Source organism: Pezoporus wallicus, unplaced genomic scaffold (genome assembly GCF_028554395.1).
Source record: "Pezoporus wallicus isolate ANWC-B61680 ecotype Strahan unplaced genomic scaffold, APGP_CSIRO_Pwel_v1 contig_3817, whole genome shotgun sequence".
Lineage (NCBI taxonomy): Eukaryota > Metazoa > Chordata > Aves > Psittaciformes > Psittacidae > Pezoporus > Pezoporus wallicus.
In genome coordinates, this window is record NW_026635157.1 from 6,431,749 (window position 1) to 7,008,464 (window position 576,716).

Consider the following 576,716-nt stretch of genomic DNA (forward strand, 5'->3'; position numbering starts at 1 on the left):
TCGGGCCGACTGCGTGCCCAGGACTCCCGCCTCAGTTACCGGGTTACTCCCTCGGCGGCCGAGGTCCCTGCGGCAGCGGTCACTGCGCGCAGCCACAGCCGAGCCAGTGAGACACAGGCGCAGCCGCTGCGCCGGGGACAGCCGAGTGCCTGCGCCCCAACCCGGCCCCCGAAGGGAGCTCAACACGGTCCCAGGCTGAAGATGAGCGAGGCGGAGCAGCGCTACTACTGCGACCTCTTCTCCTACTGCGACACCGAGAGCACCAAGAAGGTGGCGTCCAACGGGCGCGTCCTGGAGCTCTTCCGCGCCGCGCAGCTGCCCAACGACGTGGTCATGCAGGTAAACCTTGCGGGCTCCCTGCGGGGGCGGTGGGCCCGGGCACCGCCCCGCCGGTACTGCCCCAGGGCAGGCAGACCCGGCCGGGGATGCCTTCGCTCTACTCTGCCGCGCCCGGCTCGGCCCTTCGGCAGGGCGGGGGTCGTCCCGCCGGCGGTGGCTGGCCGGGGGAGTCGGGAGCTATTGTCCGGCGCAAGAGCCGGGCACCTGAGCCCGTGCGGCGGGGGAAGGCTGAGCTTCGTCGGCCGAGAGGAAAGGGCGGCGGGTGTAGCGGGTCGCTGCGCCGAGCACGCTTGTAGCAGCCCCCGGTTATGGGCTTGTGGGGCCTCCGGGTACAGGGCTAGGAAGGGGCTGTTGGTCATCGTTGCTGGCCAAGTCCAGCAACTGGTAGGAAAGTGTCTTGTTTGTTTCGTGTCAGCAGAGGCTATCCGAAGCATGAGAACTCAAAAGCATTTTGGGGATGCGGGGGAGATTCATTCCTCAGTCTGCTGATGAAGAGCAACAGCACAGAAGGAAATCTGGGTTTGTATTGTCGGCTGCCACTGACGCTGATCCGCTTGATCTAAGCCATGCAGTCTTTTGGACATCAGTTCTCGGCAGATATTACCTTACCTTTAGTCATCAAAACATTTCTAACAATGAAAAATGCAGTGTTAAGAGTGACACGGGCCCGTGCTTGCAATATATATATGCACAGTTTCAGCATTTACTTCGTTGGCTGGGTTACGTCTAAAAGTTGTAGCAGTATTGCAGAGCTGCTGACATAGAAGAGGGAAAATCTGCTCTAATGTGACTTGTCTAATTATTTGGGGAAAGTATTCCAAATGAAATCTTCTTATGAACAGCTATTTGTAATAAATTCCTGCTTCTCTAGTTCTCTCTGGCCTTGTTCAGTTCTTCAAAGTTTATGTCGTGTTCTGAGCTGCTCTGGGTAAAACTGTATATAAGAAGCCATGCTGCCTTTTATGTAGTTTCATCCTCAGCCTAGTGAGATAAGCAGCACTTTTAGCAAAGCATTAAAGTCACTATAGCCAGAAGTGCCGTACAAAAATTTTGGCATTCTGAAGTTTAGTTCCAGGAGAATACTTACGCTTACCTGTAGCGTGGTTTGGTCTCCTAAGAGTAAGTTAGTTATTTAAAATGAGTTTAAGATGCAAAAAAGTGGAAGAGGGCTGAATAAGAAGTGCTTCTTCTTAACTGGTAAAACTAGTAATATCTTATTTGATGACTTGCTAGACTGGACTTAATGGTAAGAGTGTCTGCATACTCAGTATGATGAGTGAGATTTCTCAAGGGCCACCCACTGCTTCTTTTTGTGTGTAGCCAACCAGTTTCAGAAAAATCATCCCAGGAAAGTGAATGCCTACATGTTTGTTGTACTTAAAATCTATTTTCCATAGAACTTGTCCAGATCACTGTAGAGATAAAGTAGCATAGTGCTAGAGAGTTTGTTATATATGCACAGATGTAGTGTAAGAATTTCAAAAGAGTTGGAAGTACTTGGAATTTTGAATACAAGTGGCCATAGATTATATCCTTATCTGTTGCAGATGAGGTTAGATATTTTATTGTGAAGTAGATCACATCTGAAGAAAAGAAACTACTCGGGCATCATTCCATGGGTTCCAAATAAATTAACTTGAGAAGCAGACCTGGTTTATCACTGTAGTGATCTCAGGCAAAACCTTGAGTTAAAATGGCAAACAAGATATTAGATTGCCTGAGGAATGAGACTGTAAGTAACACAAAGAAAGTCAAAATGCCCGTAGGAGCTTGACCCATTACAAATATCATGTGTGGTTGCTGTTGGTCACCTGTAAGTACCCTGTCCTTGTGAGGGAGAGAATTTAGTTGTCTGTTTTTTATGTTCTCCTCGAATTGTGGCTGTTTATCAGGTTAATGCAGGCATGAATGTAATGGAAGGGGGTTCTTTGAAGGGAAGTTGCATTTGATGATGCTTTGGAAGTTGTGACTATAACTAAAACCTCAAGATGATGTGGGTTAAGAAATAAGGAAATCCTGTGAAGGACATGGAATTTTCTTTTGACCATGTGCTGCTGTGTTCTTCCCTGTTCATTTGAAGCACCTGATGCTTGTGTGGAAAGGAACTTGATTCAGTTACCCAATTCTTGTATAATCATGGAATGCAAGTGTAGTAGCAGTCACGTGAATGCTAAGTACCTTTGTAAGTGTGCAAAACATAGCACAAAATCACTGCTCTTCAAACTCACGGGGGCCAAGTGTTCCTGAGGAATTCTCAAAGCTTTTCCTCTTCAGTAGTACAGGCCTGTAGATACCTTTAGATAATTCAGAGCTGATTCTGTTGGAAATGAAAATCGGTGACATTTGCATTTTTAGACCCATAACCTGTTCTGCTTGCAAATGTGTTGTTTGAAGGCTGGATAGATGTACAACCTTTCCTGCAAATAGTTCTGTTTATGTGAGATCTGTCTTGCAGCACGAAAAGTTAATACATGCATCTAATCATTGTTAATCATTCTCATTTCTGCCTCTAAGGGACAATGCCAGCTGCCTGTTAAATGGGAATAAATGGACATATGGAAGACTGAAACAGATATGGTTGCTGTATCCAAATCACATGCTCACAAAGCAGCAAAACCCTGGAAAAGAAAAGCTCTATGTCCACTTAGTACACATCTACAAAAGGACAGCCTTACTACCAAACAAAAATACCACACCAAAGGTCTTACAGCCTTAACTGCACATGTGAAAACACCAGCCTTTATTAACCCATATTTCTGCCTTTTTGTGAGCATCATGGAAATTAGCATCAAGGTAGAAGATTTGCATAAAACAGTGAATAGAAATACCTGTGTTGGGATAACAAGTCCAGCTACTTCACAACAGTTACACGAGTCTTTAAATTGCTCTCAGGGTGTGGTTTCACATTGCAGCTAAACCAATATAATTGTGAGTTGCCACTGAAACAGGAGGTTCAGTCTGCCCTCATCCATGTGCTCCTGCTGCCGCTTCTCTTTGTGAAGAATCCAGTGCCTGTCCAATGCTGTTGTACGCTGGCATCAGGGGCTGTGCAGGAAGAAAATTAATCACAGTTTTTTGTTGATTTAACTCTGTATCAGCTAACACGGGGGTTGAATGAATGTCAGTGCTGGCACTTTTTCTAGAGCAATTGGGCATTTCAGTTGTGATCTAGCATGGGTTTCATGGTAGCTTAAACCGGTAGAAGCTGGAGCTGGTTGGTGCTGGCACTGGCATTTATTTGAACAGACAGTGAGCTGTTACAGGAAGCTTGTTCAGCCGAGAGTTAGGTTTTGTCAAGTTATTTTTCACTTGACTCAGCTGCCTGAGCTTGTGGCTCAGTTGCATGTGCATTAGTGTTTGTCTTAACAAGTAGTATGACACAACACAAGTGATGCTGAGGAGCTGCCATCCACCCTGTATATGTATTTCAGAAGCTTTCCTTTGATAAAATTCTGGCCTGGTTAGCTGCAATTTGTTAGGTGTATTCCAAGAGTGTATCTTCTAGGTTAGCTTCATACAAAAGAAATCTAGTTGCCTGTTCTGGAGTGGCTGCACAGTATGAACCAGACCAGTGAGAGTGATCAGGAAATGGGCTTCATAAGCACATTCCACATCTGACCTAAAACCCTAATGTAGCTATGCTGTTGAAGTCAGTTCTTGGTACCTCTTTACTGGTGGTGAAGTTGTTTGAAAAGCAACTGTTTTGTCAGCCAAAAAAAATGAATTGTAACATTCATTACTTGTCTGTGGGATTAATGTAATAGCTGTCCCATTTGTTCAATTTGTAGGATTATTTCTTGGGTGATTTAATCACAGAATATTTTATGAACTTACACTCTTTGGTTGTGAATCATACAAACTTCAAGAAGTAATCAGTTGTGCATATGATACTCATCTGAAGTTTAGTCAAGGCATCTTGCTTTAAAATGCAACATTATTATAAAACAACAAATACAAGAATATTTGCTTGTACTCTCTCTAGAACAAATGAAATGTCATTTTCAGTTTTGGCCTTGTGCAACAGTGTTACCTGACTTCTAATTTAGTGTTAGAAAGTCTTTGAAATGACAGATTAATTGGGTGATTATGCCCAGTTTCATCAATTACAGTAAAGCGTATTTTTGGCTCGTTAGCCAGTCTCAAGCTTTTTTTTTTTTTTTAATTTTGCCCCCTCCCCTTCCTTTTTCTTTTCCTCCATTTCTAAGGAGTCTTTACAGACAGATTATTTTTGATTGCTTTGTGTCATTGTTGGAAAAAAATGGTCTCTGGTTGTCTGCCTCAGTTCTGTCCGAGTTTGCTGTCTTCACATCAAAAGTTGTAAGAAAGTGCATGCCTGTGATACAGCTGCTTCATTGTGAAGTCCAGACTCTTGGTGTAGCACCTCACTTATTAGCTGCAGTTTCTGCACTGTGCAGGAAAACAGCTAAGGTGCAAGCATGTGCTGCCTTCTGTTGTTCTTGAGGTGATAGCTTTTGGTAAACAAATGGAACAGACTTGGAGCGGTAGTTTCCTCAGGTGCCAGAGTTTGTCTGCTGGCATGTGGTGCAATTGTAATTGGAAGTATAATCCATAGCCAGAACATGGCAAAACAAAATTCAGGGTGCTTGATTTAAACTGCTGGCCTCTTTGTGGAAGAATGGGTGCCAAGAGAAAGGGATCTAGGAAAACAAAGTTGTTCACAAAGATTTTATTGTTGCAGTTAGTGTTTCGGTGAATTTTCCTACACAAAGACTACCTGTTTGTCAAATCAGTTGAGTTTACTAAATGCCAACTGCAAATGGAAGCTGAGCCAGGGCATATGCAGGATTACCTGTGTGGTGGAGACATGCAGAAAACTCAGTCTGGTTGTCTGGTTCTTGTTCATTTGCTGAATTTATTATCTTTTCAGAACTCGTGAGATAAGAAGTTAGAATCCTTATAGGAGGCCTTTGCCTTCCTTTCAGTGATTTGGAGTATATTTAAAAATACATGGCATTTTCAGATTATTAAAAAAAAAAAAAAAAAAGGTCTGCAGCGTAAAAAGGCTTTTCTCTTGTAATACTGACCTTTACCTAATCTGCAAACAAGCCCAAATCTTAAATCACTTTATTGAATGGAGCCCATATATTTGGGGTTGGTATTTTTTATTTTAAAATTTACAGCTTTTGTACATGACTTTTCAAAATAAAATTAGTTTAGACTTCTGAGGCAATACTCACCACAGGTCATTGTTACGGCATTCTTGCAGTGTAGAAATATGTAACTACCCATAAAGTCTGGAGCTTTTTATGATTGTAATATTATGTAATTTATATACATTTTTTATATAAGTAAAGCATGTTTATACACACATTATGCTGTATCTAAGATCTTGTTTAGGAAGTGAAGGGTTGTTAAAAAGCTGTTGTAAATGCAAACAGTGTCTGGGTCCGCAATTAAGAATATCCAATTTGTGAAGTATGTCTTTTTTTCCCTTCAGATGTTACTGTAATAGAGTATTTTCCTTTCCTCTCAGTTGAGCAGTAAGTTAGTTTTATTTCTCTGTAATGATAAGATCTATAAGTAGTCTACTTTCTGCTAGTGCCAGAAATGGCTTTTGGTCTGCTTTGTATACTTATACAATTGTACTTTTGAGTTTTCTGGTGAAAAAGTTTAGTTTAATGGTGTTACCTTCACAGAGACTATAGTGGGCTGCAGATTGTTTGGTCTTTGCAGTTAATTAGTTTGAGTAGCCTCATATCTCAGCAGTATTTAGTTAGAGAACAATCACTGTTGTTGAAATGAAAGGGAAAAGTTAATGGCAAAACTTTAGGTCTGTAAATTAAGTCTGTTAGACTTACATTTGTTTTCACCTGATTTCTGGTTTTGAGCTTTTGAAATTGACTGGCATTCATTGTGTATAGTCACTTATATAGTAAATAATTCCTTTATAATTCCCTATGCTGCCACAGCACTTAGCTAATTTCAGGTATTACAGCTCAGCTTTGTTTGAAAACAGTTTCTTTTTTTTTCCTTTTTAAGTGTGCCTTCAGATGACAGCAGGAATGATTAATATCCGTTCTGACATGACTGGATAGAATTCTAATACCTTTTCAGAAATATCAGGGCCTTTGGCAAATACAGCTTAGAATCAAGTTAGCTGTACAAAATTATGAGTTGCAAACTTGATCTTTTTTTCTTTTTTCCTGTGAAGATGATTCTGTTGTATTAGAAGTTTTGAGCGCTTTACCCACTGCCTGTGAAAAATCGCGAACGTGCTTTCATCTTAGTCTTATCTTCAGTAAATATTATGGCAGATGCTGTAATATTGTAGGACTTTCCTAGCAATCTCTATTACTTTTCAGTTATAGTTGCTTTCAAAATATTTCTTACAGACAAGTTTCACACCTGTTAGGTCATAAATATTTGCTGTTTAGATTAGTCCTGCTTGTAGAATTCTTAGACTTAAAATTGGAGTTCTGCTCTTTGCTTAAATGAATTTGGAGGCAGAAGCAAGTGTGAGAGCAGTATTATGTCTATCAGATTTTTCTTGCTGGTGCTCGAGCAATGATTAGTGTAAGAATATATTTCCCTTTTTTTATTTTCCTTTATTATTTCTTTAGATAATAAGATCTTTAGAACATTAAGTCAGCAATGTAATTCTTTATAAACTAATGTGCTGAGTTGCTGATCATGTTTATGACTGGCTTTTTTTTCCAGCCGTTGTTGGTGTCTAAAGAGGTAAATTATCTCCTGCACTTGTTATACAAAACCCTCCACGTTGTAACTTAGGCATGCCTGTCTAGGATGTATAGGAACTGTGTTTTACTAGGTTAAAGGACTTAGGAAAGATGACAGTCTGACCTGAAATTCTGGAGTGGTTGACTTCTGGCATCTAAAATGCTCCTGAAGTATGGTAACAGAACAATGAGTAGACTCGGTTTCAAATTCATCTTCAGTGGGTGACTAGGGCCGAGCTATGTAACATGAAGCATTAAGTGCCAACTTACTCCTGCTTCAGACTATTAGTTGTTAATTTTGTCAAGATGTTCTTACTGCAATAGTGTGTACAACTTGGTTTGTTGATTTTGGTTTTTGTTTTTTTTTTTTTCTGAATTAGAATGTCTTAAATTGTTTAAGACCAAGTGTTAGCAGCTCTATACTGAGTCTCAAATGTACCTCTGTAAGCAAGCGTTTCTTAGAACTTTAACTGACCTTTGTTTAAACTTTGATAGACACTTGTTAAGAATTGTAGGCCTTACTGGGAGGAGAGCAGTGCAAAGCTAAGTAACTAATTAACACTGGTCACATGGATACTCAGAGGAAAACAGATTGAGATGGGAAAGTAGCATCAAGTGATGGGCACAGTTGCTTCAGGTAAGCTTGTATGGAAGTGCTCAGGAATAACAAGACCAGATCTGAGCAGTCCTATTTAGCTAAGCTACAGCACATTCACTAATTCTGGGATCAGATAATGCTTTAATCTTCATATTACATTAGCAAAGAGAAGCATGTGTTCATTTCTTACATTTGTTCTGGCATATTGATGAGAGGTCATGTGTGTAGAAAATATCAAGAAAAGTAAGAAAATAATTATTAGCAAGGAATATCAACTACTGGAATGCTTTGGGTATAAGGATGTCTCAAAGGAATCAAAATGTCTATATGAATGCTGTTCCCTTCAGCATTTAGCGCTTAAGTAGGAATTTTGCAGGAAAAATATTCAACCTAATGCTGCATGGCAAGAGCTTTGACAATTAGAACGTCCATGTGACCTCCCTTGTACTATTTGTTATTGGAGTAATGATTTGAAATACTAAATATATTATTGCTGCAAAATATCCCTCCAATGCCTGCTGCAGCTAGATGCTTTCTTGGTGCTTACATAGATACTTTGGCTGCTACTGTTTGGTTTTTTTGTTTGTTTGTTTCCAGGAAGATACAATGACTTGAGTGTTACAGAATCACTCTGGAGTCTCAAATTGTCACAGACTAGCTCAGGCATTCTTGCTGAAGTGTGTTTCTTCATCTCCTATTCCTTGAACTATTCATGACACCACCATGAAAAAAGACACCTTCGTTTTGAGGGCAGTTCTTAGCAACCTGATATGTGACTATGTCATTTGTTAGGGGGGCTTCTTTGCATAAGGTAAAGAAATCAGTTGGAGTTGTAAGTGCTCTTGATGTGACATTCTGTTCAGTTACCTCATTTCTGCCTTTTCTGCCCCTCCTAAATGCAAAGAACACAACTTTCTTGAGGCTGCAGTCTTGTAAGAAGTTTGGAGTCAAATGAACAAACTTAATACCAGCCACATGTTCCCATGTGCCCTCTAGCTCCTGAGGTTGGTTGTACGGTAGACAGATTCAGCTTAATAATCACAATAACTTTTTGCTGGCTTACTGAGTTGAAGAATCATACTGTCTGATCAGATAGATGAGCAACAGTTAGTGCTTTAGGAATTGAGGAACTGGGAAACTGAGAGCAGAGGAGGAAGTAGCTGTTTAGGTTAAGCAGTAATGTAAAATTGCATAGGAAGAGGAGACAGGTATGTGGAATATCTCCTTTTTTAAAAAAAGAACCTTTCTTTATGCATCAGGAATTAGAAATCATTCTTCTAAGTCCCCAGGCTGTCTTTTGCTGCTTCAGGGTTTTTTAATTCGTTCTTCTTGCTGCTTTATTACCATTACTGCTTGTAAGGTACCTTTCTCATGAGCAGATACTCTGCTGGAAGAACAGCAGTAGAGAGAATCTTAATGCAAGCAAAGAATGACTCTGTCTTGAGGTCTTCCAGCTATGACTTTTTATTTGGGAGGATAGTAGTTGTTTCCTAGGTGAATGTTCATCTGGCTGCCTGTTTTTTCCTTCATTGGTGCTATTGAACATGTAAAAAAGGAATATGCTTCTTTATTCTGTCCTCTTTTTGAGGTTATTTGGCAATAATTTGTTTATGAATTATAGTCAAGTAGAATGGCCTGTGGCTTTAGATCTTTGGAGAAATATCCCCTCTAAATCAGTATCTTAGACTTTTTTGTAGTTGCATGTAGTGTGCATCTACATCATCTTGATTGATGGTGGTTCCCATGTACTACCAAATCAAGAAGGGAACCACTGACCTCAGAGAGCTGTGTTGCTCTGCATAAGAGGCTCTACAGGTAAGATGCATGTGTGTGGGCTGTGACAGCTTTTGCAGGAGCTGTTATCAAGACCATAGACTTTGATTGCAAATGGAAAGATCAAAGCTGCTGTATTAGGAAGTGTGTGTTAAGTGAGGCTAATCTACCATGAACGTATATGCTACCAGGAAAAACAGGAGATGCTGTAGACCACTTTGGGAATGTGTTGATGTCAGAAATTAGCTAAAATACAGCTGGTTCAAAAAGTACTACTGCAGATGAAATTTCAGTGTGGTTGAGTGTTTTTTGGTGGTGGTGGTTTTGTGTGGAGGTAGGTTTTTTTGTTTTTTTTTTTTTTGTAATTTTTTTTTTGTGTGTGTGTGTGTGGCATTCAACATTCATTTGTTAAGATATGTATTTTTCATGTGCATGTGTTGTAAACCAGAGTTTTAAGTTTTCAGTGCTTTTTGCTGCTTTATTAACAAAGTGAAAACATGACTTTAGATCTGACAACCCTTACTCGGGGAGTGAACACTCTTGTAAAACCGAGCCCAAAGTACAGAGGCAGAGTAATTTCTATGAGGCTTAAATATTGGGTCATTTTTTTAACAGCTAATTCTTTATTTCTGATGTGATTAATTCTGAAATTTCGTTTGATTGAAACACATGTGTGCTTGAACCTGAAATGACCTGTGGAATGGGAAACTTTAGTTCTGGGTACCTATAAGAGAGAATTAGTTGTCAGAGCTGATAGGTAGCTTTTTCCTTCTGTTGGTATTTCAGTAGTCTGCTTCCACTGTGGATATGTGTGGTGTGAAAATCAAGGGCGGAAAAGTATTAGGAGAGGCTCAGACAGTAGGGGACTCTAAATAGTTTGTTGCCAGAGAGCGTGTGTCATCTTGGAAGTCCTCCAATACTACTGGGTTTATTTCTTTAAAGGCTTGTGTTCTGAAGCCAGGTTTATGGCATTGACCGAGATCCATCTTCATGGATCTGTCAGTAAAACTTGAAAGGAAGACCTTACTATTTGTTGCGTACTATTGGTTATGCAACAAAGTGCAGCAGTGTCCAAATATAACCTGTGCCTGGGAATTCTTAGTGTCAATTAATTAACTGTATTTACTACTATGCTTCTGAAGTACTTAATAAGATAAATGTATGCATTATAGGTAATGTTACACTTGCAGTTCAGCACATGAACATTCTCTACTTCACACTTAGTGCATTAAATATAGCAGTTCTTGATATCCTCCATAAATAGATTTTGCAAATGATCTTCAGATGGGGTAAGACTGTTTAAATGTTTGTCATATGCTGCTGTTAGTGCTGAAAAATAGAATTCAGAGCAATATTCAGGCTGTTTCTTTTAGTGGCATTTTTTGTCCTGTCTCCAATTTTTTTTCTTTGTGTGCAACATGTTTCTGGAGCCATGTGGAGAACTGGGTCAGAGACTTGACTTGGTTAAAAATAACTCATCAAAAGAAAGATCTTTGTCAGTTCTCTGTCTTGTTCCTGCTATGGAGTGCTGTCAACAACTGTTGCATCTGAGGAGCTACCTGTCAGGTGAGGATTTCCTGAAGAAAACTGAAAACATCTTGAATAACTAATAAGTGTCGCTTTGATCTGTTGATGGTAGGTGAGAGATTGTAGTTGGAAAACTATGTCAGGCCGTGTGGTCTCCAACTAGTGCGACAGACTGAGATAAAAGAGTGACGAGAACTGACCTATTGAACAGCGGTTTCAGAGTAGCAAGATTAGAAGGTAACATTGTGAGGAAGGAAATGTATTCAACCCGTAGAAAAGCACAGAGGAGCTTTTTGTAGGTCTTCAACATGTAGTAATGGTCAGGGATTTTTTTTCTGCTACAGTAGCAGTGATTGGGAAGTATTTTTTTCAAATTCCCTTATATACCCCCAGATTACATTAAACCATACAGACATGGTTAATTTGTGTTTTGTCTCAGCTGGGTGGGTTACATGACTTCAGGAGAGCTCCTTTATTGGAGAGCATATTCTAGTACCCACTTTGAGATTGTGTTCTAATAAGCTCGATTTGGAAAATATCCTGTCATATCTCTTTAATGCTTAAGTTTGCGAAGAGCTTTGGAATACTCATCAATGAATTGCTGCATATGGGATGCAGAATAATGTTGTTGGCATGATAGTGTGTTTAGGTTTAAACTGTGAATCAAAATCAATTTGTAATCGGCTACAATTTTATTAAATAACCTAAAACTGAATGCAGCTGGTTATTTTAAGTTTTTTAGCTTTTTTTTTATCTGAAGTAAAACATTACCTTTTTCGATGCATTTCTTGGTTTTCATTAGGTTGTTGTCAGTATGCACAATAAAACTCGAAAATCATGTACTGAGTACTAAAGCAAAAGTATGCTCATGGTCTGGTTTAACTTCAGTTTGTGTCAAGTACTGTAAAAGTGATGTGAAAACTTGTTTTGCACCTCTGGTGCATGGTTTATTTTTTTTATTATATTTTTATCTTTACCAGGTAGGTAGTGTGCATGTTGGTTTATTTATTGTTTTACCATTTAAGTCATCCCTGTTTAAATACTGTTGTACTTTTGCATGAATAATATTTGCAGATAATGGACTTGATTTGCCTTGTGGAAAAACCTGGGGCAGGGGGACTGTGATGTTCTGGAACACTCTCCCAGAGAGGTTTTCTCAGTTCTGGAAAGGGCATTTTGCAACACTTGATAGAGATGTGATTTGTTCCACTTCAGCAGGAATTTTTAAGGGTTCTCAAGTCTAAGTTTTTTTGGTTCATAGACTTTTCCAAGTTCAAGGACCTCTTATTTGAAACCTGTAAGAGTTCTAAAGGGCATGTGCTTGAAATGGTGCCTGTCATCAACATACTGCTTCCTGTGCATGTCTGATCTGTGCCAACTCCTGGTATTGGTGGTGATGCTGTTACATCTTTGCAGTATGATGACTGCAATTTCATAATTTACTGCACTGAGGTTTGTTTAGTTTGTGTTTTGGAGTGGGTTTTTTGAGAGGGGAGTTGAATGGGAGGGGTTATTGGGTTTTGTTTGTTTGGGGTTTTTTTATCAACAGCTTCTAGCAATTCTGGAGCTTCACAGAATTGTTGGCCTTAGTCCAGTTAATTGCAGTAGTGTGTTATCAGGATCCTTATATCTAAGGAGATGAAAACAGTTATGGAGCACTTTGTTTGGAAGGTAGCTCTGCATTGCTTGAAGAGTTTAAGGAAATTCCTTATGCTCTCTCTTCCTAAGGAGATGAAAGCCCTAAACAGAAATCTTAGTGAAGCAATCCCTTGACTTTTTTTTTATCTCTTCTCCCCTCCCCCATCAGTATAGCTGACTACCTGTTGAATGTTTAAATCCTCCTTCAAGGAGATTATAGGTAGATACTAGTTTGAGTATGCTCAAGCATGCTGTCAGTCAGCAGGGGAGTCTCCACAAGCTGTTTGCATTTAATAATTTTGCTCAGCCTTCACTCATGTTCCTGATTGGGTTATATTCTGTGTTGGAAATAGAGGACTCCTTTAGCTGTCTGTGGGTGGATCTTACAGCTACTTGTTCAGTAGCAGAAGGACATTATTTTTTGTTGGTTAGTGGGCTTTTTTTGTATTCTTAGCTTTTTTTCTTTTCTTGATACTTACATCTGGTGTATTTTCTACATTTACATCTACTAAGTTTGAATCCATGCTTGTCTTTCCTTTCTAATGCTTACCTGCCATGCTAGCTTAATTATTGATTCAGTTTTTAACTGAAGTTTCTGTCAATCTGGCAATACTGACTAGCTCAAAAAGACATAATTTCTAGTCTAGCACTGGCTTTGAAATTACCCAAAGCTATTACTGCCTAATGGTTCTGTAGATCACTGCTTGCTTTCGTAAGAAACTTTCCCAGAATCTGACCAGTTATTCATCTGTCAGTGCTAGGTTGCTGGATCCACAGGCTTTTTCTGTGTTGGGTGTAGAAAAGTATGTGGACATTCATTAATCTTCCAGGATACAGTGCTTTAAAAAATGAATTGTTCTTCCTGTTGCACCGGTTTACATTGCTAGGTGTCTCTTGGATCTTCACTGCTTTAGTTCTGTAAGTTATTTAAACTTAGCATTATTATTTTTGGCATTAGGAAGGGTACAGGCAGTTTATTTTAGATGTTGATGCCTCAAAGTTTTTGACTGTTTGAATTGTCACCTGTCAATTTACACTGTCACTCCTTACTTCGTGGCACTTTTTGTAGTCCAACCAACCTGTTGAAACTAGCATATTCAACTATACTGAATTATTTTCTTTTAGTTAATGAACATTAGAAAATGCTCTGTTATCCCCTGCCTTCTGTCCAGATACCATGCTACAGAAATACTGTAATTGGAAAATACAAATAAGACAGGTGCTGTAGGACACTGTGGGAAGTATAATGCACACATAGCCAAATGATTTAGCTCAACTAGCTTCTGTCCTGCAGGATTCAAGCTCCATGTAGCCCTAGACTGTCTGATCCTCTTGGGATTTCTGTGGGACTAAGTGTTTGTCAACTTCTCACACCTTCCTATGATAGCTTATACAACAGTTTGTGTTCATGAGGTCCTAGAGTCCTGGTACATGGTATGGAAACATGCAAGCAGCTTTTTGTTGAGCCATATCTAGCTCAGCTATAGTTAATAAACCCATCTGTTTGATTGTATGGAGTTACTGAAGCCTATTTCCTGTTTCAGCAGTGCTGAAGCATACAGATGTAACTTCTCGTGGATCATGTGGTTCAGTTGCTGCTACATGAACATGTAGTTGGCTTTTTCAGTTGGAACATGTCTGCAAGCAGGGCTCTTCTGCTCTTCAGAACTGTTTCCTTTGAAAGCTGGGAAGTCTTTCAGGACAGCTTTCTCTAAACCCAGTAACAGTACATCCCAGTAGTTAGGAAAATAAGCAGATGTATCAAGAGACCAGGTTTGTCAAAGAGGGACCTTACGACCGAGCTCTGGTGGGAAGGGTAGGGAGAGAAATTAGTGTCCATGAACATATTCTCAGTGCCCTCTCTGCATTGATCTTCACAGACGGGTCTCATGGGCCTTTGTGCCTGGAGATGGGTTGAAGGAGGAAAGAAATGAGTAGTACTACAAGAAAATTATGGATCTCTTGAGGAATATCAAGTTCGTGGGATTAGATGGGATGTTTCTGAGGGCAGAGAGAGATAGCTAGTGTCATTGCAAACCAGCTTTCTCTTTGAATAGTTGTGGAGATCAGGGGTGGACCTCAGTGACTGGAGAAAGACATGCTGCAGCTGTCTTCCAGAAGGGCAGGAACTTGATCTGGGAAACTACAGGCTGGTCAGCTGCACTTTGGTCCCTGGCAAATTGTGGAACAAGTGCTTGGAAGACATTTCTAGTCATATAACAGGCAAAACAGTAATAAGGGTAAGCAGGCATGGATTTACCGAGGGTACTTGTCAAACATTGTCTGGTGTGCTGGAAAGAGTTGAACTATGGTTGAGGAGAGAAAAGCAGTGATGTCTTCCTTGACTTCAACAACCCTTTCACCATGATTGTCCAAGAGCATCCTTGTGTCCCATTTGGAAGATACAGTCTAAATCAGACTGCTGGATAGGTAAAAAGACAATCATTTCACTTGGAGAGTCTGATGTAGGATGTGTTGTGCTTAATATCTTATTGGTGATCTGGCACATAGAAGGATGCATGCTCAGCAAGTTTGCAGGTCTATAGTATGGAGGGATGTGCAGGCAGTATGTTAGAATACACAGCTGCTCTCTGCATGGACGAGAGTTTTTCACAACTCGCAATAGAAGACTGAACCACCTTTCCATTATCTAGAACACTGGGGAAGAAAAGAGGAATAATACACCACTGCTTCTTTGTTGTATTTCTTAAATGAAACAGTCTGTAGCATTGTTTGGAGAACCTGAAGTTCTGCTTTCTCCTCCAGTGCTTAATTCCATGCATGTATACATGGATACTTCTTTCTGTTTTTATGAATTCTTTATTGGTTTGTTTTATAAGTTTGAAGTTGAGCTATACCAAGCCTACATCAGAAATGGCTAGAAGGTATCATTCACAATTGTCTGACTTTTTAACTTGTTATAAATTCTAGCCTCATTATTGAAATATTTGGGAGAAATTTGGAGGCAGACCGTTTCTCTGACTTGGTCACCAACACACTCTTCAGTTTTGTCTGAGAGTTATTTAGAAGTCTTCATTTTGTGTTTTTCAATCGAATCTGACAATATAATACTAAAAATGTTGTGCTGTTCCTTTGTTGTTGCAGTTGCTAAGGCAATGTAGCTGCTATTGCCTAGCTAATTACTAGCTAACTAGCTAATAGAGACAGGGGATGTTGGTTTTGTGTTCTTGGTGATTTGGGGTTCTTGTTGCCTGGGTGATTTGTTTGTGTTGTTTGGGTTTTATTTTTAAGGAACATGACTCCAGTTATTCTCTTTCTGTCTCTCACATCAACTCTGCAAAACATCTAAAGCCCAGGTGAAAAAAAAGTTTTAGCCTTGGTACTTCTGGTTGTGAGGAATTGCATACTCTGACTCATGTCACATATTTAAAGATTGCATGTGAAGTTGTTACTGAAAGATTAGGAAGCTGGTTTTATAACATTTAATGCAGGGGATGCTGGTATATGAAATAACCTCTGTAGAGCACTTTGTGTTTTAAGTTTCTTTATACAAGTATCTGTGTTTTATTTCAGATCATGGAGCAGTGTGGTGCAACAAGACTTGGCTATTTTGGAAGAAGTCAATTTTACATTGCTTTGAAACTTGTTGCTGTGGCCCAGTCTGGTCTCCCTCTAAGAGTGGAAAGCTTAAATACAGGTAAATCACAGGACTGAGGGGAAATGTAGTTGCTGAGCAGCATTATTACACTTGGCTCTATACTTCTTGTAGAGTGACTTTGTAAATTAGTGGGGTATATCTTTTTATACACATTTCTGACTTAAAAAGATACTGTGGAGAGACTATGAGGGAGTGTATTCTTACTGTGCAAAAAATGATGTGAAATACCTTACTCTTACTCAGTAAAAGTATTGCTCATTATGGGGTAAGTGAGCAGCTACTACTGACCATTATGTAGATACAAGTTCATTCTGTAGATTACTAATGTGAGAACTTGTGTGCTGCTGAATAAAGTACTAATGGGACTAATGTGAATTGCAAGGAAAAGAATGATGTAGCATTTGCAGGCTTTTGTAGTTGCTAAGCTTATGAAGCCTTGATTGCAACAAATGAAAGGTCATTTTTCTGAAGTCATATTCCTCCACTCTTGGCTTGACAGTTTTCTCCTTTCTTAGCACAGATATGAAGACTGGTGGCTTAAGGTTTTTTTTGTTTTTTTTCTATTGAAAAACCTTATCAGTAAGAGATCTTTGAAGTCTGTTATCAGCCAAAACACCTGTTATCCTGCTTTTCAAAGGTCAGCTGTGGTTGGGTTAATGAAATAGGAACAGGAGAAAGGCTTTAGGAAGATGGTTCAGAACAGCAGAAAGAGCTTTGATATGAGGCTCTACTGTAGCCTTCAGAGTGACATAAACAGATCCATGTCAGTACTGCTCTGTAAGATGAAAAGAGACTTGGGAAGATGAAGTACTGAGTTTTAAGCCTCTGTAGCTTTTTGCAGCATAGTACACGACTCAGAGCTGAAAAATATCTTAAGAGCACAGCTTTGCATTGAGGTGACTTCCCTTGTAGATTTTATGTCTGTAGAAAACATGTTATGATAGAATTGATATATGGTAGTAATTAAAAGAAAGCTTAGGAGTTTTTTGTTTAAAGCATCTAAATTAAACAGTAGTTAAGGATTGTTAAAAGCAATCCAGTAGGGCTGAAGTATTTGACAAAACTATAAAAAACCGAAGAGAATAATCATGTATACTTTTACAGTTATGTTTATTTGAGGTTTTTACAAACAGTATGTGCTGCTTTTGTGAGTGTTTTTTTTTATTTTTTTTGAGAAGTGCATGGCTTCGGTCAATGTTTTGCTAGTATTCAAGTTCCTTTCTGTTCATAACCCACCCTGTGTTTATGAACCTTTTTTCTGATGAGTGCTTCATCATTTTTCAGCAAGTTGTAGCAGAATGCCCTCGAATCAGAAAGTTGGAAAGGGTCCTTCAACTCTTAATATCTGATAGAATTGGGACTTTATATAGCAAGTGTGGGATTTCTCGTCAAATGCCCATTGGAGAAGTCAAAGACTAAAATCTGTGTATGTAGCTTTTCTCAGATTTTTTTGTACAGTTTATTTTAATGCAAGATACCTTAACTGGAAGGAGCTTTTGTATTTACAAAAAAAAAAAAAATCAGAAGAAACTTGAAGGAAGGAATTAATTCTAAACTATAAAATATGTTGCTGTAAAATTAGCAGCCATTGGAACTTTTATGATTTAATATGTTTTCTTGATTCATAATAATACTAGAAATAGTTGTAATGGTTTCTGGACTTCTAGGAATAATTTTCTGTAACTGGTTCCAAACCTACTAAATACATAAAGTACAGTTGTCAGAACATTTATTTTTGCCCTGTTTTTAGGTTTGGTTGTCTGTTGCCTTGGTTGCAATGGTTCCAGTCCTGTCTATGAAGTTCCGGCTTCTAGGATGATTCACGTGTTGTGGCAGCTACTATATAGCTAAAATAGAGCAGCCTGAAGAGTTGTAAAATGATTCTGATCTTGTGTTAACTTCCTTTGAAAACCAGCTCAGCAGGCTGGCCAGCTGGATTCTACCCGCAGTCCATCTCCACAAAGTCTGGAAGAGGAACTGTTAGATCCATACCAAGCTAAATCGTACATTCCTTCTTTTTTCAAAGTAAACCAGTTACAATTAGTTAAAGCTTGTATTTTGGGACATCTACTTTTTAACTCTGCATTCTATGCATGTTTTATTCCATGATTTGTTTTTTACTGTTGTTCCCTCTGTCATCTATTTTCTCTGCCCTTCTCTTCTTTCTCTTGCTCTTTGGTTCACCATGTGTCTCTTCAGTAGACAGGAATGTGAGTTGCTGAGTGCAGACTGCAGTCAAATTTTGAGTACTAAGTCCATCCAACACAAGTGTCATCCAGTTGATTCTTGGTTAACTAAGTACTTTTTTGATTACTCAGATGTGCAGTGTAGTAGAAATACTAGTTTAATTATTCTGCTACAAGCCTCTAAATCTGTTGTTCCTTTGCTGTCCCAGAAAATTTTCCTTCTGGGAAGTTGAGAAATTAATGTCTATTTTCTAAGTATGGAGTGCCGTTTTTGGTGGAGAAAATTAAAAAGGATGTGAGCATAAAAAGTACAGAGAACTTCTTAATTTATTCAGTATCAATATTCTGTTCATAACAGTATCAATCATTCTGTTGCATTTATAATTGAGGGATTTCTGAATGTTAATAGGTGTTGTGGTGTTGAAATGAGGTTTTTCTGCTGTATGGGGAAAAGACAGTAGAGGTAAAAATAGCAAATTTCAATCGGTGATGTAGAAACTTAGTACAGCAAGACAAACCTATCTAGTTTTGTCCTTGTCTTGTTTTTAAAGAAGACTGTAAAGTAATTTGTGTTCCTTCTGAGCCTTCTGTAGTATTTTGTGAATTGGTGCTAGATAACTTACGCCAAAGCCTTGTGTTAGAACAACTGGTTGCATAGATTTGCATGGAATTGCATAGATTGCCAGTTGGGTGTTCTAGTGTTATGATTTATCCCCTGGTTTGTGAGCATACAAATTTTCACTTTTGTATGCAATGAATTTTTCACTGTTTGGCTGTAGTTCACTCTAGCTAAGCGAGTAACTTCCCTAGTGTAACAGGGGGTACAATACTGATGTGAAAATTGGCATCTAGGAATGAGGAAGGCATCGGGAATTGCTTTAAGAGTGTTTCCACATGATGGATAGCCACAAACGTAGTAAAGAGGCTGTGTTGCTTGCTCCTTCCCCGTTTATCATGTTGAGTTGTGCTTAGTGACAGAGGCTTAAATGAAGAATTTATGCTCTTACTGGAGCGTTGTTCTTTAATGCTGCATACATAAAGATGTTTATGGGTACATAGTTGTTGAATGCTATGAATTCAAATTACACTCTTCAAATACAAATCGGTTTAATGTTTAATTTTGGTGTAATAAACTGGATGCAATTTCATCTCAAATCTGAATAGAGTTGGTATTTTTTGACTTGACTCATTTTGAATACCAGAACTAATTGATGTAAGCAGTCAGCAGGAGAAATAAAACTTGAGCCATGCTTGTAAATTTGTTTTGTGTTGGAAAAATAATTTCCAAGTAAGCTGTGCAGCAAATTTACAATTTATTTCTTATTCATGGTGGACCAGTAAGAAAATTGTGACTGGGATTCATAGAAATCATAGGAATCTTACAGTGAAAAATTAAAGACTTATATAGACTCATTTTTATATCAGGCTACTCTGAACCATGGTACATAAAGCTAAGGACCTCCTAATATTTTTTAGAAAATTTGCTTTATAGGTGTTTCTGACAAAGTATCCCAGTAAAAAAACTAATTTAGCTTCTATTGTAGAAAGATGTACACTGATATGTTTAAGCAACACAGAGCAAACTTGCAGTGTTTGCGGTATCTGTTGTGAGTATAAACCTGGCATCAGATCACTGCAAGATGTTGAATATACTGTCGTCTTTTAGCATTTGTTTTGCTGTATGAAGACTCTCTAATTTTATATATGTGCTAGAAATGGTAGATAAATCTTGAAAATAACACTTCAATAATTAAATGTTGGCAAAACTAAGAAAAAATGAGCTAAATGCAAATTATTTGATTACTACTGCATTTAATGCAGAGTTGTATTGCTACACTTACAGAACTATGTGAAGTCCTCTGTATACCAAACACCAGAACTTGAGTAACAGAATCATGGAACATTACGCAGAAAGAATATTTGTTTTTTCCCAGCTGGCAGATGTTGGCACAGGTATAGCAGCAGTTTCAGTGTTTTAATTAATCGAGGCATGTATGAAATTTTAACTACAAAACAGAACTGCATTTTTATTTTCAAGCATCATACTTCTGCATAGTAAATGGCCTGCTCTGTTTTGTTGTTTTTTTTTTTTTAACAGTAAAGGACCTCCCTCTTCCCAGATTTGTTATGACAAAGAATGAACAAGAATCAAGGCATGCAGCCTTGTATCCTTCAGATGCTGATAACTCAGCTTCATATTCAGGTGTGATTCCTCCTCCACCTGGCAGGATACAAGTCAAAAAAGGCTCTGTGAGCCATGATGCAATTCAGCAACGTACATCAACTGATCAACAGGTAAGTTAACTTAAACGATTAAACAGGACTCGTAATCACTACTTCGCTGCATAGGTGTAAATTTGGTAGGGCTTCTAAGCTTTATTGCTTTCGAAGTAGTTTCTTACATCATACTGATATATATTACATGTGAAGACCACATGCTTCTGAAATACTTCCATGTAGGAGACTTTTTTTTTTCTGAAATCTTATAATCTACGATTAAAGTACTGGTGGTAATGGACAGAATTGAGACAGAAAAGAAAAATAATATCTAAGATATAGCAAATATCAAATTGTAATCATTAAGATATCGATTTCTTGTTTATTAGATCACATTGGCTTCCTGGTGATTGGAACAGCAGTACTGAATGCCTTTGAAGACTGGTTTCCTAGTCCTTCAACATGCTGTCTAAGATATAGCAAATATCAAATTGTGTTCATTAAAATACTGATGTCTTGTTTATTAGATCACATTGGCTTCCTGGTGATTAGAACAGCAGTACTGAATGCCTTTGAAGACTGGTTTTCTAGTCCTTCAACATGCTCCAGTACTTTTAAATCTGAAATACTTTAGAGATTTTTTTTTTTAAAAACTCAGTTACTTTTCTCTGCTGTACGTTTTGTTGTTCAGCTATTTAACCATTAAGTAGAAATAATGAGAATCAGAAATAACAGACAAGTTTTCACATAGCTTTATACTGTGCTCTAGTGATGAGAAAACTGATTTCCTTTTGCTCGCTGGTTTTTTATTCTTCAGCTGAGTAAATGAAAACTGAAGGCTTATAGCTCTGTGCCTCCTCATAATTCCTTGGGGTTTATAGTCTTTACACTCTCTCTATGGGTAAATCTTTTCTTACTGTCTTTTCTACAAGCTAGAATACTGAATACAAATACTAAATACTGCTTAGTATATGTGTCTGTGTGTGTAACTGAATGACTTTTCTTCCCCATGGTATACTGTCTTTTGAGCTTATTTTATAAAGAATTGAGAAACTTGCAAGCATACCTTAATCTCTCTGGGACTCAAGGAATAGCTCATAGATGTTTATTAATCTCTCTGAGAATAGCCCAACACTGATCCAATATAAAGAAAAAGCAAATTAGCAGAGGCAATCCATGATTAGTGTTTGACTGATACTTCCTTTCTCAGAAACTGGAGATGGGGACTATAACAAAAGGAGGGCTGGCAGTATTTCTGAAAATAGCTTGTCATCTGATTTTGGGTAGGTGTGTTTGAGGGACCTCCCAAGTGCTTCAGGAAGAATCAACAAGTGCAGATCTTCTTGATCTGTTGATGGAGTTTTACTGTGGTCGAAATGGTGTTTTGTATGCTTCCCTCATGGTGCTGAGTTTGTTTAGTGAACAGCTACAATTTGATACAGGAATCTGTATCAAATCGGTGTAACTTTAAAGTAAAAAAAAAACCAAAAAAAAAAACAAACACCTATGGTGTTTGAGTTCTTCAGTTTCTGGATAAAGAAGACACATATTCACAAAGATACATAAGCATCCAAATTTCATTTCTTCATCTTGTCTGACAGAAGCGGCGTGGTGTCTCTTTCACACACGTCTCTATAAGATCATCAGAAAAAAAATACTCTGTAAGTTCTTCGAGATATCTGGCCCAGAAAACAGACTTGGAGCAAACATAATGGACAACACAGCATTGGGTCCGGCAGTTTTAAGTTATATTCATGGTCTAGAACATCAGGGACATATTGTCTGATTTTGCGCCCTATTGTAAGCTTCATTTTCTGTGGCTGATTCTCTATTTCTAATCGTATAATGAATCCATCCAGTCTAATATGTATAGATTTGGACACTGTGTTACAAACAAGCTGAGAAGGGGACTGAATCCAGGTTTCTTGCTTAACCACATAAATACCACTAATTGGGTTATTTTCCAAAAGGTGGATACAGCTTTTATACATGTGTTTGTATAAATTGCTGATCCAGTTGTCTTTACCTACAGATATCACTGAAATTTATAAAATCTAGGAAGAAGTTAAGACAGTGAATTCTCATTATATGCCACCTCTCTCAATGATGAGGATGAGCAGAGCCAAAGACTAAGAAGTAAATTACTGCATGTCATTTTCCTAGGGATGACTGTTCAGAAAGAACAGGAGTTTAAGTGTAAAAATTAAGCTTGGATATGTCAAGTAGCCTGTTAGATATTCCATTAGTGAATTTCTTTGGTTTTGCTTTTGCTTTTCGTAAACTGTTTACTGGCTTGATGATATTTCTGGCACTTCAGAATATATTGATTTCATAAAATACTCTGGCTGAAATATTGTTTGTATGAAATCATAAGATATCTCAATCTTTGTCTTTAAAAACTGCTTTCATTCATATGCAACTTTTGTATTAGTGAGATGTCATGCATATGTTAGTATCTTATAATTTATGTAAAAGAATTGTGCTTAGAGTATTGTCTACTGAAATATCCTAGCTAATACTGTTTCTTCATCAATGCGTTATTTTGTCAGCTCCTCTCAATGAGCTTCACTTGGAGGCAGTTTGTTGGTAAATGTCAATCAGGTTGTGTTTCCAAAGAGTAGCTAGCTATAAATGAGGTCATCTTTAAAAGTAAGCATGGGCTAAGTTCCTTTTTCTGTCTCTGTCCATTTCTGTGGAGGCATTTTTAGTTCATAATGGCTATGTACTACGTAAATACAGCACTGTCCAGAAGTTTGTCTTTTTTATATTGTTAGTGTTAATAGAAGATGACTGAAGTCATGCCCAGGTGTCGTGGAAGCTGCAGAACTGATTCTAGGAGTCAAGCCAAATAATGAAAGATGCCTTCACTTAGCAGGTGACACGGTGACCACGTGTCCCAGTGAGATAAAACGCTGGGAGAAGATCCATTTTTTTAAATTTTTTTTTTCTTTTTCCCTACTGACATAATTTCTTTCTCCCAAATAATAGAGGCTAAGTAGATTTGAACACTTTTGCTGACTATGTGACATGTTGGCATAGGTATATTAACCATAGTGTATATAAATACTTCTATACTTTGATAGTAGCAGCTATGCTAACTTAGGCCAGTCTTAAGAATCTAGATTCTGTTGAGTTCTTGTGCTTTTTAGGAAGAAATCCTTTAGTAGAATTAGGAGCTGTTATTGTAGATGGAATCTTTTTTGGGTTTTGGTGTTTTTTTTTTTGGTGGTGTTTTTATTCTGTTTGTTTTGGGTGTTTTTTGAAGGCATAAGACAAATGTATCTAAAACAGTTTCTTAGCAGAAGCAGCAATATTGGGATTTGAAGGTATTTTCTGTTTTACATGATACTTTCAAAAGCAATAAACAGTCTCAATGTCTGTCTGTTAGATACTGCCTTTGGATGTTTTTTGTTTTGTTGTTAGAGTGAAAAGGCAAATACTTTTTCCAGTGTCTTTGAGTGTGATCTAGGTGTTGATTAGGTACTGCTTTAGGATACTTACTGGCTTACCTCCATTTTCTGGGAAAAGTGGACAGCTAGTTTCAATAGATGTTGAGGCTGTAACAGCTGAAAAATGTGTATCTGGCAGATAGTTGTAGGCTGAACTGTGCTACATCCAGGTGAACATAAAAGGTAAATCTGAAGGTGTTCATCTACCTATGTGTGCATTAACACTTAATAGTGGCACTCTGTATTAATTTATTGCTGTATTGGTGCAGCCTTAGGAGGGGACATTTCAAATTTGGCACCTGTAGCAGTCAAAATTTGACCATTTCAGCTTTTTTAATTCTGTGAATTGTGTGACTTTAAGGTTTTGCCAGTAGTCCATTTTTGTTCAGTTCTGTTTTGCAGATTGAACAGGTAATTCTAGGCAAAAGATACCTGGCATTAAATAAATTGTTTAGGACCACAGAACTGGAAAAGACCTCTTGTTTTATTGAGTCTAACCCTCTATTATCATGATAAATTGTATTAGATAATGAGTTTTTAAAAAATCAGGGGTTTGTCTTGAAATCACAACCTTTTATCCACACTGGCTATGTTGGGGAGAAGTGTTGCAGAGCATTAGTAGGAATGTGGTGGGAATTCTCACTTAACTTTACTCAGACAAGGTAAAACCTATTCTTTTAACAACTCTGTACTTAGTATTTGCTGCAGAGCACCACTAGTATTTAGTAGAAAGCCATTGTATTACCCCTTAGCTTTGTTTTGCTTGATTAAATCTAGCACCTCAGTTTTGTTTCATAAAGTAGTTACCAGTAATCCCTATAAATACTTCTGTGCCTTTGATCCAATTTGAATTTGTTCTTACTGAAAATATTTTACTGGATTTGTATTTATTGTTACAAATGAGATGTTGTCATGGTTTAAACCCAGTCAGACAGCTCGTTCACTCACTCCCCCCCCCCCACTTTCTTTCCCTCCCACTGCTCCCAGAGGGACAGAGAGGAGAATCAATGCAACTCACAGGGGTTGAGATAAGAACAGTTTAGTAACTAAGGCATAACACAAATCACTACTGCTACCACCAATGATAATAAAGTAAATAACAAGGGAAGAGAATACAACACCTCACCACCAGCCAACCGATAACTCACCCCCCCAGCCTGACCAAGCACTGACCAATACCTCCTCCTGCAGTCCCCCAGCCCTTCCGGGTAACTCTCAGTTACATCCTGGGCATGATGTGCTGTGGTATGGAATACCTCTTTGGCTAGCTTGGGTCAGGTGTCCTGTCTCTGCTTCCTCCTGGCTTCCTCTCCTCCCTGGCAGAGCATGAGGCTCACAAAGTCCTTGGCCAAACCAAAACATCATTGTTATCAGCTCTGTTCCCAAGCTGAAAGTCAAAACACAGCACTGCACCAGCTACCAAGAAGGAGAAAAATGACTGCTACTGCTGAACCCAGGGCAGATGTCACCAGTATTAGTACTCTACAAAATAGTATTTCTGTACTTCTGCTTGACATCTTACCTCATATACTTTAGCAGCAGTGAGTAAAGCAAATCTGCCATATATGATATAGTGGCTTGATAGTTGACCTATGCATCCAGTCTTCTATTTTCAGCTGTTTGAGTCTTATTACGCAGTCTGGTACTAATTTCAACTATGCAAGAAACTGTATTTTATATTTTAAACTCTGTAGTTAACTATTACCTATGTCCTGAAAGGAGCCCATCCATTTGCCTCCTTACAGTTGTCAAAATTCATCAGCATGCTATTTAGTGTGCATAATCAGTTACCTAAAGTACCAAATTAGGTCATTCCCCAAACCAGTTATTCAGCAGCATTATTAGAAATTTCCTTTCAGACCCATAGTTCCCATTCTCTTACAATTCTACTTCCCTCCTTCTGTAGCCAGTTCTTTTGCATCTTAGGTTCTTGTATTAATCTCCACATCATTGAAATTATCTTCTATGGCACCTCACTGAAGTATGCTGAGGTAGAGGTTAAATGTAGTGCAGATACTTTGTCTAGAAAAATCACAAAAATAGTATCAGCAAATTTAAGTAAAATTTCCCATTCTGTGATTGATCCCTTTTCCATTTGTTGCTGGTTTTAATTACTATTTTCTTCCAAACCTAGTCTAAAACCTTCAAACTGTTGAAGTCAGACTGAGAAGTTTGTAATTGCACCCCTCCCTAAAAATGCACCCTTCTCTAAAAATGTGTAGTGCTGCATGTGGAGAAGTTCACATCGAACCTTGGACTATTTTGTTCTTCAGTGTGAATGCTAGTTGATTGCAAAAACATGGGTTCTGCAATGCAGTTACCAGCTCCAGCATAATGCTTCTTCATGATGGATCTGTTCCCTGACTCTTATGCAGGCTGTGTGGTATCAGGACCTGGATCACCACATCATTAGAGCTACCCTTCGGATACCATGTCTGGCTACATTGTCTCTGGAATTCTCCTTAGGAGGCTTTCTTCTGGCCTGAGGTGTGAGATCCAGGAAAAGGTTTATAATCTCATTTCACTCATGTATGCTTGCAATGCCCTTTTGAGGTTGAGATCCCTCCAGAGTTGCTTTAGCACAGTATTTTGTTGCCTTACACCAGTTTGTTTGACTTACCTTCACTAAGGTGATACTTTTAAAGCCATGTATTATGTAACCTTTTTAATTAAAAGCTATTTTTTTAACTGCTTGTCAGTCCAAAAAGTCCAACTTCCAAGTCCTTCATAGTGTCTTGGTTTGGTAATTCCAGTTTGACAAAACCCATGCTTTTTTACAACTTTTTTAAACCATGATTTTTCAAAAATTAAGATGGATTACTTAATTTTTGCGTGTTAGTTGCAACCTTTTTTTTCTGAGTTATTGAGAAGAATGTTCTCAGTTTGATTTAACATGAAAATGTTAAGTACTTATTAACTATTTACATCAACATGCTTTTGTTTAGATCTGCTTTCAAGAACAATTTAAAGAGGAGGAATGAATGTCTTAAAATAGTAAAAACCAGAATATTGGCAATTGCTGTGAATTCTATTGAGGTTGGTTTGGAGAAAAAAAACAGCTAGTGTTTCAAATTTTAAGTGCTAAAACACTTTATCAAAATAAGATTTTAATAAAGGCTGATCTAATTAATTATGCATCAACTGCAGTATGCAGATGGTGAGTAAAATTGTCAAAGTTCCCAAAGGGATTAGGTAACTTCTGTTAAAATTGGTGAAATTCAAAGTCATTGCGTTATCAGTAACACAAATTAGGCAAACTGTAGTAGTTCTTACATGTTAAGATTTTGGAGAGCAGTTAAGTTAGATTCTGAGCCTAATACTCTCAGAAAAATCTGATCCTGGATATTTCAGGCTGTCATGATTAGTTTCTTTTATTAATAGATTGGACAGATGAAACTGAACAACCCTACTTCCTCAGCTGCAGCATGTGCTCTCAAAGCACTCAGTTCATGACTGTGTGTTGCAGCTGAACAGGAGTGGTTCTAATGAACATACTGCCTCTGTTTACTGAAGTGTGAAGCTGAGTGGAAAATTGAAGTGGAAACTTTGTACAACAAACCATGTTTTCTAGTATATGAAAATGACAGCTTCTTACCCCTGCAAAGGCAGATGCTTAGTTGATCACCTATGGACAAGGGGTAAATGACCCTGTGTGTAATTGCAGTCTCAATAAATCTTTACTCATTGTGTTTTACCATGACTGCTTTTGAGTGAGAGTTAATGTTTCTACAGTCCTGCCTCCTCCCCAGTCTTTTCAGTTTTCATAGGCATATATTTGGGGGGGTATATATAAATACATATAGACATACTTAAAAAAAAAAAGAAAACAAAACAAAAATTAAGCTCTCTTTAGCTTCCAGTAAGCTAAATCAGTGAATGCCGTGAGTGGTTTGTAGGAGTGACCAGGATTGTGCAACGAAAAGACAGTGCCACAGTAATGCCATCTAAATTTGGTTTAAATTTTTTCATGACTGTGGGGTGTCAGTGGTGGTAAAGGTGAAGATGTGGTTTGGCCCTCTCCCAGAAGCTTTTTTGATGTCAAAGTTGGTGGTATGCTTTTGCTGTATAGTGGAGTCTAAGCTGAAGCTCCAAATCAATTGTGGGAAATCTGTAAAGGTTTAGGATTCTGATAGAATGTTGACTGGAACAATGAAAACAAAGTTAATTATTTATTATGCCTGTACTTCTCATGATCTGATTATCATTATTGTATGCTTTACAGAATCACATGCATGACATGTAAATATATATAAGAATTCAAGTTGAAGATCATACAGTTTCTTCCTATTTCTTCCTATGCCTTAAGTATAAGGCCAAATACTAGGTGGAGGTTTACTAATAGATGCAGTTGTCAGCTTCATTAGGGCAGGGCTGCTTCATCAGGACTATGTGTCAAGAGTTTTAATGTTCACATTACTAGAAGTAGCGAGTGGTTTCCTTTAGATAGACTATTGTTTGTTTATCTGCCTCAGGTGTTCTTCTATGTCTTTCTGGACCATCTGACTTACCAGAGTAAGTGTACTGGAGTAAATGGATAGTGTCAGTGACCGAGTATAGCTTTCCCTAGGTTTACTCACAATATTTTGTCTAAAAATTCAAACATCTTTCAAATCTTGTTTGATAAAAATGGTTTGTATAAAAGCCAGTGGAAGAGGAAGCTTGTAATTGATTTCAGTGATGCATCATCAAGTTCTTCTAGCACCTGTTGTACTGTGCTAGATGGAGTAATAATCCAACCTCGGTTTTAGCTGCCAGCCTGAAAGTGACACTTTGAACACCCTGACTCCTTCCCTTCCTGCCCCCATGTACCTGTAATGGCAACAATGTACTGACATCTACCATAAGTGTCTTACCGAGTAAGATTCTAAGAGGAAGAGTCTTCAGGCAAGTTTCAGAAAGGCATGTAGCTGCAACAAAAATGTCTTGAACTGGTGAGGTACTGTGAAAAAACAGTGACTTTGGGCATTCAATTGGTCCCTAAATTAACAATTGAAGTGAGTTAGTACTGCACACAGCTGCTTTGTAATACTCTTTGCCAATACATATGGGCATCATTTAAGTGCTTTGAATGGAAAGTTCAAAATCCTGTGGCCTAGGTACTTATTTAAGGAAATATGACTCAATGATCAGAACTTTCAAAAAACACCTGTTGCCAAATCAACCAAGAAACACAAAAATCAGAGGGGATTAAAGGTTTAAGTTTACATCAAAATGTTAGGAAGTAACCACTTATCATGGCCTTAAACTTTTTTTTATTAGGATGTGTGTAGTTTTAGTATGTACCTTGCTTGGAGAAAAGCTTGTTTAGGACACTTTCTCATTGTCTTTTAGACTTTTGCCAATGTAATATTGATTGAAAAGCAAAATGGCCTTTGAATATTCAGCAGAGAAAACCAGTTCAGTTTTGGTAATCATGTGGAAGCCTTCGCTCAGTCTGGCTATTACTGCTTGATCATATGTTAACAGTTGTTAACATAGGCTACCTTTTTTTTTTTTTTTGTCTGCTGCTGAAACAGATGTTGAGATTTTTAGCTTTGTTTTTACTTTTCAGGAAACTAGGAATTCATGTTTTGCTTTTTTTCTTGTACTTTTTTCCACTAATACGGTTAAATTCAGATTAGGAGATCTGGCAAGACAGCAATTTCAAAACATCTAGATACAGGGAGTAAATGACTTTCTACTATTTAAATATTTTACTTTGTGAAACAGAGATTTTTTTCCTTTGTATTTTATTTGAAATGGAATAATCTGATAACCTGAATGTCTCATGAGAACTGATTCCACATAGAAATTGCATGTGTAATTCTTTTCCTGCCTCTTCAGGGAGAATCTAGTACAATATGGGATTAAATTGAAACTTGAGCCTTAACACCAGGGCAAAGTTACCTTGTAATTTGTACAGCAGAGAAGTATATCCTAGATATACTTTGAAAAGTATATCATTCTTTAACAAAAAGAGTGATATACTTTTCAAAAGGCATCATTCTTTGAAAAAATTACATCTGTGTTTTTGCATATTAAAAAAACGTGGCCTGTCTAGTGATTTTATTTTTTTTTCCTGCCAATGTTTAATTCTGGTTCATTTTTTTTAAATGAAAGTAACTGATTGTGAATCATTTGATAATAATTAGGTATGATAGTAAGTTGTACAGTGACTTAGAGTAACTCTTTTGAGACCTGGTTTCAAATGTAACTTTTATCTCAAGTGAAAGGGAGCCTTATAACCTAGTTTGCTTTGTAGCTAAGTAATTTAACTCAGCATTGCTGTTGTCTTAAGGATGCCAAGTTGAAAATATATTATGTATTTTTAAAAATATATTAGATGATGTTGTTTGAAGTGGACATGTGCAGTCATACTGTACCTGACTTCTCCTTTTTGCTTATTTTAATAAGTACTAAAATTTACACTTTCTAAAATGAGGCTTTAACTGAAATAAAGGTTTTAGATAGAAATGTATTTAGTTGTTTAGTAAAAACTGAAAAGGTTCCTTTGTTTTATTAGGAGTCCACATCTCCAGTTGTTTCACCACAGCAATCCCCACCAACCTCTCCACATACATGGAGGAAGCACAACCGCCATCCCAGCGGAGGGAATAATGAACGACCTCTTGCTGGACCTGGGCCTTTTTGGGCTCCATTTAGTGAAGCACAACCAGGTATAAATGTCTTATGTTATACTTCAGCTGTAACCCAAAGTCAAATATGTATTGAAAAAATACATTAAATGAGTTTAGAGCAGTTAATCTTTGTATTTTCCAATCCTGGAAAGTTTCTTGCAGATTCAAATGTTCACATTGACAGCAACACTGTGGAATCTGAGCTTGTGTATATGGTGGATCCATTTCTTAGTGTGGTATGGGAAATGCTTGAATTTGGAAGTGGAGGAAGAGAGTATGAAAGCTTCCCAGTGGAAAGTTTTCCAATAGAGACCTTATATCTTAGTGAGATTGTGCAGGAACTGTCAGTACAGCTGAAAACATGGGAAGCTCAAGGGAAAGCAGCAGATAATTCATTGTTTGTTTGGATTAATGTTTCTGGTAAATTAGATGAATTGTCAGAACAACTAATTCTTTTAACTTTTTTTGCTTTCTTTAAAGTTTATGTAAACATAAGTTACTGTATCTCCTGTCTGTCAAAGTAGAACCACTTATTTCAGTAAAACTTTTCATCCTTTGGTGTTCTTCATTTAACATGGAAGACTCTCCCTATTATATTGCTGTGCTCAGATTTAAAAAGCTTTCCCCCCTTAATATCTCATATTTCAATAAGTTCTATTGTGTTTTCTAGTATCTGATAGAATATTAATAAATTTAGCAGAGCATTTCTAATTCGTGTGCTGTCTTTGATACTGCTGAATAATATGATGCACTTTATAGGCTGTAGTTTCAGATTAAACTGTGGTTGATTGGTTTATTTCAGTTACGATATTTCAAAGTTGGGCTGTTACCTTTCACTTTATTCTGTAGTCATTCTTTAGTTATAAGCATCTATGGAGGACCAGGGATTCTGTTCTTAGAGTCAGTTGGATAAGGAAATAAAACACTATTTTAGAAGTGGGTGGTATGCAGAGATTTTTGTCAGTGCCCCAGATGTTGTTTGCTAGTAAGTACCAGTCAATTTAGACAAAAACAATTAGTCACTTCTAAAGGTTCAGTACAGGCACTGTGATTTTTTTGTCAGTTTCTTGACTTTTCTTGCACAGTTTAGTTGATTTACTTTTCTTGTAAGCTGAAATACAAGTTTGTCTGGTAGCTGATTTCCACTTGTGAAGCTTTTCTAACTTCCGAAGTCAAGGACTCCAGGAAAGTATGCAAACTATTCCTACTGTTGAAGAGTTCAATATAGTACTCTTAAAAATAAAGTTGTAATGCCGTGTTTGTCAGTGGTTTCCCTGTGATGTCTAATGGATAAATTTTTCAGTAGCAGTCTGAAAACATTTCTGAACTAGCTCAATATTCTCTAATTTAATATTCCATGCTGAAACACATCCATAGTGTGTTTAAAGCAATTTGGAGATACTGTCTGTTCTGCCAATGTGAAAGATAGAATGGATTTTCATACATTAATTGCACAAAAAATTGTCATCTTGATTCTTTCGCACTGCAGAGGATTAATTATTCCTTTGAATTTCAGTTTGTGTAGATAGTTTGTCATTCTTTTTCCCTCTCTTGAGCCTACTTTTTAAGGACAGTATTTTGTAGAAAAATATCTGACATTCAGGTAGAACCAGATAGACTGTTGGTTAGTTTTCTTAAAATCAGCACTGCAAGCTCATCTTGATTCCAGTGCGAGATGTTCTTGAAAAATTGGATAATTTGCAAGTACATGATTTTATTTCAGTAGGATTTTAAGGCAGGACTGTGCCATTTCACTTGTGATCCAAGAAAAATAAGAACCCAGGTCTCAGCTTTTATATCGTGTTATGTGAAAACATTGTTTGAGGGTATTGGGGTTATCAACTGAAAGCATGGAACCTCAAGTGTGAAAATGTTTGATGGGTCTAATAATGAGTAGCATGTTGCCTTAAACCAGAAAGATAAATTTAAAAACTTTTAGGGGGAAGATCTTGTTTAAATGGGAAGATTCTGACTTAGCCGTAGTAAAGACACTCCACTGCATCATCATACTCCCATCATGAACAAGATTAAATAGTGCTTTCTGTATCAAATTGAGCTGTAATTATTAAATAATGGCCTAATTGTTGTTTTTAAAAATCTTGCATCTGAAGTCTTAAGCATAACTTACAGCTGTAGCCCTCAGTTGCTTGGGGAAGAAAACTCTGTTCTTATTTCAACAGAGCAAAAGAATTTGGATTTCACAAATTTTTTTGACACTGTTGTGCAGTATTCAGTTAGGATAGTGTTAGTGATGCTTCATAAGTAGATGTCCCAGTTCTGGCTTGCATCTCTGGTCTGGATCAGTCTTCAGAGAAAAACACCATGGATGACTGAACCTCTTGTGGGAAACAACTGCGTATGAGATGAGAGCCTCCTGTTCCTATAGTTACAAGAGAGGAAAAATACACTTCATACTTTTACCTTTCCAGCTCATTTTGCAGTCCAGCTTCAGCTGCTAGAAGGATGCTGATGGTGACAAATTTGAGAGAATGAACCCCTTCCCTGCTTCAAATGATAGTTGAATAGCATGTGTGAATAGGGACTATAAGATATTTTTTATTACCTTGTGGACTGTTTGTACTGGAAGCAGAGCAGAACGTTTATGTTGGTAGTACCCAAATAATGGTTAAAACTAGTAAAAAAATCTGATGTCTTCTCTCCATTCAAAGTGCTGTTAATGGTGTTCTTACTGATGAAAATGCATGGAGAGTGTTGACGGTTGTTTCTTCATTGGGTTACAAATCATAAAATAAGAATACAGAGATTGTTCCAGGTCTTCTCTGAAACCCGGTATTATTCCACCTTCCCCAGTCTGGTTTTGTAGTTTGTGAAGAAAATGAGGTTTTGAGCAGGAGAGAAAGGAAACAGTTCTTGTAATACTTGTATTTTGAAGGTATGACAGTTTGGTGCTACTGCATTTGTTACTGTCAAAGTACCACTTTGGAAGACGTGCTGTGCTAAGTGGGATACAAATTGAACTGTTCTAAGACAAGTTGCTGGGGGAAGTAAAGATCTATAAGGTCAGTGAGAATAATGTCTGTGTCTGAGGGACAGAGAAGGGGAGAGCCATTGTATTAAAAGTAAAATTTGTGTGGCATGTCTGTAGGAGAGATGGAAAGGATGTGTTTGAATCTTACTGTGTGTTAGTTCTATGCAGAAAGAGACCAGGCAGAGACTGAGCTTTTCTGCATGCTTCTTTCTAGTGCTTTAGAGTTGGGTGAGCTACTGAACCTTGAGGTAAAAAGCATTGTCAAACTCATTGCCTTTATTCTTGGCAATTTTGGATAAAGTCACTGGAAGCTTCAGGCCACATCAAGAACTTGCAGAAGTGGAAGATGAATTTGAGAACAAACAGAATATTTAATAGTGGCTAGTAAAGCTCATTAAAAATCAACCAACCAAACAACACACCAAAACCCCATGCTTTATTAATCTTACATTTTTATGAAATTCAGAAATAGTGTAACCTCTCAATTTTGTACATTTTACTTACCTCCTCCTTCAAAAAGTGGTTCTCCCCCTGGAAATCTCAATTTTTACTTTCCGTAATGCAAGATAAATGTGTTATGCACAATTATGGCTATTGTGTGTAGAAGAGCAAAGATAAACCAGTACTAAGCATTTCTCACATTACTCTCTTGTTACTCTTTCCTAGGAAAAAGGTCATTTATGGAATGAAGGGGTAATTGCATACTGCGATATCATACTGATATTAAATAACAATTTTGGATGCTAACCATGTTACTGTCCCTTTAGATGTTAACCCTCAGTGTGCTTCACTGATTTCCTTCACTCTGGTTACTGCAGATTGTGTACTACTAGTGTACAACCTGAAATTGTTGATATTCATCAGTTTCATAAATAGATTATCTCTATCTAGATGGAAATTTCATAGCAATATGCTTTGTCAGTATCTTGACAATAAATTCTTCATATTTATTGCTTCAATTTAGATTGTAGTAGCAGTATTAAAATTGCCATTTTCATATTTCTTGTTTGTGGCTTGTGTGGAGGGCTTAAAGAAACTCACAGCAAGTTGCCTGCCTTTTAAAGGGAAATCTGCTTCTATGTATGAGGCAGAAATTCTTATCAAAGTATGACTTTATTTAGCAAATACCTAGAGAAAGCATTTAATTGTACGAAAAGGGTAAAGTGATCAGTTGCACAACTGCTGTTTAGGTTTAAGGAATTCAGCATTTCTTTTAAGAGTCATGGAGTAGAATGGTGTCCTGGGATTCTTCTAGACTTGTTCTAGATGGTTAGTTTTCCCTCTGATCCAAGTTTCTTACATTTTTAATTTGCAACTGCAAGTTAAGAGAATTCTGAGAGGTTTCTACGTAGAGCAGTGGGTGGCCAAATCTTTCTGTAGTTACTTCATGGTTATTTTAATATTAAGACATTGAACATAGGCAGTATTTCAGAAGTAGATTGTAACAAGGCGCTGGGTGAATCTCAGTTATTGTGTTCCAGATAGTTAATGCAGAGCAGATGTCAGCACTCTCTGTGGATGCCCTTTATTATTCTTGGCCTGTTTTCAAGCAACTGAGTTAAGTTAGTCTAGAAATCATTTAGGAAAAAAAGTTGCATGCTAGTATCTTGTGCCACTTTTAAATAGATCTTTGTCCATACAAGTGTTGCTCACATTTCAACTAAATGAAAATGTTTAGTATTAACTCATTCAAAACCTATTAAGTGGGTAAAAATCCATTTACATTTTACGCATGGTGCTATAAGGTTATTCCTCACTTACGTCTTTTTAGTGAAGATTCAAGCTGACAATGTAAAAATCTACAGGAGGTGAACCTTGTTTTGTTGGTGCAATTTGCATTTCATTTCTTTCATGATTCTACAAGTGTATATTTCCCTGACAGGAGCTTGTGTTTCAGGATTTTTTTTTTGTTTTGTTTTTGTTTTTGTGTTTTGTTTTTTTTGTTTGTTTTTATTTGATTTTTTTTTTTGACTGCTTTCCGTATCCATAATTCTTACTCAGTTTTCAAGATTGTCTTTTGAAAAAGAAATGTTTCTTCTACTTTCAGGCTCATCTACTTCTAGTGATCCCATATGGTCTGGCCATTCACCACCACCCCATCAAGAAAACTGGGTCAGTTTTGCAGATACCCCACCAACCAGTGCTCTTTTAGCCATGCATCCTGCTTCTGTCCAGGTGTGACACTTTATTGGTATTTGATTTGCTTCATTCAGATTGATGTTACAATTTATTTTTTCTTTTTTTTTTAAATAATCTTCATTGCAGATGTTTACTGTGTATCTGTGCTGTAGTCTGTTCAGTGCTGTTTACCCAACAGATACTCATTGAGTTGACTTAATTTGGAATGGTTAACTTAAAGCCCATTAAAAAGCCATCAGCAATTACAACTTTAAAACATTTGTGTTTAGCTTTTTTGCGTATGTGCCATACTTTTTTTTTTTCCTGCTCTCATACCTGCAGTCATTCCTGTTCATATGTATCAGTGTGCAAAATACCCTGTCATTATTCTGTAGACACAATCTGTGGATGGTTTCCTGCAGTTTTTAAACTACCATGAGATTTAACTATGCTTTATTTTTTGAAGGCAAGAAGTTGAGAATTCATAGAAGCATTTTAGGTAGATAATACTGAGGAAAAATATTTCATTTCAGGACCAGACAACAGTACGAACTGTAGCATCAGCTACAACAACAAATGAAATTCGTAGGCAATCAAGTAGTTATGATGACCCCTGGAAAATAACTGATGAACAAAGGCAGTATTATGTTAATCAGTTTAAAACCATTCAACCTGATCTAAATGGATTTATACCAGGTAAGTTACTCTTTAAAAAATATAATTGTGGGTGCAGCAGTTCTGTTACAAAGACTTTGTTGTGTCCTTAGGTTTGCATACCATTTTGAACAAAGTTCTTCATTTTACTTGTAATATTCTAGTGAACTCCAGTGTAATTCAGGAAGGGACTTGAAACTAATTTTTTTCCTTCATTTAACCTTAGTAATTAGTGCCATTTTTCCAAAACCTTTGCTAAATAGCTCATCTCCTTTACCATAACTCTTACTCTTCTAATGATTTAACTTGCTTTAAATATTGAAAGTGGTTGTTGTAATTTTTCAGGGTCTGCAGCTAAAGAATTTTTCACTAAGTCAAAACTACCTATTCTTGAACTTTCTCATATTTGGTAAGTGTGATGTGTCTTTATTCAGGATAATTTAGAAAGATGGCATCTGTCTGGCAGTCATTTAATAATCTACTTACTAGAAGATGTTAAGTGGAATTTCATTAGTCATACTTTGAGTATATACTATGGTATGTTCAGTCCTATTCACGTTTATGCCACCATTACTTTAATGGGCTTTAAAAGGTCTAGGCTGGCATTATTTACAAAGCATTTTGAGCTTTTGAAGAAATTTGACACGCTCAATTTGAGCGTTTTATTGCTAAAAATACATTTTAAGTAATTCCTTACCTATATTTATTTATTCAAGTCTAAGTTTAAATGAAATGTGCAGATGCAAATATTTTTAAATGCATTTAGTAGGCCTTGATGACAAATTTAGCTTTGACTTGGTGCAAAGCTTATATTTTGCTGTATTCTGTAATTTGTACTGCATTACTGCATGCTATCATTAAATGGCTTACCTTGACAGATTTCATCTTTGTGTGTACTTATTTGTAATTCAGCTGTTTTCCCATTTAAAATAAACATCGCCTCAGCATTTTTGCCAAAAATGAGGGCAATAATATTATGTAGTACTGTCTTTAATGAGTTAAAAACCTGGAGAGATAAAAGCGGGTTTAAATTATCTTTAAGCCCTAAGAAATATTATTAATGAAAACTCATCTTTGAAGAGTAGAGCATGTAGCACTAATATGAAGTATTTAATAGGGTAAAATGAACTATAAACTGCATTCTTTGATCTTCCACATAGCAGAACAGAAGTACGTAATTTGAAATAACATAACCTTAAGAAATTTTATTATACTAAGGTTTTTCTTTTTAGGGAACTGTCAGATTTTGATAAAGACGGTGCACTGACATTGGACGAGTTCTGTGCTGCGTTTCATCTGGTAGTTGCTAGGAAGAATGGTTATGATTTGCCACAAAAGTTACCTGAAAGTTTAATGCCCAAACTGATTGATTTGGAAGACTCAACAGGTAAGACATGCATCAAGTGATGGGATAGTTGTTACAGTATATCAGCAGATACTTATAGATTTGTCTGAACATAATCCATTAGTCAGTATGAAATAAAGCAATGTGCAATTTTTAGAAATCTTAATTAGTGCTCACAGCTAATCTAAGCACGTACATATTTCTGTACAGGGAGGTGTTATTTAGGAACAGTACACATTGACTATCACATTTGGAAATACTGCCTGTGGCCTTTAAAGGCTAAGGAAAACAAAACTGTCACAGTATCGATTTTTATCACTATATTCCAAATTCCCAATCCAGCTCTACTTCAGATTTGATTTCCAATGAATATATTTTCTGTTCCCTCTTATTTCTGAAAATAAGTGCTACCAGGTTCAATGCTAGAGATAGTCTGTAGTTTAAAAGTACAGAATCTTCTGTATATAAAATATACAGTAATTTCTTTTTTTTTTTTAAATTCTGTTCCCGACTTGACAGCTGGATTTATCCTCCGTTGCTTTGGCACCTGGTCTTTCTGTGCATAGTCCTTTATCTTTGAATGCTTCCAGATAAACCATTGAATGTATGAGTTTGCTTGTGCCAGAAACTCTCCTGTAACTGAAAAGCAAACTACTGTTCCATGTAAAAGTAGTGTTTAAAAACAGGTGTTACATATATAATGTTTTTATATATATACATGCACATATATGTGTGTGTATGTATATATATTTATAAAGGAAGATGGCCACAAACATCCTGTTTGAAACACCACCTTTACATGGAATGGTGTATTTATATAGATTTTAAAACAGACAAAGGAAACAGAGTATTTTATGCCTTAGATTACTTTTTATCAAGCAGTCTTGGCTTGGGAAGTCAGGTTATACTATAGGTGCACAGGTGCTACAGTTTCCTAGAATTTTGTCTTTTTAGTAAATACTTCAAAGGGGGTCTCTTCAGTACTGTGTTTGTATGTCAGAGACCTTCATCTGACAATTACTGATGAGTTCTTAAACTAGGTACTGTAGCTCTTACTACCTTTGCTTTAATAATTAAACCATTTTTTGTGGGAGTAGCTTTGTGGTTTCTCAAAGAATCTTGGTAACAGCAACAAGTGAACTGTTTTCAGGATGAGTAAACGTCTTGCTATGACAAGTACATGAGAAATAACTACAGTTAATTGGGTGAATAACTAGCAAGTGTCTAAAACTACTCATCTGTCTATTTCTGTATTTAAGGTGATTGCCAAGCAAAAGCCTTTATAGGAAATGGAGTAATGTTTATTTGTATAAACCACTGGGGTTGTTTTTTAAAAAACAACAAAAAAACAAACCACCCAACAACTGTTGTTGTACATTATCTGTACCCCATACTCTACTGCCTTTACTTGTAGCAGATTTACAAAGCTTTTGTCATTTAACTGAAGTTGCCTGGAAACTTTATAAATTGGACACTAACCCAGAAAGTGTTATATATGTGTTTATTGTTTTTGTATTGCAGGCAATGTGGTTAATATAAAACTTTGATATATTACCATGAGGTACAAATCGGTCTTTCTCCCTCCGGTATTAAATGAAAGTTACCTTATTCTAGTGAATGTTAAAAAGTTACAAGAATGTGTAAGCTCTGTTTAAAAGGAAACGTTCTGATTTCTATTTGAATCTGCTGTTACAGCTACAAGGAAAACTAACAGTTCTTGCGAACTTGTTGAATTTTATCTAACTAGATTTTTTTTTAAATATGGGCCGCCAGTGTTGGACATAGCTTTTCTAGCATCTAACATGATTCATCACCAGAACTTGTATATTGAATAGAAAACTTTAGAAATGATTATTGATGTGGCTGCAGTTTTACTTGTAGGTACAACAGTCAAAATCTCCTGAATACATTTACTATTTTATTCTAAATTAAAAATTACTCATAAGTGTATGTGCATACTGATGCACATGTTAAATTGCAATAGTTCAACTTAAAAATCAGCCTTGAAAGATCAACCAGTTAAACTTCTGTAACCTTTTCTTTTTAGTTCTCATAAGAAGTGTTTTTCAGTTAAGCTTGCTTCCAACAGCCTTCTCAGAACTGTAAAGTGTGACACTGGTGTGTCTTTTTGTGTGGACTTCTTTCATGGGATAACAATTTCTCAACATTATTAATGATCTTCTACTGACTAAAGTATCAGTGTGAGTAACATGATTTCAAACTGCTCAAGAAGGTGAATTACTTGATGTCTTTTTAAGCCAATGTGCAAGATGGTAAATTTTATTTCAGAAGTGTTAACAATACCATATTAATTCTCTCCTTTTGTTAGAAACTTTCACCTTGATATTCCATATTTCTGCTTGGTGCTTGAAACTTGCCATCTGTTTCCATTTTGCCTATTGAACTAGTGGCCAGCAGAAAGAAGAGTAGCAAAGGGCTCCCTACCCCCTATGTCTCTGTTCAAACAGAGGAAGGGAAGAATGTTCCTGGTCTACTCTGGTAGCCTCTCCCTCAACAGCCCCTGTGAATCTATTATGTGACCAGCTGCAGGTGTTCCAAACCTGTTACTGTATGGTCTTGTCTTGCATCTGGCGTCATGGCCAGGGATACATATTTCTCTCACATGACGTAGACCTAATGTATAATAAAGCATTTATATTGGTAATTTTTCTGGTATAGCACTATGCCTCTAAAGAATTATAATAGGAAAAAAGTTAAATGAGGTTCTATATCTTTCTGCTGACTAGAGAGAGAAATGAGGTGTTTAAATCCTTAGAATAATGTGGTAATTCTACAAGACATTTGAATGGGCTTACTATTTTGAATTGTATCGTATACTTCAAAATTATTTCTATTGCAGCTGCTCCACTTAAGATTTGACATTATGCTGTGGTATGCTCTTCAGAGTGAGGGAGATCTGTCTGTGTAAGAACAGCCAGAGCTTCACTGAATGAAAATGGGAGCGTGAAGTCAGGCAGTTTTATAAATACTTCTCTGAGTGCTTATGTATTTATTTTATTAATTGATGGCTTAGTACATTTTGTATACCATGACCAGCATGTCATCTTGACTGCTTGAAAACATGGTTGTGTCTGTAAATATCATCTTGATGTAGCCTGGTTTGTGTTTTTATTGCCAGATGCTTTTTGCCTGAGGCAGGTGTTAGGTGCAGTTTCTGTCTGGAATAATTTGTGAAGCCAAGTACAGTAGTACTTGATGCTAGGTGCTGGGTACAATTTAGGGAATACTGTATCTCAGCCTGTTGTCTGGCTATTTACAGGAAGCTTAAAGACCTGCAAAATTTTGAGTTACTGTTTTCTCTGTGCCTTTCTTGATGTCAGCAGCACTCAGTCTCCCCTGGCCTCAAGATGGGACAATTAATTTCTTTCTGGATTTCAGTGTTTTGTCTGTTCTTTTTAGGCTATGCCTCTTGGTGTCCCAGTAACACTTTGCAGACTATAAATAATGAGCTGTTAGTTTTGATGGGTGCAGTTGTCACCATTGACAATTAAAGTGTTTCCAGTTCAATTTGATGTTGGATTAATTACAAGTTTCTTCTGAATGGAAGACAGCAGACAGAATATTGAGCTGTCACAGCAGAAGAGCACACTTCAGAGTTCAGCTCTTCAAGAGCATAAACCCAATCCTTTTTATAATTTTTAATCAGTTTTTGGTACCATGTATCACACATTCTTGTGGCAGTCATCTTCAATCTCACATCTATCAAGCAGTTCTTCTAAATGATAATTTAATTAAGCCATCTCTCCTCTTGTGCAGTATTTTCTCTTGTTCAGATCTTTAATTCTTTGGACTACAAACATCTTGTTAATATGTCTAGCTACTTATCAATCCTTTTTTCAATTGTTTCTGTTGTTACATTATACACTTGTAATCTGAACTTCAGGATTTTGAGGCTTTCAGTGTGTTGCTTTAGCTTGGATAGTGGTATCTAGCAAAATTGAAGAGTCTGTAAATAGGATTTTACTGTGTTAGGCAGAATGTCTAAGCTGCTGTTCAGATTTACTTTACCCAATTCTCTTTACAGTTTGAACAGAATAAAAATAATTGTTCGGTATCATGAAAATTTGTACAACTCTGAAGGAGTGTTTCTGCAAGGAACTGTACTTGCTGAAAGCTCAGAGAAAACTGAAATAACAGCAACAATGTGCAGTTGCAGTATGACAGCTGCTGCACTTGTTCAGTTTGCAAAATATAGGGAATGGAAATGTTACTGTTTTAGTAAGGAAGCTTAAAAACTTAGAATATTCTTTATCAATAACCTGTGAATATGGTTTTCTTCATCTCTTCTCATATTTCTGGTCAGTATTTGCATTGATATACTGGTTTTTGCTTTAACCTTTCATATAGGGAAGTGTTTTATTCTGTAAGATAAACTCAGTGCTGGATTTGATGCGGTAAACATTAGTGTAAAATTTCTCAATGTAAGAATGAATTACATTTATTTCAGTATGTAAGGAACATCTAAAAATGCTATTTAAAAGTCAAAGTACAGGGAGATAGTATGGTACAGAGTAATCTTCAAAGTCCAGTTTTCAGAAAGGTCCTCAAAATAAGAGTAGCACCAGATAAATAGAATGCTTTACTTGAATGAGTGTATTTTGTCTGGTGCTAAGTATTTACTTGGAAAAGATGAAACCAAAGGGTACTTTGCACTTTCCATGAGATGTGAGCAGCTTTTTTGAGAATAAACTGAATGCAGTTCATGATTTTGGTTTATAATGATTCCTCTCATTTCAGAAGTTGGGGAACAGACAGGTGAGGTAGGTTACTCCAGCTCTCCAGCAGAAGCACCTCCAAGCAAGTCTCCATCAATGCCATCGCTAAACCAGACCTGGCCAGAACTGAATCAGAGCAGTGAGGTTAGCGCTTTTATTTAAGAGTTATTTAATTGCTAGTCAGTAACTAATTGTGTATGCATATGTAATTCATCATAAGTAGATTTCTGATCACAGATTGTGAAAAAGCAGGACAAATAGACACAGGAAGGTTCTAAATCTGTTAAATTGTAAAAAAGTTAATGTTTTCCTTCTAATTTTTCTGTCTCATTGTGAGATGAGCTACTGTTTAAAATGCTGTCATTAATAGTAATTAAGCTTTATGTCAGTGACAGAATGAACTCATAGCACTTACTGGATAGGTTGAATTCATTCCCAGTTTTTTTATTTAAGGTGAGTTTGGGGTTGGTTTTTTTTGTTACCTTTGAAGGACTTTTATAGTCAACATTTGTGAAATGTCAAAATAAATTTCTGTTGGAACTGAACATTAAGACTTTCTGCAGATGGTTTTACCCTGAAATACAAGTTACCTCACGAGTAATGTAGATAAGTCATAGTTCTGGGTTTGTGTCAGAAGCAAAGAGTCAAAGTTGAATCTGTCAGCTAAATTTATTTAAATATTAAATTTATGCTGTTATATACTGCTGCTTTATCATCATTTACCATACGTATTTGCTATATAAGCAGTCTTATATACTAAAGCTCTATTTTGTCAGAATTTGAAACTGAAGTTACCAAACAGGATTTTTTGTTTTGTGGTTTCTCCTTTTCCCCCGTCCCACTGCAAAATGTCCATTGTTAAAGCCTGTAAGGAACTAATTCCTAGAGTCAGTCGTGTTGCTCTGGTTTACATTTTTGCCTTTGACTTAGAATAAACCAGTGTTTTGCTCCAAGAGCTACTTCAGAGACTCAAATGAGTTCCTTACTGTAGCCATGCTAAAAAGGTGGTGTAGGCTTACAGGGAATAGGGGGAAACTGGTGAAATTGTGTTTTGAAAACTGTCAAGAAGAGTCTAAAGCTAACATCTGAGATAGTTCTATCAGTAGCTGAGTATTATCCTTCCCTGTTCCTCGTATTGAAAAAGCTTTTTGTGGTTTTCCTCTCCAGTCTTCAAGTGAATGGAAGATTGATAGCCAAAGTTTTAGATGAATCAAAGGACAGGCAATGTGAAACAGAAAATAAGCAAATTTTTAGGATTAAAGTTAAGAGCAAAGGAAATTTTCTTCTCAGGAGGAAGGTCTTTGTAAAGTCTGCTGTTCCTCTTAAGGGTATATGCTGGCCTCACTGTGATATTCTTGCCAAATAAAAAATGTAGAAAATTATTTAGTGGTTCTTAGTTGTTCTGTTTGACAGAATGACTCTTAGACTGCCTGTAGGATAAGCTTTAGGAGGGAGGTGAACAGATACTCGGTTGTTGCTAAAAAGCTGTAAATGTATGCAACTGTATTAAAATTTGCATTGATACGCTCCATCATGTTTGCAATGAAGATATAATAAACTAATAATTTGGTAATCTGCCTTGTAATTGAAAAGTTGTCCAGTGCAACTCAAAGCAATTGAGTAGGGTAATTCCACTAATGGAACAAATTTAATGACAATTCTGTCAGCCACAGTCATGCCTTACGAAACTGACTTTGTCCATTCAGATAGATAATGTGGTATTTTCTTTATGAAAATCTACTAAAACTTTAAGAGGCTTGGAAAAGTTCTCATACTAAATATTACCAGATACTAACTATACTAAAATAAGACTTGAACACTTACTAAATGTTAAGAGTTTTTTGTTCTAACACAAAGGAATTTCTGATTTTCCAGCTATATTGCTGTGCATGCTTCTTGCTCCTCTGTATTTTCTTTTAAGCATGACTCAGGTCAAAGTCCGTGAGGTTTTAATGCCAGGAAAGAATTCCTAGTATTACTGCAGGCACCAGTCTAATTGTTTCCTCTTTGAACCTCTTATAACTGTCATCAACAAATTGCTTGAAAAAGCCGTGCGTCTTTGGATCCATCTGCCTTTTCAGGCAGTTTCATCTCCATTGGTTTCAAAACTGTTGGTTACTTTGTGCTTTCTAGCTCATACTTCATTTTTAGATTCTAGTTGCCAGGCTCAGTTACTGTAAGATTATAAGTATGGACCAAGGCAATCTCAAACTCAGAATAAAAAGCATTATGAAAATCCACCTAGCTCTGGATACTACATGCTTCACATTCTTGCCTCTTCATTCATCACTTCTTCCTCACTTCAGGCATCTTTTCCGTTCAGTCTCAAGGCTGAGGAATAAATTCTGGGAGCTTTTAAAAAAAAAAAAATCCAAAAAAAAAACCAACCAAAAAACCCCCAACAAAACAAACATCCTACTGAATTTTTGTTGGAAACAGTCTAGTGTCATATGGTCATACTAGCTTTGACGCAGATACGGAGATTTGCATTTGAGTTCTCACCCTTTACACCTTGTTTCAACTGTCTTAATGTTCTTTTAGTAATGGTTCAGGTTACTGTGAGTTTTAGTTTCTAGTAATTAACCTTTTGAAAGTACTTTTGAAACATTGTTTGCAAGTCTAGAAGACAAGTATTTTAGTTCAGCTAGTAGGAATTTAAACATAGCAAATCAGTTGTATTGTCAATGCTGTTAAACCTTGCATAGAGTTTGAGATGAAGTCTAGTAGATTCTTAATATATGTAGCTTCCTGTTAACCAGGGAATTAGCAGTAACTAGCTTCTGGTAGTATTTCAGGATGGAGCACAATAGAATATTCCCCAAAGCAGTCAGGAGGTGTTGGTGTTCATTTGTCTATGCCCACCTAGGGAGCCTGAGAACAAGTAATAAATATACCTGCAGTTTCGCTTCAGAGGAGTAGAATAAGAGGTAAATTCAGCATCCATCTCTAAGACATATTTTATTGTTGATCTTAATTATGACATAGATGGTGTATGCCTTTATGGAAGTTTTGAAAAATCAAGAAACAATATTTCTGTAGTGGTCTTGTTGCCAGTCTTACCACTAACTTTGAAGCCAGTGGCCAAATTAAGTTTCAAAGGGTAGTACTAAGATAAATACTAATACTAATTTCATAAAAATTAGCAGCTGTTTAAATGCAAGAGAAAAGTCAGTGGAAATGCTGGCACAACCTTGCAGTTAAGTTTCTGACTTATAAAAACCTCTTGAATGAGCCAGTTTTTACTAGCTCCAAACTACTTGCAATGCTGCCTTTTCATGAAGGGGTGGAGCAACACAGAGATAAACTGTTCAATACAGGTAGCATGACAGAGCAGTTAGGAAGAAAACCTTACATCCTTGCTAAAAAGGTTTCATTAGATTCTGTCTGTGAAGGGGCTATTTTTGTGGGTTAAAACAAATAAAATAAAAACTCCGTTCCAAAAAAAAAAAAAACCAACAAAAAAAAAAACAACCAAAAAAAAAAAAAATTCCACCAACCTGAGAAAAAAGCCATCCCCCAAAAATATGTGAACAGTATCCCATAATCTTTGCCTTAATTTAAAGTTTAAAATGAGGACATAAAGCTCTATCTCTACAAGGAGCGACATCACACATGAAAGCACTTACGCATTCTGAATTTAATTTCAGCTGATTAAAAGCAGTTACTTAGGAACTTCTATAAAGAGTTATTTCTGAAATAAATGGTTTAGACTAGTTTCACATGCAGGCTATTCACTGAATATATTTCAGTGTAGAGGAGCACATGAGATAAGATTGACTAACACCATATAGTTTGTCCTGTATCTCCTGGAATCATTTACATTGATTTGCCTACAAAGATGAGACAAAAATATTGGTTTGTTCTCACAACTATATTGACATAATTTTTTTGTCAAATTTTCTGAGCATTGAAAGTTTTGAATTTTTAATTTTTGTTGTAGCGTTTGAGACTTGGTTAATATTTACCAATACATTACAAGTTTAGCATTCCTATTGTGATTTGTAATATGGTTTCTGGATCACAGACTAATTTTATATACTTTGGTACTTTGTTGATCCAGTTGTGGCTGTAGCTTGACAAGCATGTGGACTCTTGACAGCCATGTATTGGTACAGCATGCCTATAACTTACAGAATTGTTCAGAGATTGACTTACTTGCCTTTAGCAATCAGTAGTGTATTTGAGTTTAATTCTTTGCCTTGTCAGTGATTTAGACTTGTAAAAATGCTCTTTTAAAGCATAGAGTCACTTCTGAGGGGTTGCACTGGCAAGCTGAACTGGTGTAGTTGGAGTACTCTGCTCGATGTTTATTCATCTAGGATTTTGTACAAAAATCAGCATTCAGAAAATACGTTGGAAACTTGGCAGTTACAAAGCTGAAGAACCTTTTTGTGTGTTTTATAATTACAAATACACAGCATGTGTCACTGATTTTTATCTTTACAGTGTTTGAATGGCTTAACGATATTTTTTTCTTGTATGATTTTCATTGGCAAACATGAACTTTGAAGGTACTTCTGTTGACTCTGCACCTGTACCTTCATTGTGAAATGAGAATGTAAAGATAAATATTGACAGGTAACAAACTTGGTCACACAACAAGCTCAGACTGAAATAGAAATACTTAATGTGTATTGTTGTGCTTTCCAAGTCAAGTACTGCCCAGTGCAAATATAGTACTTTCCAGTGCAACCTCTGAACTACTGTGCTAGATCTCCTCAGTGATCTTTTACTCCCATCTTTCTCATCATGCTGACTTCTCTCCTCTGTCTGTTCAGCAGTGGGAGACATTTAGCGAACGCTCTTCAAGCTCACAAACTCTGACCCAATTTGATTCTAACATTGCACCAGCTGATCCTGTAAGTCAATCACTTAGCTTGCTTGTTTGAAATTAATTTTATTAACACTGAATTTCCATTCATTGTGTTTAGCTGTTATGCATGATACCATGAACTGCTTTTTGGGGAATGGTGGCAGGCTTCTTCAGATTTTTACTCATTTTAGAAACACAAACTTTCTGATACTGCTCATGTTCAATACCAGAGTGCAAAGAATGCTTTTCCCTTGATTTTGAGGTAATAAAACACTGCTATCAAAACCTGTATTATACAAAGTGTTTAAATGTGTAATGTTTTTTTTTTTCATATTTATAAGTCAACTCAAGGGCCACTCCCAGTGATAAACCAGTCCTGTTTTAGTTTTTGTCTTAAGTGTTGTTTTGGTCTTTCAAGTTGCAGAGCTTGATTTGTACACAATTTTAGGAGTTGACAATGCCAATTCACTGAAAAACTACTGGGCTTTAATCAGTGTGGAATTTCATATTCCTGTGTTTTTGCCAAGTTAATTTCAATAATAAGGCTGTTAGTATTTTTTCAGCTAAACTTCTGCTGTTCTAGTGCTTTATTCAGTGAGGAGTGCTCTGAAGAATTACGTAGTTAAATAGCTTGTGAAGTTTGGGAGCCAGAAATTCACTATGGCATTTCCAGTTCTGCTGGTTTTTAAACTTCACAGCATGTGACATTGTAGTGCTTCTGAGATACATTAAAATTACTTCAGTATTTAGCTGCTGCTTTCATCCTGCTTTTCTTACAGGTTTAATTACCACTGTTAGTATCCATTTTAATTTAATTACGGTGTTGGTGTCCATTTGATTCTGTAACAAAATTGTAGGTGTATTTAATATGTATTTAACTACTTTTAGTATTAAAAACATCACTTCTGAAAAGATATAATATGTAAATATACATATATTTTTAGGTACATCAGTACTCCAGTCTCGGAGCTAACCTTGATATTCATGTGGAAATAGTATTTCTAGATGCTGGAAAGTATAAATCAAACTGTGCTGTTACCTATGCTCAGAATTGCCCTTAGTTAACATTCAAAACATATGAAATTATCATACTTGAAGTGAAAAACAGCCCTTTTCCATCTGAGAGACTTTTTTTGTTTGTTTGTTTAAATGTGCTATTTTTATGCTTTAATGAAGTAAACATGATGAAAATCAATTTATAGTTGTTTCTTACTATGTGTAATTGCATTGCTCAACAGTAAAGAGCTATCACTGTCTTGTTTCCACAATAAGATAGTAGTTTATTTTACACATAATTAGTAAATGACAGAAATCTGACGTTTGATTTTTTTTTCCCCATACGTTAATAGTCTAAAAGGTAGAAAATGATGATATATGGGAAATTCATTTATGTGTATATGCCTGTATGCATGCCTGTCTAAATAGGAATTCAATAGAAATACAGAAAATATACTGGGAGATTACCCTTTTGAGTTACTTTCTTACAGTGTTTGTAGTTGAGAAAAAAATTAGAGTTGTGAGCATCTTTAAAGCTTACTAAGGTAATGGACTGTGGGAATAGACACTTCAGAGTCTTTTCATATGAAAATAAGAACAAATGGCACCAAATTCTCAGTAGCAGTTTGCGGACTTCTGAATATTGTGGGCTCAACTGAGATGCTTAGGACTGATTTATTGAACAGCTCCAGCCTTCCCAAAGGAGAGAATAGGCTTTTTCAAGCAGTTAGTAATAACTAACTGAAGAGTATATTTATAGACCAGTTCTTCTGTCTTTTTGTTGGAAAAGCAACTGCTTTGGAGGTAAAAGATAAGTGAGAAGATTAAAACAGTACATTCATCTCCCAATATGGGAACATAATTTGCTTACTGTTAAGTGAAAGTTGGTAACATGATGTTCTGTGTAAAATTTGATTAATGATCTGAATTAATACATTATATAACAATCCATTTCACCATGAGACATGATTTTTATAGTAGCTGAAGTAGGTACAACAAGAGTGATTTTTGTGTAGTAATCCCATTACAGGGGGGGGGAAAAAACAACAACAATATATTCCTAGAAGCCAGATACAAGAAGAGTGTTTGAGCTGTGACTAGGAAGTGGTCTTAAAAGTTCTTACTTGCAGCAAGAATAGTGTAAGTCAGATTAAACAGTTTTAGAAAATATTAATGTAAATGTATTAAGCATGGTGGAATCTATCAACTTGGGTAGTCAGAACAGATTAAATTTGTGTAGTTCTGAAAGTTCTTGTCATTTGTAGGGACAGGATATAATCTAGGATTTTTTTGTGTGCTGTCACTGTACCACCCATTCATATATTCTGAATATACATGACAGCCTCACACCACTATGTCCATATTTTTAGGTTAACTTGAGAGCAAACATAAAAGTTCTAAGTGTTTTTTTAAGCTATCTACTTACCTACTCAGTCTCCAAACCAATCGAAAAGGGCTGTCTGTAAAGCACATTAAAATGGAGTTGATTATCTGAACTACAAAGAAAATGCCTCAGTCTAAGGTCAATGCCTATCTAGACCATAGAGGAATATTCCATAGAGTTTATTATCCTCAAGTTTAGAAGACTCTATTTTAAAGACTCCTAAACCAATTTGTCTTAAACTACTACAGATTACCTATTTTATAGAGAATTACTCATACAATTTAAAGAGGCCGTAACTTCCTGAGGCAACATAAATAAACCTCAGTGGTGGGATTCTGAAATAGTAAGATTTTGTTGGGTAGTTTTGGGATTTGGTTTTTTGTTTGTGGTGGGTTTTGGGGTTGGTTTTTGTTGTTGTTGTTGTTGTTTGGTTTGGTTTTGGTTGTTTTTTTTTTGTTGTTGTTGTTGTTTGTTTATTTACTTGGTTGTTTTTTTTTCCTTTTTTAATTGGTTGGTTTTTTTGAAGGTTCACTTCTGGTGTGCCAAAAGTTGTGGAAAGCTGGTAGATCTCAGCTGTTGTCCTAGTTACAACTTGATTATGTATAGAAACATTTCTAGTGCCCTTTTAAAGTAGTATGCTAGGTTACACCTTACACATCACTTTAGTATCCTAGCTTACGCCTTAAAAATCATTAGAGAAACTTTAGCTGATAGAGCTTTGGTTTTGTGGGTATATTCCAAGTCCCTGGAGCTTGCATAAAAAATCAAATTTATGAAATTTTGTTTAGAGATGACATTTTGCATGGTGTCAGACACTCTTAATAGAACTGTTTAAAAATAGGTTAACATCACTTAACTCTGATTTCCTTTGCAGGACACTGCAATTGTGCACCCAGTTCCTATAAGAATGACTCCAAGCAAAATCCACATGCAGGAAATGGAGCTTAAAAGAACTGGAAGCGGTAATGCGTTTTCTCTTGCTAATGAGAAAGTATTTGTACAATTACAGTTGGCTTTGCTTCCTCAAACATGCTTTTTTCGTCTCCGTGGATGAATATATCTGGAGTTATAACCAGGATAATTAGTGAGATTTTCTGAGTTAAGGATTGGAGTACTGTTCAGATAAGTTTTGAATTGGCCATTTGCAGCAGTAAAAATTCCACCATCTACAAGAGATCACTGCTTGAAGTAGTTTCAGGAGCATGATGGTATAGATTGGATATGGGCCTCTGGGGGGATGTCTAGGTTTCTTGCTTTCTGAAGGAGACTGTGAAGAGTGAGGACATAGCTTTCATTGATAAAGCTTGTTCTGCTGTGATCAGAAACACTTGAGTTTCTTGTTTTGAAACCTGACAGCATCTGGGAGGATTGGCAAGCCTTTTGTTTTTGGAGTTTTTTGTTGGTTTGGGTTGGTTGTTTTTGGGTTGTTCATTTGGGGTTTTTTTGTCCACGTTGGTGTTTGATTTTTTGGGGTTTTGTTTTTTTTTTGTTTGGTTTGTTTTGGGTCTTTTTTAATAATAATAAACAAGGAGGTTTGATATTTGGAGGAACAGTAGAGTCTTAATTTGTAGGTGTGTGCCATGCCAGTGTTTCCTAAGGTCAGGTAACCCATGCAGACTATGAGAATAAATAACATGTTTCTTTCAGAATATCCCTAGCCTTGTAAATGGGTAAAGATTCCAAACCATTGACACTACAGAAATAGAAATTTCTATAGAAATAGAAATAACACTATTACAATGTAAAACACTCAGTTTTAGTCTTGTGTGCAGCACTTTAGATAAGGGTAGAAAACTAATATAAGGCCTTGGCTTCAGAAGTAAAGGCTAGTTTGAATACATTAATTTATTTAGATTTATTTTTCAATCTAGATCATGCTAACCCTACTAGCCCACTACTTGTGAAACCACCTGATCTCCCAGAAGAAAACAAAATGAGTTCATCTGTAAAATTTACACCTGGAAATACAGTTAGTAAGTATCACAATATATTTTCTGATCTAATTTTTTATATTATACAGAGTGTAGGTCTGATATATTCCTCTGTGAATGAAAACTTACTAGATGGCAGAAGCTCTAAAGTGAGATAAACTTATCCAAAGAACAGAGACAAATTATATAAGTAGTAATTAAGGAAGTTCTAGATGTCACTGGAGATGTTTTCCTGCCATGCGCAGAAAAAAGTATTTTCAGCTCTTTTCCATCTTCCTATTTGCTCTTTTAATCTTAGGATGAGAAACTGAAATGTATGGAAAGTGGAATTGATTAAGTGTTTGAATCTACCTCAGAACTGTGTATTTTCTGAAGGGTGAAAACCTGTTCACCACAGTTTTCAGGCAATTTACATCTAGTTTAGCTACTAAGAAAATGCTAATAGACTTCTAGATTTCTTTTTTAGGTACAGCTTTTCAACTGTTTATTTGCTTCTAATAGCATTTTTGATTTTTCAGTAACTCCTATGTCCAGAACTTTACAATCTTTTGATCAGTCCACTTGTCTGATATTGAGAGAGGTTCCAGATTATATGTAGCCTAAATGAGTCTTTGGGATCTGTTTCTGAGACTTGTGTTCTTTAAACTAGGAACTTCAGTAAAAATAAGATTTGAAGAGCCCATTACTTTGAGTCCTTTGCATTATTAAGACAGTAGTATTTTGGTTGGTTTGTAATACCGAAGTAATTTACAAAGTGCCAGGTAAGAATGTGTCTTACTAAACAGGAAAGTCATCTCTGCAGGATTCTCATCTCTGGGTCTTGGCTGGTGTGTCTTAACACTTTTGAAAACTTTAGTGTCCTATGAGGTTAAAATAATCTTTTGAGGCTGGGTAATTGAGAAAAATCTTGATGTTCTTGATTAGAATTTTCTTCTTCACTGATAACTAATCAGGTAAGTCTCATTGCTCTGGTGATTTTCCACCCTGAACTGTGCTTTACAGGGTGCTCTGGAATTATCCCTTGTGGTAACTTATTCTCAGATCCATTTTTCTGTCTATATTCATTCCATACAAATGTTGTGACTTTTGTTGAGATTCCTCATTTGTAGGGTAAAAACCTCATGCTTTGCATAGCTTTTAAGGGTAAGGGTTCCTTAAGGTGTTAAGGAAACTGTATGTGGTGCTGTAATAGCATCTTTCATTTATAAAGGTTGCCTTAACCAGAAGCTTTTTGAAAAGATTTAGTCCAAAACAGAGCTGAGTACCAGCCTTGAAGGTACAGAAGTTGCATTAGTAGTAAAGCTGCTGAGTTCGTCTCTATTCTGTACGTACATTTTCCTTTTTCTGACTTCTCAGGTTGGTGACAGTCCTTCAGCACTTATAAAATCAAGCATGTCCTACTTCTTGCTTTTTATTTTTACTTGGATGTCTCTTACTCTTGTTGGCTAGATTGTCAAACTGATAGAACGTCAAATGTTTAAAAAATCAGTGCTTATGAAACTTACATTTTGTGTTTTAATTACAACATTGCTGTCTTCGTTTATTCTTCAGTACATCCCAGTAGTAACCAAGAACTCAGAAGTATTGGGGGGAGTTGGTTTGTATTGAATCCTTCAATTATTCAGATTCTAGGATTTTGAACCCTGCCCAAATGATGCCTTTCAGGGAAAAAAATATATAAACCTTTTTTAAAAATAGAAATTGCATATTTGAAGTTATCTGTTACCTGTATCTGTTAGAGTATACTAATGATGCATAACAAATATGAAACTTTTTACTTTTCTCTTACCAGCAGATGGTTATAGCAGTTCAGACTCGTATACTTCAGATCCAGAGCAAATTGGAAGCACTGTAACGCGGCAACGGTCAGTAGAGTAGCAACTGAAAAAAATAAATAAAGCTGGTTAAAGAAGCCTGTTCTGAGCTTCTGTTGTTTGACAACAAGCTTGTAAAATGAGGGCTGAATAGATTCTTAACTTTAACACTCAGGAATCGGGAGGCAGTCTGTTTTCTAATGCATTAATAATGTGTGCTCTTCCTGTTCATCTGTAAAGTAACAGTTAAAAAAAGTGTTAAAAAAAGTCTAAAAAGCTATTTGGGAATGACCAATCAAATGAAACTCCACATTCAGTCAAAAATCTTGGAAAGACTCTCCCTAAATACAAGGGAATATAAGCACAGGAGATCATGATGTTACTTGAAACCAATTTTTTGTATTTTTAAAATCATATGAGGCATTAATGGAGAAGGACCTTGTGACTTTGCAGCATACAAGAATAATAAAACAAATAAGAAATATCACAGCAGTAACTGAATCTCTTTTAATAATGGACTTTTATTAAATGAAGGGCAGTCACAGGCCCAAGGTAAACTAAGGGATTGGAGGAAGCTATGTAAGCTCATAACCAAAACTGCATCATTTGACAGAAGAGAATGTGCTGTACTAGCTGGTGCTAATTGTTCCCACTAATCTGCCTGAATAGGATTAAAACCAGCTATGCCATTAACCGTCTTACAGTCAGTTTCAAAGGTAAGATTCCAAACAAAAATAATTAGGGAGACTTCAATAGCAGAGAAAGATTTGCAGTTGCCTGTCAGTACAGCAGCTTAAAAACTTCTTTCCTCCATTATAATTAATGGCAGATTTGATTCTGTCCTGCTTCTGTGTATGTTTTTGCACTACCAACATGTTGGTTTCAACATGTTCTTTTCATCTCTGATTTTTGTGTTAGGTTCTCTTGCTGAACTTGTGTAGATGAGTGGAGCTTTATGATGAGTTGCTGCTTAATGGCACAAGCAGCTTCTGTCCAGATCAGGCAGTTCTGGCAGTGTCCTCCCAGGAAATTTTTCTCCCACTTCATCTTTTACTTCCTACCACTGATATCTCATCAACCGATTGCAGCTTTATCTATAGAGATTACATTGTCCTTAACCCTACCATTAGTCCAGAGTACTTTTTTGAATTTTCAGAAACAAAAAACTGACAAGACTATGTCAGATTAATAATACTTCAGGAGTGCCCTTAAACCACTTTCTCCCTCCTTTAATCCTACTTGCGCTTTACTAGACTAGGTAGATGGATGACCCTAGGACTCAGTGTAATTAGATTTTCATTTAGTCAGCTGGATATATATGCATTTCATCAGTCTTATATGTAGAAGAATTGTCCGTGAGAGTATATTAAGACAGTAAATTTTTCTGCTGTGGTAACTCACATTTCTCTCTGGACATATACATTCAGGAATTTCAAGTTCTGTGTGGAACTTGGGTACCTCTTACCCTTCCTAGTTTTGTTTTATGGTAGTTTCAGAAGAACATTGCAGAAGTCAGTTGTAGAAAAGAACTTATCAGTTATTTATGAGTAGTTGTATTCCTGTCAGTGATTCAATAAATCTGTCTTGCTCATGTTTGAGTAGTTAGGAAGCTTCTGCAAGCTGTTTTTAAATGGAAGGTGTATACAGTAGATCCCACGCAAAGGACTTGGGCACTATTTCACCCTTCTATCCTTTTTTGTGTGTGTGCTCGATGAACTTACAACAGGTATCCACTAGATGGTGATCCGACCTAGGAAACGAGTAGCAATGCTGCTACCTGGTATGTAGATTTGGAAAATTTCAGGCAGAGAATTAAATAGCTATTTGAGATAGTCAGCTCAATATACATTGAGGCAGGTCCAACAGAAACTTCATCTTCTTCAGTGACATTAAACTTAACCTGTTTAAAATCTAATCAGGATGTTGAGTACATCTTCCATACTTTGCAAAATACAGTGACTACCATCTGGATGCAATTACCATATTTAGGATTCTGTGTTCCTGAGCTATTATTGTTTAGGGTGTGTGTCAAGCTATTGATTTTCCAGAGATAAGTTACTTGTGATAATATAAGAATAATTAGGATAACAGACTTAAGAAAATGGAAATACAAAAACAATTGTGAAATCAAAGGATGTCAGAAGTTTAAAACTGATTTTGTAATCTGCAAAAATCAATGGCAATAAGGCTCTTTTCCATTTGTCAAACTTCTATTTTTTAATTGTATACTTTGAAAAGCTCTTGAATTTTAGTTCTGTTGTAGCTGCCTAAATTCACTACAGAAACTTTTGTTTTGCAGATCACATTCAGGAACATCTCCAGATAACACTGCACCACCACCACCCCCTCCAAGGCCTCATCCTTCTCATTCTCGATCATCATCTTTAGATATGAACAGATCCTTTTCAGTTACCCCAGGTAGATACACCCTCTTCCTCTTGTATGTTATGTTATTTTTCAGCATATATATTCCTGAAGCATACTCCTTTTTTTTTTCTCTGAAAAAAAGATTGTGTCTTCTGAATGAAAAAGCTGAAAATCTTGTTACTCTTTCTGTTTGTATAAAAATGTGTGGCCCACTTTGCTTAAACAGATAATTTATAAGTAAATTCTAAATGCTGGCATTGTAGTCCTTTGGGTGAACGTGGGGAGCAAAATCAGGCAGTAACATTTTGGTGGTACACCTACGTGCAATGAGTTGCATCTGCCAGAATATTCTCAAGTGAAGATATTTTTGTATCAAATGTATTAGAGAGGGGTATTAAGTATTTTGCCTCAGAGGAAATTATTAATCTTTACTTCTGATTCTGCTTAAGGTTTTTTATTGTACTTCTGACTTGTCAGTACTTTTAAATCCAGGATCAGAGTATGAGAAAATGTTAAGGTGGTGTATAACGAGGGTAAAGCAGAAAAAGAAAGGACTAAGATCAGCAAAGTATGACCGTTTCTGTACTTTGAGGTGGAACAAAGGACAAGATCCATGTTCTGGTTCCTTGTTTTGTCTGTTGCAAATTTGAAAGGAGATGCCATTACAGTTATGGTAAATGTGACAGGTTAATATGTAGGCAAAATGCAGAATTTCTTCTGTTGACAAGTCAAAAAAATTAGATAGCACTGTAGCATGAAGAGTAAAATCTTGGCCAAATGTGATGCCTCTTTTACAGGACAGCAACAGGCTGGAGTTGTTGCCTATCCCCCTGCAGTGCCTCCAAGACCACAGCCTTCACAGGTGATGATGTCACTTTTGAAAAAAATCATACTCTTAGTGCATCATTTCTATCTAACTCTGAATTTTAACTTATCTCTAACATGAGTAGCATTGCTTGGTATTTTTGAAACCACCAATTTGTGAATGATGGCAAAACCTAGACTAGCCAAATGTTAGCCTCTCCTGAATAAAGAACTGCTTCTGGTAGAACCATGGAAAGGGATTAAATTAGAGAGTGAAAAGGAATGAGTTGCTCTGGAGCTCTGAGTTGTAGGAAAGAAAGTCACACTTTCACATTTCTTTACCTGTCCATGTTTAGCTAGCAGGTGCTAACACAGACTGAGAGCAGTCTTTAAAGTTGCAAAGTAAGTGTTTGTCTTCTGTGGGTCTGGCATAGGGTATAGTTTATTCATAATATGACTGCTCCCTAAAGGAAATATCCCACTTCTTCCTTTGTCAGAGACTTGGTAATCTTTGCAGTCCTGGTTGGTTCAGTTGCAACTGGAGTTGGTTCAGTTGGCTGATTTGGTAGAAGACAAATCTTGCATAAGTTTGGGTTTGGTGTGGTTTTGGTTTTTTTTTTCCTTTGTCTCAACCAGCTGAATCCTTCAACTGCTCTGCAGATCTGACATTGGACAGATAAAATTGTTTTTCAGTTGCTTTGCAGCAGCAGCTACTTCCTAGAATCTGAGTTACCATCAACTGAAGTCAGTCAATGGGCTTCGCTTCCTTTTCTCTTAAAGTTTTCCCTATTTTTATAAACACAGAGTGGTCTCTCTGTGTCTTGGATGAGATGTGCTTTGTCCTACTGACAATGTCACTAAATACTTTTGTCTTTTTGTTGCAGGGTGCAGGTCCTCATGTGCATCGCCCAGTGGAGGCTGAAGGCCTAATAGCTCATACCAGTACCTCACCTCAACAAATACCAGAACAGCCAAATTTTGCAGACTTCAGCCAGTTTGAGGCATTTGCTGTTTCAGGTGCAAAGAAAGAGGAAGATGGTGAAATTGAAACACACTCAGAAGTCTTGCAGGTGAGCAGAAGTGAAGATCTTGTCAATTGCTTAACACCACCAGCAATTACGAGAATTTCTTAAAACCTACTTCTGCTGTTTGAACTCAGTAGTTTAGTGTTTTTAATGGTGTCCCAACCTATTGCCAGAAAGCAATTATGTTACACATTGCTACATTTATTTAGTAATTGCCAAATACCTAGACATAAGTTTTTTCTTTCAGTTCTTACTTGTAATTCAAGAGATTTTGTAGTTATTAGCATATATGTGCACAAACATCATTGTATTGGTGCATTTAAGATTTTGCAGAGGCAAAACTTTTCGTCTGTTCATTCTTGTCAGCCTTTCAAATGACTTCTAAGTCATAAACTAGTCTGTCTTAATAAATGAGATGACAGTCAGATATCATTAACTTCTGCTACAATTCCATTAATTTGTTTTTGTTCAATGCCTTTGGAGAGACAGCTAGCATCCTTCTATAGTAGATCATCAGAGATGTTTACAAAACCTTGTTTCCTACTACAGACACAGGACTTAAAAGTTTGGAAGCCTTGGGGTTATTCCTATTAATGTCATAATAGCATACTACTATTACACAAGTTACTTCGTATTTTCCTGTCATAATTTGTAGCCTTCACCCAGATTGTAAATTCTCTGGTGCAGTTTGGCATCCTCAGTTGCAAAAGTACCTGTGGTGCTTTAAAGTTCTCCCAACTATCAGCAGCATGGTTTTGCTTCCCTTAATCGGGAAGGTCAACGATGTAGAACTGTTTGAGGGCTCTCCATGTACCTCATTGCAAAATCAGCTGCATTAGCTTAAGCTGCCACTGAAAACTGCTGAAGTTAAGCTTGCTAATTGTTTTGCACTGGGGTGGACAGGGAACAGTGGCATTGTGCTCCACTGGAGGGATTAACCTTTGTCGGAAGAGATGGATAATGGTGGTAATGTAGTAGCAGAAACAGCTGTAGCATTTTATCATCAGGCCACAGCCTCTTTTGTTCTCTACAGTGCCTCATAACATTGGGGTTTTGACTTTATTTAGAGTAAAATGCTTGAGAGCAGAGTACTTTCAAATAACCTTTGTGTCTCTTTTTCATGACGATTTTATATTCTGTATTGAATCTTCTGTATCAAAAGACAGGTCTGACATTTTACTTGTGCCTGTTCTGTAAGCTGCTTCCAGGCCAAACCAGTGTTTGTGACCAAGATAGTTCTAGATGGTTTGACTCTAAAGCATGTATTGTTGTTGTATTCCAGCTTGTCCTTCTAAAGAAGACTTGAATTTTAGGTGTTAACTATATTCATGTATCAGAACACAGCATACTGACTGTTGCTGAATGAAATATTTGTTGAGAAGTAGTTTTCTAAATATAGTGTATATCCCCCTAGGTTGAAAAGCCCTCTGATTCTGCAAGTTCTCTTAGAGGTGCCAAAGCAGATGGAAGAGTTGAAGACAAAGCACCTGCTAATGTCCCCACTAGTGCGGTACGCAAAGTACACTTGGAAGGAGAGCGTAGTTGTCAGATGCATATGAAATTATGTCTGTTTTGATTTGTGACAGCAACTCTGTATGCTTCCACTCGAGCCCAGTTTTCTTAGATCCAGTGTGTGCTTGAAACAGGCGTGTGTGTGATGAATTTTTGCATCAGATGTTCATGATTACCTTTATTCTTGAGATAGCAGAAAATGAAGATCTTAAGTGTTCAAATTTTTGAAACAGCAAAACTTGTAGTGCAGAAATTGGTTAACAGAAGCTTTTTTTTGTTTGTTTTGTTTTGTTTTTTGTGTTACCTAATTACTGGGGGGAAGGTCTGTTCTGAGATGGTGTGTATTTACAATTGACTGCTTGCACAGTTTTTTCAGACCATATGAGAATGCAGCTAGATGCCCATCAGAGAATATCAGATGGGTTGTAAATTCAGTTAGCTCAGTAACTGGTTTTAAAAATACATAATGTAAACAAGCTACCAGGTTATAATCCAAGTCTAGTGCAGCTTGTGAGAATTAATAGGCTGTGATTTTTCTCTCTAGGGTAAAGGCACTACCCCACTTGCTCCACCACCAAAGCCTATTCGCAGAAGATTAAAATCAGAGGATGAGCTAAGACCTGAAGCTGAGGAACATACACAGAAAACAGGTGTCATAGCTGCTGTTCTTGCTTCACAGCCATCTATTCCTAGGTAACCCAAGAAGTGTATAAATACATCTGTTACTGGAAACTTTACATTAAAACAGCATACACACTTTCTGTTCCAGGAGCTGCAAACAACTTCAGTGTGTTTGAGTTAGATTATTTACCAGTTTAAAAGTTTTTGGCTTTTAAACAAGATCATCCCAAAGCCTCTATTACTGGGAGACTTTTTAGTGGTCTTGAATTTTGGAGTGTCAACTTTTTAAACTTCTGCAAGTATGTTGGAAATAAGTGGCGGAAGTATTAAGATGTAGTGTTGAATTTCAAATAATGGCTACTATGAACAGTCCAAAATGTGCAGTCTTTGTGTCCTACCTTGAAAGTGGGACTGTTGTGTTAGTCACTTTGAGGTAAATGAATGTTGTACAGTGTGTTGTGGCTTTGGAAAATGAATTATGATAAGTTTTTTTAAATCTGCTGCTTGTTCTTTCATTGAAACTAAATATGTGTGGTTTCCATGCAGATAAACAATCAAGCCAAGCAGAAAAAGGAAAATAACAGTGTAACAAATTAAAAAAAAAAAAAAATAGGAGTTTGCTCATTTAAAAAGGAGGTTATGATAAATTAGATGTTCAACTAAGCTATGAAATTACTTATTACAATGCTTCTATATATTCTCAGATCAGTGGGGAAAGACAAGAAGGCAATTCAGGCATCAATCAGACGTAACAAGGAAACCAACACTGTTTTGGCCAGATTGAATAGTGAACTACAGCAGCAACTAAAGGTAATTCCATAATCTTTGTCTCTTTAAGAGAAGAGCCTGAGAAGGCAAGATGTTAGTGATACATAATAATGGACATTTCTGCAAGTCAATGATATACATAGTAGAGGATATCACTATAGAATATTTAGATGATTTTGTAGATCATGGAATATACCTGTAAAATTACAAAGGATGCTTTTGCTACTACAAAACACATTTTTCAATGTCCTGATTTGCCTTCAGCTACACTAAAAATAAAAAAGCAGAAATGTTAACTTAGTATTAATAATTCAAGGTAGCTGTCGTGGTCATCAGATACTCTAAAAGCGGTATTGAGAAGAGCAGCTTTCCTTCCTTTGCTTCTGAAGGAAAAGCAAACCTTAAGTCTTGGTTACTTTTAAACAAATACAATTATCTGAAATACAAAACTTGCAGCTTAATAACAACAGTCATCTGTTTATCTAGGTCAGCTATTATAATTTAGGATTTATCTGTAGGCACCATTTTAACATCTTTCTCTTGCTATCCTAAGATATCCAGTATTAGTTATGAAATCAGTTAAAAACCTTAAATGTAAACATGAATAAATGTGATACTGCCTAGTCTGAAAGATAAGCCATTTTAAAAATTATCCAGCCTGAATTTAACTTATTGCTTTTTATGAGAGACAAAGTATGTAAAATATACACAGGAGGAAAAATTGGGGGGAAATGGCAAGTTTCCAGTCCTTTAACTGAGATAAGGGCTTGCCCCTTAATATTTTAAACTTTATTTGAAAATGCTATACTTGGTTTTGCAGCTGGTTACAACTTTGTGGGTTTGGGTTGTTTGAAAGAAATGAAAGAATACTAAATGGCTTCTCCTTTTGAACAAAGTATACACTTTCACTTATGAGTAAGTACCAGCTAGCCAATCTTCTATTCAGATTATGGGAAGAGTTCTTCACATTTTAGAAAATGTTAGTTCTCAGAAGTGAAGCTAATGTTTACCAGTTTTGTTTGTATGAGGAAGTTTTTGAATGTTCATTCACTGCGGACAGTCAGTAGAAAATCTTTCTTTTGTAGGATGTTCTTGAAGAGAGAATCTCCCTGGAAGTCCAACTGGAACAACTTCGACCTTTCTCTCACCTCTAAGCCTACTGCCGTTAACTGTGAATTTACTAATTTTGAAAGGGGTATTGGTTTCAAAGCCTATTTAAAGATCCATGCATCTAGCTCAGTGCACTCTATTCTACATTAAATGTTGTGGTTCTCTTTTGCCAATTTGTCCACTTTTGTATTTAAGTACTTTAATTTCAGTACAGAGAGAAAAAAAAAACTTTTTTCCTTGAATGTGACACTGCCTCTCACATCATTTTCTGTGGGTATCCGTGGTCTCTGTTGGGCTTGAGTTTGCAAAGTTTGTCGCCAAAATTTCCAACTGGAATTTTTTAGTGGTTTCTTTTTTCCTGTTGAAACATCTTTGCAGAAGAGGATTGCTAACCAATTGACTTTAAACTTTAAGCACATAATGTCTTCTTTCACTATGGCATTGATCTTATTGTGCTGGAAAAGAGAGAAACTGTCATTGACCGATGTTACTTCTCAAGCTGCCTTTCACAATTGGAAAGTTGTTCACAATTCTAGAAAGCCTGCCTCTTTGCAATAAACCAGCTTTTTCAGGTTGAGAGGGTTATTGCAGGCTGTTTGCCACATCATCTGGATTTTATTTTGTTTTGTTGCATACACTATAAAGTATGTAACCACAGATTGCCAGGTGTTCATGTTTTATCCATTCATGATCCTGACTCAGCCGCATGCATATGAAGATTTATGGTACAATTGGTAATCTGTCAAACAGACCTTTTTCAGCCCTCCCTTTTGTGAAAAGAGTTGGGTGTAAATCCCCAACATATTAATTACACATTACCTAAGCACCACCTGTAATTGCATGTTTCACACATTACCTTTTAATAACAGATCACATCCACCAGTCTTCACTATAACAAATTGTACTGTCAAGTAACGTGTCAATACCTCTATGAACTTCTAATTCCCAGCAAAAAATAAAACAGAAAATGAACAGTTTGCTTCTTAGGAATTCTGGGGTACCTTCTGTCATCTTGTTTCCAGGCCTTATTTCTCTGGCATATAGACAGGCTTCACTATTAACAGTTCCCTGAGTGTATCCTGCTATTCAGGTTGATGTACTGTATTAGGATTTGTTGTATATTGTACGATACACACCTTTTGATCTCATATGTAAATTTGCATTAATTGCTGACTAACAGCAGATATTCTATTTAATGGCTTCTTCTGGCTGTGGGATCATAGATGTTTAACTGCATGGATGTATCTCTGCAGAATCAGAACTAGCAATTGTGTGATTTTTACACCAATAAAACAGCACAATATTTTAATTCTGTTGATTCATCTTTATCTGGGAATTGAAACTCATTCAAATAGGGGGGAGGGGTTTATTGCTGGTCTAAAGGTAATTTTTTGTAGTTTTGTGGCCTGTACAAGAAACAGTTGATCCATAATCCCTTGATTATTTTCTTCCCTCATTTTTTAGCTGTTGATAGAAATGATTGAGTTCTCTTGGTAATCTGTGGCTATATTCCTTTTGTATCCTCTTATGAGCAAATTTAATGCGGTTGTTACTTCTAAAAACTAAATGCCACCATTGACTTGGGTCAAAGTAATGTGTAGTTCTTTAGTTTTCATTTCTGTTTTCATATCCTTGAGCATACCTTTGAAAATTCAAGCAAAATTATCTCCTGTTAGCAGTCCTTATCCTCACTTTCTCACTTCTGTGTTTAAGTGAAATTTTCTTAACATCTGCTTCCCTTCCAAAAAGATAGCTCAAGTTAGATTTTTCTGCTGGATATGCTGTTTGTTACAGTGAAAAAGAAGTATGTGTCTTTATTGTTAGAATTTACTGACTGAATAATTATGCTTACTTTTATTGCTATAACTATTCCGACATTTTTTTCAAATGTTATGTACATTTTGCAGACAGCTTATGTATATAGTCCAAAGCAAGATTCCCTGGAATGAGAGAAACAGATGCCAAAGCTGCATGAAAGATGGTACTTTCTTTTTGCGTGTAAGGGGATTAAGAAATGATAGCTAAATATGCGTAAAGGTTGCATATAAATTACATTCCAACTATGTAGATAATCTGCAAAGCTTTGACTTAGAAAATATATATGTATATATACATATATATATTAAAAAAAACACCAAAACCTACAGAAAGCAAAAAAAAACCAAATGAAAAAAACCCAAACCACAAAAAAAGACACAAAACTGAAAAACCTTGAAGTTGATGGACTAATGATTTGTATTAAACTGCCAAGTAGCAAGAACAGTGTTTAAAAAAAGTGGGAAAGTGTGGGTCACTTAATGAAGTTGGACTGATTTCCAACCAACTGTATCTTGTCCATAGTTTGAAGTCAAAAATACATTTTTTAAAATAGTACTATTTTCATATTAATACTTAAGTATTAAGCCTATAACAGCAGGATTCTTAAATCAGAACTTCACATTTTAAACTTAAATGTAAAAAGCCTTTTACATTCAAATGTGACATGTACATACAAATTTCTGTAACATTCTGCTTTCTCGTAGAATAACACGAATATTTTTTGTATCTTGCCAGCAAGTCTGTTAAGAATTTTGTGGATTACTTTTAATGCATCATTCAGTACATTTTTAACCAGTTTTTCGTGATCAGAAGAGCTTCTAACTGAAAAGCTGTGTCTTAAGAACATCACTGCCAACGATGTTCAGAAGTTACCTCACTTAGTAATGTAACCAAACTTTAATCCCTTATAAAATAATTTTCCTATCGTCTGTGTTTGATCTTGATCCAGCTACTTAATGCATTCTTTTTTAATGAACTTAGATTGTAAGCTCTTTGGAGCAAGGAGTTACATACCATACCAGGGATGTGCTGTCTACATTGCAATTATAAATGTAGACTACTAAATAGTATGGACTGTGATTAATGTACATAGCCAGGAAGGATGGATGGATGGATGGACAGCAACATGAATTTCTGAAACACCTGAAAGATGTTTTTCTTTGGACTCTGTGATGGGAAGAGTGTTTTCTCTTTGATTTGTGTTTCCTTTGTTTCTCCTACTAATGTGCCTCTTTCTTCATTCTACCTGGTTTGGAGTTGCTTTCTTCTCCATTTGTTGCCTGTCTTTGGACAGCAGAGCAGATTTCCAAAACGCAAAGGTAAAAAGCTGAAAAGCTAATTTTTTGAGCAGTATTTCAAGCCTGCCCAATGTAAACTAGCGTTTTCAGGGTTTTTTTTGCATTTCACATGCCCCTCATTTTACTTGCAATTGTACAGTACATGAACAAGAGGATCTCTTATTACTGGAAATGTCTTATGTGGGATAAACAAAGTTGAGGTTATAAAAACTTAAAACTAAGGAAAATAAATTTGCAGGATTGTTTCTTGTGTGAGATGTCTCTGTCCCTTATGGATGGGCTGTGCTTTGTTTCTGCTCTGCATTTAGGGCAAAAGTGAGTTAACTCTCAAGGCTTCAGCTGTGCATGGAGTTTGTCTCTAAATACAACTGTACAGATGACCTAATCTGAATCACTTTTTCCTAAAAGGAAAAAAAAACAGACCAAAAAAAAAACCCACTGTTTCCTGACTCATTCTAGCCTTAGTTGCTAGTAGAATGTATTTTCATGGAATGGTGACATGTTACAACAAAAACATCTTTCTCCCAAGTGAGTAATAACAATGCAATTCTTACACAAGTTACTTTTCAGTCTTGCACAGAGTATTTCAAACATATTTGCATGCTTAAGTTGCTTAAATAAAGCAGTTCATGTGCAGTTGAGCATTTATACTCCCCAGAGTTCCATTTTCTGGACAACTTAATTTCATAAGCAAAATTCTAGCCTGTTTTGCCATGCACATTGCTGTACTAGTCATTTATAATACAGCTCTCTAGAATAAAGCACATGATAACTAAGGACTTGGTTCTCTAATAGCAAAAAAAACCCACCTATTTTAAATGTTGTGTTCTCTTAATAGTCTTTGAAAACAACCATTGTTGGCTGTATAGAAACAATGTTATAAATGCCTGTATATACTAATAACCAAATGAGATTATACAGCCTAGTCCTGATAAACAGTACTTATCAAAGTACAGTTTTATTTTTACTTCCCCCCACAGGAGTCTGAATTAATTGCTTTTCAAAAATCAATTCTGTGTATGGGGGGAGGGTTTAGTACCGTGTAATTCCCTTTCAGTTTGTTGTTTGTTTTTGTTTTGTTTGTTTGGGGTTTTTAATTGACAAAATAGGTTTTAGAGGTGCAACTCCTGGTTTAAAGCCAGATTGTACACTAAGTGTACCTGGTTGTACATGTTACTGTATTCCAAAATGATTTTTACGGTACTTTTTTCCAGCTTACTGATACATAGGTATTCAGTGTCTTGCATTTAAGTTATTGTCAGAAACAGCCCTTGTTTCATTATAATACTTGGATTCAGAATTGTAACACTACAAAGTGCTAAATTTGCGATCTCACAGCTTAAGACAGTGCTATCTGTCACATGTTGACTGCATATACTGTAGCGTAGAAAGCTAGGTAAATTTTCCTCCATTTCTGTTAGAGTATGTTCTTGTCACTTCCATTCTTACAGACATGAGGAATGCATCTAATCTGGAAGGAGTTGAAATTCCTCTGTCATTTTGGCTGGTCTTGATTATGAGCAATCTAAGAAATGAACGTCAGAAATAATGAAAGCAATTTTAAACTGATGTTCAATGGTATATTGATGGAAAAAAAAAAATCTAGTAGTATTGCTGTTGAACCTTACATGTTTGTTTCCCTGCCTCCTGCTTATAGGATACATCCTGCTCTACAACACATGTAAACTCTTGGGTATACCCCATAATAGCATGAATGGTGGCTTTTACTTTCTGTTCTCTAACTTCAGAGGTCCAACTGTATTTCTCTCTTTGGCTCAAATACGATTGCATTTAAACTGACAGAAGTCCATGGAGTGGAACAGGTTAACTTTGAATCAGTTCACTTGTGAATCAGTGTGTTCTGCAAGGAGCCTGTTGTCTTTAGTATCCATCCAAAAGGCAAATAAGGCAGACTAGTATTTGAAAGAACAGCTGCCTATTGAGAGAGGAGGCAATGTCCCCCTGACATTCAGCTGGGGGAGTAGGGTGTGGAATAAGCATTACAACAGTTGCCGTGAACTGAGAACACTTGTCTGTGTGAACACTTGTTAAGGGCTTCTGAGGGTCTAGCACATATGATTGGCTGTGTCAGACTTGGCAAAGAGGTACTTCAGCAATATGTGATTTCTCATCAGAAGTCAAAGGAATTGCTTTGGGAACACCTGCAGTGTCTTAGGAGTGTGTTTCATTCAACTGCATTGGAATTCAGCACACTGTACAAAGTGCTGTTATGCCTTATTTTGCAGGTCTTCTTTAACACATACAAAGCTTGAGTTCAGTTGTAGTATGAAAATACGGTATGTATTTCAAGAAAAATATTATGGAGGGAATTTATAGGAAGTTGTAATTCAGTGTATTCTATCAGAAAACGCAGATGTGATGTGCCTCCAACTTTTTCTGTTAGGTATCCCTGCCTTTGGAAGTAGAGTGCTGCGATTTACAACAATCCCTTCTAGAGCTTCAATCCCATTGTCTTTCACTGCTGTCATGGAGGAGCTGAGTCACCTACTTTCTGATCAGAAGGAACCGAGAGGTCATAGAAGAATAGTAAGTCCTTTAGCTGTAGAAGGGTACTTAAAAGTACCTGCCTGCACTTTGGAGATAAAGGAGTTGAAGCAAGAAGATTCCTGTGGAAAAGCAGTATTAATTCAAATGCCATTTTATCAAAATTGAGAGGCTGGTCATTCTGATGGATTTTATGGTTTCTCCCAAATTCTTTCCACAGGTGGCCTCACTAACCAAGAAAAACACTAAGACTGGTAATATTTTAAACTTCACGGGACAAAAATTTCAAATGTTGTTTTGTGACTGCTTTTTTATCCTTTCTTCCGAGAGCCTTTTCAATGGAATCCTTTGACACTTTAAAGCTTCCTTTTTTGTAAATAGCTGTGAATGTACAATAGAAGGAAGACACTTTTTCCACCTGTGGAAAAAAAAAACCTATGTATTGGTTTAAGTGGGGTTGCATTTCAACTGTCAAAACTCAAGACTGTCCTGATGTGAATTAATACAAACTGAGAACTGCCAAAAATTGAACTGAAAATAGATGATATTGATCATTCTCAAGCTACAGTTTTGGGTTTAAAATTTTGATCAAGATGGCGATATGATGTATTATTTGATTTTCATGGCCTCACACTTTAAAACCAACGGTAAGGATAAGGTTAAAATGGCTTGAGAATAAAAAAAAAACTTTTTTTAATTGTAAAACAGAAGGGCGATGGCCTTATAATTTAAGCTGTTCTGCAGTTACTCATATACAGTTATCCATTTAATGCAAAGGTCCTGGGAAGCTCTTGTGTTCTTTGCTAAGTAAATACAGGGCAACCTGTCAAATCAACAACTTAAACTTGAGTTTAAAACTGTATCAGCAGCCCTGGCCATCAGTAAAACCTTATTAAAACATTTTTAGATTTTGTTCTAGGATAGAGCAGAAGTTGTACTGAAAATGTGGCGTCAGTGGTGTTGAAAGGAAGCTGTATTTTCAGTTTTCCTGCACGGAGCAGGGACCTTTCACTCTGAGACTGAACTCCTGGTGCTGTTAACTTAGTAGTGTTATATTTCCGTAGTGTTAGGGGCTAAGAGCTCAAGTGCAGTACCCCACCTCAAGCTTCACTTCATTATGATGATGGTTTAAACAACAAAATGATTTCCCCCTTCCCCCCCCCCCCCCCGCTCTGTACACCTATAGATGCTTTTTCCTTTGTCCAGAGGATAAGAACAGAGCATTATTTGTTGTTAAAAGTACACAGACCAAAATTATGTATTCCTTGAGGCATTCAGCTCTGAATACTGCTTACAAATTCCAATATAAAAATGGTCTCTAGACGCCTGTGTAGCAAAAAGCAGCACTTGCTACAGAAATACTGGCATGTGCATTTCTATATTTTCCTGGTTGTTTTCATCTCCTAGCATTTATATAGTAAGTTGTAGCTTAAAAATGTATGGAATATTTTCACCGCTTCCAGGCTGTACCTCATGATTTACACATTATTACCCTGTGGTTAGTCCTGTGATTCAGAGGCACCTTATTATGTGATACGTTTAAGAATTAAATAGAAACCGTTTTGCTTTTGAGTAAGAAATACATTGTTTGCATTAGGCTTTTAAAATTGTTCATTGGTCTAGGTACTGTAGTTTGTGTCAGCTTTTTTGACTGGCAGAAGTCTTAAATGGGTGTTACAATGATTCTGGCTATAATGATTCTGGTAAAAGCTTTTCAAGCAAGTATTAAGGATGCAGTCAAACTCTACTGCAGTAACAGACTCCTGAGAAAATGCTTCTGAAGGCTTTGCATCCCCAACCTATGGCATTCAACCGTAGGTGTCTGAATTCATCCTACAGGACAGACTGTGAGAAGCAAATTTGGCTCATGTAACTTCATGCCCTCTTCTCTTACAAGAGTCCAAGGCCATCTGTGCGTGTGGCACTGCTCCCATCTGAGCTGTGTCTTTCTGACAGAGGTGTGTGCGTTATTTAAGAATGTACAGTGAGCCATGAAACATTGATTTGACATAAAACAGACACTGAAGCTGCACCCAAGGAACTGACAGGTAGGTGGGTTAACCAGCTCTAGCCTCTGGGTGCATGTTACACTGACAGGAGAGCAGAATACCTGAAGGCATGGACCGTCACACGCCACACAGTGATAATGTCTGAGGTCTGTATATATAACTGTGTAGTGGTGGAAAAAACAAATACTAATTGGTTTTCTTTATTATCCAACAATAAGGTGAATGCTTTATCCACAGATGAGTCAGCATGATGCTTGGTTGGATTAATCATGCAGTCTTTATCCCAGTACTGTACATAGGTAGTGACTCCTACGTGGTGTTTATGTTGAGTTCACAAACCTGAGCTGTGCTCATCCACTTCATCTGTTTGCATGTATTCAGAGTGGTTGATGAGGTTTTAATAACTTACAGGTTCCTAGTCAAAACTGAAAGGAAATCAGGTAAGTTGTAAGAAAGAGCTAAGCTAATGACACTGTTCTTTTCAATAAAGGGTCCCTGTTAACAGACTCTTTATTTTGGGACTTTGAAAATAGTAAAAAATGGACAGTGCAACATCTGTTTTATAAACTTTGGTTTGGGTCAAAATTCAAATTCAAGCTAAAAATTATCAAAACTAAACTGACTCTAAAGAGAGACAACTAGCATTATAGGGATCTGCACTTATTCCAGACTCAGACCTGCTTATAGCAATCATAAAGTACACTGTTATTACAAGAAATTAGTATTTGTTGAATTAAAAGTGGTTGACCTTCATTCCTTAGTAAGTGTTATGTAAAATGTCACTGTTTGTCAGAACCTAGCTGGGAAGGATCATTAGGAGAAGTATTAATTTAAAACTGATTTTCTTTGCTGAAGGTCATAAACTGCAGCTTTCATTTTTATTGTTCTTTGGAATCCAGACATCATGCACTTAGTCTGAGAACCAGACAATCAATCAAAGGCTATGCCTGGAAGTATGCCATTCACTGGGAGCAGACACGTCTTTTTGAATGTTTGACCATGTTGGTAGTTCTAAAGGGAAAAATCCCCATTTGTTTGCATAGGAATTCAGGCTCAGTTGTACTCTTGGCCTTTTGTACACAGAAATGGTGAGAACGGACAGTTAAGAATCCTTTGCGCTTTTCTTGTCTCCCAGCTTGGCAGCATAAGCTCTGGTGCTTCTCTGACTGGAGGGTTGATCTTTACATTTGATCAGTCTTTTATAGACTGACCTTCTGACCGGAAAAAAAAAGACTAAGCAACAGCAGGCAGTCTCTGCAAGTAGCTTCTGTGTTCAGCAGCTACTTATCACAAGACACATGGCTAATATGGGTTCTGGTCTAGGGAGAAGAGGAGGAATGGCTTGGTATCAGTGCCAGGGAAAGTCACGTAACTAAAGGTGTAAATATACGTAGTACAACAAGGTTGGTTGTTAGTGTGAGAACAGATACTGAATTAACTAAGCTATTGTTTCCTCCAGGCACTAAGAAATACTGTTTTACTTGCACCAGTTTTGGCTGACCAAGTTCAATTAACCCCTCACCTAAAGTCTGTTCCGTCTGTTCCAACCTAAGGCTCTTGCTCCGTGTCATTCATGACCTCCCATCAGCAGGCAGGCCCTCAGCCATGTCTGGGAAAGCAGGGACTTGGCATACATGTCATGTTCCCACTATCAAATGCTTTATGCTAGTTGGTGCTTTGGGCAATCAACTGCGGATTTGATGTGTACTCATTCATATTCTAGCTGTTTCTTACAGTAAGTGAAGAGGGCTGTGATGAAGCCCATGTCTTGTGATGACGACAGCAAGATGCACAAGCATAGCTCACTGACAGTGAATTTAATTACTTGTAATTAAAAAGGAATGAATTTCCACTATTGCTGGCTAAAACATGTTCTGTGTTAGTAATCCCAAACAGTCTCTGAACTCAGCATTTGCATATGGACAGAAACAGTTCCTGTATGTGACCTATGACATGAAGTGCTGGATTTGATTGCATGAGGAGTGATGAAATGTGAGTACATTTGTAAAGAACATGCAGTAAGCCCTGCCTGGTGGCTGAATTTGATACACATCCTCTGTGCTCAGAGGCCCTGTGATAGATGAGCTCCTTTCTAGAAACAAACTCTCCTCCAGCACCCGTGACACCTGCAATAGCTGTAGTGGTCAAGAAAGCGAATACTTGAGGAAATGATCCACTTAAAAACAGGACATCTGATTTCTTATCATAAACTTGAGACTTCATGTGGAAAAAGCATTCCCATGTCTGCTCCTGTCCTAGGGCATGTGTTGGGTTTTACTGCCTTTTATGGGAAGTGTGTCATCCCCTTCATTTTTTGTGGGAAAGGCTAGAGCAGAACTGCAGAAATCATAAACCTGTGTTTGAAGAAGTATCAATTTTCTGTCTGCTTTGGGGAGGAGAGCGAGGTTGCATTTTTCTGTAGTGAACAGAACCAAAATTAAAAATACAATGTTTCAAGAGTTGAAGCAGATGAAAAATGCAAAGCATCATAAGCTGATGCTTCAAAATCCATGTATATACTGTGTTAAAGGTGAAGCACCTGGAACCACAACATAACCCTGACAAACTGGGATCAGTAGGGATACAGAATAGGCATTAAGAAAATATGAAGAATGTGATGGAGTTGTGAAGTCTCAATATGTTGCAGATTATTTATAAGGCTCTAACTAAAGTCTAGCAAATACTTTCTATTGATGTAATTCTGACTGAACTAAATTTACAGGTCATGATCCAAATTTAACCAGGCTACTTTTTAACCCACACTCTCATGCTTTTGCTCGTTGTGCCTTTGTGTTAACAGCTGTAGAACTCAACCTACCAAAAACTAACAGTAGGCAGCAGGTCTTCATACAGAATAAGTCTGGAACCAAAGGCATAGTTTAATGTACCAGGATACAAATGTTGAATCTAAAACCTGCTTGATTTTACCCTACTACAGGATTTTTTTTCTTTGTGAACACAATGAAAATACCAATACCAGGCTGCTTATAAGACAGGCGTGACTACAAAATTGCTTATACTGGATTTATTTACTGTTTACCCAATTTTGGAATTTTACAATCCTTCCTCAAGCTAGCACAGATGCTAGTTGTAATCTAGTGACATTCAATAATTATTCACAGTAATGGAAAATAAACTCTGCAACCATTAAGACCATAAAAGAACTCAGACTTTCTTAACACAGCCAAACAAATAGCAGCTTCTCTAAATGAAACATTGTCTATTTAAAATGTATTACTTAACAATAAATAAATCTGTGCCATCACTGATCAACAGAACACTAGTGTGCAGACTGTCTACATACTGATCAGACAGGCAACAGCATTGTTACCTTGATAAAAAAAATGGGGAGATGGTAATGAACTTATATACATATATCACTTTCAACCATATGAACAACACTGAGCAGAAAAAATGTACTTCCACATTTGCCCAGTTTTTCTATTAAATAAAGCAATAATAAAAAGCATAGTATTGCAATCATCTGTTTAAAACTCTGGATACTGAGTACTGGCATAATGCAGTGCTCAAAGAGGAATGTGCAAAAAGAAACACCTGGATTTGCACTTTGATTCTTCAGTGTGTAAAATTAAAACCAAGCACATACAAACCCACAACTGTTCCAGATTCCACTGTCAGGGAGGGGGGAAAACCCAACAAAAGAAAAGCATCTGACAAAGCTGTTTTTTCAGCCTGTGGCACCATTTGGAATATCTTGAGCATCTGCTAAATGTAGTTTTTGGCTGAATCAGCCATTAAGGAATAAAAAATTCATATATAGATAAGGTATAAACAAGATAGCAATGTTACACAAAACTCTGCTCACTCCTGTGACAGGTATGCGTCAGTCCAATAACTTCAGTTCCTTTGTGTCCTATGCTAGTTAGCAGCCACCATATTAATCTTTCTCAGTGAGATGTAAGCATTACATACCTCCAGAATTAGTTGGCAGATCAAGGGGGATGGCAGATTATTTTTATCACTATTACGTGATATTACTTGTGTTCTTTATAAGTCCTAGCCTTAAACAGCTTTCCACAGAGAATGTATATACCAGAGCCGTATCTTCAGTCCCACCTTCCTCAATGCATATGAAGTATGTAAGCCATCAGAAATAAGTAGACCACAGTATAAACTGAATGCAACACGCCTCAGCTCTGTTCTTATCAAAAAGATAGTGTAAAAGACAAGCTAAGGACATTCAGCTTCATCTTCTTCTGGGTGGGCTTATCCAATTACCAAAGCTCTGCTGAAGTATTTGACTCAACCATAGTCTGACCCTAGAAATAATTAATTAGGTCAGTACACAATGCACAGTAAAATCAGTGATAAATAGCTACACATACTTCTACAAAAAAATAAAAAGCAATAGGACTCGGGATGCTTCTGTGTACTATAGGGGGAAGATTGCTGTGTATGTTCGTTCCAGGATATCTCAGCTAGACACATATAGAAAGATTGTGCTTCTGACAGACTCTGCCACTATCAATGCATTGTCTGAAGTGGTACACACTAGCTAAGTAAATTACCATATGAAAAAACAGCCTGTAATTAAAAGTGTTAAGATCCAGCTATTTATGCAGAATCACCTAAAATCCATGAGGTATTACAGTACCATCTTAAAGGATGTTATTGAGTGTTTTGCTTCCTGATAAAGACACTATTTACTGAGGAAATACACTGTAATTCAGTTATAGTACACAGTAATTATAATGCAAAATAGACATCTAAGGAAAGGATACATAGATGAATTCAGTTCTTCTAGCTGCAATATAAATATAGAAATTATCAGTAACGGCATTTCAGTTAGTCAAATAAATGCTGATATGGTGAAATAATTACATTAAACCAATGAAGAAAATCACTAGTAGTTTGGGCTAAAATGTGTAATTTTATTACTAAAAGCAATGCAAACCTGCACTGAATGCTAAGTCCCAAATTAGGTTTCAATCTGCTGATCTCAGGAAACTTAAAGAAATTTAAACACAGAAAGGAGAAACTTAAAGTGTAGAATTTTTGCTATGTGTGGTCTTCCACACATTATTTTATATATATTCTATATATAGTTTTTATTTATAAATATATATATTTTATATATTTTATAAATATACACTTTATATATATATAAAATTATAATTAGGAGGCTGGGCCACAGGGAAAACAGTTGTAGTTCCCAGATACATGGGCTGCCTCTAAACATGCCTGCAACCTCAGACAATTTACAGCTAGACTGCTCCACTCACTCAAATAAGCAGCAGCCTATAAAAACAGAACAGGGTACCATGTTTCCTCAAAACTAAGATGAGGGCAAGACTTACATCTTGGCTCATTACAGATCTATAACCTCCTCAGCTGTACATCACTGCCCACCCAATAGTGTTGTCTCCCTGAGCTGAGTGCTGTGGGCAAAGTTCCATGCTTTCTGCCTGCCCAGTACTTACATCTGACAGCAGCCTATCCAGGTTGGAGTCACTGGCTAGTTTTCTTTTATCTTCAGGGAGTTCTTCCAGCTCCCCATAGAGCTCCAGGTTGAGGCGAGCAAGTTTCTCCTGCATACTCCGCACATGCTCCATCTGCTCTATGGAACATTCATTTCCTAAAAGGATGAGCAATAGCTTTTGATAAAGAAACCCAAGAGAGAATGAAGGTGCAAAAGTGTGGCTTCTTACATCACAGAAGAGGAATTTAACATCAAATTTACAAGTTAATTTGCTTTCTCAGTGATTTCTCCCCATTTCACTGCTGAAGTTTGTCATCTGTCTGGTTTTGAGATAACTACTGAATGTACTAACTGGGTTTTAAAAAATGTGGGTTTTCTCTACTTCTGAATTTCTGTCCAAATTAGGAAGGCCCTGGATTTTAACTTTGAATATAATCACAATAAATGTCCCTTCTAATTTTGCTTAATCTTGGGGTTTGTTCCTTGTCATTGATGCCTTATATAACTCTTCTGAGGTGCTCTTGTAAAAATCACTGTGGAACTAACATGACATGCCAACCTAACACTAAACTTGCAAAAGCACATACGCATCTTTCTACTTAGTAGAGAGAAAAGAAGGAGACAGAAGAGCATCATGGTTTTTCTGAACCCTCCATCAACTGTGAAGTAGTAAGAAGCTAAGTCAGAAGAGCAAGCTGGGTAAAATGCAACTTGCACTGGATTCCATAAAAGTTGTTACCAATAGTGTAAAGCGTTAATATGTTATGTAAGTGTTATCAGGTGCTAAATACAGTTACTTTTTATTATTCTTACACTTTCAAAAATAAATGGTTTTAAACTTGCTATCTTAAATCCATAAGCCAAGGTATTGCCTTTGGAAAGCCATCCTGGAAGGAACAATGAAATGGCATTTGAATAATCTCACACCAAAGACAACCCTACAATAGGACTATAACTCAAAAATGCAGTAAGATCTATTAATTATAGAATCATAGAATCACAGAACTGTTTGGGTTGGAAAGGACCTTAAGATCATCTAGTTCCAACCCCCCCATGCCATTGGCAGGAACACCTCCCACCAGACCATGTAACCCAAGGCTCTGTCCAACCTGAACAAGGATGGGGCATTTAGCACTTCTCTGGGCAACCTGTTCCAGTGCCTCACCAACCTCACAGTAAAGAACTTCTTCCTTGTATCTTATAATATATCCTTATGTCTTCCTTATATCTTATACCTGAACTTCCCCTGTTTCAGTTTACACCCATTATCCCTTGTCCTATTGCTACAGTCCCTGATGAAGAATCCCTCCCCAGCACCCTTGTAGGCCCCCTTCAGATACTAGAAGGCTGTTAAAATTCATTTCATATGGTGGAGTCCACTATGTTAAAGTGGCAGCCTGTCTGTACAGTAGCACACTTGCTTGCAAATGTTACCATCATATAGGTATAAAAACATACAAACATTGCACACAGACAGCTCAGACACTTACCAAATGCTTGAAGTTTGCCAGAGTGGAAATCATTCAGGAGACTCAGAAGTCCCCTTTCCATTTCCTGGACATCAGATACATCTGTGAGAAAAGAATGCTGGATTGGTGCTGCCTGTGCCCCTTTTGCTTCGCCTCCCGGAGGTTTGGCTTTCTCTTTTATTACTCTGGAAAAATATAAACAAGCCAAAAAGATTACTTCCTGCTTTCACTTTCCCTGAGAATCTGAATGCAAGATAAGTGTACATCTGGGTTTTGATAATGAAATGGAAAATAAGTACTACATGTTTCAATTACTCCATTTAAATTAAAAATACAGATCACCTGTTTGCCTGAAGACTAAAGAACAACATTGCTATCTTGACAGTTTGGTACTGCAGAATGAAAAATTCCAACAACCTGCTTTCTTACTAATACATAGTGTGAAACATCAGTGGAGAACATGTATGTTATGGCCACCTTAATACGGTAAAGAGGACCAGTAGCGACACATGGTGCATGGGGTATTATCTATGTAAAAATCAACCCAAAAAAGGCATCTGCAAACTCTCTTCAAGTCAGAGGGAAAAAACCCTCAGCAAGCATATGCCCCTGTTCTCACAAGCACCTATAGACTGCACCCAGCATGGAAAACAACTTGCTATAATCTATACCAGAAGGTGACCTCGTCTCCAGATAAATTTTCCTAGTTCCCATCCATATTAACATGTAATTGATATGGAAGCTAAACACAGAGTTACAGCTGGACAGACAGATATATGGCATCCTAACCTAATACAATTCAGGTAAGGGGTTGTTTTCACCCCTGATTTGCCCATCCATGCATGCAAGCAGCCTTTCTCATATGGGCATGGCTGCTTCTGCAGCCTTACAGTAAGTCTTTTCAGAACTGGACTCGGTGAGAAATTTTGAGACTAAAAGTTAAAATTTAGAATACTATGGGATATTAAATAAAATCCCAGACTTAATAAAGAAGCTTTATTTAATTAGTGAAGACACTAGGGTTTACAGCATACTAAGCCCCACCCTTCCCTTGAACTCTTCCAAGCTCTGCAAGTCATAAATTCTTTCCTATGGGAAGTAATAATTCTTTTTCCAGCCTAACAGTTTCTGTGATCTATAAAAATCATATAGACTTTGTAGTCTATATGCTGGAACAACTAACGGTCCAACAATTATCGTACCTGGTTCAGCTCAGAGCAATGTGTCTCAATTTAGGTTTAACTTTGGCTATTTCTACTTCAATTTCGGACATCAAGTAAGATTTGTATGCCAAAAGTTCCAACCCCCCTGCCATCGGCAGGATCACTTCACACTAAATCATCTAACCCAAGGCTTCATCCAGCCTGGCCTTGAACACCACCAGGGACGGAGCATTCACAACTTACTTGGGCAACCCATTCCATTGCCTCACCACCCTAACAGGAAAGAATTTCCTCCTTATATCCAATCTAAACTTCCCCTGCTTAAGTTTTAACCCGTTACCCCTTGTCCTACCACTACAGTCTCTAATGAAGAGTCCGACCCCAGCCATCCAGCCAGTTCTTTATCCACCGAGTGGTCCACCTATCAAATTGATGTCTCTCCAATTCAGAGACAAGGATGTCGTGTGGGACAGTGTCGAACACTTTGCAGAAGTCCAGGTAGATGACATCAACTGCTCTACCCCTGTCCATCAGTTCTATTAAAGTCTTGCAGATCAGGTGAAAACTAATTAAATACTCCCACTCTGCTGTCATAACAGCAGTTCATCTTCACCTTGTTCTGTCCATTCCTGCTTGGAAAGTTCAAGGAATTGTCTGTACTAGCACAGCTTGGTAAACTTGACTTAATAATTGGGCAGAATTTCCCTTCCCAAAACTTAAAGTGAAAAGGACCTTTTCTTCTCTAGCCAGTATTGTGGACTGCACAAAATTACTTTCTAGTACATTCTATAATAGCATTGAGACTTAACTGTACAGTCAGCTGCAGTAACCACCAATTTAAAGCACAATAAGTTTTCCCTGAAAAACAGCAGACTTTACATTGCAGAAATTCATTCATCAGGCCAATATCAGATCCTTCACATAGACTATCTGTACTCATGATGATAGTGCAATATTTAATCTTCAGCTAATAGAGGACAGTAAACTCAGCTGCCTCTCTCTAGCAAACATTTCACTTTAAAATTCCTCTTCACTCGTTTATCTATTATCTGCCATGGACAAGAAGTGTGTTTTCTAACATTAAGGAAAATCAACATTCTCAAACTCAAGCACAAACTATTCCAAGAAGGTTCTTTTTTAAGAACTGAAAGTCTCTCTCTGCACACAAGTGTGGCCTGGGAACTACTGCTGCCCCTGCTGATAGGTCCCCAAGCAAACAAACACCAGGAAACTCCACTTCTAGCACATCCTGTTCAATTCACATCCTTCATTTCCTGCCCTACTCATCAGTCCCACCCTTGCAGTCATGTGGTATTTGTTCTTCACAGCTGCACATATGGAGCTCTGCCATCTCCCACACAATGCCCACATTTGCCATATTTGATCATCCAGCTCTTGTCTTTCACCAGTCCCATCAGGCCATCATCTCTTCAGTTAAACTGCATCAGTATGAGTCTGCAGCACTGTGTAATAAAAGCTTACAAGAGGAGTGTTGAGCACCTTCCTTTTCTGTAAAATAACCATTCTGTTGCATTAAACACAAATTGCTTTGCTCAAAAAGACAGGTCATCAAAGAGTTTCACAAGTCTGAAGCTTACCCTTTACATTCTGCCCCAGCCAGACTAAACACCCTTTCATCTGTCTGAATAGGGACAGGTTTCTGGCTTCCAACTTCCACTGAGCTTGCAAGATGCTCCCAAGCTTACCGTTTTAACTTTGTTTTTTGTACCGCCGGCTGTGGTGCAGGATTTGAAAAGGCTGTGCTTTTACTGACCGGCACTGAGTTTTTCTTGGAGTTTGCAACCTGAGGAGGGTGACTGGTAGATGATTTGGGGCTCCTCCTCTTGATCTTCCTTTCTTCCATTGTTTCCAGTTTACTGCATCTAAACTAATCTCTTGTCCTTCAAACGGAAAGGAAAAAAAAAAAGGAAACATCAATTAAAACTGGCACTTACAATAAAAGCAAGGGAAAAAACAGGTCACAGCGCATGGCAATACAGCTTTAGAGTTTCTTCAAAGATGAGCAGTCACTCATGTATTTAAACAAGAGAAACCAGTTTTCAGAAGCTGCCCAGGCCTGCCTGATTTGCAAAACAGGCAAGAATTCAAATCGTTACACTACCTTCAGCCGACAGGTACCTCAAAAAGATCTCAAGCTTTCCATCCCATGGATTACTGCTAGAAAGCACCGTGACTAGTCAAGTCCACGATAGCCAACACGGGAAACGACGGTGGCATGAGGATGCTGTGATTCACCTCACCAACCAACCTCCGCTAAAGGGAGAGCCAACAGCTTTCTCACCACTCAGCTGGTGCCCGGTTACCGCTGCTATTACTCACGCATGTGGGCGGGACAGGTACTGCCCGGTAACACACGCGCTATCATACCTGCCATTATGGGTTCTAACTCATGATCTCCCCACCTGGGGACGCGCCTCCTCCGAGATCCCCCACTGCAGGAGGCGACAGCGGGTGCCGTGAAGGGGGCACGGCGCTGTACATCACACCAAGGGCGGCCCGCCGCCTGTGGCGCAGGCAGCCCTCAGTGCTCACCGCCATTTTCCGGGCACGGAGGGTCGGGACGCCACCGGTCACCCCAACGCCCCGGGATTTACAACCACCGCCCCCCGCCACACGTTAAACGTCTACGGCCACAGCCGGCTCCCAGATGGACAGCTATCTTTGACTGCGGGCCCCATCCCTTCGTGCTGCTATGGAGCTTTCCAGTGTGCACACGCGTGTCCGGCTGGTGGCGGAGGCGTCGCTGGCCGTGCTGGAAATGCTGGTGAAACAACGAATTCCATAGCTCTAAAACGCGAGAAACGGGGGGAGAGCAGAAAGGGGCTGTCGCAGCCTCGGCAGTAGCGTCTTCCATGCTCCTTGGGACTTTCGGAGATCTGTGTTTGTCGCCTACAGAGATAGAGTAGCTCGAGCGTGAATGGTTTTGTAGGTTCGAAGCTTTAGGGGCGTGCTATCATCAGTGGCGAGTCCTGTGCCCCAGAGGGCAGCACCGCTTCGGGCTCCGGAGCTCTTTCAGCCTCGGCCGTTCTTAGCCTTCCTCTCCCCGGCTGTTAGCTCCCTTCAGCAGTAGCAGGGGTAGGTAACAGTGTGATAGACACGGACGACCTGCTTTTCTCTCATACAGCTTCACCACCGCAACAAATGTTCCGGGGGAGGAGAGTAGGGTACTGAACCAAGTTAAGATGCAGGTGACCCTGCTGCCGTGTTCGGCTTGATGCAGCATTCAGTCTCTTCCCAACCTTGATTCCAGCCCTGAGCAGTTGTCTTGTAGGAACGTAATTTTGAAGGCAGGTGATACTGGCAAGGCATGTCTACCTAGCCTTAGTAATTAATACCAAGTCTGTTTCCCAATGCTGTCGCTGTTGTGGGGGAACTCTATTGCATTTGTGGTCATTGCTTATCTCATCAGTGCTCCCTGGCTTTGTGGGCTGGAATGCTTGGCACATCTTTCCCAGCTGCAGCTGGTATTTCATGGTGGTTTTTTATCCAATGTGGCAGTAGTTTGTTGCCTAGTGAGATGAACTTGTGAGTTCTCTCTGCGATTTGTCAACTGGAATATCTTCTACTTGCAACGCGACCTTGGTTTTTACCTGAGAAACATGTTTGTTCATGTGTGTTTTCTAACATAAACTGTAAGACATTACTTACCAGCTATGAAAGGTGGTGTAATCCTCATCAACCAGAATGAAAACATCAGCCAGAAGCTTTTGCTGGTGTTTGCAAGGGTATGTCTCTATAAAAAGCTATGGCATAGCTTAGCAGATATGCAGCTAGGATGCACTCGTACCTCTGTCTAGACCTTATACAATACCAAAAACTGATTCCCTACTTGTACCCTGATCCTGAACCTCCTTACGGATCTTGAATTAGACCCAAGGGGCTATTAGATGTTACAGTGCTCCATCAAGACTTACGTGGGACACTGCACCTGTGAGACTCATTGGTCATTCTGAGTCCAGAAAGTGGTGCTGTTGAAGAGAGATTGTTTGCAATGTCTCTCAGGTGAAAAAACTAGGACTAAATGTCCACTGAAGGTAACTCTGCACAGAAAAGTTATTCCTTGCAGCAGGACACAGCTTGGGTCTGATACATTATGAACAGTTCTGTGCTGGATCAGTTCTGATACATTATGAACAGTTCTGTTGCAAGGGATCCATACTGGTGATACAGTGACAGTTCACTTGTAGCAATAGACAGTCTATGGGTGTTTACCTGTGGGCTACAAGTCTCAAAAAAAAAAAAAAAAAAAAAAAAAAAAGGGCCTGGGTGAGAAGAAAGAAAACTCTATAACATTGGAGACAGATCAAACAAGAAGGGGGTGGTACAAGACTGAAGGGGCAGACAGGGAAGCAGGAATAGTTTTTTATCATCTTTTTGATTCCTTAATAGAAAAAGTGTGGTATCTAGTTTGGCACGCTAGCAAAAACCACACAGGCTGTAAGCCAGTTACAAATTCTCAGACATAGGGCTGCCCAAGTAGAATCATTCACACACATACATATGTGTGTATATGTATTCGGGTGGCTACAAAAACTGGAAAAAAAAGCAAGATTTATGGACAGATTTTTGTAGCTGTGTGGGAGATCTGCATGAGGTAATGACTGTTTCTGCAGGGTAACTCTGGAAATGTTTGTGTTCATTCAGCTATTTTCTCACATGCTTTATAAGCAGGTAAGTGTACCCACCTTGCAGTTTGTAGATAGTGGTGTGGTTTTGAATTCCCTTGAACACACCACAAAGACGAGCAATCCATTTTAGCACACAGGTAATGTTTTGCTCCAAGTGCATTTCTTATCACTGCATACTACATGACATTAGAATTATTATTAAAATATCTCTGTTACTTCTCCATCTGATTTAGCAGAGCCTACAAGGGCAGGCAACTGGGAAAGCATCAGATTTTATTGTATGTCTTCATAATGAAAGTAATTTTATAGTGAATAATTAATTTCTTATATAAGATAACAGTAAGTTAAGAGCAAAGAATCAAAGGTACCATGGTCTTGATGTGATACTGCAAATCCTATTGCAGATAACACTGTTGTCTAGAATCAAATAAAGATATCATAAATTCATCAGGAAAAAAAAAATCTGTTTTGGATTATCTCCATTTACCTGAGCTCTTGCATAATTTTGTATTGTGGTAATGATCCGCAGTTCAGAAAATGCTGTTTTCTTCCTTAATAAGGCTTTTTTTTCTGACACCATCAAGTGTTACAGTGGCAGCGTTTGTACATACTTGTTGACTGAAGTGCTCTAAGGGTAACAGTTTTAATAGTAACAATGTTATTGTTAAAGAAGCAAATTAAAAAGTCAATTGAATCTGATTTTATTTACATGTACATCTCCTAACAAACTAGAGGCCCAGCTTTGAAGATGCTTTGAAGAAGAACTTCAAAGAAGTTATTCTGCATTTTGTATTGAGATATGCATGCAAATAAAATCAGATTCTTCTTTCTGAACACCCTATTCAGTTAACATGAGATGGCAAGTTGGTTGTAATGGCTTCCAAGACAGTGATGAAAGCACCTTGTTCTTTAGCATCTATAATTAATCTCAGATGTATTTCACAGATTGGCACCCTGTACTCATGGAAGCATGACATTACAGCATCACATTCCAAAAAAGAATCATAAAATGGTTTGGGTTGGAAGGGACCTTAAACAGCATCTAGTTCCAACCCTCCTGCTGTGGGTAGCGACGCCTTCTTCTAGACCAGGTTGCTCAAAGCCCCATCCAACCTGGCCTTGAACACTTCCAGAGACAGAGCATCTACAGCTTCTCTGGGCAACTTGTTTCAGTGTCTCACCCCCTCACATTAAAGAATTTCTTCCTAATGTCCAATCCAAATTTACCCTCTTTCAGTTTAAAACCATCTCCCCTTGTCTTATCACAGCATGCCCTGGTAAAAAGTCCCTCTCCAGATTTCTTGTAGGTCCCATTTAGGTATGTGAATTTAGGAATGCTGCTGTGAGGTCTCCCCAGAGCTTTCTCTTCTCTAGGCTGAGCAAGCCCATCTCTCAGCTCTCTTCATAGCAGAGGTGTTCCAGCCCTCTGATCATTTTTATAGCCCTCTGCTGGACTCGATCCAACAGGTCCATGTTCCTCTTGTGTTGGGGGCCCCAGCGCTGAACACAGTACTTCAAGTGGGGTCTCACAGGAGCAGAGTAGAAAAGGAGAATCACTTTCCTCAGCCTGGTGGTCACACTCCTTTTGATGTGGCCCAGCATACAATTGGCTCTCTGGGCTGCAGGTGCACACTGCAAAGTTGTGTTGAACTTCTCATCAAGAGCATTGAAGAGCATAGTCTGGGACATACCCGCGCAGATGAAATGAAGCAATTGTTTGTGGTATACAACTAGCAGCATAACAACGTATGTGTGTATCAGCCAGTTAAATGTGCAGAACAATACAGCAAAGTTGAAATCATATATAAAGAAAATTAACACTGGATTAGTATGGATGTAGAACTGTGTGGATTAGGCACATCTGATTCTGCTTTACAGAATAATGACAGATACGCTCTCAGGAAATGTCACTGAAAACATGTCGACATGTATACTTGCATTTTATCTCTGTACATACACGCACTATGATTTGGCTAAGTGAAGGAGAATATATAAATATTTAGACTTCTATATTATCACTAACCAGTTTCCACATTTCTAACATGAATAGTCCATTGAAGTCAATACTATTACATATGAGAGCAAGTAGTTTAAAACCTCTGCCAGTATTATGTGTGTATCCAGTGTCACCTTGCTGAAAAAAAAAAAAAAAATCAGTTCTTGGTTAGCTACCAAAGCATTAAATGTGTGACCTGCTTAGAAACTAAACAAATCTTCTGCCAGAATGTGGATGCTGAATAAGCCATCTCCTTGCATCAGCAGTATGGTGATTTAGTCACCCACAGTGTGGAAGAGAGGATTAAGGAGGGGGAACAGAGGGGACTTGCTGCATCAGTTGGGAAGCAGACTCTTCTCGCTTAGCATGTCAACATGCCTCTGAAGTAGGATGGCTGCTCAAAGCTAGTCCTAGTGAGGAAGTTCTTCCTTAAACAGTTTCTAGTTATATAAAAACATGCTAATATTCTGTATGTGTTCAATAGATATAGAAGCTATTTTACAGTTACGCTTGCCTTCCTGTAAATATATAAATATTTTAAAACCAGTCTTAAGGTAGCAACTGAAATAACATACTTGCTGAGCTGTTTCAATAGTTTGGTGAAGTGCCTACAAAAATTGGTTTATTTTCTTTGCCAGTGTTTACACTTAATGCCAGTGGAAGAAACTACTATTCACATTCTCTCTACGAAAAACCACTGAAGAGTATTGCTAGCACCAAGCAACCCAGGCCTGCCAGGGAAGGTCCAGTAAATAAAGTTCAACTTTTCAAAGCAATTTCAGCCTCACTTCTTCTAGCGTACACAAACATGGGCTTGAGGACGCAATCTCCTGCACAGTCTTCTGATCTTCAGTCATGGCAAAGAACCACAATGGCACAAAATAGGAAGCACATAAAGGCAATTCCTACCACAAAGATCATACAACAGGTGGATATGATAAAAAAGAGGAAAAAAACAAAAAAGCAAACAACTCGACATCCAGGATCTACGTGTTCAACTATGGTTTAAGCACAGCAGCAACTTAATTTTTGTCAAAGGTTCTGCTGGCATCATGAGCAAGGATGAATTTGTAGCTTACAGGAAAGAATTTGTAGGTGAATTCTGTTGATTAATCTTTTGGCTTAAAGGAAAACCAGGCAAACTTACTTAGAATTTTCTTCTTCAGACACAAAGCATCAAACTAACTTGAATATGCTTGTTTCTTTCTTTTTTCTTTTTTTTTTTTTTAAAGGCAAAATCCATATGCAAAATCATAACTCATGGGCCTCATTTGGAAACTTCAAGACAATCCAGCAATTTTTCTAAATGACAAGATTTGTGAGGATCATGCCTGCAAAGGTCTGCAAAGGCAAGCAAGTGGACTTCCTTTATTGACTGTCTGAAGAGCATGAAATATAGCTCTCATAGTTACAGCTATAGAAATAAAGTTATGTTTCAGAAATATATAAATGTATAGTTATATTCTAGAAATATAACTCAGATTTTTATCTTAGTATTGAAATAGGACTGAGTTATTTGAAGTCTACAGTTTTTCTGGTCAGATTCATAGTCGGTCTTGAGTCACATCTTCATGTTTCTTGGGAAATTTAGTTCCCTTCCCCCTCTGATTCTAATTTTTCCAGGATAGAAGATATATTGCTGAGAAGTTCCACTGACTACGTGTCTGTTCTCCCAGACAGACACTGGAAAGCATGTTTGCTATTTCAGACTCTGCTTTGTTAGACATATACAAATGCAGAACTAAAAGCAAACAAAAATCCATTCCCTAAAGAGAATAAATGTACATAGAAATATTTATACAGAAAGCTGTTTCTAAGCAATGCATATGGTAAATGGTATAATAGAGTTTTCTGTTTAATATGATTTTACTCTAGTAACTCTAATTAACAAAGGAAAAGTTAAATATTTGAAGCATTTTCCTTTGGAAGTGCTGAAAAGAAATAGCAATGAGAGGTCTCAGGTCCAAGCAGGACACCTGTGGCTGCAGGTTCTATATTCCTGTAGAATAAAGAGTGCCTGTGTATCAAAATATTTAAGGCTTGAATACATGACAGAATCCAGTGGGGAATCAGTAGCACTGTTTCACTGAAGACAACTCTATGTAGCCTAATAGTTAATGATGGCACAGTACAATAGATATTAGTGAGAAGGGTTCTATTTTAAGGTTTTCTTAAATTGATCTTCATAGAATAACGGGTTTAAATAAGGCATCCGTAACAAAGTATATTTAAAAAAACAGCTACAGGGAAAAGCATGATAAAAAGATACAGACTTCAGTGAAACATAGCTGACTATATGCACCTATAGGTTTTGGTTGTGAATCACAGTAAATCTCAGTATGCTAGAGATTGGAAGGGACCTCAAAAGATCATCTAGTCCAGTCCCCCTGCCGGAGCAGGAACACCTAGATAATGTTACACAGGAATGTGTCCAGGCGGGTTTTGAATGTCTCCAGGGAAGGAGACTCCACAACCTCCCTGGGCAGCCTGTTCCAGTGTGCTGTCACCCTCACTGAGAAGAAGTTTCTTCTCAAGTTTAAGTGGAACCTCTTGTGTTCCAGTTTGTACCCATTACCCCTTGTCCTATCATTGTTTGCCACTGAGTAGAGCCTGGCTCCATCCTCGTGACACTCCCCCTTTATATATTTATAGACACTTATAAGGTCACCCCTCAGTCTCCTCTTCTCCAAACTATAGAGACCCAGCTTCCTCAGTCTTTCCTCATAAGGGAGATGCTCCACTCCCTTAATCATCTTCGTTGCCCTGCGCTGGACTCTCTCCAGCAGCTCCCTGTCCTTGAACTGAGGGGCCCAGAACTGGACACAATATTCCAGATGCAGTCTCACCAGGGCAGAGTAGAGGGGAAGGAGGACCTCTCTCGACCTACTAACCACCCCCTTCTAATACACCCCAGGATGCCATTGGCCTTCTTGGCCACAAGGGCACAGTGTTGGCTCATGGTCATCCTGTCGTCCACTAGGACCCCCAGGTCCCTCTCCCCTACACTGCTCTCTAACAGGTCGTTCCCCAACCTGTACTGGAACCTGGGGTTGTTCCTGCCCAGGTGCAGGACTCTACACTTTCCCTTGTTATATTTCATCAAGTTATTCCCTGCCCAACTCTCCAGCCTGTCCAGGTCTCACTGGATGGCAGCACAGCCTTCTGGCGTGTCAGCCACTCCTCCCAGCTTAGTGTCATCAGCAAACTTGCTGACAGTACACTCGATTCCCTCATCTAAATCATTGATGAATATATTAAATAATACTGGTCCCAGTACTGACCCTTGAGGCACTCCACTAGTTACAGGCCTCCAACTAGACTCCACCCCATAGACTACAACTCTCTGGCTTCTCTCCTTCAGCCAGTTCACAGTCCACCTCACTACCTGATCATCCAGACCACACTTCCTCAATTTAGCTGTGAGGATGCTGTGGGAGACTGTGTCAAATGCTTTGCTGAAGTCAAGGTAGACCACATCCACTGCTCTGCCATCATCCATCCACCATGTTATTTCCTCATAAAAGGCTAAGAGGTTGGTCAAACATGATTTCCCGTTGGTGAAGCCATGTTGACTGCCCCTCATAACCCTCTTATCCTTGATATGCCTTAAGATGGCACCAAGGATAAGGTGTTCCATCACTTTCCCAGGGATGGAGGTGAGGCTGACCGGTCTATAGTTACCTGGGTCCTCCTTCTTGCCCTTTTTGAAGACTGGAGTGACATTTGCTTTCCTCCAGTCCTCAGGCACCTCTCCCGTTTCCCAAGACTTGGTAAAGATGATGGAGAGTGGTCTAGCAATGACTTCCGCCAGTTCCCTCAGCACCCGCGGGTGCATCCCATCTGGACCCATGGATTTATGGATGTCCAGATTGCTCAACTGGTCTCTAACGCATTCCTCATCGACTAAGGCAAACCGCTCCCTTGACCTGACTTCATCTAAGGTCTCAGGGGTACAGGGCTCTTCAGGACTGCCTGCAGCAGAGTACACAGAGACAAAGAAGGCATTCAGTAACTCTGCCATCTCTGTATCTTCTGTCACCAGGGCACCCATCCTGTTCATCAGTGGGCCTACATTGCCTCTGGTGTTAGTTTTATCTGCCATGTATTTGAAAAAGCTCTTTTTGCTGTCCTTGACCCTTCTCGCCAGGTTTAATTCTAAGGAGGCCTTAGTCATCCTAGCTGCCTTCCTACATCCTCTAGCAGCAGCCTTATATTCCTCCCAAGTGGCCAGCCCCTCCTTCCATGACCTGTAAACTCTCCTCTTCCACTTGATGTATTAGTATTGAAAACTTCAGTTGCAACTGTCATGAAATACAACACACAGAAAAAATCAACACATTAAAGAACCAAAGTGGAATCACTGTGAGACTGGTTTTTGGGTTTGGTTGGGTTTTTATTGCGTATGTACAGTCAGGGATTAAATTTGTAAACTTTTGGAAAGATACCATAAGGGAGACTCCTGGAATGGGGCTCAAATATAGTTAGTATTTTCTTTTTTAATTTTAAAATTCTGGAGACCAGTAACGAGTGGTGTCCCTCGGGAATCAGTGTTGGGACCAGTCTTTTTCAACATCTTTGTCAGTGACATGGACAGTGGGATTGAATGCACCCTCAGCAAGTTTGCCAATGACACCAAGCTGTGTGGTTCAGTTGATAGGCTGGAGGGAAGGAATGCCATCCAGAGGGACCTCAACACGCTTGTGAGGTGGGCTGATGCCAACCTCATGAAGTTTAACCATGACAAGTGCAAGGTCCTACACCTGGGTCGGAGCAATCCCAGGCACAGCTACAGGTTGGGCAGAGAAGAGATTCAGAGCAGCCCTGCAGAGAAGGACTTGGGGGTCTTGGTCGATGAGAAAATGAACACGAGCCGGCAGTGTGCACTTGCAGACCAGAAAGCCAACCGTATCCTGGGCTGCATCAAAAGGAGCGTGACCAGCAGGTCAAAGGAGGTGATCCTGCCCCTCTACTCTGCTCTCGTGAGACCTCACTTGGAGTATTGTGTGCCGTTCTGGTGTCCTCAACATAAAAAGGACATGGAGCTGTTGGAACAAGTCCACAGGAGGGCCACAAGGATGATCAGGAGACTGGAGCACCTCCTGTATGAAGACAGGCTGAGGAAGTTGGGGCTGTTCAGCCTGGAGAGGAGAAGGCTGCTGGGGAGGGTCTCTTCATTAGGGATTGTAGTGATAGGACAAGGGGTAATGGGTTAAAACTTAAGCAGGGGAAGTTTAGATTGGATATAAGGAGGAAATTCCTGTGAGGGTGGTGAGGCACTGGAATGGGTTGCCCAGGGAAGCTGTGAATGCTCCATCCCTGTCAGTCTTCAAGGCCGGGCTGGACAGAGCCTTGGGTGAGATGGTTTAATGTGAGGTGTCCCTACCCATGGCAGGGGAGTTGGAACTTGGTGATCTTAAAGTCCTTTCCAACCCTAACTATTCTATGATTCTATAAGGAGGCTATTCCTGAAATAGGAAATAGCCTGAAATTCTTTACACTTTCTTTCACCCTACTTTTAAGAAGCAGTAAACAGAACTTTTTTAGCTATATCTCACTATATTTAAAAGTTGATTCCTATGCTATTAAGTAAAGTGTTTATACATTTTCTTGAACTAGCTAAAAAACTATTTTGCTAGAAATGCTTAAAACTCGGCATGTTCATAGTCCTCTAAGGGACATGTGCTCTGCCAAGTCTGAAAACACTTGGAACAGAAAGGTCTGAGTAAATCTTGCATATTGTGCTACATTTTTTTTTTACTGATTTATGAACAAGAGGCTGATGCTTAGTTTGCACAGTTTGTCTGATCTATGCAGTGAAATAAACACAGCTGCATTTCTTACAGTGATTGCACAATCACATATTTGGTACCCAGAAACCTTTGGGAATATTGAGAGAAGTATGTGCTAAAAATCCTAATTTTCTTTACTTTCTCTAATATCACGTTCAATTTATTTTAAGTTTAATATAAGGTTTTGTTTGTATAAGTAGACATTGTAATAGTAACATTTCTGCAACACCAGTAATTCAGATCATTTATACTGTTTGTAAAGCAGTGGTACTGACACCACATAGGTTGTAAAAATCCGCACGTGCAAGCAATCACAGATATTGCTTTGAGTTTCCCAATTTGGAGGCATATAGATCCTCAACTATTATTCCATGTAGTGTAGACTTTACTACTCAGTGTAATTTCTAGATAGCCATAAAATAGTTTTCCCCTTATTGTCAGACTTCCAAATTATTATTTGGGAATTTGAAAATATTTTATTAGACTTTAATTGCTAGTAATTATTAGCAATATGCCAGTGTCTGAGACTGACTGGGTATATAAACCGAAACACTGAGCTTTGCAGCATGACATTATGCAGAGGAACATAAATGTGGCAGCCAGAGACTTTTTATGATCTACCACAGTGATATAGTCTTCCCAAATTAATGTATTTTAAAATCAGTTTAAAACCAAAATAATTTTTTTCTGGCTCCCTGTAAATACCCAAAGCATGGATAGTATAATAAATACATTTAGGAAATCTTTTATTTATTTTTTTTTTTCAAGCTGAAAGTTTCAAGTAGTATCCAAACAAAATCTCTAAAAAAATTGTTCAGGTGAGTTTAGACAGTGGTGGAGTCTGTTGCAGATTGCTGCGCGCAGTTCCACTATAATTTCACCAGCAACTGGTTCTGTTCATGGTGGAGGTCAGAGTGACAAACCATGCCCCCTTGCAAGGGAGAGAATGGCAGAAATTGTGTTGGTGCATAGATGGTTTATCACATCCTATGTTTTTCTGGTGACCAAAGGCCGTATTTTATTTACCTGCTGTATCAAAATGTATCAAAATTCATCACTGGTGTACTCCAGTATCCATCTGTGGTCATCCACTGAAAAAAAACTAGGGTGGCATATTTTTAGAAACTATTACATATAATTTAAACAAATACTTCACTATAGATGCAGTGACTGGTGCTGGAAAGCTAATACCTAAGGAGAAGCTGCGTTCTGTTTTAGTGACCAGCACAGCCTGCACACTCAGGAAGCAATTTTAAGAGGCTCCTGTCTGTTGGATATGTTGTTTGCCCTGAGTCCTGAGGCATTCATTTGAGAAGATAATCAGCCTTGTTAAAAGAATACAATTTCAAGTCTTGTTTGGCTGAATTGTTTTTCAAACTGCTTTACGTTTTTTTTTGTGATGATATTTAGCTAATGAATCAAAATGTAAACAGTGTAATTACTTCAAAGGAGGCCACATATAATACAATTAGAGAAGACATAAATGTGGTCAGTGTCTTAGATAAATAAAAATCTCATATGGAATTTACAAAAGCTTTCAACACAAACTGTTCTCATTACAGCTAGGGACAGCATTTATGAAATCCCCATATGTTGAGTCTGATTTTTAGCTGATAATTCCTCCAGCCTTTGTTTTTCCAGCTGAATGTTTTCTTTCAAAAATAATGACACCCACATTCCTGTCCTACAATTCCTTGCTGTATACAAACATGTAGCTGTGGAACTGAGTAATAAGGAATAATTTATACATTACTTATGTTAAATTTATATTAAATATAAGGAAGAAATTTTTCATAAGTGTGGTGAAGCTCTGGAACAGGTTGCCCAGAGTTGTGGAAGCCCCACCCCTGCAAGTGTTCAAGGCCAGGCTGGGTGGCGCTTGAAGTGACCTGATTTAGTGAAAGATGTCCCAGCCCACAGCAGGGGCATTGGAACTAGGTGGTCTTCCAAGGTCTCTTATGGCCCAAACCATTCTGTGATTCTGTGCTTCCATGATATTTAGATGGCCAAAGTCCTTGTAAAGTAGAAACATAAACACTTTATCAGTTAGAATAAGAATATATCAGAAGTTTTTTCTGCCACAGAGAAAGTGGAAGCGAGGAATGTACTTTGTTAAAAGACACAGAAATGTTCCAACCAAATGAAGAAAACTAGAATGGCATCTCAAACTCCAAGACTAGTATTATTGATCCATTGAGATAATTTCTCAGCAACTTGGGTTCTATATGGGGAGATGCATCTTGGGATTATTGCCATTTTCCAAGAATTGGAGTCCTAAAAGTGAGTTGTCTCTCAGTTCCACACTGACACAGTGGCAGTCTTCTCTTCACACTGTAGTCCATTGAACACAGCAACTAAAAAGCCTCTGATGATCACTTTGAGCTCTGAGTGGGCTGTAATGTTATAGTCATGCTTTACTAGGCTCTATGATCTCTCACATGTGTTTCTGTTCACAGCCTAAATTTTGCCTCACGGTTCTGCTCCCCTGAGAATGATCCAACATACTGCTGTGTCTTGAAGTGCAGAAAGTACATTTTCTGGTAATTTCTTCACACCACGTCAGCCGCCTCATTTTATACAGAAGAGCTGCAGTAGTTCTACACTGAGGACTTCAGATGCTTGCAGGGCAAGCTACAGCCCATGCATCTGTCAGCAGGAATGGAAGGAAGGAAGCAGGGGTAGAAAAGCTCCTCTTTTAGAGGCAAAAGCTGTTACGCCTGGTTGTTGTGTTGTTGAATCATATCCTTAGGCCATCACAGCTACCACTTCCTCCAGGGGGTCATTCCTACTGCAGTTAGCTTTGATTGTTTCAATGCACCATTGCTAGCTTGGCTTTTATCCACAGACAACTGTGTAAAGGTAGAAAAATGAGAAAGGGTTTGAGAGACTTTAAGCTGGCAGAATGTAGTGTGCTGACTCTTGCATTTCTGTAGATACACAGCTCTGTAGTCTTCAGAGCTCAGGGAGCAGCTAGCAGAAGCACAAACCAGACAGACTCAAGCAGTAAGTTTTAGTTTAATGTTAGGATAAGAAAAGAGAGCAGGGACAGAAAAATCACTGGGACTGGTGCAACAAACCACTAGCCTTTAAGACAGCGCTCAAGAAAATACCAAATTCGTCCACTAGGAAAAGTGTGGATACATCTGCTAAGCACTTTGAATATCAGGGATTAAGGTGTTGGAGTTAGTTACACTGCTGCCTTTGTTTAATGGTAAAGATAACACGGTGAAGAAAATCATCAAAAAAAAAAAAAAGTGCAGAACTAAACAGCCAGGGGAGCTCAGTTCCAGGCTTCAAGCATGTGCATGACCCAGGGATAAGCCAGGCAAGCAGACTGGGGCTGACAGGAGTTTGCAACAATGAATGTCCAGGGAAACAGGACTTTGTAAAGCAACCTGTGTCAAAGGAATGCCTGTCATCATCAGAGAAGTTCTGCTATTAGGTTTAAAAGAATATCCACAAGATTCCATTTCTGGACAAGGAAGGAGTCTTTCGGGCCATACTGCATACTAATTCCAGCACACACACACACAAAAAACCACTTCCTGGCACTGGTAAACTGGAAGAAAAGTGATGTTTAGGAAGTTCTGCTGCATCATCAGGCAAAGGTGATCATGAGGCTAACATACCAGTGTGTACATTTAAAGGAACCCAGCAAAACAGCTACCACTTTTTTTCTGTAGTAATTAATTTGATCATTTGGTAGCACTTATATAAAGCACAAAAAGTAAGCAGTCATGAGGGACACACCACAAAAGAAATTGGCAAAATTCTGGTACCATTTAATCTTGTCAGGAGTTAGATCTACTCCTATTTTCTGCCTATCTTACGCAGGTTTCTTTGAAAAAGGTTTTCTATTGAAGACAGAAATGAAAAGTACAATGATTAGAAGAGCCCAATGGTCCAACAAGACTGGGAACATCCACATACTTCTGGTTAACCAGGAAATTACTCTTTCCTTTCTTTTATTCAATGTCAGAAAACAACCTTCTTTTGCATAATTGCCTCTATTTTAAGCTTACACCAAACTTCTGCAGCTCAACATTGACCTTGCTTTCTAAATTACAAACCAGAGCCCATTAGCGCTGCTCTGGGAGCAATAAAGAAATGCCCTCCTTTATCCCTCCAAGCTGTAGTGGTGTCTATTTCTGTTTTGAAACTTGATTGGGTTTTCCTAGCCTACACAAGCATAGAGCTTGGATCTGTGGGCTAAGCTACAATGGGTGAGCCTGGTGATATCAGCTGACCACATCTAAACTCCCCTCTTGGCACGTACTGACAATTTCAGGAAGAGTTGTTTGATGTTTCATGGTTGGTCACATGGCTTTTGTACTGCTGCTCACCATTTGCTTTCAGAACCCAAACAGATGGCAGAAGCAAGCTGAGGGAAGAACAGCATTCATTCCGCAATAGGTGATGAGTAAGTCCCACAAGATTTGTCTTCTATTTCTTGAAATAGAACATGAAACTTATTAGGTCCTTAATTTGGTAATTTAACTTGAGGCTTTAAATGCTGAAGGAAGAAAGCTGCCATTCAGATGTGATGAATTTTCCAGTGAACTTTGAACTTTCGTTAAAAATGAAATTAATATTAACTTGAAATATTCAGTGAAATTTCTACTGTCCCTTTGCCTGCCTTCCTCCTCTGCATTTTGTTTTCCTAGGCTCTGTTCCTCCTCTCAGAGGATCTCCCACTCCTGGCTGTGGGTATTTGCAGGTGTGCGACCCAGAACTCTGGGTCACTATTCTGCCAGACTTAGCTGCAGGAGTGAAAGTGACTGCTGCCCACCAAACTCACAGACCTCCTTCTCCAGCAGATGCAGCTAAAGCAGACCCTTGCTCCTACCACTGCTATAGCACAATTGCCGCAGACTGAACTGACATGAATGTGCAGGGCCCTGAGCTGCAGGAGTGGCTCACCAAGGGCAATGGGGAGAAGCTCTGGGGCAGCCACCACTGCTGCTCTGTCAGGCACTGTCCCTAGCCCCAGTGCGCCCCTGGGCCTGTGGGCTGGAGCATCCTTGCAGTGCTGACAGGAAAGGAAACATTTTCCAGCCTTAACCGCTTGAAGTGGACAATATGCACAGGTACTGGAGGGGGACAGGGTGCCCCTTTGAAAGTCAGTATTTCCACTGAACTTAGAATTTTTAAACGCTTCCTTTCCAGTATGATGAATACTTTAAATCTTTAACCATATAAGTATTTAAGCTCTGTTTCCCTTCTCATGTCTCTTCCTTTTGCACAGAAGAAACAATCTCTGAGACTGTCCTTTACTGGTTTCAGTTAACTGATGTTCACATTTTGATCACTCAATATCTAAATTTTTTTCACATTTGTTTTCCTTCTGGGTATTCCATGTAGTAACAGCCCATCCCAGAAATACAGGCCCAAGTAAAAGAAATATTGTTCTGCAATAAACATACAGACTTTGAATGTTTCAAGAATGTCAGTGCATTTAAAATTCAGATTTACTTCTTAACTTGGTTTAAATTGGTTATGAGACAATATTTGCACCAGAAATGTTCAAGCTGTCACAGTAATTAATTTCCAGTTTGCAAACACAGGAACCAGTGAAATAGGTAAAGTAGGCTTCACTGGCAGTAGAACTCCACTCACTCACAGTAGCTGAGGCTCTTTGCTATGCTTAGGTGTTACCTAAAGTTTTGATTTCTCATTATTATTCTCCCTGTCCTCAAACCTGGTTTAAATCCTTTTCCCTGCTTACAGATAGGACCATGCAAAAATAATTGCAATACCAGGGTTTGATGTGAATTTTCAGAAAGACTGTTAGATCGGTAATTGTTTCTTTTTAAAACTGCCTATCACTAAAATTCAGAGTAAAAATCTGTAGTTTCCAGTCAAACAAACATGCTCATGGTCTTATACCTGCCTCAGCAGATAACTTGCTGTGGATTCTTTTCAGCTGACACCTGAATGAGTTATTTGCTTGTGCTCTTCCTACTGTGTTTTATATTTAAGTCCACTTCATACTTGGTTTCTGCATCACACTTCTACAGCTTAAACAAAACATACAAAGGTATGCTCCTCTCAATTCAAACATGTCGGTGAGCAGCCCAGAGCTTTTATCAAAAAACTATCCCAAACACATCTAAGAAGTAATGAAGACATTATGTTCCAAAATAAAACCAGAAGAATTCACTATAAGAGAATGACTGCTTTCCATCCTCTGTTAATCAATCCTGACAGCTTCCCTGTTGAAAGACTATTGCTTAGGATTCTTTCTGTGCTTAAATGCCGTTTAGCCTGTTTGCACCCTGTTCTTCTCATCAGGTTCTACAAATACTGCACATATGCACTCGGTGGTACTGTCTGTAACAGAAAATCAGTGGGAGCATTCCAAGTTGCAAAGTTATCCACTGGTAACCTGGTTTGGACTGAGGTCTGAAGAAAGGCAGTTTTGTTCTTTTTTTTTTTTTTTAACTATATTGCATTGCTGGTTCCTTTTCTTACGCCCCAAGGAAAACCTGAAGATGAAAGATTAATGTAGGAGAAGAATTAGTCACTTGCAATTTTTGCATATAAGTATCACCCCTAAATGTGTTTCTTGTAGATCCTAACTCTTGTGTATGCCAGTGAGTCCTTGGTTTGTATTCCACTGTGTGCAGCCTCACTCCCAGACTCCTCTATGCACCAAGGAGTTTCTGGAACACTACTGGTGGAATAGATTTCTTCAGGTATCCCTTAAGCAACCAAGGGTAAAACTACATATGAGAATCACTACAATATTTTGTTATAAATTATGTGTCCCCAGGATGCTAATGAAAGGACACAGTGGGTCTGTCCCTAGATCCTTCCTTCCCCAGCTGATTCTCTTTCCTTCATCACCGAGATTCATCAGCTGCAGCAAGCTACAGGGCAGGAGGGGACTACACAGACACTTTTCCCCAAGGTCCTTTTCCACAAGAAGAGAGGGATTGTGTTCCACTCTTTATCATAGAGCAGGAGCTGTAGCCAGCAGGGCATTGTCCAATTAAAATTAAAGAGCAGCTGCTGACAGTTGCTAGTGGACTAAATTGGTTCTGTGGGGAATAGGTCATTAGAGCAGTCGTCCCGATGAAGAGCTGGCGGTGTCTCGTAGGGGGCTTCTACGGTTTAAACTTGCCTTTGGCCCATACTAGAACTACGCGCTGGGTTAACGCTTGGTGCTGCGACGCTCGATGTCATGCTGCCTGGTTCAGACTTTGCTTTTTCCACCTTAGCGTCGACCTTACTAAAAATTAACCACGAACAACAGCTGGAGCTCCGCTCACACAGCCACCCCTGTTTCCCAGGCGGGCTGCTCTTCCTCCACTGCCTTGAGCAGCACCTCTGGCCAGACCTGCGGCACAGGCGGGGAGGGGGCTGAAGCTTGGGCCGGGGGGGGGGCAACGACGACCTGTGCAGTCTCTTGCTCGGCTTCTCTCTCCGGCCAGGGGGAGGCAGCGGGGCCGGAGGGGGCTGGTGTCCGCCGACGGGCGGCAGGGTCGGCAGGGTGAGGCTCTGGCAGAGGCTCCAGTTCGGGGAGCCACAGGTAGGCGGCGGCCTCTTTTCCCAGGTTCGCGGAGGTTTTTTTTCTCTTCCTCCCTCTCTCCTCCTCAGTTCTCGCTTTCCGGGTTGGGAGTTTGGTGCTCTCAGAAAAGTGCCTGCAACGGTGAGGGGTTCCCCAGGTGGGGCTGCTCTGGGCTTCTCGCTACTTTCTCCTCCCTCTCTCTCTGGCTGGCTTTCCTCCTTTGTGGCCGCATACAGGGCGCTTCAGCCCCCCTTCCCACGCTTCCTCCCGCTCAGTCTCCACTTCGGGGAGAGAAACACGGACTCTTTCCTGTCTCCCGGCCGCAGGGCAGCGCCGCTTTCCCCGCGCCCGCCGAGCGGCCCCGCTCCGCTCCCTCCCTCTCCTCCCGCCTCTCGGGGCCGCTCCCGCCCCCGGGGCCGCTCCCGCACATGGGCGCCGAGCGGGGCTCCGCCGAGGCGGCGGCGGCAGCAGCGGCGGTTCTTGCCCAGCCCCGGAGCGCGTAGCCCGGCCGCCCTCCCGCCCCGATTCATTTGTTGTTGTTCTCCCTCCCTCTTTCTTTTCTCTGCTCTCTCTGAACTTTTGTCACCGCGGCCGCTGCGCGGATGAAGACTTTTCGCGGCGGGGACGCCTAGCTTCTCCCCCCTCCCCGCCGTGCCCTACGCTGCCCGCCTTCCCCCGCCGCGATGCCGTTCCCTCTGCGGACCCTGGAGCCGCTGAAGCTGTGCAGGTTGGAGGAGGCCGGCGGGGATGGCGCGGAGCGGGGCGGCCCGGCGCCGGGGGACCCCGCTGGGGCGGCGGAGGGTGGCGCCGGGCGCCGCCGGGGCGCGGTGCCGCTCTTCGGGGCGCTGGAGCAGGTCAGCTCGTACGCGCTGGTGTCGCTGCTCATGCAGCTCTCCGACCTCTCCCGCTGCGCCGGCGACATCTTCGGCGGGATCCTCAGCGAGGCGGACTCCCTCTGCCACCGCAACGCCCGGCTCCAGCGTCGCCTCGGCGCACTGGAGGCGCTCCTTGCACGCCTCGACCACCGCAAAGTCAAGATCCGTGAGTGAGACCCTTCCCCTTCACCGGGCCGGGTGGCGGGGGGTTCGGCCGGCGTGTGTGCTCGGCGGGCTTTGCGTTATTCATTTATTTATCTTTTTAAGAAAGACAAAAAAGAGGGAAACTTAAGCATCCTCCTTTCGCCCGTTCCTTGTTCAGGTGGTGGTGCCTGGCCCCGCCGAGGCTCCTCCCGAGTCCCCGCCGGCTGCGGCGCGACCTATCCCCCTCTCAGTGACCCCGGCCCCGGGCTTCTTCCCGGCGGCTCCGGCGCTGGCTGTCCCCCGGGCGGGGAGGTACCAGCGTGCGGGGCCGGTGGTGCGGGTGTTTTCCCGATGCCTCTCTCTAGCAGAGCGCTAATCCACGGCGGGGAGGGTGTCTGCGGCGGGGGCAGCCGGCGGTCGGTAGTGCCGGCGCGGGGAGGCTTTAGCCGGGAGATAGCGCGGGGATCCCGAGGCAGGGCTGGGTGGGTTTGTTTGTATGTTTATGCCGGGTTTGCGCTAGACTTCGGCTCAGCTGCGCTTCTGACAGGTCAGCCCACATGCCTGATTAGTTCTTGTATGTGCATGGGAAAACCTCAGTAAATAGAAACCTGGAGGTACTTTGCAGCTAGTTTTATATGTGTGGGCTCCCCCGAACTCCTCCTGTTCGGTGTGCAGAACTGATCTCAAGTTTATATTTTCAACTTCATGCGGAGCACAAGCAGCCAGATACAGATTCAGTTTAGGACTCCTAAGTAGTGGCAGTATGGGGTAATGCTTGTTCAGCTTCTTTCTGAGCCTGTAAAGTGGCCCTCAGAAGCGACTAACTGTACATCTATATAGAGTTATAGGAAGTTTTTTTTCTGAGGTTGGTTCAGCTTTGGAGAAAGGATCCTGTAGAAATGTGCTTCATGGAGTTTCATTACTGCGTGTCCTAGCTCTCTGCAGACCAAGTGAAAGAAGGCTTGCGACATCAGCTTAGCTGTCTCAATGTGCTGGAAACATTCAGGCATCCAAAGAACTATGTTGCAACTTCTGGGACAGCTGTGTAAGGTATAAGCTGATTTTAAATAGGATTGCTGCTCGGAAACCACCAGTAGTGTTCTGTAGTTCATTGCAGAACTATTCCTCATGGAATACTTAAGTGTGTGATTCCTCCAAAAGGGAAAGCCTTCATCACCCTTACCCATGGGCGATTTCTGTACTTTGTAAGCATTAGGCTAAAGTTTTGAGATAACCAGTTTGTAACTGCTTGATAAACTTAAGGAGCTTTTCTTCCTCACCAAGACAGGTTTATCCTCTTCTGCCAATATAGTTGTGGTAGTTTGGCATGGCATGATGCAGTCAGACTTGAAGTGAGAATGTTTTATCACTGAGGATACCGCAGTATGGTGCTGTATTACATTGATGCCCTGATAGAAAGCAGTCTTTATCTCTGTTTTAAACAGGGAGCTAATTGCTACTGTACGCTGATGCAATACATCTAGAGGGAAGAGTAAAATAAGGCTAGTGCTGCACTGTGCAAACCATGAAATTTTACATGTGTCAGACAGTTACTGTATTTGCTCTTGGTCATCGTTTTGCACAAGTTAAATATTTGCTACTTTTTTAATCACAGCTCAGTTCTTTGAGCTAAGCCTCTTATTGCTTTTAATTTGCTGATCTTTGCTCTTGTCATTTCAATTCCCAAAACTGGACGCTGCTCTTACGTTTGGCCTTCTCCATTTGGTTTTAAATTCTTTGGTAAGTGGCATCTCTGCTGTCAAGTTTAATTTTGCTACTTACCAGCTGCATCGCTGCTGCTAATAGTTACTTTCTAAAGATCTTATGTATTAAAGTCAAGGGAAATTAATGATTTTTTTAAAATATTTCTTTAATTGTATGAAATACATCTTTTTTTTTAAAGGAAGAGTTCTTTATTTGCGTATGGGTTGCAAGGAATTGGGAATTGACGTGTAAGCTAAGCATGTTGATGTGAAGTTACGCATAAAGAGATGTCAGTTCTTTCTTATATGCTTTCTGGATATTGTAATCTGGCCAAGAAGGTCAGGTGGGATGATCAGTTGTAGTTAGCATCATGAACGTCTCTCTAATGTAAGCCTCTCTATAATGTAAGCTGTCAAGGCTCATCTGCAAGTTTAACCCTGTTCCTGGCATTAAAGGAAAATATCTGCAAAACAAAGAGAATGGTTTAATAATGCTGGCTTTGTCTGGGGACAGTGACAAGGGGGATTTTTCCTTCCCATTTTCGAAGATACTGAAGCTTCATGGAGAAAGCTCTTTGCTGTTACGGGACTATAAGAACATCAAGGATTGTAAGCAAATTTAGTTGCTTTCCCATTTACTAGATTCTTATTGGTCATAAACCTTTTCTTGTGGGGAAAATATTGGAAGGTACTGTATCACTGGGGTAACATGATGTTGTATCAGATGACATAAGTATTTTGCTCTGGCTTTCAGGATGAGGGGATAGCACAGTGTACACCTGCTTTTCAAATCACGGGTAATTTCTACTTGAATAAATGGCTTTTGTTCTCTTTGTGAGGCCCAGACAATAATCTCTTCTTGGAACTGGAGGTCCCAGGATGACGTTTGTGATCCCAGCATGAGCTTATATGGGAAGGACCAGAAGAGGACTAGTGAACTTCAGATCTGGGTTACAAAAAAATTCTTGGAAAGTAGCTGCAGAATGGCATCCAGTATAAGCTATGCTACATATGTCCCTGGTGTTTGGGAAAATACAAACTTTGAAATTGTGAGGGGTTTTTATTTGTGTACTATCATCATTCTGTTGCAAAGTAATGTTTCCACATAGTATCCTTCAGATAACAGGGGTCCGTTAGTGTTTGTTCCTTGCTGAGCAGGGGTAGGGGTGTGAGGGAGGGAAAGCAGGCAGAACAAAGCTCTTTGTCTTCAGTTAGTCATTCTTCACAGTCATGGACTATGCTTGCTTGTCTGGCTGTATGCTCTATCCTTGTGTGTGTGTAGGATCCATATGCTCCCAGATACACATATTGGGTTATTCATAGGTGAATGTGTCTTGACTGATCTCTGCTGTTTCTCTTGTGTTATATCCTCTTTGGTATCCTGCAGCAAATGCATTAGTCCGAGTACATCCATTTGTTGCACATTTGAAAGAACTTTCTGATGTAGCAAACTGGTTAATGATGTGCTGCGTTGCACTAGGTGCTATGTCTTTGAAACCCATACTAGGGGAAACTTCCTCATCTCTGAAGACTGGCTGGACTTCTGCCATGCCCTTCGACTAGGAGGCCTGCTTTTCAAGGGTCTTGTATTAGTGTGCTACATGCACCTCGTGAAGTTTAATTTCATGTCAGCTTCAGGATATTGAAGGTAGCTCTCAGCCCTGTGATCTTAGCAACAGTTGGTTTTTTGAAGGCTCGGTGCTGATGTTGAGGTTCACTGAAATGGTTCGGCACTCTCTGGTTTGGTTTGGCTGTCTTAAACTTTCCATTTAGGGTGGTGGCGAAGTTTCTCTTATGTCCTTTCTCTTACGTCCCCCAAATGAGAAACTTGTACCTGACTCTATTTCAATACAAGGGTATTTTTAAGGCCATTTAGTAAAACGCTTTCCCAACATGTATTTGGGCTTTGCATGACAAGCAGGGTGTTGTGCCATAAGAAGAGACATGAAAATATGATGAGACACGTTCCTGTGGGGTCGGTGACTGGTTTACAACTCATGGTGGAGGGAGGCACTAATGGCTCATGGCGGTTTATAATATTCAAGTGTAGCTCATAGTACTTGTGACCTTAGTTTAACTGCACTAGCCGTGTCTAGAGAATTAATGAGTTCAGTGCTTTTATTTAAACAGTCTTTCATCAGGTTTTCATTAAGCTTATGTGCATTTCTGTTTTGTGTGGTGTTTTGTTATATGTTTCCAGCATCCAGCTGCTGTAATATGTTTTACACCATGGAACTTGCCTAACAGCTTTTCATCTTGCACCTTCTAGCAGTGTGCATCTGTATCTGTGATCTAGCATTAGGTGATGTAGTTTTCATCACTTTCAGCCCTCTAACGTCAGGGTGAGTGAGGACAAGTGCAGCTTTGAAGTGATCACAGCTCATCAAAAGGCATATATGGTGGCAGCAAAGAAATGTTGCGTGAATTACAAGGCCAGCTCTTGGGAAGCACTGTGAGGTTTTAAACAGTCATTGTTTTCAATAGCGCATGAAGAAGGACATTTTTTCTATTAATGTCTTCTCCCATCTGCAGATTCTTATGCAAAATGTAATATTGCTGTTCTTCCCTGTGGATCCTGGTGGTTTGTCAGACTAGAAGCCTGTCCCTTCTTTTTCTAGGCTATTTATTTTTAGTCCTTCTGAAGAGATGTTTGGAGAGAAATGCTGGGAGGTTAACCTAATGACAACTTATGGTTCAGTTTCTCCAGTAGTAGGATGGGGTTTGGCCAGTTGTACCTCCTATCCTAACAAGAAGAAACTGATTCTGTGGGAGAGAGGAAATGCTACCTCCTAATTAGCGTTGTTGTTGTTGTTTAAAATCCTTCGGTGTTTGGTTTTAAAGGCACAGCATAATCATTTGATGTCCATGCAGAACATATATACATATGCATGTATTCCCCTCCCCCCCCCAAGTTTAAGTACATTAATGCAAGAGAGCTGGGGGATGGGAAGTATGGCTTTCTATTTGTCTGCATGATGGAAGGACAATCCAGTTTACACTTCATCTCCTGCTATTTTGTTTAGTAAGTGTTTTCCACTCTTTGTGTGCAAGGCAGTACTGGAGCACATTTCCTGCTTCAGCCGAACAGGAAGCTTTATTCAGCTTATTCCTAGGGAAACCCCTCCTCCATCCCTGGCCACCAAAAATGAGCATTTTACAAGACAGTATCAGCAGTAGGCAGGAGATGAATGGGTTGGCTGACTTGCTGGGCTTTCAGTAGCTTCTGGTGTAAGGATAGAGTGTACAATATATTTGTCATCTTGTAATAACAAGAAGAAACCTTCCTTAGAAAAAAGTTTAGGCAAAAAAAAGGCCCAAAACCCAAACAAAACACACAGCCCCCAACAGAAAGAAAACAAACCCTCAAAAACCCCCAAAACACACCACAACCAAAAACCCCAAACCAACCACCAAAACCGTGGTGTGCTGTTGAGGAAGCTTTGGTGAGAAAGGACTGACTTTTAGGTGAACAATTCTGTTCTAGCCCTATTTGGGAGCTATAATTTAGCTATGATATCCTGCAGATGCTTGAGGTGGCTGTGTGCTATGATACTTCTCTCTGTTGCTGTGTGTTGTGAAGATTCAGCAGCAAAGTTCAAACCCTGTTAAACAGTTCATTGCCAAGTTCCCCTTGGATTAAAAGAAGAAGAAATTTTCTCTGTTACCCTGTTGTAGTTACTCAGGTTGCCATTCAGAAGCGATATAACTCTTGTTTTATTTAGCTGGTGCAAGACTAATTATCTGTGGGGATTCAACCTGGTCCAAAGGAGATTTCATTTGAAATAAGCAGGAAGAAAGTCCGAGTTAGGAAAAGATTTCCCATGGGGACGGTGGGCCAAGTCGCTGTCCCGCTGCGTGGCAGAGCTCCAGCTGAATTCAGTGTGGTGAGGGTTTAGCTTGCCGTTTTGAAAACAGTTGACACTCTTTGGCTGAAATGTAGGGCTGCTTTGTACGTTTCTCAGAACCCATTATATACCACCTATGAACGTTTGTTTCTATAGATCTTATGACTGGCTTGATCCTTGAGGAGAAGGGTGTTTAGGAGAGGTAGTTAATGAATTAAGCTTGCTTGTATTTAGTTGTTTTTAATTAGGATCTATTTTGAAGGTTCCTAGATATTTTTGGGTACAGTGTCCAAAAGGAAGAGAAACTTCTGAGGTATTGGCACAGTCTCAGTTTGGCTGTGTGCAAGCTAGTAATCTTGGTCTTGTGGGCTTTTCTCCTAAGCTGCTAATCTGAAGCTCCTGTAGAAGAGGCATTTTTTGGGTGAACCTATTCACAAACATAAAACAACACAGTGGAAAGCCACTGAAATGCCTCAAAACCTCTGTACTGGAATTTAAACAAGCCTCTCATCAGTGGAGAGTCAGATGAGGCTTTTCAGGGGGATGGGGAGCAGATCATCCCAGACATCTTAGTGATTCCTGCACCTTCTGCTTTTAGTGCTGGCTGCCATCAGCCACACGATAATGTTGCTGAGGCCAGATTCACTGCGGTCATTTCTGATCTTTTTCTGTATTTCTGGGTGAAGGAGAGGCAATTCTCCTTTCCTCGTCTTTCTTCCCCCCACCTCCTGCACGTCCAAATAAATGATACCATAAATGAGGGGATGTGCTTTGGTTCCTGTTAGCAGGAGCATTAGTGTAGCACAAACAGAAAGGGAGATTGAGAAATAGAAGGAATTCAAAAATGCACATCGAAGACTTGGCAATTATGCAAAGTGCCAGTTTCTTTTGTAGTCATAAACTAGCTATCAGCAGGAAAGATCAAAGCTGTCCACCCTAACAGTTAACAAGATCAATTAAGCATGGTAATTAAATGTTGTTCTCAGCTGTAGGTTGGACAGGAAACCAGCTGGTTGGATGGCAGTCTCCAGAGAGCCTGGATGACATGCCACTTGAGACTAGGAAAAATACCTTTCTGCCTGTGGGTGAAGCACAGATTAATGTGGGTGGACTTTGCAAGTTGTTTGTATTTATATCATACTGTGTTTTAGTTGGGCAGGGCTGCTTCTGGCTTCGGGCTGTCATGGGTTTTTACTTTGTCATTTGTGAATTATGGCGTGTTAAGTCAGGTTGTTTTTATTTATTTATTTATTGGCCTCTTGTCCTTTAATCAGCATTGTGCATATGAGATTTTGTTGCTCTTTGAGAACTATGAGTCGTTAGAATATGAATGTTTAAGGTCCTCCTGAATGTGGCTGGACTTTAACGTCACTGTGCAGTGTGGAGGCAGGGCAGTTACACCTGCAAAGAGAGACAGTGCCGAGTAATTGCTTTGCCATGGCTCTGCTTGGCAATTTCCCTGTTGGAGCCACTGGTCTGCACACTCTTTAGGTTAAGGCCTGATTGTTACTATTTTTTTTTCTCCCTTCCTCCTCTCTTGCCTCTTCTCTTCCTCCTTTTCTTCAGAAGTTCAGGCTCCCCACCCTAGGTGTACTCTGAGCTGTCTCTCCATGTCCAGTCCAGCCTCCTCTGAGGTGTGACAGTTTCAGTGCCTGCACCTCGCCAGCTGTGTTCTGCCTGATAAAACTGATCTTGGGCATCTCCCCTTCCTCAAATGCAACACCCTCTGCATGCCTGGTAGTTGGTAGGATTTTGGAGAAAGGAGGTGTGAGGCGAATGGGAGGAAGAGAAAAGAAAGGGTGAAATTTGATGGAGCTTCTGGCTTTCTCATGACACTCCCCTTCTCATGGCACCCCCCTTCTCACTCCTCCATGTCAGCGTTAGCCCCAGTGTAAGGCCTTCCTGGCTGGGGTTGTAGGACAGTGGATAACCCCTAGTAATCCTGTCCAAGTATGTCCCTTTGTTCATTTTTAATGCTTCCCTTCCAAACACAGAGATGTCTACTGCTCTGCTTTCAGAGTATAAATTGAGAGTAAAACTATTTACACCATTACAGTAGTGGAAGCAAGAGTATCTAGTTATTACTTGACAAAAAAACCCAAACAAAAACAACAAACTCAAAGATACTCACTTCAGTGTATATTTGTGTCTGAGTTCTTACAACTTTTGAACTGAAAGGACACCTTAATGTTTCAGTAGGTTGTATATCCCTAATCTACACGTGAGCAAGCAGCTCTGTTTTAATCTGAACTTTAACATCTTGACAATCAGTAGATCTGTTAAGTTAGTTGATTGGATATTCCTTTAACTGGAATCAGGCTGTAGTCTAAGCAAATTTTGATGAAGATCATATTTTTTATTTTTAATTAAGCTGCTGTGTTTCAGAGATTAGGACTATACCAGACGTCTCCTGAAACAAATTGCAAAATTGATGCTATTTGAAGAGTTAGACCACTTAATTTTTCTATTAGCAATACATACTGATGTAAATCATAGTGGAAAAACGATAGAGATTTCAAGTGTATTGCTCTGGGTGACAGTGGCGGTTCTTTATTTTATTATTTTATTTTCCTGGCGGTATGTCCAAGTGGAATGCATGTCCTTGCTGCTCCCAGTTTTTTTCCTTTTTAGTGTCAAAATGCTGCCTAAGGAACAGCCTTCATCAGCTTTTAAGCGGTGGGATAAATATTGCTGCTCACTTGCTTACATATATTCTTTTGTGTTTGGTTGTTATTTGGGTCAGCTTTCTCAACAGCTTGGGTTTGAGTAAGAAAGCAAGCTCAGTCTTTCTCTTGGCAAACAGACATCTGTCTTCTGTTTTCTACTGTGGAGAGTTTTGGCTTTTGGCAACAGATGGAGTTTGCTTATGGGAGGCTCAGCAGGACCTAAGAGGAGTGCTTTGTGGGTTATCTCGACTGGCACCTTTTGTTCCTGTCGTATGGGAGGAAGGAGGTCCCAAGTGAGTGGTGTTGGCTTTCCCTTCCTATTCAATATCTAGTTGACGATGAGTAACCGAATATGTTTGAGTGGCTTGAAAAACCAAGTCATGTTGGCAAATGTGGTATCTCTGACTGTTAAAAAGAAAAACTCAAAATGTTGTTAGCCACATTGTTCTTAGAAGTGCTTAAAACATTCTGAATTAGAGAAAAGAAGCCAGCTACCAGGAAATGGGAACAAGCTCTTACAAAACCTATCTAAACCATTCCCTTTTTTGTTAGCTCTGGTCCTTGATTTCAAGCAAAACTTGACTGATTACACAGCAAGGTTCTCCTCTCCCTCCCCCTCCTTTCTGGACATGAAGCAAATAAAATCCTTTTTTCTCAAATTTTGAATGTTTTTTTCCTCCCTCCAACATATACACTACACACCAGAAGGCCAGGAATCCCAAGATTTCTGGAAGTAATCACTCTTAAGATTGAGATATATGCTAATGTGTTTATGAGCAATAATGCAATGAAGTATATGTTTATAGTCTCCTTTATACTATTCTGATTTGGAGTGTTGCAAAGATGGAGGCCCTGTTTTGTGAGCTTGAATGCTTAGAATATGAGAAAGAACTTGGCAAGTTTGGTTTATGTGCGTTACGAGGGAGAAAGAATGAAAATACCGTCATGTTTGTAATATGCCTCAGTGTGTTTAGATGCAGTTTTCTAGAACTTGTTCATTAAACCATTTTCTTGCTCTATTAAAATTAAGGTAGATAGTTACTTTGTGGCTCCTCCTGCTAATTTTTTTCGTTTAATAGCATGTGTATGCAATAGAGTATCAGGAGTGTTGTAAGATAGCAGCATACTTATCACCAAAAGTCAGTTTGCATGGCTGAATGGGTGCTGTAGGGAACGGGTAGGGTAGGAAATAGAAGGGTGACAATGGGGGAAGATACCATTTGTGTTCAGGAGCTTGATGGAAGGCAAGATACAGGAAGCTGGAATAACAGCTGATCTCCCCGGAGCCAACACCCTTCCCCGTATCTCTGGCTGCTACCCTTGCAGTGGGGAGCATGTGCCATCCTGTTGGGCAGGCTGGGACGGCTGGAGCCCCATGGGGAGCAGTCCTGCAGGGAATGGGGCCCTGACCCTCTTAGGCTGCAGCTGGGCTCAGCCCCAGTTGTGCAACATGTGCCAAAGTGTCTGCCTCTGCACTTGCTGAAATCCCGGGTAACATTGTGTAGGGTTCACCTTGTCCTGGAGAGGCAAAGCATGATCTTAACAAGGGTGATTTAAATGTAAACAGATTATTGCATCTGATTTTGAAATTATAGTTGCAGTTGTAATTATGTAATAATTATAAAATGTATGGAATTGTAATCTGTAATCATGATCTTTACCTTCAGGAAAGGCAGGGAGGCTGGAGAAAGGGAGTGAGTGTGAGCCAGTTCTCTTTGCCCTGCCTGGTCTTGGTGGCTGGTGGTAGGATGGGGCTGCCCTTCAGTGAGAAGTCATGGAGAGGAGGGAGGCTGTGCATGCTTATCCTGAAGGAAGGTGAAACTGCAGTCTTGGCCTACGTGCAATTGCAAATTTCCTTAAAACATTAGAAAGCACTTAGCACAGCCACAGTACCGATTTAACTGTGAGCATAAGGCTTTTTTGCCTGAGAGAGTCTAGTCTTAACACATACAAGTCAAGCTAGAAGATGGCAATTTAGTTAAGTGTAGTTTGAAAAGGTCTGTTTTGAAGAACCCAAAGTTTCACAATAGTTATGGGCCTTCTTGAGGTCTGCAAGAAGAACAGGTAATTAGAAATCCATGGAGTGTTTGCCTGGGGCGAAGAATACCACAAAAGCATAGAGCTCTTGGTACTTTTTAGATTGTCATGTTACAAGAGCCTCTGTTTGCTCTGTATCTGCTACAGAGACATTGTGTCTACTTGATGGTAATGAAGACCAAAACCATCTGCACTCTTTATTATCTTGCCTGCTCCCACTCGTTGCTGAGCTTGGCTTGAATTCTGTAATTTGTGATGTCCCCTCTGAAGAGTGTGGTATGTAGCCTGGGAGGGAGTGCTCTGCAAGGCGTGTTGTTTTGACCCTGTTGCTCTAACAGAGCCTGTTTTCCTCTCCCACCCCTTTTCCCAACACACAAAATACAGTAGCTTTTTCCTTATGAGCCATTTTGTTCTGTTAATAACCCTGCTGACAAATTGTGAAACTTGCTGCAGTCTGGAAATAGCTACAGCTTGTAAATGGTAGGATGAAGAGTAGGTAATTTAGCGTTGTATATAGAGGTAACGTGCTGCAGGTTAGCACATTAAATATTTAAATGATTTAAATGCATTGTGTAGCGCAATTGGTAGAAAAGTGAATTAGGTAATGACAGACAAAAGCCTGTCTTCATTTGAGCTCCTGTCAGCTTGGCATGTTTGTGCTTCATTGGCTTTATCACTGGTTATGTCTATGCACATATGGTATTTCTAAGCTATTTTATAAGCCACTAATAACTTAGATTATTATTAGTGGCTTATACAGATAAAATATGAATAAACTTAATCCTGAAGACAAATGAAGGTGTGGGTAAATTTCTAGTATAAGTTTGAGCTTACCAGGGAGAACCCCAGAATATCTCAGCATTTCAGAGAAATAACAAATTGGAAAAATCACTGCCTGACAAAAGTTGAATAGCAGCCTTTGGTATGAACTCTGTAGGAAAACACTGAAGTGACCATAGTCTTTCTCATCACTCAGCCTGAAAGCCCTGTCTGATCTCTGAACACTAGAGCACAGTCTCCACTTGCAGGGTGTTGTAAAAGGTGCTTGAACTGTGTGCTGTTTACCGCAGTACCTTTTCTTATTTCTTCACACACACGCACATGCACCCCCTTGGTGGCTGTTGTTGAAGCTGTGACTGCATGAGTTGGAATGGAATGAAAATTTTCAAGGAACAGTTCTCAGCACTGCTTGAGCAGTCACCAGAGATGACGCTTTGGAACTGAAAAGCTAAAAGTTCTTTGTGGTCATTTAAATCACAGAATCCCAGGTGTGGGATAGCACCTCTGGAGATCACAGAACAGTTTGTGTTGGAAGGGACCTATAAAAGTAATTTAGTTCACTAGACAAGGTTGCTCAAAGCCCTGTCCAGCCTGATCTTGAACACTTTCAGGGATGGCACATCCATCACCTCTCTGGGCAACCTGTGCCAGGGTTTCACCACCCTCACTGTGAAAAATGTCTTCCTTATATGTAGTCTAAATCTACTCTCTTTTAGTTTAAAACCATTACCCTTGTCCTGTCTTATCAGAGCAACAGGCCCTGATAAGAAGTTTGTCCCCACCTTTCTTATAAGAACCATTGAAGTATTGAAAGGCTGCTATAAGCAGCCAAGACGGGCAACCTAATTGAGAGAACTGGGGTACTCTGTGGCCGTAGGTAAATGTCTTAGCACATTTATCTGAAAAAGAATGGTTAAGGGAGGGTGTTAGTTAAGTAACAAAATTACCTAGTTAACAAGCAGCCAAAAATAACATTTTTAAAGATTATAGTTAAAAAAAAATAAAAATTTAAATTTAAAATTTAAAAATTACGTAATCAAAATTATATAATTATTGACTGGAGGACTTAGTACCTCTGCAGTGCTTCCTTGGAAGAGCTTTAATACTCTCCATGAAATACCTGCTGCTTCTCCTGAAAGTCAGGGTAGTAAACCTGATCTCAGATGGCAACCACCTCCAGTGGTGATAGTGGAAACTGTTTCCAGTGTCTCACCTTACAGATACGGTCGACAGTGTCCCTTAGAGAGTGAAAAGCGCTTGGTGTTCACAGGAGGAGTCCTGAACAACCGTGCTGCATGCTTAAGAATTTCAGCAGCGGCTTCTTTTTGAAACCCTGACAAAGATTCCTGGCTGGGTTTTTGGAAGCTGCCTAGGATTTAGGTTACATTAATACAATGCTGCCCCCCCCCCCCCCCCCCCCCTTTTTTTTTTTGTGCTTGCTGATGGGAGCTTTATAAAGGAGCTGGAAAAGATACCGTGTAGTTCTGTTCCTCATCTTGCTTGAGGCAAGCGAGTGCACGCCAATGAGAATTATAAGAAACACTTTTTTTCATCATCCACAGCAGTAGCCGATCAAATAAAGTAGTTCTTGGTGTCCTGAGTTGCTGCTAATTAAACACATTTCCTATCCTTCCCCTAAGTAAGCACTGCTTTAGGCTAACTTAATTGCCAGGACTTGGTATGTGTGATGGTGCTTTAAAAGAAACTTGTAATTTAAAGGCCAAATAAAAGCTATTGGAGAGAAATAACTTCTTTTGTTTTTGTTAGACTGCAGGATTATCTGGTATTTTACATAACCTATTACACACATGGACAGCAAACTATTATTATACATGCATTTTTTTTCCAGTGAAAGTTCATAAACTCTTGTTAAAATGTCCAAATTCACATGGAGGAAGCCAAAATGGCATTTGATAAAGCTATGTTTGAAGCTCTTGGCAGGACATTTCCCATACGAAAGATGTTATGCGTAAGGTCTTGGAAGAAAGTTTAAAGAAGTTTTGAGATGACATTCTAAAGACTACCAGATTATCCTAAAATGAAGACATTTAAATACTAGATCACAGTTTTGTGTCAGAGTTCTCTTGTCTTACACCAGCATTGTACTGTACATGTAAATTGATTATTGTTTGTTTTTTGTTACGGCACCTCTGGGAAATATCCACTGGATAAGCTGTAATCTCAGGTATTTGGCACCTCTGTGCTTGCAGCTGTGGAACTTCGCAAAAATGGGGCTCACTGAAAAGTCTGGCCTTAACTATTTGAGCATAATGAGTGATTATTTTTTCTTTTCCCCTATTGTGTTTCTAAGGAGCATAGTTACAGCCTGTGGAATACATCCTGTTTTCTCTGCTGCAATGAAACCCTTGCTTTTCATTTGGAATACCTACTATTTTCCTTCTTTGTTAAGGCTGCCCACATCTGACCTAGGACTTTGTAACGCCAAAGGCTAAGAGATGTGTTCTTTTGTTTTTGTAACAGAGAGGAAAAGGTTGTTCTTTTTTAAACCAGTTGTTTTCCCTGGGGTGTTTTCAATCAAACTGTGTGTGTCAAAAAAAACCAGGCCCCAAACTAACACCCCCTCTCCCTCCCCCCCCCCCCCAAAAAAAAATGAACGAAACCAACCAAAGCAACCAGTCAACCAACAAAAAACAACTAAACAACAAAAAAGCCCCACCAGGTGAAAACAACTGATTGACTTTGCCCAGTCTGTAAGAGAATCAAAGTAGTAAAGGCATTGTGTCCTAGATGCATATGTTCTGATTTTGTTTTTCTAATCTGTATCATTAGTAGTGTAGACTAAGAACCGCATCCACAGTCATTTTTAAGTGGATTATTTACCTTGATACACATTTTTATATAAGTAGATTGTGTAGCAAAAATTTCTTTTTCGCTATTCCTTGCTTGTGTGTAAGGTCAAAAACACACGGAGGGGTGCAAGTCTGGGTTAATTTAGGATTTGCATTTTCCAACATCAGTTTTGACGTTGAGTTGCTAAGTATGAACTTGGAACAAAAGAGCTTTATAGGAGTGGTTAGTGGATGGGTTGTAATATTGAAGTTTCCCTCCCCCATGCTCACATCCTCAGAGCTCAGTCTATCCTTAGACCAAAGTGCTGTCTTTGTAGGGAGGAGCCTGCTTGCTTCAGGAGTTAAAAATGCTGAGGTTGGCACTTTGGGAGTATGTTTACAATAGTGAAGATGTAGGAGAGAAAGAAAAAGTGAAAAGTGTGTAGGAAAGTTTTGGGATTCTTCTATTTTATCTATTTTACCTATTTCTTAGGAAATGCTATTATATTCCTTTGTGACATTATATCATTATAACATTTAATATTATATCCCTCTGTAAACAGCTTGCTTCTGTGTTTGAGGTACTTTTTTTTTTTAACAATTTATTTTTTTTGCAAAAAAAAAATAAAATCTTCTGAACCCTATTCCCCTCCGGCTTTTTCCTGCATTTATTTCAGTAGCTCTGGCTGTCACGGGTTTGTGTTCTGGAAAAACTACTGAGATTACCCCTCATTGTTTTTCACTGGAATGCCTTAAAAATAGACAGGGGGTTGTTCTGGGAGGAGAGGAAATTGCCCGCAGTGGAAGTAGCAGCCTGAACAGTGGTGGTATATCCAAGAGTGCTCTGGAAGCTGGCTTTGGCAATAATGAAATTTGAAAACAGAGATCCTCCTAATTAAGGCTTGCCCTTTTGTTTTTAATCAGGCTTTATTAATACTCAGTAGTGAGTAGGATGTAAGAGCAGGACCTCTGTAAAACATTATTGGGGCAAGCTGTGCCATGTGGGCACTGTGGCTCCCCATGGGGAGCTGTGGGTGAAATCCCCTGAGTAGTACTGATGCTTAGAGTGCTGATGGTTGTCAGCACCACCATAAGACTTCTAATGATGACCAGCACCCTTGTACTGTAAGCTTGCAAGATCTCCTCTAGTATCATAGTTGGTGATCTTCCTCTGCAAGTCTTGAGAGACAGACCTTGGTTTTGGAAACTGGAAATACCCTATTTATGGATGCAGAAGAATGGACTAATGCACAGAGAACTGAGAAGCCTCTGTATGAAAATACCATAACCAACATAAAAAAGTAGATCAGAAATCCTTAAATGGAAGAGCAACATCCCATCTTTAAAGGCTGATGTTTCAAAGTGAACCACAGGATAGATGTGGCCATTGTGATGTGGCCATAGCTATGGCTAGAAGACATTCTCACTTACAGACATCAAAAGAGCTTTGAGGGTGATAGAATTCCCATTTTACAGCCAAATAGAGAAAATTCAAAATGGTCAAGTGGCATGTCCAAGTAAGCTAGTATCAGAGTCTGCACGTCAATCCTGGTGAAGTAAGATGTCCCAATGGATTAAGCTGCTCTCCAGTTTGTAGGCTGCATAAGCTTGATCTGTCTAGAACTGGCTTGCCTTCTGAACTTCACTTTGATCAGTTTGGCTTTGATGAATAGGGCATCAGTGGCAAAACCTACCCACCAGATCTGAGGAGGAAGGGCGTAGGAGTGCCTGGTATTTTGCAGACTTGGGCTGATTTGTGATGATTAAGATGACTTTAATGATAAAGGAAAATAATTACATTATAACCTGTAACATTCTATAGATGTTTAAATTCAAAGCACTGTGGTTTTTTTTCCCCAAGATTGTATGACATTACTATTTTTATTACTATAAGATTTCATTTTGTTACAATACGAAATTCACTACAGAAGTACCTTCTCTAATGATCAATATCGGAACGGTCCAAAGGTGTCTTGGTTTTCCTGCTCAGCTTTGTGCGAGGCCAGAGGTGTTCCCTGCAACACCGTGTTTCATTCCTGCTCTTTCAAACCCATTTTGTACTGGCTGCCTTCTCTCTGGTCTGCTGTTTAACGCCTGGGATGAAATCTTTCCTTCTGCTTCAACAATCCTGAAAAGCCTTCTTCAAAAACCCTCACTATGGTTAATTCTAACAACCCCTTGCAAACAAATCGAAGAATGGTTTTACCGCTTAGATTGGTAAAGGATGATAACGTACATACACATACTGAAATCACTTCATGAAGTATGCCTGAGGAAAGGGTCAAATGCTTTTTGACTTCGGTTCAGTAAATTTCAGAGATGATGTATGTGTATGTGATATCCCCAGTGATTAATTGCTCTCAAATATTTATCCCAGCTGAGTTATGTAATATGAATCTCTGAAGGATTCTCAATAAAAAGTTTATGAATGGTAGATGTAAACATCTGCAGTGGCTTTTGAAATCTTAGATGTGAAAAGTGCTAATGGGAAAAATGCCTTACATAGCTCCCAAGGTAAAGATGGGATCTAGAATTTTTAAGGCCTTGTGTTTAACTCCCACTGACTTAAAATTTTGAGGCTTTGCTATAAATTGTTCCGTATGCTTCTGGCAGAACAAAAGTTGAGTGTATTCAAAGAAATTACATTGAGGCGGGGAAGTGAAAAGTACAAAGTGGAAAGGTATGTACCTAATTCCAACTGCTGCATGCGAAAAACTGCTATAATACGCTGGAGATTCTATGATAGGGTGCTATTTCTGAGTACCTCAAAAAGGATATTTTTTTTGGCAGCAGGATGAGTAACGGTTTTCCTCGGTTACATGGAGTCCTAAATTTTTCAGAGTGCTTTTGCTGGCAACCTAGAAATTGGGAATGAACCAATGCTGAGATGAGCGTGTAGAAGTTTTTGGTATGTATATATAAAACTAAATTTCAAGGTTCACAGTACTGGTGCTAATACATGAGGATCACAAAGTTAATGGTTTTCTATGGGTTTGGTTGAAAATGGAGTTGAGGCAGTTAGAGGAATGGAGGAGGGGGGTGCTCCTCTTGTGCTGGAGTGCTGAGATCAGCATTCACTTGGGTGCCCTGGCCTGCTGCATCTAGGGGATGGGTACAATGAACAATTCCTCTGCTTAGGTGTAAAGGAAATGTAGTAAAACATTTGTTGTGGTGAAGGAAAGCATACCTGAAGACATGAAAGTGTGAGATCTCCAATCCAGATAGGCAGACAGCCTGTGCTTATCTTGTCTGCATTGCTTACAATCACTACTAGCTAAAACCATGATGAAGCTGCTGACACACTTGCGTTTCTCCAGATGATGGGCACAACCATGCTTATGTTCCCTTGTGCTGGGCTTTGTCTGCCACTCATCGATCAACTTCTTGAATGGTATCATGCCAACTGTGTTTTCGGTCCCGTTTACATGGCAGTGGTGGCTTACAGGTCCTAACTGCCTGCGCCCAGCTGCAGCAGGGGAAGCTTAGCACATGCAGGCTGTGTTGGTGGCAGCTCCATGCGAGCTCACGGCAGCCTCCTTTGCTCTGTCTTCCCACAAGAAATGTCAGTTCAGAGAGACTCATCCAGTACCTTACTTGTGGGACCATTCCTGCTTTGGTTACAGGCTCTTTTCTTCTGGGATGCTGGGACGATCTTGGCAGGGGTACAAATAAAAATGAAATCAGACTGAACTTGTTTCTGCACAGCTGACTAATGTGGCAGCTATTAGGCACAGCTGATAGATCTGCTGTTACTGTTTTCCTTAGAAGGCTGTAGCACAGACCTTGGGATACTGTAGGTGCTTGAATAATTACTAAAAATAAAGAGAATTCTTGGTAGTGTAAGAATGTGTGTTTTGTGTTGGTTTATTTTAAGGACCCTCACATCTGCAGTAGATTGTGCAAGGCAGTTCTGCCTTTCTTTTGTAGGGGAAGATGGATCTTTTGAAGTGCTTTAGCTGTTGACCAGTAGCTTCTTGCTGTAGTGTGTTACTTGGTCCATATCAGAAACTAATAATTAGATATGCATGAGATTACTAAGAAGTGAGGAGGAAAATGTACCATCGTTGGAGTGATGAGTAGTAGTGGTTTTATGAGCCTCGAGCTCTAAGTCAGGACATTAAAATAGATTTGGATTTCAGGGAAGCAAATGTTATATAGAACTGGAGTTTATAAAGCTCTGTAAATCACGTGTGGGTTTTTTTTTATGCTGATGAGAGACATTAGTCCACACTTGCATTCAGTTAGATATTGAGGTTACACTCTTCTGTCTTGGTGTGCACATACCAAAAACCCCTAAGAAGAAGTGACCCAAAGGAAGCACTCCTGTGACTCCATGGGAGGATAGGCAAAATCACTGGCCGGCAGAGAGGTGGCACAGGACAGTGTGAGCCATCTTGCAGCTGCTGATGGGCAAATGAAGGGAATGATTTGAGCAATTGTGGCCAAATGCTGCCACTGGGGCTTGTACCAGTCAACAGCAGTTAGAGCACTCAAGGAAAAAACTCCATCAAATGGGAGCCTGCTCTGGTATTTTGTTGGCCAGGCCTCGACAGCTTTATGACCACTGAGTGCTGGCAGTACCTCTCTCCACCTCTTCAGCACCAGTGACAACATCTTGAAAAACTATCCAGTTCCAAAATAAGGTGCACATGCAGAGTTGCTGAGAATTAATGCAAAGTGTGACATGAAAACAGGTTTAGTTATTTTGATGTAAGTTGGTGTGTAGTTCAACTCATTCCAAAGGATATAATATATACTGAAGTATTTAAATCTAAGGCTTCATGTTTTCTTTAATAAATGGTTTTGAGTAAAGAGTTCTGAACTGTTAACTCTGTAGTTAACTCAGTTAATGGTATGAGTTTGTTTTCATGTTTTTTGTTCAACTTATGGGTTGATAGCCCACTGCTTGGAGGGTGGGGTGGGGAAGTTCCTGTCCATTTATAAATGCATTAATCTAAAACAGATTTTTTTCTTTTTTTTTTAAACTAAATACCATTAGGTGATCATTTTTTGTCTTAAGAGCAGATTTCTAGTAGTGATGTTTTTAATTTTTGGGTTTTTGTTTTTTTTTTTTTAATAAAATGCTCTCATCACAATCTTTAACACAAAGCATGCTGTGCTTTCTCCCAACCCCCGCCTCCCCCCAAAGGAAAATATTGTAAAAGATTATTTTTAGCTCAGAAGTAATTCAGAAATTACAGGTTGGGTTTTATTAACCTCCTTCCAAGCCTACTGCTACCTATAAGCATATGTGACCTGACAGGGAGTCATTCACATTATTGCCAGCTGAAATATATTCTGGGTAGTAAATTCCCTAAAGTAATGCTTTCTTATTTGTGAAACAGTGAATGTCTCAGCATCATGTGTTTATTACAACAGTGGTATTTTCAACTGTAACAGTGTTACTGTAACATACATGCATGGATCAACTCTCTTAATTTGTAATCTTCTTGAGGCATGTTGTCTTATTCTAGCAATAATTAAGGTTCAGCTGAATAAATATGAAGACTAACTAAGCTTGTCCTTACTTTATGTATTGTTTGCTTGTTTTTATGGTTGCATCTTACGTTTTTTGACAATCAAACCCTGAAGCAGAAATGGCAAACAAGCCCCAATTGGCATATTTCTATGGTTAGCTAAGCAACAATGAAAACAGTGACAGCTATCGAGCAGTGGGAGTAGCAACTAAACTGGGTTAGAGGTATTTGAAGCCATATATTGTGTTCATTCATATGTGGCTGTTCATCCAAATTCGGCATATAGTTCCATTTATTTGTTTGTGCTGTAGGAAATAAATTACATTTTGAAGTTCAGCAGAACTTCGGGAGTTATTTACTCTAAAGCTTTATTTACAATAGAAGAAGTACAAGTTTTTCTGAACAAGCTGTAATGAATCTGTATTATATGTATGTCACTGGCCAATATCAGATGTTTAATTCTGACTTCTTTTTTTTTCATCAGTTTTAGTAAGTGTAGTGAATATTCTTAAGTTTTTGGTGAAGTTAGCATTGTAAGTATTTGCAGTTCTTAAATCCTGGAGGTGACCTATAAAACCTGAGTGGTCTGGGTTTGTTTTCTCTTGACACCTCCAAGTCTAGCTCAGTATTTACTGCTTTGTGCCATTTTACAGTAGGGAACAGGGGTGGAATCTGGCTTGCTCATCCCCTTCCCTCAGTTATGGGATGAGGAGTGTACAGCTCATGTGGCTGTAACTAGAAACAACTGCTGAACTTTCATCTGTTAATTACCCATTCACTGAGGACTGCACTGCTGTAGCATCTGTTAGTCATTGTATCTTGTTTAAAAAGCAGCCAGTAGGAAAAACGTAGGAGGGAGAAAAACAGTGAGGTATCAGTTTAGAGCACAGAATTGATAACAAATGTTCTATTTCTGGTTTCTTTGCTGCCATGGAAGCCTTCTACCTTCACACAAATAAGTGCCTTTCATCACCTGTTAAATGAAGTCTGTGCCTGCTGCATGCAGGTGCTTTGATTATTTTTAGTTTATGCATGTATCAGTGGAAGGCTTTGAAAATGCTTGGGTTTGCTGTTTCTTTCCTCTGCCTGTTATGTCCTATTTCTTTGTTGTTTTTTACCCAGCCATGGTTGTTTTTCAAGCCTTTCTCCAGATGAGTTTTCATGTCACTTTCTAAAGCGCAGCAGCAAAGGGAGCCCAGAGAGGATTCACTGATGCAGGAGTTGGAGCCTGCATTGCAAGGCTGTGGGAGGTAGCACCAACTGCTCTCAGACACAAGCTTGAGAGTTGTCACACCTGTGACAGCAGCATCTCTTGAGCTGCCTCCAGGGATCTAACAGACCCATACAGGGAGTTGGGATTTTTAGGACAGTAGCAAAGAGAATTTGTGCAGTGGTTGTGAGAGGGTTTTGTATTTTAACTCTTATTGTTTTGTCCTGAAATATTAATGGTATGGTTCCTACTTGTTCCCAAACAGAATGTTTTACACCCTAATTTATGAACACGTTTTCCCTGTCTGATCTGATATGATAGAGCCATGTACAGTGTGTGTGCCTAGCTGTTGGAATGGTGCTCTTTATAAAACTACAGTGCACTTCAGTTTATGCTGATTTTGCTTCAGACTGGTTTCTGTGTCTTTTCAGTAACTTTTATCTATTGGACTATCTATGCTATGTCCTGGCATAACCTGTCCAGCCATACCTAATACACCAGAAGAGCTTGGTGTGGTGTGTGTGAGGAACCACTGAAATGTTCCAGACATCTTTCAGATGTGTTTTGACCCCAAGGAGAAGGCAGAAGAATGTGAATACCCACTTTGATGGTGGCAGCAAGCTGGTGGGTGGGCTCAGTCCACCACTCTGGGTGACACCTCCCTCATCTGTGTAACTGCAGGTTGCTGCCACCCGTTGTCCTCTCCTCTTGCTGTTGCTCCAGTCACTGAGCTGGTGTGAAATAGCACTTTCTTATCCCTCCTGCTGAATGTCACGGGACCAGAAAGGAAGAAATTGGGAAAGCAGCCTCCTAGGCTTTGTAGCCTGGGAGTTAGGGTATTTGTCTGGCTTGGATTAATGTGGGTTTTGGTCTGCATTCTAGGATTTTTTTTTTGCTTTAGTCCAGTGACATTTTTCATGTAATAATAATAATGCAACTATTGTTAATATTGTGTATCCACTTCTAGGTTCTCTAGTCCATGTCATTTATAGATCTAATTCCTTTACCTAGATAGCCAAGTATTTTTGGCATGTCAAAATAGAAAACTTTCCTTTTTGTATTTCTCTACAGTATACCCCTGTATGTTCTTGCCATCTCTTGCCTTTGTCTGTAGGGACTGGAATTTTCCCTTAGCTGAAATTCCTGTTTCTCTCACACACCTTGAGCGTTCATTAGTTTCCCTTATTGAAATTGGTGCCAGACCTGTGTTGCTTGATCTACTGCTGTAATTAAATGCAAATTAAACCAGTTTTGCTCAATGCTAGTCTGCATCACAGCTCACTAATTAAAAATGCCTAATGTCTTGAAAAACCTGAGTCACTGAACTTCTCAGCCTGGTACCACAGTCTCTGACTTACTTTGCAGTGGCAGAAAGCAGCTTGTTTGGAGTTCAGAGCACAGCAGATGCCTCTCAGATATTAAAAGGTAGAAGGCAGGATATTACCCCTTTCTGTTTGCAGTTGCTTTAATAGGAATTGAAAGTTTTCTGAGATGGTTATTCTCAACCTATGGATTGTGCTAATGTCCAAACAGGCAGGTCTGAGCTTGTAATTCTTCCTTTTTGTTCTGTTCTGCTTTAGTGAAAACTAAGGGCTTTTAGGCTGCCCCGTAATCCCACTTGCCCAGGACCTGTAGTGGGAGAACTGCTGCTAGCCCTGCCTGGCTCTTCCTACATTCATTGGTGTCTCATCTCCTTCTCCTTTAGGATCAAGTTTCCTCTTCCTGCTTGTTTATTTCCTCCTTGCACATCTCAACTCTGTTTTCATTTGTTCTGTACATTTGCTTATAGTATTGGTGCTTCCCCAAAAGCTCTCCTGTTCATGACATGTTTAGGCTTATAATGAGCATGCACCATAACATCAGCTTCCTTCTGTTCAAGGTGCACATGGGGCCAGATTGTGAAATTCTCGTTGGTGTGGGGAGATTGTTGTTGCTCAGCACACTTTCTTTTTACTGTGTTTGTAAGCATATATATGGTTTAGCTCGGAACACTGCCTATGATAACTAGTATACATGCTGTTACGAGTAGGTGTGTTGGTGGGTAACTGTTTACTGCCCAGTGTACAATTATTGCTTAATTGCTTTTCATTAGAGTTGGGTTTTTTTTAAAAAGGTGGTTCCGCCTCTATGCATGTGTTCATTTTTCAGGCTAGTCTTAAACAGCTCGTGAAACTGTCTTTAAGATTGTGAAGCTGATGCCATTCCATGGGCTGTATCTGGGATGGTTTGGGCTTGATCACTTTTTGGAGCTTTGTCTCCCCACAAGTCCACCTTTCTCAAAATCAGCCCCAAACCACAATCCAAACACTACATGAAGTTTTTACTTTGTTTACAGTGTCACTAATAGAAAACTGTTTGTCCAACAGAAATGTTTCAAATTAATGGAGGTTCTTTTCCTTGTCGGTAACACTTGGTCATTCCTAACATTTATCCTGAGCGCTGAGATTATTGTTTCTCAGCAGTGTAGTCTGAGTCAGGATTTCTTGGGTTTTAGCATGGCATGCACTTCCTTTTTGGCACCAGCTTCATCAAAGGACAGTAAATCTTGCATCTATTAAGCAAATGTGAATTTACTGTGCCTATCCAGTCTGTAATTATAGTCACAATTATAGTGAGAGAACTGATCAGTTATTGCCTCCACAAAAGCTGAGGTGATGGACTAGCTAGCATTATAGCAGTTTTGACCATTAGTGATCTGTATTGGATGTGAACCATACTTACGTGTTGGTCAGGTTGCTCATGCCCCTTGGCTTTCGTGAAACGGATTTGTTGGTTACCTGTGAGCACTATGATAGAAGGAAGGCTGTTAGAGGTTTCACAGTGATAGTAATGTTTTGTCTTTCAATGTGTAAGTACTTGTGTATGCAAGCGCAGAACCAAAAAATACGAAGAGCTCTGGTTTTGGGACTCAGGCTTTTTTTTAATCTTGCCTTCTGTCATTGACACTTTTAGACCTCTCGGTAACTTTTTTTTTTAATGCAACAGAACTAAAAGCAATGGGCATTTTGTAAGCAGCACAGAAGCATACTGTTGAAGTCTCTTTTAAGCATGCATATAGCATATACAGCTTTGTCCAGTTTGCTAACGACTGGAGTAGACTCAAGGCTTGGACTCTGAATTCCAGCTCTACCATTAATCGCCCACAAAAACAGGGATAAACTCTTGCTGTGTCCCTAGATTTACTCGAAGGTCTAATTTAAGTGAGCTAATAGGAAGCATTGAACAATCCAGTGAAGAGCACAATTCTTCAGTTCTTCCTGTTGAAATCAAGGCCTCTCTCTAGTTCCTGTTTTAGTCTTGTTACCATTAATAATCCCTCCTAAGATGGTGCTGTGACTCACATTACTGTGCTCTAGCTCAAGATAAAGAGGAGGAGGTTGGTGCGTCCTCCACCATGGCAGTTTCCTGCCCTGCACTTCCCTTTGCCTGCCTGCGAGGAAGAGTTAAATCGTGGCAAGCAGGGTGGTGGAGAAGGACAGGGCCAATCCTTTTAATTGAGGGTGCTGAATTCAGCTGAACTTGGGGCTTCAGCTGCTTCTCTTTCTGCTGCAACATGCCCCCACATCAGAGTTTTAAGTATGGAACTGAGGAAGAAATAGTAAAGCAGAAGCCCACATCTTCATAAGTGCTTGTAGGCAGCACTTCCCTGTGACCTTAAGCTGTGCAGGCAGGGAGTCTTGGAAGGGGTGTGGGCAGAGGGGTCTGATGGAGCAGCGGGAAGTCTAAAGGAAAGGAGATGTTGAGTGGCAAGAAGAGACAGTGGTCGGTGCAGGAGAGGCCAGGCCAGCATGGAAGGTTACTAGAGGGAGATAGAAGGGATCAGATTAAGTAGCAGGAGTGAGAGAAGGAGGAGGAGAGTATTCTTGTTTGTTTGTTTTTAAACAAACAAGTGGGAAATCTGTTACCAGATGGCCTTTGCTGAGGGAGACAAACTGAAGCTTGGAGCCTGGTTAAGACTGCGTCAGCTACTGTGCTTGTAAGCATGGGAACCTAGTGCCTGTGTTCCCCTGTACAAAACCTGATACTTTGAGAGAATACTGCTGAGATTTCTGGTTTAAGCTTGGAATGTGCAATTTTAGGAAAAGCAAGTGTTCTGCTGTATGTATGTGTCTCCTGCTACCAGAGGTTTTCTCTGCTGCCCTCTTAGTTCCTTGTCATGCCTGAGGTTGGATAAGATCTTGCAGAAGACAGTAAAACCAAAGGGTAAACCAGTCATGGTTGCTTCCTGACCCTTCTGAAGGACTGTTTAATTGCCAAGGATTGAAATACAACTATGATTGTTGTAGCATGTGCAACCGTGTGTATTGCCTTTTCCCAGTAATGGTTGCTGTATGTTTTGAGAGGAATAGCCATGTTGTTAGTTTTTTTCCCTAGACTTACAGATTCATACCAAAATACAGGTTCAAGATCTTCCACAAAGTAATTAATGTGATTAGGGGAATTAAAAAACGGACCATCCCTGCTCCCTCCAGTACAGTTTCTGTGGAAATATGATCTAGCTTGTCTTTGCGTAAGGGTGTTTTCTTCACTTCCAGCTGTTATATGAAATAAACTAACTCCATAAAATCATAATAGGTGATCTCAAGGGAGGTCAAATATAGAAATTATACTTAACTGTATAACATGAGTCCGCTTAAAAGCTAACAGGAATAGATCTCAGCCACAAATAATACAGTTCTTCAGGAGTAATAATACACTATATTCTGGGTTTCTTTTATGTTCTTCCCTGTGTACAGTCCCTAGTAGTTTGGTTTTGGGCATCAATCTTTTAGCTCCAAATAAAGCATGTTTCGAGGAGAACAGTGGTTTTTACCACGAGATTTCGTCAGGGCAAGCTTAAAAGAACAGAAGGATTCCTCTCCTCTCAGGTCAAAAGCTCTGATTGGGCAAAACTCATTTGAGATCAGTTCTCAAGAAAATCCCAGAAGAGTCAGTTTTTATTTCTGGAATTCAGTTTCATTAACTACAGTTGATGAAAACTTCCAGTAAAAAAGCTAGTTACTGGATATTTTTGCAATCACTGGACTAATATCAGATGTAATAAAAAAAATACAGCAAACTCATGGGTAAAGATCTAACAATTAGAATCGGGTACTGTCATAATGTCTTCAGGTATCTCAAGTATGCAGTCTCAAGTGAACAGCGTTTGTATGTGACTGCTGGGCATGCCTGACTGCAGTGTTTTTAAGGGCAGAAGATTTTGGTTTAGATAAGGTAGAAAGTGAATGGCTGAGGAAAACACAGAATCAAGTGCCGTAAGTCCTGGTTTCGTATTTTATGTGTAGGTCTACTGGCTTTCTACTATGGATCTGTAGTCTTGATGTCTATTGTGAAAAGGAGCTTTTGCATAATGAATGATTCCTTTTGAAATGGACTTTAAATACTTCTGGAGGGAGCTGTACTCTCCCTCGGGGGATGGACTTGTAAAGAATTATAAGCACCAGTTGAAGAGCTACAGAATATCTGGTTTCAGAGTCTTTCCTCCTATACAGAAAATAAGGTTTCTGTATAGTAACTGTGTAAGCAGAGTGGTGAAGGGGATCTGTTGTGTCTACAGTGGTGAGGCAGGTTGAAAGCTGAGAAGCTGTTGTGTGACAGCGAGGGCTTCCCTGGTTACTGTCAAGTTGTCCATATTTATTTCCTTATCTTACTTTCTGCTTGCAGTCTGACAGTCACAAATTCTGGTAATCCACAGTGGAGGAATTTGACTGCCAAGGAACTGGGTTTTGTGCACTGTGGGATTTGAAGCCTGTGTGTGACATTGCGTTTAACAAGAATTTGCTTGTTGAAAATGTGCTTGTGTGCTCATTCTATTGGGAATAGAAAGTGAACTTGCAGCTCTGCCGGGGAGGGGAGAAGGAGGGAGAGGCAGAAGTCCAGAAAATGGTAAGTTCTTGCCTGAATGTAAATGCTGTTTTCTGCTGTGAACTTTTGTACCTGCAGCACTCTTGGATTCATCTTTACCAGTTGGAGCAGTCGGCTGTTGGTCAAGAAGTGTGTTCATGGGAGCCAGGAAGAGATTTCTGGGGGAAAAGCTACAGAAGCAAGGGAAACAAATGCACATTAGAAATAGATTAGCATCTTAAAACTTAGTAAATCGAAAACAATCACAGGATAACTTTAGCTACATAAAGCCTTCTGGAGATGAGCTAGGATTTTTCACAAACTGGAATGAACTCATCCCTTCTTAAACTGGTGCTTAGGGTGAGACCAGAGCTAAACCAGGAGATTAAAAACAAGAGTTCATATCCTTACTGCAAATCAGGTAATAACTGGCACTTCCCATGCTTGGTGAGAAACGGGTACAAGAGCAGTGTTGAGAAGACCCCAGAACAAATCAAGCATGTACGAGACCAAAAATGAGCAAAATAATCTCGAATTTAGTATTGTGGCAGTAAGAAGCATGGGCGTGGCATGTGAAATACTTGGGCTTTTTTTCTTTTTGTAAGTTCAACTGAAGCCTTAATTTGTGGTAAGATGGTTTTTGAAATGCTGACATTATCAAGAGTCGGCACTACAAGCCAGTCACATGTATGATGTGGATTGGAAAATGTTGAGCAAAGTGGACAATAACTGTATTATTTTTTTTTAAAGTGTCTAAATTTGTCCCCTTAGTGAAATTCTGTATCTCTTTCAATTGGCATTTTGGGTTTACCGACTGAAAATCTCTGTGGCGTGACTGGTTACGAATGTTTTCATGCAAGCACATTAGCTTTTAAGTTGGTACATAAGCTGCTATTTTTTAAAGAAAGTGAATAAGTTTGTAAAATAGGGTGCTGGAAACAAAAAAAGTCTTTTTTTCATACAGACAGATCTGATTCATCAGAGAGCATCAAGATAATTGTCACGATTTTCATTTTAAAAGGAAACCAAGAAATCTTGGCACAAGTGTAAAACTTTCTGTTGCTGTACTGGCCAGTTGCCTGGAGCTAAATATTTGCCTCATGAATTTTCCTTTCCCTATCAGGAACAGGAAGCAATGTTACAAATGAAATGCATTAAGGTTTGTAAGTGATGCCTGTTATTCAAGAAAGGAAAGATGCTGTACATGTTACGTGATTATTAATGAGATAAAATGATTTTTAATCTGGCCGAAATTTGGATGGTCACTTATTCTTTGTGATTGAATTTTTCCTAATGTGGAGATTTGTATTTACTTGTCTGCAGGCCTCCATCTAGATAATTAAAACATGTATTAGAGTCACGTTTAGTTATGTGATTTGAAACACCATTAAGAAGCCTGGATACATTTCCATTTTGCTCTATTTTTCTCTTCATTTTTCTTTTAATAAGCTTAGGCATTAGCAAATTGGGCTCTTGCTGTTGCTTTTCAGCCTTCAGTGCTTCATGTGCTTCTTGTAACTCTTCATCTCCCCTTTTATCCCTGTCCCTGGAGGGGCACAGGACAGGATGGCCGGCAGCAAGCAGCTGCGTCTTCTCTCCTGCGTCTTCTCTCCTGCGTCTTCTCTCCTGCGTCTTCTCTCCTGCGTCTTCTCTCCTGCGTCTTCTCTCCTGCGTCTTCTCTCCTGCGTCTTCTCTCCTGCGTCTTCTCTCCTGCGTCTACTCTCCTGCGTCTTCTCTCCTGCGTCTTCTCTCCTGCGTCTTCTCTCCTGCGTCTTCTCTCCTGCGTCTTCTCTCCTGCGTCTTCTCTCCTGCGTCTTCTCTCCTGCGTCTTCTCTCCTGCGTCTTCTCTCCTGCGTCTTCTCTCCTGCGTCTTCTCTCCTCTTCTCCCAGTGGTTGCTGTCTGTGAGCGGCTGTTACCTGGTATAAAAGGAGAGAGAAACCAATCCTGTTGAGAGACCAGAAAAACACAGAGGCTGTAGAAATATGGAAAAGGCATTTTAAGATTTTGTTCCTTTCAGGGGCTTCTGTAAACACTCCTTCCTGCTGGTTGGGAAGGCCGGTGTACCCACTGGCATCTGGGGCAGTGTACCACAGGCAGTCTTGGGTCCACAGTATGTTATGTTGAACACAATAAACATGACAAGTGTCTCACCTTTTCCTGCTGCTTGGGATGAGTTAGAGGATGAGCAATTGATTCCTGCCTGTCTCTTAGTCATAAGGGATTTCAGAGCCACCACTCTACATGCATGAAGTTGATAATATGGTGAATGGCTCTCTAAAGCTTCATGGGTTTTCTCCAACTTAATAAAGGTGGTAATGCTAACTTTGATTGTCACTGACACTGACGAAGGGCTTTTTGTTTTAATTATGTATCCTACAAAATTACTCCACATGTGGAAGGCATTAGTGATATTTCACAATGATAAGCTATTCAACTCGTGTCTTTGTTTAATCTGCAAGGGCCTTGCTTTTTGCTTTCATTTTCTGCTTTGTAAGAAACAATTGCCGTGCTTATGGTACTAAAAGATAAAATTTAATGGTGAAATAAATTAGTTAAGACACAAAGCTTTAATTTTTATGCTACTTTCTGAATCTGTGTTTCTGCAGTCAGGTTGGATTTTCCCCAGTCTTTTTTCAGGAATTTCATGTTGGGTGATGTTTAATCATTTTCTTTTCATTACATAATGTAAAGTAAGTTTTCTGATCTCCAGTACAGACTTCCATATTTTATTTGAATTGCAAGTAATTCTTAAAAGTTTTCCTTTCACTTTGCCTATTTTATGCAGCCAGGAAAGGGTTTCTTTTTTAGCTAAGTGTACCTGGCATTTAACCGTTCAATGTGTGTATCATTTCTACATATTTACAGTTCTTGAGTTAAGCTAGTCTGAATGAGAGTTGGGCACACAATGGAGTTTTTCCTTCTATTCTGGAAAAGCTTTGCATGGTAAGTAGCAGTGCAGTTAAATGAAGTATTCTTACTTCCTAATGAAATCTGCTCTCTTAGGACTCTTGAGGAATTGTGGGAGGGCACTGCGGTAGTAGTGTTTTGTCTGTCTGTGCATTATCATATGCACTTGTAGGAATCAGCCAGAAGAGTTTTAGAAGGCCACTGTACTGTGTTCTGTGCTTACATTTTTGAACTGTGCAGCCTTCTGAGAATCTTAGGCAGTAACAAAACCTGCACCTGAGAAAGGACCTATCTGTTGGCTTTGCAACCTATTGACTTCACTGGCCAGGAGTTTGTTTTCATAAAATGTATTTGAGATATATGCTTCCAGCTCCTGATTAATATCAGAAACAATTTATTGTGTTGAGGGTTTTCTTTTGAACCTCTCTTTTTGTATTGCATAACAGTCAGAGTATAAAATATTTTGATGCTCAACTACTGTGTTTATATGTTCAAAATAATATATGTGTATGGAGTCACCGGCTGGCATAAATTTTTAGAGTGCAAGAACTGCCCTTCATTTAGATGACTTGTAAAAAACAGTACTGAGAGAGAAATTAGAACCAAACTTATACAGCTCAACTTCCTAAATACTTGTGTCCATTGCAAGAACTTGCATGACCTGAATTAAAGGCTTCAAATGAGGAGCTAGAGAAGAGGAGGAAGAGAAGGTAATGTCTTTAGGCAAGAGAAAGATGAGTAAGTAAAACACTCAAAGAAAGATCAGGAAGTTTGGGGCTCAGCCTGGACGAAGCTCAAGATGTGTGGCACTGGGATTGTGCCCTGTGTGATGGTGTTTTTGAGCAGCGAGCAAAAGAAGCGTCTCCTTTTTAATCCCACATGCACACAGGGACACTCTGGGTTGCTATGAAGACTTTCAAGCTCTCATTGCAAATCCTCTCCAGCTACAGCAAATTATCACACACAGAGATTTTGTCTGGCTGTTCTAATGCAAATGGACAACATTGATTCTTCTGTCACAGGAAAAGTGATATTGAGCAAGCCATCTGCACTGGTGTTTTGCCTGCTACAAATGCTGGGAATATAACTTTAATTCCATTAAGCTTGTATTTATAGTTGATTTAAAACTGTTTTTATTTGTGCCTTTTAAACTGTGAAAACTTTGACTCCTATTTGTTTCTAAAGTTATACACTAATTGAGGACCTGATGTAATTTGTTTTGGAGGCCGGGTTCTTTTATATCTGATAAATGCGACTAAGTTAATGATTCCTAACAAGTCGCCAGAATTATTGTTTGCAAGTTGTTTTAACTTGTAACAATCCCTTGGCAAACCAATGGAATGGCCTGTTGTGATTTGCAGCAGTGTGTGTCACAGAATGCGCTTACTAGTGCTTTCCACCCACTATTCAGCTTGCTTGTTTGCTGTTTTAAAAAGTGTTTTCATTCTCGAACTGCATCCAAACTATTCAGCTGGAGCAGCCCATTTGCTGGTGCTCCGAGATACTTCGTTTTGTCTCAGCTGGCACCTGATGATGGATGCAGAATATTCTGAACCGAATGGTAAATATGAGTCTTCTACTTATGTCACTGGTTTTAGATATATTGATTTTATTTAGGTCTAGGACATGTTTTATGACTGTGATTGAATGTGGACGAGGTCACGGTACTATCTGGGTCTTTGAATATCAGCAGAAAACCCCATGGATGCAAATGAGTAGAAAACAGACAAACCATGCAGAAAAAAAAATCCTATTTGAAGAACATTGCTGTCATCAAAGGAAGATTTTTGTCTTCTGTTATTTCTGAAATCATTAAAATCCTACATATGTATGTAGGATCATAACAATATTTGGTAGTGAATAAATGTCTTCTATGAAATGTGACTTTACAGGCTCGTCAAATCTAAGTAGCAAGAACTGGGAATGAACTATCCAGAAAAAGGTGTTTGGAATGTCTGTTTTGGTGAAAGAGGAGAAAAATGTAGAAAAGACTGAAACTATGGGTGCACATTGAGCTAATTTTTGGGAGATGATTACATAAAAATCTACAGATGCAGGTGAAATGGGTATAAAATAGTCCATCACTGCATCTTGTATTCTTTACACTTTTAATTTATTAAAAGTTTTTCTGCTCAGTGTCATGTCAAATACTGAAAACTGGGATGGGTGAGAGTGCTCCAAAGAAACCTTTCTGACGTGTTTCTAGAATTCTTGTTTATATTTTAGGAATTAATACAATTATCAGGGCACAATTCTGCAAATATATACAATTAATCTTTTCTTGCACCACCTAAAGGGACCTGCTCACATGGTCAATCAAATGTGTAAGCCTTTTGCAGGATTAAATCTGAAATGGTGTAAAAAAATAAGATCTCCAAAATATTTTTTGGCTTTTAAAGTCTTTTTTAAGACGTGTGTGTAGCTGGTGTTTTATCTCAGGTGTCTCTGCATAATTTCTACAGTGGAAAACCTCTACTTGTTGGTTTCTTTTTGTTTTTCCCTCTCTTGCGTTCTCTCTATTTTTACTTTTTTATCTCAAAAAACCAGAAGATGCTTTTTCAAAATTAAAAATCTAGAGGCACCGCAGTGATGTCATACTTAAAAAGGACAGTTTTTTCATTTTGAAGTTGGAGAGCTTTAGTTCCTCTTCCGACCATGCAAGTGTTTATACTTTTCTTTTTAAAGGAAATTAATTTTGAATGGTCTCTGATGAGTGGCTTGGCTCTGCTTCACTGTCATGTCGATTTTCATACGGCGCTCTTCAAAATAAAATATCAGGAAGGCAGACACAGTAATGGGGGAGAACCAGCAGCCCTAGGTGTTTCTTGCCACCTTAACGTGGGGAAAGCCATGGAGGTGGGAGCAGGAACTGGGGAGCTGTGTCCTGAGCTGGGTGTCCTAGGCAGGGAGAGAGGTAGCGGTCTGAGCAGCATGGAGAGGGATAGCTGGAGAGGGTGCAATAAGACTATGGTGTCTTTTTCTTCCAGATCAGGGAAACGAAACATCTGATGTGTAACACTGCATAGTGGGCTAGAACAAGGAATGTGGCTGGGAGAAAAGGTGCAAAATACCAGAGAAATGACTGGCCGAGGGGAAACTGAGGTATTAAGGCTTCAGATGCACCCAGCAACTGCATCTGAACCCTGCTGGCTGCAGGGTGCTGTTTGCTGGTGGCTGGGTCTGCAGGCTGTATTGGGTCTGCAGGCTGTATCGGGTCTGCAGGCTGTATCAGCTCTGCACCCCAGCAGTCCTGGGCTGCTGAAAATAAAGAATTGGGATGGTCTGGTGGTGCTCAGCTGGGGTGTTCTGTGTCAGCTGAGTCATTGCTGACTGAGGCAGGACACAGCAGCAGCAGCACCTGACCTTTACATTGTTTCACCCTTGTAGTGAGGTGTGTGGGGCTTCCCTACAGTGTGGCCCTAATCCAGGTTATTCCCTATCAATGCCAGAATCTCCATTTGCAGGACTGAGATGTGTTACTGCTGCACTTCAGCATGCATTGTTTTCATTCACTTAACTTAAAATACATGAATGCCAGGTATACCGAAGTGTTCTGTAAAATGGCTAGAGATGTAAATGATTGGAAGGGAAAGCAGAAATAAAACCATTTCCACAGCACATTTAATTTTCTGTTTGATTACCTGTGGAAAATGTAATTGAGTTAAAAAAGGGAGTTTATTCATGACTGCAGTCAGTAGCTCTAATTTTATTCTCCTACAACTCTCAGGTGAATTTTAAACTTGTTTAAAAGGAGGTAAAGTTGGGCTGCCTCTTTGTCACAACGAAACAAGCAATACTGCATTGTGTTTCCCTACCCCTCCTAGGGAATGGCAAACGGGAGGGGTATTCAGGGAAGGTGACAGTTTGCAGTTATTTCCCTCCAGTTTCTGTTCCTCAACCCTTACCCACTGCTGAGTGGCCAGCAGCCTTGCTCTGCTGCGCAGGTCTGCCACGGCAGTATGCTGCTTAAATCAGTCACTTTTTGCCAGTTTTTCTCCCCTTAGGTTTTATAAAAACTGGTATTTTACTATCATCTAGTAAAGAATCTTATGTGCTATATCTCATCTTGTACATTTGCTTAAGTTGTTTTATTTCATGGTCAGGTTTTTAATCTTGTTGGAATAAATGGTGCTTTGGAAAACCACAGTGAAGAAGTTTAGTCTGAGGGAAGGCTTAAATCTAAAGTTGCTTTCATTTATATTCATTATATATTATGTAAAATCCACACTGGTTTTCTTTGCCATATTTTAAGTAATAGGCATTGCCATGGTTGCAATGTAGTGTCTAATGTTGATGAGGTGAAGAGCAGGATTGCAGTTCTTGATGCTCCGGAAGCTGCTGTGGTCCTGGGTGATGCGTGGTAGGTTTCAGCTCTGGCACAGGCCCTGCACTGGGGTTGCTTGAAGATGCACTTGGGCATGAGTAGCATTCACTGGGGTGGGGACATACCTGCAGGCTTAGCACCTAGGAGACAACCAGCACAAGAATGAAAATTTACTCTTAATTTTCACATTGGTCCTCCACCAAATTATTCTATTTTTTCCCTGACAAACTGACTGTACCTGCTTTTTAGCTGCAGAAGTTTGTCAGCCTGGCACTTTGATCCTGAACTTGGAAATTAAAGTGTGATGCTGGTCATTCCATTTGCTGAAGCTTGCCGTAGCTGCTCAAGGGGAATCGGATGGCCTGCTAATAACTCTGCTGTGTCAGTGCTGGCTTCATCACGACACCAGAAACCTCTTTTGTTCACTGCTAGTTTATAAAGCCTTGCCTGATTGTTTTTAAATTGGCGTTACCCACTGGGAGAAGTTCTAGGTGGCTGTTATTTTTGGAAGAGCATTAATGCACAAATGTGCCTGTACTTACTGAGTGTAGGCTTAAGGCAAGTCTAAAAATTTGTGAGGGAGAGAACACCACTATTTGATGTTAGTAGATTTTGAGAGTAAGCATTTTTATTTATTTATTTTTTTTAACTGAATACCAGAAATGTGTATATTGTCCAGATATTTTGTATAATATTTCCAGATAATTTGTACAAATTCCCAGGCAATAGTTGATGGCAGAACTGAAGGCACTGAAAAACTGAATATAGAGATGCTGCTCGTATGGTTGTAGAGCTCAAGTAAACTGCAGTCAACTTGTTTATGTATTTGTGTATAGACCTACTTAACTTAAATAGTTAATAGTCTTATAATTGGAATAAAATAATACAGATTTTTTTTATGTAGAATCTGAGTTCTTTTTCCATTTTTTTCCCCTTGCCTCCAAAAAGGAAAGCATCATCAAGCTAATGTAGAAAGTTATACAAACAGTGGGAGTTTTAATAAATTCTGTTTTTTCCATCTATTTGTGTTTGGGATAGGACAAACTAGAGCTGAAATTGAAGATTTTTCTGACTGTTTCAGGTCCTGCAAATTTGCCTATGGGTAATTCGGAAGCAGTGTCCCTTGAGGGCCTCATGCCTTCTGTGTGCCATACAGAAATACCCCTGACACTTTTTATGACTTAGTGGAACAGCCTTGCTTACCTGTTGGCCAAAACGAATGAAGTTCTGGTTTTGGTTGACTGGAAAATTACTTGTGCTGCTTCATTTCTTCAAAATGATTTAAAAACTTGTTGGAGGCCCAAATGAAATTGCCTTTTTCTTTCTTTTTATTTAGACCTAGATCTCTTCAAGTGTAAATTGTTTGGAACCAAAAGTTATTGCAGTTTGATGCTTCTGGTAGCACATGAAATCTTTGATCTCAGTTGTATTCCAAACATCATTCATCTTTCCAGGTCATCACTGTGGCTAGCATAAATTTACAGACTTTTCAGAGCCTTACAGGAGAGACATAAGTGAAAACTTTTAAAAGCAGGTATAAAGCTTGGGTTTTAACCAAATTTAACAGTTGACATAAGTAGCTTAATGGGTTTTCCTCCCTCCCCAGAAGTGAGGAAAGAAGCTTATATGTAATAACTGGTGCAACCACATACACCTTTTGCTGTATTGTAGTGTAGTAACATATGGACAGTGGCATCATCTATACCTTTTGTAGTGCCATATAGATGTAGCTGATGGTACTTTGATAAAAATCAACTAAAAATTATAATTTTTAGTTGACTTACAGCTTATTTTTCAATAATCTTATGCTGTGGAATGAAAAAGTAGGGTTTGAAAGAAACTGTTGTTTTCCTTCTGCTACTCAATACCAAAAAACATCAGTTCTGGTCTTTTTTTGTAAAGGCTATACAGTAAGACTTTAGGGTTTTAATGAGGAAAGCAACACAGTGTTTCCTCACCCACTGTGTTACTTTAAATTTTGTGGAACTCAGAAGTCTCTCTGGCATCCATTGTGTTGGTGTGTGCACTCTTGATTCTGTTACTCTTGCAGTGTCACCATTTTGCAGACTCTTGATCTTCCAGGCTAGACAGGATCAGCATTCTTAATACAAAAATTCAGACGTTCTTGCAGATCAAAACGGAACAAAAGTAGTCAAGTTTCTCCAGAGCTATTAACCCGGCGCCTTCTCATGAATGCTAATTAATTTACTCCAAACTACCAAAGACACTTCAGTTGCAGTGATTTTCTTTGAAATGTGAAATATTGCAGTATCCACAAAATTTCAGGATTGCGTGTGTATATATGTATACATATATATAAAGTACCTCCAATAATGCCCGAGGATTAAGTTTTGGGAGCTTTATTGTAAGATTTGCCTTTTGTAGAGTTGATATTAGCCAAATAGAAAATATATGTTCAAAATAGGCTGTTCAGGAGCTTGCATGGGGTCATAAGGTTAGAAGGTGAAGCATAAAGAGTAATGAAATAAGATATTTTATTAAATAAGGTGTATTAAAGATACTTAATGAGTTATATTTGCTGGAATGTTTTTTCTGATATGTCACCGTATGAAGCTAAGCATGCTAATATGTTGCCAGTATTTTCTTTTCCACTGTCTCCAACTAAATTTAAGCCCAGCTCCACCATGATTTTCTTTTCCAACCAATCCTCTTTACTCCTGGTCTGTGAGAGTATAATTTGAAAAACGCACCTATCCCCCCAGCAAGAACCAACAAGGTCTGACTTGTTTTACTAGGTTAGCTCTTCAACCAAAATAAAATGCTCCCAAATTAGAGCTAGGCTTGGGTTGATGAAAACAATATATTGAAGACTGAGAGCTTGCTGGTATTCACATTTCCCATTTCAAGCTTAGTATTTGTCAGGTATGTCATCATCTGTCTTGCCATCCTTTGTCAAACTAAGTGCCATTGGAATCAGTGCAGGTTTGGCATAAGTCATGACAACAAATCTTGATTATAAGTAACAATGTAGGAAAATTGTGATGATGCTTTTGGTAAATGCTGGGTTTTGGTGTGGCGTTGAAATTGTGGTAGAAGTTCTGAAAGACCACGATTGAGATGGACATCCTTTCGTGCTTGTAGTCTATACAAAGAGGTTGGCTTTGGGAGAACACTGAAGTTGCTTTGGGGGTAACCAATATTTTGGGTGTTGGTTTTGGCTATAAAGTTATCTTTATAACTGGCTGTTACATTTTATTGTAATGTTCACAATTCTTGTCTAATCAGATGTTTCCTTTTTATTTCTTCTACTCTTGGGTAAATTTCACTGTGTGGTTAAAGCTGAAGTCAAGCATAAATGGTAATTCATAATATTGAATGTTACACAAACAGATATGGAATAGAGCAGATTCAGTGAGTGCTACTGAATTAAAAGCAATTTTAGCAGAAGGTGTAGTGTTGAAAGCGGAGCAACAAGGTTTTTGCTGTAACAGAATACCCTTTTAAATTTAAAATTGAAATTTTATTAGGTTGCTCTTCAGGTCTAAAGGTGGTCCTTTAGTTAGAGCCTTTCTTACGCTGAGTTGTGGCATATAGTAACAAGGAGCAGCTGGCCTCAGCCTGTGCTGTGCCAGCCTGGTTTGGTGACTGTTCCTTCACAGCTCAGTCTTGGGTCTGTTGGAGCTATTTCCTAGTGTTGTTGCCTGGCTCTTGTGATGGGAAATGATAGGGAAGTTGAAAAGAGTGTTTCAAGGAAAGGCTACACCTGGCAAGCTCTTCTACTTGCTCATATGCAGAACTCTAGGTATTTTAACTGGGCGTATACCAAGGTAAACACACTCTGGTTTCTGGGAGGAAATCTGCGTTTGTTTCCAAGCTGCTTCATGTGCAAATTGGGCACCTTTGCCTTGGGACAGGGTGTGTGGGTAGAGATAGGAGCAACTTTACTTGTCTTTTACTAACTGCTACAAATCTGTCAGAAACTTGATGTGAGTTTTGGTGTCTGAGGAACGAACTACCACAGAGTTTAAGGAGTTCCTGCCTTGAGCCCTCTGCTGCAGGTTAGTGCCCTGGCAGCAAGATTTTCTGAAGCTTATCTATCAAGTGCTTTATCATGAAGCTTCTTTAAAAAAATTTACTCTCAATCTACTTTGAGGTTTCGGTATAATAGAGATGTAAATAAGGGAGAATGTTTTCATGCTCCTTTTACAAATTCAGAAATAGTTCACTTCTGCATAACCTGCTCCAATTTTTACACAAATTCGTCTTAACCACAATTTATTGCACTAAACTCAAGGCAGTAAAAATTCAAACCAGATATCATTGTGACTCTTGGAAATTTGCCCTCTCCAGCAGGTATCTGACTTCCTTAAAAGCATTAAATCTGTCCATAGTTCCTGTTTTTCTATTTTGCAATTAACATGTGCCTACACTTTCACATTTTTGACTGCTTTAATACATCGTGCAGGTGCTTGATTTATAGATGAATGTTTAAGATGGCTTTGGTAATATTAGAGAGTTGAGTGTTTAAAAAGAGTGAGCTTTGGCTGGATAGCCATGTGTTTTCTGATTCTTTGTCTTCTATGCTTTTGTCTTATGTTCCCTTTTGTTGGGGCTGTTTCTGTGCAGCCCCTGCTGTTGAGCTGGCAGGCCAGGGCAGAGGGTAGCAGCTAGCCATAACTGCTTGCAAAGCAGTGCTCATCCCACCATTGCTCTTCATCAGAAAGCAGTAGGCATGTCAGTCTTTCCAAATATTTGCTATTACCCTGTTCTTCCAATCTTTGCTGCCTTCTCCTGATGTCAGGTAGTTTGGCCCACGCTGTCCGTATTCTGTATTAACATTACCTGTCAGTGGAGTTATTGCTTCATTGCTGTTGTCCTTGGCAGTTCTGATGTTAAGTCATTAATGTCTTCCCCTGGCTTGCTTGCTTGTTTTATTTTTCTTTCATGTCATACAGCATGCATGAGCATTTGCTGAGTGATATATGCAGAATTATTCATCATTTTAATATATAAAGGTTTAATAAGTACCAGAGTCTAATGAGTAAGGACAACTCTATTGAGTTGTTTAAGCCACAATATTTTATTTATATTTTGTAACTCAAAATAAACTGTACAGATCCGTAGGCTTCACTCCAATTGAACAGGCTCATAATAGTATTGTGAAGCTCCATGCATTCTGTTCTCTATTTCCATTCCTTCTGTCCATCAACCCCACCATTTGTTTGTTATCCCCATTTATTTTATTACCTGTTAAGGCTGTAAATGACTTACAGAAAACATTTTATAGCGTGTGTTTGTACAGCTCAGGTTGGAGCCTCTTACTGTAGGCAGTGGGAGTTTTCCATGGGTGTGACACAGGCATAAGACAGCAGTTCTGGCACCAGCATTAAAGTAAAGAGGTGGGGCCAAATTTAGGATGAGCATAAGCTCCAAATTATGATCTGGAGTCAAAATTGAGGTAGCCTGATTTTCTGTTCTGCACAAGTCCCTTCATTTCATGCTAAGCTCTTACAGAGCAAAGTCTCCAAGAACACTTGGTGAGACCTGCACAGCTTAATGGATTTTTATTCAGTAATCTCTGCACCATGTGTCTGAGCTGATCATCTCTCTTAGAAATATGTTTAATAAAAGATAAAAGTATTTTTAATCTTAAAAGTGAAATATACTGAAAATGTATTTCAAAGTCTGTTCCCCTTCCCTAAGAGTTTGCCCTCTGCAACATACATGAGAAATAAAAATTGTAATTCTTTTCAGGAAAGAATAAATAACCTCAAAATACTTGAAGTTGAGTAATATTTTGTTCTAGTAAGCCTGGGTTCCCTGACGTTATTTGTGTAATCCTGTCTATGGAAATGTCAAGTTTGCCATTAATTTGCAGTATTTCAGTATATAGCCCCAGAAGGACTTACAGAGGCCACATACTCAGCAAATGAAGCCCAAACACTAGCAGCTCTGAAGCTGGAAATAGGGGCTATATTGATATGTATCTGTCATACAACTTTTGATCAAGCCTATGAAGTTTGCATCCTCACAACAGGGGATTTTCTAATCGATTTACCAAATAGGCAGAGCTGCCAGTAAGCATGGCATGGTGTCAGTCTATGATGTCTTTCTAAGCAGCAGGCAAAAAAACCAGCTCACTCTTCTATTCCTTTTGTTTTCCACCCACTACAGTCAGTTTTATTAGCTTGTACGTCAAATGTATCCTTGCGCAGAAGCACAGCAACTGTACCCATCATGCTCTGAGCAGGTTTCATGAGCAACATCATATTCTTGAAGCACCTGTGGTGTATTTGTGTGTGGTGGGATGCCAGGGAGCCAGAGCTTCTCCTGCTGTTGGCAGAGCTGAAGGAAATGCAGTATTAGAAGCGTAATCATCTTGGTTTGGGGCTTTTGATGAAATACTGAGATGAGAAGAAAATAGCTGTTAAATGGAAATAAATGTAAACCCCAGGAAGGTAGCTGGGAGAGTTGATAAAATATGCTTTATGCAAGTTCGACTACTTGCACCAGTTTTCACGTAAGTAAACATCATTAGGGTGTGCTTTCAAATATTGATTATTTTTTTTTATTTGCATACCCTGGTATAGTGCTAGGAGTTGCCTTTGAGAGATCCAGGGCTAAGGATCAAGCCTTGCAACTTAACTTTTAAGTGAGGTGAAAGCTTTTACGCGTTAGGACTAGGACACTTCTTAGAGTTGCTGTTTGGTTAAATTTTAAGGTGCGGATATACTAATTTCCCTAATTTCTAATTTATAAAGATAAAGTAAATATGGATTAGGAAGGTGCACAGGTGCATCTGGGAATTGTACCTTTTGTTCCTCTGCTAATAAAAGGTATTAAATTACCTTTCATTGTTTAAGTAATCGTGAGGTTTGCTGGGGTGGGGGCACAAAGCAAGCCCAGCTGCCAATTTCAGGCTGGTTTTCAGAGCACATGAGTTTTATATATGGTTACTTTATTCTCCAAAATCTCTTTTTGCAAGAATTACTCAAACCAAGGATTTGCAACTTCTCTCTGCTGAATTGTCGCACATGTGATATTTACTGTTCATGAGGCTCCTTTTACATTCCGCACAAGCCTGCCAGGCTTTCTTCCTTCTCTTTCAAAGCAAGAGTTCACATCTGAATGGTTTCTCACTCTAGTGGTGGAAAAGGTCTGTTTGAGTGTACTGTAAGAATGCTGCCGAAGGCTTAAACCCCAAGGGAACAGGAATCAAGCATCTGAAAAGTTGGAAGGGTCTTCTAATAAAAGCGATTAGTGATGTTTTTTTTTCTTCAGCCATGAACGGTGTTTGCCTTACAAATGAGAATTCAGTCTCTGAAATCTATGATTACTGAAACAGTTGTGAATGCATGAATGAAACAAAATGTAGAGGTGGCAGAAGTAGTGCAAATGAATGAGAACTTTCAAAAAGTTCTAGTAAACTGGGTTTAGGGTATTTGATACAGAATAAAACAAACGGTCATTTACCTGCACTCAGAACCCTGCTTATAACACAAGTGTTTTAACAGCTGCGGTTTTTTCCTTTAATTCAAAGCTTTGTTTGAATATAGGTATTACATGCACTAGAACATCAGAGCATTGGCTAAGGCAAGTGAAGCTTTTCTGTGTGCGCTTTCTTTTACATGGCTGCTCACGTGCAGGTGACAGGCCTTGGACGGGTGCCTCTCTTGGGATGCAATGTCATGATTTGTCCTTTCGTGACCTAAAATTGGGATTGTAGCCTGGGTGTGTCAGCCAGTTCCTTCAGCAGGTAGCTGGTGTCCTGTGCTCTGTAGGGGACTCTTTTCTGCAGTCTAGTGGCAGCAGATGTCAGTGACAGGGAGTCAGCATCTTCAGAACATGGTGTTACTTATTTATCCCTCAAAAATAGCTTGTTGGATACATGATACAGTACTGCATGAGATGCAGCTTTGTCTCCAAAAAGGCTTATGTGGATAGGTTTTACTTGCTCATTTATAAATTCCTCTGAGCCTAGATAAATCTGTCTGTGGCAGGGAAAACTGGCTTAAACTGTATTTTTACAAGATGAATTCATATCCCATGTTTCCATCCTGCACACCCCTCTCAGTTGTTCCAGCACAGCCGCACAGCTCTCCTGTGACTCACAGCTGGGACTGGGTCTGACTTAAAAATGCAAGGAGGGGGGGCAGAACCCAACGTGTTTTGTGGTTTTTGTTTTGCTCAGTGAAGCCCCAGATCCGGTTCTCAGTGTGGCTGTGTAAACAGGCATGCTGGCATTGCTGTAGAGCAGGCAGCAGCATTCCAAACAGGCACTACTGTGGGAGGCTCTGGTAGATGAAGTCATGTCATGGTCTTACAGGGCTCCTGTGCACGGGTCAGCCCATCCTCCTGTCACTGGTAGTCTTTTCTTCTGCTTCATTCAGACTTCTTCCCTTTTCTTGAGGTATGAAATAGCCTTTGATTCATTTTTAAGCTTTGGGAAAATTAACACATTCAAATATGGATGGATTTATGCAGGCAGTCTCTCCAGTTAATGCTGTTGGCACTGTCAGTTCCTTTTGAAGCACCGTCTTTGAGATGTTTACCTGCTTACTATGTATGTTCCTTTTTTCTTCACAAGGGAAGCAGAGCTACTACTTGAAGAGCTCATCTGACATCACTGATCAAAAATAAGCATTTTTCTACTTTGTTGCAACATCTACCATTTACCCCCCATTTCCCTTCCCTCCAAATTAGTCTTTGAGATTTCCAGTGCAGTAGCTGACCAAAATACTTGCATTAAAATACTTGGGAAAAAGCCTCCGTCCTCCGTCTTCTTGACTTCCATTTTTCCGTGGGCTGATTATATCAGTCTGTTCTTTATCTCTGTTCGCTGCTGGGGTAGGTTGCAGATACATCTCTAATGTGAGAAGGTGACAGGAGCTGCCACAGTTATTGCTGCGTTTTGAATATGTTGTAGTCTGGTATTTTCCTGCTGCTAGAGCCCTTTGAAGAGCCTGAGAACCAGTTGTGTGTGCTTTTTGAAGTCCTTCCTCCTGAGCGAGGCAGGAATCCCAGCTGGCTGTCCCTACTGATGCAGGAGCCCTGAGAGCTTTTCCTTAGGACTGTGTCCTGAAAAATGGATGTCGTGACATAATGACTGCCCTGTTTTGTTTATCGTTTTCTTTCATTCCTTCTGCTCCTTCCAGCTCACTGAGGAGCAGCACACCAATCCATACTTGAAATGTAGAGATACCTGCAGCATTGCTAGGATTGGCATGCAAAAGAAACGGCAGGTATCTGTGTGTGTTGGGGTGGCCTTAGTTGTAAGAACTGGTGATCATGTGATTCTTACTGTATTCTGGTTTTGATGCTTGGAACTGCTAAATTGTATAAAGTTATACATAGTAATTTGAATGAAGTGAGATAAAATCAAAAGGAAAGGAAATGACCCAGGGGCCTTTAGCATGCCTTTATTATTGCAACCAAAATACATGTAGAAATTACAAAGATCAACCTGAGTCTGCTTTTACACCTGAATAATACAGTTTCAAAGGGTAGGAATTAGTTTGACTTCTTGGTTAACAGAAGAAAGAGAGGAGAGGTGGAAAAATGCCTGATTCACCAGTTACTACATATCCAAAGCTGTCTTGTCATGTTAGGCTTCAGCTCATTTTGTATATGCATGATTACAATTTCCCCTTTGCTTAATGCATGAACAAAACACCATTTCAGGAGAACTGGCAAACAGGATGGGGAGCACACTGTGTGCGGGGTATCCCTCTAAACTTTTGCTGTGGCTGATGCCTGCACCAGCGCATCCTCCTCCTCCTGGCTGTTGTAGCCAGGCGGTAGGCTGTGGGGCAAGCTTCAGCACGGGAGGACCACACATGTGCATGGCCAGCTGGGTACATGGAGCTGCAAAGCTAAAGCTTTGATGACATGGCTTTAAAAGCATTTCAGAAGCAAGTATGGTTTTGTGATAGATCAAATGGGTATCAGTTGATTTGAACTTTTGACCAGAGAGCTGTAAGCTGTCAATTTTCAGTGGAGGTATGTGCCATGATCTACCCTTCACTCCATCCCTTCCTCTGCCATTATTTTTTTTCTTGTTTTTTTGTTGGGTTGTTTTGGTTTTTTTTTTTTCAGAAACACAGGTATTTGACCCCCCTGGATATTTTCAGACTGTGCTAGTGCTGCAATACATCAGGAACACAACTGCTGTGGATATTCTCTTTATCCAGGCCATTGTTCAACTGTAGCAACTAATTATACATAGCTTGTTATGAACACAACACAGACTTTCCCCTATAAATCGCCAGCCCTGAACTGCAATTGAGTTCAAGTCCATGACTGAGCATGCACAGTTTAAGGTCTGGCTTTGTCTGATGGGCATCAGAGACACTGAATGTAGACTACCCAGGTGCCTAACCCTTGTACCGGTGTAACTGAGATCATATTAATGGTGCTTACATTAGCTCTCTGCTGAATGGAGTCTGCCTGCCACAAAGCAGGGTGATGTTGGCAGCAGGGCTCTGCCTGGATCCCATCCTTCCAGTTGGAGGGGAAAGCATTCCTAGCAAGGAGGAGCCTGGTTTGAAAGCAGAGTGAGAGAAGTCATGTGTGCAGAGCTGATGGGAGCTTGGGTGGTTGTAATTCAGGTGGAAGTGGAGGGAAATGAAAGGAGGAATGTAAATGGTGTGTGAAATGTGAGTATGCTGGCTCAATCATAGTATTACAAATCCAAATATAAATATTTAAAATCTCTTATTTAACGTCATTGTGTAACCAAATCCATGTGCAGTCAGAACATGAATGTAACTTCATATAAATAAAGAACACAAAATTTAGAAAGCAATCCACATTTAGTCAGTTTGGCAGTTTCCCCATGATGTGTCACTGTTCCAATCCCTGCATTACTAGTCACACTGCTTTTCAGTGTTCTCTCCATAGGACGGTTCTGTAACATTCAGTGATCCCAGCCATGACACCCTATAAGAGAGGGACCTTACAGCCACCTAGTTGTCTGGCCTGAGCAGGGACTATGACCAGGAGTACCCTATAGGCAACGCAGAGTGCAGTTTGAATAGTAGAGCAGGGCGCCCTACTCAAAAACAAGAGATAGCTCTTGGAGTGAAATTGCTATCTATCTAGGCTGATACTCCTGGCATTGAATATTAAGTGTTTTGAAAGAGAGTTATCAGTTGGATGGGTATGTTTTGTGTGTGTCGTAATATGCCAAACAGATAAGCAGACCTGATTTACTGCTTGATGTTTGGCTCATGGTGGGAGGTGGAGCTTGAAAACAACAGCTATTTAGTCCTGAGTTTCTTCTCCAGTTACTTCTCCTTTATTGCCTTTCTGCATTTTATTACAGCTGCAAAAGTGTATGTTCCTCTAACAGAAGCCAGTGACCTATATATAACTCAATTCCCCACGCAATTACCTGTACAATAAAAACAAATGATTCAGAAACTGTTTATCAAAGCTGTAAATAAACATCAAAATTAAAGATCTGTTGAAGGTGATCATTTTCCATGAGGAGATCTTATGGCCTTGTTCACACACGGAAGTTGAGAAGTTCTCAGGTCCTGCTTCTGGCACTGCTGGTGACTGCCATGGTGTTGAGTAAGTTGCATCACTTCTACCCTGGCTTCCGTGTTAAATAGTTTCCTCTATTAACTGGCTGAATAGTTTGTTTCCTCTAGAGTACTTCATCAGGAAGCTGCCAAACCTGACATACACTGGAGCCCGTCTTATTCTTTGACTAGTCTCATTGAAGTTAGTGGGTGTGCTTGTTAGGCTGTAATTACGCTTTGTTATGAGTAAGCAGCATCAGGCTATAAACCTAATATCCTTCTCAGATGAGTGCTGTTTTAAATAATAAGTAACCGTCTGCTTTGTCTATCCAGTCTAGTTTAAGTCCAGTAAGCTTTCAAAATGAAACACTATATTATATGGCTCTAATAATTCCCTGAAAATGGCAGCTACTTCATATTGCGTTTAGATTTGCCTTTGCCTTATACTTGATGAAAATACATGTGCATCTTGCATTGATGTTTCCTTTACTTACTAATAAACACTTTTTAATTCAGTTTTCTTATTCAAATATCCTTCTTTTGCAAATTAGCTCTTCATGTTTGCTCCAGTACTTATTCCCATCTTGCATATTACTGTTGCTTCCAAAGCAATTATTGCTTACATTCTGTGCTGTATTTGCTGTACAAGCATTTTCATATGTGATACAAAATAAATACAGCTATACCTCCTTAGGAAATCCTGTTTTGTTTCTTCATAGAATCACAGAATGGTTTGGGTTGGAAGGAACCTTAAAGACCATCTAGTTCCAGCTCCCTGCCATGGGCAGCAACACCTTCCACTAGACCAGGTTGCGTGAAGCCCCATCCAGCAGCCTTGAACACTTCCAGGGATGGGGTGTCCACATCTTCTTCAGTTTTGTCTTCCTTTTGCTTCCAGTGTTTTATCTATGAAAGTAGCTGTGTTTGAATACCCTTTGCTAGCCTTGTGCCTTTTCCTAGTACTAGGAAAAACATGGCAGGGTTAGGAGCTGGGTGATGGCCATCAGTAAGGGTCAGGAGTGGATGGACTCCCAGAGAACATGATCCTCTTTGTAGAAATGCAGTCAGAATTATTTTAAATGAGAAAGTCACTTACAGAAATTCTGGTTGTCAAAATACGTCCCTCAAGCTGTCTGTGCTGTGTAGAACTGTGGCAGCATGCTGGGAGAGCATGTGTGAAGCTGCCTATTTTGCCAAAAAGTTGTATGTTTACAGTGGATTCAAATGTGCTGGCTGTCCTTCCCTTGACACCTCATGTTCCCTCACCTGCCATGTCCTTTACTCCCTTGGCTGTGTGGCCTTGCACCACGGGTTGGTTGGTTGGTGCCATGAGCTGTGCAGCTGCTGTGATCTGGTTCTGGGAGCTGAGCTGGTGTGGAGAAAGAAAAAAAGGCAAAGAAGCAGGCTTTCTTCATCAGTGTCAGATCCTTGCTGGGTATGACTCGTGGGGAAGGGGAGGGGAAGGATGAAGTGGTGAGGAATGGAAATTGTTCAAGCCAATGTATGGCTCTCGCTTTGAGCCTTAACATGGTGGTCTGAGAGTACATCAGCTGATGACGATTGACTTGCTGCTGGCTTTGACGTTTCTGTGCATAGCTTGAGATCCTTCCGCTGTTTGTGGACAGTTTTAACTAAGTGAATATGATAAATTTATTCTGGATAAATTTAAACGATGGAGCTGGGACTGCTCAGGACAATGGGAGGTCGGTTACCAGCTCTCTGCTAACAGGTTGTAATTTTCGAGGAGAACATAACGCAGAAACCCCATCTTTTTCTGTGCGTGTTCCCTGAGGAGCCACCGTGCTATCCCCTCCTGGGATGAGCTCTTCCTGGTCCAGGTGGATTTCTGTAGGGATGCAAATGGGAAGAAGTGTGTGAGGGCAGGTCTCAGTGCAGTGGTTTCCAAGAAGGGGGGAAATAAAGCATGTGGACAGTGGCAGCTTCCCCTGTGGCATTTGGGCTGCACTTGTGAATTGAATCCATTGCTCTTCTCCCATGTGCTGGAGGAGCTTTGCATCATGCCTCAGGAGGCACCGTGAGAAGGGAAGGACCAGTGGATTTTGGGTGGATTTTGACTTTCCTCTCAAGCCTTTTCTGAACAGAACAAGAGGAAAAAACCTCCCCCAGAGTGTTTTTTATTTTTTTCATAAAAGGTGTAAAAGCAGCCGCAGAGCCTTTAGTGTTATGCAAATAATTTAGAGAACACCTTAAACACAGAATTTAGTTGTTTGAAGGTTAGTTTTCATTGAAGTTTTGTTTGTGCCTCTAAAGTTTCCAGGTGCTCACATATTTGCTTCACAAAAAAACTTTTTTTCTTTTAGCTACACTAAATACCAAAGATTTGAAAAGAATTCTTAGGTGAAAGAGCCCCCCTTCTCATCTTTGAAGACTCGTCAGTGAGGGTTTCTGTTTTTTGGGGAGTCTCATCCTCTTAGAATAAATATTGCATTTTCAGAGCACTTTTCATTGCTGAGAATTTCACTTGTTGGGATTAGGTATTATAACACTGTCACCTACCCTGCAGAGTTGCTCCTGCTTGGCTGCACAGCAGAGAAAAAAGAGAAATTACTGCGGCTTGCAGAGATGCTTTCCCGTAATTACTATTCTTCATTGAGGAGTGTCCTGGGTTCAGCAGTAGCAGTCATTTTTCTCCTTCTTGGTAGCTGGTGCAGTGCTGTCCACCTTAGTGCTGACCACTGGAAAGCATGTGTTTGCCAAGTGTCCATTCCGGGAGATCTAGGACGAGAATTGGTCCATAATCAAGTATAAGCAGAATTTCTAATGCATCTAATCCGGGTGTAAGTTTTATCAATTTGTTTCTGGTTTTCGCTCTTTCAAGTCTTCGTGCTTTGTGAAGTGAGGGAGGAAAGGATTGAAGGTTCTTTTTATTAGGTTAAGTAAAAATAGGACATCAGTGCATGTACGGTCTACTTTTGGGGCAATCAGTATGACACCCACTAGATGGCCTTGATTATGCAGTTAAAGGAACAGAAGCACTCTGGTTTTTATTTTCCACAATTTAAGCACAGTAAAATGCTGTCAAATAAGGTCTATCAGGATCCTGTAAGTTTGATGAGGCCCTTTTCTTGTGTTTTTCCTCCCTGCTAAGCTGCTCGGTATTCCAGCGTCCTCCAAAGTTTCACATGCTGTGAAGTAATGAAGCAGAACATTGAATCTTTTTTAAGTCCTAAGACTGTCGGCAATCTCCTGAGCATTTCACAGTGCTGTTGTCAGTGAAGAATGCCTGTGTGTATTCTCTACATTGTAATTCCAGACTGTGAAATTAGATCTGCTACCAGTTTCTTTTTCTTTTTTTCTCTTCCTCCATTCTTTTTCATATCAAATATAATAAGTACTTTAATCACCCTATCTGTTTCTAGGTATATAAAATAAGGGATTACCACTCTCTCTTTTTTTCTTTCTGTAGTAAATCTTAATAGTACAATTTAAATAGAATGAATGGTTGTGTGAAGAATTACAGCTTTTTTTTTCACCTTTATTTTTACATTTGGGCTCCTTTTGAATATTTACCAATGTCAGTCCTATACATCCCTATTTATATTTTAAAAATCTGATGTAATAGCATATGGCCTTTTTGTGATGAATGTTGGACTTAATGAGTGCTTTCAAAACATTGCCTTGCTAAACATAGATAATTTTGTATTAATTTCAGGTCTCAGGAGCACAGTCTGTCAATCACAAATATTAACTCTCAAATCTTTTTCTTTTTTCCCATCAGTTTAAACAAGTCAGTAAACTTTTGTTTCACAGCTGAAGACACAGCTATAAAAAGACGGATGCTTACCTGGCACATCATGGAGTAATTGAAACTGGTTAGTGCCTGAGATTTAGAAGGGGTCTGGGAAAACATGGAAAGACACAAATGAGACTGAATTTGATTAGTTTGAATCAAGGGATCCAGTGGTGCATGTGGCTTAAAGAGCTGAAATTGTCTGTTCTGTGTTCACCAGCATGGTGAAGTCCTTACAGGGGTATGGGAAGCCCCTGTGCTATGAATGATGGAGAAGATTCCGGTTCTGTTATGGGAAGTTGAGCTACTTGGAGTTGTTCACCCAAGGAAGCAGCAGGTAATGCTTGTTGTAAGCATAGTTTGAGTTAGCATATCTGTCATGAGTTTATCTGGGGAGAGAGTTAGAAAATGGAAGGGGTAAGGCAAATACCTATGGTGTGTAGTGCTGAAGAAGGAAGATCACCTATGGGCAGCTTTGGGATTCCCATTTGCTAGAGTTGAAATGGAGAAGAGGCTAAGGTGCCAACTTCTGTTTCCCGGCACAGGTGTGAGTAGGGCTATTTCTGGATGCAGTCATTTGTTGAGGAAATAACTAATTTTGTTTCTCTGTAAATTAGATTTCATGTTTGAAAATAACATGGGCATATGTCTAGTCCCTGTTTATTGCAGGTAGGTTTAAATAGGGGATTATATTTTTGGCATTTAGCTGACCAAACAGAAGAAAGAGCATGCTTTCATGCTTGTAAAAGAACAAGTTGTTCTTGCCATTGAGAATAATCTAGCTTTTTCATCTGAAAATGAAGCTACTTAAAAAAAATTGTCAAAGCATACACAATACACAAGGTCTGCTGCTAAGTATTCTTTGCTTTAAATGAACATATTTATTCACTGTTTTATCTTCAGTAAAAATGTATGGATTATAATGTGATGAAGTTGTGAGGGACATGGATGTAATAAATCCTGGAAGCTTAGGTGAGACTATGGAAAACTTAAATTTCCTTACGCTATTGAGCTCACAGGGCCTGCAGACGATGACTGGCAAAGAACAGTAACTGTTTTTTCTGTAATGCTGATTTGCAAAAATATTTTCATATCTTTTAAAATAATAATGAAAAGCTTTGAGTATTCACAGATACCCTTGGTTAAGAGCAATCTAAGCTTCTGTAATACTTGTAGTCTTCTGTGATCCTGTTCTGTGATTGTGGGTAGGATAGAAGCAGCATTTGTTGAAGTTCTGTGCTTTGCCTCACCATGGCCTCGCATGTTTTTAGTGAAAAGTGTGAACACTTGAAATGTTGGAATTTCTTTTAAGCAGCAGCGCTCTGGGATTTTGTTTCCATTCTCTTTAATCTGGGTGAATCTGTCTAAACAGCTATGCTGACATGGCAGTCATCATACAAATGTTTACACTGTGCTGCAGAATAGACGAAAGCTCATGGAAAAAAAATATGTTGAGATTTGACACACGGGTGTGAGTGGTTTCAGGATGCTGTTGCATCCCTTGTTTCCTGGAGTCTTCTGATATAACAGTCGTGGCATTTTTCTCCCCTGTGAAACTTATTGCTATTAGCTATGCTCTTTTGGCTTCCAGAGACATTTAATGAAGCCTCCTCTTTAATATCCCATGAGAGATATAGCAAGATCAGAGTGGAGCAGAGCTGCCTGTTTATCACTTTCCTAGCAGGGAAAGTCACAGATGCCATGCTGACTTCTCCCTTGCTGCCTGGTGTGGCTCGCATCGGTGATTTGCCTGTGACCTTTCCTGTGAAAGCTGCTGTACATGTGTTTGTTAGTGTAGTTCTTGCTCACCCTTAATAAAGGTAGGTTCTTTGATGCTGTTGGCATGATTCTGTACTTGAGGGCCCTCAGCTGCACTGATCTGGTCATAGTTAAAGCATAACAAGTTCCTGCTTGTTTGCTTACTTGCTGCCCAAAAGACTTCGTGAAAACTTGTGTTTTTTGTGTTAGGCGTATCTCATACTCGGGATATAACTTTTGTTTCATAATGGAGCAGGGCAGTGTGGTGGAATACATCATGATCTTTGATGTCAAATCATGACAGATTTGTTTCAGTGTGGAACATTATGTAGAGAAACACTCGTAATTCAAAAAAAGAAACAGGTCAGCCAGGTGCAAGAAACTGTGTCTGCTGTGCTTTATAATCTAAACAGTTGCATGTTAAGAACTTGATCTAAAGATTTGAAAAGTTTCCCTTCCTCTATTTTGAGGTATTTCATCATTTTTTTCCCAGTGAAAACAGCAATAAACTTGATCAGATGAATCTTCCAAATCTGTTTACATTACCATTTTAATTGGAAAATGAATGAAAAGCTGTTTTAACCAGGGGCAAGAGAAGATATGAAAGAAGCAAGAATCCTCAGAGGGACTCCATCCCTTACTGGAGTGTCCTTTGATATGCCTTTTAGCAACACATTTAAGTTATTCATATAAAAAAAATCTAATGATAACCATTCAGTGCTTCTTCAGTGATGTTCTTCTGAAAAACAAGAACTTCTGAAAACCTGGTAGGTTTTGAGACCAGATTTTGACTGTTTTAAATGAAAAGTTGCTGTTAGATGTAGTCTTGTAGCTAATAATGAGAACTCAGGAGCGCCTTCCAGTGATCACAACTGCTTTATAAACAGTCTAGTCTTGCTTCTGTTAAAATTAATGAGAGTTTTGCTACAGTCTTTAGTGCAAGGCTATGTCTCTTTAATTATTTGAGCTTCACTGAAGTTTTGTAGTAATTGCAAGGTTATAGCACAGGAGCAGAGTCAGAAAAACAGACATGAAATCCTGGCCCCATGGAAATTAGCTGACTTCTATTGTGGGTTTCCTCACGGAGCTTTTTAATAACCTACTCAACCAAGATAACTGCTGTTCTGTAGTTTTTCTCTGTTTGTAAAGTGGAGGAAATGATACCATAAATCACAAGGTGGTCATGGGGCTTCGTGTATTAATAATCTCTAATGGAGTGTTAGATTGTTTTGGTTGAAGCATGCTGTGGATATGTATATAGGTTATTGAGTCTCTTGTAAATAATAGAGTTGTCTCTTCCCTATTCATTAATTCACTAGTGGAAACATAGCAGAGAGAAATCTCCTTTACTAGGAGAAGGCATATTTAAGCAGGTACCAATTAATTCTCCTAAGGCACCTGTAGCTGGATGGCTGTTTCAGACAAGGGCGTTTCCTCCTTGATGATCCTGATGGTGGTTTTCTTTGTATTTTTTTCCGCCTACTACAGGAAATTAAAGAATCATGGCCCTGCTTTCATAGTGAGTGCACACAGTGCATGCTGTGTTCCTTTGTAGTAAATACCACGCCGTCACAAGGTAACGATGAGAGGTTATGCTGGCTGTGTTGCATTGCATCTCTCCTGTCAGAGATGAACAAAGATGCGGCAGGCTTGGTGGTGGATATCCCACCAGTGATGTGCTGCTCTGAGGTGGGTGTATAACCTGCCTCTTGCTCAGTGCCTGGCTCAGGACCTCCTCTGAGCTTAAAGAGCAGTCATGCGAGTTTGAGTGATCCTTCAGAAGCTTCAGTCAGGGCTTCCCTCAACCTGTGGTCAGACGCCATCCTCCCATGTCTCACCACAGCCATTCTCTGTGGCTTTGAAGAGGGAAGGTTGAAGGAAGTCCTGATTGATTTTGCTGTACAGGTCTGGAAATTAGTATGCAAGTCATGAGACACACAGGAATCATCAGCCAGCCCTTTTATCTCTTTGACGACTTTCTGTGGCAGCATTATGGAGCAGTGCTGTGGTGAGGCCTGTATATTCTGCAATCCTGAAAGACACAAGAAGGGTTTTCAGTATCTGTTTAATTAGCTTTAATGTACAGTCAATAAGCAAAGGCAAAACCAAATTAGAAATACAGGTGTTGCAAAGATTTGTGGCAATGCTGAGTTATATCTGGAAGACTAGAAATTACTGCAAAGTGATTACTTAACATAGGCTGTAGGGTGGCAGCAGCCTAAGAAAACCTATCTGTGAATGGAATGGTGTCTTCTCCACTGCTGCAGTCCCACCTTCCCCTCTCTGCTCAACCATTTTAGTAAGCAGACAGAAACAAAACCCATGGGATAACAGAAAAACAAGATTATTTTCTGTTGGGTAAGTGGCTCAGGAGCAGAGGCCTGGGATGCTGGCAGACAGCCATTAGATGGGCTTCAGTTGCATGAAATTGGGGCCCCAGGGCTTCCCTCTGCTTTGTTTCACAGCTCTTAACTAGCCAGTCTTTGCTGTGACTGGAGTGGGGCTGGGGAAGGGGTTAAGTGCCAGCACAGCTCCTGGGAATGCAGTGGCTAGACCTATGCCTCAGCAATGGTGTCTACCTGCTCTTGAGCTGGTCAGTCTTCCTCTGCTCTTGAAAGACTTGGCTGGAAAGCAAAGAAAATTTGGGGCATGATTTAAGCAAAATCTTGGTATCAGTGCCTGTTGCTGTGCCCTCCTTGCACTGGCACGTGTGTGTGTGATTGCATGGGGAAGCAGATAGAGTGAAAAGCCAACTGTATGTTGGGCCACATCAAAAGGAATGTGACCAGCAGGTTGAGGGAGGTGATTCTCCCACTCTGCTCCGCTCTTACAAGGCCCCACCTGCAGTACCACGTTCAGCTCTTTGGCCCCCAATACCAGAGGGATGTGGACCTGCTTGAGCAAGTTCAGAGGAGGGCCATGAAGACGATCAGAGGGCTGGAGCACCTCTGCTATGGAGACAGGCTGAGAGAGTTGGGATTGTTCAGCCTGGAGAACAGAAGACTCAGGGGCCACCTTAGAGCAGCTTCCAGTGCCTAAATGGGACCTACAAGAAATCTGGAGAGGGACTTTTTGCAAAGGCATGTAGGGATAGGACAAGGGGAAGTGGCTTTAAACTGGAAGAGTTTAGATTAGACATTAGGAAGAAATTCTTTATTATGAGGGTGGTGAGATGCTGGCACACGTTGCCCAGAGAAGCTGTGGCTGCCCCATCCCTGGCTGTGTTCAAGGCCAGGTTGGATGGGGCTTTGAGCAACCTGGTCTAGTGGAAGGTGTCCCTGTCTTTGAGGTGCCTTCCAACCCAAACCAGTCTGTGATTCTATGATTTTTTCAGCTGAATCAGTTCCTTGGGCCTGTTTGCTGCTGAGGCAGCACCAATCCCTGTCTGTCACAGTGCAGGGCAGTACCTGTCCAGCAGTCCTGGGCAGGAGTGGCTGTGGGTGGTGGCTGCTGAAGGGTGCTGCCACCAGACTTTGTATTGGTGCTTAAATACAGTTCGTGCTGCTCTAATGCTTAGTTTAATTTGGTTTGGCTTCTCTAGAGAAAGTCATTTGTTATGAAAACTTAAATGTAATAACATTGCTTGTCTAATTCCTCCCTTATTAACCATATGATGTGCTGTAGGGAACTGGAAGGTTCCATTTTTCCCCCAAGAATGTTGGATTTCAGTAACCCATGAGGCTGTGTTAGAGCTGCGTCTCTATTCCAGTAAGCCTGCATTGAAGCATCTGTTGAAGTTGTAGAGGAATGTTCATTTCCAGTTAAATTTTTACATTTGTGTTTTAATAGGAGTACTTAAATATTTCAAAGTACTTTGAACAGATCTTTTTGGAATACAGCTTTATTATTTTGTTAAAGCTCAGTGCCACTGTGTCTCACAAAATGTAAGTTGCTTGAGGAAGGTGACCATCTCCCTTGGATTTTTTTTAAGCAAATGCATTCATTTAGTTGTAGATCAGTGGTAGGTTTATTTTTTTTAATACATGTATGAAGCTGAAGAGACGGAAGAAATAAATATGTAGATTTGCCCCAGTGTTCAAAAGCTTACTACAAATGAATTTACTGATGCCTTAGACATTGGTAATTGAAATGCCCTCCCCTTACGAACATATTTGTTACCTGTTCACTTTGGCATACATGGGCCAAATTAGCATTCAGTGGTAACTACATTAGTTAGAAAAACTGGACAATATTGTTCTTAATGTTTCCCCTTATCATTATGGGAAATACATGATCTTATTTGCAGTAGTGGTTGGCTACCCATGTATGTAGTAATTATAATTGTTACAAAGAAGTAAAACAAACACATCTTTTCTGATGCTACATGAATTCCATTGGGATCGGTAACGATTGCAATGAACATGCATTTTTGAGGAAGATTAAGTAAACAAATAAAAAGATAAAAGGTTGGTTGGCAGGCTGACAACTTGCTAGAATTTCTGCTGACTTCTCCGAGTTTCCACTGTGATCTCCTTCCTTTGAAAACAGGATGAACGAGTTCAAAATTATCTGCCTGTGCTGTCTAAATTGGCTGCTTTTTACTGTCACAGTAAATGAATTTTGATTTAAGAGATGCTTTGAGCAAAGGTGGTGACAGATTTATGCTCTGCAAAGCTTTACCTGGTGACCTGAGTCTCTAGGCTTGGAATTTTTCTATATTTAGAAAGGAATAATTAATATAGCAGGAGCAAATGAGTTTTTTTATTACAACTGCGTAGCATTTATGATTATGCAGATAAAGGCTGCACTTTGGTTTATGGATGAAAGCTTTACACTTTTTTTCTTCTTTTTTTTTTTGTGTGTGTATGAAAGTCAGGTCAGAGTCCAAGTGCACAGATTCTAACCTAAGTATGTATCCTTTTGATTTCATAATATGTTTTAAATCAAGTGTAAATAACAACAGAGAATGCTGCTGAGTAAACTTAGCTCAGTGAATGCTTGGGAGAACCGTTTTAACAACATGCATAGTAAGCCAAGGCAAAGACTCTCAACTCCTTGCATTTTAAGCAATACTAGTGAAGTGAACCTTTACGTGGAAGTCTTTAAAATTAAGATTTACAATACAGTCAAATCAGAATCAGTGTTCTCACACTTGTGGACTCCTTATAGAGGAGACTCATCAATTGAAGTATATGTAATAAGATTCTTAGAATGTTTTATGTATGCCAGAGGCAGCATATCTTTTTGTTAGCTGCTTTGTATGTAGGACTTTACCTACTGGGTAGATTTAAATAGTGTGCAGTATATAAAAGGAATAAAAAATATATTTGTATAAATAAATATAAGCAGATATCTGATGGGAGTTACTTCCTGCAAAGAAAAGATGATGACTGAATACACTCTGTTCTTCCACACTGTGGTTTTTTTTTCTTCTTTCCATGTGTTAATGTATGCTTTACAGAACAGCAAAAAGCCTTTAATAATTTGAACTATAAATTGCTTTCATATTAAAGTAGATTAAAGAATTTATTATCATTTATAAGAATGGTGAGCTGCCCATAATATTTTCTTTCTTAGTGCCGGTTAAAACAGTTTCATTTATATTAGCCAAAATGTGAAATTGTAAGTTCTTTATCTGTTGCTAGTAGCTCCTATACTTGATGGTTTGGTTTGGAGTAAGCATGAAGTTTGAGCTTTAATTTAGGATGTTGAAATATTTTTCCACTCAGTTTTTTAGCAAGGAGATTTTTCAGGTACTTGATTGTGGATTTTATCTGGCTTAGGTCACCTTTCTGCAAAAGCTGTTTTAAAGCAGGAAATTACTACACTTGGGAATCTGAAAAATTTGTATTCCTTTCACAAACAGTACAATGCTTGTGAAAGATTTGATGAATGTATGGGTCAACATGGTGCAGGCATGGGTAAAGAGGATGTTTTATCGCTGTGCAGTTTGTTCAGATACCATATGCATTTGCTACCTTGGTAATACCCATATCAGAGAAGGTAAGGGTGAGAAGAGATGACACAGATGGAAAGAAAGCAAGGCAGCTGCAATGACTCTGGCAGGGAACATGGCTTTCCCTGTGCTGCCCAGTTCTCTGCTCTGGCTGGAGGGGTGGCCAGGTTGGCCATCACGCAGGGAGGTTGGTCACTGCAGTACTAGGAGAGGCACTTGCTCCTCAGGTGAGTCTGTAAGCAGATTCCATGTTTCTTCTACAGCCTGTTCAGGTTTAAAAACCCTGGAATTCCTCAAGCCCATTGTTCAGTATGAGGACAGACTGGTTTTACATGCAGTGTGTAGGGCCAATAGTGCACAGTCCAATAGTTACAAGAAAGTGTTGGTATGCATTAAAAAAACCCCATACATATGACTGAGTTTATATTAATGCTTTTATGTGAAAAGTTGTTTTAGGAAAAGAGTTCATATTGCATCAAATCCAGGTTTAAATAATGAAGTCCAAGATTCTCCAGTTACTGATGAGTTTCGTACATGGTGCTATTGTAATTTTTGGAAGAGAAGCAGGAGTGACTTCATTCGAATCCAGGGATATGGCTTTTTTCCACCATCTCCTAGAACTGCTCCAAGAAGAACACATGTACTCTGTATCCCTCCACAAAACTACTACCGAGTGTCCATATTTACAAAGCCCATATTGAAATGTGCTAGTCATTCTCAAATAATTAAAAATGAATTACGAAGAAAATGGGCAGCCAGTCAGGTTGACAGTTTCTAGGAATATTCTAAGCCTTAGTACCAGAAATCTGTTGATTATATTTGTGTAAACTTCCCTCAAAAGGGAAGAAATAAGCAGTGCAGTGCTGTGTTAGCGTAGCCATTCTTTCTAGTGCTTTGGCAGTTTGCAACAGAACAATTCCCTGGTGACTCCCCCTGTAGAAATGTGTTGATATTGTGACTGATCACCCCTGAGAGAAATAATGGGTGAAGGGGATTGGTGATGGGAGGATGAAGGAAAGGGTGGGAGGATGGAGGGGGTTGCTAGTTTCATGAAATCACCAGCAGGTGGTAAAATGGAGACTTGTTTGGGGTAATTTTCAAACCACCAGTGAGGAGGTTGGCACAAACGAAGCTTCTGAGCAATGGGAGGTCAAAGCATGAAGGTGATGGGTGCAGTGCAGTTGGCCAGGAAAAGTGATGATCTGTATGGCCACAGGTATTTTTTCTCAAGCACACAGTTCCCTTTTTTGCCACATCAAGTGGGCTTGGGCACCTAAACGTCGGAGACAGTAGCTGTCTGAGCACTCCAGCTTTGGTTGCTACAGCTCTCTGTTGGAGAGCAGATTTTACCTCCACAGGAAACTTGGTTTCAGCATCCTGTTCCTATGTGCAGACTCGCATGCTTTTGCTGGAGGCCGGCTGTGTTCAGGGAGCAGACTACTGCACTGATGTCATGAGAGTGAAGCTGACAAAATCTGTATCACTTGAGGTTCATTTATAGGCAAGGGCTTGTCCGCACTGAGTCAGGTAAAGGAAACCATCCAGTATCTTCCTTACCCCATGACAGGGAGCATTTGGGCCATGGAGCATTTTCCCCAAATGATGGCGAAGAAACGTTGGGCTGTTTCTCAGAGGCAGAGGTAGGGCCAAACTGCTGAGAATACAGAAAATGGAATATAATAAAAACCAGACTGAAATGACATCATTCTTTTCTGTTTCACAAGCATGCACTGCATGTGTGGACAGTGCACAGATGTTTTGCTTTGATAACTTGCTGTGTAGGTTTATGGCCTTGGAATGTTGGTAATTAGAGAGGTTGGTTTTATTTTTGACTGTGTGAAATTCTGGGGAAGCATGTATCAAACTTTAACTTACATCTCTGCAATATTCAGGGTGTTCTAGTCATAATAATTCACTAGTTTAAGTACTTAGCATTCTAAGTATTTTTTATTACTTTTCCTCCTCCTTTTTTAATCACTAATTATCTTCCATGATGAAGATCTTTGTTGATGTTTTCCTTTTTTTTCTTCTTTAAGTGCAATATGTAAGGAAGTGTTTTGATCCCATCCTCTTGCTAGAAAGTCTGAGCAGTAAACTTTGAACACATCATGTTTTTTGCCGTCAGGATTTCCTGCCAACAGTGTCTGATACCACAAAGAAATAAAAAAAGGTGAAATCTCTGGAGAGCTTTTGTAATGGTTTGTGTTAGTTTACTGTTGTATTCCAGACCAGACTCTATTGTGTCTAAGAACAGGACTGAATATGCTGGTTGCTAGAGAACAGCTTTGCTAGGTGAACATAACACATTCCATAGGTTTCTCCCTTTTATGGTCTTGGCTACAAATAGTTTTTTACCTTCAGTATGGTTTAGCAAATGTAGTCTGCTTTTAAAGAGACATTCAACATACGGGTGTCTGCTTTAACAAAGGGCCAACAAGCCATAGATCAGATAAAAAAATAATTTTTCACTCTGACTATATAATCCTACTAAATGGAGTTTATTTTTCCTTGTACGTCTTTTGTTTGCCAAAGTTCCTGTTCTTTAATATTATCCCCAAGTTTCCAAAGAACTTCCCAATCAAATCATCAAGACCCTATTTTGGCATTTGTGTTGATGGAGGCAGAAATGCTATAAATCAAGTAGAAGAGGGAATTAAGCAGTAATATAAAGGTAGTGGAGAATGGTAGCTGTAGCAGACTGCTTCAGCTATGGACCAACTCCTTTACAGTAGTGCATAGCTTGTGTTTCTTTACACAAGATTTGTGTTTTAGAGCAGTGTAAGAGATCAATAAAATGGGATAAAAATTTCATTTTATTATCATATGAATATGGCTGTGCTGAGTTCTCAAAAAAAATAAAATAAAATAAACCAACCCCAAACCCACAAAACAAACCCAAACCCAAAACTACAACCAACCCAAACCAGCAGCAACACAAAAAAACCCAAACCAAAATCAACCGATGTTTCAATGCCCCATACTTGTAAAACCTTTGAAGACAAAGAAGCTTTAGGTTAAAGGCCTTTTGTGGGCGAGGAAAATACGTCCCTCTTCCATCCTGAAATTGTGGCATCTCTCCTGTGGGCAGAGGGTCATCTTTGTCCTTGTGGTGGAAACATCAGCTCTTGTTTTGCCCAGTATCTTTTCTTTCAAATCCCTGTTAGTAAGTTCATGTGTTGTCCAGCACTCCAGTCATTGTCTTCTTTTGTGTGGCAGAAGCATGTGACATTTGTTGTAAATGTTTCAGACTATTATTTAGTTCTAATTCTAAAACATTGTATGAGTCCAAGGTGTTAAGGTTCATTTTGAGTAACTGACTCTTCTGCATTGCATATCTCTTGCCAGCTGTCTGTTCATTTCATCATAAAACCAGAAAAAGCAATCTGGGTTGACCACTCTTGTTTTAGAAAGTATTTTCAACATACTCCAGTGTATCTAGTCAGTCATTAATGCTTTTTCTTTCTCACCCTCTTTAATATATTGGCTTAGTTTTCTCTAAGAAAGGAAGAAAGGACAAAAGGACAAAATGTCAGTCTGTATTGGCAGTGATATAGGTCACTTGGCTAAATCAGGCATATTTCATCTTTAGGTATGAAGTGTAAAATGTTGATTTGGCCCTTTCTTGCTTTTTCTGAGAACAAAAGCAGCCTTTTTGGAAGCTGATCTGCAACCTGGAAGTAAACTGTCTCCTAGAGGAAAACAAGGAAACATAAACCAGAAATTTTTCAATGGGTACTTGTTTAATCTTTCACACCAAGCAGTATGAAAATTGGTTAGCTCATGTATTGGTGAACTAGCTTCAAAAGGTGGCAGTGATTGAATTTTTGGGGTTTTTTTTTTTTTTTTTTTTGTTTTTTTTTTTCCTAAATTTATTACTGATGCCAGAAGAACAAAACAGGAGAGGAAGAAAATAGATGAAGTATAAATCTTGTGACAGTAGTTGATAACTGGGTGGAGGCATTCATGGGGAGCTGCGTTCTTGCCTTTACACACACCCAGCTTCGGGTGATTGAGAAAGAGACTTCTTTTAGATGGAGCTGGTGAAGAAAGGGAAGGAGGTGGACATACTAGTGGTGATCACATTCTGGTCATCTCAACTGTTGCTTACTTTGTGCTTAAAAAGGCCCTGTGAAGTTATCCCTTTTAAGAATGGGAGCTTTTAAAGATGAAGTGGGGGTTTGGTATTTTCTCTGTGTTGTTTTGAAAAAGTTTGATTAAAATCTGAGTGTAATCATCAATGATGAGAGCTGTTAAGTATCAAGATCAGATTTCCAGTAAACTCTTTGACTAAAAAAAGCATTGTTGGACAAGAATTTTAAGTTTCTTTAATTAGCTTTTGAGTGAATAATTTTAGTCACTTATGCTTATGTTTGGCTGTGAGTTTTCTGGGAGAAGAGACTGTGTTAGTGGTTCATACTTGCTAAAGTCTTTACCATATAGAAAGCTATTTTACTTATTTTCACACAGGTGCTGCTTCAGTTCTTGCTTCTCTTCTAACACTAGGGATCTTGTAGTGTTTTTGTTAGCATGCTTGTCCTAGCTACTTAGTGGTGAGCAATTACTTAGTAAACTGCTTTCACTACTAAGGGTGTGCACTCAATTATTCAATAATGAAAGCCTGTATTTTTCTTGCTTCCACCCTGATGAGGCATTAGCTTGACAGAAGTGGCATTAAAACTATTGAATGCAAGCATTCAGCACCCTCCCCAGGAAAGCATCCCTTATCTTGCTTTGACTGCATTCCTGCAGTGTAACTGCTTCCATTACAGAGAATTTGGCTGCGATCTTCCCACCTGTAGAAGTGTGTTTAACCAAAGCACTCAGGATCTTGAGCTTACCCCCCAAAAGTAATGAAATATGAAAACAAAAAGGATTATTTGTAATAGCTATTTTATGGTGTTTGGGCTGTGTGAATTTCCCCCATCCCTCAAATTAAGTTTAGAAATGTTCTCTTTTCTTTGAAGATAAAAGACGAGACTCTCGCACAAATAAGTGACTCCCAAGAACAGGGATGTGGGAAGTAGCAGTACAAATATGATTCACCCTGAATTTTGCAGAAATTGGCAGCACTGTGAAAGTCAATGTATGCATGGTGTTTCCCCCCCACATCCCGTATGCAGAGCAGCAGTGTGGTTGCTCTGTGCTACCTTGCCTTCCTTGGCTCAGTTTCCCACTTGCACTATCCTGGGAAGCTGCACATGGAGAGGGAATGATACCAGAGAAAGTGTTTGATGAGGTTAAAGATACTTTCTCATGTGTCTTTGTGTGGCTCTGACTAACAGTGTCCATCACTATAGAAAAAAGCAGTCATTATGGAGAGTTTGTGGGATGAGAAGGAAAGGTACGAAGGAGGCCAGTCTTCCCACAAGGAGATGCAGACCCAGTTTTACAGGCAGAACCTGTAGGACAACTGCAGATGAACCTCTGCTGAAGACATGCAAAGGCAGCAGCACCCCCGAGCTTAAAACTAGCTGGTGGGGCCAAAAGGATGAGTGTCTGTCCAGCAGACCTGCTGCTGAAGACTAGGACGGCATTTCAGGTTGCATCTTGAACTGGTATTCCAGGAAGGGGGGTGTGTGTGTGTGTTGCATGTTTTGGCTGGGGAGTGAGATTGTGTCACCTCAGCTACAAGACAGTGACATCTCCTTTCCATCAGGGCTGAAGGGCCAGCAATGCCTGTCCTACCCTCCACTCACATGAATGACTTCTTTGTGTCTAATCCGTGCTTGCCGCTCTAGCACAGAAATGCATTTTCTGCCCTTTGTTGTAGTGGCTTTCTGCAGTAAGACCCTAAGTGAAGGTTTCCACTAAAAATATGATTAAAAAGCAGTGTTGAAAGCCAAGCAACAGGCATCAACTTTGCCAAGGGGGCCTAGAGTTAAAAATTTGTAAAGGAAATCAGGTTTGCTGGAATTAAGTTGAAAATACGCTTCTACTTAATTTCAGCAGGCTGCCCTAACTCTGATGTCTGTAGTTGGCTGACAATGCAGAAATAACCTATGAACTAAAAGAAGAGTTTACTTCGGAAGACAGCTCTTACATTATTTACCTTGGCTTCATCCTCTCCTGAACTGGGGAGAACATAACAGTATTTCCCTCTCTTGATCCCTGTCTTGGCTGGTTGCTGAGGTGCTTTTGGATATAATGAAACCTTCTTAGCAGAGGAGAGAACTTCCAGCATAGCAAAACTGATTGCCAAACCTAAAAATAAAAAAAGAGTGTGCATCACCTTCCTGTGATCTTGGATACCACACTCCTTCTGTGTTGTGGCAATGACTTTTCCACACATTTTCGTGAAGTGTTTTGAATCTTTTTTGGTGACATAATTCACATCAATGTTCTAAGCGCTCTCTTTGCCCAACCCTGATCTCAACCCACTATGGAGTTTCTTTAGTAGTTTTTCCTTTGTTGAAGACTACCAAAGACTTGAGGCATCAAGTGACAATAAAGCACTACTTGAAAAAAAAAAACAACAAAACCCCAAAACAAAAAAAACAAAACACCTCTGACCTCTGCAAACAGATTTTTCTCCAAAGAAGAGTTCTGTTTGAAACTGAAAAGCAAATCTTCTTGTTTTGTTTTTAAGGTAAATGGTGAACAGGGATCCAGGAATGCACTCTGCTGTGGCCTTCTTATTAATACCCTGAACTGTGCAAAGAGAAACAAACTTGAGAGTTTGTAAAAGCCCCTGGACAGATGTAGCCCTGGGGGCATGACTGATTAACCTGACACACTTTGCTCCTGAAGGAGTTCCCATTCTTTCAGTGCTCATGTTCACTTGTCTCCTTCAGCCTGCTGTCCCTTTGGCTGTGCTGACACAGCTGTTTTGGGCCCACAAATAGGCCCACTGCAGTGATTTAGATTAAATCTTGGCATTCCATCCCTGTCAGTGTTCAAGGTCGGGTTGGATGGGGCTTTCAGCAGCCTGGTCTAGTGGAAAGTGTTCCTACCCATAGCAGGGGATCAGAACTAGATGATCTTTAAGGTCCCTTCCAACTCAAACCATTCTGTAATTTCTGAATGTGGTTGCAGTGATTCCCAGGCAGTCCCTGAAGCAGCTGTGCTTGCACAGCAACAAGAATGCAGAGGACAGGGAAAGATGGGAACTTTATTTTCTGGCTTTACTTGATAGCAAAAGAAAAGTGCTTTGTAATGACCCCACCTGAGGGTAGACCCCATTGGCTACCTGGAAGGGTGGGCTGCATGCACTCTTCTGGGGGCTCTCCTAAGTTTTTCTTCTGAGATACTCTCAGTGACCCCTACAGCAGGCCAGAACGTGAGGGCCATAAAGGAGCTGCTTTGTCTGTTGGTTTAGGTTTCTTGCAAGTGTCTAAAAAGTGGCACTTTTTTCCTCTTTTTTTTTTTTTTTTTTGAGAAACCATGCAGGATACTAACTCAACAGCTAAACTGTGCCATTTAAGATGGCCCATTCACTGCTGAAGGATACTTGCAGGTACCATATATTTTGGCCAAGACGTGATTTCTCCCCCCACCCCAAGTGTTCTTTAGAACTGTCAGTCTGTTGCCTTTTGCTGGCCCTAAACTAAACAGAGTAACTCAGGATCCTGTAACCAGAGCAGCCCTTCATAAGTGAAGGTCAGTTGGGTGCAGTGCTGTAACAACAGCCTGTAGACACAGCCTTAAACCAAGGCATCTTTTGTTAAGCAGAGGAATATCAACTGCACTAAGAGTTCCTGAAAGTGGGTGGTTTCTGCCGCCAAGCTCAGTAACGCTTTGTCATAATGAAAAAACAATACTGTCTGCAAGTGAAGATTGAAAGCGTCTCCTCACATCTGTTTTTCTAAGCTTGGGAAAAGGTGCCATTGGATGAGAGGAGCAAATCCTGCTGTGGCCATGCTCATACTTGAAGGAAAAGCTTTAAATGCCAACAAATGCCAAGGCGTCTTTCATGAAGTTAGTTTTAATTTATTTTTAGACTTGATTAATAGTTACTGCAATATTTGCCTTGCACATTTTTTAATGGAATGCTTTAAAAAACTCGTTTAATATGTGATCCCTTCTGTGTAATTGTGCTCTCATACAATGTCTTTGGTGAGAATGAACTAGCAGAGTTTTACCCAGAATTGTTTGGAAGACACCAGTGTGGAAAGCAGAGATGAGTCACTTGCCTTGGAGCAAAAAGAGCTAGCGATTAACCACAGAGCATGGCATTATCTCTATGCCAAATCTGGCTGAGAAAACCAGCATGTTTTGCACTCTGCTATTTCAGGAAAAAAAGTAATACAGAGAAGTGTTGGCTGTTTAAGCAATGTTGATAATCTTGGCAATTTGAGGAGTTTTAGAAATGTTAGCATGGGAGGCATGTGAATCAAAAGAAGGTAGTAGTTCCCATCTAGAAACCATTGTTATTTTTATTTGATGAATAAATACATATGAAATATTCTCGTCAGCGGACTCGTCCAGGTGAATAAACCTGGTTGCATAACAGAATGTGGTATGTGATAGAGCACATGGGTAGATACGGAGTATTTCTGCATAAATGTGTTTTCTGTGTAATCCCATGTGTCCATATTTGTATTTCTTTAGGAATCTTTATATAGCATAAGCTTCTACTGCTGACGGTTTACCAGATGCCTGTAAATAGGGAATATTTATTGCAAGTGAAATAATAAATCTCTCTTACTTCTCAATGTCCTTTGGTTTCCATTTGCATTTAGTGCAGTAAGGTTCATGTTGATGAAGGTGGCTTGACTTTACAGGCTGAACTAGGTGAAAAGCACAGCGACTAAATCTTCGTTTTGATTTCCTCACAATAAAAATCTTTTAAACCATATGTTGAGTATTTTCTTTTGGGGATGTGTTTTATTTAAATTAGTTTGACGTTTCCTTTTACATCTAATGGCCTTTACTTTTGCTTACACAGAGAATACAGTAAGAAAGGGGTTAGCTTCCATTTTTGGGTCCTACTTTTCCTCAGCCCTCACCTCCTGAAAGATGTAAACATGTATTGCTATTGTGGGGCACTGTCCTGGCACCTAGGCCTGTTCATGTAGAGGTCTTCTGCTGTTCCACTTCTTCCTACATTGTGTGCAAGCTCAGTTATCGAGCTTGAGCCATGTTCCTTGTTTCTACCAAGAAGAAGGTGAAAGACCTCATGAAATACTGGACGTGGCACGTGGGCTGCCAGTTGTGCCAATTGCTTTACTTCATTTAGTAAAAGGAAAAAAAGGTACGGGAGCAGTATTTTGGCATTGCCCATAGGAGAAGTCATGCTGACAGAAGTGTTCGGGAGTTAATGATGCATCAGGATTGATACTCAGTTTCCAAACATCTGAAGAGGACGGCTTTGAAGAACTTGCATGATGAAGAGCTTAGAGTTGCTTTCCGGCTAGTAGATTGTCTCATGGGCAGGAAAAAGCCCTAGGTGAAAACTAAGCCTGTAATTTAGTTCACTGGTTTAGTGAAATGTCAGGGTGACTTCATTTAAAAATTACTATCAAGGTGTGAATCTTCTTTGCCTTGATGAAACCAACTGAAATAGTGATTGGTGGTTGGCAATGGCTGTGCGAAGTCTTAAGTCTGATTTCTAAAATCTTTCCTCCTTGGAAGAAGTTGATTTGGGGTGTTAATATTGTGGGAGACATCCACTGGGCTCTCAGCAGATTAGTATCTGATGAACAAACATTTTTTACACCTGTAATTTCAATAGTATGTAATTTCTCTTTCACTTTCTACCCCTCCCGCCCTGCATTTCACTAAGTAAGTGGGTATGTCAGAAGATGAGCTTTCTTTAGATATGTAAACAAGAAGCTGTGGTACAAATTACAGAAGATTGCAAAGCCTTGATTTGGTTTTCTCTGTGCTGTGAGCAAAGAGACACGATTTTAGAATTGACACTCTCAGTTTTTTAACTGTGACTAAACAGCTGTCTGTTGAGGCTGATTATTTCATATGATTGAGAGGCAGCACCAGATTATTCCTGTTGCTGGCATAAATGTCCTTATTTATCCTGTCTTCTACTGAGGATAATCTGGGCTTTCATTTTCCTTCCTGTCCTCACCTTGTTTTGTCAGCCAATTAATAGGAACCCCTCCTGTGTGTCATATGTTTTATACAGGGTTTGTTGGGTGAGCCATAGGCTCTACGAGAATGACACTGTGTATTATACTTTTGTATTCTTGGGTCTTTTTCCACCTAGAAACTGCTACTGGTAGGGGAAAATGTTTAAATGTTTCAGGGTTGCAAAACCAAAGAAAGTATCAGGGTCGATTTCAGGCCTGTATATGGCAGAAGGGGAACTTGCAGGAGGGGGGAAATCTTTCTTGCTGGTCACAGTTGGTGCTTCTGCTGAGCTACGTGGATGTGTACATAGGGAGCGAGCACATGCGCAGGCACTCCATACAGAGAGAGCACATACATGTACATAGGCCATATGTTCATTATATTAGAAGTTTTGTTTTCTCTTACATTTTTTAATCAAGCTTTTAGCTGGGATATTTTAATTGGGATTAAATATAACTATGTAGGACAGTAACTAAGACACAAACTGTTCTTGCTCACTCTCTGTGTGTCAGCAACATTCCTTGTGTGCTCATCCTCCACCTAGAAATGAGTTTGTTTTAAACTAGAGCCTGTTGTGAGGAAGAGAGGAGATTGCAGCATTCCTCCAGGCGTGGCAGGGCTGGGTTTCATTTGCAAATTTTGTTCAGAGTTGCAACACACTTCTCTGTACTTACTGTGTGTACGCAGGCATGCAAACTTACAGATGAGCTGAAAAACCATGACAGTGATCCTGTACCTGTGCACGCACATGCAAAAGTGAGCCTTCTGTCTGTCTTCTGAAGTTCAATGTTCATGCATAGTTTACAGAAACAGCACGTTCTTGGCTCTTTTCCGAGAAGAAACGTATGTACAGCATCAGTGAAGTTAAATAATTTTGCTGTTTTGGCTGCGAAGTAACATTGAAATATGTTTTAGTGATACAGGATTCGAGACAAAAAGATTGTGCAAATGAATCATATCTATAGTAAGAAACAGTTTCTTCTACGTTTCTTCTTTTAATGCGTTCTGTGTGTCAGTGAGACCTGGTTATAACACATGTGTGAACTACGTTTTCAGTATTGGAATTAGGACTATCCAAGTTTCTCACTGAGTTCTAATGTTCCTTTTAAGCATTTGATTATTGCAAACACCTAGTAAGATTTATTAAGTTGCATAGTTTGTAAGTCAAACAGTATGTAAATACAAACAGGAAAAAAACCAAAATAAATACCTTTTGCATTCATGGGCCTAGTAAATAAGATGAAGAATGAGATTTCTGAGTTTACTGATGATGATTCTTTGCTACTTCTTTAGCCACTCTCTCCTTTCTTGCTCTGTGGTTCTGCTATCTACAAAAACATTCAGATTAGAGCGTTAATTAGTTTATGTTAACCAGCAGAGGGCTACCACCTCAAAGCAAACAGCCAGCCATCCCCTCTACAGTTTCACTGGTATCCTCTCTGAATCAGAGAAGTGGGAAACAGGCGTTTATTTGGTTGTCTGGGGTACTTTCCTGCTGGCAGAATGGTCCTCAATTCGTGTTAATGTTTTTTATACAGTTTGGTTTTAACTGGCTTACAGTTGTTTTTAGTACAGCTGCCAGCATTTCCACAGGAAACTTAGATTATCTAGTAGAAGTTTCTTGTGTTTCACCAAAATCTGGTATTTCTAATGTTAACTGGTGTGTTGCAAAGTTTCACATGCATATTCAGGCATTAAAACTGATTTGAGTTCATTCTTAGTATGAACATAACATATGCTGAGTAAAGAAGTAAAAGAGAGTAAACTGATCTTACAGTTTAGGTGAAAGCAATGCAAGTTGCATTTATTAAGTCACAATTTCTTTAAACCCATGTGTTCATTGCAGAGTGTTCAAGAGCAGGCAGGAATATATGTGAAGTAGAACAGAGCTTTTTCTCTTCTCCTAGGAGGTAGGAGCTGCCTGCTGAGATAAAGGGGGTGGTTTGATTCAGAACATCCTCAGCTGGAGTTTGGAGTGGTGGGTGCCTGGTGAAGTGCAGAATGGTGCAGTGCAGGGGTGAGGAGGCACTGAGTGTTGGATGACTGCTCGAGCTTCTCTCCCAGACCCTGTGACTTCTCATGTTGATCAGAACTGTTATTGATAACTTTTGGAGATTTGATGAACAGATGAGTGCCTAGGGGGAAAAAACCATAATCTTTAGATTTCAGAAAACTTATTCCTGCCTCAAAAATTCAATACTTGGATAGTTAATTTTCACAGACCATCACCACTAGGGATGGTTGGCTAACAGTTGTGAGCGGAATACTTCCCTGGCCAAACTTCAGCTTTGGAGGGGAGGTGACCCTGTGGTTAAGAGATTTTATAAAGGATTTTGCTATGAAAGCAGAGCCCCACAACTCGGGAGAACCCATGTAGGAATTGAGGCAGTGGCTACGGTTAGTGAGAGCTTTAGCAGAGCTGTCTTAATTAGTGAGCTGTCATGCCCGAATCATAAAACACTAAAATTGTTAATTATATTTTGAGCAGAGATAATAACAGCTTTCTATAAGCAAATTGCTAAAAGCCAAATCACGAGTGTGTGTGTCACCATAACTGTGTCGCTAATGGCATCTCACTATCCCCAGCATCCCTCGGCTAGTTGGAGTGGACTTCACAGCGGGGTGGCTGGATCCCTGCCTGCACTTCCTGCTCACACACCACCCTGGAAATACTGCCCGCCCTGACGCAGTGAATCCTTCCAGAGTACAGAAGTTGAAGGGGGGGAAGCTGGTGGCAGGTGCATCATGCAGACTGGTCCAAAACCTGTTTTATTCTCTGTGGTTGTTGCAGTCTGATTTGTGTTTTTTTTTTTTGCTTTCCTTTCCCCACGGACCTAATCAAATTTGAAATGTGGATGGGATGCTTGAAGCAGCCCTACAGTGCAGAACTATCTTCTCTTTCAGGTGATCATTAGTAGCATGGTATATTTTTAAGTTGGGGAAAAAACCCAAAAGGATAAAATGGGTAACAAAAGAGAAAGGAGATTTTAATTTGTAATTAGGACATTCAGAGGTGCTGTAGTGGTTGTGATAGAAGCAATTAATAGGCATGTTTTTGTGTGAGGCAGGGCCTACTTAAGTAGGCTGCGAGGCCAGTAGCCAGGAGACCTACTTTCTTTTCTTGGCTTTGTTGCTTATCCTTTCTGTGATCTTGGGCAAGAGTCTTTATTTTTTTTCCTTTTCCTTCTTAACTCCCCCCCCCCCCCCCCCCCCCCCCCTTTCAGGTCCATTCACATTGGAAGTAAGTTTCTTGCTATGTGCTCTGCACAAGAAAGGACAGAATCTTAACTGGAAGATTGAGGCCCTGTTGTAATACCGACAGCTCTCTGTGGCTGCTTTGTTGGAAATAATCCTTCAGGAATGTGTGTTACTTTGCGGGTTTGCTATGTGAGCATCTTACAGGATACCTGTATAAGAACAGGCACACTGTAGAGAGCTCTGGTGGAGGTCAGATTCACAAGGCTTCTACATCTACCGCCGTTCCCATATATCTCTGCTTGGAGATGATGAGTGGCACCAGGGAGGTGATCATATGTAGCAGATCTGGTGGTGCTGGGGCAGTTTTGGAGGTGGAGGCTCTCTTAGGGCCAACAGGAGCACCCCATGCCCTTTGCTGCCTGCAGCAAGAGCTGCATAGCAAAGGGTTGAGTCTGCAGGCAAGGTGTTTTCAATGGGCTTTGGACAGTGCTTAATCCAAATGGCTTTATGACTAGCTGGTGATGAGCTGTTACCACCTGAAGGAAAACACCCAGGAAGTCCAAGAGAGGTGTCCTCTCTGCTGCTGGAGCAGTGGCTGTAAATCACCCTTGTTACTGTCTGCTTGAGTCATCAGAAATGGTAGACTAGGAAATGTAGGAATTAAATTAACAGGTGAATTGTGCCAAAAACCACAGCCCAAACAAAATCAGAGAACTTCTGAGGGGTTTTGAGGTTGGGTGGTTGGTTTTTTTTTTGCCTTTCCGTAGCATTGTTTTTTTACACTGAACCGAAACGTTTTCCATGCAATAATTTTTTTGTTTGTTGGCCTTAGGGGAACGCAGTAGCTTTGAGCCATAAACGTGTGTTTTCTTAACAACTTTCAGAGAGAATTCTTTGATGATCAGGTTGTGATAGATGGCAGAAATCCTGATGGCATTTGAGGCTGTGCATATTTGCTTTTGTTCACCTCTAAGAAATAAAGAAAAGGGAAAGAGGAGGAAGCAATTTAGCTTCCTACTTCAAACCCTGAATTACTTCTGTGATTCCTTCATGGTTTTTTACTAAGATGGGCTTGTATTAAGTGAACAAAAAACAATGCCTTAATCTTTACATGCGTAGCCTGGAAAATGTAAAGGCTGCTTACTTGTATGATGACTTCATAAGGGAGAAAGCAGTCAGGTTGGAAAACTAGCTAAGCTCATTAGAAGGTACCTGGTTTCTCTTAAATGGCTTTGTAGAGTATTTTACAAAATTAATCCTCTAAAGTGTGTCAGTTGCTAAAATTTCCAAATCCTTGGCCTTGTGTTTGGCTACTGATTAAAGCATGGATTAAGCTGCAATTCCGTTGATGTTAATGCCTAAATATGTGGTGGTTTTCAGACGGTAATCACTATTTTTTCTTGATCTTGGGAAATTTACTTTTGATCCACATGGGCAACAATGTATAAAGATATTAAGCTTCTTGCCACCTACAAATAAAAAGCGTTCTGTGGTAATGGATCTTTTTCTGCAATGAAATATCATAATGCCAAACTCTGAGCAAAGCATTGCATCACTTTGTATTTACAGTAACAGTGGAAATGTTATGGGCAATCACCCACAGCAGTATTTTTGCCCTTGCATCACCAAGGTGTGACTCAGCACCATGATATAAAGGCAGAGCTCCAGACAGGTCAGGAAAATTCCTAAAATCAAACTGCTGCCAAGACTGGGCAGGTCTCTGGGATTTACCCTGGTATTTTGGGTTAACCTGAAAGGGTTTCCTTCTTGTTGGTTTCCCTAATCTTCTAAGTAGTACAGCGGAACAGAGATGACTCTGATTCTACAGTTCCTAGCAGGGTTTTTATACATCTGGCTCTGTATAATTTAGCCGGTACAGCTGTGGTAGTTTACAGTTCTGTGTACTTTGCAGTACTGGCAATTCCAAATGTTTGCTCTTTCTCAAAAGAAACAAGTTGACTTAAAACATGGTCTTTGATTCTTTGATTTTCACATTATATCCTGGCTATTCGAACATGGACTGCCCCAAAATGGATATTCTAGTGTTGGGTGTCTAGGGGTATGTCACCCCACATTCTCCAAATCTTCTTCTGAGCAAAAGGCCTAAAGAATAAAAACAAAACACCCCCCCCAAAAAAAACCACACCCAAGTCTCTTGTCTCATCAAGGGTGAGGAGTGGTGTCTTTTTAAGACAAAACCCCTCCATAATAGAAAGACCCGGTGACACAGACAGAAGAGCAAATGTTAGCAGTGCCTGCTCCCATTGGGCACTCCTTCCCAACCCTACTACACCACCACTGACTTTGGGAAATTGTGTATGTACATACACATTACCTCGCTGGGCAAGCTCAATTTAAATGCAGCCTATTAAATTATTTACAGAAGACAGTTGGCCAGCCCATTGTGCTGTGTTAGTAGGAGCCAAAGGTCACTTTAGTTGCCTGGTTGATTCATAGGGTAATCTGATACAGTACTTAGCTTTTTGCCTCCCAGTCAGTGGGTTAAACCTTATCCTCTTATTATGAGTCAGAGAACCATAAGTTTCAGAAAAAGCTGGAGCCTTTGTTTTTAATGGTTTTGAAGTGGCTGTGCAGCAGAATCCAAAGGGCTGCGAGAGCATCTGCCAGGGGGCTGGGGCGTGTTCTGCAGTAGTGTAAGCCTGACTGACATCTTAGGAGCTGGAACCCTGTACCCTTGTTTCCTTAAGCTGCTTGTCCTTTTCCTAACATCATCTGCAGCTATGAGGATGTTAAGGCATTTATGCTTATCTTTCAGATATGTGGCACTTTTTGTTTTGGTGGTTTTGTTTTAGATTGTTCTTATGTTTTTTCCTGGGGTCCTCACTATCAGTATCTCCTTTTGGATTCACTGAGCTGATTTTATTCGATATCTCATATGTTCACATCTATTTTTCTTCTGCAAGATACAAGCCTGTGTGCTTTTTGTCAGCTCTTATCTTGGTAACAGATCCCATCAAAAACCACGGGTATTGGGATACCTTGGTATCGCCAACTTCTGTCTGCTTTAAAACGGTGCATTTACCTCACCCACTTTCAGGTTTACTCCCTCCAGGAAGCAGCATTGATGTCAGCGTGCAGGGCAAGTGGTTGGCATTGCAGCAGCTTTCAGTAGACCCTAACTTTATAATGCTTTTTCCAGTAGCTAGCCTAAAGAGAAGGTGGCAGAACACAGCATAGCTGGGAGTTGAAACCTGGTTTGTGAGCTGCAGCCACATCAGTGGCTGTGTGGTTACTAGAAATGCCTGCTCACTTGCAGATTTTGTTTGTGCCTGTGCACAAATGTCTCTTTAAATAAACCACAGGTTACAGGAGCACTGATGTTTTCAGCACGCTGCTCAGGACACCCCAGAGTTTTGTTGTTCCTCTCTCCAAGTCCGCAGAGGTACACAAGTGCTTCTCTATTTTTGCATTCAGCGAGCAGAAGTTTGTGCTGCCACCGAGCAGGCTGAGGAAAGGAGGAGTTTTGCTTCTGTGGTCGTGCTCTTAGGAGAGCGAGCCTATCGTATTTCACTCTAATCCTAAGCGATAGCCACGCAGTCTGTTTTATTGTTAGGAGAGCCTTCCTGGAGCTCCTTCACCCAGCTTTTCTCACTAAGGAAGAGCAGGGCAGCCAGAACAAGGAGGCAGAAGTGTGGCCAGTCCATTGTCCCTCCTGAGCTGTGCCATGCCGTGATGTGATCTCTGCCTCTTCTTCTGTCCCTGTGGGGTGTTTTTGGTGAGCCAGAAGAGAGGACTGAAATGCATGCATGCACCTGGGGAGCGATGCCAGGGTGAAGAGTGGAGCTACAGTTTTTGCTGTTGAGTGGAGAATGGGGAAAACACGTGCCTTAGTGCTATATTCTTCTCAGCCGTTACATGCTTCTCTGAGCTGCTGCTGCAAGGTGCCACTTTCTGCTGCTTTTCTGCCCTTTGTTTTCTTTGGCAGCTCCCTAAGTGCTGTATCAAAACAGCTTCAGGGGAGCTGTGCTGGCACGGTGACCTACCTCCACACTGTTGCTGGTTTAAATGCAGCGAGAAGAAACCTGGACGGAAATTGGATTGAAATTGTTTAGCCTCCCACGAAAACCACTGAGAAGGGGGACAGGAACGATTTCAGAAAGGTCTGTTTGGAACTGAGGCCAGTAGCTGGCTTGAAAGAAAATGAAAAAGGAGTGTGTTTCAAGACCTTTCAAACTCAAACAAAACCCAAGCTCCCTCTCGCGTGCTGTAAGCTGGATAAATTTCTCCTCCTTGTCAAGGCAGACAAAGAGATTGTTTCGCAGTGATGGTGAACTCTCCTCCATGTGCGTGCAGCAGGTAGACGAGGATGATGAGAACTGGATCTACAGGAGCCAGCAGAGAAAAGGTGACTCTTTAGCTTTCTCTTTAACCCTTGCAATAGCTGCTGCTGTGTCAGCCTCTGGTCCGTGCTGTTGTCCAGCTGCTCAGGTCCCACTGGGAGCTGGGAGCCGCAGGTGGGGTAGGAGGAGGAGGGCAGCACAAAAAGCCCAGCAGCAAGCACTGCCTTGCCAAGTTTTTCTCAGGTTAAAATTGCGACAGCTTATAGTAATCAACAGGAAAACCTTTAATTTCCCATCTGGGCAGCAGAAAGGTACCGTGTGGTGCGTTGGTAAGTTCTGTTTATGCTTCTTGTAGCCGATAGTTGTTGATGGCAGATCCTCTGGGCAGGTGCTGCAGGAATCTCTCCTCATTATGTGGTACCAAAAGCCATTTAAGACTTCACTTGTAACAGCCTAGGTGGCTTTTTGGATGACTGCCTTGTGGTCCTACTGGAAAACGTTAAGTGTGCTTAGGTTTATGAGGGCAGATTGAGAAGAGGTCCCAGATCGAAAATAAAAGAGAGGATAGTATGGTGATGGGAATTGCTCCACAGAGAGAAGGGAGGTCTAGGATGCATGATAGGTAGCTCTGAATGAACCCTTGCAATACTGAAATCTGCAGTGTGTTTTATACAGGACTTTAAAAAAGTAGCTTTCTTTGTGCATGTTCATTATTTTGAATGGAGTTTGTCAGGTATTTATTCAAGCATACCTCATATTTACCATAAATCAAAATAAATCTCAGAAGTTTGCTCCTCCAAAATGGTGAGCTAGTGTTAGCAGTGTATTTACTGGCTGGCAGGCAGTGGCATATGTGTGTGTGGTTAAAAATACTTTTTGAAGTGATTTGGTTGTAATTTCTCCAGTGCTGCCAGAGCAGTAGTTTGTTAATGGAAAGTGTAAGGTTGACTCAGTTCTGTTGTAAGGTCACTCCAGTAAGAGCGGGCAGGTTCTCCAAGGGCATTTGAACTTCAGAGGTTTTTATTTCTTTTCGTTTGTGGGAGCAGTTAACAGCTGTCTGACCAGAATTTCAGTTCCAAGTCAGGATGAATTGTGGCTTTAGTAAATGGTTTGGATGCAGGAACACTAACACAGGATGTATACCCTTGTGTTTTGCTCCCAGCATGCTAGAAGACTATTTTAATCTGTGCTTTGAAGATTTATTTTTAACCCCTTTTGCTCCTGAAAAACTTCCAAAGAGGGAGTTTGTATTTGCACTCAGTAGCTAATATTTAGTTCTGATTGTTGGCATGTTGATACTGTTCAGCAATGTCAGATATGCTTCTTATGCCTCTGGGATCTTACCTGTTGTGGAGCAGAACCACTGTACTCCTGCTGGTACAGCAGGTACTCCTGCTACTGGTCACTATGTAACTTACATAAAGTTTCTCATGCTGCTTTCCTTAGCCTGCGCTCACACCACAAGGCAGAGACGGGAAAGGAAGCTTTACTGAAGGATTAAAGGTGTATTAGTTTTTCTGACTGATTTACATAAAAAGCCCATTGTACAAACTGGAGGGGGAGGCCAGAATTCTTCCCATAATGAGGCAGCAAGCTTATGATAGCTTCCCTGCCTGCCTATAGTGGAGATGATTGTATGTTATTTTTTGAAGGAAGGTGGAATGAGGGATATATTCTTAAGGCTTATTTCCACTTTGCGGGGCCCAATTTGCCTCAACTTATAAAATCTGGCTGGATCATAAATCTAACTGTGCAGTTCTGTCTGACTGGAATCATCTGCCTGGAGGGAGCTGACAAACTGGTGGGGGATGCCAGGGCTGAAGAGAGTTTAGGTTATACACTCCAGCAGGAGAAACTTGTCATGGCTGCAAGTGTTTCACCCAGGACTGTGAGTCAGGCTTGCACAGTGTTGGAACAGTTCGAATATTGGTACCTGGCTGAGATGTAATTTTGGTTCGTGTTCAAAGGCAAAGTATATGTGATAAATGAATACTTGTGTTCTTGAATTAGCTTGCTCCACTGGACTGTTGCGTTGCTGCTTGCCAGCCTTTGTAAGACTGAGGGCTCAAAACAGCATTGTACTTGGGGCTCGAATTAACCACATCACTTAGAATTTATGCAGACTAGAAAGAATTGAGGTGCACAGCAGGCTGGAAAGATGGCTAGTTTTACATAAAACCCAGAGTGTTTAAGTTAGCTGAAAAGCAATCAAAATTTCATCTGTCAGAATAATTTTGCCTTCAGTTCCTCCTCAGGTGAATCAGTAAAAAGAGAAGCCTGACAAATCACAGCCTCTCCTCCTACCTTTTTCTTTGCCTAAGTGTACATGTAAAGGAGGAGCATTAACAGAGCTGGAAATGAAGGAATTGTTGTTCTTTCAGCCCTGTTTCTCTTCCTGTCTTTTTAGACCTCTCATTCTCTTGCCGCTTCATTGCTCTTTCCCGCTCATACTGCATTCCCACGGGGCTGCTAGGTGACAGGCACAAGGCAGCATGTGTTGCGTGGTATTTCACCAGCAAAGCGGCTAATCTGCATTGGCTGCAAACGGGAACTTGCAAACAGTGGTGAGCAGCGAGATTGGATTTGTCAGTTTAAAATGAGCAAGAAAAACAAGACATAAATGATAACTATGAACCTGGGACACACCCCAATGTCCTGCGCAGCTGAGCTCTGTGTGGAAGTCAACTTGGAGGCTCCTGCTTTGCTCTGTTTTTAAAAGTTATATAGTATTAAAGATCATTTTGGAACTGGTGGCACCAAGTAGTCTTCACATCTGATAAAGCAGTTACTAAAAGAGATGTTAAAAGTTGATAGTAAAATAAAGTTTTCTTGTTTAAAGCATTTCTTGCTCAGCCCTCTTCCCTCCTGGTCAGCTAAAGAACCTTTGAAATGAGAGCACACTGTAACTCTCTTGTTTCTCTTCTTCAATCTGAATTTTTAGTTCAGGTTTCTTACTTTGTAGGGTAGGAAGTGTTTTCAGACTGAAGCTCAGAGTGTTTTTCTCCTTTAAAACCACATTAGAACTGTTGTTTTCTTTTAAAAACACAAATAACTGACAAATAGATTTCTTCGAAACTAACATGAAGGTGAGTTTATGGTACAGATCTCACCATATTTACTTCGACTTTGCAGAAGAGGACATTAATCACATTTCAGCATCAGAACATCTTCCTGAGTTGTGCTGATTTGTTTGGTTAGTTGGTTTTGCTTTGTTTATTTTTTTCTTCCTTTCTTCCTTCCTATTGGTTTGAGGTTTGGAAGAGGAAAGCTTGTGACAGCAGCTCTGAGCAGTGCTGCCTTCACGGCTGGGCTTGCTGATCTCCTCACTGTGCTGGCAGGGATGCAGAGAAAGGGAATATGTTTCTCTGGAGCAGTGACCTTATTTCTCCTGTTACTTCCTTCCAGCAGTGATCTTCTGCTCAGGTGTTGAGGAACGACAATTAGCAGTCATGCCTGGCAGCATGTGCAATGCATCCAAAGAACCTGTCACCCAGTGGGGAGGTTTCCCCCTCGCCCTCCCAGCTCCTGTCCCTATTTATTGCTTGGAGTTTTTACTCACTATGTCCATTTAACTTGGTCACTTTCCAACCTTTCTGCATCACAAGAAAGTCAAAAGCCATGGCTGCTTTTTACCGCAGGCTGTACTACCTGGGAAACTTATTCAGAGTCATTAGTCAGAGAAACCTAATTTCTCAGAAAACTGCGGTCTTTTAAAGACTAATCAAACATGGTTCAAAAGGTGGCAGCCACTGGCTTTCTGCTGTCTGCTGGCCAAGTCTCAGTCCTTAATATAAAAGCATGGGGAATTCCCATTTTTTCCTTTCAAAAACAGTCTAAATGTGAAACTTTCTTTTAATGCTAAAAATCCTTTAAATTCCTGAGTAGCTACTGTGGGTTCGGCTTTTTGTGTCCTTGTGGCATGTCGGATGGAGCTGATCCTGATGTTCTGATGACAGCTCTTACCAAAGCTATCAGTTGACTTTCTAACTACCCACTGCATGTCACAATCTGAGAACATCAGGCTTACCAAAGGGTTAAATTTCCATGAGCTGAGCAATTAATTTTTTCTGTCACAGTAGCAATATTGCACTGCCTCACTATGTCAGTAAAAATTACGTTCTTCAGCTATGCTTATACTACCTGTGGTCAGTTTAAATATATATAGCATAAATTTTATACTGTTGGATGAGTTTCCCTTCACATTCCAGAGGCAGAGTCGGGAATCAAGAACTTCTGTTTTTGCAATACCAAGGAGTTTGTGTTTTCAGTGCTTCCTGTAGAAACTCAAGGTAGGGATTTTAGACTCTAACATTGTCTGATGTTAGCAGCTCAGCCTTTTTTTTTTGAAGTCCAAATGAATTTTTAAGTTGGGTGTGTTTTAAGTCATGAACACAGTTCATGAGGAGGTTTCAGGGACAAAGCAGCAATCACATTTTTTCTTTAATAATGAGATTTAAGAGTGCCAAGAACTAGGAAATCCCCATAAGCAAGACTGCTAATCCAGACGTGCTGTTTCTATTCTAATGTAAAAATATTTTTTTCTGCATAAGATCTTGTGGCCAAGGGGGGAAAAGTCATGGCAGTTACTACATAGATAAGGACCTGTAAACCCAAAGGGAGCTGTTAACATTTGTAGAAGCAGTAATATGTGATGGATTGTAGTGTTGGGGCATGTGTTTTTGTGAAAAGGATTCTTGAAGCTTTGGGCAAGTCCATAAATAATCATTTATGGAAACCTCAAAAAGTGTTTGCATAAGAGACTGGAATAACTCCAAAAGAAATACTACATGTTTTACGTACTTTTCTGTGGAAGGCTTATCTTTTTTTTTTTTTTTTTTCAAGAAAGGAATTAATGTTTTATAGGCAGGGAATTTTGTATATGTAAGGAAACATATACAAATCTAAATATTTAAGTGGAAAAATAATGACAGATTTGATACAAGAAAGAAAATTAGCCTTTATCATACCTTATCCTTTTATGGGTTCTGTGTGCAAAGATAAAACTGGGTATAGTTCCACGCATTTGTAACAATTTGCCTATATGGTCAAGTTTGCATCTTAGTATTTGTGGTTGAAACCATTGGAGGTCGTGCTTTTATGGAAGCAGTCCTCAGCTGGGAGCAGGGGTGCTACTTAAATTACTGAGCCATGTACTATCTATCTTAGCACGTTTGTATCATGGTGCAGCAAAGAGTTCTGTAAAACTATCATGATATACAGTGGCAATCCAAACTTTTCATGCTGGTAAAACAGTTGGAGACAGTCGAAAGTCCTGCATTTAAATACAACTTGAAGTAACAACTTTTATATGTTTGTACATCAACGGAAATGTAATCAAAACTGACTTCTTTCCCATGACTTGTGGTAAATATTGCCATAGAGGGGAAACTGAAAGTGGGTTTGCTACAAAACTTTGTAAGTTACAGAAACAAATTAAGTTTAAGTAAGAAATGTTGATATGTATCACAGAATCATTTGTTCAAAAGCACATCTCTGCTTTTGCTTTATCAAAAAAACATGGATCCAGCCATCATTGCTATTTATTCAAGAAAATCCTTGCCAAATTTCAATTCTTTGCTATTTCTATGGTACAAATAACTTTTATATTAAAAAAGAAAAAATAAAGTTTGTTTTTTTTTTTATCTGATCAAAACTTTCCAAACATTTGCTGCAGTTCCTCCCTCTTCACTGACTACCAGGGAGTCCATTTGCCTCCAGGAAGCAGTGGCTGGAGGTCCACGCTCTGTACTAAAGGACCTTTCCAAGTAGGCTGTGGCTGGTTTCAATGTTTATATGCTGTCTACTCCAACAGCCGTAACCTCATACTCATGTAAGTCTAATGTTGAAGGGTCTTAATCTTCCAGGGGATTGTGAAATATTTCTTGTTACAATGAAGAAGCTGATGGGAAGAACACGTTTGTATGGTATTACATTAAGGAACCAACATGTTAGAGCTGCTTTCTCAGAAGTTTGATTTTGTTAGGTGAAGGGGAAGTTAACCACAAGGTGTTTGAGAACCATGAAGCTCCTTGGGTTGCTGCTCCCAGGGCAGATGCTGGTTCCTTCTGGGCAGCTCTGTGCTGCTGTGAAGGGAGACCCTGCCTGATTTTATCTTCTGTGGCGCACCTTGCAGAGTACACTTGCAGAGTAGCTCCAGGAAGAGTTTTCTTGGCTGGTCACAGTAGAAGACCATAGTCTTGGGAAATGCAAACAAATTGAGTAGCACCTGAATTAACTGTAGCACTGAATTCCAGTGTTTCAAAGATGTTGCAAACCAATGTCTTCCTTTACTGGATGTTTGGATTAGCCCTGTAGCTAGAGCAGTGCTCTTCACAGAATAGCCTGTTCTTGCTGCTACTTTGCAGTGATGGAGAAAAATACTATGGGTACTATGATTTTCCTTCTGAGAATGTATTATTTTGACCTTTATGAATGGTTTCAAGTTGTATCTTGTGATGTACACACTTCTATATACTCCTATATACTTTACATACTCTTCCTTGTTCCTAGGATATTTCTCGTTCCCTCTTAAATCCAGCTAATCCTTATGCTGAAAACTTGGGGAAATGTTTCTCACGCAGTAGAGGGTCAAAACTGAGTCTCCTGACTGGATGTTTTCCAGTGAGACATTGTATGCACAGTTAGAGCTGAAACAGCGTGCTGTATGTGCTTTCCTACACACTGCTCATCAAGTAAGAGAATACATGAAAATTTCTGTTTCCATGCAGTTGTTATGCAACTGTTTCATGAATTGTCCCTAAAACTGAGGGGGCCTTTGTCTCCAGCATGGGCATAGCTCACCATTCTGGCAGGACATTGCAAATACTACAGCTACTTGTTTTTCTCCAATCTCCATTACAAATGAAAAGAAAGTGAAGTTAAAGGTTAAGAATGTGGTTTTATGACTAAAGTTAATGAATTTTGCAAGAGTGTATTTAGCTTCTGTTACAATATTTGGAACAATTAAAAAGGGTGGATTTGACAGTTTGTAATTTAAACTGTGAAATACATTTTCTTTTTGTCTTTTAGCTGCAGAATCTCAATAAAAATAAAGAAATTGAACTCTAGCTTTTCCATCCACCTGTGGCTTTTTTGCAGATGCTTACCTCTTAATTCACCTGCTAGCCGTTCTTGCCCACTTGCAGACAGAAACCCCTTTGTTATATTTGTCTTTTCTTCCTGGGGAATTGAAATGTAAATGTCTATAACCTTGTGTGTAGCTTGCTGTTCCAAAGCCTGAGCTGAAGTAGTCTGTTAAGATATAAGGCTTGAGCGCTCATGGTATCTACTCAACGTCTGTTTTCAGTATCTGAGCTTGTATGTTGGACACATAAGAGTATGGCATATTTTTCATCCTGAGGAAAGGTAATTAATATGTACACCCTTTGCTCCTTCTAGAGCTTCCCTTACATATGGCATGGCAGCTTCTGCTAGGCACTGCATCTCCCTGAAGCAGATGGATTCTCTGGACATTGAGTCTTGATGAACTTGCAGTGTACCAATGACAGTTATGAGCTGTGAATTAAATGCATTGCAACTGGTGTATGGCTTGCCCATTCACTCAAAACAAGATGATGTGAGAAGTGCGTAGAAAGCTTTCAGCAGAGTTGTTCAGAAGCTGTCAAATCAAACACCGAAGCAGAGGGATTGGGAGGGCTGAATTATTACTTGAGAGTAGCTCATGGAGGTGTTGAACATAAGTTATTCCTGTTTGCGGTTAACACAGGTCCATAATAGTGCATGCACATTTGCGTGCAGGTATATTGGAAGGGAGGAGGGAGGCAGACATGACCCCTCTTCCCACTTCTTACATGGACTGTGGGCCATGTCCTTTAACTGCGGTACAAGAAACCATGCTTGCCAGTTGGCAGGTCAGGGTTGATAGGAGTGGCTGCTGGATGGAGGCATGGCTTGGCCTCCTTGCTGCTTTGGCCAGGAACAGCACCTGCCCACTGAGCACCATGTGCCTAGGTGCAGCATGTTCCTGTCAGCTGGGTCCCATCAGATCCGCTCCCTTCGCCTGCTGCCTCTGTTTCCTACTGCTTGTTTGCATGTGTGAATTTTCTTCCGTGCGGCTTTATTTCATTTTGCACATGCAGGTGCTCCCGCAGTTGCTCCCTAATGCAGCAGGGACGCTCACAGATTATGTATTTGGCTTAACTCTGAATCACACTCTTGTAGGCACCTAACTAGTGACTTTAATAAAGACGTACCTGTGGAAAAAACACGTTGTTAATTTTGATTCTGTCATTTAGTGCCTGAAATAGGTATAGAAACTAATGAATAGTGGAGGCTGTTGCCTTACAGAAACTGAAGTTTGTTTGTACTTGCTTGTAATTTCCATGGAGTCCTTTGTATCTGGTTTTTTTTCCTGGTAGTCAAGACTGCTGAAATACTGGTGAGTAAGGGTGAGTGATTACAGTATACCATACACTTACACAGAAACTTTCATCCAGGAATTATTAACTCTATTTTATTAACCTTGACTAAAGCACATAATGCCAGATATGATAAATATGGCATTTTTGTTTCAGAATGAAAATGAGGTCATTTCGACATGTAGTGGCAGGATCAGGGATGAAATTGTATGTTTGACTTGTAGCCAACTTGATCTGCTTTTGCAAAGGGAAAAGACCCCCTGTGCTCAGCAGCACAACTCCTTCCACTGATGATGGAGCTGGACCAACGCTGAGAGGGTGGCTGTGACTGTGATTCAGCTGGGACTTCAGGAAAGACAGATAACCTCTTAAATTAATCAGTCAAATGAAAAATAACTGATTTTATTCTCTCTGCTCTGCGCTGACACTTCACACACAGGTGCAGGAGCCTCAGTGAAGAAGCAGTTGAGTTTCTGCCATCATCCCAGGGATGATGGCAGAAAACGTCTAAAGGCTGGCTCAGATTTGTAGAAAGGAAAGAGGTAGAACAGGTGGGGATGCAGGAATGTTTCCCTTTGCAACACACAAGCGAAGCTGTAATAACCTACAAACCTGCTCTGCCACCATGCTCTGCGCAGTTACTGATGAGAGAGCTGGCTGTTTGCTACCCAAGGACAGCGAATGCCCAAGTGCCAATTCTTGTAATTTGTTTTCAAGGACTTGGGTGTATTTTGGCCTGTTGCTTCAAACCAGAAGAGAATTACTTAAAGTACTGCTGGTTTTAGCTCAAAATTTCAGTGAACTGTTTCTGGTCTGTTAGTTAAGCATTTTGATGATGTGAATGAAGATGGATCCCCAGCTGGTACTGATGGTGTGCCTGCATGGTGGTTGTATTCCTTAGGGCAAAAGAGAAACTGATTTTTTTTGCTTGCTCCTTTGTGTTTGGTCGATGTTTCAGCCTTGGGGAGCTTTTCAGTAAAAGATCACTGCTCTGTATTTGGTGACAATGTACCGTAATTGTGCACGTTTCAGGAAGCAACCTGTTCTGTTCTCCTCCACCTTGTAGGACAGTGTGTAACAGTACAGTTGTCTCTGGATGCCAGGATGATAATGGGTGATTTTGATATTCTCAATCGGCCAAAGGTGGCCTTGGAGCTTTCCTCAGTGGCTTGTTGTGACAGGGCTAGTGAAATACTGATGGCATCAGTCTGAAGGAGCAAGCCATATCAACCTGTGGTATACCTGCTCATTCTGGAGTAATGCACAGGTGACTGGGCAAAGGAAATTGCCCCAAGGGCCTTTTTTTGTGTTGTTTAAACAGTAAACATTATCACTACAGCCCAGTTGCATCCATTAATCAAAGGTAATTTGGCACACAACCCTTGCAAAACTATGGATTCTTAATTTATGAGCAGGTCTTATAGCAGCAGGTTGAAATGACTGAATTGCCTGTTGTTTTCCGAGGCTTCTTCAGAATTTCTCCTCTAGCCTCTCTTTAAATTTAGGATTGTCAGTCACTGTTTTGGAATAATTAGTTTTCTCCTTGTCATCTGATAAGCTTCTGTACACTTTGGTCCTCACCACACAACCAGGAATGACCTCTTTGTTCGACTTCTGCAGCAAAGAAATTCCTTAATGAATTTGGATAGATTGGTTACAGATTCCTTTCTTGACCTACAGCAGCTCTTAAAAAGATTTTGCCCTTTCTGCACCCTTTGTCTGAAGAGTAAGGCAAACAAAAGATAAGGCAAACTAATTCATGACTTCATTGTATTTGTTTTCTTCCTCACTTAAGGCAGAAGATAGTTCATTCCTAAACCCCATTTATTTTATTAGTTTTAATGCCGAGCACTTTGCACCTGCAGACCTTGCTGGGTTTATTACAGAAGAAGTTTGTGTTTGCAGTAATCAGAAACCATTCCACAAATGCTGTGTCTATTATCTAATTTAAAACTCTTCCTGTATACCTATAGCTAGGGTAGGAACAGAAATAAAGTCGTTTCATTGAAAATCTCCTTTTGGTGAAAAAGGACATACACACATGTAACAGATTTTACTTTAGCTCCTGAATTTATATGTGACTAACGTGGAACTATGTCCCCCCTTCAAGTAAGAGGTCAGTGTTTTAGGTTTAATCTCTAGGAAAACAATTTCAAATGGTTTCAAAGATTATATTGGAAGAAGGCTGTTTTAGAAATAAATTTCAGTCATAGGCTAGAGCTCTTTTTCAAATGTGGATTCTGTTTTGAAGGACATACTTCCAGCCTGATTGTTTGAGTAAGTTACTTGTTCTATTCATCCCTGTTGCTTAAAAGTGCTTAAAATTGTTATTTCATCTATATTTCAATATGTAAAAAATTCTGTTTCTTGTGCCAGTCTTGAAACGTATGACAAGGCCCTAAAGCTGCGAATCTGGGGATGTGTGACCAGATCTATACTAGTTGTTTCACTGGTAATTTCACTTGTTTCACAAGTTTCCTGCCTGCATTACTATTAGCAGGACAGGACACATCTCCTGCTATGGTGAGTATTTATCCATTTGAGTTAAAGCATGGGGTTATTCTAATTATTGACAGTGGATTCTGTTTTGAAGGACATACTTCCAGCCTGATCATTTCAGTAAGTTACTTGTTTCATTATGTTTGCTGTGACTTTCCCTAAGTGAATTTCATCTTCTATAACAGTTTTTAAAATACTTCTTTCCTTCCTCACTGTATGAGGAAACTCCACCCTAATCAGTCCTCAACTGGAATGGGTAATATAATGCACACTATCAACTGTAAGAGATAATAGCAAAATATTTTCTTTCACTTTGGAGTTACAAGAATATTTGGTTTTACTTATGACAATAATGGTTAATATCTTTTCAGCTAGTGCCTGGTTTCCGAGTCAGTGCTGCTGCTTTAAAGATACACTGAGGCTAACCTGTGACCTCTCTTTATCTCTCCCCCTCTTATCACCAGTTGGGACCACAGGGCCTGTTGGCCTTTTGGTCTGGCTTTCCTTAGTGCTTGAGCAGACTGCAGACCAGTGTTGGGTTGTGACAACCTTCACGTTGAAAATCTTACTTCTCCTCCAGCTGGTTTCTTTGGATAGTTTTTCAGGGTGGGTTGTTAGATTTTTCTTTTGTTTGTGTGTTTTATGCACAGTTTGAAAGGGAAATGTGTCAGAATGATTCAGGCTTTGGAAAATAAAATCTCTTTCAATAGTTGGCACCCATCCAGGGTGTCAGAAACATACATCTCCACAGATCTCTTTGGTTCTAAAAGGAAAAAGGATTTAATCAGACATCCCAACAGCCCTGCTAGCTAGCAGTCAGACTGGGATGCGCCTTGCTGTGCAGCAAGACAGAAACAGCCTAAACCCTCATTGTTTTTCTGTGATTTGGGCAGGTCTGAGTTGCATTTTCTTCCACTCATTTCAATGGTACAATCTTTAGTATCAAAAAAAGGGCTGGAAGTATACACATATTTTTCCTAAATTTATTTCCCTCCATCCTGCTGCACTTTCAAGTTAGGGCAGTTAAGGGAAAATGGAAATAGTGATGTTATGTTTTCAACAAGGGGAAAATGACACTGGCTTATTTCTTCTAGTTGTTCTTAGAGAGCTGATATTTCACTGGCTTGGCAGTGTAAGATAGAGAATGAAAGACATGGTTTGGTGTGTTAAAATTCCTGACTTCATGTGGTTAAAACATTTCTATTCAGAAGACCATGACCAGTCCTCATTAAACATGGATGTGCATGCACAATTCTCCATGTAATTGTCTCCTCTGTGCAGCCACTATACTGAGCAATTGCTGAGTAGAAGCACTGTCCCTGTGAGAGGTGGTGGTGGCAGTTGACATTATCTCCTCATGGGGTAGATGTGCTTGGTTATGTTCACGCTTGTAGCTGTCTCTTCGTATGTGGCTTGACAGGTAATGCTATATACAGTCAGTATATATTTTAATTTGACTGTTGGAAGATATTTACATGTTATTTCCATAGCATTCACCTTGTACAATGGATAAATCTGGTTCCCTGGTGTCACAGACGGCAAAATGAGATGTAGGGAGTCAGTGAACTAGTTCCCTGATGGGACTCAAAGTTAGGACCAAGTGTGATGTCCTTCAGGTGTTCAGGTGTCACAGATTCCAGAGGTGGGCCTGTCTCCTGTCTCGGGTTGAGTAATTCTGCACTTTTCCCAAATAAGTGATGTTTTTTCTTTTTTTTTCTTTTCTTTTCTCTTTTCTTTTCTTTTCTTTTCTTTTCTTTTCTTTTCTTTTCTTTTCTTTTCTTTTCTTTTCTTTTCTTTTCTTTTCTTTTCTTTTCTTTTCTTTTCTTTTTTTCTTTTTTTTCCTTTCCTTTCCTTTCCTTTCCTTTCCTTTCCTTTTTTTTTTTTTTTTTTTGTTTTAAGCACTCCCTCTTCCCCAGTGGGCATCAGGAATGTGGGGATTCTATTCAGGCTTCTTTTTTTTCCTCCCAGTGAGGCTGGGAGGAGCTGGTGAACAGGACTGAGGGTATCCCCTAAGGGAAGGGATCCTGGTCCAAACCCTTACAAAGGGGTATGTGCCACCAGTGTTATGGCCCCGAGCAATTTCTGACTTCAGCATTTTAATAAGCACAGTGCATTCAGGCTGTGTCTGGTTTCTCAGGCAGTATTACTGTTCTTCCTCCTTGTTTCATTGACAGTTTTTCCCACTGCCTGTGTTCAGAACTGGATGCTGGGTTTGTATCTTTTTTGTATTTTTCTACTTGGGTCTGCGATTCCTCCGGAGCCTGTTGTGTGGTTTCTCAGTCCCCAGTGGCATGCTCACAGCTGCTCTCAGTCCCCAGCGATTATCACTAATATGGTGCTTACTTCCCCTTCCCGGTAATTAATGAGTAGATTTAACAAGATTGGACCTTAAAGTCCCTCTGGTATCCAAGTAACCTTCCTCCAGCTACAATATGATTTTTATTTGTTTTGCCTCCATGAAGTGTTTATTCCTGGAGCCCTCTGAAGAGTTAGGGTAGGAAATAGTGTCTGCATGCCTGGAACACCAGAAAATGGAATTAAGGGGAAAAAGCCCTTTTGCTTCTCAGAGCACAAGGAAATTACATTAGTCTGTACCTTTTCTAGCAGGGTTTAAAAAAGAAAAGGCAGGCTGAGCTGTATAAACGCCATTTCTGGATTTTGAGCTACTCCACTGTAACATCTCCACTTCTTTTTTTGCCAGTGCAGCCTGTCCTTAGCCCTCTCTAAAATGAAGTCACTTTTCTTACATGATGACAGATCTTTGAAGTGTGATACTTTAAGATCTAAGCACCATTACTGGTACTCCACATCTCATTAGTGTTGCTTTATCTGGGGTCTAAACTGCCCTTTTCAAGGTGACTGGAACAGGCTTTTTTCTGGAGCTCCACCCAAAGATAACATGTGTTTGCATTTCTTTCTTTTCATTGGGCTTTATATGGAGGGGTTTAGAACTCAAACATTTGGAGATGGTCGCACTTGTCGGTTGTTTGGCGAGGTCGATTACCTTCCTCCTGGTTCTTGTATTTCTTTGCTCTACAAGGCCAGGCCCTACAAAAGTTAGTCAACACAACAAAGCTGCATTTAGCCCCAGATATCATTAGGGCTGGTGGCAGCTCTTTGTGACCCTTATAAAATGAAATGCTTACAAAGTTGTGTGTTTCTATTCCTGAAGGTCTCCTCCACAGAAACAGAATGTATGCAAGAAATCTTTTTAGCCGCATCACCTCTGGTGTTGAGCTGGGGAAGCAGTCTTAAGGTGCACAGAAAGGAATATACAGTACTCAAATAACGAGCATTTTCTCTAGCTCTGCTGTTCAGATACACTTGCAAGATTTCCGTTTATTAAGCTTATGTTATAGAATCATAGACTCACACAATGATTTGAGTTGAAGGGGACCTTAAAGATTACCTAGTTCCAACCCCCCTGCCATTGCCATGCATGTTGGATGAAATAGAAAACTGCACAAGCAGAGCCCTTTCCAAGACCAGGCATAGATTCCAGAACAAACAAACAAAAACCACCAAGAACAGAGTGATTCACAGAATCGTAGGATGGTTTGGTTTAGAAGGGAACTTAAAAGACCACCTAGTTCTAACCCCCCTGCCATGGGCAGCGACACCTTCCAGGACTTGTGCAAAGCCCCATCCAACCTGGCCTTGAACACTGCCAGGGATGGGGCAGCCACAGCTTCTCTGGGCAACCTGTGCCAGTGTCTCAACACCCTCCTAGTGAAGAACTTCTTCCAATTATCTAATATTAGTAATGAACAGTCCTGTGGGATTACGGTTTCTCTCATGCCCATAAACTGAATGCACAGCGGTGAGAAATGCTGACGAGCTACAACAATTGCCTTCAGGCCTGCTGGGTCGGAAGGACTGTGCCCGGCAAGCAGCGTGTCGCTGCGGGGTGAGCGGGGGGGCAGGTCTCAGCGCTGAGGCGGAGGCCCCCGCGGATTGGGCGGCGGCGGGGGTCCTGAGGGCCGGGGCCCCTCTTCGCCGCCTGCCCTCAGCCGCGGGATGGGGTGGGACGTGCCGTGCTGGAGAGCAGCTGGGCCGGGCACTGCGGGGTGCCGCGCCCGGGAGGCACGGACCGGCTCGACCCGGTACTGCTCCGCCTCACCTCGCCTCGAGCCGGGACTGGACAGGACGGAGAGGAGGCAGGATGTTCTGCCTGAAAGGTGAGGGTGCCGCCGTTTCCAGCTGGACCCCCGAGTCCGGTGGAGGACGGGTTTTAGGAGTGAAATGTAATCCTTAAAATGAAGTGTTCTCAAGTGCGTTGGTGAGGGAGCGCCTGAATTTGCTGTTCCTTTTGTTCCGGCGGCGCGGGTCCTGTGGGAGGACGCGGGGCAGGTGGCGTGCCCAGCCCTGGCCGGGGCTGCCCGTGCAGGGGAACTGCTGTAGTGGCCCGGTGTGGGAGCATATCTGCTGGTGGTACCAGGCCTTTATGTACCTTGGTTCGGTTTTGCCCGAACCCCGCATGGGTGAAATGTGTGGGGCGCCCCCAGAAATAGCAGAGAATCAGTCATGACTCTGGTGTTGCAGGTGCTTAATATAAACTCCTGTGGCTCAGCCAGGCTATGCTGACTCTCGTTTAGATGTGCAGATTTCACTTCCTAAGAGCATGGTTCTGAAGCTAAAAGGCTAGGAAAAGCTTACTGGTTTTCTTTAATGTCCATATTTCTGGTTTTATTAGAAATCGATATTACTGCTGCTCTTCTGACTGAAGTACAGTTGTTGAAAGATGACATTGGAGAGCTGTAAGAAACTTTCCCTGGGAAAGAGCAGCAATCAAGTTAAATACTTGAGCACTTATCAAGGCTTGCGCAGAATATTTTTCTTTTCTAAGTTGATTCAAAACATTGACTGCTTTCATTTTACTAGTGACTCCTATTTGTGCAGGATCCCCACTAAGGACCTTGATACAGTTGCCAACCGTAAATTAAAAAGGACATAAAAAGAAGTTCCTTTTCTGTCAATTTCGGAGTAGCAAACCAGTGTTTCTAGAGAAAATCTTAATGGATCATATGACACAATTTGCTATGCAGTGGTTTAACTTAAATTGTTCCAATATACAAAGTCAACAAAAACCCACGATGTTTAAATTTTTTAACTGCACAAGAGGTTTTCAATTCATGACAATTCAACAGGTCACTGGAATTTAGAAGCAGTGAAATCTTTGTTAAAGCATTAAATTAAAGATGCAGGACAGAAGTAGTTTAAATGAAGAGTATAATAGATGAAATTGTGTTATAAGAGCTAAAAGGTTTTCAGGTGAGTTGGATAGCTAAGAAGACAAGGCTTCTGTAACCTACATCACCTGGCTGAAAACCAGGGGGTAAAGTTTTTGGAGATTGTCACATGTGCAGCAAGTTTGTTTGTACAGAAGCAAAGAATTTTTGACTTGCATAACAATGGAATTATATTTTTTTGTTTGTTTTTTATCTTGACCATATGGGGAAAAGTATTTTCAAAAGTTTCAGGTTTTATTTCTGAATAAGAAAAGTTGCTAGTTACAAGATCTAAAAAGCAGTACTGGGTAGTTTTGCTGTATAGCAGTGTAATTTGTTGCGTGTTAACTTTTTCCTGTTCGCATGCACTTACATCTGTTTTCTCCAAGTCACTGTGCTTCACACTGTTTCATAGAATCATAGAATAATTAGGGTTGGAAAGGACCTTAAGATCATCTAGTTCCAACCCCCCTGCCGTGGGCAGGGACACCTTACGCTAAATCATATCACCCAAGGCCTCATCCAACCTGGTCTTGAACACTGCCAGGGATGGAGCATTCACAACTTCCCTGGGCAACCCATTCCAGTGCCTCACCACCCTCACAGGAAAGAATTTCCTCCTTATATCCAATCTAAACTTCCCCTGTTTTAAGTTTTAACCCGTTACTCCTTGTCCTATCACTGCAGTCCCTAATGAAGAGTCCCTCCCCAGCATCCCTATAGGCCCCCTTCAGATACTGGAAGGCGGTCTCCACGCAGCCTTCTCTTCTCCAGGCTGAACAGCCCCAACTTCCTCAGCCTGTCTTCATATGGGAGGTGCTCCAGTCCCCTGATCATCTTGTGGCCCTCCTCTGGACTTGTTCCAACAGTTCCATGTCCTTTTTATGTTGAGGACACCAGAACTGCACACAATACTCCAGGTGAGGTCTCACAAGAGCAGAGTAGAGGGGCAGGATCACCTCCTTCGACCTGCTGGTCATGCTCCTTTTGATGCAGCCCAGGATACAGTTGGCTTTCTGGTCTGCAAGTGCACACTCAAGCTGGCTCATGTTCATTTTCTCATCAACCAACACCCCCAAGTCTTTCTCCTCAGGGCTGCTCTGAATCTCTTCTCTGCTCAACCTGTAGCTGTGCCTGTGATTGCTCTGACCCAGGTGTAGGACCTTGCACTTGTCATGGTTAAATTTCATGAAGTTGGCATCAGCCCACCTCACAGGCATGTCAAGGTCCCTCTGGATGGCATTCCTTCCCTCTAGCATATCAACTGAACCACACAGCTTGGTGTCATTGGCAAACTTGCTGAGGGCGCACTCAATCCCACTGTCTGTGTCAGCAACGAAGATGTTAAACAAGACCGGTCCCAACACTGATCCCTGAGGGACACCACTCGTTACTGGTCTCCAGCTGGACACTGAGCCATTGACCATGACTCTGTGTGCAGCCATCCAGCCAGTTCTTTATGCACCGAGTGGTCCATCCATCAAATTGATGTCTCTCCAATTTAGAGACAAGGATGTCGTGTGGGACAGTGTTGAACGCTTTACACAAGTCCAGCTGGATGACATAAACTGCTGTACCCCTGTCCATCAGTTCTATAGCCCCATCATAGAAGGCCACCAAATTGGTCAGGCAGGATTTCTCCTTAGTGAAGCCATGCTGGCTGTCACCAAGCACCTTGTTGATTTTCATGTGCCTTAGCATGCCATCCAGGAGAAGTTTGTAGTAGACTTCTGCCTACCGTAACAAGACACAGTCACTGTGTATTACATTATTATGCACTGAAAATCATGATTCTGAAATACTCAGCTGGGGCGTTATTGATAATCTTAACACATGAAGGAGCGAAGTTGTTACATACCAGTCCTTACACTGACTTGATGGTAGTGTGTGTAGGGAGGAGGGTCTGTTTTTGAAACAGCAGGGCTTGTCAGAGTCTGGTATGTTTGGGCTCTTAGGGCTCAAGGAGAAGTGATGTAGTTATTTAGGTGCTGCCCTGGCTACCACCTCACACAGTGTTTTCTCATTCTGATCCAGCAGACAGTCTTGATCAGATGAATAAGACCCAGGTTTGCTTAGGGTGTATTTGTTGAATGTGGATGTGCTGGGTGTGCATGGGCTTGGTGATGAAACCCCTGCTCTGGAACTCGGTCTCCAGGAGCTCTAGGGGCCTACTGCCTCTAATTTTTGCCTTTTTTTTTCTTTTTCTTTCTTTTTTTTTTTTTTCAGATTCCTGTTTCTGTTTGCTTTATGATAGTCCATACTATCAGCACAGAGCCTCTTGGTGCTGTGCCTTTCCCAGCTGCCCTTTAAGGCACTTGGGGAAAAGAGGTGGCAGGAGCGGGGCACCTCAGCTCCTGCATGGTGGGCGACCCATTGTCGTCTCCTTGCAGGCTGATCCAAGCTGTCCAGTGCTGGGGTGCTTGGTGGCCCTCACGACCCTTGATGCGATCCCCACCGAGTGAAACAAGAGTTGTATTGCTGTTTGATCGAAATTGGGCATCTGCAGCAGAGGCAATGCTGCATGCTTGATGCTGTGTGCTTGTTATTGATCTTTTTGGACTAAAGAGGTATAAATGGAAGACTAAAATAAATTTTCATATAAAACAGTTAATTGCTAGAAAGGTCATGAGCCAGTTCATTGGCATGTCCTGAGCTCATGTTTCTGTAATATTTGCCTAGAGTTTCTCTTTCCTTTATAGCTTTTGTAGAAGGAGAACAGTGAGAAGAAATGCTGTAAAGCAAGCATGTGCGCTTTCTGCTTGCCTGCACTTGGGAAGTATTTTCCATCCTTGCTTGTCTTACAGCTGTGGATTTGTGAGGGAAGTCTTTTATACTAATAATAGCAAGAAGTTATGATAGAAGCTATCCATGAAAAATCCCAGGCATGTGCTGCTTGCTCCCTGGAGAAGGGTTCCATGCTAGAAATGCAGGGTTTTTTTTATTTATTTTTTGTAAAAGATCACAGGGCTGCTCACCAGTTGTCTCATGTGTTCTGTGCATGTAAGGACATTCCTTGGATTCCTTTCTTGGAAATGTTCTCATAAAATACCCAGTGTTTGAAATCAGAAACAGATTGATGTCTCTAAAACAAATGCATTTTCCAAGTTGAACTGGGCAAGCAAAAATTTGTTTAAGTTGCTTTCTTCTTTTTTTCTTTCTCTCTGTTTAAAGTTTTTTTTGTGTATGTGTGTTAACAGCAGTCCAAAATGAGGGAGGGGAGATGTAGTAATCTAAATGAAAGTATCTGCCAAAGTGAAGATTCCTGGCAAAATTTAGTGAGTTTAGTTTAAACCTAAGATTGATCATGTGGCATTTGTTCCTCTGGCTTCATTTCAGTATTTTTCTTTCTGAGTTGTGTGTAATCGCAATGGGCATTGTGAGTCAGACCCATTCTTTTGTAATTGTTTTTTTGTATCATATGCATTATTTTAATAGATGGGAGTGAGGACATTTCTCATCTGTATTAATTCAAAATAGAATCATAGAGTAGAATCATAGAACCCTAGTACAGTTTGGGTTGGAAGGTCTAGTTCAGCCCCCCTGCAATGAGCATGGACATCTTCAACTAGGTCAGGTTGCCCAGAACCATATCCAGCCTGGCCTTGAATGTCTCCAAGGACCGCGCATCTCCCACCTCCCTGGGCAACCTGTGCCAATGTTTTGTTACTCTCATTCTTCCTCACATCCAGCTGAAATCTCCCCTCTTTTAGTTTAAGACCATTACACCATATCCTGTCACAACAGGCCCTGCTAAAAAGTCTCTCCCCATCTTTCTTACAGGCCCATTTTAAGAACTGAAAGGCTGCAGTAAGGTTTCTCTGGAGTCTTGTCTTTTCCAGGCTGGACAACCCCAACTCTCAGACTTTCCTCATAGAATAGGTGCTCCAGCCCTCTGATTTGTGGCCCTCCTCTGGATCCTCTCTAACAGGTCCATAAAAGCAGTTTGAACAAATGCAGAATTAGTACAAACAAATGATAAGTATTAAGTGTATGACTTTGAGTTAAAAAATCCACTGAGAGAAAAGCTCTGCTATGTTTCTTAATTTCTCCTGTATCTCATAGAATTACTCTTTCTGCTGTGCTGTTTCATTGGGGGGGGGGTTGCCACTGTTTTTCCTATCCCCACTCAAGTGAATGGCTGCTTGTTCATCTTGGATGCAGCTGGGGTCTGCTGCTCCCTCTCTATCTGCCGAATGAAGGTGCTCAGTTACACCTGTGTGAATTCCTGGTAGACCAGGAGAGCCAGAGAGCTCTGTCAAGCAGGGTGCATTCACATACTCTTGAAAAAAAAACTCAATCCAGTTTCTACTTAATTACTAAAGAGATTTTAGTGTTTAAGACTGCTTAAAGTTTGTTTAGAGGAGGCAGCATACATAAAAGCAAAGTGAATTTCCAAAGCCAGCAGGGTGCCTAGGTGGCTGAGCTGTGGCTATGCCTGCACTGCCTACCCCACATGTGTCCTGGCTCTGTTTGCAGCAGAGGGGCCAAATGGAAACCTCAGATAGTACTTCTGCCATGCTGGAGGGGAGAGTGGCGTACCCCAGCTCTTGTTTTTTTTTTTATTCAGGTTGCCCGTAAATACATTTGTTCACCACGTTGTGTAAGCATGTGTGTAAGCACTCCTTGAGGCTGTTTGGATACCACCAAATGGCACAGGCACAGAACCTGCAGAATGAATGCCTATTGTTTGCTGTGGTTTTATTTTGCTTTTTTTTTGGTCATAGAAGAGGGTGTGGGTGCCTGTTTTTTCCATTAAATTTTTAAGAAGGCCAATGGCAGTGGGTGAAACAGGGTGAGCATAGTCAGGCATTAGATAAAAATCTGTTCCAGCAGGTATGCCAGCCTTTCCCAGGGCACATGGGGCTTTTACCCTTAAGTGGTATGGTGACAAGGCAAGTTATATAGATTCAGCCATGAACTCAGTATTAAAACTCTTCTTCAGTAAATCTTTAGCTGAAGAGCAGAAATGTGAAGGTCAGGATAGGCTTCTGCATGTGCCTAGCTTTCAGTACTTGAATTCAGCTTATGCTTTTCAAACACACAGCAGTATAAATACACACAGACAAAAATACTTGATGCTTGTAGTCCCATTAGTTTACTCTGGTGATGTTCAGTCTTTAAGACTATGAAAATTGACTTGTCTACTGTCACAACTATATAATTAATAACACAGCTTTTCCTTAGACACTATTTTTACTTTCACATGAACATTTAGGGCAAACTCTGCCTTCTGCTCCACATCTAGTTCTTTACTGCAGGCTGCAACAGGAGCCATTTGCACAATTTACACAGCACTGCAATCCGGAAGAGGACCTGCTGCTTAAATGAATCTTAGGTAGAAAGATCATCTGCTGTTTTCCTTGACCTGCTAATGTTTGCTTTTAAACAATATCTGTTAACCCCTCCATCATCTGTAGGGCTGTGAGTACAGTGCAGATGGTCAAAGCAGTACTCAAGGGCAGTGAATTTCTGCCAAATCGCAGCAAGAAGCCAACACTTAATTTTAAACAGTAAAAGTGTGCAGGCTAGACAGTATTAAAACAGATATAAAAAGTATCATGCACAGCTGATTGGATTCATAAGCATTGAAAGAATTTAATGTTGGAGTGATCTTTAAGCCAGCATGCACATACTCGGAACCTATAAATACCTTCATACATTTTTCAGTGGTTTAAGTACAGTAATGATTTCACATTGTTTAAGTACTGCATTACCAGATTGTATCGTCTATGCTTGTCACTCTCATACGTTGGCTTTGTTTTTCCCGCGTAACAGCATTTGCGCAGAAGGCTGCTGTTGCTTCTGGGGAAATGCCATAAACCTTTGTCAAATGGGAGGCCACTTTCTTGTGAAAGCACACTGCCTGGTATTCAGAGATGGAAATTTTATTAATTCTTTTATTCAGAGTCCTGTCACAGCTGTGAACTTGCCTGTGGTTAATGGCTGGCAAAACAGTCTATAATTACCGCAGGCATCTTTTTTAATACTATCCCAGTGTTGTCTGACTTCCAGTCCTCTAGAGCATCCCACGTTTTCTAGCTATATTTAAAAAAAATTCAGAAAATGTTTTTGGTATTTGAAGCTCTTCTGTAACTTATCTGGGCTTTCAGGCTTTAAAATATTTTAAACTTAATTGCTGGTCTTATGCAGAGCGATTACAAAGTGTGGCTTATTTAGTCTAGATGGTAGCATGGGAGGTAAATACCACAAGGAGAGAGGAAACCTATAGAGGTCCAAGGAGAGTATTGGCACAAGATGAATGGTTATGGGCATGTCCTGAATTAACTGAAGTCAGACATGAAAAGGTCCCAGACCGTCTGAGGAGGGAAGTTGTGGAACAGACTTCCAAACAGGATAATGTGGACAAAGAAGTGTTTTTAAGATGGTTCTTGATAAGTTTGGGGACAGTTTAAGTGAGAATTTTTGGAGCTGGTAAGGGAAGTTTGTGACAGAGGGACACTGGGCTACGTGGAGGCTTGGGGACAGGATTGCATTTATACTGTGCATATGTTGTAGTCACCGCATGTTTAAGTGCTTCTGTTGGTCCTCGAGTGAAGACCAGGAAGAATTACCCTTTAAATACGTAATTTTAGCTTCTGAAGTTTCTCTTCATTCTGTTCTGCTTCACCGGATGGAGGCTGGCCACAGGGAGAGGCAGGACTAGGAGCCAAGTGTGCTGTGTGTCCTTGCAGCGTCCAGCTGGCTTGCAGGTGTACCCTGCTCACCCCATCCTTCCCTTTAGACTGAGCAACAGGTACTACTGAGGTGGGAGTCTCTCCAGAAGCTCAGAGTGGTTGGGATTGCTGGGCTTTTCCTGTCCTCTTCTAGTGCTGCTCTCTCCTTACAAGTTTTATCTGTCAGCTTTCCTGCTGTCACAGGGGCTGCAGACCTTGCTGACACCCTTCAAATTGATCTTGCTCTTTTCCTGTGATGCGCTTTAGTTGCACACGTAGTGAGATGCTGTTGTGTATATGTCAGCTGCTTGCTATAAGGTCTTTGGCCAGTGAATCCTTCTAATCCAGAGACCTGTTGGAAATTTTCTCTTTGCAGCACAGCATCCTGGCCCTTTTTCATTGCTGATTTTAAATCCATCCATTTTAATTTAAGCCCATCAATAGCTGCTGAAACAAAGACAAACCAAGAATTTTAGCTATAATCTATAGGGATGTGGCAAGGACTAATATTTCTGGTGCTGAAGCAAAGGCATCTTCAGCAATGGCAGATTCAGCTTTTAAGGAGGGGAATGTGCTTTCTGTCTGTACCTCAGTCGTAAAGTCTTAGATTATTTTTTATTTCCCCCCCTCCCCCTTCATAATTAAGATCCTTTTGTGGTTTTTCCTCTTTTCATGATTATGATCAACCAGTTGGACGCTCTTGCCTGAAGGCTTAATTTGCAGGGAGGTTTGTGTTAAATAGGAGGAAAGCTTTCCACCATCTGAATGCACAAATGCACCCTTCTTTAGTCGGTCAGGTTTACTTTTTGTTGTCCCAGTTTCATACCTCAGATGAGTCCAAGATTACATTGAGGTTTTCGTAGTTGCTGGCAACCAGGAGCCATCATTTGTGCAGCACCCTGTGGATAGATGCCCTTCCCCATGCAAACCATGCCAGAAAATCACAGATGGTGGGAACACTGAGTCCTCCTTGAGGAATAAGGATGCAAGGTTTGGTGTTAAACTTCCTTCCTTACAGGCAGTGTTGGACTAAAGTGGGTGTCAAATTAGAAGAAGGAATATGTGTTAGTATCTTAATTAGAATTAAAGAAATAAAACACATTCTTTCTCCTGCCTGTTATATAGCTATGTTTTTGAGAAATTTATGATGAGTAAAGTCATTTTTATTCACCTTTTTGGAAATGTGAACTAAAAAGGGTAAATGGAAGCCATCAAGTTGTCTCTGTTTCTTTGTTACCTTCTGAAGGTTTCAGAAGAACATTTTCCCCTGACATGGAGTACTCAGCTCTCTTCTCTTCTGAAGCTGTGGCAAGACTTGAGATGGGAACACCCCTCCTTGGTAGGAGTGAGGCCAAGAATGTATTTAAGAATAGAAAAAATGAAAAGCTATTTTTCCTGCCTAATGGCTAATTGGCAGGCAATTCTTGATTCTTTTCAAAGCCTTATTTTTCATTGTGTCCATATGTATCGATATGAATCAGTGCATGCTCTGGAGCAGCATGCCTAACAAGGGCAGTGCCCCTGCCTAGGAGCTGTTGCAGAGGACTGCTGTGGTGAGATGTCCCACCCTGTTGGATCAAACAGTTTGTACTTCCACCCTGATGATCTTTCAAGGGTTTCTCATCTTGTTCACCTGTGCAGCAGTTGCTCGGATTACTTTCTAAAGGATCATTTTCAAATCACTTAAAAATGATTTTACTTTTCTGCTACAGTTTTCATGTCTGTTCTTGAATTGTCATCCTGATTTGTGTGGCTTTACTGGTATTTTTCTTTAAAAAAGCGTAGTGCAGAATACACATAGAGGCTGAGTGACTCTTTTTAAGAACAAAAGTTTGTAATGATCTGTTCAGGTTCAAATTTATCTTGATCCGGTAGCCTGAGAAGGATGTAATTTGTCAAAATACAGAATTTCAGAATAAGTAATTCTGAAATTAACAGAAGCATGGATTTGAAGAATTACATAAATTTTCCATGTCCTGGTTTATGACTTTAATATGAGCCTTATTATAACCAAGGCATTTTGCATTGCTCAGTCAGGGTAGTTGCAGAGGAGATCCTTTTCTAGCACCATGTCAGTGTGTAAGGAGGATAATCATAAAGGACATTTGTTTTCAAGAGTAGTGCTTGAAAATTCAGGATAAATGTTATTTTTTTAATTCTAATGAGCAGACTGAAAATGAAACCCAGAGATAACTGGATCTATACGTGTGCTTACTGTGACACATACAGATGTCTGCTCTTTCCAGTTGACTTTGTGAAGCTCATTTGACGTATATTTTTTACAGAGCAGTAATTACAGGTACCAAGAAGGAAGAGTGGGAAAATCAGATACCGTAAGGACATTTGACTTCAGTAACTTCATATTCTGCATGAAAAAGCAGTCCAGAAAGTTTGTTGTTAAAGATACAAAAAGGACAAGTCAATATAAATTTTCTGTTAAAATCGAGACTATATAATTGATATTAAAAAGTTTGCACATCATATAGATACATTATTGATCAAGGAGTCAAGAAGAACATTCTTCCTAGGGTGTAAATTTGTTGTGGATTGATGTGTTACTACAAAGTGGGTCTGCATTTTTGTCATTACTCTTTTTAATGGAATTTGGTGAATTCGTCTGCTGTGATCTCTCAATCCAAGTTTACTCTTTAAAAAGCCTTTATGTGACCTGTTGGAAAGTAGGTGGCTGTATTTAGCTGTAATTCCTAAGAAGCTAGTGCTAACTAGCTTATCTTGGATAAATACAATTTTCAAGTAAATGTGACACTTCAGATTACAAATTTTGAACCATTCCAGGTTAATGTAATGATTTTGTTATAAAGTATTGCTTTAGTTCTTTTAACGTAGTTCTCTTTGCTGAGGTATAGCCTTTCCTTAGGCTGCTGACAAAAGTGTGTGACAAAGTTCCTTTTTCATTGCTTGTGCATTTAAAAATAATAAAACTACCTTATTGTAATCACACAACAATGATTAAGAGAAGCTGTGTCTACACCAAGAAGTAGCATGACAGGGAGGAGACAGGATCTGTCGTGTGTGGTTCTTGCGCCTGCGGTGCAAAACAGTGGCATGGATGTGGAGGTGGCCAGGGTCATGCCAAAAGGAGCGCCCCAGAGCTGAATTAATGTGTGGCTGAAATTTGTGCTGATATGCAGGAAGACCCTTTCAGGCTGCAAAGTGAAAAATATGACCATTGAATTTCTTGGTTTTGTGACAATAGCTTTGGTATTCTTCTCTTTCATTGACTTTTAATGTTGTTTTAATATTGTTGCATTATATTGTCATATATTTTTATCTAATGTATTAAGTGCTGCTCTGTGGTCTGAAAAAGAGTAAACAAATGCATGCCTCTGCCCTGACTGATGCTCTTCAATGTTGAATGTTGTGGTTACAGAGTGGAAAGTCTTGGCCTTGTGGGGGCGGGTATTACCTTGTGGTTTCTGTCTAAAATGGGTGAGCACAGATAAGGTCATCTTTTGATCTGTCGAGACTTTTTTACTATTCAGTGAAGCAGCACTCTGTTAGTAAAACTGAGTTTCACTTTTTTCTGCCATAGAATCAAAGACTCCTTCAGGTTGGAAAAGACCTTTAAGATCATAAAGGCCAGCCGTTAACCCAGCACTGCCAATTCCACCACTAAATCCTGTCCCTAAGCACCACATTTACACATCTTTTAAATACCTCCAGGGATGGTGACTCAGCCACTTCTCTGGAAAGCCCGTTCCAGTGCTTGACAACCCTTTCAGTAAAGAAATTTTTCCTAATATCCAATCTAAACCTCCCCAGTGCAACTTGAGGCAATTTTCTCTTGTCCTATTGTTTGTTACTTGGGAAAAGACATCAACACCCACCTCCCTCCATCCTCCTTCCAGGTAGCTGCAGAGAGCAGTAAGGTCTCCCTTCAGACTCCTTTTCTCTAGACTAAACACCACCTCATCACACTTATGAGCTTCTCCTCATCACGCTTGTATTCCAGAGCTTTCACCAGCTTTGTTGCCCTTCTCTGGACCTGCTCCAGCAATTTAGTATCTCTCTTGTAGTGAGAGGCCCCGAACTGAGCACAGTATTTGAGATGCAGCCTCTGCAGTGCCCAGTACAGGGGAATGATCACTTCCCTAGTCCTGCTGGCCATGCTATTGCTGATACAGGCCAGGATGCTGTTGGCCTTCTTGGCCACTTGATCACAAGCTGGCTCTTATTCAAGCTTCATCATTCAGCACCCCCAGGTCCTTTTCCACTGAGCAGCTTTCCAGCCTGTGGCATTGCAGTAGGTTGTTGTGGCCCAAGTGCAGGACCCGTCACTTTGCCTTGTTGAACCTCATACAGTTGGCATCAGCCCATGGATCCAGTCTGTTCAGATCCCTCAGTAGAGCCTTCCTACTCTAAAGCAGGTCAACATTTTAGAAGTATCCACTAAAAATAATGAACACTCTTGATACAGATTTGAATTCTTTTAATCGTTTTTGTCAATTTAATCTTGAAGGAGCTCCTTGCCCTCCATTCTACACTTGGCTGAAGCAGGCCTTCCTGAGAATGTGTGTGTCCAGGGGGTGGCACTGGTTTTGACAGCAGTAACGGTGTCCATGAACAGAAGGCAGCCTCAGCAAAGCATCTTCTCCAGAGGGCGGAGGGCTAGGGTGCTGTAGCCTTCTGACTGAAGGCTCCTTTTTATGGTGGCTTTTGTGAGGTGGTGTAAGTTGCTTTCGTTTTTGCATTGAAAAATATCTCTGCGTGTGGACTTTTCCAATGAGTTGTGTGGGTAGCAGGGAGGTCGCTACTGCTCTGTGTATAGGAAGGGTGCTTCCCTCTTGGGGCTTTTAAATCCATTAAAGGAATTGTGAGAGAAAATAAGAGCGGAGAGATGACTTCTTTCTCTTCCTGTTACCATGGTAATGAGTTTAATGAGCAGACCTGAACTGGGTAATCCTACCCAATTCTGTCTGAATTGCTATTTAATGAGTTACAAAATAAGCTGGTAGTGATGTGACTCTCTTGTTCACAGAGTGGGTGGGTGTACCAGTGTTAGCACTGCCATCCACTGCAGCTCCAGAATGGAAGCTGCCTTCTCCCCTGGCTGTTGACAGCACCGTCTTTTGCTCCATGTTTTCAGAAGATCAACAGATACGTGGGACCTAACCTGTGGAGTAGAGCAGCAAGAATAGCTTCTGTTCAATCACAAGCAGTAATATCTAATTGTTTCCCTCTTACTAATGGCTCTGTCTTATGTCCCAAATGTGCATTACCCCTTCCTAAAGGTGGTATAGTTCAAAGAATGAACCAACCAGAATACTTTATCTTTTGTATGCCAAGAGAGCTAAAACAGAAAAGCATAGAAAGGCTTTTCTGAGCTACCTGCAGCTTGTACAGCTGGCTTTATTTGCTTTCTTCGTTTAAATATTGCAAAGCAGTGATCAAGAATTAATATCAAACATATGACATTGCTTGTTGCTCTTAAGAAAGCTTTCTAATTGAAAGTAAAGAAGAATAATTGGAACACAAAAGTCTATTTTTAAGTGCCCAGAGACTGCCAATAAGGTAATGCAAAGTGTGCTTTTCTCTTCTAGTGTCTTACATATGTGCTGTGTATTAAAATGCTTATTGGATTAAAAGTAGTTACAGAGGGCTATTAGGTAACAGAAAAGGAAGAATTAAATTAAGATATAAAAGAGAGGGTAATGTGAGTGCATTCAGAATTAATGTGGCGGGGAGATAACAGGGAAGCTGTTCCAGGTAGTAAGAAAAGACTCTGCCCCACTGTCTGCACGAGGGATTTGTCTATGAAGAGACAAAAAAATGCTGTTGTTGGAAAGATACCATAAATACCAAAAATCTGCATGGTTTTAATGGGAAGAGTGTTAATTCTGAGCTTACACTGAGTATGAAATCAGAGGAGCTGTTTTACTAGTAGGGCTAACTAACTAGTAGTAACTAACCTAACTGTAATTACTGGAGAGTGCAGAAAGCAAGAAACTTATGTCAGGACTGTTTGTAAAGACTTTGTTTTTGCTTTCCACCAACCCACTGATTCCTTACTATCCTTTTAGTTTATTTTAAATTTTGTTGTTGTTGTTTCCTGTTGTGTTTTATGGATGCCTGCTGTATCGGAATAGTTTGCAGGTTCAATGTCCCTTGCATAGAGAGGGCTGAGGTTTGCTTAAGTGTGATGCTTTGAAACTATGACTGCGTGTTTCAGTACCAGGAATTATATTAGCCAAATGCCCCAGCATTCAGAGGTTTGCATACAATTTCTTAGGCATGCAATTGACAGCGACACTTGCTGTAACTTTTCACAAAGCATATGAGATTGGTACTATTGCTTTTAGCTATTAGGCCAGTCAAGTTCTTTAAGCCTCAGATGCCTTATTACTTATGTCCTTTAAAAAAAAAAACAACACTTTAAAGCTTGATAGATTCTATGTGATCACAAGCATATGATAAAAATACATCCATAAAAGTAGTAGAGGATAGAGCTAATGCTGTAGAATGTGAAAGTGGACATACGGAGAGAGCTTTTTGGAGCATCATGAAGCTTTGTGTGCATCCTGGCAGGGGTGCCTCCCACTCCCCTGCCCTGGGTCCCTTTCATCTCCCCTGCACCCTGATGTCTGTTGGTATTGTATGAGCTTGTCAAATGTTGGGCTTGCTTTGAACACCATAAAGCTGATACCTCCTGCTTGCTTCCTGTTTGAGAGATTCATATTCAGTTAAGAAATGAATAACAATACCTTCAGGTTTGTTCTCCCCTCCTCCCTCCCGCTGCCCCCTTCATTTTGAAATCCTTTAGCTTTTGTCTGTTGTATGTGTGTTTAAGAAACATGAGTTGAGACTTCAGAAGCTCTAAATTAATGCACAGGAAAGAGAAAAGGTACATCCACAGGCCAGGAGAATAGGACATCCTGTGTCTGATCTGTCGTTGCCAGCTCCTAGGGACACTGGGGTGCTCTGCCATGCTGGGTATGTCCTCATTCTTGCTGTGTCGCAAGTTGTCCATCTGTAAAGGGAGGGTACTTTCTCTCCAAGTCTGTTATTTTAAGGCTTGGTTAATGTTACATGGCTCCAACAAAAAAAAAAATTGTTTATATATATTTTTTCATGGTTTTTTTTTTTTATTTATTTTATTTTTTTACGTACAGCTTAAAACCTCCTGATAGCCAGCCAAAACCCTCAGAATACATCAGACCATCACTGCTAAAAATAGGATAGCTGTCTAATTAGGGCAAAGTTTATCCCCATGGATTTCTACAAGCTGTCTTTAATTTCCAATGTGGTTGTTGGGCTTGCATCAGAAATTACTTAATTTGATGGTTTTGTTGTGTATGGCATTCATAAATATTCCTTTATTTCACTACATTGTGGATATTACAGTTTTTCTTCTATCCAGAAGATCTTTAAATTGTACTGATACAGTTTCTTATGTAGCATATTCATAAGGATTCCCTTAATACCAGAGTAGGAATGACATGATGATACTTTGTGATTCCAACTCCTCTGAGTTCCCATTAGGTATATTCTGTATGGTTTTTAAACTCCTACATGTAATATGTCATCAGTATCATTGCTATTCTCAGAGCTTGGGAGGATATATGCTTGTCTATTAAAAGCTCTAATATTTTCTTTGGGATTTTTCTGTTTGTTGTTTTGGGTATTTTTAAGTTTTCTTTCTTGTAATCCCTGTGTTAGTGACAGGTTTTGGAGTCTGTCAAGCTCTTAACAATCTTTTTTCTTTAGACCAAATGTTGTTTCCAATTTAATGTAATCAGTTTTCTCCCTAATTATTCAGGCTCTCCCTAATAGAGCCTGGCTGTAAAGAGTTGGTTTAGCAAAGATGAAATATGCTGATAAAGATGAATATGCATGTTTAACAGTCTGCTCAGAACACGCATACTTGCATTACTAATAGTTCCATTTTGAAAAGGTGTGAAAAAGAATAATAAGGCAATAAAATGTTATTTTGGGGAAATCTTTATATAAGTGATAGCCCAAGGCTGAGAAAAATGAATAGCCTCACTTTCGTGTATTGAAAAAATAAAATGGTGCTATAGCTGCAGTAGAGTAAGTGAAGTTGAATCAGAAGTTCTGTGGCAAAATTTTGGGTGAGATTTTAATTCTGCCCAACTTAGAGAATTGCTCCAAATAGACATGGTATAAAATAATAGTTTCTTTTAATAGCGTATCTGGGGGAAGACTAGAAGAGGGAGAGGCAATGTACACAATGTCTTTCTCACATGAGATGGTACATCCTTGTCCTAACTCTTTATGGTTTTGCGTTTGCTAATAATTGAAACTATAACCATCACCAAATCTTACATCATTTACATTACCAAGGTCTTCCAGGCTTCAGGGAAAACCAGATTTATTCTTCAAGTAGAAGATTAATTTATGGGGACATTAATGCCTACCATATGGTAAATATACTTGTTCAACTGGATTTCAGCCTTGATCCCATTATTGTGCATCAGCCTTACTTCGTGAGCATGCATTGGAAACATGGCTAATTGAGTATGTCTGTGGTCTAGAAGAAGTGCATGGTAAATGTCATGGGGACTCCAAGCCAATACAGCATCCTGTGTTGTTTTGTTGAGTGTTGGGGAACATCTGAGTCTGCTGAACATTGAATTTTGTCTGTGTCCTGTCTTCTTGCTCCTCTGTTTGCACTGTATGTTACCTATTAATATTAGTTTAATGTGTAGATCTGCGCTTAATTTTTATGTCAAGAAACATGCTTGCATTGAGATACAGACTACTCAAACATCAGCTGCTATCCTTTTGAAATCTGATAACATGATTTTGAGTTATTGAAATAAAAAGCATAATAGAAATCCAGCTGTATTCTTGTATAATAAAATATACCCTTCCTGTCTGCAGGAGAAATAAATACAAGCCCCAGTGCACTCTTTTATCAATAGCTTGTTGATGCTCTGAAGTTTTATGCATCACATCTGTAAGAGTTGACTTCCTGAGACCTTGATAATCACAGTAAGTCAAAAGGGTGAGACAGCAGGCGCAGTGGCTAGACAAATGGGTTAAGGAGATGCTGTCCCATATCCCACTAGGGAGGCATTAATGGAGTCTCCTTATGAACTGGTTCACTGACTGCACTTCCAGAGCTTCATCCCACCCAGGAGGACTGTCTAGACATTCATTTATTCTGGCCGACGCAAGTATGTCAGCATAGTTGATGAGTGAGTTGAACTCAGCTAGTGTTAATCACAGTTTGTCTTTCTCAGAGCCTGATGAGTAAATGTACTTGGGTTTGTAAATCTGTATTTGCTTCAAGTGCTTGGTTGCCAATGTTCAGTTTATGCTGGTGAGTTTCTGTTGTATGTACAGATGAGCCAGTGGTGCTGACAGCTATCACCCATGCTGTTGGCATATTTTTCCCATTCCATCCATAGTTTTGCAGATACTTGAAATTGTTGTAAAAAATAAACAAACTGCAGGCAGGGCTTGTTTCATCCCTATTTATTAAACTTACCTGACATGTCATTCTAAGACCTGTTTTCATCTATTTGCAAGTTTGCTGAGATTTGACCATGTGAGGTGTGTATAGAACACTGTAGAGTGAAAATCACTGCTCAGGTTGCTGTGCAAAGTAACGGGCTGTTAAACAACAGAACTCCAAATACCAAACAATCCAGTTTCTTGCTAACTTTCTGCACTTGCCAGCACTGTTGAGTCAGTGTTGCAGACAGTTTATGCTGGGCGGTGCTCTGTGTTTTGTGTCTTTGAATGCTGATGCCACCCTGGTGCAGTGCCTGCAGGCAGCTGGTGTGTACTCCCTCTTCCCTGACTGCGGTTGCCAATGCAGACAGCAGCAGTGCCAAGACAGCAAGAGATGCATGTGTGTGTGTCAGTGAGAAAGAGGAGATGTGTGTCTGATCTGATGTTTTGTTGTTGTTAAACAGTGGTTTTTTTTCTGTCCAAAAGTTTATTGTAGATATAAACTAAACAGCAGATAAAGCCTTTTCTAAAATGGATAAATACTTGACACTGAATAGAGCAGCCAGTTTGATGAATAGTATGACCTGCAACCAAAGCATTTGTAAAGAAGAGTTAAGGAAGCAGAGTAAGAATTGGCCTTTGTTGTACTTTCCTTAGGGTTTCAATATCTTCCCATTTTTAAACGCAAATATTATTCCATGTGATATTTTGGACAATATAAATTAAAAGGCAAACTTCAAAGTTGCTGAAGACACCAGTTTATGCAGGGTGCGTGTCTCTTTATGTGCTGTTTCTTGCTGTCCCAATCTGACGGTGCTGTTGCAGCCAATTCAAAAGCCCAGGAATGGCAGGCTTCCTGGATCCCAGCAAAAAAAAACAGTACAGGGGATGAGAGATTAGGGTTGACGTGGTTACCAGCATGGAACCTTGCTTAGTAGTGCAGTATTTGGGACAGGTGCCATGGACTAATGGCTTGCGGATGAGGCTGAAGAACTGAGAATACCTCAACTCTAATCCTGGCTTTTGCACTCTGTGGGCAGGTTACTAAATCCCTTTGAGACTATGTCTTCATCTTTAAATAGGAATAACAGCTACTCTAGAGGCATTGTGAGGATTTATATATTTATGCAGTACTGACTGCATGTGCTTTGTAATCAGCATAAATTCAGTTGTCTAACCTGGAGATACCTTCTTTTGGTATGATTCTGACTTTGAAAGGTAGTTTCCTTCCTAATATCCAAGTACTGAAATCACAACACCTTGCTCTTACTTTTTTGTTTGTTTGTTTTTTTTTTCCTCTTAGTCTGCATGTTTTTCCTGCTTTTGCATTCTGGAAGGTGGTAAATGTTCTTGTTCTTGGCAGATTCCTGCCAAGTTACAGTTCTCTGGCTGTCATGTCACAGCGATTACTGTAAGTTAGCTTTAAATAAGCTCCTTGGATATGGCCATCTGTGTATGGCCACAGTACCTGTTGTTCAGAGGGTGGTGAATAATCAGGGATAAGGCTTAAGAGAAGCAGCAGACTGGAGTGGAAGCAGGAAGAGAGAAGCCTGAAAGCTGTGGCAGGTGACTGGGTTTCCCAGCTCGCAGCCTGTATTTTCCTACTTGGGGCTGGGAGCTGGGGGCTGGTGTTAGGGCAGGGGCAGAGCATCCAGCAGCTGGAGTGAACTGCTTAACCAGATGGTTGATTTTTGTTTTCCTTCTTCCTTAAAGGGCTGACAGAATATTATTTAAACAGTTCCCTGCATAACTGAATAGCTTAGTTTGCCTAAGTGCAGAGGAGGAGAAAATCTTTTCCTTTGAAGCTTTTGAATGTGTCTGTTCAAGGGTTATGAGCAGGCCACTCCCTTCTGCTCCAAACTAGCCACTGGGGACAGCAGGGACATCTTTGAGAGGAGCATCTCACAATGATTGCCTATGTACATTGCCTGCCCGCAGACCCAATGGTCGGGTGCCTCGGCAGGAGCAAGTGGCAGCCCAGCTGCAATGATGATGATGAGGAACTTATCCCGCTGTATTCCAGCAAAATGGGAAACACTCACACCAAGCTTCCTGGGCGCCTCAAGAGAAAGTTACTGAGCAAAGATGACAACTGCTTCTGGCCAAGTAAGAAAATCAGTTCTTTTTCGTTAGTTGTTTTGGTCATTTAGCATTGTGTTGTTATTGAGGAAATAAGTAAGTAAAGCAGACTTATAAACAAGGAATATTCTCCTATTTCTCTTACTCTTTTGGAGGATGAAGGCATTGGGAACAATATTCTTATGAAGAGAATGTATTTTCACCTCAGGAGAGTGTACGTAAATACTGTGTCCAGTGGGGCTGCTAAGTTGACACAGGATGACACTGTCTTTGTGCACGTGATACATCTATGTTTGAGAGGTCTTGAGCACTCTCAGTTCAATAATGCTTCTTTTCAGCAAAAATTGTTTTAGACAAGTGGAGTTGTTGATGTGGCACTCTAATTGAAAGCCATAGAAACAATCAGTGGATGAAAAGGCCAGGAAATATAAGAAAAAGGTCTAACAGACTCAAAGATGCTTAATGCAGTTGCTGAGTACTTTTTAAATCTGCTTTTGAATAACCTTAGGTCTAAGGTTATTTTCCCTCTGAACATGAGAAGAAAGAATTTCTGAATTGTGATGACTGTCCTTTTCTTTAAATCTGTATAGTTTCAAGTTTCACTGGCAAATACAGATGGGAAATAGGGAGAGAATAGGACAGACAATGGTAATGTTCAGCTTTTTTGTGTTTTTAGCCTTATTGCTTCCCTTCCCTTTTTTTTTTTTTTCTGACCGCCTAGGCAAAGGCACCCAGCTGTTCGTAATGGTTGCTCAGGAAAAGTGTATTATTTAAGGGTGATGGGGAGAAATTTCTTAAGACAAAGATTTCTTAGGTTTCTTTTCAAAAGATTTCTTTTGCTTTTCCTGCAAAAGCCAGCTGTCTGGCTATCTTGCACCATGTCTTAATAGTAATAGTAATAATAATAATAAAGAATATATTTGCAACCGTATTGATTTTTTTTTTTCCCTTGTTAGTATCACACTGATCATCTGACAATGACCAGTTATTACCAGCAATTGAAAAATCACCACCTAGCCACATGATGCTAACACTCATTAGTGAAGCCACCTGTACTTCTGTTTTCTGCATTACAGTATTCTCCATCTAGGGCTAACCAAGTTCTGGTTTACGTCCCCTCCTGTAGGAAGAGTGTTATTTCCCACATGGGTGTTTCAGGCCTTTTTCAAGAAAAAGCAATTTCTTAAAATGCAGGGAAAACAAAATCCATCTCATCTGGCTGAAATTTAGAGCACAGGGTCAATTCTGGCTCATTCAGAGCAGAAAGTGAAAATGCTTCCTTTATGCAAAATGATAGAATCTCTGTGCTGTAGGACCTGAACAAACTCTAAAGAGGCTAGGTGCTAGGGAGTAGCTCCAGGGGTGCTCTTGGGGAGAAGGACATGGCCCCTCTGGCCATCCGGGGGGGGTGTGTGTGTGGGGGTGTGCGTATTTTGTATCTCTTGCTGAGTGACAGCTTAGTTAGTTCTTATGAAGTCGTGACATCGACCTTCAGAGCTGGTTCTTGTAGTGCCCTAGGTGCTGTTGCTCTGCCAGTAGAGCTCAGGGCATTGGAAGCAGGTTCTCCAGAGTGTGGAAACGGGATTGAGGAGCATAGGTAGGGCGCTCAGAAATCCCTGCTCCCTCCCTGCAGCCAGCCTCCTTTTTCTCTTTGTGCTGAATGCAAGGAAAGGTGTCCTCCCCTCCTTTCTAAAATGCACTTCAGTTGAAATTATAAAACTTGTCAGAAGTTGAATAGGGATGGAGGGATTGGGAGCAGAACAGTACTTTAAAGATTTACGTTACTACCGTATTAGAACATATGCTGATGATCCTAAGGCTTCTTTGCATTTAAAAAGTTTAGAAACTGAAACACATGGATATTTTGTTGGTAATTTTTGTATTTAAATACCTGACTCTCTTCAAGACACTGTCCAGTGTCTTCTTGGGTGAGAACTTAATGACCTCTCAACTAAAATGATGTAAATAGGTGTGCAAAGAAGACCCTGGGAAACAGCCTTTCTGAATGGTGTGATGTAGACTATACACGCAGTGGGAATGTCTGCTCTCGTTGTCTAGGTGCATTCATTTTTTGTTGTTGCTGCAGCATATTCTTAATGAAGTGAGAAGAATTCTGTGTAATTCTATTTAATATTTTAAAAATTATGTGCATATTTGTAATTGTCTTGATTTACAATATGCCACTTCTACAGGCAATCGAATTGTTAGCTTTTTGTGCAGTTTCTGGTCCTTAACAGTAAACTCTTACTTCTTGCAGACCAATTTTATTGTTGACTAAGTTTATGGTGAGTTTCATGCATTGAATTTCTTTTTGAATTACAGATCATTGAAGTTTCGATATTTAATGTTGGATCCTTGAAACGGTGAATGGCAAATGTCGTTAACGTGCTTCCTGCCCCGAGTTTTCCCAGGCGGACTGCTTGTGCTTGCTTCAGTGGTGGCGTCCCACTGTTGTACATGCATGTACATGTGGGACACCAGCTCTGCCCTGCTGGCTCCCCTTCCTTTATATCATTCCCAGCATGTAGAAACAAAAGAATGGCAGGACAGGTACTGTTTCTTTTTGAGATAGGGTGGCTGTGTTGCTTTTAAACTCTGTTAATGTTTATTTTAAGGAACAAAGGTGTTTAAGAGTGGAAGTGCTTTCTGGGACCAGGTCAAGTGATAACTGTGGAGCACAGCAGGGGATTATTGGCTGAGCTTTATCTCTGTTGATAAAGGCCTCCCTCTGGGGTCCTTATCGAGCGTCATGAGAACTGTGCTTGGAGAGGTTTCACAGTGCTGAGGTACTCCATAGAAAATGCCCCCAAGTAGTGTTAGGGTTGTTTGAAAACATAATACAGTCAAATTATTGAACTTCCTCATGGGTTGGGGGAGCATCTTGATGGTCTGCAGCAGTAGTTCCTGGTGCCCCTGCTCATCCTACATCATCTCTGCTGCAAAATACTCAATTGTGAAAATATCTGTGGTGTGAGGTAGCAGCTGTGAGGATCAAGTGACCATGTTAGGGTTTGGGGTTTTTCAGGCTGCAGCAATTGTTCTGATAAAACTGTTAAATTAGTGATACTGTGGAGGTTCTGCATTACCAGCTAAGCCTTGTTTCAGCATCCATGATGCTGTTTCTCTGCCGTTCTTTGCTGCCAGATTGACTGTAAGTAGACAACACAGGACTGAAGTTAGGTGGAGTGCAGCAGTGAATCCTTTAACAGCCTGCCTGACTGCCAGAGAAACGGTGTTACAGTGGTGGAGGGACTATCACCACCATGTGTTCATTCATGATTTCAGACAAATTCCAGTGGTGTTGAGTGCTCAGTACTTGGTTTTCCTGCAGCAAAGTTAAGCTGAGATCTTCCACTGACCAGGTTTGGCAGAAATGTGAAGGGTTTGGTTTGGTTTAAATGCCTCTTGTATTGGAATCTAAGGTTGTTGGCATGACTGGTTGGTTGGCATGTTGGTTGATGCCATGGGAGGCTGTCACCTCCTGGTCAGAGCATCGCCTGCCTCTTGTGGTTCCCAGTGACGCTTCTTATTTTATGAAATTCATGAAGTTTGAATTTGTGGTAAGCTGTTGCTACCCTGGGTAAACTGTGGCATCTGCTGATTTTTTGTGACAATAAGGTTTTGGTAAGGATTTTGGAGGTTTTTGGTTTCTTCTGTAGGCACGGGAGCGAGCCAATGGCAATATCAGATTACTTCTAATGTTTGTTAAACAGTAGCTTCAGGTAGTGGGATTTTTTTTTCTCAGTGTTTTGTTGCGTGCTAGCTCATGAGAGAATGCTGTCTTCTTTTTCATTCATTGCTCTTTTTAAGGACAACAGCTCTGTCTTATCTGTGGAGACATTTCTGCATGATATGTGTTTTGTGAAAAACAATATTTGAAAGAATAACAATTAAATCTATTTATAAATGAATAGTATGTTTTGAACCAAGTTGGGTATTTTATTGTTCATTATTTGCTGTGATTTTTTTTCACATTTCTCTTCCTATGGTGATGTGATTTCAGTTTCCCAGTTAAAGGATATTATGTTTTTTAAAAAAAAAAAAAGCAAGAATCATTGCAACTTGGGGGGATTCATCTTTTGCCTTGTCATTCACCAGTGCAAAACAAAGACTGAATTGCTTTCCATCTCTGCAGATACCAGGCCGTGCAGAGCACTGAGCCAGCCTTTGTGGCCTTTTGTGACCTAAGTGACAGAAGCATTCAGTCTGTGGTGGTGAATGGCTGGGATGGCTACTTACATAGAGCATCATGCAAGTGACTGACCATCCTCATTCCCAGCTTTATCTGCTGCATCCCACTCTTACCACAACAGATGACATATTGAATTGCATCAGATAAAGCGGGGAACTGGTTTGTTTTGAAAAGTAACTTGAATACAAGGTTTACTGCATGTCTGGGGGAAAAAAAAAGAAAAAGGATCTTTTTTTTTTCCCCCTTTTCTCTTGGTTTTCTTCACAAAGGCTTGTCTGATGGCTGAGTTTTCTTGGAATTTTTGTTAATTGGTCAAAGCAAGCCACCAAAATGCTGCAAAGCAGGGAAACTTGTCTATTTCTACAAAATTATTTCAGGTCCTGGATAAATAGAAACTCTTCTGGTATGCATTTCTGTATGAATCTTGCATTTTGGCTCATTTTGCTGCATGTTCCCCATGTGTGCCATCGAGAACAAGCCTCTCTGCCAGTATGTTTCTAGCCAAGCTATGGAGGTCCAGCTCTTGATCTCCTCTGCAGTTGCCAGACGGCTTTTAATCCCTTTTGAGAGTCAGATGTGAGAGTGTTGTGGGTGAAGGGAGGGATGAAGAATTTGGGATATGCTGGATAAAAAGAGGTTAAAGCTGGGGTGTTGTAAAACTCTTAATAAGTGAATTGTTAACACATGAAGTATGAAGGCCTTACTGTGTTGCCTGGCCAAAAGACAACGCTTTGCTAGCCTGGCTGCCCACTAGTGCGTGTGAACTTGTGCTCACCATTACAAGGAGGTGCTGGTGGTGGGTGTTTCACACCTTCTTCCCTGTGTGAGCAGATGAGAAGCTGTGTGTGGCACTCAGGACCACAAGGGAGGTTTTGGAACAGAGCTCATTAACGTCATTGCAGTGCATCTGGAGGAGTCTGAAAAAATTGAGAGTCGAGAGGTATGTTTTGTGTTTTCAGCAGTTGGAGCAGAGAACGGCTGCTGTAATTAAAGAGGTGGAGCAATGTAAGTGCAAATCCACATGCAAAACGGGTGAGATTGGAAAGCCTGCAGTTGAAGCTGGTGGTTAATGTTAGACTGACTAGGCTCTTAAGTGCTTAATTTGATTGAAAATCCTGGGGTTTATGGATGGTAGGTACAGTATGTTTGCAGTTCTTACTGGGAGTTGCTTTATCTAGTGCAGTGAAGTCAAGAAATGGTTTTGAGTGCTCTAAGAAGATCAGATTAAAGCTGAAATGCAGTGAGGAGAATGTGAAACTCCACAGAAAAGGCACAGACATTTTAAGGGATGCCTCTGTCAGCCTGGCTAATGGAGTCTCACTCGTAATCAGAAACAGATTGCGGCAGCATTATCAAAATCTATTTTACTATTCCATGTTTCTTACTGTGTCCCACCCTCCCCCAGGCCAACACTTTGAGATGAAGTGATAAAAGGTAACCAGGTTTTATAGCTACAGTGCATTTTCTTGTGCTGGAAGAGTAGAGAAGCAAATTGTGTGGTTAACAAGGCAGATATTCACATCATCCCTTCTGGAGCCCATTTTCTAGGACTCTGCAAATAGGTGACTTCCACCCATCTCCTGAATCAGGCTGTGTGCCTGTGCATGCTTGGTTATGGTAGTAGAGGGTTTCTGTGGCATTTGGCACGTTTGCAGAGCTCCGCAGCAGAAATCCTCCTGGTGAGTTGCCTTTCCTTGTTAACTGCTACTAAATGTGAAAGTCTTCAAAGGCTTCCTTGCCACTCCCTTATTTTTCCTGTGCCGACTGCTCCCTCCACAGTGTCCTTTCCCATGTTTTTTTCTCACACTATTGGGTAGTCAGAAACTTCATTAGTGACCCTTTGGAAAGGTGTAACAGGTTGCCTTGCCAGTACTTTGATTATCCAGGTACCATGTTTGATGCTTCATGTGAGTGCTGACCAAATCTGAATGTAGGTATCCTGCAGGGCCGCTCTTGCAGAGCCCATGGTGGTAATGCAATGATTAAAACAGTATATTGCCATTTACATGGCTGGTACACTGACCTCTATGTTTTGCTCAGAGGGAGCTGTATGGGCTGTGTAGCGTACCACCAGTGAAGGACAGTTGGAAAAGGACATACAGCCTCCACAGGGGACATGGGCTTCTGCTGGGGGACCCTGCACAGGCAAAGGGGTCTGGCTTCTGGATGGCAGCTCCTCTGGTGAGACCTGAGGGGACCAGGCTGGCAGAGCATCATTGTCATCTGTCCCAGCGCCTCTTCCCGCTGCGGGATCTGGGCTGAGTAAGTTTTCTGGTGCTTGAAGCTTGTGCCGTGGTCTCTGCCGCACTGCTGTGCCAAGGTGTGGGGTTTTTGCTCCTGTTCTCAGCTCTCAAAGAGCCCACAGCTGTACCTGATACTGCTTTTCCTCCTTGTGGCTCCTGCATAGGCCAAAATAATAACTTTTAAAGGAAATGGTATTAAGAATTCTGGTAGATGACAACAAATTTTTAGTCCTTAGTTGTGTTCCTGCCCTAATACAATGACAAATCATTGAAAAATACGTGCGCTACTTGATCCTTAAGATATTCAAGCCTCTGCTTCTACACAGCAACAAATCAACTCTGCTTTTGTCCCATATCCAGAGCCACTTGCTTCATACTCTATGGGCTGTGATACTGTAAGTAAAAATGCACTCGTTCTCTGAAATACATCCCTTCTCAACTCTCAGCTGGCTTGAGCAAATTGCCTTGGAGGTAAAGCAAACTTGCTGGCATTGCAGCTGGCAGCATGTAAGTCTGGTTTATTGATACCTTGTAGTGTTAATAAAAAAAAAATGTTTAAAATAATCCCAAATGCCAATAGCCTTAGTGACATTTAAGCATGAGTGATGCTGTCATTTCATCCACAAACAAAAGCAGTACATCTTAATTTGTCTAATTATGCTCTAACATGCAGACCAGCTGCTGCTGTGAACAAAAGCAGTTGATCGCACCATTTTATTAATTGCATATTAATTGCCACATTCATGTTAACCATATGGGGGAGAGTGGAGTGGAGTGAAGGCTACTTAGTAGTGGAAAAGAGGAAATGAACTGGCAGCATGGTAACTTCAGAGGACAAATCTCAGAATGATAGGGTGCCTGGAACTTGACGATGACATCCCATTTGGAAGAAATCTGTATTTTTCTTTACTGAAGCTGAATAAATTATTGCACTTAAAAGTGAGAGGGATTTGAGTAGAAATGATTGTGCCTTGCATGGTGACAGCGTATTTGTGAAAGTACTGCTGTGCATGTTGGTGCTGAATTTGGTAATCTGCAGGAGGCAGCCTTGCTGGCATGTGGCTGTCTGCCTTTGTCTGCCTGCTGTGCGGATGGATGCGCCCGCACTGCCTGGAATCGGTTTTCACGGAAGCAAGGCTGCAAGAGCCAAAAGGAGTACAACACTTTCTGATTTTTAGACCTCACACCATTTTGCTGCAAGTATGTAGTCTTCTTAGATAACAGTGGTAAGTCTTGAGCAGAACCAGGCTTCTTAGAGTGAAAAAGAAACCCCTCAACACAGGTGGGTTAGCTGGTGTAAAATACTTACAGCAAAAAACAAACAAGTAGTGGACCAACAGCTGCATGTATCTGACATCAGATTACCTTGTAGGATGTTGAATGATGCTCTTCCTGAAAGGAAGACTTAAAAAAGCTACCTTCAGCTTCTTTTCTGTTTGTGTTTTTTGTGCTGTGTGAAGGCAGCAGCCACTCTCGGCAGATTTGTGGCCATTCTTTCAGGCGGCAGGCTGGGAGTACCCTGGGAGTACACATACAGTGACTTCTCTCCTGTCACCCCAGACTGACATTATCACGGTCTGCAGAGCAGCTCCTTTGGTGGGGCTGAGAGGTGGCTGTCTCCTGCCTTCAGGCACCCACAGCAGGGACAAATAGTACGATATGTGCAAAGGAAGCCTACTAAAACAAGACAGAAGAACCACCCGAGGTCCACCCTGAGTTTATTTGCTCTCTCCTCCCCTTCATACCTCTTTAGGAAGGTGAGCAAAGCCCCATGCTGGAATTTTTGAGCCAGTGAAGGGGTAGCAGGTTTGGTAGGAGGAAGACCCAAGCACAGCTCATTGCTTTCTTAGAAATTAATGCCAGACCAAATAGACTATGTCCAGTTATGTGAAAGGACACAGGACTGGACCTGGAATATGCAGTGATATAGAGAACTCAGTCTTGGTTGATTAAATCTGCCTGCTTGGGTTTTCTAAAGTGAGAATTTCAACATTAAAGGCTTAGTCCCACCTCACTGCCAACAGATGGCATTTTGCTTGCATTTCCTAAACATCTCTGAGAAGCTGGGATTGGGAGAGATTGGTTATTAAAAAAAAAGGGGGGGGGTGGGGAACGGGACACAGCCTTTGTTTTAATTAACACATTGTTCCAAAAACCACTCCCTAGAAACATTTTACAAACAATATTGGAAAGCACAAAAGGAGACACAAGGACTGCATTAATAAATAATCAGTAAGTAGATTGGATCTCATCTATTCTAAGGATATGTGCTGCAAGACAAACAATAATTCTTATGCCTAAGCAGAAATTGGGGCAGAGGGGTTGTTTTCTTGGGGTTTCTTAATCAGAAAAATGTTTTAAGTGGCTCATCACAATTATATCTCAACTGGTTCTGTAATACACTGCAGTGGGATCTGGATTATAGGGATGATGCATGATTGGAAAGACACAGCTTGAATTTCAGATTGCAGGCGATGCCTGTCATTACAGTAGTTACAGAAACAGCTCCTGACTTGTGAACTGACCAGTTTTGACTTGGAGTCTTTGGAAGAGAATAAATGCGAAACTATGATGCCACATCTCCAGTCACAGCAGAAGGGTACTTAACCAGCCTCCCCATGTCTTCTGCATACAGGCAGGCAGGCTACAGCCTGACTATTACTAATTTAAAGACCGAATTCCCCAAAGCACTGCTTGTGGCTGTTAGGCTGCAGCTCCTTTCATTTGGAAACTAGTTTTCAAAGTGCTGGCGTTTGTCTACGTTTGGGCTTGTCCTATCAGCTGAGCATGAACTGGTGGCATTGGAGATGAGGCTTCTGGAAAAGAGAGAAAATCCTGTAAATATTGTGGTTGAAAGGCAAATTACCTGACTGTGATGCCTTTTCTGTGGGAGTGCTCAGCTACTCGCCCTGTGAGGGGTCGGTGACCACGTACTGCTCATCCTGAAGATCTCGTATCCCGTCCATCAGATTAAAGCCACGTTAAGTATGGCACGACTTTTCCTCCTCTGGTTCAGTGCTGTCATTTTTTTGTCTACTGTCCTTTGGATGCTTTGACAAGGAGTTTAAGAACAGTAAAGTTTTACATACAAGAGCTTTGGAGTACATTTGTCATTGTCCGAAAGCATCGACAAAGGTTTATAAACCCATTTGTCTGCAGTTTCAGGATCTGTTCCAGGGAGGACTAATTAAACTTGAAGCTGGCAGCATCTCGAAAGAGGTTTGGCACCTGTCCTGACTGAATGATCCCTCATGGTTGTCCTCAGCATCAATTTTTAATCAGCCTGGCCTTCCTGTTTGTCAGATGTTTGCCACAAACACGATGGCATGGCTAGACCAGTAACAGTGGGCTGCTGTTTGGTGGGTGTGAGCAGGGCCACAAGCAGATGGTGGTAGCAGTGTTAGGCTAATTAATAGCATCAGAAGAAAAGACACTCTTTTATGTCCAGTAGCTGAAGGTGAGCATGAGTTTTTTCTTGTCCGTGATGCTTACCTTGGCCTATTAGGACAATGAGGAGCAGGATGCTAGTTGACATAAAAGAAGTGTTTTCAAAGCCTGTATGAACACAGTGTTTTAATTTCTTCGTTCCTGGAGCATGGTGTATGCTCTGTACAGAATATTAGATGTTGTGAGATGTGACAAATGCTTTTAATGACTGTAGTTTCAAATATATTCTTCAAAGCAGCCATGGTTTAAAAAAAGGTGTAAATTTTTTTGTGTGCATCATGAAACTCACCATGTTAATGTTGATCACATGGCAGTGTCCGAGTTCCAAATGTCCAAGGCCAGCCAAAGACATTCTCTGTAGATGCTGTGGTACAGATGTTGGTTCAGTTGTTTTCTTATGAGCTTAAAACAGGTTGCTGAATCCTGCAGCAACATAAATATTAGATGACGGTTACATGGATTTGATGACTTCCTTTAGTTTGGAGAATACTGTTTTTCAGGGCAGATTGTGCCATTTTTTAATTGGAACATTCCTAGGTTTTCAGATTCTGTAAAAGTCTTAGGGCTTTAGAAACAAAACCAAATGTCACAACTGCTGAAATCTGCCTATTATTTGTGAACCTTCATTTTTATTTACCGTTTTACTGTTGTGCAGATAACATTTTCAGGTGAAGTTCTTGAAAGTTTCTAACTAAGAAACAAAGCTGCTTTTTCAGGTTGCTGTGTAAGACTGTGATTTTGGCATGAGCAATTATAAAATCATATGAAGGCTGGTATTTTACAAGGAGCTTATGTATTTTTCATTAATAAATTGCAAAGTTGTTAGGAAACTAGAGGATCTGCTGGTCTCATTTTAAGAGAGAGTGTCTGCAAGCTTAAATGCAGCTCACCCTGAATATACTGATTCAGCAGAAAGAAGAAAAAACTTCTAACTCCCTATACCAGGATAATCCATATATAAATAGAAGTATTTTAGAGCAGTATTTAAAAGAGCAATGTTGGGTAGGGAGATGGAGATAGGCTACAAAAATTCTTTCGGTGACCTTTAAATAACTGAAATGAGTGGGAAGCATGGCCCCTTCAGGACATCTGTGAGGAGAATGCAGAATGAGATTAGCTGAAGATATCTGTTGGATATTGGTGTGGATCCACAAGTGCACAGCTGCCAAAGATGGAATTACAGGCTGAAGAGGGAGACAGTTTGGAACAGAAGTTCAGAAATGGCATTTCTGCAGTGTGTTTTTGTTGGTTTCACTCTGAGTCCTACAGAAATCGATGAGAAGACTTATGTCTGCCTGGTGTTTTTTTCCATTGCTAATTCAGAAGAGAAACATCTCTGTGGTGCATTATTAGGGCAAATAAGGGTCAGGATTTTATAGACTAACTTACCGCAGCCATTTTTGTTCGGTTCTTCAAGATAAGCAGTGGTATAGGAGCATTCATGTGGATTTGGAATTCAAAGTGGGAATATTTCCTGGTGGCATTTTAAAAGGCTCTTCCTGGGGACAGAGAAAAGTACTCTTCTGGGAGCTGACGTTGCCTTAGCTGAGGTTCAGAAATGGCCAAAGAAAAAGGTATTGTGCCCTGAAATTTAAGACAAAACCACGAAACAAAATTGCGTATTCACGAAGTATTTTCAGTTATCCTGCCTGCAGTTACAGTGTGTGGGGAGATGCTCTAACCAAAAGAAACTGCTGCATTGTCTGCCGGCAGCCCTGCCCAACTGCTCCCTTTTCTCTCTGCTGATGTGTTTGAATGATAGCGGATCCAGTGGAAAGATGTTTTGAATTGTCAAAGGAATGAATTAGCTTTATTGTGCTGTGACCTAAATAGGATCATCAGATCAATCAGTCTGCTGCTTTTCTGTCCTCTCTGGCTTAGGTTGTGCTGCTTTTCTTTCTCATCTTCCTCCCTCTTCCCCCTTCCCCACCAGGCAGCCCCTTCCCAGAGCCTGCAGCCATAATCCTTTATGAGTGTGAATAAAGGAGGGCACTGCCGGGGTACTCCCTTTAAAGCAATACCTGCTCTGTAATTGCCTGCGCAGACAGGTCCAGCACCCGGCTCCCCTGCCATTTCACAAAAGTATGGGTCCTTCTTGCCTTTTTGTTGCAGTGGCTTTGTGATAAAATACTTTTTCTCCTTTGTTCCATCTCCCCCATGCATTCTCCTCCTCCTCTTCCTCCTGATCCCAGGTTTAATGAATTATTTCTCAGCAGCTGGGGAAGTATCGCACTTCACCAAGGCTGAGGTTGCCTTGAAAGAGGCCATTGTGAGCTGGAGACAGGAGGGCAGCCGAGTGTGGTGCTGCCTGGGACTGCCTTTGTGGAGGGAGCACTTTTGTTCTCCTGAAAGATGTCGAGAGAGGGCCAGTTGCTGGGACTGGTTCTGAGGGAGGCAGAAGCCCCTTCTGAGAATAAATTATTGACTCCTGTGGCTGGTGGGGTGGCTTCAGCTCCATTTAAGCACCAGGAAGTGGCTGAGGGTGTGGTTAAGGTGGCCAGAAGAAGCATAAAGCTTGGGCACAAGTTATGAAACAAGGCATTCAGACTTTCTTATCTCAGGTGCTTGATTGTTTCTTAATGAAGGAAGTCTCACATAGAAGTCAAGGTGCGCTTTCAAGGCTTGGTGGTGTTGGTCTTAGCAGGCAGGAGCCTTGTGGCTCCCAGGAAGGGGTTTATGGCCCTCCTTGGTTCAGGCTCGCCCTGCCAATGCCTGGGTGCCTGTGTGCAGCGTGGGAATGAGGTGCTTGGGAGTCAGTCCCACAGCTGCTCCCCACTAGACACCACAGCTGCTTGGAGTGGGTGGATGGGGGTTGCAGGGGGCAATCCCAAGCAGGTCCTACATGGACCCATCCCTTCTGATGTGCAGCAGCTGCCCTCCAACAGCTTCTTCTCCACGCATCCATGTGAGTCACTGGAGGGTGGCGCAGTGGAAACTTACTTTTGACATGTCTGTAAAAAGCAAAGACATTGATCTATTTGTTTCTACTTTTCATTTACTTACTGAACAGAGACTCACTGGAAGAGCTCTTGCAGTGCATCTTCCAACTCAATTGCGTGGTTCTATTTTTCTAGCCTCTTAAAATGCCACCAATGATACACAGTTGTTTAATGGATGATTTTTCCACTTCCTGAATAAAGTCATTAAGGCTTACAGGTTAAATTTTAGGTTTTGAGATTATGATACATGTTAGTTGCTTGATGTGTCTCCATTCATGAACTAAATATAAAATGTGTATTGGGTTTATATCTCCTTCAGGGAAGTAAGTGGTGAAATTGATTTGTTGGAGGGAGCAGGAATGTTTTCCTTACTATTTACTTTCCTTACTGTCCTTTAACTATTAACTGTTTTTGTTATGTGGGGTTTTGGTTTTCTTTATAAGGTAGTACTTTCTAAATTTCATGCTGCACCTGTGCATAGGCTGATGAGCAGCAGTAAGAAGGAGGATGGTTGATTCTCACCAATCCATTAGTGTCCCTGATGGAGAGCTACCACCAGGGCTGCTGTTGGGCAGCTCTTGCATTTGTGGCTACCAACAGCCCAAGTACCTCCCTTGTCAGCATTTGCCTTTTTATAACGGCTCAACTTCTTCAGCTGATTGAGCACTAGTGCAAGGTTCAGGACACTGGGTTGTGAATGGGGGTTGGACAGGCAAGGCCCCCTCCCCCAAGGGCTGGCCTGAAGTATTTTCTATGGAAGCTGAGCATTTCCAGATTGTTTCACAGACGCTGGTGTTTTATGTTGCTGTGAATATGGAGGGTGGCTGTCCCAGATGGCTGTCGCAGAGCAGGTCAGCTGGAAAGCCCCCCTAAAGAGGGGAAAGAGCAGGGAGAGGACTGAAGGAATGGCTGCAGCGTTTCAGGCACACCATGCCCACGCAGCTGCTCACGTTTGCTTCTCTTCTGGATGTACATGGCCTCTACTAGAAATTAAAATCAGTCTAACCACTCAGGGATTCAAAACTATTATAACGTGAACTAAAAAAAGACGCAGTTTTAGCTAATGAGCGTGTTACACCTTTGTGATTTTGAGCGTGCTGTTTGGCAGTGCATCTTGGGCTTCTCATTTTCTTTGCTTCAACCTTTGACTTGTTTGTTAGGAAGGAGTTTCTTCTGGGCCAAACTTTGTAACCTAAGTTAACAGTCCCATCTGCTATGAAGTGATGATAATTAGTATTGGCTGAACACGTTCTCCATATTTTCTGTATTCCTTGTGATGGTATCCTTGTGCAGTGGCAAGTGTGATCCCTGCTTCGAAGGAAGTGGGAACTGAGGCGGGTGGGTTAATATTAACTTGTTCAAGGTGAAATAGGAAGTGTGCCACAGAGCAAGGTCCCCCGAGTCTGCTACCTGTGTCTGAGTCATTTACTTTTCAAGGTCTGTTATTGCAGTGTGTGCACACCTACTGTTCATGCTGGGTTTATCCAGCTTTAACAACCTTTGCATTTTTTTCTATCGAGGTAGTTTGGTGGTGGGTGTTTTGTGGTTTTGTCTGATGGATTGGCAATATTGGAGGCTAAAGTCCTTTATCTGTTTGCGTGGTGATTACAATATAAATTTTCTCAACCTGCCCCATCTTTTCTTTCTCTTCTCAATGTAGAGAGGTGGGCTGTGGAGAAGCACGCTTATTTCATGCTTTTAGCTCTAAGAGAGCTGCTCTTAGAAGCCAATTGCGTGACAGTTTCTTGTGACAGGAGAAGCATTTTAAAAAAGCTGGATTGAGATGGCATGCTGACTTCCATGGAAGTCAATGGGTTTGTTTCAAGTGGGGAAGAGCTTTTGGTTGTTTTTGACCTTGTACAGATTCTGAGAGCTGCAGATACAGGTAGCTAACTGTTTCCTTTGGGGTATCCCTTCATGATAACCGTTTTGATATTTGACCTCTTTGTCAGCATGACCTGAGGGAAGGTGGAAGCAAAGCAGGAGGAGGATGAAAGGCAGACATCATCTTATGCATGGCTGTTACTGGGTTTGAATAGTTGCCTCATACTGGAGATCAGGGCTAGAGGACAGTGATCAAGCGCTCATTCTCTGGCAGGAAAAATGCTTCAGGGTGGGTTGAGTATCCAGTAACAAAGAGCAACACTGCGCCCGGCACACATTACAGCGCCTGGTGATAGAGGGCAGGAGGCTCCCTGAGCCATGCCAAGTACTCAAGATCATGTTGATACAAAGGGCTTGAACACGAAACAGGAACAAAGTCTTCTTACCAGGGCTTGCAAGCCTCTATGAGGTGCCCTAAAGACCTCAGGGAGAGTCTGTCTCACTACCATTAGTCTTCCTGAAATGCTAGCTTGAAACAGTCAACTTCTTCTGTGCCAATGAACAGTAGCTCCTCTTCCCACTTGCAGAGACACTTCTACATCCTAAAAAATACTGACGCTACGCTAAAAAAGGAGTTACCACCTTCTGGATTTGCTCGTGGATGGCAATGTCACTGGAGTTAGAAAGGGAGTCATTCTGTACTCACCAGGTACAAGGTGTGGCCAGCAACTGTGACCAGCATTTAAAGTGGTTTTAATGATGTGTGGGTCATGGCAAATTTGTCATGCGGTTATTCTTAGCGGAAAGTGTCTCTGCCTGTGGCAGGGTTTGGAACTGAATGGTCTTTAAGGCCCCTTCCAACCCATTCTGTGATTATTGTGTAAGTGGGTTTTCCTATAAAAACAACGGTGATTATTTTGTTATCAGAGAGATGCCATGGTCACTGTTTTTGTGTAAGGTGTGTGATGGAAATCAATGCAAAAAGCAGAGGTGCCTTCCACTGCTGCTGTGGCACTGTGGTCTTCAGTCCGTTTGCCAGACGTGAGCCAGTCAAAATATCTTGGGGCAGCAGCTGCTGCAGACCTGCTGCTAATGGTGGTTTTGATGTCAGCCCAACATTGCAACTGTAAAATCTCTGGATTTGGAAATACTAGTAAAGTGCTGATAAAAGTGTGTTCAGACAATGATGAACAGACTTTGTTTATGGTCTGTTATGGGTGGTGCTGAGTCTCAGCCATTTAGAGAAACTCAGAGTAAAGTTCTTGTGAATCATCTGCTTTTTACATGCTGCACTCCAGAGGCCTCATCCTGCTGCAACGCTGGGGTCAGTCTGAGCCCCCCTGCTGCTCACATATTCTTTTTCCTGAGGAAAAAATCCATGTCATTGTTAAGCCAAGGGGGATTCCTAAGGTTGCTTTGTGAGGGAAGGCTTGCTTCTTGAGTCTGAGCATTGTGCGAAGGGCATGCCCTGCTGAGCACATTCATTTGGTGCTTAGTGTTTTCCCTTTAACTTCTGCAAAACTGCAGTTCATTCCTAGGAAGGATGGCTGTGAGCCTCTGTACAGATACATATTTTTTAAGCCATGAGGATATAATGTGCAGTTCAAGCAGCTGGGCTATTCCACCTCTGTGCACAAGTTTCATTTGACTAATAGCAGGTTCTCTATTAGCCAGCACTAACTCGATTTCGTTTCCCATGTATCTGTCTGACATGACGCTAATAAGAATAAATTAGGAGTGTTGCTGAATGAAAATTCAATATGTAGAATTAGTGGGCTCTAGTCCCAAGCAATAGCAGTGACTGCGAAGGGGGGGGCAGTGGATCTGGAAGGGGAGGTGAGGCTTTGGGTCCTTAATGAAGTGGGAGCGAGAGGGTGAAAATAAAGGGGAGTGAGGGGGTAGGGTGGGAAAGCGGGGCACCCTGATTTGCACGAAAATGCACTCTTTGCAACTGGAAGGCGGCTGGAGGGCGGCGGCCGCGGCCGGCGGGGAGGTGCAAAGGGCGGAGGGGGGAAGGTGCCGGCATCTGCCTCCCGCTCCGCCCGCAGAGCCGGCTGGCGCGATGGGAAGGACAGGAATCACCTGCAGGCTCAGGAGCAGCGGCACTTGGAAAGCAGAGGAGAGGATGAGAAGAGCTGAGTAATTCATAGGTAGCAGGAAAGCCTGATTTTTGTGCCGATGCAAACATCCATCAGTTAACTTTTTTTAAACTCCTTCTCCTGCATTGCGTGCTGAAACTGGCTGTTTTCAGCCCACAAGTTTACATGTGAGGAGGAGAAATTCAGCCTAAAGAATTGTAAATGGTTTTGTGTGTCGGGAAGACCTAGGTAGGTTTAAAGTTGTGTTTTCAGCAAAAAAAGGTGGAGGGGAGAAACCTGGAGAAGAGAGATTCTGTGTGCATGTTCAGTCTGGAAAAGAGTCACCTTTCTGCAGCTCCTCCTTCCTCTGGGATTTAAACTCCAGGATCGCAATTCAACACCTTGAAAATGGTGGTTTTCATCAACACAAAGCTTAAATCTCTCATGAAACTTTTCAAGAGAAAGAGTAAGTAGTTGTGCATGCTCACTGGCCTTTTGGGGAGGGAGCTGAGACCTGCAGGAAAAGGCAATTCCCTTCGTCTTTGCTCCTGCTTTCCTGAAGGTTCTTTTTAAGTTTATCTCACTCTGTTGAATATTTTGTAATGTTTGGAGACAGCATTATGAGGTGCTTTAGGACCTCTGCTTTGGGATGCTGTGTTGAAGTCCTTTGTCTCGTGGTTTTGAAGGAGCCAAAACTTCCTGGTATGAAAGGAGCAGCTTGGTGAGGAAGCTGAGGTGCTGGTGTCACTGGCGGTCTTGCACCAGTGTCCAGCTGGGTGCTGGGGCATCCTCCCAGCATTTGTCTGGCATCTGTGTCTGCCTGTGCAGCTGCCAGGTGCGTCTGTAGCTGTGGGCTTGCATCTCTGAGGTAAGCTTGTTCTTGGTAAGCTTGAGGAAAGCTTGTTCTGAGTTTTGTTTTCTAAAGGTGCTCTAGTTTCAGAATGGTTTGTAAAATCGCCATCCTTTATTCAGTTCATGAAGGCAGACAAACTGCGCTGGATAGAGTAGTTGGCAGATGTGTTCAGTACTTCTGTCTGCTAGTTTTGATGACCTCTGATGAGCAGTAAACTTTCATTTTGGTACGGTGGGACTGCAGCCAGACAGTGGGCTTGGAGGCTGGTGTTTCTCTCCTCCTCTTCTCCTAGCCTTACCCTCTCCCTGCTTGCTCAATCAGGGGATGGCAGGGTGTGGTTTTCAGGCAGGTCATTGACTGTACCTATCACTTTTTCTGTAATATCAGGATGATTGATGCTGTAAAGTAGGTGGTGATGTGTCAGTTTGACCATGATTGACGTTTGACCTCTAATTAGCCAGGATGGGAAAAGCAGCCACAGACTGAAAGTGTATTTGCCTTGTTGCACCCAGTGTCTGCAGGAAGGGAGGGGATGCAGGACCAGGCCTTCTCAGAAACGGAGACCAATTGAAAGTCTTCAATAACCTTTTCTGAGGTCTGATACTAATCTATAAAAAGTGAGAAAAGGCAATTGAGAACCTAGACACATGCCCCAAGTCCTTTCAGCACAAAATAGGCATTGAACACTAGGCTGTAGATAGGTTTTGAAGCAAGAAGACATAACTTATTTTCTTTAATGAGTATTGATTACTTCCCATCTGAAATGATCCTGGCAGAGGCACAGTGGTGTTAGGGAGGGGGTCATTTTTCAGATGACAGGAGGCTGTTGACTTTGTTTTGCTTCTCAGTTTACACATCTCCTCTCCAGCACGGGGGCTTCAGCCAAACTTCATGAAATGACGCTACAGGCAGCACAGGAGTGAGCCATGCTCAGGCAAGGAGGAGAGCAAAGGGAAGATGGGGAGCTGGCAGTGAGGCCACAGTGGCAGGGCAGGTGCTTGGGAGGCAGTGCAGCCACAGGAGTGCCTTTTTCTGCCACTAAAAGCAAGGATATGCAGCATGCGGGCTGAAGGCAAAAGAGTGCCTGCAGGATCATAAGGTATGATCCCCAACTGCCCTTTTCCTTTTTACAGAGTAGAGGGTTAAGGCCATTCAGCTGTAGAAGTCTTTTTTGATGATATACTTTAAGCAAAAGGTAATGGCTGTCTCTTGGGAAGCATAAACTATCAACAAATCTTAGCAACATGTTCTTTGGCTGATTCATTACTAGACTATCCATGCGGAACTTTGAACTTGAGCAAGGTCTGTATTTTGTTTGCATGTGTGTACTGGCTGAGAAGAGGTGGTCAGAGCAATCCCTCTTCAGTTGTGCTCTGAGCAGTATTTGCCCAGGGAGTTGCTGTTGTCCAAATCTGCTTTCCACTCATGGCAATGGAAAGTAGCTAATTTGTTTGCCTCAGTGAAATCTTCGTTCCTGGTCTGAGCAAGTGTGAGGTCAGAGAAGGTTATTTCCTGATACAGATGAACCTGTCATAATCTCATGGTGGCTGTCATATTCCTAGGGTCACCTTTGAGCAAAAAGAAGCTATCCTGCAGTGCACAGTGCCTGGTAGGATCAGGGGACCAGGAAACTGGTCTTGTTTCCGAAGACTGGGGGGGTGGAAGGGTGAAAACAGAGTAGCAAGCTCAGAGTAAAACCAACAACAAGTATAAACATGGGAAAAGGGAAGGGTGTTTCCTACATAACATATAGATTTAGACTAGAAACAAAATAAGGGTTTTAACTGTCATGGAAGTGAGGTTCTGGAGAGCATTTTGCTGGGATTTGATGGCAATCAGTCTTTTTTGTTTTAAGATGATGTGTGATGTGTGACAAGCATTTTTAAGATGATTTGTGGGGTTTTGTGATGTAACTATCTACAATAGCATTTAATTTTCTTGTTGTTTCTCTCTGCAGCTGTTTCCAACCTAGATGAAGAGAGTAGATGGACTGTGCACTACACTGCTCCATGGCACCAGCAGGAAAATGTCTTCCTGCCCTCCTCAAGACCCCCTTGTGTGGAGGACCTCCACCGACAAGCCAAGCTGAACCTCAAATCAGTGCTGAGAGGTAAGATTCTGCTGCTGACACAAATGTGTCCTAAAGGAAGGGTAGTTTCGGCCACAGTCTTTGCAAATATATCCAAATTTCGCAGGCTTCGGAAGAAGCCTATGTTTTTTTTTCTGCCTCTGCAGTACATCAGGAACATTAGTGAGAATTACCCATTCAAATGTAGGAATAGTGCAAAAATGCTTTTGCTGTCAAGAAAATGTGGAAATGGAAATGTGTTACCTGGCAGAGCACTCTAGAATGGAAAAGGGTGTCTTGTCCATTTCCATTTAGCCTTTGGAGTGTTTCCAAAATCGTACCTTCAATTTCAGTATGTCCTGAGTTACACCATTTATATTTTAGTGTAAGAACCACATCAGAGGGGTTTCAATTCATGATTTCTTTTGTTGTTGTACAGTGTTATTTCCAGGGATGTGACTGGTTGTGAGAGGTGGGAAAAGGCACTAAGGGCAGAGAAGGCAAATAGGGAACAAGACGCTCACAAGGACTCTTTCAGTAGTGGAAGTGCTTTGTGACAGATGGATGCAGTGTATTTTTTAAGACTAATTTTTACCCTTAGTACCTTTCTCGAGGGGTATATCTGTATGGTCTGGTGCAGGAGGCATTGTATTGCGTTTGTGCAGCCATGAAGACAGAGGCAGGCAGCCAGCAGGGAGGACTGTAGAACATCTGTCTCTGGGCCAGAAGTGAAACTGTAAAATTAGAGCTTAATGTCCATGTTCTGGAAATGGCTAACCTAGGTTTTTCTTTACATTGGCTATTTAACAAAGGGGGTTACCCTGCAAAGAGCCAACTCATTTCAAGTCCTTTTTTGTTTCAGCAGGAACTGCAGGTACTTGATACCTTGCAGAGTCAACCTGATAGAAAAGAACATTGTAATTCTTGTTTGTTTAACACGGCATTTCTGCTTTTTAAACGTGCAGAAAACTTCATTTTATATGTCTGAATAAGGAAGTATTTGGCTGCCATATTTTATTTCTCTTGCTGTTTCTCCAGGTAATTGATTTTCACCATCTCTTACTAGGCGCTTTGTATTATCGTTTCATAGGGCAATTTTGACAGCAAGGGTTAGTGGCTCATGCATGGCTCAGCAGACAGTCTGTGTGTCCTCTACACTTATTATTGGATTAATACATTTGTGCAGGCTTTTAGCCTTGAAATGCTTACTGTTCCCTTGCAGGCACACTTACCAGCTCTTTACAAAACAGAAATATTTGCCTGCTTTAGATTAAAAAGAATACTGCTTGTGGGTAGGTTTTTGTAAACTTAAACTACTCATTCTTCTATTTTTCTGTTCTCTGTTTGAAACTATTATCAAACCCTGCATAGGCAAAAATGTTGCTCTGATATTCTTGTGTTTTATCAGAAATTTATCTACTGCAGTTTCATCTTCTGTTTCAGTAAATTTATATCTAATGTATTTGTGTGAAACTAAGTAATATATGCTGCTTCCATGAGCTTGCACATCTGAAGTTATCTCGGTCTGCTGGGATTTTTCTTTAGAGCTGCTGCTCTTTATAGAACTAAAGCTGCTACTCCAACTTACTGGTTAGCCATTTTTTTAAAACAAATGGGCTCATGCATGTGATGAAGGCCTCCTTGGTAATGAAGTGAATTTCAGTTTCATACTTTCAGGGTAGTAACCTGAAAACCTGCCTTCACGAGACTTCAAACTGCTAACATAGTCAACAAAACTGTGCTATTTATTTGTTTTACCTCAAGCTCTTTCCCTGGGCTGTGTTTATTCCCCAAGAACAGTTTTAAAATAACCCCTTGCTGTGGCCTTTAGTAGCCACATGATGAGTTTAATACCATTTTCAGTGATTTAATTCTTGCCTGTAGGGCCTCTAGTAGTAAGAGAGGCACTGACTAAAGTTCTATCAGTTTTACTCTGCTGTGGCTTCAGACAGCACTGTGAAATCAGGAAGACACCAGTGCTTCACACTGGGAGGCTCGGGTTAAAAGTTTTGTAGCCAGGGCTGAGTTTCACTGAGTGTAAAGTGCTGTTGAAATTGTGAAGTAATTGTGAGAACTGCCAGTATGCTTTTCTGCATGTTCCTTTAGAAAAGACAGTTTTCCAAAGCTTCTTAATGGGTAAGATGTCAATTTGGTGCTACGTGATTATAGCATAGAAAACTTTGAAGAAAAGTGGTGTCATGAGAAGCACCATTGGGCTATCATGGGAACTTCAGTTCTGTGTTTTCTGGCTTGATGATGAAGCTTGCATTTTGACATTTTTTTGGTGTTTCAAATTCATTGGTTGAGGTGAAGCGTGGGGCAGTAGAACCGTCTCTGTGTGATCCGATGTGGGGAATGAAGGATGTTGGATGGCAAGGTGTGCTGTGAACAGTAGGATGAATCTCCCTCTACTCCCAGAAGTGTTGGCATGAACAGGGAAGAAGTGGAGCAAAAGCAAAATATTTTTTTCTTCATGGTGAGTCAGAGATGAAGTACTGGACGTGCATGGCAGTTGAGGATTCTTAGGTTTGATAATAGGGGAAATTTCCTTGCAGGAAAGATACAGAAGCGCCAAAATAAATTTGGAGGGCTAGGAAATCATTGAAGGTTTTTAAGAATCGATGAGAGAAGCACTACTTAGAAATCATTTGTGTATATTTAAACCTACCTTTAGAGAAAGAGAGAACCTATGGTGGTTTCCATGAACATGACCGTGTGGTCCCGAAGGCTGAACCTAGTTCAGACTATTAAAACACACATTTGAAAGTTTTCCGGTCTGCTTGGACTCCAGTTGTCTTGTTTGGATTATGAGATCTGACATTGTTGGTACATAGCAACTTGATTGAAGACTATTAATTTGTTACTGCATTTGTTACTGCTCCAGGGAATGGAAAAGTAAATATATAACACAGGTAACAAATAGAGCACAAGCGGTCATTTAAACTACCTGTAAAGATACTAAATGCGTAACAGCTTTCAAAATAACTCAAGCAAGGTATCACTTTTTATCAAGGTGTTTTCACCCATCTCATACTAACCAGATGGAACATCTAACTTTTAAGACAGTGCAAGGTCAAACCTATTTATTCTGGTACAGTTTTCACAGCAAATGTTTGGCAGCATGGGACTAGCTAAAAATACCCGGTGAAATAGATAGGAAGCTGTCTGTTGTCTAGAATAAACTTCTAAGCACCACTTAAGGAGCAGAAAAGCTATTATTGCTGCTTATTCTTAAATTAGTTTAAGGATAAAAAATTAGGGATAGATATTAAAATGTATGATAACTAACCTGTCTTGAGAGAAATCAAGTACTCTGCCTGGTGATCTCTGCATGCCTTTAGAGGAAGCAGTTTTGTGTTTAGAGGCAGAAGAGACTTTTTCCATTGATTTTTTTTGTGAAGTTTAGCATTTTACTTAGTATAGTATGTCTCAGTGTACTCTGTTTATCACACTTTGCAGATATGTGCAGCATGTGATAGTAGATGTTCCGTGGGTGAAATTTTTTAGATTTTTGTACCTCTGAACTAGCCTTTTACCCTTTTGGAGTCAAGGGGAAAATACTGTGCTTTTCTTTTATGAAGCTACTTTCAAGTATATATGTTGGGATCTTGCATTTACATTTGTTCATGACTGAGGTAAAGCTACTTATCCTTCTTCAGACATGCAGGTGCTCAGCTGCCATCTTAAGTTTTAAAAAGCAGCATTGTTCAGTATTAGAAAATTAAGCACCTTGAAGCTGGAAAGTTTGTGATGCGCAGTGTGTCTGTTCTTGGTAACTGAAGTGGCTTTACGTAACATATTAAAATCTAAAGTTGTCATTGACTAAAATCAGTGGCTTTATATGCTTAACCAGGCTGCATTGCTACATTTTAAATGAAAGCTGTCAGTGGCACTTAATCCTGTGGCTAGGGCAGAAGAGCAAATTCAGCTGCACTTCACAGTGTTGTGGTTTAACCCTAACCAGCAGCTAAGTACCACACAGCTGCTTGCTGTCTCTCTTCCCCACCCCGGTAGGATAGGGAGGAGAATCTGAAAAAGGTAAAACCCACATGTTTAGATAAGAACAGTTCAATAATTGAAATCAAGTAAAATATAATAATAATAGGAAAAAGAGGGAGGGCAGTAAAACCCAAGAAATGGCGGTGATGCACAATACAGTTGCTGACTGATGCCAGCTCCAGCCCTGAGCAGTGATCTGCCCTTCTGTGTGATTCCCCCAGTTTATATACTGGGCATGACATGCTGTGGTATGGAATACCCCTTTGGCTAGTTTGGGTCAGGTGTCCTGTCTCTGCTTCCTGCTGGCTTCTCATGGCCCTCCTCGTTGGCAGAGCATGAGACTGAAAAGTCCTTGATTTAGAGTAAGCAACAACTAAAACATTAGCGTGTTATCAGCATTGTTCTCAGACTAAATCAAAAAACATGGCACTGTACCAACTACTAGAAAGAAAAATGACTTTATCCCAGCCAAAACCAGGACACACAGTCGTGATGCTATTGCAATATGATTTAAAGGTTTAGAAAATGATGTAGTTCTTGGGTGGTGGCAATAGATCCATTTTTTAAAATGTTTAATTTGCATTGGATAAAACAGGCTCTCCTTCTTCTTTTTTTTTTTTTTTTTTTGGAAGGAGCCAGGACCTTGGAGTGCCTGGTGAAGCAGGTTGGGCGACAATACACACACCATCCAAGGTGCCTGTTTCCTTACTGTCAGGACCAAGCTGCTCTAGCTGGCCTTTCCTGAGAGCCTGTTTCCTCTTCCTCATGTTTTGATGGTGACCTTATGGAAGGTGTTTCCTTGCATACAGATGTTCAGATAGAAACAAAACAATATTGACCCTTGAGGAATCTTGTGTGACTCTGTCTTCCATATCACTGTTTCCTCCTAGGGAGTCACGAAAATAGGAGATGAAGAAAAGGGATGAGAAGGAAGAGCTCAGGCTCTGCATGGGGTTAGGATCGTCAAATCAGTCCTGGCCCCGTGTGCTGTGCACTCTGCTCCAAGGCTGAAGGACTGCTTGACTTTAGTCTTATGTTGCCAATGTCTACTGGGTGGCTGGACCAGCTCTGAAAGTCTGGTCTGGATGGTAGCGGAGCCATGAGTTTAACGTTGTTCAAAGTGGCATTATTTTTTTTTTAAGGCAGACCATTATCAGTGCTAAAGGGGCAAGTGCCACGTGCTGCAGTGTTTCCTACAGCTTTTTCAGTCCATGAGACCAAGAGTTTGAATGAATGTTCAACCAGAGTCAAGAGGGTAGCACCATAAAACAGCCCACATCATTGACATATGGTGCATTGACAGATGCTGCTCTGCAGCATGGTAGTGTTCAAAGGACCATTGTTTAAAGAAGTCCTAAAGTACAGCGGTCTTCAACTGGGAGCAGAGATACAACAGCTGTAGTATGTAGTGATGAGGTTTGGTAAGAAATCCTCATTTAGCTAACTGTACTATAATCTTTAAGAGGACAGACAATAAGGCATGAAAATGGGGAGGAGACACAGCACTGGTGTAGCATTGCTTTGCTTCACAGCTTGGAGTTTGTCTTAATTATGCCCATCTACCTTCTGGATGGGTCTGCAGCATTAGCAGTGTGTTCACAGGTGTAAGTCCAGTGTCCTAAAAGGGAAGTAATCTGGAATGCACTGGCCTTCGATAATCTTGCCAACTGTGGTGAAGGAAAAGAATAAAGTTTCCTATCACATGCCTGAACTCACTTTGCTTATGTATTTTTCAAACTATCCTATATTCTTCCTCAAATGTGAATATAAGTCAGTTGCAGTGGTGGGAGACAGAGCAGGGCATACATAGCCAGATTTCCATGGGGCAGTTAATCTTCCAGTTCCCACATTTAGCAATGTAGAGCATTTTTGACATAAATAATAAAATAATGGAGGAGGACAAGCTCCACTGCCCTATGTTGTCACTTGTCCACGAGGTGGGAGACAACAGGCAGAAAAGGAAGAAAGAACTGTGTTAATGTTAAAAGACAAAACCAGCAAGACTGAAATGGTATTGGGCTGGCAGGAGATAGTCAGCTCCTGATGGGTCTTGTGGATGCTCTCACTATGCAGTTCACATTGGAGATGAGGGGCAAGGTCTTGTCACACGCTGCAGGTTATTGCCTAGGCTGACTCTCCAGCGGATAACAAGGTGTCAGATATGTACTAAGATAAAGTATAACTGTAAATAGTGGGAACAGTCCATATGCTGATTTAATGCTCCTTTTAAGACTGTAGCTGTGGAGACTTCCTGCACAACTGCCTGTAATTTGTGCCTTTGCCTGCCCTCCCCCCTCCGCCTGGGTAATTGTGTTGATTCAAGCTATGTACATAATATAGGACTCTTTGTTCCAATGTCTCTGATGATTCATTTATTATCTCATCTTTCGAAGAGCTGGATTTGGCTAACTGTAGCTTCTGTTTAGCTTTGTTGGCCAAATGCAAGGAATGTATTTAAGCAGCAGTGATTGAAGCACTTGATTTGTTTTCCAGAAGACATCTGGTTAGAATTGTCAAATAAAACCGGATTTAAGTAGTTACTCATAAAGCCTCTATTATGTCTTGCTGCAAGACCCTCCAGACAGGTATGCATTTAGCCTTTGTTTTCTCAGTGCATCTGCCAGATCACTGTTCAGATGAGCAATATTAGGGTCAGCCCTACTAGTCGATAATCTTGCTGAGAAGATTATGGACTTAAAATAATCTTATGTTTCATTAAAGAGCTGCAAAATAGGGGGAACCACTTCATATTAACAATTGGTCTGGTTCAGATTCAGAGACATGTCAGGATGTGAGCTTCCTTGCGACTGGAAACCTTAATGAAGTAAAAGACCATTAAAGGCCAGGAATAGACCATATGTTCCGGAAAGGCCTTAGAGCTATAAATCAAAAAATAGAAATCAACATATTTCTCATTATTTTAGTTTCAATAGTCAAGTTAGTACCAGAGTTTCTGCCCATGTATCCTGCCCTTTTTACTGTTCCTGCAATAATTCACAGTTCATCTGTTGATGGTTTTGGCCAAGTTCCATACTCCAACTGCCCTTTCTAATAAAGAATTTTAAAGAGCAAATATTCAAGTGAAACTAACAGAATTTGACTGGGAGTCTACACTGCACATGTTTGAAAGCTGCTCTTGTGCTGAAAAAATGAGCAATGTGGAAGCGTTTGGGTTCCTTATTTTTCAGTTCAATTATATGGTGCAGTGCTGAGTGTAAAGACATACATGGTGGTTATATTTAGATTGTTTGCCTGATATGCATGATAAGTGAACGTAGTGAAAGTGCTGAAAGAGGAAAATTTGTCTTAAAATACTACTAATGATACTATTGTTTTTCTTAAACCAGATTAATGTGTGAAAAATTAATGTTTTATGATACAAGTCTGAATCATTAGGAGGACTGAGCTGGAAGCTTGCTGAACCTCATCCCATTTCAGACCTGTGCCTTTAGTGGAGAGAAGAAGTTTGAACTGTTAATGTCTGTGGTGTAGTTGTTTCAGTGCTAGGTAAAGCAGCTTCCATCATAAAGAATATTAGGCTTTCACTCATTTACCTTTTTGCTTTTCCTCCTCTTTCCTGTTAGATTGGGGTGTTACACATGCTTCTTTACAGCATTTTAGTTACCTTAACATTGTGTCCTTGGAGGAAAACCAATAAAACCTCCTTTTATATTTTTATATTAGCTGCGTTTGGTTGTCTAAGAAACAACAAATATCTATAAAAGTGCTAGAGAAAGAGTGGGGAGAATTATTTTAATGCCAGCATCTAACATGCAAAAGGAAGCAAATAAACTGTTAAAGCTTCAGACATCTTGTTACCACTAAATGTAGTTGTATAACACACTTCAGAAATCTAAATTAGCACAAGGCAAATGGTGATAATTATTTTGAGCACTCCCTAGAGACAGCTTGTTAACAAATATAATTTGTCATGGCTGTTGCATTTTAGTGTCATTAGAAAGGTTTTTCTCTATGGCTAAATTATGCAGATTACCTTGGAGATTTTGGGAGGGATTAAATGAAATTGGTTTTTAAAAGCTTCAAGAAAAGAAAGAAAGGAATGATCAACATGTTTGCAGTGGCTTAACCCTGTTAAAGGTATGTTCATGTTGCAGAGTTCCTTTTAGTTTGAATCCTTCGTAAAGACTTGCATCTGATTTGGAGCCTTGAAAATTACCTGCATACTTGCTTTACTTCAGTGTTGTGCTTTCATCCTCATCCTTGTACTACTACAAGTATCTGTACAGCTGAGCTCTGAAGCAATGTGGAGAACCAGTCCAGAAGGGTGGGCTTCCAAGCCTGGCTGGGCATCCACGTACCATGTCAGGGTGCCCTTCCCAATGAGAAGGTGATCCCTTGTGTGTTGGAGGGAATAGACCCAATATAAATACATTTGATCACTTTCAGTACAGGCTTCTTTGAAGTACCCATTCAACAGACTTCTCCATCACCGAGTCCAACAGCCCTCTGTTAGAGTTACCTTCAGCCTGTGGAGCCCAAGACATTTTTGTTTCTGGGAAACTCCTCACAGCATGTGTCATTAAAAGCTACCTGTGTGGCTTAGGCTTGGCTGTTTATTCAAGAGCGGGAACACATGTAACAGTCTTTAAAAAATCCGTCAGACCTTTCTTCTTACTCACCAGATAAGAAAGTCTTGCAGTAAATGACTGAAGTTTTGCCGGTGGGTTAAAAACTTGCCACTTCATATGGTACTTGCTTGTGGAATAAGTTTGTTGGGTACCAGTGTTTACTGTCTCCAGGCTTGTTTTATGCTTTTCTGTATGTACTGATAAAAGCAGAAATAGCAATATCAAATTGCACTTGGGGGTACACTAGGAAAGGTAGCTAGATTGGCAAAGGCTGGAATTAGCCAAAGCATTTAGATTGAGCTGTTGAGCAGAAGTTTTTTCAGCTGGGCTGTCACGGTACTACATCTGTTGGAATTCCTGACCCATTAAACTGTGAGCCTGAACAAAATAGCACACTGGATATATCACAGCTGAAGTTCATGAACTTGCTTTGCAGTCAGCATTGGTTACAGTTCAGTTGTTATTCAAGTGCATCATTGCTATGGCTTTACAACATGTTTTAAAGCTTTGATATAGAAGCACTCTGTGATAGTCAAGTTCTGCAGATGATATGGGGATTTATACATTTGAGGGAAATGGGACTTGATCCTAGCTGAATGAATTTTTGGGAGGAATATAAAGTGGTAGAGGCAAGCTGTCTGCCTCATTTAGATCCAGGGACAAAAATAAATGCTGCATTGGAATTAAATTGAGCTTTTTTTTTTAAAGTCATATTTTGCATGAGATATTTGTCAAAAACCAAGATTAGCTTTGTACAGCTGTGCTTTTATACAGCCTGTTTCATCCACACACAGAGAGCTGTGCATTCTTATCCCCAGTCTACAAATGAGGGACTCATAAGGGGGCACAGAGCGAAAGGCATCAGTTTTACTTAGCTTTACCAGCCAAAGAAACCTTTGAACTAGGGTATCTGCTTTAATTACGGTCCCAGGCATAATCATTCTCAACAAGCTCTTTATCTTGAAAAGTTGCCTCCCTGGAATTCTCTGATTAACTGCATAGTCCAGAGTTACCCTGATCTCATCCACATCTTACTACAGCACTGCAAGCAGGCAGAGGGGCAGCTGCGCCCTCTGAAGAGGTCCCAGTTTGGTAGGTATATTAAGAGCATGTCTTTTTATGCAACATTATGACCGGTCCCAAGCAAAGCATAACTGACTACTGCATTTCAGGTGGCACCTTTTTTGCTTGGTGTTCATAGCACAGTGTCAGGAAGTTGGAGATTTAGCCTGTGCTCACCTCATACTTAAAGAATTTAAATTTGTGTCTGCAAGAAAAATACTTTAACTTGCAGCACTTTATTTTAAGCAGCTTTTGGATGAAAAGCACATCATCCTGAGGTGTAAAGATTTTGAAATCCCTGTTATATTCTCCTGCCCCTCATGAGAAAGGATGCTTGCAGCATTGGACCCAGCGCTGGTCCTTACTGGTATGGTGAGGATGAGAGTCAAGGCACCTCAGGTTTTTCTTTACTGGGCTTTATCCTGAAGTGCTTAGGAGGCACATACATGAAATTCAGGTTGTGCCATGTCTGTCTGTAGATTTAAATTCTTGATTGGATCTAACCCAAAGTGATTTTCTCAGATGCAGCAATGCCAGGTTGGGAAGCCGGGTCTTCTGACATCCATGCCTGTCTGTCACAAACCCACAAGGTCTTAGTTGGTTCAACTGGAAGAACAAACCCAAAATACACATGAAGTAAATTAAAATTATATGCAGTTATTTATCAGGTTTGAAACAGAAGGTTCTTTTAAAACAAAAAGTAACGATACAGTACATACTTCGGTTATTAAAAGTGCATTGTGACCTATAAAGCGATGGGTCATTTAAAAAAGTTTACTTTTACAAGACAAGATGTATATTGTACTACAGCCTGCCTGGGTTTAGGTGAAATTGTGAAAAGCTGTTTGTAAGATAGCTTTTGTAGTTGTGACATACGGAGGAGTATGGTTTGTGGGTATTTACAGAAGAAGGGGCTGGCTACGGTGTTTGAAGATTTCTGACCTCAGGGAGTGCAGTGGTTTTCTGGTGATACGTGCACTGAATGGATAAATGTGTTTTAAGATACTAGTCAGCAGATTTATTTCTCTAGTTGACAGTTTAGCTGACTCTTGCAGTTAATAGCCTTTCTCTAATATCAAAAAAAAAAAAAAAAAGGTAAGAAAAAATCCCACTCTACGGAATACAAGTTACAACATGAAAGGCTCTAGTAAGAAGTCACCCTGACTTTAGCTGAGATAATTTTTTAGGCATGCAGACGCAGCTGTCAGCTCATCGCTTGTCCCTCCTTGTTGGACAAGGAGACAACAGGGGATGGTGCAAAGGAAAGCCAAGTGTGTGCTGGTCTTTCCCCTTCCTCCTTCTGCACCCAGGAATTTCTGTTTTGGTGGCTTTGGGCAGCTCTGCAAGGCAGGCGGCATATCTGCTCTTCTGGGAAGGTGCCCCTGGTCCAACTAACATTTAGTGAGTGATTGGTTTCAAGTTCCAGGTACTGCTCTTGGATACAAGGCAAATTCAGATGTTTCTGGGACATTATCTTTCTGTCTTCCGTTGCTTGATCCATCCAGTGGGATGGCTAGTTATGCCAAGCAAAGTTGGAGCTATTTAGATATCTGAATAACCTGGATGCCAAGTTTCTATATTTTGGTATACTTGTGAATATCATGGTAATTTAATTCTTTAACCAGTGTCTTCACTGATTACTAATAAACATTTAGAAACGCAGAAAAATTGTGGTGTTTTTTTTTATAAATTAAACTCTTTAATACATGCTCATGAGCATGTTTGAGTGTGTACATGTGGATGCAGGCAGCTACAGAGCTGATCCTGCACCAGTCACATGAGCACTGTTTACTTACAGGAGTAATCTCATTAGGGCTAATTAAGTGAGTGATGGCTGCATGCTCAGGCCTGAGGTGTGGAGGACTGACTGGTCCAGGGTGGTGGCAGAAATCTGTGCCTCTGCACTGCTGCTGGGGCTGCACTGTGGGGAGATATCCCAGGCAAAGATGGGGTCCAGTCCTGAAAACCAGCACCTGGAGCCTTCCTTCCTGCAGCCAGGTCAATATGGGGCAGGAAAAGGAATAGTTTTATGAAGTAGCTTGTGAGAAATGATACCTAGTCTTGCACAGTTCATTTACAATTAAAATAATAAATATGGAAAACTTCTGAAAATGACCATACATCTGTCTCCCTCTTACCAGTTCTGCTGCTGTCAGGGCAATGCATTTTACTTTATATAAACTTCAAGAAACTGTGACTGGTTTTGGTGGTAGGAAGCTCAGCAGGTATGAAATGTTACCAAAGCTGGTTAAAGAAAACAGTCAACACACAGAGTTCCCCCTCAGCAAACTCAGCTGTCCTTCTTCTGCACAGCAGTGTGGTGTGTAAGTCTGACTAAGAAGACAAGGTAAACATTAATCCTGGTTTCCTATGTCAGATGAGTTATTGAGGTATCAGTCCTGTGCCTTCTGCTCACTCCAGTGATTTATAGCTCAAATGGTCATGTAAGAATACGATTTCAAGTTGCTGGAAAAACAGTAAATCACCTCTGCATGCAAGACCAAGACTTGCTACTCTGTGTTACCAGCTCAGGGTCAGGTGCAATTACATGCAGGTTCCTTGTATAAAATGGGAGAGGAGATTGGGGCTGAGAGGCCTCAGAGGTATTTTCATACACTTTGCCTGGCTGCCTGTCACGGAGGCCATAAGGTTTTAACATGGAGAGGTCAGGTTACTCAAAACAGCACAGAATTCAGTTCCTGTGGCTCAAAACTATGGTGCAGAATCACCCTTGGCTCAGCTGAGAACGTTGCTCTCAGCATGGTGCTGCTGTAGCTGTCCATTCCCTCGGTTATTTAGCAGATGGGAAGAGAGCAGAGAAGGGTGGTGCGCTCACCTTCTGTTGGTGAGAAGCACATCCCCAGCACACTTCTGTCTGATGCCAGGATTTAACAAACCCTGCGGTAGTGCAGTCCCGAGCAGATGTACAAGTGGTTGGATATATGACAGTGACTCAGATATAATGATATTGGGCACTGACAGCTTTAACATGTTTTCTTTTATCGTGCATCTCCTGAACATCATATCTACCCTGTTTTAATAACTGGAAATGATGAGGGGGCTTTTAAAATGTTCTTGACCACTTTTCCCATGCATTTTCTTCACACTCAAAGTGTGAAGAGCAAAACTCAACTTCATGCAAAATTTTCTTCTCTAGGAATGGTGTAAATTGTACCACATGTGGGGATAAATTATAATATAGCTGGCTACAGTAATTTTTAAGCAGTGTTTATAATACAGAGAAGGTTTTGAAATTTAAGGTATCACTAGAAGAGAAGGAGAAGGATAAGAATTAAGCTATAATTTTACCTATCTAGAAAAGCAGTTGCAGGCAGCAGCAGATGATGGGCAGCACCCTTGCGCCCTCAGCCCCAGAGTGGTGGAAGGAGGAAAGGGAGGTGTTTGCAGCCTTCATGCTGTGGAAATATCCAGTGCAGCCACTGATCACAGCTGCCAAGGCAGTGGCTCTTTCTTGGTCCTCTTGGGCAAATAGTGTTAGTGTAAACAAAACTGGTTCATCTGGGGCACAATAATATTGTTGCACATTTCAAATCATACAAGATTATGACTTTGAGCTTGACTGCAGTATGTGCTGCAGATTTGAACTGGTGAGCCCATCATGAGGAGTGGGTGTTTGTGTCCTGCCTGGTGCAGTCTCCTGGGGTTCAACATGGCAGTTCTTTGGCAGAAATATGTGTATACCCAGAAGCTGTGTATAGTTATGTATATTGGATACTGTGGGTAATGGCAGCTCTGCCACTGGGTCTAGCCAAGATTGTATCTGTCCTGCCTCAGCTAGCACTAATGTATTGTCACACTCTTAAAACTCAGGATTTTTAATAACTGTATTCTTCTGTTACCTAGTTAGCTTCCGTACAGACCTCTCTGAAACAGGCATAACTGCAAGAACTTTTAAATTCAACTGAGTATATAGTGTTTCTCTCTTTTTGGGGTTATGGAAATAGGACAAAGTTTTGCTTCTCTGGGGAAAAGGAAACATGTCTGGATTCTACAGTAAGTATTTCTAGCTTCTTTATTGGTATTTTATCTGAAAAATACAAACCTGATTGCTTACAGAAGACCATATGCACGTTCAATAATAGTGATGAGATGGGGGGCTACCTCCGGCTAAAACAGTGTTTAAACAGAAGTTGACACACTTGGTCTGGCAGTGACAGGAGCTTCAGTTAGATGCAGTGACTGAGCTTGTGTTGTGCTTTTGGGCTCTTGCAAGGTGAAGTAAAAGATACCTGCCTAAAACCTCTACTGAGGTTTGTTGGCCTTTGGTCACATCCCCAGTGTGTGTTTCCTGCTATGCTGCAAAATGTACCATGACAGTACCTAGAAAAGGCTGTTCTTGGGGAAAATCACCTTTTTGTTGGTGGTGTTCCTCTGGGGTTTTGTAGCTATTCTTTTGGTTTCCTCAGCAATATTGCTGTAATAGCCTCTGATGTTGCATGGATCTTGCGTTTTTGACAAATAGAGGTTGTGAGCTTGACAAACAGCCAGTTTTTTATTGCTGGTCCATTTGAACTTTTGGTGGACTTGAGACCTTCAGTGTTGACTTCCTTAAGTTTCTGGAGCTCTTCTGGGCTTCATGAACTGCACTGTTCATCATCTTCATCTCCTTTGTTAGCAGAATAAATAAGATCAAGCAATTAATATCAGAGCGTGCATCTGTCATGCCCCAGAAGGAGCCCTTCACCCTTGGGAAATGCCATGATGCCCAATGTTGAAAAGTCACAAGAGTTGCATTCTTAACTTAGGTTGTATTCATGTTTGTTTGTGGTGATTAGTGGCTGGTCTGAAGGTAAAACTTGCAGTGTCTAAGTTGACAACTTATCACGTTAACCCACAGTACAAGTTGAAGCAAGCCTTTGGGCTGTCTTGTTCTGCACAGCTCACTTATGCCTGGTGATTTGTAGCTCAAACCAACAGACAGCCATCAGGGCACTCACATTTGTGATTGTTGTGTGTTGGATCTGGCTGGATACAGTGCCAGATTTGGAAGGGCGGTGGAGGAATTTGTTTTACTGCAGTTGTTGGCAGTCATTTTTCATGCCCCACCTGAAGTACAGCAGCCGTCTGCCAGATGCATGCAGTGTTGGCATGCTCACATGTGTGAAACAGGTAAACAGGGTCACAAATCCTGAGATGTACCAATTGGTCTTGATCTCAAACCCCACCACCACTGACCTTGGTCCTTGAATTGACAGAGAAGTGACAGGTTTATGCCATACTGTCCTTTTTGACCCCATAGGGAAACTTGTAATAGGCCAGGACATACATCTGGCTCTGGTGAAAATGGCTAGTTGTCAAACTGTAAGCTTGCTGTGTCGGTGTGCATGTGCAGATACAGGGGAATCTGCACTGATTAAATCGTTGTAGAGCTGTGATTTCTCTAGGTCAGTTAACCCATTGGCACCAAGTCCTCCAGGCCTCAATCTGAGATCTTCCTGAGCATAGCAGATGAAATATATGCTGGAGTTGCAAATTGTAACCCCACGTAGTCATTTGCCAGGCAAAAGCCTCTCTAAAACCTTGCCCTCAATATAAACATTGCATGTTTTCCATTTTAAGGGGTATTCAAAAAATTTACTATCACAGAAAGTCCATCTTCAGCATGTGACGATAAAAGCGCTTTGTGACTTGATAATGCCCATGTTTGTGCAGATATTTCAGTTCCTTAGAAATGTACCAAATACTTAATTTTCTGTTTGCTTTCCTTGTCTTTCAAGAGATTCAGATCTCTGTCTCTGGAATTGTAAAGCTAACAGTTTGACTGGCCTGATGATTTTGGTTGCTGCATCTTGAACATTTAATTTTTCCTTATGCTCTGGCGTCTGTTATTCTTTAGCACAATCACACTGAATATCAATTAAGAGGCGGGAAGATGATTATGGAAAACTTGGGTGAGGGGGATGACACGCTGACTGGGATTTTGACTGTTTTGAGTGGGGATGCATGTTTGCTTCATAATCTTTCTGAACTTTGAAAACTCTTCAGTACTAAACTACGTGTGCTCTGCAGAAACATGAGATTTTGATATCCCCGTGATACGCATTCATCTCTCCAAAATCCCAATAAATGGTCTCTTCCATGGGCAGGAAGACAAGTGGTCAGTGCCAGAGTTACTTAGCAGATGGTGCTCTAGTAGTGAGCAGCATCATCGTTTAAAGTGTAAGGCGCATAATGGATGTCTACTGGCCTGGCAAATGAGACCCCTGGTGTTACTCATATGCTTCCGTCTCTCATCCTGCAAGATGCTGCCATCTGTCAAGACACTGAGCCAGGCCTCAAATAAGTACATAAATCCATTTCCCCATTCTTTCCAAAGCTCTTGCCATCTCCTGGATTAAAAAAAGCCATGGGTATATATGTTATGTGTGGGCTTCTGTATATAATACAGGTGAGGGAGGGGGAATATGGATACAAATAGGAGTAATGCACCTTTGGGTTCTGTTACTTGGGACAGACAATGCTAATGCATGGCAAACGTTTTCAGAATTTTTTAGAATAATATCCTGTACTTTTGTATGTGCCATTGTACACCAAGAGTAAACAATAATGACTCTTGTAATGAATAAGTGTCCTCTTTATCTTTCTGCAGAGTGTGATAAGTTGCGGCGGGATGGCTACCGGAGCTCACAGTATTACTCTCAGGGCCCCACTTTCTCCTCATCCTCCAGTGCAATCTGTGGAAGTTACCAGGATGATTATGAAGAAATTGAACAAAAGGTAATGGTGGGGGCAAAATGCTGGAAAGTATAAGATGCCCAGTGCAGTTTAATTGTGTGCCATAACACTGTTCAAATAAGGTAGGATTTTAGAAGATCATGAAGATGCTTACTCCCTTGAATTACAGTGATACTAGGTTATCTGACTTACATAGTCTTTTAAAGATCACATTTCTAGCCATGCATTTATATAAAGTTCCTGTTGTCATGTTCAGGGAGTGAAAGCCAGAAGGAGTTGATAATGTTCTGGAGGGAAGACCCCAGAAAGGACAGCTGTTTTGAATCTGTTAAGTGTTTGCATTCAGGTAGCAGGAGGAGCTATTAACCAGCCGTCAGCATACTCACATTGTAACAAGGGACATGTGCGCACTTAGAATTGCTAATACAGGCTCTAATGCAGTTTCATTAGGTAGAGGCTTTGTCCTAATGCATTGTAACTGTTCATGTAAAGACATCCAGAAGAATGAAAAATTGCCCACTAAGTTGGGTTTATAAGCTTTCTTTCAGTTTTCCTCATGGTTTTCATGTTTGTATACACACATCTTAACTTCAAGTATGGTTAGCCTAGAATCTAGAAATAAAAAAATAGAGAAAGGACAGCTGAGCACAAGTCCCGAAGAAGTTGTGAAGACACATTGTTATATACATAGGTCCTTATGTAACTGCAGAACTAGTAAAATGCATTAATGAAGAAAGAAGAAAAGAAATTTTGCTCCCTTGTCCTTACCCTCTTGTGCCTGTGACTCTGAAAGAGAAGCTGACTTTGGTATTGTGGGCTAGGAGATTACTGCTGGGGTGACAGCAAGATGAACTGGAGCCTGTCTGTCCAAAGCTGAAATGCCTGAGCTCCTGGGATTTTCAAGATAGATATTCTAGAATGCTTTGCCACAGACTACTGTTGCTTAGAGAGTGGGAGGTTATCCTTGATTGTAACACAGTTGAATTTCTTTAAATCATTAATAAACCATATGTGTGTCTATATCATGAACCAAATAACTGCCTGCATACAAAGCGTGCAGATCCTGAGAACTCACTTTACGGTGTTTTCAGTTCTATCCTCCATGGTTTTAAGTCACATAATAAAAGGTGTGGAATATGTACAGTCTGTCATCCACGTGGTGAGTGCATTATATCTATGTATTGGCAGGGAATGTTAGAGCATCTTGTTCAGCTGTGTGTGGTATGTACTGGCAGTGACAAGAGAATGTAAAGCACATTCATACTGTGGAATGCATTATGACAATTTGCAAAACCTTGCTTACATCAGTGAAATTTCCACTGGAGAAAGTTTTGACATATTGGTTGTGGCTATTAATATGTGCATACATCGATGTAGCATGTAAAACTAATACAACATTTAAAAATATATAAATACATTTTTATTCAACAGTTTGAGTAAGAGCATATATACATGGGTGAAGCTTCAACAGACTAAGAGCTGTCAGGTTGGGCAAAGAAGAGATTCAGAGCAGCCCTGCAGAGAAAGATTTGGGGGTGTTGGTTGATGAGAAAATGAACATGAGCCGGCTTCAGTGTGTGCTTGCAGCCCAGAAAGCCAACCGTATCCTGGGCTGCATCAAAAGGAGCATGACCAGCAGGTCGAAGGAGGTGATCCTGCCCCTTTACTCTGCTCTCATGAGACCTCACCTGGAGTATTGTGTGCAGTTCTGGTGTCCTCAACATAAAAAGGACATGGAACTGTTGGAACAAGTCCAGAGGAGGGCCATGAGGATGATCAGGGGCCTGGAGCACCTCCCATATGAAGACAGGCTGAGGAAGTTGGGGCTGTTCAGCCTGGAGAAGAGAAGGCTGCGTGGAGACCTCATAGCAGCCTTCCAGTATCTGAAGGGGGCCTATAGGGATGCTGGGGAGGGACTCTTCATTAGGGACTGTAGTGGTAGGACAAGGGGTAACGGGTTAAAACTTAAACAGGGGAAGTTTAGATTGGCTGTAAGGAGGAAATTCTTTCCTGTTAGGGTGGTGAGGCACTGGAATAGGTTGCCCAGGGAGGTTGTGAATGCTCCATCCTTGGCGGTGTTCAAAACCAGGTTGGACGAGGCCTTGGGTGATATGGTTTAGTGTGAGGTGTCCCTGTCCGTGGCAGGGGGGTTGGAATTTGATGATCTTTGGGTCCTTTCCAACCCTAACTATTCTATGATTCTGTGATTATATGATCCTTATCTTGGTTAAGGGTTTATTGGAATGTTAAAATAACACGTTAGTAACAACTTTTGTGCATTCTGAAAAAAATAAAGGTGCAACTAATATAATTGAAGAATAGAATAGAAATTCCATTTCAAATTGCAATAGTTTCCTCTAAATATTTTTAGCTGAAAGGATAATTCACAGCTGTGGAGAAAGATAGTTGCCGAACTGACAGTCTGGGATGTTATTGGTTATCTCGGAACTTTAATCTTAACCCTGCTGCTCTTATTTGCAGCTCAAAATGACGTTAATTCCTTCTAAACTGTAGCGTGATTCTGCCTTCATATTGTATAACTCAAGTGTTTTGTGGAGTCCATTGACCAATATCTTTGTTTAACTGGCTTTTATTGTAATGGCCTAAAATTTTACTCTTTTTTTTTTTTGAAATGAATGCTTACCACAAGGGATCTCTGAGCTTGAATTATAATCCCACTGGTAAATTGCCAAGTAATTCTAATAAGTCTTATTCTTTTAGTGAGTATTTCAGCTGTCAGAGGAGTTCTTCAGTAACAGTGTGGAACTGGGGTCACCAAAATCCCATGATTTAGAATGTGAACTCTTTGCCACTAGACGAAAGCTTTGTAGCTTTGTTGTTTATTCAAGGCAAAAAAGCCAACATTTAAATTCTGAACATGCAGCACTTAATAGTTGAAATTCAAGACAAGCAGAATAATGATGGGTGGATGAATAGCTATTTACTGTTCAGAAATTTACTTCTAAGTTGACATAATTGCCAACTTGCAGAAGAAACAATGTTTTGCTGCATGGTGATTTCAGAAAGGACACCATCTTTTCCTACTCTTTTTAATCTGTTTTTTCTTTTAATGTAGGCAGATACTCCACTTGTCTGGAGACAATATAAAACCATGATCAGGTGATGTGATAGGAGACTTCAATCCACAAACATTCTCAGATTTTGTGTAGGTGGGTGTCTTGTCAGCAGAGGGTAATATTCATACCACAGAGCAGCATGTGATTTAGTGTGAGTCTTAGAAAATGTCTGAGGTAAGCAGAACATTTGCTGTTCCAAAGGAGAACCACTGAGGAGAAGCAGGCAAGTTAATCCCACTCAAAAATGAGGAAACAAAATTGGGAAGCATGGAAAGCTGAAGCCTCTGAGTAGTAGTTGATATAAAAGGAAGTTCTTGGAACTACGCTTTTAACGTTGATTCTTACAAGTTACATTAATGGAGCTCAGGCCAATCTCCACTGCAGTTCTGATCCTAATTGAGTTTGTTGGAGATTAAATTGGTTTATCTAGATTTTACATGTGACTGCTGTGACCAGTGTCCTCCTTTCCTGGCTTTTTACATACCACTGATGGTGATGTGACTTGGAAGCTATTTCCTGCCTTTCAGTATTGCTTTGTTTTCCATGTCAAAGATGCACTGAGATGTTGCTTTCAAACTCTGGTTCACCTTGTGTTCTGAAATGCATAAACTGTGTATATTAAATGTGTTTGTGTTTTGTGTGTTTTCTTCTCATTCTTTTTTCTTTCCCTTTTTATCACTCATTCTCTTTGTTTCTTTTTGTCTCGCTCAACAGTCTAGTCTGTTAGACTGCATCTCTCAGTCTTGCATTAGCGCCTGCTGTAACTTGGTTCCCTGGAGCAACAAGGTACCTTGCCCAAGAGTGGGACCATCCAGCTGCCATATCTGCAGCTTGATGTTACTTGTAGCATTTAGCATATATGCAGTCTTATTCTGCTCGTAGCCTTCACTCATTGCCTGCTTCTGTTTTCTGCTTGAAAAACATAATAATTTGAAAAATCAGCTGCTCAACAGAGGAATGCCATGCCAGGTTTGTTTCCTTTGTTATTCCTCATTGCTCCTTTTTGTCTGCAGTCTGGTGTTCTCTATTTACTTGGTTCCCTGAAATTTTTAATTCCCTTTTGTCTATTAACATTTGCCTCCTTTGAAACCCTTCCCCCAATGAACACTGTGTTTTATTTAATTGGCTGCTTCACTGGTTTTTAATTAGCCAAGGAAAAACTTACTAATTTGGAGTAATGTATTTTTCTTAAATGATTAATGTGAGCTAGAGAGAGAGTACTTGCTCCCAGGCATGTAGTATATCATGTCTTTAGTCCATCTTTGAAAATATTTGTATGCCAAAAACTCATGCTGTTTTTCCCCAGGTCCTGTCGTTTGGCTTATGAACTTTGCCTTGATACAGTTGTTAATCTTTGGGTGAAAAAACATCTATTTTACTTATTCATGGGGAAAAAAAGTACATTTTTGCCCCTGTACTGAGCCAAACTGTCATTTGGCTCTACAGTATCTGCAAGAGACTGTTAAGTATCTTAAGTGCAAACAAATGTATTAACTGTATTGTCTTGAGGGACTTGAGGAGGCTTAATGTAAAACTTTGTGTGGTGTTAAGAGGGCCTAAAGCAGTTGGGCCACTCCAGTTCAGAGATGGGAACCCCTGAGAGCCCTGAGGCATGGGCTCTAGCAGAACTGCTCAATTTCACTTACAGGTGAAACATGACAGGGAACATTTATTTGTACTCTCAAAACTGCCCGCAACTCTTTTACTGAATTATTTTGTAGAAGTACACTCCACTATCCTGTGGCAGCAAATCATTCTTAACTGACACAGTGCTTTGAGCTCAACTGCACAATTGGGTTTTCAATTGCTCTTCATGTGTTACATGCTCACTGGGCTGATTCATTTCTGGCCATCTTCCTCCATCTGTCCCCAGTTTTCTCAACTTCTAACTATGCAAAATATGTGATTGTCATTCACATTTCATTTATTTTTTTTTTTTATAATTAGGATTCCCTCATAGTAGATGCTTCAGTTCTTCAGGTTTTCTATGTGTTCATATACTCTAACTGAAAAAGTGTCCTGCTTGGTTTGGGTGATTTCATTTAAAAGGAACGGTGGCTTTGCAGCCGGTATTGCTGCCACTTGACATATTGGAGTAGCCCCTGGTACTGCTACGTGACAGCTGAGGCCTGGCACTTGCAGTGTAGTTTGAATATGACAGATATTGATGCTGACAGTATCAACCAAGCAGAGTATCTGAAGGTCACTGGAGCTCATCTTCACCCCACACAAAATGGAAAATCAGGCTTGAGGTGTCTCTGTTGGTGACCAGATAGAGACAGAGAAAAGCTCTTTGTACAGGGAAAGCAATATTCCTTTGCCTCAGCCCCTGATTACTCCTTTAAGTGCATGCACACATGCTCCCAGTGACACTGAGCTAGTACCCCTGTGCTACATTCCTTACAAACCCTTTATCTGAGCTGTCTTTAAACCTAACTAGGGGGAAGCATGGCCTGGAGGAAGCTTTTCCTTCTCCAAGGGTATTTCTTTCCCAGTTTGCTTAAGTTAATGAAGGTTTTTATGAATTTGAGTGATTTGAGGTGGAAAACTCCTTATGTGTAAGTACATATACGTATGTGTACCCACACTGTATATGTGTATAAACAGTGTATATACACACACTCATAATAAAATAAGCATTCACATTATAATTCTACAGGAATGGTTTTAAAGCCTTTTAAAAACAGTGTAGGCCTGAAAAAAATACTGGTATCCTCCAAGAAGCTTGTTTTGAAAGAATTGCTGGGGCTTTCACAGGGTTGAGCCCTTTCCTGGAGACAGCATTTCTCCCATCTGCAGCCTCCCTAGTAAAGAAATGGATTATTTCCTCGAAGAAAAGCTCCGACATTTCAAAGTGTGGTTCCAAACTCTGCAGGATGGCGTTAGTAATAATTTCATTGCTGAAATGTTTTTTTATTATGACCTGAAGAGATGTTACTTTTCTGTTCTTTTACTTTTTGCCTGTAATTTGCTTTCATTTTTATTTTTTAGTAAGTTTAATGTTGGGCAGTGGCCTAAAGGATGTAGAGTTGAAGTATAATAGAATAAATAAATGGTCAGTTATTTATAAACAGCAGGAACTCCTCATGGTAAATGGAAGAAAATAAAATCAGAAATGATAAACAGTGGTTGGAGCACAGTGTCTGGGCATGTCTTTTGTATAGCACTAAGCTTCAAGAGAAAACAGATCACTCAGACTGCAAACCCATAATAGTAAAAATCCATCTGTAATAAATAGCTGTGGTGTTTCTTTCCACACCTGGATACAGCAGTGATGCAGAGAACAGGGGACCCAGTGATCTAGTATTGACAGCCCTATTTTGGGTAGTATTCTGCTCTCTGAAGGGAGAGGGCAATAAAGAAAAGGGGTTGAGGACTGTAACTCTGGTCTGGTGGTAGAGAGGGAGGTCCTGAAGGAAACACTCCTGAAACAGAGGAATCTGGGGGTTGTAGAGATCTCTGCTAGTGCTGTAGCTGCTACACAATTCCTCTTCAATGTTTTTCTGCTCTCATTTGTTTTGCCTGGGGGTGGGAGGAGGTGGAAGTTGGTTTTCCCCCAGGTTTTACTTCCTCTCCTGCTTCTGAGATTCCGTGGGGTGCCTTGCTGCCAGGAGCAGCGAAAAGGCAGCTTCTCCTGGGTTTGCTTGTAGCTTTTGACCATCTGTTAGAAGCCCCAGTGATGTCTTCTGCATGCCCTGAACCTGCCTGTCCTTGATTTTGCTATGTGCTAGTATTGCCTTATCAATAAAAGCTATCATACAGCGTTTTCTGCCATTACTGACGTGCAAGCACAGACCTTGCAATGAAAACAAATGGCTTTTTTGGCTTATAACTTTGTCTGATAGAAGTGTTTGCATAAGCTGTTCCAACCTGTTTTTCTGATGCAAAAAGCTTTTAGTTTCATTGGTGTTTTGTTTTTTTTTAAGTGAAACACCCATCATGGAGGTGAAATCTGCCACTTTGATAAGGAATTACTTTTAAAATTACCATATGGCTACTAATATTGAAAACTGCTTCACCCCTAAAAATGGGCAGAATGTACCCCTTGACTGTGGCATGAGTTTCTCCAAGTGCAAAGCAAAGTTATCTTTGCTGCCCTACAGATCTGATTTTGTAGACTGGTGATCTTGTAGAGTGCATTGGCTGGTTCTTTTACTGAGCTCACACAAACTCTGTTCATAACAGGCTTCTTGCTGAGACCTTGAACATCCTAGAACAGCTGGAGCAAAGCAGTGCTCAAATCTTATCTTCCTAATAGGACACTGGGAAGGGAGAAGTGAAGGGAAAGCAAACTGCCACACAGTGAGAGGGATTAATCTATTTAGGGACGATGTTAGTGTGAAAGATAATCAGTTACCGTTCTTTTCTATGTTCAGTACCACTCTTATCTCTCTCATTTGTACATATTCCTTAGATTGGTTCGATGTCTTGGATAATAACATTCCAGGTGTTTTGTTGTGGGGTGGTTGTATGTTTTTTAAATCACTTTATGTAGGTCAAAGTGTGATATTTATGAGGGTGAATTTTATTTGACAAGCAATCATGCTGACTGCAGCGATAATACCTTAGTAATATCATAGTCTTACTTTTTTTTATCTGGTTATAAACTTACATTGTTGTATGTATTTCTATTGGTAGTGTCCCGTCTCTTCCCCAGAAGAAGAAAAGCTTATTACCATCAGAAGGCCTAAAACTCCAGTTTCAGATGACTTATCAGATATCAACACCCAAACCAACTGGACTAAGTCACTCCCACTGCCAACGCCAGAAGAGAAAATGCGACAACAAGCACAGGCAGTCCAAACAGACGTGGTTCCTATTAATGTGACTGGTAGGCTTTTAATTTCAGTGGTTACGTTAGACTGATGAGGGAGGGGAGGGATAAAATGGGATCCATGCAGTTGCATAGCATTTTGACATATATTTGATGCATGAATTTTAAATTACTTGTTGCACCATTGTGCAGAAGTGTAATGTGTTTAATAGTCTACCTCCAAACTGTATGAGTAATTAAAATTATCATTAATGACCACAGTTTACACAACATGGGCTTGAAACAGCATTGGATATTCATGGAATACAAGAGGGGGATTGATAAATAGCAGTGGTTTGCTGTAGACTACACTGAATGAGAAATTGCATTTTATGCAATGCTAATGATATTTCAGGATTTTCTTTTAGGAATTTTATATAAGGATGGTTATATATGAGGGACTTCTGTATTCCAAAAAAACAAGTGTTACAGAATTCAAGAAAACAATCTCTAGAGTCTTATTTTTGTATCAGCTACAAGAGATTTAGATGTCAAGGGAAGTAGGGTAAGAACAACAAAAGTTAATGGGGCTATATCTTAGAGCAAGACTGTTGGTAAGATACTGCATTAATGTGACCACAGTCCACATTTTCTTGTTACAAACTGGGTATTAACTGTTCATTTTGAAAAGGTTCTTTGGTTTTACAGTTGCAGAGCTCTCACTCTGTGGAAGTTAAATTATGTTAAAGCCTAATGCTGAATACTTTGTTGTGTGTAAATAGAATTTCTGGGAAAGACAGAATTACCACTTCAGTTTAATAATCCCTCTTTTTCTGCACATTATCAAGATTGTCTATTATTAGTTAATTCAAATAACTGACCGTTTGCCTGCCAAAACCAGGATGATATTCACTATCCAATTTATTTCAAATGCCATATGGCACACTGATTCCAAGCTCAATCTTACAATCAATAGCTTGCAATGTTTGGTTTTGTTTTTAAATTAATTAGGTGTTCTCTTCCCCTGTGTGACTGCCAATAATTTTTTCACCTATGTTTTTATAAACTAGTATTTTAACTAGTATTGTTTGATAGTATTTAAATAGCATAGGAGCAGTACTTCTGTTACAAACATCAGAGAGAGATGAGAAATCAACAAGAAACATTCCTTAAATAAACAGCAGAAAATATTTGAAAGAAATAGTATGAAGACAACAGATAATTACAAACACCCCATCTCTAGAAAATTAATAGAAGGAAAAGAAATGCCATAATGAAGTGTTACTAGGCTAGTTGGTGTTATCTAGGAAATGTGGGATACAAGTGCAGAAGGTCAAGTTATGGGAACAACGGATAATCTGACGTAATCAATAAGCCTGAGCAGGGCTTAGATAATGTAACAGCAGGAACAGGGTATACTAACAGAAAGAGTAATCTGCTGTTCAATGTAATGACCCTACATACTGATAATATATGGGGTAAGCAAACAGATGGAAAGAAAAATGAGATAAAAGAGATAAATAACCCTCATACATTTAAATCACTGTCACTGGGAACGTTACAGTGTTTGGATAAATTACACCTGTGACTTCAACCAGCTTAATTCAACTGGTGTAGCAAACCTGGTGTCCCCTGAATTATTTGGTTTGCACGTGGCAAGCTCAGTGGTTCTCAACATTTCTGATGAAAACAGAAATTGTATGTATCACACCTCACCTTTCTGGAGCATCTGTTGAGCATCTGTTCCCCTATAAACATGGTAATTGAAAGGAACCAGAATGGGGAAGGTGGTGAAGAAAGACTACAGTTGCAGTGTGTGAACTGATCTCTGGAATCCACCATTTCCTTTTCCTTGGAATAGTTATATTGCTACTATGAAGCAAGCAAGTGACAGTAACAGACTATGAGCCATACACAACACACACACACACACACATACACACAAAGCTGCTGTCCTTGTACATCTTTAAAAAGTCACAATCTGCTCCCTTCCTCTGCCCTCCCACACACCGAGTAATTTTATTTTGTGAATTCCTTATGTTACTGCATGAGGCCAAGAAAAAAAAGTCCAAAGATTCTATGCCATTTGTTCAACGTGCCATGGAACAAACCGTTGCTGGTTTTTGTTTTGATTTGGCTTTTTCATTCACTTTTTTTCTCACTCTCCCAGAAGGGAGGTCAAAAACTTCTATTTTGTTACTCCTGGCACAAAATAAAAGGTTAACCTCTGAAGAGGCTGCTGGCAATTGACAGCGTTTTCAGCAGTGCATTAGTAACGATTCTGCTACAATGGCATCTCACGTGGCTGTGCAATAAATGCTCCACGAGTTCAGCTTTCAGGGCTCTTTGGTGAACAGATTGCAACTAATACAGTAGTAGCAAAAATCTGTTGGATAGCCTGAGGGTGCAGGGGCATTGCATTATGCTGACAAGCTGCTAACTTAGACAGCCAGATTTGGAAGCAGTTTCAGTTTTTGGGAGTGCCTGGGCTGAGCTTGTTCTGGCCTGGAAAGGGTTGGGCTGAATTTTCAGTGGTGGCCAGTCTTTGCTTTTACATACCTGGGGGTTAAAAGATGTACGATGGTGTCTGCTCTCATGGGATTTCCGGAACTAACTTTCTTTCCAGATGGAGGAGGCTGGTGATGGTGGAGGTGATCAGTGCAAGGCTGGATCCTGCAAAACATTTAAGCATTTGCTTGAGTCCAGCTTGACTGACTCCAGTGAGATTTAAGCACATACTTAAATATTTTCAGTGGATCCAAGGGAACTGAGTACACTGCATGTAGGGAAGATTGAATAAACTGCATAAGGAATGCCTAGACTTGTTACAGACTTGTTACAAACCAGCAACAGAAGGAGAAAAGTATCCTTAAATCTGCAAATTATATTTAACATTAACATTGATATTTTCATTTAAAAAAAAAAAGGTGATAGCAAAGAAGGGAAAAATGAGATGTTCTGATTTGTCCTGTTGGAAATTATCGAAGTTGCTACTTTGAAATTCTACAAATTAGCACAGTGGCTTTGAAAAATCCTTTTGTGTATGAAAAGCCATTGAAGATGGATTGGTTGAGTTAGCTTTTGGGTAGCTCAGGGGAAGAAGTTACTGACCCAGTAAAATTTTCTCATGGTCATCCTGTTCGTGCTGTCTGAGGCTTCATGTAAAAGACTCTGTCCTTGTTTGCACCCTCTACTTACTGTTTACATTTTACTCCAGAACATTCAAAGCTGCATTTTAATTTCCTTGCAACTTAACCATCTCAGGCATAATTATTGGCCTTTGAATGGATAAAGATATGTTCAGAAATGCAAACCTTTCTCATTCAAATTCTTTAGATTTGTTATCATTTGGCTAGAATTACTATTATCCTTCATGGCAGGATTACCTAATGGTCCTGATCCTGTAAGGGTCCTAATGTAATGCCCCAGACAGTGAAGAGTCTTACTATTTCAGGGCTTCTACTAAGCTAGTGGGATCCATAGATCTAAATTTATACACTCCATGGGCTTCCTCCTCCCTTGATCTGCCTTGACTTCAGTCAGTCCAGAATTTGGCAATTTGTAGATGCAAGGACCCTGCTCAGCACAAGTGCAGCTCATAGGAGTACAAGGCTCTTGTCAGACAGAGTCAGAGTCTTTATATTTACAATGTGGTGAATGAAACTGCCTTGTTTTTTCCTTGCATTTTCACAAGTCTACATGCTATACTTTTAATATATGACTGTCTTTAACTTACAGAGGTAATGAGGTTTTCTATACTATTTGCACGACACACATCATACCGATGTGCAGTCAGCCAGAGATAGTATTTATGACATATTAGTTACCGTGCATTAATCACTTTTTAGAGGTAAATAATTTGGTCATCAGTTTTCAAAAAAAGCTTACCAGGCAAAAAAGTATATACATATGTCAGGGTTTTTTCTGCATATAAATTGGTCATCTGAGGGACATTTAGCAGTGTTTTAAAATGCTTTAGCTTCTAAAAAGGGAACTTACATGAAATATTTGGGGGGAAGTTGTTAGATTTTTAGAAGTGACAGAGCATTAACTTGGCTCACAATCTACAGAGCAAGTTATATCTTGCTACTAGTAAAATGGCCAAATTATAAGCCTCTAAACAAAAGTGAATTCCTAAAGAAGAGCTGGTTAATGATAGTGGTGCTTCTGGGTCCCATTATGATACGGCACATGGTCATTATAAGGCTTTGTCTGGCAACGTGCACTTACACATTTTTTTCAGTTCTTGCCATTGTATATTGTTATAATCATTTATAAAGTTTCAATTTTAAGCAGCTTCCACTCCAAAATATTTATGAGACCACAGGTTTGATCTCTGCACGCTCTGTAGTACTTATTTGTACTGACATTAAAGGATCACCAACAGAAATGTGGTACACTTGACAGGTCCAGAACAACTTGGAATGAAAAAGAAGCGTCTTGTGTGATTTAATGGTGGAGCTGTGCAAAGGTACTGTAATAGCTATTGCCAATAGCAGTGTCTGTTCCTGTATAATTTGGTCATCATTGGGATCTTTCATTTTCATGAGCAGATTTGCTTTTTCTGCACCTAATTTCTTCAAAATAAAACAAAAAAAACACACAAAAACCACAAAACAAGGATTCTGTTCACTTGTGGAATTAGAGCTTCTCTCACCAGATCCGTACTGGGCTCAGGAAGTCAAAATTCCTTTTAAAACCTGCAGTACTGTGTAATAGATGTGTGTGTCTAAAGCCTTACTGTGTCCATATGCTGTATCTTCCTTCAGTGTAAACCTTCATTGTAGGACCAAGCTAACATCATTAATTAATGCCTTTTTTTCCATTTCTACAACAAAACTAGTGGAAGAAAATGCATGATGTCAGCGTGCTTGGAAGTAATGTTGCTTTGCTTGTTCTACCATGTATTAGGGGAGAATTTCGACCGCCAAGCCAGCATTCGGCGGTCTCTAATTTACACAGACACGGTGGTAAGACGGCCGAAGAAAGTCAAAAGGAGAAAGACTATTACAGGAATCCCTGACAACATACAAAAGGAGCTAGGTATGGCTCATCAGAACTGTATTCCATACACTGTTCATTGTCACTGCTTATCATTACTCAACTAATAACATTACCAATGCTCATGAAACCAATACAGTCTGATAGCCTATTACAGTTCCAAATATTTGTGCCCCCTTGCCATCTTGTGCATCTGGAAATTAGGACCTTTTATCTGTTGACTTCCATCTGTTGAAAGGATCAGGGTATTTGGAAAATGGTGTATTGGTACAGTGGAAATCTGCAGGGATTTAAGGTTTCAGGCCCTTAGTGCTTTCCTGGAGATTTGGGCTACTCTTGCAGGATGTTCACTGAAGCAAAACCAAAGTGGACAGGCGTTTTGGCTTGCAAATAATTACTCAGTGGAGTAAAAGAATTTATAGATGCCTTCCCCAATCTGCTGAGAGTTGCATCAACACTGAAAACCCGTGTATTTTCCAGTTCAGTTTAGATGTAATTGGTGACCCTTAAGTATCAGTGTTATTTGGTTGGATGTAATTTACATGGGTTCATTAGTTATTGCATGAATTCCAAAGTAAGAATGCCTACCCGATCCCATTTACACTACCTCAGGCTGTTCTATTTCACAGTTAGTAGCATACATAATACTCAAAGCTGATGAAGCAGTCTGGATTTTGGCAGACCTTTCAGACTCTTTCTGCAGAACTTCTTGATGTGAATCTGGTCATTTTTACTTATTTTTTAAAATGATGTTTCAGTTTTCCCCAAATGATAACTCCACAGATAAAATGACATTCCCCCTCCTTTTTCTTTTTTTCTAGTAAATGAAGAATATCTCTTAAAACAGTCTGGTAGAACATAATTTTAGGCTCTTTGCATGTGGAATCGTCTCATATATAGGCGATTTCAGTAAGTGTTATTATCTTGCATTTTGCACCTCTTTTATGTTTTTCAATACTTGGTTCTTTGTCGAGATTTTTCAGAAACAGAATCAAAAAGATGTAGCTTATCTGGATGGGTTTGAAATGAGCTAGAGGGCCATGTGCAAAGAAAGCCAAGAAATAAGCAAGTACATGAAGAACAGTTTGTGAGTGGAACAGTACTCCTTTAGCATCTATAATTTTGTTGCCCTAACCCCTGTTAGGACAGCTAAAGTTAGGCAGCTTTAAATTTCCCTACTTTTGTATCTCATTTAATGAATTTATTTGTAACTGTTGCTCTGAGAATTGTCCAGAGGTGCCAGGCATCTCCTGTGGGATGGAGGCTCTTTTGTGCCTGCTGTAGTTAAATAAAATAGATTTGTAACCAAAGAAAGATCAGATCTGGAAACAAAGCTACATAAAACTTAATATTGAATTATTCTTAACCAAAGATTCCCTTCTCCTGTTATAAGTCTTTGAGCCTAATCGTTCAGATACCATGTCTACAGCCGGTTTGTGTAATAGCAGACAACCCTCATCCTCTCATCCATTCAGGATGGATTCTTTTTACATCCTCTTCTATCTTAAACTAAATCACTTTTCTCTCATCTAGAGCTGAGATGAAATGACTTGTGCTCCTTGAAAATGCTTGTGCAGCTTAAATGCGAAACTGATGCAGGGCATTGTTTCAGCTGTTCATTTTCATGGTTGTTACAGTGGTCTTGAGTCCAGTGTGGTATTCTGAAAATGATACACACACCAAGGTCATAGTTTTTGATAGGGATTGTCTTTGACACATGTAGGACCTACCTCGAGGGCAGGGAATGGAGAAGACATTTTCTGCCACATTACTCTTTGTCACGTGGTGGGTTTCCCACCACTCTTTCAGGCACTTGGATTTTGATAATGGGTGACAACAGTACTTGGGTGTATATGTGGGGAATGCTTCCTGCCGGCAGCATTTCCAAAACTTCGTGCTTATGTTTGTAACTACTTCATGGTTGAAAAACACTTCATGCTTGAAAACATCAACTGTAGTTTACCCAGTGGAGTAAACTGAGAATGCACATGGCATCCATCTTAAAAAGAATTGCTCAATTAATATCTTAAAAGAAGTTTGTGACTTTTGCCAACCTGTTTGCTAAGGGTGACAGGTTTTATGGTCTTGATTTTGGTCTTTCAACTCTGTGCTGAGCACACTTCATGTTGCACTGCTTGAAGGTTTTCCTTGGCTCCTATTTTAAGTTGCAGAAATTTTAGGGCTGGCAGTAGCTCACTGTAAGAGCTCTCTCTGGACAGTTTCCTGGCCCACAACCGGCAGGCACATGGGGCTTCAGCCATCTGTCCTACAGTGGAAGTTGTGTTAGAAGCTTCATGTTGATTCCGTGGTGGTTGTATATTGTCTGGACAGCAAAGTGTATGCCAGGATAACTCTCTGACGGCAGTATCCATCCTTTTAGTGTACTGCTTTCCATCACTGGAAACAAAGTGCACTTGAGAAAAGTTATCAGTGTCTTCATTTTATAGATGGGGAAACCAGGCATACTGCAGTGAAGTGACTTAGATGGAGTCACCCACCAGGCTGCTGGCAAGGCTGGGAATAAATTAAGTCTTCCCCATCTTTGTTCAGTGCTCTTTCTACCTTTTCTCCCCTATCACTCCCCAAATATTTCTGTAGCCATCCATTCCCTATTTCTCTTACACTGTCCCAAAACAAACAATGAGTTGTTTTAAAACATTCCACAGTTCATTTGGTCGGAACAAGGATCTGGACTAAATTCTAAATCAAGCAATTGCATTGTGCATATTGACATTCTCCCTGTGATTTCAGCTGAATAAATCTCTTTGTTTCTCCCCTAAAGCATTGCTGTGAATGGCTATAATATTTATACAAAGATTAAAATCCCTTGGTACACCAGATTTGCTGTGCATAGGCTAAATAACCAACATGTACAGCAGATTCTTGTTACATCTTGTTTATCCTTCAGAAAGAAGCAGAAACTTGAGAGAACCTCAAAGCTTCAACCAAGCTTGAACTGTTTTCTTTTCTTGTGAGAGAGCCTGGAAGAGCTTCTGCCAGGCCAAGCTGCTGGGGTTCTCCCCTGGCTGCTTTGGCTCCTTTGGAACAAAAAAAGACCAAATAGAAGGGAAAGCCTGCGCTGATTGCTGGCCTGAGCTCAGTGGCTCTGGTACCCTCATCGAATTTAGCTAAATGTACTGAAAGGAATCATTAACTGCACCCATGAGGCATGTGCTGAAAGTATCTTTAAACAGTCCTACTTTTGAGTGTTGTAATACTGCTGTGTTTTCACAGGTGTCTTCCAGCGATGAACCATTCTCTCGGCACAGACTGGAAACTCCCATGTAAAAAAGTGCTCTGTCAATAAAATGCGATGTGGTAGATGTGATTCTGAGATGCACTAAGAGTATGAGATGCCTACCAGTTTAGTGACACCAGTTGTTTTCTGAATAGTTTTTTTTAACTGTAGGACCCTCTTAGTATTATTTAGCAGTGACATCAAACTAAGCAGAGAAGGCAGAGCATTCCTCTCTGCAAAAAACAGCAGTGAAAAAAAATAGGTTTGCATACCTCTTAATTACCTTCATTGTCTCACAGAACATATATATATATGTATGTATATATACTTAATGGAGTCAGTGTTGGATCAAAACTGCAGAAACGTCAAGAAACTTTGAGATGATGAAACTTCAGGTTTCTGTGCTCTCAGTTTTTCTGCTCTGTGTTGCCATTTATCAGTCTCCTCTAGCTGTCTTCTTCAGATGGTAGCTGACATGCAAAGTGGCATTCTTCCCTCAGGCAAGATGATTCCCAAGCAGAAGTTTAGTAGGGATGATCAGTTCTCTGGGAGAACCTGTCTCAGGCCTTGCACATTTCTTGGCTCTTGGTTATCTTCAGCTTCCTTCACACCTTCCAGCACCCTAGATGAAATAAAGGCAGCAAAATACCTTTTCTCATCGTGTTTCCATGGTCCTTTCTCTGTGTCAGTGCTCTAGGGTTTGGCTGATACTTTCTTTTTGTGAAGGTGCTGCATTACCTGAGTGTGAGTGTTTCTCCCGAGCTCTGCACCGGTGCAGTCCCAGACACCAATGGACAGCTTCTGGTGTCTCGGACTCCCTCCCTGTTTTACAGGAGGAACAGGTCCCAGACCTGAGTCTCAGTTCCACCACAGTTCATCTTCCAAATAAACAAAAGCAGGAGAGAGAAAACCATCATAAAGTTTTGCACCATTTTATTTCTTCTTGGCCCAGGCACTTTAATCAAACAGAAGTTTCTGTCCATTCTTGGTTTTCAAAAAAGTGTCTTACAGTTTTATGCATGTACTTTCTTTGGATAATTTCAGTGCTTTTTTTTTTTTTTCCTCCACTCTAAGGTGCAGTTCAGGGGCTTTACAGTTCTGTGATTTCCACCATCACCACCACCATCTGCATTTTTCTTTTCTTCCTTACCAAAGGGTTCAGAGAGCCAGATTGACCTTATACACTTTTCTTCAGCTCATTTCCCTTGCCTCCCATTTTCAGTAGCTCATAATGAATTGTCACCTATAGGACCTCCCATCAGTCATTAGAATGGATATGACTGACACCTGACCTGGCAGTGCCTCATTTGCTTTCTTGTGGCACAGCTTAGTCCCCCACTGGCCCTGTCCCAACAGCTAGCAGTGTCCCTGGGATCATTTGGGACTGTTGAAGTTTCTCCTTTGACATGTCCTAGAGGAAACAATTCCATCTCAGCAACATGAGGGCATGTAAGTCCTTCTGATCTTTGGGAACTAAGCTATTCTATTGAAGACTACTCTTAATTGAGATTCTTTTCCCATTAGTCCCTTCAGCATTAGCAGTCATTCAAGTTTCAGGTCCCACAATTAAGAAGCATCCTGGATATCCATTATCTGTAGAAAAACAACACAAATACCCAGGTGTTCAAGCAAAGTAATTCTGTACCTGCTTCAAGTTGCAACTTTAACAGTATCTGGAGAGTTACGTGTCTCTGCATTTCACAGCTAATTGTGCATTTTAAATAATACTGGTTTTATAGCTGTAGTTTCTCAACATTGTACATTTCCAGCATTATTCATCCAGAGATATATTCAGAGTACGTATTGTCTGCTTTTTCATAATGGGGGATGAAAGACAGAAATGCCAGGAATATAACCTTTACAATATGCAACGAATCAGGATATTTTTTAGCTGGCAGTACTGAAAGGTATCACAGGATTCTCTGCAGTACTTTTCTCCCCTCAGAGAGATTGTAGAGATGCTTCATGGAGCACAGTGAAAATTCCTGAAAATTACCGTAAGACTGATGTCTGTTTCTTGTTGAGTGTCTATTAAAAATCATTTGTTACGTGAGTACTAGGGTAAAATAGATAAGCAATTTCTTTTGCAACACTGGAAGTTCTGGTGCCTGCCCAGTGACTTGGCCAGGTCACCAGGTTTGGAAGAGGATTGCTAGGTGGGGCTGGAGGAGAAGATGAAAACAACAGATCTTAAGAATGTGCCTGTGGCACAAGAGAACAAGTGCTTCTGGTAGGAGTGGTTAGAAGAAGTTTGGGAAGAAAGATTACTTCTATATACTAGTTGAAACAAGCATGTTCTTCGTGATATCAATACACACTTTATATCCTCTCAGGTCCTTGTTCTATACACTCATTTCAATGCAGAGTACCTTTCTGCTGATTCTAAGCAGCAAGCTGCTGGTACCACCAGATCAGTCACGGGTGTTCTAGGAGCTAGTACCTGGCCCTAGGGACTGCATGCAGACACTTTCAGTTTCCATCAGATATGCCTTCAGTCTCAATCCCTGTCAGCTCTAATGAACAACACCAGTAACTACCAGAATCAGGGAAAACTGGCGTAACTTGTATGTGCCTATCTTGGATCAAGTGCTTGGAGCTAAGGTGTGCATTTGAACCTCTTTGTGCTTCCATGCAAGACTTGTTAAATATGTCATATTTTTCTTGTTTCAGATAGTGGGTATTTGTTATTTGCTGCTGTAGTCTACACTGAACATGTGCATTAGGGAAGAGCATTTGCCTCAGAGATCTCTCCAGCATAGCAAGGAGTAATAAGGAATACAGATACAGGTCTCGTGTGGTGGGCGTAGCAGTGGCTGCTGGGCTACTGGATACCTGATAATATAAAATGCAGACAAGATGATTATTAATTAATTTCAGCCACATTTATCATATCACCAAATTGCAGCCACTTCTGGCTTCATAACATTCAGCATCTGTAACAGGACACTCTGATGTCATGTTCTGCCCTATTTTGTGCTGCTGTCTGCTTGGACATCACCCCTGCAGCTAGATGGACTTGTGGATGATACTCTTTAAAAGCACTGATTCAGTTCCAAAATTTTGGTGTTGCAGAAATCTTTTAACTTCTGACTGCTATTTATTTAAGTAGGGGGTTTTCTGAGAAATGTAGCACTTTCAATGTCATTGTCAATTAAAGGTTTGAGCTGTCCCTTAAAATTGGATTGTTCATCTTCTAGCTGCAGTACCAAGAAAGGTGGCTTAATTTTAAGGATTTCTGAAAACCCTTGCTTTTTAGTGTTATGCTGGAAGTGAGTAAGGGTTTTACAGTTCATTTATAAATTGCAAACAAAATACTCCTCAATACCCTCCTGAATTCCGCCAAAATCTTAAACCCCTCAACATTTTAAGAGAATACTTGAGTCAGCAAACTTCAGATGAGTTTTTTTGGACCATTTTCCCTGCACATTTCTGTTGTCTCTCTTCAAGTAACAGAACTGTAAAAAGAGCAACCACTATATTATAAAGGAGAAGTAAACTCTCACAGCTTTGCATGAGATCGTGCATACATATGAAGCCAAAAGCAAAGGTGAAGTAATTTCAGAATACACTGCATTTCTACAAAAAGTAGTTGGCCTCTTTTATTTAGTGGCACAGATAGAGTGCCAAGGTTTAAGTTGCTATCTTGGACATTGTTGTGCATTTGCCATAAACAGCATGTTCCAGTAATGCATTCTAACACTCCTAGTTTTGGAAGGAGGAGAAGGTTGGTTAGTAAGTCCAGTGTTGTTCCACTTTGCCATTTACCTTCCCGAGCAGTAACACTGTAAACAAGCATAAACCATCCATCCCTGTTACACTGCTTGTGAAACAGAATGCATTTAGCTTCCTTTGTGAATACAAACATACCGCATACTGAAATGAGGTGCTCTCAGCCACAGGTCAGTATGTGACAGCGTTAGATACTTCTTGTAGCGCTGACAGCTTCAGTCTCCACCAGCCCCATCCTTCTGTCTCTGGGGGGGGGGGGGGGTGTGTATTTGTGTGCATGTGTGTATCTACAGTGGTAGAAGAAAAAATACCCCATCTCTGGTTATTTAGTACACAGATTTTTATTACTGGATATTTTTAATTGGCTAATAGTTGTCATCAATGATGTCGTAGTTCCACAGACATTTGTAATGTCTGCTCTGTTGTTTGTCTCTCTCTTAACCAAAGGGGCACACACTGATTCTATACCAAAAAAATACACACGGAAAGCAAAGCTGAATTATTTTTATCACTCTACTGCTCTTAATAACTGTATACAGAATATGCAAATACCTCTCTTGGTTGGCTGCAGTAGTCCATCTGTTCTGACAGTATCTCAGATTATCCAAGACGTTTGCCAGCATCCGAGTACCTAGCTTTGCTGCAAACCTCTACCAGAAGCAGAAAGAGACTACATTTTCATGAGAGTGAGAGAATCTACACAAAGCAAACTAAATAGGTTTCAAGCTGCTAAAAGACTACTTATGTGCCTGGGGAAAAGAAGTAAACAATCTTTTTGTGTGTGCTGCTTTCACTGTAGCCTTTTCAGAGCCCTCTTTTCATTGTTCTAAAACCCCTTTTGCCTGCCAAGAATAAGGATAATTAAATGTACTTTAAGTGGTGGTTAAAGCTGCATGATAAGAATACCTGATCCAGTTCCATATAGTAAATATGAAAGAGGAACAGTCATATCAGGCATGCTTGTTACTTCACTGCTGCTGTAAGACTAGCTAAGGCGGAGACTTGAAACAACCAATTTTCCCCCGCAGTGACATATGCAGCATCCTTACAAGCATCTCCAGCAGCACGCCTGCTGTTTGTGTCTGCTATTTATACAGTAATGCAACTGAATTGAAAAGCAACAGCCTTACACAGACTAATTTTAAAGCAGTGCTCTGGTTTGTGATTTTAAAAGGCAGCTACCATTAAAAACAAATTTAAAAGAACACTGGAGTCCCTTCTACTGACCCAGTGCTAACTGTATTTTGAACTACACCTGTTTTTCCATTATCCTCAAAGTCGGATTTTTTTTTAATGCTAATATATGATTATCACTTCTTTTTTAAAAGTACAGTTATTTTTTATTTGCTGACATGCTGAGGATGAGACGACCATCAGTACTAACTGTTTCTTTTCCCCATTTCTTAGGAGTTCTTCCTAAATGAAAAATAGAAAGTAGTTGTATGGAGAAATTATTTTCTTTGCAGTGCTGGATAATGTCTTCTTATAAATGCTGTTAGAGCACATATATTATTTGTGGTAAAGCAGTGCATGTTCCAATGTGTTAGCCTCCTTTCAGATGAACAGCAAGGCTTGGAGAGCTATCCTTACCTCCTGAAATTGTTTTCTGAAGTGTAGTGCTTTAAAAAAGCAGATCTGATTATTCATATTAGTCTTCAGATTTCCTTCCTCTTTTCTTTATTGCACAAGGCATTAGCATGGAAACACACTTCACATTTCTCAGGCTTTGTCTGTGCCTGCTGCTTTGCCTACTGGAAGTAAAACAGTACTACTTGGTTTCTGACATAACTGATTACTATGGAAATTATTACCATGTCATAAACAGAGGATTTCATGTGTCAAATGTGCAGCAGGAACACAGGTAATTCTGTAAGCCGAAGATTCCTCGTAATAAAGAAAAAGGGAAGAGAAATGCAGAAAACACGGGATGCCTGTGCAAAATCCATTGTTGCAGATTCTTTTTCAGAAGGCATAACCTGCAAGAGCATGGGGATCAGTCAGGCGGTTTGCTGGGGTTCTTTGGTTTTAAATGAGTAAGAAAATAAATGTGAATTTGTGCTTCAAGAAATAATTGTTTTATTTTGACTGCAGCAGTTGGCACTGGCCAAAATGATTTCCGAGGGCATTCGATGTATGTCCCAGATCACTGTTCCACGCTAGGGAGACTAGACAGCTATCGCTCTGCTATGCACCGCTCTGAAACCAAGGACACCAGCTGCCAGACGGAGGAAGTTAAAGTTGTGCCCCCTTCAATGAGAAGAATACGAGCACAGAAAGGACAAGGCATTGCAGCCCAGATGTCTCAATTCTCGAGCTCATCTGGAAACATGTCGGTGATGAGTGATTCTGCTGCAGTTATATTTGCTTCTCGGCAAAATAGCGACATAGGTTTTCACAGCTTGCCTCGGGCTGGTGCAAGAGTGTCTCTGCAGTCCCTAGAGCAGACACAGAGCATCTCTAGGCAGACAGAAGACATTGCTGGCTCTTTACCCTACCAGATAAGCAAATTGCAAGTGGATGATAGTGTTGTGTATCTGAGGAATAATTCCATGACAGCGACCCTGTCGAGGCCAAAGTCTCAAGAGGTGAGAAGCTACGATAGCGAAAAGTCCGCAAGCCCAGCATGTGTGGTCTCTCCTCATGCCACCTACTCAACGAGCATCATACCCAATGCAACATTGTCATCCTCTTCAGAAGTTATAGTTATTCACGCTGCCCAGAGTGTTGGATCATTGGACAATAAAATTACCAGCTCCACTGCCTACCCAAAGCCAAGAGACAATCCTGTTGCCAGCAGTGCAGTAAGTGGGAAAGAAGATCACCATTCTTCAAGCGGTAACTGGAGTGAGAGTAGCTCCACACGTCATTCACAGACGTCAGATACCATCCCATCTAATGCTGTCATGATGCTTTCTCTTGGTGACTCTGCTGTCTCTCTTAGCACTCCTGGAAATGCAGAGGCTGGGTCTCAGAGCATGGGCTACAGCTGTAGGAACAATCTCACTTTACCAAACCCTTCCCAGGACAGTGATGGTAGGAGTGATTCTAGCTGTTCAGGAGAGCGAGCACAAGCGGCAGTGAACAGCACAGAGCATTGGCTGTACAAGTCTGCAGAAAACAGTGAGACTCCTTCACACAAGGTGGTTTGTACCACATCAGGTTGTGCCACTCCTGGTAGTAACATGAGCAGCAGCAGCCTGGAGAGGACTTCTGTCAGAGATGATTCTACTTCTCTGTACTCTGCGGACCATGATGGTTATTATGGTTCTGTGCATATGGACTCTGGACTGAAGTCAGATGTGTCTTGTGATAGTACTAATGGTTTTGGGAACTCCAGAGAGAGTGTGATAAATGTCTTCGAAGGAAAGGAGAAGAAACATCAGGATGATCAGTCAGGCCAAGGTGAAAAATCCCTTGTAAGAAACATCTCTCTGAAAAAGGCAAAGAAGCCGCCTTTGCCACCATCCAGAACAGACTCACTCAGAAGGATGCCCAAGAAAAAAGCCCAGTCAAATGGACAGGTACTTGATGAAACCCTCATTGCCACCCTTCAGCATTCTCTGCAGTTGAATCTCAAATGCAAAAATGGCAGCTCCCCTTCCCAGAGCCCCTGCAGTGATTATGAGGATCCCTGGGTGTTGCGCTCCCGCAGCCAAAGCTCAGTCAGTGCAAGCAGCAGCATGATGTCCACCACTGCTCCAAACCTCTACTCCATCTGCACAGTCACTCCCTCTCAGAGTGAAACAAGTAGCATCAAGTCAGAGTATGCAGACCAGTGGGGTTACTACAGTGACTATGCAGCTGTGGCAGATGACCAGGTAAAATCCCCAGTGACTCATTCTGCCAGTACATCATCTGCTCTCAGCGATTACAGCATCAGCCACTTCAGTGATGGCTCAAGGGCTTCTGTGCCACAAGTGCCCAGTGGACTGGCCAAACCAAAGAGCACTTCTCCAGAGAAATCCCACCGAGTCACATCGCCATCAAGTGGGTACTCCAGCCAGTCCAATACACCCACTGCGCTTACTCCAGTGCCTGTAATTTTAAAATCTGCATCATCAGGAAATGGAAAATCCAAGCTGAAGCCTAAAGTGCCTGAAAGGAAATCCTCTCTTCTGTCTTCGCTCTCCATGTCTTCCTCCTCCACTTCTCTTTCTTCAAATACATCTACTGAAGGGAGCGTGAGTGTGAAGAAACTGGACTCCACCCTGAGCTCTGCTCCGGATTCTGGTGCTCCCCCTCTGCCACCTCTTCTTCCAACACCTCCTCCACATTGCCCTGAAGTTTCTCCTCCCCCTCCTCCTCCTCCAGCAGAAGTCATGGATCTGTCACCACTGCCAGCCTCTCCCACGTTCCCCCCTCCTCCACCAGAAGCTGATGCAAATTCTTCCTTTGCCCAGACTGTCCCATGGTTTCCACAAGAAGCCTCCATCAGTTCATTCTCTTCCCCTTGTCCTCCTGCTTCCACTTTCCCTTTAGCTGTCCCGCCACCAGCACCACCTCTTGATCCCAAACTAACAAAAGGTGCAACAATATGCCCGCAGTATTCTTTTAAGAAACGTAACCAGGAAGAGTCTTGCTACAGTCCAGTGAAACAGCCACTCAACAAGCAAGATCCATCAAGACCTGTGATGCCCTTAGTAACTACCAAAGCATTGCAAATGGTGCAGCTGAGGTCTGTGAAAAAAGCGACCGAAGGTGAACCATCACCTGAATCTGCTTCTGAAACTGCCTCTCAGGAAAAGGGCGCTGTAAGCTCATCATCTCAGTCTTCCCTAAAGCCATCTCTCTCACTAAGACTCAGCAGCAGCTTAGGTGAAGAGGAAATGAAAACTCAAGGCACTTCATTTAAAAACTCAGTTCAAACACTGGCTCGGGGTTCTCCTATCGTTCTGTCCGATAATATACCTACACTTGACAGGGATCAAAAGCCTACGAGTGCCATGGGTCTAAACAAGTGTTTTGAAGCTGATGCACTGGGGACAACTGGTGAAGACACACCTGAGCCTTCAGTGCAGAGTGAAGACCTCCATTCTGGCATGTCTCTTCAGGGGTCACCAGCATCTCCCGACAAGACTCAGGTCATATTGCCAAGCAAGAAACCACCTCCTATTTCAAAGAAACCCAAACTGTTCCTTGTTGTACCACCTCCACAGTTAGATCTTACAGTGGAGAAAAAAGCTGAAGTGAGTGATACTGTCAGAAGCACATCAAGCCCAACTAAGAGAGACGCTGTGCTTGCACACTGCAAGGAGGCGAGAAATTGTCTTACAGATGGACTCGGTTCTAGCGAGATGGACTCTGGCAGCCTGGTTCCTGAGGGAGGAGCTGCTGGATTCACCTTCTCAGAGACAGTGGGAGCTAATGCCTTTGTGGTGCAGCCTGCTGCATCACCAGTTCAAGAAGAACCCAGGCAGGAGGAGCAGTCTGCTTTTGAAGAAGGAAGCAGTTCAGGCAGCAGCCAAGACAGCGGCAGTAACACTGACGGGCACCTATCTCAAGAGAACGAAACTGGTGAGTCTCTTTCCTTTGCCTTTTTTTCAGATGCAGCAGTATTTTAAAGAAGCTGGGGAGTGAGAATAGCAATCCTAGCATTAAGGTAGGCTTCTGTAGAGAAAATAACCCCTTGCAATAATTACAACTATAAGCCTAAAGAAAGTTGCAGGAACCCAATTAATGCTTCATGAGATTTCTTAAAATTCCTTTCCGACTTCTCATTATTGCAGACATGGAAAGAAAATGATGCTTTATCTAATTGTGCTGAGATTTCATGCTATGAAAATGTGGTTAGCTTTGTTAATTTTGATTTTGTGTTAGTGGAAGCCATACGCATTTTCTTTCACTGTTGTTCTCTGTCTATGTGTGTAAGCAAGCACAGGCATTTTGTGCACTGCAGTTTCCTCAGCAAGTGTTGTTTTGAAATCACAGCAATGACAGCAGTGTACTCACTTGATCAGAAGCAGTGCGAGCAGGTTTCAGGACTGTATGCCTGTTGGGTTCCCACGATGGACTGACAGTATTGTTCATTTTCTCTGCATAGTGGAGGTGTTTGAATCTGATACAGTGCATAGTTCATTCCTGCCAAGCAATAGTTATGGGGAAGAGGCAGATGGAGCGGCAACACCAGCGAGACCGAGGACTACTGAAGATCTTTTTGCAGCCATTCACAGGTACTGTAGAAATTGCTCTTCCCAGAGTCAGGTCCTGTAGTTCTGTCAGAAATCAATTTAACGTTTACTAAAACACACAATTACAACAGTCATTGCTGTAACAGAAAGCACACATTTATCAGCTTTCTAGTAAGGCAATATATGAAAAAGATAAAGAATTTGTGTTTTATTGTTCTACAAATGTATTTTAATCAATTCTGACCTAAAAGCTATCAGATTAAATCAATGTAGATTATATTGTAAATATCCTGCCCCTTAAAATATCAGTTACATCTAGTATTTATTGTACTGTTCTCAATCTGCCATATTAACTCTACTGTTGCTTTTTCTGTGTATCTTTTTGTTTTCATTCTTGTTCTTCTCCATCTCTTTTTACTCTCTTCGCTGCTTATATGGTGCAGTTTGGGACAGAGGCTCAACGCTAATGCTTCATGGCAAGCGTGGCTGAAACTGGCAAGTAACACAACATGTCAGTCATATGGCAAAACATATGGCAAACGCTGGATTATAGTTTGCCATAATCCAGCCTGAGGTCGGGTGTCTTGTGTCAAACTGGTTCATGAATGAAATGTGCAATACTGGCTCTGTTATCAAGGACATTATTCATTTCCCTTAAAAACAAAATCACTTTCAATAGGCAACTAGATTTTGGTGCTGTTCACCTGAGGTTCTAAACAAAAAAAAAAAAAAAAAAAAAAAAGATTAAAAAAGAGGTTTAAAACCACAAAATGAAACGTGTGCACCATTTAAACAGTACACACGGAAGACCATTACCATTCTGAACTACTGAGCTTGCTTTTAGTCTAGAATCGATGTAGTGATAGTGCCATCTTGTGGCTTTGTCTTTAACTTCAAAAGATACAGGGGCCACTTCTTTATCTGGTCATAGAGAACACCTGGCAGCATCTGTATAGGTTTATTTAGGTTTAGTCAGTTTGTGAAGCTATGCATGAGCTCTGCATCAGGAGTACTGAGGGATGGGGAAAGCCTGTTGTGAGAACATGGCTGGGAGACTGCATCACTTGGGATGCAAATGCTATTCTTTTCATCTTTGAAACTATTCTGTTTCGGATGTTACAACAATTCCGTACATATGATACTGCCTTTTTACAACTCACGGTTACTCCTCAAGACTTGGTTTGTGGGAGCTGTTCTAAAAATGGTCTGTTGCATTTGTGTTGCATGGCATTTACCAGGACTGCGACAAATCTGTTTTTAGAATGAAGTATTCTGGCCAGTAGCCCTTCTCCATTCTGTATGCAGATAGGGAGTGGATCTCTGTGTGTATGCACATACATGTAATTTGTGAGTTTATGGGGAAATGGACAATGGAACCGGATGTGACATAGTTAAAACTGCTTCACACATTTGTTATTAAGACCTTGCTTTTGCTGGCTTTAGACTTGAGCTACTATCTTCCTTGGTTGTTAATTAATTAAAAATGGCTTGTACCCCCCCACAGACACACAGTTTGTAAAAGGTGTTATTTTGGGGATTGATACTCGTGAACATGTGCTTTGGAGTGAGACGAGAAATTTAGTGGCATGTGTGTTAAGGACAGGAAGAACAATCTAAGTTTAAGTCACAGTTTTCTTTGAATATGTACCCTATCTCAGTCTGAAAAGCCACCAAAACCAAACTTGGTTCTTAATTTTAAGTTTTTGACATAATTCATACATGCTGACAAAAGCATGAAGTACTCTGCACTGCATTCACAGTCTAGCAGTTCAGCATCAGACCAGGATAACAGTCTTGCCCTAAAGATCTTTGCAACTGAATTTTGCTTTCTGTATATTTGGAATTTCATTTGGGTTTTAGCAGCAGTACAACCCCAGCATTGCAGTGTTTAAAGATACCCATAGGCAGCCAAAACCCTAATGAAGGGAAAGTCTTTTCCCTGTAACTAATGCACGCACATGTTCGCATAGATGCACAGAGCATCCAAGCACCAAATCCACTTGCTGCCTATGGTACTGACACACAGTTAAATCCAGACAAGCTTGTTACATTTGTCACTACTAAAGGCATAATTTTATCCCTGTGCTGTCTTCTGGTGTCCATTCATCCTCAGGCTGACTGGATGGTGGTATTTAATTCTTCTTCCAGAAAGGCAGGTGGAGGCAGCAGCAGCTGAAAATAACAGCTGTTACAGCTGCCTGTGCGGGCATCATAAGTCATCTGTGCATAAACTTTACCACTACAGAGACAGCATCACTCCAAAGTCTTGGCAGAGTTTAGGGCAATGTCTGTTGCTGTCACCTACTCAGCTGACAGACCTTTAAGAAAGTAGAGCTAAAGAACACATTAAGTAGAAACCTGTTTTACAAGGGGAATGATCTGTATTGAACACATGGTTGATCAAAATTCATACCAAATTACAGCATGCTAATCTTGTAACAAGTCTCCTGACTTGTTTTAAACTTTGGCCAAAATAGCATATGTGAAATTAGCCTTTATACGATGTTTTTGAATTAATTCTTGCTTAGCCTGCAAAAAAGCAAAGCAGCTTTGCTGCAGATAGCAGGCATGTAAAACATTTCTTCAAGATTTCTAATAATGGGAAAATGGGCAATAGAAGTCCAGTTTCCACTTATTCCCACCTCCATAACTGCTTGTTAATTTTGTTTTTTTATCCCTGCACTTTACTTGAAATTAATAAACACTCCATCCTTTCATTTGGAAAGATAACTTTCATGTCAGGAAGTTGGTCTTGCCTTCATTTAGAGTTGCAATGACAGAGCACCAACAGAATTGTGAATTTTGTCTGTGCATCTTAATAGAAGCTGGAAGACTCAATTTTCACTATTCAGTTAATATTTAGGTCGAGAAGGAGACTTTTGTTTTTAAATTATTTAATCCAGAGTAGTCACCTGTGGCTCCCTTTACTCCATCTTAACTTCAGCAGCAGTGCACTCCAGTATCCTTTTCTAAAAGCAAGTGCACTACACTGCACTTCTAATTCTCCAAAGAGCATCAAATGAAATAGTAGACCAAAAGAAAGCAAAAAACCCCAAACATACTGTAGATGACATATTTTTAATCAGGTCCCCAAACTAACAGACAAATGGCACTGTGTATAATCTTTATAATGCATTAATCTTAGCAGTTGAACACTGACTCCAGAAAACCTGATTCACTAAACTTGCTGAAGGGTTTTGGACATCGTATTGCCAGTTTTAGTAGTTTCATTGTTCCAGATTTGCAGAAGAAGAACAATAAAATTTAGCTTATACCTGTAATACCTGCATTAATGCCTATACAGTTTTGGTGGTGTTCTTACTCATGCTTTAGATTTAGATTACTTCTCCCTTATCCCTCTCTCTGCTTTAGCTTAATTCATTGTCATCCCTTTAAGATGAGTTAAATTCGGAGAGGTAAAAAGTTTAATTTTTTGTTTGGTCCTCTTTTTTTGCTGTTTTTCTCACTCAGATCCAAAAGGAAAGTCCTTGGCCGTAAAGATTCAGAAGACGACCGTACCCGCAACCATTCTCCTTCGCCCCCCGTAACTCCCACTGGTGCTTCCCCAACCTTAACTACCCTTAAACAAGCTGGATCTATCCAGAGGAGCGTTCGCAAGAGCAGCACCAGCAACGACAACTTCAAAGCCCTGCTGCTGAAGAAAGGGAGCCGCTGTGACACCAGCTCCCGCATGTCCGCGGCAGAGATGTTGAAGAACACAGACCCGCGGTTCCACCGGACAAAGACGGATGCGTCCCCAGACGTTTCTGACAGCCCTGCCAGCTGCTCACCCAGCAAGAGCAAACGGGCCCAGGAGGAGTGGGCCAAGAGTGAGGGCCTGATGCCAAGGAGCATGTCCTTCTCTGGCACTAGGTACGGCCGGTCCCGGACACCCCCCTCTGCTGCCAGCAGCAAGTACAATGTCCGCAACCGCATCCAGAGCAGCCCCATGACCGTCATTAGTGAAGGAGATGGGGAGGTGGTGGAACAGTCAGAGGGCAGGGTCCAAAGGACTTTGGAAGAGCAGCAAGAGAGACAGCTTGATATGTTTAACAGTGATGAAATGGACGTGAATGACTTTCCGTATGCTGAGGAGGCAGGCTGCAAGGAGACATTGGATCCAACCCATCTGGACTTACTGACTCAACCAGGTGCTTCAAGGAAGTATCTAAGCCCTTCAGCTGAATGAAAGTTTTAAGACAGTAGTGACAAAAGGCATTGGATATTAGTCTAGAAAATGTCAGAGGACTAGATTCCAGAAGAAAGCCCAGACCAGGACAAGTTTACTTTGCTGAGCATTTAATCCATGAACTGCATGTGTGTGTTTAAATGCTAAAGCAATGATAGTTCTGCATGGTTGGGTTGGGGTGGGGAGGACTTGGGTTGAATGAGTGGTCTGTGGCTTAAAGAAGGTTAACAGTTGAATTTTGTTTTTTCGTGTAAAGCCTTAGAAGTCCTCTTGGGGCGGGGGGGGGAGTTTTCACAGAGCCTGTAGGGGTGTGAAGTTTTTCTTTTTCTTGACTGCAATTGCGCAAGCAACATTTAGGAATAAGCCTGAGAAAGAGGAATGGGAGGGCTCCTGTGCTACAAGATGGATGTTTGCTTCAAAAGCATTGTAGTGGTGCAGCGTAGTGCATTTGTTAAGCAGGGAGAGGCACAATGAGGCTCATTCACCTATGAGCAGGGAGTAGGGTTGGTGCTGCGGTGTTACATGGCTTATTACTGGGATATATCCCCAGTGTTTAGTGGAGTGTGTCCTGCTAAAGCAGTTTGTGCACCAAGTTATGAATTGGTCCAGGGTACCTCTATTTTTGGTTTTTCCTGAGGGAAAATGAAATACATAGTTAACATGGAAAAGGGAGCTGAATTTTGTAACACCCCACTAGCTGCTATGCAGCCACACACACATATGCTTGGAGAAACACTCATTTCCAAGCGAATTGCTTCCTTGACTGGAGTATTCCCTTAGAGAACTGGAACAACTGGATGTGTGGGGAGGATGCGAGCAGACAGCAGAAAGGTGGGAGAGGAATTAAGCAGTGTACTGCTAGAGTGTGGAAGGGTGATGTTTCTGAATTAGAAAGGAAAATTTGACTTTGAGAACTTGCACTACAGAGCTGCAGGTGGAGCCTGTCTTTCAGAATTGAAATGGGAGCTGTGTTTTGCCAGAAGTCTGTCTTCCACTGGGCAAAACGGGAAGATTATTACTTTTCATCACTTGAAATACAGATACTTGCTAACTTTTGGTTACCAAAGAATAAGTTACAGTTACTTTCCTCTTTGATTTGCCTGCAGTATTTCTCTTCTTTTTAACCTGAATAATTTAGTGAGGTTCAGTTTTATTGTATATTTTACAGATAATAAAAACACGTAACGGTTTTCCAATTGCAAAGAAGACCATTAATTAAAACTGAAATATTGGCTGGAGTTTTTGGTTCTCAGTAGCAATGAAGCTTTTAATTTTTAAGGAGAATTTTGCATCATTTGATGGTGTGCGCAGTTTTTGTATTGTTTGTAAATACTGAAAGTTGTTAAAATATCTTTTGATCTCCCTACCGTAGAATTTACACATTTTTAGATTGCTTTTAAGAAGAAAAAGCACTCTTTGTAGATTATTTATTTTAGAGAAATACGCTTGTAATCTCTTTCTTCAGTCCTTCTACTTGTTAGTAATGTAAATTTCAGGGGCCTTTGTTTAACTCTTCCCTTCCCAAGAGGGGAATAGTGATGAAAATGCTGTGACTTTGCTTCAATAAAGAAAAAGGCTGCCAGTTGCCATATTGTCTTTTGAGTTGATTAAAATCTCCTTCAAAAGATGTGTCCCACAGCATATGGCAACCCACCGAATGCCAGAAACCACGCATCCAGCTACTAATCTCCGGTTTTCATCGCAAAATGTACTAATTCACTTCACAGACAACTAAAGCCTGCTTACCCATCCATCCTATTTGGCATCTCAATGCTGAGACTAAAAAAATTGAAATAATCCTAAGCTTTTGATAATATCATTTGTGAGAGTTTCTACTACTTCTCTCTTACTTGCAACCTGTCCCCAAAAACTAAAATTCTTGGAGAACCAGATTATAAGCAGTGTGTGAAAAGTGAAATGGAAAAGGTGAATCCAGCTGTACTCACTGGAACATGTGTGGGATTAAGTGGTGCACAGCAAGCTTTCTACTGTGTTTGAATGCTAAATATATTTTAAAACCATTGGATTTTCTTTTAATTACATGCAAACCTAATTGGATAAAGTAGATTGTTTCAGGTATTATTAATATTGATCTGAACTACATACTGTTTCAAAGAGATAGTGCAAAATGTCCTGCAGCTGCTAAATGTCTCATGAGTGTTGCTTTGGTGTTTCTTCCAGAGCTGATCACATGGAACTTAGAGCACAGTGTCCTTTTCACAGCAGGTACTGCCCCTTTTAGAGCTGTGTGTAACAGCTGACTAGTCCTTATGCCACCATCCCAGAAGGAAAATGCTCAGGCTTTGTTTTAGTGTTTACAAATGGGGAAATCATCTAAGTGAAAAATGGCAGCATTGGAGAAAATTACAGTGTCTGCAGCTCGTGCAGGACTTGGCAGCATTTTGCATGAAATGCCCGTAGGAGGGAGGGAGCCTGGCCAGCTTGTTTCCCTCATGCTGGCCAGCTGATGCTTCTGGGTATTGCTATAGGTGATAGGGGGAAACTCTTTGGGAAGTCCCAGCTCACATGCACACCATCTTGTCAAGGCAGGTAGGTGACACTTAATACGAATGTTACATGACTGGATTTCTCCACTGGCAACAGGTAGCCTTGATGCTCATCTAAAACCTGCATCTGCTGTTAGGTGAGTTTGGGTTGAGGCTCAGGTTTTGGCTGAAGGCAGTGCTTGTGTAGCCCTACTGATAATGCTACATGACTACATTGTACACAGTATAAGGTACAGTGAAATACATTAAATGTGCTGAAATATGTTTAATAGTGCTTGTAATGATACTTATTCAGGCAACTGAGGAAACTTTCTTAAGGAGATACCACTGTGTCATCTCCCCACTGCCATCATGCTCTGTAGCAGCACACAGAATTGGTCAGTAGCTCAGTTTCCTCAGCAATACACTCCTTGACCCAAGTTTCTGCTACAAAACCTTAAGAGCACGACAGCTTTAGGCTGTGTTTTCTGTACTGGCAACAACTTTGGTGTGTATGTAATTATGCTAAGGAAAACATTACTAATTTTCTGTCATGCATCCAACTTCAAAGCTGCTTTCTTCCATTGTAAGTTTCCTTCATAGGGACGTTTTGCAGTTGTGGCTTTATAGGTCAACAAGTATAGATGAAGTTTAGCAAACCTCTGCTAAAGACATCCAGAGCAGTAGAAGAGGATGAAAAATACACTGACCATGCTAAGGAGAAAAAGGAGACTTGTCATCCTGATGTTTAATGAATCTTACTGTCACTTAGAGGGCTTATTCAGCGTTTACAGTTGGTTGCCTCTGAACCAAAATTCATTACTGAAGCTAGATGTGAGATTAATTTCTGGTTTTCCTTTTATTGGGAATGATTTTCAGCATCAGTCTTTTCCTAAATTCTGCTCTGTATTAACTCATTCTTTGCTTCCTTTGTTGATGTTCAAAGTTCTTTCTTACTGCTGTCAGATGCAGGCAGCCCCAGTCTCCCTTAAAATTAGAGCCCCTCGTTATTAATACATGCATGAGGCTCTGTGGCATTTACAAGCCTTCACTGTTTATATACTGGAGAGAGGAGAATTTATTAACTTAAATGAAAGATAGTTATGCAAGGAGCAATAGCTTGGTGAGAGGAGGTTTGGAAGGTTACTGGAAATCAGTTAAAAGAATTGGGAAAAGAGATTTGATGAAGGCAGGGTTTTAAAGAACCAGGATTAGATGCTGGTTCATTCATAAGGCTTGGCCTGAAAGAAGGCACAGAATAATGGCAGAAAGGATGAAGCAGGAAGATTGCTGAGAAGAAAAGTACAGTGAATGCACAGAACAACAGTAATTTATGAGGCGGGCAGGATACGCAGATTCTTGAAGACAAGTTTCATTAAGTACAGAAGAGAGAAAAAGGCAAAGGAACAACAGGTCAGTCACAACAAGGGGTAAGAAAAAATAGTCAATTTTTTTTTTTTTTTACAATTCAAAGGTTATAGAAGGCCAAAGTCAGTCAAACAGGGGAAAAATGTTTTAGAAAAGGAAAAAGAACAAATCCGTGTGAGCTTACAGAAGCAGTAATGGGCTGAAGTGAGGAATGCTTTAGGACAGCCTAGGCAACATGAGGCAGGTGACTACAGGCTTGAGCACAACTCTGGGAAGGGTTCTACACATAAAAGCTGTGCCTGGAGTCTGGAAAGAACGTAGGATCAGGAAGATTAAAGCTCAGGTTCATCCTGCCTAACTTCTATCAAGAGCCCTGTATCTAGGGATTTCCATGGACTTGCTCCAGCTCTCCACAGACACCTGTGCTCTGGTATTTGCTACGCCTTCAGTTGTTTCTGGGAGAGAAGAGAGGCCACTTGTGCATGCAGCACGGGCATACATGGATTCATAATATTACAAGCAAATACATCTTGTCATGTATTGTTTGGCTCCCACAAAGTTCTGGAAAAGCCATTTATAGTGGCTTTCGCTGCTCCAACAAAACTGTTACTATAGGACTTTCAAGTTCTTCAAAATGCTGCATCGTTTGCTTCTGTAAGAGAAGATGAAAAGGACAAACTTTGACAAAAAAAACCAGTGTTAAATAACTGACAGTGGCAATGAGGAATAATTTTATCTATTTTATTTAAAATAAGCACTCACAAAAGCCACAAAGCTACAAATTACATTGGCTATATAATGTTCAAAGTACATTATCTTAGCTCTGAGTTCCCCCCATATATTTTATTTTCTGATGAACTTTCAGAAGTTCATTTCTTTCCCAGATAAGACAAGAAAGCCTTCTGAAATCAGGTAATTTTCTTGGTTCTAAAGAGGTCTTACCAACTTTAAATCAGTGCAGCATTAAAATCTTGCCAGGTATTCAGTACTGGATCATGACTCTGGCTACACTGGTGTGAATTAATAAATACTGAGCAGAGTAAAAGAGAGAAATGTCATTAAAGATGTAAAGATGTGCTATATCATCTGTTGTTTTGAAAGACTGGGTAAAAGCCTTGATAGTGCTTCCCCAGCAAAACTGAGCATGTTTTATGTTGCAAATTTACCTCTTCTGCAGTCAGGTTCTTTCACATAATGCACAACCAACACTTAAGGGCTCATCAGTTCTTCTGCCAACAATGCAAATGCAAAATGTCATTGATTTCTAGTTTGAAATTGTCTGTTAATAGTGAATCCAAATGTGAGAGTATATGCATGTCGGGGGGTATATATAGAAGAGAGAAAAGTCAATCCCAGTGTACTCGAATTGCTTCTGTCTGTAGCATACTGCTCTATTTGTGCACCAGACTGCAGTATAAACCAGAAATTGTAGGTACAGCATGAACAAAAAAAGTAAACATCTGTTAGGACATGTACTTTGCAGAAGTTCCTGCATATTCCCTCTCTCGTGAAAAAAAAAACAATAAAAATGTAAGGTCTGTGTTAAGATGGTAAAAACTAATTGGGTTGGGGGTGAAGATATAAATTACAAAAACAATTAGATAAAATCTGGCAACAAACAAGAAGTACTGGAAATAGAATGTCCCACCTGCATCTGAAGAAGAATGGTTCTACAGTGGCAGCATTTAAGAATTACTTAACTCACAAGTTGTTCTTGTACATCTCAGTAGTAAACAAATGTCTTCTTTAAAAGTGAGTCAAATATCCACTGTTAGGTCCTGTAGGCAGGAATTTGTGTCCATTTTTCTGCAGCCCAGTGTGAAAAGAGTATTAGAAAAATAGCTAGTAATTTCATCTGGAAAACGCAAACTGCTTTCTAGGCCAGTTTAAAACCAGTGGAAGAGCACTACAGTGACAAGAGCATTCAGTGCCCAAGGCAGCATCACCAGTGGAGAAGCTGCCTTAGCAGAGTCTGAAAGATGGTCACATCCTTCTCTCCTTCATGAGAATGTTGTAATGCGGTACTTCAGAAACGGTGGTTGTTGTAAATTATTGTATCAAGTGGGAGCTGCAGTGTGGTCAAAAGGATTAAAAAAAAGGAAAGGCCAGATTTCTACAGCTGGTACAACAGTCACCAACTAGGGAGTGATAATGATTTTAATATATTTACCTTTTTATAGAGTCCTAACACAAAGCACATTGCAGAAAGGAGATCTTAAAGACAACAAGAATGTGTGCACCAGGAAGCATATGGCCAGGAGCAGAGGTCATGCAGTAGTACACAAGTGAAAGTGTGGCTTTGGGGTAGCTTATATCCACTTGCAGGCTGTGGGCGTACAGTACCAAACTACTGGCAATCCCAGATGGAACTGGCATATTCCCATACACAGCACACTTTATCCATTATCCAGGCCGTCATTCAGGATCAGTCAGAAGGATTTTGTCCCTGTTTCTGTCATTGGCCTCATTAATGGTAGTGAGAAAATCACTTGAGAAAATCCTGGACAGAAAGTTCTCTGTGATGTGTTATACAAGTGAAAAGGTGTACCTCAGTGTAATATTCAAGAGGTTTTAGCCCTTTATTTATTCCAACACAGAACATTGACAAGACTGGTTTTCTCCATTTACTGATATAGCTTTTTGCTAAAATTTGTCAGACATGGAAATGGTGGTGTGGGGGGACATGGAAAAAAAACAAACAAAAAAAAACAGCTGATAGGTTATTTCTCTGTGTTTAAAAATACACAGCACCACTTTGTTTCTAGACTGTTAAGCGCAACCCTAAGCAAGTGAGCTTGTGTAAAACTAAAGCCTTTTCTGAAGTGCAGGTCTGGAGCCCAGGACTGACTATGCAATAAATTGGTCATCTAATTCATGGCATGAGTTTCTTGTGTGACGTGACAACCTCTGTAGATCCAGGTTGGATTTTGGGAACAAAGAATCTCAAAAATCACTTTCTGTGCCACAGACATGCTCTGTCTGAAATCATCACCATTGTCTGGGAAACTGTAGTGACCTCTTAAACATGAAACTGTTAGTCCGTGTTAGGAGTTACCTAAAATACTTGCTGAGAAAAGAGGGAAGAAAGTATCTTGACAATAAACTGAAAATGTCTTCCTCAAAAGTCAATCTGGTTTTTACTCTTGTTTGTCAGACTTCTCCTTTTTTGGATAAGCCACACTTCATGTCATCTAGTAATTTATGTAGGCTGCCTTAGCAGTATTCTTTCAAGGGTATTTCCTCATCCTGCTTCAGACATCTTGCTAGCATCAAGATTCCTTTGTGATACTGGTGTATCTTCTGAAAGGCCTGCTAAAAGCAATAAATATGAAGCAGTCTAATCCTAATTGTCCTTATGCCCTGGTCTGTAGACTGTGGGCTCCTGAAGTTCATCTGTCTGGGAAAATGCCATCAGTGGAAGCAACTCCTGCTCTGGTGCCAGCCCACATAAATGCCTGACAGCACAGGAGCCTCCAGCCTTGCTGGCTCTTCAGGTACTGCATGCAGCTGAAACCTTCTGGTTTCCTAGACTGTGGATTCAGAGGAGTGCTTCCTGCAGCTTCATTTCTCTCACCTCTTCTAACATAATCTGCCAATCCTTCGACTCCACTACCTTTCCCCCTGCTAGTATGTCTGCTTTCCTAGTCACAATCCCAGATGCCTTCTTTCCATTTTGCTCCAGCAGAATTCCAGAGACTGACCCTGACCTCCATGCTCTTGCTCATCACCCTGTTTCCTACCCAGCTCTCACAAATTAGAAGCTCAGTTCTGTGTCCTCAGCCACCCCACCTTACACCCCTGAAAGGACTGCAACCAGCTATGGATAGTGGTGACACCACCTAGCAATGACGGTATGGATGGGCACTCCCAACATGCCCTTATATGCATAGTGGGAGATGTCTTTGCTGTCAGCACCCAACATCAATTTGTGCCCATAGTGTCGGACCCTCTCCTATAGCCTGTTAGTCTACATCTTCCAAGACTCTCCTGGAACAGTCTGTTCACTTGCAAATATTTGGGTTTCCCAAATATTTGTGAGAAGAGATGGCCCTGGGACAAAAGGAAGCATGTATTAAATACCTTTTCAGTGAGACAACTGGTAAGATAAATGGCCAAATACCTCAATTTGCATTTTTCAAGAACTTGATGCCCTGAGAAATGCTACCTGGAAAAGAATGCCTGTTTAGGCATCAAACAAGGACCTAACTGGGAATACTGAAAACAACAGACAAGATCTGTGTTTTTTCTTCTAGTCTTCAATTGCACTTTGCACCAGCCTGTAAGTTGAGAAGATACTGGAACCTGGAATTCAGTTTGTTTCCTTCATGTCTGCAAAGAACCCAAGCTTTTTTCCTCTCCTCCCTGGCTCCTGTAGGCACAATGTTTTTATTGTGATATATGAAAAATCAATGTGGGATAATAATGGAAGGCTGGCGAGGAGGATTATAAACATGCTCAAGTGACTTGCAGCTGGGGTGTAGAAAAACACATACATCACAGTAATTGTTTAGCCTTGTGTGTTTGACAAATAGAACATCTGTGTTTAGATAACACAGGCCTGCCATAGACTTAGAGGCACCCTATCAGACATGCCTGAGATTCCTGCCCTGCTAAGGGAAAGATCAAAGCACAGTGGTAAACTGAGCCTGATACACAGGCAGAAGCAGCAAGTCTGATGATCCTCTAGCATGGACTGAGCTCCGTGGTGCCTACTTCCCTGCCTGGGTGCTGCTTTGGGGATCCCCTGGTTGGTGAGGTAATGAAGATAAACTTACTCTTTGCATTTCATCCATGTGTTTCTGGCTGTTCTGCATCCTGCCTGTGCTGACTCCCGCAGCCAAGTAGGGAAAACGTGTGATTATAAAAAGTAATACGTAATCTGATGTGATACAATCTACATAAATTGTGGCCTTTGTAAGGAAAAAAAGAAAAACTGGGGGAGGTTTGCATAAGAATCACCCCAGTGAATGCCTATGGTAAGTGGGTAATAACTTTTGCTCTCTTACAGGCTGAGACCAAGCTTTGGCTCTAGGTAGTACATGGTTTATTTGGTAAAAATGAAACCTCAGCTCCCGAATGCAGGAAAGTAGGTACTAGTTTACTAAATTTATTATTCCGGAAATTCCCTTTGAACTATAGGGACACAAACCATTTGGCAGCACCACACAAATTAATCCACACCTGTCAGACACACTCGTTTCTGTTCATTCTTCAGGGGAACTGGAGATACTCAGTTCTATCAAATTAATTCTATCATTCTGGTGCATTAACGGACTGCAAAAGTGGACACAGAGTGGATGTGCACCAGGCTCACTGCGGCACCATCTGTATTTTCATCCCTTTAGAAGACCAGGTAAGTAAAAACTGCTCAGTGGCACACAGAAACTCATAGTTCAGCTAAAGAGCATGGAGTTCAAGCAAACATCTATCTTAGTGGCTTGTTCAAAGGCTGCATTTGCTCCTTTAATTGTGTACAGGGGGCAATGATACCACAAATAAAACTAACAAAACTTCATTATTCTGCCAGAGTTCTGTGGGCAACAAAATACAAACACCTGTTTTTCTGTTCCTTCTTGTGTATTCTCTGCTGTGTTGCACAGTGCACATTGCACTAACATGCTCACTGTAGTTATGGAGTCTTTCTTCTATGTGGATTTTCTTGGTGTCTTAAAAGAGATGAATACTACAGTTTTTCCCTTAGTGAAGGGAAATGAGGTCACCATCATGGTCACTTTTCCTTGAAGCTTTAGTTTCCATGAAACTGAAACTTTATAATTTTGGAATTATTTACTTTCATGCAGATTTCACAAAGAGGCCATAACAGAGCAGAAAAGCCAGTGGGAGAACACTGTCACCCCATGCAATATAACTGTATCACTTTAGTTTTCTGAAGAAACCTTGCTACCTGGCCCACTCTTTCTCCTCAGCCTATGTGGTATGCTCATAGCACTCTGACCAAATGGAGTATGTCTGAAGGATCACTACTGGTCTTGAACATTGTTTGTTTTGTAGCAAGCCTTTCAGAAGTGGAGGGCAGCTCTTCATGGGCCAAGCACTCAGACCTGAGAAGAGTGTCCCTGTCCCTAGAAGATACTTATTCCTCCCAGTCTTCTCCTCTCTGAGGACTGGAAAAAGTTACATTTACTCACAGACGGGCATAGGAAAAGACCGCAGCTGCCTGTGGGATTAGAAAGGCTCAGCTAGGTGGTAGCAGCTAAGTAATTCGCAAGGAAGTCAAGAGCAGCACTAGCATCTAATTGAAACTAGCCAAGAAAAACAGATTTTGGCTGCATAATGATTGCTTAAGGGTTCCTTTAAATCCTGGGAACTCCTTGATTGCTCTGCAAAAACCAGGCCACAGGTGAAATGTTATTACACCTTAGTTTGGGAGTGTAGCTTTGAAAAGTTCGCTGAAGATAGCGGTTACATCTGAAGACATCTGTTAATGCTGAACCTTGCTTTCCTGTGGCTTGTCAGGCAAGGTCTGTTGCAGGTATTTTTAAATGTTGAGTTACATTACAATGTTTGTTGCTGTTTTACTGACTGTGACCCAGAATGGAAGTAGTTTCTTCTGTTGGAAGGATCTTTGCTTTTATAATGCTGTGTCAGAGGAAAACCTGTTGTACAGAGAGCCACATCAAAGCTGAAGAAAGACCTTGTATGTATGGGAAAGAGCCATGGAAATCTTCTCAGTATGGTTGTATTCAAGAAATTTTAATGTAGGTCAAATATTCAAGTTGCTTTAAGTAGTACAGGAATTGTTCTCTTGATGTTTGTTCTTCAGTACAAATTGCATTTAATCTGAAGTTACAACTTCCCAAGTAGTGCAAGCAGTGGAACCAGAGTATGCATACATAGACCTTCAAGAGGAAGAAAATGGAAAGCAGATTTAGGAGGAGCTGTGTTAAATGCTTTTTCTGGTGATCAAGGTGTGGCTTTAAAGCCTTCTCCATTCTTGTCCTTAAACTGACTGCTGAAAGCACTTCTCCTAACCCATTAAGCTTCTGTGCCCTTGATTCAACAGCTAGATTAAGGGTGCCCTGACTGTGAGATGTATGGAGGCTCTGGATTTAAACTGGACAGCAGTAGGCTTTTTCTTTGTTAATTACCAGACCCTCTGCAAGACAAACTCCCTGCCCTCTCTTCAGCCAGGTCTGTGAATCTGCTTCAGGACTGCTGCACTTTTGTGTTTAGTGAATTCAGGTAATGAAAATCACTGCCGACTGACCCTTGTGGCTGCACAGCAAGTTTTCAGGATCCAGCAGGAGCTTGGTGACATCTAGGAAACTGTCGCGTGTCCAAGCTCTCCCTTTGATGTTGGCAAGAGCATTCCTGCTTCTCCTACATACACATCACCTGCTTTTTGCTGCCTGTAAGGCCCTGTACCTCCTCATTCCATCACCTTGTTAGGGTACCTGCTGGCCATGGATGCCCCTAAGGAAGGGGTGTGGGTTGGGGACATGGGAGCCAACGCTGTACCGGGCTTGGAGGGCTGTGTGGAGAGTTTAGTGAGGAAAACTGAGACAAAACTTCAGCGTTAGCCTACTAAGCAAAGTATCTGGTATTAAGTATTTACAGCTGTACTGATTTACCAGACACTTAATGTTCAATATGGCACTACTCAACCGTGGGGTTTTTGGATGGAGCTGCTGCTTGGACCTGCGGGACACCCCTGCTGCTCCTGAGTGACTCCAGCACTTTGCTCTCGTTTCCAGGAACTCGAAACACACAGGAAAACATCTCCTGCCCGCCTTAATTAGCAGCCATGTTTAAAGGTGGACAAAAGCCCTTGTACTGTTAGAGGCAGCTGAGCGCGTAATGTCTGAGGTGCCAGTCATTATTTACCACCGGCAGTTGTGGAAAGGGACTTTCTCTGCAACTGCCGCCAACCTGCAGTGAGGCTACCGGAGCTGACAAAGTGGACTGAAAAAGCTTAACTGGGGCGATGACCGTGTTCGCACCTACTTCAGCCACCTTGAAACCACCTTCCCTACCCTCTCCCTTCCCTCCTGCCTTTTATGGGCCGGCTCCAGCCGGTCTGGCTGCCATTGGCTGCTTGGTGAGAGAGGGCGGAGCCAGCCTCTGCGGCGGGGCGGGGCTGGGCGGTGGCGCAGGCGGGTCCTTCCTCCCGCCCGGAGCCTGGGAGCCCGTCGGTTCCACTCGGCACCCGCCTCCCCGAGCTGGCCTCGTCAGGCGCGTCTCCTCTCGCCCTCCCCCTGTGCACTGCGCTCTCAAATAAACCTCCCGCTCATCGGTTAACGCGTGTTTAAACTCGGGGTGGGCAGCACTTTTTGGCGCAGGGTTGGCTTGTAAGGGGTGCTGTCCGGTATAGAGAGAAGGTATACTGTGCCAAAATTTGCGGTTCAAAACGGCGTTAACTGGGAAAATACCAGTTGTAGTGGTACATATAGTTGGGTACTATTACAGCAATTGGTAAAAACTACTAAATGAAGGCGTACAGCTTTGAAAAGGGCTCGTACGGCCCTGGGGGCAAAAGAATGGGGGAAGGGGAGTTACTGTAATTCCCTAGGGTTAGCCAGCAGCGAAATCCAGCCTCTCCTTCAGAGCAGCTCACGGGTGTGCTGATGTCCGATGTCCCCAAACACGATGAGTCTGCGACAAAGCGGAATTTAATCTCGGTATGTAGTGTTAAACATGATGCCAGATACCTGTCTGTGGGAGGGAATGCCTTTCCATGCTCTCCTTTCCTGGGAAGCAGGTTGTCATTGTAATGAAAATCTCTTTTCAGCTTTTCAAAAATCAGTCTGATCACCCTAAACCCAAGCCATCCTGGAAACAGTCTTGTAACAAAGCTGGAAAGTTGTATTTAGTGGAAACTAATGCACTTGGTGTAAATACTGTAAATACTCAGTCCCAGGTAACACTGAAAATCTGTTGATAGGTAAAAATTGTCTCTGGCAATTGTGTCGTTAGCTGGCTGGGGTGGGGGTGCTTGGACAGGGCCCACGTAGCTGCCAAAATCAGAGAATCACAGAATGGTTGGTTTTGAGAAGGGCCTTCGAGATCATCCAGTTCCAACCCCCTGCCACAGGCAGGGACACCTTCCACTAGACCAAGTTGTTTAAGGCCCCGTCCAACCTGGCATTGAACACTGCCAGGGATGGGGCAGCAACAGCTTCTCTAGGCAATCTGTGCCAGTGTTGGAACTCATAGTGAAGAATATTTGCATTACTTTGGTGATGTTGGCTAAAGAGAGCTAGCTGTGCATGTGGAGCTCTTGGATACAGTATTCAGGCATACTTCGTACTTACAGCATACCTTGTCTCTTATCTCCAAAATCTCTATTAGATGTTATATTTAAAATAAGGGCTGCATAAGCTAGGCAAAGAATAATAGATTAGAAAAATAAGCTAAGTTACAGGATGACCTGCAAAGCATAAAATGCAATATCAAACAGCAGTTCTTTCCTTGTGCTCTAGTTCATATCGAGTCATAAATTTAGGAAAAAAAAAAAATATACTTGTGCCTGATTTAGAGTATACACAACCCCTGGCACACAGGTCTAGAGCATAAAATCATAGAATAGTCAGGGTTGGAAAGGACCTTAAGATCATCTAGTTCCAACCCCCCTGCCATGGGCAGGGACACCTCACACTAAAATGATGGTACCAGTGTGTTAACTTGCTACTTTTGTAATAAAAACATGGCAGGATTTGAGAGTTATCTGAGAAATACTGTGTGAGAGACAGTCATTCGCTATATTTGTGGAGACAATAGCAGTTCTTGACTAGTTACGGAAGTATATCAGTCTTGGTCACAAGAAATATTGGTCAAAAGTTATCTGAATTGTAACTAAGGTAACTGGAGAGCAGTTTAGAATGATGAGCCCAGGGTTGGGTTTCAGGTGCTACTCTGGTTAAGGGTAAAAAAGAAATTGTGCTGACAACAGTGTAACTCATTCCAGAACAAAGATCTTTTTAAGGCAAAATACATTCAAATTGATGTGACAAAGGCAGAATTTTCAAGCATATCTGTACGATTCTGCTGAAATTAGTGGAATATACAGACACCAAAGGCAAAAGTGATTTACCTTTGAACCTGAAACCTTTGTACCTTGATGATTAGGTAGTGTATGTTGTTTGGGTCTCGTATTTTTGCAGCTTTCCTTGTAGGTGGCAGAAACTCCATGTACCAAATATTACGATGGTAAAAAAAAAAAAAAAGGCAAGGAAACAGTAAAATAACACTACTTCTAAATGCCTCCGCGAATACCAGGAACTCGTCCCAGACATGGCTGAGAAAGAAAAAAGGGTGACTGAATTTGGATTTGTCCAAAACACCTGCTCTTACAGTTTGGAGACAAAAAGGGAATGTTAGAAAAGGGAATGGTCTCAGAAGTGTAGTTCAAGAAAATAATCCATTTCTGAATCACATAAAGCAGATCTTTTTGCTCCTAGTTTAAGTGAACTGTGTGAGTGGAATCATCAGGTTTGACCTGCACTGCTCTTGGCTGCTGTGGTGACGTGATTTGTGCCATTGTTGGCAATAATATGAGATTGAACTACTTGCAGCTCGAAAGTTGTCTGGTTTTCTTCTGCTGTACAGTGATGAATTCTTCTTCCATTATCTTGGGAGTTTTGTTTGTTGGTTGGTTTGGATTGGATTTTGTTTTGTTTTTAAAGGGATGTGGTACATTCACAAAGCAGGACTGGCTGATACTGACACCTCATGACAGTTGCTGGAATCACAGCGTGTAACTCAGGACAGCCGCTTCAATTAGGGATTACACCAAGACTGCCGCACAGCAGTATGTAGTAGTTGTTATGTTGGCAGGTCGCAGACAAATGTAGTATCATGGAATAGCTGACACCTGCAAGGAAGAAGCTGTCATAGCTTTTGAGGCTGTCAGGATCTGTAGTAACCACCTTCTGTAACAAGAGCATTTATCAACATGAAAATGTTATCCTGTAAGAAAGAATTAAAAATAACATACACCATTGCCTAAAAGTATGCATGTGCAAGCCCTCCTGAAACTGAACCACTGGCACCAATGCGCTTGAATGAGATTTACTTTGACCTAGTGATGAAGGAGAAGGGGGTATAATGCTGGTTTGAAATACAGACCAGATTTTTGTGTGTGTGCATTTGATTTTATTTCCCCCCAACTCCTTCTCACGCTGCACCAAATACGTCACAGGGTATATTGTTGTAGACTTGTAAATTGGAAAAGAAGTCAAGGCAGTAGCCTGGAATATTAGGACCTTGCAGACCCGGGCAAGTAGCTCGGAGCGACAGTGTGAGTGTACTCTTGTGTGCTCTAGAGTCTTCCTCACCCAGAATGATCAGGTCTTCTCTAGCTCTCCTTGTTGTTCAGCTGTGATAAGACAGCCTTTATCCACAGCACACGTTTGAACCTTTGGGGACAATTGCTGGAAATTTTGTAGAGGTTACATACATATCTGCTTTCCTGAGATCTGTTGTGATCATTCCAGAGCATTGCAGAATGATGTGATGTTAACACACGCAGATGGTGTGAATTGGAAATAGTCAGAATTGCCAGAAATTCAACTAAAAATAAACATGAAAAAGAAAAAGCCAAACTGGAACAGGTATATGCTAAAACCCCTTTGCGTGACTGGTGAATCTATAGCATAATTCATGTTTCCTTGTAGCTGAGGGATTGCAGAGGGACAGATTTCCACTTGTCCTTACGTTTAATTCTTGTGTGACACCCTTTTTTAACTAGAATACCCATGTTACCAGTCTGGGACTGATTTGGTGCTACACTGTGTGTATATGCTTGCAACAAGTGGAAAGTAGAAAAGCATAGTAGACTGAGGTGAAGAGGCTCGTTCCCTATTACTCCAGGTTTCTTCTTTCATTAGTTCACTGGTTTGGCGCTTTGCTTGGAATCTTCTTGCAAATTTTAAAGGCCATATAGCAGTTCCATGTTTGTGCCTTGAGGGGCTGCATGCTTCAGCTAAGGTGCTTCTGTAGGAAGTTTATTTGGCACTGTTGGACTGCAGCGTGCTCTCTTCGTAAGGAGGCACTGGTTCTGGAGAGAGCTCACTGTGAGCCTCGTCCATGGAAGTCTTCATGGTGGCCTCCTCATAGGATGGAGGCAAGCACACAGTGAGGAATGTGGCATCAGGGAGCAGAGTGGAGTAGTGGAAGCTCTGTTCATTGTTCCAGGGCAGCACGGAAAGGAAATTGGACACATCATGCTCAGGCAGGGACTCAGGGAGGTCGATGCTGAAGATCTGTCCCTGTGGAGTGGGGTGCTGGCAACGGCGGTACAGGAAGAGCAGCAGGAATGCCAGGAAGAGCATCATGGTGGCAGGCAATATGATGCACAGAAATGGTTCTATGTCATCTTTGGTTGAGCTTGACTGTTGACTGCTCTGTAATCAAAGCAAATAGGTAGTGTGTGGGATTCCTGGAGACCTCTTAATCAGAGAGAAAATAAAAGATATATTCTCCATCTCCCCTGCAGATGTAGCAGTTGCTTTTCCAAATGACTTTCTGACTGCCTTAGGGATATTCAAGCAATATGTTTTGCAGATTTATAGATTGCTAGATTCTATGTACTGGTCCATAAAACAAATGACAGCTATGACAAAACAAATGGAGAAGTTGTGAAGAGTGGTGGGTTTCCAGGAAACCTTGTCTCCAGTGGGGAAAAAGCCCAACAACCTGGATTTGTATGTATTTTGGTATGAGGTTTTATTACTCCTGGATTATACCAGGACCTGTCCTTTTTGTGGAAGGTTGGTCAAGCTTTTAAAGCTAGGGAGAATAGCCAGTTGCAAAGGAATAGGGCTGGTGATCCACCTCCTAGTGTTTGTTTGCATTTAGAAAACTGTGCTGTTTAAAGAACAAATACTACCACAGCTACTCCTTTCATCAGGACCCACTACAATACCTATTGTTTGGGCTATTCTAACTTTGGAGGCCAGCTCCAGGTACAACACAGTTTGTCAGAACAGCCTGGACTTTGGCTCTTCCTTGAGTTTGTTCTGCCAGCTATGCCAGAATAGTTTTAAAACCGTAGAAAAATAACTTCTGTTTTTATGACTGCTGTGACAGCTTTGTGTCCTGCAAAATGTAGCCACAAAATGTCTCTCCCACAGCTTTTGAATTGTGCCGTACTGTTAACAGGAATAATATGCTATTTTTTAAAAAATAACATTTGTGCTCTATTGTTGTATTAGCTTCACTTTAAAAATTCAATATAGATAATTTCCAGTCTGACTCTATCTAGCTCTAGCTTATAATAACTGGTTCTCATTTAGAGACTAGTCGAGAGAGTGGGAAAAACCCAAACCCTAAAATTCTGTGTATTATCAACTCATTCCCTTTAAGTACTTGAAGACTGTAATCAGATGGCTTTTTCACATTTTTATGGTGAGACTGAACAGGTCAATGGATCAGATTTCCTTTATTTTGAACAAAGGCAGCTTTGCAAGTGAGGAGAACTCCAGTGGTTCTTTCCTCAAAGCATCTGGAAGCGGGGATGCAAATGGGCTGTTGGCAGTAATGGCTCTGTGAAAAGGGCGGGGAACTCCAACGTCCCCTTCTTGATCTATGAAAACTTTCTCTGCTTATTCTTCCAAGAATCATGGTCATTCCTTTAGCTACAAAATCACATTGTAACCTACGTTCAACTGATTATCTATCAGGCATTTGTTACCTCCTTGCTTTGTTGTCATATCATGAAATTTGTAGTATGTGGTCATGCCTAAGAAAAATGTAGTAAATAGGAATAGGTTTTGACTTCTAACAAATAGTGCAGTGAAGATATCTGCTTTTTTTTTTTTTCCCTGAGGTATTGTGTGTCTAAAGCCAAACCCATTAAGGTAAGTTTAAAGTACATTGAAACTTTAGTGGGTTGGCTATTAAGCTGTTTTCCCTAGCTGTCTTTTACCACAAAAATGCACACTAAAGAACTATTTCATATTTACTGATCATTTCTTATTAAAGAGTTTCTGGCAGTACAAGCTGTTGTCTTACCTGATCATTAAATGAGCTGCAGGAAACAGCAGAGTTGGAAGAAAATGTTCAGCTATTATTCTAATTCAGATGTTAAATCCTTCTTTTAAAAATTAGGGTATTTTTGGTTTTTAAAGTTTGTTAGCACTTTTTTAGTGTGTCTTTTGAGGTGCATAAGGCACTTCACAGGAAAATGAGAAAATGCATTCACTATTGTGTTTGAGCACTACATATATTGAGGCTCATGGAAGCTGTTATGTTACCAGTACTGTTATAGTAAATATCTGGAATCAACTAAAGAAAGTAAAATCCTCTCCTGTTTAACATCTGGAAGTTTTCAAAGTGAGCATATGAAGTGACTAAGGGAATTATTTGGTGGTGTTCTCTTGACTGGTTTAGTTTTGATGCTGCTGCTACCCTGGAGGTCAGTGTGCTCTGCCTGTGTCATCACAGGCATTATTGTCAGGTTTATAACTGATGAAAATAAGGCTACAGGTCCCAGCATGAAATAAGTTGTAGACACAGAAGTACAGGGACCCTTTATAAAGAAAAAGGCAGACAAAGGCATGAGGGTAAAAGGGGTTATGGTTCTTAAAACTCTTCTTTTTATTCCCCCCAGAACTGATTTTAGTAGGATGGTTTGGCCATTGCAAACATGTATTTATTCACTTTCTTTCATTTATACCTTTGTAGGGACTGAAGCAGAGGGTCAGTTTTCCCAAACTGAGCACGCACTAGAAGTAGTAAAGCCTTTCATTAGTAGTCTGTCTGCCTGTATTTTTATAACAACATGCTGAGCATGTGCAGTTGCCATCTTACAGATTACATGAATCGTATCAGTTTAGATGAGCTTTTTAACTTGTGCCTGTTGGTAAAGGAATGGAATGCAGAGTGCAGCCGAGTTGTGTGGTATTTCCATGATGAGTAATGGAATGGGTTTAAAATTGAACTCTCTGTCTAGACAAAAGGAGCCTCCTACCTGGATTGGAAGTGAATGACCTAATAAGGCCAAGCATAAGTTTAAAGAGAGCTTTTGTGTAAGGGTAATAAAATTAAAGTTTATTTTGCTGACATTCCCACTGAAGTGATTGTTTGATTGGTGCTAAGATTATGTTAATGATTTCATAGGCTACTTAGAACTTTATTACACTTATTTTTATTAATATAGCCCATATTTATACTAATATCTTTTGAAGCTGAATCAGGAAACCAATACTTCTGAAATGTTTTTAGTGGATTTGGAACAAAGTCTGCTTTGAAGTCATTAGGCTATGGTCTGTGAATAGGTGCTTGCTTCTTAAAGCTGCTTCATTATTGCTTGTAAAAAGAAAAACCTAATAAATCTGGCAAATAGAAAAACATTTTGCTGTGTTTTTGGATATATTAATAATGACATACAATTTTAAAGTGAGCCTAGATTTATACAGAATTCTTAGATACTTGTTAGAATGCAACTCTGCTGTTTGTTTCTCACTGTCAGACAAAACCAGTCCAAAGGTGTGAAGACCTTGCTATTGCTATTCTAACGCTGGCAGTGTTACTGGTGAAGTACACGTGTTTAAAATTGTAGAGGCATTTAAAAACTATTTTTTTCTCCTGTTATGACCCACAGACACATACTCCTACCCTTTTTTATTTTACAACTGGACACTTGATATCCCAGCTATGTAGTGTGGCCAGTTCATTAGCTAATGCTACTTGACTCAGGTATTTACTGGGGTTATATGTGCACCTTAAATTATGATTTCTGATCAGAGAAACCCTTTCACTGTGTCCCAGCCAAAGCCAGAAAGGCAGACTGTGTTTTTATCTCTGAGGGCTACTTCCCTCCCCCTGTTTGCCTGCATGTGATCCTCTCTCACAGAAGTAATCAGTGCACAGCTTAGTGAACAAGAGTTCATTGCTGACTGCTACTGACTTAACATCTGCAGAAAGGCTTCATGGGACCAGATCCAAAGCATAAACATGCATTTAAAAGAAAGGAAATGAAGGAATAGGAGAATGCATTATGCTTAAAAGAAATAATTAAACTTCTTTACCTGCTGCCCCAGCAAGATTTTTCCATCTACCGTTCTTCTTTCCCCACAAATATGTTTAAAGCAGCTTAGCAGCAATAAGTAAATGCTCTATGTAATTAAGCAGTTCTGCTTTGATACATATCAATATCCCCATATTTACTCTATGCTATGCACTGAGACATTACGCAGACATACACACACATGCAAAGTCAAAGGACATGCTACAGAGACAAGCAGGGGGTACTGACCTGAAGCTCTGTTTCCAGAAGTGGTCCACCTGGTTCGCTGTTTAGCCAGTCATAGTTTCCCCTGTCAGCATGTCCAAATTTCGTCCAGCTGCTGCCCAAGAGCCACCTCATGCTTTCATTAACCTGGTCTCCTGTCTTCGTGCCTCCACCTTGCTTCACTGCTTGCAACTGCGTCTCCGCCTCCCAGCCTTGATCGAGCTGGGCTGCTCTCAGCTAATGATCCTTCTTAAATGATATCCCATTTATAGTGGAAAAGAAAAAAAGAAGTTAGACACCCCCCCCCCCCCATCATCGGGAAGCCAAGCAAATAGAGCCTCTCTCCACTTCCAACTCAATCTCTCTGGATTTGCTTCAGTGGCCTACATTACCAGCAAAGCTGGCATCAGGTATCCGAGAGCTGGGGCTGATAGTGTTCTGATTGGAGAGTTCCTGCATTAGGATTATTAAAAGGGGAATTTGCATGTGAATCTGAGTCCACACAGTCATGACTCTGCTCAGATAAATAATGCTCTATATTTAGGTACCTAATAAACACTTTTCCCAACAAAATAAAATAAGTAAACCCCACACCACTATGTCGATAGCAGAGACTCTCCCTCAGTTACACAGTGCAAAGAGGAACCATGGTCCAGACAGGTTTTTTCTCCCTATTGCTGGAAATACAGTAAATAGTGAGAACGGTTTCTGCGTAGAGAGGTAAGGACGTAAGGCTAAATGCTGTGCTGAATTATTTAGCAGTGTTAGCATGTAGATGTTAATGATAAATCTGGAGAGAGAGCTCTGCCAGGAAAGCTTTGGTCACTGAGAGTCTAGGTTTGCTTTCAGTGTTTCCAGCGAGAAGCATGTGTGCTGTTTTATCAGAAAACTTCATTAATGTCTGGTAACCTCTGAAGGGAGGAGTATTTAAGTTGAAAGTTGAATCAAGGTTTAGCATTTGCTGAAAAGGTGGTGGTGCGTTTTTCTGCCTTGCTGTGAGCAGAGGGAGAGGCTAGTGATAATGTCCCATTTGACTGTGGTGAATCTTGCATGGTTTCTCAAGGCTAACCTGTTGAAGCAAAAGTTGTGTTCAGGACTGATGACACAAAACTGGGGTCTGAATTGTAACGTCTTATTTCTTCCTTGGATTTCCTTTCCATAACTCCTGGGCGCATGGCTCCCAGAGAACTGCAGGCTTGATTGACCAGGCAGAACTTTTGCAGCTCCAACAGTGGCAGTCTGATATGCAGGAGCTTGATGTTTCTGATGAGGGGAGTCTGGAAGAGCATCTTCCAGGGCTGGCTGTGACCCCTGTTACTGCAGTGTGCAGGAAGGACCTACCCTGCAGGTGAACCTGGGCTGTGGGAAAGAGAGGGGATGGTTCGATCGATCCATCCCATTTTGTAACTGGAGTTGCCAGATAAGCTGTGGGCAGGGAGAATTAACATCAAATGTAGGGTAACTCTTGGTGCTCAAGCAGCTGCATTGTTCGTCAGAAACTGGGCCCTGCTCTTGTTTCTGCTGGGGGAGGTCCTGCATGAAGCTAGAAAGGTCACCTCAGTAAAACCTTTGTGTGCTTGTGAGAAGACTCCTCCTTTCTTCAGTGCCTCACTTGTCATCTTGGAAAGCACTTTCAGAGGTGGTGAGTGCTTACGGCTTCAACCAGAGACCGGAGGAGTTATGCTGTGAATTACAATGTCCCCTGAGACTCCTGGTCCTAAATATGGCTTAACAGGTTGTACCAAGACAATGAAATACTTCTGACTTGATGCCCCAACAGCCTGTATAGAAGCAGGAATGAGGACCATCCTTCCCAAACTGGTGTTAAGAAAATAAATTCCTTAGGGAGTCTTGTGACTATGTAGCTTAAATCTGTCATCTCATGTGTAAGCAGGAAGTATTCATACATTATCTTAATTAGGGTCTTAATACAGCCCCTAAGATTATTAATGCTACTTTTAAAAGCCTGTTGTAAATTTCCTTTGGGATTGTGTCATGAATAATGAGAAGTAAAAAAATTATGTCATCTTACAGTATAAACACTGTTTTTGGCATCCTTGGATTCTAGTTAGATGAATTGCATCCAGAAAATAAGGTGTGTACTTTTAAGACTCACTGACCTGATTTACCAAGTGCTGCTTTGAATTCATGACCTCTGGAAAATGTTTAACAATAATTTGATTTTGTAGAGCTGAGGCCAAATGGGAATTTGGGGAAATGTGGTAGCCTTTGTCATGCAGGTAATTGGAATATAAAATAGTGATTCTCTCTCTGACTTTTTATATAATTAGTGGACCCAGCAGGAAAACTAGTGAAGGTAATGGCGATACTGACTTTCTGGTGCCAGCGGTTGGACATCCATTTGACATACTGCCTTTATAGGGAAGATCTGTTCTTGTGCAGAACTGAAACAGTACCACTTGAGACTGCATTAGTGATGGCAAATCTGTTGCAGATTTGTAGCAACCCTGTGAGGCACACGTAATGCTTATTTCTCCTTCTCACGAAGAGCTCATAAATACCACCCATAGCTTGTGCACGCTGGAGTGTGGAAACTGGGGTGAGGAGGAACATCCTTGTTTCCAAGACCCATGGTCAGATGTCAGGCTTGCAGCTTTGAAGAGCCAGGGAAGTTGACCTTTGGAGGTCTTCAGACCTTGACATGGACAAAACTTTTCCTCCTCCCTCCACTGGTTTTGTTCTTTGAAATAGTTTAACAGTTGCCCTATCAAATGATATGGAGAAAATAGCTGGCATGGAATGGTACCACCAAATCGATTAAATTTTGGTAAAGGTTTGTAAAACAATGGCCACAATATGGTTTTAATTGAGGCAGTGTTGCTAATATCGCCTCCAGTGTTACAGGAGGGGAGCAAGGAGAGACTTCTGAGGAAGCTGTTGCAGAAAATAGGCAATTCTACTGTCCTCAGTATGAAGCTCAAACTGCCATAAATAATTAATCTGCCTGATTTGCTGGGATGTTTGAGGCTAGCACTGTAAGTCTAGGCGGTATTGCCACTAATGTTTGTAGGGAACAGTATTTCCACAGTACCCTAGTTGCCTTTCACATTTCTTGCTGCTTTCTTTGCCCAGTTTCTTTTGCTGCTTTCCACAGGTGGTGGAGAACTTTCCCTGCTTCGAGTGCGCTGCTGTGAGGGAGGGTGCGAGGGCTAACCTGAACAGTGCAAAACTAGGAATTACAGTGGGTGAGGTGTTACCACTGTAAATGGTAGTGTGTGGTCAGGTGTAGATTCATCTGATGAAACGGAGGGAGATGCTGACTTCTGCCTATAACCAGCTGCCTGTAATGTTCTGTGTCCTTCAGCTGGAGTAGTGCTGGCTCCTGTCCATTCCTATTCACTTGGGTAATTGAGCAGTTCAGTGATTTGCTCTTCTTTGGTAAATTTTTCATGATATCGAGATTCTGGCTTTGCTTTTTTGTTAAGCACCGATACATTTCTTTTTCAAAATCAAAGCACCTTCTGAAGAGCAATCTCTTCCCCCTTTCAAACTAAAACCACTGTCACTTCAAAGGGTTGCCACAAGTTGGCAAGGGCCCTGCTGCAAACCAGCATTTTGAGGAGCAACATTTGTGGACAAGCTCTGCATACTCACAGACTGTAGAAATGGAGAGAGAAGATCTGTTTACAAAATGTGTGCATGCTGATGGTACGTACCTTGGCATAGGAGCAGCGGTGGCCAGGGGAGCAGGAGCAGGTACTGCAAAACCTTTGAAGAATGACAGTGCCAGACCTCGCGTCACTGCCAGAGCAGGATTGCCTCCAGCAGAATTTCCCTTAAAGTTTTGTGAGTGTAACCATGCTTGAAAAGTGCAGTTGATGATGTGATTTTTGTTTTGCCTCTAATGACAGCGTTTCAATCTATTCAGCAATTCTTTGTTCAAAAATGTGTAATTTTCTGCTGGAATATTGTGAATCCCTGTATCAGGTCCCTTGAGACTGTATTTAAATACCATGGTCTCTTTGTTAGTACTTGTTGCTAACACAGTAAATTTTAAGCAAAAGCATGATTATGTCTTCGTAGCTTGATTTGCTTCGTATCATTTGGTGCCAAAAACCTCCTGGCTCTGGATACTAAAACAATTAGTTTTTCTGCTGCCGTTGCTTAGAACCAGTGTGGCTGAGAGAGCACTGTTTGAGAAAGAATAGCTCTTCTGCCCTCTAAAACTTACTCACTTCTTCACCAGATTGGAAAAAACCAAAAATATTTATTAGTCCTTTGTCATCGCTTTCAGGCCAGGTGCAGCTCCAGAGCAGAAGAACTATAGGCATTATGTACTCTCTTACAGGTTAATATCTCTAATTACTGATTTAGAGAAGCTCTTCTCTCTTTCCTGTCATTAACAATGAATCTCCAAGTCTCTATCTGGCATTGTTAAAATACTTGAAACATTTGAAAGCATGAGGAAATACAGCTTTTGAAATCCATTCTGGCCCCAAAACTTATTTAGCAATAATAGTAAGAATGAGAGAGTCTGAAAATTATCTGTATAAACTAAACCAACTGATGCAGTACATAAGCTTTAGTGGGTTGCAGTTGCCTGTATATGTGTGAGGATAACCAGTGTGACAAACTGAACAAACACACAGCAATGAGGGGACCTTCAGGCTCTGTGAAAGGAGGGTTAAAAAGTTAAACTGCCAGTTCCTTGAGTGGTCTCTTCAACAGCTGAAGGAGAAACCATAAAGAGAAGGCTGCAGTTTTGGAGGGTGAGCTCAGGGTTACCCAGCTCTCACTGACTAGCCTCTAGCTTCTCCTTAACCCCAGCTCATCACTGGTTAGGTGGCTTCCCTGAAGCTGTAGACTGTGTCCATAGGAGAACTGGGGCTGTAAACTGGGAGATGCTTGTTCAGTGTTGCGCTCAGTGCTCACAGAAAGGCCAAGGGAGACATTTGGCCTTTGTCCCTTCAGGACAAGGGAGAAAATTATTCTTGTCTGTGGAGTTCTGAATCCACATAAAACTCACTGAATTGAAGTGTGCATTATTTAACAGAGCATCAGCCGAGAGGCTTTTGGCAATTTTGTGCTGTTTTAATTTAAGTGAACTGGAGCATTTCTTTGCTTGAAATAACACACGTTTTGTGTACTGTTGCGAGTCAGAGTTCAAGTTCGGAAGCTGAACCTCCTGTTGTGAATCTAAAGATTTCTAACTTAGGGAGAAGATGCACAGCCTCCTGCAACCTGCAAAGTTTGCTGTGTAAATGAAATGCATGAAGAAAATCTTTCACATAAAAAAGGCCCCAAATCTGCAGACTTGGCAAGATCTTTATTTTCTCAAGTGCACATGTTCAACTTGTCAGCAAAATGGCAGTCAAGCCTAGATTCGAGGATATGACCCTTGTTGTGTGAGGACAGGTTAGCTAGCCTTAACTGCACAAGGCTTTATCAGCAGAGCTGATGGCATCCATCGACTGCAAAGCTGCCTGAAGGGGCAGAGAAAGGAGAAACTTCTCCCCACCAGTCAGGTAGGAAGAGAAGGGAGTCCCAGGCAGGTGTCCACCTCCTTGAGGTGTCCTCTGGGTGCAGTAGGTGCCCAGAACTCTCTGCTGAGCATGACTGCATTGCTTTCATTGGGAACTTCTCAAAGTCCACTTTAGTTGCTTTTGCTTATGATACTCAGTGTTGATTGCATCACACAATGTGGTGCATGTGCTGTGTGCTGATTAGGTGCTAAGCTTTGTGCATATGTGGTTTTGGGTAATGTCTGTTGACTAAATGAAGAGCCATTACCTTAGTAGGTGCTGAAGTTAAGTTACCTACTAAAAACTGAGAGGGGAATGGTGAAGAGTTCTTACTATAGAGCTATAGACTGGAAATTAAAATGTCAGGAGGCAGAGGGGGGAAAAGGGATGAGTTAAACAGGAAAGGCAGACATTTTCCTATGTAACTTATAAAAATATTTCAGAATCAACCAGAGCACGTAAGGATAAGAGCTCTTGGGACAGTGGGGTATCTGGTGTGGGGCAATGAGGCCTGCATGGATGAGCAGTTGTAACAGTGGCAGGTTGTAAGAGGAGCACTAGGCCTGACTGGTTACAGTCATTTGTGTTTTGGTGCTGCTTGTCAGTTTTTGTTCTTTAAACTTTTTTTGGCTCCAAACATTGGTTTTTGCCATGTGCAGAATTATGCCTCCTTGAAAGGGGTTGTCTGACTTGTCCACCCAGCCTGGCATGGTTTGATGGTTCAGGCTCTAAAAGGCACTCAAAATGATACAGTTTGGCACCTGTTTTTCTTTAGTAGTCACTGCAGATGTGTGCTTTTGTCTATGATAGGTAGCACAGTTTACCCTATACCCTGCCCTGCCACCCATGATGGACACTCAGTGGTAGTCATTCCTCCTGTTCCCCTGAAATGCTAAAGGAGACTTGACTGAAAACTTGTAAAAAATTATTAGTGAGCTAGATGCAAACCTTCACTTGATTCTGTTTTCTTTGTCTTTTGTTTTATTATTTCACGGTTGGCTTTGCAGTCTAATAATCTTTGTTCTCATGGGCTTGGGCCACAAGAGCCTGCATCGAGATATTCAATTATTTAGCGTCCTTTTAAAAGAAGAGGTACTGTATGCAAGAGAGATGTAAGATCTGCTCTGACAACCATCCCTGCAGCTGGGTCTTTAAAAGAATGTTTTTGTCAGGGCGCTGGCTCTTGTGGTGCCACCACTGTAATTCTACCCAGAAACCAGTTCCTGTGTTTTCTCAAGGGAAGATGAATTGCTTTTGCAGGTGAGCATTTTGAACCCAACCAAGAACTTTGTCACCTTCCTCAAGTGAGCTACGGCAATACATTTTGAAAGCTGTTTCTCACTTTCTCATTATGTTTGACATCCTTGTTTCCCAAGCTTGAAGATTTGTCTGTTTCTGACCTTCTGGGCATGCTTACTTACAGGGATAGATTTCAATACTGAATCTTAACGGGTTTTATTTTGATCTGTTCCTCTCCCCGTAATCTCTGGCACAAAGGAGAACCTGATTTGAAGTACAAAGCAGTCTGCCAGGAATGTAATGTAACTTTCAAAACCATAGTAAATAATTTACAAATGTCACACAGGAAAGCATTCTAAATTGATTAAATCTAAAATAATTTTGTTTGACCGTGGTAGGGAGTGAGGATGATGAGAGACCTCTTCAGAAGTGGTCACAGTCACCACAGCAAACAAGAATAATTCAGCTTGGGTGTATTTGCTCAGAGGTATTGTCTCTACTTTATGGATACAGATTTCACAGTAAGTACGATGTAGGTAAAGGTACAGTTCTCTTGTAAAAACAAAGCAAAAAACCAAACCAGATGTGCTACCATGGATTTCTATCAGGAGTCTGTGAATTGGACTCTCAGCCTGATTAATGTGTTGGGGTTTGGGTTTATTTTTTTTCAGGGTAAGACTAGGACCTAAGTGACTTGTGCTTAAATCTGAATTGTTTTGTTTTATTTTGGATTCTGCTAGGGTTTGAGACCTGGGTGCTGAGTGCACTGTTCTAGGACACTGTGTCGGGCATTTGGATAAAGAGTTCAACTCGTGTTTGTTTACAGTGATATTAGACGTTAAGAGGTTTATCCTGATGCTAGCTTCCTTGCCAAAAGCTCAGAAATTGGAGATGACCCTGTGTTCCACATGGCTCAGTGAATAGAACAGAAGCCTGGTTCTACTTCTTTTTGCTACTGCTGACACAGTGCTCAGTGGGCCAAAAGAAAGGTTTCTCCATCTGTAAAACATGGATCAAGAAACATCTGTCCTGGAGAGAGCATTTTTCTAGCAGGATGTCGTGGTTTAAACCCAGCCACACAGCTCGTTCACTCACTCCCCCCCTTCCTCTCTCTTTCTTTCCTCCCCCTTCCACCCCAGCTCCTGGAGAGATGGGGAGGAGAATCGAAAGAATGTAACTCCAACAGGTTGAGATAAGAACAGTCCAGTAACTAAGGTACAACACAAATCACTGCTGTTACCACCAATGATAATAATGATAAGAGAAAATAACAAGGGAAGAGAATACGATACCACCCGCCGAAATGAGCCTGACCCAAAAGAGAGCCCATGCCCTTCCGGGTAACTCCCAGTTGCCTCCCCAGGCATGACATGCTGTGGTATGGAATACCTCTTTGGCTAGTTTGAGTCAGGTGTCCTGTCTCTGCTTCCTCCTGGCCTCGCCTCCTCCCTGGCAGAGCATGAGACTCACAAAGTCCTTGGTCAGAGTAAACATGACTTAGCAACAGCTGAAAACATCGGTGTTATCAGCTCTATTCCCATGCTGAAAGTCAAAACACAGCACTGCACCAGCTACTAAGAAGGAGAAAAAAATTGACTGCTACTGCTAAACCCAGGACATAGGATTACCACAGATAGTGTTCCATTATTACCATGTTGGTACTTTCTGAGTGTTTAGGTGCATGAATGTGCCAGTGGTCTTCTATGCAAATCTGTTGTGCATTAGCTGTTTCCTCCAAAGTGTTTCCCTTCTCTTCAGCCTTGTACCTGAAGTATCTGCTGGTGTATCTCATTTGCCTTTCTAGTGTCCCTCCTGTAAACTGTCTTTACTTTTTTCTTCTCTCCCTCTTGCCAGACTATCCCACAGGTCTACAGCTCTGGGATAAGCAAGAGGCCAGAGCATGTGGTGTAGATACTTTGGGCCCTTTTGAGCTCAAGGATGAACTTTTGACTTGCTTAGTTGTTCATCCCATCTGATGCTGGGCATGGTCTTGGCACCTTGCCAAAAAATAACAGTTAGAAAAGATGTCTGGCTTGATATCAGGAGAGCTTTTAACTTTTAGTTGACCACAGATGAATAAAGTGTAGCCAGTGGTAAACCCACACTGTGAAAAAACATCAATCTTGAAATCCTATTTGTTATAAATAAATGCGTATCATAGAGGGAGACTTGGATAACTTGACGTCCAGGCACCCATCTTTGGCACCTGTTGCAATGGCAGAGGAAGGATGAGCTCTACCAAAGCTGTTGAGAGAATGCTGGTTTTGTGTGGTTTGGTGAGTGTTCCTCCCCTGAGCCTCCTGGGGGGACTGACTTGCAGGAGGCTCTGAAGGGAGTTGAGGGTGCTGACCTTCCAGGGGCTAAAAGTCAGCCTTTCAAAACAGAACCATGCTCACTTTCTTCTGATAAATATGTTTGGTAACAACTTCTATGGGAAGTTTTCATCACTGGGCAATTAACAAAACCAAAAGCAATCTGTTAAATTTTGTCTACAAAGCAATGCATTAAATGGCCACTGGCTTTCCTGTTCTGGAACCTGGTGTATAAACTCAGTGACTTCACTGAAGGGGAAACAGTGCTTGAGGTTTAATGGTGTGGCTGTTCATTCTTTTGTGTGATCTCTTCTTCTCGCACCGGTGGCAGCAGAATCTGTGCCTATGTGACTCCACTGTTAAGTGAGAAGGCAGCTGGGAATTGGTACATGCGAAGAGTGAGTGGAATAGCAGAACTGTACTTTCTGTATTTACCCAGTTGCTGGTTTACATTAATGAATGTTCTCTAGGAGGAAATTAAAACCTTTCTAATGGATCTAAATGAGATGTGTGGAGGAACAGAAGGTAGTTTCCTGCAAGGGAATTTGATCCGACTGTTGGGATTTAACACGCTCTGTTTTGCCAGAAGTGCTGTAAGATGATTAAGGCATCACAACCTCATTTAGTTGCTTTGTAATCTGCTCTTAACCTTCATGGTGATGAGGCTGCTGTGTAACAGGCACTGAAGGCCAGACTTTGTATGGCTTCAGTGCATGGGAGCTCATGCCAGAGATCCCAGTGAGGCCAGGTGGGAATGCAGCTGTGTTTTCACTCTTGAGATTAGGTGGAATGCTTGCCTTTTGGATGCAGACATGAGTGCACAGAGATGTTCCCTAAAGGCTACTGCATGCTGCTAGGTCTTGTCACTGAAATGCTCCTGCTTTCAGGGAGCCCCATGGAAATTCCTTGACAGCGGTACTGGTCAACTCCTTCTCCTGTACCTAAACTTTGGTTGCATGTGGAAGTCTGTGTGGCTGTGAAGGTGTTTACTGCTTTCATTAAATATTTCCATTAAATTACATATTTTCCTCTAGCAGGAGTGATCACTGATCCAACTTTCAATAAAGAGAATGATTTTGGTGATAAGGGAGAACCCTTGCTGAGATTTTTAGAGGGATGAAACATGCTGCTTGCATGCACCTGTAAGCTGGGAACACTTCTTCAGTGCTAGCTAAACTGAGTGTGGTGGGGGAATGCCTACTTTAAAAACTCTACAGAACTTTGGCAGTGAACTAGTGCTCAGAGAGCCTTGTCCTGTGATGGCTGCTTGGCTCTTTGTTCCTGGATTTCATGCTGGGGATGGGGTGGTGGTGGGACAGGCACTGCCTGGATTTCGGTGGCAGTAAAGTGGTTACTTTGGTGTGTGATGGAATTTGTAGAGTTCAGTCCCTAAGGTTACCTTTTAGGACAGTTTCCAAAGTTATTTATGTGATTGAAAGTAGATGCCTTTTCTGCCATGTTTGTGTGTTTGGTTTTGTTTGCTTGTTTTTTTTTTCACTGCCTCCCTAATAAAGCCAAAAGTATTTTCCTCATTTTAATGGAGGGAGAAACGCTTCAGCTGTTCAGATGTTTCAAAGTTCTGCACAGTGTCTACTTGCACCTTCAGCTGTCTTATTATCTTCATCCCTCCCTGCCCCTGCAAGCCCAAACTGGCTAGGAGTGGCATAAGGGTTAATTTATTTTAAAGTGCTAAATTCCCCAGGTTGCCTGTGAAAACTGCAGTCCCTACTGGTACGTACCAAGTATTTTGTGCCCTTTCTTAGTTCTGCTCCTTTGCTTCATCAGTAACTGTAAAAATAACTTTCTTTAGACAAAACCAAAGCATAATTTATTTTGCATTTGCCTCTTTATTCTACAACACAAGCAACGTAAATAGTTCATATATTTTTTTTTAAATATTTCCATTTCAGAGTTCAGTCAGAATAAAATGTACACAAAATACAATTTGCAAGCCAGCTGACAGTGACTGCCTGACCACTGGACATCCAAGGACCAAACAAAGCTAGCAGCACAACAGAACGCGGTGGACACGGGATGTGGTTCTCTAAAGAAGAGCAGATGGGTAGAGGGAGGAAACATGGATGAGACTGGGGAATTGCGGCTAGGTGTGAACTCAGTAGAAGGTAAACCCAATGTAAGCACTTGCTTGACAAGGGAATTTATAGTCTCTCTTAAAAAGGATTAGTGGCTCCTCCTGAATATACAGCTAGAGATGGAGTCCTGGGAATCATGTCCTGTGGTAAAATGCTTCCTACGGCAGCCATCATCATGGAAATAAACTCTGAATTTTTAAATTTTCAAACAGGAAAGGCTTAGATCTTTGGCAAAATGGAGTGTCCACTCCCTTTGGCTTGCTTTCATCTCTGGTTGAAGGGGCCCTGGACATATGTTTGCAGTCTCAAATGATACCAAAAAGGGGGGTAGGGAGAGAAAATGGGTGGGGAGGGGAACTGAAAGAAGATGCTCGCTGCTGTTACTGCACTTTTCAATCTCTTGCTCCCATCTCCTCCAGCAAGCAGTATGCAGTGTAGGGCTGTATCACCACTGTGCTCTGCCCTTCGTGGCTGTTCTCCCTTTGGAAGAATTGATTCTGCTTTCCTCTGTAGAGCAGGGGATCAGGAGCCATAGCCTGCTTGTGGAGGTGATATTTGTCCCTTGCTTGAAGCTGTGTACCTGTGGCTCTCTGCTAGCTCAGCTCTCGTTTCATCTTCCTTTTTGTGGAAGCATGGCATTCCACTGCAGCCCAGATGAACCAGATGCAAGGACAGGAACTAGGGCTCTGGTGCTCCATGGTATTTAGATGAAATTTATCAAAACACGTAACTATTTTTTGAAAAGTGGGATGTTGGGGTAAAAGGGTTAAAATAGATCCTGTTGCCATGTTTCTTAGAAAAAAAATGACTTCCATGAACACAGTTCCCTAATTCAGTGAGGCAGTGGAGACTATGCAAGCTTCAACTTGTGAACTTGCCAAAAATAAAGAGAATTTGAGGGATATGGTCCCACAGGCAAGCTCATTATTGCATTAATCCAGGATCATACAGTGTAGCTCCACTGAGACAGCCACAGAATTAGGGCATTTCTTCTTCCCTCAGCTTTTAATTTTTAGCTGGGAGACCTCTGAGAACTCAGTGAAAAGGCTGATGCATACTTACACCATGTGTTCTTTTTGATTTTTAATTAGCCAGCACTCCATGTTTGGCCAAGGCTGTTTTTTTAATGTGATACCATACAGTTAGTGCCATGCATAAAATGTATGTTCTGTGGGGGATCAGTGGGAATGACAGAAAGAAGTGCTACAACTTCTTCCTTGCAGCTGTACAACTTCCTGAAGTCACAGGCATGTTGCTGGTGAGGGCTGCCAAGTGACCCTTAGGTTGTATCCCTATAGAAGCCCTACTGAAAATAGGGAGGTTCAGTGAAGAGGGATCTTTAGCTGCCAGAGGCTGTTACCTACATTGCATAAAATCCAATGTTTGTGCTTCTGTGCTATGGTAACTTGGTCCTTTTGTACTAAAAAGAAGAGAAACTTTATTTTTTAATTGATTGTATTGCATTATTTTTTCAAACAATTGTGGAATGATCAGAAATTGGAAAAAACTAACTGTATTTTGTGTCATATGCCATGATTAGCACTGTACACAGATCTCAGAAATTACTTTAACTACAGTAATGGGTAAGTAGCTTGCTTATGCATAACTGTAGCACAACCCTACAAAAGGACAAGGAAAGAAAGCACTTCATTCATCACTGAGTAATGGCATTTCTAGAGTGGATTGCTGAAGGTTAAAATAGCTAAAGCACATGCTCAATTTCTAAAGAAGCTTTTATGCAGATGAACTAGGAATAAATAAATTGCTTTGGCTTGCTATGGTCAGCTTCCTACATGTTGAAACTGTGCAAAAATGAAGGTTCTAGTTTTGGGGTGCTGGGATGCATGAGAGTATGTGCTAGTTCTTGTGGATTTTTCAAGCAAGAGGGTTATAGAGGACAGCAGCAGAGCTGATGACATAAGGAGCTGTACAGGAATTCCCCTTTCCTGAGAACTTGTGAACCTGTGTGTAGGGGTTGAAGAATTCAACTGGGTCTGGCGCATCAACCAGGTATGGAACTCACACTGATTCCGACAGCTTAGGCACTCTGAGTGAGGGCCTCAGCTGTCAAGAGAGGTACAAAATGCAGGCAGCACACAGACCTGGACCTCTCTACTTGCTAACCTGCTTGCCACTTGGTGTCATACTAGTGCTGCGCTGAGCTCTGCAGATGCTGAGATGCTACTATATCAAGTGCAGTTGGACATTAGGTGTGGTAACACAAGGTATTGAGAGGTGGGGGTTAGATCTTTGGCAGCTGAGGATTTGTCAGTGAGTTTTCCAATAAGGTTTAGGTTTTAAACAAAACTTGAAGCTCACATTGAAAGGCAAAGTACCTTACATGTCACAGCTGTAAACTTGGCTTGGCCTTGACATGAGCCAACTGCAGTCCAGATGACATGATTTTTTTATCTGTCATGAGGCAAAAGCCTGTGCTTGGACCTTTACAAGGAAAGTTTTGCCCAGGTCTGTGTACATCTTTCCCTAATAATTCTTTCTAGATGCTAAAATAAGTCATTTATTCTCACATGAGTGTTTATCCCTAGGAGAGTATTAAATCTGTATCTTCATGTCTTAAAGGCATGCAAGTGTGTTAACCAAGAGACAGCAGTGGTAATTCTATGGCAGCTGAACATTTAGAAAAGACTGCTGTGGGAAGTTACCAGAACAACCATTATGCATTGTCAGTGTGACACAAACATGCAGGGAGCATGATAAACATACTACAAATGTGGGTATTGCTCTGTAAATATGAAGAATGCTCAGAGTGTGAAAGTGTCTGGAGCTGTACAAATCTACACATAGACACACCAGTCATCTCATATGTGTATATAGTCACACTGCAGAATGAAGTGCAAACATATGCAATGGCATGAGACCACATCAGTTGGGATCAAACCTTGCTGCTGTTACACAGTGTCAAAGTACAGCTGGACATGATTGGGGTGGTATTGTCATTCCTAGAGTTCTTCCTTCTGTTGTACAGAAGGACTTTGTATTGCAACCACGACACAAAACCAGTGTTTCTGGATGTTAGGCCCTCTGCTGGAGTCTGGAGTGATTCCATTGGTACTGCTATCAGTTTTACTTCTCCAACATGTTTTAGAGATTTACTTTAGTACAGCAAGAATCTGCATCCATTCCATGCATGTATAATGAAAAACAGCAGAATTGGATGTTTTGCATAGTTTATTATTCTGATTTCTCTTGTTGCCTAATTAATGTACTGCTTTAAAAGCAGCTCTGTATAGATGGCCAATAAGACCTTTAACAAAATTATAACCAACTTCTTTGTCTACCTACCTGAAGATGTGTAAGAAAGACATGGCAACAGAAATCTAACCATGCCACAACCCTCCCATGTAACAAGTCTAATTGTACCTTTCCCCAAAGAAATATTAAAATTGTTCAGGGAAAATTGACAATTGTTAAAATTGCTAAATTACTCATTTGTAAAGTCAATGTTGGTGGTAAGAAAGAATTGGTTTTACAGAATTTTTATGTCCTTGAAAAAATTTAGCAAAGGAAAGTTTTGAAAGAAAAAATGGTGTGACTGACACTACAGAAAGTTAAGGGACAAATATTTCCTGCACAAGTCTAGCAAGTGATAAATGGGAATTGGGAAATGGAAGGAAAAGGCAGGAGGATAGTGTCAGACCCTTTGTAAACACATCAGCTTGGGTGATGGCTGTTCAGTGGAGCCTCTTGGCTCCCTCTATTTCTCTATGTTTAAGATGCTAAAAGGAGTTAGCTGTGCAAAATCAAGGCCTGATACAAAGAGATGCCATTTTGAAGATGAAGGGAGCAGGGACTGAAGCTGTATATTTAGTTGGTATGCACATTTTAAAAGCCTTGGGAGAATATCATGAAGTGGTCACCTAAGATTAAAATCAATGTATTTTCAACAAATTATTTCAACTTCTAATCAACAAATTATGTGGTATGGAAGTATGAGATGGAGTGTCCTGGAGGCTGTGACATAACTTGTACAGCAGGTAACCCTTTGCTGTTTCTAGTGTGAACAGCATCACACATGTATTTGATAACACAATAGTCAAGCATTCCCCTTAATAATATCAGCAAACGGTAGTAGTCCCTATAGGAGTGCTGCACAGAGGGGGATGTACCTCCAAGACTTTCTCCCCTTCAATTTACAGCACCAGACAAGAAATGGGAGAGAAACAAGAAAAATACCTTCCTTTCAGACTATTTTTTATCTCAGTTCAGCTCAATGTGGAGTGATAAGCTAAGTTTAACAAAGGTGATAATGGTCTTCCTGGTTACAGCCACCTATGTAAGCAAACATTTCCAGATAGAAGCATACACTAACTTAGCTTCAGTGTTGCTTAAACCAGAACACTTTACTCTGTTAAGTTGAATGTTGAATATTGGCACATGCTGGTATTTGCACTGTGGTGGGTCTTCTCTCCCAGGTTCATAGGACACAGAAAACCAAATTTCTTTGTTGCCCTTAAGGGGAACTAAAAACATGGAAAAATGATCAGCCGTAGGTGTAGCTGAACAGGCAGAATGAGTAGTGTTGTCGAGAGAGCAGCTTTGACAGCGTCATTTGTCTTAAAGCAGTACTCCACAAGAGCAATGAAAGGACAAATAGTCTGTGCTTGGGTCACCAGTTTTAGCCTTGGGATACTTCAACAGTCACTTATTAGCTACCCCAAATGTGACCAGATTTCAAAGGCTCCTCTCAGAGCAAAATAAATCTCCACTTACTTTCTCTAGTGAGTGAGGCATATTAGTAATTACAATTACTAGATTAATCTTTATTTGGCTTTCTTCTCTCATGCTTGTTTCAGAAGGGAAAAAGGTTACCCTAAACAACTGTCAGTTTTTCACTTGTCCCACAGCCCCACCTTTTCCCTGCCTTCTATTTATTTCTTTTTTAAAAGTTACCTAGGCTTATTGGCCTGGTTTGACATCCAGATGACAGTTGTGTTCACAGCTAATTATAAGTGTGGAAGTTCTGCTGCAGTTTATTGTGGCTCCCACTGCAGCAAATTTGAATTCAATGAAGGCTACTGAAATGTATCACCCCTTCAGGTACCAGCCTGATTTACTGGTAGTTTCTAGGGCCATTCCAGACCATGCTGGACATACTCATGCTATGCCATCTTTGCTAGTGTGAGTGAGGGGGACACAGTCTCAAGCAGACATAAGATATACATTGACAAGCTCATTGTTTCTTAATGTGCCACCAACAAATAGGCAATTAATGAACCCCGAGTACTTCTTTGCTGTATACCTTTGATGTTGTCTCCCCTTTGCAATAGAGCACATCTAGGTTTAAATGATGATATCATACACTCGTCCCACTCTTCCCAGCCATTCCCGTACTGCTTGGCGGACACGGATATCTGTCACGTGGCAGGTCAGCTGGCTGATACAGGGAAATACCACTGGCTGCAGGGCTGTGAAAGTTTGGTCTGGCAGGGCCTGAATCTGATTGAGAACTGTCAGCACCATGTTGGTCCATGCCTACAAACAAATAAATTCAATAGAAAAAAATGACTCTTTAGAAGACCTATAAGTCATTATTTGGTTTTGTATTGCAGATATCATGCTCGTCTTTCATCACCTTTAATTTCACCCCATAGTGAACAAAGTTTGATGCTTTCACGAATTTGCTGACATGGACATGCAGGCAGTGAGTTTCTGTTTAGCAATGGAGCCTGCTATTTCTGCTGTGGAATTAGCAAAACCCCTTCTTAAGTACAAAAGCATTGTGACAAGCAGCATGCCATTTTCAAAAGCCTTAAGTGGGCGAGAGCCCTTAGCAGTAAGCAATGGGTTCACTGTAGGCTGCTAGTTCTTAAGACTAAGAAGTGCAGCTTTGGCCCCAGGCACAGAAGCACTCTTGAAAGCTGTACTAGTGTATGCATGATAGCACTTCCCTGAAAACTGATTTCTTTTGGATAAAACAGAATTAGGTTTTTATCAGTGCCAGCCCCTGAACATTCAGTCCTCATCATGATGCATTCTTTAAATAATGAAGACATTATAATAACCAAAATATATAAAAAAATAGGTATCTTTTTAATTATTGCTATTATTGTTGGCATCCTACAGGCATATCCTACCTGTATCTGGGCCTCAGCGTCCCTAACAGATATATTCAGGGAGCTGACTGTGGATCCTGAGCGTGGTCTCTTCTCTTGTCTCAGGATCTCCGGACCAGCACTGAATGAATGCCTCATTTGACCTTGATCTATAAGATGTTGTGGACGCTGGAGTATGGGTGAGTCTGGCCCTCTTGAACCGAGAAGTTCTCCTTTCTTTTCCACTTTGACCTCTTTGGTGAAGGATGTCATGGCCTGTTGCTGCTTTCTTTTCTTGTATTCTGTCATGAGCTTGGAGATAGTTTTGTCAGTGGCTATGGTGTAGATCTTGTTGCCAGCACTCTCCCACCATTCTTTTTTCCTGGTTTGCTCTTTCTTCTCTGGCTTAGGACTTAGGGGTGGGGGTAGCAGCAATATTTCTCCACTCCCGCCTCGGGGTGTCAGGCTGTCTCCCAGCTGATCCCTGATTTGACTCCGATCATCTTCTGATGGTGTGTCCTTCCCAGATTGCCCTCCAGTCGATGGGGTGGAGGTTTCTGAGTGAAAGGATGGTAAAATGAAGAAAGGGTCGCCTTTGAACGCTGGAGGCTCCTCTACATTATTCTCCAGGTCCAAATGCATCTGGATATAGTTGTTGCACAGTTCCATGCAGAGCTTATGAAGCCTCTTGATAAGCCACCCCCAGTCTGCATTGCTGACAGGCTGTACACTCAGGGATGGTATTCGAGCCCTCCACTGTCTCTTCTCCTTCCCTCGTGGAGGACTGACCTGGGCAGTTTCTTCAAAAATGTCTTCGTCTTCTGAAGAACACTGCTGTGATGAGTCTGTGCTTCTCTCATCATCCTCAAAGAGGATCTTTTTCACTTGCTCTGCAGTGATGTTCTCCTGGTTTGTCAGGATTGCACAAATCAAAGCATGGAAGTAGATGTTAAAGCTCATTGCTGACTGGCGATACAAATTGGCAGCTCCACTAATACCAGAAACTTTTTTCAACAAGCACTTCAGTCCAGGTCTGGTGTCAAACTCTCTGGCTGTTCTATAAGAGTCCAGCAGTAAGTCGAAGATGACAGCCAGGTTTTGCATGGAGATGTACCTGAGAAAACCAGCCAACTTGTTTTCTGGTACTTGTATTGTCATTTTTTCCTCCAAGTTAGAAGGGCCCTTCACAAATTCCTCCAGTAAGATGTCATATAAATTCTGGAGCAGTACTTGGTGGGACAGCAAACTCACCACTATCGTCCTGAAAGGAATACTTGGTAAACCAAGCATGGGAAGGAAAAAAAGGAATTAAAATGGTGCATTGTGCTCTTACAGGAATACTTCATGTTTCAGAACCTAACGTGAAAGGCCAAATTTTCACAGCTTTGTTACAAAAAGGTGGAGGAAGATAAAGGTGTCTTTTAGTTACTTTTTCAAATACTGTCCTAGGAAGGAAGACACTTATCTTGATTAAGCTAAATAGGTGCCTATAGCAAGCATGCTAATAGCACTTATTGCAGAAATGGTATTAAAACAAAGCTCTATTATAATTTTTGTGCTTTTCTTCAGAGATGTCCAACACTAACGGATTAAATATTATGTGTTTCAATTTCACGGCAGCTGCAAGTTCTTTCAACATTTTAGCCTGCCATAACTCAGGAATTTGTTAACAGAGTTATTCCTGCACTCTTATTGCAGGCAACCTTAACTTTGCCATGACAAATGGAGGTCAAAACTAGTTAAATACTTGTTTTCTATTTCCATTAATGCCAGGAGTACTACTTAAAAATAAAATACAAAGAACCAACCAACCAACAAAAAACATCTACAGAAACATCAGCAGTGCAATGGAGCATGCAAGATAGCTTAAGTCTTGCTGAAGGCACATTTCACTGTTTGCTCTTAGGACTCCAACTTGAACACTGAGAGCCTAGCATGGAAATAACTATTCCTAACCCTGTTTCTCATATGTAATCCTTGATGATTCCTAGCTGTGCTCCTGTTAGAGATGCTGCGAGTTGTTCTAGATCTCACTGATTTTTGAATTGCACAGGAACTCGGGAAAGGCTAATTCCTCCCACCAAAGTTTCAGGTCATCCACCAGTGAATAACGTTGAGAGGCTTACAGGCAAGGGAGGCTAGGAAGAAGGAGTGGACAGGATTGTTGTTGTTTGGTATCTCATGGATTTAAAATTATAAACTGTGAAACCTATCTTAAGGCATTTAGGAAAAAGCCTTTCAGTAAGATTACAGAGGTGATGTTTTAAATGGAGCTGACACTGTTACACATAGTAGTATTTGTTTTGATTTAGGGAACTATGATGGGTCACATTTTAATTAGCACTGCTATCAAGTGAGAAAAATTTTTCAGTTTGCTTGCAATACTAAAGTTTAGGTCTAAGTCAAAGTAAATTCATGTAATATCAGATGTTCAGTTGTAGACCTTTAATTTTTTTTGTTGCAAAAATTATTCTACTTTCATTAAGCAACTTTCAAAAGTGTTCCCAAAATAACAACAACCAAAAAAAATCTTTTTTTTGAGAAATCGTAGCAAAACTAAGTTTAGAGAATGCAACATTAAAAAAAAAAACAACAAACAATTTCAGACAAAACTCTGATGCTTGGGTTAATTTACCTGTGTCAGTTTGCTTACCATGACACAGCTGTCACTGCTGATACATTAGTAAAATGTAGTAGTCTTACTATCTGACAGTGCTAGAATCTTGATGATTAATATATACATTGGAGCTTTTTATGGGGAAGTCATTTTCTGCTGTAAAAATCATTAGCGACTGACTCAGAAAAGCTCTTAAGAGCATATATAAAGTTAAATGAATGTTTGCATTGATTTCAAGAGACTAATCCTGTTCCAAAAGCAGGATCAGGATGAAGGAGATCTGATTTCCTTGTAAAAGCCAAAAAGGCAATTTACAAGGACAGTTTGAAGTCCTGCTCAGTTCCAAAGGAAACTAGTACAGAACTATAGGTGAAAACACAATGACAAAGCTGGTTAAGGATAGGATTTTCTTATTCTGCCTAAAGTTTAAAACTGAAAAATATTATTACTTTTTAGGAAGAAGAAAAGCTCCCTTACCCCAGCTTCCTGTGAAACGATGCAGCATTAAGGAAACAAAAGCAAAAAGGGAGAAGAGAAACCCCGCTAAAGTTAAAGTAAAACTTTTGAAAGGCTACAGTTACTAGCATGCAAGACTGGCATATTACTGCACTGCTGTAGCAAATAATATGAAAAACAGTGGCACAGTCAACCTTTGAGCCCTGTTTTGGTGAAAAGTGAGCATTGCCGGGGTAACATCTGCCTATTGGCATATACACTTTTTGCAGTTGTTTAGACAAAGCGCAGTGTGAGAGCATTCCGAGTTTGTATTAATTGCAAGCTTGCTTTGTTTGTTTAAAGACAAGCAAGACCCATACTACCTTTACAAACACAGCCTGTTAGATTTGCATGGCCTTATGTGGCATGAGGGGTGTACTCCGGTCTTGTTCTGCATCATTATAACAAGAAGAATGACATGCAAACCTCTGGATAAAGCAAATATTTTCCTGCCACAAAGGAAGGGGTTTAGACTGTGATCTCAACCTTTCTTTGTGCAGGGCCTTGTTCTGTGAAGGTGAGGCAACAGAGCATGTGCTCTGGGGGGAAACTTCTGTACAGCTGTGTAATACAAACATCTTGCATGGTCTTTCTTCCTGTCCATCACATTCTGGATCCTTGTTGCAAGCAATAGTTTAGTTTTGAATGAGAATGCCTGAAGCGGTACAGAAGCAGGTTTGGTATCTAGTAAAAGACAATTTCATGCCACATGTTACGTACCTTGCAATACAAACACAAACCCTGAATGCAAAATTCTAATTCTTGTCCCTGTTGAAGTTACAGCAGTTGTTAAGCAACTGAGTGCAAGCAAAAAGAAATATTCTTTGACAGGATCAGATTGTCATGCAAATGCATGAAGTTTCTGAGGTGGTAACATACAGAAGGACTTCCACAAAAATGAAGTGCCAAGCAAAACCAATGTTCCCTAGATCAATATGTTGACAGTTTTGCAGCTTTGGGTGTGGTTTCTTCAATATATACTTCTCCAGTTTATCCATTAACTTTTTCTACCTTCTTAATCCAGTAATACTGACTTTAAAAGACCCTCAGTGAAGCAGACATTATTTCATTTGCTAGGTATCATTACAAATGTAACAGTACTTCCAAAGCTCTCTTCAAACAGGAATTTTTGACTCTACTTCTTAAAGAAAAGACTCTCAATATTGGAAAGATTTTCCTAGTGTTTCCTATGAGAATTCTTTTCTTAATTTAACTTACATTTCCTCTACTTGAAGGCTTTCTGTGACCTTATGTATCCTTCAGGTATTTGTAACCTATCATTTTTTATTATCTATCAGAAGCAGTTTCCTTATTTAGGTTCCTAAGGGCCACTTTATAGACCCTGACACAGGCTCCTCTATCACTATTAACAGCTCTTGCACATGCCTGCTCACCAGTATGTGATCACAGTAACATTTGGAGAGCAGACAGTAATAATCTATTGTCTCCTTTCTCACAAAACCTAATTTTTATTTGATTGGTGCTTTTCATTTTTTGATGAGACCTATGGAGAGGCATGGTTTGCCAGGCTTTGTTCACGTCTCTGCCAGTCTTTTTTATCTTGCTTTTAGTGACGCAGCATTTTCCTAATAAGTTATTTTACCTTCTCTGGGTATGCCCATTTGGTTTCTTATCTGGTGGCAGGTCAATGATGAGCACGCATGACTGGGCATGTTCAAATCCTTCCTTGTTGCTAGGGGTCTTTGGGGAGCACTGGGTCTCCAGCATGAAGACCTAAAAAACAACAAGTTACATAAAACAAACAGTTTAGCATTTGCACTGGGTCCTTGTTGGGGGCTGAGAAAAGGATTTCCTGCATTGTGAAAGATCTGTTATGATGACTTATTTTACAGTGATGGAGACAATGCAAGGTATCACTCCAGCAGACTTGCTGGAGCATGCTGCTTTGGTAAAATAGCCTCAGAGGCATGGGCTACCTCCAGACACCCAGCAGAGCACAAGACAAGAGACAGACATCTTTTTATTTCAAGTTGTTTAAGACATAATGCCAAATGCTAAAACAAGCTTTCTGCTGTCTGTATGCTACTATCAGGAAATACCATGTATAGTGGAGAAAAGGACCTGTTTGTATAGTTAGCCTGTTGTACCTAGAAAGATTGGTTGGAAGGTTTATTTTCAGCCATGAAGATCAAGCAGACACCCAACTTGCAATTCCTTCGGTGAGAAATGGGAAAACAACTCTCAGTTGCTGTAGCTTTGTTTTGTAGCTTGCTAGCTGTGTCAGATCCTCACTGAGAAAGACTCGGGGACTGCCACTGATAGTGTCTAATAGAAAAGCATATATGCCATATCTCCTGCTTTCTTGAGTTCTATGTCTTTAAAACTTAAAACATTTTTTTCCATTCAAACAAAAGTCTGCCCCTGCCACATTATTTCTGATCACAAATCCTGGTCGGTGTGTCTCAGATTTTCAAGCAGCATCAGGGTATGATTAATCAAGTCAGAAACCGACACCAAACAGCTGTTGGCTCTTTTAATTCATCTGCTTTCCCATGCTGAAACTGTCATACAATATTCACAGTCTTACAGTACCCTGCAGGTCATTAAGTTCAGTCTGCTGTATTTCAAAAAACTTGTTTCATATTACCACGTTTACAAAATGAACAACCTCTACTGTAATCAAAAGGACCCTGAGAAGGTTGTTTCTAAGCTTGCTCTGCTGATTAGGAGTTAGCGGTGAGTGTTAAACCATTTGTTAAATGTCAGCATTATGCTCTAGTTCTCAGAAACTCTCTTTGTTCTCTGCAATCTATACCAGGTATTTATAGAGAAAATTCCTCTTCAAACTCTCCTCTGATAGTTTGAACAAATATTGTTTCTCTAGTTTTGTATCACAGTCTCTGTTGCATTTGTTGTCCTTTGAATGTATTATTCTTTAACAGAGTAATGAGAAATGTATATGACATTCTAGATGAGGATTCATAGTGAAACTGCTATTTTCCCTTCTCTAACAGAAACATTTCCACTGATATATGCTGGGGTTCCTGGTTTTAAAACTACCTTACACAGTAGGCTCATCATCAGTCTGAGGCATCTTTCCCCACCCTAGGCATTCCTAATTCCTACTTACATGGAATCACTTTTAAGTTGTTTTGTTTTTTTTTTAATCCTAGGTTTTATTACTTTTTCTCAATACTACTGTTCGACAAATACATGTTAGGTGATGAGGAAGTCTTTGCCCATAGGGTTTGTGAGGAAGGTGGTTGTAAAAATCTACTTTCATAAAGAAAAGTCCCCAGTTTAAAAGATTTTTCAACTTTCCCTGAAACATCAGTCAGTACCTGTTGTGCCATGGCTCTGATTCTCCAGTATTCAGCTTCAGCGCTTGGCGAAAGGGAGGGGGCTGCCACCTTCACTTCACAAGCATCTCCACTAAAGCTTTCAGAACCACTGTGGAAATAGCCCAATAGGTTCTATAGAGAGACACAACATCAGACTTTCACTGTGCGTTAAACAAAGTCAGTGACTGCAGCACTGTCCAGTCTCTCTGTGTGTCATATAAGATTCAGAGTAATCGGTCCCATTACCATAAGCTGGTCACCTGTTCCTTAGCATTTGATGTATCTGATGTAAAGGCAATACAACTTATGTGCTCCAGCCTGTGGTGACTTGACTGGACTTTTTGGTTACAACAAAGATAGTGAGTTGAGAAATAATCTGTGGAGACCTATGGAGAATGCAGCTACAGGATCAAGTAAGCAACTTTGTCTTCTGCTAGTTTCAGCCATTTCAGAGGAATAAATGGATCGAATGGTGAGTTTTCACCTTCTGATTTCATACTGGCAAGGAAATTTAAAATCAGAGTGGGCTGTTAGCAGCTCGTGTTGTCTGTACATGTTTAGAAAAACTGATTATAATCTCCACTGTTGATACAACACCTTTCATTGTGAATTGACAAAGTAACAGAAGCTACCACATAATCCTTACACTTCTTTTCCTGGCTTTGTACCAAAAAATTTTTCTGAAAAAGAAAAAGCAACCTGTCCAAAGTTAGTGAATCTGTAACTAGTGTCATTATGTTTTGACTGTCAGAAAAAAAGGCAGTTTACCTTTACTGGCTCCAAGGTGGCAGAGAATGCATCTTGCAGGGCACAACATGCAAGCCTCCACATCTCTTCAGTAAAAACAGGCCCTGCTGTCACTAACACATACCTGCAAAGATATGAGAAAACATTACCATGTTCAAGAAAGAGCTGGACAATTCTTACTTATAATGGGAGAAGGTTGAAAACAGAACAAAAGGCCTACTTGGTGACTAGCTAATGATATTCAACTTCCGCAGCTGCTACTCTGACCTATTTTTGTAATTATACTGTAGTTTTGAGGGTATTTTTTCCTTTGCTTTTCCTCTTCAAGTAGTCATCCTACCAGGACAAGAACCACACATTGGGTAACTATATAATGCAGTGCATATTTTGATTGTGACTGTAAGAACCTGGAGACTGTGAAAGGTAGTAATTACCTCTAAAGACCTGCGAATTCCAGCAGAAAGACCCTTGATTATTTTTCCTAGGGATTAATTACAGACTAATTTCATATATGTAATATACAAGTGCTTTTTATGGGAATCATATACATAGTAACGCCTAAAATCACAGGTTCTGAAGCAGACTGAAAGCAGCAAGAGAAACTTACTAAGTCCAAAATTTATTACTCAAATAACAAGAGACAGATGTATTGTAGTCTTCTTTCAAGATGTTAGACAACTTAATCAGTTGAGGAGTTCTTCAAATACATGAAGACATCCTGTTTTGACTATACTAACAGAATGAACAGACTGTGTACCTGATACAAGAGCAGCCAACTCTGGAAATAATTTCTGTTGGTTCTGCTACACAGGCTACCAGCAACTTGAAAAGTTCTTTCAGCATAGTATTAATCATGTTTTCATAACCAATATCTACAAGGAAAAGATACAGACCGGTTTTAATATCATTGCTTTTTCATTATAATTAAAGTCTTGCTACACTTATTGCTATTCAGAGACTTTGCAAGCCCAAATTATTTTTATGCAGCTGTCACTTAAGTTCTGTTTTGAACTATGCATCACATCAAACTGAAATAAGAACAATCCTTTTGATATTAACATTACAAAATGTCTGAACTTAAGTGGTACTGGAGAATTTCAGTTAAAACCTGTTTCTGATATTCTAGTACTTTATGATCAAAGTCTTAGAATATTCTTTTGGAAAGTATAATGTACACTGTGATGACTTCATTTTGAAGATAGCCCAGTTCTGAGCAGGAAGCTGGACTAAGTAACTTCCATAGGTCTCTAACAAGTTTGGTTTTTTTTCCCCATAATTCTAAACCTTGTAAAGAAATTAAACCCCCCAACCCAAACAAACAGAAATTTTCAACCCGCCTCCTCTTATTTTATGCTTGAGCAAACACAAAGCAATGAAAACATCTCCCCGAGTAGCTATTCAGTAACGTGTCACTGGTACCTATCAGTAGATGAGACAGTACAATGACATACCTGAGTGTATGAAATTTTGAATGTGCTCCACTACGAGTTCACAGGAAAGGCCAATGGCATGCTTGAAATTAGCAGATGCCACATCCCAGTATGAATGGTCACCATGGCTGCGATGGAGCCAAAGAGACATCGTGGGAAGAAGAAGATGTACAACTGCATAAATGCCAAATCCTGGTCCTTAAAATAAACATAATGGCGGTTGTATATTTTTTGCTGACAAAGCCTATATGCACAGTAAATTTGCTAAGTTGTTCCAAGCTTGAGGCCAGCAGTGATGCTAAAGAGAGCAGGTTCTGAAACTTTTTTTGTGGGATGAGAAGAGTAAGCTGGTTTGGATCTAGTTGTGAGGTAGGATATGAACACTTAGCCAACTGTTTACCTGCTGTCTTTAATAAGCAGGTCTACAGGACTATATGATTTTCTTTTTCTATTTTCTGGACACCAGGCAAACATTTTGTGTGAGTAGGACATTGATGGAGTAGTCCACCTCTTTATTTGGGCAACAAGAGTAAGAGTATACTTAACATACTCTTACAAGATGCCTTTTGTCAACATAGAACAATGCACTAACTGGATCATGCTCTAAGAAAATCCCTTTCCACTTAAGAATGTCTCTGTGCAGCTCCAGCGTGAGTAACACACTTTACAAAATTGGTTTAGGTTTCTAAAAGGTTCGGGTAAGGGCTCTGCTAGCTTGTATTTAATCAAGCTCTTTCATTACCAGGTGTTTTGGCAACATCCCTCAGCAATTCAAACAACAGATCCAAAGTAGGAGGCTGGTGCTGACGGGGACAGTTGGATATGGCTGTTGTTAATTCTTCTAGCAGAATAATCCAGACATTGATAAGGCCTACAAGTAAGGAAACAAAGATTAAAAAACATGAGTGAGATACTGCGTTATCCACCAAACTTTTGCTCAGACAGTTATGGAGGCTAAGAAATCATGGATTCTTGCATGTTGACTGTTGCTGTGTTAATGGCTGTGGGCAATATCGATTTTGAAATGAGTGCCTCCTTTTTCTTCCCTTTTTATTAAGTTTGTGTTTTAGCCCATCATTCCTCCTCCACAAATACCTCATTCTGGTCTTCTTTCTTAGTTTTCTACTCCTGCTAGTCCAGCCTCTTTAACCTTGGGTGGGGATTTTTAATTATTTTTTTGTTTTTAATGGGAGGTTTTACACATCTCACGAGCATTGCAAACGCTGCCAGAATGGAGCATACTCATTTAGGTTGTTCTTTTGCGTAAGGATCCGAGGTGACTAGCCATAATTTTACTGGCTGTGTTGGGTACCCAGAATTGAACAGCAATGATGCCTCATGAAGTATCATCAAGCTGCTTCACGTGTCATGTTTAGTTGTTAACAGGTCACAGACAGAAGTCTATTAAATGATGATATGGCAAAGCTGGACAACTACCAAGCAGCAGTTAGGATGCAGGTAGTACTGTGAGTTCGTATCTACATTAGCAAACATGAATGCTCTAAAAGATTACAGGATACAACTAGTTTTCAATTAAAAGAAAAAGCATTTTACTTTGGCTCACTAATGAGCCCACCTTCTCTGCCACCGGTAGCCATTCTGAAGCAGAGCAGAGAAGAGCAATGAAGCTGGTGAAAAGCTTAGAGCACAAGTCTTGCGAGGAGAAGCTGAGGGAACAAGGGTTGTTTGCCTGAAGAAAAGGAGGCTGAAGGGGGACTTTATCACTCTCTACAACTACGTGAAAGGCGGCTGTAGCAAGCAGGGTGTCAGTCCCAACCCAAACTAAACCAAACATAGAAAAGGGAAAGTAAAAGTGTGTTAGTGTTTTTTGTTTGTCATTTTGTTTTGGTTTTTGTATTTGTTTGTTGGGTTTTGTTTTGTTTTAAACTAGGATTTATGATTTAATTTTTTGTCAGAGAGCAGCTTTTATCTCCTTTATCCAAGGTAGCAGTGGAACAGAACAACCCATGTGATGGAAGAGCCTAGATAAAAGTAGGTACCAAGAGTTATTCTGGTGAAGCATGTGAATGAAAGGCTCTGGAGTCGGCCTACTTTCTGCCTGGCTGGAGCTGGCTCTTCACAGGGACAGCCAGGTCAGAACACTTCAGTAGTTCTGATATTCAAAAGTGTACTGCTTCCAAGTGCCACCATGAGTCCAGAAGCAGTAATGCTGCATTCCTCTACTGCTTGGCTCCACACAGACCTAGTTCATCAAACACCTGATTAATCTACAACTCATATAACCACAAAAGTGATCAGGAGACAAATGCTGCTTGTTTATCTGAAGGTCATAACACTTTTTATGAACTTCAGAAAAACACCATTTAATTCAGTAGACCACAGGACAGAAGTTTGGAAACATATTTAAATGTACTCTTTTTCTTTCTAAACTCTAACTCAACACTTATTTTTCCTGGTAAAGGCAGGCCTGCCAATACCAGCTTTAAAAGATTTTCACTCCTTCAGCTGTGCTCTAGAAAGTATTCTTGTATTAGCTCTCAAAAATCAATACTGGTTATATTATGGATATCAGAGTAAGTAAAATACTAATTAAAATATTATTATCTTGTCCTATGAGAGAAGTTTTATTTTTCTTATATATGAGCTGTATCTTTTAATGTAAAGAAGGTGACATGACCTGAACTTACAAGCTCTATGTGTGCATATCTGTGTGTATAGACAACAAAGAGGAAATAAACGATGAAGATTTTCCCCTCCTTTTTGCTTTCGGCAGTTGGCAAAATTTACAGTGACGTGTGGAAGAAGCAATTGATTAGTTCTGCATTTACTGCTTTCAATGCACTTACCAGTGTCATCATCAAAGTCGGAAAGGATGCACTCAATACCATCCTCACTGCTTGCTGATTGCTCCTGCGCTCTTCGGGGCAAGTTAACCAGCCGGCCACTGAGGAAGATGGGTTTCAAGGGCATTTTATAGATTTTAGCTAATAACTTGGAGTGGGGAGGAGGGAGAGAGAGAGAAAAAAAAAGAGAAGAAAAAGTAAATGTGTATGGGAAAGTTTGTAAAAGCTGTCACACACAACATAGATATATAAAATAAAAGCTTATTACTGTTACTGACTGCACCTATGACCTTAGAAGCTCCATCAATCAGCTGTACACAGAATATTTTGGAGCTCTGAAAGACTAAGTAAATAATGATAAAAGTACAGGTTTACTTCAGAGCTTCATTGCCTGGGTTGTCCATTTTGCAACAAATAATACACACTTTGTAGAACTGTGCTATAGCTGGGAATCTACCTGTATTTTACTAGACCTTTCTAAAGTAAATGATGTATTTGCAATATACAGACAGCATTTCTTTTTAGTTATTCCTATTGTTCTTCCACCGACAGGTTGAAAGATATAACAAGATAAAAAATGGCTGCTTCTTTTAAAGAGGAGAAAATATTTCTGCCTCATTGTGAATTGGGTTTTGTAAGGATGAGGAAAGGTGATGTGATGCGATGCACATAGCCTATAGATAGAACATACATTAGATATACAGATAGGTATTCACTACATTTTCTTAGATGAACAAGATAGACAGTACAGATTGATATGTCTGCTATTTATTATTTTGAGCTGCCTCATTCTTTTCTTCTCTCAGTCTATGTACTGTACCCACCCATTATCTCTGAATTTAGATATTAAATCCTTTCAGCTATGATAATATCCTTTGTTATGCATTTGTATTGTACCCAGAGAAAACATGGCCTGAGTCCAACAAAAAAACCTGCATGTGCTACAGAAATACATAACATCAGCAAAACCCACCCTAATAACCCTGGATAATAGTCTGTGCTGTGTGCAAGGAGATTACAGGAAACATGCCAGCATTCTAATTCTTAGAGATCTGCCCTGAGCTTCAGATATGTTTTCACGGTACAGATAAGCTGCTGCTGCATTTTAGAGAGTGTAACCTGTTGCCCCTCTTAAGATCTGAGAATTCTTGGTTGGGTGTTTGTTTGATTTTTTTTCCTGCCTTCATTCCAAACACTGTTTACAGTACCCGTTTCAGTAAGAATGAATGCAGCTTTGGATATGTTACTGCTAGGATTTGAACACTCACATTTTCCCACATGCTCCTTGGGTCTGCGTGTTTTTAACTCCTCAGTTTTAGGTGGCTTAGAAGGTATGAGATTCCTTCAGATCGCCACTCTCCAGTGCAGGTTATTACCACAGTCTGGAGGTAAGAACCATTTCCTAGGTCAGGTTAGTACATGTTCACCCTACCTGAGAACATCTCCTGAGGTAATCAAGAGCAGGAAGGCACAAGTCTGTAGATGCAGGTCCTGATCCTGGCACACAGTCACCCATCTCCTTACAATCTACTTCCCCTGGGGACACAAAAGGCAGCATTGGGAAGGACAGAAGAGAAACAAATATAGCATTTCCATTTTCAATCACTTGTGCCCTAATGTCTGAACAGAATCCAAAACCCATCCTTCGTTTGATATTATTAGATGACAAACAGATGATCCTCATACAAACAGTACATTAATATTGGTCACAGTTTATACATGGACTTTTATATGAATGCTTTAATAATACATGCCTATTTCATAACTCTTTAGGAAAGTCTTTGAGAGTTCTTATAATCATACTTTATAGTCATCTGTCATATTGACCCACTCCACTTTTTTCCATGGTTGTATAAATTACTTGCTCATATTCACCCTTTGCTTAATTAGTATGCTCATTTTTTCTATTCAGTTTCACCCCAGTGCCTTGGAAAATTCTTCTACCAAAAGTTCTTCCTTTCAGATTATTTTATATTTTGTGCTACAGTATTTCCTTTTGCTGTCTAATTCAGGTGTCAAGGTCTCAGGTTCACCTCTATGACAGCTTCAAGCTCTAGTGTCTCAGTATCACAGCTGTTACTAATTCTGTGGCATCAGCAGACTCCTGCTTTCAGCTCAGCTTTACCAAGTGTATTAAACAAGCAGATCCGTTCCAAGGTGTCCAAAGGTCCTCCCTGGATAACTCCATTCGCTCTAACTTTTCCTTGCCTGCAGAGTCTCTTTTCCTCCCCTCTCAGCCAATGGTCTGCCTACCCTAGAATATTTGGCTCATAACCATTTTTCCAATTTAGCCAAATATTTACCATTCAGTGCCAGAACTGAAGCTTTACCAAGTGCCCGTATACATTAACATTTTATTGACTTAAAAGCTATTCCTCTCATAATACCCTGCAAGATAAATATGAAATTCTTTTATTAAATCGCACTTTATTTTTCTTTCACTACATTTACTAGCATTTTCTATGCCCTTAACTGTATCTTCCATTATGTATTTTAAAGTCTTGTCTGCTATCGAGATCAGCTAAGTCAGCCAGTTTGAATCCTTTAGTTTTATGTTAAAATGCACATAAATGGTAGAATATTTGCTATTGCTCAGTACTGAAGTATTCCACAGTCCTATTACCTTTAATATAAAAAAACTGTGTTTTTTTTATTACCATTAACCTCTACATAACTTTGTTATCTAAATTATATAAAGTTATATGTGAATGAAGATGAAACATTATTCAATGTTTCATCTTGCTTTTTGACATGTTAACCATAAAGTGGACAAACTTATCTTATAAAAGTAAGAAACCTAAAGAAATGAGAGACTTTTAAGTTCTCCAGAAAGAACATCAGTTCCCTCTACTGGCACTGGACATGCGAGTTTATTTCTCTTTTGTAGTAATAATTACAATTCCAGTCTGTCAACTGGAAGCTGAATTTTGCCCCTGCTGAAAATGATGGTAAAATAGCTTAACAAGATGAGAGTAACATTAAAGACTAGATCTGCTGCAGCTAGGTGCATCTTTTAAATCAAAGTCCCTTACAGACCCAGATACCTCTATGAATGAATATAAATGTAAAACATGAAAGTCCCATTTTACCACTCATTAGAAGTTTTGCAAATTACATAAGGAAGAAAAATATCACTGCCACAGTTCAAGGAAAAGTGTCAAATTTTATTGATCAAGGCAAGACAGGGAACACAAATGGGGCAAAAAGACCCAACACCATTTGCCTTTGTTCTTAAGTTTGGTGAAGCACCACAATTACTCTGCAGTCACATTGACCTGACATGCTTGGTCTCCACTGCCCTCAGTAACGTAACAAAACACTAGCCATGGGGACAGAGTGTTGCTGGTTGCCATACTCATGATCCTACTGGAGGGTCAGCAGGCTTTCAGTGTTGCATACACCAGACTACTGCTGCTGAGGTGGGCAAGGGAAGAAAGGACAGACGATAAGCAAGTCCTGATGCAAATTAGGATAAAATGAAGCAGACATTTAATGGAGAGATACATCAACAACTTGAAGAATTGATAGCATTAGAAGTGTTCCTGAAATAATCCCTTAGTCTTATTTTATTTTATTTTATTTTAGCATTCTGGACTCAATTTCGTCACTGCCTCTCTCTTCCCTACCATACTATGTATTACAAAACTGAATTTCACTCTTCTGCAGGACCAAGTTTGACATATCATGACTTAATAGGATACAAAGAAAATAAAAATATTTACCCAGTCCTTTAACAAACTTCATAAGGCACATAACATAACTGGTGGCAGCATTGGCAAAGACCTGGATGCTGTCTGTGTTTAGAAATGCTTCAAAGACATCAAACACCGGAGCCTGGCGTTTCCCTGTGAAAATAACAAGATGAGAACTCTTCCCCATGCCCCGTAAAGCTGATTTTCCAACAGTTTTTCAACAATTTAACTGAATTTGTAGAATCTCTTCTATTCTGGGCAGACAAAGAAATTACTTTACAAGTAAGACTTTCTATTGCTCCTGAGGTAATTTATGTAGTCCTTAGGAGAAAGTGATACAGACTCCCTGCTTTGCCTTATCTGTGAAAAACAGCAGCTTAAGCCTGCCCAGATAGTAAGAGCAGGCTTGAGCTCTTGATCTCAGCACAGTAGCTAACACTTCTGTTTGGTGGAGCCTTGTGGTTTAGTTCTCGGTAACTGCCAAGATGACAGCAGTCACACTGAGAACTACTCAGAATATACAGTAACAAAAAAAAGCCTTACTTTTTCTGTGTAGATTATTGGTAAGAAGTAGGAAAACCATATCCCTTACACGTGACTTGTAACATTTAAAAATACTAAAATACTTTCTAAAAGCAAAATAGCAGCTTAAAGTGATTTTCCCTTATTACCCAGTTTCCATACAAGCAAACATCTCTGTGAGAGATGCAGAATCACTCTTATTACAGCAAACACGGTTTGAAATAGCACTAGTAATTTGAAGCCTTGAGGTTAAATGTCTGGACAAGCACTTGCCTAGATTATCCCACCAAGTTACCTTCATGTGTAAGAGCAACAGGTTTTACATAGTAAGAAAGACAGGCCATATGAGATATGGTGGTTTTATACAGTATGCTTCGTTTTCTCTAGCAGGACAGTGACAAGGGCCCAGCCAAGCTCAGTACTCCTGCACTACTGTTTTGCTCAAAAATTTTCAAGTATTAAAGAAAAAATTCAAAAAAAGAAGAAAAAATTCAAGTAGGTTTAAAGCCTCATTCTATTTGTCTGCCAGAATCTAGAGGATAAAAAGTCAGAACAATACCTCTCTCTCCCTCCCACCCCAGCTAATAAACCAGATAGTTCAGTATAGTCCTGGAGTCTTGCAGTGCCACTGCTAAGTGCCACTATTCAGGTAGGGCATTTAAATACGTTCAGTTAATTATTGCATCCCCAAGGAATAAGATAGGGAAACAAAAGCATCTATGAAACAGTCAGTGCAGTAAGTCCTTACCCATAGAGTATTCTCCTACAAGATACTCCTTAACCTCTGACTTGCTGCTGCTGTGCACTGTTTCCAGGGCACTGAACAGGGGTCTCCATCCTGACTGGATCTGGGTAGAACACATTTCCACCAACTCTCCTATAGAGGCGACCACCTGCAGACAGTGTAGGAGGGGTTAAAAGAATAAAGTCCCAGACCCAAACTGATATATAAATAGACCTTCAGAAGGAATGAGGATGGCTTTAAACACATTCCTGGATTTCACTATGTAGATCTAGACTCATTCATTACTTTCTTTATTTTAGATAATAGAAAAGTTTTATGAAATTGTTTCAAAGGCAGGTGTACTCTCTGTGTGCTCTACCACAATGCTGGCTTAGGGAGGCAGTGCCCTTCTGATTCCTTGAAGATGATTGAGGGGCACCATTTGAAGGGAGTCTGGGAAACAATCTCAAGTGGACCAAAGGCACTCTGGAGACCTTCTTGTGGACTTGGAGATCCTTCTTGTGGGCATGGAGATCCTTCTTGTGGACACGGTAGGCTAGATGCAGACACACTATTCAGGGTTGACTTGCCTGGTCTTGGACATCCTCGTCACACAGCTCTAGCTGCATGATACGCTCAAAGGGGCGGAAAAGCGCCTCATTAAAGTGAAAATGAGAAGGCTCATTCCAGTCCGTCAGCACTTCAGTGAGGATGTCATGGATGAAGGAGACAGCCTTCCGAGACACATGTCTCTCCTTATGACAAGCAGCCTACAGGGAAAGGGAGGAAGATTAGTTTGCCCAAACAAAAAAATTTGCTTTTAGTGAGACACTTTTAATGGAGGTAAGCACTTCAAGTTGCTGAACCCTAAAAACCAGCTTCACCACTAAGTGATTTAAGGCCCCCACTGCAATGAAAATGGGAGTCTCAGCCATAGAAACAGATGGCTGAGACTCTTGAGCTGCTCAGACTCCCAGAGATGCACGAAGGCTTGCTGACAATTGAAAAAGGTACAGCTAAAAATAAGTTAAATAACAAACCCTACAGAACAGAACTTGTGTGAAATGTTGCCTTTTGTTTCTGTGTGACCATTTTTTCGTTCAAAAAGGTGGTTCCTGCATGTATTCACCTTACATATCCATGCATGACCAAATGTCACTTTTTACTTGGCTGTTTATGGAATTTACAGTGAGAAGGTTCTTATGACTTTTGGAAGAGCTATTAAAAAATTAAACAAATGAGAACGTGGATATAAAGGTATTGTATTGAGGATCTACACAGGTTATGCTAAATTATGTCCTTTCCCTCATGTTTCTTCTTCCCAGTAATGCCCTTATCTGCACTCAAGTCAACCAAAAAGACTGACCAGCCCTGTATTCTAAAAACATGGAAGGCACTTGAGTTTAAACTGGCTTGGGGTCTTGAAAGTCTTAAAAGCATCCAAAATATGACAAGCATTTAAAGTGGTCTCAGGCTGGCATCCAAAGGTGAGACACCAGTTTTCAAAATAAAGGGATGTTAAAGCATACAACAGAAAATTCTCTGCTATTTCTACTTCACTTAAAAGGATTCCACAGAGACTCCCCAGTGTCTGAACTCCTCTATAAAATAGTCCACACATTTTCTTGAGTCAATGAAATAAAATGCTATGGCAATTAAGCAAACAGCTCATCTTAAAACTCCACAGAGGCATGCTCCCTATAGACCTGGGCAGATGACACCACATATTTTACTGTCAGAAAGAAAGGAAGTACTGCACATTTATTTGTAGCAATGATACAAATTAAAAAGCTCTGAGAAGTCAACCCACCAGTGTTTCACCAGTTAAGACTCAAGGTTTGTCTGAGGAAATGTCATTTGTTATGACTGAAATCCATTATGTGGCTGCTATTAGCATGCCACTGACCAGGGTTCATCAGGCAGAAGGAAACGGAAAAATGTCACCATCTTGCCAGTTGAGCTGACTTTATGTGGGAAAAGAAAGCTGCATCCTTTTATGGGAAGACTTGCAAGGATGCAGACCTAGGCTGGGAAAATAGGTAGACAGAGGAGTTACCTATAACCTCTTGGGGTGGTTTCAGTTTTTTCACCACTGACACACAGGAAGTAGCATACTGCAAAAATCCAACACACTATCACTGGACCTGACCATTTCAGTTTTGTAAAAACATTCTTTTCAGAAGCAGTATTGGTGTAACATATTGTACATCTGCTGCGGGTAGTCATAGTTAACTTTACATGTTAGGAACTTGAATATGGGTCAAGATGACCTTCACTAACAATAAGAAATTAGTGAGTAAAACCAGGACTTGGTTCTGTTTAAAAGATCCAACGGACAACATCCAGGATTGATTGCACCAAGGATAAGTTATTTGACAGCCTGGCAAAGTGACTATTTGATTAATCAACTTGGCAATGAAACTAACCTTTAAGGAGTCCTGAAGTGAACTGCCTTCATTATAATACTCCAAATCACACCCACAGGTGACAAAGACCCCAGCCCAGCCCAGCCCTCCTCTGAGCATGCGTAGCAATTAGAAGGAATGACACAGCAAATATTGTGTGTTGATTACTGACCAAATACTGGGAGCATACAACCTTGTAGCTTTTGTAAGCTGATATTCAGGTGTGTTTGATTTGCGGAAAAGTCCACCCGGTACCCAGGCCTGAATAAATACAGTATTTCTCCTGAGCTTGTGGAACTGGTTTACTGCACACTGGGTATGAATACACTTTTTGGACAAACAATATTACAACATGTGACACACTATATACAGTATCCCAAAAGGAGTCTAAACAGAATTGACAAGGCTGACTTTGACTTCTCCAGCTTTTTCAACTTTGCCCACATTCCCATTCTCTCCCCTACTCCTACCTCTACAAGGTGGGGTGCCACCAGGCTCCAGCAGCGCATGAGGTGGAGCAATGGCCGAGATTTACTCCTTACGATTCTGAGCATGGCATCACCAAGTCGGAACAAGTGAAGTGCACTTCTCCTGTCCTGGGTAGATTTCACTTCACCTACAAGGAAGTATGAGAAAATAAATGGATATTTATAATGGAGCTGCTCCTTCATCTCTAGAGGTCTAAACTGGAATTTAAATCAGGTGAGAAATTATTAGTATTAAGTTGAGGGTGGTGGAAGAAAAAAAATAATAAAGAAATTAATGTTTAGGTTTGAATTGCAATGCAATTGAAATGATTGAATTTTACTGCAATACCTACGCCTGTGTAGGTGAAAGAACAGATGGACCCAAGTTTTAAAGAAAAAGGCTTGGAGAAGTAGTGCAGAGAAATTAAGCAAGGAATTAATTGAAATTAAGACAAAAATAGTAGCTGCAAAATCCTTTAGTGACACCTACAGGAAATATAAACTATAAACTACAAATTATTTAGTTTTGGTTTGTCCTTTTTATTCCTTCTCAAGCAAACGATACACAGCAGAGAACATGAGAAAACACTTTTCCTCGGCCAGTAACAGTTGTTATTTCCTGTTATTTCCAGTTGTTTCTTTCCTTTGAAAGAAATTAATCTTCCATTTCTCTTACAACATTTGGAAAGATACCTCATTCTCTCATTTAAAATATACTAGTGCTTTTATCTTTAACGTAAGACATTATCGGGGGCATACCACTTTTAATATCTATAAAAAAAGCCATTATGTGCTCTATTCCAAGTCTTACATACATGCTAAGACAATCACTATTTACTGAAAAAAAAAAAGATGAATGTTGAGGCCTGGAGACAAGAGGCTTGTCATATTGAGAAAATGACAAGTAGCACTTCAGGAAGAGGGGAAACCAATTACACTGGAGACATATACCAGATAAAATCCATCCCTGACACAGGGCAATACTAAACCCATATGACTAATGTCACTTCTAAAGGCACAATACAAATTTAAGTGAAATATATTCCTTTGGGTTCAATCCTTCTGCTCTGTTTGACACAGTGATGGAAATGACAATTTACAGGCTTTGAACTGTGAGGTATATGGTCCACTCTGCTAGGGAGGAAAAAGCACAACAAATCCCACTGCTTTATATAATATTCTCCGGCTGTGTGCTTTGTTTGCTGTCACCCATTTTCTGAACACTTCTGAGGATATCCCACTGTCAAATGTCTAACCTAAATCCACTCTCTTAAGTCTACATTCACCCAAGTTTCTTTACTGGATTAGATTACAAAATGGAGCTTTGATGAAATATCTGTGTATAATTAACATTCCCAAAGTCCAAGAACCAAATGAATGTCCTCTGAAGTGTTTCTTAGAAGGTGTGGATGTGATCTCTGTCCCAAAAAAAGCACTCAACCTTTTCTAAAGAACGAATTGGTCCTACAGAAAGATCTTATTAGACTAAATGCTGTGGTTTACATATAACTTGAAATTTCAATCAGAAAAATTAAAACTGTGAGAAGACAAAGCAACTCCTATAAGCAGTTCAGTCGTATATGAAACACAGAGCTCTGGAAGAGATCTTCAGTAGATTTTACCTGGCATTGCTAGGGAGTAATCAACTGTATCTGTGACTGAATGGAAAAGCTGGGCCTGAGAAGCCTTCTTGAGCTGGTAAAGGAAGCCTGCCAGTGCCATCAAGTTTAACTTGTCAGCAGCATCTTCAAAGAGCCTGTAGTAAAAGAATTGAATCTAATTGAAAAATTCATGAGATGCAGACTTAAGTATCTAAGAAGAAAACCTGTATCTTTACATGGCTGCTATGTGCTGCATTTGGTGACACATGAGGTTATTTTCATTTACATGGTGCCTCATGAAGACTTTGATCCAGAAACTTCAATTGGAGGGTGGAAAGTAGGCTGCTGTAGGGCCAGCCAGACACCTTCCAAGATTCAACTTAGGTACTAAAACAAAAAGTCGCTTTTTAAAGGAAACGATGCTTTCCCATTACTGTATCTTAATGCTGTAAGCAGTTCATGAACCAGTAATCAAAAACAACAGCAAGAATATGCCTGGTCTTCATGTCATAGGTCATCACAGCTTCACTGGCTTTGGCATTGCAGTGGTTTGCTCCATCCAGTTACAGCCCCTTACATGCAAAACAAATTAATTCAAGTCTTAGACGTAAAGTTGCTGTACCAGAATTGCTATTTCGAAATACAAGCCAGAGTTGTTATTTTCAGCTGCAATGAGCTCTTAAGAATTAAAATCTGTACCCTTAAACCAGTAAACATGCTTATGTAGGAGGTGGGTTCCAGAGAGATTACAGTGGAAGTTCACATGGTTCAGCCAAAAGTTGACACAAATACAATTTTCTGACCTTGTTTTTCATGAAAAACTTTCTATAGTCCTAGAAAACTGGGGACTGAGTCCTAATAAAATCAACACTGAAGTAAAAGTTCAGAAGTCAAACCTGCATCATTAAAATTACAGTACTGCTATTCTCTAATCCTTGGAAGTAAGTTGTATTGTGAATTTCCTAAATAAAAGATACTCTCCATGCACAAACTCCTATAAGCAGTGTCAGTATGCATTGCTTTTTCCTTGAATTTACAAATATCACCCTCCTGTGAGCAAAGAAAAAGAATATAAAATGTCACCTGGAAATAAAAAGGTTATTAGAGGCATGTAAACCCAGGAAATTTTCAACTCTTGCCTTAGCTGTTGAAAGAATAGCAGAAATAGGAAAAATATCTGTGACATATCTGTCTGCAGACTGTGTTTTAGGAACATTTAACCTAGCCAGTCTGTGACCATGTCTTGTGGCCCTTTCTCCTGCAGGTCTTTTAGGGACTGCTGGTTGTGCAGCACTCCTGTGAAACTCAACTGAAGTAAGTGGATGCAACAGACAAAGGTCACTCCCCACTGCACCACAAAAAGGTCCATTTTGATCCTGTTTTGGGAACAAAGCTGCTGGTTCCCGAGAGCACTGCTTGTACCTGTCAGCTTGTGTAGAAAGTGTGAGAACAGCCTTCGCAGCACTGGTCCCACACAGCAGACTGCCTCCACGGAAGTCAAAAGCTCTGCCCTTACTGCTCTCCTTGATGAGTTCCTGGATAGAAACCGGCTGAATGACAGGATTGTTGCTGAGGGTGGTCTCTTGCTCAGGGCTCGGTGCCTGGGCAGAGTCCCCAGGCTCAGAGTCTGTGTGCAGCCCTGCAGGTGTCTGCTGTGACTGGGTGATGGTAAGGGAGGGCTGGGAAGCACCATCACTGAAGTGGGTGTGCTCCAATGTGCTGATGTACTCACATACCCTGAGAACAAACAGAGAAGAAAAAGATGAATAAAACCCACAAAAGCACACCTCCTCCCCCCACCAATCACTAGGCTCACTGAATAAATGTTTACTCCAGAGGTGAGTCAGAAGGATAGTGCAAGTACAGCTCTTGGCTGCTTCAAAGCCTCATCACTCTGAGAAGCCAGTTTACATGGAAACCCACTGCCAATTTGCAGGCACTGATTACATCTGAACCAGATACAATGCACAGGACATTTTCCTCAAACCATAAACAGACAATCTCAAAGTCTCAGACTCAGACATACAAAACCTGTCTTATATCCTTGGGCCTCCTGTGTGCCTAGACAGCAAATAGTTTAGTGAAGCTGCCTGAAGAGCCCATTTAGGTTCCTGGGTCTGTCAGAGTCAGAACTTTAAAATTTCTAAGCACTGATTTTGTCTCTAAATAGTGGTGGAAAACAATAACATCTTTCCTCCTACGGTTGCTGGCAGTTAATTCTCTCTGACACTGTTTATACAGAACACTCCCAAAGTACCTAAAGTCCTTTTTCTCAGTCTGTTATTTTCAGGCAACATGGCATAAATTCTGTTTCTTTTGAGGACACTGGTGAGTACCTGAATACATGAGGCCAACAGTCCTGATTGTGGCTTCCCATCTCCAGGCCCACATTAAGAACTGCATCCATACACAAAACATGAGCAGTGTGCAGGCACACTCCCTGCACTTTGCCCATCTGTTCCAATTTCTGCTCCACTTTCTGTTTCACTGCAGCATGAAAAAAAAACAACAAACAACCCACATTAGCATCTCCAGCTTTTGAACAAGCACTGGTTTGTATATAAGGTAATGGCAAATGTATACAGTTCGAGAGCTATAAAAGAACATGGAAGTTAGACCAAAAAAACAACAGAGAAACACATTTCTTGCTAAGAAACATAAGGCAGTTTTAAAATTAAAATCCTTTTTGACTGATCTTATATGCATGAAAAAAAAAAAAAAATCAATGCCAGATTGACAACCTCCACCCCTGAATTCACATCTTGTTGCCCACAGAACAGATGCGGATTGCCAGTGATATTACATGCTTTTCTTTGGAGCTGGCTGGCTGGCTGGATATTTATTTTTACCAAAATCTCCTTTGCTATAGGAAAGAGTTTGTGTATGTCACATCTATTTCCATACAAAAATTTCACCAAAAAGTTTTGTTAATGGTTACTCCTGTCAAAGTAAAACTAATCCTGACCTGAACTACACGCATTTTGACCTCATTCTTTTTCCTGAGAATCTCTGAAAAGCTTAGTTTTCATGCTGCATTGGAATGGAACCAGATTTTGAAGCTTTGCAAGCTTTCACAGAACAGATCCGTTGGCCTCTGGCCATTGCTACTGCCTCCTCTTTGCGTCACCATGGCCTGGCCAACTCACTTCAGTCCTATCCAGCAGAGAAGTCAAAAGCTGGTTTGTGCCCAGGCCTATTCAGTTTTGTTTTCTCTACTGAGACACCAAATTTAAGTGCCAAGCAGGGTCATTTGTGCACCACTGTTTTGTTATGGGCTTCTTGCCATTAGAAATCAGGTGTCATCAGACAAATCTTATGTGCTTCTCCAAACAGCGACTGAAGACAACAATTCAACAAAAATTGTTGAAGACAACAACTGAAGTTGACTTCCACTGGTTTGGAAGTATGGTATAGAGATGCAGAACTTTCTATATGTTATAAATATATATATATTTATTATTCCAGCTTCATTTAACATGATTCAGAAACAGTTTTAAATATCTGATGATGACAAAAGACAATCAAGGTTGTATACACAAGATTGGTATAGGGATGCAAACTCAAGCTTTATACTACCACCCAATGCATTAAAAAAAGATACATTATTTCTCTGATGCTCTCTGGTTGTACTAGTATCACACAGCTTAAAAAGTGCACATTGCAAAATGCTGTTCTATTGTTCCACTGATTTCAGTTCCACCTAAAATATAATTAGTGTGGCATAATGATAAGACAGCAGGACATGTACTGAAGCCTCTAGGCATACGTCCCATATGCCTACAAGTGAGTGCTGCACAGTAGTGGCATTCCCCTATGTCCTTCTTCCATATGTAGCAAAGTACTTTCCAGTAGCATCTTTACAGGCAATATAAGACAAGACAGGTAATTTAATCACATTGTTACCTTGAGCTATAGTATCACTGGGCTCTTGGATTTCTTTTTCCTCTTTCTCTTCTTGGACACAGGAGGCAGCAGCCATTTGGGCAAGAGCAGATGCACAGTTAGCAGCAACTCCTGTAAATGAACAACACAATTAGTGTTTAACCAGCATTTTCTTCCTAATTCCATGCAGTCTCAACAACAGGTTGTGTGATGGAAAGTTGGCTGGATATGTCCATGCTGTACGGCAGGTACCATATAGGTATGGGGAGTCCTACAGTCCAGGTTCCTATTCAAGACTCAAACAGGATGCTGCTTTTCTCTCTCCCAGATTCCTTCAAGGAAAAATACTATCCTACTTTGTAAGAAGTCTGACACGACATCCCACATGCAGCAGTACCTAGAGCACAGCTCAACCGGGCTGCTCTCCTCAGTCCATCCAGGCTCACGCAGATGGAGTCCTTCTCCTTTTGGTTCTGTTCTTTGGCTCCTTCTGCTCCCAAGATGAATGCCAGCCCCTTGGAGCTGCCTGCCATGCGGCCAGTCAGCGGTGTGGACAAAGTGTCAATTAAGTTCTTCCAACAGCCGATTAAAATGTATCGGGCAAAAGCAACTCCTGGGGTGAGAAATGCATTACTACTGCTACTACTGGAAAACAACACAACAGCAGCTTTATTATCAGCAGAAAAAAAAACGTATCATATTTGTCCTCTGCATGCTGGACAACCAATTCACATTTAGGATGCATTGACATACATCCCTCAGTCATTAAACTATTCTAAACCACATATAAAACCCATTGCTGGTAGATACACACTTGTTCTTATAACAGTCTTAATACCTGCAACAACAGAATCATCTGTCTTCTGGTTTTGGGAAAGAGGAGATTGAACTGAAGCAGATGCCATTAGTTGGCCACCGATTGCACTGCTTCCCAAGCCATCAATGTCTGCCAGAACATTAAAAACAACAGATTACTATTTGAGGCACAGATGGTATAAGGAAAGCATCTCCTACTTGCTTTTTGTTCAAATAAATACTAGCACTCCCGACTTCTCTGGTATGACTTTTAGTCGCTCTTTTCTGCTAGTCTTCTGAAGCCTTGGCATAAACATGAGCTGTGACATCTTATGCTTTACCCAGTATAAACAACATTTTCTTGAAGGGAAATATCCCACTCTCAAAAGTCCTCCCTTAGCGCCCCAGTTACACAGTCAACAGAACTCTCAGCAAAGATTTAATAGTATTTCTTAGAGTTCAGAACTTCCAACACTCTTAAATCTCCACATTTCTTAGTATAACCTTTGAAATTTTGCTAAATCCTGTATCTAGACGTTCCCAGACCTCCGCCTGAGTCCTCAAGATGCACTGGAATCCTATGTCCTGAATACCATTTTTAGTAGACCTGTATAGATTCAATCTCAAAAAAATAAAGAAAATGAATTACAACCCTTTCTCCAAAACCTCAAAAGGCCAGCATCTCACAGACAGTTTAATGTTAGGGATGTCAGGTTGATTTCCTTTCCAGCAGCCCCTGTCTGTCTTCTCCACATACTTCATGGCTATTGTTTTTCTCAATTGTTTCTTTTAGCTTCCCAGCTCAATAGCTAAAAGCAACAGTGAGCTCAATACAATCAGCAACAAACTGTCAGAGCAGTGCCCTTTCATTACCACTTAATAGCACAGCGGAAGCCAGTGTTCTCCCTGCATACACTGTTTTAATTACTTCTTTGTAATCATAAAGCATACACATTCAAGCAGACAGTGCACTGGATGTCAATACAATATCATAGGCATCTTGCTGCCTTTTAGCTGATACAATTTGATTTTTTTCCCCTCAAATAAAGCTAAGGATAGTTTTTAAGCATTTGTTAAAGGTGCCCCAGGTTTTCAGCTTCTCTCCAGGGCCATTTGGCATATCCCTGGCATAGAAGAAATCTGAACTAAGGGGAGCCAAATCTGTGGAAGGCTTCCAGGATCAGACACCATAATTTATATTTGTACTGCACCACAGGCACACTGAAATAGCTTTGCTATGACGTCAAGAAAATAGCAGCCTTACCGCTTATCATTAACAGCTACCAAGTCTACCAGAACTGATGCTGAGGAGACTGGTTCAATGAACAAACCTACTCTCCCTGTCTCCCAGGGACAGACTGTTTTTAAACTCACACTTCAAAAGCTTTGTGTGATGCAAAACAAATACTTAAGTACTTGCCACAGTTAAGTCTGATTCCTTCTTTACCAATATGTTCATGAAACATCGTGTGTTGCATTGATGACATGCTGTTCTGTATGTAATGCAGCGAAGCAGTGTGTTTTTGTAGGTGGCTTTAGGCACATGTTTGGAAGTTAGCCTTGCCGACATAACATATTACTGACCGGTCAGCATGGTGATAAGTGGAAGGCTGTGCTCTTCAGGGCTTCCCCAGTATCCAGCTTCCCCCAACATGTTCCTTTCTAGTACCTGGTGGTACAGTTCTTCAACCCAGGCCTGGGAAAATACCATCAACACTCCACTGGACTGAACCTGCTTCATGAATTCCTTCTGCAGAGAAACATAAAAACCAGATGTAAGACAACACTAAGCTCTATGGCATGACCCTCAGCCCGTAGATCTACTCCTGAGTGTAATGGCATGCAGGAGCAGAAATGAAATTATGCAAAAAGAAGAATTAACTGAGGATTGCAATGTGTCTACAGTGGAGAAAGATGTGAATAAGAAGCTTTCCCTTCTCTTTCTGCATTTCATGCAAGATATAAATCACAGTGACAGTTCTTGCACGATGACAATGGGATATGCTGAGCTCTCACTATTTTCACAAAGTAGGGGTAAGATCTCAGTTCCCATAAAAAGAAGTTATGGCACTTATTGCTGCCTGTCCAGCAATCAGGGCCTTCTGCACTGAACAATCATCACAGATGAACTGGGGTCCAACTAGATATCTGAACTATTTTCAAAGATAACTAGCTCATGCTCAGGTCTGTTGTGCACAGTGCTGCCCCTAGAGAAGGTTCTAAGTCACAGATTTGCTGTTGCAGCTGCTGAAGAACACAGCAGAACTAATGATATTAAACCCCACTTGTTCTTGAGAACTTCCAGAAAATAAATCCTCTTCAATTGGAAGTTCAGCAATAACAGAAAATTTTGACAGATTTTTTTTTTTCTCTTTTTTTTTGTTGTTCCATATACCAACATTTTTTTTTATTTTTAGGAGAACTCTGAAACAACTTCTCTTGGACAACTTAGTTAAAAAAACATAGATTCATGTTTTATAACTCCTGCAGCCCTGAAAACAATGTTTAGAAAGCCCAAGGAGCTGAGGAATACCAGGTGCCACAAAAATCATCAGGTCATATTAAAAAGTCTGATTATTTTTCACTCTAACTTCTCATGTGTTCATCCGTGTTGTCCTGGGTTCAGCAGTAGCAGTCATTTTTCTCCTTCTTAGTAGCCGGTGCAGTGCTGTGTTTTTGACTTTCAGCCTGGGAACAGCGCTGATAACACCGATGTTAGTTGCTGCTCAGTAATGTTTACTCTGACCAAAGACTTTGTGAGTCTCATGCTCTGCCAGGGAGGAGGGGAAGTCGGGAGGAAGCAGAGACAGGACACCTGACCCAAACTAACCAAAGGGGTATTCCATACCACAGCACGTCATGCCCAGTATATAAACTGAGGGCAGTTACCCAGAAGGGCTAGATCTCTGCTCAGGTTGGGCTGGGTATCAGTCGACAGGTGGTGAGCAGTTGTATTCTCTTCCCTTGTTATTTCCCTTATCATTATTATTACTGGTGGTGGCAGTAGTGATTTGTGTTATACCTTAGTTACTGGACTGCTCTTATCTCAACCTGTGCGAGTCGCATTCTCTTGCTTCTCCTCCCCATCCAGAAGCGGGGGGAGGAAGGGGAAGGGGGGGGAGTGAGTGAGTGGCTGCGTGGTTCTGAGTTACTGGATGGGCTTAAACCATGACACGTGTAAATACACGTAGAGTATTAAGCAACAAATTTGTCATTATGCTCAAAAGTAGTTGCCAGGTGAAAGTCTGCCCTGTGATAATGTGCACAAACAATGCTTGCTGTGTCACGTGATGCTAATGAAGATCTGAAGACAGAGTATCCATCAAAATGACTGTTACTTTAATGACAACCAGTTAAGCAGCACTCATTTTCCCATTTCCCTGCCCCCCCTCCCCCCCCAAATTATAGAGAAGCTGTGTAATTCAGATGCATGACAGTTATCATTCAGGATTCATAAGCAGCTTGGAGAACACTTCATTTGCAATTATTATTTCTCCATTTAACAAGATGCCTGAAGACTTTCTGTGTGGGCTGTTTTATGTGAAAAGAAGCAAAACAAATTTTGGGATTTTTAACAGTTTTTCGATATTCCCCAACTCACCAGCAACACAGGGGCTTGGGCAGGTTTCTTCCTGTAGTAATCAGAGTTGGCCAATTTTAGGTTGAGCAGCAGAGTGTAATGTGAGACCATGTAGAGGCTGTCTGCATTCATCAGAGTCTGGAAGCTGAAATTTAGGTTTCCCTCAAATCCTGGTGAGTGCATCATACCTAACAAAAACACCATGTGAGCTCTCACATTTTACACAGATTTTGCCTGGAAAAAAAGAAGATCAGAAACCAACCCTAGCATTTCAGCAGCAATAGATTGCTAGAACAATTAATGAATCATCAGTAGAAATTACTCTACTAAATGCACTAGAACAGGGGATAGAAAAATAAGTAGTCCACCTAGAACACAGTGCTGCAAAAGGCAAACTGAACACTCCAGTCACCGTCCAGCAAAGCAACATGCTAAATTTGAATACACAAGGAGCACCAGCATTTATTACGATGACTGCCAGGTACAAAGCAAAGGGCAAGCTGTATCTGCAATGCTAACTGGAAAGCTGAGGTGGGAACAAGCAGAGGAAAAGCCTGCAGTACTTAACTGAGCATACATTGCACCAAATGGTGCTAATGAGGGTGACAGCCCTTTCAACCCCCCAGTAAATCTGCCTTAGCTAAGTGAGTTGTTGTATGGAGACTGGAGTGCTCAGCACCTTGCAGAATCAGGCTGTAATCGTCATTCTCTCCATGGACTCTCCAGGTATGTGAATAAATATTTGGGGCCAAGCTGGCTGGAACTCATTACAACTCCAACCCCTGTTAGTTCATACAAGACCTGCTTTCTAGATAGCTGAGCACTTGCAGCTCTGTCAGACAATAAGCCACCTGTAAACACTCAGTATTCCTGAAAACACTATTTGTATGAAATGATAGCCTAGAACCATCCCCAGTGGTCCAATCCCTTCTTCCCAGGTAGGATGGACAGCAGGTATGTTTTGAGTTAGCTGTAGAAAAACATAAACCAAGAATGAGCAATACCTAATTGAATTTCCATGATCTGTAGTTTGAGCCATGAAAACACCTAGAAATATTAGACCCCCCCACATGACCCACAGTATTTCATGGGTTTCACATCAACTGTGAAACGCATTCATATAACATCAATTAAGGAAGATTAAGGAATAAGCTTTATCCTAGAGGAACATTTGAAATGAAACAACAACAAAAGAAAAAAAGCTTCCAAGGTTAGTTACGTGGTGAAGCAAAGCTGTGTCATTTGTCAGCTGCTGCAGTGGTTTACTGTGAATATATTCCTCCCACCATAGAGCTCATGTTTCGTCTTTAACAGAATACAACAAACCATTAACATAAAAAAAAAAAGGAAGTAAATAAAAATCCAAACACAGAAAAGAAGCAAATGTTTTTCTTGCCTCGTGAGGGTTTGAAAGCTCTGTGCTGCTGCCTTCTCGGACTTTCCACTGTCGTCACTTTGGGGGCGTGGATAAGGTGAGTAACTGTTTGAGGGTGGATTTAGAAAGAGAGTAACTGTTCCAGGGTGGGTCTAAACAATGAATAGCTGTTCAAGGAGCAACCTTTGTGGAAGAGGGGTGATAGGGCTGGCCACAAACCATACCCAGATGGGCTGGCATGTGCTTGGGATAGATTTCTTATGGTGAATGTTGACAGAGAAACTTTACCTAGCACCAAAACTGCAACTACGTGCTTGTAAGTAGCCTGTGAGTAGCTCCAGTGACTCCCTCACCACTGCAGGCAAAGATGCGTATTAATACTTTGTTGGATGGAGGATCATGATATTGATGTAGCTAGAATTGATTTGATGTTTCATCTCTCAAATACCTACCTTGAGGACTAGAATCTGCTAGAATAATAAAAACTTCAAGGCAGGGAGATATGTAAAACAAACAAACAAAAAAAAAAGCAGCCCACTTTATTTTGCATTAAAATATTTTAAAATGTGTGCAACCTCCTATCCAAGACTACAATTAAAAAGGAAGGTGTACAGCTGCACATAAAAGTGGCTACTGCATAGTCAGTATGTATTTGAGCACCCAAAAGCATTTGGGAAAAATACAGTGCCTAATTTCCTCTAACATATGGGACGATAAACAGCTACATTTAAGAGATGCTGAGATCTGAAAAGCAGATTAGATAATGTGTAAACTTGCAATGATGCTTACCGACATAAAAACCTTTCTGCTCAAAGCTATGGAATTGAAACTGAAAGGAGGTACTAAAAATGTTTGCTATGATTATTCACACAATGGTATACAGTTATGAATTAATTCTTTGACGCTGCAGTTCATGAGAATAGTTATGTCTGAATTAAGAGAATACTGATTATATTCTATATCAATTATAAAAGTCTGCCAGCTATAATAAACAATGAGGTTAGCGCACTGTCTTAACAGAGACAACAGTTCATTTAAATTGGCCAGGTAAAGGAGATCCTGAAAAAATGCAAACTTGATGCTTTGTGCAAGTCAAGATAATTTGAGACTTTTTAGAAAATACTGTATTTTTTGAGACAGACATCACACTCCAGTGACTAAGAATTTTTTTTGGCATTGGTTTTATCTAGCAACAAGAAGGAACTTTCTGAGGAAAGATGAAAACTGTAGATTAGCAAGGCTTTTAACCAAGTGACTTCCAAATCTTAATTTCACTACAGGTCTGCTTAGCTGACATTACTTTTTCCATGCTTATACTCCCATGCTAGTGCCTCAAACTCCTAGCTCCTTTCATCACCTTTCAATCCTGTAAAAACATAATCATATTAAAATACTATTTAAGGACCTAATTTGTAGGAAAGACTATTAAATTGTAGCTAATATATCCCCCCCCCCCCCGATTGTAAGCAAATTTGAAAAATTAAATAAAGCAAGTTAAATCAGGTCTCTCAGAAACACAAAAATACAGCTTCTGACTGCTCTCAGAACTGCACCTGTCTCTTTTCCCAACTCAGTCTCAACCAATACTCAAATTTCCTAACGTATTCTTCAGGAATTATAGATGAATAGATGTTGTACATAAAATGAATATGACCAGTTCCTCTAACTTCATTCTCTAATTTATGCCTTGAACTGTTGGTGATAATAAAGGAGTCCTGAAGGGCGGGCTCAAACGTTGCCTCTATCTGCAGATCAGACTGTTATCTCGAAACTCTCCAGGGGGAGCTCCTACCCCCAGACATGTGTTTCAAAGTCAGCAAGTCTCTCCCTACATGTCTTCAGTCTCAGGCTTCTCTCACCTACACAGAAACACAAGCCCTTACCTTTTGCTTAATATCTGAGGTACAAGTTAAAGGACTATTTCAGCTGGATTGAAACTCATTCCAGGTGTCCAGCTGAAACACGAACTACACAGATCTTGTGAGAGCATAAAATTACAACTCTAACAGCCACGGCTCTATTAAAACACCAGGACACCTCTTCCTAGCTATTTTAACACAGTAACTTGCTACTGTATTTTTCCATGATTCCTTATGGAGTGACGTCTTCTAGAGAATACTTCACCAAATCATACTGGAAACATTTTGAAGTACAGATTTAGCCACGGGGGTGGCTTTTTTAGGAAAGTGAACTGTCTTTCTCAAGTCTAAGCACAAGACTAGGTATCTTCTTGAGAGAGATGTTTAAACCAGAAATTATCCACTTAATGCAGAAATTGAGTTATATTCTTTCACCTTTCTTACTGTATTAGTCATAGTGAGTGACAACAACAGCCATGTTTAGTCTTAAAATCTAGAAGTCTGCTAGGTCTACCTATTCCAACGCTTTAAAACATTCCTTTAGAATGTTTTAGGATTTGACAAGGAAAAGAGAAAAGAAGCAGTATACTCATTCATAGATGAGGGAACAGGTGCACTAAAGTTTGCAGTAGAGTTCTGTTTTTTGTCATAACCTCAAGATTGATCTTTTTCAAGAAAAAGAAATCCCTTGTGCAGAAAGGATGCTTTTGAGTACCTCAATTAGGAATGTAATGAATATGAATGTCCTCTTTAAGATCTCTCCTTTCTGTGATATAAGATGGCCAGTGTTTCTTAAGAATGTTATCTACCATCTTCCTGATTTATGGATTATTTGGGCAGTATTTAGACAAGGTGTCAAGAATATTAGCTTATTCACTCAGCTTCATATCTAAATTATGCTGTATGATGATGGGAGGCATCTTTTCTTACTCTCTATGAATTTAATGTGTGTGAGAGAGCACAAATGAATGAAGCAATGATTAGGAGAGGAGCAACAGGAAAGGCAATTGTGGTGAATTAAGTTAAAGAAACAGAGAAATACATTCTAACAAACATTTCCACTTTGGCCACTGCCAGGAAAAATAAACCATTCTATATATATATATATATACACACACACAAACTTATGCATTTTATCAACAGGACAAATTAACCTTTGCATGGCATTTTTCTGTATGACTGACCAAATCAATATCCCAAAGGTTCTAACCCTGAAAGAATTGCAGGAATTTAATCTCTTAAAAGGTAAGATTTTTAATTACTTTTCACTTGATCTAGACTTTGAGAGCTTTGCGTTTCCTGTTATATTGAGTAGCAGTATTAAGAAAAACAAAAGAGTGAAGAAGAGAGTTGTTCCTCTTTTCTTATCCTTTCAAGAGCTTACTGTTGTGGAATTTTTATCACTTTCTTTGCAAGGCTGGCATTACTAATATCAATACAGTGATGTACTAAGCTACTTAAACCTCTTTCAAAATAGGTGACAGCCCAGCCTCTCTTTAATGGCATCATGTGCAAATCTTCTCAACAGATCTTTGCAAACCTGTAAAGAGGTATCTTAATACAGAAAATTCCATTTCTCTGTTGACTGGACATAATCCAGAGCCTGTTAAGAGTCAATGGACTGACCTCCCTTTGAATCAGTATCTGCATATTCCATTTGCTTTGCCCTAAATGAAGTGTGCTGCTGTGGAGAAACGTGCTTTGTGGTGCACAAACCTCCTTATTCTGGATATATTCTCTGAAGATAAAATCCTACACAAGAATCTGCATACAGTGCTGTCACAGTGTGCATGCTGGTTAGACAGTAAATATTTGCTTGCAAACCTGAGCAGAATGTTGAAGTAAAGCTCTGAAGTGCTCCATCCACCTCCTCTATGCTGGGAAGAGATAGAAGCCGAGGAAGAAGAGCTTCAAGTGACTGGATAAACAGCTGTGCACTGTGCTGGTCTGCTTCTTGGTTTTTCAGCAACTTCAGAGACAGAGCAGCAGTACGTAGGGACCTGTGTCCTGGACAATCCCGTGGTGTCTGCTCCTCATCAGCCAGGGAGCAATTGTCAGAACCTATGTCTGAGACATCTGACCTGCCCGAGTCCTTCTCTGCTGCCATGGAATACTGATCACATGAATCAAATTCAGTCCTAGAAAGGTCTTGGTCATCTACACTGAAGTTACTTTCACTGTATCTGGATCCATATGACCGGGTCTTGGAATCAACTGATAAGAAGTTAGTTATATCTGGATAGACTATGGTGTGGCTTCTCTGAACAACATCTGGCTGGTCAATGGTTTCTGATTCTGGTTCTCTATAATGAATCTCTCTGCCTTCACGTCCAGCTGGAGATGGCAGTGAGTTTTTTTGACTTCCTGGATTATCCTCTGGAGTTGTCTGTCCCATATCCCCTTCCAAAGTGGTCTGACCAGTGTCTGTGGTAACACTAATGCTAATATCAGGACTTTTCTCATTTGCTGATTCCCAGGCAGGATTTTCTGAGGACAGGATGCGCCTCTGCCACCTGAAGTCTGCATCATTGATCTCCATGGAGTCCCTGCTCGTCTCGGTCCCATCCTTCAGTTCTTCTAAGCGTCGAAGCAGGAGCTGGATCTGCTCTTCACTAAGACCCCTCCCTTGGCTCAGCTCATCTAATGCTCCAAGCAGGGCAAAGACACAGGACACTGAAGCATAACATGCTTCAATACCACCTTTGATGCACGCTTCTGTCATCCCATCCATGATACTACAATTAAACAGAGTTTATTTCAGTGATACAGCACATGTAATGAACACATCACTATCATCCAACACCATCCCTTCATAACCATAACCAGGGAAAAAAAGAAGCAAAATTATCTCTTGAGACACTCCTGAGAAGGACAACTAGCACTAAAATGAATTAAGTCTCCCAGGTGGGCACAGCCATTCTGTAAAGGGAGTGCCAACCAGGGAAACAGTTACCGTGCATTTTATCAGCATGCACAGCATGTTTTCCCTTGCAGACAAGCACTTACACTGAAAAAAAACCCTTCAACACCTAGCTGAAGCTATATTTAAATCTGTGTCCTGAAAATTATTTTACTACAAAATATGATCTAAAGATCAGAACTGAGAATCCTTCTTGCTCAACCTGACAATGTTTAAATTGTCCCTGCAAAGTTAGGGACCCAAACCCAAGAATTTCCAACTGTAAACGAACATCTCTGGATATTTTGCCAAACTCTAGAAGGCAGTTATCTACCTCTCTATCTTACAAACAGGCCCAGACTGCCAACAAACCCTTCTTCCATTTTCACAGCTTATTTAAACCAGGGAGATTACTCTGGCTCATATTTTGGCATGCTTCTGAAGATACAACTGTGTAAGTGTCCTGTGTGCATAGGTTTAAGAGAGAAGAGGCTAAAGGAGGAAACAAAGCATACAGCTTGAGAAGATCCAGATGGGACTTCCTTTTAGAAATTGACCTCTTCCTGGATTCTGACTCAGAAGAGCAGGGCCCTGCTAAATCACAAAGTTGCCGAGGACTGCCAAGTATCTGAAAAGAAAGAGAACAGAAGTTACTAGAGGATTATCTAAGCACTATTTAAATACAATAAATGAGTCATAGTTCTATCAAGCCCTGGGTCCCAAGGTAGCAGTACTGTAACTTCTCACAGCAAAGGAAAACAGCACACTGATGTTCTCCTTCTGAAGCTACCTTTCCCGTCTTTATAGACAGAAAAGCAGACAGAGAAGAGCAGAATATTCAACAAGAATCACACGTAGAATGTTCTCCAGTGCTTTACATTTTTGACTAAATACATTTCGATTGATAATGCACAAGGCAATTTTTATGCCTAAATATAAAGCAAGTATCTTGCATTGTATTATATACCAAAGGGAGCCTTTCCCTTCAGTCACTCAGTTACAAAATGATGGAATCCTGCAGTGATTCCTTCTGACTCAACCTGCTGGTTGGCATCCTGGTAATGCCCACCAGGAAATACAAGAAGGCTTTACCTACAAGCCCATATTAATGAGCAGAAAGAGACAACAGATATGTCCTTCAGGAAACAGCATTAGACTGAGCTTTTCCCAAAACTTCATTTTTCATCTTGCTATCATTTTAAAATTAGAGGATGACACGTGCCACCAGGGTGACTGACAGTTCAGGTAACAACCCAGTGGGTGGCTGTGTGGTGTTAGATCTTCAGACTCACACCGGCCTCGGTATGCACAAGCTAGAACTAAAATCATGTCATAGACCACTGTTCCTCCAAATTATGTAAGTTGCCTTGTGTTTCACACCATGAGAAGAAAGCTGCACATGCGAAATAGAAGCAGCCATGATTTCAGCTGCTGCTCAAAGAAGTCTCACAATGCTCCAGCTCTAGGGCTGTCAGAGGCAGTGGGCAGGAGGCCAGAAGAGGTCTTGACATTGCTGCTTAAGACACTGGCAGCTCCTTGTGGTTATTCTAATAAAGCTCAAGGAAACTGTATTTCAAAAACCTGGCATGTAATCAAAGCATATATTCACCTCAATCCCTGGAATACTACACTGTGAGGATGAATGTCTCCTTCTAGCGAGAGCAGAGAGTGGGGAAAGATGCCAACAAAGTTGAGAACTGGTTCACTATACTATATCTCACCCAAAAGAGCAGTCTAGACTCAATTATAAGATCTGCTCCATGCAGTACCACAACACGAACACTGACAGAGTTGCCATAGCAGCTTGCATTATGGAGACAAATATAGCTATCATGGCTTTGCATGTCAGAAGCGCTTTGATGTAACAGCTTTGTTTAGAAAAGGTGATTTCAACATCCCTAGTGCTAAGGTATGGAATAGACTGGTATGCACACATCAGCAACATTTACTATTAAATAAACATTTTGCTTTACATGTCTGGATTTGCACGTGTGATTATCCTACCTCTTTCATAATTTTGATGGCTTCTACTCGGTGCTGAGGTGGTGGGTAAAGCAATATCCGGTGATAGAGAGACTGCAGCACAGGCTTCATGGATTCCACTGACCCCACCAGTCGAACCAGTTCTGCTGCAATATAATATATGGTTCGTGCAACAGGCCCACTAAGGGCAGGTGCTGTGGAGGAACAACCTGAACCCCGTCCATGATCAGAGATCCCTGAGGAAGGAGAATCAGTCTCAAGGCAGATGCTGCTGTGGGCAGAGGTGATAGTTTTGTCATGGATAGGATTTCCCAGGATTACTACTAGGGCTGGACACAGTTGCTTCCTGAGAAAGAGAAAAGCAGCAGATGGTAACTGGAAAGAAATAATCTCATAGGAACAGATTGAAAATAGCCCATGGTTAAATGAGATCCACACTCTTGCTTTAATGATCAGTCAACAGCAGTGGTTAGATAGAATAACAAATTATGCCAGGCTTTTTTTCACCTCCTAAGCACCAGAATGCTAGTACATAAGGAAATATTTTTGGGTGCTTTATAAACATTGTACTGATTTTGCAAATTCATGGTGCTGCACAGCACTGTCATTTACAGGGTATCATGGCTACCTCTTTCCTTTCTGCAACCTATCACAAGGTAGAAATGCTAGTTTTCATTGCTAAGTGTTTCTTCTTCAGTCCACCTTGGGATCTTAAAAGAAACCCCAAACCAGTCTGTGTTAACTAGAAGGCGTGATTTTCCATCACTGAACTGAACATGCATGTATTTTAGTAAGCACCCTCTCTGTTTTGCTGGCTTTTGAGAACATAAAGACCTCTACAGTAACTCAAAGCACTGCAACTTCTCATCAGCCACTATACACTAAAAATACTGTCCTTCCTTCAACTGCCTTTCTGCATGAACACTCGAGTTTAGTGATTCCATACCAGGAAGGCCATGGAATGGTTGGAACAAGTCCAGAGGAGGGCCACGAGGATGATCAGGGGACTGGAGCACCTCCCGTATGAAGACAGGCTGAGAAAGTTGGGGCTGTTCAGCCTGAGGAAGAGAAGGCTGCGTGGAGACCTCATAGCAGCCTTCCAGTACTGAGGAGGGACTCTTCCTTAGGGACTGTAGTGGTAGGACAAGGGGTAACGGGTTAAAACTTAAACAGGGGAAATTTAGATTAGATAAAAAGCAGTAATTCTTTTCTGTTAGGGTGGTGAGGCACTGGAAGGGGTTGCCCAAGGAAGCTGTGAATGTTCCATCCCTCGTGGTGTCCAAAACCAGGTTGGACAGAGCCTTGGGTGGCATGGCTTAGTGTGAGGTGTCCCTGCCCATGGCAGGGGGGCTGGAACTAGATGATCTAAGGGTCCTTTCCAACCCTAACTGTTCTATGATTCTATGAAATGAGTTTACAATGAAAGAGAGAATTCTGCTTTTACATTAGGTGCTTCCAGGGGCCTCAGTACAGGGTCCCTGTGCAACACTGCCAAGTGTTATCAACCTGAAAACTTTCTAGTCCAGCAGCCACTGATTTTCCTGACAGCAAGGGAAGTTACAGGTGCCTCTACATGTTGCATACTTAAAAGAGAGCCCAAGTCAAATACTTTCATTTCAAAAATTACAGGATAAAAGGAAAGGAAACACAACTGCCATTAACTGTCACATATATCTTTACTTAACACAATCACCTGCCAAGGTTGCAGAATGGCCATGGACTACAAGGAACTGCAGATTAGTTACATTCTTGCTTTATTACTATTACTTAATTATCTATATGCTATCAAAAAAGCACTACTGCAAACAAAAAGAGGGACAAGTATTATTTCAGGTGCTTTGAGGTGATGGTATCAAACAATCAAACAAGAGGTAGATATGAACACTAAAGATGTGAGGCCTTTCTGATGAAGGGTATTGAAAAAAGAATTTATTGATAAAGTGGAAATACTAGGAAGACCATTTTGCCTCAGCCCTTACATGATGCAGGTTATAAACATTTCTGGTCACCAGCACACCATCTAGCATTAATTTTGCTTATCTTATAGAATCATAGAATAGTTAGGGTTGGAATGGACTTTAAGATCATCAAGTTCCAACCCCCCTGCCATGGACAGGGACACCTCACACTAAACCATATCACCCAAGGCTTTGTCCAACCTGGCCTTGAACACCACCAGGGATGGAGCATTCACAACCTCCCTGGGCAACCCATTCCAGTGCCTCACCACCCTAACAGGAAAAAATTTCCTCCTTATATCCAATCTAAACTTCCCCTGTTTAAGTTTGAACCCATTACCCCTTGTCCTGTCACTACAGTCCCTGATGAAGAGTCCCTCCCCAGCATCCCTATAGGCCCCCTTCAGATACTGGAAGGCTGCTATGAGGTCTCCACGCAGCCTTCTCTTCTCCAGGCTGAACAGTCCCAGCTTCCTCAGCCTGTCTTCACATGGGAGGTGCTCCAGTCCCCTGATCATCCTCGTGGCCTTTCTCTGGACTTGTTCCAACAGTTCCATGTCCTTTTTATGTTGAGGACACCAGAACTGTGCACAATACTCCAGGTGAGGTCTCACAAGAGCAGAGTAGAGGGGCAGGATCACCTCCTTCGACCTGCTGGTCACGCTCCTTTTGATGCAGCCCAGGATATGGTTGACTTTCTGGGCTGCAAGTGCCACTGCTGGCTCATGTTCATTTTCTCATCAACCAGCACCCCCAAGTCCTGCATCGGACTAGTAAGAATCCCTACAGCACCCTTCTACAGTAAACAGGATACATGTGTGTTTAATGCCACACACAAATCCAAACAATTACAGAAAGCATAGGAGGTTTTCTGTTTTGGCTAAATACATTAGACTTCATTACAGTGATAATTCATACAGGGATTTAATGTGCTAGCTGAGCATGAGGTTCTAACCAGTCTTATATGAAGCACAGGACAAACTGATAGTTGATTAATAGCAAGGTCTGCTCACATCTGGAGATTTATTACAAGTTTGTATGGCTGGGGGAGAAGGCCCTTTTATACTTACCAGCCGAGTACTTGCATTAGTCTTCAGATGTACTCACCATATTAGATCAGTGAATCCTTTGTGCTGGTGCATGCTGGGAGAGGAGCTGTTTAACATGGAGAGGATGCACTCCAAGTAAAGGAGCTGAAGCTGACGATTGTCACTGGCAAAGAGAAAAGATGCCATTCATGTCACATTTAAGCACAGATTATTTAATTTTCTAAAATAACTACATTAGTTCACTTGAAAATTATACCACAATCTACAGTAGTGATTTAATATGCTTCTTTCCTATAGATTTACAATGGTATGATTACCTTTATCATCCTATTTATGTTGTACTGACCACATGCATCGGTCCGCTACTTAACAAAAGTAAAATCTATGTGAAAAGAAAGGAAGAAGAAAACAAAAATAATTATTCAAATTCAACCTAAAAACTTGAGGTGAAAGGAACCCTTAAACAGAGGAAAAGGAGACAACTGGAAGATTTTGGACTATTGGGTAGTTTCTTCAGGCAATCTGAAGGGCATTTAGGCTGCTGTCTTCTGGTTATTTTTTCTCTTTGTGACAGCCACATAGTCAAAAGTCAGGGTCTACAGGCAGAAAGTCACATGATGACAAGGTTATTTTTCAGGGCCTTGCCAGTTACTCTGTCAAAACCATCTACACAAAGTCAGCTTCATGAGAAAGACACAAAAGATCCTGTGGACACCTGGAATTGCCACGTTTGTACATACAATATGCTTGTACCTACTCTTAGAATTAGCTGAGGGATTCAGGAGACAAGCAAGGCTGACATCTTCCTTATGAAAGGACTCCCCCATGCCTATTGCACTCACATACTGGTTTTCACTCCTAAAAATACTAGGAGTTAAAATCACTGTTTTTTTGGTCTGAGATGAGAGTTAGAGGAATGTATTTTCTGATGTATTGATGGTAGGTGAAGGAAGCTGTAAAGAATGGATTTATCTTAACTGAAATTAAGGAATGATAAATGTCTGCTCTTCAGTCACTGCCTGAATTCCTTTTGTTCACGTAGCCAAACATCCACCCAAGCAGAACAGTACCTGTTCCACATGTCATGCAGAAAACAGTGAATCCCGAGGCTTGAAGTTAGATTTCTAACTCTACACTATACAGGGTTTAAAACTGCTGGCTGGTTATATATTTTAGAGATTACTGCCTTTTCCTCACAACATTCACACCTATTTGGAAAGATGCACACACTCCATGTACAATTGCCTTTTTTCCTCATAGCTTCTATTGCAATGCGTCTTCATGCAGATCATCAACATATTGCTGCTGATACTTGCATGGGCATGCACAGGGTATTGCTGTACTCTTGACTGCACTGATGCCTCTTACTGCCAAATTGTTTTCCTGCATATAAGAAATGAACAGTGGACTCCTGCATACCTCAGCATAGCTGGTGTGTTCATATCACTGCTGCCACAAAGTCCAGAGTCATTAAAGTCACCAGTGATCTCAAGAAAAAAAAATCACCTCCCTGAACTCTTCCTCATCACTCACAGCTGTGCCTCCCTCAAAACCAGATTCTAATAGGCTTTAAATTTAGAAGGAGGACTTAAAGTAATCTTTAGACTAAGAAATTAGAACAGGCAGTATAGCATACTAAACCCTCTCTTCAGTGATCTGGAGGTTCGGAAGTTAAGGTGCTGGCAACAAAATGTTTTGAAGGAGATGCCAAAACTGGCCTTAAAAGAAATAAAGGCTTTTCATTCATGGAGTTAGTTCTTTAATAAGCCATCCTAATTGGATTTATTTTCCTCAGATTGTCAGAATTCTTTACTATGCTTTGCTCATAATTAGAGATCCTAACAGTCTAGGTACATATTTACAAGCATGCGGTAAATCATGGCTCAGCGAGTACTTTTAAAGTACAATGCAGAATTCAGAGGACTTATCTACAGCGTGCCGCAGTCTGTTCTAATTCAGTACAGTTTTATGAGGAACTGGGATTGCAAATAACTTTTAAAAGACTTAGAGTGACAGGTAGTTTTGATATTTCATAATCAGCAATTCAAAGTCATCATTTGGTGGACAATACCTATCAGATGATAGTTGTATATAGCATCACACATGGGCAATATTTGATACAAAGAACTAATCTTTCAGCTGGTTTGGCCACTTGCTATTGTTAGTACACACTTTTGAAGATTTCTTATTGTCCTATAATTAGGCATACAACTAAAAAAAAATTAAATGTTCCTTCAGGAGATTCAGAAACATGCTTTTGTTTTCCCAAATGCTGACACTGATTAAATAATGCTAAGTAAGGCACTCTTCCCTTTCAAATCTTCTTGTAATTAGAGACGCTCATGGAGGAAAGTCTATAGAACTGCACACAAAGATGTCTGCTGTCTTTGGCTCTGGTAGCTCCTAAGCCATACGGTTCCTCAAAATGGTAGAATATATAAAAGGAAGTACTGATACATGCTTGTTTTGTGTATCTCCCATTTCCCTGAATTCATCACAGGCAATTTTCAGAGACATGCAAGCCAACCAGAGAGACAACATTATGGTATGTTTCAAAAAAATAGTTTCAGATCATTTTTTTTGCTAACACTCGGGTGATTTGCAGCTGGCAGTGGTAGCAAGTTAAATTGTATTTTAGTGATATAATAACAACGTTGTCAGGTGAGAACTTGTTTTTCCCTTAAAACTTTCAAATTATTTTTAGCTTGTTATATTTCTTTTTTTTTTTTAGTAACTGCTGTATAATGTTTGCATTGCCTTTAGTAGGGTTTTCACCTCTAACACTTGCGGCTTTTTTATCTTATTTCTTAATACACCATTACTCAAGCTATGCTAGAATGCCACAGAAAGTAATTTTTAACTCATAAGTATTTACTTCTACAGTACTAGCCGACAAGAGACTCAGTGTAACGCCCTATTACTGCCCACAATAACCTCATTTTAAAAGTTAGGCTCATGCATTTCCAAGTAGGTAGAGTATATGATATTTCTAAATTTAAGGAACCCTTTGGTAATGCGAATTATTTCAATTGGATGAATGCCACCTTTCTAAGGAGGACATATTAATTCATTCTGCATATTATTTCTCTTAGGGTTTTCCATGTCTCTTGTGATTGTTCTCTCTACAACGGTTGCTTTCAAGGCAGAAAAGAAATGGAAGTTACATATGGATTAGATTTACTGGAAGGCCTCTAAAGCTGAATAGTGTATAAAGAAGGCAAATTATCTTCTCATCTCAAATGAGGGTTAAATTAATGCATGTTGAACAATACTTCCTTTAATAAACTCTTCATTTAAGCACAGTTTTGCTCCTAATTCCAGAACTACAACAGTACAAGCACAGGTATCAGTGAAACTCCCAATCTCCAGGTAATAAATTCAAATTATAAACTGAAATAACTCACTTTATGACAGCCTGGAGCTTCTCACAAAGCACAGTGAGGACAGATACAACATCATCACAAAGAGACTCAGCTGAAGTACCTCCAAAAAGACAAAGATCAGAAGCATTACATATGTGCAGCTGGATTACAACCTCAATTTACTGCATGGATTTTCTGAGCTGGTTAGAGCTTCTAAACAATGAACAGGGCTGCCAAAATTCATACAGAAGATGCAGGAGGAAAAAGTCCTAGATTGGAAAGCGATCTCCACACAATGAAAAAGCAGTAGTACTAAATCCACAGAGCATTGATTGCTTACATGCATTTACAGGAGGTTAGCTGAAATCTAATTCAGATAATACAATAAGGACACAAACAAATAATAAAAAAAGGGCTGGCTGCAGTACTTCTACATGGCAGGTAAAATTTCTGTATCTCTCCCTGCAGTTTGCCTCTGCTACACAACTTTTCATGTATGAGCAGGTTCTGATCTTAAAAGAGGATGCTTATACACCTCAATGATTTTAGCCTCCATTCACACAAGTTCTCCTACAGAAATCCAGTGAGAAGGTCAAAAGCAGGCATTATTTTTACCTATCAGGGAAGAGGCTGGAAGTTAAGACAGAATGGGAGCAGAAGAAAATTCTCTTGTAAAATAATCATTTGACAAGCATGAACAGACCTTCACTAGTGATGTGCTTGCAAAAGTCACCATTATATAAACTGCATCTCTGGCCTGAGATATGATAACACAATCATTTCCAGATTCCACATCCAACTCCATGAATCTGTTTCAATTTAGGAAGTAAAGACACTTACTAAAACTTTCCCTCAAACTCCTTAAATACAGAAGTTAGAAACTTGAAACAATCATTTATTACTGTCAAGCGTGATGCTGTTACCATGCTCCAAATGAAGACATGCGTGAAAGTTTCAGGAGCTAACACGGCTGTCTCAGTTCTTACTGGCAGCAGAGTGCATAAAGCTATGGAGAAAGTAAGATATCCTGAAGATGCAATTCCTGCAACATCAGGAACTGTGCTGATGAATGAAAGCAAAGAATAAAACAGCTGGATTGGAAAGAATCACTAAAAAAGTGTTACAAATACCTTGACTCTTGAATTTCTGCGAGGTGTCATGGTTTTCAATTGTCTGTTGAGGAAAGAAAGGTGGTGTAATTGGTGCAAGTGGGACAAAAATACTGCAGAAGTAATACTTCAACAGCAGAGCTTTCTTAACAAATCCATGCCTTCTGTCTGGTTTGGGGCTTTTTGTTTGTTAGAGGGTTGTGGTTTTTTTTAGGTGAAGTTTTTGCAAAACATTTTCAAAAATTCCATAAGATCTGTTTTAACAGTATTTTAGATTTAAGGAACTCTCATCTCCTTGGGCTGAAGTAAGATTTGTAAGTACTTAAGGGATTTCCTACACCTAAACCAACTCAGTAATAACTAGGCATGTAAATTGCATTTTAAATGAGAAGCAAACATAATCTAGATTTCACAGAGTACTTAGAAACCAAAATCAATTGAGTGTTAGAAGGTTTATCACATTGCCATCATTAATGTTACAGTGCCAACACAATTAATGGCAGTCAGGAAATGGAAATGACCTCTTGCATCATTCAGTTCAGCTGCACTATAGGATTTTCCTATCACTGCACAAAGAGATCAAGCCAAATCCTTCTCTCAAGCATCAACAACAAAATGCCAGGAACTAAATGCAGCTCTCATATACTTTCACCTACTGCTCCACTGAGAGCAGAACTAACAAAATCCCACTTTCAGACCCAAACTACTGGGGGTGTTTCCTTTTTGGGTTTTTTGTTTTTTTTTTGGGAGGGGGTGTGTGTGTGTGTGTAAATGTTTTGGCTAGTAAAATGAGCCTACTTAACACAGCCAGAAGAGAAATTTAAGTAAACCAATTAATTCTGTTTTGCAGTTGCTCATGAGGGAAAGTAACCTAGTCTACTAATCCAAACCAGAAGTGATCATCTTAACCCAATACAGATGTAAGGAAAGTAATCAAACAACTAAAAAAACCCAGCAATCTGTACAACTATAGTGCTTAAAATTTCCTAAGAAATAGAAACTGACTTTAAAAAATACTATGTTATTGATAATATGATAATATACAAACAAGCATAAACGGATGAAAGAAGTCACTTTCCTTAATTGAGAATTTATTTTGTTTAGGCAAATTGTCATGCAAAAACTTTTGGCAAAAGAATTTCAACAAACCATTGGAAAACAAGCAAACAAAATAAAAGAATATAAAAGGAAAGGGTGAAGGCAGTCTGATATCGGAACAAAGCCTTTTTTGTTTAATGGAAGTGGGCAAAAATAAAAATATCTGCCAAGCAGAGCTGACAATGTGAGAGGTGCCTTTCCAATAGACTGCTCTGAGGCAGGCACAGAGTCAGAGCTCCAAAAAGCTTTTAAACAGGGTTAATGTGGAAATGTCAAATAAAAGCCATAAGGCACAACAAGCCAGTACAATACACTGAACTCAGAAAAACAAAACGACATGCAGCCATGGATATGGAACCATTTGTTGATGCCAGAAGGCTCACCATGTTTTCTTGCTTTTGTCGTAACTGTAAAGTCAAGTCACTCAACATTTGGCTGAGGGTTGCCCGCACAGCAGTGTTAATGCTCCGCTGGTGACAGCTAGATACATATGTCTCAATACAAACCTGATGAGGAAACAAGATAGCAGTACATATATATGAACTGTAACTTACCAGGAACACATTCTAGGATACCAAGGTCTCTCTCATGCAGATAGTCAGCCTTCCTTACTATTTCATATTGCCTTATTAGCACATCAGAAGTTTTCAGCAATATGGAAAACTAAGTAGCATCTAGAAGCAGCAATGGTAGGGCAAAAATGGCAATGACTAGGGTTCTGTCCAACCCATGTGATTATTACATGCTGCAGCACATTGGAAAGCTTTTGAAGGCCTTTCCTAATACAGAAAATACAACAGTGCTTTACCATACATAACACAAATGATTGCCTTTTAATAACTGGCAATCAAGCTGAGGGCTCCTCAGCTCAGGGATCCCATGGAAGCCAAGGTAGCAATGGAATCATGGATCATCCAGTTCCTATCTCCATGCTCAGCTGTTCGACATTGTGCTGTGACCAGAGTTGTGCTAGAGTTTTGCCCCAGCTGATATTATACAAATAGTTGCCAAAACATAACACAGGTAGGACCTTGGGGACAGAACACTGCCAACTGTAGTTCCTGTCCTTGATTAGATTTTTTCTGTGGGAAGTGTTGGTCTCTATAAGAGCTGCTGTAACTGTAGTAACCACTGTAACTACTGCACAGTAACTACTCAGTGGATAAATCTTAATGGAGCTGAGAAGATTTGTGACAGAACTGTACAGTACAATCTCCTAAGACTGTGAACCAAACATGCAGCTTTGGTCCTGTGGCCTATACTGAGCTTTATCATTAACAATTACCAGGATGAAAAAAATGTAAATGACTGCTCACATACTTTTCAGTCTATTTTAATTCTGCCATTGTTTGGATATACAGCTAGTGAGAAGAACCATTAATATAGATAAAACTAGCTGTGAAAAATATATTTGAAAATATATATAGTATAAATTATATACGTGATGAGTAGACATAAATGCATCTGTTGTAAGTTTTTGAATTAGAAGGATATTATATGACATAAAGCTATTTTTATAGTTCCGTAATGAGGATGAGATTTTAAGAGGGAAAAATTAAAGTGATCTGATTACGTAGGCTACTCAGCATTGACATAGGCACATGGACAAAGACTCTCAATTGTTTCTAACTCCTACTAAACTGAAATCAAGCTATTCCATTGAGTAAGACAGAAAGGCTGTGGACTTGAGGCTACGAAGCTTAACATGCTGCTGGCACACTTCTGCATTTGTTAGAGTGGAAAACAATATAGCTATGTTCCTAAAACTCTTTTGACCTCCACACTTTGAGGTACCTTACATTCAGCATTTCAAAGAAGCCACAAGGACAAGAAAACATGACTGAGTTTCTTGGATACAAACTGTATCTTAAGTGAGTGTTTCAAGACATTGCATGTGGAAGCTATTTAATTATGGCTCTTATTTTCCCTTACTTCCCAACTACACTGAGAGATAGCATTCCAGAGCTTTTCAAGTGTGTGTACATCACTTGTTAGAAACACTATACAGATGACAAACTGAGACTGATTATCTCCTTTGACAATACATTAGAACTAGGTCTCAGTTGTAAGCAATTGCAGGATATAAGGGACCAAACTGAAAGCATCTCATTCTTGTTGCTCTTTTTCAAGACTCCAAGATCCCCCCAAATAAATAAGTGGGTTTATTTAGCTTGAGATCAATCAGTCAGTGATGAAGATGGCCTTCTAAGTTAAAAGAAGGCCTGGACCAACTCTGCCCATCATTCAGCTATCACTTGAACTCCAGTGGACAAAAAACCCTAAAGCCTGTTAACCATGCACAGCCCTCCACAGAGGCCAAACCATTCCAGTGCTGCTGAGGTCATTCTCTTGAGCTGTAGGTCTTTTTCTAGTGTACCTGAATTAATTGATGAAATAGCATTCTTAAAGTTAGGCTGACTTTCTGGAGGGAGCATGGTTGATATCTCCTTCTCTCCCCTCCCCATGCCAGCTAATGAGCAACTGTACTGTCCACTTGAGGTCCAATCTTACAGAAGGCCTGTGTTCTAAAATGGCTGGGCAAGGTACCTTTTGAAAAGCCATTGATGAAGAAGCACCAGTAAAAATGCGAAAGCTCAGGGCCCCAAGGAGGTGTGCAATGGACATTTTGATAATTTCATGCATTCGGGGACTTCCAGCTCTATGGCATGCAAAACACAACTAAGAGCAAAACAAGAGGGTTAGCCAACAAAACAGAACAGCGTCAAACAAAACAAACCCCCAAAAGCTAAATGGGACTAACAAATACACACATAATACCAAGTACAAACTAAATTTTCTTGCAGGGGTGAAGGCAAGCATGGGAAGGTGCGTGGAGCAAGATTTAGTCAGTTTTCAATTCTATTAGTACTTAAGCCACAAAAAATAGTACTCTTCATGGTAGGTGCTTCCTCAATTTGAAGCTGATAATATTCAGAAAGATTTGGGGTGCAATTATTTTGTACACATTAATTGAGAACTATCCCATAGTGCAAAAAGTCCAGACTGTAGCCTTGTTTGTCAGAGAGTCCTCAGAATGTTCTACCAGTAATGCAGGTAGCACTTTCTAATTCTGCAGCAGCTCCACTTTGTTACAGAGGGCAGGCCAGGAAAACTAAGGGACTGAGTTGGAAAGAAATGTCAAATAGCAGGGGCACTGAAGCAGAAAGCTCCTCTCTGCCACCTTGCTCTTAGAGTAAGTCAGAGGCGAAGCAAATGCAGAACTCAGAAATATTTTTTTTTTTTGTTCCTTACTGCTTATACATTGCAGAATTCAGATACAAAGGCATATTTACAGAGAGAACAGAAAATCTGATTTCTGATACAGAGCTTGATACATTTCTGATACAGACCACAGAGAACATGACTGACTGACTGACTGACCATTTTCCTAGTCTTAGGCAGTGCTCTTAAAAAGTGAAATCTGAAGGGGTTAGAGCCATTAAATATTTTTCCCAGCCACTATTTTATCTAAGCTAGAGCTCTGTACCTTGAGCAAAGTGATGCACTAAGCTGAATTCATCAGCTTTTGCCTTTCCCATTAGAAAGTCTGCTGAGAAAAACTGCAGGGAAAACTATCTATCTTCTTCAGTTTGAGACACTGACATAAAAGGGTTTAGTAAAGCTTAGAAAGTTGTGGCTTGCTCTAAATGCAAATTCAGTTCATCCTTGCTGCAGCATCTACAGGCAGGGCTTACAAAGACTTCCAAAAATATCCATACCTTATGGTTTCACATAGCACAAGAGAAACCAAAGCTGTTCAGGACACCTGGAATGATTACTACTCTTTTTATCTTGTATACTTTACATACACAAACTGTTTATGTTGTATCCCTGCCTTTTAAAGCCCATTTGTTACAAACTGGCAGCTGTTTTCTTTGGTTCCCTGTTATTCCTATAGCCCCCATCCTCAGCTTCCAGTAAGACAAAGCAAAGTCAATTTTAGTCCTAAACTTGGAAAATACTGTAACTTCCCCATAAAGTGAGCTATTTTCACATGGGATTTTTTTTTTTGTTTGTTTGGTTGTGTTTTTTTTTTTTTAAATTAAAAAACACCCCAACCAAAATACCAAAACCTGAAACAGGTCTCTAAATGTCTACATACATTTGGAGTGTAGGACATGTATACAACTTTTACATTACTCCATGGACATTAGCTCTCCCCATACCACATTAACAATATAATGTTATAATACATTCTGCACTGCGCTGTGCAGAAAGATTTAGTGTTCCTGTGCATCTTATCTAACCTGAACAAACAGTTCCGTGGCTTGCTACACACTGTACTAAAAACATCAGCCGTCTACAAAGACCTGCAGGTATGCTTTCCTACAGCCAAAGCTCCTTTGAAATTTAAGTCAGACTAAAATTCACTGGACTAAAGGAAGAAGAGTGACTAATGGCACTAGAACAACACCACGTATCTAGAGGTGTAATAAATCTTTTACTTGGATGTATTAGTAAAAAGACACAAGGCTGACAAGACACATTGTGGCACTTGTGTTAATACGGCACATTATGATGCACACACCTCTCTTGAGGAAGCTTCATTAGTTTTATACTTGCAGCAGCAAGTATAAACCAGAACAGTGCTGTTTTATAAAGAACTTGAGGAAATTTTCTTCTTGTAAAAAGCAAAGTAAATACGAGAGTTAGTAAACGCACAACACTGCAATATACAATTGTCAGTCAGTTTCCAAAAGTGCCTTCCCATGCAAGCCCATCAACCCTGCCCGACTTGCAATTATTTCTTCTAACTAGGCATAAGGTAGCACCAGTCCTTAAGATAGTAACTGTGATTTGGACTAGTTCAGTTTCAGAGTATGTATGATTGACACACTCTAGATAGCAGGGGAACATTAAGAGATGTTAAGACAAGCAATGGTACAACAGAGGCACTTACCTCAGCAATTTTCAACACTGAACTCCCATTCAGCTCAAATGTGGAGGTGTATGTTATACAGAGCAAGACCTTGAATCAAAAGAAAAGGAGTAAGGAAAAAAATTAAGTTTTATCTGTTACCGCCTCCCTTCCCTACCCATGTTCTTTTAGTCACAGCTCCTTCCATTTTTAGAGGAGAAATCAGAAGATTCTCAGCACCATATGTTACTGGGATAAAGGAGATGGCACAATCGTTTCCTCCCGAGAAAGAGGCACAACCTAACAGATTGGTCCCAGAGGTACAGCCTAATGATTACATCATACTGTCTCTGAAGTCTGACCACAGAAGGAAAGAAAATCCAGCCATCAGCTCTGGCCTCAGACTTGACAGCCAGAATCCATTCTTAGTTTAATCATAAGCTTTGCATGATTTATGATGAGTCCTTCTATTCATTTCTCTCAGTATAACAAAAGAGGAAGAAAAAAATGCATGCAAGTTATTACTTAGGTGACACAGATACATATATATTATGTGAAACAAATTGCTAATTACTGCTTGACATAAGAATTTCCCAGCCTGGGATATTTCCAGTAAGTGTATTCTAGTCATTTTATAATAAGCAGCTAAAAAGCAACTGATAAGCCTCGCTTCATGAGGGCAGGCTTGTCCTGTCTTGAACTCAGCAGGAACAGTAAGAATTGAAAGCCCCATCCAACACCTTACTTTGAAGAGGAGTGGGAATCTGACGTGATCTACCAGGGAAAGCGTGGTGGGGCAGTGAAGCAACATGGTGAGAGGTGCTGTGGTGTGATGCCTTCAGTGTCTAGAGATGTCCTCCCTCCCTCTCTTTCTTTCCAATCCCTTCTGCCCCGCAGAAGACTGAAAGTCTGAACTACCTTTCCCTCTTCCTTGAATTATAAAATTCCCCCAGTGCCAGAATTTATGCTTTTCTTGGTCTGAAATAGCATTAATTTCTTGGGCTAAGTGTACCAGCAAATATCCATCACATTAACACTAATGTATTGATCCCTACAACTTCCCAGTCCCTAAGAACTACTGTTTTCTGCTTCATAAGGAAACCTGGGATATCAGCTAAGTTAGCATTACTGGCTATTAACCATTTCTCTTACTCTTTATGTGTGTTTCAGTGGTACTAGGTTTTCTAGTTTACAGGGTTTTAGTCTAGGTTCTGTGACAGCTACTAATGCACAACACCCTTCAGTGATCTCCTTAGCTTAGAATGAAAAACAAACAAACAACTTTGCCACAGAGTGTCTGATCAGAACTTGCATGTTAAACAAAAGAAGGAGGCAAAGGGATGCATGTTTGGAAAGATTATTGCCCTTTGGTTCCTGTAAGGCATCATTTTTCTGACCTTTTACTGTGTCACAGTTTTCACATTATGGTGAAACAGCAAAAAAATTCAAAGTAACAACTAAAACTGTGCAAGCTGTATCTTCTCTCTAGGTAGTGTTGATCTCTAGAAGCATCTCTGAGCTTTCATAAAGAATAAATAACATGCTGATGTGTGTGTTAAGAGAAGGAGAGAACTCTAATATAGCATTGCTTAGCAAGCTGGAGCCACTGGACACCCACCATTACTATTGAATCTCTGCTTGGAAGAATACCACTCTGCAGTTATTTTCCATCAGGGAGGGGGAAAAATCCATTACTGGAAAGCAGGCATTTAATAACTGGATGGGATTTTGAATTCTCAGTACAAGAACAGCTTTGAGAATTAGCTACTCGCTCTTAGAGTTACAGAGGAGCCTGTCCACAGGTGAGTGTGCCATTTTTCTGGAGAAGGACCTTCTTTGCATTTTCAGAGCTGGACTGAAAAGTTTCTACACCCTGAAATGCATTGCACCTTTACAAATGTTTTTTTCTCAGCAGAAAAGCTGCATTTCACTAGGATGTCACACCTTACTTCAAAGTTGTTTTTTCTTCTGTTTGCTTCTTTGTTTTGTGTATAAAACACCAGGCAAGAGCTTGATCCTATTCTTACAGAAGACAGTTTTACTGTAAAGTTTTCCAAGAAAACCATGATGTAATGACAGTTTTACATTTGTCTATGTATGTTCTCTTGCCTTAACTCTCAACTCAGCCCTTCATTAACAGCCGAGTAATGTGAATTAAACAGATGAGTAACACTAGAGATATGTACAGCAAAGGACATGCTATTTTTCTGAAGTACAATAGTCCTGGATTATAATCTCTTTTATAGATATTTAACATTGACTTTTAGACCAAAGCAAAGTTTCTGAGTCAAGTCTCTTCTTCATAGTTTCCCTTTTCTGTGAAATAGGCAAAATGGGTTTTCTCATCTAAGGAGTGCGACACAGCCTACCTCAGTATTACAAGGAGATATACTAGTTGTAGAGCATTTGAACTTGCAGGAGAAGTTAACACAATTCTAATTGTAAATTCTTAATAATGCCATACTTCGTATTTCCTGATACAAACTCTACAAATTTCTCTGCAATATGATGCAATTGCTGGCAAATGGACAAGTGCCAGTGACAAGGAACAGAGATAAATTTTTCCTGTCCACAGAGCAAATCCTACAGAATAGCTGAAAAGTAAATGGTCAGTGTAAAACAATAATCTCATTTGGTTAGTAAGTACATAAATTATAAGGGCTGTTATTTCCATCTGCTGCTCAGCCCATACCTGCAAAATTTAAAACTTCAAAACTGAACAATGCTGTTCAGCATTAAGTGAATTCTGAACTGCCAGCCAACCTCACAGACAGCTGTTGGGCCTTGCTTTCTCAGCTGTTAAGTACCCTGAAATTTTATTGACATTTCTAATAGCTGTGAGAGCTCAGCAGCTGGCTAAAAATACATTCAGTATGTAAGGAAAAACTGCGATTTGTACTCCCCATTCACTGCTGTGTAAAACACAGGTACAATGTGCACATTTATAATCCCAGAGACAGACAACTATCACCCCCCACTGACAAATCTCTTCTTAACATGTTAAGAGCCAAGAAGGACAGCCTGACCCATGACTAATCTTATTCAGTGGATTGCATGTCCTGATTTTCTCTACTTGTAAAACCTTGTTTGCTTCATGTGATTTTCTGCTTCTTGTACCATCTTACCTTTGTACAGTTCATTAATACCTAATGCTTTCCACAGATCAAAACCTGGAAGCCATATACTACAATACCTGGAAGTACACAACAGTTTAGGCATTCTTATAAACCCTTTCTCTTCAAAATCTCTTTCTCTCCTTTTTTTTTTTTCCAATTTCCTACCTTTATAGAGCTGAACTAGGAAAAGCTAGCACATATATGCCTAATCCTTTGCGTCACAAGTGCTAATAACCTGTTGTAACAGTGAATGATAGAAAAGTCAGATATCAAGCACAGTAAGAAAGTGGTGATCAAAACCTTGCTATGAAGCAACAGGGAATTTCAGCAGGACTACTAAGTTTTGACTGCTACTCTTGGAATAAAATGAAATCTGGGAACCTACTAGCTAGAAAGGGTATATGATCTGATGTGATCAAGTAACAGAAGCATAACAATTTATCAGTCAGCATATTTTTGGCTTACTCCACTGGCTACTGTCTTCCTCACAAATCATTTGTGAGATCTGAAAGATGGTCTCTAACCAATGCTCAAGACTGCTCTCAGCTATGATTTCCATCAGTGCCACTGCAGGGCTCATTTACAGTCTTGGCAATGCTCCAGGCACTCAACTTGCGTGTCTTCCCATTTATATGGAACAAACAGGAAGACAGCAAGCTTCTCTTTTAGATTACTGAATTAAAAAATGGGATTAAAAACAAACAAACAAAACCAAGCTTAATCATTCAGATCTACTACAAACACTAAGTCTACAGACAGCATACCCCATGGGCTGCTAAACTAGTCACAACACTAACTCAAGCAGTATGTATTTTAAAAAATTAAATAAAAATAGGTTTTCTTGAACAATGACATTTGGGATGTGCAACCACTAGTAGTGGAAGCCTATAACTAAAACTACAAGCCAATTCCTAATTGGTATGGGCTCTAAAACACACCTTTTTTTTTTTTCTTTTAAAGAGGGAACTTGCATGACTAAAGAGATAGTTTCAAAGTCACACAACCTCCAAGATGTTTTAATTGGCTTGCATTATCTTGCAAATGCTTGGATGAGATCACATTTCCATACATGACATCCATAATAATTTCTGTCGACTGTCGTGGAACAAGAAATGACATTTCTGCTCCCTGGCATCCCAGGGTACCAATTGTAGTATAAGAGTGCACACAAGGAAAAATTTCACAAGCAGAAATAAAAAACAAAACAACAAAAAAGTGCTTCTGATGATAACGAAGTGACAAAGGTTAATTGACAAAAAAGGTACAACTGTTCCATATTTTAAGATAGGTGTCTTGAAGAAGGAATCTTTCTCACCTTGTAAGACTGCTAAGTGTTGCTAGCCAAGTTCCCTAAGTGCTTAGCTGACATTGAACAGCTTATGGTGGAATCATGTCAAATAGACAAGGTGTGTAAGGAAGTTAGTATCCTTAAGATGAAGAAAGAGGAAAAAGGTACAAAACTTTAAAGCAACCACAATCTGTCATCACCTGAGGATGTTTCAGCACTTCACTGCATTTAAGTGTCAAGTCCAACATCCATATGCTACTGTTTTCCTTTTTCTATTCCAGTCCCACTGGCAAAATCCTCTGAACATTCATGTTCCTCCTAGTTGAGATGCATGTAGACACTTTAGTCCTTATAGTGCCAAATTCTGCAGCAACCTCTAATCCCTTTGTGGAATTCAAAGAGGAGACCTTTTCTGACTTGCTTTGCTTGCAGGCTTGCAAACTTGGATGCAATGTATATTTGGATGATTCTTAAATCCTCCCCTCAGGAGGAAATACTTAGCCAGAAGACAAGGCAGGACAACCATTTATCTCATTCAGTAATCTGACATGTAAAGCAGTCATCCAGTATTTCTACAAAATAATTTGGACAGGAGGTGTTCTGCTGCTTGGCAGAATAACTAGTAACCTGCTCACATAGCATTCTTCGGCCTTGAAGGGAAACAAGGGCAAGAGAAACAGTGCATTAATGAACTTATGTACATTGTGTCACCATGTATCACTGCACAAAACAGCAGATATTACTTACAGAGGGAAAGGAGACAGTGTCTCCCATGAATCACTAAACCCATAAAATGCTTTGTTATCACAGCAGCAACTGGTGCTCAGCATTATGAATGCACTGGACCTTCAAACAGAAGGGCTGTATCTGGCATAGAAGAACTTCACACATCATCAGTGATGACATGCTGAATGCTCCCAGAAGACAATGTCCATTAATTCACTAGACTAAAGCAGAACTACTGCTGAACACTCTTTCTGGTGAGAGACTTCTGCTTATGTAGTACAGTTGTGGATGGAAAGAAATTATTTACAGCAATTGCTTAATAGAAATTTAAGAGGTTTTCTTAACGGCTCTGAGAGGGGCTTTTTTATTTAGAATTATAACATTTAAAGGGAGGGAAGATTTAAAAAAGAAAAGAAAAAGAAGGCTGACTAGCACTGCTAGGATAGCATTTCCCGTTCATGTGTTACAGCCTATTTAGGTATACTACATTATTTTATGAATTGGAGATATATATCTGAGTAAAACAAAACTGAAAACTGATACAGGACAAATACCAAACTGAAAAATACCAACAAAATGCTTAAAGAGTTCTCACATAAAAATGAGGCTGCATGCATCCACTACCAAAATGATCAGAGAGGATGTCAAAACATGGGTGCTAGTAAATTCAGAGCTCGCAAGGAAGAAAAGAACCAGTTTATCCCCTGGATGGAAAATTCTGACTTTTATTCTTGACAACAAGGGAATTTTTTGCATGGGAGAGAGGGAAGACAAGCCCCTTACTCTCAGATACCTGCAAGATTCCACCAAAATTACATCAGGGGAACTTTCCATGTGACAATACACTTCACAACAGCTAATTTGAAATTACTGTTTTGAATCACTAGAAGAATCTGCAAGAAGTTAGCCTGAAAACAACCTAAGAAGTGGCGTTCCACAGGCTGTCTGGCGACCCAGAGGATTTCACCCTATCCCAGACCATCTCCTGAACTACATCCAGAAAAGAGATGCTAAAAAGCCAGATAAGCTGGTTTTGTGGTTGCAGCATCAACCACTATTGCCATATGAAGCTTCCACATCTTTTTCCCCTTTCACAAGGGACATATGTGAGTAGCTCTGGGGAAGAAATTGGCTAGCAGTGTCAGAACCGCTTACTGGGACACAAGTTCTCTCCTCAGCTGCCCCTAGGGCCAAGTGGTGTTAACACTAAGGTGGCAGCAGCCCTTATCATGGGAAGGTATAAATTGGGAGCATGCCATGTGAGGCACATCTGAAGTATATGTATAATTGCATGTAAAAGCTATGGCCAGTGACCCTTCCATGTCACTATTATGTGGCCAAATTGGCTGGCAGAACTTGGCACTGTCACCTCCAGTACGCAACAATGTCTGGCAGCAGGGAAAAGATTAAATGTCAATGTATGAAAGTTAAAGAGTTTCTATATTTGTTTTTGTGATCATACAATGTCTTTCCAATTCACTTTCTTAATGGCTGAGCAACCCCCAGGTTCTTGATCTGTGTCCAAGTCTAAAGAAAGTCTGTAAGAACTTGTTCTTTCACAATGAAACCACTACAACAGGTGTTAATTTACACTTCCCATGACAAGGGACTTGATACTTTCCACACTGGCACTGGAAAACCTGCAGGTATAACCCAATGACTCACTGCTTGAACCCAATGACTCAGTGCTTGCATATGCTGCACAGTACAGAACAGCTCAGTGATAAAACTCCAACAGTGCCTATGTTTCTTCTTCTCTGCAAATTTGGCACTGTTGCAAAAAAAGAATGCCACAAGCACCCCAAAATAACAAAATCCCCTACATAAACAGCAAAATCTGTGCACTATTAACTCTGCCCCAGAGCATGTACACTGTAATACAGTATGTGATCGCAGTGTATCTCAGGTAATTTTTTTTTCCTCTTCACAGACCAGTCATTCATCAGGAAACCTGAAAAACAAGATGCTGCTGAGTTAACTTGGACTAAGGAATCCTTCTGCTATCCACCTGTGACTGCAGGAGGAATGACCACCAGGACAGGATGGAAGACAGAAATCCTGCCCCCTTACCCTTTCCACGACTGCCTCAGCCCCAGGGCAGAGCATTCTTCTAGTTACTGCTTTTTGTGCCTGACCCCAATGATTTTGAACACACCACACCAAGCAGGACAGTTCAACCACGACAGAGCAAGCACGTTCTCTGTCCAAGAACACCTTCATAACCTCACAGCTGAGGGAGCAGTGAGAAAGCTAAATGTTTTGCATTAGAATTTCTCCAGGCAAGAAATTAAGCCTAGTTTTCAATCCTGCAAATCTCTTGAGAGATGCAACCACACCTCTGCTTACATTTTTAAAACTACACGGCTGCCCAGACCAACAGAGATTGTTGGTCTATGTAGGGCTATGAATTCAAGCACAGAAAGGTACTGAGGAAGAGCCACATAGCCTGGAAAGAGGCTGGATTCTTGAGATACTACATTCACTACTGACAGATTTAGGCAGCCCCTCTCCAGTATTCATTTGGCCACATTCAGGTCATTACATTCTCATTCTTTTGTACCCATTAAGGAGAAAGCTGAGGTATTTAATTCAAGACTGTGGTTTCTGCTATAATGGCCAGGCACTTAAGAACCAGGGGAGTTCTTTAACCACAATCTTAATTATGAGTAGTAGGCATTTACCATAGCTCTAATTAACTCAGGAAAGGATGACCTTATCTTGAAACACACAAGGTAGGTCACTCAATCCATTGGAATTAACCTGGTTACTTATAACTAAGCACAAAAATAAAATTACCTTAAAAGTAACAAAAGAAAAAGAAATTGAAAAAAGAAAGAAGAAAAAAGTATACCCTAGAGAGTCTGGATTTGTAGTTGGACTATATTACAGCAATTTAGCTCACAAAAAGTCTAAGTGAAGGAAGCACTCAGAACTCTAGTTAGCACTGCTGGGCAGGAGTGATCTTAGGAAATAATCATATTTGCATGACATTGTGCAAGTCTTTATAGATTCCCCTCTTTAACACTGCAGACTGCTAACGCGTCTGAATTATGGACTGGACAAAAATCAGTTATTGCTTATGGCAGCTCATATCAGGCACCTCTGTTACAAGAGCTAATGAATACATCCACGTACCACTTTCTTCTATAAATTTTCAGAATTTTATTTTTTCCTATTAATATAAATTTAAAACCAGTTCCAGACTAAAGCATGCAAATAAAGCTGAATAACGGTTTTTATTTTTTACTTTATTTGAAAGATAGTCCTTCTCTGCTCAGAAAGAGACTGCACTGCAATTTATATTGTAAATGATGTTGAAAAATGCAGTGCATAAAATATACTGAGGAAGAAAAAACACCTATCTCTTAATCAAAAATTATGCATTAATTAAAATATGCAGATTAACAGCAAGTGTCAGCAACTGGGTTGCTGATTCTCATCCTGATGACAGTTTTTCTTCTCCATCTCTATTTACCAGTTGCATTTTTACTGTTGCATCAATGACTTTTTTTTTAATGGTTAGCAAAATCACTATTTTTATTCCTATATAAAACTATCATACATGCCTTGTCTCAAAGAGGCAGCATGGGGAATAACATAGTTTACATACACTTTTAAATCTAAGTTGTTTCAGTCCAGCTTCCTCCTCCATTTAATTTTACAATTCATGACAAAACAGAATGGTTGCAAATTATATTCTACGAAGCATAGCGAAGTTGTATGTGGAAAGATACATTTCATAAACATTAACCTTAAAACAATGAGAAGATATATATATACATTCCTAAGAGTTTATTACAGTGATCAGTTCATTTACCAGTACTCAAGGAAAAGGTGCAGAATACAATCATTCACAGACGCTGGGATTTTACAGTTGTGTTCTGTCAACATTTTGGATCAGACAGTTTAGGACTACTTTTCAAATATGTGTTTGTCCTGGGTTCAGCTTGTTCTCTGTCATAGAAGAACAGAGAAGAAAAATAACTGGTCTCCCATCAAATCCTCCACATCTGAGAAAAAAAAAAAAAAAAGAGATGCTTTCTGTTTAACAGCAACAAAATTTCCACCAAGTTCTCTGAGAAAGTTAACAATAAGTTTTCCTCAGTTGCTCAAACACAAACCAGCTTAATCCAGTATTTGCATTAGATCAGGACTAACTCCCTGAGCCTATAACAACATGGTTGTGCAGAACCTAACATAGGTCAACTGTGGTTTAAAAAACTAAGAACAAATTAAAAATTGCCCGCAAACTTTCTACTACACCTTACAGATCTTCAATAGTGACCTTCTCAAGTGCCTAATTTTACACCATAACTGTGGCCCTATCAATTAAATTAGTTATTACAGAAAAAAATTAATAGACTGAGAGATGGTTCTTGGTACTCAAAGATTCATTTTGCATCTTTAAAGCATTATAGAAGCAATCTGACCAATTTGGTGGCCTTCTATGATGGGGCTACGGAACTGATGGACAGGGATAGAGCAGTTGACATCATCTACCTGGACTTGTGCAAAGTGTTCGACACTGTCCCGCACGACATCCTTATCTCTGAATTGGAGAGACATCAATTTGATAGGTGGATCACTCGGTGGATAAAGAACTGGCTGGATGGCCGCACGCAAAGAGCTGTGGTCAACGGCTCAATGTCCAGCTGGAGACCATTAATGAGTGGTGTCCCTCAGGGACCAGTGTTGGGACGGGTCTTATTCAACATCTTTGTTGGTGACATGGATAGTGTCACTGACACTGATTGACTGAGAGCACCCTCAGCAAGTTGGCCAATAACACCAAGTTGTGTGGTTTGGTTGATATGCTGGAGGGAAGGAATGCGATCCAGAGGGACCTTCACACGCTTGTGAGGTGGGCTGATGCCAACCTTATGAAGTTTAACCATGACAAGTGCATGGTCCTACACCTGGGTAGGAGCAATCCCAGGCACAGCTACAGGTTGGGCAGAGAAGAGATTCAGAGCAGCCCTGCGGAGAAGGACTTGGGGGTGTTGGTTGATGAGAAAATGAACATGAGCCGGCAGTGTGCGCATGCAACCCAGAAAGCCAACCGTATCCTGGGCTGCATCAAAAGGAGCGTGACCAGCAGGTCGAAGGAGGTGATCCTGCCCCTCTACTCTGCTCTTGTGAGACCTCACCTGGAGTATTGTGCACAGTTCTGGTGTCCTCAACATAAAAAGGACATGGAACTGTTGGAACAAGTCCAGAGGAGGGCCACAGGGATGATCAGGGGACTGGAGCACCTCCCTTAATGAAGACAGGCTGAGAAAGTTGGGGCTGTTCAGCCTGGAGAAGAGACGGCTGCATGGAGACCTCATAGCAGCCTTCCAATACCTGAAGGGGGCCTATAAGGATGCTGGGGAGGGACTCTTCATTAGGGACTGTAGTGACAGGACAAGGAGTAATGAGTTAAAACTTAAACCGGGGAAGTTTAGATTGGATATAAGGAGGAAATTCTTTCCTGTTAGGGTGGTGAGGCACTGGAAGGGCTTGCCCAAGGAAGCTGTGAATGCTCCATCCCTGGTGGTGTTCAAGGCCAGGTTGGACAGAGCCTTGGTTTAGTGTGAGGTGTCCCTGTCCATGGCAGGGGGGTTGGAACTAGACGATGTTAATGTCCTTTCCAACCCTAACTATTCTATGATTCTAATCTTTGAAAGAACAACTACAAATACCCAACTTAAAGACAGTGTGTTTCAGAGGCAGAGCTATTTTCTCCATTCTGCTTGTAGTTACACAAGCTAAGTTTTACCACAGAACTCTAATGCAGATTTTGGTTCTGAACATATCCAAAATGAAAACTGAAATCACAAAAAGAACTGTCTAGTATCTGTCAAGTAGTACTATTGGAGTTTCCAAATGCTGCATTGATGAAACAGTGAAGAGACAAAGAGAAAAAATTACCTTCACCCAGGGTTCATTAAACCTCATTTACAGATTAAAAAGGCTTCTGGCTGACTCCTCACTGAAAGCCTACAGGAGGAAATGATGAAAACTTTGCCCATCAGCAAGCAGTACAGCTAATCCACTAACAAACACAAGTTTGAGTCACTGGGAACAAACTAAGGTTTCCTAAATGAAATAGCTGTTTACCATGGACAACAGGTAAATAATGAGAATTAGAAAAGTTTTCTCTCAAGGCACTTCAGAAGAATTTTTTTTTTTTTGTTCCAGAAAATCCTCAAGTCTATTTCAAAAAACACCACAAGTTGAGTAGCCACAGATACTGTGTGAAGTCTTCTCAGAGGTAATAAAAAACAAAGCTTGGAAGTTCCACTGACAGGAACATTATATATCTAATTGTAAAATGTCCAGCATTAATTAGAATAGTGAAATAAAGACCAAATATTTTAAAAGACGTCAAATAAAAACCCCGAGTTTCCTTCATGAAAGGTAATTATTCTCTTCTTGCTTGAAAATTTCTTGATAGCTCTAAATTTCTTTGGAAATGTGGGCACAGACTGCACTGACATGCACTGCATAACATGACACAGCTTTAATTGGTGACTGAAGAAAACAGGATGCAGTAGAAAATGAGATTTTGAATGATCAATCACACCTTTCTTTCCAAAACCAACTTTGTCACTGTCAGTACCCATTACATTACAGTGTATCATGTTTATCTAGAGAGCTTATTTCTGGGTGAGGACTCATCTACTAATTTGCAATTATTCATTAAACTCTCTGTTGTTATCGGAGAGCAATGTCATCACAGATGGAGAGAGATGTACTGCATTATTAAGAAGCCTGTCAACTTATAAATGAAAGTCACCATAACATTAGTGAGAAGAAAAGGAATGAAAGGGGGAGTCTTTGCTGTTTTGGCTTCTTTCTACTCTGCCCACTTCCTTCATATTTCGTTTCAGCTGCTCCAACACCACAGTTAAGTTCAAAGCTGACCTCCAGTTCTTTCAGAAGCCAGTTTCTGGAGGAACTGGATTTTAGGGTCAGGGTAAGAGATGAAAAAAATCAAAGTAAGTAAAAATCACAGAATCATTTAGGCTAGAAGGGAGCTCAATCCAGAGGTTCAGCTATAGGTTGTTTGGTTTTTTTTCCCCATTGCTGATCTGACCATACTCGACAGTGCTTTTGATGGTATTACATATGCTTCTATAAGCAAAGGTCTAATCGCATGAAGCAGAAGTACTTCATCCATTTTAAAAACATCTGCAGCCAGAATTTAAAAGCATCAACCCAGAAAAAAAAAAAACAAATAAATCAGGATTCCCCTACTCCACAATCAAACTGAAGCCTGTGATATTAAACTTCTGTCCAGAACGTATCCCCTTTCTGCTGCAGAGTTGTTAGTCTAATGCTTAAGGTCAACAAAATGTTCCTACTGCTCAGTATGAGACATACCCATGTCACACAACAAATTCTTCCTACTTCTGGGCCAGACACATTGTGTGGCCATGTTTATCTAAAGGTAAGTATTGAACTATTACCTCCACTCCCCCGCATTTTTTCTATACATCTGCAACTGTATAAATAGAGCAGTGAGTCATTTTGGTGCCTCAGTGATAAAACACTGAATTTGATTAGTGACCAATATATCTCTTCCAAACAACACATGCAAGCGATATAGGAGCTTACATGCCAGCAACCTACTGTGAGGTCTGTACTCCTGCACCAATATTTTCACATCTATTCTTCATAAGTAAAAACTTTTGTCTAATCTTTGATGGTTATATTCTTAATATTTGCAAGACCGGTGCAAATGTGCAGCAAGTCACAAAGAACCAGGCCAGTATCACTGCTGACCCAGCATCATGCAAACCGCTTACACTCATGAGTGTCTAGCATCTGCACTGGGAAAAGATGTATTTAATCTCCTCCAGATGGAATAACACAGTCTAAATGTACAATCAGATGTTGCCTTGAGGACACATTTTAGCAGATCCAGGGATATAAACGCACTGCTGAGACCAGCTGCTTGAAAAACCCTGAAGGCTTTAGCAATTCAAGTGTTGCAATGGCATCTGTAATCTTCAGGTTACAATGTAAAAAGACCGCTACTTGACTGACTTTTAGGCAATGTTCAGATTTAATGCCTCAGAGTTCTAACTGCCCTGATTACAGAATACTTTGACCCTCTGGTCTCTTGGAACATTAAATCAAAACAGAAGTTTTGCTTTGTTCTCAGGATGTGAAGATATAGCCTGATTTTTACCATACATGCATTTCACTGTGCTTTTAGCAAAAAAAGGCTTTCTACATCAAAATTTCACTCAGTAGAAGGAAGAAGTTTAGTGCTTAAACTGGAACTGAATGTGATTTAAAAAAAAGTGTACATAATTAATGTCTTAGGTTTTGGCTTGGATTTTATGTGATTTGGTGTTTTGGGTTGGTTGGTCTTTTTTTTCTTCTCACATATCGAGACAACTATAGAACATATTCACTCACAACTGTGGTAAAATAAGAGTGCTCACATTCTTCTTAGTCTGGGGGCAATGCATCACAGGTGCATGTCAAGCCTTTCAGGGAAACAGTGTGCATGCAGATTCCAAATCTGCAATACTGAAGAAGGTAAAAAAACAACTTACAAAAAATTACTGCATATCAAGAGAGACCTGCTGGTTCAGTAGTACTACTTAACTCTTACCTTTTCCCACTGTAGAGACAAAAGAGGAAGGGAAGAGGCATGCTGGGTTAGGAATGCAGGTCTGGGTGTCACCAGTTAAACCTGTAAGTGGGCAGAAGCCTGCTCCCATAAACCAGGTAACAGTCTACACAAATTCTTCTTCCTTTTTTTCTGCTGCGAAATTCACTCTTCTGTATGGTCTGACACTGAGTGCATATTGCATCCAAGTAGTCATCTTCAGTAGCAAAGAGCACAGCTAGTACAGAGAGGTTTCAGACTGGACAACATATATTCCTTAGAACAAGGATGTCTCATGTAAGAAAAATAAAATATCTAATCTATGCACTTAGAAGTAAAGGACAGTCAAGCAGTAGATCCAAACATAGCAATCAGTACTACGTGTAGTAAGCACAGAGAAAGGATCACCAGGTTTGTACCAACCACTGATGAGCTATAGCACAAGACCTGCAGTACAAAGTTTACACCCAGACATTTGAGAACTACGCACCACCTTTTTTATGGCAGTCCTGGCAAGTCATACAACCAACACACACAGGAGAATGCTAAAGCATTCCTAGAAATAGAAGCTTTCCCTGAGTATACAAAACATTAATTTCCCTTATACACGAGTACAGAGACACTCTGGTGCCTAAAAGAAATCATGCTCCATCATTAGTATTTTACAAAGAAAACATACAGCTAACAAACTAGAAAGTACCTATGCACACACAATTCAAAACTACAAACCTTCACAGCCCATCTCATGAGCCCTAATACTCAATATCAAACACAACCTTTCAAATCTCAAAGTCATCAATCTGTGAGCTCCCATGGACTAAACTGCCTGCCCTATTTCAGTTTGCTAAAAGTGGGACCACCACTGCACTGACTTAATATAAAGAATCTCCTATATAACCCAGGGAAACACAAATGAAGTAGAAATGAAAACTACTGACATCTGCCAGCAGGAAGGAGGGTATCAAATACTGTCCTAAAGTGAAGATTTCCAAGGCAACAGCTAATTTATTTGCTAACCCCAGCATAGAGTCATGCAACCTCTGTTGCAAGCACTGACGTGTGTGAAACACTAACCTTCATCACTTCAACCTGCAGGTCTTCATTGAGTGAAGGAGTCACTTTGACAGCATTCAGCATCTGATTAAGCAATTGTTTCTCATCTGAGTCTGTTTCCACGGATACAAACCTCTCATCAGACAGCAGCTTCTGCAGAGAGAAATTGGCAATGTACAGGTTCAGACAAAACTGCCTCTGCTTAATTCTACTGTCAACTACTACACCTAAACCTGTTAGTGTTTGGTACTATGATGGCTAGGTTTTCTATGTGCAAATTTCAAATTGATTTAACAGTATAAAATATGAAAGTACAGCAAAACTGGGAGACTCTGTGCCACGATGAGGGAACCATTAAAGTTTTTCAAATCAGCTGCCATTCCATATCATAAATGCAGATGGAGGACTGTATTGATGCATGGATTATCTTTTTAGGCTTATAGATAGGAGGTAACACTCTTATTTAAGGTACCATGCTGCAAATCTGCAACTTGGCAATTCCAGTTCATACAGAACAAAAGCGTATGTGCAGCAAGTTAAAAGAGTAAAAAGATAAATTTTATCCTCACTGAGTGTTCCCAAGGAAGTTATACTACAGGGGAGAGTGGGTCATCCCTAATTCCTCCACTATTTTTGGCTGATAATCACTCTACAATGTTCTTCTAACTGGTGCACTTGCACTGATACAAGAGCAGACCCATGTTCCAGTCCCACTAGCATACTGTTGCTTTTACTTTAAGAGCAACCCCTGCACCCCCCCCCCCCCCCCATATCTGAAATACAGGGCACAGGATCTCAGGGTGGGACGAGAGTACTAGGCTGCAAGAAGGTACTATATGCCTTCTGGCAGATGCAGAAACCCTTCAGGAACCCTTCAGTTCCCTTACAGGAACCCTTCAGAAAGGGCATTATTTTCCCGAGCCAGATCCTCCTACAGCCATGTTGCGTCACAATATGGGGCACTCTGTAACCAAATGCCTGACATCCCATATGCTGAATTAAATGAGATTGAAATTTACATCTTTATACTCCCAAAACAACTTCATGCTTGCCTTTTGAAGGAGAAATTTCTTTTTGGAAAATGGTGGCATACATTTCATGCCCAAGCAGTGTAGCAGCCATTTCCACAACTAGTATCTCCCTAGTGATAAGTATTTACTGATACATACTCATTTGTCCAATTAAAAGAAAGGTAAACTGCTTTAGTTTTTATACTGTCAAACTCAAGAGAGTCCTTCTGTTATTTGTGCTGCACTGCTGTTTCATTTTGCAATTTCACAAACTTCCAAATCAGATGCTACTCCTACTGTTTTCAGTGTACAAAAAACCTGAAAAGTGCCCCCACAGAGAATGCAGCTCCCAGATACTTTATTCACCTCTCCATCTTCCAAGCACTGCTGTCCTCTCTTCTAATCAAAGAAAACAGCAAGACTTGACTCAGTTTAGTTTCTAAGACATTTAGCAGTGGCAAGGCTTACCGAGACTAGCACATGGCCACACAAGGAAGAGTACATCTACATTTCAACATTGAATGCCAGGAACCCCAACCTACCTGCAGCACATTCTTAGCTCCTACAGAATCACCAGCCTTTACTGGCATCCTAACTTCTGAACACTCTTACAGAAACATGAACATTATTGTTGTTAGGTCCACACAAGGACAGACACTTTTTCTGTAGTATTTTTCTAAAGAAAAGCCTAGATTCCCTTAACACTCACTGCCCACTAATACACACCTGCTCTAAAGCCATACCTGCATCCCTGTTAGAGCCTGCTGGGCCAGCTTCATGCTCTTCGATTCCAGAGCTAGTTGGAGAGGAAGGAGACACTTCTCCCTGATGAAAATAATAAAAAAAAATTATAAGTGAGAAGGAACAATGGAACTACAATTGGTATTCAAAGGAGTAACACTCCAGAAGAGATGTGTCACTTTCAGTAAGATGAGACTTGTGTACAGTAATCAAGGAGAATGTCACAGCTCTGTGAAGCACTTTTACCATCTCAAGAAAGCTGGCATATTTCTTCACATACTGTTAAGAATGGCCTTTTAATTGAAATTTCACAAAATACTTCCAAACTGTTAGCCCTCTGTGTACATACATGAATGTGCAAACCATAAAGAAGGGATTCGCAGCTCACTAGTGGTCCTTCAACTCGGCGTGTTAAGCATTACACTTCAGTCACCTATCTTCTGTTTCACATTCCAGTTGCCAGAAAAGTGTTTTTATAATCCTCTTTCAATTAGTCGAGTTTTGGTCTATAACCTCCTCTACAGCAGTGTGTAACTACTTCCTGTCACGTTAGCTCCCTTCAACTATAAATGATATTGACAAAAGCAAATGTATACTAATGAGTTTAGTTTAAACCTGAATTAGCACATGGTATAACAATGACTAAGCTGTACTTTGATTACAGAATAATTAATATTCATTTTTTGAATATTAAAATAAATCACTATTTAGGATAATATTTTAGACGCAGTTCTCAGATACTGATTTCTCTGTTTTGGGGTGTTTTTCTGTTGTTGGTCTTTTATGTTTTGGGTTTTTTTGTTTGTTTTTGGTTTTGTTTTTCAATTTGGTGACCAAACCTAGTAACCACAAGCCTTTGAACCAAATCCTGCTAGTTGGCAGGAAACTCATTCCTCATCAGAGGTGCTCAGCCCATGTCCAACTGCAGCCTCCCTGAAGGGTTGCAACATTTCATTAGGTCACGTAACATAAGAGGCACTTACCCGTAAATACAGAATCTATTCTTGGATTTGTATAGACCTACTTGCTTTTGGCTAACAATTTTGTACCAGCCCATAAGAGTCCTAGTTCTCCGACTCTCTGCACTGCACCCCAAGAAGCCCTTTTGGAATCACATTATCAAAAATGTTCAATTTTTAAAAATCTCAAAATGAAGTTTTCCCTCTTTTGCTCCTGTGAGCTGCCTTTGTCCTGAATTCACTTAGTTTCAGTTGACCCAATAATAAACATTAAACTGCTCCTCTTGCAAATTCTCCCTTCCTAACTAAGAAGCCCTAGGTTAGAGCAACAGTGATTACCAGAGTTTCACACATATTGTCAAAGCTACCTAATGCTATTCTTTGTCACAATCTGCCCATAATTTACTAATTTCCCTCCAAAACTGGCAGTCTACAACCTGAACTTGGTTTTTAAAAAGCTTAAATCAAGATTACCAAACACTGACCATCACAGCTTTGGGGAACCTAATTTGTAACTCCTTCAGCTGATCCTGCTTGCAGAAGGGACTAAAAAGTCCCCTGTTTTGCATGTGTTCAATTGGTATTCCTTTCTCTCCACCTTTCCCCAAAGAGCACAGATGACAAGCTACCCCATGGAGCACTGATCTGCTATTTGCTCTTTGAAATACAACCCCTTCCTTTAATGATAAATTAAAGACTTGAGACTCACAAGCATGGCTCAGTTAAGCCATCTAGCAAGCTTCTGTACTTGGCAAAGACCTCTTGAGAATCTGCAGGTCTCTTAATATTTGTACCTTCTTCCCAGGTTATTAGAGTTTGTTAAAGGCTATTTGGCATAAAACCACAAGAAGCTTTTTAAAAAGAAACATGAATTACAGAGATTTCTAACAAACTAAGCAGACTACACATGTATCTTATAATTGGTTTCTAACTGAAAGCTAACCATTTGTTTAATTTAGGATATTCTGAGAAACAGGCTGGTACAAAGCCCAGTTTTCTCAGAAGCTCCTTTCACGAATGTTTCTGGGATCAGCTGAATTAGAAGGACTCTTACAACCTGCAAGTTTAACATCCTAAACAGCTTGAACTACAGAACATCTAGGAAATACTTCCTCATGGAGCATCATACCATACAGATCTACAGAAACTGCCAGGGTTCAGACAGTAATCTTCTAACCAACACAGAGCTGGCTGCTACTGCCTGTGTATCTACTGCCAAGTTTGCCTAAACCTGTGAACATATGTAGCATGCAGGTCAGTTGTGATAGGACTTTCTAGTTTCAAGAGGTGCCACAGCAATACACCTCTGACCCACAAACCACCTTTAAGTGCTATTTTTTACATTGTGACCTTGACATACTCTCTCGTTTGAAAGAAGTTGTCACCATCACCCTCTGGGGGAGAATTCATGTTTGAAATGAGTAGATCAACAGGTGCCAAAACAAAGTACCTGTTCATTAACTGGTACTCCATCAGCCAGAAACACACAGGGAAAAACGAAGGGAAAAAAGAATCACAACAGTGTATAGTACTAACTGTGGGTATTCTAAAAACTGATTATTATTTAGACCTGCACCTATTCAGGACGTAACACCACATTTCTTTTAGACTTCTCTACAATTCCCTGCAACAGTGTATAAATATTTGGGGTATTATTAATACACAAACTTATTCTCGTGTTAAAGTGGACGGAGATTGGGATGAAAGGAAACAGGGAACCCTGGAGTGGATCCAGTCCAGTTTCATTATAATGAAGACAGGTGGGAGCTCCTATGGCTTATGTGTAGCTACCCTGCACATCAGCAAGTTGCCTACCATCTGTCATTAGATACTGCAATGAGCAGAGAACAATGAGAGTAGTTTCTTGAGATATCTCCCAAAATGAAGAGCCAAAAATGACAATCAGGAGAATGGAAATTAGAACAGATTCAATTAGCTGAACTTCCCATCCTTGCTAAAAATATTTAGCTGAAAATCTAATTAAGGTTCCTGCAGCCTGAGTTCCACTGTATTCTCAGAGAAAATTAATTGCCATTGTGTCATTTCCTGTTCTTGTTACACACTCAGTCAATTAAATCTTTAGTATTTCCATGCTACAGGTATAAAACACCTGCAGAGGTACCACACAATGTCTGATTAGCTTAAGCATCTTCCACACTTCAGTTCAACCTGCCATTTAAATGCATTATCTGTTAGCACGAGAACACAGAAGGACATGGCAGATAATCCTCAAGCAGAATGGGAGAGAATACTGTAAATTAACACAATCAATCCATACTAAGGTCTACCACTTAAAAAACAGGTTCAATAAGGTTGCAAAAAAGAATGCAGATCAGGATTTGGTCTCAGCTTACAAGAAGAAAGGGATTGAGGTTTCCTCTTACACCTGACAGCCCTTTTATAATTCCACTCTGTTCTGAGTGGTCTCATGCCATGGGATCTCATTGCTCCACTGCCTATAATGTCAAGTGACCATTCATGTTTTGTAGTGCTACATATGTAAGACATTTTACATAGATGAAGTTCTCAGAATAAGCTGGTGCACATCAATATATTTCAAACCATGTTTAAGAACGTGTTCCATTTACGTTACTGCACAGAAACTAGTTTCACACTGGAACTCCTAAGTGATGCACATGCAGGTGTGGACAATTATATACAGTTTACACCCAAATACCAACATAATCCTGAATGAGACGAGTCAAGTACAACCCAGGGCATGAAAGGAAGGGCGCACCTTTGACTTGGAGGAGGGGAGGCTACCAAAAGCTTCAGGGTAAGGTATCCAGGGCACTGACAGATGAAACAAAGCAATGAAAACAGAAGCTAGAGGGAAGAAGGAAGTTGAGATGGTGTGAAGAAAGTACGATAGTAAATAAAAAAGGATGTGGTCAGATATCAGTGTTGTATTATGCTGAAATTCACATTAATTGCATTGCTTGGACATATCCACACTGTAGTGTTCTGGAAAAACAGTTTAAAAAAACCAAATCAAAACACACACAAAAAGGGGGGGAGGGGGTGTAAGGAAAAAACAAAGCAAACCAAAAAACAACCCAGACTGCAATAACAGACTCTGGCTGTAAAAAAGGGTCTGGGAGAATGATTTTTCAGCACAAAAAGTAACTGCAGAGACAGGAAACAGCTTTCCTAATCATGGTGTTTCTATTTAAATTTGGTTTAACACATAAATACTGAACAAATGTATATAACATGATGGCAGCCCCCTCCATTCAAAGCAAAGAATGACAAGCCACCCCTGTCCTGACCCAAAAGACCAATTAATATAAATATATATACATATATATATATATATACACTAAAGTCACTAAAAATCAGTAGCCATCTGCACTAATAGGAACTCCATTACAGAGAGCAGCATTTGGTAAGCTTGAACCTTGTTACATGCTAAACTGAGTAACCTGAGAGCACCAAGGACAAAGACTCAGACCTGTTCCTACTGAGGCTACCTGGAGTTCTGTCACTAGACCTCCATGGTACCCCAAGTGATCTGCCCAGGCTCAAGCAGAAAGATCAGAGACAGAACCACGTGTGTAATCCATGACCAGTATCTCCAGGAGCACAGGTTGTCCTTCCTAAGCTACCCTATTCCATGGCTGTTGGCTTTCTAAACTGCAGAATGCGTCATGAGAATATAAATAGACTTTATATTGAGCACATTGGGTTACAATGACCCTTCTAGTTGTCTGAGTTTGCCACGGCTCAACAACCAACCTCTTTCCCTGAAGGTCTATCACAAAAGATGCTATGACAAGCCAGTCAAAATAGACTGCCAAAAAGGTCGGAGCAAGACAGATTACTATTGCAAGTAGAGAGATCATAAAAATCTTTCTATCCTCACTGTAGTGGAAAAAGCCTTTAGTGAGAAAAGAATAATGGTTCATTAATTCATTCTCATGATGAAAATTGTAATGAAGATAGGAAATAGCCTAATCTTAACTCCTTGTTAGTGTCTGGAACACAGTCTCATGGCCCACGTTCACCTTCCACTTAGGGAAGGGGGCACTATAAATGAAATATTTGTCACCACCATAAGAGTTATTTCTCTTCATGCAAATGGTGATAACCACATTAATTTTCAGAAACAGAATTAAAAATAAAGATTAGAAATTAGACATCTCTCTGCATTATCATCCCTCTGAAAATTATATAGGAGACACAAAATCCAGAATCCCAGGACCTTATCAGCATGTACTTTGCATTTCATAGCATAACTCATAGCCCAGTCAAAGAACAGATAAGGATTAAATTCATGGCTGTTGTCATTTTCTGATATGCTTTTTGTTAGGCAGGATAACAGTCACAGCCAGAGTCTCATATTTTTTAGTCAAAGGAACACTGACAGCTGAGAAGAGCTTCTCAGTTTTGGCTCCTTAAAATGAATAAAGTATCCCAGCATGAAATTCCATTAGCCTCACTTACTCCTGCAGAAAAGCTGTCCCGCCATGAGAAAATAAATGGTAAAGATGAATTCTCAAAATTCTGGAGGTAGTCCCAACTGTTACCCTTAAATAAACCAAACAGAAGCAAATACTGTCCCTACACAAAAGGGGATGATTTATTTAGTGTAAAACAAATTCCAGTGGTGTGCATATGAACATGTGTACGTATAAAAGTAGAAATATCCGTAACTCTTCTTTTCCTGTGCTAGCTTAGAGAACGTTGATAAAAGACTCCCCCAACTTCACGGTCCATAATGAAAGCACTTAAAACCTGGAGGAGGAACAGGAAATAAATACAGCATTTTTCAAGAAACAGCTCTTCAAGAGGAAAGCAGATTTTAAGTCCTTGCTCACATCCTAAAGGAATGATTAATTTTATCTACAGCAGAAATGTGACTGTCCCACTTACAAAGAATATTACAGTTGAGCTCAGACAGAAGTTTCAAATTTACAGTGTATAAATACAGTGCAAGTTCTCATGCCTCCACAACATGGAAGTCAGACCAGATTACTACATCAACCCTTCCAGCACTAAAATTTGTATCTCTATGGAAATGTAAGTTTGTTGATAGCACTTACAGACCTCTTAGGAGCAATAGGATAAAAGACAAAATCTGAAGCCTTCCAGTTAGAATCCTCCTTTTCAGGAAAAAAATCCCAACAATAAATTATATTTATGATGTTGTACCTCTGTAAGATGATTGTGCACTGTTTAGACAACTTTGGTGTTAAAGTGCTACAAAAGAACAAACAAGCGAAGTTGCAGTTTACAGGTCCTGAAAAGAAACACCAACCTGTTGAGAGACTGCTGTCATACTGTGTTGATATAAATTCTGATTTGCTTCAGCAGGATTAGGATTTTACTCCAGTTACTCACAAGCATAGAGAAGCTTGTGTGCATGTTTCCCATGTCTAGAGATTTGCCTCTCTCATAACCAGATGAAATTCCACCTTTACTAATGACTTTGTAATTTCTTGATGAAAGGATTTTCATCTTCTTCACCACTTGCAGTTTAAAAAAAACCAAACAACAAACAAACAAAAAAGCCCAACCCTCATTCTTCTTCTCCACACAGTACAAAATTCTTCACTTCTAATCAGCTAAAATGGAAAGACTTTTTTTTTTTTTTTTTTTCACCTGACTTGAGGTTTAACTCTCCTTTTCTTTCTACATCAGATTCTCTCTCACCTCAGCTGCTGACATCAAATCTCTCTTGGAGTTCCCTCTGGGTATCTCCTCCAGCTCAGTATTTAATTTTTCCTTCCCCTCTGCTTCATGTATTCCCTCTTCCCTTCAATCTTTTTGCTTTTCAAACCAAGACAAGCCAATCACTTCACCCAACATTTAAATGAACCTGCCTCTGCAAGGAGGCATATGAACTGGTTATCAAAGGACCCTTAATGACACAGGGAAAAGGAAGTGAGCAATAATGTAACTTCATACAGTTTGTTAGCTAGAACTTTAACAATTTTTCAACCTAGAATGTCAAATGAGACTGTAATTTAATACTAGTTGGTATTAAAACAGTGAGACAGTGGCATTTCTAATCTGTGTTATTTACATACTTTCCAAAAGAAATGGATTGGCCATAACAGCAGAAGTATAGCTCTACTCATGGGAGAGGCAAATGTGAACAGTTTAGTCTTCCATCCAGCCTAATGCAGCCGAGAGCAGAGAATTCATACAATCCTAATTAAATAGCTCAGCTGGAGAGCACTTCTTAGGTCATTTGCTTCCTTGCTATACTCACTAATAACATCTTGATTTCAACACAAACATGAAGTTCCTAGATAGGAGCCTGACACTATCATCAAGATGAAACGGAACAAACCCAAAAACATACGCACATGATGTACCTTTTTTTGAGAGGAGAGGAAAAGACACAACAAAAGATTCTACACAGTATTAAAGTGGACAAGACCAAAATAATAATCAGGATGCTTCCAGTCTCTAAAGCTGTAGCATAACCTCTCCATGATACATTATCATCACTCTCTCTAGAACATCCACCCCAGTAGGTTTTCACCCTTTGTACAAAAGGTATGACAGCTGTTTACTAACTGCTCTTAAGTAATTTGATGACTCACAGAAACCTCAAAGGTCTTTCATTACAAAGCTATCTGTATCCTCTAGTATTGATTATCATTTGAAGTACAGCATGAAGATGAGGTGAGAAGAGTGTATCCATCCTTAGTGTACACCTCCTTGTCCAGCATGTATTGCATACACTGGATTTGCTAAGGCAACAATTTTCAAAGCTTACCAAGCTATTCCATGAAACCTCTCTTCCCTGTATTTGATAAGCCTGGAGGGGATGCTACAGATCTTTCCAGTGAAAACATTTTGCTTCAGAATTTCAGTACACTGAAAACAACAAATAAAACATCTTATGAGAAGTATACACTTCCACCAGCAGTTTTACAGTGCTGGGACTGGGTGGACTGAAGGGACAGAAAAGAGATGCAGAGGTACTATAGGGCAGGTATCTTGCAAATGACCTTATTTTCTCCATTACAGCTGAATGGCCTAGAGTTAATCACAGAAGTTTGATAGGGAAATGGGAGGGTAATATTTACACCTGGTCATTACTAGTTACACTTTGAAGGTTAATTTTGCAATCTGCAATTCCACTTGCACAGCAGTGCAATGCCAGATCTTAACAGACCTAAGGGATGATTGTTAAAAATATCCCCAGATTTGCAATGCATTATATAATTTTATACTCACTGCACTTTAGAATATTCAATTTCTTAAGCAAACAAACATTCACGGAAACCAAAGATTTCCTGCATTTCCTGCAGCTTTGTTACTTTTCATGGAATGTAATTAAAAGAACTGTAAGAATTTTTATTATTACAAATCACCCCTCCATTTTCAAAACAAAGTCATGACTTGCATATCACACAAAGACCACAGCAGAGTCAAGCCTTACTCAGTACAAAAAACAGTCGTCTAGGTTTCAGTGCCACTTTTCAGTGCTTCCCACCCCATTTCTTTCCTTAAGGCAATTATCAACAGCCTCTCGAAGTTCTCACTTTCTTCTTCCCTGCAAGCACTACAAGTGATCAGATTTTAAAACAAACACAGACACTGCTATCCCATTATCATCCTTAGACCCTCAGGGCAATATTTCAGTTACGTTTTTAACAGAAGTTAGACAAACATTCAACACTACAGCTGGTCTCATCTTTTGTTCCTGTACGTCCCGGGTTCAGCAGTAGCAGTCATTTTTCTCCTTCTTGGTAGCTGGTGCAGTGCTGTGTTTTGACTTTCGGCCTGGGAACAGAGCTGATAACAATGATGTTTTGGTTTGGCCAAAGACTTTGTGAGCCTCATGCTCTGCCAGGGAGGAGGGGAAGCTGGGAGGAAGCAGAGACAGGACACCTGACCCAAGCTAGCCAAAGAGGTATTCCATACCACAGCACGTCATGCCCAGGATGTAACTGAGAGTTAGCCAGAAGGGCTGGGGGACTGCAGGGTTGGAGGAGGTATCGGTCCGTGCTTGGTCAGGCTGAGGGGCGAGTTATCGGTTGGCTGGTGGTGAGGTGTTGTATTCTCTTCCCTTGTTATTTCCTTTATCATTATTATCATTGGTGGTAGCAGTAGTGATTTGTGTTATACCTTAGTTACTAAACTGTTCTTATCTCAACCTGTCAGAGTTGCATTCCTTTGATTCTCCTCTCCATCCCTCCAGGAGTAGGGGGAGGGAAGAAGGGGGGGGAGTGAGTGAATGAGTTGCCTGACTGGGTTTAAACCACCACACTGTACTGAAGGAATTATGTACATTACACATTAACTGAATGTTGAGCGTTAACCCCAATAGGCAACTCAACAGATACTCCACACTCCCTCCCTACTGGCTTCTATGAAGAGAATCAACCTGGGACACTATGGGCTTTTATCACAAATCTAGAACGAAGTTTCAGAAGAATCCATAAAAGGAGCAAAGACCTAAAGAAGTAGTGAGTATTAAGGTTCACTACTACAAAGAATGTGAAGAAAGGCAGAAAGTTTGTTTCAGAAAAGAGCAAGCACTGCCCTTTTTTATTTTTTTCCCAACCAACCAAACCACAAAACACATGCAGGATGGAAACTGACCTATACACCCCTTTCCTCTCCAACATTGTCTTTTGGGGTCCCAGAACACATTCAAAGCTCTGCTGAGATAAAAATGCCTGCGTATCAGACATGAAATAGGACCAGTTACATATCCCATATTAAACATGCAGAATGATTCAAATACTGTACTAGACAGTGCCACTCTGCCTTTCTAATCTCCTCCCCTCACCCACTCCCTAACATTAGAAGTGCAACATTTAAAATCAAGACAGGAGCACATTTATATATATACACGCCATATATCACCATTCAAACACCAAATCAGCTACATATATGCCCCTCAAAAGTCTGGATGCAACATGTAAACTGCCATCACAGGAGATGCAGCTCAGCAATCCATACTGTCACTAGAATCTCTTCTTGGCCTGATGCCTAACAGAGAACTCATCATCTACTTGCTGAATGTCAGATAGCAACTGCGTAATGGTGGAACAGCATGAGTCACATATTGAGCAGACATGTTCAGGAGGAAAGCACAGGAGCACTTAATGCCAGGTGGTTGTGGCAGCAAGAGCAGGAAGAAAGTGCTTAAAAAAAGCAAAAGAAAGAAAGAGAGAGAGGTATGCTAAAAACACCCTCCCGAAAAAAAAAAAAAAACAACAACAAAAAAACATTCCTCCATTTCTGCTTCTTTCTTCTGGTCAGAGGATCTGCTATGTACATCAGCTTCCCTGTCCACTCTCTCCCAGTAGAAAGAAACTAACAGAAATTATGAACAAAATAAAGTAGATGGAAGAAGCATGAAATTATGAAATCACAAGTATTTCTTCACAATGGAGAAGCCAAAATGCATCCAGCCTCAAGATTCTTTAAGTGGATGAATTAGCTGCAAAGTCTCTACGGCATTAGATGTTTTGTGATGATCACACTGCACTTACTGCTTTTATTATTTGTGGAGCACATGTAAGCTAAAATAATGTTTTGTTTGTAAGTTGCTGCTACTTCTCAAGAAGTACGTCAGATGCAAAGCTAGAGATGCAAAAATTAAATGGCAGAGTAGCGCTACCAATTCCCCCCCCAAACACCCATGACTGGGGGGGGGGGGGGCGAAGCAAGGAGGACAGCTACTTCAGAGTTCAGCCCAGTTTAAAGCTCACTTCTGTTCCTGACTTCTCTTCATTGTACCAGCTTCCCAAAGTTCACAAATCACCCTCAAAAGCCAGCATCAAGATGAACAGGACTGGGATCCAAACAGGACATAAGCTGGTTATTACAGCAGACCTTGCTCACCACCGACCTCTGACTTCCCAGCTACAACTTCAGAAATACTGCCTATTTTTGCAAGGCCAATGTGAGATACCGGAGGGATGCAAGCTTTTCCAGTAATGAACATAGGAACTTTTACCAACACAAGCAGTACTTGGGAACACTCAGCACCTTTGAGAGCCAGGACCTGTATCTCTCTGACTAGGCACACAGAATCGGTGCCCTGAAGGTTTGGGCCTGTACCTCCATTCAATATCAATTACCTCCTCTAGCTTTTAGGTACAGAGACATACAGTATACAGATATGCTGGAAATAAATAAGCATTTTGAAAGCCTTTCCGGTTCTTTTTCAGAACATCAGTTACTACACCAGAATGCCTCACTCATCTACATGTCTCATGATCATTACTTTAAAGTCCACAGGGGAAACTTTAAACTACCAGGAACAGCAATTTATACTACTGAGAGTCTTGCCTAAGCATCATCTTATGCACTCAGACATTTCTCTAGGAGTAAAGAGACAACAGTCACACAAGCTCCACAGAATAGCTCAAACTCAAGTCTGCAGTGATGCTTTTGCTACAGTGACGAATGGACAAAAAAAAAAAAAAAAAAATCTATGTTGCCATTGTTCTGGTCAGAAGAAAAGTAATGACAGGACAGTAGCAAGACCTGAAAATTATATACAATGTCTTGGAACTATGAGAAAAATCTCCACGTCCATGCTGATGAAAAGCCACTGAGTTTTACATAGCCGATAAGGCCCGATTTCATTACATAAAGCATTCCAAGAAACTCTAGTAAATCCAAGTTTTTCTGAAGCAGTATGTAACTGGCAAGCACTGTCTAGCCTTTTATTTTATTCTCTGGTATGTAGATTATCTTCACAAGTATTAAACTGTGCTGATCAAACATTCTTTTTCAAGGCTCATTTTCTTGTGTTTGTTCAGCTACTTTTTATGGATCATACTTCAGCCTCTAAAATAACAGTGGAAAAACTGGTCAGGAATTAACCAAGAAGAGCTAGCCTTAGAGCAGAATTTGTCATCTTGAAAATACTGAAGTAATGCAGCCCAAAGTAGCCAACAACTGTTTGCTGGCAGACAACATTAAGGTCTCTTTAGCTATTTTCCATGTGATCAGTTTACCAATTAAAACACCAGCACATCAATTCCTTTTGTCTAATTCATTATTTATAAGTCATCCATTCAGCCTCCTTAAGCACTCAGTACGTATCTAGTCTTCACAAGGCCTGTTCATCAAAGACAAACACCACCCGACTAGGCAGGCAACAACAGATCTGTTAGCAATGGGTTATGTGACCCTACCTTCTCAGGTATTCACAGGACAATGTGAATGGCAAAGCCTTGAACTGACTTAAGGTAATTTCCTTCCTGGTCCACTTTAATTTTCTTTAATATTTCATACCCTTGCTCAGTACTCTGATCACAAGTTAAAGTACTGAAAAAACCCACACACCTTCCTCTCTCGAGGCAGAGCTGACAGGACTCTGTGAGAAACTCCACATTTACTGGAGACTGGTGTTTCTTTAGTGAGATATTTAAGTAACGCCCCTCAGTAGAATTAATATGCAAGGTCATTAACTGGGATTTGGATTTGTAAATCCAATTAACATCAAAGAAAGCTGAACAGCAAAATAGTCTCATTTAGCTCCCTGAAGATACACCTAACAGTTCTCTATCAAACTAATTAAAGAATGACATTCCAGACTGAATGTCCAGTCACTGCACTTCCTTGGCCGAAAGTACCTTAGGTGCTCCCAAGCACAGCAGGCATGTGTTATCTAAACTGCTATCAGAGAAGTGCTGTAAACAGCTCCCTTACAAACACTACAGCTGAACCCCATGACTAACTACACAGGCTTCAGGGAACTGCAATGCAGCCTGCCCAGCATTTGTTACAGTGGCCCAACACAAGAGAGGAAGCTACAGTCAGGTTGCAGGCAAGCCAGAACATGGAAGCAATCTACCCCAATCTATCATGGAGATTAGTATATAGCTGATATAACTCACGTAAAAAGACTTTGGACTCAGCTAGTCATAGTCTGAGGAAATGCAAAGAGCTACTTGTCTTCCCCATTCTCACCCTAGGATGATGGTCTTAAAAGACAATAGTATGAAAAACCTCTGGACATCTTATTCTCATGAGCAGACTTCATTCTTCAGTTACAGAAGGAAAAGAACTTAAGTAAGTGCATGGCAAATCTGTTAAATGTCAATAACAGCAGCACAACTTGCTACTGGAAGCCAGATGCTGCTCTGTGGAGAACAGAAACAATACTGATTGGGGTACTCACCAGATTCACTATTTCTGAAACTGAGCCAGTGTCTATCTCAACTGGCTCATGAACCTATGTCCCCCACTCTTATGCAGTACAGATGTGCCCTACATCATGAACTTTCCCAAATGTACTCTAGAGAAGTGTTGATGTCCTTCTCTTGTATCCAGTATATTCTAAGAACACACCAAACTTTCTTACTAGACAAGCTGGGATGTCCTCCCTGGACGTACACTACTCAAAATACTCATTCAGCTGCTGCTCTTGGAAGAGACCTCACAGATATGTATTTCTCTCTTGAACTATTTGCCATATTGCCTTTAACACTATCAGTATGTTATGGCCATGGATTTCAGATCTGAGCTGTGGACCAGGGTTACCTGGCGGAAAGATTATATATGTCTTCACTCTAACTCTAGTATCATGAAATATTCCAGAACATATCCCCAGGCTCCACTACTACACTCAGAAATATCGAAGCAGAAAGGGTGAATGGCAGATTCAAAGCAGATGAGCAGCAAAGGGATGATTTGTATTACAGCAGATGATCCAATCTGCATCTAATAAAGATGAAAGCAGGACAGGAGCATGGTCAGATTGTCTCCATCCTACACGGTATCTGTACTTGGCTGTATTTCTGGCCATTGCTCTATTTTCAAGGCTACTGTTTTACAGTGTTAGGAACCAAGCCACCACAGCACTGTTCTTTAACAAATACCATGCAAAGATGAACTTTTACCTAATTTGCACATAATGCAGGTTAAATCCAGGCCAAAGATATGGCTCAGTGTGCAGTAGCTTGTTGGCAGAGAATGAAGACTAAGCTCAGAATACTGGTGACAGGAACATCTCCCACACTCTGTGATGTTGTGTGACAGAACCTTACAAAGGACTCCACAACCAAAACTTTTTTATTCAAATTCTGCAGCACCCTTCATTTTGCAAAACAGCCAGTAACAGAGTGAATTGTTACTGACAAGTCTAACGTTAAGAGCTTACTTCATTGTAGCTACACCTGTGAAGGTTATTAGCTTTATTTAAAAAGATCAGGATTGGGGGGGGGTGAGGGTGTGGGGGAGGGTGGGATGGGACAGGACCCAAACAACAAAACAACTAAGCAAAGACAACATTAAGAATATTGGAGGAAGAAGAAGAAAAGGTAGCATATCTGCAAAGAAGCATGCAAGTGAAAAAGGAAGAAATGTGGTAACAGCACTTAAAAACAGAGACCATACCCTGTATTAGAGATGAAGGGTGATAAATGGGAAGATGAAATGCCAAGTAAACATAATCTAATTCTAATGGAGCTACTGGGAATTACTCATCCAGCTGTTTTCAGCTGCCCAGCCTGTGGTGGAAATGTCTGTCTCTGGCACTGGTCATGTCAGACCTGTGCTATATCCATTCTGCATTGACTTGAGGCCCCTTGTGGACTGCAGCTGACAGGCTTTCAGAGCAGCAGCAGAACTGCTCTTACTCCTTTCCTCTGTGGTAGCTGCTCTGGGACAGCTAGCTCTTCAATCACTAATCTTCCTTGCACAAAGCTGTATCAAGCACAGCTGAAAGGAGAAGAGTGGAGTAATGAGGTGATAAAAATACTCACAGGAGTAATATCATAGTAAAAAAGCATCACCTCCATCAGCAGCTAATAGCAGATATCTAGGAGGACCTCAGGATGTGCCAAATTTATAGCAACACTCCTCCTCTCATAAACTCAATCATCTGACTAAAGTACTTCTGATTAAGAAGGGGTACCTTTGCATCCAATAGACTTCAATGAATTTCTTCCATGCATTTGTTTGGGTGGTATTTGAACCCATGCAAACCTTTTAGCATCCCTTACATTACCTAATAAGGCAAGCCTAAGCATTTCACATCTTAACAATAAGCTGTGTGAAACAGTGTCCTCCTGTTCTGACCAGTGTTCATTCTAGTTTCTTTTCATGCTTCCTAATAGTTCTGTCAGAAGGGACAGTGAATAATTTTGCCTGTTTGCTTTCTCCATAGCAATCAGAATTTCCAAAAGGAAATCTTAAATAGCTGTACAAATGAGGGCAGTACCACCTCCCTCATTTTACAGGTGTACAAATGGAGACAGGAAGAAGGAAGAAGGCTTACTCAAGATAACCTAGCACGCTAAAGCAAGCGGTAGGCATAGAAAGTGTATGAGTTTAGTTCCTACTTGGTGTCCTACTCATGTGGTGATATAACCTTTCAGTTTCTAGAATATTTATTTTCAGTAAACAAAAACTTATGTAGATTTAAAAGAAAACAAACACACTGAGAAGACTTAGAAGCATTATCACTTATGCTGAAGCCTGTAATTAATTTAGAAGGAAAACTCTTTAGACCATAAGACAGCCCTCCCTCCCTTCTAAGTGTCACCATTATACATACTTGCACCCATTTTGACATGGTTCCTTATAGTTCATTCATGGCTAGAGGCCAAGGGCTCATCAGCAAATTATCTACTACTACTAGCCTAGATCTACAAACTAAAGAAATCACATAGATTCAGCCCCTTCCTCTGTCTACCTCACTTTTAATTCCCATTTTTACTTCAGTTTTACAAACACTCAACAGCTCCACAGGAGTCAATATTAAATGTCCTTACCTTAGCTGATATGGAGGTATCTTGATAGCAGCATCAGGAGAATCCAAGGTTTCTGTATAACCAAAGGAAACAATAGGGCTTTTAAAAGAAACTTCTGAGTTCAGCCACAGTAATACATCTGACTACAATCTCTGAACTAATGATCCTAAAGTTTATACCTACTCCAGCTTACAGAACAACAGTCACTGCTGCTCCAAGTTGACAAAGCTTTTCATGAATCTGCCAGGGCCCTGGGTGCCCAGGGAGAAGGCAATTACCATCTTTTCCTTAGTGAAAAGACTGAGGAAATTAGTAAGAATATCAGCATTTTTGCAGCACAGTACTGGAACACTATAGGGGATATTAGTGTGGCTGCTGTGCAAGGGTAACACAGAGTTAATGAAGCAATGCATAGCACACCAAGCTGAAAGGCCAGTAATAAGACAGCAACAGGTATGAACTACCATAGACTGCTGTCGCTAGGTGCGTATGTAAAATTAAAAAATCAAAGCAATTTTAAGTGTTATAGTTATGCTGATGTAAGTTAAGGGTCTTGCTGATTTGTGCTCCAGGTAGTTAGCATCGAAAGTACTTCAAGTCACAGCCAATCTCTGGAAATGGGTGAATGCTGAAATGCACCTAAGCTCATATACCCTTAAAAGAACTCATTTTATTGATCATCATTTCCATTACACAACAAGGATAAAACAGCTCATGGAATCCAGTAAAGAAAAATACATACAGCTTTTTAAATAGATGACAGAATGCAAAATAGCAGTAAGAAAACTGTACCGGAGGGTTTTTTACGATGACTGAGGAACCGGGGAGGGGGGGCTTTCAGAGAACTGACACTCCCCTCCCCAACAGACAGAAACTGATTAGCTACTGACACGCAAATCAGCCCCGCAAGACCCACGGAGCAGCCCCAAGAGGTGAGGTGGCGAGGAACGCGGACGCTCTCAGAGACTGCCAGCAGGTGCCACAACCCCTGCCAGCAGCGCGAAGCCCCCGGACGTTTTGAGGCGCTCCGGTCCCCCGCATCCCGCTGGAGGCTCGGCGGCCAGCGCGGAACAAGTTTGTTGAGGTCTCCCTGCCTCCGCAGTTACAAAACCGCTCCCTGAGAGGCTGCTCCTGTCCCGCACCGCTGCGGGCAGGGCCGTGCCGTGACCCGACCCGCGCCGCTTCCCCGCGGGCAGCCCGGCTGCGGCAGGCTCAGCCCGGCCCTTACCGATAGCCCAGGTGCAGCTCTCCTTGATGGCCCTGTGCTTGCTGCCCGACGCTTCCTTCTGCAGCTTTCGTAGGATTTCTTCCATCTTGCCTCCCCCGGGATCTTCGCGTCGCCGCAGGAGCAGAGAAGCCGGCGGCGAGAAGGAGGAGGGCGGTGCGGACAGCAGAGCAAAGCCGGGGCTATCCCCGCCGCTGCCGTGCCTACACGCGGACGATGCCAGGCACTCCGCTGCCGCCCCGCAGCCGCTGATGAATCACGCTGAGCTCCATGGCGGGGACACGTCAGTTGTTGCCGCTGCGGAGTCCCTCCTCCTCCTCCTCCTCCTCCTCTCCCGCGCCGGGCAGGCCCCGGTGGCGCAGCTGGGCTGCGGCCGCGCCTGGTCCTGCCCGCCACGGAAACAACCTGGCGGCTGCAGCTTCCCCCTGCCCCGGGAGCGTGGGGAGTCCCTTCTCAGAGCCTGGAGAAGAGGCGGCGGAGGTTGCCGCTGGCCGTGGAGGGCCCGGGGAGAGGAGTGGGGGACTGCGCCATCGGACCCGGACCCTGCGGCGGCAGCCGCCCCACGGGAGGAGCACGGCGCGGTCGGGCGGGATGCGGCCTGGCCGGTTGCCATGGCAGCCCCTGTCTGCCCGCAGAACGCGGGAGGGGTGGGCTCTGTGTCTGCCTGCGGTGTATGCTCTGCAGCTCCAGCCGCTGCAGCGGCGGGGCTGGGAGACGCCTTGTGAGCTTTGCACGACTGAGGCGGCGACCGGCCCCTGAGCCCGTCCGGCCACCCCACCGCCCAGCTGCTGAGCGAGGCCGGGCCCGGTAGGGCTAGGGTCTCGTTTCCCAGCCCCGACAGCCTGCGCTGCCCTCCGTGCAGCGCTGCCGCAGACCAGCCCCTCTCTCCCGCAACGTCCCACGCGGGGAGGCAGGCTTGCACCCCAGCACGTGTGCAGGCGCTGGTCATCCCTTGAAATCAGTGGATCAAATATATGGCTGTGAGCCCTGCAGGACCTATGCCTTTTTCCTCAGATGGCAGGTGCAGAGGGTCATGACTCAACCTACTTGCCTGTGCCTTGAAAACAACGCACACCCCACAGCAAGCCAGCCCCCAGGAGAGAACAGCCACTCTGCTATATTAGACCTTCTTCTTCACACCTCGAATGCTTTCTACCCAGTATAACTGCCTTCTTCGGTTTGTTTTCCTTTCTAGGATATGCTGCTTGCCCTTTTTGTGACTGCATCAGTTAATGTTAATCGAGTGTTTTAATGCCATTGTCTTGATGCTGAATCTTTGTTAAAAGATACAAGAGCAGGCTAGGAAAAGAATTAAAAAGGCTATAGATAAAAAAGGCAGCCCAGGTAGCAGCTGGCAGCACTAGAAGTTGTGTTTCCTACTGCTAATTGGAAGAATACCAATTGTGAATTACCAGACAGAATATTGGCACCTGGTGAATCAGCCTTAGCATTTCCCATAGGATATTGGGCTTTGAAAGGCTGTCCCTTATCCAAATACTTACAAGGGGTGATCCTGTTTGTATTTGGAAGTATTATGAATGCATAATCCGTTGTTGCATTTTAAGGTTGAAGTGTAAAACTTGTGTCTGAAGAAAAGGATTTAGAAATTTAGAATGATGCCAGAAAAGTTTGAAGGTGGATAGGGAATGCCTAGAACTACAGAACTACAATAATAAGGATTTTTATTAAAACAAAAAACCAAACAAAAAAAAAAAAACCCAAAAACCAACCAAACAAACAAAAAACCCCCACAAAAAAACAAACAACAAAACAAACCACAAAAAACAAAACAGAAAACCAAAATTCAAACCAAAAAACAAAACAAAACTCTGACGGAAATAACAGGAAGACCAGTAAGCTTCAGATTCTAGGGCATAAACCAACCTTTAAGAAACTGGAAATAGTTTCACAAGTTTTTTAATCTATGACCATGCACTGCCACCTTCCTGGAGCAAAAAACTGGTAATAGCTGATGGCCAGGATTATCAGTGAACTGTGACTCTATAAGTTAAGGCTCCAGTTGAAGTGATGATGAATTGTTTCCCGCCTATGTGCTTAGTGGATGATGTGCTTAGTGGAAATTGAGCACAGCAAGCAGTTTCTGTCTTTTCAAGTCTTTTTTTTTCTTTTTGGGTGGATGGGTAAACAACAAAAACAGCTGTGGTGGTCTTTGAGCTACTTTTAATGTAGAAACTATGTACCAGAGATCACTTGAACCTGTGGAATGCTAAAAGATAAATATATATCTATTAATAGTAAATAATTAATTGCTTATTTTCAGGAAGCCATTGATGAAAATTAATTTTTCATTTTAGATTATTTTCTAGCTCTATACATCATCAACTTGGTAGCTAATTTCTCTGTGGTCTTTATAGGAAGCCCTTTGCAGCTGAAATTGTCACCAGAGCTACAGTTTTTTCACAAATACTGATGTCATAATAAATAATAAAAACCAAGATTTGCATTTATTCCTGTTTTACTCGCTGTCCAATGCCTTCAAGCAAAATGGATCTATACTGATAAACACTTTTCCCCAGTAATTATGTCATCAGAACGAGAGAAAAAAAGGCCATATTCAGGCTCTCTAGAGCATCTTAAGGTCTTCTTATATGCTTATGCAGACAGAAAACCAAGTAAGCCGTGATGAACCTTTTCAAGGAACTGTGTGTCAAGAGTACCATGAGTCAGCTTGCTGATACTTTTCATTCAAGGCCCTCCATCTCCAAACGAACAGGAGTCCACCAATCCCTTCTCTGTTGCCTAAATTAAGCACATAAATACACAGTAACCATGTCTTGCTGGAAGTCGGTCACTGAATGCTGTTTGCTAAGGGAGTAGGTTACATTTAACCAGTGCTTTAGGCGCCCCTTGGAAGCAAGCGGCCTAGAAGGTCACAAGATCTGAAGTCTATCTTCTGCTACAAAGAGACAACTCCTTGTCATGTCCTGGCTGTTGAAAGCCAGCAGCCTGAGGCTAGGACTCAGCTCTTGTGATCCCCTGCACAGCTCAAGCCTTGTCCAACTGGAAGTCAGAAAGATCCTATGCAGATTTGGTATTTGCAGGTTATACATCAGGAAGACGCAGCAGCAGCTACGCAGTATGCTTTTGTGACTCTCACTTGGCAGTGCTACTGATCTTTTGCGTTACGTGAATGCAGATTATATCCCAGGATATATCCTCAGTTCTGAACACAGCCAAGAAGCTGTAAGCAAAGCCAAGCTACTCAAGATACCCAGAGTAATAGAGTTGTATTACTACAATTCTCTGTCTAGGCTAGTAGGCAAATGTAAGGAGCAGCATATGCTTGCCTTCAGAGATCTCCATGCTACTATGGCTTTTCTCAGTAGCCAAGGAAAGCAACGTGCTGCCGGTTTAAATCTCTTCCCATAGCATACAGCCACACTGCTCATGCACACAGCTGCCCCGTCACTCTAGCATTTGATATCCTTAGAAAGAACCAAATTTACAGTGGAAAAGTATGATACAAAGGTATGTTAGGCTGTGAAATAATCATATATATCTGCTATTATTCATTATCACTCCTGTATTACCTGTGCTTTGGCCATTTTAACAATATGCTTGTACACTGCAGACACTGGACAGTGTGAACCAAAGAGATGCTGGCTGTGTCCCTGAGAATTCCAAGTTTAATTACAAAATACTAAACAATACCCTCTAATGGCAGGAAACCCACCTGGTTCCATGGCTCAAAAGTGGTGCCTAGCCAGATTTTTCAGAATCACTTTTTTCCCAGAAACACCCACATGGCTGGACTAACCAGACTTGCAAAAGACAGGTGGGCTCAGTTTTCCTCAGGAAGCTCTGTACTTGCAACTTTTGTGTAGGACAAATTGCTCAAAAGAAATGGAGGGACTGTAGCTGGAACGTAAGCTCACCAGCACTTTTGTGACACCTGATACCAGTGGAAAGTACCCTTCCTTCCCTCTCCCAGAGGGCAGCAAGACTCAGACAAGGAAGACCCTTGTTGGGGTTTTTCGGGTTTGGTTGTCTAGACTGTAACTCCATCATTGATGATAGGGTGGCATCTGTTATTGTCTGCGTGATTACACAGAGTTACGAGAGGCTGAGTGCTCAGTGAAGTCATCCCTGAGCAGGTGCTGCTTTCTGCACCCTCCATGACATGACTTTGCTGAACAAAGGCAAAGCACTACAAAGCACAATGACAACAGGTGCTGCTGCATGTAGGGTTTACAGAGTTAGGGAGAAAAGCCCTCTGGAGTGGGAACTGTGAATAAAATTAGGATATATTCAGCACTGTCTGTTCAACATAACCTTATGTCATTTATTTTGTAAAGAACAGTTGAAGCAAAAATAAAGTCTTGAGATTCATGCTAGGATAGAAATAAGAGATAAGACTCTGGCCTTGCTTAGACATACTTTCTGCAAAGACAGATGAAAAGCAAAATTTCCCTTAACTATCTTGATTCTACCATAACCTTCTCAGCTCTCTGCAGAACTGCAAAGGCAATTGAAGAGGGTAACGGGAATGCAGAATATGAGATCAAGGTTCTTTTTATCCAGTAGCTTATTTCTGACAAATGTTATTTGGGGCTTCTTAAACAAGGGGTAGAAAGAGTGCAGTGCCCCTTCCTCTAGTAAACTCTCCCAGCTTCTATTAGTTTGCAGACTAGGTATTTTCTGAGACAGTGACTTCGTCTTGATGTGTCCAGTAATACATGATAGATTGTTCTTCTGTGAATGTATCTAATTCCTAAATGGAGCAGGTTTGGGAACAGGGCTGTGGAAAGTGCCAGGTTGGACAGAGCCTTGGGTGACATGGTTTAGTGTGTGAACCTTTTCATGCTTTTTCCTTTTACAACCATACTGTGACAGCAAGTTCCGTAGCTGAGTTGTACACAAAATAAAATAAAATACTTTTTGTACAGTTTTAGCTTCTTCTTGCTACTTACTTTTTGTACTATGAGAAACACTGCGTAAGCATTCCCTGTTTTCTCTCCACCATTCATGATTCCTTATGCATGGAAGTGTCTTCACTCAACTGTTTGTATTTCAGTATACGCTGCACTATTCTATTTAATTTTTCTCCCTATATGAACTTTGGTCATACTGATTGCCCTTGTCTGTACCAGTTCCAGTTCTGCTCTGAAATACAAGAGTTTGGGAAGAAGGGTGTATACATAGGGAAAGGCAGCGTGAAGATTTGAGCTGTAAAAGCTGGCTTTCTTCCATCAGACTCTACTGACAAGGCTTCAAGGAGAAACAAAATTACAAGTAACTGTGGAGTTAAGCCTAATATCATAAGACTTCCAAGTTGGCCAGAAAGCTGAACTTCAGAGGACTCCTTGTGTTCACTTTTCTCTCTATAATCCAAGAAATCCCCATAGTCTTAATCTATGGAAAGAGATCTTAGAAGTACAACACTACAGTCAAGGGCTGAATATAAAAGTCAGAATTGTACCATCTGGCCAATATATTATATATTTGGAATATGTGTAATGAGTAAAACCTAATGCTCTGAAGCTGTGTCTAGAAAGAGACTGAACTGATAACTTGTCATGTAGCTGTATGAAATATAGGTTACTCAAAGTTACAAATGCATTATACGTATTTGGGTCCATAAACTGCTTTGAAATGTTGGGGCCATTGACTAAGAAAGAGATGTCTCGTTATGAGGAAACAAAAACATCATGGCATTTACAGCTGTTAGATGCTTATGATACAAAATGAAGAAAGGTTAGCGAGACCTAACTAAATACATCTCTCCTGGTCAGGAAATGGACTGTAATTTGCATACCCTGTTTGGTGTCAAGCATATAAATAAATGGATTGAAGTACTAGAAATACTCCTATTAAAGCTGGAATTCTCTAGGTTTCAACCTAATATGCTCTTTTTAAAACAGAGGAATAATTTTTCATGCCACTATTTCAGATTTTAGTGTATGGCTCCTCTGTGACAGATCCCAAAATTTTCAAAGTATAGTGGAAACTAAAGAGCAGCACAAAGGGACAGGTTAAATAGAAATTTATTTAATAGTGTTGATTTTCAAATTTTGTTCTGCCACAGATAGATCAATCTGAAATGAATTCCCTGGTTTCAGGGGAATGTTGTCAGGTCTGCAGTGAAATAGTGGCCAAATTGGAGCCAGAGATGCCTCCTTGTGCATTTATATAATAGTCATATAGAAAGACAAATCATAGGAAAATTTATCCCTTTTCTTCTTCATGATGCCTCCAAACTCTCTATGTAGTTTGGCTTTGTTAGTCAATGGTGCTTATTTTGCCAACTTTCAAGACCAACTTAGAAAACTTAAAAATATATTATAAAAAAAAAAGATATAATCAAAGGAAATATAACATTCATTTTCCAACTTTCTAAGAGTAGACAGACAGTAATTGCCTCTAACTCATGATCTGAAAATCCAATGCTAAGTGGATATTGAATCACGCAAAAGCTCTTATTACAGCAATAGTCACACAAGCAAACAGACTTGTAAGCTTCCAGGAGAGCAACCTCATCCATATATATATCTCTTTTTAGGATTTTTGGAAATTGCTTTTACATTGAATGGAAAATTTAGCAGAAAGACACAGTGTTTCCCAACATGTATTTTGAAAAAGGATTTCGAAGAATGGCATTGCAGAGTTCTGTGTTTGGATTTCAGTAGCTTCCAGATCAAATGTACTCAGTCTGTAAATGAAAAAGCTTGGGGTGAAAGTGATCTAATATCCAAGGCTGCAGATTTATCTGGTCTCTAGTAGTCAGACTTCATCCTCTCTACAACATACTATAGGATAAGAAGAAAGAAAAAAAGATGAAAATGTTTGGGAGATTATTCAAATTACAGTCCTTTAAAGAACAATGACTATTTATAGGGATACAGTGTGAATATATTTCATTGGCTTGATCTTAAACATACCTAGCAGCAGTCTTGCTTTCCATACTACTGTAAGCCTCACTGATTTCAGCAGTACATGGTTAGACCTATGCAACTCTTTCCCCTCATGTTTTATTGTCACAATTGCAATCAGAAAAATTATCTGATTTCAGTTCTCATTGATATGAAAAGACAGGGGCTTTTCTACCATAGCCCTTTAATTTTGCAATGTGCTTTCTCTCTTCTTTGGTCTGTAAGAGCTTCGGTTGCTGCACAGTAGCTGCATTGATTTACCCACTTATTTATTTTTTGTTGAGTCTGCAAGGAATAGGGAGATGATAGGGATAATAAGTAGACAAACCACTGGACCGGAGAAGATTGTTCTTTTATTGGAGGATAAAGTATCTTTTACCTTTTCAGGTACTTAATTTCTCAGAATAATTTTGTATATATGGCACATTTTACAAAAAGACTTTTGATCTTAACACAGAGGTTCTTCTGTGAAAAATTTTAACATTAATGAATGTTCAGACATGTAAAATAACGTTTGATGTTTAGCTTGAATTAATGATGCTCTGAATTAATATTGCTATGATTTCCTGACAGCTAGTTTACAAGAGGTGATAAAGTGGAGATGCTCACCCAGCCTTATGCCTCCTCACAATCCCAGCATCCTTGTTCACTCTGCCAAGTTCTGACCTAGTTCCTCTGTTCTTCAACGCCTCTTTCTGCAGGTGCTTTCAGCTACTCTCACTTCCCTCCTGTCCCATACTTCTTGCCATGCCAGTTCCCCTTCACAAGCATCCGCTTGCCTTGCCCCTTGCCAATGTCTAACCTCAGTCAATCTTTCTGCCTACATTTTTTTTTCTTTAAATAAAATGAAATGTATCCTTTGTAGATCTGTAGAGTTAGATGACATATGCCTGGGTGTGGGACACTTCTAGTGTGAATTGAGACTAGAATTAAGTTATGGTAACTTGTATTGGGCTATACATTACAGCAGTACTCTCTGTTTAGCACATGAGTAACTAATTTATGTCTGGGTTGGGCACAGCTGAGTTACACGGACACCATTAGTGTGCAAGATAAGCCAGTCTGCTTGCTCTCAGCTCCTGTGCCACACTCTAATGACAGGTGTGGAGGTTTACAAATACAGGAAAGCTTGTGTTTAGTCCTTTACAATGTAGAGTACTAGCATATAACTATAAAAACACTCTTCCGAGATTTTAGCTGATAAAAGCTACTGACCTTAATGAACATGTGTAGGCTGATTTGGACAAATTATCAACAGCGTAGCAAAATGCATAACACTGATAGATAAGCCACTCATATTTTGTTGTAATTCTTCATGACAACCAACAGGGACAGTATATATTCTCAAAGAAAGGTTATCAAATTGTATTAACATTGGCAAAACATAATCTTCTCTCTCTTGTCTAGAAATAGCGAAACTAATCTGATAGAAATGCAAAGCAATCACTCCTGCTCCTATCCAGATGGAAGATTTCAGCCCCAGTTAGTATTTGGCAAAGTGAGTGAAAATGAGATTGCACCATGGCAGTTGCCAGGTAACCTTAGAGTAGTCCCATCTGTAATGGCAGCCAACTTTATAAATGACATATACACAGACACAGTATTTCATGCAGTTGTATGTAATTAGAAATTAGAATATTGTTATTTTTTATTTTTTGTGCTTTTTTTCATCTGTGTGAAAAATGAAAACATTATATTCTCAAATACCAAGAGTCTAACTTGAATAATTTCTTCCTTTGGGAACAAATGAATGCAATAGTTGCTCATGTCAAGAGTAGGCAAATCTTTATGGTACAGAAGAACAGAGCATCATTGACTTATTATCAAATAGCAATGTAGATATCAGAATAAGAAGGTTTAGTCATGTTGCCTAAGGTTGTATAAGTAGAAAGTATATTAAATATAAATAAATTATTTTTATTTTTAAATTAAGCTCTGACACTCCATTTGTTTCCATCAGCCTTGTGCAAAATGTTGTAAACTAATTTACCGTTATTGGCCACTGAATGAAGACACACCTTCTTGCAGCAAGGGTCAATCACTGTTACAGCATTTCCCTTCAGAAGTGGAAGCAAGTGCTGTAGCTACCACAATCCTTCCCAATGAAACAAGTTGACATACCTCATCTATTTCATGCCATTGCTGGATTCTTCAGTGTATGTGCACGAGCTCTACCCTCTGAGGAGGGCAGCAGCAATTCCTGTATTCTCTGCTGTCATTCCCAAAGGCTGTTGCTCTAAATAGAGGTTAGCCACTGTAGGTATTTACAAGACTGAGCTGATACAGGTCCTTCAGTGTCACAGAAGATAGTCCAGAAGATTTACACCAGCAGAAGAGGTAGGCCTATTTTTGTTTATACTGAAGTATATATACACGCCACAGTTTAGAGACTCTAGTTTCATAATCTGACCAGAAAATCAAACGTCTGGATGCTAATGAAATTTTATTAACTTAATTAACTTAAGGAGACATTCAAGCAATAGATATACTGCTTGTTAATCTTTTCATTAATGATCTTTCCCCATTATGCTCACACTTAATCGAGTTCCACATATGAACGCAAGACATCAGATCATAATTTCATTTCTTAAGGGAAAACTGATGATATATTGTATGGATGATTCATGTCTTTTGTCTTTATGCTTAACAATACAGCAAGAGTATTATATAACAAGCTGCATGTTGATACGAGAATTTACCACATTATTCCCACGGATGAAGTATCTTTATTGACAGCTGTGTATGCTGAATTTCATCAATTTTTTCCCCAGTCCTAATTTTTTGCTCCATTAATCTACTCACCACAGTGCTTTCTGATGGTTATTCTCTAGCAAACTAGCTGCACAGATTTCCCAAATTCTCACATGACCAGAAAACCACAATCTTCACATTCGTGTTTGTTTAACGTCTTGCTTGTTGAACATGACACTGGGACATATTTTCAATGAATGCCTTCTCTGCTTCTCAGATATCTCACAGGCTTGCTGTGGTGTTCAGTTACCTACAAAAGCCATTTATTGCCTCACACGTTCCTCCACCATAGGCATTATCCCTTAACATTGTGCCTTACTGCCTGAGCTGCAAACAACATAAAAAATATTTAAAGACAGTCTTTACATAAAGCTCATGTAATTTCATATAAGTACAGTTAAATGCTCTTGTGGAGTAAGGTTTGCTTCAAGAAAAACTCCAGCTCAGCAGGAAATTTTCTGTTTTCCTTGTGATTTGTGTCTGAATCATGAGAATGAACATCTTCGGTGCAAGCATTATTGGTAGAGCATATACAGGCAGTTAAATCACTTTTATCTCCTCGATGCTCTTGTAATTTGTTCTTTTTGTTTGGTTGGGTTGGGGTGGTTTTTTTTCCATTTACAATCCAGGGCAGAGCAGATGGCAAAGGCTTAGTTGATGTAACGTGTCCATAAAATAAGCAAAGCTGTCAGTGAGCCTTCTCTCCAACAGGCCAGCTTCACTTTCAGAAGGATTTTTCTTTCACTGGAACAAACCTAAAAAAAAACCAAAACCAAAACCAAAACAACACAAAACAAAAAAATCCAAAAAAAAACCCAAAAAAGACTTTAGGAAGAAACAACTAGCTCTATGAGCAGCAAAAGTTAACAGTTCTGAGATTCTGAGCTCACTGTAGAGCTTCTCTTCTAGGGGAGGAAGATGATACTTTGGGATTCTGTCCTCCACAAGTCAATGTATTTTGATGAAACTTGTAGGAAATACTCAGTTTTGCTGCTTCTACTTTTGCACCATTAAAAGTGTTTTGGGGAAGTAGGGAGTGGCAGAAAGTTGGCAAAGTTATAGAGACATCAGCACTGCATGTTTTCATGGCTTGCTAAAGCCAATGACATCAGTAAGTACAGTCTCATGAAGTCCTTTTTATCGAATTCCAAAAATAAAAAAAACTCAGGTTTTTGCTCTTATAGGATTTGAGGTAATTCCTAAATATCTTCTGAAGTTCTAACTTCAGAAGCTATTTCTGTTGTTATTTCTGCTTCCAGGAGTGTGCACTTTAGAACTTTCTACTGGTAGACAGCAAAGACACACTTTACCCCAAAACACTATCTAAAAAGGTAAAACAAACTTTAATTTTGCTTATTTCTTAGGTAAAGAAATGATGGCATGGACTGCTTAAATGATTTACCCAAGGCCACACACAAGTTTGGGGAAGAACTATGTTTGGGGAAGAGCTCTGAACACAAAACTTCTCCTGAGCCACATTTCGGTGCGTTCACCACAATTCATCCCTCCTTTTCAGAGTGCTGCCATGTAGTAACATTATTCAAAGTTGCTGACAAGTCTGAAAAGCTTTTTTTTTCTAACAAATGAAGGAGTGGCAGTTGGCAAAAGGTAATAACAGCACTGGGCAGCAAAGATTATAACTGCCTGTGCCATGCACTGGATTATATATTTTACCTTTAAATGCTTCCTTAGAGAAGCACAAACAGGAATACAAAGGGAGCTAAAATCTAACATCTGCCCATAATTTACAATACTCATTATATTTTTGGGACAGCCATCTCTTGGCAAGGTAAGTTCTTTTATTTATAGGCAGGGGCTGCTCATGATTTGCATGCTAATGCATTCACATCTGCAAAGCCTATAAATTAGCCTCCAGCTCATTATGGCAATGCCATTGTCCTACTTGCCGGTATGCAATCTGATCCCAAATGTTTCAGATGTCCACAAAATAAAACCAGCCTGAGGGAAGAGCTTCACTGTCACAGTGTTAGCACACTGAAAAATATCCCACTCACAACCACCACCCCCCCCCCCCCAAAATAAAAGAAGATAACATAAAATGGCTGGAGGAGAGGGAGAGGAAACTGCTAAGTGTTTCAGAAAGAGGAGCCCAAAAGCCTTAACACTCAAGAAACTGGAAAGCTGTTGCTATATTTTGAGGTGCTTGTACCAGTTCAAACAAAAGAATGAATTTATAGCAGCTTTTTAATGGGCTTCCAATAAAAGAATCTTCATAGAAGGTTAAGTCCCTTGGCTGTGCATCCTGATTGGATCCTAATGTGCCATACATGAGCACTTGTGTTATTACTATTTAAATTCTGGTTGTGCCTAGCTATCTGAAACAGACACTAAGGTTTTTGGTTTTTTTTTCAGGTAAACCTTATAAAGGCAGTTCCTGCTTTCTGGTAGTCAGGAGTTTAGGATTATGTCAAGATTTTGCCCCCTTGTTAAGTCAGCAAAAAGATGAAACACAGTGTAGACAAAGCAGGCCCATAGAGCACAAATCCTCTCCCATCCAGAGGGGGGAAGGGTGTGGATGCTTCCTATGTTAATTCTGTTTGTCAAAGTTAACTGGGTGGTACAAGATGGCTGGGCCCATGAGCTCAGCTTCTGAAATCTCTGCAGGCTCAACTTTGCGACTGTGGGTAGGGTGAAGAGGACTCTTCACCAACCTCAGATAAACACTAAATCACTCTTGTAACTTCCATCTGGTTATCTTTAACTGTGCTGAGACACACAGACATACCCATCCTTAAAAAAGAGAAAAGCGAATCCCTTACAACCCCAACCCCCAAACCCTATCTATATCATTTGAAAGATCTTAAACAGGGTGACAGAGCTGCTATCAGCAAGCTCTCACAAACTGCCAGACTTGTTTCTGCATTACCCTGTGGCTTGGATCCTCTGGCCTTTTCATCTCTTCCTCCCAACGTCTCCACCTACTCTTCCCTGACTGTAGAGTCCTCAGAAACCTCCCTTTTTCACTGACCTGCTACTATAGGTAAACAACTGAAAATGAGAACAAGGCCTGAAACAGGAGAGTTTCAACTGAGGACAAGGCACAAGTCATTGCACAAGCGTGATGCTGGGTTCAGGATCCAGATGTGCTGCATGCAGGAGGTGCAACAGTATATGTAATGTCTTTACTGAATTCTGGTTGATAATAATAGCTGGTTAATTATTTATTTACCTGTAACTGTCTTGTTTGTCAGAGTAGCTGGAAGAGGAGCAGAAAAACAGGGCTCTGCATGAGTCATAACCCAGAAATAGTTTTGCTGAGGATACAGCTCACACTGCTCTGCAGTGTAGCCCAGATGATAAGCATCAGTGTTACTGTTCTCTCCATGTTGTCAGTCTCATATTGCCATGAATGACAAGATTTACTATGATGTATTCAAATGGGGCTGTAGGTAGGGATAGGTAGAGATTTCTCGATTTAATTTTCTTATATTTGTCTTTTTCATACTACCATAAGAAAGAGGAAATGCAGCGTAAAGAGGAATAATTACTCATTTAGAAAAACATAAAAATAAAGAAAAAAAAAATATGTTACTTCTAAATCCAGGATTTTTACATCAGTTCTATTCAACTGTACTTTTGATCTTGCAATGAATTGCACAAGGCTAGATCCATCTATGGGCCTCAGGGAGGGTTTATACATCTCTGCTGCTTATCCCACTACATGAGTGGTTTTGAGTCACAGCTCTGCCACCCCTGCACTTGGCAGACAGATGGCATGTCTTTCTTCTAAATACAGGATTGTCCCAGTGAACTCTAAGGGACCTCCCTAGCTAAGAGCTGGGTACAGAGTGAGAGAACAAGAGGGCCTGGTGTTTTCACTGAAACCTGCAGCTCCAGCACTGATTTTAAACAGCCAGAGGGCTGCTTAAAGGCAGCCTTCCTGCCCACGTTAGGAGCTGAACTGCTTGGTGCTGAGTCTGTGATGGACTTCTTATAAATGGGCCCTGGAGTTGCCGCTGTTGGATGAGGACCACTGGCCACATCTATGCTGCTCTGAACACATTGAGCTGGGGATGGCATGAGCACTGATCTGGGTACCTCTGCTTCTCATATCTGCCTCACCAGAAGCTGCAGACCATTAGGGGGTGCTGAGGTGCTGGATGTATGAGGTCCTGTATGGTCCCCAGAGACCTGTTCTTGCAGCCTGAACCTCTGCAAGGGCACTGTATATCACCTGCTGGCCTCCTCCAGCCCTGCAGCAGACTCTGCCAACAGACTCTGAGTAGTTGCAAGAGATTCATAGAATCATAGAATGGTTTGGGTTGGGTTGGAAAGGACCTTAAGATCATCAAGTTCCAACCCCACTGCCATGAGCAGGGAGGGAAGCCTCACCCTAGACCACCTCACCCAAGGCTCTGTCCAACCTGGCCTTGAACACTGCCAGGGATGGAGAGTTTACAACTTCTTTGGGCAGTCTGTTCCAGTGCCTCACCATTCTCAGTAAAAAACTTCTTCCTTAAGTATTGCAGTATTTCAGTAGTTTATTAATCCTTCCCATGTTTATTGTGTTTCTTCTTTTTCAAGCAGAAAGGAGTATGGGATACACTGGATGTTGCTGTTTAGGTACTGCACTGATAAGTATAATGTCAGAGCCTAAACAGAGCTGATTCCTATCCCGTTTCTAATTGCATTCACTTTCTAAACATTTATAATTATATATTTGAGAAAAAAAGGTCTTGGTAGCATTTTTGTTCACATCACCTGTGATAAAGCCTCCTTTTCTCTTTCCTCCGCCTATTGTGCTTTTCTTTAAACTTTTGCTGAATCTGTATTTGGTACCCAGCTCCTTCATGCTTTGTACTGCAGAGATCCAAGGAATTATTTCATCAAAAACAGTAGCAAAAAAAACAAAACCAACCAAACAAAAAAAAACAACAAACCAAACCCAAACCATGCAAAGGCTAGAAACAGGCATGCTGTAAAGACTATTTAAAAACATATATTTTCCTCTGTGTGTATTTAAGTTTCCGTCTTCGCCATATGTTCTTTCACTCATCAATTTGCCTTTTATATTGTTCTTTAATGCTTGCCTATTTTCTTGCTTCTGCAAGGGAAGTTGATCTTTCATTTGTTCTGCAAATATTCCTTATTGTCCCAGGTTTTATTACCCCATCTGTTATTGTGTGATCAACTGAAGTCTCTGGTGGTCTCACTTTTCCAACTGATCACACTATACCACAGGCTATATTTCAATTTAATTTCTAACTACTGTATGATGTGTAAACTAGAAAGAGAGAAGCAAAAAGATGAGGATATTTTTCCCCTGCTTACCATTCCTCTCCTTTTGTGTAAGCATGTATCTTCACTACTTCTGCAAAGTCCTGCTCTCTGTTCGTTCACAGCAAGGTTCTCAAGAAAGGCATGCTTTTAAAAGTAGAGGTATAATGCTGTTTCTGTAATGGGAAGCTAACCCTTGATGAAAGTGTGATCAAGCTGAATTGAAGAAGATGAGTCTTTTGCAGCAGGACAAATAGATGGAATTTTCTCCTACCTGTCCAGCACTAGGAGAGAGAAGACTCAGCATTGTAACTATTTATAACTATTGCTTTTCATAATCATAGAGCAAAGTGGGTCATTGCCAGGGAGGAACACGGAGGCAGCTCCTGCTGTAACAAGGCTGGGGAGAGATTGCATAAGAAGCAGCACCCCCAATTTGCCCCTGAAAATAGTGACTCAAAGTACTGATGTTCATGCATGCTGCGTCAACCCTGTGTCACATCCACATGCACTGCTAATTTGGTGTTGTGGACCTGCATTTGAGCATATGCTTAAAGACCAGAATTGCTCTTAGAAATCAGGCCTTGGTGGACTGAGCTATTGGGTGAGTCATTTATAAAACTGAAACAGGATCTTTAATGTGGAACTGTGCAATGTAATGTACCCTGTTGACTTCTAGATGTGCAAGTTTTTATGCCAAAAGCTCCAGATGCTGCTGCTGGGAACCAAGACATCATTTTGCAAAAGCTACCAGTGCTGAGGCTGGAAAGAATAAAAAGGTGATGGTCTTCTACAGTGCTGTGTAGGCAGGTGTGAGATGTACATGGCTTTATGGAGGGGAAGGAGGAACTGAGACAGGAAATACAGATTGATCCAAGAAAATGCAAATATTGGTGGATAAGAAAGCTTCTGTATATCACAGAATCATAGAATCAGAATAGTTTGGGTTGGAAGGGACCTTAAAGATCATCTAGTTCCAACTCCCCTAGTGGAACAGGGGCACCTTCCACTAGATATCTATGAATTCAGGTTTTCCTTGAGATATTTGTATAAAAACTTTCATCAAAAATATCGTGTCACACATATGTCTCTCTGTATATAGATATACACACTGAGATTTTAGATATATCTAAATACATATATAATTTATATATTTTTATATATATGCACTGAGGGCTTTTAATATATAAATATACATATACTATATACATAATATTTAGTATATATAAAATCTCAGTGCTAATAATGGATAGCAGGGCAGCAGCCTCCAGCTCCCTAAATGAACTATGTACCTACAGACCAAAGGAAGTGTCAACGTCTACGTTACACACATCTGTGGTGCAGGAGCTAACCGCATAGACCAGATGACTCTCCATCATCTGTGGGGAGACAAACAGACCTTTCCCTTCACTTCAGCCTCAGTCTAAAATAGCTGAGTAAGAGAAATTCCACTTTAGGTGGAAAATTCCAGTTTCAGGGGAGATAAGCACCCAAGCACCTCACTGCTACGGGAGCAGAAGCACGGACAGATGACTTTGTGCCCAAGACATGGCCCCGCCGAGCCTGTCCAAGGCCCGGGGAGCCAGGCTGAGGGTCCTGGGACTTGGGAAGCCCCTTTGGCGAAGAGAGGGAGGAGGAGGAGGAGTATGATTTTGGCAGGAGGTGGCAGCTGCCCTCCTGCGGCACAGCCCCGCTTCTCTGAGGTGTCGCCTGCCCCCTGCTGGTCAGGACTTCCGCTGCTTCCGACTATACAAGTCTACAGAATCATACAATCAACTCGGTTGGAAAAGACCTTTAAGATCATCAAGTCCAACCATTACCCTAGCACTGCCGAGGCCATCACTAAACCATGTCACTGAAGGCCTCATCTACACAGTTTTTAAACACTTCCAGGGACTGTGATTCTACCACTGCCCTGGGCAGCTTGTTCCAATGCCTGATCACCTTCTCAGTGAAAAAATTTTTGCTAATCTACAATTAAACCTCCTCTGCTGCCACATGAGGCCGTTTCTTTCTGTCTTATCACTTGTTACTTGGGAGAAAAGATCAGCCACTGCTTTGCTCCACCCTCCTTTCAGGTAGCTGTAGAGAGTGAAAAGGTTTCCCCTGGGCATTCTCTTCACCAGACTAAACAACCCCAGTTCCCTCTGCTACTCCTCCTAAGTCTTGTGCTCCAGATCCTTCACCAGCTTCATTGCCCTTCTCTAGACCTGCTCCATCACCTCAATATCTCTCCTGCAGCGAGGGGCCCAGAACTGAACTCACCAGGCGGATGATCACTGCCCTGCTCTGCTGCCACACTAGCACTGATACAGGCCAGGATGCCATTGTCCTTCTTGGCTGCCTGGGCACAAGCTGGCTTATGTTCAGCCATCAACCAGCACCCTTAGGTCTTTTCCGCTGGGGGAAAACACAGCCAAAACCCAGTGAAAACCTCAGCATCAGCTTGGTCAACTGCTAGCACTTTGTTACTAATCTGTAACGTCACACATGAAGATGGTCAGTTTGCAGCCTTGGAAAAGGACTTACAGACAAAACCAGAATGAATATGGAGGTCATGGATGACATGGTTCTTCATCTGATGCTTTCCTTTTTTACATTTGAAAATGCAAATGAGAGGATGAGGTAAACAAGGAAGAGCTGCAGCAACAAATCCATAGACCTTAGCTGTCTGAAGACCCTGGATATTGTGTAGGTATGATCTAAGTGAATCTGAGGCCCCTAGAGAGCTCTGGGCTAAAATTCCAGCCACCAGGAATTCTGCCATTTCCTTTAATAGAGACAGGATTGCATCCAGTGCAATTCCAGAACAATACAGAGGCCTCTGCAAACTCTGTAAAAAAATGGAGTTAGTTAGCTCACATGAACTTCCATGGCTACCTGTATGGCAGTCACAGGCATGCTTCTGTGAGCATGCACAGAAGAAGGAGGGCTCTTTCACATCTTTTTATTTCTAACATTTTAGATCATCTCAGGCAGATGGACTCACATAAGGTGTTTCTCAGTGGAATGACAACGGGTTAGTCACACTTCTGCAGGCCACGATGTTGTCCTAGTATTTTCACAAGGCTTTTTGAAGCAGGCTCAACAGTGCATCAGTTGCACAGAACCAGCTTGTTTCACCTGTGCCAGCCCCAGATGAGTCTAATGTAAGCTGAGTTCAAACAAGGTCTACTGACAAAAGCTGGTCAGAAAAATGGCTTTCTTTTAAATTCAGATAATGGCAGCTTTTCGGCACACCAGGAAATTGGCGTTTGGTCTGGAAATACTGCTGGAGCAGTTGTGGGTTATACCAAGTACCTCCTATCCCTATCCTATTTTATGGGTTGAATGACTACCTTGTTTTGGTGATGCTAATTAGGTATTATGGCTGTGATGCTTGAAGAGGTATTAAGTAGAATTAGGGCACTTGGGCATGGAGGAAAGTGAGCATAAGACGCTGCTGAAGAACAACACCCATGAATTATAAAATAATTTGATTTACAACAGGTACTTAGTCTCTGGACATTGTTTTTTCCCTAATGGTTTTAGCTGAGAGGTAATCAGGCCAGAAAAACATATTTAGGTAAAACAGAAAAAGAAAAGGTACCACAGCCCTGAGGGGATCCCCTGCCCTGCCTCATGGCTGCCCACTGAAGGACAGAGAGTGCTTTGGCACTGTGCTACCCATCATGTCATCCCCCTGGGATGCACTCTTGGGAACCAGCCTGTAGATTCCCACCATCCCATTTCAAAGGCATCTCCGGAAGAGCCCAGCCATGCTCATCTGGGCTGAAGCTGATCTCTGACCTTCATTCAGTGCCATTTGGTTTTCTGATAGCTGGGTGAATGATTGCCAGCAGTGGTAAATGATTTACTCCATGTAAAGCACCGTCTACTAGGGGGACATATCCTTTGTTAAGTGCAGAGAAAAGATATTGCTATAGAGCCCCAGAGATTATGAAATTATCTGACTATTTACATAATAAATATTAAAGATAAGGATAGCAGTGGTGAAAGACGCTCATGATCCCATTTTTCCATGGTAAAAGAAACATTTTGGAAAAGCATCTAGACTTTCATTACTACAGAACACAAAGCTATGTTCATAGCTGAAGATAATGTACTTTTGACAGAACAGCCTGATCCAGAATGCCCAGATAGATTCAGGTGGTTTTGGTGTTTAGTAAAGTAAACTCTGGTTTATTTTGTTATATATGAGGGCATTTTTTCCTCATGAACATAGCACTGCGTGTTTTTCATGCGTGTATCATTGCAGCCCCACAAAGCTGACTCCTGCCATCTGGTCTCTGTGAAGATGTGGGCTACACAGCCTGGAGGTGAGAAAAACTACATATGCTGCTGGAGCTGCCTATTTTGCTGCAGGAGGCACTGGTTTATAAGTTTGCTGGATTTCCTCTACTAAATCCAAGCAACATGGGGACTGAAGGAAGATAACTGTGTTGTAGGCTCTCTATCACACAGAATGAAATGTTTGGTATATTTTAACTTCAGCTAGATTTCCCAGTTGTTTAAAAGCCAGGTGTTTAAAAGGAAAGGGGAAGATGACTTTTCTCTCTTTACTGGGTCACTGGGAGCAGCAGGATATACCATGAGAGATGCTAATGCCAGATGTGGGCTTACAGGCTGCCTTTGGTGCTTCTCGTCATGTTCCTCAAGTCGATTGTAGTGTGCTACTGATGATTTGGTTGGATTTGAGATGGGCAAAGTTGTGGTAATGAAAGCTTCAAGAATAACACAAATGGAGATATGATTTAAATCAATATTGTAAGGAAACAGTGGCAAGAACTGAAGAGTGGAAGTGGAGTTATGAATAAATAGTATTTGTGTGTAAAAGTATATATGTGTATATGTGTATAAATAAACAATTAATTGATACCTTGTCACAATACAAGTTACTACGCAGGAATACGCAGGTCATTGATTTTTCCTGATAGGTGACTTAAAGCTAGATTAGATTTTAAAAAAGGCCCTTCATTATTTTGCCAGTAAAAGGCCTTGAGACAGTTAAATGGCAAGTAGTCCCTGCATAGTATTCAAAAATGGAAGTTCTTAAAAGCCTCAACTTTAAAATACCCCCTTTTTCTTTTCAGTTTTTAGGAAATGATACAAGAATGCCAAGCTATAGGTTTTCATTTGCACTCTTTGAAAAGCCACATGCTAGGCAGCAAATACGCAAACAATATTTTAAAGATACTTTCTCATAGAAATTGTGTAATTATTATTGGAAGAATTAATACTTCTCATATCTCATTTTCCACTCATATTGCATGAACAAGTACGTGCAAGTACATATTTCCTAGACAAATATAACACCTGTAGATTTTTCTGGTGGGAACTTTGAGGAGGATGTTGAGAGGGCTGGTGGAACTCTACATAGTTTGGGGTAACCTGCCTGAGATTTTTGCAACTTGCCTACTGCGATACCATCTTATTGTCCTGATTTTAGCATCACAGTCCATTCTCTAGCATTTGCCAGCAATTCGTACTCAAGGAGCTTGACCATTCCTCCTCACAGGACATCCCCCCCCCTCAGTATCTTTTGAAGAATTAACATTGGGCACAGTTTAAACATGTTTGACATGGCTGTGGCAAAATGCCATTTGATGCAGTCCAGTAAGTACTCATATGTCCCCATCCTCCATGAAACCCACTGAATCCCCCCTACCCACTGTTTTTTCCCAGCCCTTCAGACCTCAAAGATTTGCTCTTCTACTGGCCTTTTTGGTGAGGCTTTGAAGCTGCTCCAAGACTTGATCAAGTGCACATTTGTTACACGCCCAAAACACACAGCTCCCTAGTCCTGTGATAGGCACACGTCTCAGCTTATATGCTGAGAGTTTGCATTGAGCTGGGCAGTGGGGTGACATGATGAGATGCACCTAGATCTTACTGTGAAGAAGTTTTTCTCCACAACCAAAATTTTGGGTGTTTATTCAAGCCATGTGATGGGGAAGCCTTCGTTTTGGTCATCTCAGGGGTGCATTTCAGACATGGAATGGGGAAAATCAAGGCATATGGGTCCTGAGTGCCACTGCTGGACTGGGCCCAGTACAACCTGGTTGGAAGCCAGGGCACAACTGCAATCAAATGCTCGCTAGACAGCCATTAGGAATCACGCATCTGTTCAATGCTGAGCTTGATGCCAGGCAAGTGATGGCTTCCTTGGTAATAATGTCACATTCCCATCCTCATGTAACACCTTTCTTCCTTCTTGTCTGCATGAAAACTGCCCCCAAACTGGGCAAGAAGTTGGCCATTTCAACTGCAAAGCAACTTACTGCAAGCTTTCCGTACCTGAAGCAGCTAACACTGTTAGTGTTATCAATGCTGGTAAACATTGATCTGTCTATCTAAGGAGCAGCGAAGAGAAAGATGAGGTTCAAACACCCGGGCAGGGCTTTTGAAACTGCGAGAACCAAGGTTTGGTGGGAGCCACTAAAAGGCGAGCTGCCAGCCAGAGCACGGTAGGGTGAGCGGCTGGACGCGGGGAGCTGGGACAGAGCCAGGAACGGGGCCGGGCCCGCTGGGTCCCGCGCTCCCTCCCCTCCACCGCGCCAGCCACACCGGTTAGGGCCGCCGCCGCCAGGCTTAGTCAGAGGAATGTGGGTGGGACTCCCTCCGCCCCGCCGCCTTAAAAACCCGCTCGGATCGGCACGCACGCACCGTCCTGTCGCGCCGCAGCGTCCCCGCACACCGTACCCGCGGCGCTCGGGCTCGCCGGGTGTCCCCGCCGGCCGGGCAGGATGGTGGCGTGCGGCCTCGCCTGCTGGAGGTGCCGATGGCTCCTGCCTCTGCTGCTGGGCCTCGCCATCATCATGGGCATCATCGCCCTGGCGGGCAGGGGCTGGCTGGAGTCCGAGTCCGAGCCCTACGTGCAGCAAGCGTCACTCTGGGAGAGTTGCACACGCGGCGAGGAGGACCTCAACTGGAGTTGCGAGTCCCTCATGGACTACGGTGAGCGATGGCTGGGAGGCAGGGGGTGCCTTGCCATGGATGGCCTCCCCACTGCTGTCGTGGAACTGCTGCTTTCTGGGTTGGAGTTGCCCTTGCAGTCAGTGCTAGTGCTGTTTTAGGGCTTAAACCAGCAAAGAAATACAGGTCTAGACCTTCAGAGCAATCTGTTTTGAGTCAGATGGTCCTTGAGGTCCCTTCCAACCTGTTAGTCAAATATTCAGTCTCTTCTATTGGTACAACCAAAGTAAGAGAACCAATTGGCCACAAGCCCCTTCCTCACCCTTCTTCCTTTTGCCTACCTGCTGGCTGCAAGCCTCAGCAGCCTGGCCTGGCACTTAACCATCTCTCCTCCTTGTGCTGGTGGCCTCACTGGTTGGATGGTGAGCATGGAAATGTTCGTGCAGGGTGTTGGTGGAGAACCACACCTGGATAATAGTAAAATTGTTTTGCCCCTGGCCCACAGGAGTGGGAGAGCACCTTAGTTTAACCCTGCGTTCTCAAGGGAATGTGGCTGTTAGGATGCCTCCTGACCTACAGCTTCAAATGGCCTGATGTGGATTTGCAGGCTGGAAAAAGATGCTGTTTCCTCTGTATACCTTTCTACTGAGCTGGGGCCTAAATCAGGGGATGCCTCTGTTTTAACTTACTGAACTTCTGTATCATGAACTTCTGTATGCTTCCGTATCTGGCACTGCCAGTGTACTTAGTGTACTTACTGCACACTCCCAGTTTCTGGTGTTTTGGGGGGTCTTTTTATTATTTGCTAGAAGACGTGGGTCTGATTACATCTGCTTTTCCTTCAAACAAAGTATTTCTGGAGAAATAAGCAGACCCGCCTTAAGATCCCGGATGAGGGTACTTTGGGGACTGGGAAGCTGGAAGGGTGTGTTTCAGCTGGGAGAGCTGGGACTGCTTCCCTGTGCAGATCCCTTGCCGCCTCAGTGCTGCGGACTGACTTCCAGCAGCTTTTCATTGCAACACTCATTTGTGAGCTGAGTCCTGAATATATTGTAAGAGCAGTGGCTTTGTTCCTCAGCCAGGTGATGACTGCAGATTATATTGTAGGTGGCAGAAATCTGTCTGGAGTGACATAAATATCTGTCTCCCCCATTAGACACAGGAAAAGCTAGTGCAGAGCTGCCGAGATTTGCATTGCACAGGGAAGAAGTGCTCATACACTTCTGCTTTCTCCTGTAGTGACACAGCTGCTCATGTCCCTGAGTGCTGATGGGTGTGTTCTTTGCGTCAGCCCTAGGCGTTGTGGGGCAAAAGCAACTTTATGCTGTTTTTAATACAAGCTGTTAGAGAAGAGTATCCTTGACTTCACTCATTTAAGCCTTGCCTTGTTTAACCCAAAACTCATTTAAATCCTTGGCTTACTTACACCAACTTCACTTTGCCTCTTCTCTAATTTTCATGACATCACTGCCACTGTCTACTCAAATACTATTTACATCTCAACAGGATATGAGTTCAAGTTTGATTTATTTTGTTCCCTGTTTTATATGTTAATGCCATCAGGATCAAAATATGAGAGGGCATTTACAAAGGAAAAAATGCCTACCAGGCATTTACAGCACTGCTGCAGGAAAATAAAAGTTAATTAATTGAGATGAATAGCTTGTGTTTTGCTACTGTACGACTATGTACTGTAACTACTATGCACTATATGTCCTGCACCTCTCCCGATGAAATGAAAACTTCAGAGTGGATCCCCATTAATGGAAAGCTCCATTAGACAATTTCTTAATTGAGCTGGATACTAAGAAGTGGAAGAGAAGAAGCAGATGGGTAACTTATTTTAAAGGGGGGGGGGGGGGGGGCGGGGGGGGGGGAAGAGCAGGAGCAGACAAAGAAAGATTTGCAAATAGAAGTGTCTTCTCAACTGCATTGTTTCTAAATACACACTTGCAAATGCCGCATGAGAGGGAAGAAGTGGGGAAAAAAGAAGAGTAGGATGTCATTTGGTAGGGAGGTGGGAAAGGGATTTTGTTTGGAACTCCATACTGGTTTGTGTCTGGGAAGTGTCCTGGCTGGCAGCACCTGTGTATTATCAGTGTTGCAATGCAGAGCTGCTGTGCTGCACTAGAATAGGACTCAAGATGACTTAGTCTGGACCACTGCAGGATTAAACTGTTGACTGTGTGTTTAATATCGGTAAGCTATCTGATCTGACAAGAATTGTTTGCAATGCGGTTACTTGGAGAGGGTAGTTGTCTTTATAATGATGAAGCTCTAAGTTTAGGAGCAGTACATGTGCATAGCTGTGTCCTCCCAGTGCTTCTGAATGGCTTGCTCCCGTCAATTTAACTCTGAATTATCACTGTAAAAGATGGGTGTGTATGTGCAGTAAAGGTGATGCCAAAGAGATTAACTCTTGCTTGTATTCCTAAAATACAGTTGGTATTTATTAAGCACACAGGAGCCAGAGTAAAAAAAAGGAAGCATTCATCTGGATCCTTAGTAAGTGTCAAAAAAAAAAAAGGGGGGAGGGGTGTGGAACTTAGAAGTAGGAGCCCAGCTTTTTTGAATCATGTTTCATTGTGGCTGTGCCACTATACCTGTGTCCTTAGAAGCTTGGACTTTGATACCACAGTTTATTGGTGAATCTGAGTGAATGTCTTAACTTCTCCAAGGGGCCAGATAAGTAGAGAAGGATTGTTACATGTACACTTACCTTTCCAGTGTGCCTCTTCAGGCATGCTTCTCTGATTTACGGTGCCAGGATAGTGTCAGCCAAGTGGAGGCATTTGGAGAAGGATAATGGCAAAGGTGTAGCAGTTGGTGTCCCTGGCTACAGCCAGGAAACTTTTATTGCATCACCCCAGTAAAAGATCTCGGCAACAGGCGAGGACAGTGTCCCTTGCCAGAGGGCTTTTCTGGCCCCTGGGCATGGACACTTCTGCTGCTAGTAATCTGGAGATGTTAAAAGCTGGAAATATATAGGACTGTGCCTTTCCTGAGCTCCCAGCAGAGCCAAGAGGCTGAAGCCAGGTTTGTACCAGTGGGTTTTATTCAATAGTTTAATAGTAAGCAATTGCTTTTCCCGCACTTCTAAATCCAAAACAGAACTGTGATTCCCAGTGCTAATTCCCAACCAGCCCTCCCAGTGAACATTTGATTCTGGGCTGTCCTGTGCTTGCAGTGGGTATGCACATACCTTTCCTTCACCAGTCGTGCTACCGTGGAAATTTGCACATTCTGTGAGCAAGAAAAATAGCGACAGAGCTCTCTTGCTTGCAGTTTGCTATTCTTTTGTTCCATCAGCAAAAGCAGGTATATTGGGGCATTCTATGGAACGGACTGACAAGGCCAAACAAGAATTGCTACTGTCATTTATATACAGAAAAGTATTATAACTACAGTGTAAAAACATGCCTCATCTATGCATATCATGGTAAAAACATCTACCCCAAGATTCCAGTTATTCACAAGCTAACAAACTAGTTTCTGCTTTTGTAAGTAGGTGAACAAAGATGAGAGAGGCTTGTTGCTTCAAATTCTATAGCAGTTCATCTTCCTGATGGACTATTTTCCCAGCCCCTTTATTAATTTCTAAAGTGAAGTCTAGACTTAAATATCCTACCCTGTAGAGCTTCCATCTCCTTCCTGGTTAAGGCTGAGGCTGAATAAAATCAAGAAATACACCTTATGCTAAGGTTCTGTTGCTTGCTGTTTTTTAATTTCATCATATTAGTGGTATTCATCATTAAATAATCCTGACCCCTCCTAGTTATTTGCACAATAATATTTGCAGCTTAGTTCCTTTCCACAGTCATCATTAATCAAGCTATGTAATAAAAGTCTTAATCCTTCCTAATAATTATAGACCTTCAGCCCCTGAACAGTTTTCTAATGTTCTTTCAACACCGCCTAATTGATAAATACCTTTCTGTTGATTAGACACAAAGTACTTGACTCTCTTTTGAGGCAAAGTTGAGCTAGGGAACACTAATACCTACAACTATTCTGGGTTTCTGTTCTCCTATTTATGCAGTCCCAAATCATTGTGGTGGTGTATGATTTCATAAACAGACATAGTATTTGTGCCCATTTTGAGTAAGAAATACTCTCCCTGCTAAATGAAGGGACCTGAGAATCTTCTATGGAAAAACTTTAAATTCTGGCTAAATGTCTCATGATTACAAGGTCTTTCTGAGCACAAACCACCTAGAAACTGGAGCTGATACCTCTTTGTGAGCAGGTCACTCCAGTTCCGAGGGCAGCAGTGATAATGTAAATCTGCAGCTCTCCCCTCCCAGCAGCTTGGAGCTGTAGGTGGAGGATCTTGCAGGAGACAGAAGAGCTGTATGCCTGCAGGGGGCTTGATCAGCTCTCGGGAGTCTCTGGGGAGGAAAGGAGCTGGGAAAGCCAGCCTTGATAGGTACGGGGATCCTGCACAGAGAAACAGCGATTTCAGTTGGAGCCCTGCAGCAGCCCCTCTGCTGAAAGCTCTCCCTGTTAATGGGAGTAGCAATGGCTTGTGTGGGAAAGGAGAGTGGCTGGGCTGCACCCTGTGCTCGGTAAGGGTGCAACCTCCCACCTGAACCTCTCCCATCAGTCACTTATTAAAAGACTTACAGTTGTGGTTTTTTTTGAGATTTTTTTCATATAGTCGTTGTATTTTCTCTTATTTCCCTTATACTGTGCAAATATACACAAGTCCAAAGCTTTTTGCTGCTCCTCCTGTGACTCCTACCAGTGCTCTTGTGGCTGTTTGATGGCAGTTGTCTAGTCCAGACCAGAGTAGACCTATCCAGTGCTGTGGCCAGCACCTATGAATCAGTCTTGTCATTATCAATCCACTGATAACTGCTGCTGGAGAAGATAATCCAGCAGGAGAAAGAGGGGAAGATACAGGGTCACCAGCACTGAGCTCTGTCACATGTGAGCGCAGAACCCATTGAATTTCATAATGGCGGTGCCTCATACAGTCCTGTTTTTGAAGACTTGAAGCAAAGCTGGGCTTGATATTAACTTCCTGACAAGATCTCCTACAGTTGTGTGTTGTCACTTTCATATTGCCAGAGACAAGAAAATAAATCACTGTGAGTGGAGCCAGGGCTGACCTGTATCCAAAAGCTTGTTATGCTTGTAAGGTAAGTACAGAGGATATGGAAATAGCAGAGAGCACTGGGGGCTTTCTGGCTTATCTCCTCCAGTCATTTTTGTGTTGCACCAACCTCAAGGTGTCTAACCTGCAGGGGTATTTGAATTTGCAACCTAAATTTTATCAGGCAGATGCTATGCTTGGCTTCCTATACTGTGCCAGCATATGTAATGCTTTTGAAAGGGAATGTGCTTTGATAACTAGGTGTTCCTTCTCGTGGTTGTGCTTTTTTTCTTAATAGGGCAAATATCAATAAATAGCATTCCTAGGTCATTTAATCTGAATCAGTTTTCCTGGGCTGGCTGTGTGTAATGATTAACTATCCCTTTGTATTAGTTATCTCTAAATCCTATTGTGGAGACAATACCCAGTACCTGTGCTAGGTATGTCAGAATATTTTGTATTAAAAGATTTTATCAGACCACTGACGCAGCTTTAATCTCCAGACGTTCATCAGGTGTCCTCCCTTCCTCCTCACCCCGCAGCACTGTTAGGGAAGAGTTATGAAACATCCACGGCTACCTGAAGCAGAAGGAATTAGAAAAGGTTTTGCTGTCTTGAATAGCGTCAAGAAGTGACAGGGTAAAGAAAAGCCTTTTCCTTACCCTTTCTATGCCAGCATGACTGTCTTCAGGTGGTAGGGATGAGATGTGGCTGATGGATGGCTACTGTATTTCACTTTGCTGTGGGAGTAGGGGGAAAGAAACTGATTGAGACTGATCTCATGAAAATGGCTGTAAAACAGTGCTTTGCTTTCAGAGAGTAAATTGATATATGTAGTAGAGGTGTCTGAAATAGTTTTACAGCGTTCTCTGTCTCAAGTTACTGTTTTCCCCATTTATGGAACTAGTATGTGAGTTAAGGTGGAGGATTTTAACTCTTTAGGAAAAAGTTCTCTGTCTCACTGTCTTTTTCCTTAGTTTTTGCACAGAGGGACCTGAGGCCTACATTGAAAGCAGGGTGTCTACAGAGTTTCTTCAGCTGTGTGGCAACAGAGCTCTGATGAAAGAGACTTGTTTTTTTTTTAATGTCCTGACCTAAATCTTGCTGCTTTCTTTATTCCTACATTAGAGGGAGCTCGGAAGCTGACCCTACCCCTGTCTGAATGTGTGAAAGTAGAAACGCACATTATGCAGATGTAGAAGTGAGCTGTGATGACAGCTGACTGAAAAACAAAGCACTAGCCCAATGGTTTAGTCCATGTGGGCAGGTATCCTGCCTCCGGGGCAGGAACACGTCTGTTTGTGTTGGGCTCATCTGAACTCCTGCTTGGTTTCTAAAGAGCACAGGGTCTGCCCATAATGAGTGCCTTTCCACAAGCCTGTGGCAGTATGGAAAGGGAAATACTGGCTGTTGTCTTACCTTTGCTGTCCTGGCCTGTAGTGGGTGAGTTGTGGTTTCTGGTGCTGCTCTCCTGAGTAAGGCCACTTGCTTCGTGCTTGAGCCTCTTCCAGTCTGCAGTTGCTTGATTCTAAGGATCTGTACTACCCGGTTGCTTCAAATGTCAAAGTAACAATTCAAAGAGGACTCTTCCACTTCACCTCAGTTTCTGCTGTTTCTCCTCCACCTACTACATTTTAGCTGTTCCTATTTTCTTTTTCAGCTGTGAATAGATATTTATCTTCAAGAGCTTTCTCTTTGTCATCTCTCACCTCAGCTATTACAAATCTATTTCTTTTTGGTCATGCCAATTTTGCTCCATGTGCATTATTCTTGTCATAAACAAACAGGCAAGAATCTGTATGCTGACAGCACTATTTTTTCCCAGCATTATCTCCTGTGGTGGTACACTCTTGCCTGCTTTCATACTTCCCCAGGCATGGAAGTGGTTTTGTAAACTTGCATGTTGAACAGGAACAGTAATGATAGAGTACATTCTGAGTGGTTGTGTCCTATCTGCTCAGGTGTCTGTGGGTCTCTTACAGATACAGAGTTTGGAGGTGTTATTTCTAGTATCATGCTGCACTTCATCCCTCTTTTTAGCAGGACAGGTTAGTATGTGGGGAGTTCTGTGGCTGCTCCACCAACAATAGTGCCTTTCTCCTTTGCAGCTGTGCACTTTGGAGGCATCCAGTGTTGCTTTGACATAGGACAAGCTTCTTACATTAAAGAGTTTCAACAAAATATCATTAAAGGAAACCAAAGCCCTGCAGTGATCTGCAGTTCAGTGCAGTGCTATGTGTAACATATTTCTTATTTTCTCTTCAAGGATGGGGGAGAGCAGCAGCTGCCACCTACCTTGTGGGCTTTGTGATCCTGGTCATTTGTTTTGCCCTTGCAGTCATCGCGTTCTCAATTGAGATACTTCGCTTCAACTTCGTTCGAGGAATTGGAGGCTTGCTCTTCGTTGTTGGTAAGGCTGGGCACAAAGACAAGGTTATTTTAGATGTAAAACAAGCTTAAGAGGAAAACATGGTAGGTAGAGATTCCCTTATGAAGTAAGCTGCCTTTTCTGGTTTTTGATTCATTTTTATGGGGAACAAAGGAATGTTGATTTATGCTCTGAGAGGATAATGGTTAGAGAAGCTCCAGTGGCTTTTGGCAGTTAGCACTTTCTCAAAAGCAGTGTATGGAGGCAACCAACACCTCTGGCCCTGCATATCACATGGCAGCTGAGAGTCCTGGGCACTTTCCACCTTCCCAAGGGGGGGAAGAGCGATGTGGCTATGGTGCAAGTGGGTGGTAACTGGCTCTGCAGGGATCATGGTTGCTGAGCTGTAGAACAGGGCTAGTCACAGCGTGCAGGTATGTGCCTTAGCAACCTAGCAACATCACCTGCAGTCAGATAGGGGTGGGGATCTGCCTTGGCCAGAAGTCTTTTACCTCTGTAAGAATGCAGATCTGACTGTATGACTGAAGCTAATCTTTACATATCTTAGAAAGATATGCAGTTATCTCCAGGTATCTTTTTTAGTGGGAAATGTAATACATTCTGTGTTATTTACTCCTGCTTTTCTTTATTTCTCTCTCCAGCTGCATTCCAGATCATAGGCTTGGTCATCTACCCAGTAAAATTCACTGAAGAAATTCCACTGATAGGAGATAACATGTTCAGCTGGGCCTATGGCTTTGGTTGGGCCAGCACTGTTGTTGTAATAGGTTGTGCTTTCTTTTTCTGCTGTCTCCCCAACTGGGAAGATGAAGTCCTGGGAAATATCAAGCCTACCTATTACTACTCCTCCCCAGAGAGAGCACCATACTTAAATTGAAAGATTAAGTCCAAGTACAATTGACTATCAAAATAACAGAGGAGTGCCCCTGATGTAAATTTGGTGTGAATATAGGAGACTGAAAAAAATCTACCTTATTTCTCCAGAGTATTTCTTACTAGACCTGGCAATAAATTAGTAAAAACATTGTCATCATTAAGCAAACATTAAGCAAATAGCTTTTACCTAAAGTGTTATTTACATATTCTCATGTCAATTTTATTTGGTTTACTTGCTCTTTCCTCTCCCAACTGATGAGTCATCCTTATTTTATTCAAACACTTACTTATGAATAAAGATACAGTGTAGAAAGGAAGAGGAGGGATTTTAAACAACACAGAGGGACTTGTAGGTTATTTTGTTTTCACCTCTGACAAAATTGCCTTAAATGGAACTAGAAAAAAAAAAACCTTCCAAAAAATTCTTTTTCTACCAAAATCAGTCCCAAGGAAGGAACTTCCCTGAGACTATCACAGTCACTGCCTGCCGAAGAATCTCTTCTTATTGCGGTTACTGGACTATTGTTGACTATTAACCATTTGAATTAAGGGGAAAATAAAAATTTATTTTCCACCCATTGGTGCTGTTGGATGAAGATCTCTAAAGCATAGAGCTGGTGTGTGTATAACAGTGGCTAATGTAATGCTGGTGTGTTTGTGGCTGCTGCAGGACTTGTGATGGAGCTACACACAATTTTAATTTACGTTGTCACAGAGAGTCAAACTTTTGGATGTTGTACCACATCATATTTTTACATGATTTTTGAGGGATGCTGGTTTAGAAAATACAAATACCTTTGAGTAGTACATACACTATCCTTTGTCTACTTTTAAACTGCAGTGTTTTTAATTATCAGCTGTGCTTTGGAGGAAAATCTTGGCATAGGTGCTGAAAACTTCCAAAAGTTTCTGAAGCACACTGTAGGTACTCCAGAGCTTCGTAAACTTGGGACTGCTTTGTGAGTCACTAGGGATAACAGGTAAATACAGAAAAGCAGTTCTGTGAGCAATTTGTGTATGCAAACTTCATACAGACACCCGTCTCAGAAAGTAATTGGGCTGGCTCCTAGCTTGTGTTTCTGGAGACAGTGATTCTGGAGACTTCTCTGTATTGGTCATGGATCTGCAGCAGCTTACATCACGTTTAATTATGGTCTATCTTTGTCGAGAGCTTTCTACATCTTGGGAAGAAGAATGAAGAGACTCATTTGTGGAGCTCCTCTTGCAGCTATGGGGGAAGTAGCTCTAGAGACAGATTCCGAGGGGGGTACAGATAGAGTGGAAGGCAAATGCTGTGTGTTACTCTGTAACGAGCAGCTGGGGAATTGCTTCCTACTATTGTGACTCAAGCACTTAGGAGAGGGTGTGTGGGTATATGTATTCATGCACATGTACAAAATCAAACTTACAAAGCATTAACCAGCATACTGTAAAGCTACAGCCATTTAGAACTAAGCATTTTCAATGCCCAGTATTTGTTGTGTATATACAGCTTTCCATTTTATAATACCTATTTTAATTTGGTAATTCTATATATATTTCATATGATTCTGTTATGGAAAAGCCATGTGACTTCTGAAGGTCCCTTCCAGGCCTGTATTTTATAACTGTACAGAGCATAAATGTCTGCAGACTTCAGAACTGTTACAAGCTAAGTCATTGCATGTATAATCAACTGTATTTATGATTCTCGGTGAAGAAGAGAATCCTGTGATTAATGTGTCCCTCACCCCTTTTCTGTACAGTACTGGCTGGTGGGGAATACTGTGTTGACTTACCTGTATCATGAGTAATGATAGTACCTACTTGCCTATTTCCTAGTGAATTCAAAACACAGCAGAGAATCCCAAGTATGGAAAATCTTTGCACAGCTAAAGCTGAGAAGGAGAAAAGACATAATAAAATGGACACCCTTCCTAATGAGAGGGAGGATAGGTAATAAGGTTTAACATAAGATGTCTTTTTTTTATGTTTTTTTGTAAGCATTGTCATAACTTGTCAAAAAAGCACAAATGTAAAATAAACTTGGCTCTGAATACACTGGGAGGGGTAGAAGCATAACCAGCATGTTACATGTTTAAGATATTTGTGACAAAGCTATTGCATATAGTCATTAATTACTCTCAAGTGATACTCATGTATGTGGCAGTCCTTTCAAATATGGTGGCGTAATTAAAATTGGTTTAACTGATGGTTGTAGAAACCTTGTGCTGTTTGTGCTTCATAGATTCATTTCATAAGCTCAAGCAAATAACCATTCTTTCCTCCTCTTAACATGAGTGTCAGTATTTATGAAGTGTCAGATTAACAAAATGAAGTTACAGACCTCATGTCCAGGAGGCAACAACTTCATTTTCCAGCTAAATAGGCTTGAGTACGCATTGTAAAACACGTCTGTGCACTTCCACTGGAAGTGCTAGGCAGAAAAGAGCTCTTTATGAAGTCAAAATCTTTCTAATGCATCACAACTTGAGGGGGAACTCTAAACATTTTGAGTGTGCAACAGCCTACAGGAGGTCTCAGATGTGGGAAGCACGTTCTTTGTTTATCAAAACTCTGCAAGCACCTTTCCTATGCTGTTCCAGAGCTTTAAATAGCGAGGAAAAAAAAGAGTACCTGTTTGCTATTTTCAGTGGAAGGCTGCAGTTCTCCTGTGATGAGAAACCTTCCCATTCTAATCTTGGATCATACATGGCCTGCAGATAACCTTGTGCTAGTGTCATTCTGTATCCTGAACAACTCTTTCTCCCTGTGCTTTTACAGAAAGCAAATCTCCTGTTAGCTGTCTCTGTCTTAAAGGAGCCTGCAGCTTGTGATTTCCAGAAAGAGGTTCACTAGTCTGTTTTTTTTTAGCTGTACTATTCCTTAAATGTCTTAGTTTTAAAACACACCACCCTGGATGCTGGCAGCTTGCATGGGTTTCTTTTGGTTTTGTGTGTGTGTCCTCCCCCCGCCCTGCACTTAATTACTCTTTAATACAATTAGGGATAATATTTTTGTTCCTTTTAGATTTTCCTAGATAATTTCCTAGAAGATAATGGGAGGGTTTCTATAATGACCATTTTTTTCGCCATGAAGAACATTTGTATTCTTATTTACCTTCCAGTCCGTATGCAGCAGCAGCCTAAATCTGTGCTCACTAAAATTCTCTGAACAACTCCAGCGAGCTTCAGGCTGCAGGGTAGCTCCTTCTAATCCAACCCCGGAGAAGAGGGAGCAGTTTAGAAGATTCCAAGCACACTTGGATCTTGACTCAGGGAGGGGGGGGTTGAGCAATGAAAAATGTGCATGGTTGGATGCTAGGGAAGGCTAATTCCAGCTAACCTGAATGGGATGATTAATGCTTCAGTTTCATGGATATGGGAAACAGCTGCCACACCCCATTGGGATTTTGTATTTTTAGTTGATGTAGCAAGTGACTCATTCTTTTAGGCAATTCCTTAACAAGGTAAAATTCTCCAGAAGTATTCACCTGCTGTTAACATCCTGCATCTAAGGACTTTGGACCTGGAATACATACATAAATCAAGACAGCGTAGTAAATCATTCAAGGTTGTGGGTTTTTTTTCCTGGGGAGAGGGTTGTTATGGTGATAAGCGCTATAGAAACAAAACCACCCACAAGCTAAAAGGTTACACATACACGAAAAAAAGAAAGAGTTGCTGAGATAATTGAGCACTTATGAATTAATGATGAGCCATATATCAGTGGAAACTGAATGCTTTAGGAGACACACGGCAGTGAAGGGAGCTGAGGTACTGGTTTCACAGTGAAGAGCCGTGGAGCTTACTGGCAATATGGACAGCATCCTGAAAAATAGGGTGTTTCAGTGCCAGCTGGTGAAGCAGCACAGTGAACGTGGGAGATGATACTCACAATTTCATTATACAGTGAAGTATAATCAAATCTGGAGGATAAGTTTGCAAAAAATAGGGATGTTGAGTTTCTGAATGCGATTCCTATAACAGGTATTGGTACAGGAGCAGCAAAACCCATGTGCAATGAATGCACAGCATCTGGGATATGTCAGCATTACTTCACAGGTGCAGCAGTTTATATGTGTGGATCCCACTGACCAAGAATATGTTGATTTTGCTGTGCATGTCCAGCGTACTTGTAAGATGGGTCTGATGTATCCATGATGTAGGTCTGTGCTAGTACAGTAAGCAGTCTTTTGTCTGGGGTTTTCTGGTGTCCACAGGTGTGGGTCAAGCCACTCCAGCTATGGAGCTCCACATCCAGAAATTCCAGGCAAAAAAGCCAATGCCCTCAAATTTTGCCTCTATAAAATTCTATTTAAATTACTTGGGATTTGTCAGAATAACCCAAAGTTATTTTATTATGATTGTTGAAAGCCTAAATTTAATAAGGTTGAATTTATCATAAAGGCTGTAATGGAAAACATGTAGGCATATCTAGAGCTTTATAACACGAATATTATAAGTATAAACAATATAAATACATAATGATGCATGAAAAGTTATATGAATTATATATAATTAATATAATCAATAAATAATTAATAGAAATGTTTCCATGAATTATATTCTTCGTGGATTCATCTTTGCAAGATTGGATAATATTTACTGGAAGGAGTGGTGGGACTAATGCTTTTTATTTATTTATGGAAACGTGGGCAACACGTACTATTTTCCACAGAGATCTTTGTGAATACACAATATTTTACAAGTACTAAGAATTGCCAAGCATCAAGGGGACACATTGGAAATCAGTGTTCACTGATTTTGAAAGAGCCCAGAAAGGTTTGGAGCGAGCACTCACATGGAACTATGAGACAAAAAGCCATCCAACTCCCATCCTTCAGTGTGGTGCTCTGGGAAATGGTCATGGATTAAAGTAAATTAGTTGACTGCCTTGGTCTTGAAGGCATATAATTGGGTCAGGAGCTGACACGTGGCCGTTACAATCCCTTTTCAGTAAATAGCCTGTTTTTAAGATCTGTTTGTGTTAGTAATCCCCTAGGACAAGAAATAAGCAGATCTTACTGTAAAAAAAAAAGATTTAGATGAATTTTGGCAAGTGAAAATTAGTTTCTGTTCCGATTTGTAATAGAAAGACAAAACAACTTGCAAAACAAAACTTGGGGAAATCATAATTGACATTTTGTATCAAGACAATAGGAAAAGTTGAAAATGTTGATAGGAGACCACCATGCTCATTTCAGCCAGCTTTCCAAATCAATTCATATCATACCGAAGAAGTCATTTCTATATAACTTTTTGGTTTCAGTGAAGCCCTACTTTTGGTTGGAGAATCTCAAAGCAAAAATTCATGGCCAAAACTCTTAAAGATATGCCTGGTATGCATGTCTTATCTGTAAATCTCAAAGTGTTGAAAAGAAGTAGCTGGTGCTGTTAGCAGCTGACGCATAAGGCACAGTGAATGAAAGCCATTTCTCTGACACAGAAAGGTAAGTAAAAAAAAGTGTGGTACCTGGGAATTACCTATGTAAGGCAGATTATATTGCTCTCCTAAGGCAGCTAAGGCTAGGATCATAACGTAGGACAACTATTTAGTTAGCCACAGAGAAGTTCTAGAGCCCAAAGCAAGTAGATTAAGTAAAATTATCTTATATGTAGAACAGGTCTGTACCATACCACTCTTGTGTGGCCTGACAGCTGCCTGTAGAAGGTACATACTCCAGCAATGGTGACAAATGTCCAGAAGACATCCCAGCTGGTAACTGAGTAGTGGCTTTACAGGATACTCTTGATTTCAGCCATTTGCCTGGGGAGGAAGGGTTGGAGGTCGACTGAATTAATCAAACTTCTACAGAGCATCTATAAGAAATAACTGGGGATTAAACCTGGTTCCAGTAGAACGTATGCTGAAGAAACTTGTCCTTTAGCACAAGCAGGCTGAAAAAGAAATCCATGCTCAGGTACAGAGACTAATTTTGTGTTTTCCTAATACAGTCCTGAAATCCTCACATAAATAACAATCCTGGGTGCAGGCTCATATTATCAACTCAGCTGCTAAAACTTGCTCTTGTGGTAATCTTCTGGTTTTGCATGTCTAGTCACACTAAGGAAAGGAAGAAAATGCCCTTTAAGCCTAAGTGTTTGTCGTGTTGAGGCAGGCCTGCCTTACTGACTAGAGTCAGCAAGTGCTGTGCATGGGGCAGGCTTTGGTGATCTGACAGCAAACCAGTCCTGGACAACTCTTGCTAAAAGTATTAACCCCATAGAAATTATCCTCCAGGCTCAGCAGCTAGTGAACAGAGGTCTCAAACTTCTGCAGAGCTTTCCTGTGCTGTGCGAGGCAGCTGGAGGAATATTTTCACAGGCACATGGCAGAAGGACCAAGTACCAACTCAGTCTATACTACACTACAACACACTACAAGCATCATGGATGATCCTCGGTTTTCAGCCACTATGGGAGAGTCTCTCAGAAAAGCCCCACGTGTGGGAAACTGCAAGATCTCAACTGGATTCATTTATGTAGGAGGATGTTCTTATTTAGCAATGAAGTCAGGTCCAGTACAAAATCCAATATCCGTCTAATGAATGTAAATGAATTGCAGCTTGGATTACCCTGAAAAACAAAGGTATTTTTCTATATGTGCTTACTAGGGATGAAGTATTAGTCACACTGAGAACACTATTGCCTTGGTGCACAGGTGATGCAGGGTGCAGAGTGACCACAAGGTACAATTTAGCCAGGGTAGGATTTGACTGACTGAGTTGCATCACTCTATAGGCTGTGGTTATAACAATAACTGCAGTGCCATATTCCAATAGCAAGGCAAGTTGCAGCCCTCTCCAAAGGTAGCACACAAGAGAACGGATCATAAAATAATCTTAGCAAAGCTTTTAAAAACCAAACTCAGGGGACTTCTTGTTTATAAGTGGTATGGAATGAAAATGCACTACAGCTGGTCAGCCCAAGTCAATCCAGTCATTTATATAGCTCATTTGACCAGCTCAGCAGACTTAGTGGTGGACAAAAATGTGCTGGCAATCATTTGTTAGCTTCTTCTTCCACTAAGAAAATCATTTCTGTCTTGGCTGAATGGGCATATTTTTATTTTTCTATGCCATAGAACTTTTTGGTTTATTAATATTCTGCTGCTTACTTGGTTACTTCAAGTAGCAATGAAGCATCATTAGGAATATTTTCAGATGCAGAAAGTGCACTACAGTCTAACAGTTTTTACATTGATAAATCTTAATTATCTTAATTTTCAACAGATAATGCCGGTATTTGCCACAGGTGCTGGAAAAAGAGAACTAGCATTTGCTTTCATGTAGACACCCAGCTTGTATGTTTCAAAAGACAAATCACATTGAGGGTAAGACATCACTTCAAATCACAGATTCTTTAACAAAAGTTTCCAGCCATTTCCCTCTGTGTGCCGTAGGAGTATCAGAATTACTTGAGATACTTCATTTTGTCGCCTTTGAATGCAGCTCCCTCTCTCCTGTTCCAAATACCACAAATTACCCTGGTACTGAGTGAGAAGATTGCTTGTAGTTTTAAGGTACTTAAGGATGACAAAGATGGGTAGAAACACCCATGGTGACTGAACAATACTCATCTCTCTTTCCCAGTGTGATAATGTATTTTGTAGTACCATCTTGAGAATGCTAACATTCACCCACATGTGAGTTCCAACAAAACTGATGACAAATCCTTCAGTCATAAATGCCTACCTGAAACATGGCTCAACTCCCAGGAAGCAGGGAAAAGGATTGTTTTCCTCCAAAAACATTGGTTTTCAAATACCTGGCAGTGCCTGACTTCATGCTGGTTTTCAGCTGCAAAATTGTTTTAACTTGATTTGGTTATTCTCTCTGAGTAAAGAAAAAATGGCTGAGATTCTATTTAATATCCAAATCCATATCCTCTTGATCTTTTGATGCTTATTGTGTCCATTTCTACCCCAGCTGTGGCAACAGAAAGAACATGTGTAAACAGATTTGAGCATCTTGCGGGTACCAGCATATTGCACTAAGGGTGAGCTTCAAATGACATTTATTTAAAGATATTATTTTAAAATATCATGATCACTGCAATGCATGCAGTACATGTCCCTGGTAATTGTGGTTTTAAACATGATATCTAAGTTAACAATATCTGAATTTGTGGGTATCACCAACGTGGATTACAAGGGAATATACATGACATTCTAAAGAAGTGGTGGTTCTCTTTAGGGAACTTTACAAAAATACTTGCTATTCTCCCTTATTTCCAGCCCCAACCAGCAGCCGAGGTGTCTTCGTAGTTGACTTTCACTTTCAGTGACATTCAGATTCAATGGCCAAAGCTGTAAAGATGTCTCCTGCTCTTACAGAGGCTTGTTGAACGCCCCTGGACCTCTCACAACCTCAGGCATATTTGGCCATGTCTATACTCTGTGGGAGCTGCTGGTGGGATGCTTCAGCTAGCCAGAATTGCACCGACTAGAGAAGGAGAGTCAAAACAGCCACGCCACTGCTAATCTATCACCAGGCTAATAAACTATCTCTGATTAGAGATAAGGCACGGTGCCGCATTAACCCATTCAAATCGCTTTCATGACAGAGCTACCTCTCCACGGTGCTGCAACTCATTGCTACAGATGTTCCAGTCTGGATGTGTGCAAGTTCAATGCCTCTTCAGGCACTCCTCTCTACAGTATATCAATTTAATGTAAATTATTAATTCCTTTTATTTAGGCCATTATTGATTTATGAATATTAATTCAGCAAATTGCTGTGGAGTTTGCAGTTCAGTATAGATGTCACGTTTCACCATGACAGCTGCAATGTAGCTGCAAATCTCTGAGAGTAAATGAGGTTGGTACTTATTACATACAGCACTGCCTGACAAAATCCACCATGGGAGCAAAGAGTGCTTTACACCCTCTGTGTTCAGCCGCTCTTCACAGAAACCAGCTTTGATCTGCAAAGGGTGCAGCTGCTTCCTGTTGTAAATGTGTCTGGGCTCTACAAAAGTACTAGGTTGTAGCACGTGTTAGTTCAAAGGGAGAATGCTATGAACATGGCTATATTGCCTCTGAGCTGACAGATGGAAAACTCCGTCCCATGCTCAGCAAGGTTGGCCTCCTGGGACATGGCAAGGTGATGGCTCATCTCTGCATTGCTCCCATAGCACATTGCAGGCAGGCTCTGACAGGCCCCAGGCAGTGCACGTACAGCCAGAGCCATGCACAGGGAGTGTTCATAAGGCACAGTCAAATCAAAGCTCAGTTTCTGTTCTCTCATGAAGGCTATATACAGACCATACTGTGTTTTTAATGATAAACCTTGTTATTTCCCCCTCCCTGCAGCTATGTCCAGAAAGGGAAAGGGAGGCCAGTCACATATTCATCTTTGTCTCAGCTTTATAGCAGTTAGGGGATTTTATTTAATTGCAAAAAAGTAAGGTATCATTTTATTTTTAAATGGGGTCCAAGAAAGGCAGCTTTCAGCCTCCAGGTGGCAAGTTTCAGAAGCAACCACCCTCTAATACAAATAGTTCCCTGTTTTGTCTCCGGTTTTCACCTGCCATAATGCAAATCCCTTGGGAGATAGAAAGATGTAAACACAGCTGTGAGATGCTCCTGGTGGGGAGTGGCAGGAAGGAAAGCGTTAAGTGCCGAGAGTAAACAGCACCTGATTTGTTACCAAGTCAGCAGAGCAGAGAGGATCCCACAGATAAACCCAGCCTGGAAGCTTCTCCCTAGCTCAACTGGTTATTGCTCAGCGGCAGCTCTTACTCATGTGAATTTAGGTGGAGCTCCCTTACTCCCTCTGTCCCTCCCTCTTTCCCTGCCTGCCGTGTCTCTCCTGATTAGAAAGCTTTTTCTCAAGCATCTGCACAGGCGCTCATAGGTACCAGCCAGTGCTCACTTCCCGGGAGCTTTGTAGAAGCTTCCATTGCTCTGCACTGCTGAGTCCGTGGCAGAGACAGCTGTCCTCCTCCCATCAGTGTCCCCTGCCCTGAAAGATGGTGAAGTACGGCCTTGACTACACGCGGTGCAGATGGATCCTACCTCTGCTCCTGGGCATAGGTGTCATCTTCGGTATCATTGCACTGGCGGGAAGGGGCTGGCTGGAGTCGCAGACCTTGCCTTATGTGCACCAAGCGTCGTTATGGGAGAGCTGCAGGAGACCTGAGCAGGGTGGGGAATGGTCCTGCGAGTCCCTCATGGATTACGGTAAGCACCTGCAAGGGTGGTGGGTAGTGGTATCTGAAGCAGTGGGATACATCTCCGAGCTCACCTTCCCCCAGCTTTCCTAACTGTATTGCCTAATATTTGACATTTATAAATGAAGTTATGGGCAATAGGGACTGTCACTAAAATGCCTCAAGGCTTTTGGCTAACAGAATGAAGAAGAGAAAGTCCCTCATCCCTATGCAGAAAGCAGCCTGGTTGCTTTAGATGGTGGGAGGCATAGTGCAGAAGTCCACACGTGGTAATGTACCAGTGTAGAAAATATTAGAGAATTTAATATTTTCTTCCTCTCCTAGAAGAAGAGAGTAACTTCTCACTATTCATTGCTTTCCAAAACTTAACAGCTGCTGCTGATCAAATGCCCAAACAGCAAGTTGTGTGGGAAAGCCTGGTATTAGTGTGATAAGTCAGTCCTGAATGCCAGCAAGAAACAGGAGGTAAAAATGAGAGATGGCAGGAAGATATTCCCAGGGAGTGTCAGGCTGCAGAATGCTGCCCTGAAACTGCTCTGATAGGTGGGTCGTGTGAAAGAGTTTTAAAAGATGAAAGGATTTCTTGTTTGCACTGAGTTTTGGTTAACTATGCTATTAAACACGTCCACCCAGGAGCAATCCTCAGCTTGAAAATATGTAAACCACAAATCTGGGAGAATAGACCAAAAGAAGGATCACTCTGGATGTGCCCTGTTTCTTTATTTTTTCTCTTTTTCTGTAGATCAGTGAACCAGGAGGAAAGTTCAAGTGTTCTTACAATTTATACTAATTCCAATTAAAAGGAAGAACGTTTTTATCTAAAGCTCAGAATCTCAACTGCTTTTGTTGAAAATGAACATAAAAGCACTTGCAGAAACAATCTCAGGGATCATTTATTACAGCTTTTGAAAATTGCTCCTGAAAGTTCATCATGTTTGGTTCCTGTGCACAAAATTCAGCTGTAACAAGTTAATTGTAGCAGGCCTCTGTGAGTGTAGGGCCCCAGGACAAGACCAGCTCCATTAAGCATCATGCCCAGTCCTGCTCTCAGAGCTCCTGCATCAGCTCTATGGCTGGGCATGGATCAAGCCAGCAAATTGGCCTCTGGTACATGGCACTGGAGAGCAGGAGAGAGACCATGATGCTTAGCGAGGGCCTTCTCTGTCCTGAGTTTCCATGAGACTCCTGATCTCCAGATCAGGTCTAGTTGGACAGAAAATGCTAAGACGTTTTACCTTGCTTTTCTTGATAATACAAGAAAAGTTTCAACTTGCTTTCAGGTCCTACACAATTGTTTGGTATTTCACTTCCTTGCTTATTCTGCCTCACTCTGACAAGCTTAAATTCAGCAGTTGTAAGCAGTTTCTCACTGGACAGCATCTACAGACAAATCAGAGAGGTCATCCTCTATGTGGACTATGCCGCAATGTCTATGGCTACCATGAATCACATCCACAGTTAGTCCTGCACTAACACAAAAATGTTGGACTTAGTACACACACGCAGAATATTCTCAGCTGAAGAGTCAGCTGATGCTTCTGGAAGCATCAGAAATACTGTTCATGTGCTGTATGGCTGCATTATGCTTTCGGTGAGAATGCAGCTATCATTGGACCTCTTTGAACTTATTACCTTACTTCAAGTAAATCCTCAAAATCCTCCTGGATAAAATTTCCAGGTGGAAAAGGACTCCATTGTCCCAGACATATCTTCATTTAGCCAATGGGAGAATATGTAAAGCCTATATGTAAAAAACCTGCACATAAACTGAGTGACAGGGGATTATGCTGCCAGGCTTCTGCCTATGCAAGATTATGTCATTACGATGTGGATCTTGGCCATTGCAGGGGTGGGTTACCCTGACCCATAAAAGGGTTGGAGACCTGGCTGTCACTGTCCTGATCCTTTCCATCCCCCTTTTTCAGACACCTCGCCAGAGGTGAGATTTGTTCAGATCCAACCCTGTTCTCCATTTTTCATACCATGCTTTTCTTCCTCAGTTGGTGTGAGGTTTGGATTCTGGGGCTTCTGCCTTTCCTCACACAGGGTGCATTTGACTGATGCTGGTCTTGGATTTTACCCAGAAGATGAGACCATGAGACAGCATCTCATTTGTGAGCATCCAGGTCTTGTGCTAAGCCTGATTCTACCTGCCTCTGTGAAACATAGAGTTTTGATAATTCTGGGATTGCATTTATCCACAGTACTCCAGAAAGGTCATAAGAAACAAGCATTCAGTGTCATGTTCTGTGGGATATTTAGCTTTGTCTTGTGCCAAGCGAAACACACTGCTGCATAAACAAAGTGTAATTACACACCTTACTGAGCACAAAGACAAAAGCCATGATGTGAACAGAAAGGACAGGAGTGTTTCCCATGTTTCCTGATATGAATGCTCTCTTTCCCCTCCTCTCTTCCACAGTTCCCATCTTGTTTCCTCTGAGCTTTATTCTCAGCTTCACTACCTAATCTGCCACAGGGTGGGCAGGTTCCAAAATACGGTCTTCCTGCAGGAATGGTTTCACTGACATGTGATACACATGTGTACCCCAGCAGCTTCCAGCAAATATTCTCATCATGACTTGGACAATTTAGTTATCTTACTCCACTACTGATGCCTTCATCCTATCAAAATTAGATATAATTGTAATGTTCTTGCAAGATGTTCAATATAATGTGAAAATTCGAATCAAATTCTTCACTTGCAATGTTTGTAATTCCCCTTGAATCTGTGCTGTTTGGCTTAACATAGGAATATGCACAGACAGAAGACAAAAACCCAACATCATTGGAGTCAGTCAATTTGAAAGGGAAGAAGGTTGAATGTTTCATTGGAGGGGATCTTCTCCAAGGGTTCAGATCTACTTTAACCATATCATACTCATCTAGTCTTTACCAGAAGTCTTCTGCTCTTCAAGCATATTTAGCTCAAACAAACAGAACTTTCTAGGGAAAAACATCTAGTGCTTTAGGGAACTTATTTGAAAAGCATGGAGCTTAGGACAGGGAACTGAGAGATGCAAATGTAGCTCTGCAACATTCTGAGACTTGGAATAAAGGTCTTAAGCTTATAACATGCTTGAGCCTTTACAAAGGCAAAGACTTTTATGATAGATGATGAGCACAGTATGGAATCTATGTCTGGGACATGGCTGAGCTTGCAAAGAAAACACATAGGTCAAATCCCTTCATGAAGCTGGCACAGTACTCCCAGTACTCCTTTGTTTTTCTTGATATTTGACTATATAAATTCTCTTGAACAAGGTGTGTCTTGCAGACCTGAAACACTTTTTCAGTGTGTAATATATTCCACTGCAGGTTTTGAAGATGTTTAAACATGTGTGGATTTGGTTGGAGGAAAATAACTAATTTTATTTTATTAGTCTCAATATGATTCACAGTCGGATAGAAAACTTGTGGGTTTACTTGTCCCATCTTATATTCCACCTGGACCTACAGCTCTTCCATGTGCAGCTACTGCCATCAAAACAACTGCAAGCTTAAAGCTTTAATTTTAGGTTAAAGTGACCAGCTCATTAACGTGGTGCAAACACAGATCTTGGAGAAAAAATCAGGAAAAGACACTTCCACATGACAAGTGGAATTCAGATCTTCAGTTATTTTCAAATCCTAGTATGCAATTTCAGCCTTTTCCTGAGATGTATGGAGTGTTTAGTGGCTGTGGAGATCAGTGGAGGGATGAATGATTTTGCCATCTGGAAAGGACATCTTCCTGCATCTTGTCTCCCAGGCAAATAAATGTGTTGTAGCTCATTCCAGTTTTATTTTGGTCTATGAATGTTAATGCAAAACTACAAGATAGGATGGCTAGTATAGTATGATTATAATGCACAAAATTACTTTAAATATGGCAAATATTTGAGCATACTCAAATATGAGTATTTCTACAGGATAGATAGCAAAATAAGGGAATGCTGCAAAAGGTAATAACTTTTTGGGGAAAGAAATATCCTGCTTTACTCTTCTAAGAACTCTATTGATGATAGATTTTCTTCCATTTTGCCTATATCAGGCTTTTGGGTCTAGGGTATGATAACGCACCATTTATTATTATGTAGGAATAACAAAATGGAAATTAGTTTCTAAAAATCCCCAACAAATGTTACAACATGATCTGTTTCCAAGCAGCAGAGGACTTTTCTTGGTACTTACACCTACCATGGGCCTTGCATTGTTGGTCCAACAGCTCTGCCTCTGGAAAACTGACTTCTCCAGCAGACCAGTGACTCATCACACCCGAGGCACAGGACAGACCAGACACCAAGTTTCCCCATTTCCACAGTGCCTATGTAAAACTGTTTTGCCTTCCCCATTGTTCCCATGACATCTGACAGCCAGCACCTAATCCCAGACATGGGGAAACTCTCGCTTGGCTCAAGCCAAAGCAAGTGCTGTGAGCACAGTGACATGGGGATATTTCCAGAGGGACAGTCTGGAAGACAGCCCCTCTCAGCAGGGTCTGGAAGGAGAAGCAAGCTGTCCCAGTGGCTATTTGTCATGAGAGGGTGTCTGTGTAGGAACAGAAATGAAGCCAACAAATAACTGTGCTGTTAAAGCAGGGACATTCAAGTCATGGGGCCTTTATTGCCAGGATTTTGCACATAAAAGCTTTCAGAGTTTGGTAAAATTCAAGTAGATTTGGAAAAGTATCCTTGCAGCTGGGAAACAAAGGCTGAGGAAGGTTCTGACCATGCCGAGGAAGCATGTGAGAGAGCCCAGGATGGAGGCCAGCTCCATCTTCTGAGTTGCTTGGATTACAGGGTAATGCAGGGTAAACTGAAAATGAAAGCTTATTGATGTTCCTGCTGCATCATAGCATGGAACAGATACATTTTTCTATGGTGGTTGCCTATAGTTTTAATGACAGTGTATAAAGAATCACATTATTTCCTAAGTCATCAGTCTCCTAGAAGTGTAACGTTACCCAGGACTAACCAGTGAGAAATAAGTTACTTCATAAAGTAGAATATTCAATCATTATTCAGAACTTTGAATGCTAGAAATTACGGGCTCAGATAAATATGTACAGTAATGAGAATATCACAACAACAGTATACTTAAGGAACTCTGATGCAAGAAAGAAAGAGCACATTTGATTTTTCCCCAGCTTGTAGGAGACACTCTATTGTTACTAAAGAAGTGTAAGAGAAGGGAATCAAGCCCAGAGCACTGAATTACCATGGCGATTTTCATTCCTCATCTGCAATTGCTAGCATGCTTTCTCTTGTAATTCTAGGGTTTGTCCTTTTATATATTTAGTGGCAGATTCATTTAATCAGACTCTTCTAAATGATAGTTATGCTCTTCAGCAAGTAACTCTACAGAGAGCAACTGCAGATGGCATCCCACTGTTTATTATCAAACCTTCCTTTAATAATTGTAGTTAAATTGGGTGGAAAAATAGCAATCATGCTGAGGGTTCTCATCTCCCCTTCAGGAGATATGAATTGCTGGTGCTGAGTACTTTGTGAAGATCCTCCATGCTTTGCACTGTCAGGACCTTAAATTCTTGAAAGGATACCATTCACTCACACACATGGGGTGGCTTCTGCTGAAAATGTGTGGAAACTTGTGGCTAAACTCTCATTTCTCTTCACCTCATCTCTTCCTCTAGTTTATCAAGGTAATCTGATACAGCAGGCTATAATAACCCATCCATAGTCCGAACAGTGGGGTTCAAGGGCTGCAAGCTGGATTTTGAATTACACTGTAGGGGTAAAGAGTCAGGCTACTTAAGAAGGAAAGGAGTTACACAGGAAAACAAACAATACCCTCAAAACACTGTTTTTTCCCCCCATTTTTATAATAGTTCTCATTGACAGTTTGCATTGTTCTGAGCAACCTTTAAATCTTGAGTCATTGAGTATTGCAGTGCTTCTTCTTTGTCAAGTATCATTACAAAACCTCACCAATCAAAAATGCCCAGGAACTCCAGGTAGTTTGGAGAGTAGGGATAGAAGCTTATATCTCAGAGGCTGATTGCTTCTTTCTACTGGTACTAATTAACACCTCAGATCACACACAGCCCTGCTGAAGTACTAATATGCAATTGAATACATTTAATGTCACCTATTATGTTGAATATGCAAACTGTGCCCAAACCAGCCCCCAAGTTTAGAAGTCTCTGTGCAGTTCATTAACAACCCCATCAGCAATAAACACCAAGTGATGAAGACTTTCAGGATGCATTGTAAAAGCTATTTCATTCACAAGAAGAGTAAATATAGCTTATGATGTATTTCATGATCACAAAGTACCATTTCTGCTTATATGTTGGTGTTTTTCTTTTGCAAATGGTACGATTTTACTTCTAACAGAAAATTAGATCCAGATTCACAGCTGCTCTCTATCAGAGAGCAAATACCTAGTGCAAAAGGCAACTTTCAGCAAGGTTTCAGAACAAAGTTGGCTCACAGTTGAAAACTGTTGATCAAGAGTAGGAACAATTCTTGGTACATACAGAAATGGGATGTAAATTCAGTGTTCTTCAGCCTCAAATGGTCCTGGGAATATAAAACTTAAAAAGATTTTTTTTTTTTTTAAAGGTTCCACTCTGCTCTTTCAAATAAGAGTCCTAGTACATAGCCTCTATTATCACGGAAATTGATTCTGTTTAATTTGCATTAAATATTTTAAACCACCTTTAACTCAGGGGTAGTTAGGGAGCAGGTACATCTTGCTACTCTGATTAACTGAGCTTATGGAGATCTACTCCCTGACTACTCTCATGAGCAAACCTTTAATTTTGAGGCACAGTGTGGACATTATATTTAATAGCCAACTTACTCCCTTGGTGTTCCCTTTCATGATGGCTCTGTACGCTCTGCCACTTCTGCTTCCCGAGTGCAAAGTAAGCACAAGGGAGCAGCCCTCTTTAATACAAGATTTGCAGAAGCCATCTTCTAAGTCAAGCCTGTACATGCTTTGACTTATGATGAGATGTATTTGAACCACTCCCTTAAGATGTAGTTGCTCCTCCCCTTTATTTTAAGTCAGGGTAGCTTCTGAGTTCAGTGAGAGGTTTGCAGAAGTACATAAAGCCTTGGATACAGGCTTTGCTGGTGTATTTTTGTGGGTGAAGCCAGTGGTGGGGAATTAAGTTTTTGCTTTAAAGGCGTTTAAGTCCACCAAGCCAAACTGAGCTATTACTTTAAGCTTTGGTGAAGACACCGCTTTCTGCTACTATATCCTGTGTTTTATTGATAGATGGCCTATGAATAAAGTTTCTTTTCCTTACTGTTGTAATTTGAAATTATTATTATGGGGTAATTGTTCTAAAGTTCTAATCCTTTCTCATTTATATGGGACCTGCTACTAATCACTGAGAAACTTTTTCAATGACATTATCTTAGTGTGAACCTAAATAGGTCATTCTCTGTTTCCATGGTTGTCTCTTTAGTAGCAAGGTAAAAGCTGGTTACTGCTCACATGAAAACGCCTGCATGTTATGAGCTAATGCCTTGCTATTAAATGAGAAATTCGTATCCATCCTAAAGATGTTATGCCAGGGGAAAAGGAATGGAGTTACCAAAAAGGATGTCAAAAAGAAGGACAAAAAAATTTTGTATTTCACACATGAACTCACACCAAAAAAAACCCCAGATTACTGTACATCCAGAGTACATCCAGTACTGACTCCCCATGGGAAAGATATTCAGAGAATGCAGTTGTTTTGAGAATGGTCCAGATGCAATGAAGATAGAAGCTCAGAGAAAAATACACATCCAATCATGTCATTGCTTTTTTCTCCTCATTTTATTCTGTTAATAAATTATCCATGACTAATATGTGGTTTTCTTCATTTGTATAGCCTTCCTTTGAAATTATTTTCAGTCAATAGCTTTCAGTTTGCACATGCCGTTTATTCAGAAGAAGCTGCTTTTAATAGTTTCTGATTTTTCTGTCTATGTACAAACACATGCACACTGGTATTTCAATGCCAGCTCATGTGATCAGCAAATACTTGCAAAGATTTCAGTGTTCACTTGTTTACAAAAGGGCACAGAAATTCCCTGTAGTTGGCATGTTTCAGGGTCGTGATTTCCAGCACACAGGATTTTGCACTGTTCACTGTTGCACAGATAACAAGGGGGATCCAGAGTCCTGGATGACAGTTGCTTGCATACGCACCAGCAGCTTGTTACTCTTCAGCTGATAAATTGAAGTGGGGGTTTACGAGTTTGATGGGACATCTTAAGATTCAGGCTAAGGAGAGCACACATTCTACTGCAGACATGCACACTTTCACATGGAAAGACTCTTGAGGAGAACAAAATGAAATGGATAAAACCTGGCCAAAGCAGTTCCTTTTTGAAGTGAAGCATGTGCACTGCAGAGTTCACCACACCCTGATGAAGAGCATCAGGTTGAGAAACCTAAGTGGGTTCAGTTTTGTTTCCAAAATAATGCTCTTTCCCTTTAATCAGAGAGATGTAAAACAGGTTGGGCTCTGCAAACTCAGCCCAGAAACATTCTCATTACTGACGACACAGAGATGAATCACCACCCTGGCAGATTTTTGTTCTTGTAGGAATTGCTTTGCAAAACCAGAGCTAGAACTGCAGGGTTTGTCTTTCTTTCCCTTGGTGGTATGAAGGATAACAAAGTAAAATATTAGTCTGTTACATTTTCTTCCCTCCACCTGCTGTTTCTTTTGAATTCAAACTATCCTTCCTCAAATTGCTGGACAGTTCACTGCAGTGGCTGTTGTGTTAAAATGATCAGTCAGCAAGAACTTAATAATTGTTGGTGTCTGTGAGCCGGCAATAAACATTTATTGTTTATTGTGCTAGCTGTGTATTTAACTTCGAGCCAGGAGGAACATTTGGAGAAGTATTTCCTTATTGATTAGACCAGGAGAAGTACTTCTGAGCTCTCTGGGGTTGCTTTCAGAAAACGTCACCCAAAAAGAGAGAGACAGCAGTTCATGTGGTTTGGGGGTACCAGATCAAGAAAAACATGAGAGCATAATTGTTAATGTTTTCCCATGTTTTGAACTGCATACATCAGAAACACAGAAACTTGTATTTGTCATGGGGAAAGTAGACTGCGCATGCTATTTTCAAGGTGACAGCTCTTTTTTGAAGGCACCATTTGGAGCACTTAATGCAGCAGGCTAAGGAAAGACTAGATCTGGTGATTCAAACTTTTGGCTCAACTTGCTGCTGAGCAAGAAAGTTTTTTCCTTATGTGTGAAGCACAGTCAGTGTTTATACTTTTGCAAACTGGAAAACGTGAGGGAGTAAAATCAGGAAGGCAGGAAACTGGAGGCACTTTTGAAGTCCTGGATCTATTATGAAGTCCATCAGCTTCCCTTTGGCTGCAGTCAGCAATGTGTTTAGATGGTGCAATACAAGAAGTAGTCATGCTACCTCTGAACTGAGTTAGCTTTAATAGCAAAGTAATAAAGCTGCATCGCTATTGTACACTGTCTCAGCTAATTATCTTGCTCATAAGCTACAGTGAGCTCCGTAATGGCATGGGTGGGCTCTTTCTGGTCTCTAAATTAGCTCAGGGGGCTTCTCACACAGAAGGGAGTTTTAAAAGAGAGGCCCTTCTTTACATTTTGCAGTAGTTACCTGTTGCTGCAGTCACTGTGAGTAGTCAGACTCTCAGAAATCATTGCTGGCTGATACATAAAGCACTGTAAATAGAAGCGCTGCCCTTCCTCTGCTTGAGATAAGCATAAAAACATGGGTCCTTTTGCCTGTTTGGGTTAGTAAAGCCTTATTTTAAGACATAATTGCTCAGAAAATTGCCAGCTAGAAAGAGTTTTCAAGATGGCGTGTAGCTTCCTACAAGCTCTTCCATAGTGTTCATTGGTGTACTTCCAGCTGATAGAGGACCTGGAAAAGGGAGAAATAGGACTGGCACAAAAGTGTTGCAGGATCCTGCTGGTATTCAAGGACACTCTTGCATAAACACAAGAAGCATATTTTAACTATTAAACAGCCAAAAGCTCACAGCCATTTTGGGGGGCTGAGAAAACAGATCTCACAAACAGCTGAATATTTTCACAGACTCAGTTTGATGTCCTGTAAAAGCTGCTGTTTCTTCTGTTTCTGTTCTGATGATAGGGGCACTTTTCAGCTTTCACCTGCCCTCTCTACAGTCAAGTGTACCTGAAGTTGGTGTTGCACCTGAGGTGATTTTTTTTGTCCTGGAGTTTATGTTTTTGAGAAAGAGCTTTGCAGTTAGAACGATTTTTTTATGTTTTTTGCTTTATGTTAAAGCAAAACAAATCACACCATGGGAATATAAGAAAATATCTGGGACCAGATTAACCACTTCCTTGTCAGTGTTTTCTGATCAGTTTAATCCTTCTAATTCTGGCATTTTTACAAAATTGTAAGTATCTGCTCTGTTGGTAAAGGCACTAAGCTACTGTAGTGCTTCTGGCTGGCACAAGGAAAAATAAGTATCTCATATATAGAAACAATTGCAATTATTGCTGCATGAAGCTTTTGCTACCTTTTACCTCAGAAAGGTAAGGTGTTTGCACACTGTTGTCTTAGACTATTGATAAATGCTACATTTTGTAAGGGACAGATGAAGTCAGGATATTAATCCCTCCAAAAAACTCATAGCAACTCTTCCATGAAATCCTATTGCCTTGCTCAGGCCTGCATGTTGGTTTTCTTTCAACATCGAGTTAATATTTTTTCTCTTCTGTAGAAGTGCGAGTCACAAAGTTGGCTGTTAGGTGATTAAGTAATGCCTCGTAAAGATGTAAGCATCCAGCACCAGCATGTCTCTGCTTGCCATATAGCTAATGCCTGATGGGCTGGGTGTGCACACAATCTGCCTTCATACAGTCACTGCATTGGTAACACTGCTTCAGGAGAACCACCTGGGCGAGCCCAGCAGAGAAGTGAGATGGTAGCATGGGCGAGGTGCTGCTGCACATGGCTGAGCCCCCAGCCCAGGCAATGCTTCCACCCTGGGCAATGGTGCTCTGCCATCAGCTGGTCTTGGGAAGCAAGACTGGACTTTGGCAGACCATGTGCTGCCCACTGCAGTGATGGTGGCAGTGGATGAGATGAAGCACACCAGGTCTTGTGGTGCCTCAGCACTTCCTGAGTCTGCTCATGGAGAGAGACACCCCTTCACACATAGGTTTTGCGCTTAACCACAAGCAGTTGTACACCTAGCAGAAACCATCACCTCTAGATGTCCTTGTCATTTCACCCTTCTGCCAGAAGCTGTGAATCTTGTATCCAATAGCAGTGAGGTCAGTGATGCCGAGCAACTTCTTTTATGGCCAGGTGCCCCTTTTTTTTGCCATTTTAGAGGGGTGGCAGAGAGGCTGGGAGCAGGAGCATCCTCAACAAGGATGAATTGCACTGTGACAGTGTGTTAAATTCCTCTTCCTGGATGTTTCCTTTGATACTCTGCCTGAAGTGCTGCCCTCTCTCCTGCACTTCCACATCGCATACTCCACCTCCAAGCCTCCTGTAAACTCCCTGCGAGAAGAGTCTGGGTTAAAATACTGGGCTAAAAAATGAAATGTAGGCACATCTTTGCTGTCGCTTTCAGTCTTCTCAGTCATCTTCCTGCTTACAGGAAAAACAAAGCAGTTAGAAAGCAGAAAGAAACTTTTTGGCATAAGCAAGAGAAAGGACACAACATAAACCTGCAAATATAGTGCAACAGCTAGAAAGGAGCAGGGATCACAAAGCATGGGGGGATGGTGAAAAGCAAACAAAGAGGGAAATTGTTTTTTATGGGAAGATCAGAAGAAAAGTAGAGCTGGAAAATCCTGATGCATTTTTTTTAGTCTGATAGCAGAGGTGGTGTGGGGCCTGGGAGAAGAGAGGTTGAGCACCAAGGTGTCACTTGAATGGTGGCTTTCATACCTAACTGGCACTTGCCAGGGGGAAAGGTAGGACACTTCACATTTTATTACTTGCATATTTGAAGCAAACTAGTTAGCAGGTTACTGGGTATCAATAACCTTAACTTGCTTGGTTCCAGAGTGAGCTTTTACTGAAGAGTGTGTACTGCATTTGAGTTGTAATTACAGTCTGACTTGTTTGGGCTGTGATAATTTTTCAGCACTGCTGCTGTATATATGGTTAGAAGCTGATACCCTACAAGTGCATAGTATAGGCCAGGGGGTGAAGTCTGTAGATGCCCAGTAGGCTTTCACTGCCTACTCCATGTACATACATGATTTTAAAAGTGTCAGAGTAGGCTTTTTACATTCCAAAGAGGAGACACTTTGATTTCTTTGCGAGTAGTTGCCCCTCCAGACATAAACCACTGAATAAATATCTTTTTTTCCCAGTTCTTATGCTAGCATGATACGCTTTCCTCTGACATGTTATAACATAGATATATAGTTTGAAAATGAAAGTATCTTGAACAAGCTTTTCAAAATGAAACGGTTCTGACTTTGGATCAAAAACAGAGGTCAAATTTCCCTACAAAACAGACTCCAGATCTTTAGCTCCATTTAAGATACAGAGATAAACAAAGGCTGCAAAGACAGAAACCGCTGAATTTTGACATCAGTAGACTATTGCCATACCTTTAACTTTGCATGCCAGAGTGGTATGAGCATTTGTACAAACATTTTTTTTAAAGGAAGAATTTAGTTAGTTTCAGGGACTCTCTAATTCTCCTTCCAAAATGCTGCTGGTTTTATGGCATCTGCTGAGTTAATGACATTTGTTATTGAAGGACAGTGTCCATTCTTACACCTTTATAGACATTTTATCTTGATTCATAATTGTTAAATCTAAAGAAGAAACTTGCACACAAGCCCCCTTGCATTCTGTATGAAAGGTCAAAGCTGACATTTCTAATCCATTCTGCACTGAGCGGATGGTTTCTTGTGGAGCTAAAATGTTAACGTATGAGAGAAGAGAAATCTCCCATGCTTTCCTTTTTGGGAGCTGTCCTTCTCACATTTTTTAAAATTAGCCTTTCATTGTAAACCAGAGAAAAACACTGCAAGGGATTTTTTTGTTCTCTTCTAATGTATCTTCCTTCTGATTTCAGCTTGGGGAAGAGCTGCGGCTGCCACATACCTGGTTGGCTTTATACTTCTAGTCATTTGTTTTGCTCTGGCCATCATAGCATTTGCTATTGACACACTTCGATTCAACTTCATACGCGGGATTGGAGGCTTGCTTTTTGTCGCTGGTAAGGCAGTATATGAAGTCCAAGTTTATCTTGTGCAGGTATATCCATACTAGAACTGATATTTCCCTCAGCTGATCCTATGCCCAAGTCTTTGCGTGCACCTGAGCTCTCTATGACAAATAATACAAAGTCTGTAAGGCAGTGGACCGATTTTCAAATCCTCCAAAACACGGGTGGGTTTAGCTACAGGTGGTTATGGAGGTAGGCAACGTGATGGGTGTTAAACATTTTTTTGTTTTCTTCTGTTTCTTCAGCTGTATTCTCCATCATGGGCCTGGTTATTTATCCAGTAAAGTTCTCAACTGAAATTGAAATGACGGGAATCAATATGTTCAGCTGGGCCTATGGCTTTGGCTGGACCACTGCCATTATGGAAATATGCTTGGGATTCTTCTTCTGCTGCCTTCCTAACTACGAAGATCAAATCTTGGGTAATGTGAAGCCCACATATTTTTACTCTTCCCCGTAAGCACCAGGAAAAAAGGGTTCGTATTCCAGAGATATCTGTCAGACCAGCTACATTTTCTAGAATATTGTCATTGGATGTTAGTAGAAATGGCTGGAAACTTTTCAAATGCGTGTAGAAAAATGATACTGGAATTCCACAATAAAGCTATCCACTCTATTTTGGACCTTCATAGTTGATGTGCATTGGTTAGATAGTCTAAACATTAAAAACACTTGTGTTTCCTCATTCATTCCTATGAGTGAGGTATGTGTGCATTCCACTGCATCTTAAAGTCATTCATATTTCTAATTAAATTCAGAAAAGCTTTTTAAACTGCCAATAAACTAAACAATATATAGCATCTTCCTGAAGGAAAGGAAGACCCCACCCCCCAACCCCACCCCCCCGTTTTGTATGTATTATCTTTATTCTGAAGATATTGCACATTTTTAAAGAAGCCAAATACCTTTACCCACTGACTGCCAGAGTAGTAAATTAGTCAGCCAGCACTTCATAGCTTTGCTTCCATTTCTCATTCATTCACTTAAGACTTAGAGACAGGGTAGGACAAGGACGAGAGAAGCCCCTTATCAAAGATAGGATCTTGACTTTTACCCATCCATGTGGAATATAAGTATTTCTTTCTAAATACCTGTAAGAGTAAGAAAGGACCTTCAGTAAACTTAAAAATCTCGGTGTGCCATTGATAGGGCCAGCACAGAGTGGGCAGAGGTAGAGGCAATTTCAAGCCACTCCTGCAACCTGGTTTGAAGAGGCTCCTGGTGTGGCTTTGTTCATGAGCATCTGCCTCTTCTAACTACTGTATCAAGATCTATGTCTTTAAAAAGCCCTGCTATACTGGTCCAGCCCTTTTATCCACTGTAGAAGGGTCAAGAAGGACTTAAGCAGAGCTATACTGTTGTACATTACTGTAAAATGTATAAGTACCTCTTACCATCTTATACTAAGGCTCTCATAGAGAAAATCATGTCATAAAGCACATTTCAGAATTTTACACTCCACAGTGCTGCAAGCATCAATATACTGCAAGCAATGAAGTATTCTCAAGCCTCTGCTGGTTTCTGCCTTGTTAACCCTAACTTTATAATGCTCCATTTCTTCTCTTAAGTGAAAAAAATGATAATTTTGCTATGAGGAGAAATAAATCTTTATTAAAATCCTTAGCTACAGAGGTTTATTACCTTGTAACACATCTGCAATTTTTTAACTATGTGTACCCTGCCAAATATCTTTACTGCAAAGAATGAGGGATAGAAAACATTTTTTAGTAGAAGCTCTGGGTAGCTAAAATTAATAAAGACACCAGACTTAACCTGTAGGGCTCTTTTTTAAGCAGTTAACTTTGTTCACTTTTATGGAGTGTCTTCTAACTTTGATCAATAAACATGAGAGATGTGTCAGACCAGTGAGGAGAGTAGATGCACCAGGGAATAGTTAGACAAGAATTTGCAAATACATTAAGAAGATGTTTCCTAATTGGAAGGATATGAAAATGCAATAGAGTTGAGAAAGCAGTTTGTATAAAATAGCTTGCAAGTCTTTGTGTAATATGATCTGTTCAGGAAAAATATTATCATAAATTTTTTATTGTGCTTATTATACCTAATAAATAATGGTATCAATGTATTGTTTCAATGATGAGTCTTAGCTTTTGTTCTCTACTAAGAGTGGGGAAGTGGGAAAGCCCTCAAAGCCTCCTCTTCTCAGGCACCAGCTTGGAGCACCTAGATACACTGGCTGGATTTTGAGAGGGGAGAGAGTAACTTACTTACAAGTCTAACATCATGACATACTGTTACTCTTCAGTCCTATTTATTTTGGCTGTCTCCTGAGGTCTTGTTCACAAGCACATGACAGTAGAGGACGTGGTCTGTTTGCTCATGGTCAATGGGGTGATATGCAGCACAGTTCTCTGCTATAGTGTGCTACAGCTCCTTTTGGAGGGGAGGGTAGTACACTCATGTTCACCAAATAGGAAGCCAGTGTGGTCTTGCTTGAAGTTTTTGCTCCAACAGATGTGGCAATCCCCTAAGGAAGCAAATGGGAAGTTGAGCAATTACTAGTTATATTTACAGTTTAGCATTAGCTGGACACTGACCCAACATCTTGAGGTGGGGAAAGGTGCACAAAACAAGGTTTAGGAGTGTGACTCCAATGATGAGAGAGCAGAACATAATTAAAAAACAAACAAAATCTACAGTGATCATCCCCCTTCCTCCCTCCTCTCCCTTACTGCTCTCAGCAACTTCACCAGCTCCTCTCTCTCCTTCTCTTCCTCTTCCTCCTCCTTAAGAGCAACACAGCAGTGTCAGGGCTGGTGGTGATGCGGTGATGTGGGATGCAGCTCCATTCCCCACTACGACTTTCCCCTTCCTGGGACAGAGGAGGAGTGAAGCAACTTTGCTGACCTCACCACCGCAGCAGGACCCTAGCCTGGATCCCTGTGCTTAGGCTCCCATGGGAAAAGCTTTCTTTAAATACAGGAGGGAGTTGAGTGGGTATCCAGCAATCAGAAGCATCACCATCACAGGAGCTAGAGCTCAAGTGCCTGCCTTTCGGGTACTTTGCTTCCAGCCATGCCCTGCCTTTAGGGTAGTTTGCTTCCAGTTGTGCCAAGCCAGCTCACCACAGATCCCTAGAAAAATACGTCCTAAACCCTGAGGCAGAAAATCTGAGAGAAAAAAGCACAAAACTGTTGCATACACCCCAGTGCTACTTTCTGTCTGTAAGTACTGACAGAGGGGAGCATGGCAAAAGCAGCATGCAAAATGCAATCAGTTCTGACAGAAGAGGAAGCTGAATCCAGAAGCCTCCAGAAGAGTGTGCCTCAACTAGATTATTAACTGACCAGGTTATCAACTAGCTAGGTTATCAATTGTTAAATTAATCTACAGCCAGGTCAGTAGATTATTAACTAACCAAATTGTTAGATTAATTTGAGCTATGTCAGCATCCGAAAGTTTGGATTTTCAAGCAAAGGAGAAATTAGAGGAAGGGAAGACATCCCTTTAGTTCTGCATCTGTTTTCTGCAGGGCTCTCACTCTAAATTTTGCCTCTAAGAGAAACAGGCACTTATCCATCAAGAGCAGCACAATAGAAGAGTATACACTTAAAGTTTCATTGTGCCCAATGCCAATGCTAAAAAGAGAACAGGAAAGAACAGATGCCTGCAAGATTTGGCTTTTGGGAACACCAGGTCTGTTACAACAGCAGAAATAAAAACTGCTAATGGTATTACCGCTGTTCCCATCAAATTAAGAATTAGGGCAATATCCTCAAACAAATGCATTATATCTAATCCAACTATACTACTGAAAAGCAAAGGAAAAATAGTGCTGAAAACAAGTGGAAGGTAAAGCAGCCCTAGAGGTACAAACTGAAGCAAAAATAAATAATTAAAAGTTTCTGCAGGTAAGTTATTATGTTCAATTTTATTTCCGACGTTTCTGCTGCAGCTTGCATAACGTGGACATCTTGGTCTTTTGAATTTTCTCTGCAAGCATGTGCATATGTGAGTATTCACTTTTCAGGCACCTGCCATTTGGTCTTAAAATATGGCCTGCCTAATCAATAATTCAAATGCAATCTAGTTTGCAATGATATTAAAGTTGTACATATTTTGTTATATGAACTAGTGCTATGAGTGAGGTTTTGACCCCATTGACATCCCTTGCAGTGCATTTATTGATTTCCTTGAGGCTGACATTTCATCCTTGAAGTGTAAACCCTGTTTTTACATGTGCTCAGAATTAATAATATCTCTGTGGGATGCTCCACTGATTTCAGCAGCGCTGTTTACTTCTGGAGTAAGACACTGATCCATACAAGATAAGGAACAAGAGTTATAGCAGACAGGATCATTCCCAGAATAAAGAACAATTCAATGTATGTAAGATCAGTAGAATCTAGGTCATAATTAAATCACATTTCATTAGATACACAATATGGTCACAGTAAAAGATTGGTCTTTCCTTTTGACATATCTCAGTTGTATGACAGTTATTTCTTCTTGGTATTGTAGAACACTTCCTTGCACATTTCTATATTCAGTTGATTTCTGTGTGGTCTGAAGACAGCTAGATTTAATAAAAGAATGAAACAATCAACTTTGTGACAAGGGAGAACAGAGTTGGTCCTTTTGGACACTGTTGGAAAGTGGGAATCAAACCTCTTGCTAGAAGAATAGTGAACTGACTAACCAAAGAATTATTTCTTGAGTCATATCAGAAACTTAAAACTGAGTATCAAATGACTGCTATGCAGTTAACAATGGGGGAAGAAAGACAAAGTCTTTTTCGTCACTGTCAAAATACTGCTTCTGCTAGAAATTTTGGTTTCAAGAAAGAATTTGTTCCTCTGCTGCACCTGCATAATACTGTCTAGGCCTAAATTTTATCTGCAAAGTTCTTCAGTGCTAAGTGCCAAAACCTAGAAGAGCACTTGGATAACCTTAAGGTTGCAGATGGTTCTGATGGGGTCATCAAAGCTGTTTGCATAGATGGTTCCTTAGGTGACTTAATGCATTAGGGGTCATATGCCTGTTTACACACACCAGTTAGTTCCACAGATTCTTGTATATGAAGCAATGTAGTAGATATTTTTAATTTTGCTTTTCATTTTTTTTATGGTATGAGTGAAAATGTGGGTGCATCATAGAATTTTACATGTGACTGCTGGGTGTGAGGAGTATTTATAGGAACAACTTTCAAAATAGTTTTGCTGTTTATGATAAATGTGGTGACAGTACATCAAACTGCCCTCTCTTGGATAGCTTTTATGATACATCCTTTTACTTGTGCCACTGTTTGCCTAAGCCATCTGTTTTTCCATAAAAACAGTTTTGGGAAAACCTACTCTAATGATCCTATCATACTGACAAGAAATTATATTGGATATCCATGGAGAACCCATCATAAAGCCTTTAAATAGCCCTTGATTGTTCAAATGCAGTTCAAACAGAGAGACTGATGTTCCCTGTAGGATTTTCCAACGGAATATTTTAAACCCAAAAGAAGCAAATTCACTCACCTATTGACTGTAGATCTCAGGATCTACACACCCAGCTTCCCATTTCTTGCAAAGTAACAAGTGCCCTAGAGCCTTGTCCTTAGCAAAACATCAAACAAATAAAAAAAACACAAACCAAGAAAACAGCCAGGGAAAAATGTTACATAAAGGTATGTACATATATGTACATATACTTTGCCTCAACAATTACTCTACAGCTGACCTCAACACCTCAATGTGTGGATGGACCAAAGGTATGCAAAACATGTTTGGGTTTGCACTGTTTTTCATTCTTTTTGCCTCCCCTTTGGAAATGTTCTCACCTCACTTCTGAAAGCATTGCTGCTTTTTGGTGAACTGTTCCTGTTTTGCCACACCCTGTCCTGGCAAGCACACCCATGCTTGCTGTGCTCATATCTGAATTTTATATGAAGTATTAATACAAGTAGGCTTTTATTCCTTTACCCTCCCCCTTTGCTTCATATGTAAAAGGGTTTGAAGTAATAAAATATTGCCAACATTAGGCAAATTAGAGGAATGGAAGGTTTTCTCAAGCTGCTTTAGAGTTAACTCACAAAAGAAGAGAAACAAAAAAAAATGAGGTTCAAGAGAAAAACCCAGGGTAGTCCAAAAATGATAACCCAAAATCTACTTGCATTCCTGACAGTAAAATGGTTTGGGGTGATTAGCAGTCAAATTACCTTTGCAGCCCCCCTCTTCCTAGGAGTGTGTGATCTCTGCTGCCTTGCAGTCCCCCTCTTCCTAGGAGTGTGTGCTCTCTGCTGCCTTGCAGTTTTTCACCAACATCAACAAATCTTCTGGGCACTGGTTTCTGAGTCCTGCCGTATGCAGAAGGAGGAACTGCCCGTTGCCTCTACCTTCTACAGCATCCAGGGAAGGAAGGCTGGGGGGAAGCTCGAAGGACTTATTTGGCTCTTGTGTGGTAGGGCTGGTGCTTTCATGGCAGGATGGGATGGTTACCCATCTGAGTGAAAAGTTTCTCTCAGTGTTAGCCTACAGTCCTAAATGATATACTATTAAGTTGAAAATATCATTTTATTCAGTTGAGAGATTTATGTGTGAGGGCAAATAAAGATTAGAGACTTGGCAACTCACAGTGGTTAGCCCAAGACAGAAAAATATTCTTGTGAAATAAAGATCACTGTGTCAATATTTACAATTTTCCTTAAGGTACTCCCATGCATAATACATGGGAAAAGGGAGGGGACAGATGCACATATTTATCTTCATAATTGTTAGGCCTAGTGCTTCAACACCAAGAAATACTCTCTGTATTAGTAACAAGAGGACAAGTAGAAAGGGCTGAGACTTTACACTTTGCCCCGAGTCACAGAACAGGTAAGGACTTCCTGAGTCACCGAGTGCTGCCCCTGGCTATCAGAGAATATTTCTTATCATCTCATTCATTATCTGGTCCCAGGTCTACTTTGCCATCCATCTTCCATAGGAGGCTGATCTGAAATATCGACTGAGATTCAGCCTCTGACTTCCATCCAAGATGTATCACTACTCAGACGACAAGAGTACCTCTCCCTCTAGCACAGCCTATGGTGATACCCAGACCTCACCCTCGGGCAGCATCATGTCCTCTGAGCTTTCCTGCAGCACAACTTCTTGTTTCAACTGCAAGAACTTGCATTTTGTCTTCTCCATCCCCTTTAACACATCCTTCCGCAAGAAGCACACTGCCTTCCAAATCTGTGCTGCTGTCCTGACTGCTGCCTCACTCCCCATGGCTGCCACTCTGGGTAATTGCTATCATCCCCAGTAGTGTTCTGGGCATCCTTTGGGTCTCTCTCTTTCCCAGCCCATAGCACAATTACTCTGATCTGGCCATGCAGCTGTCAGATGAGGAATACTACTCACCCCATCTGTGTGAGCTTGCTGGAGGGGAGTCCTGCTCATCTCTGTGGCAGTGAATGCTTAAACAGCATCTAGGCCAGCAGGAGGGAGCATTGAAAAAAGTGAAGAAAAAAAAGTGAAGAACAAGGTAAAAGCAAACTTCTTCAGTTCTCCATCTGGCACAGTCAAGGCAAATCAGGACACAAGAACTGTTTGCTAAACCACTTTTTGCACCGGTGGACCTGTAATGACATGTCCTGCCTCTGCCTCCAAGCTCCTGAGGGCACTTGGAAACCATGGTGCTCACAGGAATGAGTCCTCTAAAGGTTCAAAGAAGGTGAGAATATTTCTTTTCCACATGCATTTCCACCTCCTCCTAGCGACACAACTCAAAGATTGCTCTCAAACCTGCAATGGGAGTGTAACTAACATGAAACAATCAAACTAAAATAGCTTCGAGGAGGAAAGATGGTTTCAGACCCAGTGGGTTATCACCTCTTACATATTAGTTTACATAGAATATTACACAAATATATATATATATATACAGTTCATGTTTTGGGATAGGATGCTATGTTCTAATGTATAATCATTACTACAGGTGGGGTGCTAGCTTGGATTAATATTGGAAATGGGGATTGATACTCACCAGCCTCAGGTCATCAAAACATCTCCAATCTGAGCTGTGTTTATTTGTATCTTACTGGATATATATATAAAAAAATGCATAAGTTTGGTATTAAATTTGCCTAAATGATTGATTCTTTAGGGCATTTTAAAATTTCTTTTTATTTGGCTACTTTCATGAACTTCAGCCCAAACCAAAATATTTATTTTAGCTTCTATTATCCCAGTATATTTTTATCCAGATTTTAGAATAATAAAATTGTGAAATGAAATATAAACTTTATTTCAGAAGTATTGAGGTACAACATTTTAGTTATATAATTTTTATTCTATAGTGCATGAAAATATTCACAAATGACAAATCTGAGCATTTAAAGTCAAGCTGAGATCTTGCTGTTTAGCAAATAATCTGTTTGCCCCAGAATTGGCCTGGTTCTGCTGTTGTAAATAGAGTAGCTGTTTTGTTTTTAAAAACAGTAGTATAGCTAATGTAAAGCTACTGTAATCTGAAGAGATTCTTTCTTTCAAGTCCCAAGTGACAGCAGTACAAACAAGCAGTGAAATGCAGAGAAAGGCATGGCTTTGAAGGTTATCAGATGAGAGATCACAGAAGACCAAGCCAAGCTACAGATGACTGGGCTTGTACATGGGATCCTCCTCACTCACTTGGATGGTTTTGAGAGGCTCTGCCAAGTCAAACACAAACATAAAGACTTGTTGACAGCCTGTGAAAAGCATTTTGAAGGGAGGGAGGCACTGCAGATAAATGCCAAATAATCACAGTGCTGCTGCCACTAAAAATGTGATCTGTGCCTCACTACTGCTCTACACATGCTTTAGTTTTCTTGCATTAGGAAGCTTCATTTAATTTGCATTAATACAGTGAAGATATAGGCTGGCCTAGGAATAAAAAAAAAAAAAATGAATTAATGTGCACGGGGAAAAGGGAGTGCTTGTGTCCATCTTACAGAGCTTTATCATCATGCTTCCTTCTCCTCTCATAGCTGCTTACCATGGCTGTGATAAGTAGTGCTACAATCCACTTCCTGGAAGCAAAAAAATGTGAATTTATACCACTGAAATACAAATTCCCATCAGGCTTTGAGACTGCGAAAATACTGTAGAGATGCAAATAGTCAGCACCTAGAATACCTATCCATGTGAAAATTAAGCTCAGCATGAAACAGTTGACCTGGGAAACAAAAAAAACCCTCTTCTCCAGCTTTAGGGCAGCCAGTGTATTTCTACTATCACAACAGATTAAAAAACACACTGTGCAGTCCCGAGGAGCTGAATCAGCAGAAAACCCTGGGCCGAGACGCTGGTGAGGAGACACTCAGTATCAGTTCTTGGGCAGAAAACACCCCTTGGGCGAGGGCTGGGTTGCTCCAAACGTTCTTGGCAAAGAGGCAAGAGGCACAGGCAGTGCAGTCATCCAGCATTTGGTGCTGGGGAGCAGCTCCTGCAATCGCTTGAGGGCAGTGAGACAGTAAGTAGAGAAGCCACCACAGCACTGAAATTAAAGTTGCAAGCTGCTTTCCCATGTCAGTGCTGGGACATAGCATGGTGCTTTATAATTATGTTTTAGGAGCCTCCACCCTCTTGCCCTGATTTTCAATTACCAGTTGTACCCTTTCCAATAGAGATTGCAAACATCCCGCAAACAGGAGGAGGAGGCGAGGAAGGACCATTCTGTGTAAGTCAGTAGCAGGCAGCAATCTGCAGAAATTACTGTATGTCACCACCAGCAGCTTCCCAGCCCTGTCTCCTCATTAATTTCTCTTGTAGACTCACTGACAGTATATTTAAAGCCACAGGGGAAGAAAAAAAGGACAGTGGGTGGAATGGAGAAGTAGTGGGAATGGAAGAAGAGGGGAAGCTGAGACAGGCAGCAAGGCAGCAGGATGCAAACAAAATACTTCAGCCTGGATGTTATTTATATTGTCAGCCAGCTGTGAATTATTTAGGGTGAAACGGTAGGCTAAACATGTTAGCAAGGGATGTCTTTCTCTCTAGCTCATTTCCCTAACCATACCTAGGTGTCTTCTTCAGCAGGGATCCTCTGTTTTCCCCTACCTCACCCTAGATGTCACAGATATTGCACTGAGAAAAAAATACTGATCAGTAACCTCATGATCTTTTGAAAAGTGGAACATCAGAACTGTACAGTTAATAGTATTTTAAAATATTTTCTTGCTTAAGTTTTGTGAACTTTTTCATAGGTTTCATAGGTTTTCACTGCAGGTGTATATGCAGATTTTTAAGATGTTTTAACTCCCAACTCAAAAGCAACACATATAAGACCCACATTTTCATCCAAAAAGTTTGTCAATAACAATTTCCTGGTGGCTTTAAATGACTGGTAAGCCACTCTTTATGCCAAATGGCACAGATGAAACCAGGATACTTGTTTTGTCATAGAGGCCTGCAGCACCCCCTTCATTGAGGAAAAAAGGTGTAAGTAACTGCTAAAAAAGCCCTGTTTTACCACATCTGAATGGCTAGTCCTACCCTAATGGGTTTTGTTCCTTGGTCAGTAGGTTGCAACAGGAAAGGGAACATCACTTGCCCATTACACAGACCCTTCTCTGATGCCCTCTCCTCTTCCTCATTGGCTGGTAGAACAAGGAGGGTTTCACAACTCTGCAGCCATCCACTCGTTTCATGTGGGTATAAATTAAGGGAAGACCATAACCTCATGAGGGTAATTTAAAGCAACAACTATGCCCCTTGTAATGATAGTAATTGAATATCTCTCCAATACAATATTAAAAGGATATTTCTCCCTTCATCTGTGCAATAAAGAGTTTCATTTTAACTTTAATAGTCCTTGCTCTATCATCTGTGACTAGCAGAATGTATTATTAGAAACAAATGTGATTTATATTATTAGAGATTTATGGGCTTGTATTCAACCTTCTACCAGCCTGTTTTGTTGCTATAAACCACAGTTTTCTTGTTTGTTTTTGCTGCTGGTGAGAGCCTGGGTGGCCACTAAAATGGAAATTGTGAAAAAATTCCATATAGAAATCTTTCCCACTGGAATAAGCCGATTTGGATAAAAAAGTCAAAGCAACCTTTATGAATCTGTTTGGTTTAATAAAGACAGAACAGACTGTATTACTTCCTCTGCAGTCTTAGACACTCATTATAGTATTTTTATTCATGTGAAAAGATAAAAACAGTGCTTAATGAGATGAATTTTTTAATCTTATCAAAATGAAAAGACTTTGGCCTGATGAAAATATCATCAGTAAATTCTTAGCTTATGTTTTTAAACAACTCTTCTTTTAGATTTTTAAAATCTATCTTACAACAGGTAGAAATATCATAGTACTATAACATAAATAGCAGAAAAGAAATTTTTTCATTGACCACTGTCAATAAATGGAATCTTGGGGATGCATCTTATGAAAGTTAATTCTGGTGATAACCAGGAGTTACTTTTCATTTAGGAACTTCTTTACAAGGAAAAAGTAATGTGAATAAACATGGAAAAGATAAATATCCCTATATAGTTACATAGATGTAATGGAACAAAAAGTCTGAGGAAAGGTCCATTCTAGTGGGCACTGTGAATGTCCTGTCCATCTGAAGAGAGTACCAAACCTCAAGCTCTGTAACTGAGGCTAGAGCCTATTTGACTAGGTAAGATGATGCCTTAAGGCAAAGCCACCTTCAGACTGACACCCCAGCACTGACTGCACTGTGTACGTTGAGTCACTGCACATCTAGCACTTCGTTCTCTTTACACCTATCTGAAGATAAAATCTGGGAGAAGGCTGCAGGGGACACACAACTGGACCCAGAGACAAAGCTGAATCAGAGCCTGCCTCTTTCTTCATTATGGGAGATGTTGCAACATGGCCAGTTTATGACCAATGCAGTTGCTATTGCTGAGGATAATGTGTTGCAAAGTATTGGCTTCTTCTTCAATCGAGGGTGGCATCCATGACGTTTCTTTTGCTCCCTGTGTACTACAGGATAGATTACAAGCAGTGAAGACTATTAATTGTATAATTAGCAAATGATTTAAGATGAAATGTTACTGATTTAGTAAGAACTTTTATTGCAGCGCAAGTAAGCAGCCATGTCTCACATGAAAGACGAAGCCTTATGCTCATAGCTCTTCAGGGCTAATTAGTGTTAAAACTTTTTTGAGCTACCCTGGACTAAAAGGTTGACTGAGAGATCAGCAGCTGCACTAACCGGAAATCTTTCAGCCATCAGTCAAGGAACAGGCAAGGAAAAAGAACAAATGTACATGTTCAAGGCAAGAGTCTGCATTCCAGTTCAACAAGTTAGTATTAACCCTCATTTTTATCCACTCTTGTCTGACTACACTTGTAATCTTCTGATAGTAGAAATTCAGGACAACTTGTCCTTCCATAGCACAAAGAAGGCTTTTCCTAAGTGTCCTAGGGAAAGAAAACCCTGAAGCCACATAGAAATGATAAAAAGGATCAGGGGTTACCTTTTATTTCTTTTTTTTTTTTTTTTCCCAGAAAACGCGGAGTTACCATGACTGGTCAGGTCAATAAGTGAACTACAGAAGGATCAGGTGGTGTGGAGGAGAAGTATCAAAGCATACTGAGAGCTTGCTTTAAAGAAAAGGTGACAGTGAGGAAACAGCTCAAGAAGAGCTTGAAATGGCTGCTAATCCTGATGTGACATGCTAGTATTTCAAGTACTGCAGTGGATTGCTCTCAATGTTATTTTTCAATTACATCTTGTTACTGCTGCAGCTAGCGATCCATATGGGAGTACTGAGAGGAAAGATTTTAGTGTACAAACATGTACAAACTGGGCTTTCAATGTTATAATTTTGTTCAACAAAGTCATCATCTTTCAGCAGTTCATTGTGTATGAGGGTTTTGGAAGAAAGGGAACCTATAGGGAGATAAGCTTAGCTGTGATTTTAATGAGTGGGAACCTCAATTTTGCCTACATGTGTGGATATGAGGGATTAACAGACTAGACAATAATCCAGTGAGTGCAGGAACAGAGCGCTGTAATCCTCCAGTGCCACTTATCTCCTCCAAGCATCTGTTTCTATGTGAAACTGGGATAACAGCACCCTGTAGAGTTGTTGGGAAGATGAATATTTGAAAGGTACACTGACACTGGGGATGTTTTTGCATTTAGCTTCTACTGATTGCTAAAGCTGGCAAACAATCTGAGCCTGTTGTTCCTCAGGATGCCAACTCTGCCACTCCTCAAAGGCAACACCCAAGGCAACACCATCACCACCCTGATCTGAAAAGAAGTGAAGAAGCTGCTTTCCTTCCTTTTAATCCCAGAGTGCCCCCAAATCCCAATTTGCTCACGTCAGACACCATGGTGAAGCAATACTGCCCTTTGTGCCCTTTCTCACATTTTATGGAAAGAGCAACTGTGACAGCACAAAACAACTTAATTAGAGGCACACTCAGAATACCAGGAATATTTTCAGTAACTTTTGTTGCTGTGAAATGTTTGGTTGTTGTATATGTTCTAGCAGAATGCAGGCCTGGTTGAAAGTTTGAGCTTTGTACATTAGAGAAATTGAAGACTACCCCTCTGTGACCAGCAGCAGTGATGCTGGTATTGGGTTTACTGCAGTGCCCCAGGACACCAGGGTAACGATCACTGTTGCCTTAGCAGTGCTAGTGTTGTCATTCTCCTCCCAGTTTATGGCACAGCAGTGGTTACCTCGGGTGTTTTGGAAGTCGACACACAGCAGAAGTCAGTTTGTCCTGTAACTCAGCAACACGTTGCTGTTGCATAGGGGGATGATGAATCATGAGGGTGTTGGTTCAGGCTTGGCAGGGTTTGGCTTGGAGAAAGGACTAAACAAAGCAGCCTAACGAATCTCGTACAAAGCCAGGAAAACACTGATGTTCTCATTGTCCATGTCAGGGACTAGCCCAAGCAACAGACTGCAGTCTATGCAATAGAAAAAGTCCCTGGCTTCACAGCCAGAGATGCCAGGTAGCAGAGACAGCCTTATCAAGTGACCAGAAAACAAATGAGATTTACTGATTTCCCCCCTTCCCCAGGATTACTCTGTCCTGCATTAAACCGAAGCAAGGCTGTAACGTTTGTGTTTGTGTGAAGGTGAACACAGAGACTAACATCATCCAGGAAACAGCTTTTGGAACAACAGTGATTTTAATGGATTTTAGGGCTTCTGGAAGTATTAGAAGCTTTGAAATTTGGTACCATTTTTAGAAACATATGCAGACTTGAGAAATGGATTCTCTTAACCAATTTTTCTTTTAACTTTGAACAGATTTATGAGAATTTAATATCCCATAGCAAGCATTATGCAAATTTTCCTATTGCCTGCTAACAAACCAGGAAATAATGAATGGTGAGGCTCTATCAATTACATGATTAAATAAGATTGGCAAATAAACAAGAAAACCAACCCATAAAATGCAGTTTTTGAGTGAGCATGTGTATAAATCTATAATTTCACTAATGGGAGGCTCTGCAAATAGTGATACATTTGGCACAGATTATTGGTACTGTGGCACAGATTAGTCCTTACCTTGGAAGGCAGACCTCTTTACCAGGGAGCCTCCAAGAGGGAATGTAAAAGTAACCAACTGAAAGCTTGTCCCTTAGCCTGGGTATCTTGGAGCTATATCTTGAAACACTAATTTTATGTTGTTTCTTTTTAAACACAAATCGACCCTTACTGAGTTTCAGTCCAGTCATTTAGAAATCCCTGTTCTAAACTGAGCTTGCTTGAGCCATAAGGATTCTGTTAATATTGGAAGCTGCCTGATTCTCAAGACTTCTCATTTGTCAATATTAGACAGATCAATTTTGTATCACAAAAATCAGATGTGTCTAGAGCTTTTGCTTTCCCAGAGCCTGGAAACGGGTGTGACAGTCTTTCAAAGCTGCAGAGAAGAATCTTCTTCTGATTTAATTTCTTACTACCCTCTTTGTTAGTTGTCATTGCCTTCTTGCGTATACACACCTCATTGATCTGCCTGCAGTGATTCACATTAATGTTCCCTAACTTGTTTTCAGGCACAGCCAGTTGAGCTATTTCAAACTTTTTTCAAAAATGTCTTTACTTTCCTCTGATTTACATTATTTAGCTTTGCTGATTAACGGTGATATGAATTAGAAAATGTTTCCGCAATTGTGTTGTCAACAGAACTGCTGTGGAAGAAAGAAGTAGCTGGGAATCACCTTTTTTGCTTTTGGGCAACTGAGGACAACAGGCATAAAGCAGATGAGAATAGGGCTCTAGAATATGATAATTTCTTTTGGTCCCTTCCTTTCCCAGATTTCCCAGACAATGTTTTCTGGAATTATTGAAAAAAAAGACTTTTTATATATATACACACACATATACATATATATGTATATATACATATATATGTGCATTGATGGCTTGGCTTCGCGAGCGAAGATTTGGGAAGGGCTTTACCCATGCTTACTACAAGCACGGTGACCAAGGGCAATGCGGGACAGGCAAATCTGTTTGGAAAAAAGGCTGCTTAGGCAATCAGGAAGTGTCCGACCAGGACTGTCAGCTCCTGGGGCAATCTTGAGCAACCAGTGCCCTGGTCTGCCCGCATGCAAGGTTGGATCTGCAGCTTCCCATGCACCTTGTCACCTACCGTTTCGACCCTTGCCCATCCATACAGACAAGTGAGAGTGAGCCCTTCCAGCCTGCACAGTGAATTTTTTAGGTGAGGGCAGCTTGTGCAGAACTGGTCCCACCCTTTACACCTGAGGTTTAACTGCCATGGCCTAGCTAGCTAGGATGGTGACAGCAAAGTCCTCAGGTTGTAGGTTTTTTAAGAGTGTCAGTCTCTTTGATGGAAGACCTTACATGGCTAGATGAGCTCCATCTGCCTGGGTTTGAAGATACGAGTTTTCCTTTTCCTATGAGGAAGGCTTGTCTTCACTAATGAAGATTCAGGAAGGGCTTTAACCATGCATTCTGAGCAGGGCTCTCATCTCCTGGGTCAATCTCGAGGACCAGCGATGCAACAGCACATCATCAAACGTCTAGGCGGGATTCTGACTGAGAGGCTGTCAGTCTTAAGCCCGCAGATGGTAGCCTCGCGCCAATGGCACCTCAGCAAAGCGCACGCACCAGGGGTCTGAACCTGCAGCTCCTTTCTGTACTGAGCAGGATTACTATTGCAACAATGTATCATCAGTAGGGTAAAACTAACCTGTCTCACGACAGTCTAATCCCAGCTCACGTTCCCTGTTAGTGGGTGAACAATCCAACGCTTGGTGAATTCTGTTTCACAATGACAGGATATATGTGTACATATATACATATACGTGTATATATGTATATATATGTGTTTATTTTTTTTAAAGAAGGGGTTACTAGAAAATAAATCAAATTATATTGAGAAGCTACTGACTGTAATTACACCACAGTTGCCTACACTTCTTGTGTTTTGCATCCTGCCCGTTACAATTGGGTGGAATTAGTCTCACTGTTTGAATCCTTGAGAGCTGGTGACATTGCTGGAAGCTAGCAGAGCCACCTTTACTGTGCTCCCCACCGGCTGGACAAAGGACATTTATTTCAACTTGGCTGCCAGGAAGCACAGTAGTGCTAACCTGTGTGTGTTAGCATGCAAACTTTTCCATTGTTGTGGCCCCTTGTAAGCCTGTTCCCAGTGAAAGTGAATGGCAAAACTACTCTGACTACATTTTATTGAAGTCAGTTCAAGTGCTGGGTTTGTATTTACCTTTCTAGCTCAATGAATCCATCAAGTGGTTCATCAAGTGGTTCATGTCTCCCTCCAGAGATGATGTAATCCTGCCTTCTGCAGTCAAAGACCCATAATTTAACTGAAGTTGAACCTTCAGCCACAGTGTCAGCTTAGGCTGCAGCACAGGAGCTCTTTATTTCAGTTCTTTGCTTCGCAGCCTTTACCTTTAGCTTAACCTTTACCATGCAGATCTCTTAGAGAAAACATTCATTCTAGTTATATGGCTGGAGTTTTCCACCTCCCCCCAGAACGCCTCAGTCCATCCTGCCATGCATATTGCAATTAGAAGGGGACAGTGCCCACAATTGGAAGAATTAACTGCAGCACTCAGAAAGGCTCCCAGTACTTGTAGTCACAGTTACTGCCTGATACCAGTACAACCTTCATGTGCAAATTTGCTATTAAACAGGCTTAGAGGCAAACCTTCTGCAGCTCTAACAGAATACCTACACACATACGTCACTTTGTGCAGATTTTTCTTTAATGGCACAAAATATTCAGAAGATAGTGTTTAGGAGCACTTTTAAACAGGAAGGCTTTCACAGGTTCAGCTGCAGCTTATCATGCCCTGGACTTCTTTGAAGTTTTTCCTAAACAAATCCAAGTAAACATTAATTAACTGTGGATAGGTGTGGGTCTTAATCAGAATGTACAAAGGATTCATATTTAGTAACCCTCTTGTACTGGGCAAGTTTACCTCCCAGGTAGAAAAGTGTTAGGACATCAAATAGCTTCTCTTAAAAATATTTCAGAAGAATCTCAAGGATCTTTCTTACACTTTTCAAACTGCTCTAGGAAAGGCAGCCTGCTTTCACCGAGTGAGTACAACTGGAATAGCACCTTCTAAACTAAACCTTGAGGTATCGATGATCTGCTTTGGGCATTTCACTTAAGTTTATTTTACATCTTGATTTGCTTGTTCAAACCATGACAGCCTTTCTGTGTCTGTGGTGAGGAGGGAGGACTTCCCTCTTTTAACCACATTTTGCAAGTAAGAAGTTATTTATTATGCAGGACAATTAATAATTTCTTATGTAAGACTAAAACAGCTTTAAAACTTGATCAGTGAGTCCTCCCATGTAAAACTCAGCTACTGACTACAACTTATTTTTTGATGTGGTGGCTGGTTGATTTTTTAAGAGATACTTTTCTTGATTGGTTGACTTAAAAGCAACCTTAGCTTTCTGTATTATTAGTATCAACATTGACATCTCTTTATTTAATTTCTAGAGACCTAGTTTTTGTAGTAAAGAGGTTGTAATCCCTGGTAGTGATTACCTGGCAAAACATAAGTGCATCCCCTGGGTTAGTTTCCTCAGTGGGCAGAGCTGATTAAATCTTGTGGCTATAAAGGTGTGCTGTTTTTCATAAGGAAGAGCTGTCAGCATCAGTGCAGGTGGCCTGATGGTCTTAGAGAGCCTTTTAACACCCCAAACCCAGTAATTACTAGATTTAGTTGAAAAACTGGAAAAATCTTAGAAGTTTCCAGTAGCTAGTCATTATCAAACTGTCTCATGTCCCTTTTGGCATTAAATTGAAGCAATGTTGGCTCAAGAATTTGAAGTGAGGGTGCAGTATTTCACATGAATAAGGCTGAAATTCAGTCTCACAGATATTTGCATGTCTCTTGTTCATTTGTTTGTTTTGGAAATGATCTAATTTACAACTTGACATAACAGAAGAAAAGATTTCTTTGAAAATAAGTGAGAAAAGGTGGATTTTTAAACAGAGGTTTGTGGATTATTCCCATTCTTATTTATTTTTACTACAATTGAGTTCCTAGTTCCCTTCAGATCCTTTGAGAAACTCACCTCCATTAGCACAATTTATGTAGACCATGTCTATATAAAATGGGGACCACCTGCACTTTAATTGTCTTAGAAGCTCTAAATATTACATTCACCTCCTCTAACGGAAAGTTTTACATTCTCTTAAAAACAGAAAAATTATCTTGTCAGAGGTATATTTGATATTTTTAAGCTTAAGCACCCATCAGTAGAACTTAATCTGACCAGTTTCTCCATAACACTTTTGATGTCCTACACTGATCCTTCGGGGTCTCCAGTGAGTGTAGCTGTTGTGGTTTTCTGACAGTGGCTAACATAATTATAATAATTTAAAAAAATATTTTATTTATTTATTAATTTTATTTGCTTTCATTTTTATTTATTTACTATTAATATAATAATTTTATTTATTTTATCCATGACAAAAAAACTTCTGTCATGAACATATGCCCAAAACAGCTTACACTAACATTTTAGTAAAAAGACTCAATGGTATGATGAGCTTGAACTGAAGAAGTAAATTTGGTAATTAGTTATGATTTCATACTTCTATAAGACAGAATTGATGTAAACAAAATCCCTTTTTCTCCTATGCAGGAAGAGATGAGAAAATGTTATAGTAACTGTGTTGGCTTCCCTTCCTCCTGTGGTAACAGATGGTTTTCACTGTCCATGCCCAGGTTGCAGGGTCATCCCATGACCTGGGGGGTTTTTGAATGTGAATATGGTAAGCAAGAAGGCTGAAAGTTCCCAGAGGACTAAAAACTGCAAACAGATCTATTGTGAGTAATACATAAATTGGGTCTGATGTTGTCCAAGCTCAAGCCCACATCAAAACCTCAGCCAATTCAGCCCAGAACCAGACCACACATAGAGAGCTGTGATATACTGACCAACTGTTTAGACAAAGAAATGTATAGAAGTCTCCTCATCCATATATTGACTGACACATTTTCCAGTGTGTGATCCTGCTCAAAATTGCTAGACCCTCCAGACTGAAACCAAAGCTTGATTTTTCAACTCTGATTTCAAATTGTTGACAGTTGCATTATTTAATGGACTGACCAAGTCCTGTCGTTATATGCCACTTGGTGGGCATGTGTCTGTGTCATTTACAAGGTTCACATGTTTGCAACAGGTGAGAACATCGTTTTTCTCCTTTATGTCACATTCCAATGACACTGTCTGCACATTTAGAGCTATTAAGCTCTTAGGGGTAGGGGGAGCTATGAAACCGTTCAACAACCCCCATTTATGCAGCAGATTAGAGAAGGGAAGGTTCAGTTTTCAAAACTTGCTGATGTAGAACATGGTGCATGTGAGTGTGGGTGGGAGAGTGATCTGTAAAGGGTACAAACACATGAATAGCGATGTGGCCAGACTGGTGCTGTCAGTAAGGAGGGGGGCATTAGGTGCTGGCAGTGTGTTGTGCTCAGCAAGAATGCTGGCTGCACTAATTACCAGAGGAGGAAAAATGGCTTAAGTAATTCAGATTCACCAAGGGGAAATAACTAAAGTGAAAATCAAAACACTTAGTCTAGAAGAGAGCACAGTCCACAGAGACTGAGCTCCCCAGCACAGCCATGCTCCTTGACAGGCACATGAGCAATGAGATGCTTCCAGTGCTTGCTCCTTAGTGCCTGGGGCTTCTTGACTGTAGTGCAGCTCCATCTCAAACCCACAGCAATGCCCTCAGCAAGACGGCTTATGATCTTGAAATACACATTGTTCTGTCCTTATAAAATCACGACAAGAGAGGTATAGTCAGCCAGCCATCCAAGGCCTCAGGGGACCTAGACAAATAAAAGTTCATTGTTTTGCCTGCCATTCATACCTTGCGAAATCACTTGGCATAAATCAGTAAAAGATAGCTGTGCTTTTAAGGATGCAAGATAGGAAATGTTTGAAGGCAAGAGCAATTCTTAAAAATTTTCGTAGTTGGAGTGTTAGGTACTCTTCAGGGCTGAGAAATACATTTTTTTCTCCATGTGCAACCTATTATTTAATATCTTCATTAACACAGACACCAAGAGCTTCCTAAAGTAAGGAGCGGTAATTCTGACACTGAGGAAGCTGGTAACCCCCTTGCATTTATTCTTTCAGAGAGGAGACCGGCTGCCAGCTCCCAAGGTGAGAAGCCACATGCAATTGCCCCTGCTGCCCAGGGTAACTCAAACCCTTCAGTGCTTCCTTCTGCACATGGCATTCATGCTCCCTCCTGAGGTGGGGACACTGCAGAGGAAAAGGTACGTAAAAGAGCAAAGCAAGAGAGGGAAGGGATCACTGTCCTGAGCTCAGACATCAGCATACCTTACCCCGAGGCAAGACCTCAGATTCTGCCTTTTCTCAAAATACTGGTTAAACATTTAAGAACTGTTATATCATCATGAATGTGTACATATTCACACTCGTGGGAAGAGGTGGCTGCAATCCAGATCCCAATGTCTTCTCCTTTCTCTGCCACATGAGCATCTTCATCTTTATGCTGCAGCACTGTTAGCTCTGTGGACTGCTGGAATACGTAGCCATGAGCCTCAGCACGACAGAAGGGGCTATAGCCATATTTGTAAGGGAAGCAGCTGAACCTAGGGCTCCCATGGCCTTGTGACTACACTACCTGTTGGTGCCTTTCAAAAAGCAAGGCACCTGTGGTATTTAGAAACCTTCAGGAATAGACAGCAGCCAAACAGGGGTTTGCTGATCTGAATCTGTGCGCTTCATTCTGACAATGCACCATTTCATCAGCTATGTCTTTTCAAGATCTCCATCTATCTGTCCAATAGTGAAGAGTGAGAGGAGAATATTTATGAGCAGACTGCAGGCATAAATACACTGAAAGACTGTGGAATTATAGACACTAGAATAATGAGCAAAAATACTTGACATATCATGTCCTCTGAGTTAGGGATAAAGTGGTTACCTAAGTGATTCCGTTCCAAACAATGCAAAACCAACATTAATCATGTCTAACCATATAATCTTAGCTTGTACAGATACGTTCTGGATCCCATCCAGCTACTGGAAAGCTTAACCACATTATAACCGCATTTTGATTATCTGTTGCTTAGGGAATCAGTTTCAGGCCTCCTGGAGGCACAAAGGAAATGTGACTGAGCACCACCAATATTCTGGTAGGCACCTTCTTTCTTCTAAAAGCACTTTAAGAAATAAGTCAGAAATCTCCATCTCTCTTGGATGCATCCTTTCTCCTGGAGCAGGAGTCTTTTCTGGCTGCTGCCTTTGCCCTGGCCAGCTCTGTGCTAAGTCCTGGGGTGAGAAGATGCCAGCTGGGCAACAAAAGCTGTCAATTTGGGAAGAAGAGTCACTGCTCACATGCTTGCAGGTGGGCAGTAAGTTATTAGAGATCCATGCTTACAGCTGAGTAACAAATTATTCAGTAGGCAGTGTGGCATTAAAGAGTTAATCAGCAGTGAGGCAGAGATTAATGTCTGATTGTAGCAACTCCACGCAGTTTCATTTGCTTCCCTTGGCCTAGTGACAGAGTGAAACTGTCATCTGGAGCTGTGTGAAGCTTGTTCCACCTCCACCCAAAACAGGGTGGTTTCAAACAGAAAGCTCCTTCTGATCTGTCTGTCCTGCCTCCCCACATGCACAGAAAAGCAGAAATCATGTACAACTCTCCAGCTCCTAATCTCCAACTCCTAAACTCCTCTGCACTGAGGGAATTACCTGGTATATATATCCTTGATGGAAGCTGCTGCCACCTCAATTGGTTAGACATGTTCACGTGCTAAAGAAAAGATAAAAGTGGCTGAGTAATCTGAGATTAGTTTCTGCCTCCTTTTGTTGGAGCCTTATTCAAGGTGCAGCCTCAGCCCTCTTGCAGGAGGGAGAACAGGATTAAAGGGATTATCACAAAAATTTGCAACTCTGCACTGAAATACCCTTTCCTTATCTCACTTTTCTGTCAGTCATGCTCCACTGCCCTAACTCTGGAGTTAGACCAGACTTAGGGAAAAGACTTGCAGTAATGAGTCCACCATAGCAGTTTTCTTTAAAAAAGAATCCAACGTCACCACTTTGTACAGAAATTTGTTTCTCACCTCTCCACACTGCTCAGGTCCCACTAAAGGAGCTGATTTACAACATTCCACGGTAGTGGACAACTACTGGGAAAGTACCTGTATGTTGCATTAGCAGGAACAACAACAGTGGCTGAACCTGCAGGGGAACTTCCAGTGGGCTGGATGAAGACACCCAGATAGGAATTTGGCAACAAATCTGAGCCATTTCCTTTACTTTAAGAAACATGATTGAGACCCTAAGGGCTTACACTGCATGAAAAAACATGGTCTCCCTAATGTGGTAAAATCAGTCATTCACAAAGTAATTTGAATTATTTTTCCCCATAGCCTGCTTTAGAAGATTGTCCTTGTCAGCCTTAATTCTGGTGATTATGTTTGCTAGAGAAATAGTTACTTTGGGTTCCCAGCTCAGAGTCCTCAACATTAGTTCTCATGCAAAAGCACAGAGAATATTGATGTGAAAACTGCAGGCATAAATACACTTGAAAGGCTGCGAATTTAGGTGCACCCTGACACACACAGGGTGACCTCAAGCCATCGTGGTGAGCTGAGGTGGTGAGTTGCTCTCTGAATGTGTCACAGGCTGCAGCAAGTGACCATTTTCAGCCTTTGCTGAAATAGTTACTGAATTCTGGGTGGTACCATGGGGAGATTTCCCACACAGAATGACGCACTGTTTTTCAATGTGAGATAATTGTCTTGGTTTGTGCCTGTTCCTTCTAATGCAATAAAGACAGGGTGCTTCTATTGAAAGAGTAGGACCCCAGCGACTATAGAGAAATGGTGAGAAACCGCATGAAAAATCAGAAAATGCCTGAGCTGCCCAGATGTCTTTGGTACTAAACACTGGCATAGCAGAAAGATGGCAGATATATTCCTGTCTCAAGATCTGGGGTTGGACTGCTTACTCTGGCCAGTGCTGTGGCAGTCTGCAAAACTTTACTTCCATACAAGAAAGCTGCCATCTCTAAAGGAGGGCTGTCCTGAGCCTGGGAGAAGATGTTTCAGTGGCCCAAGGGGAGGAGGGAGGCCCAAGCCTGATTCAGGCTTGTGCAGAGACACTGGCAGATTCCCGGCTCACCTGAGCTCTTTGCACTCACCTGGGCCTTGGAGCTCCACCTTGTTCTCTGGGGATAACAGAACAGCTAGACGCTTACTTTCCCCGGGGGAGTCCATCTGAGATGAATGGTTACTGAGCCCTAGAAACCGTCAGCTGCCATCTCCCTGCTTAAATCACCACTGTGCTCTCATCCAGGGACTGCTACTGGAGGGAAAGAGAGGGGCGCAAAGGAAAGAGGAGCGTCTGCTTCGCCGCCGGGAGGACGGAGCGCTGTTTTCCCGCAGGCACACCGGCGATGCATCCCACACACCCGCCGCTACTGCGCCAGCCCGCGCCCGCCCCCTGGCGGCCTCCGGGGGCGCTGCCTGGCAGCAGGAACCGAGCGGGGCGGAGACACCGGGGCCAGGCCCAGCTCTCCACGGGCGGAAAAGCAGGGGCGGGCTTCCACTGCTGGGCCCTACTCAGCAACAAGGCAAACACCGAGCAAATGGTGGTAGGCACTTTTCGCTTCGGGCGATCTGTCGTTTAACGGCGTGTCCCAGTCCCCTCCCAGGGATTTCTCATCGCCCTAAGGGAGGGAGCTGGGCTTTTAGTTTATGTGTGAGGTTAAATAGGAAGAGGGGACAGGCTGCTGCTGCGGAGCGCTGTGGTTGCTGGGGTTCCTGGTAGCTGCCCCTGGCCCAGCAGTGGCCAGATGCTGCATGGCGGGAGCAGAAGGACTACTCCTCACCTTCCTGAGAGAAGCAATTAGCAGCAGCCAGGCAACAGCTTCAGCTGCCGCCCTGCCTGATGCAGCTTGGAAGCTGCCGTCTCCGATTGCAATATGCCACACAGCTAAAAAGATCTCATACAAAACCTGGGACAGACTCACAGAAGTACTTTGGATTTTAAACTAGTCCATCCCCTAGATGGGGACAGGCAGACGGGTCAATGACCTCTATCCAAGAGGAGGAAGAGGCCACAGGCTGGCTGCACAGGAAGAGCTTGGCCTGAGCAGTGGAAACACAGCAAGCCCAGCCCAGCTGAACCGTGCCCCCAGGGGAGCTGTGACTGTACAGACTGCTTTGGGGTGCAGTGTTTTTGGGTGCTGAGCACACATGCACACAGAGCTCTGTGGGGTCAGACCTGTAACACTACAAAGCTCTGTGATACTAAATAGCACTAAAATAAACGAACTTGCAACAGGAAGGCCCTAACCCTTTTTTCTACATGTAATTTGAAACTCTAATTCTGCCTGAACAGCTTTACTCCTGTCTTTGCTTTTAACTTCTCCTGTGCTGTGCGACTTAAACACTCCTGCACAGCTAGTCACAGTGTCCTTACTAAAGCTGCACCAAGGTCATAAAACCATGCATTGCAAACCTGGGTCTTGGCTTGCAACCACACGAATCCCTGGGTTGTGAGGTTATGGGTGGCAGAAACGTGCCTGACCTGTGAGGGTGTGAGCTCAAAGGGAGAGCTCAGCAGGACCAGCCCGTTGCCTTCCTGAAAAGCAGGCTAATATTCACACTCACATGCAATCAAAGCGAAGGCTACCAGTGAAATAGGTTAAATTGGGGAGCTGGAATCCTTCCTCTGGCCCTAAACTTGACATTTTTCTAAAACACATGTATAAATTCACATTCAGTGCCCAGGCCTTACTGTGGCTCCTTTTTTAGAAAGTCTGTCCACAGCCACAAGTAGAGAAGGCCAATTTTCCTCTTTAGGCCGGACCTCAAACATAACTCTTATGTGCTGTACAAGGAAAAAGGGAATTTTCTTGCTCGTGCACCCTTATTGGTCTCCCCTTCTCTGCTCTGTTCTGAAAACTGTAGGGAATAAACAAGAATTAACCACTAGATGGCTGTATTGAGTAACAAAAGGCCACACATTCTTATTCTGCTATAATCCATACTAAAGGTGTGTTATTTTTATGAGATCAGTCTTTTCATGGATTCATGTGGACAGGCCAGAGAGGCGGGATAACCAACACTGACAAGGTTATGGGCTATATAAGCAATCTTGGTCACTCTGTGTATTAGTAGTTTGGCTTCCCTAGACAAGAAGAGCTGTAGATTTTTGTGCAGTAGCTCTTCACAAAACCACCCTGAGCAGGACTGCTTGGTCAACACTGAGCCTGACCATGTAGGTCCTGAGCTGTCCTCCATTGCTAGACCCATCTAATTCTAACAGAGGCTAAGGATGACGCTTTTTGGCAGGAATATGGGGATGTGCTCATGTCCCAGTTTGAGATGTTCCTAGAAGTTCCAGATATGGAGTATCAGTCATTCTATGGCTGTGCCAGCCATTATTTTGGATGGCAGAGGAAGGGTAAGGCGAAAGTGGCGCATGTCTGCCCCTTCCCACAAAGGAGTCCCCAGTGCCAAAAGAGGACTGTGGTGGGTTAATTTTGGCTAACAGCAAAATGCCCACCCAGCTGCTCACTCCCTCCTCCCTCCCCTCCTCCTGCAGTAGGACAGAGGGAGAAAATGGGATAAGAAGGGTCATGAAGACAGGGACATTTATTGCCAATTACTGTCGTGGGCAAAACAGACTTAATGTGGGAAAATCAATGTAATTTATTGCCAATTAAAACAGTTTTGGGTAGCGAGAAACAAGAACACTAAAATAACACCCTCCCCTCCTTCCCAAGTTCAACTTCACTCCTTCAATTCAAACTCTTCTACCCACCACAAGTAGTGCAAGGTGGCAGAGGTGGGTATGTTCAGTATGTAGTGGTTTCTGTCTTCTCTTCTTTCCTTCCTTCTCACACTTTTCCTCTGTTTCAGTGTGAATTGCTCATGGGCTGCATGCAGTTCCTGTTAGGAAAAACCTGCTCTGGTATGGGCTTTTCACAAGCTGCAGTCCTTCAGGAATATCCATCTGCTCCAGTGTGGGTCTTTCATGGTCTGCAGGGGGTATCTGCTCACTTATGGAGCACCTCCTTCTTTTCCTCTTTTCTCTGCCCTTGGTGTTCCCTCTGCTGCTGCTCACTCTTGTTTTCCTACTCCTCAGTCTCAGAGGACACTCTAAAAATTATGAGAAAGAAATACCCAGTGTGGCTACTTGGCTTTGAGCCTTCTTTCAATTATCAACGGTCCTTGGGTGCACTGGGAAGGGCTCCCAGCAATTCTGGTACTGTGGGAGAGGCTTGGTCACATCTGGCCTTTCTTCAGTGTCTCTGAGAGCATGTGCAGAAGTGATAGACTGCCAGCCCCAAGCTCCTATGGGAGCCTGACAAAGCCATGGCACACAGAGCAGGAGCTCCAAGGAGCTGGCTGCAGAGCTTATGTGAAGCATGTTCTGGGCCAATGGGAAGGTTCCCTGTGGCTGCTGGTTGACCATACCTGTTGGTGATGCTCCTGAGTTACTGCAGTGTTCATCCATCATTGCCAGCAGAGCAAGGAAGCTATTGGACATGGCATCTGTCAATGATGCCCTGTCTGTATGCTTTAGCAGACAGTCACCAAGGATAGTTCTTAATGCATGGTTTTACAATGTGAAAGCTAGGCTTATGTCCTGAAACACAGGTCAAAGAGGGCTAATTGTCCATGTCTGTCTATTGCACATCTGTGGAGGTGCAAGTAAACCAGACAGGTATTGTTTTCAATTTTATCTCAGTAATCCCATGTTGACCATTGTCAGCTTTACCAATTTGCTATGTATCAAAGGGTGGCTGACCTACGTCTTTTGCTGTCTCTAATGATAGATTCACACCCCTAGTGATAAAATAACAGGCCAGCCTTGTGAAGGTCTCTGCCTGTACAGACAGCTCTCTAGATCTGTTTCTTTGCTCCCTGTTTCTCAGTTTTGTACACTACCATGACAGAAGAGGCAGCCATGTGCATCTATATTAGGACCTTAATGAACCTAAAACATCTGCAGTGAATCTTGAACTGATACAATGATTTCAGTGGCTCAGGCAGATAGAAAGTTAAGACTGATAAAGATTAAATGTTATGCCTACTCCATAGGTGAGTTACCTACAGGTGTGTTATTTCAATGGTTCTCAGTGGCTTGGCAGCATGTCCACACTGCTTTGACATGCCCACAAGCACAGAAAGGGGCACAGAAAGGGGCACAGCATGCCAGGGCAGAGGAGGTGACTGTTGGGTAGGGGTTATATCTCCCAGGCTGGGTCACAAGTTACAACAGTCCTGTTCAGGTGTAACACAGTCCAGGCAGAATAGTAATGCAATGGCCCTGGATAAAACCCCAATATACTACTTGACTGCAGCAAATTCATGCCATCTAGCATCATCTGAAAGTTTTGTCCTCTTTCTTGATTGTCAGGAATTAACAGCAAAGATGCTTCTCTCTTTTAAGTGCTTTTCTGGCTGCTGATGCCTATGGGTCATGTTGGGAAAGCAGAGGTGTCAATGTCTTAGCTAATGTGGATTTCCGTGCCCTGTAAAATCCACTTTTACCCTTTTACATAAATACAGTCACGTTCCTTGAATGAATTAAATGCTAATTTTGCATTTTCTGAGGTGGTATATGCATGGATGGCAGTACTTACTTAGCTTTAGTCTGTCATATTTGAAAACATTGATCCAATCCATAAAGGAAATGTAACGCTTGTGGAGTAAGAAATGTTGTGTATTAAACATTGGTTTGTTTCTTTTACCATTAAGAAATCAAATTGATATGTTAAAAATCCTTTAAAAAACAAAATAAAAATAAAAATAAAAATTAAATGGGGCTGAAGAGTTTTTTTCATAAAGGATTTTGAAATTTTTGAAACCTGAATGCTTTGTCACCAAAGAATACTAGGCAAGCAATAATTCAGAGAAAGAAATATAGACCTGCAATTAGTCTAACTTGGACTCACCCAGGAATTTCACTTTAACAAAACCCTGAAGTTTCAGTGTTGGTTTTCTTAATTTTTTTTTTTTTTATGAGAAATTTAAGCAAATAATCTGATTATGTCAGATGCATTCTCTTCCTGACTACCTGCTTTTTATAATCATTTTGGTATCTGGCTGATTTCACAGGGAGAATGTGGAAACCTGGCCTCACAGACAGGCAACAGGAAAACTGATCAGAGACTTGAGTATAGTGAGCTTTTTCCACCTACGGTTTCTGGAGCTCTCTCATTCTTGGACAAGCAATTAAATTACTTATTTTAAGGACTTTTTTCCCCTGTAGAGCAGCTTTCTTGTTTCTACATAGATTAGAAAAAGAATAATAATTATTTTTTTTTAAATGTGAAAATTGTGGGTTCATCTTAAGAAAGAAGAAGTTCAAGGCAGTTTTGCCTGTCCCGAAGCAGTTCTGCGTTCCAGGTGCCAAGCATTATGATGAGTGCCTAGAGATAGGGAATCTTTGCTTCTGTATCTATATCTGATAAAATCTTTAGAATAGATTCCTATTTCTTGACATAAAACAGTGATATGTAAGCACTCAGTAAAGCCCTTGGGTTAATCACTGGGGTATCCTGGAAGAGCACCATGGCACCAAAAGCCTTCTATGCCCAACAAAGCTGAGTTCCTGGTTACTGACACTTATAGGGACTCTGGTATGCACTGCCAGGGGTTAAGGAGAAACAGTGATGGAGGGTGGCAGTCAGGTAAGGTGATAGCTACTGAAATAAATGGCTCACAGGGAGGCATTGGCATATCTTGTTGACCATGACAATCATATTCAAAATCTTGTGGAAAATTCCCAGGAGAAGAGCATAGGTGTTCTTTTTCTACATAGTTTCACTGTGCCAGCAGTGAGATTTGAATTTAGAGTATTAGCTACTATATTCAAAATGAAACTACTAGGGTCAGCTGAGAGTGTCTGAGATGAGATTTAGCTGAGGCTGAAGTAGTTTAATCAAATTTTTACCATCATCTTAGTCTTTTGGTAAAAGGAAGAGACTTCCTCCGGGGTATATCGCCTGAAACTAGTGACTACAAATTTATTTACAAGACTTCACAAAAATTGTGCAAAACCTTTTTTTAAAATAAAAATATTAGTGTCATGGCAATAGTTATATATCAATTTCAGATTATGCAAATAAGGAGTTACAGAGCATATGCTAGAGATTCTTCTTACATCAAGTGGTGATTTATTTATAACTTTTTGTCCATTATGTTGATTACCAGTAAGCCTTCACAGTTCTGCCTGTTTCTTCTAATAACAGGAACAGGACTCATGCAAATTCAGAGAAAATACATGGTTACAGCCGTCTAAAATGGGGAAATGAGGAATTTCTTAACAGACTGTCAAGCTAATCTTGCGTCCTTGTTTAGTCAGTCCTTGATTGTGATGCCAAACAGAAAGTGAGTTGTGATTATGAAACTTTTTTTAGAACTTGCCAACTATGAGCCCAGTTCTGACCATCATTCTTCTCTTACAGAAACATCATACCTTCAAGAGATGATGGTGTCTTTTGTTTGCTGCACTTGCACTAGGAGGCAGGATTAGTTATACATTTTTATAGACTATCTCAGACATCTGATCTAGTATATGAAAATGTTGTGTGGAGCAGTGTTTACTAGGAATGCTATTAAAAGTCCCCAGCAACTGAAGCACTGTTAGGTTAAACTACTTGTCTAGCTTATATTGGAAAATCACAGGAGGCTCGAACTGTCTCTAATGCCCCCAAACCCATTAAAATTATCTTATTACAGACAAGTCTCTGGAAAGGATACATCTAAATGGTAGGTAGTGGAAACAAGTCCAATGCTCTTGTTTCCTCTCTCCATGTAATGGATACCTTGTTCACCTTTTCTGTCTTTCTCTATGTGGCTGAAAGTAGTGCATGTTAAATGTGCTGCAGCAGCTGTACCATGGTCCTCATGCATACATACTGTTCATTCTGTGTACTTTTAGCAGCTGCCATGAATACCCATCAGCAAACATTTGTATGAAGTTATTATTTAATTAAAGATTTGACATGTAACATCAGGGATGAACACTGGCAAAAAAGCAAGCTGTCAGATACTGATTCAAAAGGCTCAGGACTGCTCATCTGGAACCCAGGGCAGCCCAAGGTCAAGTACTTCCCCTTATTCAACCACACACAATACCCCTGGCTGCTCTGTATTTTTAGTTTCCAGCATTTCCTATCTTTGGTATTGTATTGTTCCACCAACAATCAAAGTGTAAGAAAAGTTTTGAAGAGCTGCCAGGAAGCTTTGTTGGAAAGCTTGTGGTGTTAACCCACATGCTGGCGTACTTCTCGCACTAAGGTTTGAGGGGATAGCAACGGAAGATTTCAAGCTTCAGACAAAACCATGGGTCGTGGTTTAAACCCTAGCCAGACAGCTTGTTCACTCACTCCCAGTGAGTGGTGCCGGGCTGAGAGCAATCGAGGGCCCCCCTCCCCTGGGGCTCTCCCCTTCCCCACTCCCGGAGGAATGGGGAGGAGGATCGAAAGAGTGCAACTCCTACGGGTTGAGACAAGAACAGTCCAGCAACCAATGTACAACACAAATCACCACCGCTACCACCAACGACAACAATGATAAGAAAAAATAACAAGGGAAGAGAATACAATACCACCGGCCAAGAAAAGAGTCCCACCCAGAAGCCCCCGTGTCCTTCCGGGTAACTCCCAGTTACCCCCCACCCCGGGCATGACGTGCTGTGGTATGGAATACCTCTTTGGCTAGCCTGGGTCAGGCGCCCCGTATCTGCTTCCTCCTGGCTTCCCCTCCTCCCTGGCAGAGCATGAGCCTCACAAAGTCCTCGGTCAGGGTAAACATCACTTAGCAACAACTGAAAACATCGGTATCACCAGCACTGTTCCCAGGCTGGAAGTCAAAACACAGCACTGCACCAGCTACCACGAAGGAGAAACATGACTGCTACTGCTGAACCCAGGACATTATCCACCCCTTATTCCATACCATTCACGTCATGCTCAGATCCCACATTTTCAATACACCATCACTCTCCCACATATACACATCCAAATACACACAGACCAAGAGAAAGAGATCATTTTCTTAGTGCATAGACCAATCCCTATAATGCTGCCGAGTCCATTCGGTCCATGATGTCAGGTAACAATCTTTCAGGGCAGGAAAGGCTATGTGCAGTATTGGATCGTTGCCTGCTGATGCTGGTTGTTCCTTTACTGCGGAACTCATCTGGTTCTATCGAAGTTCATTCTCTGTTGGGATGATGGCTGGAGGGAAGTCAGGGCTAGTCACTGGTGACCTGGAGACATCTAGTTGATGGGTTATAAAAGTATTACACAGCAGGCAACAGCATACAATTAAGTTCATTGGCTGTTTTCCCCTAAAATCAAATCCCCTTAAGGTATACATCGGACTTCCCCATCTTCCCGCATTACCCACCAAGTATATCCAGGTCCCCGAGCAAAAGCAATCCCACGAGTGGGTTTGCCTTTACCTGAAGCAGGAATAACCCAGACTGTCTTCCCCAGCAAATTCTTCATATGCACCATGGGAACTTTGTCCCCCTCTACAATATGTGAAAGTTTTGACTGAACTGGGCCAGCCCTGTTGGCAGATCCTCTGGTGTTGACCAACCAGGTGGCCTTTGGTAAGTGTGTATCCCAATGCTTGAAAGTTCCCCCACCCATTGCTCTCAGTGTAGTTTTTAACAGCCCATTGTACCGTTCGATTTTCCCAGAGGCTGGTGCATGGTAGGGGATGTGATATACCCACTCAATGCCATGCTCTTTGGCCCAAATATCTATAAGGTTATTCCGGAAATGAGTCCCATTGTCTGACTCAGTTCTCTCTGGGATGCTGTGTCGCCACAAAATCTGTTTCTCAAGGCCCAGGATAGTGTTCCAGGCTGTGGCATGGGGCACAGCGTATGTTTCCAGCCAGTCAGTGGTTGCTTCCACTATGGTAAGCACATGGCGCTTGCCTTGGCAGGTTGGTGGCAGTGTGATATAGTCAATCTGCCAGGCCTCCCCATATTTATACTTCAACCATCGTCCTCCATACCAAAGAGGCTTTAACCACTTGGCTTGTTTAATTGCAGCACATGTTTCACACTCATGAATAACCTGGGCAATAGTGTCCATTGTTAAGTCCACCCCTCAATCATGAGCCCATCTATATGTTGCATCTCTGCCCTGATGGCCTGAAGTGTCATGGGCCCACCGGGCCAAAAATAATTCACCTTTATGTTGCCAATCTAAGTCCATCTGAGCCACTTCAGTCTTAGCTGCTTTATCCACTTGTTGGTTGTTCTGGTGTTTCTCAGTGGCCCGACTCTTGGGTACATGGGCATCTACATGACGTACCTTCACCACCAGGTTCTGCACCCGGGCAGCAATATCTTTCCACAGTGCAGCAGCCCAGATGGGTTTACCTCTGCGTTGCCAGTTGCTCTGCTTCCATTGCTTCAACCATCCCCACAGGGCATTTGCCGCCATCCATGAGTCAGTATAGAGGTAAAGTACTGGCCACTTTTCTCGTTCAGCAATGTCCAGGGCCAGCTGGATGGCTTTCACCTCGGCAAACTGACTCGATTCACCCTCTCCGTCAGCAGTTTCTGCAACTTGTCGTCCAGGACTCCATACAGCTGCCTTCCATCTCCGATGCTTTCCCACAATACGGCAAGAGCCATCAGTAAACAAGGCATACTGCTTTTCACTTTGACAGTTTATTATATGGTGGGGCCTCTTCAGCACGCACCACCTCCTCCTCTGGTGACATTCCGAAATCTTTGCCCTCTGGCCAGTCCATGATGACTTCTAGAATGCCTGGATGACTGAGATTTCCTGTTCGAGTTCATTGTGTAATTAGTGCAGCCCATTTACTCCATGTAGCATCAGTTGCATGATGTGTAGAGGAGACCCTGCCTTTGAACATCCAGCCCAGCACAGGCAACCAGGGTGCCAGGAGGAGCTGTGCTTCAGTGCCAATCACTTCTGAAGCAGCTCAAATCCCTTCATAGGCTGCCAGTATCTCTTTCTCAGTTGGGGTATAGCTGGCCTCAGATCCTTTGTATCCCAGACTCCAAAAGCCGAGGGGTCGACCTCGAGTCTCCCCTGGAGCTTTCTGCCAGAGGCTCCAGGTAGGACCATTCTCCCCAGCTGCAGTGTACAGTACATTTTTTACATCTGTTCCGGTCCGGACTGGTCCAAGGGCTACTGCATGAACTATCTCGCGTTTAATTTGCTCAAAGGCTTGTTGCTGCTCAGGGCCCCATTTAAAATCATTCTTCTTCCAGGTCACATGATAGAGAGGGCTTACAATCGAACTGTAATTTGGGATGTGCATTCTCCAGAACCCCACTGCACCCAAGAAAGCTTGCATTTCTTTCTTATTAGTTGGTGGAGACATTGCTGTTATCTTGTTGATCACATCTGTGGGGATATGTCTACGTCCATCTTGCCATTTTATTCCCTGAAATTGAATCTCCTGTGCAGGTCCCTTGACCTTTTATGGCAAAACCGGCTTTCAGCAGGATTTGGATTATTTTCCTCCCTTTCTCAAAGACTTTTTCCACTGTATCGCCCCACACAATAATGTCATCAATGTATTGCAGGTGTTCTGGAGCTTGCCCCTGTTCCAGTGCAGTCTGGATCAGTCCATGGCACATGGTAGGGCTGTGTTTCTACCCCTGGGGCAGTCGGTTCCAAGTGAACTGGACACCCTTCCAAGTAAAAGCAAACTGTGGCCTGCACTCTGCTGCCAAAGGAGTTGAGAAAAATGCATTGGCAATATCAGTCGTGGCATACCACTTGGCTGCCTTTGACTCTAGTTCATACTGAAGTTCTAGCATGTCCGGTACGGCAGCACTCAATGGTGGTGTGACTTCATTCAGGCCACGATAGTCTCCATTCTCCATTAGACTTTCGCACTGGCCATATGGGGCTATTAAAGGGCGAGCAGGTCCTGCTGATCGCTCCCTGACTCTCCAGTCTACGGATCAGCTGATGGATGGGAATCAGGGAGTCTCGGTTGGTGCAATATTGCCGCCGGTGCACTGTTGTGGTCGCAATTGGCACTTGTTGTTCTTCGACCTTCAGCAACCCCACAGCAGAAGGATCTTCTGAGAGACCAGGCAAGGTGGACAGCTGCTCAATTTCCTCAGTCTCCAAAGCAGCAATACCAAAAGCCCATCGGTACCCTTTTGGGTCTTTGAAGTACCCTCTTTTGAGGTAGTCTATGCCGAGGATGCATGGAGCCTCTGGACCAGTCACAATAGGGTGCTTTTGCCACTCCCTCCCAGTCAGGCTGATTTCAGCCTCCAGTACAGTCAACTCTTGGGATCCTCCTGTCACTCCAGAATTATAGACGGGTTCCGCCCCTTGACAGTTTGATGGCATCAGGGTACACTGTGCACTGGTATCTACTAGAGCCTTATACTTCTGTGGGACTGATGTGCCAGGCCATCTGATCCACACAGTCCAGTAAATCCGATTGTCCCCTACCTCCACCTGGCTGGAGGCAGGGTCCCTCTAATGGTCGTCACAGCATTGGACACTTAAGTCGTGGTAAAAGGGATTATTCTTCGTTGTCACAGGAGCTGGAGGAAAATCAGCTCTTCCACTCCATCTGGGAAACTGCTCACCAGAGACTGAAGCCGTAGCTCTCATGGGAGGATCGGTCTTGGCCCTTGCTCCCCTCTTCAGTTCACTCACCCGTTCCTGCAAAGCTGAAGTAGGTTTTCCATCCCACTTTGTCATGTCTTCTCCGTGATCCCGCAGGTAAAACCATAGGGTACCCCGTGGCGTATACCTCCTGTATCTCCTCTCTTGAACAATAGGACACCTTTTGTTAATAGCTGAAACGTATGTTGGTACACGTGAGGAGCTGGATAAATCAGATAGATTGTCCCTCAACTGTTTGAGGTCCTGGGACAGATTTTCCACAGCTGAGATGATGGAAGGGGTGAGATTGTCTTCGAACTCTCAGAGTTTATGAACCATTTCATCCACTGTTAGTGGTACTATGTCATTCCAGGTTACTGTTGCCAATGAATGGGCATATGATGACGGTGCATTCCGTGTAAGTTTTCGCCACATGGGTCATGTACATTCAACTTCATCTGGATCTATAGGTGTATCCCCGTTATTCGGCTTGATGTGATAGATCATCTCTACGATGGCTGATTCCCTCAGAGACTGGATGCCTTTGTCTATAGTAGTCCACTTGGCCGAATGACTCGTAACATCATCCTTGTATGGAAACCTTTTTTTCACAGCTGCCAAGAGCCGCCTCCAAAGACTGAGGGACTTCTCTCTTGCAATTGCTTTGTCAATTCCCCCTTCTCTAGCAAGTGATCCCAGCTGCTTGGCTTCTGTACCTTCTAGTTCGTGACCATCGGCCCCATTGTCCCAGCATCGGAGTAACCAGGTGATGATGTGCTCCCCTGGTTGACGGGTAAAATCTTTTCGCATATTCCGCAGCTCGGTTGAGGTCCGAGGTTGAGAAGTTACCTCTTCTTCTTCTTCTTCGTCATGTGATGATGACTCCTGATCAGATGCTAGACTGGGTGGTGAATTCATTGTTTCTTCATCTTGCTTCACCCTTCTTGCCTCTTTTTTGCTTTTTCTCTTGTGTACAGGGACAACCAATATTGGTACAAATTGGTCCTCTGGTTTGGCTGCAGTGATTATCACTGTGGTTTGAGTTGCGACTGTACTTGTTGCTGGGGGTGGTGTAGCTTCTGTGCTTGGAGCTGGGGTAACCGCGCTGTCTGTTGCAATCGAAGTTTGAGCAGCTGCTGTACTTGCCACTGGGGTAGCTGTGCTGTTCATTGCAGCCGAAGTTTGAGTAGCAACTGTACTTGTTACTGGGGGTGGTGAAGCTGCTGTGCCTGGAGCTGGAGTAGCTGCGCTGACTGTTGCTTTGCCCTCAGATCCGCCAACATTCTTTTCCTTTCGAAGGTGCTGGATAGTGTTGAACAAGGCCCTGTAAGCATAGGCCAAGCCCCAGCACGTTGCCATTATTTGTCCATCTCTGGTATGGCCAGAATGACCACACACCTCATTTAAGTGTTTTACTAATTCTTCTGGATTTTGCAGTTGTTTGGTGGTGAAATTCCAAAGTACTGGGGGGGCCCACTGACCTAGATACTTGCCCATACTATCCCACACACCCTGCCACTCATGGCTGTCCAGCCTCAGGGAAAATCTCTTGGTCCTCCTACATCGTCGTTTGACCCCAGACAAGACCCAAACCTGAATCTGCTTAACTCTTGAAATCAGTAGTGGGCAAAACACACTGTATGCATGCCAGCATGGTGATCCCCATCACCATCAGCAAACAAGTCTCAACAGCATTAAAAGGCCATTCAAAAACTTCAAAACTCTTAAATGTAAATGGTCTGGGGGGAGGACTGGGAGGGTAAAAGGATGTCTCCTTCACAGGTTGAGTACCTGAGAAGGAGAAAAAAGATGTGTAATTGCTAAGCACCTCCATCATATACCTCCCAAAGTATAAAGGTGGTGACCACACTGGGAACATAAGCCAGATCAGTTTCATGATCAATGATTCTATTGTATTACAAGTCATTACCATAAAGTACAATGAGACAAAAACCTTAGCCCGAGCCCCACACTTGAAAAACACTAATACAGCAAATACCGGATGGAAGTAAGATACGATATACTGAAACTGTGAGATCAAGAGGAACAACCTTGAGAACCAATAAATCAGCATTGTGATGAGTGACTATTAATCCGGACAGATCTGTTGTTATCTCAACCCCTCGAGCCCCACGTTGGGTGCCAAAAAGAACTGTTGTGGTTTAAACCCTAGCCAGACAGCTTGTTCACTCACTCCCAGTGAGTGGTGCCGGGCTGAGAGCAATCGAGGCCCTCCCCCCGGGGCTCTCCCCTTCCCCACTCCCGGAGGAACGGGGAGGAGGATCGAAAGAGTGCAACTCCTACGGGTTGAGACAAGAACAGTCCAGCAACCAATGTACAACACAAATCAACACCACTATCACCAATGACAACAATGATAAGAGAAAATAACAAGGGAAGAGAATACAATACCACCGGCCAAGACACGAGTCCCACCCAGAAGCCCCCATGTCCTTCCGGGTAACTCGCAGTTACCCCCCACCCCGGGCATGACGTGCTGTGGTATGGAATACCTCTTTGGCTAGCCTGGGTCAGGCGCCCCGTCTCTGCTTCCTCCTGGCTTCCCCTCCTCCCTGGCAGAGCATGAAGCTCACAAAGTCCTCGGTCAGGGTAAACATCACTTAGCAACAACCAAAAACATCGGTATCACCAACACTGTTCCCAGGCTGGAAGTCAAAACACAGCACTGCACCAGCTACCATGAAGGAGAAACATGACTGCTACTGCTGAACCCAGGACACCATGTCAGTTCTGTATGGGTTTCTCTAAGCAGGTGGAGGTGACACCTTCCTCAGGAAAAGCATGTCAAATAGTAGAAATACAGGCAGAGAGGCAGCATGTGGCAGTGGGATTTTCTAGGGCTTTCTTTATGGAAGCACCAAAGTGTGTTGATGAGCAGCATCTGGCCTGGCTGAGTGGTGCCCCTTGGGACAGTATGAATATTAATGGCTGTTTGGGTCACTTTCATCTCAACACTGAAATTTACACATGAAGTTTAAGAAGATGATCTCCTTTCACTGTTTTAATCAATGAATGAGTATGCTTCCTCATGAGAGGCCTTCCTCTGCTGTGCTGGTAACCTAGTCTTCAGAGTGATGGGTTTGAACCTGAGAACCTCCAAGTGACGCCGGTCACTGGGAAACCTTCCACTGACTATCTGCCTCCTTCAAGCTGGCAACAATGCAGTTCATTAATAAAGTGCTCAGGCAAGTATGGGGTTTTACCTGATTCATCTAAAGTGTACTGTCCCTCTTTTTTCTTTTAGAAAGAAATATGGGTCAAATTCCTGATGGAGCTCTGAAGAATGAATTATACATAGTTATATATTGCTTGTTGCTGTGGTATTTGAATATTTTCATGGGCTCTATAATGTATGTGAGCTACCGAAGCTAGTAGTGTTTTTCTCTATCAGATGCTGGTAAAACCAGGACCCATCTGGATTCCCTGTTATAAAATGGAGGGGACACAGAGAAAATTATTGAAGGGGGTGGGAACATTTACAAATAGTAGCTATGTGACTTTCCAAGGAAAAAAATAATCAAAGCATTGTTTAATGGCAGGAAGTGGTTCTTCAGGGAACAATTCTTGCAAGCTCTTGTGCTGTTTTTAGTCTTGATCAACTAAGCAGAGCACAGCAGCTCTCAAAGGACCTGTGTGGGCTGCTGGCTCCACAGGACACATGGACATGCTGCTGGTCATTCTGAGTGAGGAGGGAAAGAAGGCACCTGAATGCCTCTGGCGAGGTGACATCTCAGAGAAAGCAAGTATAGAAGGCATCTGTAGAGGATTACAGATGACTGGATTGTTTCTCTGGGAAGCCTTGACAGTATTTTTTCTTTAACTGCCCATTAGGTGCATTGTGCAGTGCTTTTGTTGTGATGAGAAAAACCCTCTCCTCTTGCACCAGGGTGGCAGCATTGCCAGTCGTTCCAGCTAGCAAGAGGCAAGGTGAGGTTGTACACCCATATGGATGGTGCAGTGAGACAATGCGAGAGCCAGCCCTGCGTTACCCAGCTGAAGTGGAACCACTTTGGTCATTCCCAAGTGGGACTAGAGGATGGATGCAGCTCACCCAGGACCAGCCATTCCTGAGGCCTTCCCATGGTTTTCCTCAGAAAACGAGCACATCTCCAGCCCTTTCCACTGAAAAGAACTGCAGTGAAAAAGTGCAAATAGCTCAGCAGAAAGCCCGAAGCCTGGGTATGCTCCCAAGCACAGGATGAATAAAGTACTCACAGCTGGGTAGGCTGCTAATCACTTAATGGAAATATTTGAGGACATCAGATGAGCATGCATTAAGTGCTGCTCCAGCCAAAGGCCTGCTTCCCATCTGACATCTGGCAGCAATCACTTTTGAAATGGATGGAAGTACCTGTGACATTTTGGAAAAATATAACAATATTTTCATGTTGCTTGGAGACATGTAGCTGTTTCCGGAAGAACTTACCATGAACTGAAATAAAGAAAAACTGAGACTTACGTACAAGCATTTGCACCTCAGCTATATACATGTGTGTGAAAAGCACCTAGATAAAGTGTTTGAGAAACAAGAACTATTTTGACATGGGAAAGGAAGCAGATGTGTGATTCACAATACACTTCCAACTTAGATTTTACAGCAGTGAGGTTTAAGGAGGGAGAGATACCATCTAAAAGTTATCAGATTTTTTGTTTAAAACATGTATCTGTGGAAATCCTAAAAATTGGTTCAATTTGAACATTTTTTGTTCAAATCCTTGAACAAAAAATCAATGACCAGAAGTCAGAATAAATCAGTTTAGCAAAATAGCTGCACAGGCTGTAGAACTCATGACAAGCCACATGAAATCTGTGCAGTTTCCCCTGTGTGTCACTGACAAGGGGTGGGGAGGAGTATGCGTAATTAATACCCCAGGGAAGAATAGGGGGACATCTGTTGAAGTAATCCCTCATTACTCTTGAATGGGTATCAATCAAATGAAATCAAATAGGCTTTTGTACAGATTCTCCTGGATAGCAGAATCTGGAGATTGTCCAAGCAGAAGTAGTGGAGGAGCTGCTATGTGACCTGATGGTACTGCCCGCCGCTGCGTATCTGGAGGGGTGAGGAGGTGAGACACAGGGAGACCCCCTGCTGACATATACCTGTGCACTGCACTGCTGGTGGACATAGAGGACAGACTCACACAGTCTTAAGGGTGAGTATTAAGGGTGATTTTTTTTTGTTTAGATTTTCACATGTGGTCTTTAAGCTAGATTAATATGGAAGTAGGAGGACAAAAATGAGTATTTGAAGGTTGGAAAAAATCATCTGAAAGAGAAGTTTCTGGGTGTTGTGTGACTTATCTTTTCCTGTTTCTCACTGTTATTCAGCAAGATGATGGCTTTTGAATTGCAGTTATTATCTGTACATGATAAACTTAGTTCTGGTGACAAGATAAATGATGTTGTAAGCAAGACTTCATTTTCCTCTCACTGGTTTCTTTGGTTAAGTAACTTAGGTTAGTTATGAAAGAAAGCAAGGTACAATGTAAATAAACACTATATCCTTTTTATCCAGCCTTTCGGTAATATTGTGTTGCACGAGGTAAGGACTTAATGTTAACATTTTGACATTATGTACAATGATACTGCAAGAAGATTATGTTGTTTTGACAGAGATAATTTTACAATTATAAGCTGCAGTGTTAAAAAGAACAAACAAACAAACAAAAAACAAAACAAAGAAAAACAAAAAAAACACCAAAGCAACAAAACCATCTGCTTTCTCTTTCTTCACCCTGTTCACAATTTTTCTGGCAAAATTAGTTGCACAAAATTTGTCCTCTTAAATTTGTAATTACAATTCCCTTCATTTCAAAGGGAAATTCCCAAGATTTCAAAGCTTGGAAGTATTTAGAGCACAGATACCCTCATTCATTCACTGTGAGCAAGACTCAGAACAGTTCTGTGCACTGGTTTGTCCTGAGTGACTGGTGTGGTATAAAAATATCCATCCAGACTTGTGCCTCCAGCTTTCTAGAGAATCATTTTGAGAAAAGCTGAGGTGGATAAGCCAGAATTTAATGGCAAAAAAAGTCACGTCCTTGTGGGTGACTGTGGTTGTATCGGTGGTTAGAAATTCATACCTAGCTCATGCTTCACCGCACAGTTTGGGTAGGGGTGAATGGCTGGGCCAGGCAGGAGACATACTGCTGAGGTGTTCATTCCTCCCATGCTGGAAAGACACTTGTCTGGGGACTTTCTGAAACATTTGCTTTAAAAATTCACAGGAAATGTGACAAAACATGAAAGAAGCAGGTTCTGCTAGTCTGTGTGTATGGGAGCAGCAGATTTCAAGGGATTCTATGATGATTCTATTTTGGCACGCGTCCTAAAGACCACATTTCCATTGAGAACCCAAAGGCAATGCTCCAGATTCTGTGCCCAGGGACTGCCCAGGGTATTGCTGAGCAGGGGTGCATGCCTTAACCTGCATTGACTGTCCTGCTGGGAACTGCCAGCAAACTAGTGTTTGCTGGCATACAAAATGAATGGAGAGGATGAAAGAAGTGGCAATTCTATCAAAGGCCGGTGCCCTTCTTAGTAATTAACTTTTTTTAATGAGGCAGCAGAGCAATCTCCTGTAGTCACACAAATGGGAAACCCCCTCTTTGCAAATGACTTTATATAAGCACTGTTTAGGCTCTCCCCACGTGCAGCCTCGAGGGACGAAGATTGCTCTTCAGACCTACCAGGCTAGAATCTGTTGGAGAAAAATGGCCCTGTGGTGCCTTCAGTCCTGCAAGGTGTAACCTAGAGTCCTTGGAGCTGAGAGGGACACAGAAATCTAAGACTGATTGAGATCTTGAGAAAAGGTCTCCCTTGGGTTATCTCCAAAGCCAGCTTCAACACCAGCCCACCACTGGTTGATCCGGGACCCCCTGGGAAGAGATATCCCCTGTACAACGCTTTTTCATTTTTCCTTTGGGTGTGGGCTACCTTCTGCTCTATCCAGGTGAGCTGCCACATACCTTGTTTGCCCTGGGGCAACACCACTCCTGGGATCCCACTGGGAAGAACTGCTGATGGGACACAGAACATTCGAACACAGCCTGAATCCGTGAGTGACTTGCAAGGAGACTTGGAGCTGGACAAGGGCGATCCAGCAACCCACCTTAGAAGTTGGGGGCATGGACAAGTGTAGGTGTGGTCATGTTAACCACCATGAAACACCCCACAACACAGAGGCTGATGATAGTTGGTCTATTGTAAATTTGTCATTTTTCATTTCTTTTTGTTGGAAAAATGAAAATATCTAAATTCTTCATAAGCTTCCCCCCCCCCCCCGAATATAAATTATTCTGAAAACTGTTTAAATCTCACTTACATGGCACTTTTTATACTGATAACGAATGTTCTTCTAAGCTCTTCTGCTTGTGTCCCTATGTAAATCTTAATGCAAATACATGAATTACGGTTTCTTAAATTAATACTTCCCTCTTGAAAGTTTTCAGTGACCTGATGGAGGAAACCAATAGCACACTGTTTTCTCTTATTTAGTATAGGAAAAGATCTTTTTCTTTTCATTGTGTTTGCAGTTTGTTTAGCCCTTGTACAATACAGTAACTGAGTAGAGCTAAAAACAAGAACGTCACATTTTCCACACTGGGGGACCAAAGGGTCATTTCCTTAGCTGTGCTGGAGCAGCTCAGCAGCCAGAGTATGGCAATGGAGCTGGGTGGATGGTGCAGACATGTAGGAGTAGGGAAGTTTTTGCATTGCCACATAATGCCAAAGCTTGACGGTTGAACTCTAACACAGCTCCCTGTGTGTCATCTGTTTGTTCTCTTGACATCTGACTTGTTTACAGCACAGATACTTCTCTCCCCCATACAGGGATCGAAACTCCCCAGAGTCTAGCACAAGATGCCAGCAGATAGGGTGGTTTACACATTTTGAACAAAGGGTAGGTAAAATTTTTACCTGGTGTGAAACTTTTTCAAGGGTTTGACTTAGCTAATATTTTAATGTGGATTAGATAGGTAGACAAGGGCTACTAAAGGTTAATGACACTGGAGAGCCTTTTTACTGTAGGTTATTTCCCTAAGTCATTTTTTTTTCTGAAGTCAGGTTTCTTGCAATTCAGAACTGAAAGTTGAAGCCATTTTATCAAAACAGAATGTGAACAGTTGTAGAAGGATTAATTTAGGAACATTTTGGACATCTTCCCAAGTCTGAGTTGCACTTACATTGAGGGAAAATCAGAGTTTGGCAAATCTGAAGGCAAGAAAGAATTTTTCATCATCAAATTAATCTCAGTGGTAGTAAATATCTCCTCTGGAGATAAAATTCCAAAGATAGAGGGGAAAATTGTTCAGTAAACATCCTGGTTCTGTATCTAACATCTTCCTTAAATATTAATGTAATGGAAAGTGTTTTTCATATGTGATACAAGTAAATAACATTACTTCTTCCTGAATGCAACTTACACCCACAAATCCTACAACAGTTGCTTGAAGAAGAAGGAAACCAACCAGTGTTATTCTATGTTAATTACTAGAAAACAAAGCTTCTTTAATAAACCTGATTCCTTGCTTTTCTGATGTCAATTACCAGCCTGTTTGATGAAAGCAATTATGTAGACTTTTGTGAGGTATTTGTTTTGGTATCATGTGATGTTTGGACAGAAAAAAATCTAGCAACTGTTGCTGGCAAAACTCGCATGCCCATTAAACTGAGAACTGACCCCTCTGGCACAATTACTAATAGGTTGGTGATAAGAAATCTTCAGCACATGACTTCTCTAGAGATCAGTGCCAGATTTGATCTCATTCTACATTTTCATCTCTGTCCAGGAAGAAAATATTAAGTCACTGCTGATAACCAAAAATAACAGGAAGACTGGGAAAACAGTAAAAACGGAGGAGGCAGAGGAGTTGAGTTAGACAGTGTAAAATAGATGGATTAGCAAACTACTCCCACTAAAACAAATGCACTTTAATACAGGAAAATACAAGGTGGGGTATTATATCCTGAAAACAACAAAGAGGTAAGGGGCACAGTGGGCAAATAGCTAAACATGAGTTTACAGTTCATTACAGGGGTGAAAGGGAATGATGCAATTCATGGGTGTATAAGCAAGCTAGGAGGTGATTCTTTCCCCTGTACTTCTCGTTGCTGAGATTTTTTTCCATGCTAGTAATTCTAAGTATTTTTGTCGGTACTTCCCAGGTCTCACTGAGATGATAATTTTATCTTTATTATGAATATTTTTCCACTGCAAAAAGGGTGTTTATCACTTGACTATGGCAATAATTCACTGCAGAAATAGATAAACGCCAGCTAGATGGACTTCTCATGTAACTTCCTTGTTCATGCCACAGTGGTTTATTCTCATTTCCACTGATAATGTTGAAAACCTCAGAATAAACAAGTGGGCCATCTGTTTCCCCCAGTTTGTAACATGAAACACTGTGTAAGCCGGATACGTATTCCCTGGTACATCTCAACTGTGTTATGACTCCAAGAAGCTAAACATACCAATCTGCAGCCACCTGCAAGTGGCATGCAGAGAACTGTGACCCAGTACTTTTCCTTGTCATTTGACAACATTTCAGATCTTTAGCTTTGTTAGAAAGAAATCAGTGATGGAGCCAGGTAGCTCTTTCATACAGTTCCATTGACTACAATGAAACCCCCTGTTTTCCTGAATGTGTTATTCATGCAAGTGGAGGATAGCTTGTCTTTGACAATACCAAGTATCTTGCCATTTACATTTATTCCAAACAGCCCTGCTCTGATATAACTGCATTTGCTTTGATTTTCTACACCAGGGACACATTTGGTCTGGACTGCAATTACTTGAGAATTGAAACACATTTATAGAAAACTGCTAAAATAACCAAGGAAATGGCAATGAAGCGGTCTTAGTATTTAGCTGTTGTTTAGTGCAGAGACATGCATCTGGTCCCACATGCACATTCACGTTTCATTTTGATTCTTTTATATCCCATGGAGTACCTGAAAAAAGAACAAGACACAGTGATTTAAGAAAAATGAAAGACAGTTCTCAAAAGGTGCGACTCAATTCATCCCAAAGTTATGTTGTGAGTGGGGACTAAGTGCATCCTCAGTGCAGACAGAAATATTAGGTATTGTTATTTACATATCGGACCTTTCACCTGAGGATGTCAGTGCACACTGTATTTGTCAATGAATGTAATCTCATACCTACTGAGGAGAGCTGGGTGAGTGTTATTTCTCCAATTTCATGCAGAACAAATATATGAGTGGAAGAAATGAGTGATTAATTACCCCAAGATATGCAAGGCATTTAAATGCCTAAGAAGTTTTCAGGAGGCACTAGTCGCCATAAGTGTTGAGTATCTCTGTGGTTTGCCCAGCATCAAAGTGATTAGTCAGGAGCCTGTGAAATAAAATGCAGTCTGTGTACTGCCATGATTTTCTAACTCTCTCTGAGACGAAACATCGCCTTAGAAATGATTTGTGAGATCAATCTCATCAAACAAGTCAGCTTTGCAGTGTTAACATCTACATCTGGACAAGTCCTCTGGATGCTCTTTGTAGTCAAGGGAGGGAAAGACAACGGAGACAAATTCCACCTCAGGTGTCTGCGCCGAAAAAGCAGAATACCAAAACGCAGCCTACACCGGCTGTGGTCATCCACTTGCCTTCGCCTCTTGTATTTGCTATCCTGAGATTCACCGGAAAAAATTACAAAACATATCCAGGGGATTTCCACACAGTCCTTGATGCTATCTTTAGAGTGCTCTAATGCACTTTCAGAATAAAGAACTTGTTTGTACTTTTTCTTGTGTCTACTTGCCTCTGCTTCACCCAGCTCAAAACAAGAAAGTTTATAGATTAAACACTTACTGGCTCCACATGCCTACAAAGTTATCAACCCCTGGTTTTGCTGACCTCTGTGATGTCCTGTGATTATTTTCCATTTATTATAAGCTTTGCTAGATTATCTACTGATGATATTTTCATCATCACAGTATTAAAATAGAGCTTTAGCCAATCTTTTATACATTAGCAAGTATTTTAAATAGCTTATTGCTTTTTGACTGGAGAAAAATGAGTCACAATCAATATAGAATCATGGAATCATAGAACAGTTAGGGCTGGAAAGGACCTTAACATCACCTAGTTCCAACTCCCTCTGCCATGGGCAGGAACACCTCACAATAGACCATGTCACCCAAAACTCCATCCAGCCTTGGCCTTGAACACTACCAGGAACAGAACATTTACCAGTTCTTTGGGCAACCCATTCCAGTGCCTTACTACCCTTACAGTAAAGAACTTCCTCCCTATATCTAACCTGAACTTCCCCTGGCAAGTCTTTCCCTGAGACTGAAAACATTTAGTTACACTCTGAAACATAACAGAAAGAGCCTGTTAATAAAAAGAGGTCAGGCACAAACGCAGCTCCAGCAGCTATACTACAAATGTTATTATTACAGGCTGACAATTCATTGTAGAGGAGTGAAAAAGAGAAAAAACCTACTCATAACTGCTGTGTTTGCTGCTGGACTTTGATGAGAACTTAGTTCGAAGTTATTTCCAAATAGGAAGCATTGTTAACTCAAAAGAGTAAATACTGTGGAATTTGGAAGGTCAGCCCTTTGCAGAGCATGGCTGGACTTCTGCATTTCTACAGATGCAGCCATCCGCAAGATGAAGAAGGCAAGTGCAAGGACGAGCATTAGGGACTGGAAATTTTCAGCAAGGCACGCTTGTGACTCTCACCTTCTCCAAAGCCTTGTGAAGCAGAGGAACATGCCTGCCCTGGGAAACAGCTCACCCATGGAAGCAAACCAAGGTGCACTCAGACTTGGCATGAAGGTTGCGGGAGCAGTGAGGCAGAAGCCTCTTTCCGGGGCAGAATGAAACCACAGGTACCTGGGGAGATGGTTAAAGCTGGAAATACTGTGCCATCTATGGCACAAGCAGATATGGAAAGTATAATGAAGCTCTGCACATTAAAGATCCTGATCCCAGCTGTTGGTGGGTGTCTCTTCTGGGAGAGGAGAGTGAGCCTGGATCAGAGAATGAACATGTGCCAATGAGGAAACTCAACATCATAGATGATGTTGTGGCTGCAGTCAACTTAAAATATGTGGGTACATGAAAAACCCAAATCCTCAGAAAAATTCTTACCACTCTGAGAAGGACTGAGTGCATAATGGAGCCCAGAGTGGAAATCTGACATAGCCCCAGTGTGGGGGAGATGAGCAAAGCTTAAAGGTTTGATATAACAGAAAACTGTCTGAACTGAAAGTCAGTTAATTAAATAATGAAACCCCAATGATATGAAATTGTTCCTTAATAGGTCTTCCCTGCTGCATGCCCAAAGGAAAAAGCGAGAGGAAGAAAATTCTGGTGATGAGTTTGTTAGATTTGACATTCACGTAGACTCAGGTTCGGCTGGGCCTGTGCTACATGTCTGGTCTGAGTAATGCATTTTGCTCTTTAATGGTGCACACTACTGATATGACTCAAATGCACAGGAGCACCGACAAGCACCGGATGCTTTCCTGCCTCCAAGCACCTGACCTGTCACCAGCCTTCAAAGAGAACAGCTCTGCCAGGGGTCATCATTCATTGCTCTATCACCACCACACAAGCTTCCTTTTCTTAAAAAAAATGTCTCTGGAAATGATGACTTCTTTCTTTTAGGCAAATGTAGGCTGGTCGAGACATGCACATGAGAATGAAAAACCCATACAACATCATCCTTGTCTGTTGGGCTCTGCCTTCGTAATACAGAAATGACAAATGTCATCTCTTCCCTCCACTAAAAATAATTTTTGTCCTCATTGCAGCTAATGAGTTACAGGATAAATAAGCTATAACCAATCATGCTGAAATATGTTTGGCTACTTTTCCTGCCTTTTAAGTTGTTGTGCATTAAGGACCACAGCAAAGGCTAAAACTCCTAATTACTGTTGAACTGTAACCAGCAACCAAGGCATGTGTCTATTTAAACACAGTGTCTTAACAACGAGGTCTGCCTATATAGGCATGTCTTTGTGACATGAGGATTGCAACAACAACAATTTAAGATGCAGCTTTTCATTCCAGAACATATAAAAGCAACTCAAAGACTATTTTTATATGACAGCTGGCCAAATCCCCATCCTAGTTATCCTACAGAATACCTGGAGTAAAGTTGCAGAAGCCTATTGAATCATTACAGGTTTACACGAGTATAAATGTTATTGGTGTTTGCAGTAAGATGTTTACTGGGCATCACTGCAGCATGCACTCTTCTGTTACCGGCATCAGGCAACAGGAAACAACATGAGTCCTCCAGCAAGTAATATTGGTAAGTGGGAATTCTGATCGGGTGATCTCATGCTATGCCATACTTCATTCTGTGAAGAAATTCTGCCCCATGGCACTGAGAGCAGTCAGTAAAAAAAGCATTGGTTTCAAAGCGCAATCCGCCATACACAGTTGCGCTCCTCATAGCAGATCCTTACTAGCTTAGTTTTACATTGTAAATGAGAAGGGGATTTTGACCCCTTCTTGTGAGATGCCACTGAACAGTGGCTTTTATACAAACCAGTACCAGCTGGGAACTGGACTAACAATGTGCGTTCATATGAGCTCATATGAATCCTTTGACATAAGCAATATAACCAGAGAGTAAAACCCAAGTTCCCCCCCCCCCCTCCCCCAGTAATTCACCAGGGGAAATCTGACTTCCTGCCTAACACCACCGACATGTACTGGAGCTTAACCAGAAAAAAAGGGGGGGGGGGAAGAGAAAAAAAACAAATCAATAATAAAAAGAATCATTGCTGTCAGAGACTGAGGGTGGTGGGAGGGGGGAGAGGTTACATACGTATACTATTCACTTTAGTGGGGCTGGAGGAGGGGGCAGTCTGGATAGCATGCCGTAGGCTGTCTTTCAATATTAGACACAGGGTTTTTTTAGAAAATTAACATTAGTACAAACAGAAGTCATCATAAAACTCCCAGGCAAAATTACCTGTTTGTATTTTAGGCTTCTGTTTGACAGACATTAAATACGTTGGGTGTTTTTTAGTACATGTACTGCTAGTGGCAGTCTCCTCCAAAACAAGGTTTTTTTGGTTAAGGAAAGAGGAGTTAATGAAGTAGCAGCTCAAACAATCCACTTCCAAGCATTTTATCTTTCTTTGTATGCAGCTAGGACAACCCTTCTGAACCAGGCAAGGGTTGATGCTATCAGTATTTATCACTGATGTGGGAGAAAGCGTCAGAACAGAAATGACAAGAGCAAGTTTATGTTAGCTGATTGAATCTGCTCCCATTAGTGACAGATTTGCTGTACTGTATGTTAAACATAGGCACCTGAGGAATGGAGCACTCTGACGTAAAAGCACCTGTACTTCTAACTCTGGATTTTAAGGGGCCTTGGCAGTTTAATATAAACTGAAATTGTACCCGTTCAGTGTCGTGGTTTTCTATTTCAGTGCTATAGTGTACATATTACGCTATAGTGTCCTACTCAAGTATGCACGATAAAATTATGCAGTCGCTGCTCCCCTGTGGCTCTCATCTGAACAAAACATGTATATATCACCATGCGAAGCCACTGATTTTGCACAGATTGAATGCACAAGCTAATGTCATGCACTGTGGCCTTATGGCCCAAAGGGCATGAAGTTAGGCTCAGCATGAGTTTTTGGAGATTTATATCTAAAACACTTATATCCAACATCTAGACCCTGCTGAGATCTTCACAGGCCCCCTTAAATACTGCCTGAAGTCCTTCAGCCCGTTATAGTAAAATCCCCAGGTACTGATGGTCTCTCTGGTGAGTCTGTGTCTCCATTTCCATGCTACGGAGATGCTCGGGGGCCCTTTTGGTGCCAAAGCCTCAGCAGGACCCTCAAACAAAGCATTGTTCTGGGCATCTGAACTACCAGGTCTGGCCCTACCAGATGTCCCTGTCCATCTCATCACCTCCTAAACACAGCTAGGGATGAGCCTGTTAAGATTCTTTTCCAGTAGGTGGACCACCTCTTTGACATAACAGCTTAGAAGCCCTTGCTGTGCCTGCTTGGATGAGCTTAGAGTCAAGTATCCCTTTCCCAAACAAAATTAACATATAAGCACAGCCTTTACTGCACTATGAGGAATTCCAGTGCAGTGCAAATGGTCAGTAAACCAATTGTTTCATATTAGTTTTGCCTTTCTGCTAAGAAAAGAGTCCCTGGCTATGAAAGGTTTGTGTCTTAGCAATGAGACTTCCAGAAGTGGTAGCAAAATGGGAGAGTCCAAATAGAAGTTCTATCTTTCAGAACAGGAAGGAAAACATATATGAACTTGAAGAAGTGTCTGGGCAAAGAGCAGAAAGCATCACAGGGTCAAAATCCCCTCAGGACACTAGGGAAATACCAGAGCAGTTAAATAAAAGAAGGCCCTACTAGCTTTAACATTCCCACACAAGTAAGTCATAAGAGAGGCTGGGCACTCATTTACATGGGAGCTTCAGAATGAGACAAGCCCCATGTGACTTCAGGGTTATGAGTAATGGGCCCAGAAAACAGCAGAGAAAAATCAGTGGGATCTGGGGCATTTCAGCTGAAATCCTTCCTCTTTCCAGAAGCTGCAGTTAACAGCAACTGGAGATTATCAGCTTCGTGACACTGAAGGTGCTATGATGGAGGCTCTGCCTTTTCAGCAAGCAGGGACTGATGGCTGCAGATGCTGGAAGCCATGAGTTGCTTCCACCTCCTGGTGCCTGGCTGCAGACATCCCTCCCCGTCTTTGCCCACTCTTTCAACACCAAGGTGTCTGCCTGGTGCAGAAGTTCGATGAATTGAGTGGGCATGTGAGTTGCATGAGCTGTAAAGAAAGGGGAAGTAGGGCATGGATAAATGAAGACTCAGATTTTGAAAAAGAGGAATATGCTGTAGGGATGAGGCTGGCAGATCCACCAGGCTCTGCTCGGGGGGGGGGGGGAGGCTGACTTGTAGGTTTTATGTTCCAAAAGGAGTGGTACTTGAGTCCAGAAGTTGGGCTAAATTGTAAGGAGAGCAGTGTGCATTAGGAAGGTGGACAGGCATCCAGGAACACAGGCTACACAGCTGAGTGAGTTACAAGGACCAGCGAACCTATGGCAAAGTTACTCAGGAACTTAACATCGACATGGTTTCACTTGTGACAGCACTGAAGCATGTGATGAGGTGTGCTCCTGAGCAGTCGGAAGGGATTAGAGTTAACCGGGATAGAAAGCAGGTAACCTAGAGAGGTCAGCACTTAGGAAAGGGTCCTCTTTGCTAACTAGACAGGGACCATCTGCAGCTCTGGGTCATTTTTATCCTTCATGTTATGGGCAACATGTAAAAGTCGTGGTAGTGTACAGTATTGCTTATCTAGGCAGAGGTCTGAGACACCTGAGTGCCAGTACAGGCATTCTCATGCCATACTGGAAGAGTGTTACAGTACAGAAATCCTCTGGATGTAAGGCTAGAGCTTGGGATGAGAAGGAAACACCACTGGGATGAGAAGGAAGTACCGCTGTTAACTGCTTTTTCAAGTAGCAGCTGGCAACATGCTTTTCAGGAGCTACTGGGCAGTCCAGATGCCACAACCAAAAGGCAAGGGGCCTCCTCGTGAGGGGGGGTGGTAGAGCTGGCTGGTGCCTTTGGGGTCACACACAAGGCTGGGCAGAGTTGGGGATAACCTGCTGCGATCGCCACCTCCCAAGATGGCACTCAACTACCATCGGTTGTGAATCCCTGGTATAACTGATGGAAGAATGAAGAAAGCAAAGCCAAGTCGGTCTAGCTCAGCTTACCTTGAAGCTGGTCCTGCAACATACTTACTCTCCCACATCCATTCTTTTGGGGACTTGGAGATATTCTGTACCCACAGGAGCAACTCCCTGTGCACACCGACAGTACCAAGAGCTCTTCCTGAGAGAAATCTGACATAAGGTGAGAGTATGCAGAGATTCTCAGTAAGTTATCACCTCTTCCAAGTGCTTGGCTACATGATCTGAACGAGGTAGCACTTGGTAACACGCTGAATGGTGGTCCTGGACAGAAATGCTTTCTTCGGGGGGTGTCCCATGCTCAACTGTGCTCTCTCTTATCAGTATAAAACACCAAGTCAATCCTTCAATAATTTATTTCTTTATATCAGAGAATGTTTTTCAATTATACATTTAAGTTTGTAACTTTCAACACAAGGGTAAATACACATTAAAAAAAAACAAACTTGCTGTGCAAATTTCAAGTTGCATTGTTTCAAATAGTATAAATATTTTAATAAAACATGTTCACATTAAGTTTCACAAATACAATGAACTTTAACAGAAATAAGTCATGAGTTTGGTTTTTTTTTGTCTTTTCAAAAAAACTGTTTTTTGATAAGTAGAGAAAGTTTCTAAATTTGAGAAGCAACTTAGAAGAGGTGTCACCTCCAAAATCATAGCAGCAAAATAGATGCTGAAAACTTTAAAGGCATGAAAGGAGAATAGAGAAGCAGGCATCAGGCACAACAGTAACAGCAAGATCACAAAAGTACTGCAGAGATTGAACTCCAGGAGTAAAATCTCAAACCAAAAGCATTCTCCTATGGAGCTCCAAGCTGCTTGCGTAACAGAATCACATCAAGAATGACAGAATTGAGACAGAAATGGGTAAGAAGAGCAGCACACATATTCCCAACACTTAAAATGCAAGAGAAGAGTTCCTCTGGTTTCAGAACTGAAGCTGAAGGACTCTGGGGTTTTTTTGTCTGTTGGAGGCAATTCCTTCTGTAAGAGCAGGGAACAGCAGGATTCCGTTTTCCCATCACATGCATATGCTCATGAAAGTTGCTTCTGTAATCACCTGTTTTTTCAGATGTCTTGGGATATGGGAAAGGATCTAAATGCTGATTAGTTAAACATGTTAAAGGAGCAGACCAATGCTGGTCTTGTACCTGGCTGTGGTTTACCGAGGGCTCTGCAAACACAGCACTGCTCACCATTAACACCCTGAACACCTGTGGGAGCTCCCACCTAGAAGAGCTCTGTAAGAACACCAACATGCAACCCACAGCAAGTTTCTTTAGACATGAACTGCAAGTTGCATCAGCCTGTCCTGCAGGATCCCGCTCAGTAAAGACTTGCCTCTGACTGATGTATGCAAACACAAAGAGGTCCTGCACCTCTGACAGCAGCTGCAGCGCCTCACCCGGGAGCAGGGGAGGTATTAAGAAAGAAGCAGAACTGGGAAGTTCTCTGGATTCAAATGCTTCACACTTCCTCCTGGGAAGTCCAAGAATTAAATATGGCATTGTAGGAGCTTAGTCACAAAAGCTCTGTGCAGAAGGCAACCTGCTTTTCTCAGCAGTCCTTGTATGCAGTGTTTAGAGGAAGTAGACATTTATTCCCATCTTGGGAATAAACATGAACATGAGCACACAATTTATATTCCTCCCCTCCCTCCCCCTCCCAGGGCTGTTCAGTGTTCTGGACATAGCACCATTTCAGTAAAGGAAGTAGCTGGTACTGCTTTCCTGTTCTTTACCAAGTCCTCCCCTCCACTAGCCATAGATCTGCTTGAACTGGTAGCACTCATTGCAGTAGCCGTTGCACTTGGCATTGCCATAGTGATCACAGGCAGGGGCTCGGCAGCGCTGCTTTGGGGGCTCCTCTGCAGATGGGTTCCTGGCACTCCCTGATGGTGGAAGCAGACCGAGGCGCTGGCACTCCTGGCACAAGTCATTGTTCCTGCAGTCCAGGTTGTTTCGACATGAAGCCACAGCACACTGTCTCTTCTGCTTACTCAATGCTGTTCGCTGCAGATCTCTGCGCTGCTCTGTTCTCTTGCAAAACATTAAAACACACTGTCAGTTGCTGTGCCTGCAGCACAAGTGGCTTTTCATTCATTTGCAACTCTGGTCATGGTTTGTATAGGTAATCACTGAGGTTACATGCAGACACATGCTGCTTCTGAAAAGTGCAATACCAAAAGCCAAGTTCGGCTTTACCAAAGAAAATCACAGATTCTGTCATTTCTTAGAAAAAAAATCAATAATTGTTTTTATCTTTGGTAACTCTCAATTCTAAAAGGGCCAAACCAAACCAAATTTATAAAACACAAAAAAATGTGGAACAAAGTCTGTAATGGGCTCAATAAAAAAGGCAACATGAAGCGGACTAAAGCCCTCGATGCAGTTGCATAGATCTAGAGTAGTAATTAAAATCTCTCCCCAGCCAGCAAACAAATCACCTGTTGGCCCAATTGCTTCCACTAAAATTGCTGGCAAACTCCCAGCTAAGGTAAAACTGAGCACGGTCATGATAACCCTAAACTGAGGGCAGCTTTTAGGAGTGCTGCTCAGTTGCAGCACACAAAAATCATGCCTTGTCTCTCCATGATACTTAGGATGCAGTCAGTAGAGGATTTTCTAGTACGCACCCCGAGTTGTTCGCACAAGAGAAAAACATGCAGTGGTAAGCAACGGGAAGATGGTGAGAAGTTCACACTTACTTCTGGCTGTCTCACCAGCTGTTCTTCTGTTCTCCTTGCTTCCTGAAATCGCTGGTTCTGGGCTTTAATGAAGCAGTTCTGGCAGTACCCCTCCAGCATCGTGCTGCCCAGGGTGTCACAGTTACGCCACTGGCAGGACACAGTGTTACGGAAGGTGGCAGCAGAGGTCCCTGACTGACCCACTGGTGAGGACTTCCTCTGAGGTCTCCTCTGGTGGCATAGCAAAGCGCTGTCTGTAATACAAAGGACAGGAGGAGTTTGAATGAGCCTCATAGATGTGATGAGCCAAAGCAACTATGAAAAGTTACCCAATTTAAAAATAAAAATAACCCAAAACGTGACAATACTGAGCCCCTCAGTTAATGAACTTTCCTACATGTTACATAAATAAGGGAGCTAATACAGCCAGATTTTCACATCAGAACCTGTTGAAACAACTGATTTGGGAAAAACTTGCCCTCAGTGGGAAAAATAGACCCCACTGAAGTCAAGAGGGATTTCACCTTTGGCTTCAGCATGTCATCTGTGACCTAGCCTGACATTCCCCTGCCTCCTCCATTTCAGGAGTAATGTACAGTAGCACAGACCTTAATGGGAAAAAGTGCCTTATGCTTTTTGGGTCTCATGAAGCAATCTTATATATTCCACAATCTGAAGGAAAAGAAATCTCATTGTGAACAACACTGGAAAATAAGCTATTGCAAGCTGGCATAGAGGCTCCGTAATTTGAAAGCGCAGCATTGTGAAAGATGTTCCTACACACGGCAGGGGAGTTGGACTACGTGGTCTTTAAAGGTCTCTTCCGACCCAAACCATCTTATATTTCTGTGTTTCTTTTGGCACATTTGTCTGCAATGAGACGTAAGAGAGAAGCAATTATTCTCTCTTACATGTGCCTTTCACCTTCTATACCAAAAGGCTCTTTGCCTGTGTAACAGGGCAGTAGCTCCATCCCTGGCAGTGTTCAAAGCCAGGTTGGATGAAGCCTTGGGTGACATGGTTTAGTGTGAGGTGTCCCATGGCCACTGGCACTAGATGATCTTAAGGTCCTTTCCAACCCTAACTATTCTATGATTCTATGAAAGACAAAGATTTCATGCTGTGATTTATTCCCAGGGTATTGCTGTTTTGAAGGCCTGCCTTTAAACACACACGTGCAAGCATACATATGATATCACCAAGGAAGATTTCAAGGTACATTGTAACAATGCACTTCTAAATTACTTCAAAATACAAGAACATTATTTACAGTCAACTTTTACTTGATCTGCTTAGCAAGGTGACTTCAGTAGTGATGCCAGGGTGTTGTATCTGTTACATCTAGAACAGATACAGATCTTCAAATTCATCCCAAGCTTTTTAAAAGACTTGCTAACATAACTGGTTTTCAGTAACATCAATACAATAGCATTTTCCTCATTGACCCTTATAATTTGTCTAGCTGTGAAGAAAATTCATACCAAATCATGACTGCAGTGGATGGTGGGGAGGGATCAAACCCCACCTCTGTCCTTGAGCTAGTTTTGCTTCCATGAAAGCTGACAGGAAGTTTTACAAGACATTTCACAATTTCCCACACTGTTACTGTGTGCCCTCTTATGAGATATTATCAGCCAAAAAAGCACCTTCTCACACTGCTGCTTCTGCTCCACACCATTCCCATCACCCCCCACCCTTTCAGCACCCAGTGCATGCACAGCGTCATAGCTCAAGGAGGCCAATCTACAGCTGAAGTGTGTCAGAGCTCACCCCATCTCCACTTACCATGGTTTTCCCTGTACTCAAAGAAACACAGCGTGCAAAAGCCCTCATTCTGCGATGTCCCAAAGAACTTGCAGCCAGGTTTCCTGCAGAGGTTGCCCCTCCTCTTCTCCTCCGGCAGCAGCACTGGTGGCAGTGGCTCCTCGTCAGGGCTGTTGGGAACCTGATGGCAGGGGTGCTGGAGGAGGCTCTGCAAGATCTGGGATGGGTCAGATGTGGATCTCTGGTGGCACGCGGGCAGTAAAGCAGGGCTGCCATTTGAGGAGCGCTCTGTAGAGCTCTTGAAGCAAGTGCTGCATGTGCCATTGAAAGTCCTTTTGACCTTCTGACGGCACACCTTGCACATGGCATAGTCTAAATGTTTCCGGTCATCCAAGTTGTTGGAAGGACCAAGCTGCCTGGAGTTGTAGCAGCGTTCACAAAGCCCGTTGTGTTGCACATTCAATGTAAAGGGGCAGTCTGGTGTCCTGCATTTCATGGCTGTGGTCTCGCTGTATAGGAAAAGGCTTGGAGCCATTGGAGGTGCGGAGCGAGGCCCTGTTACAGGCCCCTCAGATGTCCATCCCCCAGGTTCAATAACATCGCCATGGGAGGAGCCTGCCCCAGCTGCCATCAGTTTCTCAGGTGCTGTTGAGGAGGTCTGCTTTCTTCCTTTGTTTCCTTGTGACCTCCGCTCAAAGCACTCATGACAGTAGGGCTGGGTGTTCACAGACATGTAGAAAGGGCAATTTGGTGTTTCACATTTCACCTGTAAGAGGGAGAGCTGGGAAAGAGACAGTTCCTGTCTATTCCTGGAGCAGTTCTCTCTTCTTGCAGGTTCAGCGTTCTCCTGCCACTTCTTGTACTCATGCTGCACCAGTTGAAAGTAATCTTCCACAAGGTTTATTTCTTTGGGTAGGTTGCCTTCATCTAACCTGACAGCCAGAAAAGGAAGATTGCATCAGTGGTTGAAAAGGGCAGATGGTGGGGGTGGAGGCAAATGCAAGCAATGTGAGGAGGAAATGTAGATTTAATGCACATCCATATTACTCAGCTAGAAGATCCAGGATGTTAAAACTGTTGCTGTAAATGGAAATAATTTTAAAGGCAGGTGTTCAGTGATGTCAAATGGGGACTTTCACATCTAATAAAGTGGTCTGACATGATGCTAAACGGAAGTATTCTTAAAAGGATTTTCTAGGTGAGGGTTTTCTATCTGAGAGCTGTTTGCACAAAGAATATGGATAATCTCTCAAAACTGAAAAGTCTCCCAAATCCTGAATACCTCTGAAGACCCGTGCTCAGCTGAGCAGGGGTTACAATAGAAGATCCTTGTCTTCACCAGCAGCATGAGCCTCTCCTACAGTGGGTTCAGTGTTTTGCGATACAGCTTATCATGAAATCTGCTCCCGGTTTTGCGCTGTTTGGTCTGTATCCACCAGTGCAATTCTGCACACAAATTACAGGGCCTCAGTGTGGTGTGTGTAACACTAGCATCCGTATCATCCCTACTCTGCCCCCAACAGCAGGGGAAAATCCCACACCGGAGCCTCACCATGCCACAGCTGGTAGGATTGAGGCGTGTTCTGGAACATTACCAGTAATGGTAATATCTGTGCAGTGGGCCTAGGTAAGCTCCATTTCTACTCTTCATGTATGCGTATAACCTTTGAATAGAAGGACTTCAAATTTCAAGGCTTCTAAACCAAAACCACCCAACAGCATAAAGATACCTTCCTGTGTTGTAATAGAAGCAAAGACAGAGGATACAGGGAGTCACTTCCCCCCTACTCTGGGAAAGGGGCTATACGGACACTGCTATCAGCATCCCATAAATGCAAGAAGACGATGGGTGCCACCAGCTGCCCCTTGCACGTTTCTGATGCTTAACCATCAGGGGAATGAGCACAGATGCCGGTTCCTCCACCAGCCACAACATCCTGCCTACAACACTGCAACCGCCCAGGGCATCAAGGCATCTGTGCTAAGAACATACCACTAAGTACTTTCCCTAGGGCAGCCAAAATTACACCAACTGCCTTTTATGCAATGTGCCCTTACAGAAGGCGCAAGAGTCGAGTTTAACTAGTTCCTGGATGTAACTACTTTTCAGCCACCCTTCTGTGTAATTTAAAGTCAGTGGAAGTAATGTATTGGGTTTACTCTTCCAAAACACTAGTTTCAGTCTGCTAAGTCTGAAGACAGTCTTGCCTTTAAATCTGAAACTGGTCTGCGCTCATACAACTACAAAGCATGTCAACAGGAATGTAAATATTTAATATTTCAGAGGGTAAACACAGGCACTACTGTGGAAGGAAGGAAAGGCTGAAGGAACACACTGGACTGTCCAGCTTCTCCCATCTCTGTAAACAAGATGGCTTGGAGGAAACAGGAATGACACTCACTTTGCAGCATTAATTAGATGAGTTGTTCCATGATCCCAGCCTTGCACTGGAATTTCTATCACCATCAAATAGTCTTTCAGCAGCTGCTCTTTCACCCTCTCTTCTGTGTCTGTCAGAAAGTGCACACGCAAATCCTCAAATCTGCCTTTTTCACTGGTGACCAGAGGGACGGCCCGGATTTCTGTGGGGAAACAAGATGAATTAGCGATATATATATATATATATTTTACCAGGCAGGAGTAACCACAAGTTGCAAAACATGGAGATGTCACCACTGCTGGTGAATTTTGAAGACAGAGGAGAATGGCTGGCCAGACCAACCAGTTTCTAAACAGTGCCACTGGGGGAGGACACAGACACATCTGGACCACAAACTTAGCCCTATCCCATGGAGTTTTTATGTTTCTCCCCCTAGCAATTTTCTTCTCAGTGTGGGCAGCATTGCAGATCTTAGTTTGTTATGCCTTTCCACAGGAAGATGCCTAACCTGAACCTGTAGAACAGGTATCCATTCAGAAGTGCATTAAAAATGACAAAGCATATATTTCATGATCCCTGCCAGACAGCAGTACACTGCTGTTAGGCTGTGTCCTTCAAAGCTTCTTCTCTTATGACAAGGTGTGGAAAGGAGACCAGAATACAAGGAAGCAGAGGCCACCCTTTGACTGATTCCAGCCTGCAAGCAGGTGAGTTGCACTCTACTTTCAGATCGCATTTTGAGGGCAACCTTTAGTTCTCATTTAGTTTCAGGTTTACAGATGAAGCTGGTTTTGGTCACACATCGAGAACATATTCCAAAGGAATCTTTTACATTTATTTTAACTTTAAGAATGCAAATCTAAACCAGATTATACTTTAAATGCTTTACCACCATGGTGATACTGAAGAAGCCACATAAATACCAAAGAAGGTACTTGAAGAATACCTGGTCCGCTGTCCTTCAGAGTCACTAGTGGTGTAAAATGCATGTTGTCATAGCCAAGCACAATTGGGTACCTGTAGCATTCTTCTGCTGGCCAAAGGAGAGGCAAGTAAATACCCCCAACATTCAGAGGAGCAAAACTGGAGCCCGACTCTAAACTTCTTACCACTTTATCTGCATAAGGGAGAAAAAGAAAACACAAATAAACACAAATAAGTATGCGCTACAGGCAAGAAAAAACATACTCTGGCTGGTTTAGAACAATTGCTAAAAACACCCTGTTCTGAAATGCATCTGCCAGAAAGCAGCCTTTACCAAAGTAAGATTACCAACACAGCACAGAATAACACAGTGAGATGACTGGCTGGGCAACTCACCTGCAAGGACAATAACTGGCCTTCTGAGGATGTTAGCAAGGATGAAGATGTGGATTTCTTCCAGTGCATTATATGGAAGCCTGTTTCGAGCCCCAGATGTTTCTGGGGAGGTCATTTCAATGAGGTATTCCCACTCCTCCTCCCAGTTCTGGGGAAAGAAACATCCCTTAGTAACAGTTCAAAGACATGGAGGTCAGGAACCAGCTGCAGCTCAGCAGGACTCAAAATAATCACATTTTCCCATTTACTCCACAGGAAAACTATTTGCACTCTCCACTAATAGCGGAATCCATGAAGCCAAAAAGCGAACTAAATCAATAAGGCAATGCTGACAAGTATCAGAAAACAGCAGCATTCCCTCAGGCCACCTTACCCGGGTGTCATAGTGGAGTCCTGTTTCTACAAACTCCTGGGATTTAATAGCCTCCCGCTGCCAGCGGAGCTTGAAGTTCCGTGTGTCAATCTCCTTCAGTGCACTAAACAATGTTTTTCTTAAGACAAGGTCAATATCTTCAATACCCCACATGTACTGTGATGCAGCATGCATGAGGCAATTGCCATCACCTGCAAAAAAAAGAAAGAGTACATTATTTTTAAATGGTTGCTCAAGTAAAACCCCACAAGGACTCAGGACATGGAATTATGCGGCACAAATGCATATTCCCTATGTACTTCTCCCTAAGCCTCAGACAGAAGGGTTTTAATAAGGAGACCACAGCTATGAGCTCTTTGCTCAGAAAGGAAGAAAGTCTCCTCTCTACTGGTTTTGTCCCTTTGTCATTCAATAATGCCCCTTATTAACTTTGACTGGTACCACGAACTAAACTTTGGGGTCAACTGCAAATGTCAAACATAGTTGAAATAGGTTTTGAATGCAACAAAATCATCTTAAAACTACAAAAAGAACACGTAACTTTCCCTCATCAGTGTTGACACAAATACACACATGATGGCACGTGGTAGAGATAATAGAAACCACTAAGAAAATACTATAGTAGCACTAAGCCTCATGTCCCCTGGCAAGCACTGCACTGAAAGGATTGGCACTTGGCCCTGCTTGATAGAGGATTTGCAATAAAAAGAACAACATAGAAAAGAGTAAGTGATTTATGTAAAGCAACCATAGGAACACCTTTTGCCTTCCTCTCAGAACTGGTAGTATGCTGGGCTGTTAAATATTTCATTTAGAGGGTTTTTCTTTAAAACACAGAATTAAATGAAAAATAATGATTTGATTTTCATTTAGACACCCTCCTTGCACTAAAAAAGTCCTCTTTACAGGTAGGAAGGAAAGTGATGTTCTGCGATTTCGGAGGGGGTGAAACTGAGACTCAGAGGAGTCAACTAACTTAATTAAAAGGTGTGACAAAATATGCCTATGGCTGGGTTTCAAGTTCTATCTCTAGCAATCTTCTTCAAAAGGGGATGCCTGCCCTGAAAGGCAGCCATCACGAATCATTATTATCATATCCTTAGATAGAAAACTAGGTCTGGTGTTTACTACAGTGGTAAACAGACTGACCCAGTGCTAAAAAGCCACAGCAATTTCCTTGGAATAGGGGACATGACCGTGGTAAAGCTACTATTTTTTTTTTCATTTGGAAAAAGCTCAACACTTCATGAATTGTTACAGACTCAGTGCACATCAGGTTCCTGCAACTGGTTTCTGAATACTGTCCTGCTAAGTTTACTTCAAGTCCATGGGCTGCTTACTGGAGCTCAAAAATCAGGGAACAACATGTAAGACAGAAATCTGACTGGGTTTCCTTCTGACAGAGAAAGCTGACATACTAATCCCATTAAAATTTTCCCTTTGCAAAATCTAGAGTAAAGATAAGATTAAGTATTTGCTCCCTCTCCGAGAGCTCACTTTCAATTCTATATTGAGATGTGCTGCCCAAAATTCCTTACACAGCACTTGGAATTCCCCTGCCCTGTTTGACTACCAATTGAGTAACAGTTGTACTTTTTGTTCTGCGGTGTGCCGGGCTGAGCAGCGGAGCCTCCCTCGGACTTTCCCAGGGGGTGTGGCAGGGTGAGCTGGAATGAATGCCAATTCATTATACAAGCGAAATCTCTGCAGCCAAGAGAGGCTAGAATTTTTAAATTAAAAAGAAAAAGCAGCCAACAGCCAACAAGAAAGAGTTTCAATTTCTGTATTCCTACTGCTTTCCTTCTATCCTCTATCACAGGTCTGCAAAGAAACGCATGGGGATTCAAAAGGGTGGGTTTTTTAGTAAAAAATCACAACCACTCCACAAACTCATACACATATCAGGTAAAATATACACTGAAAGATCCTATAGGAGATACTTTCTCTGTTTTCAACAATTACAACTTTCATCCAAAAAAAAACCCAGAATTTTCTGAAGGAAGCCCACCGCTGACTGAAAGAACTAATACATTCCTCCCACATCTATAGGTTAAGCAGCTAAATCCTTTAATAAAATACTCTTCATGCCAAATGAAACCCCAACATACAACCCCATGTATTTTCTGGAATAATACATGGCTTCTCCAGGCTTCTGTTCCTTCTTTCAGGGATCCTCTCCCTCAGTCTGATCTACCTCCTCTCCTGTGCTAAGGTCTCTCACTACAACTACTTTGCATAAACCGCAGATTCACAAAGCCACTCCTGCTACTCATGCCCTTGACGACCCTAAAGCACCGAGCTGAAGCTGGTTGAGCAGCCAAGTGCACAGGGTACAGGGGAGCCACAAACAAGGTCCTTGCTTTGCCTTCCCTCAACTTGCCCTAATATTTCAGCATCTTGTATATTGGTATGCTGGCTCATGGATGAGATACAAGTCCACGCTGTTCCCATGTGTAACACTGGTTGACAGTCATGAGACAAGGCAAGAAGTCACAGTTATTAAGTATAAGGTTGTCAGCAACAAGGGCCCGTCCAGGCAGTGTTAACCCCGGCAGGGCTCATATTGACAGGAGATGGAGGGATTCTAAAACTGCTGCTATTCACCCACACATTGTCCATTTTCCTAGTAAATCTGTTAGAGTGCATCTCCTGGGGCGAAGTTTGGAAGATGCAATGCTTCGAGCAATGTCACCTTCCCAGAACCTGTAGAGTGCTTCCTATCCCAGCTGCCACTCCAGCCCTTCTGGAAGTCCAAGATCACATGATCTCCATGCACAGCCTAATTACAATTATGAGAATTTTATGCCAGTGCAGAGGCAGCCCACAGAAGCTCACCATAAGGACAATGCCTCTATCACGGTTACAGAGACACACATTGGGATCAGGCTGTTCTAGGTCAGGGCAGTAACATTAGCACAGCAGTTCTATTCTTATGGCTTTTGCACATGGCTTATGGCTGTGTACAATCAGACTGAGAAACATGGTAGAACTTGGGATGGGAAGAATGTGGACTAGAAGATAAGGGCAATGAGTATATAAGCAGATAAGAAAAGCAGCATCCACAGAACATAACAGAAGGACTTCAACAAGGCTGCAGGTCTACCACACCCAGTGTTCCTATAGCCACTGTGATCTGCTCTTTGAGCAAAGAGTATGTATTTTCCATGTTCCTGGAGTCCTCACTGTCCCAGTCTACCTTCCCAGTTTGGGACAATCTGTGCTGTAGGGAATCCTGAGTCCAAGTTTTCAGGTACGTGACCATCAGTCATAGCTATTACTGAATCTTTTCTCCACTGAATGTGAAATGCCCAGCAAACCTTACAGTCATGTGCAAAAGTTTCCTGCTCAAGACTGTGGACACACGTGACCCATTCAGGCAGTCTTTGAGCTGCTGTAGTACCTTTTAATTTACAACATTTGATGCAATACACACAATTTAACCCAAAATCCAAATCCTCAAACCAGCACTTACCCTTGAAAGAAAAGGGCACTGCAACTTGGTGTTGCACAAAAATGGCTATAAATCAAATACACAGTAGTTACTGGTGAGTGCTGAGGGAATGCAAGAGCTGGCAAACCCTGCCAGGTAGCTGAGGATGAGGGAGGCAGCCGGGTGCAGGGTGCTGACTCCAGGGCCAGTGAGGACAGGCTCCCAGAGGCTCCATGTCCAGGACACTCCTGCCTGCACCACCATTAAAGTTGGATCAGCAAGTGAACCCTGCCTGACAGCTACGAAGGCAGGGCTTATGGCAGGACATTAATTCTGCTATATACACACGTAGGAATGCATCCCTGCCACTCAAAGCTGAAGGCTCCTCTTGCCTGGCATTAAAGGCTGCTCAGCGCTTCTAATGAGGCAGCCGACACACCACAGAGTCAGATTCAAGTTTCCTGCCTGGTATTTTATTCTGACATGCCACAGGTTACTGATATTAAGAAAACATCTGTGAGATTTTCAGGCTATTCATAACCCTGTGGTATCGGCAGGGGTCTGCTACAGCCTCAGGACACTATGTCATGCGGAAAGAATTTTAGTTTACAGAACTAACATTAAAAGGCATCACTTCTTTAAAGCTGTGCGCTTCTGATTCAGTAACATGAACTCAGATGCTATTAATAAAAGTGCTACATTCATATCAGCCATTTCAATGCAAGTGAAAAGATGCGCTCACAACTTACCATTAGTCTTCAAAGGGACAAGTCTCCGAACTTCCATGCACCAGTTGAGCTTCCTCTGGCGCTCCAGCGAAGTCTGGGTGGCCTGATCAGTCAGGGCCTTCTGAAGCGTTTCCCGAAATTGAGGACAAAACTGGCACATTCTGAACATTTCTATGGTGTATCTGTGCATAGTCCTGAAGTGGTGAATTATTCCACTGGGGGGTTTGACCAGATCTTCAGGTGTCCTCTCTCTAATCTTCATGGCTTTCAGCATATTGCTCTGATACAAAGCTTGGGGAAGGATGTGTTGGCCAGCCATGTTTCTAGAAGACATCTGAAATGAAAAAGCATCCTTTTATTGACATGTTAGTGTCCCTGCGTGACAGCGCTGTCACTTCTGCAGAGACTGAGAAGGCAGTTTCAGGGGCTGGATTCTGACTGCAGTTTTGCCTAAAACAAGCACAGAGTGGATGAAGTCCACTGAGCCTCATACAGATGGTGCTTTTTAAAGCTGATACCCATTAGCCTTTCTGCACTTCTTGGGTATAGATACTGACTTTCCATCATTTTCTGCTATCATTTACTGAGATATTAAAGACAATTTATCCATAACTAAGGAAACTGCATCGTTAAAAAAAAAAAGGCATTTAAATAAAAGTAAGGATAAAAGAAGGCAAGATCAAGGGAAGGGAAAATTATCCTGGAAACTTGACTAACTGATAATAGCACAGTGTAATCCCATATGAACTTGCTGAACTTCCAGCATGTTTCAAGCTCTCATTTCGATGACATGCCAAAAAAACAGCAGATAATGACCATTTCACATTTCCACACCCCATACACTCTGAGAAGGGATGCTTGGTTCAGTGCAAAATGAGCCCCAAGAATTGCATGCCATGCTAGCATCTGCCCCATACTTACGGTGGCTGAAGATAGCAAATTTGTTGCAGAGCAAGTACTCAAGGACAGGCTTATGTTACTCTTCTTGAGCCTTCTTGTATTTTGTGAGCATTAGGGCTACTGCCCAGAGATGCTCGTGCTGTGTGGGGGGGTGCAGGCTGCAGTGCTGCTATTACTCAGAGGTAAGTCAACACAGCTAAAAAAGCATTTCCATTTGGCTCAAAAACCCCAATATTTTTCCACAGTGGGACACGTAATGTTTGCTGCCCTGCATCCCTTTCTTCAGTATCTCTGGCCTCATGGGCTATAGCAGGAAGAACAAAAACCCCCATAACCTCAAACTATCTACATTTCTGAAGAACTTATGCATGGCACACTAACTCTGTGGCTAGCTAGAGCCAAAAGTAGGGACCACATTCCTCAAAACCCCTGTGCACTACAGTAACACTACCAACAACCTATTTTTACATGGAGAGGTTCCCAATGCTGTCTTTCTGTTTAAAAAGAAAACAAAATTTCTATTAAGGCAAATAAAGGTAGTCATGCCTAACGTGTTTAGAACACAGCTGGCTACATGAGGAGAACACACCATTGTGATTATGAATCTACGGACAAATATCAAGGCATAAATATCTATCAAGAGCTGAATATACACCTTTCCAAGTACAGGTAGACAAGAAGCAACTGAAAACCGGTTTATGAAGCTATGAGGAAACTTTCTCATGGAGATGCGAGTCTGGAGGGCCAGGAAGAGGAGGAAGGTCTACAGCCTGATGGACTGACCAGGAGGACACTCCCAGGTCTGCAGAGGCAGAAGACCCCTCTTGCACAAAATAACTTAGAGCACCCTTCCCACGGGGAACCAGCTGCTCTCTCCTCTTCACCAAGACACTTCCATTGGTAATCTCCACCTCCAACCACATAACCAGAGCACTGGAAAGGACCCTGCCAGAGTATGACAGGGGCCTTAAACACCTGCTGCCAAAAGCTGCCTTCTATAACCTCTCAAAGTACCAGGTGATAGAGAGGTTCAGTGGATGTCCCATCAAGCCCTAAAAAGAAGCAGGTGAAATACAAGATGCTGCAAAGTCCTCTCCGCTCAAAGCAATTGCAATTCACACAGCACTTCCTCTGCTCTTGTAAGAGCACTAGGGACAGGGCTCAGAGCTGACATTTCTTGCAATACATGGAAAATGGTTTCTTTAGCTAACAAACATGGCATATTATTATCATTCCTCCACCAATATACAGCCATATAATGGAAATAACACATTTTCTCATGAACTCTCCCTACCAATATGGTTTTACACGTGCTATTTTGTAATCCCGTATTTAAATGTATGGATGATTTAAAAAATTAAACATAAACAAGCCTTTATTAATCTTTGTTTAATAACCATAGCTGTACTTTGCTCTGAGATGTCTGAATTCTTACTGATGTACGTAGAGTCCTTGAGTCAATGGGATTTTCTTACATGAATAAAGACTAATCACATGATTAAGCACTACCAGCACGGACCCTTGAAATGGTTATTTCCAGCTTTATGTAACGAAAAGTACTGAGTTTAGAGAAGCGTTTGCTGAAACTCTGTTATTCAATATTATATTCTGCAGGCATATTTTCCCTTCCACACATGGAAATCACTGTCTGTGCTATTTATAGTCATTAGATGTCAATGAAGGCAACAGCTGAACAACTCTTATTTTTCAAAAACAATGTGATGAAACAAGCAGAACTTACCAGCTACCTAAGGTAGGGCTTTAAAGGTCAGAAAACACATCTACAATTAGATTAGCTTATACTGCACCGTGCTTTAGTATACCCTATACTGTTTTAACCTTTTGACACGTACTACGAGTTCCCAGAACGGCTGTAAACAATGATTCAACAGCGATCTGAGGCGGCATCCTTCCTGAACATGTAGTACCGGGGATGCTCGGGAAAGCTGCACGCTGTCCGGAGATGTTCCGTGGTTTCATAGAGTTACACCGATTCCGTGCCCTCCGAAAAGCAGCAGTAACAAACCCACGGAGTTCCAGGGCTGAAGAAACACACCCGCGGCGCCCGCCCAAGCCAGCAGGAGGCGCCGCACGCCCGCAGGCGGCCAACGCGACCCCTGCGGACCCGCCTGGTCCCCTCGCAGTCGAGTGGCACGCCGGAGGGGAAGCCGCCCCGCCGCCTTCCTTCCCTCCCTCCCTTCCGCCTTTCTTATGCTCAAGCGGTGCTCACCTGTCCGCCGGCGGGCTCCTCCTCCGGTCGGTAACTCCTGCTTCAGCAACGGGGCTGGGGCGGTGGGGAGAAGTTGTATTCGGCAGCCATCAAGCCCCGAACCGAGCCAGGGCTCAGCTTCCCTCCGCCGCACTCTCCGCGCCGGAGCTGTTGCTGTTGTTGCTGTTGCCGCCGCGGAATGAGGGGCTGAGCTGAGCCTCTTGGGGCTTTTTTTTTTCCCCTTTCTGTTTCAGCGCCCTGGCGAGGAAGAAAGGAGAAAACACACAACAACAAAAAGCCCCACCGGGGATTTCCACCGGCAGCGCCGGGGACTTTCCGACATGTGACAAGCGCCGCCGGCACGCACGCCGGCCGCCGCTAGGGGGCTCCGCCGCATGCCAGGCCCGGCCCGGCCCCGCACAGCACAGCTGCGGGTAGGCCGCTTTGGCTTACCGCCGGGTCTTTCGGAACCATTTGTCATTTGGTCCTTCCTTATTCCGCACCCCACCATAGGGGTGTGTACGGGGGACGGGACGACTCGCTACGGTGCTCGGTGGGGGTGTGAAGCAGCCCGTGGCTCTAGTAGCTGGGGCCGGAGCAGCGTCCCGGTGTGGGGTATCGTCCTGTCGCCAGCGTGGCGGTGGAGAAGGTCCCTTGGGCTGCGGGGAGTTCTGCTGGGGAAGCGGCAGCTGCAGCTTGTCGTGCCGTGTCCAGAGCGGGGGACAGGTCTCTTGCACCCCGGTGTACTCGCATCCTCTCTGCGGCAGCAGCGAAGGAGGCGCTGATTTCCAGGAGCCGTTACCTCGTCCTCGTCCACACGGGCAAGCGTTGCACAGGGCCCGCTGGCCTCTGTGCCCATGCGGAGACCGGTGTCAGAGTGTAGGTGCTGGGTGTAGGTGCGCACACCCCTGCAGGTATCATCCCAACAGGATGGAAAGGGAGCCCTGCCTATTAGAAGACATTGTTTTTCCTGTTTTCGAACCCAAGCAAGTTGTAGTTTTCCCCATTTAGTTTGTATTTGCTTCACAGGTTTAATTTGTATTGTAAGTAACCACAAGTGGCTTCATTTCTCTAATTAGAGGTTAGACCGATACATAATCCTCTGACTCCATATGCTGGCATTTTAAGGCAGAAGATATGCCTTAATCCAGCCCTGCTCAAAGTAAGGTTGTTGCAGGCAAGGGGTAGAACTTCCGCCTGAAGTTACCAAATCAGGAAGATCTTAGTGCATAGGTGTGTTTGTAAACTCTTGGACATGCCTAGCAGTTTGTAGGAATCATGACATTTAATTATTGTAATCGATTAATTCACACTTTTAAACAACATTCTAAAATCTGTGCAGTGGAAAAACATGCTGAATAAAAATACTTAAGGCCTGTTAATATGACTTGAGGAGATTTCTGCTGGAAAGAGGGGAGTTCCTTGCTCACCAGCCTTGCAACATGAAGGCACTCAGAAATGAAATACAACACGTTTCTTGCAGCCTTAAAGGACTTTATCCTTAGAGAGGCTGAACTCCTACCCATTCTTGAGCACCCGCCACTCTTGATGAGAAGCCAGGGTAGCACCACACTTTGGAATTAGGTCTTGAGTCCTTCAGAGAGCAGGTGGATTTTGGAAAAGTTCAGCCTTGGGCTACCTCTTGGGCTCTCAGCTCCAGCAGCAGGCTCAGGTCCTGTGCTTGTGCTACATGGTGTGGTTATGTTGCAGATGCTCTTTCCCAGCATTTGTAGGCCTGTGGCTGGCTCTGTGAAGCCTGCCATCCTTCTCTGCATTTGTTCAAAAAGAAGTCAAGGATATGGCTGGAAAAAGAATAATCCCTTCCATTCTTTTATGGGGATTTTTAAGGTTTTTAGTACAGCTCTTCTCCCCTCCCCCCCCCCTTTTTTTTTTCCCACCTAGCCTCTCTGCTGCCTTGGTAAATAGTCGTTTGATAGGAAGGCTCCACACTTAAAAACTGATGGGCTGAGGGATGGCTGGGATCCAGGGGGCTGGATTCCTGAGTAACTGGGCTGGGTAATTACTTGCATAGCCAGGGCAGCTATGTGTGTGTGGTGTGGTGTAATTTACCCAGAGTATGCTTCCTTCAGCATCTTCCTGTTCCCTGCTCCTGGATAATTTCCCTGTCACCTCATGTGGGCTGAGACACTGGATTACTGATTAGGAAAAAGATATATATATGTGTTTGGTTTTATCCAAAGCATTTCTCTCGTGTTACGAAGCCTGACCCCTCAGAGGGTTTTACAGAGATCATTTGAAGTGATAGAGTTTCACTGTGGAGTGGGAATGAGGAGCTAAAGTAGGAAGTAGGGAAAGACAAGCTGACTTATACCCTGCTTTGTACATGAAACTGCAGAAAATAGGTTAGCAAGTGATCCTAGCCCCTTCCGGTTTTCAGTTACTAGAAAGAGGAAAGGAAAATAGTGTGAGTAAGGAGACCAATGGTTCTGCAGTTATTAGCTATGAGCCTATGAGGGAGATGCTGAGTCCCAGGAAAACCTGAAAAGGCAACAGCTTATTTTTGTGTTTCTAAACAGTAAGCACATCTGAATATTCCTAATTGTTATTTGCACCTTGATAAACTGAAAGTTGATTGCACGTGGATGGCTAAGGCTGATGTTTATCATACGCATCTGAGCAGGATGGCAGGAATTCATTTGATCTGAAGTTGCACAGCACAAGATGAAGTTTTGTCTTGTCAACTGGATCTCCTAGGCAATGTAGGAATACATTAAAAACATCAACAACATCAATAATTATAGAACACATGAACACACATTCCTCTTTTCTGATTTATTCCTATTTCTTGTAATTCTACCCCATGGATTATCCCATCATTTATGTTATTTATATCTGACAAAATATAAACATATATATGTATATGTAAGGGCAAGGAAAATTTTCTTCTTTGAAGTGTGTGTGTAGACACACATACATACACACATACCTATATATATATATATACATACACACACATGTTTTTATGTATGTATATGTATCTGTATCTCTTGAGGGGAAGGGGAAGTTCTCGTTGCCATTGAGGACAGGATAAGAAATAATTTCAACTGCAGCTACCTAGATGCTGGTTAGGCTTAAGGGTAAAAAAAAAATCATCCTTATAAGTGGTGAAGTTTCTATAACCCTGGAGCAGGTTGTTGAAGAAAGCTGCAGAATATCCATTTTTTGAGGGGAATTAAGTAATCAGTTTCATGCATATCAGTCACTAATAGTTCTTTATTGTACCTGGGAAGAAGAATAAATCTCACGAGTACCCATTCAGCTCTGTATCTCTAAATTATTTTAATTATTTCACTTCTTTTTTCTGTTCAGGAAGTAGGAGCTCATGCTTGGAGCATTCAGAACACCACCACCAAGTGTTTCAGAGATTGTATTAGGAAAGACTCATTGTTAAGACAGTACTGCAATATTCTATTATAGGAGGATGACTGTGATAATGCTTATGGATAGTAGCATTCAGCATTTAATAGCTCAATCATTTGCTAGGTCTTTCAGTATCAGATAATTCTGTAAGAGGGGTGATTCATCTAGAAGGGAGGAAAAGGATCTTAAAAGGGAAATCCCTTCTATTGCAATAGCAGTGGTTGAGGTCACGCTTGAGTTCAGGATTTCTGTCTTCCAGGAGGCCTTTTGTTGCTTCTTTTCGTGGTGGAGAAGCAATGAGAAGAGCTTGTCGGTGCAGAGAAGCAAGAAGGAGGAAAATCCCTTAAGCCTCTATCAGACAGCAAACCAGTGCTTACTACTGAATCCAGTAGTGATAGTAAAATAAATAAATAAATAAATAAATAAAATACCCAAACCTGTCTCTGCCAGTTAGATAGGAAGAGCTGAACTGGTTCTGTGAGTTTTCCATTACACTTATCCAAATGCAGTAAGAGACTCTAGACTCCCTGGGAGATTATTACTGGGTATTGTGGCAAGAGACTGCACTGGGAGTAGGGTTCATGCTAGTGGGACAAGGTTCCCTCTGCTTTTTCACTTTATGGAGGCAAACACTGGACATTTTTAACAGGTTTTATTAGCCAGAAGAGGGTTGGGTATGGCCTTAACCATACTTAAGGTTGGCCTTAACCATACTTACCTCCTGGTATGGAGGTAACTGGCAAGCTGAAATCTCTGAATGCTTTTACAGCTCTGTTTTATGAGAGTGTGAAATGTGTGAAGAGGTTGCAGTGCCAGTGATAATATCTTTCTAACTTGATTTTTATCTGTCATACATTCCTGTGATATCTGTAAATAGTGGATCAAGCCTCAGGCCCATGAGAACTGCAGAGACAGAGAGGTACGTATAGCTACATTTGAGACAGCACCACAGCCCAGCATTACTCACCTTTGCAGTGCACAGTACAGAGAATTCCAGTCAGCCCCAGCAAGAAATAAGCACAAGACCTACATTATTATTGCCTAGGAGAGTGAAGTGCTTTTGTTGGATTTTGAAGCAAGCTGAGACAGGGCTTGTGGCTAAATTGAAGAAAATAAAAGCAGCAGTAGTAAGCCAAACCAAAGGCCCATGGAGCTCAGTGCCCTGTTCCTCACACTGATTAGGAAGATGCTCAGGAAAGAGCACAGAGATGGGGGTCGTTGTTCCTGGTGCTTTTCCAGCCCATACTTTGCCACAGTTTTCCTGTGGGATTTGGGTTTGTGGCTTATCGGTTTCTCAGTTACATGGTAATTGTAAGGATTTTTCTTGTCTCACATTTTTCAACATCTTGCTTGTTTAATTCTGACTACAAACTCTTTGTGACCGAGCCTTTTCTTGTTTTGTGTTTGCTGTACCTTAAGACCTAGACACATGGTTATTTACTGTGCATATTAACAGTGTGGTCTTTGCTTCAAGAAAGTTACCATCTAAGTGTAGCAGACTTCACTACACTGTAAACTAGAACTTTCATAATGGTCTTTGATTTAGGTTGAGAGTTGCAAACATAAAGCTCTGCACAGATAACACTGCAGAGCGATGGGTTCTGCAGTGTTATCTATGGATGTAGAAAACTTCCTGCCTTAATGCACAGAGCAAATGGCTGGGTTTAGTTAGTGCAAGCCCACTCATTTTAAGCCTTTCTCTTTGTCTTTAGGCTGGGACAACTGCTGTGCTGCCTAAATGTAGAGTGCACACCACAGCAGGGAACCTTAAAGCAGAGTCTGGATTTCTGAGTTGTTTGTTTCAGCCAGCACATGAACATCCAGGAGTCAGCAACTGCTTAGCAAACAAATAGCTAAAGACAGTGCCTTGTCAGAAATCTGGCAGGAGCTACTGTTGTTTTCTTTCTGTATTCTGTGTATGTGAGCAGCTGTCCTAACTTTAGGTGTGAGGTAAGCATTTAGCACAGAGCTATACCCTCTGGGAGTAGATGGGAAGGGTCAGGTAATGCAGGTAGTGAATGCCTGCCTCATCATGTAGTTAAAGTCCTTACTCCTCTATTCCTCAAACAATTTTAACGTACAATGCAGTCAATCAAACTTTCTTACATAGGACAACCTGCAGTTCAGCAGACTTGACAGTCTTACAGGTCATTATCATCTTGTGCTGCTTTCCCAGCGAATTCCAGTCTCACTATAAGGTTTTATTTTTTCCCCAAAAATATGCGGTTTGTATAATCTGCATGGTAAGAAAAATAAAATCACTGCAACCTGTTCTCCTTTTAGATACTTCCAATAACGTATTTTCTTATGTATGTGTCCATTTATTAAGCCAGCCTTACACCCTTTAAAATCAGTAAAGCTCTTTTAAATTGTGGTTAATTTCCATGTGCTTGGTGATTATGTGACTGTGTGACTCTGTATCATTCCTTGCTAACATGGAAGAACTGCTGACACCGTTTTCATTATGGAAATATCTCTTCTTAGCAGCTCCTAACAATGGAATTATGTGGGGAGTGCTAAGAGAAAAAAAAAAAGTGGCCATCTGAAGTTAGTCTTCAGTCGTGAATCATAGAGCATGAAGCTTGTCACTCTTTTCCCTCTGCAATTTTTGTAATTTCCCCAATTCGTCAGAATGTGAAATAGCCAACAAATATAAATTTCTACAGTACATGGTGAATACTTCTGATCAGACTTTCATGTTCGTAATTGTCTAGTCTGACCTTCTCAATAGCACAGGCCATTGAGCTTCATCTGTATTTTCTGTGTCAGCCCGATAACTGCTGCTAGGTGCTCAGCATCACTCTCAGGAGGAGACTGTTTTGATTTTGTCAAAGAGAATAGAAATGTATAAGGAGTCTGGTAGCCCCGGTGCTTAATGTAAATCCTGGTTTAGAAAAACTAGTGTAGGTGTGTGATTTAGTCTTATTTGGCACACCCTCAGCCAGTTTCACTGAGGTTTACCTGAAAAATGTTAACTATTGAATTGGTTTCAGCATCGTGTATGTTATCAGGTTAACTACATTCTGGGCATGTTCAAAATTCACAGGCGTTTTCAGTGACAATGAGGAAGTGAATTCATTCCTGGACTTTGAAAAGCAGAGGAAAGGCATTTCCTCTTTGTGAGGCAAATTCTTTCATGAGGAATAACACAAGAGGCATATATGAGTGGCCAGAGATTCAAGCTGGCTTTCCAAGTGGAGAGAAAATTCTATTTGCCCTGTATTAGCAGTGCCAGAATTTCCCCAAGAAATTCTCCTTCAAATTAATTCTCCAGAGAAGGGTGTTTTCGCATGGGAATTTACCAACCTTTACTGAATTAAATAACAGAGTCCATAGATTGTTTCCTAAAAACTAACAACCATCTCCCACCAGAGAAACTGTGATTTTGCTTTGTAAATATGGATTTAGTCAATGCCTGTGGGATGACTCTGATCATGTGTTTTAGCTCAAAAAATACATTGTTTTCTTCTGATTCAAACTGATTTTGGAGAGAGGGGAATCCCCATTTTTGTGATGACAGTACTCATTGGTAACACTGACATAATCATTTATTCCTATCTCCACAGAGACAATATTTTAAGATTTCTGCTGCGTACATGTGGGAAATGTGTTTTCATGTTGCATGCCAGCACTTCTGTAATTTTTGCAGCTTCAGAAGACAGCCCACAAGCTGCTTACTATAAATTAACCATTCACTCATTAAGGTGGAGAGAATTAAAAGTAGTCCAAGATAGATTTGGGAGTAGTAGAGAAAGAAACATCTCCTCATGTCTAGGAGACACTATAGAAATCTATTAAACTCTATGTCCTGGGTTCAGCAGTAGCTGAAGGGAAGCACCCTAACTAACTGTTTTTCTATTGTCATGGTCCTAGAGCATTAGAATTGAAGACTGTCCCATCTGGATCACCCACACCAAGCAAATGCATCTCTCTGTGTCCTGACCTTTTTCATACAGGGTGGGAGTCCCTTTTCATGGCACAGTAATATAGACTGTGTTAGGGACAGACAACTTCTGTCGGGCCATAGATTTATGATTTTTAGTATGCTCCTGTTATAGCTCATTGCCCAGAAGCATTTTGCACGCTTTCTAATTGAATTGATGAATTTGCCATACTCTTTTGAGGAGACATTTCTGTATTTGGTAGACCAGTTTTACAGAAAGTTGTTTTTAAACTTTTTTTTTTTTCTCAAATGGGAACGCTGCTGAAGTTCCGTAACTATTCTATGGGATTTCTCACTGCAGTAAAGGCTTGCGTTGGCTTGACATGTTTTGATGAGGCCAAGTGTTTCTGCCTACATAGCTTTCCCCTTGTAATTTCAGAAGGGTTATGGCATGCTGTCATTTCGTGGACTAAATAAAGTCATTTAGGTGTGCACTGAGAAGTAGCTATGTTATTCTCCTGAAAAAAAATGGCTGCATTTCAGGGCTGGTTCCAGTTTGCAACAAAAATAGAAAGAAAATGAGTATCAAAGAGAGTTCCCTGTGTTACATCATCTGCCGAGAAACACAGAACAGTATATGCTGGATATGTGTGTGAATAATAATTCTTCTATCATGAAAGTAATACATGGGCTCCGGTAAGGATATTCATCTATGTATACATGTGTGCACAGATTGTAGAGACGTGGAACAGAGAAGGACTATATCCTGTATCTTAGAATCATAGAATAGTTAGGGTTGGAAATGACCTTAAGATCATCTAGTTCCAACCCCCCTGCCATGGGCAGGAACACCTCACACTAAACCATTTCACCCAAGGCTCTGTCCAGCCTGGCCTTGAACACCACCAGTGATGGAACATTCACAACTTCCCTGGGCCACCCCTTCCTGTGCCTCACCACCTTCACAGTAAAAAATTTCCTCCTTATATCCAATCTAAACTTCCCCTGTTTAAGTTTTAACCCGTTACTCCTTGTCCTGTCACTACAGTCCCTAATGAAGAGTCCCTCCCCAGCATCCCTATAGGCCCTTTCAGATACTGGAAGGCTGCTATGAGGTCTCAACACGGCCTTTTCTTCTCCAGGCTGAACAGTCCCGACTTTCTCAGCCTATCTTCATACGGGAGGTGCTCCAGTCCCCTGATCATCCTCGTGGCCCTTCTCTGGACTTGTTCCAACAGTTCCATGTCCTTTTTATGTTGAGGACACCAGAACGGCACACAATACTCCAAGGGAGGTCTCACAAGAGCAGAGTAGAGGGGCAGGATCACCTCCTTCGACCTGCTGGTCATGCTCCTTTTGATGCAGCCCAGGATACGGTTGGCTTTCTGGGCTGCGAGTGCACACTGAAGCCAGCTCATGTTCATTTTCTCATCGACCAACACCCCCAAGTCCTTCTCTGCAGGGCTGCTCTGAATCTCTTCTCTGCCCAACCTGTAGCTGTGCCTGGGATTGCTCTGACCCAGGTGTAGGACCTTGCACTTGTCATGGTTAAACTTCATAAGGTTGGCATCAGCCCACCTCACAAGTGTGTCAAGGTGCCACTGTCCATGTCACTGAGAAAGATGTTGAACAAGACCGGTCCCAACATCGATTCCTGAGGGACACCACTTGTTACTGGTCTCCAGGCGTAGAGGACAGATGCAGCAGAATGCAAACAACAGGAACAAAGACTGTGGCATGATATCGACAGAGTACAGAGGGGTGGTTTTCACAGATTACCTATGAATTTCTTCTCTTTGACACTCTCAGCAATAACTTTTCATCTCTTTGTCATGAGTCCTCCCAGTCTTCATGCCTTTTGGTTCTTACAGGCACAGCGCTAGGCTACTGTGCAGCTGATCTGCAGGCTGTACCTGCAGGGCACCGTTCACATTGCTCAGACCTGCCTTCATTTCACCTCCCTGTGCTCCTGACTTTGGGGGTACCCAGGATACCATAAGCTCATCTGTCTGCCCTGACAGCACCCTTACTGATCATCCTGCTGCCTGAACAAGACAGTATCTCTTCTGCTATATCGAGTGGATCTAACAGCATTGTGATTGGTTATAACAGGTTCATGATTCAGAATCCGCCTCCTGAAAGGGGTTTTATCTGATTCACTTCAGCATGATGGAAAATGTAGTGATAAGCTTCAGGCTTTTCTTGTGATGCTTCTAGATCATCAGTTCTAGGGGTAGTATCTCAGTGTCTGTATGGCTTACTAGGTACACTCTGACACAATCACTATCACTCTCATCTAGCTGCTGCAAGTACACTCAGCATGGACATGTCTGTCTTTTAAAAGTTCTCCATTCAAAACAGCAGTCATTAGCTGTTCCTGGTCACAGATCAGGACCTTACTCTAAGCACACATCATTCCAGGAATTTCTGTGCTCTTGTGACTATTTACTGTTCTGGCTACAGGTATGTTATGTTGGCTGTAGGAGCAGGTGTCTATATGATTTTCCTCTGTTCTCTTTCTTTGGTACATTGAATCCCTCAAGATGCAGGGAGGAAGTAATCTCTGCACTCTCTGTCTTTGTGGTAGGTTCTTGTGGAGACTGCAGAAGGAAGATCTATTCTGACCTCTTGGCTGCTTGGCATCTAGACCATATGTTGGCATTAATGAAACCAGGATTATCTCTGACTTCATGTTCTGCAGAGACATTAGTTCCTTTATAGATAGGACAGATGGCACCAAAATGGGAAGAGTTTACAACACACCAAAGTAGAGCAGCACTGTTACTTCAAAGTTCCAAGTGGGAGCCTGCAAACTCTGGATATACTTGCTAGAACTGGAGCTATCCTGAGGGCGACTCCTTCTAACAAAATCCTGCACTATTCTAATGAAGCTCTGCCGTAGTTCACCTACTTCCACTGAACTGCGCATAAAAACCCCACAATGCTGTTGTAGTCCATAGCTGATTTAACATCTTTATTGCTCATCAAAGGTAAATCCCCTGTCTAAACATTCACCATTGCTTGAGTGGTTTTGCAGATTAGAGGCACCTACGCACACTCACCCAGTTTTTGCTTTAGTTCAATACTCAGGGTATCTGTTCCATGTTAAGTCATCATTCTTATTAAGAGAAAGCTGATACAATGTCTCTGAAGAATGAAGTTAGAGCATGTGTTTCAGTCTTAGGTCTTAATTATAAGCAGAACCAGGCAAAACAGTTTACTAAGTGCTCAGTATCACTGGTGTTAAAACCTGGTTTCCTGTTTTTATCATGTTTGTCAAGCCACATTTTTTTTTGATGAATTGTCTAATAATAGTCTCCACAGTGAATTTGGTGACAGGGGTGAGAAGGAGGGAAAGCCTGACTTAAAATAGCTAATTCTTTTCTAGGGACAAGGCTAAGGAAAGAATGCATAGTTTTGACTACGCAAAAAAATTCACCAACTTTTTCTTTAAATTGCTCTGATTCTTAGGATCAGAAACCTGACTTATTGCAACAGAAAGACTTATGCATCAGGGTTGTGCTACCTGCAACCCAAAGAATTTCTGCCTCTGCCACAGAAAGCTAAGTGAAGACGGGCAAACCTACATTTCCTTTACCCTCCTTGGTGAAGTAAGAAAATCTCCAAGCTATGCTGAAGCACAGGGTATTCAGGGAGAGTCTTTCAGTTCTCTTGCTCTAACTGTGGAACTTAATTATTTACTTTCTGGTTAGGAGAGAAAGCACCAAGGAGCTAGGTTTCATCATAGACTAACAATGAGGGAACTAAAGTTATATATTTCTAAATAGACTAGAAGAGTCTCAATATGCAAAGTTGGTAGCACCTTACCCTGGGCTGTACCATCTGATGATATAAACTGTGGAAGAAGAGCATGGGTCTCCTCACACACCAAAAGGTTATCCAAAGACTCTTTAGTTAGTTAAAAGGCAGAAAGCTATAGCACTGCCTCCTTGTTCTTCACTTTGTGGCTTTTGTTTTTTGTTTCCAATGCTATAAATGGAAATGAAAGATTTTTTTAATGACTAAAAATGCAGGTAAATATAATTTTTCAGGTTAATACAAGGAATAGAAAAATCTGCATCTGCCTCCAGATTAAACCACTTCTTTTATAGAGTTTTTGGTTCTTCTACTAAGCTAAACTAGCTTTATTCAGAGCTAGAGTAAGTTGCCATTCTGTAACTATGTGCTCCCCACAGTGTGATGAATTATATGCCATCCCCTCACAAATCCAATGCTGCCCACTGTGCAACAGAGTGCAGCCACGCAGGGTGATCCAGAGATGGTTTGCTGCATCCCTCACCTGTAGGACAAGGCTGGACCTCCTACATTTCCTGCCCCCACTAGTCCAAATCGAGGTGAGAGGCAATGAAAATGAAACAAGGGAACAAGGGAGCTTCTCCCTGTCTCATGCCATTAGTGCCCTTTGTCTTGCTGAAAAGCACTGTAGAAGGGGGAAATATCTGTGACTTGGTAAGAGCCTGGTGTCACTTAGTGGCAGCTGAGACTTGATGGTGACTTCTGGTAACTAAAGTGGAAGAAGACTGAGTTTCAGATCTGGGAAGACAGGGTACACAGAACAGTTTCTATGGAAGACAGGAAACTGGGAGCTGAGAAGCTGTGTAAGGGAAGAGATTCAGTCAATCAAATCATTCATCAACAGTACTAGAATAGAAACCAACTGTGGGGAAATCGATGACAGAAAAAGCACCAAGTCTTACTAGGAACTAAAATACAGGCTAAGAAAAGGAAATGTATGGAGAAAAATAGATCAAGTAGATTAATGAACTGAGTGGGACAGGGATAGGAGGAGCCCAAGGAAAAGGCTATGACAAGGAGCTGGAAAACGGAACAAAGAAGTTGAAGACTATCAGCAAAATGTCTAATATGGATTTTGAAGAGATGAAGACTTGGCCAGAAGGGCTAGAAAATAAGACTGAAACTTGGTAAAGCAAGGAGATGAAAGCTTGGTAGCAAACCTTGAGGAATGGAGGCTGAAAGTTGAAAACAACAAAATAAGAGAGATAAGAAAGAAACAGGTGGAACCTGAGCATGAGGTGTGGGAAATTAAAAGCAGAAAACGTGAGGCAATGGGCAGAGACAAGTATGCTGTGCGGCACAGTCTGTGCTTGGGCATGGCCTGGTGTTCAAACTCTGTGAGTTTCGACATTTCTACTCCAGGGGTTGTCCACTGCCTTTGTCCCACTCCCCCTGGGATTAAAGAACACTAAAGTCACTGTCATACATGAGAGAAAGCCCATCTCCTTCAGAGTACATAAATCATTTGCCCAGGGGGAGCAAGGTGGAGTGAAGAAGACATCCCCTGCTGTGTCCAGGACCTCCACCTTGCTCTCCATCTCATTCTGAAGCTGCAGGCTGAGGAAGGGATTGCACCGAGAGCAAGCACAGCCGCATGGTGAAGGCAGTCACATTCTGGCCTGGGAAACTGTGCTTTATCCTCTTCTTTGCCACAAAATTTCTGTGTGGTGCGGGGCAAGTTTTGAAACCTGCCTTCTCAGAGGCAATGATTGACTGGCTGCTCCTCATATGACGCATGTGTGGGTGGAGATTTTGGGTCTGACGTGAAGGAGTGCTGAGTTCTCACAGCTGTAGCTGAGGTAACGCACTCTGTGCTTTGGAGACAGAAAGTAGAGTATTAAATAAACTGAGAAATCAGGTCCTAGGGAGTACACAGAAGTGATGGAAACTTTTGACCTTAATCACTTTGTACTTCAGTTCCTTATGTGTAAAATGTGGATTGTACCACCCCCTCATGTTGCAGGGCTTATGAACAAAGATTAGTTAACATTCAGAGACACTCAGATGCTTTAGTGATGAGGCAGGAGCGTCTGAGTAATGTTATTTTCAGAGCCATTTTTGAATAGTAAGTAAAGCATGAGGCTAGGTGATGAGCAAAGAGGAGGACTTGAAAGCCGAAAGAGCTGCTCACCAAATGACTAGCTGTGCATGCAAAGAGATTGCGGTGGGGTGGAAAAAGTTATTATGAGATCTTGAAAGGACTTTCCTAAGGCAAAGAGCAACTGAAATAGAGCTGCAAAGGTAACTTAAATTCTGGGATTTCCTACCATGACTGTTTGGTTTGTAAATGTCTGATGAACATTTTTGTGCACAACGTAAACATATTGGCAAACTGTTTGCTGAAATGGTCACTCTGTCTGTAATGCAAGATGAGTGATGCTTTCCTCATCATAGTGTAGTATATTCTGTTGGTGAATAATAGGGTCATTCATGCAGTAATTTTAATGAATATGTTGGCATTCATAGGAGCAGGGTTTTAGACAAGTGGGCAACTATTGCAGTCATTTTACAGATCTGTCCTATGTAGATTTGAAAGGAACATTGAAGAGTTGGGAACAAATCACAAATCCCTGCATCTTGCACTTTCCCCCTAAAGATCAAACAAGGCATACCTTTTTTTTCCAGTCACGTTGGGTTAGAAACACTGCATAGATAAACACAGGTCTGCAGTTTACCTTGGAATTCAGTGGTTGTCTCATCATTTAATATAACTAGGGTCAGGTCTGGGATGAATAATTATTTGGGAACACTAAGCATGTTAGAGGAGAAATCCAGGTCTGACACTGAAGGAAATCTGAACGAATCTTTATTTTACAAAAATCTCTGGGGTCTATATGAGTCTTATGTGATGGACTCAAAAGAGCTTCTGGTATCAACAGCTCAAAGCCAGGAACATGGATGAGGTCTGGATTTGGAATTACAGGTAGTTTCCTAGAACTGGTGTTCACCTGTACCCTAATGAGCAAAGGGGTACTCCTTTCCATTGCACTGAGAGTGTGTGGAATCCCCTCTAATAACTGATCATGAAACTGTAACTGATACTTCAAAATTCACACATTTGATGGTTTGTTTTTAAAAATTTCTGTGAGTCACAGGAATCTGTGAGGGCCGGTGGAAGCAGGGGGGGGAAAAAGCAACCCTCTACAATGTAGGTCGCTAACTAGCAAAAAAGTCAGTGAACAAAAAATAAAAACCCCAAACCAAGTAGAGGTCCTTACTCTAGTCACTATTTTGGGTACAGAAAATTTAATTTCTGAGCAATAAAGAACCCATAACTTTGTTTACTTCTCCACCATGAAAATAAGAGCAGAGTAGAATTTATTCCAAATGTCATTACAGTCTGTAGGTTCAGAGCTATGAGTTTGACACCATGTGGGATATTTATCAGTAACATTTTAAAACTCAGTATACAGTTTTCCTGGTGGCTGTCTTCACTAATGTCTTCTCTTGGTCTCAGACATGAAAGTATATTTTGCATACTTTGTATTCGTAGCAGGAAAGCAATGTCTTGTGTCCCTTTAGAAAACAAACAACTTTTTGTAATATTTAACCATGTGGCTTTAAATTAGGAATGGAACTTTCTTTAATTACACTGTGGAAGTAATAAGTAAAAGGATAATATAAAAGCCTTTCCAAGGAAACCCCAAGAAAACAGTCATAAAATAAAGAGGCCGTGCAGATTTTTACCTTCTCTTTTGCTGCAGCTCTAATTACAACTGAAACTGTGGGCCTTGACATCAACTACTGGAAAACATTTAATATTACCTGTGAGTAGAAAATGCTGCAGGCCTTGACCTATCATTTTTCTTCACCACAATCACAGCATATATCTCACTTAGACAACTGATTCTCTACTGTAGTTGCTGTTGATGAATTAAAATTTGCTCACAAAAACCATTGTCAATCAGGATTGAGACCTGTGGTATGGAGGTGGCAATGGGTATGAGCAGTCCTGAGAGGTACGTTGCAACCTGAAAAGAGCACAGAAATATAATAACATTCAAGGAGGTCTTATCTGGTTAAACTTCTGGAAGATGATCTTTCTGGTATATGTCTCCTCCTGCAAAAAGATTTTTTCAGGGAATGACTTTGCAGATGATTTTAATCAGACTCAGGACTGCTGACTTTAATTCTTTAGGTCTTTGTCCCTAATGCAGTCCATTTGAACATATGGATACTGACTCCAGTGAGTGAGAGGACTATTTGAGTGTGGGTATTCTAAACACATCCTGAAACTGGATTAGCTGAGTTGGAACAGACCTCTGTGTGTGGACGCTGGATAGACTGTCTCTTTACCAACATATACAGTATCTTAAACACATGTGGAGTGAGACATCATACTGTTAACCCATGTGAAAAAGGCAGAGGTGTGGCTTTTCTGTGCAGGGACTGTATCCACAAAGAAGTTATAGCTCATAAAGCTGTGCTTACTTTCAAGAAAAGCAAAAATAGCCAGATCAGGTAATAAACACCTTTGTACAGGTATGGTTTAACTGAATGCGGCATACACAAGAATATCAATACCCTCCTTAGGAAGGTATGTAGAAGCATCTTCTTTAGTATAATGTAACTAGTAATTGTCTTTTAAATGGCTACTTTTGCCACTCAGATTTTCAAAGATTACTGTTTACTTTGGGGTGTCTTATTTTTGTGTACTGGACACCCGAAAGAAACTCAAGGAAGGCACTCATACAGCACTAGAGAAGCATCTAGACTAAGTACCTTTTAAAAAGACACCACCAAAGGAAGGCAGGTGAGGTGACCAGTCACTTTTTAATGATTGCCCAAGCAAAACAGGAATGTGCTTCTTGGCAAACATTACTCCTGGGTTGTTGAAGCACTGAGCCTATGGTTTTCAATCAAGCCTTTGGCATTTCCCTGCCTAGCAGTCATGACAGAGGGTAGTTTCACCTTGTGAGAGTTGCCTTTGGCCAATAGTAGTACCAGGCCAGTAGTAGTACTAGTACTAGAATAAGTTCTCCCTTTATTCTAGAGGGAGAACATGCATGATCTCCCATATTTTGCCATTATTTTATCAGTGTGGAGAGTCTGCTGCTGTTACATGCTGCTGAAGTGGTTTGAAAAGTTTCACAGTAACTTAGGTTGGTGATGCTACAAATTTGTAAATTTGCTGTGTCTTTAAGCAGAATTGCTTTTTTCCTAGCAGGTGCATATTTACAGAACTAAGAGTGTTAAGTATGAGATGCTGATTTAAGAAAGAAGGTTAAACCACTTTCATCCTTTCCTATTGTCTCCTTTTTTCCCCCACAGCATACTGGCATGAAAAACTGCTTATGACTTTCTCTGCAAATAACAAATCTGCTGCTGCAGACCTTGAATCTCTCTTAACCTCGTTGGTTCTTTTCATACCTGTCAGTGGCCACAACAGACCAGTTGTTGCTTAAGGATGGCTGTTGACATTCAGCCCATTTTCTCTGCCTTAGTTACATGATCAGTATCACCCCAGAATGGATTTATCTGGTTCACTTGCTGGCATAGTTGCTTCAAGAGGTTGCAGATTGAAATCACTGGTATGTTATGTTTCTGTCTTCTGCTACGTGTTCAGATGAAAGGCCCATCCTTGCTGTGCTGGTCTGGAGTAAAACCGTGTGCTAAATTTATACACATGTGGGAATGAAAAGCCCCTGTGGGAATGAAAAACCACTACATTCTTAGAAATAGATGGCCTCTGGAAGTGGTGAGTGTAGCGGTCAGTCATCTCAGCCCACTTGTGTACCAGATGTGGGAGGGTAAGCCCACGCTCTTTAACTATTATATAGGTATAAGCTAATTTAGCATCACTTGACAGCTTTTTTTTAAGCAATATCTTCTTTTATTTTTTTTTCGAAGGGGAATGCCAGACTTGACTAACAAAGACAAGAGCAGACTAAATGTTTCCTTAACAGGAAGCCACTAGCTCTCCGCTTAGCAAGTGGGGAGGGAAAGCCTTTAAAGCTGTTCAAACTTTCTCATGCAAATTTCAGTTGCACACAAATTAAACCTGTGGGAAAACGTCCCAGGGAAAACATATGTGATTGGAAATGGAGCCCTCCAGTCCCTTCCAAAAAGTGATTGTGGTATGTCAGTGATTATAAATGCACAATACACAAAACTGCACTGCAACATTATGCAGAAATCTAAAGGTGAGGGGTTTTTCAGGTATCCCAGGGTGGTTTTCCACTGTTTCGATCTGATCTGGTTTTGGCTACATCTTTTCTAAGAAAAGCACTAGAAGAGCTTTGAAGCAAAAATAAGCCATTGAAGGGCAAAGTCGTGCAGTGCCCCTAGGGGACCATGACAGTTTCTCAAATGAAGGCATTTACCATAGCTGTAGCCAGAAAATTAGTGTTTGACTGGCTATTTGAAACATCAGCATATACAATTGCCATTATAAGGAAACATCCTGGAGTCCTGTCAGCGATCAAGGAATGTTTCTAACTGCTCTTCTCACATACATCAAAGAGGTCATTTTTGTCTCCAGACTGTTCTGGCTTGGACTTGGGATCTGTATGCATACTTTCTTTGTGAGCTCAACGGTGCTAGTGAGATCATGTGCACATGTGCAGCGGCTGAGGCCTTAGTGGCAAGACACCTTCAGAGGGTAAAGCAGAAAAAGTGGTAAGTGAGAGATGGGCTATTGTTTGCATGTTGTCTTCTCCAATCCTCGTGGTAAAAATGAGTCTTACAGATTGTGAAGCAGTTCAGGTGAATTAAGAGCAACTGCAGCTGCTGTAATAGTCTGTCTTCCTAGGAAAACAAGTGTCAATACTAAGCTCTCTTCCCTGGAACTTTGCCTTTCTTTTGCTGAGAGCACAGAAAATGGTTTTGTTGGTTTCCACTGGACTTTGCGGGACAGTCTGCAGAGGGGCAAGTGTGTTGGTATGTGTGTATGAGGTTGCCTTAAGCCTGCACTGTCTGGCACATATATCCCAGAAGGTCCTGTGCCTGGCCTGATGACTGTCAGACCAGCCTGTGGCTCTGCTTTTAAGAAGGCCAGCATCTAATGGTCCTAAGGAGGGGATACCACAGCTGAGTATCAAGACAGCAGAGGCATGTCCCCTCCCTTCTCCTACTGTCAGGAAAGCAGGCAGTAGCTTATTACTACCAGAGGATGCCTTTTGCATTTGAGTGAGCTATCTGTGGCTGGAATGTCTGCCTGCTCAAAACAGGCACAAAGCCCCTGGAGGTTGTTAGTGTGTGAGTTAATGCTTCAGGGCAAGAAGTGCAGTCTGCCCCTTGAACTCTGGGCCCAGTTTCTTCATGTCATCCCGTTCACCGACCAAAGGGACAATGTTTTATCATGGTGATATGGCCATGCATCTTCATGAGGACTGTCTGCTACTAACCAGCTACAAGACCTTAGTTGCATTCTTGCTATACTTATGTACTGATATGGTAACTCTCTGACTCAGTTTCCTCATTCATTGAATGTGAATAAGGGTGCTGCTTTTGTTTGTGGAGTCTGTTGAGCAATGTGGATGCGAGCAGTACACAAGGGAGAGGAATCATGAGAGGGCAGAATACAGCGCTGGCCTGCTGCAATCAGCAGTGTTCTGCTGTGCTATGAGTACATATTGACAGCTGTAATCCATGTCAGATAAGCAGAGAGATGATCTGAATTGCCTACACTGACTTTGCTTGTCTTCCTGAGGAAGAATCCACTTTTATCCATGTGGCTGATGTCTGAGAGAAGTGACCATTCTCTAGAGAATTGAAAGTGCTTTTTGGGACTCCACAGAATTTTATTCCATAACACGAGCACAGCACTTGCTACTGAGAAACAACCCTGTGCAAATTGACTATCACTAGCTGTCCACAGTCTTAGGTTGTCATATGGCCACACATCAGCAGATAAAGTTCTCGGACCCCTGCTGGAGGGTGGGTGATGGTGAAGAAAATTCCCAGGTGCTGCAGATGGTAACGTGGCAACAAGCAATGATTCAGGAAGCAGCATTATTTTCTCTGAGTCACTGCTGATCATCTGCTTTCTGTTAGAGAAATTGTTGCTGCATGGTTACTGTCTTTCTCATAGTATTTAGAACTGAGGTTTTGGCACTTTTCAGCATCAGCAGAGGTTACAGCACTCTTTACAGTAACAGGTTGAGATGAGTTTTTATTGGGTCATGAGAGACAAGAAGCCCAGCACTTGGAGGTTATCTGTCCTACCTTCCCCTGAGGCAAGACCCTGCACACCTCAGCTGATTCTGACAGATGCTCCTATTAACTGTTGTTAAACAGCTGCAATGATAAGGGTTTCACAATCTGGTCTAGTGTCTCCTTAGCTTTACTGACTGGAGGTGTCTCCTCACGTTTCCCTTAGAGCTCCCTAAATTCTGCACTCTGCAGCTGGAGCCGAGCAGTATGAGTATATACTTCATTTGTAACCAAAGAGTTCATCTTTGTAGGAAAGGAGTGAAGGATTCTTTTTCCCATTAAAGAAATGTGGAGAAAATAAGTATTTATAGTGCAGGTGCCTATTTTGTGACTTTACTTTCTGTCTTTACAGTGAAAAGCCAGCCTAGAGAGCACAGATTCACTGTTGGATGGATATCTTAGGTGCCCCTGTGCCGTTAGGACCAGTGGCAGCACCAGGTTTTAAACTTCACATCACTGGTGCATGCTGTTGCTGCTGCCAGTCCCAGCAGTGTCAGGGGCCAGGTTGGTCAGCAGGGCTGCAAGCCCCTGCATTGCTTTTCTATGGCATTTCTTGTGTCTGCAGTGAAGCTGGTGGAGGTCATCATGATAGAGGTGTGTGAGAACACGTGCAAGTCACTGAGTCACTCTGTGGGTGGCAGGAGGGCAACAGTCCCATTCGGTGACATTGTCCTCACCTACCCATCCACAAGCATCTTCTCACCATGTCCTGGGTGATGAGCACTGCAGAAATGTGGCGTATTTCTGACTTTGATTGTGTGCCAGACAAGAAATTCCTAATGGATGTCAGTGGTTTGCCTCGGCTGGGCAGTGGTGTTCAGTGCACCCCATGGCATGTCGGCTAGGTGACGACACCAGGTGGGGCTTGGGGTACAGCCAAGGCAGAGCAGCAAGATGGGGAGTAGTGGCATGAAGCAATCTGGGAAGTCATGTTTCTGCCATGGGGATGCCAGAAAAACTTTTCAGGACTTGGCTTTCCACAGAAACAGACAAAAAATAGGTTAATGTCTCTTTTGGGAGCCTTCAGAGAACTTAAGATACTCCTTCCTGTCCTACAGACTTTGAGATTTTATTTCACTTTAAGAACCAGATAGTTAAGCCAAGAGCTGCAGGTTTTGGTGCTGTGGATTGTAATCAGCAACCACTGCCTGTATAGCAATTCCTTTATTAAATTTCTCCTTCAAAGGTGGCATCCTTGCCTTCTCTCCTTACCCAGCAAAGCTGTCCTCAAGTATCAACTTCAAATACATGCATATATCATATATCCACTTGTATATGAATTAATTCCTGTGCCTCTGCTTAACTTATCAAGAATTTTGCATTAGCCAAACTCTTGTAATTACATAATGGAGGAAAAACCAAAGGAAAACCACTTGAATCATTCATACAGCACATTACCAATACTCCTTCATGCATCTAGTGCTTTTGTATCGAATGTGTGGCAATTTCACAAGAACTGACTGCACTTTACTGGAAGTGATTTTTAGCTCTATAAAGGGAAAGCCACTCTTATTTTTCATTTCCAAACAACAACCAATTTATTTTGAAACCAATATTTTGTAATAGCTGAAGTGAAGGATTTTTTCTACCAGACTATCCTGGTGACTTTTGACCGTAAGACCATAACTCTGGGCAGGTGGAAGTGGATCATTTGCACACAGAAAAGTCATCAGCCCTGTTGTAAAAGTGGCTACTGTTTCCAGCTGGACACATAATGAGTAATTTTTTATGGACAGTTCTTGCAAGACTGCTGGTTTGCTTATTTTTGCTGTACACTGATTTTCTACTTTTTATACTGTTTTGAGAAAAGCTCCGCAATTCCTGAAGTGCAGCTGTTTTCTGCACAGTTCTGTTTCAAGCAATCATCTACAAGTGTTTTGCCTTTAAGGACATGTAGTCCTGCTGATAGAGATGTCAGCTCTAAAGAGAAAAGTGTTTTTTCTCTTTTTTTTTGGTTATCCCATTTTTGACCTGGCAAACATAGGTGTGACGTAGGTGATTACCATCTGTGCCAGAGGGCTTGTTCAGCTTGCTGAGTCCGAGGCCAGAGGCTGATCTCATGCACATTGTTTTTACAGGCTTAAGACTCTGCTGACATCGATCCTTTGGCTTCCTGTTCAGTGAGGCTGTGCTTGGCATCATCAGCTTTAGGCATGACATGCACCCTCTTAGACTTCACCCTCTGTCTCTCACTTTGTTTCATCAGCCCTCCCCTGCCTGTGAATAATGTTTGCTCGTGATTACAGTGTGGGGTGGTGGTAACGAGGGAAGGTCCCCTCTACTGCAAGCCCTTTTGGTGACAGCAGTGTGGGTGAGGTAGGTGTGTGTGGGAAGGAGAGGGAGCAGATTGCAGGCAGTTGCTGGTAACGTGTGAGGCCCACAGTGGGTGGTGTTCCTCCCCCCCCCCCCCATCATGAAACCTGCAGGTTTCAAGTGGGTTGAATCCTGGCAAGTCACAGGCACGTTATAAAAATAAACACAGGCCTCTGAGGTGGATAGGTTACTGGTGAGGGGGCAGTGGCAGGGCTAATTTCTCCTTCTGGTAAACACCAACAGTAAAATCAACTGTTCCTACTGTCAGGCTGCAAGGCTTTGCCTCCCCTTTGTGTTACTAGTGTTGGTGCTGTGTTGCATGTCTTGGATGGCCACACCAAAGAAAGGTCATATAATCATACAGTCATAGAATAGTTAGGGTTGGAAAGGACCTTAAGATCATCTAGTTCCAACCTCCCTGACATGGACAGGGACACCTCACACTAGACCATGTCCCCAAGACTCCATCCAGCCTGGCATTGAACACTGCCAGGGATGGAGAATTTACCACTTCTTTGGGCAAGCTATTTCAGTGCCTCTCCAGCCTCACAGTAAAGAACTTCTTCCTTATACCTAACCAGAACTTCCCCTCTTCCAATTTAAACACTCGCTGAAGCTTCTGAGAACAAGCATTTGAAGGTCCCAAGTGCTGTTTTCTGGTGCCAGACCAGAATAATAACAATGGGCTGGCAAGGAACTTCCCTGAGAATTACTGAGACCAGAATCAAGGGTCATGCCTGTCCCCGCTTTCATTTTTGATATATTAGTTAGGGAGGGCATTTCAGCTGTTACTCACAGGAAACCAAGGCAGACAATGCTTCTCCCTTTGTTCCCTGTCTGTCCTTTTCTGAGCCCGATTTCAGTTATAAAATCATGTAGCATTCTCCAGAATGGACATTTCATAATACAAGTGGAGGATTATGCTGGCTGAAGTATTCTGCTGTCTATAATTCAGATGTAGTGCTGTGTTTTGTCAGTGGAACCAAAAGAATCAAAAGTATCTTTCACCCTTCTGCAAGAATTCGTTTCATATTGCCAACTTAAGGCAGTCTGTTGTTGCAACTACTTCAAATTTGCTAAGCTTTAACTGTCATGTGCTGTGACTGCTTGCAGGTCTAGTTTAAGGAGAACATTTGGGTTTTTTTTTTCCTAATGGTGTCTACACTTGAAGAAGAACTGAAGGAAGCAGGAAAACTCCAGCTCTGTGCACATGTAAGAAGGTTAAAAGACAGGGCTGCCAGGCCCTGGAGAGGCTGACAAGAACCTCATGAAATTTTACAAAAGCAAATCAAATGTGAAGTTGTACACCTAGGAAGGAAAAGACCCTCACAGTGATGTGATAAGGGGACTGATTGGCTGAAGAGCAGCCCTGCCAAAGAGGACTGGGGGCAGGCAGCAAAATGAATGTGAGCCAGCAATGTGTCCTCACAGCAAAGGAGGCCAACGGCATCCTGGGCTGTGTTAACAGGAGAAGAGGCAGTAGATGGGGGGAGGGATTATCACCCTCCACTCAGAGCTCATCAGTCCACATCTAGAATACCATGTCCAGTCTTGTACACTCCCCCTCCCCTGCCAAGTACAGGAAAGTTGGAGCATGCTCAGCAGAGGGCCACCAAGATTGTCACAACCAGAGCACCTTGCCCTATGAGGAGAGGCTGATGGGTCAGCCTCTGGTTTGTCCTGGGGCATCTTTGTAAGACAGAAAGACATCTTTGTAAGGACCTATGTATCCAGCATGTATAGAGAGGTCAGCAAGAAGACAGTGCGAGGGTATTCACAGCATTATACGTTAGGAGAGCAAGAGACTAGAGGCTGAAGCTGAAACAAGAGGCTCAGGCTAGGTATAGACACATGACCATGAGGACACTGAAGCATTGAACCAGGCCACCCAACTAGGGTTGTGCATACTTGGAGCTGTTCAAGACTGGCCAGGCAGAGCCCTGAGCAGCCAGGTCTGAGCTTTCAGTTGTGCCTGCATTGAGCAAAAGATTGCGGTAGAGACTTCTCAACATCCATTCCAGCCCCATATCCTGTGATCCCATGTCTAGATATTATCCCGCACTCTGAGTGCCATGAAAAGTTTCAGAACTAGGTGAATGGTTGAAAAGATAAAAGGAACATATTTTGACCCCTCTCTCCACCTTTGACCAACTGGTTAAGCTCCAGTCCAGCAACAATGGTGTTTCCCCTGATTTCTCTAACTGTAATCAGGCAGTAGGCTTGTGTGTTTGCTTGGAAAACATTGGTATTTTAAGATGAGCTCAGAGGATGTGGGTGCTGGGCGAAAGGAATGATGACCCATTGCCTGAGAAGATTCTAATGTTAAAGCAAGGCTCAGTCATGCAGGAGTGCCTGAGCCTGGTGGGATGTCTGTAGACTTAGAGATCGGAACACAAACCCAGCAAGGTCTATCCAGCAGGATACACACTCCTGGTAAGTGAGCTATAGATACACACAGAGACAAAGCATATAACAGCGGCCAATTTTGACAGTTTTAATCTCCCTAGAGTACATAATCAAGATGATACCACAGCATTAAAATAATTACAGTTATTTGGGGTATTTTACTTCCCAACCCAAAATCAGTCATGTGCAAATTCAGCTCCAAGAAGAGGGCATCCTTTTTGCCTGTGGGGCAGTTGTCGTGCTCAGCGGTGCCACTGTATCATACTTCTTCCTTCTTTCCTTCCCTGTGGCTCAGAACCTCAGCATGAGTCTGTTCCTTCCCTGCAGATCCCAGTGCTGAGCAGCCACCAGCAGCCAAGAGAAGTCACTGTGTTTGTGTTGGTTGGTTTGATGGGTTTTTTTCTGAATGTAAGAATTACCAAAACTGAATGAACAACTCATTCATTAAAATGATGCATGAGAAAGAAAAGTGCTCCCCTGTTATTCTTGGAAATTGTTAACCCTATTGCTTTTTATTGCCTTTACTGTGGCAGGGACCGGCACCAGCTGTTGCTGAGAGCCAGCAAGTTCACTCTCAGTGAAAGTTTGGGGTGGAGGGAGGAAAGGTGCCTGTCTTCTGGGGATGAGCTCTGACCCACAGCCACTGATGGCTTTTGTGGTTGTTCTCAGTAAGTCCTGCTGGGCAGCCAGGGTGACTCACTGGCAGCTGACTTCAGGCAGACAGGATGCCAACAGCCCCAGCACAACTGGAAAGTACAGAGCAAGACCAGCATGCACCAGAGAAAGGAGAAGATGACATGCAGTGATATGTCGGTCTGCCTGGCTTGTGTGTCACAAGGCTAGAAAAAAAGTGACTCTCTGCAATCCCTATAGGATATATGGGAGATTGATGATGTGAAGCCACCTTTGTTCTTGAGGGCGCGTTACATGGTGACACAGTGACAGGGAGGAGCTATCACAGGCTTTCTGTAATCTGTTTTTCAAGCCAAACATCCTCAGACACATGATATTAAATCCTTTCACAGGTACGGCATACTTTAGGATTTCTGAGGACAAGTCAGGTTTACTCTATGAAGCTTCTCTTGCTGCTGTCCAGCAGGATGGAGACACAAAGCTATAGTGCATATGGTCATAGAAGGGTAGAGGTATAAATATGGCCCATGCCTGTTTCATGGTATCTCGTTCACTGGGGGCTCTGAAAAGCAAGTTAGGGTAGCCAGTTCTGTGTGTTACCCCTGAAGCTGATAGAATCATAGAATAATTAGGGTTGGAAAGGACCTTAAGATCATCAAGTTTCAACACCCCTGCCATGAGCAGGAACACCTCACACTAGACCATGTCACCCAAGACTCCAGCCAACCTGGTATTGAACACTGCCAGGGATGGAGCATTCACAACTTCCTTGGGCAACCCATTCCAGTGCCTCACCACCCTCACAGTAAAGAATTTCTTCCTTATATCTATCTAAACTTCCCCTGTTTAAGTTTAAAGTCTCATTCCCTATAGAGCTGTGCCTTCAACTCTCGTGACAGGCAACCTCTGACAGGAGATCTTCCTGTTATGGGCTTGTGTGTGCCCCCTAAGGTGCCCCTTCGCTGCAGACTTGTTGGTGTCCAAGGAGGGTTATCCTCCTGCCATAGCATCCCTCCACACCCTTGGCTGCAGGAGGTGACCCAAGGTGGCAGGTTGTTGCTGCCCCCAGGACCCTGCCTAGATAGAGCTGGAGTTAGCAGACCACCAACAGTACAAACCTGGGGCTTATCCTAACAGGCCTTACCACAACTTTGCCTGAACATGCCAGGGCCATGTTTAACACCAGTTCCCCTCACCAGGCCTGATTCTGACCCTCATCCACATGCTGACATCCCACACCCATCCCTGGGGAGCTTCCCAGTGATGAATCCTGACCAGCTCCTTCCTAGCCCTGGATGCCCAAGGCACATTAAACCAGGAATGAAGTCACTGAGTGCCTGAGGCTGAGGAGCTATGAGCTACCCTTGCTGTAGCTAAGCCTCTGGGGAAGTGCTGAGGCATGGACTTAGAATGATATGATACAGAGCAAACAGTGATTCAGTTTTGATTCGAAGTCCATCATGAAGGGCATGGCCAGCTTGGCTTTCTCCCTTTTTCCTTGAAAAGGCAGTTCTCTGCTGGTATTATACCCCACGGAGGGGGGATGTAGACACATTTCCCCTTCTTGCAGGTAAAAAGCAGGAGTGTTTTGTGAAGGAAGTCAATCAAAAATCCCACGAAATCCACATCACTTGACTCCAGCAGACAAGTAGCATTCAGCTTCCATCCCATGGCTCAGATTGTATGGGAAATGCTGCAGGCTGCTCTCTGAAGGTCAGGATGCAGGTATTCCTGCTGCTGGTGGAAAAGGTGAAGAGGCTCTCCAGAGCACTACAGCTCCTCTTGCTGATATGCACTGTGAGAGCCCCACAAGGGCTACTCCAGGGTCAAGTCTAGGAGAAGAGATTTACATAGCGGCAGTTGAGGCTGTGTTGGTTGAATCACCACTTAAAAGGCTGTTCTAATATGGGCAGAACATAAAACTCTGGAGTCTAAAGAGGGAACTGACACCAGTGTTTAGGGATTAAAATAATGAAATGTTCCTTTTTCAGTAAGAGTGACTGACCTCCAACTGCAAAGAGGGAGTTTTTCAGAATGCATGCACATACTTTCTGTGGTTTGTACCGCCTGACAGCCATTCAAGATACAGAAACTGTCAAGTAAGTCTTTTCTGTGATGAATGCAAGAGAACACTGAAAAGCAACCCTCTAAAATGTACAGTGCTGTGCAAAATCCAGGACTGAGAATGCCAGTGGAGGACCAATGCATCTTGCAGTAGGCTAACAGTACAGCCTCCTTTGCTCTGAGCTCCTGGTTTCCAAAGGCAAGGGTGGAGAGGAGGTGAGGTGTGTGGTAGAAGCAGAACTCCATAAGGATCAAGCAGGGACCAACTAGTTTGCGTTTGCTTGGAATAACTGAAACTTCTTTCTTTTTCTGGGGGTGTTTTGTTCATGTTTTAGTTTCCCTTTATCCAAGGAAAAGGTGTGCCATTCAGTAACTCCCTTTGCATAATCCAGAGGCCAAGGGGAATCAGTAGCAGGCAGATCTGTGACACTGAACACAGCAATGTTCAGAAAAAGACCCTAGTGACAAATCGTCCTGGGGAAACACAGAGCCTGACCCTACCAGTGTCACTGGCACAAGTCTTTTAGGGCATACCTAACCCCACTGCAGAGATAGCAGTGCGTAAAGCTGCTATGGATGTGTGTCTGGTATGGTGCCATGTCAGAAGGCATCTCCAAGACAGCTCAGTATCCTCTTACTAGCCTGGCACTGTGGCAGGGATAACAACTTCTATGTCTTGGCATGGAGGATTGGTTTGGGCACAGAGCCATCCCAGAAGGACTGGTAATATCATACAAGCACCCAGAACAAGGCTGCTGAGGGTCACAGAGTAGAATAGTTAAGACTGGAAAAGGCCTTTAAGATCGTCGAGTCCAACCGTTAACCCAGCGCTGCCACCACTAAACCATGTCCCTAAGCACCACATCTACACATTTTTTAAATACCTCCAGGGATGGTATTTAAAATTGCCTGATTGAATGCCCTGGTGGAACAGGGCAGCCTGTTCAAGTGCTTGACGACCTTCCAGTGAAGAAATTTTTCCCAGTATCCAATCTAAACCTTCCCTGGTGCAATATGAGGCCATTTCCTCTTGTCCTATCCTCATTATATAAAGAAGTTCTTTACTGTGAGGGCAGTGAGGCACTGGAACAGATTGCCCAAAGAAGTGGTCAATGCTCCATCCCTGGCAGTGTTCAAGGCCAGACTGGGCAGAGCCTTGGGTGATATGGTCTAGGGTGAAGCGTCACTGCCCATGGCAGGGTGTTGGAACTAGATGATCCTAAGGTCCTTTCCAACCCTAACTATTCTATGATTCTATGATTACTTGGGTGGGGTGACCAACACCTACCTAACTACAACCTCCTTTCAGGTAGTTGCAGAGTGATAAGGTCCCACCTGAGTCTCCTTTCTCCAGGCTAAACAGCCCCAGTTTCCTCACCCATTCATCATAAGACTTGTTCCCAAGACCCTTCACCAACTTCATTGCCCTTCATGGACACACACCAGCACATCAGTGTCTTTCTTGTAACAAAAGGCCCAAAACTGAACACGGCTTTCCAGACACTCTTCCCTAAGCCTGTAGCACTGCGTGGGTTTGTTGTGGCCCAGGTGCAGGTCCCATCACTGAGTATTGTTGAACATCATACAGTTGCCCTTGGCCCATGGATCCAGCCTGTCCAGATCCCTCTGCAGACCCTTCCTACCCTCAAGCAGGTCAACACTCCTGCTCAGCTTGATGCTGTCTGCAGACTTACTGAGGGTGCACTTGATCCCCTTGTCCAGATCCTCAATAAAGATATGAAACTCTCATTTTGTGATTGTCATGCCACAGACAACTTCCAAACATCACATCGCACACAAATCTTGCTCATGAACAACAGGTCTAGAGGGGCACCTTCCTCCTCTGCAGCAGTGATGCTTTCTGCACTGTGCTGCTTCTTTGCCAGCCTGAGTGGTGCGTGAAGCCAGCCCATACTTCACTGTGCTATACATTTGAAACCCTGACACATCTTGTCCCAGCAGAAGTTTTGAATGCAGTGTATCAAGGTATATGCTGCTAAGTGGCTATGTCATCCCCTATTTTCTGTCAGAGGTTTGGGGACAAAGATTGCAAAATGCAGCTTTTGCTTTCCCTGTAATGTGGTTTCCTATGACAGAATGAATGAAAATAATACAAATTCCTAAAGAATAAGAAAGGATAAAAGTTTTGGAGATCTCTGTAATTCAAAAACCAGAAAGAACTTAAGTCTTGTCAGGCTACTCAATAGGTAAGATCAGGTTTTAAAAAACCCAAATACAGATTCCTCCTTAATAAGTATGCAGCTGATTAAAGGGGAACTGCTAGAACACTTGTGATACAGGATGTGGACTAGGGTTCCTCATCTTCATTTGAGTCCTATGGATTGCAAGGGCATGCTGGTCTACTAAACAAAGGAAACCCCTAAGCAGTAAGTGAGGAGAAGCCAAAGGTACAGAGGAAATTCCTCACAGTGATTCCACAGTTCCCCTTTAAGTGGTGCCTGAGAGAGGCAGTTTAAATAATCTGTATTACTGCACTTCCATCTGCTGCTCCATTTCCTCCTGTGTCAGTTGTTCAGCAAAGCAAATGTAAACCATCAGCCTAAAATATTCTTTGTTGCTCTGTTGCAAAGACAGTCAGCAATTTCAGCTGCTCTTAAGGAAATGTACAGCATAAGCAGATAAGCTACTGTGACTAAATATGGTTTCTTATTAAGCAGAAAAGAGATATGAAAAAATATTGCGGGCACATTAGCTGTGGAGAAGTCTTAGGGGAAGGTCAATGTTATGCTTAAGCCAGTACATACTGCTTAAAGTCAATATATTCAGAGTTTTTGAAAGACGCAAACAGAAAGTTGTGAAAGGTGGAAATATATTCTCCTAGTGGGCAGTGAGTGTGCCCTGCTGGAGCAGAGAGTCCAGCTGGAGGGAGGACAGTAAAGTCCTCTTGTCGGACCTGGTTTTATTACTTGAGACAGCCAGCAGGTCTGTTACTGAGATTGTTATTGAGACTGTTAAAGACCCTAGAGATATACTGACAAAACCAGCTACATGATATTTGACATTGCCATCACTAGCCCAGTGCATGGGCTTCACATGCAGTGAAATGATTGTAAGCCAAACTGGTACAAGACATGTTTAAACCTAGTAGGCAGAAAACAAAAAAGGAATCTGACAGGTTGTCGTGGTTTAAACCCAGTCAGGTAATTCGTTCGCTCACTTCCCCCACTTTCTTTCCCTCCCCCTGCTCCTGGAGGGACAGAGAGGAGAATCGAAAAGAATGCAACTCCCACGGGTTGAGATAAGAACAGTTTAGTAACTAAGGTATAACACAAATCACTACTGCTACCACCAATGATAATAATGATAAAGGAAATAACAAGGGAAGAGAATACAACACCTCACCACCAGCCGACCGATAACTCGCCCCCCCCCAGCCCGACCAAGCTCCTACCGATACCTCCTCCAACCCTGCAGTCTCCCAGCCCTTCCGGCTAACTCCCAGTTACATCCTGGGCATGACGTGCTGTGGTATGGAATACCTCTTTGGTCAGTTTGGGTCAGGTGTCCTGTCTCTGCTTCCTCCTGGCTTCCCCTCCTCCCTGGCAGAGCATGAGGCTCACAAAGTCCTTGGCCAAACCAAAACATCTCTATCAGCTCTGTTCCCGAGCCGAAAGTCAAAACACAGCACTGCACCAGCTACCAAGGAGGAGAAACATGACTGCTACTGCTGAACCCAGGACACAGGTGAGCCTTGGTGATGCTTGGTGCAGCAAGTGAAGATGCCAGCAGTGGCAGCTCTCTGCACTGCTTCTCCGGGAGACCCTGCTCTCACTCAGCAGAGCTGGTGCATCTGCATCCTTGTTGCATCCTGGTTGTGCCTGATTCACAGTTGGGTATTCTGGAATATCTGGAGTCACCATCTGTTCTATTAAGGGACCTGAAATGTAAAGTGTGGCTTTGTGGTAAGATTTCGGTACCTGAGCGAATGTCACGTTCCACTCACCCCCGTATAGGAATGGAAACCTCTGGCTTTCTTTCTTGGTGGACCAGGAGTGTCAGTACTATCTTCATCTTCCTGGATGGATTTTCCACAGTTTGTCAGGCTTAAAAGGAATTTAAAAATGGATTTCAGTTAAATCAGCATAACTTTCCTATATAGATGTGGCCAGATTTTCTTACCATACTGATCTAAGAAGGAGCAGAAAAATCTCTAGAGTTCCCCCAGTCCCACAAAACCCTGGCCTCTATGTTCTCTTTTTCCTGAAGAGCTGGAAAATATGTCTGTTTTCTTCCGAAAAGGATAAACTACTTGGGGGCTTCAAACTCCATTTTCCCATCTCTGACTTTACACAGTTTCTGAGAGTTTAACCCCTTCTTTCATAAGGCAGAAAGGATGGGTAAAAATTCACATTTTATTGCAGCATTCTCACCATCACAGACCACATCAGATCCTGATAATGAACTTGGTCTGTGATGAAGTTTTCAAGATGTTCCCAAGATGCCAAAACGAGGACATGACACAGAAATGAAGAGGCCACTATTTCAAGTGTCTAAACAATTACTTGACTCATAGCAGAGTGCTGCTACTCCTTTCTGGAACTGTGCAAAGGCACGCTGACCACTGTTACTGTGCATTTCACCCAAACATGGTAGGTGCTGGGAAGGTAATTCAGGCCAGCAGTTGTTGGAGCATGAACAGAGCATCCCTTCTGATGGGTGCTGTGAGGAGGTGGGGGATGGGGAGAGTGGGGTGGTGATGGCTGGGTGAGAGGAGAAAGAGTGATGGAAGGCACATGGTGCGTGGCTAGAGAAGCAGCAGAGAGCTTTGAAACCTCAGAAAGGATCTGGGAGGAGATGAGTGCAGGAAAGGAGAAAAATAAACGCAGAGGCAGAGCGAGCAGGGAGGTTTCCACTCTACATGGAACAGAAGCTGCACGGAGGGTCTGAAGAGGAGCACGTGGCAAAGGTGCAGCTGCAGAAGAGGAAGACGAGCATTTGTTTTGGCTGCTTATACAACAAAGCTGTACCTACAGGTGCTGGCAATAGTCACTACACCCATCAGTGTAGGTAACAGATGTTGGACAAGTGCTGACAATTAACAAAACTTTTGTATCTGTTCCAAGCCAACCGAACTGGTTAACCTTGTGGTTCAGAGGAAGTTGTGATGAGGTGATCCAACTTTTGTTGGGACTATTGTTACAACACTGGCTCTAATCATCCTGCCTTCTGCGCATCTCTCAAAAAACATTCAGGGAAGTTTTGTCACCTCCATTAACTGTGCTCCCCAAAACAGAAAGATTCCAAGATCATAATGAAAAAAGTCAAAATATTTCTATTTATATATTTCCTTGCTGGGAAATTATGTGTAGCAAAATCAGTCCTTGCATTTGGGAATTTGTCATTTCCAGGAAAAGTCCATTTTTACATGAACAACAAATTAAACTTGAAATAACATGTGAATTTCGTTTTCATTCTGTTTCTGTTTATGGAAAAAATTCTTCAAAGCTAGGATGAATCAGGGGACAATGTGTACTCAGGGGTTAGAAATGGAAATAGAGATGTTCATATTCCAGATCAGGGTAGTTTAAGGACTGGTGAGGGGCAAATAACACTGCAACAGTGATCCAAGCAAAACTTTCACATAGATTGATTTGTGCACATTGGTCTTCATACTTGCCCAGACTTTGCTGACTGCATTCTGTGAGGGTACTGTCAGATCATGTTTCATTTTTTTTTCCTACTGCAGCTTTCAAATCCCCCTCAGCTTCAGCAAAGCTACAGAGCAGGTAAAATAATAATAACGATGATGATGATGATGATGATGAAGATGAAGTAGTTTAGCATTGGCCCTAGGGAAAAGTGGAAAGCTGAATTTGGCAGGCTTGAATAGTTCACCTCCACACATTTTCCCCAGATGGAGACAGTATAGAAAATCACAAAATGGACACCCCTTCTCCCCCAAACCGTACTGTTGAAGAAATACTGCATGTGAATCCTTTTCACATTCTTACTGGCAGAAAAAGGGGGGGAAATGTGTGCTACCATTACCAACTAAAAATGGAATTCTAAATGCTTGAAGAATATGTATATAGGCTCTCACACACTTTCACATACACAAAAGCACAGTCCCCTGCTGTCTGCTAGACCAAGTACCCACCTGCACTCTCAGATAGGTTTCAAATTCGTAACTGATTTTAAGGCAGCTTACTTGCTGAGGTGTAACAGTAGCACATCTTTTTATGGGCAAAATTGTTATTAATTTTTCTGTTTATTTAGAGAATTTTTTTGAGACTTCATAGAAAGTAGATAGGGGTCCACGTCATCATGAGAAACACTCAAGCTTTGTGAGTATTTGAATAGCTGACTGAAGATTATGAGTGAGTGAATGTATATTAAAATGTTCTTGTTAGAAAACCCTCAGGGGACTGGTTGTCTAAAATAGTGGAGTCAGGGCTAGGGATTCATAAATGTTTTCAAGGACAACATTTACAATGGAGAAAAGAGCCTCATCATGAAAAGCAGCAAAAATGCATTTCCATTCTCTACTACCTCAGTGTTTCTTGGCAGACTCACAGCGAAACAGTTTTTGCTTTGAGTCTTTTGTTTTGGCTTTAGCTTCCTCCGCTTTCTGTTTCCTTCCTTCCCGTTTCCTGGCCTTTGCCAGAAAATTTGGGTGACTAGCTGTTAACCTGAATTCTCCCTGGGAAGAGACCTATTTCTCCACAATGAGTATTGGGTATATTTAAAGATTAATTCCCCTTTCTGACTTGAGAAAGTCTCCATTCTAAACTCCCTTAACTGGAGACTGTGTAGTTGGAATTGGTTCTCAGAAAACAGAAAGGGAAAGAATTGTGAAACAGAAATCACTTACAGTGGCAATCTTTATTTCTAGACCCTCCAGGTAAAGTCAAACCCCAGAGGATTGATGTTATTTAGGATTTTACCAATCTCTTTTTCATTCTTGTACTGTAACTAAAATTTGGAGTCTGTATAGGAAATGTTATTTTCAGGCCAGTGTCACTGTAACCTATGTGACAACCTTTTTACTAATCACAGGAGTGACAACACAGTAGGATGCGCAAAGTATGAAGACCATGAAGTAAGCCTATCTCCTCTGAAAATGCTTGAATGAGTTTGGAGAACTAGACTCTGCTCTTCTGGCAGATCTTCTGGATAAACAAAGGCTTTCAAAAAAAAAAAAAGGAGAAAGGGGGAAAAACCCCAAGAAAATATAAGTTTTAAGGGCCCATAAAAGCTCTAAATAAACACATTTTTTTGTGCTGTGCCAGAAGATCATGCTCCAGCTTCTCAGTTTAATTCTAGGGAGATGGTGGGTTAGTTTGGAGACTAAAGGCCTTAACATCAAGGAAAAAGGTCTTACTGATAAAACTTATAAATCTTCTGCTAACTGAAATGCAGTGCTGCCCAAACCAGGCAGGGGAATTTGGCTGCATGACAGAACAAGGAGTTTGCAGTGTCAAATTACTACAGACCAGAACTTGCTGAGGTGATGCTGGGCTGATCTTTCTGCCTGTTAAAAGTAACATTTCTGTGAGTCATCCTAGATAATTCCTCAGATGCTTTTCTAGTCCTAGCAGGAAACCTCTGCTTTCTGATGGCAATTTTCCCTTTGCTATAGCAGAGCCTGCTGTGGTTTCATAGAAAGGAAATCCTTATGTCCCTCCCAGATACACAACTGTCAGGGCTGTGGTTTAGTTTGGTAGTTCTGATAATTTGACTGTATTATCCACAGCTTTTTTTTCTTCCCGTCACTGAGCTCTCTGCAATTGCCTTTGGGGTCCTGTGCTTTACCAAGATGGAGGTAGTTGGTACCTCTATCTGGGTTGGTTGTTCTATGCATTTACATACCCACACACACATAAATACACACTGGAGATAAGAGCTGTAGCACCTTCATCTCAGAAAAATGGGGTGCATGTATAGAAAGGGGTCCATAGAAGCAGTGGCCTAGGTCTCCCTGATGTAAGACGGCTGTCAGTTTGTCCTTTGGGTGCGTCACTGCCAGGATCTGGCCAATGCCTCAGTTCGACTTTGTATTGGACAAGCTGGGCTGCAGAGCAGATAACTCCTGAGCCCCTGGATGCTCCTGCAAAAAGAAAGCCATACCAAATCTTGCCCCTGTCCCTGTAAGTGACGTATATCACATCAGTTCTGCTGCACTGCAGGAGTCAAACAAATCCCAGCTTGGAGCGGCATTTCACTCAACCAGCAATAAGGGCTCTTCTCTATAATCACTGGTATGGCATCAGTCATTTATCCTGCTCCATTTATGTAACATGGTATTTTATAGAAACATTCCTAGTCATGAGGAGGATATGGAAAAAGAGATGGATATAAGAAGAAGCAAACACATAAGGCTGGCATATATTATCCTCTTTTTTTCTTTTCTTTTTTTTTTCACAGTACTTTCTCTTGAATCACATGTGTAAATGCAAATATCTCTTGTTCTTCATGAAGAAGTTCTGCCCACACAAAGAAGAGCTCTTTGCTGCACCTTAAAATATCCACCTTGTTTGCAAGGCAGAACATCTGTTTAAAAAGAAAGCACGTGAGACAATACTTCCATTGCTAGCTCTGCCCTTTTCCATGTGGTAAGCACTGAAAAGAGGGAAGGTGTGCCCCCTGATTAATGTTCCTTGGCACAAGTGGTGCTGTACCTTCCAGGCAGTTATCTTGAAAGTTCTCCCTAATAACAAAGGTAGCACTGCAGTTACTTAATTACAACAAGTAAATGTCTGTGAAAGCAAACAAAGTAAAAAGGACCTTTCATCAGTAGCTAAGGTGTGCCAGTAACTGCAACTTAATATTCCTACAGGTAATAAACATATAACAAGCAATTATATTTGGAAGGCAGCAGTGCTCTAGCTGGTGATGTCATAAAATATTGACAACTGTCTTTAGTGCCCTAAGGAGAAGTGAAACACAATAGGGACACCATGGACTGTGTTGCTCTGCTAAACATATTTTCCCCAATGCATGCATGATCACTGCCCCAGCCAGGCAGTTGTCAGTGGCTATGCTGGTACTGCTCAGGGCTAGAGAACAGTGACCACACCCAGGTCACAGTGGGCTTGTCTCAGTCCTTCTTCAGGCTCCATGCAGTGCGCTGGGGTTTTAGGACATGATCAATGAGGCACTCAAACAGTAAAGAATTTCTTCCTTATATCTAACCTAAATCTCCCCTGTTTAAGTTTGAATCCATTGCCTCTTGTCCTATTGCTACAGTCCCTGATGAAAAGCCCCTCTCTGGGACTGTTCTTACCGCGTGAAGCTGAGGATACCTCCCAGCTGCCACATGCCACACTGTGTGAGGTGAGGTCATGCGGAAGCTGGTGCTTGGAGATGTCTGCGTGGGACAGTACTGGAGGAAAATGTGGAGTGAAGGAAGGCAAATGTGGTGCAGGTTCATGCACACTCAGGCCACCCTGGGGTGACCTGTTCTCCCTGCTGCACGTGGGTTTGTTTCAGAGGGAACCAGATGCCCTTTCCCAAAAGGGAAATGAAACAGTGCTTCTCCAGGATGGATGAGCAGGGGGTGGGAGTTATGGGGGACTGAATTAGCTCACAGGCTAGATGACGGTATGACAGCATAGCCACTACAGCATCCTCTTTCACGAGTGGTGAGGGGAGATTGTGACGGGAGAAGAGGAGCGGCCATGAGGGGACATTGTAAAGGGAAAGGAGAGAGAAACATAAGGGAAGATCATAAGGGGAGAACAGGGGTGGCCAAGAGGGGAGCTCGTGGGCAGAGAAGCAGGGGCAGCCGTGAGGTGAGATCATGAGGAAAGATACTGAGGGGAAAGGAGGGGTGGCAATGAAGAAAGATTGTGAAAGGAGAGAAGGAACGGCCATGAGGAGAGAGCGGAATCGTGAGGGGAGAAGGGAAGTGGCTATGAGAGGAGGTCGTGAGGGGAGAGAAGGAGCGGCCATGAGGGGAGATTGTGAGGGAAGATCATGAAGGGAGAGGAGGGGCAGCCATGAGGGAAGATTGTGAGGGGAGAGCAGGGTCAACAGTGGGGGGAGATGATGAGGGAAGATCATGAAGGGAGAGGAGGGGCAGCCATGAGGGAAGATTGTGAGGGGAGACCAGCGGCGGCCACAAAGTGAGATCACGAGGAGAAAGGAGGGGCAGCCATGAGGGGAGATCGTCAGGGTGGAGCAAGGGCAGCCATGAGAGAAGATCATTAGAGGAGAGCAGGAGCAGCCATGAGGGGAGATCATTAGGGAGAGGAGGGACAGCCATGAGGGGAGATTGTGAGGGGAGATCGTGAGGGGAGAGCATGTGCAGCCATGAGGGAAGATAATGAGCGGAGAGCAGGAGCAGCCATGAGGGAAGATTGAGAGGGGAGAGGAGAGGCAGCCATGAGAGGAGATCATGAGGGGAGAGCAGGGTCAACAGTGGGGGGAGATCATGAGGGATGATCATGAAGGGAGAGGAGGGGTGGCCATGAGGGAAGATTGTAAAGGGAAATCAGGGACAGCCATGAGAGGAGATCGGGAAGGGAGATCAGGGGCAGCCATGAGAGGAGATCGGGAAGGGAGGGCAGGAGCAGCCATGAGGGGAGATTGTGAGGAGAAAGTAGGGGCAGCCATGAGGGGAGATGGTGAAGGAAGAGCATGGGCAGCCATGAGGGGAGATGGTAAAGGAAGAGCATGGGCAGCCATGAGGGGAGATGGTAAAGGAAGAGCATGGGCAGCCATGAGGGGAGATGGTAAAGGAAGAGCATGGGCAGCCATGAGGGGAGATGGTAAAGGAAGAGCATGGGCAGCCATGAGACAAGATCGTGAGGGGAGAGGAGGGGCAGCCATGAGGGGAGATCATGAGGTGACAGTAGGGGCAGCCATGAGGGGAGATCGTGAGGGGAGAGCAGGGGCAGCCATGGGAGGAGATTGAGAGGGGACAGCAGGGGCAGCCATGAGAGGAGATCGTTAAGGGAGAGCAGGGGTGGCTATGAGAGAAGATCATGAGGGGAGAGCAGAGGGAGCCATGAGAGAAGATCATTAGGGGAGGGACAGCCATGAGGGGAGTTAGAGAGCAGAGAGTAGGGGCAATCATGAGGGGAGATCATGAGGTGAGAGGAGGGGTGGCCATGAGGGGAGATCGAGAGGGGAGAGCAGGGGCAGCCATAAGGGAAGATCTTGAGGGGAGAGCAGGGGCAGCCATGGGAGGAGATTGAGAGGGGAGGGGCAACCATGAGGGGAGATTGTGAGGTGAGAGGAGGGGCAGCCATGAGGGGATTTCCTATGAGGAGAACCAGGACAGCCATGAGGGGAAATCGTCAGGGGAGAGCAGGGGCACACATAGAAGATTGTGAGGGGATAGGAGGGGCAATCATGAGGGGAGATCGTGAGGTGAGAGGAGGGGCAGTCATGAAGGGAGATTGTGAGGAGAAACCATGGACAGCCATGAGTGGAGATCGTGAGGGGAGAACAGGGGCACCCATAGGAGGAGATCATGAGGGGAGTGGAGCATCGGCCATGAGGAGAGACTGTGAGGGGAGAGCAGAGGCAGTCGTGAGGGGAGAGCAGGGGCAGCCATGAAGGGAGATCATGAGTTGAGAGTCAGCCATGAAGTGTGAGGGGTGATTATGAGGAGAGGGCAAGGGCAGCACTGAGAGGTGAGGGGCATTCATGAAGGGAGATCATGAGGGGAAAGCACAGGCAGCCATGGGGCATAAGGGGTGACCATGAAGGGAGATCCTGAGGGGTATGAGGGGTGTCCATGAGGGGTCGGGACAGCAGCTATACTGTGTGCCACTATGGGGCACTGATGAGCAGTGGCTGCGAGTGGAGATCGAGAGGCACCCTGACAGGAGACCTTGAGAGGAGATCGGTTTGCCTTTAGTGACATGGTTTTATAGTGGGCTTGGCAGTGCTGGGGTCACGGTTGGACTTGATGACCTTAAAAGTCTTTTCCAACTCAGTTGATTCTATTCTATAAGTACCAGTGATCTTATCTTACCATCAAAAGGCAAGATCTAGAAGACATCCCTGGAAATGGCACCATGACCCCAATTCTCATTGACTTGGGGATGCAAGAAAAGCTGTCATTTTGCTGAGATTGCCAGATAAAATTGCCAGGTGCAATTTTATATTACTCTAAGTGCAGCGCAAATGCTTGGGATGCTCCCATTGAAAAGGGGATAAAAAGGCAGAAAGGGGAGCTCCCACTCTTCCCTGTCCCTGGCTGACCTTCCTGCTGCTTACCGAGGGTCACCTAGTGACCAGCTGGAGCCAACTGCAGAAAGAGAATGCAGTAACTAGGGACTGCCAGGTCAGCCAGAGCCAAGCTACTCCATTTGAAGGGCAACCCCAGTTCTCAGTCCCAGGAGGAAATGAGCCAGCAGGGTTGTCCTGGGACACAGCTGCATGCCTGGTCTTGCTCTCTCCCACATTGCTTTTGGAATTTCCCCTCCTCTCAGCTCCTGGTGGTGCAGTATGTGGTAGGTGTCTTGCAGCCGTCAGGCACAGGGAAGCATCAGGGAGAGCTTGGCCATTGCTGGCCCACCTCCCAGGGATAAGTGGGAAAACTGGGATGACTCAACTAAAACTACACACTCAGTCCTCAGAAATGAAAGAACTTAGCTGCACCCCGCCCCTTTAGAAGGCACCAAGCATGCTTTTACTTGTAGAAATAGAGTTCACACCTTTAGCAGAGTCTTCTTCAGGAATTCCAGCTGCTTTCTCACTTCACTGTGTATCAAACACCTCATCTTTGCTTCTGTATGTTTTAGACAAAAGGTGAGAGACAGATACTCTTAGTGGTCACTGAAATGTATTTGTAGGCGAACAGAAATCCCTGCCTTGGGGATTGTCTCAGAGATTTTAGAGTCTTCACTTATTTATGCAGAGGATAACATACTTTCTTGAGAGTCAGGCTAGTCCTGGTTAAACAAACCTTCAGTGATTTCCAGATGGAAGGCAAGAAGCCTGGCTAGTGTCAGTGTAAATAAAGACAGCAGGCATCTTAGCCCCTTATGCGGGCTACAATCTTCAGCTAACAAGCCATGCCTTGGGCTACTGAGAGGGGAATTTTGGTAATGTGCTCTTTGACAAATCTGAACAAACAGAGACTGCCAAATTCAGGTGAAAAAGCACCAAATGGCAGTCACTTGTCTGCACAGGTGCTTTCAGATGCTACTAGATGCTCAGAAATAAGTGTAAAAATTTAATCTTAAGGGTCCCAGCGTTGGCAAGGACTGACAGACACAGAATCACAGAATCCTAAGGGTTGGAAGGGACCTCAAAAGATCATCTAGTCCAACCCTCCTACAAGAGCAGGGTAACCTAGAGTACATCACACGTGAACTTGTCCAGGCAGGCCTTGAATATCTCCAACATAGGAGACTCCACAACCCCCCTGGACACACTGTTTCATTTTTCCTGGGATGAGTCAGAAAGTGTCCATGAGGATTCACCATGCAATAAGCTTGTCACTAAGATCAATGTCCTGCCTGGGCTGTAACAGAAAAGAGGCAAAAAAAGGTACCTTAAAGATTTAGATTTGAGAATTGGACCTAGGGCGAGACCCACTTTTCTGCTCCAGCTGTGTCTGATGCTCTTTCGGGCTTTCATCTAATGTCACAGGGAAACTTTTCTAAACTGAACCCACTATACTATAAACTGTGGAAAAACATTTTTACAGGAAAATTTCTACTTTGTGCATGCTTTTACATTTTATTCCTGCTGGAAAAATAATACCTTTCTACTAACTGATGGAAAACACCCTAGGAAAATACCAGTTGCAGCTTCCTCTTCTGGCTGTCAGCGCATTGCCAAGGTAGAGCTGCCATGATAGATAGCTGTCCCAACAGTTGCAGCCAATTTCACCTGCCCTGGACTAGACACTTTCCTATGCTCTTTAATCCTTTTTCCAACCTACCAACAGTTTTGGAAACCTCTTTGTTGCTGCCCAGCTTCCCCAAAAGGCAGATAAATGGGCTTCACTACCTAAACCTTCTCTCCCTGCCCAGATCAGGAAGGACCTCCTCAGTCTCTTCAGCCTGCAGAAAGAAGCAGCTAAAAGAGTCTAGCTTACAGGGCAGCCACAGGACTCAGATGCTGAGGTTGGGGATATGAGCCAGAAGCAGCAGAGAGCTGAGGTTCCATGCAAAGGATCTAGGGAGCACATATTATAAGTAAGGCTGGAAATGGATGGGGAACTGGTCTCCACCCATGTTGTCATTGCAAAAACCCAGCACGAACCTCTGAAGGCCACAATAAAGAGATGGAAGGCAGAGATGCTGAGGTGAAATGAGCACACAAATCTTGTGGAGAAGCAGGATATCTTTGAAACACAGCAGGACTGGCACTATGGCAAATGAGAGCAAGAAGGGAGGCAGTTGCAATGCAATCATGTCTGATTTCTTTTCAAATGTGTGGGCTTTTCTCTTGGTACTCTTGCAAAGTCTCTTGTCCAATTATGCAAAAATACTCTTTTGGTCTGTGTCATCTCTGCAGTGTTTTCTGGAAGATACTCTTCGGTTCTTTATCTGAGATCATGAGAAAAAGTCACTCTGCTTCTTCCATCATAGACAGGCTCTTTATAATAAGCTCTGTAATGGCCATCTCTATAAGCTGCCGGTATCAACAGGCTCAAGAGCCACAGGTAGCGTCTACCTTCCATAGGTCTTCATCACCTTCAAGTGTGACGCAAGGATACTAGAAATTACTACTATATTACACATGTGCAGAAGATATTCCTCATGAACACCTGCCTCTCACCCATCCTTTCACCTGGTCCCTCCCAGCTCTTGCTAGCCCCAGGCTAATGGCTGTTCCAGTCCTGAGATGATTCCCCACTGACCTTCTGTCTGACCTGCTTCCCCTGGCTGCCTTCCCAGTGGGAAAATAACCTTCTTTGCACCACCATGCTGTTGGGAGGATGGGGAAAATGCAGGTGTGCAATTCCAGGAATGTGGCTTCCTGCCACCAGCAAGGCTGCTGTTCACTAAATCGCCAGTCACTGTTACCAGAGTGATGTTTTTTTCCTGCTGCAGAAAGTTATCACAGCTGCTGTAAAAACAATAGTCAAATTCTGCTGATCCAAGCATGATCTGCATAGAGGAAAAACATATGGAAATCAAGGGATTTCTTTAAAATACTGCAAAATATATGGGACGCAAATGTAGGATGGAGGAAGTTGTATAGACATCCTACACTTCCTTATGTGCCTCTACAAGGTATTGCCCTAGGGTGCAACAAAGAGGACTTTCCAAACCTGGGCTCACACAGGTGCTCAGTGTGCCCAGCCCTGCCTGAGTACTCAGATGTGCTTTCCAGTGACAGAACATTGTGGCATGCTGTGCACCTGACTTTGTACAACAAACCAAAATAAATAACCAGAACCACAAGTAGAAATGCCTGAGGCAAATAAATCTGTGGATCCACTTATATGTAAAATCTTTCCAGCAATATTATATCAGTTAGAAGTATGGGGCTTTTTTTGCTAATGTAGTTATGCCACTAAAAGCACTAGCATAGATTCAGTTACATCAGTACAAATTGCTTTTATACTCAGATTTGCTTCCCATAATGATGTTAAGCAGTTGATCCTCTTCAATGCTATGATACTACGAGATGCAGTTTTCCTCCTGTAGAGCCTTCAAGCATCTTGGGCTATTAGAAGAGATGATAGCAAAATCTGCCTGTTTTCTAGTTAGGAAGCTGAGGATCTCTTTGCCTATGTTACTGTGAGAGTCTGCCATCTGGGTAAACCGGTACATTGACATTAAAACTGTGGTGCAAAAGGGTTTGTTCAAATATTCATAATACTTGAATCTATATATAACTTGAACAGGAAAACATGTAGAGAGTTTTCTGATGCAGATGGCTTCCATGTTAACAGGCCTGAATGCTACCCATGGTGACAGAGACTGAGGAGGGAAGGTTGGGAGACAAGTGCCAGAGAAGGCTGGATCCTGAGGCCAGAGAAGGTGAGTGTTTCATGACCACTATTTGTAGGGACAGGGATGGACAGGTCAAGATATCTGTTAATGTGTCTTGTTGTGAGGTTTAGCTGGGAAAGAAGTGGTCAGAAGCTCAGCAGAGTACTGTTTGGAGACTCTAGACTGGAAATAATGTAAAATCCATTTGCCAATGAGCTTAAAAGGGAAAGGAACCTGGAACTCTTCACTGGCAAAGCAAGTGAAATTGAGCTGTTGTTCTTTCAGAGGGAGACATATTTATAATATGAAGGAAAGAGCAGGAGGAAAGTGAGGGTGAAACGACAGTCAGTGATTAGAGCCACTCTCACAGCTTGGAGCTGCTGAAAGAGGAAGGTTCCACTCCTCCACCCATTGTGTCCCTTCTGTCCTTGGCCAGATGCTGCTCTTTCCTCTGGCCCACTGGCTTTCAATTCACTATTGTAAATTCAGCCCAGTAACACCCTACAGGAAAAAACCCAGCTTAAAGCCTCAGAGGATGTTTTCTGCAGGGTTGGTGATTTGAATTGGCCCAAAGAAATAACCCAGTGAGCTGGCACTTCTGGGGCTTGATGAGTGAATGGTGGGGGCTGGAAAGGATGGGGCGACACAAGGGTCTGAGAGTCAATCTCTGAAAGTTAAGATTGTTTCTCTTTCCCTGTGTAATGCCAACGTGAAATGCTGCAGAAGAGGTAATGAAAGGAGATGTGAAGGGATAGGCTGGGCTCCCTGGGGGAAATGACTGGGCAAGAGCTGGGAAAAGACTGTCTCTGTGCTGGTAGAGAGGCAGGCACAAGAATAATTTAAGTTAGAGATGCAGAAATGCTTCGATAAGAATAAGGAAGAATAAGCAAATGAATCTGCAATGCAGGGTGTCAGCCTGGACACAGACTCACTGGAAGTGGTCTTCAGACCCGGAGGACTATTCTCAGAGGGGCAGAAGTGAAGAGTAAACCAGGGGCTGGGAGTGAGCCAGGAGAGACTTGCCATGGGAGAAGGTGTGGGGGGGATCCCAGGTGGGTTAAGGAGAACTGGTAACTTCAAGAATCAGGGAGGGGAAGCTGGGAGCATGTAAGAGCATCTAAGTTAATATCACTGCTGATGGATGGAAAGTTAGGCAAAGGCAACCTGGCCGGTAATGTGGATCAGTTAGCAGTGCTGGGTGAAGGTAAGAGAGGACTCAGCAATGCTAGAGGCAGCTTCAAGAAAACCGAGTGCCCTAGATGTCAGATGTTACATGTGGGAGGGCTGTGCTAGAAGGTAGCATGACAGCTTGAGCACAAAGAAATAAACAGCTAAGCAATTACAGGGGCCAGCAGCAAAATACTGATCTTTTGAGAAGGGCAGGGAGAGGACAGCAGTCAGTCATTAGGGAAGGAGTAGAGGAGATGACAGAAGGAAAAGGGGCTGCTGTGGAATGGAAGATAAAATGGGCAGATTCACCTGACAGTCATGTAAAGAGGCTGCAGCACCATAACTAATACTGTCTCAGCCTTCAGCATATGAGAAATGACACACATTGCATGAAGTCCCAGCCTGATCCTCTGGCCCTGACTACCTGTTCCACCCATATTCCTGCCTACTTTTGGTTCATGGTCCACCTGCATTCAGGTAGGCATCTGCCTTATCGTTATTGCCTTGTGTCATGGTTTAAACCCAGTCAGCCACGCAGTCTCTCTCCACCCCCCACCCCCCCACCCCCCACCCTTCTTGCTTCCACGCACCTCCCCTGGAGGGATGGGGAGGAGAATCGAAAGAATGTAACTCCCACGGGTTGAGATAAGAACAGTCCAGTAACTAAGGTATAACACAAATCACTACTGCTACCATCAATAATAATAATGACAAGGGAAATAACAAGGGAAGAGAATACAATACCACCCACCGACCGAGCCCGACTGAGCAAAGAGTGCCCTTCCGGGTAAATCCCAGTTACATCCCAGGCATGACGTGCTGTGGTATGGAATACCTCTTTGGCTAGTTTGGGTCAGGTGTCCTTTCTCTGCTTCCTCCCGGCTACCCCTCCTCCCTGGCAGAGCATGAGACTCACAAAGTCCTTGGTCAGACTAAACATTTGAGCAGTAACTAAAAACATCAGTGTTATCAGTGATGTTCCCAGGCTGAAAGTCAAAAACACAACGCTACCCCAGTTACTAAGAAGGATTAAAAATGACTGCTACTGCTAAACCCAGGACATCTGGGCCTAGGAGAAGGAGCCAGGACTCCCCAGAAGTGTTAGCACCACTACTCATACTCTGGTGCTTAAAGCCTTGAGCAGGGATCTTTCTGAATTCCTGGTACTAAACATGCTCAGTGTGAATTGTCCTAGTAGAAGATCCAGTGAGCTTTTTCCTGAGGTTGTGCAAACTGAAATTTCTCCAAAAGCTTCTATATCTTGACCAAATTTGGGCAGATTATTCCAATAGCAAAACTCCCTTCTCAGACTGAAAGACATCTCCCTGCTAAATGCAAAGCCCTGCTCCAGCATACTGGAGCAATGCATCTTTGCCAAAATCAGGTATCTGCCAAAAATCTAGGATAAACAGCCTTTATTCCCCAATCTCACTACACGTCTAAGAAAATTTCATCCCAAAGCAGCCACTTAGGCATGAACAAATTAGGCCTGAAAGCTGAAAGTCATATTATGAGCAGTGTCAGGTAATATTGATCTTCTGTGAACATCTTCCCACACTACCTCATGGCTTCGCTTTGCTTCTGCATGCAGGAAGCATAGTCTAAGGCACCCCAAGCCTGGGATTCAGTTGCACTAGGCATGGCTCAGGCAATGAACAAAAAGGCAGCCACTGCAACATAGTGCAGCCTTTCCTACCGCCGTTCTCCTGTTTCCTGTCATTCTTTGATCTTCCTTTATGTATTGTGCATCTTTCTCCTTTTCAACTTTATTTTGTGATGCCATATGTGCCTCTTTTACTAAAGACAGTGGTTGGGACTGCCATAGGAAGAAGCCCTGTGAAACTTTGTCTCCTTGGTATTCTCCTTTGTGCCCACTGGCAGAGGGAGGTGTGGGGGTAGGAGGTGGGAAGGGCTGTGGGTCAGAGAGGTTTGTACCCTCTGCTGAACGTTCATTTCACTTCTAAAAAAGTCCTCAGAAACAGTTCAGGTTGATACCTATCTTATGGTAAATTGAGCTATCGAAGACGAGCAACCTGCATCAAAGCCATGCTACGTAGAGCTTTTCCTGTCTTCACTACGAAATAGTTCCTACGGCTTTATCTAGGAGAAAAAACAAATGCCTCTTCCCAGGCTGCTCGGGACTCCAGAGACCCTGTGCGGCGATGTGGAACATCGCATGCTGTAGGTGACTATTCTGCAGTGGAGAGGTCCAGGCAAAACTAGAGTCTTACCCCAGTCTGAGGTCTAAGCTGGACCCAGCTGCTCTGCTTGGAGCCACAAGCCAATGATACCTTCTGCGGTGCAAGTGTGAAGCTTTGAGATGCCTTTGGGGCAGTGTCTTCTGTGCTGAATAGGTCCTTTTGCCCCCTTACCTGTGACCTCAGAGCCTGCGGGACTGCCAAGGTAGGACATGGAGAAGGGGGAGGTCAAAACACAGAGGTGATTTCCCCCAGTGCTGTTTGCCATTCCAGCTATGCTGACTTCCCTTTCTGGTGGTGGGAGGGAACTGTGACTTATTTCTTGTGTCAATGTTGTGGTTTAAGCACAGTTGGTAACTCAGCACCATGCAGCACCTTCTTGCCAACACCCCAGGTGGGATGGGGAGGAGAATCGGAGGAATATAAACCCCATGGGTTGAGATAAGAACTAAAGTGTAATACAAAATTACTACTAATATGAATAATAATACTGATAAGGGAAATAACAAGGGGAGAGAATATGAAACTAAAAAGGGGGAAAAAAGAAACCAAACAAACCCAATAAACACAAGTGATGCACAATACAATTGCTCACCAACTGCTGACCAATACCCAGCCTGACCTGAGCAGCAATGTGCCATTCCAGGTAACTCTCCCAAGTCCACACACTGGGCACAATGTGCTGTGGTATGGAATACCCCTTTGGCTTGTTTGGGTCAGGTGTCCTGTCTCTTCTCCCTTCCGGCTTCCCCTCCTCCCTGGGCAGAGCATGAGACTGAAAAATCCTTGATCAGTGTAAGCGCTACTTCAACACAACTAAAGCATCATTGTGTTATCTGCATTGCTCTCAGACTAAAGCCAAAACACAGCACTGGACCCGCTACCAAGAAGGAGAAAAATAACTCTTACAGCTGAACCCAGGTTAGTCAAGAACATGCTGTTCCTCTTCCTACTTCACCTGCCATTTGATTGCTACAGGGTAGTACTTTAAATATTTGTGGAACAAAAGGGGTACCTTAAAATAAATGTAAAGAAATGCTTTCTTTCTGGCTAACAGGTGATAGCTAGCTAGGTAATTTCTTTGCACCTCCCAGCTGTGTGAATCACGGCTATTCATCACAGAAAGAGGCTTTGATCTTTCTCCATGTACGTATCAGTTAAATAACTTTATCTCTTGGAGGGACCTCATGCTGATATCATTTTCCTTACTTCAGCTCCTGAAATTGTGATTCTGAATGTCTAGAAATTTCACTCTCCTGTTGACTAGAAGCCTTTGCTTCAGTTGTCTACGTCTTAGGAAATGAAATGCTTTCTGTAGCACAGGCAGAAGGAGCTTTGGTTAGGAACAGCCTCTGATCTCAGCATGGGCTCTATATTCGCCAGAGACAGGATGTATCTGGGATCTGGTAATGCAATATCATTGTTAGGTGCCAAAGGACCAGCCTGTTCTGCTGCCCATAAAATCAGGATGTTTTTAAGGAGAGCAAGGAGATATTTCATAACAATTTTTTTTCAGGACTATATTAAGCCACTTTAAAAATAGAAAGTTTGTATCAAGTCCCATCATGGCATGCTACGTGCTTCCTGCTCTGTCCCTTCATGCCCACTTTTCTGTTGTTAGTGTTTTCTTTGGCAACAAAGAACTCTCGCTTACATTAAGAAAAAAGGGGGAAAAGAAAAGAGAACACATACCTGTCAGCATTTTCAGAACCTCACTTTCATGGAGCTGCCCCATCCAGGTGGACACCAGCACCAGCAGCCAAAGAGCATGCCTGCCGTTCTGTGCCAATGGCACAGCAAACCAGTGGGTCCAGCATTTCTCTGGACTTCTTCAAACCTCGCCTGCCCCACCAGTTCAACCCTTGCTTCAGCAGCAGTGCTGGCGTGACTTCCCCCATAGCAGCTGTCCTGAGGGAGCAGCAATATGCCTTTGGCACAGGCTGGGTGATTTCCCAGTGCCTGCCCTGCCTAGCCTAGGATGGGTACCCAGGCCAGGCAGCCTTCCGGATCCACTTTTGGAGATCTCCTGTTGCCGTCAGGGCTGCACCCCCTCATGCCCAAGACCAGGGCCTCAGCTACCACCCCACTGTTCTGGATATCCCTATGACAGGATGGGATGGAGGGCAGGAGGAGTAGGGGGGCTGTTACTGCCAGGTGGTCCCAGATGGGTCAGGGCACTTCAGTGGGACTCACGCCATCCCCAGTTCTCCACCAGTGATGTTCTACTGATGAGCAGCCATGTTTGGCCAAAGAGTTCCATTGTCTGCTCACCCATTGTCCCATGCTGCATGTGTGCTTCCCATAGAGGGATAGTCCAGCAACAGGAACCCCCAACCAGCTGATTGGAGTGGCTGTGGAGTGCTGTGAAAGTGACATCTGGCTCAGAAGGGCTGCTGACAGAGGGAGAACCAAACTGGAAGAGACTGGAAAAAGGAGAAGTTGGTGCAGAGGGGAGAGGTAGGGCAGAAGTAGTCAGGAGGCCTACAGGAAACACTTGGAGAGGGAATGAAAATGAAAAAAGGAAGAGACAAGAATAATATATCTATGATTTAAAGATACAGACACTTGGTGAGGTTTGCAATAAAGAAATTAAAATAATTTCTTAAGGAATATTTTAGCACCAGCCAATGTACCTTTCAGGCAGCGTGTCATGGGGATAACAGGTATCCAAGCTGTCAAAGACTCCTCCCATAAGCCCTGTCCTTGCTGCCTGTCACCTTCAGTGTGGGAACCTTCCTGTCACCTTCCTGTCACCTTCCCTCTTGTGCCAGTATTCACATTTTCAGGGCTGTGCTTGGTAAATTGTCATGTGCAGCTCTCTCCATGGCTTGGTCCATGAAGGAGGCCCATGGCAGACACATTAGTTTTGTGTCTGGGGAAACTGCAGCATGAAAGATGAAGCAGCTTGCTCAAGGTTATCCAGGAAGGCAGGGCCATAACTGATACTAGTCCTCTTGTCTGTCCATGAGGTCAAAAAAGAGCCAAAGTTGCTGTGTATAACTTCTTTAATATCTCCAAAGCACACACAAATGTAGTTTGAGGTGCTCATTATCTGCAGTGCCAGGATCTTCATTTAAAACATCTGTTTCAACATTTTCACTTCAAGCCAGCAGAAACATTCCTCTGTTTTGTCAGTGCGCCACCAGCCAGAATTCTGAGCAGGTATCTTACTGATATCCATCAAATCCTATTTTAAGTTGACCTGTTCTGAATAACATTCTTCAGTGACAGCCCCTGCTTCTTCCTGAACTAGCATCCTTCCTCGAGGCAAAAAACCCCCAACAACTCAATCATCATCATCATCAACATTATTATTATTATTATTATTATGTAGTTTGAGTACGTCATGAGGACTTCCCCTTCAGCAACCCCAAGGAGCCTGCTGGCACCTGGTGGGGGATCTGAAGACTATTTACATTCCAGAGGAATCTGCTGGGAAAGTCCAGGACTCTCAGGGCTTTGAACATCACACATCTGAGGAGAGACGCCTGATTGCCGTAACCTGAGATGGGGCTCTTTGCTGAGTGTCTGAAGCCCTTGTCCAGTTGCAAACCAGCTCTCTGCAAGTTTGATTGACTCTGTCTACACCAGCAACAACAAGAAAGCAAGCATGCAGGTGCTGGCCAAGCATGTCTGGCTGAGTTTTGCAAGCCCATGTAGCCTGTGGCGAGAAACCTCAGGTTTGCTGTTTGTTTGCCACATGCTCAACATTACTATTATTATTTTACTGCCTATAGCGGAGATATTCTACAGTCACAAATATCAAAGGGAAAGAAAATGTTTTATGGCTCTCCCCCACAATCCTGTTAACAGGACATGCTACCAAAGCAAAACTATTTTCATACAGATATGGCCCCCATATTGTAACAGGATAGACTCAAAGGTGAGCACCTTTGACCACAAGTCATTTTAGACATGGGGGATGCAACAGCAGCTTCATCAACTCTTTTGCTGCACTAGCACCACAGCTGACCTTTTGTCTGTATCTGACCTACAGAAAATGTCATTTTGTAAAAAAAAAGTGAAGACAGTAAAAGCCTGTCATCCAGGTGAAATGGTCAGACCAGTCAGTTGCCTTCAAAGCTGTCTCAGAAATTCTCAGAACTGGGGGAAAATTGTGTTTTATTGCCATGCACATGCAGGCAGCAGCCAGCCTGGGTTCCTACAGCCTTTTCATGGATCCAGGGCCATCGTCACACACCTAGCCCTCTCTTCTGGGCTGTTTTGTGTCACCCTCAATCACCCCAGCCTGGGTGAGGAAAAGAGCTGTGAGGATTTTTAAAACATTTTCACTCAACAGGCTTCCAAATAAGCCTGAAAGTGTCTTTGCTGAATGAAGGCATGGGGAACAACAGCAGAAGAATGAGCACAGGTGAACTAAATGAATTTTCCAGAGGTTCAGGGAGAGAGGGAGAAATTATTTAGTTCCCACTCTTTGCCAGCCTGTTGAAATGAAGGTCTGAGACTGTTGCTTCTCTGATGCTGCACAAGGAGCAGCTGCCTCAGCGCCAAGCTAGGACCAAAGCCATGCGGGTGAATGGGGCTAGTTTTTAAGAGTTCTCACATTACCCTCTGCCCAGCTCATCCCCATGGCATGAAGCTTCAGCTCTTGCCTCTACATCCATGGCCTTGCACATGCTGTATGGCACAGAGATGTACTCAAATGTGGGCCTTGGATCCTGGCCACAGGGTCTTGCAGGCAACCCTGGAAGCAGCACGAGCTGAGCAACCAGTGTTGGCTGCCTGTGCAGTTGCAACATGGCTTTCCTGACCACCTGGCCAGCACTCACTGCTCTCATCCCTGCCTCTAAATGGTCACTTGCTGCTCTGATTTGCCTCAGCCCACTTCTGCCAGCTGTCAGCAACTCCTGGAAATGTTTGGAAAACCTCTCGCTGAACACAGAATCAACTCATCAGCCAGATTTCAGCTGTGAGAAACACTCTGTGATTGCCTATTAGAAACTGCACTTTGATCTTTCTCTTCTCTGACTGGATGGCGTATGGAAAGAAACAGAAATAGGGAAAATGCTGTCAGAAAACACAAGCCTCCACATAAGAATTTTGAGTGTCTAAGCAACAGCCCAAAACAGCATCAAAGTACACATGCTAGCTGAGCAAGCTAGGTCATGACATGGCAGTATAACTTTGGATTTGATGCAGAAATAGGAAAGGCACTTTTTAGTTTGCCAATAGTTTGTTTTCAGATAGTAGTTCCTTGCTAAGAAACATTATTTCAGACTGGACAATAGCTTGGTCAGGACAAGTTAAGCATTGTTCCCATCCACCCTGAGTAACTGTAATTCCTCTGAACAAGTTCAACATGAGCACCAGGGAGACACCAGATGATATGATGAGACATTGCCTGCATCCTCTGCAGAGAGAGCTCCCAGGATCAGCGCTTAAGACTTCCAGGCTCCATGCTGGTTTCCCAGTCTGTTTCTGAAGTGACTTTAAAGCCAAATCCTTATGTCAGATACTGAATTAAGACTCAGGAGATGTCAAGATGGCTGCACTTTTACTGAACGTTAAGGAGTCCAGTTACAGGGAAAGCTCCCAGATGAGAACAGGAAAGCCCAGAGCCCCTTCAGTAGCTTTCTGAAGCCTTTTGTGCCAACTGAGCCTTGCCAGCATTGTGACAGCTTTAGAAAACTGAAAGTCTTCCAGCTTGTCTCTCACCATCAAAAAAATACAACTCAGAAACTCCTCATAAGCCTGCAAGCAACACCTTCCAAGTTGCTTGCAGGAGTTAGCCAGCCCAGCCCTTCTCCATGCTGAACTCTAACCTCCCAGTGCAGGAGAAGAGCCAGAGTGCCTCCCAGTGTGCTGGGGCATTTACTATTAACAGTTGCTTTTTTCCTCGAAACCTCAGAACTAATACATATGACATGGGTACAGCATAAAACACAAGAAAGCACTATGTTATCAAAAGCCTTTTTTGCATAAGCTTCAGAGCAACCACTGACCACAGCATAAGAGTACATAAGAGTGCCCACCTTGGAGAAGAGGTGGTTTTCTGTGGTAGCGCTTTGGGGCAGAATATAATCCCAAAGACTGTGGGGAAAAAGAGAAGAGGGGTTTGGGGAGTTTCATATCCCCAGTCTAATACTAGCAGATGGATTATTTTGAAGCAGTTAACTTCTCTGTTTGCAGATCCATGAAAAGACTAATGCCTGCTCTCCATCCCCAGTGCTGCCCTTAATCCTTTCGGTTATGCAAATCAGAAAAGGAGGCGTTAAATCCAGAGTTCATTTACAGCATGCAAAGGTGGATGGCTGTCAAGAGCCACAGGTCCCTGACTCACACTACCAACTGTGGTGGTTTAACACCATCTTCCCTCTTTCTCTCACCATGCAGAGATGTCTGTACCTCTACTTTCCTGGTTTAAGCTAGCATGCCAGGCAATAAAAGCTAATAAACCAGCTGTGAGCTGGGGCAACAGAGCAGTAAATACACACTTACTCCTGCACACCTAGCATTTGTATTTCAGAGTCTGAAGGATTTTCTGTGCCTGCACTTTGGCTACCCAGTCTCACTCAGTTCTTCTGCAGATGTATAATAATTTTCTTCCTTTTCCTTATTAACCATCATGGTGAACGGTTACAGCCTTAGGAATGCTTCTTATCTCCCACTCCTGTGGTTGCCCTATGGTCATAGATAATATCGTCTCACCGGGTGTTTAGAGTTTCACACTGCCTTGCTGCAATCCCCGGAAGTTTTGTCACCCGTTTCAGCCTGGCATGGGTGTAGGCTCATGAGTAACTCTGCTCCCATGCACCTCTGTGTGCCAAGAAGAGTGAAGATCACCTGTCTCAGTGTGAGATGGCAGGACTGAACCTGCTTAGAGCTGAAGAGATTTCAGGATATGGCAATAGCTATTTGTTTATATTATGTAGCTCCAAGTCAGTTACATAAAAAGGACTTGGCAGAATGTTTTCATTTAAAATGCTCTGCTGTACGGGAGAGCAAAGATAATGATATTTTTATTTTTTTTTTCCTCGTAGAATCAAATCTGGAAAAGGTGTAGGAAGGACCATGTGTTTTTTAAAGTCTGAGCTTTCAGAAAGCAGGAACGTGGAGAGTTCGAAGTGCAGTCTTCTGGCACTGCAGGGTACCACTACAAAATACACACCAGTTTTTGTGACTTTGCTGTGAGCACACTGGGGAGACGTGCTTTCAGCATTGGGTAAATCACTGACTGTCTCTCTGAAGACCATTTGTTCATGCACGCTATGAAGTAATGACTTTGAAGGGAGGGGAAGAAAGCGTCTTGGACTTCCCCTTCAATATTTCTATTTCTAGTTTGCCAATAAGCAGTGGAAGTTTGATACTTCCTTTTATGTCTACAGTAGAGCACAAAAGTACATGGTAAACTCCTCTTTCCATTGCAAACAACTCTCATAAAAATAGCAGCACAAATTTAAATGTGGTTTCTCCTGAAGATACTAAAGGACAAAAAAGTGTAACTTGCACCCATTTAACCTCCCACGGGACTCACCATGAGCCACCAGGGACATTCTCTGTGTGGGTCTGTCACACGGACAGAAAGGGTCAGGGGATGAAATAACCATGTGTGAAGTGGTAGAAGCCTTCTGCTTTAACATACAGCCCTCTGAACATCCTTCAAACTAAGAAGTATCTACATGGTATACTTCTTTAAAGTCTCACATCTAGAAAGGTTCCCAGACTTTTTCGTAGTTGTTAAAAGAGGTAAAATTTAAAAGGAGAATCAATATATTCTATTAGGTGAAAAACTGCATTCATCATAATTTTGTTGTGATTCACTATAGTAGTCCTAGTAGTCCATAATGAAGAATCAAGCAATTTCTGTTAAGACTCAGCAAAGCAGATCCATTCAATCACAAATCCATGTCCTTCAGGTTGGGTCATTAACACAGCTTTCATATTCTCTCTTTTCTTGTAAGAAACAAAGAGACTGAATATTTTCCCTTGTTCTCCCTATAGGAAAAAAAAAAGAAGCTTAGAAGAGAAAATATCCTTTTCTCCTTCACATCCTAAACTCTTTCAAAAAGAAAGAAAAAAAATTTTTGACCTGTATCTTTGTGCCATTCCTTTTGGCTTCAGCTGCAGACCTGTAGTAGTATTTCAATACTGAGTGATTTTAGCCAGCTTTACAAGATGATGAAAACAGCCTCTGTTTCAGCACTTTCCTTAGAGACAGTCGGGAGTTTTTTCACATTGTGAAATTCTCTAATAGATTTCACCACTTAAAGGGGAAAAGGCAATTGCTTGTCTCCTGGATTCTCCCATTACCATCATCAGAGGAATAACATACAAAAAGTTTTAAGGACCTGTTGGGAACCTCTTTTCCTTGTAAAGAATATTTTATAAACATGTTCTGGTTATAAATCCATCTTGTTAGTCTAAACACAAATAAGTTTTGATAGCACTAAATGATTATATTTTCATGAAAGCTGCAAACTCTTGACAGCCCCTGCCTTGCAGAAAAAGTAATTTCAAGAAGGAACATACATGTGTGTCTTTGTGTCTGTGTATGCATGTCTGAGACCTACATGAAAAATATATGTAAAAATCCTTTTGACTCAAGGTGGCCTTGTACACCAACCACAGACATGACCGCTATGGTATTAAATAAACCACAAACTGGTTTTCCTACCAAAACACAACTTCCATTTTTGGTGTCACCAGAAACATGGTACTTTTCAGGCAAGGGGAAGATCCTAAGAATTTCCCAGGGAATGCAGAGAAGAAATGGAAGACAGTATAATGAGAACTATCAGACTTCTGAACTTATCTTTGGACTATTCAGAGCTATGATTAGATCTCGTATGTTTTCTGACTTCTTTGCTTACCATCTGAGAAGGAAAAGCTTCCCATGCTACTCATTAACAAAAGAAAACATACTTTTGAGTAATTTCTGGACTAGGATGATGTTTGTTCCTTGATTTTGAACCTTGTGCTTTCCATAAAAGTTTATGGAAATGTTTAGCAGGCCTGGAAATCTCCTTAGAATCCAAGATAGTATTACCACATGTCTCAGGAATCGTGGAATTTTCTGACTTTGCAGATGAATGCACAGTGTTAAGTGACCACAGGGAATCCCAAGTATGACCAACTGGGACAACATGGGCATTGAACCATTGTTAATGTTTGGGATTTGTGACCTAAATAATCATGCTAACAATGAATGTGAATGCCACTGGCAAGCACTTCTACCTTCTATGGTTACATCATGCAGTTTTGACCTTTCTGTGTGCCCATGGATAGTGTAAAGTGGCAGCAGAAAGAGATCTGTAAATCTGGGCAACCTGCTAACAGTCTGATCTTGTTGCTGGTAGCAAGGCCAGGAATCACAGTGGTAGGACCCAGTTCTTGACCTGCCTGTTCAGATCTGTGAGTCTGAAGGCAGTGGTAAGGCAGATAAGACTCAGACACTGAGTTTGTTGTTGTATTGTGTTGCCAGTTAACAAGTATGAGCAAATTAGCCTTCCCCCAGAGTCATTGTCTGTCTTTGGAACTATGGTGACATTTATTAATATCACAAGTTACACTTGATAGCAAAATCACATAATGTGTTAATAAAAGGCTACAAAGGTCTAGGACCAAAATCTCAGCAGCTTTGGGAAATAATTGTCTTAGATCTTTGAAAGTTATGAGTTGCAATATCTGTGTTCTTACAATCAGGGATTTGCTAAAACAGATAACGCAGACACTGGAGGGGTAAAATGTGATTTTTTTTTTTTTTTTCCCAGATATGAGACTGAGTATATCAGCATTTAGTTTCATAGAATCATAGAATGGTTTGGGTTGGAAGAGACCTTACAGATCATCCAGTTTCAACCCCACTGCCATGGGCAGGGACACCTCCCACTAGATCAGGTTGCTCAAAGCCCCATCCAACCTGGCCTTGAACACTGCCAGGGATGGGATAGCCACAGCTTCTCTGGGTAACCTGTTTCAGTGTCTCAGCACCCTCATAGTGAGGAACTTTTTTCTAATATCTAATCTAAATCTCCCCTCTTTCAGCTTAAAGCCATTCCCACTTGTGCTGTCACTACAGGCCCTTGTAAGAAGTCCCTCTCCAGTTTCTGATATTCTAACAAAATACATACATTATTTTCATTTGCTGAAGATGTACATGAAGATCCATCTCAGCAGAGGTTAAAGCTCCATGCTGAGGACCTGAAGTATCTGCCCCAGGGGGAAACATACTCAGCTCTGCTATCAGAGGTGTCTTCTGACATAACTGCAAATTGCCAGAAGAAATAATTTTAGCCAAAGCTATTTGTCAGGTCTAAATGTCAGATGACTGGCCATAATCAAGGTGGGCTAATGTGTTTGAAACAAAGTTCATCAGAGACCTCACAGGTCTCATAGCGTTTGATAAAACACTGTGAGTGCTGTGGAGGCGGAGGGAAAGCCAACAAAATGGCAAACATTACTGAGCAGTTTTCATTTTGCTGTCTCTGTGAGCCAGGTGGGGTTTCCACGAATTTAGTCTCTCCCTCCCAACCCTCACTTTGTTTCTTCTGCAGCTGTGCAGGCTCTGATGGTACCCTTATGCCAGGTAGCCCCTGGCCACAGGACCACCTCCTTCTCCTTGTCAGGGGACCTCAGGTGAGGGAGCAGAAATAAACCAGATCCCTTCATCTTATAGTCACCCCTGTGGGGAGAATTCCAATGGGTCAGAACCTGCCTCCAACAGAGAGCAAGAAAGTGTCCACCCTCCTGTCCACATGCTCCAAGTCCTGGCATGGCCGTGGGCTTCTGGCAGCCCTGAGCCCAAGTGCTGCAGAGGGATTGCCTGCCCCTCACAGCCAAGGGCTCACCAGCCCTTTCCCTGTGCATTCCCCAGCCCAGGGCAGCCATGGGACAAGCTTTTGCAGGGATAGAGGCAGGCATTGAAGCAGTTGCACCCCAGCTCCAAAGCAAGCATGTACACCCTCGCTAACACTTGTTATGTTTTCAGGAACTGGGATCATTTTTCATGAGTGCCTGGAGGTATTCACGTAATTTTAGAAAATACACAGGATCCTCCGCCTCAACTGACCTCATTTTGATTTGTGAATTGGGATTTTTTTTTCTCCTGTCAAAGCTCTTCCAGGGGTTGCAATGCCCAAATTAGGACAAGAAGGCAAAAGGGACAGTGTGTTCCAGTGCTCTTATTTTTAATTCTTCCTGGTTATTAATTAGTAGAAGTGAAAAATAGGACTTAAGGAAAATTAGTGTGGGTTTATTTTTTTTTTTTTAATGGAATGCCTGTTTCATTAAATAAAAATATCTATTTCTCCCAGAACAATCTGGAGAGAAATTACAAGCTTTGATGGAAAAAAAATATATTGCCTTTAATATTTTTCTTAGGAAAACTCTTCTTTCTGATTTTGAGCAATTTTTCTTTGAAATGTAAGCTCTTCTAAACACTAAAAACATAAAACCCAAGCAGCTACTTTTTTTTTTTTTTTTAATGAGCAAAACATTCCCATTTGGATTTCTCCCTTCTGTCCTGAAGAAGAAAAATTTTAAGAGACATTCCTGAGAATGTTAATGAGATGCAAAAGATATATTCTGCTCTCATTATCTGTACATACCCTACCCACAATGCCATTTCAGTGTGCAGTGGTGGTACTTCACAGTACCTGTCTGATTTGTTATTTGCTTGCAAGCTTAATTCCTCCTTATCTCTAAGGACAGAAATCCACAGACCAATTTGTACCTTGCTGTAATTCCAAATGGTGTTATTCTGTCACTGCTGCATTCGGTCCATTATGATTGCAAAGTGTCCTTAGCTGGCAAGGAAATTAGGTAAGCATATGTACTTAATTTTAAGCATGCTTTTAATGCTATCTGTTTTCAGCAAACCACTTAGACACATGCTTAACAGCCTGTGTGCTTGAAGTTAATTAAGTGACTAATTGCTTTTCTGAACGTGGGCCTGAATAGGGATGGACTGAAGCATGTACTTAAGTTCCCAGTTAAATTGCATCTTAAAAAGCAACTGTTTTCCTAACCCTTCAACTCCCCTTGCTCAGTTCATTTCATTCCTGTGACAGCCAATTCATCCCTGTTTGCATAACTAGTATCCAACTGGAACAAGTTGTGGCTTCTTCATACTAGCTTTAAATATACTTGTAAACAGCTGTAATTAAATCCAGAAATCTAGTAACATGGAATCAATTAACCTAATGGAGAACTGAGAGAGAAATGTGGTTTCTGAGGCAGTAAAATTCTGCGCCCTAGAATACAAGACACAATGTTTAAAACCCTGCTCTGAGGGCCTCTAGGAAATACTAAACCTTGTCAGGACCTGGTTGGTTTTGATGGGGGCAGGGGAAACGGCATAAAGTTCAAATTCCCCAGAACTTTTTGAGACCTCACCTGGTTGCTTTGGTTGCCGGGTGCCGGGCAGGGAACCTGAGAGAGCGGGACTGGCCCCAGTTACAGGCACCCCGGTTACAGTAGCCACCCGCCACGGGTTCCCGTGATTTAAACCACTTTCCCTTTCCCCAGTAGGTTTCTTTTAGAGATAAATCAGCGCAACTGCCCGCCTCTTGCTAGTCTTGATCCGTGCCAGGGAAGCCCCAGGAAATGGGGAGGGTTCGCAAGGACCCGCCAGGAGCCGCCGCGGGACACCGGCCCTGCCCATGCAGCACTCCTGTCCCGCCGGAAGGGGCTTCCCCGCCAGCCCCGGTAGAGAGCTGCAGTAACATGTGCTGCCGTGCCGTGCCAGAGGTCGGTACTGCAACTAGCGCGGCTGCGGGGACGGCGTGGCGTCAGCGGGGTAACGTCACCATGAAGAGGCACAGCATGGGATGAGAGAGGCGGTTAATCAGTAGTTTATCCCTTAATTCACGCAGGCAGTCCGTAACTTGCTCTAACATAGCAAACAATGTAGGATTAACCAGTCCGCTTCTTCGTTATAATGAAGTAGTGGCGAATTTCTGGCTCCCTCCACCTCTCCTGAGGTGGCTGCCAAAACTGTAGTCCAGAGAGACAGAAATCGGTACCATTGTCCCTCTGCACAGGCAGGCTGTGGCAAAGGGGGTGTATCACATGTCTCTCAAAGACTGTTCATGAGTTCATCACGTACTAATGTAAAGAAAGTGACTTTGCCATCCTTTCATGGTACATCCTAAATCTTTGGTGTGTTAAGCCTGTCTTACGGCAAGCTACTCTCCCCTTCTCCTGGTTCACTTGCCTGGCACTTCTGATCTCCTCTGGGAGTACTTTGGTTTGCAGAGGCAACAAGCCTGAGCCTCACCCACCTGCAATCTCTGGTAAGAACTGATGTTTGAAATACCTGCATGGACACCGCACAGCTGGAGGATGCTAGCGTTGCCTGCTCGGTGGGAAAAAAAAAAAGATCCCTCCAGCTGCTGGTAAGACTTAGGACACATAACTCTGTGCAAAGCCTACACAGTATTGAACTGGACTGTACATTTTACCAGCACTATATGTATTCCTGCTTGAACTCATGTTGCACATGGTAAAAACTGTTCTCTCACATCCTGTGACTGACCAGTAAATTGTTTTTACTCTGTAACATACTGAATAGGTATATGTATGAGAGAAAGGTTTCACTGAGTGGAAACACTAGCAGGAGGAAACATGGATTGCTACATTATCACACTGCAAACACCAAAGTGCCCCCAGCCTGTTTATCTTCACAGAAACGGGCAAAACACATGAATGATTCATAGGCATTAGACTATACAAGGAAAAGAGATGAGGAAAGCTGCCAGAAACTGTAAGGCTGGAAAACGGGTGTTTTTGTATTAGCATTTACAGCCAAATAATATCCTGCACTACGACCCTGTAGGCACCAAACTGTCATTGGAGCAAAAAGCTGTTAACAAAATGTAGCACCACAGAAGCTTTTGCTATGGCACAGGTGTGAAGCTTCCTGATACTTCACCGCCTGCCTGGAAAACTAGCTTGAGCCTGGGCCCTTGCAAGACCATGAAGTCTCCACCTCTGGAAAAACCCTAGTCAGTTCTTTGAACAGTGTTTCCTTCTTCAGTGGCAGCAACCATCACTACAGCTGCCAGAAAAACCAATGGACCATGGAGAGGACCTGCTGCACAGCAGACCGAGACTGTGTCTGGTTCCAGAAATAGATAAATGTCAAGATCTAGCTTGACAGAAATTCAGTAGGTGTCTCTAGAGACCCAGGCCCATCTGCAGCAGGGATCACAGAAAAGGAGCTCTGTACTTCCCTGAAGGCCTCCTCCACTCAAGCCTGTTGAGGACTTCACCCACTGCCTGAGCTCTAGTCCAGTCTACCATAAATTAGGCTATGTGCTTGTGTGTGCTCTTGTGGTCACAGCTTCCCCACAGGTGATCTCCTCCAGCACTGTTCTCCCCCTCCAGACTTCTCACACAGAGGCCCTTCCTCCTTGGCACAGCAAACCAGAAAGTAGCACATCCCTGTGAGTTAGCAGTGAGCAGCTCTCAAACATAATCTGGATCATGATAAGGGTTCAACACTGTCCCACATGACATGCTTGTCTCTAAATTGGAGAGACATCAATTTGATAGTGTTCTGGTTTAAACCCAGTCAGGCAACTTGTTCACTCACTCCCAGTGAGTGGTGCCGAGCTGACAACAATCGAGAGCCGTGTGTCGTCCGTCCCCCCCCCCCCCACCGGGGCTCTCCCCTTCCCCGCTCCCGGAGGAATGGGGAGGAGGATCGAAAGAGTGCAACTCCTACGGGTTGAGACAAGAACAGTCCAGCAACCAATGTACAACACAAATCACCACCACTACTATTAACTACAACAATAATAAGGGAAAATAACAAGGGAAGAGAATACAATACCACCGGCCAAGAAACGAGTCCCACCTGGAAGCCCGTGTCCTTCCGGGTAACTCCCAGTCACCCCCCACCCCGGCCATGACGTGCTGTGGTATGGAATACTTCCCCGGCTAGCCTGGGTCAGGCACCCCACCTCTGCTTCCTCACAGCTTCCCCTCCTCCCTAGCAGAGCATGAGCCTCACAAAGTCCTTGGTCAGGGTAAACATCACTTAGCAACAACCGAAAACATCTGCTTCACCAACACTGTTCCCAGGCTGGAAGTCAAAACACAGCGCTGCACCAGCTACCACAAAGGAAAAACATGACTGCTACTGCTGAACCCAGGACAGATAGATGGACAACTCAGTGGATAAAGAACTGGCTGGATGGCTGCACACAAAGAGTTGTGGTCAACGGCTCAATGTCCAGTGGGAGACCAGTAACGAGTGGTGTCCCTCAGGGATTGGTCTTGTTCAACATCTTTCTCAGTGACATGGACAGTGGGATTGAGTGTGCCTTCAGCAAGTTTGCCGATGACACCAAGCTGTGTGGCTCAGTTGATACGCTGGAGGGAAGGAATGCCATCCAGAGGGACCTTGACACGCTTGTGAGGTGGGCTGATGCCAACCTCATGAAGTTTAACCATGACAAGTGCAAGGTCCTACACCTGGGTCAGAGCAATCCCAGGCACAGCTACAGGTTGGGCAGAGAAGAGATTCAGAGCAGCCCTGTGGAGAAAGACTTGGGGGTGATGGTTGATGAGAAAATGAACATGAGCAGGCAGTGTGTGCTCGCAGCCCAAAAAGTCAACTGTATCCTGGGCTGCATCAAAAGGAGTGTGACCAGCAGGTCGAAGGTGGTGATCCTGCCCCTCTACGCTGCTCTCATGACACCTCACTTGGAGTATTGTGTGCCGTTCTGGTGTCCTCAACATAAAAAGGACATGGAACTGTTGGAACAAGTCCAGAGGAGGGCCACA

The 576,716-nt window shown here is 41.4% G+C and overlaps 9 protein-coding genes and 2 long non-coding RNA genes across 32 annotated transcripts; 7 read left to right on the forward strand and 4 right to left on the reverse strand.

The window, feature by feature from the left end:
• Positions 1–201: 201 nt before the first annotated feature.
• On the forward strand, positions 202–62,957 carry REPS1 (RALBP1 associated Eps domain containing 1). Of its 11 annotated transcripts, XM_057407375.1 has the most exons (21): positions 222–339; positions 758–858; positions 16,108–16,231; positions 20,477–20,673; positions 30,547–30,700; positions 35,698–35,825; positions 36,302–36,464; positions 36,768–36,831; positions 37,655–37,809; positions 42,526–42,647; positions 47,282–47,362; positions 50,571–50,658; positions 51,568–51,669; positions 53,420–53,492; positions 55,741–55,859; positions 56,606–56,670; positions 57,497–57,682; positions 59,052–59,147; positions 59,694–59,842; positions 60,475–60,580; positions 61,624–62,957. In XM_057407375.1, exons 3-21 carry the CDS (start codon positions 16,111–16,113, stop codon positions 61,690–61,692), a joined length of 2,238 nt encoding a protein of 745 aa, XP_057263358.1. In that variant the 5' UTR covers positions 222–339; positions 758–858; positions 16,108–16,110; the 3' UTR covers positions 61,693–62,957. The 11 variants fall into 11 exon arrangements, with proteins under 11 accessions (XP_057263286.1, XP_057263348.1, XP_057263293.1 ...); XM_057407303.1 differs by lacking the exon at positions 758–858 and having other exon boundaries at positions 202–339; XM_057407365.1 differs by lacking the exon at positions 758–858 and having other exon boundaries at positions 202–339; positions 59,694–59,799.
• CCDC28A (coiled-coil domain containing 28A) lies at positions 53,479–79,601 on the reverse strand. Of its 3 annotated transcripts, none has more exons than XM_057407409.1 (6): positions 79,490–79,601; positions 79,057–79,251; positions 76,209–76,372; positions 74,720–74,874; positions 74,021–74,043; positions 72,289–73,021 (listed from the first exon to the last, which is right to left on the reverse strand). In XM_057407409.1, exons 2-6 carry the CDS (start codon positions 79,212–79,214, stop codon positions 72,967–72,969), a joined length of 555 nt encoding a protein of 184 aa, XP_057263392.1. In that variant the 5' UTR covers positions 79,215–79,251; positions 79,490–79,601; the 3' UTR covers positions 72,289–72,966. The 3 variants fall into 3 exon arrangements, with proteins under 3 accessions (XP_057263401.1, XP_057263392.1, XP_057263382.1); XM_057407399.1 differs by having other exon boundaries at positions 79,473–79,601; XM_057407418.1 differs by lacking the exons at positions 72,289–73,021; positions 74,021–74,043 and adding an exon at positions 53,479–53,508 and having other exon boundaries at positions 79,473–79,601.
• A 12,066-nt stretch (positions 79,602–91,667) lies between these two features.
• Positions 91,668–93,307, forward strand: LOC130598209 (uncharacterized). Its single transcript, XR_008971960.1, has 2 exons — positions 91,668–92,064; positions 92,241–93,307. It is a non-coding gene; the product is annotated as an uncharacterized LOC130598209 (long non-coding RNA).
• A 3,972-nt stretch (positions 93,308–97,279) lies between these two features.
• Positions 97,280–274,295, forward strand: NHSL1 (NHS like 1). Of its 9 annotated transcripts, XM_057407500.1 has the most exons (9): positions 97,280–98,335; positions 226,139–226,291; positions 242,510–242,637; positions 250,311–250,503; positions 255,337–255,468; positions 264,485–267,907; positions 268,434–268,563; positions 268,965–269,016; positions 271,993–272,160. In XM_057407500.1, the coding sequence occupies exons 1-9, from the start codon at positions 97,978–97,980 to the stop codon at positions 272,017–272,019; spliced, it is 4,596 nt and encodes a 1,531-aa protein (XP_057263483.1). In that variant the 5' UTR covers positions 97,280–97,977; the 3' UTR covers positions 272,020–272,160. The 9 variants fall into 9 exon arrangements, with proteins under 9 accessions (XP_057263483.1, XP_057263418.1, XP_057263427.1 ...); XM_057407435.1 differs by lacking the exon at positions 268,965–269,016 and having other exon boundaries at positions 97,286–98,335; positions 271,993–274,295; XM_057407444.1 differs by lacking the exon at positions 268,965–269,016 and having other exon boundaries at positions 97,286–98,335; positions 264,488–267,907; positions 271,993–274,295.
• Positions 274,296–288,367: 14,072 nt separating this feature from the next.
• SMIM28 (small integral membrane protein 28) lies at positions 288,368–293,601 on the reverse strand. Its single transcript, XM_057407526.1, has 2 exons — positions 292,781–293,601; positions 288,368–288,926 (listed from the first exon to the last, which is right to left on the reverse strand). The coding sequence occupies exons 1-2, from the start codon at positions 292,889–292,891 to the stop codon at positions 288,528–288,530; spliced, it is 510 nt and encodes a 169-aa protein (XP_057263509.1). The 5' UTR covers positions 292,892–293,601; the 3' UTR covers positions 288,368–288,527.
• A 14,939-nt stretch (positions 293,602–308,540) lies between these two features.
• Positions 308,541–394,342, reverse strand: ARFGEF3 (ARFGEF family member 3). Its single transcript, XM_057407539.1, has 34 exons — positions 393,957–394,342; positions 392,750–392,801; positions 377,091–377,172; positions 375,359–375,490; positions 360,592–360,660; positions 356,075–356,197; positions 354,615–354,657; positions 353,527–353,605; positions 350,181–350,285; positions 347,137–347,461; positions 345,648–345,760; positions 344,058–344,968; positions 339,021–339,187; positions 337,004–337,169; positions 335,463–335,570; positions 335,022–335,237; positions 334,646–334,756; positions 333,079–333,229; positions 332,165–332,479; positions 330,764–330,897; positions 329,145–329,290; positions 326,860–327,039; positions 326,294–326,438; positions 325,054–325,176; positions 322,764–322,867; positions 321,335–321,479; positions 319,270–319,398; positions 318,549–318,725; positions 317,855–317,969; positions 317,119–317,221; positions 316,351–316,482; positions 314,652–314,782; positions 309,979–311,209; positions 308,541–309,376 (listed from the first exon to the last, which is right to left on the reverse strand). Exons 1-34 carry the CDS (start codon positions 394,039–394,041, stop codon positions 309,185–309,187), a joined length of 6,540 nt encoding a protein of 2,179 aa, XP_057263522.1. The 5' UTR covers positions 394,042–394,342; the 3' UTR covers positions 308,541–309,184.
• A 21,115-nt stretch (positions 394,343–415,457) lies between these two features.
• On the forward strand, positions 415,458–426,298 carry PERP (p53 apoptosis effector related to PMP22). Its single transcript, XM_057407511.1, has 3 exons — positions 415,458–415,789; positions 423,109–423,252; positions 423,873–426,298. Exons 1-3 carry the CDS (start codon positions 415,579–415,581, stop codon positions 424,106–424,108), a joined length of 591 nt encoding a protein of 196 aa, XP_057263494.1. The 5' UTR covers positions 415,458–415,578; the 3' UTR covers positions 424,109–426,298.
• Positions 426,299–433,714: 7,416 nt separating this feature from the next.
• LOC130597130 (p53 apoptosis effector related to PMP-22-like) lies at positions 433,715–448,257 on the forward strand. The gene is made up of 3 exons (XM_057405398.1): positions 433,715–434,271; positions 447,285–447,428; positions 447,683–448,257. The coding sequence occupies exons 1-3, from the start codon at positions 434,061–434,063 to the stop codon at positions 447,895–447,897; spliced, it is 570 nt and encodes a 189-aa protein (XP_057261381.1). The 5' UTR covers positions 433,715–434,060; the 3' UTR covers positions 447,898–448,257.
• Positions 448,258–499,626: 51,369 nt separating this feature from the next.
• Positions 499,627–515,396, reverse strand: TNFAIP3 (TNF alpha induced protein 3). 2 transcript variants are annotated; one of them, XM_057407553.1, is made up of 9 exons: positions 515,101–515,396; positions 511,992–512,304; positions 507,813–508,003; positions 507,440–507,587; positions 507,066–507,236; positions 506,141–506,321; positions 503,760–504,670; positions 501,996–502,228; positions 499,627–501,327 (listed from the first exon to the last, which is right to left on the reverse strand). In XM_057407553.1, the coding sequence occupies exons 2-9, from the start codon at positions 512,302–512,304 to the stop codon at positions 501,046–501,048; spliced, it is 2,430 nt and encodes an 809-aa protein (XP_057263536.1). In that variant the 5' UTR covers positions 515,101–515,396; the 3' UTR covers positions 499,627–501,045. The 2 variants fall into 2 exon arrangements, with proteins under 2 accessions (XP_057263536.1, XP_057263545.1); XM_057407562.1 differs by lacking the exon at positions 515,101–515,396 and adding an exon at positions 514,612–514,749.
• On the forward strand, positions 514,804–515,517 carry LOC130597054 (nascent polypeptide-associated complex subunit alpha, muscle-specific form-like). Its single transcript, XM_057405270.1, has 2 exons — positions 514,804–515,126; positions 515,334–515,517. Exons 1-2 carry the CDS (start codon positions 514,804–514,806, stop codon positions 515,515–515,517), a joined length of 507 nt encoding a protein of 168 aa, XP_057261253.1.
• Positions 515,518–551,022: 35,505 nt separating this feature from the next.
• On the forward strand, positions 551,023–558,115 carry LOC130598296 (uncharacterized). Its single transcript, XR_008971972.1, has 3 exons — positions 551,023–551,114; positions 557,559–557,646; positions 557,884–558,115. It is a non-coding gene; the product is annotated as an uncharacterized LOC130598296 (long non-coding RNA).
• The last annotated feature ends 18,601 nt before the right edge of the window (positions 558,116–576,716 follow it).

Coding starts and splice junctions, on each gene's coding strand:
- SMIM28 (XM_057407526.1), bottom strand. CDS start 292,891: ATGAGGTGGCTCTTGGGCAGCAGCTGGACGAAATTTGGACATGCTGAC. Junction 288,927..292,780: donor TTCTGGAAACAGAGCTTCAG/GTCAGTACCCCC, acceptor CTTTGATTACAG/AGCAGTCAACAGTCAAGCTC.
- LOC130597054 (XM_057405270.1), top strand. CDS start 514,804: ATGCTCGGGAAAGCTGCACGCTGTCCGGAGATGTTCCGTGGTTTCATA. Junction 515,127..515,333: donor GCCGGCGGGCTCCTCCTCCG/GTCGGTAACTCC, acceptor TTTCTGTTTCAG/CGCCCTGGCGAGGAAGAAAG.
- PERP (XM_057407511.1), top strand. CDS start 415,579: ATGGTGGCGTGCGGCCTCGCCTGCTGGAGGTGCCGATGGCTCCTGCCT. Junction 415,790..423,108: donor CGAGTCCCTCATGGACTACG/GTGAGCGATGGC, acceptor TTTCTCTTCAAG/GATGGGGGAGAGCAGCAGCT. Junction 423,253..423,872: donor AGGCTTGCTCTTCGTTGTTG/GTAAGGCTGGGC, acceptor TTCTCTCTCCAG/CTGCATTCCAGATCATAGGC.
- NHSL1 (XM_057407435.1), top strand. CDS start 97,978: ATGCCGTTCCCTCTGCGGACCCTGGAGCCGCTGAAGCTGTGCAGGTTG. Junction 98,336..226,138: donor CCACCGCAAAGTCAAGATCC/GTGAGTGAGACC, acceptor TTCTCTCTGCAG/CTGTTTCCAACCTAGATGAA. Junction 242,638..250,310: donor ATGAAGAAATTGAACAAAAG/GTAATGGTGGGG, acceptor TTCTATTGGTAG/TGTCCCGTCTCTTCCCCAGA.
- ARFGEF3 (XM_057407539.1), bottom strand. CDS start 394,041: ATGGAAGAAATCCTACGAAAGCTGCAGAAGGAAGCGTCGGGCAGCAAG. Junction 335,571..337,003: donor ACTTATCACCATGCTGACCG/GTCAGTAATATG, acceptor ATGTTCTGGCAG/ACATTGATGGCTTGGGAAGC. Junction 316,483..317,118: donor CCACCTTGGAGCCAGTAAAG/GTAAACTGCCTT, acceptor GTCTCTCTATAG/AACCTATTGGGCTATTTCCA.
- LOC130597130 (XM_057405398.1), top strand. CDS start 434,061: ATGGTGAAGTACGGCCTTGACTACACGCGGTGCAGATGGATCCTACCT. Junction 434,272..447,284: donor CGAGTCCCTCATGGATTACG/GTAAGCACCTGC, acceptor TTCTGATTTCAG/CTTGGGGAAGAGCTGCGGCT. Junction 447,429..447,682: donor AGGCTTGCTTTTTGTCGCTG/GTAAGGCAGTAT, acceptor CTGTTTCTTCAG/CTGTATTCTCCATCATGGGC.
- TNFAIP3 (XM_057407553.1), bottom strand. CDS start 512,304: ATGTCTTCTAGAAACATGGCTGGCCAACACATCCTTCCCCAAGCTTTG. Junction 508,004..511,991: donor TGTCCCTTTGAAGACTAATG/GTAAGTTGTGAG, acceptor TTTTTTTTGCAG/GTGATGGCAATTGCCTCATG. Junction 504,671..506,140: donor CATCTAATTAATGCTGCAAA/GTGAGTGTCATT, acceptor TCTGGCTGTCAG/GTTAGATGAAGGCAACCTAC.
- CCDC28A (XM_057407409.1), bottom strand. CDS start 79,214: ATGGAAGAAAGGAAGATCAAGAGGAGGAGCCCCAAATCATCTACCAGT. Junction 74,875..76,208: donor TGGCAAACTTCAAGCATTTG/GTAAGTGTCTGA, acceptor TCATCCTTTTAG/GAAATGAATGTTCCATAGAG. Junction 73,022..74,020: donor GAAGAACTGAATTCATCTAT/GTATCCTTTCCT, acceptor TGGCTGATTCAG/CCAAAAACTACATTTAGCAG.
- REPS1 (XM_057407303.1), top strand. CDS start 202: ATGAGCGAGGCGGAGCAGCGCTACTACTGCGACCTCTTCTCCTACTGC. Junction 30,701..35,697: donor ATTTAGTGAAGCACAACCAG/GTATAAATGTCT, acceptor TTCTACTTTCAG/GCTCATCTACTTCTAGTGAT. Junction 56,671..57,496: donor CAAGACCACAGCCTTCACAG/GTGATGATGTCA, acceptor TTTTTGTTGCAG/GGTGCAGGTCCTCATGTGCA.